At 40.0% G+C, this 546116-nt stretch overlaps 6 protein-coding genes, 1 long non-coding RNA gene, 1 other non-coding gene and 2 pseudogenes across 30 annotated transcripts; 7 read left to right on the top strand and 3 right to left on the bottom strand.

The window, feature by feature from the left end:
* Window positions 1-75016: 75016 nt before the first annotated feature.
* On the top strand, window positions 75017-211135 carry PHKA1 (phosphorylase kinase regulatory subunit alpha 1). Of its 5 annotated transcripts, none has more exons than XM_019932156.3 (32): window positions 75018-75497; window positions 76234-76392; window positions 82723-82770; window positions 84788-84956; window positions 93000-93082; window positions 96587-96667; window positions 107904-108002; window positions 108959-109105; window positions 110082-110135; window positions 111472-111594; window positions 115431-115526; window positions 116833-116940; window positions 118395-118473; window positions 125042-125176; window positions 165793-165902; window positions 166959-167103; window positions 175043-175121; window positions 177065-177231; window positions 179592-179768; window positions 181350-181441; window positions 181801-181940; window positions 190778-190934; window positions 191409-191488; window positions 192649-192727; window positions 192868-192997; window positions 196063-196164; window positions 197104-197219; window positions 197349-197387; window positions 204711-204881; window positions 207023-207076; window positions 209106-209306; window positions 210513-211135. In XM_019932156.3, the coding sequence occupies exons 1-32, from the start codon at window positions 75420-75422 to the stop codon at window positions 210684-210686; spliced, it is 3672 nt and encodes a 1223-aa protein (XP_019787715.1). In that variant the 5' UTR covers window positions 75018-75419; the 3' UTR covers window positions 210687-211135. The 5 variants fall into 5 exon arrangements, with proteins under 5 accessions (XP_033705342.1, XP_019787715.1, XP_019787714.1 ...); XM_019932155.3 differs by having other exon boundaries at window positions 197349-197396; XM_033849451.2 differs by lacking the exon at window positions 111472-111594 and having other exon boundaries at window positions 75017-75497; window positions 197349-197396.
* Window positions 173115-174324, top strand: LOC101329698 (large ribosomal subunit protein eL31-like). Its single transcript, XM_033849452.2, has one exon. The coding sequence runs from the start codon at window positions 173743-173745 to the stop codon at window positions 174115-174117; it is 375 nt and encodes a 124-aa protein (XP_033705343.1). The 5' UTR covers window positions 173115-173742; the 3' UTR covers window positions 174118-174324.
* A 6533-nt stretch (window positions 211136-217668) lies between the features above and the next one.
* HDAC8 (histone deacetylase 8) lies at window positions 217669-461533 on the top strand. Of its 9 annotated transcripts, none has more exons than XM_073799285.1 (12): window positions 217679-218640; window positions 219161-219213; window positions 221776-221906; window positions 224085-224226; window positions 297712-297824; window positions 301607-301684; window positions 302274-302382; window positions 323555-323727; window positions 326246-326340; window positions 390403-390470; window positions 437750-437855; window positions 461370-461533. In XM_073799285.1, the coding sequence occupies exons 1-12, from the start codon at window positions 218416-218418 to the stop codon at window positions 461376-461378; spliced, it is 1302 nt and encodes a 433-aa protein (XP_073655386.1). In that variant the 5' UTR covers window positions 217679-218415; the 3' UTR covers window positions 461379-461533. The 9 variants fall into 9 exon arrangements, 7 of the variants coding, with proteins under 7 accessions (XP_033704881.1, XP_019787713.1, XP_073655386.1 ...); XR_004524350.2 differs by lacking the exon at window positions 390403-390470 and adding an exon at window positions 442119-443069 and having other exon boundaries at window positions 218186-218640; XM_033848989.2 differs by lacking the exons at window positions 390403-390470; window positions 461370-461533 and adding an exon at window positions 460537-460710 and having other exon boundaries at window positions 218186-218640.
* LOC117310531 (U6 spliceosomal RNA) lies at window positions 220668-220771 on the bottom strand. The gene has a single exon (XR_004524673.1). It is a non-coding gene; the product is annotated as a U6 spliceosomal RNA (small nuclear RNA).
* LOC141277664 (ADP-ribosylation factor-like protein 4A) lies at window positions 351439-363382 on the top strand (annotated as a pseudogene).
* Window positions 375082-375671, top strand: LOC101331239 (eukaryotic translation initiation factor 1 pseudogene; annotated as a pseudogene).
* Window positions 461534-477400: 15867 nt separating the features above from the next.
* Window positions 477401-482824, bottom strand: LOC141277668 (uncharacterized). The gene is made up of 3 exons (XR_012329429.1): window positions 482452-482824; window positions 481846-482001; window positions 477401-481532 (listed from the first exon to the last, which is right to left on the bottom strand). It is a non-coding gene; the product is annotated as an uncharacterized lncRNA (long non-coding RNA).
* Window positions 482825-482833: 9 nt separating this feature from the next.
* CITED1 (Cbp/p300 interacting transactivator with Glu/Asp rich carboxy-terminal domain 1) lies at window positions 482834-488757 on the top strand. Of its 11 annotated transcripts, none has more exons than XM_073799699.1 (4): window positions 483349-483441; window positions 483965-483983; window positions 487437-487561; window positions 488155-488757. In XM_073799699.1, exons 3-4 carry the CDS (start codon window positions 487502-487504, stop codon window positions 488680-488682), a joined length of 588 nt encoding a protein of 195 aa, XP_073655800.1. In that variant the 5' UTR covers window positions 483349-483441; window positions 483965-483983; window positions 487437-487501; the 3' UTR covers window positions 488683-488757. The 11 variants fall into 11 exon arrangements, with proteins under 11 accessions (XP_004327036.2, XP_073655800.1, XP_073655802.1 ...); XM_073799696.1 differs by lacking the exons at window positions 483349-483441; window positions 483965-483983 and adding exons at window positions 483566-483615; window positions 485078-485195; XM_073799700.1 differs by lacking the exon at window positions 483349-483441 and adding an exon at window positions 483574-483609.
* Window positions 488758-504559: 15802 nt separating this feature from the next.
* LOC101318554 (reactive oxygen species modulator 1) lies at window positions 504560-504927 on the bottom strand. The gene has a single exon (XM_004326987.3). The coding sequence runs from the start codon at window positions 504895-504897 to the stop codon at window positions 504658-504660; it is 240 nt and encodes a 79-aa protein (XP_004327035.1). The 5' UTR covers window positions 504898-504927; the 3' UTR covers window positions 504560-504657.
* A 6642-nt stretch (window positions 504928-511569) lies between these two features.
* On the top strand, window positions 511570-517486 carry RPS4X (ribosomal protein S4 X-linked). The gene is made up of 7 exons (XM_004326986.4): window positions 511570-511639; window positions 512603-512680; window positions 513448-513628; window positions 514017-514114; window positions 515492-515663; window positions 516592-516749; window positions 517308-517486. Exons 1-7 carry the CDS (start codon window positions 511637-511639, stop codon window positions 517407-517409), a joined length of 792 nt encoding a protein of 263 aa, XP_004327034.2. The 5' UTR covers window positions 511570-511636; the 3' UTR covers window positions 517410-517486.
* The last annotated feature ends 28630 nt before the right edge of the window (window positions 517487-546116 follow it).

The raw sequence follows: 546116 nt of genomic DNA, 5'->3' as shown, positions 1-546116 counted from the left end.
ATCTTGTCTGTATATCTTTCGCTTTCACCATTTGTCCTATGGTTCTGTCCATCCGTTTTTTTTGTTGTTGTTGTGTTGTTGAATTCTTTTAAAAAATTTTTTTCTTAATAATTGTTGTTTATTTTTTATTTTAATTATTTTATTTTATCTTTATTTTTATTTTATCCTCTTTCTTTCTTTCTTTCTTTCTACTTTTTCTCCCTTTTATTCTCAGCTGTGTGGATGAAAGGCTCTTAGTGCTCCACCCAAGAGTCAGTGCAGTGCCTCTGAGGTGGGAGAGCCAACTTCAGGACACTGGACCACAAGAGACCTCCCAGCTCCATGGAATATCAAATGGCGATAATCTCTGAGAGATCTCCATCTCAACACCAAGACCCAGCTTCACTCAACGACCAGCAAGCTACAGTGCTGGACACCCTATGCAAAACAACCTAGCAAAAGAGGAACACAACCCCACCCATTAGATGAGAGGCTGCCTAAAAGCATAATAGGCCACAGACACCCCAAAACACACCACCAGTTGTGGACCTGCCCACCAGAAAGACAAGATCTAGCCTCATCCACCAGAACACAGGCACTTGTCCCCCTGCACCAGGAAGCCTACACAACCCACTGAACCAACATTAGTCACTGGGGAAAGACACCAAAAACAGCGGGAACTATGACCCTGCACCCTGCAAAAAGTAGAACCCCAAACACAGTAAGATAAGCAAAATGAGATGACAGAAAAACACACAGCAGATGGAGGAGCAAGGTAAAAACCACCAGACATAACCAATAAAGAGGAAATAGGCAGTCTACCTGAAAAGAATTCAGAATAATGAGAGTGAAGATGAAGCAAAATCTTGGAAATAGAATAGACAAAATGCAAGAAACATTTAACAAGGACCTAGAAGACCTAAAGAGGAAACAAGCAATGATGACAACACAATAAATGAACTTAAAAATACTCTATAAGGGATCAATAGCAGAATAATTTATGCAGAAGAACGGATAAGTGACCTGGAAGATAAAATAGTGGAAATAACTACTGCAGAGCAGAAAAAGAACGAAAAGAACTGAGGACAGTTTCAGAGAATTCTGGGGCAACATTAAACGCATCAACATTCGAATTACTGCGGTCCCAGAAGAAGAAGAGACTGAAAAAGGGACTGAGAAAATATTGAAGAGATTATAATTGAAAACTACCCTAATATGGGAAAGGAAATAATTAATCAAGTCCAGGAAGCACAGAGAGTCCCATACAGCATAAATCCAAGGAGAAACATGCCAAGACACATATTAATCAAACTATCAAAAATTAAATACAAAGAAAACACATTAAAAGCAGCAAGGGAAAAACAACAAATAACACACAGGGGAATCCCCATAAGTTAACAGCTGATCTTTCAGCAGAAACTCTGCAAGTCATAAGGAACTGGCAGGACATATTTAAAGTAATGAAGGAGAAAAACCGACAACCAAGATTATTCTACCCAGCAAGGATCTCATTCAGATTTGAATGAGAAATTAAAACCTTTAAAGACAAGTAAAACCTGAGAGAGTTCAGCACCACCAAACCAGCTTTACAACAAATGCTAAAGGAACTTATCTAGGCAAGAAACACAAGGTAAGTAAAGGACCTACAATAACAAACACAAAAAAATTAAGATAATGAGAATAGGAATATACATATCGATAATTACCTTAAATGTAAATGGATTGAATGCTCCCACCAAAAGACACAGAATGGCTGAATGGATACAAAAACAAGAACCATATATATGCTGTCTACAAGAGACCCACTTCAGACCTAGGGACAAATACAGACTGAAAGTGAGGGGATGGAAAAAGATATTCCATGCAAATGGAAAACAAAAGAAAGCTGGAGTAGCAATTCTCATTTCAGACAAAATAGACTTTAAAATAAAGGGGAAATTGACAGTAACACATTCATATTAGGGATTTAACACCCCGCTTTCACCAATGGACAGATCATCCAAAATGAAAATAAATAAGGAAACAAAAGCTGTAAATGATACATGAAACAAGATGGACTTAATTGATATTTATAGGACATTCCATACAAAAACAACAGAATACACATTTTTCTCAAGTGCTGATGGAACATTCTCCAGGATAGATCATATCTTGGGTCACAAATCGAGCCTTGGTAAATTTAAGAAAATTCAAATTGTATCAAGTATCTTTTCTGACCACAATGCTATGAGACTAGATATCAATTACAGGAAAAGATCTGTAAAAAAATATAAACACATGGAGGCAAAACAATACACTACTTAATAACAAAGTCATCACTGAAGAAATCAAAGAGGAAATTAAAAAATACTAGAAACAAATGACAATGGAGACACAAGTACCAAAATCTATGGAATGCAGCAAAAGCAGTTCTAGGAGGGAAGTTTATAGTAATACAGTCCCTACCTTAAGAAACAGAAAACATCTTGAATAAATAACCTAACCTTGCACCTAAAGCAATTAGAGAAAGAAGAACAAAAAAACCCCAAAGTTAGCAGAAGGAAAGAACTCATAAAGATCAGATCAGAAATAATTGAAAAAGAAATGAAGGAAACAATAGCAAAGATCAATAAAACTAAATGCTGGTTCTTTGAGAAGATAAACAAAATTAATAAACCATTAGCCAGACTCGTCAAGAAAAGAAGGGAGAAGACTCAAAACAATAGAATGAGAAATGAAAAAGGAGAAGTAAACAACTGACACTGCAGAAACACAAAAGATCATGAGAGATTACTACAAGCAACTCTATGCCAATAAAATGGACAACCTGGAAGAAATGGAAAAATTCTTAGAAAACCACAACCTGCCAAGACTGAATCAGGAAGAAATAGAAAATATGAACAGACCAATCACAAGCACTAAAATTGAAACTGTGATTAAAAATCTTCCAACAAACAAAAGCCCAGGAACAGATGGCTTCACAGGCGAATTCTATCAAACATTTAGAGAAGAGCTAACACCTATTCTTCTCAAACTTCCAAAATATAGCAGAGGGCGGAACACTCTGAAACTCATTCTACAAGGCCACCATTGCCTTGATACCAAACCAGAAAAAGATGTCAAAAAGAAAGAAAACTACAGGCCAATATCACTGATGAACATAGATGTAAAAATCCTCAACAAAATACTAGCAAACAGAATCCAAAAGCACATTAAAAGGATCATACACCATGATCAAGTGGGGTTTATTCCAGGAATGCAAGGATTCTTCAGTATACGCAAATCAATGTGATACACCATATTAACAAATTGAAGGAGAAAAACCATATGATCATCTCAATAAATGCAGAGAAAGCTTTCGACAAATTCAACACCCATTTATGATAAAAACCCTCCAGAAAGTAGGCATAGTGGGAACTTTCCTCAACATAAAAAAGGTCATATATGACAAACCCACAGCCAACATCATCCTCAACGGTGAAAAATTAATACCATTTCTACTAAGATCAGGAACAAGACAAGGTTGCCCACTCTCACCACTCTTATTCAACATAGCTTTGGAAGTTTTAGCCACAGCAAACAGAGAAGAAAGGGATATAAAAGGAAATGAAATCGGAAAAGAAGAAGCAAAGCTGTCACTGTTTGCAGATGACATGATACTATACATAGAGAACCCTAAAGATGCTACCAGAAATCTATTAGAGGTAATCAATGTATTTGGTAAAGTAACAGGATACAAAACTAATGCACAGAAATCTCTGGCATACCTATACAGTAATGATGACAAATTTGAAAGTGAAATTAAGAAAACACTCCCATTTACCACTGTAACAAAAAGAATAAAATATCTAGGTATAAACCTACCTAAGCAGACAAAAGACCTGTATGAAGAAAATGATAAGACACTGATGAAAGAAATTACAGATGATACAAATATTGAGAGATATACCATGATCTTGGATTGGAAGAATCAACATTGTGAAAATGACTCTACCACCCAAAGCAATCTACAGATTCAATGCAATCCCTATCAAACTACCACTGGCATTTTTCACAGAACTAGAACAAAAAATATCAGACTTTGTATGGAAACACAAAAGACCCCAAATAGCCAAGGCAAACTTGAGAAAGAAAAACGGAGCTGGAGGAATCAGGCTCCCTGACTTCAGGCTATAGTTACAAAGCTACAGTAATCAAGACAGTATGGTACTGGCACAAAAACAGAAATATACATCAATGGAACAGGATAGAAAGCACAGAGATAAACCCACACACATATGGTTACCTTATATTTGATAAAGGAGGCAGGAATGTACAGTGGAGAAAGGACAGCCTCTTCAATAAGTGGTGCTGGGAAAACTGGACAGGTACATGTAAATGTATGAGATTAGAGCACTCCCTAACACCATACACAAAAATAAGCTCAAAGTGGATTAAAGACCTAAATGTAAGGCCAGACACTCTAAAACTCTTAAAGGAAATCATAGGCAGAACACTCTATGACATAAATCACAGCAAGCTCCTTTTTGACCCACCCCCAAGAAAAATGGAAATAAAAACAAAAATAAACAAATGAGACCTAATGAAACTTCAAAGCTTTTGCACAGCAAAGGAAACCATAAACAACACCAAAAGACAACCCTCACAATGGGAGAAAATATTTGCAAATGAAGCAACTGACAAAGGATTAATCTCCAAAATTTACAAGCAGCTCATGCAGCTCAATAACAAAAAAACAAACAACACAATCCAAAAGTGGGCAGAAGACCTAAATAGGCATTTCTCCAAGGAAGATATACAGATTGCCAACAAACACATATCATTAGAGAAGTGCAAATCAAAACTACAATGAGACGTCATCTCACACCTGTCAGAATTGCCATCATCAAAAAATCTAGGAACAATAAAAGCTGTAGAGGGTTTGGAGAAAAGGGAACACTCTTGCACTGCTGGTGGAATGTGAATTGGTACAGCCACTATGGAGAGCAGTATGGAGGTTCTTTAAAAAACTACAAATAGAATTACCATATGACCCAGCAATCCCACTACTGGGCATATACCTTGAGAAAACCATAATTCAAAAAGAGTCATGTACCAAAATATTCATTGCGGCTCTATTTACAATAGCCAGGAGATGGAAACAATCTAAGTGTCCATCATCCAATGAATGGATAAAGACTATGTGGCACATATATACAATGGAATATTACTCAGCCATAAAAAGAAACAAAATTGAGTTATTTGTAGTGAGGTGGATGGACCTAGAGTCTGTCATACAGAGTGATGTAAGTCAGAATGAGAAAGACAAATACCGTATGCTAACACATATATATGGAATCTAAGAAAAAAAATGTCATGAAGAACCTAGGGGTAAGACAGGAATAAAGACACAGACCTACTGGAGAATGGACATCAGGATATGGAGAGGGAGAAGGGTAAGCTGTGACAAAGTGAGAGAGTGGCATGGACGTATATACACTACCAAAAGTAAAATAGATAGCTAGTGGGAAGCAGCCGCATAGCACAGGGAGATCAGCTCGGTGCTTTGTGACCACCCAGAGTGGTGGGATAGGGAGGGTGGGAGGGAGGGAGATGCAAGAGGGAAGAGATATGGGAACATATGTATATGTATAACTGATTCACTTTGTTATAAAGTAGAAACTAACACACCATTGTAAAGCAATTATACTCCAATAAAGGTGTTAAAAAAAATCTGTAAATGTCCTTTCACTGATCTTTGCCTGGAAGGTATTTACACAAATGGAGTTTCCCCCCAACGATTCAGCTGAAGTACTCACTGAGTTGGACCAAGGTTCTCAACTCAATAATATGTACATCTGAGACTCTTTATATTTCTTCCTATTCAAAGTGCCATCCTACCCATGGCTCATAGAAAGTTCATGCTGAATAAAGCTCTGATCATCTGTTGAATCCCTTCTTTGTTGAGTTTATTTTTTTCCCCTAGGAATAAGGTCTCTTGAGATTTATTTGATTATTGACCAGATTTGTGTAGCTCCCTGGGAAAATTGTTTTCTGGCCTTCTAACAGCTTCTTTTACGGTGTATCTTCTTGTGTAGTGTCTTAAGTGTCATTTGTCTATAAGGTGAAAAGTCAATAGAAATCTTTACGGGCACTAACCAAATACGTCTGTCCTTAAGCCAGTCTCAGAGGTGGAGGAGCACCGGAGGTCTCCTCAGACCTGTGCTTTTAGACATGTGTTGCCTCAAGTCACCATAGCAAAACACTATAAAGGCTTCTCCTCAGTCTTGTCTCTGTGTCCTTGAAAAATGCTTTGTTTAGGTTCACCTGCCCAGGATCAGGAGATTTTACATGGCCCCTGATTGGTGAAAATTGACCTTTCACCAAGTTTCTGAGACACCACGTTAAACAAGCATTATCCTTATGTATCTTTTTTCTCATGGGGTCATCTTAATCTAAAACTGCATTTCTTTTCAGCCAGGGACCTCTTTCCTTTATGTTTTCTCATTATAATGCTAATTGGTATACTTGTCTCTAACTAGCACAATTTCACTAGGGATAAATTTAAATTGCTGAAGACTTTTGTGGGACTTATGACATGAAGTAGATCTTTTCCTTTGAGAGGCATCATTAAAAAATAAGTGGAAAAAATCCTCATGAGGAGATAGATTTTCCTAGTTGTCTAAAAGAAAGAACTTTTTGTTTAATATACGAGGCAGTTCCTTCATTTCCATCACTTGGGGGATTAATAAGTGCTGGCTTTTTAAATTAAAGACTTTATTTTTCAAAGTATTTTTAAGTTCACATCAAAACTGAGAGAAAGGTACAAAGATTTCCCGTATGCCCTCTCTCCCCACACGTAAAGCTTCCTCAATTTGTAACATTCCCCACCAATGTGGTACATTGAGGAACCTACACTGACACATCATAATCACTCAAAATCCATAGTTTACATTAGGGTTCACTCTTGGTGTTGTACATTTTATGGACTTAGAATTTATCCATCATTATACTGTCATACAAAGTATTTTCACTGTTCCAAAATTCTCTGTAATCTATTTATCCCTACATCCCTCCTGGCACCCAATCCCTAGCAACCACTGAACTTTTTACTGTCTCCATAGTTTGCATTTTCCAGAATGTTATACACAATGAGCCTTGAACAACATGGGTTTTTTTGAACTGCATGGATCCACTTATACATGGATTTTTTTCAATAAATATATATTGCAGTACTACACAATCTGAAGTTGGTTGAATCTGTGGGTGCAAACCACAGATACAGAAGGTGAACTGTAAAGTTATATGCAGATTTTCAACAGCTCAGGGGTCGGCTGCCCTAACCACCTCTATGTTCAGGGGTCAACTATAGTTGGAACCAAACAGTATGTAGCCTTTTCAGATTGGCTTCTTTCACTTTGTAATATGCATTTAAGGTTACTCCATGTCTTTTTATGGCTTGATAGCTCATTTATTTTTATTTTTTAAAGGGCTTCAAATGCTTGGCATTTATTTATTTATTTATTTATTTATTTATTTATTTATTTATTTATTTATTTATTTTTGGCTGTGTTGGGTCTTCATTTCTGTGCCAGGGCTTTCTCTAGTTGTGGCAAGCGGGGGCCACTCTTCATCGCAGTGCATGGGCCTCTCACTATCGCGGCATCTCTTGCTGTGGAGCACAGGCTCCAGAGGCGCAGGCTCAGTAGTTGTGGCTCACGGGCCTAGTTGCTCTGCGGCATGTGGGATCTTCCCACACTAGGGCTTGAACCCATGTCCCCTGCATTAGCAGGCAGATTCTCAACCACTGTGCCACCAGGGAATCCCTAGCTCATTTATTTTTAGTGTTCAATAATATTCCATTATCTGGGTGTAGCTCAGTGTATTTATTCATTTACCTACTGAACGACGTCTTTGTTTCTTCCAAGTTTTGACAGTTATAAATAAAGCTACTATAAACATCTGTGTGCAAGTTTTTGTGTGGGGATAAGTTTTCAGCTCCTTTGGGTAAATACCAAGAAATGAGATTTCTGGATCATATGGTAAGAGTATGTTTAGTTTTGTAAGAAACTGACAAACAGCCTTCCAAAGTGGCTGTAACATTTTGCTTTCCCACCAGAGAGGAATGAGAGTTCCTGTTGTTCCACATCCTTGCCAGGATTTGATGATGTCAGTGTTTGGATTTTGGTCATTCTAAAAGGTGTGTAGTAGTATCTCATTGCTGCTGTTTTTGCTTTTTTTAATTGAAGAACAGTTGATTTACAATATTGTGTTGGTTTCATGTGTATAGTATAGTGATTCAGTTATTTTTTGCAGATTATATTCCATTTAGATTATTAAAAGATATTGAATATAATTCCCTATGCTATACAGTAAATCTTTTTGCTTATCTATTTTACATATAGTAAGTTGTATCTGTTAATCACATACTGCAATTTGTCCCTCACTCCCTCCCTCTCCTCTTTAGTAACAATAACTTTGTTTTCTGTGTCTTTGAGTCTATTTCTGTTTTGTATCCAGATTTATTTGTATAATTTTTTAGATTCCACATATAAGTGATATCATATAGTATTTGTCTGACTTATTTTACTAAGCATAATATTCTCTAGGTCCATCCTTGTTGCTGCAAATGGCAATATATCATTCTTTTTAATGGTTGAGTAATATCCCATTATATATATATATATATATATATATATATATACATATATATATATATATATATGTATATGCACCACATCTTGTTAAGCCAATCATCTGTTGATGGACACTTGGGTTGTTGCCTTGTCTTGGCTATTGTAAATAGCGCTGCTATGAACATTGGGGTGCATGTATCTTTTCCAATCAGAGTTTTCATTTTTTCCAGATACTATATACCCAGGAGTAGAATTGCTGGATCATATGGTAGCTCTAATTTTAGTTTTTAAAGAAACTGCTATACTGTTTTCCATAGTGGTTGCACCAATTTACATTCCCACCAACAGTGTGTGAGCATTCCTTTTTCCCCACACCCTCTCAAACATTTATGATTTGTAGACTTGTTTTTTTCACTTCACAGGTCACTTTTTTATTATATTTAATTTTTTTTATTTTATATTGGTGTATAGTTGATTAAGAATGTCATGTTAATTGCAGGTGTACAGCAAAGTTATACATATACTTATATCCATTCTTTTTCAAATTTTTTTCCCATTTAGGTTATTACAGAATATTGAGCAGAGTTCTCTCTGCTGTATAGTAGGTCCTTGTTGGTTATCTATTTTAAATTTAGCTGTGTGTAAATGTCAATCCGAAACTCACAATCTATCCCTCCCCCCAACCCTTCCCCCCGGTAACCATAAGTTCATTCTCTAAGTCTGTGAGTCCGTTTCTATTTTGTAAATCATTTGTATCATTTTTTTTAGTTTCCACATATAAGCGATATTATATGATATTTGTCTTTCTCTGTCTGACTTACTTCACTTAGTCTGATAATCTCCAGTTCCATCCATGTTGCTGCAATGGCATTATTTCATTCTTTTTAATGGCTGAGTAATATTCCATTGTATATATGTACCATATCTTCTTTATCCATTTCTCTGTCGATGGACATTTAGGTTGCTTCCATGTCTTGGCTATTGTAAGTAGCACTGCAATGAACATTGGGGTGCATGTATCCTTTTGAACCATGTTTTTCTTTGGATATATGCCCAGGAGTGGGATTGTTGGATCATATAGTAACTCTATTTTTAGTTTTTTAAGGAACCTCCGTAGTATTCTCCATGGTGGCTGTACCAATTTACATTCCCACCAACAGTGTAGGAGGGTTCCATTTTCTCCACTCCCTCTCTAGCATTTACTGTTTGTAGACTTTTTGAGAATGGCCATTCTGACTGGTGTGGGCTGATACCTCACTGTGGTTTTGATTTGCATTTCTCTAATAATTAGCAATGTTGAACATCTTTTCATGTGCCTCCTGGCCATCTGAATGTCTTTTATGGAAAAATGTCTATTTTGGTCTTCTGCCCACTTTTTATTGGGTTGTGTGTTTTTTTTTTTTGTTTTTGAATTGTATGCGCTGTTTGTAAATTTTGGATATTAACCCCTTATCAGTCATATCATTTGCAAATATTTTCTCCCATTCCATAGTTATCTTTTTGTTTTGCTTATGGTTTCCTTTGTGGTGCAAAAGCTTTTAAGTTTGATTAGGTCCCATTTGTTTATTTTTGCTTTTATTTCATTTGCCTTGGGAGATTGATCTAAGAAAATATTGCTAAGATTTATTTTGCAATAAATAAAGAATATTTTGCCTATGTCTTCTAGGAGTTTTATGGTGTCATGTCTTACATTTAGGTCTTTAAACCATTTTGAGCTTATTTTTGTATACAGTGTGAGGGAATGTTCTAATTTCACTGATTTACATGTAGCTGTCCAGCTTTCCCAACACCACTTTCTAAAGAGGCTGTCTTTTCTCCATTGTATATTCTTGCCTCCTTTGTTGTAGATTAATTGACTGTAGGTGCATGGGATTATTTCTTGGCTCTCTATTCTGTTCCATTGATCTATGTGTCTGTTTCTTTGCCAATATCACACCGTTTTTATTACTGTAGCTTGGTACTATAGTCTGAAGTCTTGAAGGGTTATATCTCCAGTTTTGTTCATTTTTCTCAGGATTGTTTTGGCAATTCTGAGTCTTTTGTGGTTCCATATAAATTTTAGGATTATTTGTTCTAGTTCTGTGAAAAATGGCATGGGTATTTTGATAGAGATTGCATTAAATATGGAGATTGCTTTGAGTAGTATTGACATTTTTAAAATATTAATTCTTCCAATCCAAGATCACAGGATATCTTTCCATTTATTTGAATCATCTTCAATTTCCTTTATCAATGTTTTATAGCTTTCAGCATATAATCTTTCACCTCTTTGGTCAAGTTTATTCCTAGGTATTTAAATTTTTTGATGCTATTTTAATCAGGATTTTTTTAAACTTTCTCTTTTTGATATTTTATTGTCAGTGTATAGAAATGCAACAGGTTTCTGTATATTAAGCTTGTATCCTGCTACCTTGCTGAACTCATTTATTAGTTCTAACCGTTTTTGTGTGGAGACTTTAGGGTTCTCTATATAGAGTATCATATCATCCACAAATAGTGACGGTTTTACCTCTTTTACCTTCCAATTTGTTATCTCATTGTGGTCATTTTTTTCTTTGCTTTATTGTTATAATTAACACACAACATTATAGTTTCACGTGTACAACATAATGATTCAATATTTTTATATAGTATGAAATAATCACAATAAGTTCACTTACCATCTGTCACTATAAAAAGTTCTTACAATAGTTTTGATGGAATATTCCCTATGAGTACTTTACCTCCCCATGAATTATTTATTTTATAACTGGAATTTTGTACCTCTTAATCCCCTTCACCCATTTCATTGTCCCCCCACTCCTCTCCCCTCTGGCAACCACCAGTTTGTTCTCTGCATCTGTGAGTCTGTTTCTGGTTTTTTTGTTTGTTCATTTGTTTTGCTTATTAGATTCCACATATAAGTGAAATCACACAGTATTTGTCTTTTCTGTCTGGCTTATATAACTTAGCATAATACCCTCTAGATCCATCAATGTTGTCACAAATGGCAATATTACATTTTTTTTTTTTTTTGGTACGTGGGCCTCTCACTGTTGTGGCCTCTCCCATTGTGGAGCACAGGCTCTGGACACGCAGGCTCAGCGGCCATGGCTCATGGGCCCAGCTGCTCCGTGGCATGTAGGATCTTCTCAGACTGGGGCACAAACCCGTGTCCCCTGCATCAGCAGGCAGACTCTCAACCACTGCGCCACCAGGGAAGCCCAATATTACATTTTTTATGCTGAGTAATATTCCATTGTATATACATACCACCGGTTCTTTAGTCACTCATTTACCAATGAACACTAAGGTTGTTTCCATATTCTAGATATTGTACATTGGTGTACATATATATTTTCAAATTAGTGTTTTTGATTTCTTGGGATAAACACCCAGAGGAGAAATTTTTGGTTCTTATAGCAGTTTTTTTGTCAATGTTTTAAGGAACCTCCATACTATTTTCCATGCTGGCTGTACCAGTTTACAATTCCACCAACTTTGAACAAGAGTTCCCTTTTCTCTGTATCCTCACTAACATTTGTTTTTTGGTGTTTTTTTTTTTTGATGATAGCCATTCTGACAGGTGTAAGGTGACATCTCACTGTGATTCTGATTTGCATTTCCCTGATCATTAGTGATATTAAGCATCTTTTCATGTGCCTGTTGGCCAACTGTATATCTTCCTTGGAAAAATGCCCATTCAGTTCCTCTGCCTATTTTTTAACCAATTTTTAAAAATTTAATTTGTATGAGTTCTTTATATATTTTGGATAGTAACCTTTTATCAGATGTGTCATTTGCAAATATTTTTTCTTAGTCAGTAGGGTGCCTTTTAATTTTATTGATGTTTTCCTTCACTATGCAAAAGCTTTTTAGTTTGATGTAGTTCCATTGTTTATTTTTCCCATAGATAGTTGCCCTATAAATAGTCAGAATTTTGGTGTGCCTGGGGGAGGAGGTGACCTCAGGGTCTTCCTACTCCATCATCTTGGCCACACCTCCTACAGGTCCTATGGTCTTTGTTTTAAAATCTATACTATCTGATATGAGTATTAATATCTCAGCTTAATTTTCTTTTTTATTTGCATAAAATATCTTTTCCCATCCCTTCACTTTCAGTCTGTGTGTGTCTCTAGGTCTGAGGTGAGTCTCTTGAAGGCAGCATACAGACAGGTCTTGCTTTTTTTATCCATTCAGCAACCCTAAGTCTTTTGATTGGAGCATTTAGTCTATTGACATTTAAAGTAATTATTGATAAGTATGCATTTATTTCCATTTTGTTAATTGTTTTATGGTTGTCTTTGTAGTTCTCTGTTCCTGTCTTCTTCCTTTGGTTTCTTCCCTTGTGGTTTGATGAATTTGAGGAATACTTTCTCTTTATTTTTGTGTCTCCATTGTATGTTTTGGCTTATGGTTACCATGAGGTTCATATACATTGACCCATATATATAACTATCTAGTTTAATGTGGTAATCACTTAAGTTTGAAGACATTCTAAAAGCACTACATTTTTACTCCCTTTCCCCCACATTTTATGTTTTTGATTTTACATATTTTTATTTTGTATATCCCTTAACTAATTATTGTAGTTATAAGTGATTGTACTACATTTTGTCTGTTAACCCTCATAGTAGCTTTTTTTTTTTTTAGCTGCAGGGGTCTTCGTTGCTGGGTGTGGACTTTCTCTAGCTGCGGTGAGTGGAGGCTACTCTTCATTGTAGTGTGCAGGCTTCTCATTGTGGTGGTTTCTCTTGTTGCAGAGCATGGGCTCTAGGAGTGCGGGCTTCATTAGTTGTGGCACATGGGCTCAGTACTTGTGGCTCATGGGCTCTAGAGTGCAGGCTCAGTATTTGTGCTGCATTGGCTTAGTTGCTCCATGGCATGTGAGATCTTCCCAGACCAGGGCTCAAATCCATGCCCCCTGCATTGGCAGGCAGATTCTTAACCACTGCACCACCAGGAAAGTCCCCTCATAGGAGCTTTTTAAGTGGCTGATCCAGTGCCTTTATATTTGTCTTTAACAGGGAGATTATTTTCTTTCATATATTTTCTTATTTCTAGCTGTGGCCTTTTCTTTTCTGCTTAAAGAAGACCCTTCAATTAGCTAACCTCTTGGATGCTCCTGTAGGTGCTCAGGATCGCTTTTCACCTGCCCTTTAGGGATCTGGGTGTCTCTGCTGCAGTATCTATTGTGCTGTGAACTGCATGGGTGGCAGGAGTGGAATGGAAGATGCCAGTGAGACCCCAGAAGCCAAGAAATAATTTTATTGATTTGGAGAGGAGTCAAGATGGCGGAATAGGAGGATGTGGAGTACTTCATTTCTCACAAGTACATCAAGTATACATCTATAAATGGAACAATTCTCACAGAGCACCTGCTGAACATTAGCAGAAGACTTTGGACACCTAAAAGGACAAGAAAAACTCCCCTCACAACTGGGAAGGATGAAAGAAAAAGAAAAGAGGAATCAAAAAAGGGACCAGCAACCCTGAGAGGAAGCTGCAGGTGAGGGGAGGTCCCTGCACTCAGAAAAATTCCCTCATGGTTGGGAAATAAGCTGGGGCATAAAGGCTCCTTTGGGAGAATCAAAGGAGAATGCAGCAGATGGTCTGTGGAAGGCAGGATAAAGGAAGAAGTGCACACATGTTCTGCGCCACAGCTCTGCGCATCCCAGACTGAGTTGCCTGCTATGGAAGGGGGCTGGGTGCTGTAAAGTGGGGTTTAGAGCACGGATCCAGGGAGAGGACAGCTGTTGGCTGTGAAAAGACAGCCTGAAATGACAGGAGTAAGGAGCTCTATGACCAGGAAAGTCTGTGGGAAAAGCTCGGGACACCATAGATGCAACGCATCATTGTTGAGTGGCGCGCAAGGGGCACGGCCACCATTACAACCCATTTCCCAACCCGTCAGCTTCTTCAGCTTCTGTGGGCACTGGGAGGGGCTCCCATCTGAGCAGGCTCACCCACCAATCAAGTGGAGGCCAGCTCTGCCTGCATAGACTCTGGGGTCCTGAGCCCTGCCCATTGCAAAGCCTCCTTGGGAATCAGCCCTGGGCTCCCCTGCCTGAGAAGAGAATCCACCAATGCTGGTGGGGGCAGAGTGCTAAAGCATGGGGTTAAGGGAGGGGATCCAGGAAGAGGACTACTGTTGGCTGCACGGATACAACAAAGGGTATGCGAGTGAAGGGCTACGCGACCTTGAATGCCCCTAGAAGAAACGTGGTCTGCCTAAGAAATGAGGTGTCATTTTTGAGTAGCATGCAAGGGGTGGAATCCCCACTGCCCCACACAACAGCCCCTGCCTCTGTGGGCACTTGGAGGGTCTCCCACAAGAGCAAGTGCACCACAGTCTGTTGCAACTGCCTGCTGGTCCCCACCACAGCAGGCAACTCGTGCACACCCCAATTGTGGCCACCACACCCTTCCCCAGTCTGAGGGAGTAAGTGTGCCCCAATCAGGTGCTGTTTTCATTCCCTTTCACATGGGCTGGAACAGATGCCTGAGGGTTGCACACATGTAGAGGTGGGGCCAAAACCAAACCTGAGCATCAAGGGTGGTGCAACTAAGGAAGAGGAACAGAAATATTTCCATGCAGCTGCAGAAGCTGCAGATTAAATCCCTGAGATCAGCTTGGTAAATACTGCATCTGTGGAATACCTGATTAGACAATGAGTGTTTCCACATCTGAGACTGGTCTAGCTTTTGCAGCAGTGGACTATGGGGGCAAGTACATGTGGGAGTTGAGCCAGGTCAGAGTCTGAGCTTGACCCACAGTGCCCACAGCAGGTCCAGAGACCTACTTAGAGGTATTGGAGGACCTCCTGGGGAGGCTGAGATTGGCTTTGGCTCACTGTGGGAGCAAGAACAGTGACAGAGGAGGCCCCAGGAAAATATTCTTATTACTATTATTCTTTTTGGTTTCTTTCATTTTCTTTAGTGTTGGATATGTTGTTTTAATTATTCTTTGTTTTTATTTCTTATTTTTTTAATATATATTTCTTTACTTTTCTGTTTTTACTTTACTTTTTTGATGTTTTGGTTTTTTCTCTTTTTTGTTCTTTGTTTTTATTTTATTTTTTGATTGTTTTATGTGTTTATGTTTTCTTCAGTTTTTTTTCTTTTTTTTCCTTCAGTTTTTTGTTTCCTTTCTGTTTTTGTTTGATTTTCCATTTTTTTTTGTTTTTGTTAGTTTAGTCCATACTGAGTGTTCTCATTTTTTAATTCCTTTTTTCGTTTGTTTGTTTGTTCTCTTGGGGTTTCTTTTCTTTTTTTTCTTTTTCTCTTTTCTGTCTGCTTCTTTATTTCTTACTGTTACCTTGGTTTTGTTGTTATCATTTTTCTTGGATTTGGTGTGTCTGTTTGTTTTCTTTCTTCCTTTTTTTCTGTGTGTGTGAGTGTTGTGTTGTTGTTGCTATTTGTATTTGCTTTTGCTATTTGTCTTGGGTTTTGTTTGTCTGTTTGTGTTCTCTTTTTTTCCTTTCCTTTCTTTATTCTCTGGCCACACTGCACACCTTGCAAGCTCTTGGATGCCCAGTCAGGGGTCAGACCTGGGCTTCCGGGGTGGGAGTGCAAAGTCCAGGACTCCAGACTGCCAGAGAATTCACGGGCCCAGGAAATATTAATTAGCATGCACTTTCCCAGAGGTATCCAACTCAACTGCAGGACCCAGCTCCACCCAACTGCCTGCAGGCTCCAGTGCTGGATGCCTCACACCAAACAACCAGTAAGACAGGAACACAAACCCACCCATTATCACACAGACTGCCTAAACCTATACTAAGCTCACAAACATCCCAAAACACATCACCTGATGCAGCCCTGCCTATCAAAGGGAAAAGACTCAGCTCTACCCACCAGAGCACAGGCAACAGTCCCTTCCACCAGGAAGCCTACAGAAGTCTCTGGACCACGAGGGAGCAGACAACAGAAGCAAGAGGAACTACGACCCTGCAGCCTGTGGAAAGGAGACCATAAACACAGTTTTAGACAAAATGAGACAACAGAGAAATATGTTGCAGACCAAGGAGCAAGGTAAAATCCAAAAAGACGAAATAAATGAAGAGGAAATAGGCAATCTACCTGAAAAAGAAATCACAGTAATGATAGTAAAGATGATCCAAGATCTTGGAAATAGAATGGAGGCATGGATCAAGAAGATAAAAGAAATTTTTAACAAGGGCCTAGAAGAACTAAAGTACAAATAATCAGTAATGAGCAACACAATAACTGAAATAAAAATTACACTAGAAGGAAAAATACCAGAATAACTGAGGCAGAAGAATGGATAAGTAAGCTGGAAGACACAATGGTGGTAATAACTGCCAAGGAGCAGAATGAAGAAAAAAGAATGAAAAGAAATGATTACAGTCTCAGAGACCTCTGAGACAGGACTAAATGCACTAACACTCAAATTATAGGAGTCCCAGAAGAAGAAGAGAAAGAGAAAGGGCCTCAGAAAATATTTGAAGAGATTATAGTAGAAAACTTCCCTAACATGGGAAAGGAAATAGTCAATCAAGTCCAGGAAGTGCAGAGAGTCCCATACAGGATAAACCCAAGGAGAAACACACCAAGATATATAGTAATCAAATTGACAAAAATTAAAGACAAAGAAAAAATATTAAAGGTAATGAGGGAAAAACAACAAATAACATACAAGGGAACTCCCACAAGGATATCTGCTGATTTCTCAGCAGAAGCTCTGCATGCCAGAAGGGAGTGGCAGGACATATTTAAAGTGATAAAAGGGGAAAAGCTACATCCAAGATTACTCTACCTGGCAAGGATCTCATTCAGATTCGAAGGAGAAATCAAAAGCTTTACAGACAAGCAAAAGCTAACAGAATTCATCACCACCAAACCAGCTTTACAATAAATGGTAAAGAAATTTCTCTACATGGGAAACACAAGAGAAGAAAAAGACATACAAAAACAAATGGTAATAGGAATATACATATCAATTATTACCTTAAATTTAAATGGATTAAATGCTCAAACCAAAAGACACAGAATGGCTGAATGGATACAAAAATAAGACCCATATATATGCTGTCTACAAGAGACTGACTTCAGATCTAGGGACACATACAGAATGGGAGTGAGGGAATGGAAAAATATATTTTATGCAAATGGAAATCAAAAGATAACTGGAGTAGCAATACACATATCAGACAATATAGACTTTAAAATAAAGACACAGGAGACAAGGAAGGACGTTACATAATGATCAAGGAATCAATCCAAGAAGATATAACAATTGTAAATATTTATGCACCCAACAGAGGAGCACCTGAATACATAAGGCAAAGGGTAACAACCATAAAAGGGGAAATTGACAGTATCACAATAATAGTGGGGGAATTTAACACTCCTCTTACACGAGTGGATAGATCACCCAGACATAAAATAAGGAAACACAAGACTTAAATGACACATTAGACCAGATACACTTAATTGATATTTATAGGACATTCCATCCGAAAGCAGCAGAATACACTTTCTTCACAAGTGCACACAGAACATTCTCTAGGATAGATCACATCTTGGGTCACAAATCAAGCCTCGATATATTTAAGAAAATTGAAATCATATCAAGAATCTTTCCAGACCACAATGCTATGATATTAGAAGTCAATTACAAGAAAAAAATGTAAAGAACAAAAACTTGGAGGCTAAACAATATGGTACTAAATAACCACGAGTTTACTGAAGAAATCAAAGAGGAAATTTTAAAAACCTAGAAACAAATGACAATGAAAACACGACCACCCAAAACCTATGGGATACAGCAAAAGCAGTTTTATGAGGGAAGTTTATAGCATTACAATCCTACGTCAAGAAACAATAAAAATCTCAAATAAACAAATTAACCTTACACCTAAACCAACAAAGGAAAAAAGAACAAAAAAACCCCCAAAGTTAGTAGAAAGAGAGAAATCCTAAAGTTCAGAGCAGAAATAAGTGAAAGATAAATGAAGAAAACAATATCAAAAGATTAGTAAAACTAAAAGCTGGTTCTTTGTGAAGATAAACAAAATCGATGAACCTTTAGCCAGACTCATCAAGAAGAAAAGGGAGGGGACTCAACTCAATAAAATTTGAAGGGAAAAAGGAGAAGTAACAACTGACACTGCAGAAATACAAAGGATCATGAGAGATTACTACAAGCAACTATATGTTAATAAAATGGACAACCTGGAAGAAATGGACAAATTCTTCGAAAAGTACAGCCTTCCAAGACTGAACTAAGAAGAAACAGAAAATAGAAACATACCAATCACAAGCACTGAAATGGAAACTGTGTTTTAAGATCTTCCAACAAACAAAAGTCCAGGACCAGATGACTTCACAGGAGAATTCTATCAAACATTTAGAGAAGAGCTACCACATAACCTTCAAAACCCTTCCAAAATATTGCAGAGGGAGGAACACTCCCAAATGCATTCTAGCAAGGCAACCATCACCCTGATACCAAAACCAGAGAAAGACATCACAAAAACAGAAAATTATAAACCAATATCACTGATGAACACTAACACAAAATTCCTCAACAAAATACTAGCAGACTGAATCCAACAACATATTAACATATACACCATGATCAAGTGGGATTTATCCCAGCGATGCAAAGATTCTTCAATGTATGCAAATCACCAATGTGATACACCATAGTGACCAATTAAAAACTAAAAACGATATAAGCATCTCCATAGATGCAGAAAAAGCTTTTGTCAAAATTCAACACCTATTTATCATAAAAACTCTCCAGAAAGTGGGGATAGAGGGAACCTACCAGAACATAATGAAAGCCATATATGACAAACCCACAGCAAACATTACTCTCAATGGTGAAAAACTGAAAGCATTTCCTCTAAGATCAGGAACAAGACAAGGGTGTCCACTCTTGCCACTATTATTCAAAATAGTTTAAAAGTCCTAGCCATGGCAATAAGAGAAGAAAAAGAAATAAAAGGAATACAAATTGGAAAACAAAAAGGAAAACTGGCACTGTTTGCAGATGACATGATACCATACATAGAAAATCCTAAAGATGCCACCAGAAAACTACTAGAGCTAATCCATGAATTTAGTAGAGTCACAGAATACAAAATTAATGCAGAGAAATCTCTTCCATTTTCATACACTGACAATGAAAAATCAGAGGGCTTACCTGGTGGGGCAGTGGTTGAGAGTCCGCCTGCTGTTGCAGGGGACATGGGTTTGTGCCCTGGTCTGAGAAGATCCCACATGCCACGGAGCGGCTGGACCCATGAGCCATGGCCACTGAGCCTGCATGTCCAGAGCCTGTGCTCCACAATGGGAGAGGCCACAACAGTGAGAGGCCCGCGTACTTCAAAAAAAAGAAAAAGAAAAATCAGAAAGAGAAACTAAGGAAACACTCCCATTCACCACTGCAACAAAAAGAATAAAATACCTAGGAATAAATCTACCTAAGGAGGCAAAAGATCTGTACACAGAAAACTATAAGACACTGATGAAAGAAATCAAAGATGACACAAACAGATGGAGAGATATACCATGTTCTTGGATTGGAAGAATCAACATTGTGGAAATGAGTATACTTCCCAAAGCAATCCACAGATTCAATGCAATCCCTATCAAATTACCAATGGCATTTTTTACAGACCTACAACAAAAATTTTTACAATTTGTATGGAAAGACAAAAGGCCCCAAATAGCCAAAGGAATCTTGAGAAAGAAAAGCAGAGCTGGAGGAATCAGGCACCCTGACTTCAGACTATACTACAAAGCTACAGTTCAAGACAGTATGGTACTGGCACAAAAACAGAAATATAGATCAATGGAACAGGATAGAAAGCCCAGAGATAAACCCATGCTCATATGGTCACCTTATTTTTGGTAAAGGAGGCCAGAATATACAATGGAGAAAAGACAGCCTCTTCAATAAGTGGTGCTTGGAAAACTGGACAGCTACATGTAAAAGAATGAAATTAGAACACACCCTAACACCATACACAGAAATAAACTCAGAAGACCTAAATATAAGACTAGTTACTCTAAAACTCTTAGAGGAAAATATAGGAAAAACACTCTTTGACATAATCAACAGTAATGTCTTTTTTGACCTACCTCTTAGAGTAATGAAAATTAAAACAAAAATAAACAAGTGGGACCTAATTAAACATAAAAGCTTTCCACAGCAAAGGAAACCATAAACAAGATGAAAAGACAACCCTCAGAATGGGAGAAAATATTTGCAAAGCAATGGATAAAGGATTAATCTCCAAAATATACCAACAGCTCCTGGAGCTCGATATCAAAAACACAAATAACCCAATTAAAAAATGGGCTGAAGACCTAAATACTCATTTCTCCAAAGAAGAGATACAGATGGCCAAGATGCATATGAAAAGATGTTCAGCATCTCAGCATCACTAATTATTAGAGAAATGCAAATCAAAACTTCAATGAGGTATCATGTCACACCGGTCAGAATGGTCGTCATCAAAACATTTACATACAGTAAAGGCTGGAGAGGGTGTGGATAAAAGAGAACCATCTGGCAATGTTGGTGGGAATGTAAATTGACAGAGCCACTTTGTGGAACAGTATGGAAGCTCCTTAAAAAACTAGAAATAGAACTACCCCATGACCCAGCAATCCCACTACTGGGCATATACCCTGAGAAAACTATAACTCAGAAGGTCATGTACCCCAATGTTCATTGCAGCACTATTTACAATAGCTAGGACATGGAAGCAACTTAAATGTCCAATGACAGTTGAATGGATAAAGAAGATGTGGTACATATATACAATGGAATATTACTCAGCCTTAAAAAGGAACAAAGTTGGGTCATTTGCAGAGATGTGGATGGACCTAGAGTGTGTCATACAGAGTGAAGTAAGCCAGAAAGAAAGAATCAAATATCATATATAAACACATATTTGTGGAACCTACAAAAATTGGTACAGATGAACATATTTGCAGGGCAGGAATAGAATGTAGACATAGAGAATGGACATGTGGACACATGGGGGGAAGGGCAAGTTGGGATGAAATGGGAGATGAGGTTTGACATAAATACACTGCCACGTGTAAAATAGATAGCTAGTGGGAACTGCTGAATAGCACAGGGAGCTCAGCTCGGTGTTCTGTGACAACCTAGATGGGTGGGATGGGTGGTGAGAGGGAGGTTTAGGACGGACGGGATATAGGTATACATCTAGCTGATTCACCTCACTGTACAGCAGAAACTAATACAACATTGTAAAGCAATTTTACTCCAATAAAACATCCTCTAAAAGATAATAAATTTTTTTAAATGGGCAGAAGACCTAAATAGACATTTCTCCAAAGAAGACATATAGATAGGCAAAAAACACATGAAAAGATGCTCAACATCACTAATTGTTAGAGAAATGCAAATCAAAACTACAATGAGGTATCACATCACACGGGTCAGAATGACCATCATGAAAATAATCTACAAAAAATAAATGCTGGAGAGGGTATGGAGAAAAGGGAACCCTCTTGCACTGTTGGTGGGAATGTAAATTGATACAACCACTATGGAAAACAGTATGCAGGTTCCTTAAAAAACTAAAACTGGAACTACCCTATGACCCAGCAATCCCACTACTGGGCATATACCCTGAGAAAACCATAATTCAAAGAGATACATGTACCACAATGTTCATTGCAGAACTATTTACAATAGCCAGGACATGGAAGCAACCTAAGTGTCCATCGACAGAGGAATGGATAAAGAAGATGTGGCACATACATACAATGGAATATTAGCCATAAAAAGAAACAAAATTCATTTATTTGTAGTGAGGTTGATGGGCCTAGAGTCTGTCACACAGAGTGAAGAAGGTCAGAAAGAGAAAAACAAATACTGTATGCTAACACATATGTATGGAATCTAGAAAAAAAATGGTTCTGAAGAACCTAGGAGCAGGACAGGAATAAAGACACAGACGTAGAGAATGGACTTGTGGACATGGGGAGGGGGAAGGGTAAGCTGGGATGAAGTGAGAGAGTGTCGTGGGCATATATACACTACCTAATGTAAAATAGATAGCTAGTGGGAAGCTGCTGCACAGCACAGGGAGATCAGCTCAATGCTTTGTGACCACCTAGAGCAGTGGGATATGGAGGGTGGGAGTGAGACGCAAGAGTGAGGAGATATGGGGATATATGTATATGTATAGCTGATTCACTTTGTTATAAAGCAGAAACTAACACCACTGTAAAGCAATTATACTCCAATAAAGATGTTAAAAAAATACTTCCAGGATTGTGTCATGTATAAATGTGGCATTTTGTTAATTAAAAGAACCGTTTATTTTAATTTGGAAAATTTAATCTAAAGATAGTTTTCATTTCACCTTTCCTGGTTCCTTTTATATTCTGTGCCTCTAGACCATAGAAAATGTGTGGTAGACAAGATAATTAGAAAATCAGCATTTTACAAATGAGATGCCAGATGAGCGAGATATGTTATTTTAGAATGCAACTTGTAACCTTCACCTTTATGTGTTATAAACCTATATAGCCTGAAAAAAAATCTACAAACAATAAATGCTGGAGGGGGTGTGGAAAAAAGGGAACCCTCATGCACTGTTGGTGGGAATGTAAATTGATACCGCCACTATATAGTATGGAAGTTCCTTAAAGAACTAAAAATAGAATTACCATATGACCCAGCAATCCCACTACTGGGCATATACTTAGAGAAAACCATAACTCAAAAAGAAACATGTACCACAATGTTCATTGCAGCACTATTTATAATAGCCAGGACATGGAAGCAACCTAAATGTCCATCAACAGAGGAATGGATAAAGAAAATGTGACACATATATACAGTGGAATATTACTCAGCCATAAAAAGGAATGAAACTGGGTCATTTGTAGAGATGTGGATGGACCTAGAGACTGTCATACAGAGTGAAGTAAGTCAGAAACAGAAAAACAAATATATTAATGCATATATGTGGAATGTAGAAAAATAGTATAGATGATCTTATTTGCAAAGCAGAAGTAGATACACAGATGTAGAGAATGAAAGTATGGATTCCAAAGGGGAAAGGTGGGGTGGGCGGAATTGAGAGATTGGTATTGACATATATACACTATTGATAGTATGTATAAAATAGATAACTAAGGGACTTCCCTGGTAGTCCAGTGGCTAAGACTCTGCACTTCCAATTCAGGGGACCTGGGTTTGATCCCTGATCAGGGAACTAGATTCCACATGCCACAACGAAAAAAGATCCTGCATGCCAAAACTAAAAAACAAAACAAAACAAAAACATAACTAATGAGAACCTACTGTATAGCACTGGGACCTCTACTCAATGTTCTGGGGTGACCTAAATGAGAAGGAAATCCAAAAAAGAGAGGCCATAATGTATATGTATAGCTGATTCATTTTGCTGTACAGTAGAAACTAGCACACGATGGTAAAGCAAGTATATTTCAATAAAAATTAATTTTTAAAAAGATATTAAAAAATAAAATAAAGAAGGCCCTTTAACATTTCCTGTAAGGCCAGTTTCATGGTGATGAACTCCCTTAGTTTTTGCTTGTCTGGGAAAATCTTTATCTATCCTTAAATTCTGAATGATAACCTTGCTGGATAGAGTATTCTAGGTTGTAAGTATTTTACTTATAGCACTTTAAGCGTATCCTGCCACTCCTTTCTAGCCTGTAAATTTTCTGCTGAAAAATCAGCTGATACTCTTATGGGATTTCCCTTGTATGTGGTTAGTTGTTTTTCTCTTGCGACCTCTAAGATTCCCTCTTTACCTTTAAATTTTGCCATTTTAATTATAATATGTTTTGGTGTGGATCTCTTTGGGATCATCTTGTTTGGGACTCTGTGCTTCCTGGACCTGGATGTCTGTTTCCTTCTCCAGGTTAGGGAACTTTTCAGCCATTATTTCTTCAGATAAGTTTCCTGTACCTTTCTCTCTCTCTCTCTCTTCTCCTTCTGGGACCACTATAATGTTAATGTTAATATGCTTGATGTTTGTCCCAGAGGTCCCATAAACTCTGCTCATTTTTAAAAATTCTTTCTTCTTTTTGCTGTTCTGATTGGATGATTTCCACTATTGTCTTCCAGATCACTTATGCATTCTTCTGTATCATCAAATCTGCTGTTGATTTCCTGCAGTGTATTTCTTTTTTATTTCACTAAATGGTTCTGTCTTATATTTTCTAAGTCTTTGTTGACATTCTCATTGTGTTCCTCCATTCTTCTGAGTTTGGTGAGCATCCTTATGAACGTTTCCTTGAACTCTTTATCAAGTAAATGACTTATCTCTGTTTCATTAGGGTTTTTCTGGGATTTTATTTAGTTCTTTTGTTTCTAACGTACTCCTCTGTCTACAAATTTTCTTTGACTTTCAGTTTTTGTTTTTATGAATTGGGCAAAGCAGGTACATCTTCCAGTCTTGAAGGAGTGTCTTTGTGTGGGAGCATCCCCTGTGTAGACTACTTGCACCTTGAGGCTTTGGCAGGCCAGACAGAGCTGAAGCAGTTGTGGGCCAAGGGAAGCCTCATGGCATGCCACACAAAAGCTACCTTGGCAGGGTGACTGGAGCTGGAGAGGGCACAAGCCTGGGGCAGTCCTGGGGTGCACCATACCTGAGGCCACCTTGAAGGATGGCTGGAGCTATAATGGGTGTGGTCCAGGGCGTGTTCTGGGGGAACTCAAACAGTGGCACTCACCATTGCCTCTGACTCTAGAGAGGGATCCAGCATTTCCCTACCCGTTTGGCAGAAGCTCTAGTGTTAGTACATGGATTTTCTTTCTGTATAGTCTAGATGCCCTTAAACTGCTGGGGGTTTTGCTGTGTCCCAGTGCAGGTGAATCTCTACTCAGGCACCTCAGCTATACCCCTCCCTACTGCATGTAACTACATCAGGGATGGAGTTCCTCTGGATATCATACCTCTGTCTTTCCTACCCATTTCTATGTGGTGCTTCTATGTGAAGTAGCTCTTTAATCAGCCTTCAGGTCTTCTTCAGAAGGAATTGCTCTATATGTAGATATAGATTTAATGTGTCTGTGGGAGGAGGAAAGCTCAGGGTCTTCTAAACCACGATCTTGGACCTGAATCCCATCATTGTTGTTTTAATTTCCCTGATGACGTATGGTATGGATCATCCTTTCATATGCTTATTTCCCATCTGTATATCTTTTTTGTGAGTTATCTGTTACTGCTGGCTTTTTATTCATGTGGCTTGATAGCGTGCCAGTGGCTCAAGTTGTGTAAACCAGCTATACTGTCACTCTCTTTAGTGTGTATGTTTATAAAAATTTGTTTCTCTACATCTAAATATTTTTTCTCTCCTTACAAGTACCCCTATAAAACGGATATAAAATTTTAAAACCTTGAGATGGTTTTACCTAAGAAGACAGCAGTAATAAAAGTGGAGTTTAATAGAAATGCTTCAGGATATTACTTACAATAGCAGAAATAAGTTGGCCATGATATGGAATCAACATTGGTTAGGTAATTTTAAGGATATTGCCTAAGATGTTTCCAATGTATATCCCATCTGCCAATGACACAATCCTGGCAATAGTATAAAGGTAGGACATGGACAGAAACCAAATCGTCAAGGCCCTTTCGAACACTTCCAAATGGATTTTACACAAATATCCCTAAGAAATGACCCATAAATATGTTCTAGCTATTGTTTGTAATTTTTAGAGTAGGTGTACTCTCTTAAATGGAGAGCTTTGGTTATAACGATTTTTAAAATTTGATTTTCTCTTCCAAAATTGAAGGTTTCCAATTTTACAGTAACAGGGAAACATATTTCACTGGTACTGTTATTAAACAACACTTTAAAGCCTTTTACTTAGAATCCCACTGTCCTTATCATCCACAGCTTCATGAAAAGTATTGAGAGCTAGTGGAATTCTCAAACTCTAATTATCAAAGCTCTCAGAAAACTTCAAGCTTCTAAGAGCCAAACTATGGACATTAGCCTTAACGACAATAAGACCAATCTCCTCTAGGATCTACAAGTTGTCTCCTCCTGAGTTAATAACAGGCTGCCTCATGCATTTGAAAATTGCTTCCAGCCCTAGATTCTTCCATAATGAAGGCTAATGTGTCTGAATATAAGAGATTGTTTGGTGTTTTCAGATGTATCACCAACAAGCACAAGCTTTATTTCCAGAATCCCACCCAAATAGCTTCTGTATGATCTGAAGCTCGGAGATTTAATGTTGCATAAATGACATAAGAGAAAAACCACCCTTGAGCCTCAATGAATTAAACCATATCAGGTACTCCTAATAACTGGCATAACAATAAAATAATGAGGTGTTCATCCTTGGAATCATATTTTTCAATAAGAAAGACATTGTCTTGGTCCATTTGGGTTACTATAATAAGATATCACAGACTGGGTGGCTTATAAATATCGTAAATTTATTTCTCAAAGTTCTGGTTGAGTGAGGGCCCTTTTCCTGGCGAGGGCCCTTTTCCTGGTTCATAATCAGCTCCTTCTCATTCTGACCTCAAAAGGTAGAAGGCACAAGAGATCTCTGTAGGGCCTTTCATAAAAACACTAGTCCCATTCATGAGGACTTCACCATTATGAACAAAGCTCCTCTCAAAGGCCCCCCTCCCTAATACCACCATTTTGAGAGTTTAAGATTTCAACACATGAATTTGGGGGGCCACAAACATTCAGAGGCTGGTAGACATACATCTTTTTGTCCTGACTACTAGGTGTCCATTCCACTGAGAGACATCAAACTGATAATTCTTAGGAATTCTCCAGAAGCAGGTGAATTCAGAAATACACTGATTCTGCATTCTGTTGGGCAAAACACACTCTCAAAGGGAACATACCTTGATGGAGCCCAAGCCTCAAGGCTTCTACTCCAACAACAGGAGACAAGACCCCACCCCTGACAGGACGGCAACAACCACCAAGCCAAGAAGAGGTTCCATTTCACATGCTGCACAGGCTTTAGCTCCTCCAACACCAAACACACCACCCCCGTCAAGGTGATAGCAGTCAGCACACCCTGAGTAAAGACATGGCTGGCATCCACATCAAAACCAGCCCCTGCCCCCAAAACATTTAACATACACAGTCTACATAGGGACACTCCCACATAAAAACACCACTTAAAGGCAACAATAGATAACTGTTTCTCCTAAATTCAGAGAGGTGGAGAAAGTTAAGGAAAATGAAAAGGCAGATGAACTACTCCCAATAGAGATAGTGAGAGAAAACCCCTGAAAAAATAAATAATGAAACAGAAACAATTAGTGTACCAGACAATGAGCTCAAAAAACTTGTAATAAAAATGCTAACTGAATTAAGATTTTTTTAATTCTTTTTTTTAACATCTCCATTGGAATATAATTGCTTTACAATGGTGTGTTAGTTTCTGCTTTATAACAAAGTGAATCAGTTATACATATACATATGTTCCCATATCTCTTCCCTCTTGTGTCTCCGTCCCCCCCACCCTCCCTATCCCACCACTCTAGGTGGTCACAAAGCACTGAGCTGATCTCCCTGTGCTATGCGGCTGCTTCCCACTAGCTATCTAATTTACGTTTGGTAGTGTATATATGTCCATGCCACTCTCTCACTTTGTCACAGCTTACCCTTTCCCCTCGCCATATCCTCAAGTCCATGCTCTAGTAGGTCTGTGTCTTTATTCCCGACTTACCCCTAGGCATTTCATGACCTTTTTTTTTTTCTTAGATTCCATATATGTGTGTAAGCACACTGTATTTGTTTTTCTCTTTCTCACTTACTTCACTCTGTATGACAGACACTAGATCCATCCACCTCACTACAAATAACTCAATTTCATTTCTTTTTATGGCTGAGTAATATTCCATTGCATATATGTGCCACATCTTCTTTATCCATTCATCTGTTGATGGACACTTAGGTTGCTGCCATGTCCTGGCTCTTATAAATAGAGCTGCAATGAACATTTCGGTACATGACTCTTTTTGAATTATGGTTTTCTCAGGGTATATGCCCAGTAGTGGAATTGCTGTGTTGTATGGTAGTTCTATTTGTAGTTTTTTAAGGAGACTCCATACTGTTCTCCATAGTGGCTGTATCAATTTAAATTCCCACCAACAGTGCAAGAGTGTTTCCTTTTCTCCACACCCTCTCCAGTTTTTATTGTTTCTAGATTTTTTAATGATGGCCATTCTGACCGGTGTGAGATGATATCTCACTGTAGTTTTGATTTGCATTTCTCTAATGATTAATGATGTTGAGCATTCTTTCATGTGTTTGTTGGCAATCTGTATATCTTCTTTGGAGAAATGCCTATTTATGTCTTCTGCCCATTTTTAGATTGGGTTGTTTGTTTTTTTGTTATTGAGCTGCATGAGCTGCTTGTAAATTTTGGAGATTAATTCTTTGTCAGTTGCTTCATTTGCAAATATTTTCTCCCATTCTGAGGGTTGCCTTTTCGTCTTGTTTATGGTTTCCTTTGCTGTGCAAAAGATTTTAAGTTTCATTAGGTCCCATTTGTTTATTTTTGATTTTATTTCAATTTCTCTAGGAGGTGGGTCAAAAATGATCTTGCTGTGATTTATGTCATGGAGTGTTCTGTCTATGTTTTCATCTAAGAGTTTAATAGTGTCTGGCCTTACATTTAGGTCTTTAATCCATTTTGAGTTAATTTTTGTATATGATGTTAGGGATTGTTCTAATTTCATTCTTTTACATGTAGCTGTCCAGTTTTCCCAGCACCACTTATTGAAGAGGCTGTCTTTTCTCCACTGTATATTCTTGCCTCCTTTATCAAAGATAAGGTGACCATATGTGCGTGGATTTGTCTCTGGGCTTTCTATCCTGTTCCATTGATCTATGTTTCTGTTTTTGTGCCAGTACCATACTGTCTTGATTACTGTAGCTTTGTAGTATAGTCTGAAGTCAGGGAGCCTGATTCCTCCAGCTCCTTTTTTCGTCATCAAGATTGCTTTGGGGGGCTTCCCTGGTGGAGCAGTGGTTGAGGGTCCGCCTGCCGATGCAGGGGACGCGGGTTCGTGCCCCGGTCCGGGAGGATCCCACATGCCGCGGAGCGGCTGCGCCCGTGAGCCGTGGCCGCTGGGCCTGCGCGTCTGGAGCCTGTGCTTCGCAACGGGAGAGGCCGCGGCGGTGAGAGGCCCGCGTACCACAAAAAAAAAAAAAAAAAAAAAAAAAAAAGATTGCTTTGGCTATTCGGGGTCTTTTGTGTTTCCATACAAATTGTGAAATTTTTTGCTCTAGTTCTGTGAAAAATGCCCGTGGTAGTTTGATAGGGATTGCATTGAATCTGTAGATTGCTTTGGGTGGTAGAGTCATTTTCACAATGTTGATTCTTCCAATCCAAGAACATGGTATATCTCTCCATCTGTTTGTGTCATCTTTAATTTCATCAGTGTCTTATAATTTTCGGCATACAGGTCTTTTGTCTCCTTAGGTAGGTTTATTCCTAGATATTTTATTCTTTTTGTTGCAATGGTAAATGGAAGTGTTTCCTTAATTTCCCTTTCAGGTTTTTTATCATTACTGTATAACCATGCCAGAGATTTCTGTGCATTAATTTTGTATCCTGCAACTTTACCAAATTCATTGATTAGCTCTACTAGTTTTCTGGTAGCATCTTTAGGATTCTCTCTATATAGTGTCATGTCATCTGCCAACAGTGACCGTTTTACTTCTTCTTTTCCAATTTGTATTCCTTTTATTTCTTTTTCTTCTCTGATTGCCATGGCTAGGACTTCCAAAACTATGTTGAATAATAGTGGTGAGAGTGGACATCCTTGTCTTGTTCCTGATCTTAGAGGTAATGCTTTCAGTTTTTCACCATTGAGAATGATGTTTGCTGTGGGTTTGTCATATATGGCCTTTATTATGTTGAGGTAGGTTCCCTCTATGCCCACTTTCTGGAGAGTTTTTCTCATAAATGGTGTTGAATTTTGTCAAAAGATTTTTCTGCATCTATTGAGATGGTCGTATGGTTTTTATTCTTCAACTTGTTAATATGGTGTATCACATTGATTGGTTTGCGTGTATTGAACAATCCTTGCATCCTTGGGATAAATCCCACTTGATCATGGTGTATGATCCTTTTAATGTGTTGTTGGTCCTGTTTGCTTGTATTTTGTTGAGGATTTTTGCATCTATATTCAGGGATATTGGTCTGGAATTTTCTTTTTTTGTAGTATCTTTGTCTGGTTTTGGTATTAGGGTGATGGTGGCCTCATAGAATGAGTATGGGTGTGTTCCTTCCTCTGCAATTTTTTGGAAGAGTTTGAGAAGGACGGATGTTAGCTCTTCTCTAAATGTTTCATAGAATTCACCTGTGAAGCCATCTGGTCCTGAACTTTTGTTTGTTGGAAGGTTTTTAATCACAGTTTCAATTTCATTACTTGTGACTTGTCCGTTCATATTTTCTATTTCTTCCTGGTTCAGTCTTAGAAGGTTATACCTTTCTAAGAATCTGTCCATATCTTCCAGGTTGTCCATTTTATTGGCATAAAGTTGCTTGTCTCTTAGGAAGCTTTGTGTTTCTGTCCTCTCTGTTGTAACTTCTCCTTTTTCGTTTCTAATTTTATTGATTTGAGTCCTCTCCGTCTTTTTCTTGATGACTCTGTCTAATGGTTTATCAATTTTGTTTATCTTCTCAAAGAACCAGCTTTTAGTTTTATTGATGTGTGCTATTGTTTTCTTTGTTTCTATTTCATTTATTTCTGTTCTGATCTTTATGATTTCTTTCCTTCTGCTAACTTTGGCATTTGTTTGTTCTTCTTTCTCTAGTTCCTTTAGGTGTAAGGTTAGATTGTTTGAGATTTTTCTTGTTGCTTGAGGTAGGCTTTTAGAGCTATAAACTTCCCTCTTAGAACTGCTTTTGCTGCATCCCATAGGTTTTGGATCGTCGTGTTTTCATTCTCATTTGTCACTAGGTATTTTTTGATTTCCTGTTTGATTTCTTCAGTCATTTCTTGGTTATTTAGCAATGTATTGTTTAGCCTCCATATGTTTGTGTTTTTACGTTTTTTCCCCTGTAATTCATTTCTAGCCTCATAGCATTGTGGTCAGAAAAGATGCTTGATATGATTTCAATTTTCTTAAATTTACTAAGGCTTGATTTGTAACCCAAAATGTGATCTATTTTGGAGAATGTTCCATGCACACTTGAGAAGAAAATGTAATCTGTTGTTTTAGGATGGAATGTCCTATAAGTATCAATTAAATCTATCTGGTCTATTGTGTCATTTACAGCTTCTGTTTCCTTATTTATTTTCATTTTGGATGATCCGTCCATTGGTGTAAGAGAGGTGTTAAAGTCCCCCACTATTATTGTGTTCCTGTCGATATCCTCTTTTATAGCTGTTAGCACTTGCCTTATGCATTGACCTGCTCCTATGTCAGGTGCATATATATTTATAATTTTTATATCTTCTTCTTGGATTGATCCCTTGATCATTATGTAGTATCCTTCCTTGTCTCTTGTAACATTCTTTATTTTAAAGTCTATTTTATCTGATATAAGTATTGCTACTCCAACTTTCGTTTGATTTCCATTTGCATGGAATATAATTTTCCATCCCTCACTTTCAGTCTGTATGTGTCCCTAGGTCTGAAGTGGGTCTCTTGTAGACAGCATATATATGGGAATTATTTTCATATCCATTCAGCAAGCCTGTGTCTTTTGGTTGGAGCATTTAATCCATTCATGTTTAAGGTAATTCTCAATATGTACGTTCCTATGACCATTTTGTTAATTGTCTTGGGTTTGTTTTTGTAGGTCATTTTCTTCTCCTATGTTTCCCACTTAGAAAAGTTCCTGTAGCATTTGTTGTAGAGCTGGTTTGCTGGTGGTGCTGAATTCTCTTAGCTTTTGCTTGCCTGTAAAGCTTTTGATTTCTCCTTCGAATCTGAATGAGATCCTTGCCAGCTAGAGTAATCTTGGTTGTAGGTTCTTCCCTTTCACCACTTTAAATATATCATGTCACTCCCTTCTGGCCTGTGGAGTTTCTGCTGAGAAATCAGCTGTTAACCCTATGGGAGTTCCCTTGTATGTTATTTGTAGTTTTTCCCTTGCTGCTTTCAATAATTTTTCTTTGTCTTTAATTTTTGCCAATTTGATTACTATGTGTCTCTGCGTGTTTATCCTTGGGTTTATCCTGTATGGGACTCTCTGCATTTCCTGGACTTGGGTGGCTATTTCCTTTCCCAAGTGAGGGAAGTTTTCGACTATAATCTCTTCAAATATTTTCTCTGGTCCTTTCTCTCTCTCTTCTCCTTCTGGGACCCCTATAATGTGAATGTTGTTGTGTTTAATGTTGTCCCAGAGGTCTCTTAGGCTGTCTTCATTTCTTTTCATTCTTTTTTCTTTATTCTGTTCTGCAGCAGTGAATTCCACCATTCTGTCTTCCTAGGTCACTTATTCTTTCTTCTGCCATTGATTCCTTCTAGTGCAGTTTTCATTTCAGTTATTGTATTGTTCATCTCTGTTTGTTCTTTAATTTTTCTAGGTCTTTGTTAAATGTTTCTTGCATCTTCTCGATCTTTGCCTCTATTCTTTTTCTGAGGTCCTGGATCATCTTCACTATCATTATTCTGCATGTTTTTTCTGGAAGGTTGCCTATCTCCACTTCATTTAGTTGTTTTTCTGGGGTGTTATCTTGTTCCTTCATCTGGTACATAGCCCTCTGCCTTTTCATCGTGTCTATCTTTCTGTGAATGTTGTTTTTGTTCCACAGGCCGCAGGATTGTAGTTCTTCTTGCTTCTGCTGTCTGCCCTCTGGTGGATGAGGCTATCTAAGAGGCTTATGCAAGTTTCCTGATGGGACCGACTGTTGGTGAGTAGAGCTGACTGTTGTCCTGGTGGGCAGAGCTCAGTAAAACTTTAATCAGCTTGACTGCTAATGGGTGGGGCTGTGTTCCCTACTTGTTGGTTGTTTGGCCTGAGGCAACCCAACACTGGAGCCTACCTGGGCTCTTTGGTGGGGTTAATGACATATTCTGGGAGGGCTCACACCAAGGAGTACTTCCCAGAACTTCTGCTGCCAGTGTCCTTGTCCCCACGGTGAGCCACAGCCCCACCCCCGGGGTCATTGCTCCTTTCCCTGGGTCCTGATGCACACACTACTTTGTGTGTGCCCTCCAAAAGTGGAGTCTCTTGTTCCCCCACTTCTGGCAAAGTCTTGTCATCAAATCCCAGTAGGCTTCAAAGTCTGATTCTCTACGAATTCCTCCTCCTGTTGCCGGACCCCCAGGTTGGGAAGCCTGACGTGGGGCTCAGAACCTTCACTCCAGTGGGTGGACTTCTGTGGTACAAGTGTTCTCCAGTCTGTGAGTCACCCACCCAGCTATTATGAGATTTTATTTTACTGTGATTGCGCCCCTCCTACCATCTCATTGTGGCTTCTCCTTTGTCTTTGAATGTGGGGTATCTTTTTTGGTGAGTTCCAGTGTCTTCCTGTCAATGATTGTGCAGCAGCTAGCTGTGATTCTGGTGTTCTTGCAAGAGGGAGTGAGAGCACGTCCTTCTACTCCACAATCTTGGTTCCAATCCCTCACTTTTTTATAAAGCAGAAACTAACACACCTTTCTAAAGCAATTATACTCCAGTAAAGATGTTACAAAAAGAAAAAGTAAGAGCACAATCTCTATCTTGTGTTCCCATTGTTCCTGACATGACTGATAAGCTGTTCTTGGTATGACTTAGCAAGGTACCATATACATAGAGCATTCCTATTTGGGGTTTCCCTAGGAATGAAAAACAGATAATTGACCAGAACCCTGCATTTTAAATGTTTGCAAGAGTCAATCTGTCATTCCCATTAGAGAACAGGGAGGATGTAACCTCACAGGGATTATAAAGATTTATTTACTTGGTTGGGGAGAGGGTATAGAATACTTATGAGAAAACAAATCGAATCAGGTGATTGACTTCTGAGAGGATGTGGTTGGCTGAATGTAAGAAGGGGAAGCAGAATGAAAGCACATTTTCTGGAATATATACTGCTGAGGAGAGGAGTTTCTTAGAGGTTATAGTCCACTGCAGCACTTGGAAACAGAGATGGAGAAGAAAGAACTTTTTCACTCAATAAGTCTCTTGGAAATAATAGAAAATTGCCACCAGTCTCCTTCTTCAAAGGCCTAAGGCCAGGCCTGTTGGCCCAGACAAAGCTGTTTATGTCCCTTGGAGGTCTTTGTCTCTTGCACAAGAGACTTCTGGGGATTAAAGGCCTTGGTAGCACCAGTACTGGTAGGGTGATGCATTGACACTAGGCTTTCATATTTATTAAGAACAACTGGGTACTGCTTCAAAAACGTGGGAAATCAAGAGGCTCCAAGAGACAAAGAGATATAGAGAACAAACTAGTAGTTACCAGTGGGGGAAGGAAGGGGGGAAGGGCAAGATAGGTGTAGGGGAATAAGAGGTACAAACTACGATGTATAAAATAAATAAGCTACAAGGATATATTGTACAACATGGGAAATATAGGTGATATTTTATAATAACTTTAAATGGATTATAATCTATTAAAATATTGAATCACTATATGGTACACCTGAAACTTGTATAATATCATACATCAACTATACCTCATTAGAAAATGAAGAAACATGCGAGAAATTGTGACTGGATTGAACATATTTTCAGAAGAAAATGAGGCTTAATATGAGAATTAAGAAGTTTGGTATAATTACAAATAAATAATTCAGAAAATCACGAGGAAATTCTTGACATCTGTTGGCATATCTCAGAATAATTCATTTGGAATACTGTGGTCTTATTGATCATCAACGACTTTTCTAGTATTCAAGCACTATCAGCAAAAATGATCTCTGCATCATTGCTCAGAATTTGGCCATGCAGATTTGCATTTTTGTGTTTATTGCTGATATTTGAAGTACCATAAGCTTTTTATCAAAGTATAGTTGATTTACAATGTTGTGTTAGTTTCTGGTAGACAGAAGAGTGATTCAGTTATATATACATATATATGTATTGTTTTTCAGATTCTTTTCCATTATAGGTTATTATAAGATTTTTAATATAGTTCCCTGTGCTATACAGTAAAACCTTGTTGTTTATCTATTTTATATACAACAATAGTATCTCTTAATCCTAAATTCCTAATTTATCCCTCTCCCCTCTTTCCCCACTGGTAACCATAGGTCTGTTTTCTATGTCTGTGAGCCTTTCTGTACTGTAAATATGTTCATTTGTATCATTTTTAAGATTCCATATATAATTGATATCGTATGATATTTGTCTTTCTCTGACTTACTTTACTTAGTATGATAATCTCTAGGTCCATCCATGGTGTTGCAAATGGCATTATTTCATTTATTTTTATGGCTGAGTAATATTCCATTGTATATGTATACCACATCTTCTTTATCCATTCATCTGTTTATGGAAACTTAGGTTACTTCCATGTCCTGGCTATTGTAAATAGTGCTGCAATGACCATTGGGGTGCATGTATCTTTTCAAATTATAGTATTCTCCAGAAATGTGCTCAGGAGTGGGATTGCTGTATCATATGGTAGCTCTATTTTTAGTTTTTCAAGGAACTTCCATACTGTTTTCCATAGTGGTTGCACCAATTTGCATTCCCACCAACAGTGTACAAGGGTTTCCTTTTCTCCATGCCCTCTCCAGCATTAATTATTTGTACACTTTTTGCTGGTGGCCATTCTGACTGGTGTGAGGTGATACCTCATTGTAGTTTTGATTTGCATTTCTCTAATAATTAGGGATGTTGAGCATATTTTCATGTGCCTCTTGGCCATCTGTATGTCTTCTTTGGAGACATGTCTATTTAGGTCTTCTGCCCATTTTTTGATTGGATTGTTTGTTTTTTTATATTGAGCTATATGAGCTGTTTGTATATTTTGGAAATTAAGCCCTTATCAGTTGCATCATTTGCAAATATTTTCTTCCATTCTGTAAGCTGTCTTTTCATTTTGTTATGGTTTCCTTTGTTGTGAAAAAGCTTTTAAGTTTGATTAGGTCCCATTTGTTTATTTTTGCTTTTATTTATTTATTTTTTTGCCTTGGGAGACTGACTTAAGAAAACATTGCTACTGTTTATGTCAGAGAATGTTTTGCCTATGTTCTCTTTTAGGAGTTTTATGGTGTAATGCCTTATATTTGTCTTTAAGCCATTTTGTGTTTATTTTTGTATATAGTGGGAAGGAGTGTTCTAACTTCATTGATTTACATGTGGCTGTCCAGCTTTGCCAACACCACTTGAAGAGACTGTCTTTCTCCATTGTATATTCTTGCTTCCTTTGTCATAGATCAATTGACCATAGGTGTATGGGTTTATTTCTGTGTTCTCTCTTCTGCTCCATGCATCCATATCCCTGTTTTTGTGCCAATACCATGCTGTTTCGATTACTGTAGCTTTGTAGTTTTGTCTGAATTCTGGGAGGGTTATGCCTCCAGCTTTTTTCTTTTTCAAATTACCATAATCTTTACATACATTCTAGTATCTTTGACTTCCAGAAAGTTTCCCCTTAACGTATTCAGCTAGAAAATTCTTATCAGGATGTTATTTAAGAACACAAAAGTTATCATAAACACTATCATGTGACAAAGCAGGAAGAAAAGCTTCAGAAAGTATTTCAGGGTTCTAGTTCAAGATGGCAACATAGGAGGATCCTAAACTCGCCTCCTCCTATGGATACACTGAATCTACAGCTACATACAGAACAATTGCCTCTGAAAAGAAACTCAAAAACTAGCTGGACAACTCCTACACATCAGGTGAATGAGAAAAAAATCCACATTAAAATGGGTATGAGAGGCTGAGACACAGTCTCACCATAAACCTTACTCCCATCAAGGTAACCCACAATCAAGAAGGAATTCACAATCCCAAACTTCTCCTTGAGGAGAGAAGGGTTTGAAATCCACATCTGGCATCCTAATGTTTAAGACCTGCACCTAAGAAACAAGGCCCCAAAACATCTCACTTTGAAAGACAACAGGGCTCACCTCCACAAGACACACAAGGCTATAGTGATCTGAGAAACAATTCTTAAAGGGTTCATGCAGACCCAACCATCGTAGTGTCCACAGCAGAGGCAGCAACTGAAAAGCACCCAAAACTTCTGTGAAAGTGGCCTATTTGCTTATCTTAAACCTTTGGTCTGGAGTGACATCAGCATCATGGCAGCATGACATGCTTTCTTCATCTCTCCCCTTCAATCTACAATTAGTAAAACATCCATAACTCAACAAAAGTTTCTCTACCCACACACCAGGAGACATACCTGTATGTCTGAAGGTGAGCGGACTGGAACACATAGAGGATGCAGAACCAGGGAGACGTTAGGGGCAGTGTCCGTTATTCCAGTCCCCCAGCTGCCTTGGCTGAGCCTGAAGCCACAGAGAACTCAGTAGTAGCAGAGGAGGTGGCACACATGACTCCAGCCTACCAGCTGCAGCAGCACCAGCAGCTAAAGGTAACTGAGCTGCAGCTGTGGCAGGACCCACGACCCCAATCCCTCCAGCCAAAACAGAGCCTATGACTCTTGCGCCCAGCCCCCCGACCCCTGCAGTGGCAGCACCCACGAATCCAACAAACCTGAATGCAGTGGAGGTGATTAAGACCCTGGCTTCTTCCCCACACCCTCCTCCCCACCACTTCAGTGGAAATAAATGTTGTTTCTAATAAAAAATAGAAAAGTCAGTGAAACTAATAGCTGGTTTTTTGGAAAGATAAACAAAATTGACAAACTGTAGCTGGACTCACTAAGAAAAAAGGAGAGAAGACTCAGATAAATAAAATCAGAAACAAATGAGGATAAATTATAGCAGATAAAACAGAAATAAAAGGATTATAAGAAAATCTATTTGCTGACAAATTGGACAAGCTAGAAGAAATGGATAAAGTCGTACAATCATATAATCTTCCAAGACTGAATCATGAAGAAATAGAAAACTTGAATAGACAAATCACTACTAAGGAGATTGAAACAGTAATCAATAACTTCCCAAAAAATGAAATTCCAGAATTAGACAACTTTACAGGTGAATTCTACAAAACATTCAGAGAAGATTTAAAACCTATCCTAAAACTCTTCCAAAAAATTGAAAAGGAGGGAATGTTGCCAAACTCATCTTATAAGACCAACATTACTGTGATACCAGAACCAGACAAGGACAACACAAAAAAGAAAATTACAGGCCAATATATCTGATGAACGTAAATGCAAAAATCCTCAACAAAATATTAGCAAACTGAATACAACAATACATTAAAAGGATCATACACCATGATCAAGTGGGATTTATTCCAAGGATGCGAGGGTGGATCAACATCTGCAAATCAATCAATGTGATACACCACACTAATAAAATGAAGAATAAAAATCATATAATCATCTCAATGGATGCAGAAAAAGCATTTGAAATGATTCAAAACCCACTTATGATTTAAAAAAACTATCAATAAAATAGATACAGAAGGAATGTACCTCAACATAACAAAGGCAATATATGACATACCCACAGCTAACATCATACTCAATGGTGAAAAGCTGAAAGCTATCCCTCTAAGATCAGAAACAAGACAAGGATGCCCACTCTCACCATTCTTATTCAACATGGTATTGGAAGTACTAGCCACTCCAATCAGGCAAGAAAAAATAAATAAAAGGCATCCAAATTGGAAAGGAAGAAGTCAAATTGTCACTATTTGCAGATGATATGATACTATGTATAGAAAACCCTAAAGATTCCAAAAATATTTCAGAAATAACAAATACAGTAATGTTGCAGGGTACAAACTCAATATACAAAAACCTGTTGTGGGGACTTTCTTGGTGGTCCAGTAGTTAAGACTTTGCCTTCCAATGCAGGGGGTGCAGGTTCAATCCCTGGTTGGGGAGCTAAGATCCCACATGCCTTATGGCCAAAAAACGAAAACATAAAACAGAAGCAATGTTGTAACAAATTCAATAAAGTCTTTAAAAATGGTCTACATCAAAAAAAATCTTTAAAAAAATCTGTTGTGTTTCTATACACTAATGAACTATCAGAAAGAGAGATTAAGAAAACAATCCCATTTATAATTGCAACAAAAAGAATAAAATACCTAGGAATAAATTTAACCAAGGAGGTGAAAGATCTCTATACTGAAAAATATAAGACATTGTTAAAAGAATTGAAGAAGACACAAATACATGGAAACATATTCCATGCTCATGGACTAGAAGAAATAGCAATGTGAAAATATCCACATTACTTAAAGCAATCTACAGATTCAATGCATTCCCAATCAAAATTCTGACATTTTTCACAGACCTAGAACAAAAAAATCCTAATATTTTTATGGAACCACAAATGACCCCAAATAGCCAAAATAATCATGAGAAAGGTCAAAGCTGGAGGCTTCATGCCTCTTGAGTTCAACTATATTACAAAGCTATAGTAGTCAAAACAGTATGGTACTGGCATAAAAACAGACACATAGATCAATGAAACAGGCTAAAGAGCCCAGAAAATAAACCCACATATATATTACAATTTACAGCAAAGGAGTCAAGAATATACAATGGGGAAAGGATAGTCTCTTCAATAAATGGTGTTGGGAAAACAGGACAGTCACATGCAAAAGAATGAAACTGGACCACTATTTTACACTTTACAAAAAATTTAACTCAAAATGGGTTAAACACTTGAATGCAAAAATTGAAACCATAAAACTCCTAGAAGAAAGGATAGGTGATAAGCTCTTTGACATCAGTCTTGGTGATGATTGTTTGGATTTGACACCAAACACAAAGGTAACAAAAGCAAAACTAGACAAGTGGAACTTCATCACACTACAAAATTTCTGCACAGCAAAGGAAACCATAAACAAAATGAAAAAGCAACCTACAGAATGGTAGAAAATATTTGCAACTCATCTGATAAGAGGTTAACATCCAAAACATATAAAGAATTTATACAACTCAATAGCAAAAAATAAAATCTGATTAAAACGTAGGCAGATGATCTGAATAGGCATTTCCCAAAGAAGACATACAGGCAGCCAACATGTACATGAAAAGGTGCTCAATATCCCAGTCATCAGGGAAATGCAACTCAAAACCACAATGAGATATCAGCTCACACCCGTTAGAATGGATATTATCCAAAAGACAAGAAATAGAGTGTTGACAAGGATGTGGAGAAAAGGGAATTCTTGTGCAACGTTGGTGGGAATTTAAATTGGTGCAGCCACTGTGGAAAACAGTATGGAGATTCCTCAAAAGAATAAAAGTAGAGCTGATAGATGATCTAGCAATTCCATTCCTGGATATTTATCTGAAGGAAATGAAAACACTAACTCCAAAAGATATATGCACCCCCATGTTCACTGCAAAATTATTTATAATAGACAAGATATGGAAATAACCTAAGTGTTCATTGGTAGGTAAATTTATAAAGAAAACATCATACACACACACACACACACACACACACACACACACACAATGGAATATTATTGAGCCATGAAAAGGAAGGAACTCTTGCAATTTGCAACAACATGGATGGACCTTGAGGGTATTATGCTAAGTTAAGTAAGTCAGACAGAGAAAGACCAATACCATATGATCTCACTTATTATGTGGAATCTTTTAAAAATACCTAAACTCATAGATACAAAGAACAGATGGTGGTTGCCAGAGGCAGGGGTCAGGGTGGTCAAAATAGGTAAAGGTAGCCAAAAATACAAACTTTCTGTTATAAAATAAATAAGACCTGGGAATATAATGTACAGAATGGTGACTATAGTTAATAATACTGTATTGCATATTTGAAAGTTGCTAAGAGAGTAAATCTTAAAAGTTCTCATCACAAGAAAAAAATTTGTAACCATGTGTAGTGATGGATGTTAACTAGACTTATTGTGGTTATCATTTTGCAATATATATGAATAGAATCACTATTGTTGTACACCTGAAACTAATATAGTTCTATATATCAATTATATCTCAATAAAAAAGATATTAAGAAAGTCCAATTCCATTTACAATAACATCTAAAAGAATAAGATATCTCAGAAGAAATTTAATCAAGGAGGTGAAAGACTTACACACTGAAAATTACAAAACACTGCTGAAAGAAATTAAAGACCTAAATAAATGGAAAGATATTCTGTGTTTATGAATTGAAAACTTAATATTGTTAAAGACGTTATTGCTATCCAAAGCGATCTACAGATTCAACACAATCCGTATCAAAATTCCATCAGCCTGTTTTGCAGAAATGAAAAAAACAATCTGCAAATTCATATAGAATTTCAAGGGGCCTCAAATAGAGAAAATAATCTTGAAAAAGAACAAAGTTGGAGGACCCACACTTCCCTACTTCAAAACATAGTAAGCTACAATAACCAAAACAGTATGATATCACTTGTATGTGGAATCTTAAAAAATGAAACCTATTAAAAACAGAGTAAAATGTTGGTTACCGGGGAATGGGGGTTAACAGTGATGGTGTTTAAGGGTACAAACTTATAAGGAATGGTAATGAATCATAGACATCTAATGCACAGTATAATGAATATAGACAATAATATTGTACTATAGTACATAACATGATAAATATAGCTACCTTGGCAATCATATTACAATATATAAATGTACCAAAGTAACATAGCTGTACACCTTAAATTTATACAATGTTACATGTCAAATTTATTCAATTAAAAAATTGAGATATGATTCACATAAAAAATAAACCAGTATGGTGCTGGCAAAGGATAGAAATGTGGACCAATGGACTAAAATTGAGGGTCCAGAAATAAACCCATACATTTATGACAAATTAATTTTTGACAAGTCCATTCAGTGGAGACAAGTTCTTTCAACAAATAGTACAGAGACAACTGATTTACGCATACAAAAGAATGAATTTGGGCCCCACTTCACACATATACAAAAATTAACCAGAAATTGATCAATTACCTAAATATAAGAGCCAATATCAGAAAACTCACTAAAGAAAACGTAAGGGTAAACTTAATAACTTTGGATTTGGCAATGGATTCTTAAATATAACACCAACAGTATGAGCAACAAAAGAAAAAATAAATAAATCAGACTCTATCAAAATTTTTAAACTTTTGTGCATAAAGAATGCTATCAAAAAAGTGAAAGAACAACTTACAGAATGGTAGAAAATATTTGCAAATCACATATCCAATAAAGTTTAATATCCAGAATAAAGAACTCCTACAACTCAACAACAAAAGAACAACCCAATCAATTGAAGTCACTTATGCAAACGACTTGAAGAGATGTTTCTCCAAAGAAGATATACAAATGGCCAATAAGCCCAACATCATTAGTCATTAGGGAAATGCAAATTAAAACCACAGTGAGATACCATTCATACCACTTCACATCTACAATTTTTTTTAAAAAGGAAAATAACAAGTGTTGACAAGGCTGCAGAGAAATTGGAACCCTCAAACCTTGCTGGTGGGAATGTAAAATGGTGCAGCCACTGTGGAAAACAATTTGGCAGTTTCTCAAAAATGTTAACATAGAATTACCATAAGACCTAGAAATTCCTCTCCTAGGTATATCCCAAAAAGAATTGAAAATAGAAACTTAAACAGGTACTTTTATGCCAGTGTTCATTGCAGCACTATTCACAATAGCTACAAGGTGGAAACAACCCAAGTGTCCATCAATAGATGAATGGATAAATAAAATGTGGTATATACGTGCAATGGAATATAATTCAACTGTAGAAAAAAATAACATTCTGATATATGCTACAATATGGATGAAACTTGAAAACATTATGCTAAGTGAAATAAACCAGACACAAAACACATAAAGTAGATTAGAGGTTACTGGGGCAGGGGGGAGAGGGAAAATGCAGAGTTAGACCTAATGAATACAGAGTTTCTATTTGGGGTGATGAAAAAGCTTTGGAAATAGTTAGCAGTAATTGTTGTACAACATTCTAACTATAATTAATGCCCCTGAGTTATACATTTAAAATGGCAAATTCTATGTTTTATATATATTTTAGCACAATAAAAAATTTTTTCAAAATAAAAAGAAAGAAATCTAGCATTACAGGAGACACAGCCTGTGCCCCACAACTCCTTTACCTCAATGTTTAAGAACATTCAAATTGAACACAGTAATGAGATACTGTAAGCCACAATTCATAAACAACGCTTGGCAGCAAACTTCTTTCAGTATCATCATAACAGCTGTATCTGAGGCAGCTGCTAACTTTCCTCTCTCTCTCTTCTGCTTCTTTGGTTACAGCTTTACCCTAACAACTTCTCTTTCCCACTCTGCCAGCATATTGGCTGTTTCTCACCAATAACTTCCTGTGAAAATCCTCTGCCTATATTTATGACCCTATCACCATGCTGTACATTATATTCCCAGGTCTCATTTATTTTATAGCAGAAAGTTTGTATTTTTGGCTACCTTTACCCATTTGGCCCACCCCGAACCCTGCCTCTGGAAACCACCATCTGTTCTTTGTATCTATGAGTTCAGGTATTTTTAAAAGATTCCACATAATAAGTGAGATCATATGGTATTGGTTTTTCTCTGTCTGACTTACTTTCCCCCTGTGAAAATCCTCTGCCTATGTTTATACCCCTGTCTTATGACCAATCTATGGTCTAGAACAGGACTATTAACACTATCCTACTTTAGGTCATACCTCCAGCTTGACAAGACTGTTTGAATAGTCAGTCTAGAATATGGTAATTGACTAGGGCAAAGACATTTAATATTAAGCCTACATTTTACCTTTATCCTGGCTCTATGTGTCATCATAGATAAAATATCACTCTGAGCTCAACATTCTCATCTATAAGATAGAAATAGCAGCATCTTCCTCCAAGAGTTTTTTTTTTTAGGATTAAATAAGATTAACATATGGAATGTATCTAGCACATAATGGAATCAGTAAATTTTAGTTAACTTCCACTTCTCCATAACATGTTATTAAGAGAAACTTCAATGCTGGGGTGGGGGTGGCCTGTAATTCTTACATTTTGAGAACCACATCAGGGGTATAACCTTACCTTCAGACACACTATTATTCATGCCTCTGCCAAGTAACAATCATGAGCTGAAGAGTGGATACGTTTGCCTTATTATGGCAAAACTTCTGTTATTCTGCACTAAAGGCACTTGACATTCAGACAAAACTCTCTTGTGAATAATTTTGCAAATTAACTACTTTTGAAGCAATTGTTACATCTTTTGAGTAAAGCTGAATTTTCATATATTTTACATATTAAGCTTGACACACTCTATAATAGAGTACTACAGTACTGAGAAAGTGGAATTACCCTTCTTTTTTTTTTTGCAGTACGCGGGCCTCTCACTGTCGTGGCCTCTCCCGCCACGGAGCAACAGGCTCCGGACGCGCAGGCTCAGCGGCCATGGCCCACAGGCACAGCCGCTCTGCAGCATGTGGGATCCTCCCGGACCGGGGCACGGACCCGCGTGCCCTGCATCGGCAGGCGGACCCCCAACCACTGCGCCACCAGGGAAGCCCAGAATTACCCTTCTTGCAGACAAAGAGTTATTCATTCATACATGTATCCATTCAACATATATTATGTGTCTGATATGTCATCTCCTGGGGATACAGAGATGAATAAACCATGGTTCCTATTCTCAAGGAGCTCACAGTCTAATGAGGGAGACAGACGAGTAATTAGACAATTACTAAATAGTGCACTAAGTGCTACGATTGAGGGGAATTTTAACAACAGGTACTCAATCCAGGCTGGTAGGAAGTGACACCTGAATTGTCTTGAAATTCATGTATGAGCTATAAAAGCATACACAATTGCTATTATTATTTCTCTGGATCTGTACATATGTATATAAGTTCATAAGAAATCTTCTGGAAGGATCACACCAAACTAAAATTTTTTATGCAACAATTATCTCCTGAATGCTTACCACATGCCAGGTGCTTTTCTAGGCACTTAGGATAAATCACTGAATGTGACAGAACAAGATCCCTGTCTGAAGTTGGGGCTTATATTTTGCAGGGGGAGATACACAATAAAAATTAAATTTAAATGAGTAAAATATATATTGTATGTTATAAGGCAATAAGTGCTATGAAAGGAAAATTAAAAAGTCTAGTAGAGATGAGGAGTGCTTGTGGAAAGGTAGTCAGGGTGCAGTATTAAATAGGGTGATCATGGTTGACTTCATTGAAAAGGTGCAAGTTGAGTAAAGACCTGATGTAGCTGAGGAAATTAGCCAAGTGAATACCTGGGGACATAGTGTTCCACGCAGAGGGAAGAATTATAGAAAGGCCCTAAAATGGAAGTGTGATTGACATGGCACATGGGAGAAACAGCAAGGTCACTACTGCCAGAGCCAAATGAATCAGAGACAGAACAGAATGAGGGAGGCTAGACAGCTAAGAGGAAAGGGAAGCCAGTTAGATGCTATCTTGTAAAATATTATAATAATTTTGGGTTTTACTCTGAATAACATTGCAGGAATTTGAGAAGAGAAATAATGTGCTATTTAATGTTTTAATATGATATAATTTAATGTTTTATCAATCTGGTTGCTGTGTGAAAAATAGGCTTGGGGAAAGGGGCAAGGGTGGGAGCAGAAAAATCAGTTAAGAGCTTTTTGCAATAATCCAAGTGAGAGATGATGTTGGTTCAAAGCAAGGTGATATCAGTTCAGGTGGTGGAAAATGGTGGGCTTCTGGATGTATTTTGTTGGTAGAACCAATTGGATTTCCTATGAATTTGGACATGGGTGGGAGAGAGAGAGATGTTAAGAATGAATCCAATATTTGGGCTTGAATAACTGGGATAATAGAAACTGTGGTTAGAGCAGATGTGGGGAGGATGATCAGGAGTTCAATTTTGAACATGCTAAATTTGAGATGTCTATTGACATTCAAGTAGAGAACATAAGTAGGCAGTTGGATATTTGGATCTGGAGTTCAAGAGACAGTTCTGGGCTGGAGTTATAAATTTGGGAGTCACTGGAATAAAGATGGTATCTAAAGCCTCAGACTGGATGAGAGCACCAAACAAATGATTGTTCTAGTTAGAGAAGAAAAGAGTGATTCAAGGAGTGAGCCCTGGGGACTTCACTGGTGGTCCAGTTGTAAAGAATCCACCTTACAATACAAGGGACACAGGTTTGATCTCTGGTCACAGAACTAAGATCCCACATGCTGCAAGGCAACTAAGCCTGCATGCCACAACTACTGAGTTCACGCACCTCAACTAGAGCCCACATGCTGCAAACTACAGAGCCCATGCACTCTGGAACCCATGCATCACAACTCCAGAGCCCACACATCCTGGAGCCTGTGTGCCACAACTACAGAGAGAAAACCCACACACCACAACAAAGAGCCCGCTCACCACAACAAAAGATCCAGCATGCCTCCACAAAGATCCTGCATGCCGCAGCTAAGACCCAACGCAGCCAAAAAAGAAAAATAATAAATAAATTAAATTAAATAATTTTTTTTAAATCCTTTAAAAAAATAAAAAAAGAGTGAGCCCTGGAACATTTCAATATTAATAGGATGGGGAGAAGACGAGGATGCAGCAAGAAAAATAAGAAAAATCAGGAGTGTTTGGTATTCTAAAAGTTAGGTGACAGATGAAATCACACCTCATTTGGAAGGTTTCCCTGACTCCCATGTGTGATTTCCTAAGGGCACCTAGCTGAGTAGCATCATTCATCCTATGTGGTCCTCTGTGTCCTCATCCATAAAATGGGGGAAAACTATTGCCCACCCCCTAGTGTTGTTGTGAGCCTTGAATGAGGCAATCTATGTGAACCTCACTAGTGCTTAATTAATATTACCTACTGTAGCCCTCTCTTCCCTTTAGACTGAATGGTCTTGAAGGACCCGAGGTCTTACTCATCTTAATATCTTATTTCTGCTTTTCCTTCTTCCTTCCCTACCTCTTGGCCATGATCCCCTAGTACAGTTTCTAGCACAGAGGGCACTCAATAAACTATTTTTGAATGAAAAACACCTACCCCCCCCAATTATTCCAACATCTTCCTAAACAAGTTTTATGTCTTCATCATTCTGATTTTTTTTAATACCCACATTGATGTGTTTCTACTTTGTACCTCTATATACTAGTCTGGTCAACACTTTGTGTCTCAAATGTGAGTAATTTATGGACTCTTTAAACATTACAATAGAGGATTAGCTCAAGAAGGTGAAGTGGGGGGAGGAGTCAAGATGGCGGAATAGGAGGATGTGGAATTTGTTGCTTCGCAGAAGTTCATCAAAAACACATCTACAGGGGCTCCCCTGGTGGCGCAGTGGTTGAGAGTCCACCTGCCAAGCAGGGGACACAGGTTCGTGCCCCGGTCCGGGAAGATCCCACATGCCATGGAGTGGCTGGGCCCATGAGGCATGGCTGCTGAGCCTGCGCGTCTGGAGCCCGTGCTCCGCAACGGGAGAGGCCACAACAGTGAGAGGCCCACGTACCGCAAAAAAACAACAACAAAACAAAAATACCACATCTACAAACAGAACAATTCCCACAGAGCTCCGGCTGAACAGTAGCAGTAGACTTCAGACACCTAAAAGAATGAAAGAAAGAAGAAAAAAGAAAGGAAAAATAAAAAAAGAGACCAGCAACCCTGATGGGAAGCTGAAGCTGAGCAGAGATCCCCACATTAAGAAAGACTCCCTCACTGAGGGGAAATCAGCTGGGACAGAAAAGGAACTTCAGGGGATCAAAGGAGAATGCAGCAGACGGTCTGTGGAAGGCAAGACAACATAAGAACCGCACACATGATGTATACCACAGCTCTGTGCATTCTAGCCTGAATCATGAGTCACTTGTTGCGAAGGGGAGCTGTGTGCTGGAAAGACGGGTTCTGAGTGCAGACCCAGGGAAAGGACAGCTCTTGGCTTTGAAAAGACAACCTGAAGGGATAGGAGTAAGGGGTGTCACAACTGGGAAAGTCTATGGAAAAAGCCTGAGACACCATAGCAAGGTGTCATTGTTGAGCAGGGTGCAAGGGGTGGAGCCACAATCATGACCCCCTTCCCTACCCACCAGCTTCTTTGGCCTCTGCAGGCATTAGGAGTGGCTCCCACCTGAGCGGGCACTCCCACCCCTTGGGCTGGGGTTGCCTCCGCCTGCGTAGGCTCCAGAGGCCTGAGCACCACCCACCCTAAAACCTACTTGGGAAAGAGCCCTGGGCATCCTGCCCGGGACGAGAGTCCACCAAATTTGGCAGTGTCAGAGGGCTAAAGAATGGGGTTGGATGAACAGACCCAGGGAGAGAAATGCAATTGGCTGCACAGAAACAATAGAAGGGATGGGAATGAGGGGGCACATGGCTGGGAATGCTCCTAGAGGAAGTGAGGTCTGCCTGGAATGCAAGGTGCCATTGTTGAGAGGTGCATGGGAGGGGGTGACAATGCTCCCATACACCAGCTCCTGCTGCTGCAGCTACTGGAAGTACCCAATTGTGCTCCAAGCAGCCGCTGCTTTCGCTCCCATTCACCTGGGCAAGGATCAGATGCCTGAGGGCAGCACACAGGCAGAGGTGTGGTTAAAAACAAAACTGAACCTGAGGGGCAGTGCAACTGAGGAAGAGAAACGCAAATATTTCTATGCAGCAGCACAAGCTGTGAATTAAATCCCCAAGATCGGCTGGGTAAATCCTGTGCTTATGGAATACCTGAATGGACAACAAGTGTTTCAGCATCTGAGACCAGTGTAGCCTTTGCAGCACTGGATGTTGTGGGCAAATACACATGGGAATCAGGCCAGATCAGAGTCTGAGCTGGCCCAACAGTGTCCAAAACAGATCCAGAGACCTACCTAGAGGTATTGGAAGGCCTCCTGGGGAGGTGGCCCCAAGAAAATATTCTTATTACTAATATTCTATGTTGGTTTCTTTAATTTTGTTCAGTTGTTGGTGTTGTTGCTTTTATCATTTTTATTTTTTATTATCTACTTTTATTTTTTATCTTTTATCTTATATAATTTTCTTAATATATATAACGTTTTTATTTTTATATTTTTCCTTTACTTTTTTGTTGCTCTGTGGCTTTTGTCTTGTTTTGTTCTTCACTTTATATATTTTTTCCCTTTTGCTTTTTTTTCAATTGTTTTTAAGTGTATATTCTATGTTTTATTTGCTTTGTTATTGTTGATGTTGTTTACTTGCCTGCATTTCTGTTTTATTTTTCATTCTTTGTTTTTGTTAGCATAATCCTTATCAACTGTTCTCATATTAAAATTCTCTTATTTGGTTGTCTGTTCCCTTGTTTTTTTTGTTTCCTTTCCTCTGTGTGTGTGTGTGAGAGTGTGTGTTGTGTTGCTGTTGCTGCTGTTGGTTTGCTACTGTTATTGCTATTTGCCCTGAGCTTTGTTTGTCTGGGTTTTGTTGTTGTGGTGGTTTATTTTTGTTTGGTTTTGGGGTTTTTTTTGTCTTGTTTTGTTTTGTTTGTCTTTATTTAATTTCTTTTCTCTATATTTTAACAGTTCACACTGTGTGGCTTGTGGGATCTTGGTTCCCCAATCAGGGGTCAGTCCTGGGCCTCTGGAGTGGGAATATAGAGTCCTGGATGCTGGAATACCAGAGAATGCCCGGGTATAGGGAATATTAATTGGCATGTGTGTTCCTGACGGTATCCATAAACACAGTAGGTTAGACAAAATGAAATAACAGAGAAATACGCTGCAGACAAAGGAGCAAGGTAAAATCCCACAAGACCAAATAAATGAAGAAGAAATAGGCAAGCTATCTGAAAAAGAATTCACAGTAATGATAATAAAGATGATCCAAGATCTAAGAAAAGAAATGGAGAAAATACAAGAAACATTTGACAAGGACCTAGAAGATCTAAAGAACAATCAGTGATGAACAACACAAAAATTGAAATGAAAAACACACAAGGAATCAAGAGCAGGACAACTGAGGCAGAAGATCAAATAAGTGAGCTGGAAGATAGAATGGTGGAGTTAACTGTTGAGGAACAGAATAAAGAAAAAAGAATAAAAAGAATTGAGGACAGACTCAGAGACTTCTGACTTCTGGGACAACATCAAACAAACCAACATTCAAATTATAGGTGTCCCAGAAGAAGAAGAGAAAGAGAAAGGGCCTGAGAAAATATTTGAAGAGATTATAGCCGAAAACTTCCCTATAAACATAAATGCAAAAATCCTCAACAAAATGTTACCAATCCGAATTCAACAACACATTAAAAGGATCATACACCATGATTAAGTGGGATTTATCCCAGAGATGCAAGAATTTTTCAGTATCTGCAAATCAATCAGTGTGATACACCACATAAGCAAATTGAAGAAAACCATGTGATCATCTCACTAGATGCAGAAAAAGCTTTTGACAGAATACAACAGCCGTTTATGATAAAAAAAAAAAACTCTCCAGAAAGTGGGCATAGAGGGAACCTTCCTCAATATGATAAAGGCCATATACAACAAATCTACAGCTAACATCATACTCAACAGTAAAAGCCTGAAAGCATTTCCTTTAAGATCAGGAACAAGACAAGGATGTCCAGTCTCACCACTTTTACTCAACATAGTTTTGGAAAGCCTAGCTACAGCTATCAGAGAAGAAAAATAAATAAATAAAAGGACTCCAAATTGGAAAAGAAGTAAAACTGTCAGTATTTACAGATGACATGATACTTTACCTAGAAAATCCTAAAGATGCTACCAGAAAACTACTAGAGCTCATCAATGAATATGGTAAAGTTGCAGGTTACAAAATTAATACAGAGAAATCTGTTTCATTTCTATATACTAACAACAAATGATCAGAAAGAGAAATTCAAGAAAGAATCTTATTTACCATCGCATCAAAAATGGTAAAATACCTAAGAATAAACCTACCTAAGGAGACAAAACACCTGTACTTGATAAACTATAAGATGCTAATGAAAGAAATTGAAACTGATATAAACAGATGGAAAGATGTACCATGTTCTTCTATTAGAAGAATTAATATTGTCAAAATGACTATACTACCCAAGGCAATCTACAGATTCATTGCAATCCATATCAAATCACCAATGGCATTTTTAACAGAACTAGAACAAAAAATCTTAAAATTTGTACGGAGACAAAAAAGACCCTGAATAGCCAAAGCAATCTTGAGAAAGAAAAACGGAGCTGGAGGAATCAGGCTCCCTAACTTCAGACTATACTACAAAGCTATAATCATCAAAACAGTATGGTACTGACAGAATATCAAAATTATACATCAATGGAACAGGATAGAAAGCCCAGAAATAAACCCATGCACCTATGGTCAATTAATCTACGACAAAGATGGCAAGACTATACAATGGAGGGATGACAGTCTCTTCAACAAATGGTGCTGGGAAAACTGGACTGCTACATGTAAAAAAATGAAACCAGAACAGTCTTTAACACCACAGACAAAAATAAGCTCAAAATGGATTAACGACCTAAATGTGAGACTGGAGAGTATAAAACTCTTAGAGGAAAACATAAGCAGAACACTCCCTGACATAAATCAGAGCAATCTTTTTCAATCTGTCACCCAAGTAATGGAAATAAAAAGAAAAATTAAAAAATAGGACCTAATTGAACTCAAAAGCTTTTGTACAGCAAAGGAAACCATAAACAAAATGAAAAGACAACCCACAGGATTGGAGAAAATAGTTGCAAGTGATCTGACGGACAGTGGATTAGTCTCCAAAATCTACAAACAGCTCATGTGGCTTAATATCATCAAAACAAACAACCCAATCCAAAAACGGGCAGAAGACTTAAATAGCCATTTTTCAAAAGACATACTGATGGGCAAGACACACATGAAAAGATATTCAATATAACTAATTATTAGAGAAATGCAAATCAGAGCTACAATGAGATATCACCTCACACCAGTCAGAAGGGCTATCATCAAGAAATCCACAAAAAATAGTTGCTGGAGAGGATGTGGAGAAAAGGGAACCCTGCTACACTGTTAGTGGGAATGTAAATTGGTAAAGCCACTATGGAGAAAAGTATGGAGGTTCCTTAAAAAATTAAGAGTGGATCTACCATATGATCCTGCAATCCCACTCCTGGGCATATATCTGGAGAAAAACGGTCCGAAAGGATACATGCACCACAATTTTCATTGCAGCACTGTTTACAATAGCCAAGACATGGAAACAAACTAAATGTCCAATGACAGAAGAATAGATAAAGAAAATGTGGTACATATATACAATGGAATATTGCTCAGCCATAAAAAAGAATGAAATAATGTCATTTGCAGCAGCATGGATGGACCTAGTGATTGTCATGAGTGAGGTAAGTTACACAGAGAAGCAGAAATATCCTATCGCTTATATGTGGAATTTTTTTAACGTCTGTATTGGAGTATAATTGCTTTACAATGGTGTGCTAGTTTCTGCTTTATAACAAAGTGAATCAGCTATAAATATACATATATCCCAATATCTCCTCCCTCTTGTGTCTCCCTCCCACCCTCCCTATTGCACCCCTCTAGGTGGTCACAAAGCACTGAGGTGATCTCCCTGTGCTATGAGGCTGCTTCCCACTAACTGCCTATTTTACATTTGGTAGTATATATAAGTCCATACCACTCTCTCACTTCGTCCCAGCTTACATTTCCCCCTCCCCGTGTCCACAAGTCCATTCTCTACATCAACGTCTATATTCCTGTGATGCCCCTACGCTCTTCAGAACCTTTTTTTTTTCTTTTTTAGTTTCCATAAGTATGTGTTAGCATATGGTATTTGTTTCCCTCTTTCTGACTTACTTCACTCTATATGACAGAATCTGGGTCCATCCACCTCACTACAAATAACTCAATTTCACTTCTTTTTATGGCTGAGTAATATTCCATTGTATATATGTGCCACATCTTCTTTATCCATTCATCTGTCGATGGACACTTAGGTTGCTTCCATGCCCTGGCTATTGTATATAGAGCTGAAATGAACATGGTGGTTCATGATCCTTTTTGAATTATGGTTTTCTCAGGGTATATGCCTAGTAGTGGGATTCCTGGGATGTACAGCAGCTCTATTATTAGTTTTCTAAGAAATGTCCATGCTGTTCTCCATAGTCACTGTATCAATTTATATTCCCACCAATGGTGAAAAAGGGTTCCCTTTTCTCCACACCCTCTCCAGCATTTACTGTTTGTAGATATTTTGATGATGGCCACTCTAACTGGTGTGAGGTAATACTTCATTGTAGTTTTGATTTGCATTTCTCTAATGGTTAGTGATGTTGAGCATCCTTTCATGTGTCTGTGGGCGATCTGTATATCTTCTTTAGAGACATGTCTATTTAGGTCTTCTGCCCATTTTTGGATTTGGTTGTTTGTTTTTTTCACATTGAGCTGCATGAGCTGCTTGTAAATTTTGGAGATTAATTCTTTGTCACTTACTTCATCTGCAACTATTTTCTCCCATTCTGAGGGTTGTCTTTTCATCTTGTTTCTGGTTTCCTTTGTTGTGCAAAAGGTTTGAAGTTTCATTAGGTCCCATCTTTTAATTTTTGTTCTTATTTCCATTTCTCTAGCAGCTGGGTCAGAACAGATCTTGCTGTGACTTATGTCATAGAGTGTTCTGCCTAGGTTTTCCTCTAAGAGTTTTATAGTGTCTGGCCTTATATTTAGGTCTTTAATCCATTTTGAGCTTTTTTGTGTGTATGGTGTTAGGGAGTGGTCTAATTTCATTCTTTTACATGTAGCTGTCCAGTTTTCCCAGCACCACTTATTGAAGAGGCTGTCTTTTCTCCATTGTATATTCTGGCATCCTTTATCAAATAAGGTGACCATATGTACGTGGGTATATCTCTGGGTTTTCTATCCTGTTCCATTTATCTATATTTCTGTTTCTGTGCCAGTACCATACTGTCTTGATTACTGTAGCTTTGTAGTATATTCTGAAATCAGAGAGCCTGATTCCTCCAGCTCCATTTTTCTTTCTCAAGATTGCTTTGGCTACTCAGGCTCTTTTGTGTTTCCATACAAATTGTGAAATTTTTTGTTCTAGTTCTGTGGAAAATGCCAGTGGTAGTTTGATAAGTCTTGCATTGAATCTTTAGATTGCTTTGGGTAGTATATTCATTTTCACAGTGTTGATTCTTCCAATCCAAGAACATGGTATATCTCTTCATCTGCTTGTATCATCTTTAATTTCTTTCACCAGTCTCTTATAGGTTTCTGCATACAGGTCTTCTGTCTCCTTAGGTAGGTTTGTTCCTAGATATTTTATTATTTTTGTTGCAATGGTAAATGGGAGTGTTTCCTTAATGTCTCTTTCAGATTTTTCATCATTAGTGTATAAGAATGCCAGAGATTTCTGTGCATTAATTTTGGATCCTGCTACTTTACCAAATTCATTGATTAGCTCTAGGAGTTTTCTGGCAGAATCTTTCGGATTCTCTATGTATAGTATCATATCATCTGCAAACAGTGACAGCTTTACTTCTTCTTTTACGATTTGGATTCCTTTTATTTCTCTTTCTTCTCTGATTGCTGTGGCTAAAAGTTCCAAAACTATGTTGAATAATAGTGTTGACAGTGGGTAACCTTGTCTTGTTCCTGATCTTGTGGAAATGTTTTCAGTTTTTCACCATTGAGAACGATGTTGGCTGTGGGTTTGTCATATATGGCCTTTATTATGTTGAGGTAAGTTCCCTCTATGCCTACTTTCTGAAGAGCTTTTATCATAAATGAGTATTGAATTTTGTTGAAAGGTTTATCTGCATCTATCGAGATGATCATATGGTTTTTATTCTTCAATTTGTTAATATGGTGTTTCACATTGATTTGCATATATTGAAGAATCCTTGCATTCCTGGGATAAACCCCACTTGATCATGGTGTATGATCCTTTTAATGTGCTGTTGGATTCTGTTTGCTAGTATTTTGGTAGGATTTTGCATCTATGTTCATCAGTGACATTGGCCTGTAGTTTTCTTTCTTTGTGACATCTTTTTCTGGTTTTGGTATCAGGGTGATGGTGGTCTCATAGAATAAGTTTGTGAGTGTTCCTCCCTCTGCTATATTTTAGGAAGAGTTTGAGAAGGATAGCTGTTAGCTCTTCTCTAAATGTTGCATAGAATTCTCCTGTGAAGCCATCTGGTCCTGGGCTTTTGTTTGTTGGAAGATTTTTAATCACAGTCTCAATTTCAGTGCTTGTGATTGGTCTGTTTATATTTCTGATTTCTTCCTGGTTCAGTCTCGGAAGGTTGTGCTTTTCTCAGAATTTGTCCATTTCTTCCAGATTTTCCATTTTATTGGCATAGAGTTGCTTGTAGTAATCTCTCATTCTCTTTTTTATTTCTGCAGTGTCAGTTGTTACCTCTCCTTTTACATTTCTAATTCTATTTATTTGAGTGTTCTCCCTTTTTTTCTTGATGAGTCTGGCTACTGGTTTATCAATTTTGTTTATCTTCTCAAAGAACCAGCTTTTAGTTTTATTGATCTTTGCTATCATTTCCTTCATTTCTTTTTCATTTATTTCTGATCTGATCTTTATGATTTCTTTCCTTCTGTTAACTTTGTGGGGTTTTTGCTCTTCTTTCTCTAATTGCTTTAGGTGTGAGGTTAGGTTGTTTATTTGATATGTTTCTTCTTTCCTGAGGTAGGACTGTATTGCTATAAACTTCCCTCTTAGAACTGCTTTTGCTGCATTCCATAGGTTTTGGGTCATCGTTTTTTCATTGTCCTTTGTTTCTAGGTATTTTTTGATTTCCTCTTTGATTTCTTCAGTGATCTCATGGTTGTTAAGTAGTGTATTGTTTAGACTTCACGTGTTTGTATTTTTTACAGATTTTTTCCTGTAATTGATATCTAGTGTCATAGCTTTGTGGTTGGAAAAAGATCCTTGATACGATTTAAATTTTCTTAAATTTACCGACGCTTGATTTGTGACCCAAGATATGACCTATCCTCGAGAATGTTCCATGAGCACTTGAGAAGGAAGTGTATTCTGTTGTTTTGGGATGGAATGTCCTATAAATATCAATTAAGTCCATCTTGTTTAATGTATCATTTAAAGCTTGTGTTTCCTTATTTATTTTCATTTTGGATGATCTGTCCATTGGTGAAAGTGGAGTGTTCGAGTCCCCTACTATTATTGTGTTACTGTCGATTTCCCCTTTTATGGTTGGTAGCATTTGCCTTATGTATTGTGTTGCTCCTATATTGGGTGCATAAAGATTTACAATTGTTATATCTTATTCTTGGTTTGATCCCTTGATCATTATGTAATGTCCTTCTTTTTCTCTTGTAATAGTCTTTATGTTAAAGTCTACTTGGTCTGATATGAGAATTGATACTCCAGCTTTCTTTTATTTAACATCTTTATTGGAGTATAATTTCTTTAAAATTGTGTGTTAGTTTCTGCTTTATGACAAAGTGAATCAGTTATACATATAAATGTGTCCCCATATTTCTTTCCTCTTGCACCTCCCTCCCTCTCTCCAGGTTTCTTTTGTTTTCCATTTGCATGGAATATCTTTTTCCATCCCCTCACTTTCCATCTGCGTCTGTCCCTAGGTCTGAAGTGGGTCTCTTTTAGACAGCATATATGTGTTTTTGCATCCATTCAGCCAGTCTATGTCTTTTGGTTGGAGCATTTAATCCATTTACATTTATGGTAATTATCGGTACGTACATTCCTATTACCATTTTCTTAATTGTTTTGGGTTTGTTATTGTAAGTCTTTCCTTTTCTTGTGTTTCCTGCTTAGACAAGTTCCTTTAGCATTTGTTGTAAAGCTGGTTTGGTGGTGCTGAATTCTCTTAGCTTTTGCTTGTCTATAAAAGTTTTTAATTTCTCTGTCAAATCTGAATGAGATCCTTGCTGGGTAGAGTAATCTTGGTTGTAGGTTTTTCCCTTTAATCACTTTAAATATGTCCTGCCACTCCCTTCTGGTTTGCAGAGTTTCTGCTGAAAGACCAGCTGTTAACCTTATGGGGATTCCCTTGTATGTTATTTGTTGTTTTTCCCTTGCTGCTTTTAATATTTTTCCTTTGAATTTAATTTTTGATAGTTTGATTAATATGTGTCTTGACATGTTTCTCCTTGGATTTATCCTGTATGGGACTCTCCGCACTCCTGGACTCAATTAACTACTTCCGTTGCCATATTAGGGAAAATTTCCACTATAATCTCTTCAAATATTTTCTCAGCCCCTTTCTTTTTCTCTTCTTCTGGGACCCCTATAATTCCAATATTGGTGCATTTAATGTCCCAGAGGTCTCTGAGACTGTCCTCAATACTTTTCATTCTTTTTTCTTTATTCTGCTGTGCAGTAGTTATTTTCACTATTTTATGTTCCAGGTCACTTATCTGTTCTTCAGCCTCAATTATTCTGCTATTGATTCCTTCTAGAGAATTTTAACTTTCATTTTTTTATGTTGTTCATCATTGTTTGTTTGCTCTTTAGTTCTTTTAGATCCTTGTTAAACGTTTCTTGTATTTTCTCCATTCTATTTCCAAGATTTTGGATCATCTTTACTATTGTTACTCTGAATTATCTTTCAGGTAGACTGCCTATTTCCTCTTTATTTTTTTGGTCTGGTGGGTTTTTACCTTGCTCCTTTATCTGCTGTGTGTTTCTCTGTCTTCTCATTTTGCTTAACTTTCCGTGTTTGGGGTCTCCTTTTTGAAGGCTGCAGGTTCGTAGTTCCCGTCGTTTTTGGTGTCTGCCCCCAGTGGCTAAGGTTGGTTCAGTGGGTTGTGTAGGCCTGGTGGAGGGTACTAGTGCCTGTGTTCTGGTGGATGAGGCTCTATCTTGTCTTTCTGGTTGGCAGGACCGTGTCCCATTGTGTGTTTTGGGGTATCCGTGACATTATTATGATTTTAGGCAGCCTCTCTGCTGATGGGTGGGGTTGTGTTCCTGTCTTGCTAACTGTTTGACATAGGGTGTCCAGCATTGTAGCTTGCTGGTTGTTGAGTGGAGCTGGGTCTTAGCGTTGAGATGGAGATCTCTGGGAGAGCTTTTGCCATTTGATATTACGTGGAGCTGGGAGGTCTCTAGTGGACCAATGTCCTGAACTCAGCTCTCCCACCTCAGAGGCACAGGCCTGACCCCCTGTTAGAGCACCAAGACCCTGTCAGCCAAACAGCTCAGAAAAAAAGTGAAAAAAATGAAAGAAAAAAATAAAATAAAGTTATTAAAATAAAAAATAATTAATAAAATTTTTTAAATTAAAAAGTAATTTAAAAAAAAGAAAGAAGAGAGCAACCAAACCAAAAAACAAATCCACCAATGATAACAAACGCTAAAAACTATACTAAAAGAAAAAAAAATGGACGGACAGAACCCTAGGACAAATGGTGAAAGCGAAGCTATTCAGACAAAATCACACAAAGAAGCATACACATCCATACTCAGAAAAAGAGAAAAGGGAAAAAAATTTATATATCATTGCTCCCAAAGTTCACCACCTCAATTTTGGGATGATTCACTGTCTATTCAGGTATTCCAGAGATGCAGGGTAGATGAAGTTGATTGTGGACATTTAATCCGCTGCTCCTGAGGCTGCTGTGAGAGATTTCCCTTTCTTTTCTTTGTTCACACAGTTCCTGGGGTTCAGCTTTGGATTTGGCCCCACCTCTGCATATAGGTCTCCTGAGGGAGTCTGTTCTTCGCTCAGACAGGACGGGGTTAAGGAAGCAGCTGATTAGGGGGCTCTGGCTCACTCAGGCTGGGGGGGAGGGAGGGGTACGGAATGCAGGATGAGCCTGCAGCTGCAGAGGCCCGTGTGACATTACAAGAGCCTGAAGTGCTCCGTGTGTCCTCCCAGGGATGTTGCCCCCGGATCACAGGACCCTGGCAGCGGTGGGCTGCACAGGCTCCTGGGAGGGGAGGTGTGAAAAGTGAACTGTGCTTGCACACAGGATTCTTGGTGGCTGCAGCAACAGCCTTAGCATTTCATGCCCGTCTCTCGTGTCCGCGCTGATAGCCGCGGCTCACGCCCATCTCTGGAGCTCATTTAGGTGGTGCTCTGAATCCCCTATCCTCGCGCACCCTGAAACAATGGTCTCTTGCCTCTTAGGCAGGTCCATACTTTTCCCCAGACTCCCTCCCAGCTAGCTGTGGTGCACTAGCCCCCTTCAGGCTGTGTTCACGCAGCCAACTGCAGTCCTCTCCCTGGGATCTCAACTCCAAAGAAGCCAGAGCCTCAGGTCCCAGCCCCCAACCATGCCGGCAGGTGAGCAGACAAGCCTCTCAGGCTGGTGAGTGCTAGTTGGCACCAATCCTCTGTGCAGGAACCTCTCTGCTTTGCTCTCTGCACCCCTGTTGCTGCACTCTCCTCCATGGCTCCAAAGCTTCCTCCCCCACCCCCATCTCTGCCAGTGAAGGGGCTCCCTAATGTGTGGAAGCTTTTCCTCCTTCACAGCTCCCTCCCAGAGGTGCAGGTCCCATCCCTATTCTTTTGTCTCTGTTTTTTCTTTTTTCTTTTGCCCTACCCACGTATGTGGGGAGTTTCTTGCCTTTTGGGAAGTCTGAGGTCTTCTGCCAGTGTTCAGTAGGTGTTCTGTAGGAGTTGTTCCACATGTAGATGTATTTCTGATGTATTTGTGGGGAGGAAGGTGATCTCCACTTCTTACTCCTCTGCCATCTTGAAGGTCTCCCCCTGTATGTGGAATCTTAAGAAATGATACAAATGAACTTATTTACAAAAAAGAAAGAGACTTACAGAGTTAGAGAATGAATTTATGGTTACCAGGGGGAAGGGTGTGGGGGGGGAGATAGTTAGGGAGTTTGGGATTGACATGTACACACTGCTATATTTAAAATGGATAACCAACAAGGACCTACTGTATAGCACATGGAACTCTGCTCAGTATTATGCAACAACCTAAATGGGAAAAGAATTTGTAAAAGAATAGACTCATGTATATGTATGACTGAATCAGTTTGCTCTACACCTGAAACTAACACAACGTTGTTAATCAACTGTAGTCCAATATAAAATGTTTAAAAAATTACAATAAATTCTAATATACTTCTAAAAAATAAACAAATAAAAGTTGGGTGAAGAAAATAAATCAAGGAGGGAGTGATCAAGTGCATCACATGCTACCGATAGGTCAAGTAAGATGAGGACTGAGAAATGACCACAAGATTTAGCACATTTTTTAAATGGATGAAAGGAAGTCTTCAGACAGAGGGAATAGTGCAACTGTGTGAGAATGCACAGTGATTTCAGGCAACTGCAAATAATTTAAGATAACTAAAGTTTAGGGATATAGCAGAAACGAGAGAGCAGCACTGCTGGGTGGATACACACAGGCTAGATCACAATGTCATGCTAAAAATTTTGGATTTATGCTAAAGGCTATGAGAATCCACAGGAAAACTTTAAGTTGGGGAGTAACAGAGCCAAGTATTTAAAAAATCAATTTGAGACCAGTATGAAAAATGGAGAACAAATCTGAAGGCAAGGAAACCGGTTAACAGGCTGTTACTATAGTCCAGGGAGAAACTAAAGGCAGTGACAGCGGGGATCAAAATGAGAGGATGGGTCAGATAGTTAGGAAGTTGTAGGACTTTGTGACAATTTTGAAATGCAGGAAGGAGATATTAGAGGGAGGAAGGAGTCAAGGATGACTTGGGTTCTGGTTTGGACAAGTGGGTAGGGGTAACCATTCACAGAGGGAACACTGGAGAAAGAGTAAGTTTGGCAGTAAAAAAAATCACGCACAAAGGAATGCAGAAGACCACGTGGTATCTTGGAATTATACAGTATGTCACATATACTTTCTCATTCAATCCTGTTAGTTAGGGAGATGAGAAACAGGCTTGTAGAGATTAAGTAATTTACCCAAGTTTACACAGCCAGGATGTGAGAGTGTAGACTAGAACTCAAGCTCACTGTTCTTCCACTTCTTCAAAGCTACTGTGCCAAAGATTTTGAGGCAAGGAGGAAGAGCACTTAAAAAAATGAGTGAAGATGAGCAAGCGGAGAAAGAAGGGGACTCTCAGCATTTGAGGGCAGTTTTCCCAAATATCTTTTTCTTTAAGTCTGCCTGGATGGAAGATAGAGACAATAAAAATGTTGATCAGCAACATATTTGGCTTATTAAATTGAATGGTATGTTATATAAAGTAGGGGAGATAACAACTTGGTAGTTTTTCCACACCTCTCAGTGTCTTCTTGGCTTATCTTAATCATCCTAAGTTTGTCCCCAATAACTATCGATGAACACAGGAATAGTGCTGAATGGTCCAGGCTCTAGTAGTTCTCACAGTCTAGTGAGGGAGATAGACACATAATTATAATAGAGGGTAACCATAAAATCTAGGAAGAGAATTTAAAAATAAACTATTTTGGAATAATTTCAGATTCACAGAAGGGTTGTTGCAAAGGTAACAGAGAACTATTGGATAACAGTAACCCAGTTTCAGTTTCTCCTAATGTTATCATTTTACACTACATTTATCAAAACTAAGAAACCAACATTTGTACATTACTATTAACTAAACCCTAGACTTTGGATTTCACCAGTTTTTCATTTATGTCATTTTTCTGTTCTAGGATCCAATCTGGTGTCCCCCATTGCATTTTCACTTGTCATGATTCCTTAGCTTCCTCTGATCTATGGTAGTTTCTCAGTCTTTCCTAGTTTTTCTGGAAACATAGATATTTTAAAACATTATATATAATATACAGCATATTACATATACATATATTTTACAGATTGAACCCTCTTGATTACCTTTGCTGGGACACGCTAAAGGCACAAGCTTATTCAGTGAAAATCAGAGATGTAAAACATCTGAGGCAATGCATCAGATACCTTGTGCAAAGATTGCTACATATGCGCTGTATTAATGCACTGTGTTCATGGCAATTTTGCACAGTGCATTGAACTATGCATTGCCAATGGGGAATAAACATTGAACATATCATGCATTGTAATGTAATTATTATATGTATTTACCCATGTCTCTGAATTTTATTGCAACCCTGTACAAAGTAGTAATTTGTAAATTTAACATCATCCAAATAAAAATATCAACAGAGTTAATTTTTTAATTGGGCAAGCTAATTATAAGTTCATATAGAAAAATAAATAAGCAAAAATAACCAGGAAATCCTGGAAAAGAAGAATAGTGACAGGTAGCCCTACCAGATATTAAAATATTTTAAAGTTTCAATAATTATAAACAAAGGGTATGGCCACATAAATAGACATACAGACCAATTTAAAAAAAACGAAAGTTCATAAGTAGAAACAAATAAATATTGAAATTTAGGATCTGATATAGACGACATTTTAAATTAATGGAGAAAAGATAGACTATTTGGTAAATAGTTGGGACAACCGGTAGCCATCTGAAATAATAAAATAGTTCCATACTTAAGGCTGTACACCAGGATAAACTACAAATGAAAAAATGATTTGAATGTACAAAGGAAAATAATAAAAGAGCACTAGAAGAAAAGTTGGGAGAATTACTCTATAACATTGGAGTTTTGGGGAAAGCCTTTCTAACTATGATTCAAGATCCAAATGCCATAGAAGATGCCATCACATTCCATAAAAGACCAACACCCCAACAGAATATGGGCAAAACTCATGAACAAATAACAGAAAAGAAAATATAAATAGCCCTCAAAGATTCTTGTCCTCTAGATGACATGATACTATACATAGAGAATCCTAAAGATGCTACCACAAAACTACTAGAGCTAATCAATGAATTTGGTAAAGTAGCAGGATACAAAATTAATGCACAGAAATCTCTGGCATTCCTATACACTAATGATGAAAAATCTGAAAGAGAAATTAAGGAAACACTCCCATTTATCACTGCAACAAAAAGAATAAAATATCTAGGAATAAACCTACCTAAGGAGACAAAAGACCTGTATGCAGAAAACTATAAGAGACTGATGAAAGAAATTAAAGATGATACAAATAGATGGAGAGATATACCATGTTCTTGGATTGGAAGAATCAACATTGTGAAAATGACTCTACTACCCAAAGCAATCTATAGATTCAATGCAATCCCTATCAAACTACCACTGGCATTTTTCACAGAACTAGAACAAAAAATTTCACAATTTGTATGGAAACACAAAAGACCCTGAATAGTCAAAGCAATCTTGAGAAAGAAAAACGGAGCTGGAGGAATCAGGCTCCCTGACTTCAGACAATACTACAAAGCTACGGTAATCAAGACATTATGGTACTGGCACAGAAACAGAAATATAGATAAATGGAACAGGATAGAAAACCCAGAGATACACCCACGTACATATGGTCACCTTATTTTTGATAAAGGAGGCCAGAATATACAATGGAGAAAAGACAGCTTCTTCAATAAGTGGTGTTGGGAAAACTGGACAGCTACATGTAAAAGAATGAAATTAGAACACTCCCTAACACCATACACAAAAATAAACTCAAAACGGATTAAAGACCTAAATATAAGGCCAGACACTATAAAACTCTTAGAGGAAAACCTAGGCAGAACACTCTATGACATAAGTCACAGCAAGATCTTTTTTGACCCAGCTCCTAGAGAAATGGAAATAAAAACAAAAATAAACAAATGGGACCTAATGAAACTTCAAAGCTTTTGCACAGCGAAGGAAACCATAAACAAGACTAAAAGACAACCCTCAGAATGGGAGAAAATATTTTCAAATGAAGCAACTGACAAAGGATTAATCTCCAAAATTTACAAGTAGCTCATGCAGCTCAATATCAAAAACACAAACAACCCAATCCAAAAATGGGCAGAAGGCCTAAATAGACATTTCTCCAGAGAAGATATACAGATTGCCAACAAACACATGAAAGGATGCTCAACATCACTAATCATTAGAAAAATGGAAATCAAAAGTACAATGAGGGCTTCCCTGGTGGCGCAGGGGTTGAGAGTCCGCCTGCCGATGCAGGGGACACAGGTTCGTGCCCCAGTCCGGGAAGATCCCACATGCCGCGGAGCGACTGGGCCCGTGAGCCATGGCCGCTGAGCCTGTGCGTCTGGAGCCTGTGCTCCGCAGTGGGAGAGGTCACAACAGTGAGAGGCCCATGAAACGCAAAAAAAAAAAAAAAAAAAAAAAAGTACAATGAGGTATCACCTCACACCAGTCAGAATGGCCAGCATCAAAATATCTACAAACAATAAATGCTGGAAAGGGTGTGGAGAAAAGGGAACCCTCTTGCACTGTTGGTGGGAATGTAAATTGATACAGTAACTATGGAGAACAGTGTGGAGGTTCCCTAAAAAACTAAAAATAGAACTACCATGCGACGCAGCAGTCCCACTACTGGGCGTATACCCTGAGAAAACCATAATTCAAAAAGAGTCATGTGTCACAATGTTCATTGCAGCTCTATTTACAATAGCCAGGACATGGAAGCAACCTAAGTGTCATCAACAGATGAATGGATAAAGAAGATGTGGCACATATATACAATGGAATATTACTCAGCCATAAATAAACAGAATTGAGTTACTTGTAGTGAGGTGGATGGACCTAGAGACTGTCATACAGCATGAAGTAAGTCAGAAAGAGAAAAATAAATACCGTATGCCAACACATACATATGGAATCTAAAAAAAAATGGTTCTGAAGAACTTAGGGGCAGGACAGTAATAAAGATGCAGACTTGAAGACACAGGAAGGGGGACGGGTAAGCTGGGACAAAGTGAGAGAGTGGCATGGATTTATATGTACTACCAAATGTAAAACAGATAGGTAGTGGGAAGCAGCTGCATAGCACAGGGAGATCAGCTCGGTGTTTTGTGACCACCTAGAGGGGTGGGATAGGAAGGTTGGGAGAGAGATGAAAGAGGGAGGAGATATGGGGATATATGTATATGTATAGCTGATTCACTTTGTTATAAAGCAGAAACTAACACACCATCGTAAAGCAATTATACTCCAATAAAGATGTTAAAGAAAAAAGAAGATTCTTGTTCTCTCTTACATAAGAAAAATGCCAAATATAACTACTAAGATTTGTAACCACCCCCAAAATTGATAACACACTTTTTTTTTTTTTTTTGCGGTATGCGGGCCTCTCACTGTTGTGGCCTCTCCCGTTGAGGAGCACAGGCTCCAGACACGCAGGCTCAGCGGCCATGGCTTATGGGCCCAGCCACTCTGTGGTATGTGGGATCTTCCCGGACCAGGGCATGAACCCGTATCCCCTGCATCGGCATTCGGACTCTCAACCACTGCGCCACCAGGGAAGCCCGATAACACACTTTATTAGCAAGGCTGTGGGAAATTATACACTCTCATACATTCCTGGTGGGAATGCAAATTGATACTACCCTGATAAAGGGCTCTTTGGCTATATCTATTGAAACAAAAAATACATTTTTCATTGAATGAGCAATCCAACTTCCGGGTGCTTACCAATATACCTGAACTTCTATAAAATAAAATATGTACAAGATTATTAATTTCAACTTTAGCATATAGCAAAAGATTGGAAACAATCCAAGTATCTATCAACAGGGTACTGATTAGATAAATTAAGGATCAATCACACAATAGGATATTATGACATATAAATGAATGAGGAAGATCTACTTGTATTGATATGGAAAGATATCCAAGTGAAGAAAAATAAAGGTGCCAATCAGAATGTGTAGTATTCTATACTATGTAAGAAGGAGATAAAATAGAGTATATATTCATAGTTACATAAAGAAACTCTGGAAAGTATGTATTTATTGAGATTAACTGATTGGAGCAATAGGGTGAATGGGAAAGATGGGAGAGGAGTAGGAGCAAGACTTTTCACAATATACCCTTTATTGCTTCAGTTTTGAATCATATGAGTGTATTACCTATTCAAGAAAAGGTAAACTACAAATAAAGATAAATATAAAACTCCAGGTTAGAATAACAAGATGAGAAAAGGGTTGTTCAATGAGTCAGTAAAGCATGCTACAAACTTTGTTGTGTTTCAAAAAATAACAGAAATACTGAATCATTTTAGGTATGTTAAAACATTTTATAGTTAAGTGTACATATTAAAAATTAAGGGCAGCCACTAAAGGAATATAAATGCAAACTATAGTTTCTAAGCCATCACAGGAAACAAAAGGGGATATAGACAAATTTATCAATTCAAGAGAAGGAAAAAATGTCAGAAAGCGTGGTAAAAAGAAAGTACAAAACAAAATGGTGAAAACAACTCTCCAAATGTGGCAATCATGATACACTTAAACAGGTGGAATTAATCAATTAAAAGGAAGATTTTCAGAATGAATAAGAGACATGCACAAGGTTATTTCTTGCAGCGTTATTTATAATAGGAAAAGGCTAGAAACAATCCAAATGTTCCATCAATAAAGGTCTGGTACATCCACAATATGAAGTACTCTATTGCTTTGAAAAGGAATTAAGAATATATATACTCTGATGGAGTGATCTACAGGACTTAATATTCATTAAAAAAAAAAGCAAGGTGGAGGGGCTTCCCTGGTGGCAGTGGTTGAGAATCTGCCTGCTAATGCAGGGGACAAGCCCTGGTCTGGGAGGATCCCACATGCCACGGAGCAACTAGGCCCGTGAGCCACAACTACTGAGCCTGCGCGTCTGGAGCCTGTGCTCCGCAACAAGAGAGGCCGCGATAGTGAGAGGCCCACGCACCATGATGAAGAGTGGCCCCTGCTTGCCACAACTACAGAAAGCCCTCGCACAGAAACGAAGACCCAACACAGCAAAAATTAATTAATTAATTAATTCCTACCCCCAACATCTTTAAAAAAAAAAAAGCAAGGTGGAAAAAAGTGTGAATATGACATAAGAAGGGAAGAGATAGAAATACCTATATACATATTTGTTTCTATAGGGAGTATGAAGGAATAGCATAAAGAGACAGGGATTAAAAACTAGACTTCTTTGAGTATACTTTGTTCCATAGATTTGACTTTGAAACCATGTAAATATATTACAAAATTGTGAAACTATTTTTTTAAAAAGCAATCTCTAAAAATCAAAAGCAAAATGAAACAAATGAATCTGTGTATCCAGATGGTGACATAATAACACAGAAAGTGACTTTAAAACACAGCAACATTAATGTATATCCCTAACAGGATACATCTTAAGGTAAGGACAAAAAATCTATAAAAGAATCTTAAACTCTTTGTAAGTAACCATATTTTTGGTGGTATGGTGTTGGTATTGTTATTCTGAAACTGTTGTCTCTATATTATGGAATAAAGCAAATTAGTGATTATGTTGTTATTTTGAGAATCAGGATATTTGTTGTGGGAGAAAGGAGATATAGATTGTTGAGGTGAAGTAAAAATCCTATACTGTAGCCCTGAATTTAAATTGGAAGGATCACGATGCCCAGGGCCCAGATTTTTATTTCAAAATACCATTTCACACTAAAAAGAACCAGGACTCCTGAGAGAAATGGCTGATTTCTAGTCTGAGGTAGGAAACATACAAGTAGAACCTTCAATATCTTGCTTTCTCAGAAAACAAGGAGGTTATCACAGACCACTAGGGTTGTGTCAAAAGGACACAGGGGCCAGAGTGTAGGGACCAAAGATGGGACAATCTAAGCTCAGTAAGGAGAATAACTGTAATGGACTGAAATATATCAAATGTTTAAATCCATATGTTTATGATAATACTAAAAAAAGGTCACATTTGAAAAATGATAGATAATTAACTCATTATTTTGCAAGTCAATAAATAAAGGCATTTAACCTGCCTTTCCTATGTGAACTGTACCACTAGGTACAAAATAGTAGAGGAGGGGAAGTTTCTTTTTATAAAAGAATTTCAGCTAATAAATGAATATGGAATGATAGAATATCACTATTTTGCAACTCTTAATGAATAAGTGGATCTTACCATTGAGAGACAACCAGACATTATGTGCCTCCTGATGGGAGAATTCCATATGAGCAGTCTAGCCAAGAAAACTGAACCTGAATCTGATTAAGCCTTTAAAGTGAAACACCAATCTGTAGGAAATACAGAAGACAGAGAATATGTTAATACCATGGGAATGGAATCAGGAAAGTCCAGCTGGGGAAACCCTACAAGACAAACAATCAGATTTCTTCAACAAATTGCAAGGAAAAAAGGAGAGATAAGAGGGAAAACCTATGGCTTAAAAGAGACTTAAAAACCTTATGAGACATATAAACCAAACGCAATGCATTGACCTTGTTTGTAGCTTGATTCTCTCTCTCTCTCCTTCACGCGCACACACACACACACACACACACACACACAAAACACACACTCATTTCTGAAACAGTTGAGCAATTTGAACAAAGAAAGCATATTTGATGATATTAAGGAGTTGTACTTTTAGGAATAATAATGGTAGTGTGGTTATATTTAATAAGGCCTTCTTATCTTTTATAAGTATTAATATATAATATTTATGGATGAAAGGATATGAAGTCTGAGATTTACTTCAGAATAATATGGGAGGAAGAGAAGATGGGAGTATAAATGACAGAAACGAGATTAGCTATTAGCTGATAATTGTTGAAAATAGGTGGTGGGGCTTATTGTATTATACATTTTCTTTTTTTATAATAAAATATTTTAAAAATTTGTCCATTTATTGGGTCACAGAGGTATACAAAAATAAAGATATAATCAATCAATAAAGCTAAGAACAGGCTCTGGGAAAAGAGTAATAAAGGAGACAAACTTCTGGGCAGATTCATCAAATAAAAGAGAGAAGACACAAATAAAGTATGTCAGGAGTACAAAGGTGGCCATGATTCAGATTCAGAAAAGTCAAAAGCAAAGTTTTGCACAACTTTCTACTAATAAAGTTTGACCCCCAAAAGATATTTGGCAGGATCTGGGGAGTGGTTGTCACAACCTAGGTGATGGTATGGGGCAGGGGATGTGGGGGGGAGTGCTACTGACATCTAAAATGCACAAGACAGCCCCCACAACCAAGAATCATCCAGCCCCAAATGTCAGTAGTGCCAAGATTAAGAAACTCTGACTTGGATTAAATTGGCAAGCTTCTAGGAAAGTATTATTATCAACAATGACCCAAAAAGAAATTGAAATCATTTTCATAAAGCCACCTGTTTCCAAAATCCACCAGGTCAGCAAGTTCTGCCCGATGAGTTCTACCAAGACTTCAAGGAACACATGCTTTTCTTTTCACATAGACAGTTTTAGGAAATAGAAAAAGATGGGAAACTACCAAACTCATTTCACAAGCAAGCATAACCTTGTTACTGAAACCAAACAAGGACAGCATAAAAATAAAAGATTATAGGCCAATATAATTTAAAAACAATGATGCAAAAATTCTAAAAATATATTAGTAAATTGAATCTAGTGCATATTAAAAGAATAGTTTATCATGACCAAGTGATATGAATGAAAATATGGATAAAAATATGGATCATCAAAAGGAAACCTATTGATGTAATTCACACATTAACCAAGTAGAGGAATAAACTATATGACTTTTTCAATACATGCAAGAAAAGCATCCAATAAAATTCAACATTTATTCATAATAATATTAATGATAAAGTTCTAGGAAACCAAGGAGAGAAAGAAATTATTTTAAAGTGATAAATGGTAACTTCCAGAAACCTACTGCAGACATATTTAATAGTGAAACATTAGAATCAGTCTGTTAAAGTCTGGAACAAGAAATGATAACCACTATACCCACTACAAGAGTTATAAAGATTCGAAAGGTAAAGACACAACTGTTACTATTTGCAAATGATATGACTGTCTATTTAGAAAATCCAAAACCATCACCTTTAAGCCAGTACATCTAGTGAGCTAACATAGAGACTGGATATAAGATAAACATACAAAATCATTTTCCTATACATGATAATAACCAATTAACGTATAACAGGGGAAAATGTTAATAGCAACAAAAACTAAAAAGTACCAAAAAATAAGCTTAACAAAAAGTACAACTCTTTCATGGAAAAAACTATAAAGTTTACTGAAAGAAATAAGAGAAGGTCTGAATAAATAAATAGACATTGTAGATAGGAAAGCTAAATATTCTCAATATATCTATTCTCCTCAAATGAATCCATAAATTCAGTGCAATCACAATAAAAATTGGGATTTTCCTTAGAACCTGACCAGATAATTCTAAAGTTCTTATGGAAGATTAAAGCTCAAGAATAGCCAAGGCAGTTCAACAATGGTGAAGGAATAGAAAAATAGATTAATGGAACAGACTAGTGATCCAGAAACAGACCCATGGGTACTTGACATAGCATTTCAAATCAATGGGAAAAGAATATTCATGAAGTGGTGTTAATGCAATTAGCACTAACATTTAGGAAAACATTGTTAAATTTCTATCTAAACCCATTAATAAAAATAAATTATAGAGGAATTAAGAGCATTATGGATAAAAAGCAAAACAATAAAATTAATACAAAAAATAATGTGTTGATGATCTTGAGGGCAGGAAGGCTTTATCAATTTCTTAGGGCTGCCATAACAAATTACCACAAACTGGGTGGTTTAAAACAACAGAAATTTATTCTCTCACAATCTGGAAGCCAGAAGTCCAATATCAAGGTGTCAGCAAGGTTAGTTCCTTCTGGAGGCTCTGAGGGAGAAGCTAGTCCATGCTTTTCTCCTGGCTTCTTGTGGCTGTGGGCAATCCTTGGCGTTCCTTGGTTTGTAAATGCATCACTTCCATCTCTGCCTCTGTCTTCACATGGCTTTCTCCTCCCTATGTGTCTCCTTTTCTTAGAAGGACACGTATCGCTGGATTTAGGGCTCAGTAGGAAAATCCAGCATGATCTCATCTCCAGATCCTTAATTACATCTGCACAGGCCCTGTTCCCAAATAAGGTCTCATTCACAAGTTCTGGGTAAACATATCTTTTGTTGGGCCAACATGCAACCTACTACATAGGCCTTCTAAAATAAGACAAAAAGGAAGACTCATAAATTTGACTTCATTAAAAACTATATGAATGAAAAGACACCATAAATAATGTTAATAGAAAACCACTTATGGGAAAACGTTCATTATCTCTTTTGGATTTCTTTTTTTTTTAAGTTAAATTACAGATTATGTAGTTTTTTTAAAAATCCTATAAATCAATAAGAAAAACAGTCCAATAGAGAAATGACTAAGTATATAAAGTTGTTACCCAGAAGAAATAAAATAAAATAAACAAATATTACATAAATTAAATAAGATAAACATAAAAAGATGCTCAATGACATTAGTATTCAGATAAATTAGGCTTAAGGTAAGATACCATTTTTGTACCCATCAGATTGCTCAAAATTAAGGTTTAATAATATCATGTATTGGTAAGGATGGGGAAAATGGAGACTTTCATATACTACTGGTTGGTGCAGATAATTTAAATGTGTTTTTGGATATATCAAAAATTTAAATGCGTATTTCCAAAACACCTGTTTGCATTCACAAGCAGACATACATGTATGTTCACTGAAGTATTTTCAAGAGTTCTAACCTGGAAACAAAGTGAATGTTCATCAACAGAGGAATGCCTACATAAACCACAGTATATGAAGTAGATCTCTATGTAATAACATGACTAGATCTTCATGACATAATTTTGGATGAATAAGGCACTCTGCACAACAGTAGGTACAGCATAATATTGTTTGCATTAAAAGAATACGCAGAAAACAACAATATTTTATATGTATTGCTGTGTGTGTGTGTGTGTGTGTGTGTGTGTGTGTGTGTGTAAATTCATAGGGAAAAATCTGGAAGGATACAAACCAATCCTGTAACAGTGGTTACCTTTGGGGAGGGAGATAAAGGAGACTGTGATTATGGGTGACAGACATGGGGAACTTTAACCTTACCTATAATATTTAAATTATTTTCATAAAGAATGTGTTTATATATTACTTATACAATTTTTAAAAAATTTAAAGAGAGTGAATGGGAAACAACAGAAAGGAGACAGTGTGTGAACTCTTTTTTCAAGAAATGTAATAATAAAAGATTTATTATTAATAGTGAGAGAATAGCTAAGCAAACTGGAACATCTCCTAGAAGGAAGATTAATGTAGACATTAACATAAAATGCAAAACCATGGAAAACATTTATAAAATGTGAAGTTTAAAAAATTTTGGATTTTTGAAAATTAGTATGATTAAAACTTCCAGGTAATATAAGGGAGCAACAATAAAATATTCCCAGGAACTTGGAAATAAAATGTTATTCAAGAGTTAAACTATAAAATTAATGTATGGTGAATCAAATGGAAAAATCACCTTCAAGAAATATAATGGCTTCCAGACAAGCAAGATTTGACTATAATTTGGGTGGATAGTTTTGACATATCTAAAGCAAGAATGTGTCAGTGAACCATGGAAGCGTAGAAAAAGGAGACAGTGAAGTCCACATAGAGCAGACTTGTTAGTTACTTAATCTTAGGGCGCCTTAGCTTCTCCATCTCTAAAGCGTGGTTAATCATAGTATTTACTTCATAGGGTTATCGTATAAAACAAAATAGCACTTGGTAAGGACGGAGGCTTACACATTATTAAAGGAAGGGAATGTGGTGGTCAGGCCACTATACTCCAATATAAAATAAACTGTTACTGTTCTATTTCTCATCAACAACCAGCATCCTGGTTTTCACACATCAGTCTCTCATGAGTTAATCAGTATGAGTCAGCCTCCTGAGACTGACCAGTTCAGGGACACTGAGGAGATCAAGTTTCTGAGATGGAAAGGTCCAGCCTGGACTGAGATTGAAAGCACCAAGGTAATGCCATCCAACAAGGCATCTTGGTAGCCAGCCAGTTAACCTTCCTTGGTGACACACTACCTTTGGCTTTTCTAATCTATTCATACTTCTGAATAACTTGCCAGGGAAGGTGGTCTATGCAGAAGGAATAAAAAGACTAGAAAAAATAAGCTAAAATATTAACAAGTGGTTGTTTGTGAGAAGGAATTATGGGTGATTTGCTCTACTTTTCTATACTTTCCAAGTTTTCTTTAGTGAGCATATATTACTTTAATATTTTAAAAACATCTTTAAAGGATGATGAGGTGAAGAAAAAGAGAAGGCAGTAGCTTCAAGGGGCCAAGGGTAGAGTTAGGATCAGAGTAGGAGCAGGCAAGCACTCTTTCTTCCAAAATGAAGTAGCTTTCCCTGGAAAGACTTTTTCTCCCCATGTGTACCTGGGCCTTTAAGTAGCTTGTTATTTGCCAGTCATGGCATTTGCATAACCAGTGAATGCGATGGAAACCATTTGCTTGAGAATTCTAAATGTATCTCTGTATCTAACTATATCGCTGGCTGGCCGTTGAACCCAAAAGTCCCAGATCTGAGTTCTTGAGCATTCCCTCCCTCTTTCTTCATCATCATTACCAAATATTTGCTAGTCACCTCCTAGGTGCCTGACTTTATGCTAATTTAGGCGGGGGTGAGTGTGGGTTGGAACGGAGGGAGCTTACGAGGAGAGACTATACTCCAATATAAAATAAAAATTAAATTGAAAAAAAGATAAACGAAAATGCAAAATCACTGTGGCCTAGGTGAGGTGGCTAGGGAAGGCTTAGAATCACAGATTTTCCGAGTTGGACCTGAAAGGTCAATCGGTCTAGTTCTCTTACCCCGCGATTCAGGGAGCAGGTGGTACTCAAACCTTGACTTGAAAGACGTGCAGGGTTTGGATCGACTGAGATCAAGATGTGGGGGTTGGGGCAGTAAACAAAGGGAGCAAAGGCCCTGGGGCCAGGACACCTAGCGGGGTGTGGTCCGATTACCCTGCGGCCAGTGATCAGCTTTACCTACAGGTTTCCTTTCTAGCTTCCCTTTCTGCCTTTATTTTCAGCTGAGTCTTTGTTGCCTCAGTCTTGTGACCTACGTACGCACGAGGGAGCCTTCCAAAGCCGTTATACAATCTCCTCCAGCTCCTCTCCGGCCAAGGCTGCCCTGAGCACCGCTCCCTCCCAGCCCAGTTCCCGCTTGGGGCACTCGCTTCCTCAAAGCACACCACTGCCCTCCTTCCCAAGCGCGCCGATTCGCCACTTTCTGAGGAATAAAGTATTTACCTTAGGGAGTTGTTTCTTGTTTGGTTTGGATCGGAGTAAGGAGTTGAATCTGAGCTTTGAGTCAAAAGGATAAAATACAATAAAGACCCGGAAATTCCAATTCTTTAGACCTTGAATGCAAACGATCGTTCTTTCCTTTTAGGTTTGAAGTTACCATAAGTTCCTAAAACTAGTCCGGCAGAAGAAACAGCCTCCCTAACATCCTGTGTCCACAGCAAGTGTGGACAACTGAAATAGTCATTTGAGGTGTTTCGAAAATAACCCCCTGATAGCACATTGCCTACGGTGACACATTCTCGTCCCCGGGGCGGGCTGGGTCGCCGGGGGCGGGGCGAGTCCCCAGGCGCCGAGCGCAGCTGCTGGGACACCGGGCGTCAGCCCCGCCTCCGGCTTGCGTCTCGTGGTAGGTGGAGGCGGCCCCGCGGCCTGTGACCTGCAGCTGCCGGCGGCCACGCTGGAGGCTGTGGGCCGCGGTTGTCTTCGGTCTCTGGGAGTGGAGCAGAGGATGCAGGAGGCACCCGCGGAGACCGGACGGACTTAAGAGAGACGGCGAGCGGCGCCGGAGGCACTCCAGCTGGGCTCTAGAGCGCGGGAGGCTCGGGCGCGCGCGGGGCTGTGGTGGCCGCGGAGGCCGCCTTGGCCGGGACAGCCGGCCCCAGGCCCGAGCGGTGGTAGGACTGTGCCCGGGCCTGGTACTCGGGCTTCCCACAGCGAGGGTGGGGCTGCGTTGGAGCCTCCTTTCTTGGAAAATCGTGGGCCCCTGTGGTACTGCGGCCGTCTCTCTGAGAGGATTGGAAACGGAGCGCGATGAGGAGCCGGAGTAACTCGGGGGTCCGGCTTGACGGCTATGCTAGGCTGGTGCATCAGACCATACTGTGCCATCAGGTAAGTGATGGGGTGTCGCTTGTGATCACCGAGGATGCGCAGTGTGATAACCTGGACGGAGACCCTGGGTGAACCTGTGTGTGTGTGTGAGGGGGGTGTATTGCAGGTTCTCCCACCCCCTAGCTGGGGAGGCCGTAAAGGACCCTGAAGAAAGGTGTTGGGCCAGGAACAGAACCAGAGTCAGGCACCATTAGCCACGAGTCCTGAGTCAGAGCTTCTGAGTCCCCCCTCCCAACCCTCCGCGTCCCCCAAACCACTGCTGGGTTCCAGGGGCTGGAGTTGTAAGATGTGTCGAAGCTTGTTTATCGACACCGCCCCCGGCCCGCTCCGCAGGCTTGGGAGTCGTTTCCTTCCCCTCCTCTGAAGGAAAAAGAGGTAGAACTTTTAGCCATCTTAAGACTAGACTGTTGTGAAGATCTGAAGTACCGTGTATATACTCTTCATTATAGTTTTTCTAATCTTTTAATGCTGATTTTTCGTTGGTAGTTCATTCTTTCTAAAACACCTCCTTTCTTTTAAGAATTCCCACATTTCAGACTTGTAAGGCTTCAGCCAGCTCTTTCCCTTTATTCAAGATAGCATTTGCTTGCACTTGGTCAGAAGAGGAGATTTTAAAACTCAGGAGTGGGGACATAGAAGAAAGACCAAAGTCCCTCAGTACCCATTTGATAGATTCTGTTTCCTCATATTAACACCCTATGGTTACCTGCCTGTCCCCCTTTTCTTGTCCTTACAGAATCCAGTGACTGGCTTGCTTCCAGCCAGCTATGATCAGAAAGATGCCTGGGTCCGGGATAATGTGTACAGCATCTTGGCTGTGTGGGGTTTGGGGCTGGCCTATCGGAAGAATGCAGACCGGGATGAGGATAAGGCAAAGGCCTATGAACTGGAGCAGGTACTCAATAAAAATACAAAGAGCTCTGGAACTGGGAGGAGGAGGAAGGAAATGTAGTCCACAGGAGCTAAGACAGATATGTTTTGCCTCTCACTCTTTCTTCACCTTGCTGAAATTGCATTCCATAAAGCTTTCCTGTATTGTACGGAGTTTTTTTTTTTTGCAGTGGAAACATGAAACTTGCTGATTCAGGGGGAGAGGACACAGTCTGTTCTGTTACAGTGGAAAATCCTATCCTCAGATCTTTGCTAAAATTTGTAATCCTTTTTCCAAGTAAATGTATTTTGTAGTCTCCAGCATATTTATTCTAATTGAGAAGAATTTTCGGCAGCAGGTATCTACCATTTTACTTCTTTTTTGAAAATGATAGGTGGTATTTATATGAGGGTAACTGATATAAATTAGCAGACTTTCCCAACTAGACACAAGTAAAAGACATTATTTGTTGATTTTTATACCTAGGCCACTGTTTCAGAGTCTGTTGTGTGTCCTCCCCCTGCCCCATACCCACCCTCACCCCTTGGGGCAAAATAAGGTCAGAGTCAACAGATGCCTTTAAGCCAACTTTTAAGGCCCTCCCCTCAGTAAAGAAGTATCCTCTATAGAACTGTTTAGACACAGGATGCTACGTCCTCTTGAATGACCAAGAAATTAATATTCTGGGCTACATGAGACTCTTAATGTTAAGGTACTCTGCCGTCAGTTATAAGGTGTATGTGAATTCTTTTACATTAGTGGAAAAGATTCTCTCCACACCAGCCATTTTCTCAAGTGGTCTCCCTCAGCTTAGGCAATCTGAGCTCCAGTCTTCATCTATAAATCAGAATATTGAGATTTGGTTATTTTTAAGGGCACCAACATATTGTGGGGTTATAGTCCTTGGCAGCAGGAAAGTTTCACTGTGTTGTCCTCTGCAACAGCAGGTGTTTCTTATTCCCTCAAGCCATAATTAAGAGGTACTTAGGTCCACCAGAAAAAAATTGTTGGAGTGTTTGCTCTAGCCCAGGAAGTACAGATCATAACCATTGTGACATACATAACCATTGTGAGAATTTGGAAAATATAGAGGAGTGTTAAAAAAAACATCTGTAATCTTACTCCCCTCCCTTATCCTATGTCCTACTCTAATGTTTTGCTATTTTGATCTCAGTATTTTGTTTGTCTTGTTTTGGTAGAAATTGATATTGGTGGAACAATACCCAAGATTTTATACCCAGTATGATTTGACAAATTTCTTTTTCAACACTGTTAGAAGAAATCTGTGTCTCCTTGTTGATCAGTCATTCTGCAGAGTTGACATTTTTCCTTATGTGGCCCAGGAAGAAAGAATGTAACAGAGGAAGAGGGGAAAAATGAACAGAAAATTGTTCATTCTAAAATTCTAATGTTTCATTAAATAATTTTTCACACAGAACAAAAATATTTTCCATACCACCTCAGTAATAACCTTGGGATGTCTCAAAAACATGATGGCAATAGGAAACATCTTCAAAAAAACACACATTTCTCTGGGAATTCTAAAATTTCTACCAACTTTCATTATAAATTAAAACAGATTATATTATTAAGTCTCATTAATTTTCTTCTCAAATTTGACTTAGTTAATTCAGACTAGGGATCAGAGAACCATCTCTGTAAAGGCCAGATTGTAAATACTTTTGGCATTGTGGGTCATGTGTGATCTCTACGCAACTACTCAGGTCTTCTGCTACTATGTAAAAGCAGCCAGAGATGATACATAAATGAATGAGTGTGGTTATGTTCCAGTAAGTTCTTTTTTTTTTTTAATCAGTAAGTTCTATTTACAAAAACACACCGTGAGCTAGATTTGTCCCCACTCTACACGAATGATTCTAAACTCTGGCTGTGCGTTGGAATGATTTGAGAAGCTTTTAACAATTACCCTTACTGGACCTCACCCTAGAACGATTTAGATAAATCTCTGTAAGTGGAGCCCCAGGAGCATCAATATTAAAAAAAAAAACTGCTCTAGTAATTCTAAAGTGCAGCCAGAGATAATCACTGATCTATGGCTAATAAGTGAGCATAGGTGAAATCAAATAGAATAAATTCATAGATTAAATTCCTGCCTACTGTGAGCCTTCCATTACTGTGTAGATTTTCCCAAACCATTGACTGTTAATCATTTCTACCCTTCCTTCCAACTCTCAACTAGATTTCTCTCTGAGAAATAATGTCAGAGAACTAAAGAGAATTCTGGATGAAGAGGGGACAAGGGTTTAAGTGACTGTTCTATCCTAGGTTGAGAATAAAAGTATGCACGTACATGTTTTTACAAATGCCCTTTCTCTTAGTCACACAGATAAAAACTCACACCCATAAAAATAAATAGACACACAAATAGAGATAGCTCTTTGGCTGCCCCCAGTTCCACTTCTTCCTCAGTTTTGTTCTCCTTGTGTAGTCTCTCATTTTTTCTCGTGTCTTTAACTACTACCTTTATGAGAATGACTTCCAAAGCTTCATCTTTAACTCTGACCTCACTTCAGTTTCAAACCCAGATTTTTATTTGTCTTCTGATCAGTTGCACCTGAATATCTTGTGGCTCCTCAAAATCAGCAGGTCTGAAACCCCACCTTCCCTACTAAAAACAAACAAAATAGACTACTAAACAACAGCAACTCACCAAATGTCCCTTTTTTTCTTACTGGTGTCCTCATTCTACTAGTCACCTGGGCAACATTACTTAGAACATTTCCCATAGTGTGTTCCATGGAATACTAGATTAACTAAGTTTGGAGCTATGTTAAACAGCAGGTTTCTTACTCTGTAATTTCTCAGAGCTTTTGATGTACTGATGTGCATTTTGAATCTAAGATGGGGGTGGATTTTACAGCCTTCCCAGAATTTCCTGGACTAGTGTTTTATAAAACAGTGTTTGAAAAGTGCTGCCCTTTTGGTGATTTTTGACTTGTCCCTTTTGCCTTTTGATACATGCAGACCAAAGTCTGTTCTTATAATTTTTCTCGAATCCATCCCCTCCTTTCTATTCCCTTCTGCCTCAACCCTAGTCTAAACCCTGATCACTTAGTGAAAGGGTTTAGACTTTAAGTTAAAACACTTAAATTATGTATTTTCATTCTCAGCAATCTTTTTGTAGTTCTCATTTCCCTACAAGTAAAATCCAAATGTTTTGGATTGGTAGACAAGGCTCTTTAGGGTTTGGTCCTAGGCTGCTTTTTCAATATCATATCATGCTGTTCCCCTGCATTCTACCCCCAGTTCCAACCAGGTTGGTGTCTTCATTACTTCTCTAACAGTACCTTGATAAAAATACCTGACCTTTGTGTAAAGACTTTTCATTGTACTGTATACTTTCCCATAATTACTAGTATTTTATTCCTGTAACACCCTATGAATTAGGTATTATTTTCCCCAATTTACAGGTGAAGGGATTGACAGAAGGAGATGAAGTTGGAATTTGGTGGTGTCATGAATACTACCTGGGTCTTATGACTTCAGATTCAGTCTTTTTGAATATTTCCTCCTCCATGGAAGCCATAGACATTCCCACCTCCAAATCATTTTATGAGCTGTTTCTTCCACCTGTGAAGCCTGCCATCAATCCCACTTTTTCTGTGGTTCCTGACCTCATAGACCTCTCAGTTTCACAGTGATCACTTCTTTCTCAGGACTGCTTTCTTGGAACTTCTAGATTACTTATGGTCTATGCCATTCAACATGTTCAGTTTTTCATTTAGCAAATTTTGTGCAATTGTTATGTGCCAAGCCCTACAATAGGTATAAAAAATAAAATGGGACAAAATGTTTATATTTAAACCTCAACTTTTAATTTTTTTAAATTTTAAGCTTACAGAAAAGTTTTAGGAATAGTAAAATGAACATATTTGCATGTACTCTTTATCTAGATTCACTAGTTGTTAACATTTTGTCATATTTGCATCCTCTCTATAAACATGTTCCCCCCCCAGGCACACAGGTTTTTTGGTAAGCCATTTGAGAGTTACTTGCAGGCATGGAATATATATTTTTAAAAACACAATCTGCTTATTTAGTCCATTGGCTTAAAGGTCTATTTCTGAATCTGGTCTCTGCCCCTTTTTCTTAAGGAGTTCATAGGGTGATAGGGGAGACAGATATATATAAACATAGTTACAGTGCATTAAGACAGATACTGTAGGTACCGTATTTAGGAGATAAGTACAAAGTTTTGTGGGAACACACAGGCAGGAAAGTCTAATTTCCCTTGAACAAGACAAGGAAGGGTTCATAGAGGAGTTGGGTTTTAAAGGATAACCAGGAATTGTTAGGTAGACTGTATTTGTAGTTTAGTGGGTTTTTTTTCATTCTTTCTTTCCTTTTTTTGTAGTTTAGTGTTTTTAAAAAACATATCTGTTCTGTCTCCCTTTTCTTTATGTTTTACAAAGCCTAGTAGAGTGCTTTGCATATGTTAGACGCTCATATGTATCTGATTGTAAATATATCTGGAGAGAGAGACAGGTATTAATACTTACATGGCTATTGTTGTGTATAAATAGTTATATATCCTTATATGGTCAGTTCACAAACACATAGATCCGTATCCTCAAAAAAAAAGATAGATTACAGGAGGGTATCACTTGGTGTGGTTAGAAGCCCTGGTGTATGTATAAACATGTATAATTAATGCCAACTAGTGCACCTGAATCAGGAAATGGGCAGTTTGGGGGAATACAAACTACAGATACTTCCCTTCATTCTTACCTCTCCGTGCTTCCTATTCATTTTATCCTGACTTGGAATTTGGAACTTGAGGACAGAAATGGCTGACAGTGGCCATTCCAAGAGGACAAAAGTGGATGGCAATCAGGACTCCTCCACTGCATCTATAATCTCCCAGGTTTGCTGTTTAAAGAAAATGTAGATGGTAGTAGTAGGGCTGGGTGGTGAAGAGAGTTGAAAGGATGGGATAGAAATCTGTGAGTATGTGGTGACATGTAGAAGAGAATTCAGAATTGAATAAAGTCACCCCATAGAGTAAGAAGGCTGTGTTTAATGCTGTCTGTAACAGTATATTAAAGGATGGTCTCTTTCATTAGGATCAGAGTAATGATAGAGATTTTCTTGTAGGGGTTGCAGTAAGTTTCATTACTTTATAACAAATGCTTCATGCTTTAAAAGGTGACAAGATCATGCACTGCCTGTTTGTTCTGTCGAGAGCACTCTCACTCCCTCTTTATTTCTTCCCTTGATCTGTAAGGGGAGGGGACCATCTGTAGACAGAAATTACTTAAAGAAAGGAAGTCTCCCAAGGAAACACTTTATTTTTCCCTCAGTAAAAGATTTCATAAAGCATTAGAACATAATTTAATAGGTACTTATCCTTGTCCTGCCTACTGCTTGTAGTCCCATTTGAATATTTTGAAGGAATAACAGAATGGTGCAGCTCCCAAGTAGATTAGTTTTCAGAGGTGTCCTGAAGCCACCTCTGAGGCAACATTCCCTGGAGTAACCTGGCTGTATTTCTTCTGGACTGTGAAACAGAAAGCTTAGAGAAATGGAGAAGCTGTTTGGTGCTATATTCTTCCAAAACATATTGCCTACCCATCCCAGTGTTGACGGGCTCTTCTAGTGTCATGTAGTATAACAAGTATACTGTTACTATACTATATTATAATTAAATATACTTATTATATTATTACTGTATGCATTATACTAACTAATATAGTACATTGTTATAACTGATAATCAAAATTTTGGAGTGTTATGATTAGAAAACTACTTAGAAATTGTCAAGTCCTAGCAAGGGAAATAGTGATGACTTGAGACTTAAGTTTGTGGCTTTTTTTTTCAGGGAAAGAGGGTTGAGTTGCACTAACAATTCCCCTTTACAGTTATTCTGAATTGAAGTTCATTTATTCTTTAGGGAAAATGTCCAGATAAATATTTCTGTGGACTCTTGAAGATAAGTCTTGGCTAGTTCAGAAAAAAATAAAAGTGATGATGCTGGCTTTTCTAGGACATAGGATATATTTTAAATATTCTCATAGCTTTATGATTTTTGAGCTGACTTGCCCATTTTTTTCCAGGTGGAATGTCCTCTAATAGGATAGTTGACTTAGTTTTACATAAGCCTGTTGGAGCTTGGATTTTTTTTTTTTAACTTGAAGGAGTCACCAGCTGCAGCTTTTAGTTCCACTTTTAGCTACAGTCTTCTCTTCTGTGTACCTATAAAGTAAATGCCATGTAAATAGGAACCCAGGATAAGGTTACTTGTTCTCAAAAGATCATGTACCAACTGCAGTTGCTGAGTAAGTGTTCCTGCATCTAGTGATGTTTATAACAGCTTGTTTCCATTTATTTCTGCAGAGTGTAGTGAAGCTGATGAGAGGACTGCTGCACTGCATGATCAGACAGGTATGGCATTGTTAACATCACCCTCTCCAATAAAACCACATTGTAATATATATATATGGCTTATATGTTTTTCAGTTTCACAAATAGTACATACTAATTTTAGAAAATCTGTAGAATTGAGGAGGGAAAGGTCAACCATGATCTCACCACCCAGTTACCACTGAAGTATTACCTTCCAGTCTTTTCCCCCCTCTACAAATGATTTTTTTATATACTTCATCATTACTGTACATGCAATTATGTATATTGAGTAAAGGATGATACAGGTCTATAAGTTCTCCTCTGAAGCCCTTGGGACCAGATAAATTTTATAATTCAGAATTTTTCAGATTTTAAAAGGTAGTGCAGTGCACATACCATATATTATGTTATGCCCTCAGCAAGTCCAGACATCACCCTATCATCAAAAACATTAATCTCTCTATAGGAAAACATGCATTTTTACAATAAGTGGAATAAATAAAAGCTACAAATAGCCCCAAGTCAGTCTGAATCAGGTATTGCCACCAAATGAATTTTGGTACAAAACTTAGGGAGAAAAACCTTTTGGAAGTGTTTTAGATTTTAGGGTTGGAGATAAGGGGCCAAGGACTTATATCTTCTAGCATTAATATGCATTTTCCTGATCTTGAGTGAAGTTGAGCATCCTTTCATGTGTGGGTTGAAAATTTGTATTTCCTCTTCTATTAATTGCCTGTTAGGTCCTTTGCCTCTTTTTCTCTTGGGCTGTCTCTTTCTTGCTTATTTGAGGAGTTACTGTCCATGATGGATATTAATCCTTTGTCACATGTACTACAAATATTTTTTAGCTGTCTCTGGTTTATCTTTTGGGTTTGTTTATGATATTTTTTCCACTCAAACGTGTTTTACTAAAAGAAAAAGTATTTTACTTTTATCCTAGGAGATCTTTACACATGTTGTGCACTTTGACTCAGAATTGATTTTTGAGCCCAAGATTACATTTTATTAGAAGGAGAAATTGAGGCCCAGATTAATAAAATGACCATCCTGAGGCACACAACAAGTCTAAAGTAAAAAGAAATCAACTCTAGACTTCTGAACTTAATCAGTGATCTCTAGTCCGGTAGAAACTATCTCACAGCCATCATTTTTTTTTCCTTCTTTGCTACTTTTTAATTTTTTTGTATTTTAGATATTTGCATTTTCCACCTTACCAAATAGGTTTAAAGTCACTAATTTCTTGAACCATATTTAAAGGTATGATAGTTACTATCATATAGCAGATGCACACATGATCAAATTGAAGTTTCAGGAAATAAGTCTTTCATTTGTCCCTTGCACAGTGTTTCATTTCTGACCTTGGTTTCAGCTTTCTTTCACATCTTTTCCTTGTCATTCCATGGGTCTCTCCCTAGCTCCTTTCATTACTCCTTCAAAATATATCCTCTTCCCTCAAAATTCCTACCTCTGTTTCAGGAACAAATGTATCTTTTTTTTTTTTTTTTTTGTGGTACGCGGGCCTCTCACTGTTGTGGCCTCTCCCGTTGTGGAGCACAGGCTCCGGACGCGCAGGTTAAGCGGCCATGGCTCACGGGCCCAGCCGCTCCACGGCATGTGGGATCTTCCCGGACCGGGGCACAAACCCGTGTCCCCTGCATCGGCAGGTGGACTCTCAACCACTGCGCCACCAGGGAAGCCCAAATGTATCTTTTTTAACAACTCAGTTATCTCTTACTAAGCTGTTGTCACCTCTCCACACCTCAGTTTTTATCTACAAAGTGGGAAAACAACCATCTGAAGAGTGAAAGAGAGGTAATGAATAGGAAATAGCTGGTTTTGATGGATATTATTTTCTAATTAAATTGCTTAAATTGAAAAACAGCAAGAGCAGACTTTCCTAATTGTATAAGTGTAGGGAAAAAGAGGTAAATGCATTTTAAATACTCACAATTGCCTGAAGACCAAATGGAATGATATGTATCAGATTACTACCAAAGTATGGCATATGGGTTGATTTTTCTGCATAGCCTTCTTTTACTGTTTTTGTTTTCTTCAGGTGGATAAAGTAGAATCCTTCAAGTATAGTCAGAGTACCAAGGATAGCCTCCATGCCAAGTACAACACCAAAACCTGTGCCACTGTAGTGGGTGATGATCAGTGGGGACACCTGCAGCTGGATGCTACCTCTCTGTACCTGCTCTTCCTAGCGCAAATGACTGCCTCAGGTCAGTACAAGGACAGAAGTACTGGGAACGACTGCAGTGTGGAGCACTTGTCCTGGCACACGTGGCTTCTCCAAAGGTGTTGGCCAGCAAACAACATAGCTGTTTACATTACTTAAAGATACACATTGGAGACATAATATTTTGCAAATTTTATACAGAGAAACAACTCGCTAAGGTAGTTAGTGTTCTTTTACGTTGAGAAACAAGTCTGGAGTACTAAGTAATATATATTTTTAATTGAGAACTGAGAAATCTGGGGTAGATTTTCTTTAGACAGGTATTTTTATCTTTTATTAATCCTCAGATGCTATAACATGGGAAAGAAGGACTATTGCTTATTCCCGTACTGTGCACTGACAAGCCTATAGTTAGTGTCAACATCACCTGCTTTGTACTGCTCTTTATGAGTATATTATAAACAAGGCATCTGTTTACAGTCATCTAAATTATATTAAGGGAATTAACTTAGGAATCAGAATTCAGTGTTTTTTATTATTGAATAACACACCCTTTTCAGATGGTTTTGTTAATTGCTTTAGATGTTTTACCTGAAAAGGAAATTATGAGAACCAGCGTAATTCCCTTTTATTTCTCCTAAATTGGGGAGGACTATGAATCTGATTACATTCAGTTTATAAATTAAACAGGACTTTGCCAGATCTTCCTGAATAGATACCTATACTTCTCACAATACCACATTTTTGACATTTCAATTTCTTTATCTTTCTATCTAATTACAGAGCTCCTTGGTACTAAAGGCATTCAGGGTCAGAATACTCTTCTCCTTTTCTTGCAGAAATAAATACTTGGTGATAAAGCCTCCCTTTTTTTCTTTCCTCTAGAACAACGCACATCTCAGAGGCTGAATAACCTTTTCTTAAAATTATAATGTCTATTCACATACTTCTTTCTTTTGGAGGGGAGATTCCTCCCTGAATAAATATATTTTTTAAGTTTTATTTGTTTAAATAGAATGGCAACTATAACTCCGTTTCTAATATTCTTCTAATACCAACTCTAGAGTGCTTTTCTACAAAGCAGTGTGTAAATATCCCTTGTGGTTTTTCATTTTGAGCCCAGAAGGGAAGCCGAAATATACTAAGGAGGCTTATAAGAGACATATTCATTCAACAAAAGTTTGTTGATTCCTGACTTAACATTTGATTTTCAACCCCATGAGCTGACTTTGATAGGTACTTGGAATAGGGTTGATATTTGATCAGGCCTTTGAGGAATAAGTTAGAATAAGTAGAAATTCACAAGTCAGAAAAGGGAAGGGAATAGCGTGACTATAGCACAGAAGTTTGAAAGATACTGGCCACCAAGGTAAGGCTAGGTGTCTTCTATGGTTAGAGTGCAAGATATTCAATAGGTCTGGAAAAATGGCAAAAGATGGAGCTGGAAAGTTGGGACTAACTGTTTAAGGGCTTGTGTACCATGCTAAGTAGTTTGGAGTTTAGTCTATAGTCAGTAGAGAGCCACTCAAGATAAATAATCAAGAAAGTTTCAAATGATTCACTCCAATAGCAGGAGGATAGATTGGATGGGGGAGTTAAAAGTTTAGTAAAATACTTTAGGCAAGAAATGATGCAGAACTTATGTAAGGCGGTTGCCTTGAGGATGAAAAGGATAGCTGTGAGAGATAATTGAGAGGTAGAATGTGAAAGATCTTCACGGAAAATGTAGCAATTCTCTGAACATTTTTGAATTCTTAAAAATTTCAACCTTGGTTAACAGAGGCTTAGACAGAAGCTGATTGCCACTTACAGGATAGTGGCAGAGAAGCTCCACAGACCCTCTCCCCAGCAAAATAGCCATAAATGGTGAAATTTAATTTTATAAAACCGACCATTTAAAGTCACTGGAAATTGTCCTAAGGGCACACAGCAAGTGGAAAAACATTTACTCAAGGAAATCTAAATCTTAACAGTAAGAGAGTATGGCATTTGGGCCACAACTATTCCCTCCCCTGCCCCAAGGTCACCATGACAGAAGCACTACTTGAAGTGGTTGTAGCCAGGAGTACAAGGCTCCCTCTCCCCTCAGCTCCCAGTCTAGGGCTATGATATCTCCCTGAGAGAGGTAGGTTGCCAGCATTTCTCACCATCCCCAGCTCTGTGTTGCAGAAGTTCTAGTCTAGCCAAGAACAATTAAGAGGTTTGGAACTCCCTTCCTACCCCCCAGTCCCACTCATGGAGTGGAAGCTTAATCCCAGGCAGAGCAGGCCAAGAATAATAGGCCTGGCCCACCTTTCTAGTAGCATGGATGATGGGGCTGGCCATAAGAACAGAAAGCTCCATAGCTTCTCCCAAGAGAACTGACTTTATCTGGAACAGAGTGTGGGAAAGTTCAAGCCTAAGGGCACTCAAAAACAATTGAAGATTTTGGTTCTAAGAAATTGAGAGGAGGCTGATAACTCAATAATAAGAGCAGCAAGCTAACCCATAGACTAGCTAGAAGTCTTAACAGAGAACCAAGGAAAGAGAGAGCTAAAAACAGCCCTCCTAGGGTTAGAACAAATTTCAAAGACTGGCATCAAAGACCACCTGAAGTGGGGCCTGAATTTAATTGAATGAGATTGTGGAGCAATTTATGCCTTGGGGCATTGTACAATATAATAGAACAATCAGCTGGCAATTAGTGGAGATTAACATCTGGGAAAGATACCAACAGAGGCAGATATTTAATGGATCACAAAAAGATACAGTCGCTAAAGCTAAAACCACTGTCTTCCTGGGGTGACAGTGTACATGTCCAAAGCAGCACCCTCTGAAGAACAACTTCAGAGGCTGCATACTCTGGGGAAAATAAATTTCACCAAAATAATCCAAGTCACTAAACAAATAAACAGGTAAACAAAAAACAAGTCCCGTAGGGGAGGGTATCAATATCTATAGATTACTACAACATATTATCTATAATATCCAGTTTTCAGCAAAAATTTATGAGACGTGCAAAGAAACATGAAAGCCTGAGCCAACACAAGAAAAAAAGCAGGTAACAGAAGCTGCCTTTGAGAGGAAGCATATGTTGAACTTAGGAAACAAAGACTTCAAAGCAGTTACTATAAAAGTGTCCAGAAAGCTAAAGGACACCATGCTTAAAGAAGTAAAGGAATATATGATGATTGTATTTCATCAAATAGAGAATATCACTAAAGAGATAAAAATGAAGCAAATGGAAAGTTGAAAATGAAAGATTCACTAGGGAGACTCATAGATTTGAGCTGGCAGAGGAGAAGATCAGCATACTTGAAGATAGATCAACAGAGATTATGCAGTCTGAAGAATAAGAAAAAATAATAAAGAAAAATGAATAAAACCCCAGAGAAATGTAGGACACCAACTTGTGTAATAAGAGTACCAGAGGAGAGTAAGGACCAGAAAATATTTTTAAAGAAATAATGGCTAAAAACATCCCAAATTTGATGAAAAATATTAATCTACATATCTAAGAAGCTCAAAGATCTCCAGGTAGGATAAACAGAGATTCATACCCAGAAACATCATAGAAAAAATGTTAAAAGCCAAAAACAAACATCTTGAAAGCACTATGAGCAAAATTACTTGTTATGTATAAGGGAATCCAAATAAGATTATCAACTGTCTTCTCATCAGAAAAAAAGTGGAGCCCAGAAGGCAGTGGAATGATATATTCAAAGGGCTGAGAAAAGGACCTGTCAACCAAGAATCTTATATCCAGCAAAACTCTCTCTCAAAAACAAATTGAGATGAAGACATTCCCAGATAAACAAACAGTGAGAGAATTTGTTGCTAATAGACCTACCTTACAAGAAATACTAAAAGAAGTTCTTTATACTAAAATCAGAGGACTGCAGACAGTAATTGGAATACACACACACAAAGAGATCACTGGTAAAAATAATTATAAAATATGATATAATTGCATATTTCTTCTTTCTTAACTGACCTAAAAATCAATTATATAAAACAATATACTTGTATTGTTGGACTTATAGCATATAAAAATGTAAATTGATAATATCAGAACTAAGGATGTGGGTGGGAGCAAAGCTATATTGAATTAAGGAAATGATACCAAATGGTAACTCATATCCACAGGAACAAATGAGAGAATCAGAAATGTTAAATTAGAAAGACATCCTGTGTTCATGGATCAGAAGACTTACTGTTAAGATAGCAACATTTCCCAAACTGATCTATAGATTCATTGCAATTTCTGTGAAAATCCCAGCTGTCTTCTTTGCAGAAATTGACAAGCTGTTCCTAAAATGTATATGAAAATCCAAAGGACCCAGAATGGCCCAAACAACTTAGAAAAAGATCAAAGTTGGAGGACTCACACTTTCTGATTTCAAAACTTAACTTGCAAATACTGTGATGCTGGCATAAGGATAAACATATAGAATAACAGAATAGAATTGAGAGTCAAGAAATAAACCATCACATTATGGTTAGTTGATTTTTGACAAGGGTGCCAAGATAATTCAATGGGGAAAGAATGGTCTTGTCAACAAATTATGCTGGGAAAACCAGATATCCCAGCATTTCCTTCTTACAAGGTTAAACAGAGTTACCATATGATCTAGCAGTTTCACTCTTAGGTATATACTCAAGAGAAATGAAAACATGTTCACTCAAAAGCTTGTGCACATACATGAATGTTCATAGCAGCATTGTTTATAATAGCCAAAAAAATGGAAGCAACCTAAATGTCCCTCAACTAACTACTCATTGGATAAATAAAATGTGATATATCTGTACAATGGAATATTTTTTAGCAATAAAAAGAAATGAAGTACTGATATGTGCTACAACATGGATGAACCTTGAAAACATGCTAAGTGAAAGAACCCAGACATAATATGTCACATATTGTATGATTGCATTTATATGAATATCTATTAAGGCAAATCTATAGAGACATAAAGAAGATTAGTAATTGCTCGGCAAGAGGTGGGGTAGGGGAACGATGGGACAAGTGTTGAAGGGAAATGGGGAGTGATGCTACAGATACAGGGTTTCTTTGGGGAGTGATGAAAATGTTCTAAAATTGACTGTGGTGATGGTTGCAGAACTCTGCATACCCTAAAAACCATTGAATTATGTACTTGAAATGGGTGAATTGCATGGTATGTGAGTTATATCTCAATATTGTTTTTAAAAATAAGGGAGAGAAAGGCTAAATTTTAGGTGAGTGCAAGTCAGTGTGTGGAGTAGAACACTGAGTCAGCCTCATTTCTCGAGCCCTACATATTTTAGTATGCTTTATACAGCACTGCCATCTTTAGCCTTACCCAAGCCTACTTCATTTAACCTGTGTGTCTCACCTCCGCATCCTCTGTTCTACAAGCAACACCTTGGCTCCATAGAAGGGACAGGAACCACAGGTCCTACATGTATGGCTTTGCTTCAAGAGACAGGTCCCTCTCCTGTGGTTGACAGGGTTGTTTAAGATCATTCAATAAGTAATTATTGAACATCTACTATTCAATATTGTTTAATACCACTCACATTAGTATGTGAGATACTTTTAGGGGCTATGTGAGATACTTTTGGGGACTTACAAATGTAAATAAAATTCCTTCAAATTCAGGTAAAGATTTATCTATGGTACAAGTAAAAAATAAGTTCATAAGAGTAAGAAAAATAAAATTCTGTGAAGCACCAAAGAGGGGAATCAATGAGAGCATCATAAGAGGAGATAGCATTTGAGCTTGGCCTTGAAAGAACAGTTAGGATTTCAAGATGTGGAGAAAGCCATGTAAACAGAATATCATGAGCAAAGGGACAAATGGTAGACATATGGCATTTATATGGTATAGTGACTAGTTAGCTGTGACACAAGCCTAAGAGATGGACAAAACCAGTTTCACACCTACTGCCTTCTCTCAGTCTCTGTTCAAGCACCTTGGCACACAAAGGTGACAAGATAAAGCTATGAAGCTGATATCCAATATTACTACCTCTCTTTTCTTTTTTCCTCTCTATCCAAGAAATTAAGGTAGGTCATTACTGCTACAAGAAAGACCCTTTGCTGCTGATGCTGCCCTGTGCTGTGGTTGCTGTTTTGACAGAGGCACGGATCAGGAGGAGTTTGCAATCTGATGATCTGAATCATATAGTCCTTTTTAATTTTAAAGTTAGAGTTCTGTGATTTAACATATTTGTCAATAGATCAAAGATTTAAATGCAAAAAAAGAAACGGAAAGTACTAGAAACATTCATGGGATAAAGCTTTTTAATAAAAGCTTCTGAAAAGAAAAATATACTGTAAACAAAATCAAAGTTCAAACAAACTAGGAAAAATACTTGTAACATATGATGGGCAAAATTCTAATTTCCTTAATATTTATTAATATATTAATAACAGAAGGACGAGCAATTCAATAGAAATTGGTGAAGGACATGAAAAAACAAACAGTTCATAGGAAAAGAAATAGAGTTGGCTTATAAACATAAGAAAAGACAACCTTACTCAAAATAAAAAAGCTACAAATTAAAGTGCAAGGAAATTCTATTTCTCATCCATTAGAATGGTAAAGATCAGAAACTTTTATTAAAGCCTGTGTTTACAAAATGTGTTGGAAAAAGGCAGGCAGCGCTAGTTGGTATGTAAACTGTGGAACTTCTTTGCAGAATAACTTGGTGATGATCATCAACATTTAATTGTACATGTGGTGAAGTATTTAGAGAGAAGTGTACCCATATTTGAAGCTTACTTTGAAATGTATCAAAAAATAAGGTGGACTGTTGCATGGATATATATGTGATTAAAAAGTACAGTAAAATGTTAGTGGTTGAGTCCAGATGGTGTGTAAAATATACAGGTGCCATGTAAAATTCTTTTATTTTTTTGTCTGAAAATATTCAAAATAAAATGTTGGGGAAAATGCATAAATCTGTGACTCAGCAGTTAAGAATTTACCTTGATATACTGGTGCATGTACACAAAGATGTAAATACACAGATATTCATTGCAGCATTGATTGTAGTGATAAAAGATTAGATACAACCTAAATGTCTTTCAATAGGGAACAGGTTACATGAATAGCCATTCAGTGGAATGCTATGTAGCCATTAAAAAAATGAGGCAGATATATTTAAACTTTTCTCCAAGTTATATATGAAAAAGGTAAGGTGCAGCATAGTATACTACTCTTTGTATAATTTTTGTATATGCATAATGTATCTCTGAAAGGATACGGAGGAAACTGGTAAGACTGGTTTCTCCCAGAGAGGAGATTTGGCAGGGTGGGAGTGATGTGATTCTTTGTGGGGGAAAAACTTTCACTGTGTAATTGTTGGTATTTCCCTTGATGGCAGGGGAGGGGAAAGAAGTTAGTTTTTAAACAAAAATGGATCATATTGTGCATATTTGGAAGCAGTATAGCATCTTGGTTGGGAACTCAGTCTCTGAAGTGAAACAGAAGTTGATAGTCAATTGAGTCCTGGTTCCACTATTTATTAGTTACATGACTTGAGGCAAATGTTTAACTTCTCTAAGCCTCAGGCAGAAAACAGAGGTACCCACCTCTTAGGGTTGTTTTGAAAATTGAATGTATGATTCATGCAAAACATTTTATTTATAAGCCCTATCTTTATACAGCTTATATTTAGAATAATTATCATTTTTACTCCCCAAAATATGGTTTTGAGTTCTTAAAATCATAATCTTTATCTACTTCTTAGTATTTAGACTCCCTCCAAGTCTTCTTTGAAATATTTGTCTTTCTTTTTCCAGATGCCTAGGTTTGTATATTTAAACACAGCACAAATTAGTTACCTGTAGAATTAGGAGTCGGATACTTTCCATTAAAGCCTACAAATAACAATTAAAATTCTTTCATGTTAAAATATGGTGGTATCTTACTTAGTTGAAGAGTAGCCTAGGACTGATTTGTGGTGTTATTTTTATGCTTTAGGAATCAAAGTGTCTCCCATTATTCCTAAGCGGGAGTGGGATTATTTGGTATAGGGGGGTCAGTTAGTCACTGTGGCTGCCTGTAAAGCCTGTAGTGATAATTGACTAGCTCTATATCTTTATTCTCTTTTTCCTCAGGACTTCATATCGTCCACAGCCTAGATGAAGTTAATTTCATACAGAACCTTGTGTTTTACATCGAAGCTGCATATAAAACTGCTGTAAGTACTCATTTTGGAATGAATTATAAACATGTGATGTTCTTAAAATACTGGACAACCTAATCCTTCTCTTAATGCTCCCCTCATAGTGAACCAATCTATAACGCTTCTGGCAGAAATTGCCTTCAGCCTCTTTACTAAGCTCTGTCGTCCTCTGTTTGCCTTTCCCCAAGGGATTTACAGAGGCAGGAGGGTCAAGGTGCAATGCTTTCATTCCTTTCAAACTCTGTAATACTTCATGGTATGTATTGGGCAATCTGGGGCTAAATTGTGGTCTTATTTTAATGTTTGTGGTTAATGGGAGCAAGATGGCTAAGGAGTATTATGGGTCAGTTAGCTACTTAGAAGTAAAATTTAGTCATGTATTTAATATCATCTGTAGACATTGATTCAGTGCTTACTATACAAAAATAGTTACTCTTTCTTATGACTACATATGAGGTAGGTTTTTATTGTCATAATATATTTAACATCTCTCTCAGGGTTTGCTGTTCTTCATTGCATGATGTTCATTGTATTGAAAATGGCTGTGTCATAAGTAGTCCAGTTTTTTTTTAGCTGTTTAGTTGTTTTAGTTTGGTTAGCTGTTTTTTAGTTGTTACAGATGTGAGGATAAATCTGCAACCTGTCAATCCATATTTACCAGAAGGATAATTCTAACATAGACATATCTGATGCAGACAGACATTATTTGTTGATGGATTGCTTTGTTTTCTGATGCCATAGGCCTGCTGTGATCCAGGGTAAAAGCCAGTGTTCTCTGACCTCTCTGTTGCAGCCAAGGGTTGCAGCAGTAGAATTAATGATATTTGTGCCTTCTCATACTCTAATCTTTGCTGCACAGACTAGTGTAGAGCTGGGTTTAGGGGCAGATGAGACTCACCATGGGATAAATATGGCTTACCTTTCTGAAGCTCCATCTTTTGACTCAAAGATTTGATATTAAAAGTAATTTAAGGTAAATACCAAAATAAATATAGGTGTGTGTGCATGTGTGTGCATGCACATGCATGTGTGCACATGGGTATTTCCAAGTTCTGTTCAATGAGAGGGCCTAGAAGCCTGACACCACAGTGGCAATGAGGACCAGCATCCAAGTCTTGAATGTAACTATCATTCTCTAACAAAAGAAACCAGGATTCCTTGTAGAATTGGTTGATTCCAGGGCTGGGGCAGGGAAAATACGAGATGAGACTGTATTTGGGTATCTTATAGTGACAAAAAGTGAGGAAGTGTTCAGAAAAATGGAGCATGTCAAAAGGGCACAGGAGCCAACCTAGAAGAACTCCCAGTGGCCAGAGCTGGAACAATTTGAGCAAAATAAATAATGATAACATTTTATTACAACCCAGAGAATAACCTAAATATCTATAAGTTCATACTGATGTAAATAAATAGCTGAGTAAATAAATGAGGGAGAAAAGATAACTCTTCCTTAGAGAAGAATTGCAGTTAATGAGTGTAGAGGTAATGAAGGAACTAGAAAATCACCATTGAAATCACCACTGTAATAACTGTCACAGGTACAATTCACTGATGGATGCTAAATTAGTGGGTGGATGTTTGAGGAGAAACAAGATATTTGCACAATCGTAAAGTATCTCTCTGAAGATAATTATTAATTACAGGCACACCTCATTTCACTGTGCTTCCTTCGCTCTATTGCACTTCACAGTTAATTGTGTTTTTTTACAAATTGAAGGTTTGTGATAACCCTATGTCAAGCAAGTCTATTGGTGCGATTTTTCCAACAGCATTTGCTCATTTCATGTCTCTGTGTCACATTCTGGTAATTCTTGCAGTGTGTCAAACCCTCTGCCAGCAAAGAGATTATGACTTGCTGAAGTCTCAGATAATGGTTAGCATTTTTTAGCAACAAGGTATTTTTAAATTAAGGTATGTGCATTGTTTTTTAGACATGATACTATTGCACACTTAATAGACTATAGTATAGTGTAAACATAACTTTTATATGCACTGGGAAAGCAAAAAAATCATGTGACTTGCTTTATTGCAGTATTCACTTTATTGCTGTGGTCTGGAACTGAACCCACAATATCTCTGAGGTATGCTTGTAAGTAGTATAGTAATACAATAGTATAATAGAAAAATAGTAACAGTAGAATGGAGAAACTCTGCAGACACCACCTTAACCAAGTCATTAAGGTTAACATCACCAGTAATGACATCAACATCGTATACCTCTGATACGATGTGCTAAGAAGGAGCATAATGTTTGTAGTATTCTAGTATTCTTGCCAAAAATGCATAACCTCAATCTAATCAAGAGAAGACATCAAGCAAACCCAAACTGAGGGAAATCTATAAAATATATGACCACTAATCTTCAGGAAGTGTCAAGGTCATGAAAGATAAGGCTTGAGAAACTAACTGATTGGAAGAGACTTAAGGAGGCATGACAAATGCAGCATGGTATTCTGGATTGGATCCTGGAATACATAGAAAGGTCGGACTGCCATGGCAGTCCAGTGGTTAAGACCTCACCTTCCAATGCAGGGGGTGTGGGTTCGATCCCTGGTCGGGGCGCTAAGATCCCACGTGCCTTGCGGCCAAAAAACCAAAACATAAAACAGAAGCAATATTGTAGCAAATTCAATAAAGACTTTAAAAATGGTCCACATCAAAAAAAATCTTTAAAAAAAAAGCTATTAGTGGGGGAAAAAACGGTGAAATCCTAGTAAAGTCCATAATTTGGTTACTAGTATTTTACTAATATAAATTTCTTCACTTGACAATTGTACTGTGGTTATGTCAGGTATTAACATTAGGGGAAGCTGAGTGAAAGGTGTATGGGAACTCACTGCTATTTTTGCAACTTCTCTGTAAATCTAAAGTTATTTGGAAATGAAAGGTTTTCAAAAAGTAATTTTAAATGTTATCTTTGTATTATCCAGGGGCCGTATAGAACTATGGTTAAGAATGTAGGCTTTGGAGCACTTAGACTCTAATCCTAGCTCTGTTATTCATTAGCTATGTGACCTTGGGTGAGTCACTTGACCTCTCTTTGTACCTCAGTTTCATCATCTATAAAATGTAAAGATTAAGGAAGAAACTGTAATAGTGTAAAGTGCATAGGTAAGTGCATGGTACATTGTCAGTGCCAATAGAGAGTAAAATTAGACTGGATGTTTATGATAAAATATTTGGATGATGTTTAGGCTCTGTCTCCTAGACCCCCTAGGTGTCTGCTTTGATGAAAAATTTTGAGAAGCACCTCTTTAGATGAACTAAGGTACAGTTCTTAGTCCTGATCAACTGTCAAGATATCTTCTAACTTCTTGGAGGCCCCAATAGAATTTAAAACTACTGGGAGAATAGCTACAGGGGGAACCCAACTCATTGGCCTCTCCTTAATAAGCATTGTGGGCAAGCGTATGTATGGCGAGTTAGGTTAATACTTGTGCCTTTTATTCAAGGTTTGTATATCTAGTAAGTGTTTAGTAGTGATGATTTGATAATGGTGTGTTGGTTATTTTATGCCAGGACTTCGGGATATGGGAACGTGGAGATAAGACCAACCAAGGAATCTCAGAATTGAATGCCAGTTCAGTTGGAATGGCAAAGGTAATTTTCCTTGCTTTGTTTTTACCAAGTGTGGGATAAGGAATTCTGGTACACCTTTGCCACAGATAAAGCCTTAACATGAATGTGGACCATCATCAAATTAATTGGTCTTTTAAACCATAGGCAGTATTCAGAGTCTCCAGTATAACTATGGACATATAGGTGAAGACTTCTTTCATAAGTTCCAGATTTTTATGTACAACTGCTTTTGTAGCATATCTCTATTTACATATCATATAAAGACCTTAGAAAACATATCTTAAACTAAACTCATCATCTCTATCACTACAAAAGCAAACAAAAGGAGGCTTTTTTTCCTTCCATACACTAGTTGACAAAGCTTGATATCAGGGAACCATCTCTCAATCCTCCACCCCCCTCACTCTCCTGCATCCCCTATATTGTTATCTTCATCATCATTATTGTGTTCCACTTGCCTTCATCTCTTCCTTCCCACTGCTACTGCCTTAATTTCAGCTTTCATCTATGGAAACAGCAAGAAGGCATAAAATAGGATAGTAGGAATAGGATCAAACATATTCATTATAATGATAAATACACATGGCTTGATTTGTTTCCCCTACCTAAAGGCAAAGGCACAGATTGATTTAAACAACGAAGAAAGGAAATCCAGTCTATACCTATACCACCTCTAAGAGCTCTAAGATGACAAATTGCTACAGAAAGATTAAAAACAGAAGGATGGACAAAGTGTGGCCAAAATAAGCAAAAAAGAGTACGGGTGACTACGTAAATTCAAATGAAGTAGAATTCAAAGCAAAAAGTATTACATGGAACAAAAGAGGACAAAGAGGGTCCAGATAGAAGGCACAGCCTACAATGAGAAAGTCTGGCCTGGAATGTAGTTTCAATTAATACAGAGCAAAATGTATTAGAAATACAAGGCAAAATGGAAACAGTTATAAAGGGACAATTTAACAAAAGCCACTGCTAGGCTATGACAGATAAAATAAACCAAAAATAAGTTCATAGAAAATTTAAACTATATAATTAATGTGGTTGAATTAATTAATATAGAACTTTGTCCCTACAAAATATATATTCCCTAGGTAACCATTTTCTTTTTTATGTATTTTAATTACCAAAGTGATACAGATATTGAGCTTATTTTTAAAAACTAAACCCTACTCTATTTACCTCTATGTAACCTGAATTTTTAAATTCAACAATCTCACATTTCACTGAACAACATAACCAAACATCCTCTTTCATACAGGTAATCTAATTCATTCTTTTCAATATTTAATAATTACTTTGTTGATGATAATGCTTTAGTGTGGATCCTTGTACATATATCCTGGTGAACTTGCACAAATAGTTTTGTAGGATAGATTCCTAAAAGTGAAAACATTGGGTTAAGGGATATACACTTTATTTATTTATTAATGTATTTATTTATTTTGGGCTGCATTAGGTCTTTGTTGCTGTGCGTGGCCTTTCTCTAGTTGCGGCAAGCGGGGGCTACTCTTCGTTGTGGTGCGTGGGCTTCTCCTTGTGGCGGCTTCTTTTGCTGCGGAGCACGGGATCCAGGCACGCAGGCTTCAGTAGTTGTGACGTGTGGGCTCAGTAGTTGTGGCACACGGGCTCTAGAGCGCAGGCTCAGTAGTTGTGGAGCACGGGCTCAGTTGCTCCGTGGCATGTGGGATCCTCCCGGACCAGGGATCGAACCCGAGCCCCCTGCATTGGCAGGCAGACTCCTATCCACTGCGCCACCAGCGAAGTCCCTGCTTTCTCTTTCTATTTACACATACACATTATTGTTTTTGAACCAGTTGAGAGTAAATTGCAGACATGATGCCTCATGTCTCCTAAATAGTTTAGAGTGAATTTCCTCAAAGACTGTCCCATAACCATGGTACAATCATCAAAATCAGGAAATGAACACTGGCATTATACTACAACTTAATCCAAAGACCCCATTCAAATTTCTTTAATTGTCCCAATAATATCATTTATAGCAAAACACAAAAACAAACAAGAAAACCCTTATGATCCAGGATCCAATCCAGGATAACATGTTATGTTTAGTTGTAATGTCTCTTTGGGCTTCTTTAACCTGATAATACTTTAGACTTTACTCACCTTTTATGACCTTGGCATTTTTAAAGATTGTTTTATAGAACGTCCTTCAATTTGATTTTGTGTGATATTTCCTCATGATTTGTTTCAAGCTATGCATTTTTGGAAAGAATACCACAGAGGTAAGATGTGTCCTCAGGACATAATCAGGAAGTACAAGATGTGGATTTGTCCCATTACTCTTCATGTTAAGTTTGATGGCTTCATTAAGGTGGTATCTGCCATATTTCTCTGCTGTAAATTTGCTTTTTTTCCGCCTCGTAGTTGATAAGTATTTTGTGCCTGGATGATATCTGTTTAACCCATTAGGTCTCAGTTTAGACATTTCTCCAGGGAAGCTTTCCAGAACTACCTGCTATCCCAAAGACTAAGTCAGTTCTGCCTCACAATTGAGGAACTACAAATAACTAATAAATACATGAAAGAATATTCAACCTTATTAGCAAATTAATGCAACAGAATCACCATTTTTCTATCAAATTAGGGAAAATTTCTAAAATAATACCTGGTTTGCATTAAAGAAGGTTGTATCATACACTGCTGGTGATAGTTATATTGGTACAACTTGCATGAAAGGGAATTTAGCATTATGTCCTAAAAATTGTTTATATCCTGTACTTCAGGGAATTAGTGCTTAGAAAATAACTCATTCTACTCTGTTTTTATGAGTTTGACTTTTTTAGGTTCCACATATAAGTTATATAATACAATATTTGTCTTCCTCTACCTGCTTATCGCACTTAGCATAATGCCCCCAAGGTACATCCATATTTTCGCAAATGGTAGGTTTTCCTTCTTTCTTTTTTTCTTTATTCTTTTTGAATTTTATTTATTTTTTTATACCGCAGGTGCTTATTAGTTATCCATTTTATACATATTAGTGAATATATGTCAATCCCAATCTCCCAATTCATCATACCACCACACCACCCCCCACCACTTTCCCCCCTTGGTGTCCATACTTTTCTTCTCTACATCTGTGTCTCTATTTCTGCCCCGCAGACTGGTTCATCTGTACCATTTTTCTAGATTCCACATATATGTGTTAATAAAAAAAATTGTTTTTCTCTTTCTGACATACATCACTCTGAATGACAGTCTCTAGATCCATCCACGTCTCTACAAATGACCCAATTTCATTCCTTTTTATGGCTGAGTAATATTCCATTGTATATATGTACCACAACTTCTTTATCCATTCATCTGTCGATGGGCATTTAGGTTGCTTCCATGACCTGACTATTGTAAATAGTGCCGCAGTGAACATTGGGGAGCATGTGTCTTTTTGAATTATGGTTTCTCTGGGTATATGCCCAGTAGTGGGATTGCTGGATCATATGGTAATTCTATTTTTAGTTTTTTAAGAAACCTCCATACTGTTCTCCATAGTGGCTGTGTCAATTTATATTCCCACCAGCAGTGCAAGAGGGTTCCCGTTTCACCACACCCTCTCCAGCATTTGTTGTTTGCAAATTTTCTGATGATGCCCATTCTAACTGGTGTGAGGTGATACCTCATTGTAGTGTTGATTTGCATTCCTCTAATAATTAGTGATGTTGAGCAGCTTTTCATGTGCTTCTTGGCCATCTGTATATCTTCTTTGGAGAAATGTCTATTTAGGTCTTCTGCCCATTTTTGGATTCAGTTGTTTGTTTGTGTAATATTGAGCTGCATGAGCTGTTTATATATTTGAAGATTAATCCTTTGTCCATTGTTTCATTTGCAAATATTTTCTCCCATTTTGAGGGTTGTCTTTTCGTCTTGTTTATGGTTTCCTTTGCTGCGCAAAAGCTTTGAAGTTTCATTAGGTCCCATTTGTTTATTTTTGTTTTTATTTCCATTACTCTAGGAGGTGGGTCAGAAAAGATCTTGCTGTGATTTAGGTCAAAGAGTGTTCTTCCTATGTGTTCCTCTAAGAGTTTTATAGTGTCTAGTCTTACATTTAGGTATCTAATCCATTTGAGTTTACTTTTGTGTATGGTGTTAGGGAGTGTTCTAATTTCATTCTTTTACATGTAGCTGTCCAGTTTTACCAGCACCACTTATTGAAGAGACTGTCTTTTCTCCATTGTATATTCTTGCCTCCTTTGCCATAGATTAGTTGACCATAGGTGGGTGGGTTTATCTCTGGGCTTTTTTTCTTGTTCCATTGATCTGTGTTTCTGTTTTTGGCCAGTGCCATATTGTCTTCGTTACTGTAGTTTTCTAGTATAGTCTGAAGTCAGGGAGTCTGATTCCTCCAGCTTCGTTTTTTTCCCTCAAGACTGCTTTGGCTATTCTGGGTCTTTTGGGTCTCCATACAAATTTTAAGATTTTTTGTTCTAGTTCTGTAAAAAATGCCATCGGTAATTTGAGAGGGATTGCATTGAATCTGTAGATTGCTTTGGTAATATAGTCATTTTCACAATATTGATTCCTCCAATCAAAAAACATGGTGTATCTCTCCATCTATTTGTATCATGTTTAATTTCTTTCATCAGTGTCTTATAGTTTTCTGCATAGAGATCTTTTGTCTCCCTAGGTTGGTTTCTTCCTAGGTATTTTATTCTTTTTGTTGCAGTGGTAAATGGGAGTGTTTCCTTAATTTCTCTTTCAGATTTTTCATCATTAGCATATAGGAATGCCAGAGATTTCTGTGCATTAATTTTGTATCCTGCAACTTTACCAAATTCATTGATTACATCTAGTAGTTTTCTGGTGGCATCTTTAGGTTTCTCTATGTATAGTACCATGTCATCTGCAAACAGTGACAGTTTTACTTCTTCTTTTCCAATTTGTATTCCTTTTATTTCTTTTTCTTCTCTGACTGCCGTAGCTAGGACTTCCACAACTATGTTGAATAAGAGTGGTGAGAGTGGTCATCCTTGTCTTGTTCCTGATCTTAGAGGAAATGCTTTCACTTTTTCACCATTGAGAATGATGTTTGCTGTGGGTTTGTCGTATATGTCCTTAATTAAGTTGAGGTAGGTTCCCTTTATGCCCACTTTCTGGAGAGTTTTTATCATAAACGGGTGTTGAATTTTGTCAAAAGCTTTTTCTGCATCAGTTTAGATGATCATATGATTTTTATTCTTCAACTTGTTAATATGGTGTTTTCATATATTGAAGAATCCTTGCATCCCTGGGATAAACCCCACTTGATCATGGTGTATGATCCTTTTATTGTGTTGTTGGATTCTGTTTGCTAGTATTTTGTTGAGGATTTTTGCATCTATATTCATCAGTGATATTGGTTTATAATTTTCTGTTTTTGTAGTATCTTTGTCTGGTTTTGGTATCAGGGTGATGGTGGCCTCATAGAATGAGTTTGGGAGTGTTCCTTCCTCTGCAATTTTTTGGAAGCGTTTCAGAAACATGGGTGTTAGCTCTTCTCTAAATGTTTGATAGAATTCACCTGTGAAGCCTTCTCATCCTGGACTTTTGTTTGTTGGAAGATTTTTAATCACAATTTCATTACTTGTGACTTGTCTGTTCATATTTTCTATTTCTTCCTTGTTCAGTCTTTGAAGGTTGTACCTTTCTATGAATTTGTCCATTTCTTCCAAGTTGTCCATTTTATTGGCATAGAGTTGCTTGTAATAGTCTCTTAGGATGCTTTGTATTTCTGCGGTGTCTGTTGTAACTTCTTTTTCATTTCTACTTTTATGGATTTGAGGCCTCTCCCTCTTTTTCTTGATGAGTCTGGCTAATGGTTTATCAGTTTTGTTTATCGTCTCAAAGAACCAGCTTTTAGTTTTATTGATCCTTGCTATTGTTTTCATTGTTTCTGTTTCATTTATTTCTGCTCTGATCTTAATGATTTCTTTCCTTCTCCTAACTTGGGGCTTTGTTTGTTCTTCTTTCTCTAGTTCCTTTAGGTGTAAGGTTAGATTTTTTATTTGAGTTGTTTCTTGTTTCTTGTGGTAGGCTTGTATAGCTATCAACTTCCCTCTTAGAACTGCTTTTGGTACACCCCATAGGTTTTGGATCGTCGTGTTTTCATTGTAATTTGTCTCTAGTTTTTTTTTTTTTTTCCTCTTTGAGTTTTTCAGTGATCTCTTGGTTATTTAGTAATGTATTGTTTAGCCTCCCTGTGTTTGTGTTTTTTACGTTTTTTCCCCTGTGGTTGATTTCTAATCTCATAGTGTTGTGTTCAGAAAAGATGCTTGATATGGTTTCAATTTTCTTAAATTTACTGAGGCTTGATTTGTGACCCAAGATGTGATCTATCCTGGAGAATGTTCCATGTGCACTTGAGAAGAAAGTGTAATCTGCAGTTTTTGGATGGAAAGTCCTATAAATATCAATTAAGTACCTCTGGTCTATTGTGTCATTTAAAGCTTGTGTTTCCTTATTAATTTTCTGTTTGGATAATCTGTCCATTGGTGTAAGTGAGGTGTTAAAGTCCCCCACTATTATTGTGTTAGTATTGATTTCCTCTTTTATAGCTGTTAGCAGTTGCCTTATGTATTGAAGTGCTCCTATGTTGGGTGCATATATATTCACAATTGTTATATCTTCTTCTTGGATTGATCCCTTGAACATTGTGTAGTGTCCTTCCTTGTCTCTTGTAACATTCATTATTTTAAAGTCTATTTTATCTGATATGAGTATTGCTACTCCATCTTCCTTTTGGTTTCTTTTTGTATGGAATATCTTTTTCCATCCCCTCACTTTCAATCTGTATGTGTCCGTAGGTCTGAAGTGGGTCTCTTGTAGACAACATATATATGGGTCTTGTCTTTGTATCCATTCAGCGAGCCTGTGTCTTTTGGTTGGAGCATTTAATCCATTCACATTTAAGGTAATTATCGATATGTATGTTCCTATTACCATTTTCTTAATTGTTATGGGTTTGTTTCTGTGGGTCTTTTCTTCTCTTGTGTTTCCCACTTGGAGAAGTTCCTTTAGAATTTGTTGTGTAGCTGGTTTGGTGGTGCTGAATTCTCTTAGCTTTTGCTTGTTTGTAAAGCTTTTGATTTCTCCTTCAAAACTGAATGTGATCCTTGCCAGGTAGAGTAATCTTGGTTGTAGGTTCTTCCCTTTCATCACTTTAAATATATCATGCCACTCCTTTCTGGCTTGTAATGTTTCTGCTGAGAAATCAGCTGTTAACCTTATGGGAGTTCCCTTGTATTTTTTTTGTAGTTTTTCCCTTGTTGTTTTCAGTAGTTTTTCTTTTTAATTTTTGTCACTTTGTTTACTGTGTGTCGCGGTGTGTTTCTCTTTGGGTTTATCCTGTATGGGACTCTCTGTGCTTCCTGGACTTGTGTGGCTATTTCCCTTCCCATGTTAGGGAAGTTTTCAACTATACTCTCTTCAAATATTTTCTTGGGTCCTTTCTCTCTCTCTTCTCCTTCTGGGACCCCTATCATGTGAATATTGTTGTGTTTAATGTTGTCCCCGAGGTCTCTTAGGCTGTCTTCGTTTCTTTTCATTCTTTTTTCTTTATTCTGTTCTGCAGCAGTGAATTCCACCATTCTGTCTTCCAGGTCACTTATCTGTTTTTCTGCCTCAGGTACTCTGCTGATTCCTTTTAGTGTATTTTTCATTTCAGTTACTGTATTGTTTGTCTCTGTTTGTTTGTTCTTTAATTCTTCAAGGTGTTTGTTCTTTATTTCTACCAGGTGTTTGTTAAACATTTCTTGCATCTTCTTGATCTTTGCCTCCATTCTTTTTCCAGGGTCTTGGATCATCTTCACTATCATTATTCTGAATTCATTTTCTGGAAGGTTGCCTATCTCCACTTCATTTAGTTGTTTTTCTGGGGTGTTATCTTGTTCCTTCATCTGGTACAAAATCCTCTGCCTTTTCATTTTGTCTGTCTTTCTGTGAACGTGGTTTTTGTTCCACAGGCTGCAGGATTATAGTTCTTCTTGCTTCTGCTGTCTGCCCTCTGGTGGATGAGGCTATCTAAGAGGCTTGTGCAGACTTCCTGTTTGGAGAGACTGGTGATTGGTAGAGCTGGGTGTTGCTCTGGAGGGCAGAACTCAGTAAAACTTTAATCAGCTTTTCTGCTGATGGGTGATGCTACGTTCCCTCCCTGTTTGTTGTTTGGCCTGAGGCGACCCAACACTGGAGCCTACCTGGCTTTTTGGTCTGGCTAATGGCAGACTCTGGGAGGGCTCATGCCAAGGAGTACTTCCCAGAACTTCTGCTGCCAGTGTCCTCCCCGGAGTGAGCCACAGCCCCCCCACCCCCGCTCCCGCCTCTGCAGGAGACCTTCCAACACTAGCAGGTATGTCTGGTTCAGTCTCCTATGGGGTCACTGCTCCTTCCCCTGGGTTCTAATACACACACTACTTTGTGTGTGCCCTCCAAGAGTGGAGTCTCTATTTCCTCCAGTTCTGTCAAAGTCCTGCAATCAAATCCCACTAGCCTTCAAAGTCTGATTCTCTAGGAATTCCTCCTCCTGTTGCCAGACCTCCAGGTTGGGAAGCCTGACATGTGGCTCAGAACCTTCACTCCAGTGGGTGGACTTCTGTGGTATAAGTGTTCTCCAGTTTGTGAGTCACCCACCCAGCAATTATGGGATTTGATTTTATTGTGATTGCGCCCCTCCTACCATCTCACTGTGGCTTCTCCTTTGTCTTTGGATGTGGGGTATCTTTTTTGGTGAGTTCCAGTGTCTTCCTGTCGATGATTGTTCAGCAGTTAGTTGTGATTCTGGTGCTCTCACAAGAGGGAGTGAGCGCACGTTCTTCTACTCTACCATCTTGAACCAGTCTCCTCCTTGTTTCTTATGGCTGAATGATATTCCATTATACACACATACAAACACACACACACGCACACATACATACACACACAGATGCAGGTATGCACACACATACCCCACATCTTCTTTATCCATTCATCTGTTGACAGACACTTAGATTGTTTCCGTACATTGTGAATGATGCTGCAGTAAACATAGGAGTGCATATATTTCTTTGATATCCTGTTTTTATTTCCTTTGGATATATACCCAGAAGTGAAATTGCTGGATCATATGGTTGTTCTAATTTAATTTTTTGAGTAACCTCCATACTTATTATTTTCCATAGTGGCTGAACCAACTTGCGTTCCCCCCAACAGTGTGCAAGGTTTGCTTTTATCCATGTCCTCACCCATACTTATCTTTTTTATGATAACCATTCTGACAGATGTGCGGTGATATTGCATTGTGGTTTTGACTTGCATTTCCCTGTTGATTAGTGATTTTGAGCATCTTTTCATGTACCTGTTGGTCATTTGTATGTTCTCTTTGTAAAAAATGTCTATTCATTTCCTTTGTCCATTTTTTAATTGAATTATTAATTGTGTATGTTCTTTATATATTTGGGATGTAAACTTCTCATTATATATGTGGTTTGCAAATATTTTCTCCCATTCTCTAGGTTGCTTTTTCATCTTTTTGATTATTTCTTTTGTTGTGTAGAAGCTTTCTATTTATTTATTTATTTATAAACATCTTTATTGGAGTATAATTGCTTTACAATGGTGTGTTAGTTTCTGCTCTATAACAAAGTGAATCAGTTATACATATACATATGTTGCCATATCCCTTCCCTCTTGCATCTCCCTCCCTCCCAGCCTCCCTATCCCACCCCTCTAGGTGGTCACAAAGCACTGAGATGATCTCCCTGTGTTATGCGGCTGCTTCCCACTAGCTGTCTGTTTTACATTTGGTAGTATATATAAGTCCATGCCACTCTCTCATTTTGTCCCAGCTTACCCTTCCCCCTCCCTGTGTCCTCAAGTCCCTTCTCTACGCAGAAACTTTTTAGTTTGATGTAGTCCCCCTTATTGATTTTTGCTTTTGTGCTTATACCTTTGGTGTCATCTAAAAAATCATTGTCAAGACCAATGTGAAGGAAGAGTTTTGTGATATCCAGTCTTAATGTTTAATCCATCTTGAGTTAATTTTTGTGTGTGGTGTAAGATAGGGGTCCAATTTTATTGTTCTGTATGTGATTATCCAGTTTTCCCAAAACTGTTTGTTGAAGAGACGATATCATTTTCCCATTGAGTGTTCCTGGCTCCTTTATCAAATATTAATTGACTGTAAATGCAGGGGTTTATTTCTGGGCTCTCTATTCTGTTTCATTGGTCTATGTGTCTACTTTTATGCCTGTATCATACTATTTTAATTACTATACCTTTGTAGTATAGTTTGAAATCAGGAAGTGTGATGCCTTCAGCTTTATTTTTCTTTCTCAATAGCTTTGTCTATTTAGGGTCTTTTGTGATTCCATACAAATTTTAGGATTTTTTTTATTTCTGTGAAAAATGCCATTGGAATTTTTATACGGATTGCGTTGTATCTATAGATGACTTTGGGTAGTGTAGACATTTTAACAATATTAATCTTCTGATCCATGAGCATGGGGCTATCTTTCCATTTGTTTTTGTCTTAAATTTCTGTCATCAAAGTATTGTAGTGTTCATTGTACAGATCTTTCACCTCTTTGGTTAAATTTATTCTTAAGTATTTTATTGCTTTTGATGCTGTTGTGAATGGGATAGTTTTCTTTATTTCTTTTTTAGCTGTTTTGTTGTTAGTGTACAGAAAACACAACTGATTTCTGTATGTCGATTTTATATCCTGTAACTTTACTGAATTTGTTGATTAGTTCCAACAGTTTTTTGGTTGAGTCTTTAGGGTTTTCTATATATGAGATCATATCATCTTCAAATAATGACAATTTTACTTCTTCATTTCTGATTTGGATGCCTTTTATTTCTTTGTCTTTCCCAATTGCTTTAGCTAGGACTTCCAGTACTACGTTGAATAAGAGTGGTGAGAGTGAGCACCCTTGTCTTGCTTTAACCTTGCAGGAAAACTTCCAATTTTTCACCACTGAGTAGAATGTTAGCTGTGGGTTTGTTGTATATGGCCTCTATTATGTTGAGGTATGTTCCTTCTATACCAAATTTGTTGAGGGTTTTTAATCATGAAAGTATGAATGCAGCCTCCATCTCAAGTGTCTCTGGGACAATATGGGAGACCAGAAAAACCCTCAGAGGCGGAATAAAGAATGTTATTGTATTTTCTGTTCTGCTGAACATATTTAAAATGATATCATGTTCATTGATATGATACCAGGGGTAGAGGGAGAAGAAATATACGCATTTGTAATGCTGAAGTTGTACTTTCCTTCTTTGTTCCTCAAAGGCAGCCCTGGAGGCATTAGATGAACTGGACCTGTTTGGTGTGAAAGGTGGTCCCCAGTCAGTTATCCATGTCCTAGCTGATGAAGTGCAACACTGCCAGGTAAGAGAATAATGGACAACGTTATAGAAAAATGTATTTTTACTCAGACTCAAATTTAGCATGAGCTTTAGAATAAGCAGAACTGAATGAGAGTACATAATCTGATTTATTACCATGTACCAAAAATGTCTTGTTAAGCATCCTATAGAGATAAGCCTGATACAGCATGAGCTATAACAGAGATCATAGTGCTGTTCTCTCACCCAAGGTTATAAAGTGATCCTATCACAGTATATGGAATTCTCCACTATTATTGTATCAAGGGTATATGGGCTCTGCTCCTGAGTATCTCCTTTTCTAAATATCCCAAGAGAACAAGAGGTGATCGATTTTGAGTGTTCTTCTTGATAGTGGCTCTGAAACTTTCTCTTGTCCCTGGTTGGCCCTCGGGTTAGATGTTTAGAGATTAGACTGTTTAAGTGGTAAATGCATATCTTCAGTTTTGTTTAGGATTACTCTCTGTATTGAAAGAGTAAGGTTCTTGTCATTGACAAGATGGCCTTTCTTGTCTTCTTCAAACCTTGATTAGATACCCATGGTGTTCTAGTGAATACAGTCTTACCCTCTAATTTTAAAAATGCAAAATTTTCCATGGAAAAGATAAATTTCAGGGATATAGGAGCTAAGCCTTCCACATCTTGCTTCCCAGCAGCTACATTTTATCTTTATGCTTAGATAGTTGCTAATGGAGCAACAGCATTATGAGTGGGATAATGATGTTAGAGTATTCTTTATCCATTAGCAGCTGCTTAAGAATCAGGATTAGGAGGCACTGAGAGCAGGATTAAGACAAGGGATGATTTATAGAAGTAGTCTTCTAAGCTTTCACTATTAAATCATTTTTAGATTTTCAACTGAATGATCCTCTTCAACATACATCTTTTGAAACTAAAGCTAATAACTTTATAATGCTGAGTTATTTACTAATGTGCCACATTTGACTTCCTTTCTTTTAGTCTATCCTTAATTCGATACTCCCCCGGGCTTCAACATCCAAAGAGGTTGATGCTAGTCTACTTTCAGTTATTTCCTTCCCAGCCTTTGCAGTAGAGGATAATCAGTTGGTGGAGCTCACAAAACAGGAAATCATCACTAAGCTTCAGGTATGTCCATATGTGCCTTTCTTTTCTTTCAGCTCTAATTTTAAGGCTAAATTAGTATCTTTGTGAGTCTTGAATATGACCTATGTTGGTGATTTAACCAAGTGATCAGGGTTAACATCACCAGTAATAAGATGTACTGACATCATGTACGCCCTGATATGGTGCACTGAGAAGCACAAAGCACCTCCGTGATGTCCTTCCCAGGAATGCGGTACCTCAATCTAATCATGAGAAAACATCAGACAAAACCAAATCGAGAGGCATTCTACAAAGTAACTGACAAACACTCTGCAAAAATGTCAAGATGATGAAAAACAGGGAAGGACTGAGGAACCATCACAGATTAGAAGAGACTAAGGAGACATGCCAGCTAAATGCAGTGGTATCCTAAATTGGATACTGGAACAGAAAAAAAGCATCAGTGGAAAAACTGATGAAATCCAAATAAGTTCTATACTTTGGTTAATAGTGTTGTACCAAGGTTAATTTTTTGGTTTTGGTAAATTTTCTGTGGTTATTTAAGATGTTAATATTAGGGGACAGTGGCTGAAGGATATACAGGGACTCTGTACTGTTTTGGGAACTCTTCTGTAAGTCTCAGATTATCTCAAAATTTTTAAACTGTGTTTTCTTTTTTAAAAAAACTGTGGTCTCTTATGAATTGTGTGAGCAGGACCGCATAGATTAGTAATTGGGCTGTCACAGACTTATCCTATTGTGGAAAGCCATGGAGAAGATAAAATAAAAACACTGCTTTAGGGAAGAGCCTGCAACTTAGCCCTCGCTTGAAATCACATTGCTGAAATCACTTTCTGCTGCTGGACTGATATCAGGGTTTTTTAAAATTATTTTTTAAGTATCATGTCTCTATTGATGATAGGTTGGCACATGTAGCTGTTGCAAAGGATACATTTCTGATTAATTATATTGCTGTACCAATGTTCATTCTTCTGGCTTGTTTCCTCTGCATTCCCAGGGTCGTTATGGTTGCTGTCGCTTTCTACGAGATGGATATAAAACTCCTAAAGAGGTAGGTTTGTTTTCCCCAAAATGAGTCCAAGGTAGGATGGTCACTACAGCAGCCTCATTCAGAGAAAATACCTCATTCAGAGAAAATACTTATCTCATTAATGGTACTTCAAATAATCACTAAATAGGATAACCATAACTGATGTTTGCTACCTTTGTTAGGATTAGTTGCCAGGTTTTGCTTGTGAGCCCTTCTGGATTAAATAAAATAGAGGAAGGTGTAGTCCTTCCACCTCTTGAAGTTGGTTAGTTTCAGGAAAGAGCTACTGATGGATGCTTAAGTCAGTGGATGAAAATTTCGGCAGAAACAGATTATTTACATAGTCTCAAAATATTCCCCCCCAAACATTTAATTATTACAAAGGGAAAAATCTTTCTGTCAGTAGATCCTTTTGGATCCCTTCCACCTTTTGCAGTTGGTTAGTTCTAAACAGTACTTGATCTTGAAAAGTTAACTTCCTTTCATTCCACTTGTCAAAAGTTCTCCTTGGAAATATCAATGGAGAAAATTTAGTATTATTAAAAGGGAATGAATGGTTGGTAACCACTTTCATTGAAAATGTAAATATAGTTTAAGGCTCAGGTTTGCTGGTTGAGAGCCATTATATATTTTTTTAAATTACCGAGCTCAAACTCTTCTGGTTTACTTCCTGTCTTCCATTTTATTCTTTAAGCCTTTTGACTTCTGCCCCTACCAATCTATTAAAATTGTGCTCTGAAATATCATCATAATCTCCTAAGTAAGCAATCCAGTAGCCTTTTCTCAGTCCTTATTCTCCTTGACTTCTCTGTAGTACATCACTATTACCTACCCCTACATTTTCTTGAAATTCTTTTCCTATTTTAACTTCCACAACTCTACACCATCTTAATTTTTCTCCTCTTTCTGTCCTCCCTCACCAAATTGAGGGTTTACCAAGATTCTGTTCTTGGGCTGCTTGTTCATTATATATAGGTACTACATCCATAATTTGTGATTCGTGTGTCACCTCTATAAGGATGATTCCCAAACCCTCATCTCTTGCTGTCCTTCTGAACATTTCTATTTGTATGTTCTGCTGCTACCTCAAACTTAACAAGTACAAAACCAAACTCAGGCTTATTACAAATTAGTCTCACTTCCTCATACACCTGCCTGTAGTATCATTATTATACCAGTTCTGCTAGTTAGAATCACATGACAAAAGTACTTGCTAAAGGAGGGGAGTGTGTATGTGCTCTGCCTTCTCTGAAACAAACTATCAGTGGTGAAAGGCTGTGTTGTAATACCTCTGAACTAAAGATATAGTCTGACCTTGGAGTGATAAGACAGACTTTGTTTATTGTGTTTTTACCAGGATCCCAATCGTCTGTACTATGAACCAGCTGAGCTGAAGTTATTTGAAAACATTGAGTGTGAATGGCCATTGTTCTGGACATACTTTATCCTTGATGGGGTATTTAGTGGGAATGCAGAACAGGTAATGCACTGGGGAAAGAGCTTTTTAGCAGATTGTTATTATGTCTTCCTCTTTCAGTTAATGACTGTGCTGACCCTGTGTCCAAATGGAAGTCTTCCCTAATAGGGAGGAGACAGAGTTATCTTCTAGAGACTAGTAGTTGAGGGCACATGTTAAAGAGTTAGAAGACCTGGATATTGCTATCACTCAGACTTGACTTTTAATAAATATAGAAAGCAGAATAGCAAGTCCTGTATACTTGCCTTAATCATCAGAGGTACTTGAATTTACCTCCTGACTTTGTATGTCTTTTTTTTTAATAAATCTTGGAAATGATATTCTGACTTTAGCAAAAACAAACAAAAAACAAAACAACCACCCACTTATACCCTGTCCTCACCCCCCAAAATACAGTCATCATTGCTTTTTGAGCTACATGAATAAAGTAGTTTAGAAACCATTGTTGGAAAACAGTGAGACTGGACAATTTAATCAAGTTAGTTTAATGTCAGGCATTCTGCAAATTGGCTGTGTTCTAAACTTGGACATAAATCCAACACATTTGGAAGTCGTTTATACTTGGCTACATAAATACAGTTTTGTGTAATTTGAATACTTTGGCCAGTAGTAATCTGTAACTGCCAATATGAGTTTAAATAATAGGGGTACACCAAAGTTTCAGGGGCACAAAGTGCTGTTTTACTCTAAGCTTTATATAGAGTATCCTTATTTGAGCAAGAAATAAGATAAGCAATAATAGAGATACCTGCCCTATTTTGAGCACCCTATTTTTTTAAACCAAACTTTTAAAAAATATTTATTATTTATTTATTTATTCATTTTGGCTGCTCTGGGTCTTAGTTACGGCACGCAGGATCTTCATTGCGGCATGTTTAGTTGGTGGCATGCGGGCTTCTTAGTTGCAGCATGCGGGCTTCGGCATGCAGATTCTTGGTTGCATTATGCATGTGGGATCTAGTTCCCCGACCAGAGATCGAACCTGGGGCCTCTGCATTGGGAGCACAGAGTCTTACCCACTGGACCACCAGGGAAGTCCCTTGACCACCCTATTTTGATTCTACCATTTTTCTCAGTCCTTCTCAAATTCCACAGAATTGTTTCTCAAAAACTGTGCTTGCTCAAAGAAAGATTTATTTATTAAATGTGCCAACTAAGTACAAAGCATATTCAGGTGTTTTGAACTCTCAGGGGAAAAAAGGAGCTGGATGGCCTGGATTCTTATTTATTCTTTTTTTTTCCTGGCTTTGCTGCTGACCACTGAGTAGTCCAAGTACTGTCATTGACTTCTTCAGTTTCTCTGTACAGGCATACCTCAGAGATATGCAGGTTCAGTTCCAGAGCAGCACAAATATTGCAAATATCTCAATAAAGCAAGTCATATGAAATTTTTTGGTTTCCCAGTGCATATAAAAGTTATGTTTACACTACATTCTGTTAAGTGTGCAATAGCAGTATGTCTAAAAAAACAATGTACATACCTTAGTTAAAAATATTTTATTGCTGAAAAATGCTAACCATCATCTGAGCCTTCCATGGGTCATAATCTTTTTGCTGATACATGCTTTGAAATACTTTGAGAATTCCCAGATATGTGACACAGAGACACAAAATGAGCAAATGCTGTTAGAACAATGATGCCAGTAGACTTGCTCAACACAGGGTTGCTGCAAACCTTCAATTTGTAAAACAAAAACAAACAAACAAAAAGCAGTATCTGTGAAGCACAATAAAGCAACGTGCAATAAAACAAGGTATGCCTGTACATATGATGAGAATAGTTTTTCTTTCTTCATTGAAGAAGTGGATAGCCCTAAAATTCTTTGAATTTCACAGATGAAGACATATGATAAGTGCATGGTACAGTCAATTTGGCTATAATGAGACACATAGGTGTTCCCTAAAAATCACCATGCTCTGCATATTTGAGAAGTAAAAACTATAGGGCTTATGGGAAAATGTGGTTGGGGAAAACACTTAAAAAGTTTGTCAGAAATACATACAAAATGATAGGAACCTAATAAAAACAGTACCACAGATAGGCATTAATGGCTTTAACACATTCATTCATTACTCTTTCAAAAATTATATTCTGAGAAAATTATTTCAAGGGTGGCATACATTTAGATACAACGCTGCTCATCACTGTTACATTCATACAAATTAAGTCTGGTCGTAATTTAAATGTTCAACAAGAATGAAATGTTAAATTAGAGATCATGTGTATAAAATATGCTGCTATTAAAATGTGTATTAAAATTTAATATCATTGTTAAAAATTCAGATTAACTGTTGTTTTATACTTCAAATATAATTTTATTTTAGTGTTTGGTTTTCTCATAATTGAAAAAAAACAGTACCACAGCCTTATACACGTTAAATGGTTAAGAAATATATAAATACCACAAAGATATGGCACTTGTACCTTGAAAAACACCTGAAGTTTTCTTGTGGATATGTGCAACCATGTTCCTACCACCTCACTTGCAGGGCTCCCGTGCACACCACCCTACATGCCAGAGGAAGAGAGGAAAAGAGAGATAGCATAAGAGAAAAGAAAAAAAAAATATCAAACAGAGAGGAAAAATTAAAAAAATAGGGCAAGGAGGGAATAGAAGGGGAAATTAAATAGAAGGGAAGGCACAGAGCCATGCAGCCAAGTCGGCCATGAGAAGGGAGCAGCTCGGGAGTGGTAGGAGAGTTATCTGAAATTGGATGGAAAGTTGTAACACCACATGTGGATGGGTTGTGGTTCATGGTTCTGAGGTGTGTGCATGTGTGTGTGTTGTGTATTCTTACACGACTCAGTTCAGCTGAGTGCCTTCTCAGGTTGAAATTGTGCATAAGCAGATGTGAAATTCATGTTATGCTCAAATTGTTCTGTAATATATCAAATGCATTGGAACAAATTTGTGTTTTCAAAACAACTATCATAGCAGAACTGACTATATAGTTTTTCCACCATAAATTATAGTGGGGTTTTTTTTTGCTTTTTATTTATTACTAATCTACAGCAAATTTTTAAGCAAAAAAATGGAAACTTGATCATAATAGAAACTTAATTTGACAGGGAAAATACAGTTTTAAAAGCAATTACATGTAAAGTCAAGAAGCTGTACTCAGTGTAGTACACAGTGGGTAGAAGCATGTATGTGGAGGCAGGCTGACTTGGGCTCAAATCTGGGCTCATCCTTGCACTCGCTGTATGATCTTTCAGAAGCTCATAACCTCCTTGAGCCTTAATTTCCCTGTAAAAAGGCTTTAATTACAGACACCTGGATGGTTATTAAAATTAAATTTATTCATCAGCAGAACAGGAATAAAGATGCAGATGTAGAGAATGGACTTGAGGACGTGGGGAGGGGGAAGGGTAAGCTGGGATGAAGTGAGAGAGTGGCATTGACATATATACACTACCAAATGTAAACTAGATAGCTAGTGGGAGGCAGCCACATAGCACAGGGAGATCAGCTCGGTGCTTTGTGACCACCTAGAGGGGTGTGATAGGGAGGGTGGGAGAGACACGCAAGAGGGAGAGAATATGAGGATACATGTATACATAGAGCTGATTCACTTTGTTATATAACAGAAACTAACACAACATTGTAAAGCAATTATACACCAATAAAGATGTTAAAAAAAATTAAATGCGTTAAAAGTATGCAAAACTCCTAGCATAGTATCTGGCCTCCATCAGCATTTAGTAAATACTACTTCCCTTTCTTTCCTTTCAGTAGGTGAATATACCCCTTTGCAATAGGACCTTCTTTGGCTACAACCCTCCCTAGATCCCCAAAGGGAACTCTATGAATTTTGTTCCCCTTTTCTTTTCTCTACAGGTTCAAGAATACAGAGAGGCTCTTGAAGCAGTCCTCATCAAAGGCAAAAATGGAGTCCCACTTCTGCCGGAGCTGTACAGTGTTCCTCCTGACAAGGTAAGCTGGACGGTGCCATAACATGGAGCTGGGAGAAGAGGAGCAGCACCTCAAAAGGACTGCCTTATTTGAGTCAAATAATTTTTAATCTTCTGATTTTAATGTTCTAAAGTCTTTCTTTAGGTATAGAACAATTAAAATATGATTTTATTCCTTTGAAAGTATATTTATAAAGCAGACTCAGTTATGGCACTGTTACTGGGCAAGACGAGGGCAAGATCATATCTTATAGAGGTAGTTTCACGGGTGTATATTTGTCCTCAAACTCATCAAGATGCATATGTTAAATATGTATGGCCTTTCTATATGTCAGCCAAACCTCAATTTAAAAAAATAAAATGAGTTGTTCAGAGATTGATTTTTAAAAAAATCAAACTTTAAGGTTGAGAATGATATGGAGATCAGTAAGCCGAACTAGAGTGATGTTCTGTGTGAACTCTCAGTATTTGATATTTTCTGCTTTGAGGCTAGTCATCTGGGATTAATTGAGTAGATCAGGCTTGGAAAATGAAGTATGTCTCCATTTTCTCAAAATGCCAGTTCAAATTACCATTATTCCTCTTCATTGCAAAAGAGCATTAGCCGGGGGAGAGATGCAATATTCCATGCTGGTGGGGATGAGTGGACTAAGCTCCTAGCAACATCAGCAGCATAACCTGAGAGCTTGTTAGAAATGCAGATTTCAGGCCTTTCCCTACATCTACTCAGTAAGAATATGCCATTGGACAAGATCCTTAGGTGGGGTGTATCCATGTACAGTTAGAGGAGCACTGCCCTAGACTGTAGTCATAGTGCTTGACTTTTCAGTGCATTGCATATATGACTGTTTTATAGAGTATGAATCACAATCCAGACTCGGGCTTTTTGTTGTCTAGTATTTTAAACCTCCTATTCTTTTTTTTAATTAATTAATTAATTTATTTATTTTTGGCTGCATTGGGTCTTCATTGCTGTGCACGGGCTTCCTCTAGTAGTTGTGGTGAGCGGGGGCCACTCTTTGTTGCGGTGCGTGGGCTTCTCATTGCGGTGGCTTCTCTTGTTGTGGAGCACAGGCTCTAGGAGCACGAGCTTCAGTAGTTGCGGCACACGGGCTCAGTAGTTGTGGCTCACTGGCTCTCGAGTGCAGGCTCAGTAGTTGTGGCGCATGGGCTTAGTTGCTCCGCGGCATGTGGGATCTTCCTGGACCAGGTGTCGAACCTGTGTCCCCCGCATTGGCAGGCGGATTCTTAACCACTGCACCATCAGGGAAGCCCTAAACCTTCTATTCTTTTCCTTTATCTCTTTATTTATTTATTTATTTATTTAGGTTGATGAAGAATATCAAAATCCTCACACTGTGGACCGAGTCCCCATGGGCAAACTGCCTCATATGTGGGGTCAGTCTCTATACATCTTAGGAAGCTTGATGGCAGAGGTAAGGGGAAACTTCAAGGCTCTTCCATTTTTCTGCTTTAGTCACCATAACAATCAGATTTGTGAGTAGCTCATTAAATCTGAAGGATATATCTTTTGCCTTTTGTATTCTGCCTTAATTACAGATTTTCCTCCAGATTCTTAGAGTGAGAGCATGGCCAGTCCTTGGCAAAAATCTTTCCCTCTGGCAACTATGTCCGTCATGCTTGCCCAGGGGTTCCTACCTTGGTACTGTACTTGAAGTTGCTCTGGGATCAGACCCTAGATAGTTCCTTTTCAAAACGCCCCCTAGTGCCTGTCTGGTAACTGCAAATGCAATTGTGCTTGGATAGTAATGACTTATAATGGATTTAAGTGCTAACTTTTCCAAGCAACATAATGTTTCATTCTTTAATTAAATAAACTGATAAGATAATTTTAGGTACCATGACAAGTGTTTGGGAGCATCATAGTTTTTTATTTGTTTGTTTGTTGATAAGGGGCCCTTTAAATGTTCCTTATATTAAACTCTGTTGAGACAGCTCTTAATGAAGCACTTTGGAATTTCTTAGTTTACGTCAGCTTATTTGTGACATTTTGAACCATAAGAAGGGTTCCCTTTCTCAAAGTTTTCCAGTTTTACTGAAAAATCTATTTCCCCATTATAAGTTATTATATAAGGTAAGCTATAACCCAGGCTCCTAGAGGATCTAGGGTGGGACTTAGCTTTCCTTTCTGAGCCATACTCTTCGACCTGTTTATGTATAACTGTTTACTTTCTGGAGCTGTTTTTATTTGTTTTGTTTTGTTTGTCCCAGTTTTATTGAGATGTAATTGACATATCACTGAGTTTCAAGCGTACAGCATAAAGTTTATCTTTAGTTGACATTATTATAAATGTAGCAGTAATGGGCAGAATGATTTGTTTAAAATAATCCTTACCTGGTGACTTTCTCATTCAATTAGAATAAATTAATGCTATGAAAAAATGAGGAGATGAATGGTATTCTTAAGGGCTGAGTGGGTGAGTTCATCGCATTTCATCAAAGGCAGAAACTCAGGTCAAGTCAAAAGATATCTGCTAAGCAGAAATCATAGCAAGCATATGCGTAAATATGAAAGCAACAGGACTAATGACTTAAATTATTGATTAGAAGCATTGTGATCTGATTGTCTAATCATGTGCATCCAGAGAAAGTGGAGGTATAACTAGAAAACTTTCTGTTTATCTTTTATACCCCATCTATTTCCAAAAAAATGATTTTTGGCAGCCACTAGAAATTAACTCCAGATAAAATTAATTTGGATGTGAATTCAGGAGTTCAAACATTTTCATACAGTAAAGGTATTTGTTTCCTTTCCATACATGCCTCTCACATGTTATGGTACGGGGTTTTGGCACTGGTATGTTGTTTCTCCTCAAACATTAGCTTTTTTGGAGATATAGTAATATGTCTTTTTATGGTTTTTCTTTAGGGATTTTTAGCTCCTGGAGAAATTGACCCCCTGAATCGCAGGTTTTCTACTGTACCAAAGCCAGATGTTGTGGTTCAAGGTATGTATTCTTATTCCCAGCAGCAGAAATTTAACATTAAAGGTCTGGTTTGGGCCAGTAAATGATGACTTTATTCTTTATGATGTATTTTGTTAGGCTTCAAAATGTATAGTATAAACTTGACTCTGTTTGGTTTCAAGATTTCTGTTAATCTTAATCATGAACAAATGCTTAACAAAGGATGTTATCTGATTCTCTTAATACTTCTTATTTCTGGAAACTCTTTTCTTTTCACCATGATGATATTATAGCCTTCTGATTATCTCTGCTTTTGTTCTGAGCATTCCTTCTGTGCTTTTTCTGCTAGTATTTCTTTCTTCTCATATCCTCCTAATGGTTGTGTACTTAGTCTTATACTCTTGTCTTTCTGTATTTATACCCTGCATGTGTTTGCTAGGGCTGCCTCCTCCATAATACATTTGCTTCCATGGCTCCAACTATTACCTCTTTAGAGAGTACTCCAAATCTTTATTTTTTGTTCCTAGCAATCAACTTAAATTTTGAGGTTATCTACTCTATGCAAAACACTGGGCTAAGCTGTATAAACGTTTTAAGAAGTCTAGTCCCAATATATATACACAACATTTTCATCACTTATACTTCAAATGCAAAACTGACCTTTTTTTGTCTCCATCCTATTCTTTTACCTCTCCCAAGAAAAGCAAATCTTGCCACCTTCCTTAACTCTCTCAATGACATCACTATTATGCTACTCTCCTAGGGTAGAAAACTCCAGGTGATTTTTGACTCCCCAGAAACGCTATCCAATGTGGTACTAGGTCCTCCTGAGAAGCTCCTCTGAAATGTCTCCACTTCAACCCCAACCTCCATTGGAGTTGATTCTATATAGAAAATAATCCTTAGTATTTTCTAAACCTTCTTATACTTGGCATCCTATGTGGTAGGATAGGATAAAGGTAGTCATAAAGGTAGTCTTTGCTTATCAATGTACAGGCGTATTTCATTTTATTGTGCTTCACTTTATTGTGCTTTGCAGATATTGTGTTTTTTACAAATTGAAGGTCTGTGGCAACCTTGTGTCAAGCAAGTCTGTTGGCACCATTTTTCCAAGAGCATTTGCTTACTTCGTGTCTCTGTCACATTTTATAATTCTAGCAATACTTCAAGCTTTTTCATTATTATTATATTTGTTATAGTAATCTGTGATCAGTGATCTTTGATGTTACTACTATGACTCATTGAAGGCTCAGATGATTGTTAGCATTTTTTACTAATAAAGTATTTTTTGTTTTGTTTTTTCTTTTTGTGGTACGCGGGCCTCTCACCGCTGTGGCCTCTCCCATTGCAGAGCGCAGGCTCAGCGGCCATGGCTCACGGGCCCAGCCGCTCCGCGGCATGTGGGATCCTCCTGGACCGGGGCACGAACCCGTGTCCCCTGCATCTGTAGGCGGACTCCCAACCACTGCGCCACCAGGGAAGCCCAATAATAAAGTATTTTTTTTTTTTTTTTTTTTTTTTTTTTTTTTTTTTTTGCTGTACCGGGCCTCTCACTGTTGTGGCCTCCCCCGTTGTGGAGCACAGGCTCCAGACGCGCAGGCTCAGCGGCCATGGCTCACGGGCCCAGCCACTCCGCGGCATGTGGGATCTTCCCGGACCGGGGCACGAACCCGTGTCCCCTGCATCGGCAGGTGGACTCTCAACCACTGCGCCACCAGGGAAGCCCATAAAGTATTTTTAATTGAGGCATTTACATTGTTTTTTTGGATACAATGCTGTTGCACACTTAACAGACTAAAATATAGTGTAAACATAACTCTTTTCATTTGGTTTTATTTATTTTTTAATTGAGGTATAGTTAATTTGCAGTGTTGTGTTAGTTTCAAGTGTACAGCAAAGTGATTCAGTTGTGTGTGTGTATGTGTGTGTGTGTATATATATATATATACATATATATATTCTTTTATATATATATATATTCTTTTTCAGATTCTTTTCCATTAGAGGTTACTACAAGATATTGAGTATAGTTCCTTGTGCTATACAGTAGATCCTTGCTGTTTACCTATTAATATTTTATATATAGTAGTGTGTATATGTTAATCCCAAACTCCTAATTTATCTACCCTTGCCACCTTGCTACCCCTTTTGGTAACCATAAGTTTGTTTTCTATAAGCATAACTTTTATATGCACTGGGAAACTAAAAATTTGTGACTCGCTTTATCGTTATACTCGCTTTACTGCAGTGGTCTGGAACCAAACCTGCAACATCTCTGAGGTATTCCTGTACATAGCGAACGTTATATAAAAGACCATTACTCTTCCCCTCCCATGAGAAAGCTTGTTCTCCTTTGAAACTTATGCCATCTGGCTATATTGGTCTCCTGGTTACTCTCATTCATTCATTAGAGACTTTGAGGCTTGGCTCATAGCCTTCCTCTTCTTCCCCAATTCCTACCATAGTACTAGATTTCAGCATCAGAGTAAGTGCCATCTAATATTTTAGCCTCAAAATTCTTGGATATCTAGAACCCTAGTGACCCTTCCCTCTGCCTCTACTCCACTCACTTTTAGGACGAAACTTTAGAACTGTTTCACCTCAGATATTCCATTCCCAAAAGTCCCAATCACCAGTCATAACTGCATATTATTTCAGTTTTCTTCCCCCCGACCCATTACACTTGTGTCTATTTTCTCCTAGTCTACACTCCCCTACCTTTCGGTTGGTCATCTAAATCTCTTAATTACCAGCACACCAAACTTCTGCTACACCCACCAGAAAAATCACAGCCCCAGATCAGTTTTACTCTCTATATTTTCTGATCCTGTACCTGGCCTGCTAAAATCTTCTAGAAAAAAAAAAAATCACACAAATGAGCAGAGTGGTAGCATTGTAAATCCACAGTCTCCAACTTAACTAGGCCTACAGTGCCTCCTGTCAGTCCTTGTTCTTACTGTTAGTCAGCATTTTCATTCTCCTCAACTATTCCACACGTTCTCTGTTTTCAACCCCACTGCTTGTTTTCAACCTCATTCTTGGCCTGCTACTTTATGCTGGGTAATCTTAATGTTTTGATCTTTGTCAATTTCCCAACCCCCCCACTACAGTCTTACTTATATCTTCACCCAGCCTTGCCTCCTTTTCTTGAGTCTCAGAAAAGCTGTCTTTTCTCCTCTTCAGCACCAACTCTTCCTTCTGATGCTTGATCCTATCCTCTTCCCTAGCCTTCATAGAAACCTACTCTTTCCTATCTTCAAACTCTTCTCTGTTGGTTCTGATTTTTAATACATTGACATGTTCATCTCCCTCTAGTTATCCTATCCTTCCTTTCTCATCCAAACTTCCACTTCTTTACATTTCATTCATTCTGCATTCATTTACAACTAGCTTATCATTCCTCTGAAAGTGATTTTGCTTAAGTTATTGCCAAACTCGGTAGATATTTTTCAATCCACTTCTTAGAGGCTCTTTCTGTTTCATTTGTTGTTTATGTTTCTGGAAACTCTTAACTCACATGTCTTCTGTGATACCATACTCCCTTGGCTCTCCTTCAACCTAAGTTTTGTACTTTTCTGTCTCATTCTGGGCTTCCTCTTCTTCCCCTTGCCCCTTAACTATTGGTATTTCTGGGAGTTTTGTCCATAGCCCACTGCTCTCATTATTCAGAATATTTGTTATTGTCTCTCAGCTTCCTCCCATTCCTCACCTTTTCCCTTTTCCTGCCTCCTAACTTCTCCCCTCTCAGAAGATGACCTCACCTCCTATACCATAGAGAACATATAAGCCATGAGACAAGAACCCCTCACTCCCGCCTCCAGGCTTTTTCATCATCTGCGCATATCTTATATGTTGAAATTTCTCAAGGTTATATTCTAGGTCCTTTTCTCTTCTTTTCTGTATATTCTCCTTGACCCATCTCTTTCTATGCTGATGACTCCTGAATATATCACATTCACTTTAAACTCAACATGTCCAAAATTAATCAGCTGCACTCTCCTAGTTCTACATCATCTGTGCCTGCTTTTCTCCCTATTTGCCTATGTCAGTAAATGGCACACTTTTCTCTCAGTTACACAAATAAACACATGAAGAATCATTCTCGGTATCTCTCCCTCTCATCTCCTACGTTCAGTTAACAAGTCCCAATTTCTTTACCTTCTAAATAATTCATAAATCCATCTAGTTTATCCAGTACCAATGTCATGATCCTAATCTAAGTAGTCAGCATCTCTTCCTTGCATTAATGCAATAACTTTTTTTTTAAATGCAATAACTTTTGAAGTGGTCTCCCTGTCTTCAGTGTAGGTCCACTACAGTATATCAGCTTATTCTTTAATCATCAACATGAATATGTTCTTTTTAAGACGGAGATCTGGATATGCTATTCCCCTGATTACAACTCTGCAGGGGCTTCCCATTGCCAACTTTCTTAACATGGCTTACAAGGCTCTTTATGATCTGCTCCCTGACCCCACCTTCAGCGTCATTTCTCACCACTGCTGCTTCACACTCCATGTTCCTACTATAAAGAACTTTTTTTTATTATTCCTAGATCTGCCTTGTTCTCTGTTGCCCTTGAGCCTTTGTCTATGCTATTTCTTTTGTCTGGAACAGCTTCTCCCTTAGTTTTACCTTCACTTTTACCAGAATAACTCCTATTCAGCTCTCTAGCAAGACTCAGTGTCAATGTCATTTTCTCCAAGGATCATGTCTATCTTTGTATCCCTAGCATATGGCAGTACCTAGCACATAGGTGGTACCAAATAAGCATTTTCTACATACTTGATAAAACATAAACAAAAAGCTGAGTTGTTGGGGTTGAAAGTAGCCCTGGGACCCCAGAGTGTTGTTCATTTGCCTCTCCTTTAGTCCCCTTTACTCCTGCTACCAACTGCATTGCCCTCTGCAGAACCCTGAGGCGCAGGAGAATGCAATTTGGAAATCATTACCCAAGGATAAAATACAAGTTCCTTAAAGTGACACACATGCTCTCCATGATGATCTAACCCCTATTTGCCTTTCCAGATTCATTTTGTTGGTGGTTGGTGGGGGGGTTGTTTGTTTTTTGTGTGTTTTTTTCCACTGTGCAAGGTGTTTCATGCTACAGCAATATGGAAATGTATGTAGTCCCCACCCCATCTCTTACACACACACACACACAAACACACAAACACATACTTTTCCATTTTCATGTTTTATGATCATTCTGGATCTTCTACCTAAAATGGCTTTCCCAATTCCTATTCCCTTCTTTCTCCTGGCTAACTTATTCATTCTTTCAAGTTCACCTTAGACATCAGGAAGCCTTTTCTGAAACTTCCCCCTGCCAACTCCAGACTAGATAGTGTCACTCTTGGGTGATCACACAATGTTCTGTGCATATATTTATTTACTTAACAGGTTATTTTATAATGAGTTTATGTGTGTGTCACTTTCATTACACTATGAGCTCCTTGAGGGAGAGACTAACATATTCATCTCTAAATCCCTAGTGCCTAGCATAGTACCTTACCATTTAAGTGCTTAGTAAATGTTTATTAATGAATGAATAGATGACCACATATGTTTCCCTGGACTTTTGTCAGCCCACTATTATTCTTCCTCTGTATATTTTTCCTGGAGAATCTTTGTTGTTTTCAGTTAGAAGTAATCAAGATGGTGTTATGTCCAGGGGACTCTGTAATCACCATACCCTGCATATCCTGCCCCAGACCACAGCAGCACAACACCATGAGGTCCCCAAGGTAGAAAAATACACAAAAGATAATGGCAAAGGAATGCAGAGTAGCACTTTTTTAACTAGGCTTTTGCCCCCCCAAACTCAACAAATACAATACTTGTAAGCTGGAATGAACCAAATGGCACCTTCATTTTCTTATAAACCCAATTCAACATATCTAGCAGTACTAGAGGAGCAGGAATAGGGTACATGTTTGCCCCTGGTGCTTAGCATTAAGCCAGCTGAGGCCCCATTCAGGTTATTGGCCTCCAGACAGATTATCAGTCCCACAGAGGGGGAATAAACAGAAGAGTCAGTGAGGTGGCCTGGACTTCTCCTTTGTGAGTATGATTACCACTTTTGAGACATGAGTGTGAGAGGAAGAAAAGGGAGCTGTCCAGGTTTGGCAGGCTCTGAGTCTAGAGAAGTCTTATCCCCATCCCCCAAAACAACTACACAGAGTTTCAAATATGGTACCTCAGTGCTTTATCCTGAAGTTACCTTGCCTTCTACTGTTCTCTAGCTTTGAGCAATTCGTACCATTAGGGTGTTCTTTATTATCCTCATAATGCTGTCCCTGGTCTTTTTTTTCCTATTTAAACATAGAATCACAGATATAAGTGAGTGTGGCATTCTCTAGAAGCACATAGGTATTTAGACAAAAAACAGAATTAAATATTCTAATCATGAAATCTTGTTTCCTTTTCCATTTAGATAATATCATTATGTACCAAGCATGATGATTGTTTCATCAAGTCTACAATAACTGTTAATTTCCTTACCTTCCTTTTGTTTTCCCTTCAAAAAAATATTGTGTGGCTCGAGAGATCTTTAGGTTCCTGTTGAAATAAAATTTTCTGTTGACCTCATCTTCTTTCTTTCCTATAGTTTCCATTCTAGCTGAGACAGAAGAAATCAAGGCCATTTTGAAGGACAAGGGAATTGATGTGGAGACCATTGCTGAGGTGCACCCCATCAGAGTACAACCAGCTTGTATTCTCAGCCACATTTATTCCAGCCTAGGTAAGGAGATTGGCCAGCCTGCTAGAATCAAAGCATTATTTGATACAGGCTGGTTTCCTTCCTTTTTATTTTTTTCTTGATCTTTATTGCTTTATTAAACTGCATCTGAAAAGGAATTTAGAGTCTCTGGAATCTAAGTTTCTAACCCTATATATCCTGAGCAGGCTTGATAATTTTCAGTGTGTTTTATGAACTCTTTGGTACAGAGGGCATGACTGTTATCAGGCAACTTTGTATCTTCATTCCAAGTGTGTGCTTAACCAACTTGTTCTTCTCCCCTTTCTTGGGACCTATATTTCCATTTTGAAAAAATGCTAACTTTATATACATTAATAGCCAAGGAACTTGTTTTTAGTTCTTTATACTTTGTCATGTAATGAATTAGTTGACAATATTTTAAAATTCCATTTCTTAATCTAATACTTATTTTTAATTAGTACTTATTTTTTATTCAACTTATATATTAAATTTGGTGATAGACACATTAAACAAATTACTACAAGTTAAAAATTTATGCAAGTTACTACAAATTTCACATTAAACAAATTACTACATTGTTAAAAAAAGGATGTGCAAAATTTCTAAACCACCCTTGTGGAAGGCTGAATAGTGGCCCCAAAAGATATTCAGGCCCTAATCCCTGGAACCTGTGAACATTACCATTTAAGGCAAAAGGGATTTTGTGGGTATGATTAGATTAAGGAGATTGAGATTGGTGGGGAGGATTATTTTGGATTATTCAGGTGGGCCCTAAGTATAATCACAAGTCTCCTTATAAGAGATACCCAGAGGGAGATCAGACTGTAGAAGTAAGAGATGTGATGACAGAAGCAAGTGATCAGAGTGATAAGGCTGTTAGGCTTATCCTCTAGAAGCTGGAAGAGCCAAGGAACAGATTCTCCCCTGGAGCCTCCAAAAGCAACCAGCCCTGCTTGACACCTTGATTTTTATTTTACGTCATAGTAGCCATAAGGTTCATTTTGAACTTCTCATCTCCAGAACTGTAAGAGTATAAGTGTATGTTGTTTTAAGCTACTGAGTTTATGTTACTTTGTCATAGCACCAATGGGAAATTAATACAATCTTAAATCAAGCCACAAAGTAAATTTATAAATGAAGAATGTACCTTACATAGTAGATTGCCACTTACAAACCCTAGTTGTGTGTGTACTTTTTTTCTTCACCAAGAGTGGTCTGTTAGTAATTAAAGCCAAACCAAATTTTGTCCGGCTCAAAACCAGCCTCCATCCCTTTTTACTAACACCTACTCCAAACACTCAATTTCTGTGGCAGTTATGTAGGTCTAAATTGAGAGGGAATCAACCAAGGAGGGAAGGACCAACAGTCAGAGCTGACTGTTCTTTATCTTTCCTAGCACCCACATTTTATGCCAGCACGACCTGAACTCCCAGAGCTATTAACATTACATTTGGCTTTAGGAATATATGGATTTCCCCCACTCTTCCATTCTAGCCATAATGTAGAAAATCCCTTTTCTTTTTTTTTTTTTTTTTTTTTTAACATCTTTATTGGGGTATAATTGCTTTACAATAGTGTGTTAGTTTCTGCTTTATAACAAAGTGAATCAGTCATACATAAACATATGTTCCCATATGTCTTCCCTGTTGCGTCTCCCTCCCTCCCACCCTCCCCATCCCACCCCTCCAGGCTGTCACAAAGCACCGAGCCAATATCCCTGTGCCATGCGGCTGCTTCCCACTAGCTATCTACCTTACTGCGTTTGTTACTGTGTATATGCCCATGACTCTCTCTCGCCCTGTCACAGCTCACCCTTCCCCCTCCCCATAACCTCAAGTCCGTTCTCTAAGAGGTCTGCGTCTTTATTCCTGCTTTACCCCTAGGTTCTTCATGACATTTTTTTCTTAAATTCCATATATATGTGTTAGCATACGGTATTTGTCTTTTTCTTTCTGACTTACTTCACTCTGTATGACAGACTCTAGGTCTATCCACCTCATTACAAATAGCTCAATTTCGTTTCTTTTTATGGCTGAGTAATATTCCATTGTATATATGTGCCACATCTTCTTTATCCATTCATCCGATGACGGGCACTTAGGTTGTTTCCATCTCCGGGCTATTGTAAATAGAGCTGCAATGAACATTTTGGTACATGACTCTTTTTGAATTTTGGTTTTCTCAGGGTATATGCCCAGTAGTGGGATTGCTGGGTCATATGGTAGTTCTATTTGTAGTTTTTTTAAGGAACCTCCATACTGTTCTCCATAGTGGCTGAACCAATTCACATTCCCACCAGCAGTGCAAGAGTGTTCCCTTTTCTCCACACCCTCTCCAGCATTTATTGTTTCTAGATTTTTTGATGATGGCCATTCTGACTGGTGTGAGATGATATCTCATTGTAGTTTTGATTTGCATTTCTCTAATGATTAATGATGTTGAGCATTCTTTCATGTGTTTGTTGGCAGTCTGTATATCTTCTTTGGAGAAATGTCTATTTAGGTCTTCTGCCCATTTTTGGATTGGGTTGTTTTGTTTTCTTGTTATTGAGCTGCATGAGCTGCTTGTAAATTTTGGAGATTAATCCTTTGTCGGTTGCTTCATTTGCAAATATTTTCTCCCATTCTGAGGGTTGTCTTTTGGTCTTGTTTATGGTTTCCTTTGCTGTGCAAAAGCTTTGAAGTTTCATTAGGTCCCATTTGTTTATTTTTGTTTTTATTTCCATTACTCTAGGAGGTGGGTCAGAAAGGATCTTGCTTTGATTTATGTCATAGAGTGTTCTGCCTATGTTTTCCTCTAAGAGTTTGATAGTTTCTGGCCTTACATTTAGGTCTTTAATCCATTTTGAGCTTATTTTTGTGTATGGTGTTAGGGAGTGATCTAATCTCATACTTTTACATGTACCTGTCCAGTTTTCCCAGCACCACTTATTGAAGAGGCTGTCCTTTCTCCATTGTACATTACTGCCACCTTTATCAAAGATAAGGTGTCCATATGTGCATGGGTTTATCTCTGGGCTTTCTATCCTGTTCCATTGATCTATCTTTCTGTTTTTGTGCCAGTACCATACCGTCTTGATGACTGTAGCTTTGTAGTATAGTCTGAAGTCAGGGAGCCTGATTCCTCCAGTTCCTTCTTTCGTTCTCAAGATTGCTTTGGCTATTCGGGGTCTTTTGTGTTTCCATACAAATTGTGAAATTTTTTGTTCTAGTTCTGTGAAAAATGCCAGTGGTAGTTTGATAGGGATTGCATTGAATCTATAGATTGCTTTGGGTAGTAGAGTCATTTTCACAATATTGATTCTTCCAATCCAAGAACATGGTATATCTCTCCATCTATTTATATCATCTTTAATTTCTTTCATCACTGTCTTATAATTTTCTGCATACAGGTCTTTTGTCTCCTTAGGTAGGTTTATTCCTAGATATTTTATTCTTTTTGTTGCAATGGTAAATGGGAGTGTTTTCTTGATTTCACTTTCAGATTTTTCATCATTAGTATATAGGAATGCCAGAGATTTCTGTGCATTAATTTTGTGTCCTGGCACTTTACCAAATTCATTGATTAGCTCTAGTAGTTTTCTGGTAGCATCTTTAGGGTTCTCTATGTATAGGATCATGTCATCTGCAAACAGTGACAGCTTTACTTCTTCTTTTCCAATTTGGATTCCTTTTATTTCCTTTTCTTCTCTGATTGCTGTGGCTAAAACTTCCAAAACTATGTTGAATAATAGTGGTGAGAGTGGGCAACCTTGTCTTGTTCCTGATCTTAGTGGAAATGCTTTCAGTTTTTCACCATTGAGGATGATGTTTGCTGTGGGCTTGTCATATATGGCCTTTATTATGTTGAGGAAAGTTCCCTCTATGCCTACTTTCTGCAGGGTTTTTATCATAAATGGGTGTTGAATTTTGTCAAAAGCTTTCTCTGCATCTATTGAGATGATCATATGGTTTTTCTCCTTCAATTTGTTAATATGGTTTATCACATTGATAGATTTGCGTATATTGAAGAATCCTTGCATTCCTGGAATAAACCCCACTTGGTCATGGTGTATGATCCTTTTAATGTGCTGTTGGATTCTGTTTGCTAGTATTTTGTTGAGGATTTTTGCATCTATGTTCATCAGTGATATTGGCCTGTAGTTTTCTTTCTTTGTGACATCCTTGTCTGGTTTTGGTATCAAGGTGATGGTGGCCTCGTAGAAGGAGTTAGGGAGTGGTCCTCCCTCTGCTATATTTTGGAAGAGTTTGAGAAGGATAGGTGTTAGCTCTTCTCTAAAGGTTTGATAGAATTCGCCTGTGAAGCCATCTGGTCCTGGGCTTTTCTTTGTTGGAAGATTTTTAATCACAGTTTCAATTTCAGTGCTTGTGATTGGTCTGTTCATATTTTCTATTTCTTCCTGATTTAGTCTTGGCAGGTTGTGCATTTCTAAGAATTTGTCCATTTCTTCCAGATTGTCCATTTTATTGGCATAGAGTTGCTTGTAGTAATCTCTCATGATCTCTTTTATCTCTGCAGTGTCAGTTGTTACCTCTCCTTTTTCATTTCTAATTCTATTGATTTGAGTCTTCTCCCTTTTTTTCTTGATGAGTCTGGCTAGTGGTTTATCTATTTTGTTTATCTTCTCAAAGAACCAGCTTTTAGTTTTATTGATCTTTGCTATTGTTTCCTTCATTTCTTTTTCATTTATTTCTGATCTGATTTTTATGATTTCTTTCCTTCTGCTAGCTTTGGGGTTTTTTTGTTCTTCTGTCTCTAATTGCTTGAGGTGCAAGGTTAGGTTGTTTATTCGAGATGTTTCCTGCTTCTTAAGGTGGGCTTGTATTGCTATAAACTTCCCCCTTAGAACTGCTTTTGCTGCATCCCACAGGTTTTGGGTCGTTGTGTCTCCATTGTCATTTGTTTCTAGGTATTTTTTGATTTCCTCTTTGATTTCTTCAGTGATCTCTTCATTATTAAGTAGTGTATTGTTTAGCCTCCATGTGTTTGTATTTTTTAAAGATCTTTTCCTGTAATTGATATCTAGTCTCATGGCGTTGTGGTCAGAAAAGATACTTGATACAATTTCAATTTTCTTAAATTTACCAAGGCTTGATTTGTGACCTAAGATATGATCTATCCTGGAGAATGTTCCATGAGCACTTGAGAAAAATGTGTATTCTGTTGTTTTTGGATGGAGTGTCCTATAAATATCAATTAAGTCCATCTTGTTTAATGTATCATTTAAAGCTTGTGTTTCCTTATTTATTTTCATTTTGGATGATCTGTCCATGGGTGAAAGTGGGGTGTTTAAGTCCCCTACTATGAATGTGTTACTGTCGATTTCCCCTTTTATGGCTGTTAGTATTTGCCTTATGTATTGAGGTGCTCCTATGTTGGGTGCATAAATATTTACAATTGTTATATCTTCTTCTTGGATCGATCCCTTGATCATTATGTAGTGTCCTTCTTTGTCTCTTTTAATAGTCCTTATTTTAAAGTCTATTTTGTCTGATACGAGAATTGCTACTCCAGCTTTCTTTTGGCTTCCATTTGCATGGAATATCTTTTTCCATCCCCTTACTTTCAGTCTGTATGTGTCTCTAGGTCTGAAGTGGGTCTCTTGTAGACAGCATATATAAGGGTCTTGTTTTTGTATCCATTCAGCTAATCTGTGTCTTTTGGTGGGAGCATTTAGTCCATTTACATTTAAGGTAATTATCGATATGTATGTTCCTATTCCCATTTTCTAAATTGTTTTGGGTTCTTTATTATAGGTCTTTTCCTTCTCTTGTGTTTCTTGCCTAGAGAAGATCCTTTAGCATTTGTTGTAAAGCTGGTTTGGTGGTGCTGAACTCTCTCAGCTTTTGCTTGTCTGTAAAGGTTTTAATTTCTCCATCAAATCTGAATGAGATCCTTGCTGGGTAGAGTAGTCTTGGCTGCATGTTTTTCTCCTTCATCACTTTCAGTATGTCCTGCCACTCCCTTCTGGCTTGTAGGGTTTCTGCTGAGAGATCAGCTGTTAACCTTATGGGGATTCCCTTATGTGTTATTTGTTGTTTTTCCCTTGCTGCTTTTAATATGCTTTCTTTGTATTTAATTTTTGACAGTTTGATTAATATGTGTCTTGGCGTATTTCTCCTTGTATTTATCTTGTATGGGACTCTCTGTGCTTCCTGGACTTGATTAACTATTTCCTTTCCCATATTAGGGAAGTTTTCAACTATAATCTCTTCAAATATTTTCTCAGTCCCTTTCTTTTTCTCTTCTTCTTCTGGAACCCCTATAATTCGAATGTTGGTGCGTTTAATGTTGTCCCAGAGGTCTCTGAGACTGTCCTCAGTTCTTTTCATTCTTTTTTCTTTATTCTGCTCTGCAGTAGTTATTTCCACTATTTTATCTTCCAGGTCACTTATCCGTTCTTCTGCCTCAGTTATTCTGCTATTGATCCCATCTAGAGTACTTTTAATTTCATTTATTGTGTTGTTCATCGTTGCTTGTTTCATCTTTAGTTCTTCTAGGTCCTTGTTAACTGATTCTTCCATTTTGTCCAATCTATTGTCCATTCTATCTCCAAGATTTCGGATCAACCTTACTATCATTATTCTGAATTCTCTTTCAGGTAGACTGCCTATTTCCTCTTCATTTGTTAGGTCTGGTGCATTTTTATCTTGCTCCTTTATCTGCTGTGTGTTTTTCTGTCTTCTCATTTTGCTTATCTTACTGTGTTTGGGGTCTCCTTTTTGCAGGCTGCAGGTTTGTAGTTCCTCCTGTTTTTGATGTCTGTCTCCAGTGGCTAAGGTTGGTTCAGTGGGTTGTGTAGGCTTCCTGGTGGAGGGGGCTAGTGCCTGTGTTGTGGTGGATGAGGCTGGATCTTGTCTCTCTAGTGGGCAGGTTCACGTCTGGTGGTGTGTTTGGGGGTGTCTGTGGCCTTATTATGATTTTAGGCAGCCTCTCTGCTAATGGGTGGGGTTGTGTTCCTGTTTTGCTTGTTGTTTGGCATAGGTTTTCCAGCACTGTGGCTTGCTGGTCGTTGAGTGAAGCTGGGTGCTGGTGTTAAGATGGAGGTCTCTGGGAGATTTTCGCCGTTTGATATTATGTGGAGCTGGGAGGTCTCTTGTTGATCAGTGTCCTGAAGTTGGCTGTCCTACCTCAGAGGCAGAGCCCTGCCTCCTGGCTGGAGCACCAAAAGCTTTTCATCCACAGGCTCAGGATAAAAGGGAGAAAAAGTAGAGGGAATTAGTAGAAGTATGAGGAAAGAAAGAAGGAAAGGAGGGTAGGAAGGAAGGAAGAAAGAAAGAAAGAATCAAAGAAGGAAAGAAGGCAAGAAGGAAAGAAAGGAGGGAGGGAGGGAGGAAGGAAGGAAGGAGGGAAAGAAGGAAAAAAGAAAGAAAGAAGATACAGTAAAAATAAAATAAAGTATAATAAAGTTATTGAATTAAAAACTTCTTATTTAGAAAAAAAAAAAAAGGGACGGAAAGAACCTTAGGACAAATGTTGGAAGCAAAGCTATACAGACAAAATCTTACACAGAAGCATACACATACACCCTCACTAAAAGAGGTAAATGGGGAAAAATCCTAAATCTTGCTGTCAGAGACCACCTCCTCAATTTGGGATGATTCGTTGTCTAAAGGAGGGAAGGAAGGACGGAAAGAAAGAAAGAAAGAACGAAGGTAAAGTATAATAAGGTTATTAAAATTAATTATTAAGAAAAAAAATTAAAAAAAAAAAACATGGACGGATAGAACCCTAGGACAAATGGTGGAAGCAAGACTATACAGACAAGATCTCACACAGAAGCATACACATACACATTCACAAAAAGAGGAAAGGGGAAAATATCATAGATCTTGCTCCTAAAGTCCACTTCCTTAATTTGGGATGATTGGTTGTCTATTCAGGTATTCCACAGATGCAGGGTACATCAAGTTGATTGTGGAGCTTTAATCCGCTGCTTCTGAGGCTGCTGGGAGAGATTTCCCTTTCTCTTCTTTGTTCTCACAGCTCCCAGGGCTAAGCTTTGGATTTGGCCCTGCCACTGCGTGTAGATCGCTGGAGGGCGTCTGTTTTTTGCTCAGACAGGATGGGGTTAAAAGAGCCGCTGATTGGGGGCTCTGGCGCACTCAGGCCGGCGGGGACGGAGGGGCACAGAGTGCGGGGCGGGCCTGCGGTGGCAAAGGCCGGCGTGACTTTGCACCAGCCTGAGGCGCGCTGTGCGCTCTCCCGGGGAAGTTGTCCCTGGATCCCGGGAACCCGGCAGTGGCGGGCTGCACAGGCTCCGCGGAGGAGGGGTGTGGAGAGTGACCTGTGCTCGCACACAGGCCCCTCGGTGGCAGCGGCAGCAGCCTTAACGTCTCCCGCCCGCCTCTGGGGTCCGCGCTTTTAGCCGCGGCTTGCGCCCGTCTCTGGATTCCGCGCTTTCAGCCGCGGCTCGCGCCCGTCTCTGGATTCCGCGCTTTTAGCCGCGGCTCGCGCCCGTCTCTGGATTCCGCGCTTTCAGCCGCGACTCGCGCCCGTCTCTGGGGTCCGCGCTTTCAGCCGCGGCTCGCGCCCGTCTCTGGGGTTCGCGCTTTTAGCCGCGGCTCGCGCCCGTCTCTGGAGTTCCTTTAAGCAGCGTTCTTAAACCCCTCTCCTCACGCCCCAGGAAACAAAGAGGGAAGGAAAAGTCTCCTGCCTCTTCTGCAGGTGCAGGCTTTTCCCCGGACTCCCTCCCGGCTAGCTGTGGTGCACTAACCCCTTCAGGCTATGTTCAAGCCGCCAACCCCAGTCCTCTCCCTGCGCTCTGGCCTCAGCTCGCAGCCCCGCCCGCCCCGGCGGGTGAGCAGACAAGCCTCTCGGGCTGGTGAGTGCCGGTCGGCACCGATCCTCTGTGCGGGAATCTCCCCGCTTTGCCCTCCGCACCCGTTGCTGTGCACTCCTCCGCAGCTTCGAAGCTCCCCCCTCCGCCTCCCGCAGTCTCCGCCCGCGAAGGGGCTTCCTAGAGTGTGGAAACTTTTCCTCCTTCACAGCTCCCTCCCACTGGTGCAGGTGCCGTCCCTATTCTTTTGTCTCTGTTTTTTCTTTTGCCCTACCCAGGTACTGGGGAGTTTCTTGCCTTTTGGGAGGTCTGAGGTCTTCTGCCAGCCTTCAGTAGGTGTTCTGTAGGAGTTGTTCCACGTGTAGATGTATTTCTGGTGTATCTGTGGGGAGGAAGGTGATCTCCGCGTCTTACTCTTCCGCCATCTTCCGCCTTCTCCTCGAAAATCCCTTTTCTTTTTAAATTAAGTGCAAAGTTGGAAGTTCCTAAAGAAATTTTACCAAAAAAATGGAAAACTAAAATATAAACACATAGAAATTATCAAGTTTATTGAATATAGGTCTCAGGTCCTAATAAATAAAACCTAGCCACAAATTAGCTTGAATAGTACAAATTACTGAACCCCTGGTTCCCTCCACTGACTCAGCCCTATTAGTGGTAAATGCCAAGTCAAGACTCTGAAACTTCTGAGATTAATTTGGATTGATGCTTTACTAGGTGGGATGGGGTACCTCAGTCCTATCTAGAACCTGCTTCCTGGGTTTTTTTTTAATCTCCTTGGCTATTCCCTCTAGCTTCAGACTATAATGTACTCCTAGTCTCCAGATACCAGTCCCCTAGCACTAAATCTCTTGAAATAAGGAAGGTATTTCTCTATCTAGCCCAAATCTTACTCCATGAATATTATTTGATCTTGTAATCACTATCTTCTTTGCCCTTCTGAGAAGTCTCTATGGTTTGGGATCTGTGGAAGTCCTGTTGATGCCTTTGATGTGATTCTCTCTGGCTCTCACTTAAAAGTTGATGCCTTTTACCCTTTTCTTCTTCACATCCATTGTTGTAAACTCAGCATAATCTTACGAGGATATAGGTAACTTCCAAGCTCTGGGACTTCATTCCTGGAATCTACCTGCATCACATCAGATCTCTCTAACAAACAGAAGCAAACTCCTTACTGACTACTTTTTCAAAGTCTGCACTTTGTTTTGGGCCTCTTACGAAGTTATTATTTCCTAGCCAGAGAAAATAGGGACTACTAGGTCTTCGGGACTTCAGTTTAATGAATGCACAAACATTTCAGGGACTCAAGTAGCAAGTTATATTTATTTTCCAAATGTGCTCCTTCATTCGCTTCATTCATTCATTCTTTCATAAGGCTCTATTGCTTACTTTTATGTACCAGGCTCTGGGTGTGATGCTGTGAGAGACATAGACATATAACCAAATAATTATAGTACAGTCTTATAAATGCTATAACAATGGCATTACGTACAAAGTACAGGAGAAAGAGAATAGATTTGCCTGGGAAGGTCAAGAAAGGCACGTTTTGATGATTTATAAAATGAGTGACTCTTCATAATTCTATTATTGCAATAATTTCACAATAACAAAAATGCTTTCTTTTAAATTTATTTATTTATTTTTGGCTGCGTTGGGTCTTCGTTGCTGTGTGCAGACTTTCTCTAGTTGTGGTGAGCAGGGGCTACTCTTCGTTGAGGTGCATGGGCTTCTCATTGTGGTGGCTTCTCTTGTTGCAGAGCACGGGCTCTAGGCACCTGGGCTTCAGTAGTTGTGGCACGCAGATTCAGTAGTTGTGGCTCGTGGACTCTAGAGCTCAGGTTCCGTAGTTGTGGTGCCCAGGCTTAGTTGCTTTGTGGCATGTGGGATCTTCCCAGACCAGGCTCGAGCCCATGTCCCCTGCATTGGCAGGCGGATTCTTAACTACTGCGCCACCAGGGAAGCCCCAAAGTTGCTTTAAGGATATGTTGAATGACAGCTGTAATTCCACCAAGGAAAACAGGCTATTTCTTCACCAGGTATGTTCATTTATATATGTTCCCAGAAGTGGGATTCTGTGCCTCACCTCAAACACTCAGTATTTCAGTTCTATGATTTTTTTTTAAATTTTTAAATATTATGTTGTTAATCAACTTTGGGAACATAAGAACTTTATAGGAGAGTGCTGTCAGAAACATGGTGGAGTGAAAAGCTACCTTTGTCTCTCCCCTTGAAGCTACAACCAGTAAAACATCTACAACACAACGAAGGTGCCTTTGCCCAACACAACAGGATGCCAGAGAATTCCACACATCTGTACATCTATAGGTGGGTGAACTGGAACACATAGAGGAGGCAGAACAGAGGGAACAGTGGAGTTGGTACCTGCAATCCCAGCCCTCTGACTGTGGCAGCTGAGCCCATAGCTTCAGAAAACCCAATAGCAGCAGGGGAAGCAGCACGCATGACTCTGCCTGCCACCACAGGCAACTTAGCAGCAGGAACAGTGGGGCCTGGGACCCCATCCCTCCAGTCACTGAGGAACCCATGACCCCAGACTCTTGCCCCACTATTTGCATTGGCAGAGCCCCCGAACCTGACAGCACCAGACACAGTGGAGGCATCTGTGCAACCCCAGCTTCCCCTCCCACACTGTTCCCCTCCCCCCACAGCAGAGCCTGTGTCTCAGGGGATCTCCCACAAAAGAGAAGAGCCCATCATCCCAGTAATGACAGCAGCTCTGGCAGAAGCAATACAGCAATAAGCCTAGAGGCACAAGAAGCAACAGCAAAAGCACAGAGCCACACCTGTTACACATATGGTGGAGGCTGGAAAGTGCCAACTCTCAAGTATAACCAGAGGTAGCTCAGGTGAGCGAAACCAAAAACTTGTGTGATAGCGCCACCTACTGGAAAGCAAAAGAAAGGATTGTAACTCCTAACCGGTCATTTAACTTCAAATGTGCCAGCAGAGGAACAATTCATCAAGCAATATGAAGAATCACAGTAACACTATATCACAAAAAGAAAATGACAATTCTCCAGAAGCCAAACTTAAAGTCATGGAATATTGAGATCTAACTGATAGAGCCATCATATAGAGCCATCAAAATAGCCATCATGAAGAAACTCAATGAGATACAAGAAAACTCAGAAAGGCAGTGTAATGAGTCAAGAATAAAATTAATGAACAGAAGGAATACTTTACCAAAAAGATTGAAACTCTAAAGAAGAACCAAACAGAAATTCTGGAAATGAGAAACACAATAAACAAGATGAAAATGCATTAGAAAGGATTGGAAATAAAGCAGACAATATGGAAGAGAGCATTAGTGAACTCAAAGATAGAAACCTAGAAATGATACAAGTAAAAGAGGAAAGAGAAGTAAGACATATATAAAAAGAGGAAATCCTATGAGAGCTACACATCTCTTTTAGGAAAGGCAGCATTGGGATAATAGGTATCCCAGAAGAAGAGAGGAAGAGCAATTATTTAAAGAAACAATAGCTGAGATCTTCCCAAACATGGGGAAGAAACTGGACAATCAAGTCTGTGAAGCAATGAGAACACCTAATTAAACTCATTGCAAAAAGACCTTTTCCAAGACACATTAAAATTGTCAAAAGTTAATGACAAAGAGGGGACTTCCCTAGTGGAGCAGTAGTGAAGACTCTGTGCTCTCAATGCAGTTCCCTGGTCAGGGAACTAGATCCCACATGCATGCAGCAACTAAGAGTCCACATGCTGCAACTAAGGAGGCATCGAGCAACAACTAAAGAGCCCTCCTGCTGCAACTAAGGAGCCCATATGCTGCAACTAAGGATCCCACGTGCTGTAAGTAAGGAGCCCACCTGCCACAACTAAGGAGCCCACCTGCTGCAACTAAGACCCAGCGCGACCAAATAAATACAATTTTTTTTTAAATAAAGTTAATGACAAAGAATTTTAAAGGCAGCCAGGGAAAAAAGGATGGTGCCCTACAAAGGAACCCCTATTAGGCTATCAGCAGATTGCTCAGCAGAAACCCTAACATCCAGGAGAGAGTGAAATGACATTTTCAAAATACTGAAAGAAAAACTGTCACCCCAGAATACTCTATCTAGCAAAATTATCATTCAGATATGAAGGAGAAATAAAGTCTCCCAGACAAAAGCTGAGGGAATTCATCAACACTAGACCTGCCTTACAAGAGATATTGAAAGGAGCTCTTCTACCAGAAACAAAATAGCAAAAATACATAAAACTTTAAGCAGGGTGATAAATAGAATCAGAAAACTGCAGCTCTTTATCAGAACAGATTTTTAAACACTATTATAAAGGTTAAAGGGGAACAAAGAAAGCAGAAAAATAATTATAGCTATCTTATTTTGGTAACAAACCCACAACCATAAAAAGGGATAATTTGAGACAACAAAAACACTAAAAGGGGAGGAGGAAAAGGATGGAATTCATATAGGTGAGTGAACATAAGATGCTATCAGCAGAAAAAGGACTATTTTATCTATGAGAAATTTTATACAAACCTCATGGTAACCACAAAAATAAACATAAAATAGAGACACACACACACAGAGAAGAAACTGAGAAAAATATCACAGAAAACCATCAAACCAAAATGGCAGACAGAAACAAAAGGAAAAAGAAACAGTGGAGATATAGAGCTACCAGAAAACAAAAGATAAAATGGCAGTATTAAGTCCTCATATATCAATAATCAACCTAAATATAAATAAATTGAATTCGCCAAATGACACACAGTGGCTGGATGGATTAAAAAACAAGACCCAACTATTTGCTGCCTCCAAGAGGCACATCTCAACTCTAAAGACAAACATAGGCCGAAGGGAAGGGATGTAAAATGATATTCCAAGCAAATAGCAGCCAAATGAAGGCAGGTGTAGCCATATTCATATCAGATGAAATAAAGCCAAAAAAGGTAACAAGAAATAAAAATGGACAGTATATAATGATAAAAGGGACAGTTCATCAAAAGACATAACAGTGATTAGTATATACGCACCTAACATGGAAGCACCAAATTGTATAAAACAATTATTAACAGGCCTAAAGGGAGAAATTGACAGCAACACAATAATAGTAGGGGACTTTAACACCCCACTTAACATCAGTGGTTAGATCATCCAGACAGAAAGTCAACAAGGAAACAACAGTCTTAAATGAAACTTTTGACCAGATGGATTTGATAGATTTGTATAGAACATTCCATCCAAATGCAGCAGAATACACATATGTTCTCAAGTGTATATGAAACTTTCTCAAGGATAGACCATATTTTGGGACACAAAACAAGTCTCAATAAATTTAAGAAGATTGAAATCACATCAAGCATCTTTTCTGATCACAATGGAATGAAACTACAAATCAACTACAAGAAGAAAACTGGAAAAATCACAGATATGTGCAGAATGAATAGCATCCTACTGAACAACTATTGGGGCAACGAAGAAATCAAAGGAGAAATGAAAAATTACTTGAAGACAAATGAAAATGAAAATACGACATATCAAAATCTATGGGATGCAACAAAAACTGGGAGGGAGGTTTATAGCAATACAGGCCTACCTCAAGAAACAAAACTGAGCAGCACCAGAAACCAGAGCCCAGGCTCCAGGACCAAATGTTGGCCTGGGCCAGGAGCTGGACCCCCACAGACTCATAGGACCCTCAAAGAGCTGCTGCTGCCAGGGGAGTCACTGGAACTCAGATGTCCCATCCTAGTGTTACCTTGCCAGCTCTGAGGTGGGGCCTGACAGTGGAAACCCCATCCCCTGCCCACAGGTAGAGAAGAATTTTTTTTTAGAAAGAAACAAAACTCTCAAATAAACAGTCTAACCTTACACCTAAAGGAACTAGAAAAAGAAAAACAAAACCCAAGTTAATTGAAGGGAGGAAATAATAAAGATCAGAGTTGAAATAAATGAAATAGAGGCTAAAAAGGCAATAGAAAAGATCAATGAAACTAAGAGCTGTCTTTAAAAAGATAAACAAAATCAACAAACCATTAGCTAGACTCACTAAGAAAAAAAGAGAGAAGGCCCTGATAAACAAATCAGAAGTGAAAGAGGATAAAGAACAATGGATACCACAGAAGTACAAAGAATTATAAAAGAATATTATAAACAGCCATACACCAACAAATTGGACAACCTAGAAGAAATGGACAGATTCTTAGATTTATACAACCTTCTAAGACCAAACCATGAAGAAATAGAAAACTTGAGTAGACCAAGTACTATTACAGAGGTTGAAACAGTAATCAAAAAAGCTCCCCCAAAACAAAAGTCCAGGTCCAGACAGCTTCACAGGTGAATTCTACCAAACATTCAAAGAAGATTTTATACCTATCCTTCTCAAACTATTGCCAAAAAATTGAAGGGAACACTTCCTAACTCATTTTACAAGGCCAACATCACTCTGATGTCAAAACCAGACAAAGACAACACAAAAAAAGAAAATTACAGACCAGTATTTCTGATAAACATAAATGCAAAAATCCCCAACAAAATATTAGCAAACCAAAGTCAACATCTAAAGCAAACCAAATTCAACATCTAAAGGGTCCTACACCATCCATGATCAAGTGGGATTTATTCCAGGGATGCAAGGATGGTTCACCATCTGTAGATCAATCAACGTGATACACCATATTAACGAAATGAAGGATTAAAAACCATATTATCATCTCAGTAGATGCAGAAAAAGCATTTGACAGAACTTAACCCTCATTCATGATAAAAACTCAATAAAGTGGGTATGCAGGGAACATACCTCAACAAAATAAAGGTCATATATGACAAACCCACAGCTACCATCATACTCAATGGTGAAAAATTGAAAGCTGTCTCTCTAAGATCAGGAACAAGACAAGGATGCCCACTCTTGCCACTCCTATTCAACATAGTATTAGAAGTCCTAGCCTGAGCAGTTAGGAGAGAAAAAGAAATAAAAGGCATCCAAATTGTAAAGGAAGAAGTAAAACTGTCACTATTTGCAGATGACATGATTTTATATAGAGAGAATCCTAAAGACTCCACCAAAAAACTATTAGAAATAATAAATGAATACAGCAAAATTTCAGGATACAAAATCAAAATATAAATATCTGTTACATTCCTATATGCTAACTATGAGCTAGCAGAAAGAGAAATTAAGAAACTAGGAATATGCTCAACATTGTTAATCATCAGAGAAGTGCAAATTAAAACCACAGTGAGATATCACCTCATGCCTGTCAGAATGGCTATCAAAAAGAACACAAATAACAAATGTTGGAGAAAAGGGAACCCTTGTACACTGTTGGTGGGAATGTAAATTGGTGCAGCCATGTGGAAAACAATATGGAAGTTTCTCAAAAAACTAAAAATAGAACTACCATATGACCCAGCAATTCCACTCCTGGCTATATATCTGAAAAAAATGAAAATACTAATTTGAAAACATGCATGCACCCCAATGTTCACATTCACAGCAGAAGTATTTACAGTAACCAAGATATGGAAGCAACCGAAATGTCCATCAACAGATGAATGGATAAAGAAGATGTATACACACAATGAAATACTACTCAGCCATATAAAAGAATGAAATTTTGCCATTTGCAACAACATGGGTGGACTTGGAGGGTGTTGTGCTAAGTGAAATAAGTCAGACAGAGAAAGACAAATACTGTATGATATCACTTATATGAGGAATCTAAAAATACAACAAACTAGTGAGTATAACTAAAAAGAAACAGATTCACAGATATAGAGAACAAACTAGTGGTCAGCAGTAGGGAGTGGGAAGGGGGAAGGGGGAAGGGGCACGACAGGGGTAGGGGATTCAGAAGTACAAACTACTATGTATAAAATAAATATACTACAAGGATATATTGTACAGCACAGCGAATATAGCCAATATTTTATAATAACTATAAATGGAGTATAATCTTTAAAAATTGTGAATCACTATGTTGTACACCTGAAACATAATATTGTACATCAACTATACCTCAATAAAAATTTTGAAACACGATTTCTGGTGTATTGATAATTATTAAAATAATCCACTAAAATCTAAATACTGTACTCTGCTAACTTGATATCTACAATCATCCCTTTAAAATATACATGAGCAAGATATTCAACAACAACAACAACAACAAAATGACAATATCTAGGAATTAACCAAGGAGGTAAAAGACCTATACAGTGAAAACTATAAGACATTGTTGAAAGAAATTGAAGAAGAAACAAATAAATGAAAAGATATTCCACGTTCATGGATTGCAGTAATAAACATTGTCAAAATGTCCTTATTAAGCAATCTACAGATTCAATGTAATCCTTATCAAAATCCCAAGGAAATTTTTCACAGAAATAGAAGAAAAAATTCTTAAATTTATATGGAACCACAAAAGGCCCCAAATAGCCAAAGTAATCCTGAGAAAAAAGAGCAAATCTGGAAGTATCACACTCCCTGATTTCAAACAGCAAAGCCACAGTAATCAGAACAGCATGGTATTGGCAGAAAAACAGATACATAGATCAATGGAACAGAACTGAGAGTCCAGAAATACACCCATGCATATATGGGTGTGTATATATATATATATATATATATATATATATATATATATATATGCATACACCCATGCATATATGGGCAAGTAATTTATAACAAAAGAGCAAAGAACATACAATGGAGAAAGGATTGTATCTTCAATAAATGGTGTTGGGAAAACTGGACAGTCACATGAAAAAATATGAAACTAGACCACTGTCTCACACCATACACAAAAATTAACTCAAAATGGATTAAAGACTTGAATATAATACCTGCAACTGTAAAACTCCTTGAAGAAAACATTGGCAGTACACTCTTTGACATCAGTCTTACCATTCTTTCTAGCTATGTCTCCTCAGGCAAGGGAAACAAAAATAAACAAATGGGATTAACATTAAACTGAAAAGCTTCTGCACAGCAAAGGAAACCATCAATAAAATGAAAAGACAACCTACCAAATGGGAGAAGATATTTGCAAATGGTATATCTGATGAGGGGTTAATATCCAAAATATATTAAAAAAAAAACTCATACAACTCAACAACCAACCTGATTAAAATGAGCAGAGGAACTGAATATACATTTTTCCAAGAAGACTTACAGATGGCCAATAGGCACATGAAAAGATGTTAAATATCACTAATTGTTAAGGAAGTGCAAGTCAAAAACCACAAAGAGATATCACCTCATACTTATAAGATTGAGTGTTATGAAAAAGACAGGAATAGAATACTACTTAGCCATAAAAAAGATGAAACCTTGCCATTTGTGAAAACATGGATGGACCTTGAGGGTGTTATGCTAAGTGAAATAAGTCAGACAGAAGGAGAAACACTGTATGATTTCACTCATATGTGGAATATAAAAAAAACTATTAAAAGCAAACATGTAGATACAGAGAACAGAGTAGTAGTTACCAGAGGAGAAGGAACTGGAGAGTAGGGGGTGTGAAATCAATGTTTCCTCAATAAAAAAAAGAACTTTATAAATATTAAACTCAAATCTTTCTGTAATGCTAATTCTTTTCTAATTTATTAGTGCACAGAGATACATTTTCATAGTTATATTCAGTGTGTACATATTAACTTGTGCTGTTTTTTTCACTTATTCTTTCATGTAAGTATTTCCACATGTTGAAAGAGCTATATATTCATCAAATTTAAATAATTGTTTCCTTATTATTGGATACTTGAATTGTTTTCCAAACTTTTTATCCTTCTATGAATACCTTTTTATAGGCATTCATACATATACTCCTGTTTCCTTGGAGTATATTCTTAGAAAAAGGATTCTGGATAAAAGAGTATGAACAGCTTTTTAGCTTTTGTTACATGCTGCTGGATTATTCTTTAGAAAGACCAACCAATTTTTAGTGACATCAAAAAATATAAAATATACCTTTTTATTAATATTTTTACTACCCCATCAATGTTGGGTTTTTATCATTTGCTTTTGTTAGATCAATCGTTTTAATACACATCAAGTTATTCTAGTTTCCTTTCTTTAATTCCCAGTGAGGGTATGTGTTTTTTCATTTTTGCTTCACTTTTTAAAAAATTGTGTCTCCTATTGCTTGTATATCTATCAGAATCTGTACATTTTTGTATATATTTATCAATTCTTTATATTTTATTTAAGCTTTTGTCAATGAGGCTTGCATTGACTTTCTTTCTTTTAGATAATTATTTTCTTGCCTTTGTGCAACTTTTAGATAATTATTTCTTTTAGATAATTTCTTTCTTTTAGATAATTATTTTCTTGCCTTTGTGCAACTTTTTCTACATCAGATACATCCATTTTATCAAGATGTATCTTTCATTTCTTCAGGAATTGTGAGTTTATCTCCTAGTTTCATTTGAATAGATATACTATTCTCATTCTCTCCAATTTTCACAAGTAGCAGGTTATCTGATTCCAAATTCCTATATACATGTTGACTGCAGGGAACTGGAAGATAGAGAAAAGTGCAAAAGAAAAGATAAAAATCTTTAAATTATAAATCTATAATTCTCCAGTCTCGGGAAATCACTGTTTCCATTTTGGAATATTTGCTTCCAATCATTTTTTGTAAAGTAAATACACAATTGTTTTTAGAAAAATGGTGTCAGAAAGAACAGTCTACAGTCTGTTTCTTGCAGCATAATATATGCTGAACCCTATTATATTTTCTTAAATAACCCCCTACAACAGTATTTTAATATCTATGTTAGCATAATATCATGAATTGGTTTTTGGTCATATTGATGATAAATTTTTTTTTCATAAAATAAATAGCCTTTTTTTTCTATTTACTTTGCACATTATCTACTTATATTCTTTTCCCTTTTTTCTACTGGAAAATTGTCAGTTTCTTATTGGTTTATACAAGATTTATTATCCATGAGGGATGCTAACACTTTGTCTTCCATATGTTATTGCAATACGTTGCTATTTTACTATTTGCCCTTTAATTTTACATTTATTTTGATATAGAGAAGTTTTACATTTTTATGAAGTAAAATTTTCTCCTTTTTGATTTCTTTTTTGCTGTTATGCTCAGAAAGATCCATCCCTAGATCAGCTACATTTTCACTGCATTTTCTCTTAGTTCTTTATGGTTACAATTTTACATGTAACTCTTAGTCTAGAATTTTAAGTTTAGTTTATCTTATGAGGTAAGAATTATAACTTGTTTGCCAAATACTTAGCCCATCTTTCCAGCACTGTTGATTGAATAGTTCATATAAACACTCTTTTGAAATGCCACCTTTATCATTTACTGTACATACATAGAATCACACAAGTATGTGAATACACACACAAGTATGTGTATGCTTCTGGTCTTACTTTTTGGTGATGTTGATCAGTTTCTCCTTTCCTAGTACCACAGTTTTTAAGTTATCATAGTTTCAGCCTCACCAATGATTAGAGAACTGTAAGGTAAAACAACAATGAAATATAAGGTTTTGCCTATCAATTTTATAAAAGCTAAGATTGATAATATCCAGTGCTGGTGATTATGTGGGGAAATGAACACTCTCAGCACTCCTGGTAGTAATGTAAATCAGAGGCAGTTTGGCATCACCTATAAAAAATTTTAATGCCCATACCTTTGTCCAACAACCTTACTTCTAGGAATCTATCTTATATAACACTCACATGAGTGCATAAGAATATATGTACAAAGATGTTCATTACAACATAATTTGTTGTATGGCAAAACAACATTTAGAAGCAACCTAATGTATATGAACAAGAATGGTTGAATTATGATATGTTGTGCCACAGTTTAAAAGAATAAGGTAGACTTTCAGCTTCCAGCTATGTTGAAATAGCTTTTATCAGACTAAGCTTCATAGTAAGAACAACTACCCTGGATGGATTTTAAAAATAAAAGTGAATGAAGGCGTCAGAAAGTAATTAAGACAGCCAAGACATGAGAAGCCAAAACCCTGGAGAGAAGAGGACCTCGGAGAAGTAAGCTCACCTCTCTCTGTGCACTCTCCTTTTGAGGCATTTGCTACTGCTTAAGCTGTGCTTGCATGGAGTGAGGGGCCAAGAAACCAAGTATAAAGTGGCACTGCTAGGAAGACAGAAATTCCATTTCAGGACCTTTTTATGTGGAAGGGGATATGATAAACACCTGAGGCTTTCAGTTGAATCCCTGAAGGATGGGCTACACCCTAAAAGTAAAGGCAAATCAGAAATAGACCATTTCTCGGAAAGTCTGAAACACAAAGCCTAAAACACAAATAAATGGAAATACATCCATGTTCATAGATTGGAAGAGTTAATATTGTTAAGACATCAGTACTATCCAAAATGATTGACAGATTCAATACAATCTCTATCAAAAACCCAATGACATTTTTAGCAAAAATAGAGAAGTTCATCCTAAAATTCATATAGAACCTCAAGGGACCCCAAAACAATCTGGAAAAAGAACAAAAATGGAAAACCTACATTCCCTGATTTCATAACTTACAAAACTACAGTAATCAAAAGAGTATAGTATTAGCATAAGGAAATCTGTAGAAAAATGGAATAAAATAGAAATCCCAGAAATAAACCCTTACAGATATGGTAAAATGATATTTGACAAAGATGCCCAGTCCATTCACTGGGTAAAAGAACAGTCTTCTCAAGACATGGTGCTGGGAAAACTGGATATCCAGGTGCAAAAGAATGAAGTTGGACCCTTGCTTTATACCATATACAAAAATTAACTCAAAATGGATCAAAGTCCTAAACCCAAGAGCTAAAATTATAAAACCCTTAGAAGAGAATAGAGGGGAAAGCTGCATAACATTGGATTTGGCAATGATTTCTTGGAAATAACACCAAAAGCACAGGCAACAAAAGAAAAATTAGATAAGTTAGACTTCATCAACATTTAAAACTTATGTGTCAGTGAGACCAGCTCGGTGCTTTGTGACCACCTAGAGGGGTGGGATAGAGAGGGTGGGAGGGAGATGCAAGAGGGAGGTGATATGGGGGTTATATGTATACGTATAGCCAATTCACTTTGTTATACGGCAGAAACTAACACAACATTGTAAAGCAATTGTGCTCCAATAAAGATGTTAAAAAAAAACTTATGTGCATCAAAGAACACCATCAAAAGTGTGAAAAGACAACCCATAGAATGAGAGAAAATATTTGCGGATCATATATCTGGCAAAGTGTTAATATCCAAAATGTATAAAGAACTCATACAACTCAACAACAAAAACCAAAGCAACCCCCCAAAATCATCTATAGATCCAATGCAATCCTATCAAAATTCCAATAGCATTTTTCACAGAAATAGAAATAACAATTCTAAAATTCATATGGAAACATGAAAGACTCCTTATAGCCAAAGCAATCCTGATAAAGAAGAACAAGACTGAAGGCTTTAAACTTCCTGATTTCAAACTATATTACAAAACTATAGTAATCAAAAGAGTATGGTACTGGCATAAAAATAGACACATATACAAATGGAACAGAATCAAGGCCAGAAATAAACCCACACCTATATGGTCAACTAATGTGTGACAAGGGAGCCAAGAATGCTAAATGGGACAAGGATGATCTCTGACAAATCATGCTGGGAAAACTGGATATCCACATGCAAAAGAATGAAATCAGACCCCTATCTTACACCATTCATAAAAATTAACTCAAAGTAGATTAAGCACACACACACACACACACACGTTTTTTTGGCTGCACTGGGTCTTCATTGCTGTGCGCAGGCTTTCTCTAGTTGTGGCGAGCAGGGGCTACTCTTCATTGTGGTGCATGGACTTCTCATTGTGGTGGCTTCTCTTGTTGCAGAGCGTGGGCTCTAGGTGCATGGGCTTCAGTAGTTGCAGCACTCAGGCTCAGTAGTTGTGGCACATGGGCCCTAGAGCACGTGGGCTTCAGTAGTTGTGGCACATGGGCTCACTAGTTGTGGTGTACAGGCTCTAGGGCACACAGGCTTCAGTAGTTACAGTGTGCAGGCTCAGTAGTTGTGGCGCACGGGCTTGGTTGCTCCACAGCATGTGGGACCTTCCCGGACCAGTGATCCAACCCATGTCCCCTGCATTGGCAGGCGGATTCTTAACCACTGTGCCACCAGGGAAATCCCAGATTAAGCACTTAAATGTAAGACGTAAAACTAAAATGCCTGGAAGAAAATATAAGGTAAAAGTTCCTTGACATCAGTCTTGGCAATGATTTTTTTAATATGACATGAAAAGCACAAGCAAAAAAGCAAAAATCAGTAAGTGGGACTACATCAAACTAAAAAGCTTTTGCCCAGCCAAAGAAAGAATCAAAAAAGTGTAAAGCCAACCTATGGGCTGGGAGAAAATATTTCCAAATCATATATCTGATAAGGGGTTAATATCCAAAAAATATAAAGAACTCATACAACTCAATAGCAAAAAAGGAAACAATTTAATTTAAAAAATGGACAGAGGAGGGCTTCCCTGGTGGTTCAGTGGTTGAGAGTCCGCCTGCCGATGCAGGGGACACGGGTTTGTGCCCCGCTCCGGGAAGATCCCACATACCGCGGAGCGGCTAGGCCCATGAGCCATGGCCACTGAGCCTGTGCGTCTGGAGCCTGTGCTCTGCAACGGGAGAGGCCACAACAGTGAGAGGCCTGCGTACCGCAAAAAAAAAAAAAAAAAAAAAAAAAAAAAAAAAAAAAAAAAAAAAAAAAATGGACAGAGGACTTGAATAGACACTTTTCCAAAGAAGACATCCAAATGACCAATAAGTACATGAAAAGGTACTCAACATCACTAACCATCAGGGAAATGCAAATCAAAACCACAGCATGATACCACCTCACACCTGTTAGAATGGCTGCTATCAAAAACAAAAACAAAACAGGAAGGCTGGGAAGGATGTAGAGAAAAGGGAACCCTTGTACACTGTTGGTGGGAATGTAAATTGATAGAGCTACTATGGAAAACAGTATGGAGGTTCTTCAAAAAATTAAAAATAGAACTACCATATGATCCAGAAATCCCACATCTGGGTATATATCTGAAGGAGATTAGATATCTTCACTCCCATGTTTATTGCAGTGTATTCACAATAGCCAAGACATGAAAGCAACCTAAGTGTACGTCAACAGATAAATGGGTAAAGAAAATGTGGTGTGTGTGTGTGTGTGTGTGTGTGTGTGTGTGTGTGTGTGTGTGTGTGTATAACAATAGAATATTATTCAGCCACGAGAAAAAGGAAATCCTGCCATATGTGCCAATATGCATGGATCTTGAGGGCATTTTGCTAAGTGAAATAAGTCAAACAGAGAAAGACAAATACTTATGGTCTCACTTATATATGGAAGCTAAAAACATCAAACTCATAAAAACAGTAGAATGGTGGTTGCCAGGAACTGAGGGGTAGAAGAAATGGGGAAGTGTTGGTCAAAGGTTACTAACTTTCAATTTTAGGATGAATACGTTTCTGGGATGTAATGTACAGCACAATGACTATAGTTAACAATAACACATTGTATACTCAAAAGTTGCTATGAGAGTAGAGCTTGTTATAGTCTCACCATAACAACAACAAAATGGCAGCTATTTGAGGTGAAGGATGCATTAACTAACCTTATTATGGTAAACATTTCACAGTATATCTGCACATCAAGTCATCACATTGTACACCTTAAACTTACACAACGTTATATGTCAATTATATCTCAGTAAAGCTGGAGGAAATTTTTTAAAATAAAAAATCACACAAATACAATTTAAAAAGGCAAAGGACTTGAATAGACATTTTTCCAAAGAACATATACAAATGGTCAATAAGCACATGAAAAGAGGCTCAACAACACTAATCATTTGGGAAATGCCAATCAAAATCTCAGTGATATATCACTTCTTACTCATATAATAGCATGGCTATTTTAAAATAAATAAATAAAACCAAAAATAACAAGTGTTGATGAGAATGTGGAGACATTGGAACCCTTATGCTCTCTTGGTTGGAATATGAAATGGTGCAGCCACTGTGGAAAACACTGTGGCAAGTTCATAAAAATTAAACATAGAATTGACCATCAATTGCACTTCTATATATACTTCTGTATATAATACCCAAAGGAAGGGAAAGCAGGAACTCAAAACAGATATTTGTCACTAATGTTCAAAGCAGCATTAGTCCCAGTAGCCAAGAGGTAGAAATAACCCAAGTGTTCATTGACAGATGAATGGATAAACAAACTTTTGTATATATATGATAATATATTTTATATATTATATATATATAGGAATATTATTCATCTTTTTATTTAAAGGATGGAAATTCTAACACATGCCACAACATAGATGTACCTTAAAGACATTATATTATACTAAGTGAAGCAAGCCAGATAAAAAAGGATAAATATGTATGATTCCACCTATATGAAGTACTTGGTGTAGTCAAACTTATAGAGACAGAATATAGAATGGTGATTGCTATTCCAGAATTAAAGGGTGGTTGCCAGAGGTGGAGGGTAATGGGGAGTTACTGTTCAGTGGGTAAAAAGTTTCTGTTTGGGATGATGAAAAAGTCCTGGAGATGGATGGTGGTGATGGTTGCAGAACAATGTGAATGTACTTAATGCCACTGAGCTGTATGTTTAAAATGTTAAACTTTATGTTATATATATTTTACTACAATATAAGTCAATTAAATTTTAATATATTTTTTGAAACACAGATAATTCACATTTTGGGAGTTATCAGATGGGACTCATAAACTATGTTAATATATTCCAAAAATAGGTTTAGAAGATGAATTTCACTAGAAAACTATCAATAGAATGTATAAAAAAGGATCAAATAGAATTTCAAAACTGAAAAATACAATAAATGAAATTAAGAATGCAATAGATGAGGTTAACACCATATGAGACACAGCAGAAGAGAAGATTAATGAACTGAAAAGTAAATCGGTAGAAAATACCCCGTTAAAGCACATAGAAAAAAGGATTGAAAATTAAAAGAGCATTAAGAGACAGAGGGAAAAGGTCTGGAGCTCAAGAACAAGAAAAAGAATGGAACTGAAACTATTTGAAGAGATAACAATGAAAATTTTTTTCAAAACTTACTAAAGATAATCAAGTTACACTTTCAAAAAGGCTAAACATCTGTGAGCAAGATAAATACAAACCTAAATTTAATAATCAAACCTCTGTAAACCAAGACAAAGAGAAAATCTTAAAAGAGACAGAGTTAAGAAAAGATAACATTGCTTTCAAAGGAACAGTGATCAAGCATACAGATGACTTTTCAACAAAACCAATGAACTCCACAGAACAACTGAAGGACACTTATAAATTACTAGGAGAAAATAACTGCCAGACTATAATTCTATATAATTCTATATCCAGGGAAAATATCCTTCAGAAATAAAGGTGATATTAAGGCATGTTCAGGTAAGTAAAAACTGAAAATATATTACTAGCAGACTCACACTAAAAGACACTAAAGGGAGTTCATTAGGCAGAAGAAAAATGATCACAGACAGAAGCATAGGAATGCAAGAAAAGAGAAATGGAAAGTGTAAATATAAAAGACTGTTGACTGTTTAAATCAACACTAATAACAATACCTTATGGATAAAATAACAAGTAGAAGTGAAATAAATGACAAAAATAGTAATAAATAAATAAAAGGCAGGATGTGAAGTCAAGATGTTATGAGATTCTTGCATTATTCAGGAAGTGTTAAAAACACTAATTTAACATAGCCTCTAATTAGTCAAGGATGCATGTTTTAATCTCGAAGGTAACTTTTGTCAAGTAGGAGTTCATGACAGAATTAAGCCCTACAGAAAATGGGGTTTTTCCGTTCTCCCGAGGGTGGTGCACACTAGTTCCATTTTAAATACAAGGAAGATAAGTTAATATATGCAATGAATATCTAGATAATTAAGACGTAATCTCTGGTGGAATCCAGTTGAGAAGAGCTTCTCTGGAGTAACCATTAAAAGAATAATAAAAGAATGTCTTAAAAGCTGATGGAGGGGAAGTGCTACAATAAAATTCTTGATTAATCCAAAACAAGGCAAGAAAAGAGAAAAAAAGGAATAAATGGGACAAATGGAAATCAAGTAGTAATATGTAAGTTTTAAATCCAAATATTCAGTAATTTTATTAAATATAAATGGGCTAAATGCTTCAATTAAAAGACAGATTGTCAAGTTGCATAATAAAGCAAAATCCAACAACATACTACATAAAGGAGACTCACCTGAAATATAAGGACACAGGTTGAAAATAAAAGGATGGAAAACAATATGCCATGCAAATAGTAAACAAACTGAAACTGATGTAACTATGCTAATATCAAAGTTACTAAAGGCAAAAATATTAATAGAAATAATGAATAACATTTTATGTTGGTAAGGTGTCAGTTTAACAGGCAGCTATTAAAAATCTGAACATGCACATCCCCTGGGCCTATTATTTCCACTACTAGGTATATACTCAACAGAAATGCATACATATATGCTCTAAAAGACATGGACAATGTGCAGAAAAGAGTTAACATGACAGGTCAGAGAATGCTTTCCTTAGAAAGGCCTGCTTGCAAAGTTGGCCCTTGGCTAGCATCTGAAGACTTGGATTTCAGGAAGGTTTCCACCATCCCCTAACTAATAAGGACAGTTTGCTCTGTCTAAATTGAGCAAACAACATGGCTTGTGCTGAATACCTGATTTCCTTCTGAGAGTCTAGAGTTTTGGTGCAGGCCAGGCAGAAGGTGCTCACGCGACCAGCACTTAATAAAAATATTGAGTACTGAGTCTCTACTGCTGGTAGGCAACACTTCACACGTGTTGTCACAGTTTGATGCTGGAAGAATTAAACACGTGCTGTGTGACCCTACTGGGACAGGATATTGGAAGCTTGTTCCTGGTTTCCTTTAGACTTTGCCCCATGCATGTTTTTTTTCCTTTACTGATTTTGCTTTACATCCTTTTGCTATAATAAATATTAGTGACAAGTATGACTATTTGCTGAGTCCCATGAGTCCTCCCGTGATTCACCTCATCACCAAACCTGGGATGGTCTTCAGGACTCCCAACACACTGGTGATAGTGTTGGGATTGTCTAGAGTGGCCTTAACTCACTTAAATATGGCAAAAGCATTGTTTGAGAAAAGGATGGTAGAGGATGACAAACCTGTGGTACCTGGGTGTCTATGGAGTTATCCATGGTATGAAAAAGCAACTGAGCTGCTCTCTGTTGTAAGAGGTAGAAGTTACCTATGGAATTTGAAAATGTTAGATCCAACTCCAAGAGAGTTGGCTCGAAGGATCCTCTGGCTACTTTTGGCCACAGTGGCTAAAGTGAGGGGGGAAAAGTACAGCCTGGGTGATGCCTTTGGTTTTTCTTTTCTCCTCCAGGCTGGAGGAGAAAGGGTCCAAACATTCCCAGAGGTGAACTTTGAATGGGCCAAAATGTTGAAAAGTTTGTGTGCCTTTTGTTCAAGTGGGAGGGGATAAAAAGGTTAAATCACTTTCCAGTGCTAGAGCAAAGTTTTATTTAAAAAAAATCAGAGGGAGAAAAACACTAACCACTGCTGCCATAGCCCTCTAGCCCCACTCCCACATTACAGCTGGGATCTCCCTGCAACTATAACATTAAGCTTGTAAATGCTGGATTTCCTGCTCAAGGTTTGAGTAAACTTTCGATTAGGGGAAAAGGAGGAACTTTTAAAAATGGCTTTGTATTTTGTGGCTCTTGCATCTGGATGTATGATAAACATTGATGTAAAATGTTATATTCTTGTAGTCTCATAAAGCTAGAGGGATCATCTTGATCAGGAAAAGTTGCAAAAAAGAAAAAAGAGCATCACTAGGATACAATTACCTTGCTTTTTGCTGCCAGTGGGCAGATTGGAATCCAAACTCTTTGAGTATTGGAAATAAAACTAGTCTCCATAACTAATGATTTTTGTTATCATTTTTTAACTATTGGAACTTCTGGAAAAAGGAAAAGACAACATGAAAAGAGAGGCAGTCTTCAGGTGAAAATACACTTTTTGAGTTTAAAAGCAGTTTTTAGTTGCTAATGAGCTTTCGTGAAACCAAACGTCTGACTCTTAAGAAGCTGATGATTTTTTCATCCTGATGTGTGTATTTTTGACTGGGTTAGTTTGGACTGTAAGGCACAATAAGAAGAGCTTAGCAAAGTCTTACTTGTCATTTGGACTTGGACCTAGACCACGGTTGACCAGCCCTGCACCATCTCAGCGTTGATGCTCCCTAAGAAAAGCCACTAGCTTTTCTGGCATCCTAAATTCACAGATTCTGATTGCCTGAACCTGACTCTCAGCTGAAACCTGATAAGGTCTGCTATAGACTGTTCGCACATCAGCACCAGATGTGCTGAACTGAAAGGAGGCACAGGCTAAATGAACTCTAAATGAACTACGTAAACTTTAAATGAACTCAGACTTGGATTATTGCAGATTTGGATCACCCCTCTTGTGATCCTAAACTGTGAAACCATCCCTGGTGCTGGCTGGACCATTTGGGTCAGTTGAGTTGCAGATGCCCACAGGAAAAGTCTTGTTCTCTGATGGGACCATCTGAAATTGATCCTCTCATTGGCTGTATATTTCTGATACAAAAGCTGATTGCATTACTAATGTGATTTCTGCAAAAGCTGCAAATTGGAGGAGGGCCTAGCATGAGGAATGTGACCCCCTCCCCCACTCCTGACAGATCAAACTCTTGATCCTTTCTGAGGCTGTGTCACTGCTGTTGATGATTGTGTTTGACTTTCTAGATTAGTTGCAGCTTAAAATAGACTGATAGCCTGACTCTACTTACTTGCCCTTCCTCCTGATACATAAACCTTAGTAAGGCAGTGTGCTTATTAAAGGTAGCTGTCCCCATAAAGAGAGTGATCTTTTCTAGGCTGCTCACTGGATAAATGATCAGGATGAAAGGAGTGGGAAGTATGAAAACCCATTTTTTAAATATTTGAAAATTCAGGATTTCATCTTGACCAATTCCTGGACATGATATGTCTTTCTGAATAAGTTGTATAAAAGTGTTTGCCTCTGAAAATGCTTTTAAACTTCTTACATACAACTCTTCTAGGCAAAAGGTCTGGATGAGAGGAGAGGATGATTGTACAACTATAACGGCTAAATGGGACGCACAGATTTTGTAACACTGGAGAAAAAAACAAAACACCTGGGGAGGCATGAGTGAAGGGTGAGGGCATTAATGATCTTTGATTTTTAGGACTGCTCCTGGAAGCTTTCCCCTCCTCCCTAATAAAAGCACGTGTTGTCTTCCCTGGTGCTGAGAGTGCTTTGAATTCAAACTGACTGCTGAGCCTAAGGTCAGATCTGACAGAGCTGACTCTGAGACAGCAGGTGGTGGCCTCAGCACCTCCACATGTCGTCTACGCTTGCAAGGCAGATGAACTGGTGCTATGAACAAACAAAATTGTTTGGATCCAGCTGCCTTCAGGAAACACTCCCTTTGAAACCAAGTTCTGAACTGAATTTTTTGGATTGGATTGGAAACCCTAGGGTGGGAGGCCTCACAGTGGGAGATTAGCCACATTAGGGGTTCTGTTAGCCTAAACTGCCTAATTAATGTATGTCCTGCTTGGGATGCCCTAACAATTGTAAACTTTTTTTTTTTTTTATCCAACGGTACTGCATATGCCCTCTGGAATTGTACTTGTCAGTGAGCCTTGACTATCATGACACTGCCTCAGCCCTGGAAGGCATTCAGGTCAGCTTCAGTTTACTGAACAGGCCTGTGCTGTGCCTGGATTGATGCCTCAAGCCAGGTTAAAAAGCAAAGGGTTAATTATGGAAACTTAAGGAGGAAGCCACCTGGTTTTTGAAGATACATGTTTATGATAATGGATTTCTTTTATCTGGCTCAATCTAAGGCCCCTGAGGACATAACTGAGGACAATACTGCAGGTTGGTCTCACTCTACTGTGTAGGGTCCTACTGACAAAGGCACTTCGGCCAAGAGCCAAGGGGGTGGTCTGTACAAAGAGTTCACATGGCAGGCCTGAGAATGTATCCTTAGAAAGGCCTGCTTGCAAGATTGGCCCTTGGCTGGCATCTGGGGACTTGAATTTTGAGAGGGTTTCACCATCCTCTGAATGATAAGGGTGGTTTACTGTGTCTAAACTGTGCAAACAGTATGGCTTATGCTGAACACCTGCTTTTCTTCTGAGAGTCTGGGGTTTTGGTGCATGCTAGGCAGAGGGTGCCTATGTGACCAGCCCCTAATAAAAACAAACATTGGGCACTGAGTCTCTAATGAGCTTCCTTGGTAGACATTTCATACATATTGTCACAATTTGATGCTGGAGGAATTAAGCATGTGCTATGCAACTCCACTGGGAAGAGGAGTCTTGGAAGCTTGTGCCTGGTTTCCTCTGGACTTTGCACCATGCACCATTTTTCTTTGCTGATTTTGCTTTGTATCCTTTTGCTGTAATAAACCTTAGCCATTAGTATAGCTCTATGTTGAGTCCTATGAATCCTAGCGAATCACCAAACCTGGAGGTGATTTTTGGGACCTCCCAAACAACAAGAATGTTAATAAGAGCTTTATTTATAATAACAAAAAATTGGAGGAAAAATTCAAATGTCTGTCAACAAGTGGATGGATAAATAATTATACATTCGTACAGTGGAATATTATACAGCAATGAAAATGAATGAACTAATTCTATGTACAATAATATGGATGAATCTCATAGATATAATGTTGAGTGAAAGAAACCAGATACAAAAAGTAGATACTGTATGATTCTATTAATATAAAGCTCAAAAATGGACAAATCATACTTACTTATGATGGTGGAAGTTTGAATGGTGGTTAACTTTGGGGCCTGTGGGAAGTTAATACCTGGGAAGGGGCACAATGGAGGCTTCTGCAGTGCTGATAATGTTCCATATTTTGATTTAGGTTATGTGTTTGCTATGTAAAAATTCATCAAATTTTACATTTAAGATTCATGTACTTTATATATATTATACTATAAGCAATTTTTAAAAAAAGAACCTAGCATCCATTGATGGATGAAAAGATAAACAAAATGTGGTATATACATACAATGGAGTATTATTCAGCCTAAAAAAAGAGTAAAATTCTGACACATACTATAAAATGTATGAACCTTGAGACTTTATGCTAAGTGGAATAAGCCAGTCACAAAAGGATAAATATTGTATGACTCTACATATATTAGGTACCTAGAGTAAGCAAATTCATTGGGACAGAAAGAATGGTGATTGCCAGGGATTGGGAGGAGGGGAGCATGCGGAGTTATTGTTTAATGGGTACAGTTTCAGTTTTGGAAGATGAAAATTTTCTGAAGATGGGTGGGAGTAATAGTAGTACAACATTACAAATGTGCTTAATGCCACTGAACAATTTAAACTGGTTAAAATGATAAATTTTATGTATATTTTACCATAATAAAAAAGAAACAAAATGGAGGGAACAATGGATACTGCTTATAATATCAGTCTCAGGTAAAGTGTGTGTTTTACAGAGTGGACACTGGAATATAGAAAAAGACACTGACAGCTCTCTGGTTCTGTCCCTAAGGCTGAAGCAACACTAAAAATGTGGCATATATGATAAGTATCATACATAGGATAAAGAAGGGGCAAAAATGAAATCCCCAAGAAAAGTGTGTCCCAGCACCCCCAAAACAGTAGTACTAATTCTGTCAGTACTGACATGAAAGGATATTTAATATAGATTTTGGGGAAAAAGAGTTTGGGAACAATGTGTATAGTGTTATCCTATGTTATAAAAGGAAAACATGTGTCTGAATAAATGAAATACTTCCTCATTGTAAGAGGCATTGTAATATGTAATAATTGCCTTTTGAAAGACAAAAAGAAATTCAACTACATTTAGCACAGGCATCAATTGACAGGTATATTCTAATTTCAGAATGCTAAACTGTAAAAAGAAGACATCTTTTACTCAGAGAAATAAGGTGGATGTGTGTGAATGTGCACACGTGTATGTATACACATACATACGTATATACACACATAGACGACAGTGAGACACATGATGTATATATTCTATTTAAATTTTCATCAGAACTGTACCTTACTTTTGTGGCTGTCTGATAGTTCAAGTCTCCCACCTCTTCACAGTTTTCAAAATAGCTGCCCTACAAAGCAAATTTTACTGTAACCTTCCACAAAATTTCCTGTCAGACATAAGAATGTTAACATATCTTGACTTATTTGGATAAAATGTGTTTTCCCATTGAATAAAATCTGTAAGTACTATGCTATTGAAGGAGATCAAGATGCACTCTTTTTTCACTTTTTCCAGTTTAGTATGCCATCTTTAAACTGAGGACTTTTTTTTTTAACATCTTTATTAGAGTATCATTGCTTTACAATGGTGTGTTAGTTTCTGCTGTAGAACAAAGTGAATCAGTTATACATATACATATGTTCCCATATCTCTTCCCTCTGGCATCTCCCTCCCTCCCACCCTCCCATTCCCACCCCTCTAGGTGCTTACAAAGCACCGAGCTGATCTCCCTGTGCTATGCGGCTGCTTCCCACTAGCTATCTATTTTACGTTTAGTAGTGTATATATGTGTGTGCCACTCTCTCACTTTGTCACAGCTTACCCTTCCCCCTCCCCATATCCTCAAGTCCATTCTCTAGTAGGTCTGTGTCTTTATTCCCGTCTTGCCCCTGGGTTCTTCAGGAACATTTTTTTTTCTTAGACTCCATATATATGTGTGAGCATACGGTATTTGTTTTTCTTTCTGACTTACTTCACTCTGTATGACAGACTCTATGTCCATCCAGCTCACTACAGATAACTCAGTTTCGTTTCTTTTTATGGCTGAGTAATATTCCATTGTATATATGTGCCACATATTCTTTATCCATTCATCTGTCGATGGACACTTTGGTTGCTTCCATATCCTGGCTATTGTAATAGAGCTTCAATGAACATTTTGGTACATGACTCTTTTTGAATTATGGTTTTCTCAGGGTATATGCCCAGTACTGGGATAGCTGGGTCATATGGTAGTTCTATTTTTAGTTTTTTAAGGAACCTCCATACTGTTCTCCATAGTGGCTATATCAATTTACATTCCCACCAACAGTGCAAGAGGCTTCCCTTTTCTCCACACCGTCTCCAGCATTTATTGTTTGTAGATTTTTTGATGATGGCCATTCTCACCGGTGTGAGATGATATCTCATTGTAGTTTTGATTTGCATTTCTTTAATGATTAATGATGTTCAGCATCCTTTCATATGTTTGTTGGCAATCTGTATATCTTCTTTGGAGAAATGTCTATTTAGGTCTTCTGCCCATTTTTGGATTGGGTTGTTTGTTTTTTTCTAATTGAGCTGCATGAGCTTCTTGTAAATTTTGGAGATTAATCCTTTATCAGTTGCTTCCTTTGCAAATATTTTCTCCCATTCTGAGGGTTGTCTATTGGTCTTGTTTATGGTTTCCTTTGCTGTGCAAAAGCTTTGAAGTTTCATTAGGTCCCATTTGTTTATTTTTGTTTTTATTTCCATTTCTCTAGGAGCTGGGTCAAAAAGGATCTTGCTGTGATTTATGTCATAGAGTGTTCTGCCTATGTTTTCTCTAAGAGTTTGATACTCTCTGGCCTTCCATTTAGGTCTTTAATCCATTTTGAGTTTATCTTTGTGTATGGTGTTAGGGAGTGTTCTAATTTCATTCTTTTACATGTAGCTGTCAAGGTTTCCCAGCACCACTTATTGGAGAGACTGTCCTTTCTCCATTGTGTATTCTGGCCTCCTTTATCAAAAAATAAGGTAATCATATATGCATGGGTTTATCTCTAGGCTTTCTATCCTGTTCCATTGATCTATATTTCTGTTTTTGTGCCACTACCATACTGTCTTGATTACTGTAGCTTTGTAGTATAGTCTGAAGTCAGGGAGCCTGATTCCTCCAGCTCCGTTTTTCGTTCTCAAGATTGCTTTGGCTATTCGGGGTCTTTTGTGTTTCCATACAAATTGTGAAATTTTTTGTTCTACTTCTATGAAAAATGCCAGTGGTAGTTTAATAGGGATTGCATTGAATCTGTAGGTTGCTTTGGATAGTATAGTCATTTTCACAATGTTGATTCTTCCAGTCCAAGAACATGGTATATCTCTCCATCTATTTGTATCATCTTTACTTTCTTTCATAGTGTTTTATAATTTTCTGCATACAGGTCTTTTGTCTCCTTAGGTACGTTTATTCCTAGGTATTTTATTCTCTTAGTTGCAGTGTTAAATGGGAGTGTTTCCTTAATTTCACTTTCAGATTTTTAATCATTAGTGTATAGGAATGCCAGAGATTTCTGTGCATTAATTTTGTATCCTGCTACTTTACCAAATACATTGATTAGCTCTAGTAGTTTTCTGGTAGCATCTTTAGGATTCTCTGTGTATAGTATCATGTCATCTGCAAACAGTGACAGCTTTACGTCTCCTTTTCCAATTTGGTTTCCTTTCATTTTTTTTCTTCTCTGATTGCCATGGCTAGGACTTCCAACACTCTGTTGCATAAGAGTGGTGACAGTGGGCATCCTTGTCTTGTTCCTGATCTTAGTGGAAATGCTTTTAGTTTCTCACCACTGAGGACGATCTTGGCTGTGGGTTTGTCACATATGGCCTTTATTATGTTGAGGGAAGTTCCCTCTATGCCTACTCTCTGGAGGGTTTTTATCGTAAATGGGTGTTAAATTTTGTCGAAAGCTTTTTCTGCATCTATTGAGATGATCATATGGTTTTTCTCCTTCAGTTTGTTAATATGATGTATCACATTGATTGATTTGCGAATATTGAAGAATCGTTGCATTCCTGGGATAAACCCACCTTGATCATGGTATATAATCCTTTTAATGTGCTGTTGGATTCTGTTTGCTAGTAATTTGTTGAGGATTTTTGCATCTATGTTCATCAGTAACATTGGCCTGTAGATTTCTTTCTTTGTGACATCTTTGTCTGGTTTTGGTATCAGTGTGATGGTGGCCTCGTAGAATGTGTTTGGGAGTGTTCCTCCCTCTGCTATATTTTGGAAGAGTTTGAGAAGGATAGGTATTAGCTCTTCTCTAAATGTTTGATAGAATTTGCCTGTGAAGCCATCTGGTCCTGGGCTTTTGTTTGTTGGAAGATTTTTAATCACAGTTTCAATTTCACTGCTTATGATTGGACTGTTCATATTTTCTATTTCTTCCTGGTTCAGTCTTGGAAGGTTGTGCATTTCTAAGAATTTGTCCATTTCTTCCAGGTTGTCCATTTTATTGGCATAGAGTTGCTTGTAGTAATCTCTCATTATCCTTTGTATTTCTGCAGTGTCAGTTGTTACTTCTCCTTTTGCATTTCTAATTCTATTGATTTGAGGCTTCTCCCGTTTTTTTCTTGATGAGTGTGACTAATGGTTTATCAATTTTGTTTTTCGTGTCAAAGAACTAGCTTGTAGTTTTATTAATCTTTGCTACCGTTTCCTTCATTTCCTTTTCATTTATTTCTGATCTGATCTTTATGATTTCTTTCCTTCTGCTAACTTTGGGGTTTTTTTTGTTCTTTCTCTAATTGCTTTAGGTGTAAGGTTAGGTTTTTTATTTGAGATGTTTCTTGTTTCTTAAGATAGGATTGTATTGCTATAAACTTCCCTCTTAGAACTGCTTTTGCTGCATCCCATAGGTTTTGGGTCGTCCTGTCTCCATTGTCATTTGTTTCTAGGTATTTTTTGATTTCCTCTTTGATTTCTTCAGTGATCACTTCGTTATTAAGTAGTGTGTTGTTTAGCCTCCGTGTGTTTGTATTCTTTACAGATTTTTTCCTGTAATTGATATCTAGTCTCATAGCGTTGTGTTCAGAAAAGATACTTGATACAATTTCTGTTTTCTTAAATTTACCAAGGCTTGATTTGTGACCCAAGATATGATCTATCCTGGAGAATGTTCCATGAGCACTTGAGAAGAATGTGTATTCTATTGTTTTTGGATGGAATGTCCTATAAATATCAATTAAGTGCATCTTGTTTAATGTATCATTTAAAGCTTGTGTTTCCTTATTTATTTTCATTTTGGATGATCTGTCCATTGGTGAAAGTGGGGTGTTAAAGTCCCATACTATGATTGTGTTACTGTCGATTTCCCCTTTTATGGCTGTTAGTATTTGCCTTATGTATTGAGGTGCTCCTGTGTTGGGTGCATAAATATTTACAATTGTTACGTCTTCTTCTTGGATCGATCCTTTGATCATTATGTAGTGTCCTTCTTTGTCGCTTGTAATAGTCTTTTTTTTTAAGTCTATTTTGTCTGATAAGAGAATTTCTACTCCAGCTTTCTTTTGATTTGCATTTGCATGGAATATCTTTTTCCATCCCCTTACTTTCACTCTGTATGTTTCCCTACGTCTGAAGTGAGTCTCTTGTACACAGCATATATACTGGTCTTGTTTTTGTATCCATTCAGCCAGTGTGTGTCTTTTGGTTGGAGCATTTAAACCATTTACATTTAAGGTTATTATCTATATGTAAGTTCCTGTTCCCATTTTCTTAATTGTTTTGGGTTTGTTATTGTAGGTCTTTTCCTTCTCTTGTGCTTCCTGCTTAGAGAAGTTCCTTTAGCATTTGTTGTAAAGCTGGTTTGGTGGTGCTGAATTCTCTTAGCTTTTGCCTCTCTGTAAAGCTTTTAATTTCTCCCTCAAATCTGAATGAGATCCTTGCTGGGTAGAGTAATCTTGGTTGTAGGTTTTTCTCCTTCATCACTTTCAATATGTCCTGCTAGTCCCTTCTGGCTTGCAGAGTTTCTCCTGAAAGATCAGCTGTTAACCTCATGGGGGTTCCCTTGTGTGTTATGTGTTGTTTTTCCCTTGCTGCTTTTAATATTTTTTCTTTGTATTTAATTTTTGATACTTTGATTAATATGTGTCTTGGCGTGTTTCTCTTTGGGTTTATCCTGTATGGGACTCTCTATGCTTCCTGGACTTGATTAACTGTTTCATTTGCCATATTAGGGAAATTTTGAACTATAATCTCTTCAAATATTTTCTCAGCCCCTTTCTTTTTCTGTTCTTCTTCTGGGACCCTATAATTCGAATGTTGGTGCATTTAATGTTGTTCAAGAGGTCTCTGAGACTGTCCTCAATTCTTTTCATTCTTTTTTCTTTATTTTGCTCTGCAGTTGTTATTTCCACTATTTTATCTTCCAGGTCACTTATCCGTTCTTCTGTGTCAGTTATTCTGCTGTTGATCCCTTCAAGAGAATTTTTAATTTCATTTATTGTGTTGTTCATCACTGTTTGTTTGCTCTTTAGTTCTTATAGGTCCTTGTTAAATGTTTCTTGTATTTATTCTATTTCCAAGATTTTGGATCATCTTTACTATCATTATTCTGAATTCTTTTTCAGGTAGACTGCCTGTTTCCTCCTCATTTGTTATGTCTGGTGGGTTTTTGCCTTGCTCCTTCATCTGCTGTGTGTTTTTCTGTCTTCTTAATTTGCTTAACTTACTGTGTTTGTGGTCTCCTTTTCGCAGGCTGCAGGTTCGTATTTCCCGTTGCTTTTGGTGTCTGTCCCCAGTGGCTAAGTTGGTTCAGTGGATTGTATAGGCTTCCTCGTGGAGGGGACTAGTGCCTGTGTTCTGGTGGATGAGGCTAGATCTTGTCTTTCTGGTGGGCAGGTCCACGTCTGGTGGTGTGTTTTGGGGTGTCTGTGGCCTTATTATGATTTTAGGCAGCCTCTCTGCTAATGGATGGGGTTGTGTTCCTGTCTTGCTAGTTGTTTGGCATAGGGTGTCCGGCACTGTAGCTTGCTGGTCGTTGAGTGAAGCTGGGTGTTGGCGTTGAGATGGAGATCTCTGGGAGATTTTCGCTGTTTGATATTTATGTGGGGCTCGGAGGTCTCTTGTGGACCAGTGTCCTGAACTTGGCTCTCCCACCTCAGAGGCACAGCCCTGTCGCCTGGCTGGAGCACAAAGAGCCTTTCATCCACACGGCTGAGAATAAAAGGGAGAAAAAATAGAAAGAAAGAAAGAAGATAAAATAAAGTTATTAAAATAAAAACTAATTATTAAGAAAAAATTTTTTAAATGTAATAAAAAACGGACAGACAGAACCCTAGGACAAATGGTAAAAGTAAAGCTGTAAAGACAAAAATACACACAGAAGCATACACATACACACTCACAAAAAGAGAAAAAGGGAAAAAGATATATATATATCTTTGCTTCCAAAGTCCACCTCCTCAATTTGGGATGATTCGTTGTCTATTCAGGTATTCCACAGATGCAGTGTACATCAAGTTGATTGTGGAGCTTTAATCCGCTGCTCCTGAGGCTGCTGGGAGAGATTTCCCTTTCTCTTCTTTGTTCGCACAGCTCCCAGTGTTCAGCTTTGGATTTGGAGCCGCCTCTCTGCATGTAGGTCGTCTGAGATCCTCTGTTCTTTGCTCAGACAGGTTGGGGTTTAAGGAGCAGCTGATTCGGGGCTCTGGCTCACTCAGGACGGGGTGAGGGAGGGGTACCGTTGCGGGGCTACCCGGCGGCGGCACAGGCCGGCATGACATTGCAATAGCCTGAGGCGCGCCGTGTGTTCTCCTGGGGAAGTTTCCCTGGATCACGGGACGCTGGCAGTGGCGGACTGCACAGGCTTCCGGGAGGGTAGGTGTGGATAGTGACCTGTGCTTGCACACAGGCTTCTTGGTGGCTGCAGCAACCTTAACGTCTCATGCCTGTCTCTGGGGTCCACGCTGATAGCCGCGGCTCGCGCCCGTCTCTGGAGCTCCTTTAAGCGGCGCTCTTAATCCCCTCTCCTCGCTAACCAGCAAACAGAGAGGCAAGAAAAAGTCTCTTGTCTCTTCGGCACCTCCACACTTTTTCCCGGACTCCCTCCCGGCTAGCTGTAGGGCACTAACCCCTTCAGGCTGTGTTTACGCATCCAACCCCAGTCCTCTCCCTGGGATCGGAGCCTCAGCTCCCAGCCCCCGCCCACCCCGGTGGGTGAGCAGACAAACTTCTCAGGCTGGTGAGTGCTGGTCAGCACCGATCCTCTGTGCGGGAATCTCTCCACTTTGCCCTCCACACCCCAGTTTCTGCGCTCTCGTCCGTGGCTCTGTAGCTCCTCCCCTCCACCACCCGCAGTCTCCGCCCGCGAAGGGGCTTCCTAGTGTGTGGAAACCTTTTCTCCTTCACAGCTCCCTTCCACTGGTGCGGGTCCCGTGCCTATTCTTTTCTCTGTTTTTTCTTTTGCGCTACTCGGGTACGTGGGGAGTTTCTTGCCTTTTGGGAGGTCTGAGGTCTTCTGCCACCGTTCAGTAGGTGTTCTGTAGGAGCTGTTCCACATGTAGATGTATTTCTGATGTATTTGTGGAGACGAAGGTGATCTCTGCGTCTTACTCTTCTGCCATCTTGAAGCTCCTCTAAACTGATGAGGTTTTTGTTCAGCTTTGTTGAGGCGTAGTTTACCCTGATAAGTTTGATAATCAGAATAGCTTTTGCACTTTTCATGGGCTTTAAGGAAATTCAGTGAATTTCCTTATGAATATAGATAATAACATTCTATCATTCATAGAACTCTTAATTTTTATATGCATCTAGATGATTTAGCTTCTTTATAAGAGCATACATTTCTTTAAGAACAGAGATAACTGCCTAGTCTTTCTCTTGGAAAGCCCCACAGTGCTTAGTATGGCCCTGTATATGACATGTACACTAATTTTGAGACACAGAGCTTAGTTTGTTCAATGAGGAAGTGTAAACTATTACAAAAATGTTTGCTGATAGGATTTGCAAAAATACCTTGACCATTTCTCAATTCTATATCAGGATGCAACAGCAGAATGAAACTCAGTGGAAGACCCTACAGACACATGGGAGTCCTTGGAACTTCAAAACTCTATGACATTCGGAAAACTATCTTTACCTTCACTCCACAGGTGGGTGGACTGAGCTTTAATGTGCATTGAGATGAATGGAAATAAAAGAGAAACACTATAGAAATAAAGCATTTAGTGGAGTTGAGACAAGTGTCAGAGTTTCATGTGACCTTGTATATATTAAGTTGCTCAATAAATAGGGTTGGCCAAAAAGTTCGTTTTGGTTTTTTCCATAAGATGTTATGGAAAAACGTGAACGAACTTTTCGGCCAGCCCAATCTTTGTTGGGTTGGACTGAATTGATCTTGAAGCACAGAGCTATGCCAAGTGACTGTGGCTACCAAGAGTAGTCCTGGGTGTTGCAGATTAAACAGTGATTAAGGATTTTATAAATGTTGGAGTACTTTTAAAAGTACTCTTTATTAAAGATTAAAAATACTGTATTCTTTATAAACAAAATATAGTCTTTTTTATTCAGCTACTGAATTAAGTGTTCTATTTGTTTTGGGGAAGTGCCCTTTTTACATGCCCAGAAATCTCTGATATCCTCTTCTAAACAAAAATGTCAGTACTGTTTTAGCCATGATTATACACTATTTATTAGCCTGATGTTTATTACCCATATTATAGTAGCAAGCCTTATTATATGTATGAATAGGAGGATAAACTATTTTCTGAAAAGAAAACTTAAGCTTTCTTTTGTCATCTTACATCTGAAATAGTGCAACTGAGGTATAGATGAAAGAATAATGGACCATAGATTCTATCTCTGATTTTGCCATTTGCTAGTCGTATAACTTTGCTAATCTACTCAGTGTCTCTTGGCCTTATTTTTTTATCTATTAAAAAGGAGAAAAGCCCTCACTGGGTTGTTAGCATTAAATAAAATCATGTACTTGAAAACACTTTGTAAACTATAACACACTAAAAATGTCCAGAACTACTGTTTGTACCAGTAAGCCACCAGATACTTTGGGAAGAATTAGGCATTAAATTTGGAGGTATTGTTGCCCCTGTGATATCTTATATACGCTTGTGTATATGTGAGCACTTTGAAATATTATTTGATAGTTGTGAGAGTAAATTATTCTGAACTGTTATTTTCCTTTTTCTCAGTTTATAGACCAGCAACAATTCTACCTGGCTCTGGACAACAAGATGATAGTGGAAATGCTTAGAACAGACCTCTCCTATCTCTGTAGCCGCTGGAGAATGACAGGCCAGCCCACCATCACCTTCCCCATCTCACACAGCATGCTTGGTAAGGATGTATGAGGCAAGGAACTAATGTATTTTTGAAATAAGTCATGTGGTTGGCCCTTCAAAATCATAGAGTCACTGAAAAGCTACTTTTTGTCATTTATTCTTTCATCAGTTTTTTTAAGCTCTTGTTTTGTGCCAGGCACTTTTCAAAGCACGGGTGAATATGGCAGATGAGGTTTCTACTCTCACGGAGCTTATGTTTTAGAATAAATATGTAACAAATAAACCAATACACAAGAATATTTCAGGTGGTTTGAGAGCTATAATTCAAGAGATGTAATAGAATAACTTGTTTGGGGCTACTTCAGATAATTGGTTTCTAGGCCAATTTACAGAAACTTTATTAATACAATTCATTTTAAAGACAGTAATACTATATTCTGCATCTGTCTTACTCCAGTGGAGCATCAAGATTTTATAGATAAGTTCCTAAACTTCTCTTTGCAAGGCTTGCCTAACTGAAGCAATAAAATCTAGCAGGGAAAAGTAAAAAGCCTTTCAATTTATCTTTCCTTTATTAGCTGGGCTTCCTGACATTGCTTACTTGAAACTGAGTGAAAAGCTTTGTTGTTCTCTCAGTTCCTGGAGGACTAGAGCCAATACTGAAGCACTGCTTCCTTTCTGTATCTCTGCTGTTGCTTCCAAAGGCCTGTTTGTACTACCAAAGTACATAGAATTCCTTTTCATTAGAGAAGAATCCTTTGTCATAAATCATTCAAAGTCCAGACAGACTGTTAGGGATTTTGGTCACATCTCTAAAGTGCTTCAAAAGCACAGGAGTCCAGTGTACTTGTGTACCCATGAATAGTTGAAAGGTTCATTTCTACCTCGACATGTCTTTTCTGTCTGAGAAATACACACATTTTATCCAGTTTGATATAAATAAAGCACTCAAAAAATGTAAAAAAAAAGAAAGCACAGGAGTTGAGGAAGTAGGGTAGTCTTTCTTCTTTTTGTCTTTCTTCTTTATTTAAAACAATTAACAAGTGCCCATTTAATAACTACTGTGTTCCCAGAACTGTCTTTAGAAAGTATAAAGTCTAATTGGAGAAACAAAGCTAATTCACAAAATTAATAGAAAACAATTCAAGACAGTATATAAAGAAGTACTAAACCATTAGATTAGTATTTTACAGTGACAGTGATCAAGTTGTCAAAGAAAATTTCTTGGCTAGGTGGGACTTATCCAGGCTTTTTGGGATGTGTAGTATTCATATGTGAGGAGAGAAGAAGGAAAGGTACTTTAGGTGAGGGAAAAAATACCATGGGTGAAGCCTGGAGGCAGGGATGCCCTTGACTTGTGAGTGGACAGTGAAGAGGCCACGCTGAATAGAGTGGGCCTTTCATGTTGGAATATAATTATCAACAAAATTGGATTAGTCAAATGGGGTCAGATTATGAAGACCTTAAAAATAAGCAGATAAATTTAAGACAAATTGTCTCAGAAGTCTGAAGCTATTAAAAGTCTTTGAGCAAGGAGTGATATGATGAAAGTGATATTTAGGGAATATTGACTTAGTGACAGTATACACTGTAGTTAGAAGAATCTGATATCAAGGAAACTAATCCAAGTATGAGGTGATGAGAAGATACACTGGATTGATGATAGTAAAAATTGAGTGGGAAAGAAGGATACAATAGTCATTTTAAACACCACCTGCAAGTCAGGTGTTGGCTGACTAGATATGAGATATGAATCAAGATAATGCCAACATTTAGAGAGACTAGGTAAATAATGCTGCCATTGATAAAAGCAGAGAAATTATAAAGGAAGATGCCAGTTGTAAAGGGGCATGTTGAGTTTATAGTGACAAAGAGGTTTCAAAATTGAAATGCCTAATAGTTGGGATGAGATATACAGCCATAGCTTGGGAAGAAGAATAAAATTAAGATCTAGATTTAAGTCACAAAGTTTTGATACTTGGAACATGGTCACACAACAAAAAACAGAAGTATCAATAGCAATAATAACTGCAATGTTTATTGAGCACTTTCTCTGTGCCATGCACTGAGCTAAGTCCTTTCAGTGCTTTATTTTGACATCTCCACAACAACCCTATTCAGGTAGGTACTGTTAATAGCCCCCATTTTATAGATGAAGAAGGTGATTCATTTTGTAGTCACAAAGCTAGTAAGCAACAGAATCAGGCCTCAAACCAGGTCTGTCAGTCTCCAAAACCTACATTACTAATAGCTGTGTATTTTTGTCAGGGAAAATTTTGTGCTGGTGAAATGAGAATGAACATATTAGTGATCACATTAAAATGTGAATTAGTTAAATTCTCATATTAAATATAGATTCCTAGGATAGGTAAAAGCAAAATCTAGCTAGATGCTACTTACAAAAGCTATCCCTAAAATAAAATTGTATGGAAAAACAGAAAATAAAGGAAAACATAAAGATATATCATGTAAACGCTAACAAAAAGAAAGCAATGATGGCAATATTAATATGAAAAATAGCAAATAGAATTCAAGGCACAAATCAGTAAATGGGATATAAAGGATATTTTATATTGATAAGAGTTATAGTACATGAAGACAGTGGAACATTTATAAATTTTTATATACTGAAGAATATCAATGAAATGCATAAAGCAGATATTTAGGAAAACTTAAGGACAATATGATAAATCCATTGTACAGTCATAGTGGGAAACGATAACATACCTCTATCATAATGTCACAGATCCATTATACAAAATCACTAAAGATATAGAGGATTAACAGACTTGATTTTTGTGTTTACGGGTGTATGTGAAAGTATACCCAGAAAGACAGAATACACAAAGAATGTTTATTTTTTAAAAATAGAAATAATATAGATGATATTGCCAGACATAGCACATAAAATTAATTAAAACAAAAATAATTTCTTAAAAACCTGACCATGAAGGAATTAAAATTTTTGCAAATAATTCTTTGATTAAAGAGGAAATCAAATTTGAAATTATATAGTGTTTTAAAATGAAAAATGATACCACTACTAATCAAAACTTAAGAGATTTGGCCAAAGTCATATTTAGAAATTTTCATATTCTTGAATATTTTCACTTTTGAAAAAAAAAAGAGTTCTGTTTCCAGACAAAAAGGAATAGACACTTCTCCCTATTCTTCCTGCTAAGTACAGCTAAAAACCCTGGACATTACTCTAATACAAACATAAGAAGACTCTGAAAGTTGGAAAAAAGAAGGGAGACTGGCTAGGGACTTTGAACCTAAGAAATGACACAGCAGTGAATTTCCTGGGTTTTCCTTCTGCCTCATATATCCTGGACTGGGTGCTGGAGAAGTTATCATCCCAGAAACACAAATGGGTACAGATTTGAAAAGGTCCAGGAAAGACCTTCTGCCTCTAGCCAAAGGAACAGGAAAGGGACAGCCTAGCCAGACAGAAAACTTCTAGACAATAAATGTGTTCTAATCTACCCAAATACCACAGAAAAAAACCACAGCCCCATTCCCATCCCTATCAGCGAGGCTGTGTGGGGAACCTAGACTACTGCCTTCACACAGTTGTGAAGAGGTGCCCCCTCCCTCCTTAGGGATAGTGTCTGAGAAGAACTAGTGGGGAGCTTAGACTTTCATCCTTACTGAACAGTAGAGGAACTCCTTCCACACCCACCTAGCAGTAACAAGGCAGTGCTCCCTTCCCTGCTGCACAATATCAGAGGAGACTTGCTGAATCAGAAGATTCAATAAGATCCACAGTCTTGTAAGATGATACCCCAAATTTCCAGAATACAATAGAAAATCATTCATACCAATGCCCAGGAAAATCTCAACTTCAATGAGAAAAGATGATCAACAGATACCAATACCAGGATGACAAAGATGTTGGAATTACAACAAAGATTTTAAGGCAGTCATCATAAAAATACTTTACCAAGCAATTACAACCACACTTCAAACTTGAAAGTAGGAAGTCTCGGCAAAGAAATTGAAGAGATGGAGAACCAAATGAAAGTTTTAGAATTGAAAACTATAATAACTGAAATGAAAACTTACTAGATAGGCTCAGTAGCAGAAGAAAATAGACTGAACTTGAAGGTAGAACTATAGAAGTGAACAAGAGTAAAAACAGACTGAAAAATATGAACAGAGCCTCAGAGACCTATGGGACTAATAATGAAACATCTAGCATTCATGTTATGAGTCCCAGAAGGAGAGGAAAAAGAATATAGGGCTGAAAAAAGTATTCCAACTAATTATGGCTGAAAAAAATGGCAAAAGGCATAAACCTACAGATTCAAAAAGCTGAGAGAGTCCCAAACAGGAAAAACCCAAAGAAATCCATGCCAAAACATAATGATCAAACTCCTGAAAATTAAAGAAAAAGAAAAAATCCTGAAAGCGGTAAGAGAAATGATACATTGTCTATGTGGGAAAACAACTAGAATGACAGCAGATCTCATCAAAAACCCTGGAGAACAGAGGGAAGTGGCATAACATTTTTCAAGTGTTTAAAGAAAAGAATTAGTAAACTAAGAATTCTGTATCCAGTTAAAATGTACTTGAAGAATAAAGGGAAAAAAGACATTCTCAGGTGAAGCAAAACTAAATGAATTTGTCTGAAGGAGATCTGCTCTAAAAGAATAGCTTAAAGGAAGTTCTTGAAATAAAAAGGAAATAATGCAAAATGGAATGTTGGAACATCAAGCAAGAAAAACAACAGTTGAAAGAGTAAGAATACAGGTAAATACAATAGACTTTCTCCACTTCAGTTTTCTAAATTATGTTTGACGTTTGAAGGGAAAATCATAACACTGTCTGATGTGGTTCTCAAAGTATGTAGAGGAGATCTTTAATGCAGTTATATATTGGGGGAGGTAAGGGACTGAAAAGGAAATAAGTTTTTTTTCAAGCATAAACATTGTAAAGCAATTATACTGCAATAAAGATGTAAAAAAAAGGAAATAAGGTTTTTACACATCACTTTAAACTTGTGAAATGTTGACACTAATAGACAATGATATATGTATAATGCATGTTTGTATATATTATGTAATACCTAGGGTAACCACTAAGAAGTCTATACAAGGAGATAAAGTAAAAAACACTATAGATAAATCAAAATGGAATTCTTGTGTTTCAGAAAGCAGGAAGAAAAAATAGAAGAACAGAGGAACAAACAAAAAACAATAAGTAAAATGGCAGACTCATTCCTAATATATCAACAATTACATTAACTGTAAATAGCCTAAATATACCAATTAAAAGACTGAGATTGGCAGAGTAGATTTTAAAATGACCCACATATATGCTGTCTCCATGAGATTCACTTCATATGTAACAATATAGGTAGACTAGAATAAAATAATGGAAAAAATATGCCATGTAAAATTAATTTTAAAAATCAGAAGTGGTCATGTTAATATCTGGTAAAATAGACTTCAGAATAAAGAGAAAAAATATAGATAATAAAAATAATGTTAAGAATGAGGAAGGGGATATAGCAACAGAAATGGAGGAGTCTTTACAAATTATAAAAGAATACCAAATACAATTTTATAAATCTAGATATAATTGACAAATGTCTAGAAAAGTAAATAATATAAGAATAAGCTTAAGAAATAGAGACACATATAGAGAACAAACTTATGGATACCAAGGGGGTGGGATGAATTGGGAGATTAAGATTGACATATATACAGTACTATGTATAAAATAGGTAACTAATGAGAACCTACTGTATAGCACAGGGAAACTACTCAGTGCTCTGTGGTGACCTAAATGGGAAGGAAATCTGACAAAGAGAGGGTATATGTATACATATAACTGATTCATTTTGCTGTACAGCAGAAACTAACACAACATTGCAAAGCAACTGTACTCCAATAAAAATTAATTTAAAAAAAGAATAAGCTTAATAAGAAATATGCATAAAACTATGTAAAAAATTATAAAGCTAATAAAAAACATAAAAGAAGATTTTAATTACTAGAGAGACATACCATGTTGCTAGATGGAAATAGTTAATATTGAGAAGATGTTCATTCTTATTAAATTAATCTATCAATTCAGTGAATTCCAAATCAAAATAAAGACAAATTTTTATGAACAAGCTGAATCTAAATTGCATATGGAAGAGAAAATGTACAAGAATAACCAGATTTTTTAAAAACTAGAAACAAGAGAAGATAGATCCATTGGAATTACAATAATGATAAAGACAGCAATCCAAATAGCAGCAAAAGAATATAAATAAATACATTTGGGAAAATCATTCATTTAGGCCTGCTACTTTACATTTTATGCAAAATTAAATTCTAAATAGATTAAACAGCTAAGCAACAAGAAAAACTATAAAAGTATTAGAAGAAAGTATGGAAGAATGTTTTTGTGATCTTGGGCTGAAGAAAGCTGTACTTTGCAAGATGCAGAAAGGAAAACTTGACAGATTTTAAAACATGAAAATCTAAATTAATCTTTGTTTCTAAATAAATATTTTATACAAAAATGAAGTGTGGTTGAGGCTGAAAGACAAATAATAAAGTAGATAAAATATTTGCCATACATATGATAGAGAAAAGGGTAATAGTCACAAAACATAAAGAGGCCTTGAAAGTCAATTGAAAAAAAAAAGATTAGTTTTTAAAAACATGGGAAAAGAGCTTTCCAACCCAAGCCTGGCAGAATGGCTCCTGCAAAGAAGGGTGGCGAGAAGAAGGGCCAGTCCGCCATCAACGAGGTGGTGACCAGAGAATACACTATCATCATTCACCAGCGCATCCATGGAGTGGGTTTCAAGAAGCATGCCCCTCGGGCACTCAAAGAAATCTGGAAATTTGCCGTGAAGGAGGTGGGAACTCCAGATGTACACATTGACACTGAGCTCAACAAAGCTGTCTGGGCCAAAGGAATAAGGAATATCCCATACCATGTCCATGTGCGGTTGTCCAGAAAACATAATGAAGATGAAGATTCACCAAACAAGCTCTATACATTGGTTTCCTATGTACTTGTCACCACTTTCAAAAATCTACAGACAGTTAATGTGGATGAGAACTAACAGTTGATTGTCAAAGTTTTCGAACCACCAAAAAAAAAAAATGGGAAAAGAACATGAACAGGCAGTTCATAAAAGAAATACAAATAGCCAGTCTATACATGAAAACATGCTCAATCTTACTAGTATTAAAATTAAAACAATGTATTTTTTAACGTATCAGATAAACAAAGATTAAAAAGATTATTAACACCATTGTTGTTAAAGATGTGGGGAAATAATCACTTTCTATACTGATGGTAGACATAGTGGCACAACTTTTTTAGTGTGCAGTTTGGCAGTCTATAAAGTTTTTAGTAAGTGTTCCCTTTGTTCTAACAGTTCTACTTGTAAGAATTTATCCTAAGGAAATAATAGAAAAATTGCATCACAGTGTTGTTTATAATACAACAGTCTAAATATCTGTTATGGAATCATTTTTAGCTTTTGCAAAGAATTAGTTAGAAAAAGTGGATCACAAAAGAGTATGTGTAGTATGATCCCCTTCACATAAAGTTGGATAATTGTTAGCCTTCTAAATATTTTTTATGCCTACACACATGTAAACCAAAGCTCATTGGATGAGATAATGTATAAAATGTTCAGCACAGTACTCAGCACATAACATTCAACATATGGTTGCTGTTGTTATTATTGTCAGCATTCAGTAATCATTCTGTGTTCTGCAATCAGGCAATGTGCTAAATACTTACAATAAATAAGATACTGTCTGTGAGGAACTCTCCTCTCTTGGTCATCATCCCTTACCATTTCCCATGCTGCACAGCGTCATTGGCTCTCAGATGAAGTGTTGAAATACAGGGTGGTCAACGAGGACTGTCTCATTTGTACCATCACCACCAGAAAGTTGGTTTAAAATAATTGAAAGATTCCCCTTATTTCAAAGTTAAAACCACAAAGATTGTTTTAAAATTCTCTTCATTTTAAGATGAAGATGGAACCAGCTTGAATTCAAGTATCCTGGCAGCACTCCGAAAAATGCAGGATGGCTATTTTGGTGGGGCAAGGTAAGTGACCTCTATGCACTCAGTAGTGAAATGTGAAATTTGGATGCTGGGTATAGTAATGGTAGACTTGTGATGCCTTTCTCTGTATCTTTAGCAACATATACCCATCCTATTCCAGGAGCTGGTGTTTGATAGATTGAATCAAGGAATTTAATGTTAAAGAGAAGGGTTGGAATTTTTCCCCACCCTGTTCTTTGCCTACACCCCATAAATTCAGTGGATCAGGAAACTTACCCTGGAAGGAAGGAAGAATGGAAGGGAGGGAGGGAAGGAGGGAGGAAAGTAGGTTACTGGACTAGTCAATTCTCACTGCTTTTCTTTTTTCCCTAAGTTTTTATTTTGAAAAATATCAAGTAGACACAAATATGCAAGAATCTTATTGAATACCATATACCCTCCCTCAGAACTCACCTGTTGTTAACATCTGTCCCACTTGTGTGTTCTCTCTCCCCCATTCCCTCCCTTCCTTCCTCTCCTCCCTCCCTTCCTCTCTTGTTCCCTACCCTTCTCCCTCTCTCACACATACATATGTGCGCACGCACACACACGCACACACACACACACACAGGCACACACACTTTTTTTGCTAAAGTGTGTGAGAGTTAGTCAGAGATATCATGACTCTTTAACCCTAAATACTTCAGTTTCTGTCTTCTAAGAAAGAGGGCATTCTCATACATGACTACAATATAATCAGCACACTCAGAAAAGTTAATATTGATACGATACTATTATCTAATACGGAGTCCATATTCAAAATTACCCAGTTGTCTCAATAATGTTTTCCCATAGCTTTTTTCCCACTCCAGCTCCAATGAAAGATCACTCGTTGGCTTTTAGTTATTATATCTCCTTGATGTCTTTTAATCTAGAGCAATTCCCCAGCCGTTTGTTAATATTTCATTACAATTTTCATTACAGTTTTAAAGAAAGAAGGTCAGTTATTTTGCAGAATGTCTCTCAGTTTGTTTAAAATGTTATCTTCTGAGTCACTTTCCCCTGTCTGAGTTTACTCATTGGTGACCTCACAATGGACGTGTCTATTGCTTGCCAGCCCTTCCATGGGGAGAGCACTTCTCTCCATATTCTTCATAATCCTCCATTCGTGTCTAGATTCCATTATGCTTTCCGCAACAATCTTTGACCAAATGGCTTTATCTTCCATTGATCAATCAGTTATTACTAATGGGGTTGTAAAATCGTGATTCTGTGTTTCTATCATTCTTTGTACATGTATTAGTTGGAATCCTTCTGTTAAAAAAAAAAGCTCTCCCTTACCCCCTTTAATTTTGTAGTTTTATTGCCAGCATAGAGTCATAAATTCTTATTTTATTTTTATGTCATGCTTCATTCCATTGTCTATTTCAGTGTACATATTATTCAAGATCTGGCCATTGGGAGCCCCCTCAAGCTGACTTCTTTAGAAAATCAGTACTATTGACTTTCCCTTTGGGTTTGGTTTTGCAATTGGCTTTATAAGTAGGGGAAGATATGGCTTACAATCTACTATAATTCTTAAAATTGTCAGATACCATTTTTTTCTTTTCAAAATGGTCTTTTTGAGTATTTTTTGAAATGATATGACAGATTTGTGGTGATTTATCTTCATTCTGTCCTAGCTTCTCTTGCAGCCAATGGAAGTTTTTGCCAGATATTTGGCATAGTTAGCAATATAGTATGTGGCAGTGAAAGCGAGCAAAACTGATCTGCTGGTGGATTGTGAACCCATAATTGTAGTCTTTATTAACATAGTACCCTAACCTATACTACACTATGTCTAGGAGTGCTGTAAATTTTCACTTTTACAAAATTTGTACTAATGTATAAACGTTAGTAATCCCCCAACAGAACATTCTAGATATCCTTTTTATCACTAAACTGTTGTTGTTTTGAAAATGATTTCCTCTGATTTTCTGTTTTCTGTTTACCCTGTTAATTGTCAGGATTCAAACAGGTAAACTGTCAGAGTTTTTGACAACATCTTGCTGCACACATTTGAGCTTTATGGAACCTGGACCTGAGGGTAAATTGTACAGTGAAGATTATGATGACTATGATAATGAGCTGGAATCTGGTGACTGGATGAATGGCTATGGTTCAACCAGTAATGGTAAGAAGGCTTCATAAATGCACTGGCCTTACTGGACAAGAATACAAAGTATTGTTGAGCATCCTCCTTAATATTTCTCCTGCCAGCAGTCTCACTCCTATTTAATACACCTAATACACCTTTTGTTTGGCTTTACTTTTCATTCTTCTACTTACCTTTGGTTTCTGGTCTAATATCCCTGTGGTGATTGTGGAGTATAGAGTTGGACTATCCCTTACTAAGGTTAGGGGAGATTTCTCTCCCAGGTACATAAAATGACTGGTACTTTAAAAATGGGAGGAAGCAATGGTGAGTGAGAGATATTTAATCAAGTATGTAGTAGGAACACTAGACATATACGTACTGCTTTTTGACATTAAAAAGCATAAAAAGTATAAAATTCCATCAGTTCTTTTATATAGAATATTATATAATCTATAATTTTATATTCTAATATATTCTATATATTCTAATTTTATATAGAATATTATAGGGGTACATCAGAATCTCTGGGGAGGTCTGCATAGTTTGAAAAACCCGATTTGGTACGCCTATTGCTTTCATATTACAACTAGACAAATAACGCAGAACAAAATCTAATTGGCTTCTATGAATACAAAGATGATATAGTGAGAAAGCATCGTGGGGGCCTGACAAACACCCTAAAGTGTTAAAATGCTGACCTAGGCAGGGCAAACATTACATTATTTGAATCCCACAGAGAGAAGGGCCAGTGGGAGTGAATTATTGTTCTAGTTATGTAAAACATGGTTTGCCTTTCACTGTCTGGTTTTCTGATTGTTAAGCCTATATCTTAAGGCAGTCAGTTTCTTTATCTTAAGAGTGGTGTGTTGGAGAGAAGAAAAATAAATAAATTAGCTTTCCTTAGTGAGCTAGCAAGCATAATCTCATATACAATAAACCAAAACACTAGCAGTCAGAAGGACTATTTTCTCATTTGGGCTCAGCATTTACTCACCTAAGTACCGTTGAATTCACTCTGTTTTTGTAAGTTCTAAAATAGTGTGAATTTCTTTGTTTGAAGAGTACATTAAATACAAGATTATTTCCTGTTATCAGTAATACCCAAAGTCATGATATCTATCTTGGCATAAGCTGAAATATTTTGAAAACCAAATAAGACTGGTCAGATATTGAGGTTGTTTGCTATTGCATAGGTAGTTGTGATTTACATCTGTAGCACTCATTCTCTTAGATTGCTTTCTTAAATATATCTCTTTAATGATATGTTTTACTAAGCTTGATATTATGCATTCTGGGTCACTTTCCCCTGTCTGGGTTTACTCATTGGTGGCCTCACAATGGACGTGTCTGTTGCTTGCCAGCTGTTCCATGGGGAGAGCGCGTCTCTCCATATTGTTCATAATCCTCTACTCAAGTGTCTAGATTGTATTCAAGGTTATAATATTTGTCATTAAGATGTCACTGAGTATGAGGTCCACTCCTGCAGCTCTGCTAGTTCCCATTAGTCACATCAGAGTACAGAAAGACATCTGGAGAGTTCCCCAGAGGTAATCAAAATCCAGATGATACATGACTGACGTAGCAAACTTCAGTATTGATCCAAACATTGGGCTTTTCCAACTATAAATGTTGCAAGTGTTCATGTAAAATCTGAAATGTTAAGCAGCCACAAGATATATGTATTTTTTTTGTTTCCATTATCCATAGTCAGAGAGAATGTTATAGAAGGTGTGGGGGGGAGGGAGAGACCAAGAGGATAAGGACTATATCTGTCTTCTTCAGCACTGAAACCTCAGCACCTAGTACACCACCTGGTCCATAGTGGGCAGTAAATATTTGGTGAATAAATGAAGGGGGTAACAAAAAAGACCAACGTGTGGTCAGTAGTCCTTTTGACACCAGTGCCACATGGAGCTTGTTTTTTCTTTAGCAATTGTAGCTGCCATTTGTGGAATCTGTCTGTTTTCAGCTAGGCTCAATGTTTAGTAGAAGATTTTTGCCCTTCCCCACAAGTCTCCTCATACCAGTGAGACTCAAAGGGCCCTATTCTACTCCTCCACCACAACTGCCACCACCACTACCATCACACACACATACATAGATTATGAAATGCTCCACCTGGCCTATAATAAGCTCATACTACTTTCAGGGAACCTAATATTGTCTCAACAAAGTTGAAGAACAGGTGGATCCTGGTAAATAGCCATAGTTTCTGAATAGTAAAGCTACGAGATTGTATAATGATCACCAGCTATTTTCCCCCATGAGCTAAAACAACCTGGTTTTGGTGCTGTGTTGTGGGCACAGGAGCCAGTCATTCTGTTTGGTGGGGTAGATTGTGAAGTAACTAAAATGTTTATTTTTTTCTCTCCCCCCTCCCCCCACTAACCTTGCAGCTCGCTGTGGTGATGAAGTTGCTCGTTATTTAGATCACCTTTTGGTGCACACGGCTCCCCATCCTAAAGTAGCCCTTACCTCACAGAAGGGGGGGATAAATCGGTTCCGAGCTGCTGTGCAGACAACCTGCGATTTAATGTCCTTGATGACCAAGGCCAAGGAGCTGCATGTACAGAGTGAGTAATGCCATGACTCACTGGAGTCAGGAACAGGATGACATGAAGCCCAGGATGGGGGTGGAGTGTTTATTACAGTGTAGTCAGGAACTTTGTTTTGTTCACTGCTTTATCCCAGCATCTCAGACAGCACCTAGAACATACTAGATGCTCAAATATTTGTAAAATTAATGAATTTTTACAATTAAAAATGGGTAATTAATGGGTATAGTTTTGCTATAGATAGTGCTGTGTAGTCTGGTTTAACCAGTTACATAGCAAGAAGAGACAGAACAAGAGACATGGAGCATATTCAGTTTTAACATCAAAGTATTAAAATGTGGAAAGGATTTTTTCCTCCTTTGGAAAAGTTACTAATTTGGAAGTAATTTTATTTAAAGAGAAAGCATTGCAGACTATTACAAGATAGCCTTGCAATGGAAAGGGAGATATTCTCCCTTAAGTAAGCTAAATCTGGTTCCTTAGGCCAGCTGTAACTTATACAGTCAGTTGTTCCAGCAGTGTAGAGCTGTATTTGTCAACTACAGTATCATTCTTCAACAGCTTTACCATTCTTCTCCCCAAGACTACTATCCTCCCTCAGTAGTATTCACAGTGGAGGATGTCTTCTACCACACATTGCCAGGAGTAGTCATGGTTCCTAAGAGTGTTCAGTACCTGTATGATAGTTGCATATGAAGGGACAGAAGGGCTCCTTGGCCATACCTAGAGGACCTAAATGTTAACATTTCACAGATGATGAGAATGATTGAGATGCATGATCACACTGTCTAAAATTTTATTGACCATTACTAAACAAAGATATTAAGCATGATCATTGGGGAATCATTTAACAGTTAGAAAAGGGAAAAGCTTAGCATACATAGCCTTTGCGTATGCTTCCTTGACAAAGGGCTTATGCAAAGACATCAGCTTTATTAAGTTATACTTCTTGATTGTGAATCAGGAAACTTGAGCTTAATTCCCAGCTCTGCTACTTACTTGCTTGAACAGTTATCTGAGCTCTGTATCTCTCTTTCTCTATCTGTAAAATGGCAAAAATGACAAGAGAGTCTCTCCTTAGAGGTTACGGTAAGTGTTTCAACAATGAACTGTAAGTAAAAATCTTAGGAATATCTCGAAGTTGGTCAGCCACTACATTTTTTGATTCCCTAGATAGGGTCATCCGTTTATCTGTTCTCAAGCAATTCCAACTGCTAGCAGCCAGATATTCTTCTGAGAGAGTCCAGAAAATATAAAATGTAACTGGGTTCTTTCTGTTATATGTGGTATTCTATTAAAGTATCAGTGATGGCACCATTGTGGTATTGATTACGTTTGTAGAATTTAATATCTTATATGTCCAGCTGATGCTATAATTCTAGATATTCCATTCAAAATATGTTGATTGATTGATTGAATATCCTTTGATTTATCTGACCTTCATATTTCTTTTCTTTGCTATTACCAAGAAAGGGTAAACTTCTCATTCTTGTTCTATAAAGAACCAACCCATATGTAACTTCATTGTTGAGGTCAACTGTGCATTTTTATTAATCTCTTAATTATCTAAGCTTTTCCATAAATATCAACCTCTTGCAGATGTACACATGTATCTTCCTACAAAGATATTTCAGGCTTCCCGGCCTTCACTCAACTTACTTGACTTACTTCATGCACCACAAGAGGACCAGGTAAATTTGCACAGGAGGTATTTCTATCAGCTTTTTGCAAAACTGCCATTCTTACAGAAAATAATAGAACTAGCCATTATGGTTTCTACTAGTAACTGGTGGTAGGCAAAATGCCACCATGGTGAAGATATATGTCCTTTTTAGTTCACTTTTTAAATGGGCAAGTTTTTCTAGTCAGGCTTAAGAAAACTAGATTGCTGTATCATGCATTCTGAAGGTGTCATTGTTTTTGCTTTACTTTTTGTCAGAATTTAGGAAACTCTTATGGAAAAGGTTTAGAAAGTGAAAAGATCAACACTCTAGGGCGTTATTTAAGGTGAGCACTTGTGGATTTTTTTTTGTCTTTTCTCAAACTAAAGGTTCCCTCTGTTCGTGTAGAAATACATCTTCCTAGAGACCCATCTGGGGAGGTGGACTTCAAAGCACTGGTTTTACAGTTGAAGGAGACCTCCAGCTTACAGGAGCAAGCTGATATCCTCTACATGCTATATACTATGAAGTAAGTGATGGATATTATCAATCTACTTTCATGATCATATAGAAAACGAAGTATAGCATAGTAAGTATAGCACTGCTCTGGAGTCTCACTGATGTGGATTTGAATAGTTTTGCAACCTACCCACTGTGTAACTTTAAAGTCTCAATTGTCCTCATTTATAAAATTTGGATTATACCCACCTCATAGAATTGTTTTAAAGATTAAAATAAGATAAAATATCTGCAGTCTCTAATACAATGCCTGGTACATAGTAAGTGACTAATAACATAAACATTATTATCATTATTATGGTTATTTTAAGCCTCCATTATTTGGTAAAATCTATAGATAAATAAATTTTAACTCAAAAGAAGTAAAAATATGGAGGCTTACAGGAAAAAAAAAGTAGCATTAGTGAGTGTTTGCTGTGTGTCAGGCACCCTCTGCTAGGTACATTTTATCTAGGTACCTCTAACTCTACGTACCTTGAACTCCTCTTTCCTGTCCCCCAAATTCCCCCACAAAATTACCTGTTCTTCCTCATTTATTCATGTTGTCAGCACCATGAAGAGGCAGCATGGACCCCCGCCCTCCCCTAATTGGTTTTGGATGTCATGACTGATGATGCCATACACATACCAGAAGGGTGTGGGTCCTTAAAAAGCAGGGAAAGAGGCTGGATTTGGAATTTTATTATGATTAGGAGGTGAGACTGGGATGAGGGTTCATTCTCAACAGCACCAAAAGAGGGAACACTCAGACTTTTTTATCAACTTGCCCAGGAGTTGGCTGGAAAGGAAAGGGGAATGGTAGGACTTGAAAGCAGTCAGCAGTCAAATATCAAAAATGGAGTCGCAAAAAAAGAAAAAAAAGTGGAGTCGCTCCTATGAAATTCTCCATCTCTATTGTTGGAATCAACACCTACCTAATCATCAAGCCTTCTCCCTATATCCAGTTAATCACCAAGTCTGTCCAGTTTTACCTCTAAATATTTATCTTCTGCATCTCTAATATTGCTGCCTTCATTCAGACCTATGTCTCTCCCTAGGACTATTGCTACAGTTTCCTAACAAGTCTTTCTACTTCAATCTAGTTTTCCTCAAACGCATCCTCAACAGAGGAGGGAGAGTAACTTTGATGATGTTGCCGAAATGCCCAGGCTTACACAAAAGTAGAGAGAATAGTGTGATGAACACTTCTGGACCCATCTCCCAGCCTGAACAACTAGAAACTCATGGTTAATCTTGTCACATCTATATTCTCATTCTCTCTTCCTCCTGGATTATTTTGAAGAGGATACACCAAACATTTTATCATTTTATTCTTAAATATTTCAGTATTATTTCTAAAAGACAAAAACCTCTTAAAACATAACCACAATGGGACTTCTGGTTCTGGACAAGATAGAGTAAATGCATTTCTCTCTGTTCCTCCTGCTAGGTACAGGAGGACATTATTTATAAAACAAACATAACAAGATGTTGAAAGGTGGAGAGAAGGCAGCAGGCTGGCTAAGGACCTCATGATTCGAGGACTGAGAGGGTGCTGACGTCCCCAGGTTTTCTTTGTTGCCTCACTGGGTGCTGGAGAAGCCAGCAGCCTGAAAAGGCCAGTCAGTGGGCACAGACAACAAAAGCCCTAAGGAAAACCCGTTCTTCCCAGACAAAGGGCTAGGAAAGAGGCACTCTAGCAACACAGACAACTTTTAAACAATAACCACTCTATTCCAGCCAAGCACCAGAGAAAAATCTGTGGTGCTACCCCTGTCAACAAAGGCTGAGTGGAAAGCCCAGACTTCTGCTCTCACCAAGGCAGGCACTGCTCCACCTTTCTCACTGCCAGGGGAGTGTCAAAGAAGGCTAGGTAGGGATTTGGGACTTTCATCCCCTCTAGGTGGTAATGAAGTCCCCTTGGCCTGACTCCAGAGTCTATGCCATTTCCATCAGATTATGGTGTTTAATGAGTAAGTAAAAAAGGAAGCTGAAAAGCCCGCCAGCACTAAAGTCAAAGTTTTACACATCCAATTTTATTAAAAATAGCCCAAACATATTTTAAGCCATTTAGGGCCTGCCTGCTTTGTATCCTCCTCAAAACTCAACCTGCATCTGCTAGCAAGAGATAAGCCCTGGGCCATGAGTGTCCCAAACCATTGCTGCCATTCAGAACTTTCTAACCTAGAGCCTCCCCACAGTGCTACTGAGGGACTACACCTAGACCTGTAATCCCCCTCCTCCCCTCTTCCCTGGGAGTTCCCTTGCCCTCCTCCTGTTATGGATGGTAGAACTTGTGCCTTATATAAGCCTCCTGACAGTCTGATGCTGGGAGGGACTTTGCCTCTCATACAACCCTGTCCAAGTGCCAACTGTTAAAGCTTGTTATGTGCTACTACCAAGAAAAAGACATGGGTTTTATTACCCCGATACCTCTATTCCTTTCCTTTTTCCTTTAGGATAAGCAGTCTGTTCAAAAAGTATCAGTTGAATACTTATGTACCAGTCACAATGCTAAATGCAGAGTAATGAAAAGACAGAGAAGGTGAGAAGAGATAAGGGTTAAGGACAGAATGACTAATGACTGTAGCTTGAATGAAAACTGAAGATTCAGCAGGGTCATTGGGATAGGCAAGCAAAGGCTTGAAACACTCATGCTTTCCTACCAATTCAGATAGTCCATGGTTGACTGCCAATTCTTCCACTCCTAACACGAGTTTTCTTCATCTAATCCTGTACATACTAACTTCACCATAACATCTGATCAAAACCTGTAATCTCACTAGAACTAGTTACTCTAGTATCAAACCACTTGAGTAGATTGTTTGATGTGCTGCATGGTTTTTAATACACTTGGAATTCTGCCCAATATCCCTTGTGGATTTGAGTAGAAACTGGGAGGTGGGGTTTCCTATGTCTGTTGACTAGTATTCCTTCTGTGAGTTGTCTGTTCATAACCATTGTTTGCTCTCCATTGGGTTATTTATATTTTCCTTATAGTAATAGTATATATTACTATTTTGTTTGTTATATTTGTTGCAGATATTTTGTCCAAGGAATTTGTGTTTTAACTTTGTTCATATGCTTTTCTCTATGCAAAACTTTAGTTTTTTAAAAAAAATATTTATTTATTTACTTATTTGGCTGCACCGGGTCTTAGTTGCGGCACGCAACATCTTCGTTGTGGCGTGGGGGATCATTAGTTGTGGTACGTGGGATCTTTAGTTGCAGCATGTGGTGTCTAGTTCCCTGACCAGGGATCGAACCCCGGCCCCCTGCCTTGGGAGCGTGGAGTCTTAACCGCTGGACCACCAGGGAAGTCCCAAAAGTTTTGTTTTATGTAGTCTTTTTTTTTTGGCTTCTGAGTTTCTTATCATGCATGGGGAGAACCTTCTCCCCTCCCAGAATTTAAAAATATTTTAAATACCTTTAAGAATTTTAAAAAATTTAAGTCCTTAATCTACTCAGAATTCATTTTTATGTCTTCTTACTCAACATGTCTAAAGTCAAATTCAGTCTTTACCAGAAACCTACTACTGCCTGACGCTTTTCATGGTATTATCATTCTTTCAGTCACCCAGACTTGAAATTGCGTCAACATCAAGTCCTTCTAATCCCCTGCCTCTCCCTACCACATCACCACCACTACTGTTGGGAATCAGTGACCAAACCTATATCCTCTATAATCTAACTTTCAATCTTTACCATTGCTCCTCCATCACAATGTGAATACTGCCACCAAAACAGCCTGCTACTTATCACATCCAAAACAAAGCCTGTACATGACCACTTTCAGACCTTGGTTCATGTTTTTTCCTCTGTCTGGACTACTCTCCTTTTACCACATCCCATCTCTCTTCGTTGGAATTCTAGCTATCCATCAAGACCTGGATCATCTGTCACCTCCATGAAACTTTCTCTGATACCTAGGAATAAAAAGGATCTTCCCTGATTATGAGATCTCATAACATTTATTTTCATATTATTTATTTTTATTTTGACTATTTCAAACTTAGAGAAAAGTTGTAAGGATAGTACAAAAAAAAGTTCTGAGAAAACCATAATTCAAAAAGTCATGTACCACAGTGTTCATTGCAGCTCTATTTACAATAGCCAGGACATGGAAGCAACCTAAGTGTCCATCAACAGATGAATGGGTAAAGAAGATGTGGCACATATATACAGTGGAATATTAGCCATAAAAAGAAACAAAATTGAGTTATTTGTAGTGAGGTGAATGGACCTAGATTCTGTCATACAGAGTGAAGTAAGTCAGAAAGAGAAAAACAAATACCGTATGCTAACACATATATATGGAGTCTAAAAAAAAAGAAAAACAAATGGTCATGAAGAGCCTAGGGGCAGGATGGGAATAAAGACACAGACCTACTGGAGGATGGACTTGAGGATATGGGGAGGGGGAAGGGTAAGCTGTGACAAAGTGAGAGAGTGGCATGGGCATATATACACTACCAAACTTAAATTAGATAGCTAGTGGGAAGCAGCCACATAGCATGGGGAGATCAGCTCGGTGCTTTGTGACCACCTCGAGGGGTGGGATAGGGAGGGTGGGAGGGAGGGAGACGCAAGAGGGAAGAGATATGGGAACATATGTCTATGTATAACTGATTCACTTTGTTATAAAGCAGAAACTAACCATTGTAAAGCAGTTATACTCCAATAAAGTTTAAAAAAGTAATAAAATTAAATTAAAAAAAGAAAAAAGTTCTGGATATCCTTCACCCAGATCCCTCAGATATTCACACTGAGCTTTAATATCTCTCTCCCCCCCCCCCCCGCCTCCCTCCCTTCCTGTCTTGTTCTTCATCATCTCATCATCACCATCACCACACACACATTTTTTTTCTGAACCATTTGACAGTATGTGGCAAACATGATCCCCTTCTACCCCCAGATACTTCAGTGTGTATTTCCTAAAGACTAGGAATTCTCTTATATAAGCACAGTATAATTGCCAAAATCAGAAAATTAATGTTAATATAATACTGTTATCTAATCTACAGACCTTAGTGAGATTTGTTGGTTGTCCCAATAATGTCTTTATAGCAAAAGAAAATCTAAATGATGCATTTCATTTAGTTCTTATGTGTCCCTCATCTCCCTTAATCTGGAACAGTTCCTAAGTCTTTATTTTTAATGTTATTGACATTTTTGAAGGATACAGACCAGTTGTTTTGCAGAATATCCCTAAATTTTGGTTTATCTGTTGTTGCCTCATAATTAAATTCAGGTTATGCATTTTGGGCAAGAATGCTACTGAAGTGATGCTGAGTTCTTCTCAGTGTATCCTATCAGGAGGCACATAGTATTGATGAGTCCCATTTCTGGTAACTTTGACCACTTGGTTAAGGTAGTATCTTCCACGTTCCTCCACTGTAAAGTTACTATGTTATACTTCAAAATTAAAACTATCTTGTAGAGATCTACTTTGAGACTGTGAAAATATCCTGTTACTCTTCAGACTTTCATTCACTGTTTCTTGAATCCATTGATTCGTATAGTATAGATTTAGTTTTATTATATTAAACATTTATATATAATTTAATATATTGAATAGATAACACATTATCATGGTTCAAACATTTTAAAGTACAAAAGGATACAGTGAAGGGGTAAAAAGTCTTTCTCCCACCTCTGTTCCCCAGATACCTGGTTCCCCTCCTCATAGGCAATCAATGCTATTGATTTTTTGTGTATCCATCCAGGGACATTTTATGCATATATAGGTAAATACAGATATATATGTGTTTACTTTTATACCTGTTTACCCAAATGGTAGATTGAACACCTTTTCTTAAGTTTAAAAGCCATTGGTACTTATTTTGCCAGATGTTCTTTTGTTGTTTTTTATTTTCTTATCTATTTGTTGGAATTCTTTTTTTTTAACCTCTTAATCTCCCTCACCTATTTCTCTGCTCCCCCCACTCCTCTCTCCTCTGGCAACCATGTTTGTTCTCTGTATCTGTGATACTATTTCTGCTTTGTTATGTTTGTTCATTTGTTTTATTTTTTAGACTCTATATATAAGTGAAGTCATACAATATTTATCTTTCTCTGTCTGACTTATTTCACTTAGCATAATATCCTCTAGGTCCACCATCCATGTTTTTGAAAATGGCAAGATTTAATTCTTTTTTATTGCAGAGTAATATTCCATTGTGTGTGTATGTATGTGTGTATATGTATATGTGTGTGTGTATGTGTGTGTGTGTATGTGTGTGTGTATATATATATATATATATATATATATATATATATATCTCACATCTTTATCCATTCATATTGGTGGGCATTTAGTTGCTTCCATATCTTGGCTATCATAAATAATGCTGCAATGAACAGAGCTGTGCATATATCTTTTCAAATTAGTGTTTTCATTTTCTTCAGATAGATACCCAGAAGTGGAATTGCTGGATCATATGGTAGTTCTATTTTTAAGGGTTTTGGTTTTGCCTTTTTTGAAAATTTTATTGAAGTATAGTTGATTTACAATGTCATGTTAGTTCAGGTGTACAGCAGTGATTCAGTTATTCATATATATATATATATATATATATATTCTTTTTCAGATTCTTTTCCCTTATAGGTTAGTACAAAATATTAAGTATAGTTCCCTGTGCTATATAGTAGGTCCTTGTTGGTATTTCTAAGTTTTTGAGGAATCTCCATACTGTTTTCCATATGACTGCACCAATTTACATTCCCACCAACAGTGCATGAGGGTTCCTTTTTCTTCACATCCTCACAAACACTTGGTATTTCTTATCTTTTTGATGATGGCCATTCTGACGGGTGTGAGGTTATATCTCATTGTGGTTTTGATTTGCATATCCTTGATGATTAGTGATATTGAGCATCTTTTCATGTGCCTATTAGCCATTTGTATGTCTTCTCTGGAAAAATGTCTATTCAGATTCTCTGCCTATTTTCAATCAGATTGTTTATTTTTTTTGATGTGAATTGTATGAGTTGTCTATTTTGGATATTAACCCTTCATTGGATATATCATTTGCAGTTGTCTTCTATTCAGTAGGCAGCCTTTTTGTTTTGTTGACAGTTTCCTTCTCTGTGCAAAAACTTTTAGTTTGAGGTAGTCTCATTTGCTTATTTTTGCTTTTGTTTCCCACACCTGAGGAGACATATCCAAAAACATATTGCTAAGACCAGTGTCAAAGAGTATACTGTCTATGTTTTCTTCTAGAATTGTTATAGTTTCAGGTCTTACATTTAAGTCTTTAATCCATTTTGACTGTATTTTTATATATGGTGTGGGAAAGTAGTCCAGTTTGATTCTTTTGCATGTAGCTGTTCGGTTTTCCCAGCACCGTTTATTGAAGAGGCTGTCTTTTCCCCATTGTATATTCGTCTCCTTTGTTGAACATTAATTAAACATATAATTGTGGGTTCATTTCTGAGCTCTCTATTCTGTTCCATTGGACTGTGTGTCTGCTTTTGTGCCGGTTCCATACTGCCTTGAAGACTGCAGCTTTATAGCATAGTCTGAAGACAGGGAGCATGATTCCTCCAGCTTTTTCTTCTTTCTCAAAATTGTTTTGGCTATTCAGTGCCTTTTGTGTTTCCATACAAATTTTAGAATGATTTGTTCTAGTTCTGTGAAAAATGCCATTGGTATTTTGATAGGGATTGCATTGAATCTGTAGATTGTCTTGGGTGGTATGGTCACCTTAGCAATGTTAATTCTTCCAATCCATGAGCACGGTATGTCTTTTCATTTGCTTATGTCACCTTCAATTTCTTTTATCAATGTCTTACAATTTTCTGAGTGCAGGTCTTTTACCTCCTTAGTTAGATTTATTCCTAGGTATTTTATTCTTTTTGATTTGATTTTAAATGAGATTGTTCTTAATTTCTCTTTCTGATAGTTTATTGTCAGTGTATAGAAATGCAGCAAATTTCTGTATATTAATTTTGTATCCTGCGACTTTTCTGAATTCATTGATGAGTTCTAGTAGTTTTTTGGTGGAATTCTTTATATATTAGGAAAATTGGCCTATGAATTGCAAATATTTTTCTCAGTTTGTAATTTGTCCTATGACTTTGCTTATAGTGGTTTTTGCAATAAGAGTTTTGTATATTTATATATACATATATATATATAAATGTATCAATCTTTCTTTTATGGCTTTTGGTGTATAGTTCACAGTTTAAAAGTCCTTGACTCTGAAATTATAAAATAGTTCTCCCATATCTCTTTTAGTACTTTAACACTTAAATTTGATACATTTGGAATTTTGGTGTACAGTGTGAGGCATGGATTCAATGTTTTATCCAGATGGCTACTTGATTGTCTTAACATCATTTAATAAATAATCTACCTTTTATCATCTATTAAACTCCCCAATTTCATAGCACTTCATATATCTTTTATGGTACTTCACAGTTGACTTGTGGTATAGGAACTTTTACGACAATAATGTATATGATGTGTGTGTGTGTGTGTGTGTGTGTGTGTGTATATATGTATCTTTTAAAAATAAGCACACATTCTTCTTACTTCTTCATTAGTTCCCTAAGTGTAGCATACTTTCTGAACTTTCAGTAGTTAAATTAAATCTTTAACTTTAATTTCAGCTACTTTGAAGCCCATTAAGAGGGTAAAAGAATGTATTTTGTCAAAACACAACTGAAACTAAGACTTATTCTTGTCTAGGTATTCGGCTTTCAGTACCAACTTAAAAATAGTTTTATGAGAATTCGTAGTAAATAACATTCATTTCCTAATGAGAGAAACCTATCAAAAACAGGCATATTCTCTATGACACAAACAAAGTATTGTTGCCTGTAGCTTTATTTATAATTAATGTAGACCTGCCTTTAACATTCCAGAGGACCTGACTGGGACACTGGATTGTATGATGAAGGGAGTGCAACAGTCAGAGAGCTGCTTACTGAGCTCTATAGCAAAGTTGGAGAAATTCGTCACTGGGGCCTGATCCGATACATCTCTGGAATCTTAAGGAAGAAGGTGGAAGCACTCGATGAGGTACTATAAATTCTTCTTGAATTTATACCAAATCTAAATGGAGGTGCTTTTTATAAATTGGTTTCTGCAGTTGTTTTTTAAGGCAGTCACCACAGCATCTAACCGTTTAAGATGTTGTTTTTCCCACATAACATTTCTGATTATCAGGTAGCTTTTTTTGTTTACGAATGTCAAATATATAATACTGAAGCATATAAACTGTAGACTTATAGAGGTGTTATAAACTATGAGGATTCTAGGTCTTAAGAATGAATTTATACTAGGCTAAAAGTTCCTACCTTTTAGGAGATAAAAATACTTCATTGTTCCTTCCTAGAAATCCCTCTTTTCTGATCTTCATCGCATTTCCTGAGGAAAAGATTGATGTGTCATTAAGTTAAGGGGGAGCAAAGGTTTCTAGGCTGAAAACAGAAAATTTCGTGGAAATGTGAGGTGTTATGGGAAGGATAATACTATTATACTATTTATTCCTAGGCCTGCACAGACCTTCTCTCCCACCAGAAACATTTGACAGTGGGACTCCCTCCAGAACCTCGAGAGAAGACCATCTCTGCGTTAGTATGGTTTTTGTTTGGGTTTGATGAAGCTTCTCTGAGACTTTAAGGAGCTGTGTGGACTGACTGCAATTCTCTTGTCCTAATCTATAAGTGGATGATAAGTGTGTGAGCTTCTATCAGGGACAGTGAATGTGAGAATGTTGGTAGTGATAGGACATGAGTAAATGAAAGAGAAGGCTCACAGGGAGTAGTACTCAAATGTATTTTGCTCTTTTGGGGTTTTTTTGTTTGTTTGTTTTTACTTATTGGCTTTACCAAACGTTTTATTCAAAAAACAAACAAACAGGGCAACTGGAATTAGCCCCCACAAAAAATCAGCTATACTCTAGACTTTGTTCCAGGCCTCTCTCCTTGGCTTATAGATGGCTGTTTTTTCCTTATGTCTCTTCACATTTCTTCTCTCTCTGTGTGTCTCTGTGTCCAAATTTCTCACTTATAAAAGACACCAGTCATATTAGATTAGGGCCCACCCAATTACCTCACTTTAGCTTACCTCTGTAAAGACACTCTGAGATACTAGGGATTAGGATTTCAACATAGGAACTTAGAGGGAACACAGTTCAATCCATAACACCTTATTCCTGGCAAACAGAACCTTTTATTTCAAATCAGATCAATTTTGTGGCTACTGTGGGCAATCCAAAAGAAGATGGCATGCCCCATGCCCCCAGAGTGCTTAGTATCAACAGGAGAGTCAGAAGTGTAGGAGGGTGTGTGTGTGTGTAAACTGATGAAACTATAAAAAATCAGTATAACTCTATAAGGTGTGATTGTAAAGTAATAAAATGTCTTCCAAAAGGCACAGCTTAAATTTAGTTTATTACTTTTTAGCCATAATAGTTACTTGTCAAATGTTAAGAATTAACCATGAAAGAGTGGTCTGGAAGGACGTCATGGGGTGAGTTTTAAATACAATTTGGAAGGAGAAGGGCAATCCAGGCTTAGAGACGGGAGAGCAGAGCTCTCCTGAGTTGATATGGGCCAGAGTGCTTTGGGGAGGCAGTGAACTTTGAAGACTGAAAGAACCAGAATGCTACCAGTAATGATGAGATGTTGAGACACTGACTTGGACTTGGGAGGAGCTTTTTTATTTTCTCAATAAATTTAGCTTTAAGTAGTTGCAGAATTTTGTCTTTCTTCACTGTCCTCTTCCTTAGACCTCTGCCCTATGAAGTACTCACTCAGCTGATAGATGAAGCCAGTGAAGGGGACATGAGCATTTCAATTCTTACACAGGTGAGCAGAATTATAAAGCCTAATCTGGTGATTGATATTTAAAAGTTTGTTTTCAGTTGATCTGGCAATTTCTGAAGACCACAAAATAAGCCTTGTGAGATCTAGGGCATAATTTTTGTCTATATTCATTCCATGCACAGGAAATAATGGTATATCTAGCCATGTATATGCGAACTCAGCCTGGCCTCTTTGCTGAAATGTTTCGACTTCGAATTGGTCTGATCATACAAGTTATGGCAACAGAACTGGCCCACTCCCTTCGATGCTCAGGTATTCAATTAAGTAACTGTTTGAGGCAGAATTCACTTTTAATAGAGTTCTATTGAGTTTTGAATCAGGAGGGAAAGGAATCTAAAAGATTTTTATCGGTAGCTCAGAAGCTGCATATAGCAGTCTTGTTCCCATGTTAGTCAGTCTCTATACAAGTCAAGGGACTGCTATGACAAATTTATATATTAGTTATCAACTTCAAAATTCCACCTCCTAGGGGCTCTGCACTCCCAATGACATTCCTACTAACTCCTAGAGTGATCCGAGGCATACATCAAACTAAGTGTGATAGACTGGGTTCAATTCTGATTCAGGCATGGCCACCTCTGGCTGTCAGATTGAGTCACCACATCAGTTTGATTATAGTGTCAGTATTCTGTCTAGTCAACATCAGGATCAAATAAAGGAAGGCAATATTTCTATTCATATTTATCTGACAAGACTCTTTTTGATATTAGCTATAGGTATATTTGGCAAGGTAGCAATTTTAGTTAGAAGAATAGATGGGGCCTTTGGAAACTGTAGCACAGAATTATGGGGAGACCCCGTGGCATGACTATTTTTTCCTTCGGTATTTGATTTCAACAAGAATGGCAAAGTAATAGAGATAGGGATTGAATACAAAGATAAAATCACAGTTGCAAAACTCAATTTTAGCCATTGTTTCAGTTAAATTTCCCCAAAAGGCTTTTAATTGAGCTGTTAGCAAGTAGCTAAATTTATTGGTTTGAATCTAACCTAAATTACATGAGATAATGTATATTTAAATAACCCTTTAAAGGAATAAAGCTAATGATTATTTTATACCTACCATATGCCAGACACTGTACTTTTTGCTTTTTATTTACATATATTATCTCATTTAATCCTTACAACAACCAACTGGAGAAGGTATTTTTATCTCACTTTTACTGTTGGTAAAAGGAATTGAAACTCAAACTATTGGATGTAAAATAGGCTCAAGAATGTATTGTATAAAGAAGATGTGGCACATATATACAATGGAATATTACTCAGCCATAAAAAGAAACGAAATTGAGCTATTTGTAATGAGGTGGATAGACCTAGAGTCTATCATACAGAGTGAAGTAAGTCAGGAAGAGAAAGACAAATACCGTATGCTAACACATATATATATGGAATTTAAGAAAAAAAATGTCATGAAGAACCTAGGGGTAAGACAGGAATAAAGACACAGACCTACTAGAGAACGGACTTGAGGATATGGGGAGGGGGAAGGGTGAGCTGTGACAAAGCGAGAGAGAGGCATGGACATATATACACTACCAAACGTAAGGTAGATAGCTAGTGGGAAGCAGCCGCATAGCACAGGGAGATCAGCTCGGTGCTTTGTGACCGCCTGGAGGGGTGGGATAGGGAGGGTGGGAGGGAGGGAGATGCCAGAGGGAAGAGATATGGGAACATATGTATATATATAATTGATTCACTTTGTTATAAAGCAGAAACTAACACACCATTGTAAAGCAATTATACCCCAATAAAGATGTTAAAAAAAAAAGAATGTATTGTACAACACAGGGAATATAGCCAATATTTTGTAATAACTGTAAATGGAAAGTAACCTTTAAAACTGTATAAAAATTTTAAATTCTTTAAATAAAGCTAATGAGCAATTTTTAAAAAATGAAACTCAGAAAGGTTAATAACTTGCACGAAGTTACATAACTGGTAAATAGTGAAATTTGAGTCCAAGTCTGCCTGATTCCAAATGATCGCCAGTTCAGCACATTGTTATAAGATTACATGTATATATATATTTTTTTCTCAAGCTTTGGTATCAAGTGATGTTTTATGAGAGTCTGATTATTCAATAATAAACCTCAAGAAGGGATAAATCCGCAAACATTCTTCACTTTTCCTTAATTGCCCATTACAGATTTTTTTTTTCCTGTGGATTCATCAAACCATGGCTATTTATTTCTTCTAGGATAAAGTCAAGATCCCTGGGTCTGATATTCAAGACCCTCAACAGTCTGGCCTCTACCTCCCACTTCAACAGTACTTCCCACTAATTTTATCAGTCCCCATCCTTGGAGATTGATGTCTCCTCTTATTTCCAAAGCATTTATTGTCTCTACCTCTCATTTGACACTTAGTATAGCCATGCCATGTTTTACTGTTGTTTATCTTGTTTACATGTCCAGTCTTTCCCAAATAGTTGGTCAGCCTCACAAGGTCAAGTACCATGTCATACCTGTTTGTATTAACATTGTTTAAAATCATGACCTACATGTAGTAAACTCATAATAGGTGTCTGATGTTGATGAACAAATTCAAGTTATATTCTCAATATTCTTCATAATTTCATAGATTCATATCTATTCTCTTTTTAAATCCCCATATTTCCAGATAGAGAGAAGTTTTGATTATTTTAGCCCATCTTCATAGATACAATCATTGCTTTCTCCGACTGGTTTCCAGTTCCATTGTACTCCTTTCATCCTTCCCACTTTCAAATAAAGATTCTACTGAGTATCCTAATGATGTGGAAGAGGGGTGAAGAAGAAATCAAGGGCCTAGTTAATCCATAAACTGGATAATCAGTCCTTAAATTATTAAGAATCTGTTGGAGGATGAATACCTAGGCAGTATGGTGCTGGAAATTTATTTTCTTTAACATCTTTATTGGAGTATAATTGCTTTACAATGTTGTGTTAGTTTCTGCTGTATAACAAAGTGAATCAGCTATATGTATACATATATCCGCACATCCCCTCCGTCTTGTGTCTCCCTCCCACCCTCCCTATCCCACCCCTCTAAGTGGTCACAAAGCACCGAGCTGATCTCCCTGTGCTATGCAGCTGCTTCCCATTAGCTATCTATTTTACATTCAGTACTGTATATATGTCAATGCTACTCTCTCACTTCATCCCAGCTTACCCTTCCCTCTCCCTGTGTCCTCAAGTCCATTCTCTACGTCTGCGTTTTTTTCTTCCAATCAAGTGACTCAGAAATCCTAAGCAAGAAAGGAAATAGAGAAAAAAATAGGGTGAGAGTGGCAGGTCAATTAGAAATCCCTCTGTTCTAACATTTCTGCTGAGTAGCTGAGGAAGCCACAGATGGCCTGATGAATCTCAGTCCTTCAGCCATGAAGAACCTCCTGCATCACATTCTCAGTGGCAAGGAGTTTGGCGTGGAACGAAGCGGTAAGGTTGAATCACTGCATTTCTATTTCAGAATGTTTGTTTTAAATGTCTCATTGATTTTAAAGTGTTTCTTTTATCAGCGGAACTTTTCTCCCAAATAAATAGGACCCCAGTATATGAAAGTTAAAACCAAAGCTGTCTTCTGGAACAAGATTTGGAAACCACTGTGTGTCTTTTTTTCCCTTAAATGATATGTCAGTTAAGTAGATTACTAGCATATTTTGTTTTGGACTGTTTTATACATTCCCTTACATTATCTTAAGACTCTACTTTAGGACAACTAGCAACCTGTATCATCTGAAACTTTCTTGTATTCCAGTTGCCAATAATTCAGTAGCACTTATAGTGGTGTGTGTGTGTGTGTGTGTGTGTGTGTGTGTGTGTGTGTGTGTGTGTGTGTGTGTGTGTGTGTGTGTGTAGCTGCTACAGTGCACCTGATACATCCTTTCATTTTTAAATTCAAATACGTTTAGGGGTCTATCACAAATTAACCTTACACCTGCACTTGGTGGTTTGGTAGTGGTATTTGATATCAAGTACCTAAAACATCAGAGCAAATTAAAAGAGTTATCTCTCATGCTTAACTTTTAGACTTAGAATAAATAAATATATAATGTCAGATGGATGGATACTAGACCTTAGATAGTTATAAAGCAGTGTTCCTCAAGCCTTACTGTTCATAAGAATCACCTGGGTATCTTGCTAAACTGCAGGCTTTAATTCTAGAGTTGGGCCTAAAATTCTAACAAGCTTCTAGGTGAAGCTAATGCTGCAGGCCTGTGGACCACACTTTGAATAGCAAGGTTTAGTTGGTTGTTTGGTTTTTATTATTATTAACATAAAAGGAGGACATACATCTAAGTCTTTTAAATGTGGTGGAGAAAAAAATTTGAACCTGGTTATCCTCCCTCTTTCTCTTTAATCTGTCATGCTATATAGTTCGTCTCACTGATTCAAATATCAGCCCTGCTATTTCTATCCGTGAGATTGGTGCTGTTGGAGCAACCAAACCAGAACGAACTGGGATTATGCAGTTAAAAAGTGAGATAAAGCAGGTAAGATACTACTTGGGAACTGAGCTGGGATACTTTCACATTTAAGAACATTCTTTTGGACTCAGACTTTGTTAAGATCATGTATTTTGTTTCATATTCTGAGTTTAATTTGAGCCATTTATTTTTCAGGTGGACTTTCGTAGACTGTCTATCTCAACTGAGAGTCAGGTGAAACAAGTAGGGATCCTTTAATATAGATTAACTTGCCTTTAGTTCTATAAAACGTGCATGAGCTTATGGCTTTTTTACAAATAAGATAAGCCACAGAGTAGCTTGTTTGATTCTCCTTTTTAGCAATCTTTCTGCAGATAGCTTTCATTTTTCTGGGCCAAACTATCTTGCTGATTTTAAGAGGAAAGTAACTTGTTTCTGATAGCAAGAAATTGAAACCTTGAATTCCTCTTGTTAGGATTAATACATAATTTTGGAATTAATTTTATGGAAGTAGACTTACATTTCTTGCTTTTAAGAACCAGACTAGGTAAGGGCTTTTTTAAACATCTATTTTCAGTTATTGTCCAGAAATTAGATTTTTATCATTGTCATGATAGAGGTATACGAAAGGTGTTGTGAACACATAGAGGAAAAACATATAAATCAATCTGAGAGTTGGTGGGAGTCACCAAACATCATACTGTAGGCTGTTACTAATTTTTTCCTTGAAGATGAGAATAGATGAGTTATTGTGTTATACAAAGAAATAATTAACACAAACTTCCATAGTGTTTTTCAGAACTCTGGGAAATGGTGTGATTTCAAAGTCTTTTAATGAAAAGCTTAAAACTACTCCTTCTACTTCCAAAATAGACTTATGCTAGCTTACGATATTAAAACACGTCCAGAAGAGGAAAGGCAAAATGGAAATTTTGCTTGTTTGTGTGCTTGTGTGTCTGTTTGTTTTAGGAGTCAGAAACCATTTAGGAAAATAAAGAGCCAATGCTTGATGTTTAACTTGAAGTAAACTTAATTTAGGTATACCTATCAGATACCCTTTTACGTTTATATTATGCAAGTACAAGACCAGAATGGAATAAGAAAGGGCCTTGTGATAGAAAAGTGTTCACTTTACAGGATTTTTTCCTAGACAATTTGTATAATATGACCATTTTCCTATCTGAAAGGTTAAAGAACTACATTTCATACTGAAGAGTTAAAGTGATGTTCCTGGTAAACAGTTCTTGTTTTGGTTGAGAGTGATTGGCTAAATACTTCATGGTTGTTTATAGTCACAGAGTATTACTTACATGTTCATTATATATTTAGAACTTGAAGTCCATGTTCCCAGCTAGATTAGTATGATATTAAGGACTTGACCTACCCACCCAGCTATATCATTTAATTTTTTTTACACATACACTACCTATAGGACTTTAAGAAAGCCAGAATCATTAGGACTGTAATTTAGAGGATTGAGAGCTCTAAATTTTCATTACTTTCTTTCTTCTAAATACCGATTTCCATCCTCACCTGCCTGTCTGGTATTTTGTATTGTTCTAAGCCCTTTTCTCTGCCACTCACCAATGCCCTCTTTTCTGATTATAGAAAAAATACTTGTAAAGGTAGTTTTATTTATTTTACCCTTTACCATGACTTTTAGAGTCAGGCTATTTCATCAGCTTTTCTAATGATAACATGCTGGCTAGTTACTTGAATAGTCTGTAATTTTACTCTACTAATAACTTTTAAAAACACATAATGTTTGCCTTGCCTCATCCCCTTTAAAAATTTATTTTCTCAAATATTTTTTATAGCCCAATGGTAGTCATCCCCTGGGTGTAGATTTGATGTCACTGTTTTTTTCTGGTAACTGCTGTTATCTTGTATTATATGACAATCAGATTGACTGAAAAAAAATGAATCAGGCTTCCCTGGTGGCGCAGTGGTTGAGAGTCCGCCTGCCGATGCAGGGGACAGGGGTTCGTGCCCCGGTCTGGGAAGATCCCACATGCCGCAGAGCGGCTGGGCCCGTGAGCCATAAGCCGTTGAGGCCACGCGTCCGGAGCCTGTGCTCCGCAACGGGAGAGGCCACAACAGTGAGAGGCCCGCGTGCTGCAAAAAAAAAAAAAAAGAATCAAAAAGTAAAATTTATACTTATAAATCAACTTCATGCAGGGTGATATCTTTCCATTTCTTTTCCAAAAAGGCAGGTGAGGGGGTTCAACTCCAACCTCTTTTCCATTTCAGAAAACAAAATTCAATTTAATAAGTATTTATTTGTTAAGTATCTGTTCAGTCATTTATTCTTTTGACTAATATAATTAATTAAATGCCTGCTATGTGCCAGGCACTGGAAAGCATCGGTATCCGCTGGGAACTTGTTAGAGATGTGAAATATTGTTCTCATCCTAGGCCTACTGAATCAGAAAGACTTAGGTGAGGCCCAGCAATCTGTGTTTTAATAAGCTTTCTAGGTGATTCTGATGCACTTTTAAGTTTGAAAATCACTGGGTTACCTATTCTTATTGTTTATTCATTTGTAAATATTAATTGAGTGCCAATTTTGTGCCAGGCACTGGAAATACAATAGTGAACAAAACAGATGTGGTCCTTGCCCTCATGACGCTTACAGTTTAGGAAGACTGATCTCTGATTTAGTTTCCTTGGTTTAAATCAATAATCCATAATGGCCTATGATTTCAGATTTCTTAGGCTGAAGAGATTAAGGCCAGATGACAACCAAACAAAAAATGGAAAACAATTTGGAAACAATATTGGTATTTCTGTTGACTTTAACCAAGTATATACCCTGTAATGAATTAGTGTAGTATGACTTGGCCAACTTTGTCATATCTACATTAATAAAGGAAGACAGAGGCATAGAGGAGGAGTTAATCTAAAAGCTCAGAACTATTGATATTTGGTTTTGGAAAACAGTCTGAATAGCCTTTGTGGTTTGACTCCGCTTTCAGCAGCCTAGGATCTTTTTTTTTTTTTTTTTTTTTTTTGCGGTACGCGGGCCTCTCACTGTTGTGGCCTCTCCCGTTACGGAGCAACAGGCTCGGGACGCGCAGGCTCAGCGGCCATGGCTCACGGGCACAGCCGCTCCGCGGCATGTGGGATCTTCCCGGACAGGGGCACAAACCCGTGTCCCCTGCATCGGCAGGCGGACTCTCAACCACTGCGCCACCAGGGGAGCCCAGCCTAGGATCTTGATGGTAGAGACGAAGACAATGAAGATAAATCAAATGGAGTTCATCTACTTGGTGCATCAGTGTGATAGTCACTGGCCAATAGAAGTGCCTTAGGGCACTTTTCTCTTTTACATAGCAGTGGTGATATAGGCATTTGATCCAAATTAAAATGTAAGAAGTTCTTTTCTCAGAAAATATTTCTATTACCTTCTTTTTATTTTATATTTATTTCTGAATCTAAACTGTCAAAGAAACACTTTCCCCAATGTATTTTATCCTTTACTTTTATAAGTTTTATGTTGTAGCATGTACCAATACTTCATTCCTTTATATTGCTGAACAATACCTTACTGTATTGATATACACCACATTTTATTTATCCATTTATCAGTTGATGAACATCTGAGTTGTTTCTGGGTTTTGACTGTTATGAATAACGCTGCTATGAACCTTCATGTACAAGTTTTTGTGTGGACATATGTTTTTATTTCTCTTGGATATACATCTAGGAGAAGTGCTGGGTCATTTGGTAACTATGGTTAGCATGAGGAACTGCCAAATTGTTTTCCAAAGGGGACTGTACCATTTTACATTCCCACTGGCAATGTCTGAGGGTTCCAATTTCTTCGTATCCACACCAATCCTTGCTATTGTCCATCTTTTTGATTCTAGCCATTTTAGTGGGTATGAAGTGGTATCTCATTGTGGTTTTGATTTGCAGTTCCCTAAGGCTTATGATATTAAACATCTTTTCATGTGCCAATTGACTGTTTGTTTATCTTCTTTTGGAGAAATGTCCATTCAGATCCTTTACCTATTTGTTAATTGGGTTATTTGTCTTTTTATTGTTGAGTTGTAAAGATTCTTTATATATTCTGGATACAGGTCCCTTATCAGATATGTGATTGGCACATAGTTTTTCCCATTCTGTGTGTTGCTTTTCACTTTTTTTTTTCTCTGAAGCATATCAACCACACAATTTACTTTCTTGATAGTGTCATTTGAAGAACAGAAGTTTTTAGTTCGGGTGAAGTCCAATTCATCTAATTTTTCTTTTAGTGTCCTATCTAAGAAGGCGTTGCCTAGCCCAAGGTCACAAAGATTTATTCCTATTTTTTAAGAGTTTTGTAGTTTTAGCTCTTACAATTAGGTCTATGATTATGTTTATGGGTCCCCAAGACCACCTCTCGGGTTCAGTGATTCACTAGGAGGACTCACAGGACTAAGCATACTCAAAGCTATGACTTATTACAGCAAATGAATACAAAACAAAGTCAGCAAAGGGAAAAGGTGCATTGGACAAAGTCCAGGGAAAACAGGCACCAGCTTCCGGAGTGCTCTCCCAGTAAAGTCACACAGGATGCAACTCCCCGTACAATGAGTTGTGACAACATGTATGAAATATTGCCAACCAGGGAATTTCATTTAAGACTCAGCACCCAGGGTTTTTACTGGGGGCTGGTCACATAAACAGCCTCTGTCTGGCATGTACCAAAACTCTAGACTCCCAGAGGGAAAGCAAATGTTCAACATAAACCATAGAGTTTCCACAAACAGTTTAGGCACAATAAGCCACTGTTAATCAATTCTGAGAATGGTGGAAACCCTCCCAAAATCCAGCTCTCCAAATGCCAACCAAGGGCCAATCTTATAATCAGGCCTTTCCAAGAATAGCATTTCTGGCCTTCTATATTAACTCTTTTTTGCACAGTAACCCATTTGGACTTAATTTTTGTGTATGGTGTGTAGTAGGGGGTCCAACTTCATTCTTTTGAATGTGACTATCCAGTTGTTCTAGCACTATCTCTTAGATAGAAGACTGTCTTTCCTCCATTTACTTTTCTTGACACCCTTGTTAAAAACTGACAAAAATGCAGTGGTTTATTTCTGAACTCCCAATTTTATTTCACTGATCTACATGCCTAGCCTACGCCTGTATGACGCAGCCTTTTTTTTTTCCAGAGAAGGAAGGATTTATTACTTGCAGCAAGTAAGGAGAACACTTGTTTTCCCAAAGCAGTGTCTTCTTGACACAGTCTTGATTATTGTAGCTTTATAATAAATTTTGAAGTTGGGAATTGTGAGTCCTCCAACTTTGATCTTTTTTAAGATTGTGTTAGCTATCATGGGTCCCTTGAATTTTCACATGAATGTTAGGATAAGCTTGTCAATTTCTGCAAAGAACCCAATGGGATTTTGATAAAGATTGTGTTCAATCTATAGATCAGTTTTGAGAGTATTACCATTTTAACAATATTAAGTCTTCTGATCCATGAAAATAGGATCTCTATTTATTTAGGTCTTTAATTTCTTTCAACAGGTTTTGTAGTTTTCACAGTATATGTTTTACACTTCTTTCATTAAATTTATTCCTAAGTATTTTATTCTTTTTAATGCTGTCTTAAACAAAATTGTTTTCTTAATTTCATTTTCAGATTGTTGATTGCTACTGTTTAGAAATACAATTAATTTTTGTATATTGATTTTATATCGTGCAGCCTCACTGAACTCATTTATTAGTTCTAATTGTTTTTTAGTGAATTCCTTATATACAAGATCATGTCATCTGCAAATGACTTTCCACTCTGAATGACTTTTGTTTTCCTTCTTAATAGCCCTGGATAGAGCCTCCAGTACAATACTGAATAGAAGTAGCAAGATTGAACATCTTTGTCTTGTTCTGATCTTAGGAGGGAAAACATTCAGTCATCAACCATTCATTATGATGTCAGCTGTGGGTTTTTTGTAGATGCCCTCTATTAGATTTAGGAAGAACCCCTTTGTTCCCAGTTTGTTGAGTGTTTTTTATCATTGAAGCGGTGTTAGAATTTATTAAATGCTTTTTCTGCATCTATTAGGATGATATGGGTTTTATCCTTTATTCTGTTGATAGGGTGTATTACATTGATTGATGTCCAGATGTTAAAACAACGTTGAACTCCTGGAATAAATTCTACTTCATTGTGTGTATTAAAAGGTGTATCATCTTTTTTATATGTTGCTGAATTTTTAGGTTTGCTAGTGTTTTGTTGAGGATCTTTGTACCTCTGTTCATAAGGGGTATTGATCTGTAGTTTTCTTGTGATGTCTTTGTCTGATTTTGGTGTAAGGCTAATACTGGCCTCATAGAATGAGTTGGGAAGTTCCTTCCTTTTCTCTTTTTTGGAAGTGTTTGTGAAGAAGTGATATTAATTCTTCTTCAGATGTTTGGTAGTATTAACCAGTGAAGCCACCTGTACCTGGACTTTTCTCTGTGAAAGTTTTGTAATTACTAGTTATATCTCTTTGTTATAAATCTATTCAGATTTTGTTTCTTCTGGAGTCCATTTGGATAGTTTGTGTCTTTCTAGGAACTTGTGGTTTTCACCTAAGTTATATATCAATAATTTGTTGACATGTGACTGCCAATGGTATGTCCTTATAATCCTTTCTATTTCTTTAAGGTTGGAAGTGATGTCCTCTTTTTCTATCCTGACTTTAATACATTTCCTTTTTTTATTTTTTGGGTATGTCTAGCTAAATATTTGTCAATTTTTTTGATGTTTATTTTCAAAGAAACAAATTTTTGGTTTCATTGATTTTTTTCTATTATTTTTGGTTCTCTATTTTTCTTTCTGTTACAGTCTTTGTTATTTTCTTCTCTTTGCTTTCAGTTTAATTTGCTCTTCTTTTCTTCTTTTTTTCATTGTCTTAAGGTAGAAGGTTTGGTTATTGATTTGAGATCTTTCTTCTTTTTTAATACAAGCATTTATAAAATAAACTTCTCTTTAAGCACTGTTTTAGCTGCATCCCATAAGTTTTGGTATGTTGTGTTTCCATTTTCATTCATCTCAGAGTGTTTTCTAATTTTCCTTGTGATTTCTTTCTTAACCCACTGGTTATTTAGGAATGTGTTGTCTAATTTCCACATATTTGTAAATTTCCCAAATTTCCTTTTGTTACTGATTTCTAATTTAATTTCATTGTAGTAAGATAATATACTTTGTGTCTTATTTCAATTCTTTTAAATTGAGACTTGTGTTATAGCCTACAGGAGCAACAAACCAAGCCATAGACCAGTTAGAAGTTTAACAGAAATAACCTGGCAAAGAGACAGTGAAGAACCTCCCATGTCATCAGTATTTTTATGGCTTTTCTTATGTATCACTAGATGCTTTCTGAAAGGCTCATACCTGTTTACATTGCTGCTATCTACTCATAAGTCTTCTAGCTTCTCTATAACCTTTTTGTCTTGGGTGTTACACTTAATTTGTGGTTTATAATTCTGCTGAGTGTGTTTATTATTCATTGTGCTATAATACTTTAATCATAGAAACAGATAACTCTTGATTTATGTTCTTTCCTCTACTTTTCTCCCAAGTCACCTGGAACCTCTATGAGTCCAAGTATTGGGTCCTTCCCTAGTGCATGTGGTCAACAGACATCTAAAGATAGTCGTCAAGGTCAATGGCAACGCCGAAGAAGGCTGGATGGAGCACTAAACAGAGTCCCAATTGGATTTTATCAAAAAGTATGGAAAGTTTTGCAGAAGGTGAGCATAATACACTGTAGATGTCTCTTTATTTCACACACCCCCCATGAAATTATCAGTCTCCTTGTCTGAGATATGACATGACTATGATATCACTGCAATTATATAAAAGTCATGTGCTCTTATGGATAAAACCTAGAAGAAAACATTAAAATGAAACAGTTGATTTGTTATTTTGACATTACTGATAATTTAGTCTCTCTCCATAACTGTTACTGTTGCAGTGTTTATAAATGAGATTTCAAAAATCATCACTTCTCTGCTTTTTGGCCATGGTTGGATATTGTGGGACATTGTGATACATTTACTGCTAATCAAATGAATGTGGTGATAAAGACTCACTTTCTTTGTAGCTATTGTAGAGTAGAAATGTTATTTGTAGCAATGTGCTGTTAATAACAAATGTTACTACAGTAAAACAACTGTGGCATCTGGGAAGCTTTATGAGACGCTCTTACCTATTTTTTTTCTTGGATGAAAACTACTAAATAAATGCAGTCATAGTGATGCTAATAGTCCAGAGACTCTACTGGTGTGACCAATTTTTGTTTTTCTGTCAAAGGCCTAGTTTGCCAAAGACTTTCAAGGGGACATCACACCATTATGATTGTGACAGATTTAGAAGGCCAAGAAGACTATTGTACTCATTCATAGATCTCATTCATAGTCTCATAGGTGCCACTTTTTGCTTCATTGCCCTTGGTAATGACCTGAAGAACACTTCAACCAGGACTTCAAAACCTTTAGTTATGTTTCTCCCCTTAGCACACTGATATTCCAGGGACAGAATCAGGTGATCCTTTGGAAAGGTGAAATTTGATTCCTCGAACTATCAACTCTGGCGATCTTCCTTTCAAAGAGTACCTATCAGTTATTTTCCTTCCATTTAACTGCTATAGCACAGTGGTAACAGATATGTGCTGTATCTCTCCAGCTCTGCCTGGCTTATGGCAATTCAGTTTCACAGACTACATGTAGTAGGTGCTCTTCTACCCAGATACCATGGAAAGTGTCTGTTCTTGTCATCAAAGAGTTTAATCCATAGTTATCTTCTTACATAGCAGCTGTAATGCAAGGCCAAAAGTGTTATGATAAAAGTGCAAAACCAGAAGGCTGTGAGAATACAAGGGAAGGAACATTCAAGTCTGACTGGGAAAATTGGGTATTTTGTGGCAGAATCAAAGCATGAATTTGAAATCCTAATGTAAAGGGGAAAAACAAATGCCGTCTGTTTTTATTTTCATTCCATTCCTTTCAGAGTATGAATGTAACATAATCACTCTGCACATATGTTTCAAGGCTGGTAATTCTCAAAGATTGTTATTTGGCATATGGAACATGGGATGGAAGTGTCTGGTAGGGTCGATAAACTTTTTGGATTGGAATATTTATCTGTGGTTTAATATATAATGTTTTGATTTATTTAAAATCTAAAATGGCAAATCATTAATTCCCACTGCTTTTTAATAATTGAATTGATGGTGGGGGGAAGATAAAATATCATTCGTTCATACAGTATTTCTTGAGCATCTGCCATGCACTAGGCAATGTCCTAGGTGCTCACAGGAATACAACAGAAAACAAAACAGACGACGATCTCTGTCCTTATGGAACTTACATTCTACTAAGGAGAGACAATAAATAAGTAAATTATACAGAATGTTGAAAGATGACATACTGTAGAGAAAGTAGAGCAGAGTGAGGGGATCAGGAGTGCTGATGGGGGATGCTTAACTAGAAAATGTAACTATGCATGTCTGGTAAATGCATATCTTGAGTTTTTTCTCTTCAGCCCAAAAAAATCTTTATGAAAGTCTATTTGTGATGGCTCTGGGACCTACCGTGGTATCCTCTCAGATAGTCTCTGAATCTTTAGGGCTAGACTATCTCAGCAGGTAGACCTTCCCGACCCTTCCACTCCCCTAAGTAGAGGATGAAGCTTGAGTTCCCTATAGTCCAACCCTGCTTCTTGCCACACAGTAAGCGTAACCCCTTGGCAAAGACCCGTGGGCTGCAGGGCCTTTCCCTGGCCTGTGATTACTCAGCATCTACCCAGGGGAACACACTTAGAAATACTAAGTGTCTCCTTACAGTCTCCCAGTTGTCAGCATATCCTGGGTGACGTTTTTGCTGTTTTGCAGTGTCATGGACTTTCTGTGGAAGGTTTTGTTCTTCCTTCTTCAACCACTAGAGAGGTAAGATTCTGTGTCTTTCACATTTATTTGATTGATAGCTTGTCTGGCTAAAGTATTTCAGTGATCTCTTTTCAAAATAACAAATCTATGCTTTTATAAATCAACTGAACAAGAAATGCATTGGAAGAAAGGAGAGAATGTTCTTAAAAAATAGAATGGGAATATTAGAGAATAATTATGTGTTACATTAATTATATAAAGGCAGTTTCTTTTAATGGTTGATTAAGTTAGGCTGATTTATGTGAGTGTTGCCAGAATTAGAAATGGCAGATGAGATAGAAATCTAAGAATGAATGAATGAATGACTTCTCATGTCCCCATCCTGCTCATCCCTACCTTTCTCTACTAACATGTTTGTAGACTATAAACCAGTGATCATAAACCAATGGTCCTTAGCTCTAACTATATATCACAGTAACCTGAGCTCCTATCTCCAATTCAGTGGATTAGACTCTCCAGGGATGGGGCATGAGCACCTGTACTTTATTTTTTTATTTTTATTTTTTTTAATTTTATTTATTTATTTATTTACTTATTTATTTATGGCTGTGTTGGGTCATCGTTTCTGTGCGTGGGCTTTCTCTAGTTGCGGCGAGCGGGGGCCACTCTTCATCGCGGTGCGCGGGCCTCTCACTGTCGCGGCCTCTCGTTGCGGAGCACAAGTTCCAGACGCGCAGGCTCAGTAGTTGTGGCTCACGGGCCTAGTTGCTCCGCGGCATGTGGGATCTTCCCAGATCAGGGCTCAAACCCGTGTCCCCCGCATTGGCAGGCAGACTCTCAACCACTGCGCCACCAGGGAAGCCCGAGCACCTGTACTTTAAAAAAAAAAAATCCTTAGAATAATCCTGATATATCACCATGGTTGGAAAACATTGCCATGAACCACAGACATAGATTAGGAGGTGCTTTTATATTTTGCTTTTTGCCCAGTCACACTGAAATTATAAAGAAATAGCTTTTATACAAAATCAACAAAGGAGCGAGAATTGGGAAGCTGAGAATAGTAAGACTGGATAGTAGAAAATTCTCAAAAACTCTGGAGTTCTTGTAGATCATGGCTGCAAGGGTGGGTACAGAAAGTTAATGCTGTGTTTCAGGGCTCCACTCCTTCCTAGAAGCCTCTTCCCTAGTAAAGAACACTGTGTCCTCTCTTGGTCTTCTCTCTGCCTTTAAGCAAGATTGAAATGTTAACAGAATTAATAATAATACATACCTGAATGTACCTTTAAGAGTCTCCAAAACACCTTTACACAGTCTTTAATTTGATCTTCAGCACAACTATGTGAGATAGCTAAGGAAGGGATTGTAGTTCCTAGTTCACAGATAAGCATACAAATTTAGAGAAGTGAATTGTCCAAGGTCATAGAACCAGTAACTGACAAAGACAGGACTTGAACCCAGGTCTTTAGACTTCAAATCTACATTGCCACCCTAAAGTATATACTTAATACAGTTTTACCAAAAATTAGCCCTCAATCCCCTTCACCCTAAAATAACTTCATATTTCTTCATGCCCTTTTTAATCTAACAGTATATAAATATTTTACATAATCCTCATCATCACGTATATACAATTTTAGTTTCTACTTAGATTTTTCCTTTATCCACAGTCATCTTATTTATTCTTTTAATGATTCTATAGAAACTCATGAAGTTGCTGTACCATGATATGCCATTATTTACACAACCATTCCCATGTTTAGATTACTTCTAGTTTTCCACTTGTGACTAATGCTGCTATAAAACACTCTTGCACATAGGGCTTTTCTCCTCTCTTGAATTATTTCCTTAGGATGAACTTCCAGAAGGAGGATTATGGATTAGAGGGCATTGATACTTTTATGACTCTTGTTATGCTTGCCAGATTGCCTTCAAAAACAAGATTGAACCTATGTACTCACTCAATTATATTAAAGGAGACTGAAGCAGTACTCTTGGCTACAGTATTTCTTCTGCCTTTCAGAATAGGTAATTGATGTCTCCTGCATGATGGGCTCTTAGGAAGTGATTTTCTTCTTCTCTATCACAGATGACTCCAGGTGAGATTAAATTCTCTGTTCACGTGGAGTCTGTCCTGAATCGTGTACCTCAGCCGGAGTACCGCCAGCTTCTGGTTGAAGCCATCCTTGTCCTCACCATGATGTCAGACATTGAAATTCATAGTATTGGAAGCATCATTGCTGTGGAAAAAATAGTGCATATTGCCAATGACTTGTTTCTTCAAGAACAGGTAGGCAAACCTGTTGTTTTCTCAAAGAGGAATGTCTGATACTAACCTGACTGCATTCAGAGCTCTTCAAGAAGCCAAGGTCACTTTCTTGTGTCCTCTTCCTCATAGCTCTTTTCTAGGCCCCCTTTGTAGTGGCTCTGAGCTCTATCTGTAAAAGAAGTAAGCTGTGGGATGACCTCTGTCTTTTACCATGAGTTTTGTGGTTGTGTTACATGGTAAAGTTGCCTGGAACTCAGGAGACTTTTATGCTTTTCGTCATATTTCAGACTACTTTTATCACACTACTTTTCGTAGCGATAAGGACTTAATAAGAAACTATTGGGTAGTATATCCTTTCTGGACTATTAAGGAAAAGAGAAGATTTGATTTTGGTTTTGTTTTGGTTTTGCTTTTCTCTCTTACCTGTAGGAAAATATTAAAGTGAAACTTTTAATTCTACATTTCCTTATTTTCTTAATAAATCTTATTCCAGGAAATAAAGCACATTTTAAAAATGCAAACTATTGAAAGCTTTCCAAATATTTCTTAGATTAAGAGTAGGACCACATAAAGTGAAGGACATGCACTGCTGTTAATAGAACAGTCTCCAAAACATGTAATCAGTATTTCATTCTATTAGGCCCTGGGGGGGAATGCAAAGGAAATTAAAAGTTTCTCTAGGACTTTTCAAGGATTTTCTAGGACAGTCCTAATTTTAAATATTCTGATTGCTCTTAGTTCGTTGTAGCAGAAAATGTGATCCCTTTTAGGCATAGACTCTAGATTGGAAAGCTTGAGGTCTATTTGAATTAAGTCGACTTAGAAAGAAATAATGATGAAATGCAAGATAAAATAATACATGCTGAAATCAGTGGTACTAGAAGGATTCAGACCAAAGTCCCTCTAGGGTGATTTGTAAGTATTAACATTTGACTCTTTAACAAACACAATTGTAATTACCTATTATATTTAACTTTCAAAAATTCAAAACAATTAATGCTTTAAAAATAATTTCATGTGATTTTAGGATCTAGTGAAAAATGCATATATAGAAACTCATAGTCACCATTTTGTGCATAACCCTGATCCCTTCCTGTCTAAACAGCCTAAGATCCAACTAGTTGGTGATGGGGAGGAGGCTCTGAGTTATTCTAATCAGGACTTTAATTAGTAGGATTAGTAATTTTTCCTTTCCCCTGTGTTCTCCCACCCTTAAAAACCAAACAGAAAACCCTCGGCGCAGATGATATCATGTTGGCCAAGGATCCTGCATCTGGCATCTGTACTCTTCTGTATGACAGTGCACCCAGTGGCAGGTTTGGCACCATGACCTACCTCTCCAAGGCAGCTGCCACCTACGTGCAGGAGTTCCTGCCTCACAGCATCTGTGCCATGCAGTGAGGCCTCTAGGCCCTGGCTGCTGGGAGCCTTTTGACAGCTGGCTCCTGCCTCATTGTGCATGGAACTGAAATGTGATGGCCTGATCACTCCCGACCGTGCCCCTTTCCAACCCATCCCTCCCAAGAAGAGCGAACTTTTCTGATAAACTAACTGGTGTAGAAGACGTGAACCCTTGCCTGGAGGCATCTGCTCACCCAGGCTTTTCAGTGCCTTAATTCTTTCATGGTTCATAAAAGTTTGCATGTGTTTTTATTCTCTAGATCTGTTACAACCTTAGTTTTCTAACTCCTGTTTGGGGAGCAGGTGTTAATAATAACTTATTCCTAAAGTTTGATTTTTCTTATGTTTGGTTCATTGTGTGAACGAGTAGTGGGTGCTTTGGAACATTATTTCAAGTGAGTAAACCCTAAATTGTTGGACTTTATGCTGCTATAAATTGGAAATGTCTATCCTAAGTGCCTTTTCTTGGGAAAAGAGTACCAGATCATGGTTTTCTTCTTTACTCACATGCTGCCTCACACTGAATGATGAACTCCTTTCTGTGCAGAACTTACTGTCTCTGCTTTTGCCTTCTCTATATCGGCACACATAATTCTTACTCTCCCTTTGGTGAAATATCAAAAAAATGCAAGTGCAGTGTGCATATTTAAGGATTTCAGTATTAACACTTAAAATCACATTTTATGAAGATTGCTGGTACTCAAAGATGTATTTGTAGTAGAAAATGTAGAATAACCCAGAGAAATGGAGCCAGGATCCCAATTCCAGAAAGGAGGGGGGCAGAAGAGAAGATGTCTGGGTAGAGTCTTACACCTAGGAAACAGAGAAGGAATTAGAGATGGGTTAGTGCCCTGAAGAGAGCCTTGTACACTAATCCATGGCTCTGAAGAGTGGGCCAGCATACAACACAGAGAATAATTGAAGCCTCTGTCTTTGGCGAACAGGCATATAGCAGTCCAGTCTATAGCTGCTTTACTGAGCACTCTTTCTTTGTGCTCACCTGGTCTCCGTCTCACTCACCTATTCACTCTCTATAGCATCCACCCCCTCCAACTCCCTGCCCTCCTATCTACTTTTAAACTCATTCATTTACATTTTTACTTCCTGATTCTCTGTGTTCATATCTATGTATATCTTGATATCTGCAGGCATGTATCTGTCTCTCGTAAACACCTGCATTTGTATGTGTGTCTAAGCACACGTGGGAATTTTTCTGAATGTTAAGTAGTTTTGACATGTCTGTATATCTGTCTTTATCTACATTTGACAAACTGAGTTAAGTATGTAAATATGAGTGTTGTGTGTGGGAGAGGGGTGTGACTATGGCCTCAGGCTGATATGCAAAAGATAGTGGAGGATTCCTTGAGTCCTCTTTCCTAGTCTCATGTTTAGGTAGCCAGTTGAAGAATGTTTCTCCTAACTTTCTGTCTTAGTTCCAGGCCACTATAACAAAATACCATAGACAGGGTAGCTTAAACAGCAAACATTTATTTCTCACAGTTCTGAAGGCTGAGAGATACAAGATCAAAGTACCAGCAGATTCAGTGTCTGGTGACGGCCCTCTTTCTGGTTTGTAGATAGCTGCCTTCTTGCTGTATCCTTACATGGCACAGAGAGAGTGAGCTCTCGGCTCTTCCTCTTTTTCTCAGGGCACTAATCCTACCATGGGGACTCTACCTGATTATCTCCCAAAGGCTCCCACCTCCAAATACTTTCACATTGGGGATTAAGGCTTCAAGATATGAATTTTGGAGGGATGCGAACATTCAGTCCATAGCATTTTCCTTCTCCTGTTAAGACTCTACTAATTTCCCTGTTTATACTCAGATAACCTCCTACTTCAATCCCCTATTTTCCTTCAGATTTTTTCAGGTTTTTCTCCAAGAATGGGGATGGGGGATTCTCTAAATAATTGTAACAGAACCAGTGACAATATTATGAGTACACATGAATAAATGAGCATAGTAGGGTGATAGAAAACAGATAGTGGAAACAAAGAAAGGATGGCCAAACTTTTCAGTACCTCTCTTATAGGAAATGGAAACACACAGTAAGTAGCTTTCTGATTACATGATTTTCTGGTCACATATAAAGAAAATTTACACCCTGTTCTGAAACTGTCTTTTCACTGGCTGCAAGTGTACCCCAGCCACAGAGAGTACATCTGGAGTGGCACAGTTGAAAGCCACCACTCCCTCCCACACAAATTTACCTGAACTGACCCTGATGGCTACATTTCTCTGGGTTTATGAAGTTATCTATCACTATGCTTCCCACACACAGCTACTTCACTTTTAAAGCAACTGTTTAGAAAACTTGATTCATATTTTGTTCATTTTAAGCATGTGGTACTAAAAAACACATTGGACACTTTTTAAGCACTTATGTTTTGAAAACAGAATAAAAAATTAGAATTTCCAATTAAATCATGTCTGGTGCCAATGTGCAAAACTTTATATGTGTTTCTGTGATTGGAGTTTATTTCATGGCTCTATTTTACATACTCTAATTACGCGGTACAGTCAAAGTTCATAATTGGGTCAAAGTAGAATAATATTAATACATAAATCATATATTATACATTATATAATATGGTATGTAATATATGTAAAGAAATGCAGTTTTATCATTCGAGTGCATGACTGCTCAAACTAGGCTCACTGAATTCCAACTAGCTTATTGACATCTGTCGGGAGCCTGTTCTGATGAATGAATAAGACTGATTTTTGGTCAGCATTAAAATTGTTTGCAGGTGGTGCTCCTGCACAACTGGAGGGTACCTAAAAACAGTTCGTTCTCCTAAGTGTTATAACTATTCGGCAGAATCTTGTTCAACTACTCATTAGCCTTTGTGTAACAAGAGAGGGTTTATCCAGCAAGGATGAACAGTCTCTGCAGTCCCATCCTGGTTAATTAGGTTATACTACATTCTGAGAATTTTATGCAGCTGATGGGTCCAAAGTTATTCTTACTCTGACCCTTTTCTACTTACCAAATACCTAGTACCTGTACTAATGCAATGGAGATAAATATAGTGTCTTCCACACTTAGTCTTCATTTCCTATTAAACTTGAGTGACCTTAGGTCTTGGTTTGCCCAGGACAGTCCCCGTTTATGCCTGTTGTCCTGGCATAATTATTAATAGCACTCTCTGTCACTCAAAAGTGTCCCAGTTTGGATGGTATGGTCACCCTCTATTTAGCAGAAGTCCGATTTCTTTTAAGGCTCGGCCTAAAAGCAAAGGACCTGTTCTCAAACCAGTAACAGTACTCTTGCAGTAACGGTATGTGGGTGAGGATAGCAATGGGGTGGAGACTTTCCCCCAAATTGAGGAATATTTGGCATAATAGCTCTTAAATGATAATCAATATTTGAGTGCTTACCAAATGCCAGACATTGTTATACAGGCACTTGGTATGACCATCTTATTCTGTTTTCACAGTCACCATGTGAGTTAATTACTGTTGTCATCCCCATCTTCCATATGAGGGAACTGAGGCGCTAAGCATTATAAGCAAATTGTTGAAAATCAGACAGCCAGGAAGTGGTAGAGCTTCGATCTGAGCTCAAGCAGTTTGACTCTATAGAGTTCACATTCTCAACAATGACACTCTCCAAGGAAAAGACATTAGGAAGTGGTGTGAAAACAAGGGTCAGTTGGTTCACTACAGTTGAGATATCAGTGGGCATATTGTAAAATGCACAAAGAAGGTGGCCAGAGGGGTGGTGACTTCTTAATGTGTTTGCTTTCCCTTCTGCCTGCTTCTGCCACCAAGTGAAGGCAGAGGAGATCATCAAAAGAAGTGGCATAGCCCATCCTGACCTTGCTGGTTCAAAAACTACGTTTAGCAAAAATGGCTAAGGAAAGTGAGGCCAAGAACTTGTCCAGGGTCACCACACTAGTAAACTTTGGAGCCAAGATTCAACCTATTTCCTCTGACTTCAAGTCCTCTGACTGCAAATCTGGTGCTTTGAGAAAGGTTTTCTTCCCAAGTTAAGGATAGTATGGGTATTAAGCTTGTGGAAAGTTGAGGTTGGGACCTGTGGCATGGTTTGTGCTCTATCTTAATCATGAATAAGGGTGCAGCCTCCCTGTGGGATTTGCTGTTGCAGATCCTTGTGCAACAATTTATCTTTTTCCATAGTTGAATCATCTTGCCACATTGTATGCCAAATGAGGATACTGTTTCCAGTTTAAAAGCAATGCTCCCCATGTTGAAGTGTTCAGCTACCTGTTGCTAGAACTGAAAGAACACATGGAAAAATCAATTTTCACATCAGAGTCCAGACTTTAGAGTCTCAGTTGGCCAGTCTGTATCCTGCCCTCCTTCTCCACTGTCTATCCATGAAAAGCCCTAGACAAGTCCTGTTTCCTCCTTATATTGCCAACTTGTCATGATCTCACCTTTTAGTCAACTCCTACAGCCCCATAGACTCCTTCCCCTCTGTAAACATGTGCATTTCTCTCTTATTCTAAAGAAATATTCCTGGGCTCTGACATCCCCCTAGGTTGATATACTATAATAATTCCTTCCTTTCACAATCAAATTTCTTCAAAAAGGAAGTTACACTTGACAGCATTGGCTTCACTCATTAACCCCTTGCAATCTGGCTTCCTCCCTTGCCTCGTGTGTTTTTCATAGAGCACCAGTGAACTCCTAATGGCAAAAGGGGTTTCTGACCCTTTTGCAATACATGACATTGTTACTACCTCTCCCTTCTTGTAACCCTCTCATCCCTTGATTTCTGTGAAACTGTACCAGTTCTCACCCAACTATTACTTTTTTGTCTCCTTTTTGGCATCTTTCTCTCCCAACTCCCACAAACGGCATTCTCCCAAATCACTCTCTTCTTCCTAGCTCAAAGATTCTCACCATGGCGTGGGGCAGGTTTTAAAAAGTGACATGATCTGATTTACATTTTTTAAGAAGCTCACTCTGCGGCTACAAAAAGAATGGATTGTAAGTCAACAAGAGTGGAAGTAGAAGCCAGCTAGGTATTGCAGGAAGTCCAAGTGAGAGATGACAGTGCCAGGACTGGGGTGGCGGCAGTGCAGAGGAGAGAAGTGGAGGTAGTTAAGACACGTCTTGGAGGTGAAACCAATGGAAATTGATGGATTAGATTTGGGAGTGAAAGAAAAGGAGGGAATACAAATAACTCCCAGGTTTCTGGCTTAGGCAACTGGATAGACTTTGGTATCTCTACTGAGCTATGAAAGATGGGGAAGGGGTGGCAAAGACTTGGATAGGAAAATCAGGAGTTTGGTTTGAAAATGTTAAGTTAGATATGATTAGACATTGCAGTGGAGACAGCCATGTTCCCTTGACTATCTCACCCACTGTTATGACTTTAGCTATCTCTTATCTATGTGGGGAAATAAACTGGGTTAAGCACCTGCCCTACCCTCTGAGTTCTTCCTTCTCATTTCCCTCTTCCTTATATTGATACTGCTGGCCTTCTCTTCACACAGACTTTAAGAATTTTCAATAACTTCTCCATCTGCTCTCACCAATACTCAAGTACTAGTAGTAAGGAAGTCCTGTTGAACCTACCCTGTGCATTGTTTCTCCCTCTCTGTTTCCATTGTCCCTACCCTAGTTTAAATCATCATTGCTTTGGAATTCCCTGGCGGTCCAGTGGTTAGGACTCCATGCTTCCACTGCAGGGGGCACGAGTTCTAACCCTGGTCGGGATCCCGCATGCCACGCGGCACAGCCAAAAGAACAAAAAAACAAAACAAAACCATAAATGATCATTATTTCTTATCTGATCCATTGCAGCACTCTCACTGCTTGTAGTCTTTCAATAGTTAATCTTCCCTACACACTACTGCTGTAGAAATCTTTTATTTTAAGATTTCTGTTTATATGTCTCCCCATTTCCCACAGGGTGAAGTCTATTCTCTTTAGTCTAGTATTCAAAACACTTCATGAGCCAGCCCCTTCAACTAAACTAGCCTAGAAATGTTCTCCTTTTTGTTTTTGCTTATGCTGTTGATTCTAGTCAGCATGCCCTCCCCTGGCTCCCTTCTTCACCAGGTAAAATCCCATCTATCCACTAGGACCCTCTCAGATGTCACTGAATAAGAACCCTAGTTGCCATTTACTAAGTACCAGTTATTAAGTACTTAATGCTTAGTTATTAAACAAGCATCCTACATTCATTATCTGACTCTGCTTCTTGTGTATCCGTCTCAACTACAAGAATGCAAATTCCCTGAGAGCAGAGATCAGACTGTAATTCATCTTGAGGATTGAATCCTCAGCTGTACTGTACACTTAGTTGATGTCAGATAAAGTTTGATGAATGATTGAATGATGGCAGAACTTTGAGCTAATTGCTATGGGAAGATACAAAAGGAGCATGAGAGCTTACATTCTAGCTAAAGAAACACATCGCAGGAGAAAAAAAAAATCCAGAATACTAAGTATTGAGGAGATACTAAATGGAGGGTTGAACAAGGTTAGATTTAACACAAAGTCATCCTGGAGGAATCAAGTTTATATAGTAAAGGGAATGTTCAAAAACTTCGGTGTCAGGCAGACCTGGTTTTGAATTCCTGCTTTTCTGTTTGTGTGTGTGACTTTGAACAGTTACTTTCTCTAAACTGCATCTGTAAAATGGGTGTATTACAACCTCCTTTATAGGACTGTTGCAAGGATGAAATGAGATAGTATATCCAAGTGCATATCACAATACTCCATAAATGTTTAAAGAGTAGGGGAAAAAAGCAAACTAGAATATTGGATTGTCTGAGAGGTTAATTCATGTTGATGTGAGAGTTGGGGCCTTGGGCATTGGCTAGTTTGTGTCAGATCATAGGGGCCCCCAGGAACCTGGAAATACTGATGGTAATTCTAAAACTGCTCCAGGATACTCTTTAATGTGAACCCTCACACTAAACCTAAAATATTTCCCTAACTCTTGTATAGCTGCAGAGAAAAAAAGGAGGGAAGGAAGAAGAGCTGCAGTTTCCAAACATCACTGAAAGTATCTGCTTACACACTTAACTCCAAGTGAATTTTCAAGGAGTGATTTGACATCATTGCTTGACTGGAATCTACGAAGCAATTTACAAAGTACCAGCCAGCGTCTTGGGAAAGTGGTACCAGCTTTGCCAGAGTGAATTATTGAGATTGTTAACTCTTATATGGACATGGATAGTTAATGATGAAAAGCAGTGAACTAAGTTGCAGCACAGAATTGACTGTGTAAACTTTTCAAACAGTTTGTACCATTAATTAATCCCCCACCAAAAAGAGCCCGTCTGATGTGTTGGGTGGTGCTGGGCTCTTAGTGGCCACACTGTGTCTGTCTTTAGATATTTATATGGGTGTGTTTGCAGATTGAGACAATTCATAAAGCGTTGACGGTGATCCATTTTTTTTTTTTAGCGCTAAAACTCAAATTCGCGGCTATTTTAGTAATTAGCCCTGACTCTTCCGCTACTCAAATCCCTCGAAACTACATCTCCCAGCATGCTCTGAAGCTGGTCTGACTTCATCTCAAATGGCCCCGTAGGGCAACAATGGTTAGTTTTGACTGTGCTTATTTGTGCTATAAAATATCGATCCTAATTGGCAGCTATTTGGGCTTTTATATCTGCCGACCTCCGTTTTTGAACTGTAGTCACTAAATGTAGGGGTTCTGGCCTGACAAGGCCCATGCATTTCTTCAATTGGATGGGGAGCAGGGACAGTGTCACCGGCGATCTCGAAACTAGGAGGGAATGTTGACCAGGGAGCACCGCTGCGGCCGATCAGAGGAGCAGGAACCGGAGCCCGGGCTGAGTCCGAAAAAAGCCGGATCCGGACGGTGGCTCCGGAACGGCTGTAAGTGGAAGATGGAGGAGCCGGAGGAACCGGCGGACGGTGGGCAGTCGCTGCCCCCGGTTTACATTTACAGCCCCGAGTATGTTAGCATGTGCGACTCCCTGGCCAAAGTCCCCAAACGGGTAAGAAAGGTTGGGATGAAAGACCGTGGGTTTTGGGGGTGTGGGTGGGGGGCCGGTGGACGGGAGGGCATTAGGAAGAGAAGAGGATACAGGGCTGGGGGAAATCTTCAGCAGAAATTTGGGCGGCTGTACCAGGTGATGGAGGAAGTGTTCCCTTAGAGAGTTTCCTGAGAGCGCAGCGGGGCGTCCAACGGACAGGTGGGGGTGGGGTGGAGGTGCGGGGGAGGGGGAAGGGATGGCATGGAGGGGATGGTGTCTCTACTGCCAGGGATCCCCGAAGTGGAGAAGAAGCTGCAGGAGAAAAGTGTTCCAACACCTCCGTAAGGCCCGATAGCTTGCTCCTTAGCGATTTAGATACTTTGTATTGTCTAAAGTGCTTTGTAACTGTTAAGTAAAAAGGGAGGGGAGTTAAAAGTTAGTTCCTTTGTTCAGGATGATGAAGTCGATGGAATTTCTCTGAATTAAACATTTGAGACTATTTTCTGCCTTTTTTTTCTTCCTTTTTTGCTGATGTTTTTAGGCCAGTATGGTACATTCCTTGATTGAAGCATATGCACTGCATAAGCAAATGAGGTAAGTTGTGCTTGAACAGAGCCCTGAACCCAGGTGTTCATAGCCTTAACTTCCTGCTTCACAGTGGGGCTAATTAGGGAGAGAATGGTCCTTTTTTAAAAGTTTTTTGTGATTCACAGTGTTGGTAATCTGCCTGTAACCTAGTAAAAGCTCTTGAAGAATTAAGAAAACTCGAAAAAAGTACATGAAGCAGTTAAGAAATAGGACTTTATTGCTGGGAGGGAAGTATCCTAGGGATAGGTGTTTTGTGGAGGTTTCGGGGTGAGTACTTTTGGGTACTAAAACCTATCTGATAGAAAAAAAGATGTTCAGCTGGGAGGTGTTCTGGTTTTGGGGTTGTTTGTTTTTTGTCTTTCCTAAGCCAGCTCTGAGAGTATGGGTTCAACTTAAGACTTTTAGATACACCATTACCACCACCAAACTTTAATGATGAGCCTGGAGACAGTCAAGACCAAAGGAAACTCCTGGAGCCAAGGCCATAACTCAGCACAGAGCTAAGTGCTTCTTTAAAAAAAAACAAAAAAATGAAGTTGCTGTTTGTTGTTATAAGAGTAAATATTAGAACCCTGACACTTGTAGGATTATTTGTGACATTTTCTGGCCAATTGGGTGAACATCTGTCTATGCTGGCTAGTGTGATATGCTTCATTTATCTCCCAGAAGGTAGTGTAAATTTTATCCTTATTATTAACAAAATCATTTATTGAGTATCTTCTTTATGAATGTTTTTCAACCGTTTTTTAACCCATAGGTTTGGTAAACAGAAAAACTACATGCTTTCCATTAAAGTTATTTAACAGTTCAAAAAATTACTTTGACAAACAAGAAATCAAAGCAAAGCAAAACTGTCTAATTTCCTTGCTGTTAAGTAGGGAGGCTCTCAGTAAGGATTTGTTAAGGAAGAGGAAGGGTATTAAAAGAGGGAGCAATTAGGGCCGGGAAACATGGTACAAGAAACTGTAAAATTTTTATTTTAATGGGCAGAGTTATCACTTCTGAGGGTGTAGACATGTTTTCTTGAAGAAGAAGCAAGACTCCTTGGATCTTAGCTATATATATTTACTTTTTGAGGCTGAGCTTGCTTGGTGATGGTAGTAGCCTGTATAACCATATTAATTCAGGAGAAACTCATGGGCATGTTCCCCTTCAGCAAACAAAAAAAACACTAATGCCTCCCTGTGGCCTGGGTCATGCGTTTTAAACTTGAATGTGCATATGAATTACCTTGTTAAAATACAGATTCTTTTTTTTTAATTGTATAGTTGATTTACAATGTTGTTTAGTTTTTGGTGTACAGCAAAGTGATATATATATATATTCTTTTTCATATTCTTTTCCATTATGGTTTATCACAGGATATGGAATATAGTTCCCTGTGCTATACAATAGGACCTTGTTCTCTTTCCATTTTCTATATAATAGTTTGCATCTGCTAAGCCCAAACTCCCAATCCAAAATATATGGAATGTTTCACAAATTTGAGTGTCATCCTTGCATAGGGGCCTTGCTAATCTCTGTATCATTCCAATTTTAGTATATCTGCTGCTGAAGTGAGCACTGAAGTACAAATTCTGATTCAGTAGGTCTGAGGGGAGGCTGAAATTCTGCCTTTCTAACAAGCTCCCAGGTGATGCTGCTGCTGGTCCATAGACCCCCCTTTGAGTGGTGAGGGCTAGAGAGCAGTAGTGGCAGTGGCAGAGTCAGGAAGAGGATATGGGGACTAGGCAGCTAGAAGTTAGAGGTGGTTAAGTCCTGTTGTTAGGTTAGCACCCTGTATTCTCTCCGTCACTCCTATTTTCACTTCTTGTGAACAGTGGGTTGAGAGCTTCTGAGCAAAGCCCAGTTCTAGCCTGTTTGCTCCTTCTCTCCTTCCTCTCAGAGGCAGATGTGAGGGACCAATTATAGAAACTTTCACATTTTTTGGTTGCCTATTTTTTAATCCTTTAATATTAATAATAATGACAGTTATCCACAAGGCATTTTCATGTATGTTATCATTTAATCTTCACCTAAGTCCCATAAGATATCCCCACTTTACAGATGAGGAAACTGAACTACAGAACAGTCAGCTTATCTGAGGTTATAGAGCTGGTAATTAGGACGGGAAGCCAGTTCTCTGACTCCAAATTCAAAATTCATGACAATACAGCTGCCTATTAAAGTAAAAATGTAGTTGAAAGGATTGTATTTGCCCAATTAGGAAAACTGATTCAAATGTAAATATCTCTTCCTACTGGTTTGTCATGAAAGTTGTAACTCACAGAGCAAAATTTGTCTAATACCTGATTATTTAACTTAAATATAATAACTCTTTTTTTTAACCTGCCTATAAACTCAAGGGAGATATCTATCCTCTCACCCCTTTTTAATGGAGTCAACATGTAGATGTGAGGAAATGAAGACTGTATTGCAGTGGAGGAACAGAACGTGTTTATTGCTTCAGCCTCCTGGAACCAGAAGCTGGAAGTTGTATTTTCACTCCAACTGCTGGCTCCTGCTTCCAGGTTCTGGCATACTCTGGATCTGACTCACTCACCTTTCTTTGTTCCCTGTTATTATTAGGATAGTTAAGCCCAAAGTGGCCTCCATGGAGGAGATGGCCACTTTCCACACCGATGCCTATCTGCAGCATCTCCAGAAGGTCAGCCAGGAAGGAGATGATGATCATCCAGACTCCATAGAATATGGACTAGGTAAAGTCATTACTAGGCAATGATGGGAGATAGATGACCTCCATCTATAGATCATAACTACTTAATCTTTTATAACTTGCATGATGGTCTTTAATACTTTTAAATTAACAACTAATGTGTTAACCACAATATTAATCTTCCTTTAACCACACTCCCATATGAATTGAGCAAAATTAATGCTGGATCAAATGGAGGAAAACCTTTCAGTTGCTTGGCGCCCTAATAGCAGTGCCCAGATTGGGTCTGGCTGTATGTACACTGATTTAACTGTCCTGTGACCTTATATTTTAACTTCAGTGTATATTTATATTCTTGCTAAGTTTGATGCCTTATCTCTCATTAAACAGCTGCATTTTTAAAAGCCATAAGTGGCCAATAGGATAGTCTAGAGAAACAACATGATTTAATAGAAGAACACTGGACTGGAGGTATGTGTATAGGGCGGGGGTGCGGGCTTAAGACACCAGGGGGTCCCAGACCTGGCTCTGTGTCATCACAGATATGACATATCACCTCTCAGTCCTCAGTTTCTCCATCTATAGGATGTGACTAGTTAATCTTCAAGGTTTAGTCTTTCTAGCTGTAATACTGAATAATTCCTTCCCCGACATTGAAGGTGTTTAGCTCTCATTTTGGAGCTGGTGTTAGCACAGTAGCTTTCTGGTAGGGTATGTTGTTGTCATACCTCAATCTACTCCTCCTAATAGGGTACTGGACCCAATTCCAATGTGTGGAGGGGGGAATTTCCCCCCACACCACCAAACAATGCTCAGGACACCAGCTTGGTGTCCTACAATTCAACTCAGTTCTGATACTCTCTACCCGGAGAGAGCATCAGATTCCACAGGTGAAGTGCTCAGTCCCACAAGACTTCTCTCCACATCAGACATCAGTTGCAAACCCAAGCTGTTACCTGTGCTCTGGCTGACAGGCTGCAAATTGGAGGTTCTAGCAACCTCACCAACTCAGAATGCCAAGCACAAGTCCAAGTTGTTACCTGTACTTCTGACCAACTCTCTATAAATCAGAAATTCCCATGACCCCCTCGAATTTAATTAATTTGCTAGAGCGGCTCACAGAACCCAGGAAACCCATATATTCACTAGATTACCAGTTAATCATTAAAGGATATAACTCAGGAACAGCCAGATGGAAGAGGTGCATAAAGGCAACGTATGGGGAAAGGGCATGGAGTTTCCATGCCCTCTCCAGGTGTGCCACTCTCCCCAAATCTCTACGTGTTCACGAACCCAGAAGCTCTCCAAACCCTCTCCTTTGGGGTTTTTATGGAGGCTTCATTACATAGGCATGAATGATTAAGTCATTGGCCAATTGGTGATTAAGCTTGTTGACCTAAACAAGTAGGCTGCCAGATATTTCTCCATCAAAGATGGGTTTGTTTGGGATCAGCAGAGAATTGCAATTTGGGGTCTGCAACCATGGCAAGCCATGGCAAGGGAAGGAGAACACTTTTACAGAGAGGGAAAGGAACTTGGGAGAGCTATGGTTTAAAAAAAAAAAAAGAGTCCATGGCTTTTTCATTGAGTCCTTGCCAGGAAAGAAAAGTCTTTCTTCTTGTTAAACTTGGTTATTGTTTCAGGGTGTGAGAGCGCCCCCTTCTGGTCTCCTGACTATTTAATTTAAGTTTCTGTTTATTCATTTTTTACAAACTCAATCACCAGTTCCTCTGGCCTCACATAGGAGGTCAGGGGGATGGAACTGATAGTTCCAACCCTCATAATTCTACTGGCAACCAACCCCCATCCTTAGATGTGGTCCACAAGTTACCTCATTAATACAACCAAGACACATCTATAACTCATCATTTAGGAATTCCAAGAATTTTAGGAACTCTGCCACAAACTGGGAAGAAATACAGTTGATCCTTAAACAGCGCATGGGTTAGGGGCACCCACCCTCCGTGCAGTCGAAAACCTGAGTATAACTTATAGTTAGCCCTCCACATCTGCAGTTGCGCATCCGCGGATTCAACCTACTGCTAATGGTGTAGTACTGTAGTATTTACTGCTGAAAAAAAATCCACCTGTAAGTAGGCCTGCGCTGTTCAAACCCATGTTGTTCAAGGGTTAACTGTATATTCTTTATTATAAGTCATAATATCACACCCCTCTTTATCCAGCTTATTTTTTAACAAGCTCTTCTGATGTTTGCCTGAAGGTTATGACTGCCCAGCCACTGAAGGAATATTTGACTATGCAGCAGCTGTAGGAGGGGCTACAATCACAGCTGCCCAGTGCCTGATTGATGGAATGTGCAAAGTAGCGATCAACTGGTCTGGAGGGTGGCATCATGCAAAGAAGTAAGAAAATGACCTTTCTGCTTTCTATCTCTTTCCTTGAGTCAGTTTCTTATTTATGTAAACTCTTATGTTTATTGTATTGGCAGTTATTGAGAGACGTGGGGGGTGTGTGTGTATGACACTTTACTACACCTTCTGAAGAGATACAAGTAAAATAAAAGATGACATAATATAGTGGAAAGTGTACTATTGAAAGTCAGGACACCTGGGCTTTATGCCTACTTTTTCTACAAACTTGGCTGACTGACTTGGACAGATTAACCTCTCTCGGTCTCAGTCTCTTCATCAGGAAAATGGGCAGAGCAAAGGATATTAATCTAGATATCTAGACAATCTCTAAATTCCTTTTAAGCTTTCTGGAAATTCCCCTGTCTTCAAGGAACTTATACTCTAGAAACATTATTAAAACTAGAATAATTGGGGAGCAACATCAATTTTGGTACCAATTGAATATATGTATGAGATGAAGAGATTTAGCAATAAGGAGCAGTTAATCATGGAAGTCTTGGAAGAGGTGAATTTTGGAGCTAGTTCTTGAAAGGAGTGGCAAACAGATTTTTGAATAGATGGAGAATTGATGAGAACAGATTTAAAACAAAAGGCTGAAGAATCAAAAAGGAGACTTAGGGCTTCCCTGGTGGCGCAGTGGTTAAGAGTCCACCTGCCAATGCAGGGGACACGGGTTCAAGCCCTGGTCTGGGAAGATCCCACATGCCACAGAGCAATTAAGCCCATGCACCACAACTACTGAGCCCATGTGCCACAACTACTGAAGCCTGCGTGCCTAGAGCCCGTGCTCCGCAACAAGAGAAACCACTGCAATGAGAAGCCCGCGCAACACAATGAAGAGTAGCCCCCACTCGCCACAACTAGAGAAAGCCTGCACACAGCAACAAAGACCCAATGCAGCCAAAAATAAATAAATAAAATAAATAAATTTTTTTTAAAAAGAGGCTTATGCTGCCATCTCTAAGCAGCAAAGTGGCAACTTAGAGGTGTTACCCTAAGGAGAAAGGGCTTGTGCAACAGCTATTGGGTGCTACTTGGAGTTACAGGAAAAGTCCTTTCTGAGTTTGATGTTAACATTTCAAACAGCTATACTCTGTGTCTGACAGGGACTGCTGAGCCTTATTCAGCATTTGGTATCTTGCTTAAGATGGCTGTAGTACATGTTGGAGGAGAAGGATTTTATTTATTGATTTATTTATTTTTATTGAAGTATAGTTAATTTGCAAAGTTGTGTTAGTTTCAGCTGTACAGCAAAGTGGTTCAGTTATACTTTTCAGATTCTTTTCCATTATAGGTTATTACAAGACGCTGAGTATAGTTCCCTGTGCTATATAGTAGGTCCTTGTTGTTTACCTATTCTATATATAGTAGTGTGTATCTGTTAACCCCAAACTCCTAATTTATCCCCCCCTCCAGAGGAGAGGGAATTTAAAAACTGAATTTATCAATGTGCTATTTGAGTGAAATAAAGCAGCAGTGGTAGGAACTGCCAATGCATCATTCACACACCAGTTGTTCATACTATCTGCCATGACCTTGATACTCTAGTGCTCTTGAGTCTAGAGAAAACAGCACTTTATTTTTCAGAATAAAATCTTGAGCACAACTTCAGCATATGCAGATTAAGGTAATAATATGGAATTCTTTTCATCAAATGGATAGATTTCATGACCAAGGAAATCCTTGAGTAAGTTTACTACTAGAATCTACAACTGAGGTGGTGGAGCATAGAGAAGCTGTGTTTAGTAATGAGTTTTACATGGTCTTAAAAACAAAGAGAAACAACCTGCCTTTTGTTAGTTTTTGCTCTATTAAAAAAATTCAAAATCAAGACAGTGATCTCTAGGAGGGAAAAATGACCCTGTCTGCTTCAAGCTATAGATAAAAGGGACAAAACCAAGCTTCTCTGAACCAAGGACTTCTCTGCCTTCTCATGCTTAGCAAGTTGAAAAGAAAAGTAGTGTGGTTTCATGGGAAATGCCCAGTCCTACAAGTCAGCTCTAGTTTCTGCATGTGGCACTGGAGCAGCTTATATATTTAAATTCACCACTTAAGGCCTCCTAGGGCCTGGGTCAGTTTGCAGTGGAATACCCAGGTACCTGCCACTTCTTATTACTGTTTTGCTGCCAAAGGAAGCACACTCTATCTCCAGCCAATTATGGCTGCCTCTGGGCTGTATGCAGGCGTGGGCATACCCACACGCCATTATCTTAACTGTTTCAGACAGCTTGCAGCTGATCCTACCTGGAAACAGACATGCCTGTGGTAAATATAAATTACCAAGAGTCTCTAGAGATTGCCCCAATTCAGGTCCAAATTCCAAGGCGTTCTTGGCGCCTCTAGAACCTCTGCAGATGGAATACAGGCATTTAGCCCACAAACTTACATCTAGCGGGCATTTATCTCTTACAACCACAATATCTGTTTAAACCCCCGTATCCCCAAATACATGTACAGGTTCATACATGCCATTTATTCATTCAACATGCATTGATTAAGCACCTACATAGTGTCAAGCATATTTTTATCATTACTAATAAGCAGAGATACAGAAATTGAAGCATGGCACATTTTTCCCCTACCAATTTTGAAAAAGAAATCTTTTATTTCAAAATATCCAGGTGCTGGCAGGATTACAGTGAAATTGGCACACTCTTTGAAAACGTTGGAAATGTTAAGAGTGGGGAAAATGTTTGTACCTGTTGACCCAGTACTATTATTCCCAGCAATATTCTAAGGAAATAAACCAATTCTGCCCTCAAGAAGTTTATCTCTTAGAGGTAAGACAGCAAATAATTGCATCTGAAAGCCAAAGAAGAGTGATTTTCAAAGAAAATTCTGCAAAAGAAGAGTAATGAGAGACTAATGCTATTAGATATTAAACATAAAAAACTGTGATAATGAAAACACTGGTACCACTGGTATAAGATTAGACAAATGATGTTATAGTATACTCCCCAAAGAGACTGTTGCATATAAGAATTTAATCAGTTATAAAGGATGTGTTACAAGTGATTGGAAAGGATTGTTCAGTAAATGATGTTGTGACAGCTTGTAGCATTTATACTCTCATCTCCTGTAATAAACTAAAATAAGTGGCAGCTGGATTGAAGAGTTAAATATAAAAAAGCAAATTAGGAAAAAAACCCTAGAATGAATGAATATTCATCAGGCTTCTAAAGGGGAATAGTTTTCTAAGCTTAGGAAAGAATAGAAGAAAAACAAAGGAAAAGATCAACATATTTGTATAAAATTTTAAAACCAAAATAACTTTTATGGCCATTTCAAAAATAAAATCTAAACACAGACTAGAAAGGCATATTTGACATAAATATGACAAAATGTGACAGGTTTGCATTTTCTCAGACATTCATTCAGTATGATGTATAAGAAGAAATATGGGCAAAGAACATGAATAGACAATTTACAAAGGAGTTTTAAGCACAACTGGAAAACATGGGACAATGTTCATCACTACTAATCAAAGAAATGCAGATAAGTAGGTAACTTATCTAGCCTATCTTTACCTATCTTTACCTCTTTACCTAGCCTATCTTTAATAGAACTGAAAAAAAATGGTACTGAGTTTGCTAGTAATAGTGTGGTTTGGGTCAACCCCTTAAGAAAACAGTTTGGTAGCCAGCATGTATTAATGCCCTTTTATCTAGTAATCTACTTCTGAGAATGTTTCCTAAGAAAATAATTCAAAATATGGAAAAGAAACCTGAAGATATTTACCAGTGTTATTTATTTTTTAAAATTAGACATAACATGAATATCTAGCAATAAGGAAAGGGTGAATCCATTCCATGGAATATTATGCTATTATTTTAAATGATGATTATGAAGACTATGGGGCATTTCAGAAAAATACTTCTGGGTTAATAAAACAGGTTTTAAAATTGTTTGCACACTGCAGTTACAACTTTGTAAAATACATGCATTTTTTTTAGTACATGCATTTTTTTAAAAAAAATTAGTGGGAATGATAGTAGTGGTTACGTTAGGGTGACAGAATTAAAATGATTTTTTAATGTGTTTTTCTAGTTTTCAAAATTTCAGTAATGAGATTTTTTCTAACTTTTGCAGCTAAAATTTTACCAAAATAAAAAGAGGCAAAAAAATAGTTACAGCAAATATTAACAAAGGGTTAAAATCATTAACTATTCTAACTGATTTTTTAAAACACTAATATTCAGATAAATTAGTAAAAGACATGAACAATTTACAAAAGAGGAAACAAATAGTAAACAAACATGAAAAAATATTTAGTATCGCTAATAATTAGAGGAAGAAAAATTGAAACATTATATATACATGTATATATTTTACTTCTACCAAATTTGAACCAAAGGAAGAAAGCTCTTAACTCATACATCTATTATTCTTGGTAATCTAAGGAAATAAGCCAATCCAAAATATGGAAAAGCTGTGTATATGAAGATGGTAATTTCTCTTTCACGTATAGTAGCCAAGAAGAAAGGAGGGAAGGAGACCTAAATATTCAACAACAGTGGGATGGTTACGTAGTATACTGCAACATATCCACTTGATGGGCTACTATATAACTATTAAAAATGGTGGTTAGGACAACTGCATAACAAGAAAAAATGCATATCGTATATTGTTGGCTTTGCTTTTAAAGGGCAGGTAGCTACAGCATCATATATTCACTCTGATTAGAGATATGTAAAAAAATATCTGCATATGAAAAGAATTTCTAGAAGGAAATACAACAAAATGATACCAGTGACTTTGTGACGATGATGATAGTATGATATATATATATATATAATATATATACATACACACACTATATATATATACTATATGTATATGTGGGTATACACACACAGATATATACATGTACCTTTTCTCTGTTTTATATATTTTCATATATTTTCTCTAATATGATTATATTACTTTTATTAATAAAACTTTTTATAATAAAATCTGCTTGGAACAAAGTGGGAAGCTGTTACAATAGAGGCATGATATGGTCGGTGTATGCTAGAGTTAGGCACAAGGTAGTGGGGTGTCCAGAAGGAGTGGAATGCACCACTTACTAGTTGTGTATGTGACCTTGGGGTTATTTCAGGAACAGCATGTGCAGAGGCACAGAGGTGTGAAAGCTGAGGGCACTTCCAGGTCTATAATTAAAGCTGAAACCAAGGGCTCCTATAGGCAAGTGGCTGGAGGTGAGGTGGGAGAGGTATGAAGGGTCCTGTTTGCCAAGCTGAACAGCTTGGACTTGATCCTTCAGGTCAGTGGTTCTTGACCTATTTTGGTCATGGACCCCTCCGAAAATCTGATGAAAGCTATATAACACTGTCCCTAGAAAAATGTACATACACAAATTTTTCCTTATAGTTTCAGAAAGTCTAAGGATCTCCTACAGCCCATGTGTGGATCCCTGGTTAAGAACCTTGGTTTAAAAGAGTAAAGAATCACTGAAGGAATCTTCAGCCAGGAAGAGGTAACATGATCAGATTTGCATTTTAGGAATATGATTCTGGCAATAGTTGGTAGATAAATTGGTGAGTGTTGGGGGCCAGAATGTTGACAGAGAAATCTGTTAGGACCTTTACTGTGATAATAATCTATCCTAAAGGAGGTGAAAGCTGTGGTGATGAGCATAGATGAGAGAATAAATTCAGGAGTCATTTAGTAGCTAGAATAGGTAGGAATGGTAACCAGTTTGATATAAATGATAAGGAAGGAGTGATCTAGATTTCTTATGTAGATGACTGAGTAATTGTGTTACCTTTAACCAAGAAGAGTAGGGGATGGGGACTGCTCTGCCTATGGAGCATCTAATTAGAGATGTCTATTACAGAGTCGGCAATGGGGTCCAGCCTATGACTTCTCAACTTTAATGTGCATACAAAATACCCAGGGATCTTATTAAATTGGAGATTCTGGTTCAGGTCTTGGGGGAACCTGAGAATCTGCATTCCTAACAAACTCCCAGGCAATACTAAAGGCTGCCAATTTGTGGCCCATACTTAGACTAGCAAGAGGCTGGAGCTCAGGAGAATCATCTTCACTGAAGATACAGATTTGGGAGCCAGCATGATAGGTGGTAATTAAAATTAAGGAAATAGACAAACTAACCTGGGAAGCATGTGTAAAATAATACAGGGGAAAAAACTCAAATAATGAGCCTTGTGGAATGCCAGTGTTTACAAGGCAGGCAAGAGAAGAAAGACCTACAAAGTTGAGTCTTGAGAAGGAGTGGTGAGAGAGATAGGAGGAGAATCAGAAAAGACTTATCAGAGAAACCAAAGGTGAACCTCAAGAAGACCGGTTTGGATAGCAGTGTCTTCTGCTGCTGCAGAGCGTGTATTCTCAATGGGAGTGATACTGCCCCCAAGGGAGCAAAAATTGATTCTTGCTGGGGCAGGTGGTAGGGAAGCGGGGGCGGCAAGAAACTTAGATGTTACATAGTTTATGGTTTTCCAAAGGGTCACAGTACATAACAGATGTACAGTACATCTGTGATATAAAATTTCGCGGAGAGGTCAATTAGAAAAAGGTGTCTAAAAAGGCTCCTTGGGTGAGGGAATGATAATGAAAAAATGGTTGAGAAACAGCTGTACAGAAGGAAAGTAAGATTTCTCAGTAAGGAGGTTGTGGTTAAGAAGACTTCAAAGGATGGAGAGGAGTGTGCTGGGGAGACAAGTAGGTGAAGGGCCTTGCAGAAGCAGCACTGTGAAATAGCTTGGCGGATTGGGGGAACTACACACATTGCTGGAGGGTTAAGGTTCAAAGTAGATAATGGCAGCAGATGAGGTAGAAAAGTAGGAAATGGCTCATGAAGGGCTTCATGTATGTCGGAGTCACTCAGTTGAAAAATGCAGATTTCTAGACCTCTCAGAGATCTTGATCAGGTAGGTTTGGACTGGGGCATCAGAACCTGCACTTTCAAAATCTAGGGGTGATTCTGATGCACACACTTTGAGAAACTCTTCAGTAGGAAATGGGGGGCACTGAAATATTATGTTAGGTAGTAACGTGGTTAGATTTGTGTTTTAGGAAACTGACTGTAGTTATAGAGGATGGATTGAAGGAGGTGTAGACTATAGGTCGAGGGACTGAATTGGGTATCGGCACTCTCGCTGACAAGTGATGAGGACCTGAACTAAGGCAGAGCAATGAGAGTCAAACCCAGGCAATCTAACTCTTCAACCTGTGTACTTAACCCCTGAATTATACCACCTCAGTACACGGGAGTAGGTGGTGGTATGCAGCAGAGGTAGTACCCAGGGAAATTGGATTCTGAGATTTGGAGATGGAGGTGGAAGCTGGAACTAGAAGCAGATGTGTTGCCTGTATATGAAATGGTAGTACAAACCAGGAAAATGGGTGTGATTACTTAGGGAAAAGGCAGAGAGTGAGGAGAAAAAGAAAATAGAGCCTAGAACCCCAGGAAATACCAACTTGTAATGGGCAAGTATAAGAAGAAGCCCCAGTGAGTTCAGCTGAAAAGCAGCAATCAGGACTGGCCAGGTAATCGAAATAGAAAGGGACCATAGAATACCAAGGGAGCAGAAGAGTTTAAAGAAGAAAAGAGCTCTCAACAATCCAGAGCAGTACTGAAGTGTCAGTCATATTTGGCAATTAATATAGTCATTAATGACCTTGGTAAGAGAACTTTCTGGAGAGTGATGGGAATACAAACTGTTGAGGGGTGAGCAGGAACTAAAGAAATGGACAAGAAAGGAACATTAATCTGTCCAAAAGTTCAAATGAGAAAGAAAGGAGAGGAGGGCAGTGGCCAAGGGAAACAGGGTTGAGGGCTGACTTGTTGGGTTTGTTTTAAGAGCTTTGAGAACATTTGTAGACTGAAAGGGAAATAACGGAAATATGAGAAGGATAAGAAATGGAGCAAAGTCTCGGAGGAGGCAGGAGAGGATGGGAGGAATGGCTTTGGGAGGAGGAGACCCACCTCTTCTGAAGCCAGAGCAAAAGGAGTCAAGGAGGGTATAGCAGAGAAGTATCTGGGTTGCCTACTAGTGAGTGCTGGCCCCATGGCCTCTACTTTCTCCATGAAATGACTCTTGTCCACTTCTATCACTTGCTCACAGGCCTCTTTGAATTCTTTGATTCTGCTTTTTGTAGTCAGTCTCTTAAGAAGCCATCTTGTCCCATCTAGATCCCCTTAAATGGGACTCACTCTTTCCATGTAAACATGTACTAGGAGGTATTAAAACCCAGCATGGGACAGTGACTCCTAACCTCCAGAATTTGCCGAGATCGCATCTTCTTTGTCCACTTTGACTGGCTGTTTCTCATCCTCACCTCTTCCTGTTTGACTCTGCATTACAGCTCCCAGTATTTTCCTTTATCTCATTCTGATAATCCATTTAAGACTTATTTCCATCTCTAGCTCAACCTGCCCTTCTTCTTGCCACAATTCTGTTATTTGCCATCTTATCCCATGACATTTCAGCCTTCCACCTGGTGACACGGGATCTGTGCCAGCTGGGCCCCCTCTGCCTGCTTCGCTGCTAGGAGAGGAGAGATTATTGCCCTAGAATGCCATTGGTTTCTGGGACTTCCACCTGGGGGCAGTGAATGATAGAGCCATATAACTCTGCCTTGTGTCTTGGCAAACTCAACAAGAAGAATATAGAATGAGACCTCCAGCTCTTAGTTACCGTCCAGCTAGCAGTTGGGATCAAAGCTACTAGAGCTCTGTTCTCAAGAGCTCCAGCTCTTTATGCACAGAGTGAATGACAGTGGATTGCATTCCAGTTCCAGTTCTCCAGAGTGCTGTATGTGCAGTATAACTCATTAACCAAGCAGCCAGAACCCCCCTCCTCTTCTGACATCATCCCACCTCCAGCCTTTCCAAACCAATAGATTACTGCATGAAAATGGAAACCTGGATTCAGGGTCAGCCACGTCGCCTCAGCACCAAGGCAGACTCCTCCTTCAGCCATGGAGCGCATGTCCTTATCACTTCCTCTTTACACCCATTCCATCCTGGCACCTGCAGAACAGACCCATCATGAGACAAAATAAACAAACCTTTCCCATAGTAGCCCAGATCAGATGAGATCTAGGGAAGATAGTCTAATACAGTGGTTCAGTGTTGCACAGGGAATTCCAGCTCCATCAGTTACCAGCTGCAAAACCTCTCTGTGCCTCAGTATCCTCAGTTGTAAATTAGGGATAATAATAGTACCCACCTTATAGGGTGATGGGGCTTAAATCTGATCATTGTATTAAAGAGCCTAGCAAAGAGCCTGGCACATAGTAAGTGTTTGATGAAAGTCACTTATATCCAGATTGGGTTACACCCAGGGGGTCTTAGGTAGCCTCTCAGGCAAGTCTCTGGTCCAGTGGGGTCCCACTGCCTGTCCAGCTAAAGTGAGCCCTGGTACTGTTTGTCACCCACTGCACTTCCACGTCCCCTTTGCCCGTAAGCTCCTGGCTGAAAGTAGACTATTCACGATCAGCTTAAAGACTCAGGCCCTTTGCTTTATCAAAGTTTCACTGCCAGCCTTCCCTATACCCCTACTCCTCCCAAACATCACATGAATTCACTGTTCGACCTCCACTACTAGGTCCAGCCCATACTCATAAGGCAAATGAGGATACTCCTTACCAAGAGACAGTGGGACCACCCCTAATTGGCAAGGGTGACTGTGCTGTAGTGCTGATATCCAGGACTTTTCTTCTTCCTAAGGAGCAGGTGCTCTCTGAATCTAAAATCAAGGCCTTCTATAAAATAAAAACTCTGGACAGCAGCTGGCAGCGGGATTCATCAGATTCTCCATCTCTTCCACATTAACCTTGAGACCCTTTCTGAAAATAAAAAGCAGGGAGTTCTTGTTGTCAAGATTATTCTGTCCTCAGTGTAATCACTATTCAAAATCCTTTCTGTTACCCCAGAACCTTCTAGCTCAATTCCATAAGGCTCTGGCCTTCACAGGGTTATGTATCCCCTAGGGGCACCTACAACCTCATCTGGATCAAGAAAGGTAATGAATGGAGGATTCCTGTGCAGTGTCCCCACTTGCTTCCAGCAAATGAGATTACACACCACCTCCTAGAATATTTACCTGGGCAATATTTTGATAAATTCACTTAATGAGATGTCACAGAATGTCTGAGCTGCGTGGTAGTTGAATGATTACAGTAGCACTATCCCCAGGCCAAGCCCCAAAGTGTGAAAGTGATATTTCTGGGCAGAGTTTACATAGTGCTGGATAAGATGTACATTTTTCTAAAATGATTGAAGACGTCAGCAACCCCTTGATACTGCCCACAATTCATCTACTACCTCTGCATCTTCACTTCCCCAGTATCCTTTCTCTTAAGGAGAAATGAATTTGGTCCCCAGACACAAAAATGACCTTCCCGTAGCTGAAGGCCTTCTACCCCAGCCCTGGTCTATACCACTGACTAATGCCTTCAACATCCAGGTACAGGGGTGTGGGTGAGGAGGGGGTGATGGGTGGGGAGTATTGTCCTGTCACAGGAGGACCTAGGTACTTTTGATCTCTGGACCTAAGCTGGCCCTAAACAAGGCCAATTACCCCAAGTGGGAATGAGAGCTCTTCAAGGCCACCTTCAAGATAGGGAGACACTTCCTTTGAGAGGGACAAGCAGTTTGTGATCATGAGCTCAAATTGTTATAGTGCAGAGGAGCCGGGGCAGCAAGTGTAGAACATAAAGATCCAGGTCCATCCTGGGGCAGCCCAGAGGTTTATGTTGTTCCAAGATGCCCCATTCTGTTAGGATCGGGGGTTGCCTGTGCCCAAGGGCACCCCTCCAGTGGGCCAACATAGCCTATTCAGACTTGCATATAATCTCATGGAGTGTGTTTCGTAATGTGGCCTGCAGCCCACCTGCATCTTAATTCTAAAATGAAGATTCCTAAATCAGACCCACTAGGGGTAAAGCCCAAGAATATTCTTTTTTTTTTTTTTAACCAGTGTCTCCCTAAGGTGATTCTGATGCACAACACAGTTTGAGAACTCCTGGACTAAGGGTTCTTCTAGTTGCCCCATATCTGACCTAACCTCTGGTATACCTCTGTGATCCTACAGTTGAGACAAAGACACACCAAGGTAACCTTCAGGTCCTTGGGATATCATTCCAATGAACTTCAGTGCAGATTTTTCCTCCTCCCACATCTGTAACGCCTTCTTAGTGGTGGATCCCTCTTTCCCAGCCATTGCTGCCCATGCATCTAAAAGGCCTTCCACTTTCACAAGTTCCATAGCCATCTGCTCTCCAACCACAGCCTCCAGTTCATATACTAGTTTTGGAGAATGCCATTCAAAGTCCTCCTCCCCCACATTTACCTCTCCACCATACCACTACCAGCAGACAACCTTCCAGGCCATATGGATTGACCAGGTCCTGGCGGAGCAGCAGTACTGCTACACCTCTGATACATAATACGATTGGTTCTCCACCTCCAGCCTCCTCAGAATTCATTTCTAATCCACTATACCCCTCCATCCAGACCTCTTCCCTTCATGGCATTAATTATTTCCAGCCCACTCTCACCCTGGCTATTTGCTAGAACCACTGACATCCCTGAGTCTGGTCAATATCTTGACTACCCAAGTATGGACCACCCAAGGGCACATTCTGTTAGCTTTCACCATACAACATGGCAGAGGGGGTAAGAGCAGGGACTCAAGTCACACTGCCTGGGTTTGAATCCCAGCACTGCCGCTTCCTATGTGATCTTGAACAACCTGCTTAAACTCTGTTCCTTGATTTCCTCACCTATAAAATGGAGATAATAATAGTACCTATCTCACAAAGCAGTTGTATTACACGAACTAATGTGTGTAAAGTACATAGACTAATACTTGGCCCATACTAAGCACCAGAAAGTGTTTGCCATATATGAATTACACTAACTGGATCATTCAGGTGTGATTTCCTTTTGGCACAGCCACATCTGCCATGGCAGAAATTGAAGGACTCTTACCTGGAAACCTTTGAAGTGAAATTCAGTCATCCGCCCACACACCTCCTACATCAGCAGCCCATAGAACTTCATGCCCTTCTCACTCCATGATCACTCATCCAGTCTTGCTACTCCCCGATGCACTTGTCTACCTTGTACCCTGCAATTATCTCCAGCAATCTAAGGCTGAGAGACCAGTTTCATCATGAAAGAGGTGTTAGCTTTCCAGTGGCATCATGCTTGGCCCACTGTCTGATTCACTGGAAGGTTGTTGATCAGGAAGTATTTGCGGGGGGGCACTCAAAGCAACCTTGATCTCATAATCTTATTATAGGTATGCTTTCCCAGCTCAACCTCAGCATTCTCTCTCTTTTTTTTAAATTTATTTACTTTTGGCTGTGTTGGGTCTTTGTTGCTGCATGCGGGCTATCTCTAGTTGCGGCAGGGTGGGGGGGGCTACTCTTCGTTGCGGTGCACAGACTTCTCTTTGCAGTGGCTTCTCTTGTTGCGGAGCATGGGCTCTAGGTGCGCGGGCTTCAGTAGTAGTGGCGCACGGGCTTAGTTGCTCTGTGGCATGTGGGATCTTCCTGGACCAGGGCTCAAACCCTTGTCCCCTGCATTGGCAGGCCGATTCTCAACCACTGCACCACCAGGGAAGCCCTAGCATTCTCTCTTAAATGTAATTCTGGCATTCGCTTTCAGGTCTAGGTACCAGGGAAGGGAGTAAATGACCCTCTTACTTATGCCCTGCCCCTTGCCTCCACCTCCTGACCCCAGATCCACTGGACCTGTCTACCCAGTCTCACTAGTAAAGGAAAAGATCAAATTGCTATGCTCAAAAACCAGGGGAGAGATCTTGAAAGTATGAACAAAGGTGGTGACAGTGGATGTGAAAAGGAAGAAGAGCACTTGAGAGTGATTTTAGAGGCATAACTGACAGAACTTGGTGATCAGTTAGCTCTTGGGGGTAAGGTGAAGGGAGACATCAAAAATACCCAGTTTTTTGCCAAAGTAGGAGGCAGTATTGTTAGTAAAATTGGAAGTGGCACACCGAAAGACATACAGAGATGTCAAGGGATTTGTGACATAGAGAAATCTGAGTGAGTAAATGGATAGCTAGGTAGGAGATGGTAGAGAGTAAATTGATTGGTGGGTGTGTGGTTGACATCCCAAACTTAATATATGTCCAAAAGCTAACTCCTAATCCCCCCTCATATGGCAGCCCTACTCTTCCAGTTGTTGAAACCAAACATGTTGGAATCATCCTTGACTCCTTTTCTTTCACACCCCACGTTCAGTCTGTAAAAAATCCCAACTCCATCTTTAAAATATATCCAGAATCTGACCACTTCTCACTGCCTCCAGCACTATAACCCTAGTTCATCTCTCTCGGATTATTGCAACCACCTCCCAACTAGTGTTCCTGCTTCTGGCCTTGCCCCTGTTAGGTCTATTCTCCACACAGCGGACATAGTGATCCTATTAAAACAGAAGTCAGATCCTATTACTCCTCTGTTCAAAACACTGCCTTGGCTCCCTGTTTCACTGAGTAAAAGCCAAAGTGCCTACCGCGGCCTACAAAGCCCTGTGCATTCCCCCTATTTCTCCTTCCCCCCCTGTAGAACTACTGTTCTTTTCCTCGCTATTATCTGGCCACTGGACTCCTCTTTTCCCTTGAACATACCAGGCATGTTCCCACCTCCAGGCCTTTGCCCTTCCTGTTCTCACTGCCTGAAATATCCTTCTCCCAATTAATGACCCTTTACCTCCTTCAAGTCTTTGCTCAAATATCACTTTCTCAGTAAGGCCTTCCCTGACCACGTTTTTAAATTTGCACTGCAGAAAAGCCTCCCATTGCCCTTTCCCTGTTCTATTGTTCTCCATACTATTGATTGTCTAAAAAATTATTTAATTTACTTATTCATTATTTATTTCATGCCTTACACCCCTTCCCACTAGAATATAAACTTCATAGGGGGTAGGGATTTTTATTTGATTTTGTTTATTACTGTAGCTTCACTGCCTAGAACTCTACCTAGCACATAGAAAACTTAAAAAATTTTCGTTGGGTGAATGATCGAGTATGAAAGTTGGAATGGATGGGCAGAGAGAGATGAGTGGGAAACATTGATTCCCAACCCTTTGGGGGAGTGTCTCTCCTGGTACTACCAGTTGACTTATGGAATGTCAATATGTTTGAAAAATAAAGAATAAAGTTATTTAAATTGGAAAGATGAGTTAGTGCCTTCTCAAGGTAGGACTTCAATAGATATTGGTTGAATGAATCAATGGTAGTATCGTAACAGGTATTATGAAATTAGAGAGAGGGAGAGGGAGAGAGAGGGAGCGGGGAGAGAGAGAGAAGGAGAGAGAGGAGATTCCACACAGCAGTCAGAGGTCTGAGTGTTCACGAAGTCCAATGAGTAGTCAGCACGTCAGATTTCCAGCATATTGAACATGACCTACCAAACTGTGGGTTATATAAGCTTTGCATTTTAACCAAGAGACCAATAGAGGGCGTGCGAGGTTAAATCAAGAATGTTCTCTGCTTGATGAGATTCTATTAACGTCATCCACATTTATATTTATTGATCTGATGTTCATCTAAACTGTTTCATCAGTTCAGAGTGTTCTCTTGAGCTAATTTCTTTCATGAGCCCAGTATCTGGCTCATAATACTTCTTTAATAAATATATATACTTTGAATGAAAGAATGAATATATAGAATCAAGAGATTTTCACCTTGAAATTTGTGTTTTACTAATTAACCATGGTCAGTATTTCCATTAAGAAACTATCCTTCAGCGTTCATAACCTGACTGACGAATAGAGCTCCCATGGTCCTTGGTGCTTACTGAATCCTTAGGCAAGAGGAGGGCAAGAGTCTGACTTGGAGTTTGGGTGCTTTGTCTGTGTAAGCGATAGTGTTAGACAACATCAACATCGTAGTGCCTGAGGTAGGAGTTGCTAAAGGCCCAGGCTGCCTCTGCTCCCATACCAGCTCCTCTCTCCATCAGGAGGGGCTGGCAGCTGATGGAGGATGCAAGTCACCAGGGATGGCTTGTCCCCCACCCCACCCCCCCAATTGTTAGTTTGACTTCTGCAAATGGGGATTTCACTGCTTTTGAAACCTGCTGCCTACAATGTGTTTTCAAGATGTAGGGTTGTTTGGGATGAAGAAAGTTAAATAGGCTTTGCTTATTATCTTAATTATCAACTGTTCCCACTGAAATTCTCTGAAGGGATTTTGGGTGCCTGGATTTGCAGCTTTCTGAGCTGGATTACTATGGGGGTATGGAGTCCTTGTCCTGTTCTTATCTGATGGCTGAAGTCTCTGAGTGCCCTTGATCCAGGCCCGTGAGCTAGGCCCTCAAGTATTAGATCTTTTTCACTAGTGTAATCATTTCAAATAGCCTGAGAAATAGAACCCACTTTTAATAAACTTTATTTTTTAAGAATAGTTTTTCATTTACAGAAAAATTGAGCAGATAGTACAGAGAGTCCCAATGTATCCCATACCCAGTTTCTCCTATTATTAACATCTTACATGAATATAATACATTTGTTAAAATTAATGAACCAATATTGATATAGTTCATAGTTTATTCAGACTTCACCTAATACTGTTTTTCTGTCCCAGGATCCCATCCACGTGTAATGATACTATGTTACATTTAGTTGTCATGTCTCCTTAAGCTCCTCTGGGCTGTGACATTTTCTCAGGCTTTCCTTGTTTTTGATGACCTGGACGGTTTTGAGAAGTGCTAGTCATAATATTCAGTAGTATGCCTTTTTCAGTCTATTTTAGGTATTTTAATGTGTTTTTCAGTCTATTTAATGGAATCATTTCAAATAGTCTGAGACATACAACCTTTCTTTATTGTTCTTCCCAGTACCTGTTTTTATAATAAATCTGAACAGTTCCTGAAGCTGGTCCTTGCTAGAGCAGGGCAAGTATCTACAGCATTGGTGAATTTTTCTACAACAGTGTACACTTTGAGTAAGCCTTGCAATTTATTGTCCATAGTCACCAAACCCGTGCTGGTATCATCTTTTCTCAGAAAACTTAAATGAAAATTGAAGGTGCAAATTCAAAATGTGTATCTATAGAATTAATTGGTCTGACTTTCTGTTTTTTTCTAATGTCTGAATTGTAGTGAGAGTCTTTGTTTCCTCAGTTTTGCTGTTTAAATATAAGAACCAAGAATTCTGTGGAAGAAGAGAAGAAGGAATGAGAGTTGGATAGAGCCACGTGTGATTCTACAGTTTTACCTTCATTTAATTTTCTACCCCAACCTGTCTTTAATACGAACTGTATTATCACTAAGATAAAACTCAACTTTCTTTTTCTTTTTTCAACGTATTTTCAAATATTTAATCCAACTACCCACACACATTCTTTTTTTCTTTTTGACATCTTTACTGTAGTATAATTGTTTTACAATGGTGTGTTAGTTTCTGCTGTATAACAAAGTGAATCAGCTATACATATACATATATCCCCATATCTCCTCCCTCTTGCATCTCCCTCCCACCCTCCCTATCCCCCGCTCTAGGTGGTCACAATGCACCGAGCTGATCTCCCTGTGCTATGCAGCTGCTTCCCACTAGTTATCTGTTTTACATTTGGTAGCGTATATATGTCCATGCCACTCTCTCACTTTGTCCCAGCTTACCCTTCCTCCTCCCCGTGTCCTCAAGTCCATTCTCTACGTCTGCGTCTTTATTCCTGTCCTGCCCCTAGGTTCTTCAGGACCAATTTTTTTTTAGATTTCATATATATGTGTTAGCATACGGTATTTATTTTACTCTTTCTGACTTACTTCACTCTGTATGACAGACTCTAGGTCCATCCACCTCACCTCAAATAACTCAATTTTCTTTCCTTTTATAGCTGAGTAATATTCCATTGTATATACGTGCTACATCTTCTTTATCCATTCATCCGATTATGGACACTTAGGTTGCTTCCATGTCCTGGCTGTTGTAAATAGAACTGCAATGAACATTTTGGTACATGACTCTTTTTGAATTATGGTTTTCTCAGGGTATATGCCCAGTAGTGGGATTGCTGGGTTGTATGGTAGTTCCATTTGTAATTTTTTAAGGAACCTCCATACTGTTCTCCATAGTGGCTGTACCAATTCACATTCCCACCAGCAGTGCAAGAGTGTTCCCTTTTCTCCACACCCTCTTTAGCATTTATTGTTTCTTGATTTTTTGATGATGGCCATTCTGACTGGTGTGAGATGATATCTCATTGTAGTTTTGATTTGCATTTCTCTAATGATTAATGATGTTGAGCATCCTTTCATGTGTTTGTTGGCAGTCTATATATCTTCTTTGGAGAAATGTCTATTTAGGTCTTCTGCCCATTTTTGGACTGGGTGGTTCATTTTTTTGATATTGAGCTGCATGAGCTGCTTGTAAATTTTGGAGATTAATCCTTTGTCAGTTGTTTCATTTGAAAATATTTTCTCCCATTCTGAGGGCTGTCTTTTGGTCTTCTTTATGGTTTTCTTTGCTGTGCAAAAGCTTTGAAGTTTCATTAGGTCCCATTTGTTTACTTTTGTTTTTATTTCCACTTCTCTAGGAGGTGGGTCAAAAAGGATCTTGCTGTGATTTATGTCATAGAGTGTTCTGCCTATGTTTTCCTCTGAGAGTTTTATAGTGTCTGGCCTTATATTTAGGTCTTTAATCCATTTTGATTTTATTTTTGTGTATGGTGTTAGGGAGTGTTCTAATTTCATTATTTTACATGTAGCTGTCCAGTTTTCCCAGCACCACTTATTGAAGAGGCTGTCTTTTCTCCATTGTATATTCTTGCCTCCTTTATCAAAAATAAGGTGACCATATGTGCGACCCACACACATTCGTATACAATCGATACCACTGAATTTAGTTGGAATGCTAGTAAGCGACATTCACTTCCTAGCTGGTCTTTACTAGAATTCAGTGGATTTTTCTTCTGAGAAACTTTTTTTTCCCCATGCCTTTTATATCTTGTCTTTGGAATTTAGTAAAAAATGGCTCTTTAAGCTCTTCTGGAGACTGGGGGCAAATCAGGGTAAGGTATAAGCAGAGAGGAGTTGAAATCACTAATCTTGCCTGATGTACTTTAATATAACAGTAATTATAGATCATACAAGGTGGATTGAGTCAAGGGGTAATTATGGACTTTATTCCAGACAACTAACAAAACTTCTTTAAGAGATTATTATAGTTTCCATTAGGAGGTATCTTGAAGGTTGTTAAGCTCTTATTAATGCCTTGACCAGGAATTCCTACCTGTGAATTTCCTATAGGAGAAATAGATACCTGTAAAGAAGGTGCCCCAATTAACTTTAGAGACTTGCCTTTCAAGGCTTATTTCGTATAAATAATATCAATGTCTAGTAAAAATTTCTCAGAAATGCATGCTAATTTTAGGAAATGTGGTGTAAATAGTTGGAATTCAAGCCTTTTACTTGAAATAAAGTTAATTATTGGGGGGAATAATACAAATTGTGAAACTTTGAAAATTGTTCAGGTAAATAGGGGTTTTTCCACCATATTAAATGGCAACTTTGGAATAGGCTTCATGTTGAATTCAAGTCCTGGAGACTGAGCTATTAATTTATGTGTTAGTACTCCAGTACATTTCTGTTTCTGATGAAGGTTGGTTTTCTCACAGGCAATATCAGTGGCTAGTTAGCTCAGGCATTTAGAACATAGTGCTAATAGGACCAAGACCATGATTTTCGTCCTTGTACAAACCAGTTAGTTTCCGCTGATTCCAGTGCTATTGGCCGCACCGTTTACCTTGGCTGACCATCTCTTCAAAAGCAAGGAAGGCCAAGCTGGGAGATGCAGACTGAGAAGTGTAAATCTTTACCACCTTTGAAAGAACAGCCCAAAGCTCTGTTTCTCTTGATGCAGGGTCAATTGCGTCATTTGCACGGGTTTGCCTCACTGTGTTGTTATGAGTACTCTAAAATGCAGAACTATGTCCATTGCCTTTTCTGTTTTATATTCTATTAGCTCAGGAAAGATTTTCATTCCATTGAGCACCAGACTGGGGGGTATATTTTTGGAAGCAAGTGTAGGTGTACCAGAGCCAAAAAAGGTTGGGAACAACTGTAGACAAACTGATCTCACTGTTCTTAGAGCTGCCAACTCCAGGCACAGAGCCCTTAAAGTGGACTATAAATGTAAAGTGGGTGGTTAAAAGAAAATCCGTCATGTGGGACTAATTTCTGGTTTCCCACAATCAGGTGCATGTATTTTGTGTGTGTTTTTTATGTGGAAAGAAGCAGGTGTGCATAAAGCTGATTTATTTAGCTCTGTCAAATTAAAATTGGGGTCTTAATGAGAGAAAAATTGTGAGTTAGATAATTAGGACAGTACTTTGGATTTTTTATGCATGCCTTTATTTAAACTTATCATGATAACATTTCTGTCAAGGAGGTGGGGTATGGTAGGAACTTTTTGATAAGTCAAAAAACTGAAGCAGAGAGACACAAGGTCCTACCTCAGTTTCTATCATTGGAACATGTAAATCTCTAAAAGGACTTGCTGGACGTAACTATGAAATCAAATTACAGAAGATTTCTGGTTTTTCAGTCTCCCTCTTTGACAGAGGAAACAATGGTATTATAAATAAATACAGAAACTCTTGATCTGTAAAAGTCATTGAGTCAATTCTCACAAGAGACAGTGACATGAACTGGCCGCAGGGGTAGTAAACAGGGTGTTAGAAAAGGGAGCCCACAGAAGACCTGACGAGGCTTGGACATTAGGCATGGAAATACCCTATTATATGTTAACCAGGGCTTCCCTGGTGGTACAGTGGTTAAGAATCCGCCTGCCAATGCAGGGGACATGGGTTTGAGCCCTGGTCTGGGAAGATCCCCGTGCCACAGAGCAACTAAGCCCGTGCACCACAACTACTGAGCCTGTGTTCTAGAGCCCACGAGCCAGAACTACTGAGCCCATGTGCCACAACTACTGAAGCCCGCACACCTAGAGCCCGTGCTCCACAACGAGAGAAGCCACCACAATGAGCAGCCTGCGCACCGCAATGAAGAGTAGCCCCCGCTCGCTGCAACTAGAGAAAGCCCGTTCACGGCAACAAAAACCCAATGCAGCCAAAAATAAAATAAATAAATAAATAAATTTATTTTTTTAAAAAAAAATATATATGTTAACCAGTCATAAGCTATAATGACACAAGCTAGGATTTGTTGGTTCACTTTTCCTTCCCTAGATCATTATACTCAGCAGAGAGGAAAAGAAAGCTGTGTTCTAATAGTGATTTCAGCACTGTCTTAAAGATCCAAGTATAGGTGTGCTCCAATTTAAGAAAACTCAGGGAATAAAAAACATGCATGTTGCCAAATGGATAGATACAGAGGTTGGATGGAGAATTCATTTTATAGAAGGAGCCTTCACTATGACAGAATTCATCCACTGAGTTCCTTAAATTAACTCCTCTGGTGAATTCAAGATTTGATTTGCAGAGTCAGTTATCACATAACTTTTTAGAAGTGTGTCTGCCACCGGTTTACTTTAGTAATACTATTTGTAAAATATGTATATTTTACAATACATAGTCTGTGTACCAACATAAAGAACAGATTTCAAGAATTTTATTTTCCTGATTTTTCGTAATACCATATGACCTGTGTAAGTTTACAGGTGGGTCAAGGCATAAAAGCAGGATTATGAGTACTGTCTAGAGAGAAGGAGAGACATGCTAATACCAAGAGAGGATTAGAATTAGATGGGCAAGAGATATAAAAAGGAAAAAAACACTTAAAATTTTTGGCCAGTTTTGATTTCTGCGATAGCCACCTTGCTTTCCATCTCTGGTGTACCTCTCACCTCTGACCAGTTAGTTTAATTTTTCTCTCCTGCTGATCTCCTATAAACATTTCAGCTCTTAAACATAGAAATCATCCATGACAGTACAGATAGCATCATTTAATGAAGCAACAATAGAAGCACCAATGGCACATTCCTGGAATGATTAAGAGGTTTGATTAGCAAGTACTGGAAATAAGGGGAAAAGTACCTTATTTGAAAGTAAGAATGCAACTTTGTTAAGCACAAAGTTGATTTGTGCTGGATCATAAAGGCTATAGGCTTGGGTGGGGGTGCCCTTAAATGCCAAAGTTACAGCTAGAAAGACTGCCCTTGTCCTGAATTACCAACAACCATGGAAATTTGCAGAAGTTCCAACAACTGCAGCACTGTAGAAAATGGACAAAATTGTAAAAACTTTTCAGAACTTCTAGCAAATTGCAGTTAAACACCCAAAATATATGAAATAAATAAATTTCTAAAGGGCATCTCCCCACATCCAAAAAAAGCATCAGCTGTTTTCTTTTTTTTTTTTTTTTTTTTTGCGGTACGTGGGCCTCTCACTGTTGTGGCCTCTCCCGTTGCGGAGCACAGCCTCCGGACGCGCAGGCTCAGCAGCCATGGCTCACGGGCCTAGCCGCTCCACGGCATGTGGGATCTTCCCAGACCAGGGCACGAACCCATGTCCCCTGCATCGGCAGGCGGGCTCTCAACCACTGCGCCACCAGGGAAGCCCTCAGCTGTTTCCTTCATCCTTCACGTAACAATCAGCATATTTCAAGTTCTGAAACTACCATCTCTAGCTCTACTAGGACAGGCCTCTTGAAAATGTACATTTCAAGAATCATAACTTCTTTCCATTTCTTTAGATATTCTTTAATTTCTCTCAATAATGTTTTTGTAGTTTTCAGTATACATTATTTTCCAAATACAAATATATTTTTCTTGCCCTTCTTTTGTTAAATTTATTCGTAGATGTTTATTCTTTTTGATGCTATAATATATAAGTAGAATTTTCTTAATTCCATCTTTGTATTGGTCATTGTTATGGTATAGAGATACAATTGATTTTTGTATTTCGATCTTGTATCCTGCAGTCTTGCTAAAACTCATTTATTACTTTTAACGGTTTTTAGTAGAATCCTTAGGATTTTCTGTATACCAGATGTCATACTAGCCTCATAAAATGAGTTGAGAACTGTTCCCTCTGCTTCTATTTTCTGGAAAACATTACAGGTAATTGGTATTATTTATTCCTTAAATATTTGGTAGAATTCACTGGTGAAACCATCTGGGCCTGGGCTTTTTTACAGAAATTTACACGATGACCCTAAAATTCATATGGAATTGCAAGGGACCCAGAATAGCCAAAACAATTCTAAAATAAGAAGAACAAAGTTGGAGGACTCACACTTCCCAATTTCAAAATTTTCTACAAAGCTACAATAATCAAAACAGTCTGTTACTGGCATAAGGAAAGGCATATAGGTAAAAGAATAGAATTGAGAGTTGAGAAATAAACGCATACATCCATGGTCAGTTTTGGACAAGGATACCAAGACCATATGATGGGGAAAGAATAGTCTCTTCAGCAAATGGTCCTGGGATAACTGGATAACCACATGAAAAAGAATGAATTTGGAGCTTTGCTTCACACCATATAGAAAAAATAACTCAAAATAGATCAAAGACCTAAATGTAAGACATAAAACTCTTTGAAGAAAACTTAGGAGTAAATCTTTGTGACCTTGGGTTAGGCAGTGGTTTCTTAGATACAACACCAAAAGCACGAGTGACAAAAGAAAAAATGAACTGGACTTCATTAAAATTAAAAACATTTGTGCTGCAAATGATATCTGCAAGTAAGTAGAACGACAGCCTATAGAATGTAACAAAATATTTGCAAATCACATATCTGATAAGAATCTTGTATCCAAAATATACATAAAACTCTTACAACTTAGCAATAAAAAGACCAATAACCCAAATGAAAAACATGCAAAGGATTTGAATAGACAATTCTTCAAAGAAGATGTACAAATGGCCAATAAAGACATTAAAAGATGTTCAACATCATTAGTCATTAGGGAAATGCAAGTCAAATCTGCAATGAGATACCACTTCATACCCACTAGAATGGCTGTCATCAAAAAGATGAACAATAGAAGGTATTCAAGAGGATATAAAGAAATTAGAGCCCTTATACACTGCTAGTAGGACTCTAAAACGGTACAGCCATTTTGGAAAACAGTTTGGCAGTTCCTCATAGTTAAACATAGAATTAAAATATGTGACCCAGAACTTCTACTCCTAAGTATATACCCAAGAGAATTGAAAATGTATGTCCACACAAGAATTTGTATGCTAATGTTCATTGCAGCATTATTCACTATAGCCAAAAGGTAGGGAAAGATCAAATGTCCATTAACTGATAAATGTAAAATGTGGTATATCCATACAATGGGATATTGTTTGACAATAAAAAGAAAGGAAGTACTGATAGAGGGTAAAATATGGATGAAACTTGAAAACATTATGCTAAGTATGGATGAAACTGAAAACATTATGCCAAGTTAATGAAGCTAGTCACAAAAGACCACATATTTTATACTCCATTTGTATGAAATATTCAGAGTAGGTACATCTATAGAGACAGAATGTAGATTAGTGGTTGCCAGGGCCCAGGAGCTTTCAAGAAAAATGAGGAGCAGTGACTGCTAATGAGTACAGGGTTTCTTTTTCGAGTGATAAAAATGTTCTAAAATTGATTGTGGTGAGGTGAACATACTAAAAGCCATTCAATGGGTAAATTGTATGGCATGTGATATATAGCTCACTAAAGCTGTTTTCGTTTTTTTAAAAAAGAGGAAGAAGCAGAGCTTCTGGGGTTTATAGTAGACTTGTTATATATTTTAGTGACCAGAAAAGAAATTTTTTTCTGAATAATCAACCTTCTATTTTTCTGTTCAGTGGAAAAAATGGATAAAGAAACAGAGGGATTAACTCAGAGATTCCTCAGACTCAGAATTCTGATCATTGTTTTACTCGTTTAAATAATATAGATTTTATATAGCAATCCACAGTTAAAACATCCTCTCTGCAGTACAGACGTTCTATTGTGGGTGCTTTTCACATGAAATAGAAATCAAAGACATTGGTTACCCTTCATATATAAAACACAAGTCCAGACACTTGCCAGGATGGCTTTAAAAGTCCGGCCTTAGCCTATCTTTCTAGCCTCATCACCTACCACTCCCTGCTCTAGCCAGTTCTTTTTTTTTCTCAACTCCTCTGTGCCTTCCTATGTGCTCCCTCTGTCTAGAATGTCCTACACACCTCTTCTCTTCCTGGAAAACTACTTCTCCTTCAAGACACAGCTTAATTGTCACCTTCCTGGAGTTCTTCCCGACTCCCATAGACAGAATTAATTGCTCTTGCCTCTGTTTTAATGGTATTTTGTTTTTGCCTCTAGCATATCGTGTTATAATGTGTTAGTTTAGCAGTCTTTGACATCTAAGCCTTCAATAACAGAAACCAAGTGTTACTTCTGTATCCACTGAATGTACCAAGTATATGCCTGGCCCATGGTAAGAAAATAATCAATGTTGGATGGATGGATAGATAGATAGATAGGCAGATCGATAGATAAACTGAGTCAGCTTGCTGGTTGTGGTCTAGAAAATGAAGCATAAAATAACAGTCTTCCCTACCCAGTTTCTTGATTATCAGCAATACGTAAGTATTACCTGAGTCACTCTGAAGTGTCTAGTATCATGGAAGAACTAAATATATGTAAAAATCATGATCCCTGCCCTTAAGGATCTTACGTAATTGAACAGATAAGATTCAGATGTGTGATGTAACTAGAAAACAACATAAAATAGCATATAATAGAGTGTTCAACAGTTTAGAGCAGATTATAATTGCCATCAGAGTTCAGTGAAAAAGAGACTATATTTTGTTCCCACTCTCAGGTAATAGGGCTTCAGGGCACAGCATTTCAGGCAACTGAGGGCCCTAGAAGTGCCCCCTAAGTAGATTTCCAAAATGGCAACCGGAAGCTAACAGCTACCAGCACCGTGGTGGGCAAGCAGTAAGCTGCACAAATAATCCCCAAGCTGGCCTAGTCAAGGGAAAAGCAAGTCATGGCTCCTTGGAGCATTTTTAAAGCTTTTAGGCTCTCTTCTACTCAGTAGGGAATCCCTGTATCTTTATCTCTTTTACAGAACTTTTTTAAAAATCCACTTATTCCCAAGTATTTATCAAGTGCTATATTGGTTTCCTATTGCTGCTCTAACATTATCACCCATTTAGTGGCTTAAAACAACAGGAATTTATTCCCTTACAGTTCTGACAGCCAGAAGTCCAAAATGAGTCTTACACAGCTAAAATCAGCGTGTCAGCAGGGCCACGCTCCCTCTGGAGGCTCTAAGGGAAAAATCTGTTTCCTTGCCTGGTGTCTAGAGCTATATTCCTCGCTCATGGTCCCTTCCTCCATCTTCAAAGCCAGCAGCTCAGCTTCTTCTTTCTGACTCTGCTTCCACTGTGTGGCCTTCTCTTTTGTGTCAACTCTCCCTCTGCCTCCCTTTTATAAGGACACTTATGATCACATTAAGGGCATACCCAGATAATCCTGGATAATCTCCCCATCTCAAATCCTTAACTTACTTACATCTGGGCATTAAAACGTGGACAGCTTTGAGGACCATCATTAATTCTTCCATGAGTAACTACTACATAGCCAGCACTGTGCTAGGCACTTTATACCTCTGCTACACTTATTGTATCATAGTTTCTCTCTCCTGCCACACTGTAAACTCCTGGAAGAGAGAGTCCTATTGCTTCCCCTCTCACAATGCTTAGCATGTGGCCTTGTTTGTAATATTATATAGACACCCAGTAAATGATGATTAATGAATGATATGAGCCACGCACTGTCACATAGTCGAATTTAAATTAATTTCATTCAAAAAATGTTTATTGAGTCAGAGAGGGGAGTGGTCTTTGATATCAGAATAGTCAGATACAATTCAGCAAACAGTTGTTGAGCTCCTACTATGAGCCCGATACCTTGCTGGTTTTTAAAGATAAGGATAGGAATAAGGCTATCCTGCCCCTGAGGAGAAATAGTGAGCAGCTAAATGTGCCTGGGCTGGCTAAGAAAGGTCTGGTTGGTGGAGAAGCCATGTCCCAGTCCACGGGCACCTTTGAGGGGTGCAGGTTAGTGGATGCCCCATCCAGAAGGAACCCCAGGGATCATCTAGCACCACCACCACCATCACCCCCAATCAACACCCCACCTTCACCTCCCTGTCTGCTGTTGAAATTCCCTCTCCAGCATCACTGCCTAGCATTCCCTAGCCTCATTGCACACCTCTCATCACAGGGAGTTCACTTCCCCCAGCAGCAGCCCATTTGACCCTCAAGCCATTCTAAAAGTTAAAATTCTTTCTGCCCTTGAGCTAAAATAATGCTTTTCCCAGCTCTTCTGCCTCCTGCAGCCACATAGAATAGTCTGCTTTCTTAGTCCAGCACAGCCTTTCAGATATTTGTAGAGACTCCCCTAAGTCTTATCTTCTTATTCATCCGTTTATTCAGTCAACAGATGCTCTCTGGGGACTTCCCTGGTGGTCCAGTGGTTAAGACTCCGCGCTCCCAATGCAGGGGGCCCAGGTTCGATCCCTGGTCAGGGAACTAGATCCCACACACATGCCACGAGTAAGAGTTCTCAAGCTGCAACTAAGGGATCCCTTGAGCCGCAACTAAAAGGAGCCCGCCTCCCGCAACTAAGACCCAGCACAACCAAATAAATAAATACTTTTAAAAACGCTCTCTGAACATCTCTTGTGTGCCTGCCACTGTGCTAGGCACTGGAGATACAGACACAAGTGTAACAAAAGTCTGTCCTCAAGGAGTGCCCAGTCTAGCCGGGAGGCAGCCATGTGAATAGTGTGACAGGGCAAGTGTTCTGGCAGAAGGAGATACAATGGGCTGTGGGGTTTGGGGCTGGAGACCAACCAGCTACACCCAGGGCTCTTAAGAGGTCAGGAAGGTGCTTTTTGAGCTTGGTCTCATCCATTCACTCAGTATTTATTGAATACCTACCGTACATCAGGTACTCTGCTAGGTGCTAGGGATACAATAATGACCTAGGAATTTACCAGGCAGAGTATGCCAGGAAAAAGGATCAACATTTGCAAAGCCAAGTAGGCCTTCACTTATTTAAACATTTGTTTTGGTTGTTGAATTTTTACTGTATTCCAGGCAAAGATGCTAGGCTCTGAAGATATAGAGATACAGACACTGTCCCTGACTTCAAGAAGCTTGTGGTGAACTGGGAGATACTGACAAGTAAACTAGCATTCTGACTTAATGTGGTTAATGGTTGTAATAGGCACAGGGTACTAGGGAAGCGTAAACTAAGACACTAAGCTCAGCGGGGCTGTGGGGAGGTACTGTGTTCAGAGCAGGCTTTGTTGAAGTATTGAGTCTGTTGTGATGCTTGAGCTGAGTGTTCAGGGGCAAAAAAGTGTAAGCCAGGCAGATACAAGGGAAAAGGATAAGGAAAAGGGAACTGAACATGCAGAGGTGGGAAGGCATGAGAGAATAAGATTTGTGAGGAGAGTTGGCAAGAGTTGAGTATGGCTGAGTCAGGAAGTTGGTATGGGCCAGTGGCAGGAGGTGAGGCTGGGAACTGATATGAGGCCAGATCCTTAAGGATCTTGTGTACTATACTGAAGTGTTTGGGCTTTATCCTGAAGGCAGTGGGGAGCCAGAAAAGATCATTAAGCAGGGAAGTGACAGAATCAGATTTTTCTTTGACAAAGATAACTCTGGCCACAGTGTGGAGGATTAAATCCAGGGGATGAGAGTAAAGGCAGGAAGATGGGTTAGAAGGCTGGTGCAGTCATCCAGGGGGGTGATAATGAGGGCAGTGGCAGAGGAAACAGGAAGGAGGAGCCAGAAGGAGGATTTCTGAAATAGAATCATCAGGGAGAGGAAGACAGAATAATCAAAACTGTCAGTAGGGTTGCCAGTTTTAAAAATGACAGTAGGATTACAGGAGGAAAAGTGGGTTTCAGGAGTGATGATGAATTCATTGTTGGTCGTGGCGTCTCTGCTCTGGGGTACCTGAGAGGCAGCACGATGTCTGGTAAGCAGAGTCTGGAGTGCAGCAGAGTGATCTGGCCCTGAATGAGAATGGCATGTGGAAGCAACAGTCCTTAATTCAACAAATATTTATTGAGTGCCCAAATGTCTTACACACGGGAGGAGGTTCTTGAGTTTCCTGGGGTTACAAAGAAGAGTAAGACAGTCTGTGCCCTCCAAGAGCCCTGCCTCGTCAGGAAAACAGATGTAGAAACAAACAACGATAAGGTAACAATAGAGGTCTGCACAGGATGTTGTTTCGGGAGCACTGACAAGAAGCACCTAACCTGAGGGAGAAGAGGGAAGGCCTCCTAGATTTAAGTGCTGTCTCAGCTGAATCTTGAAAAACAGGAGTTAACCATACAAAGAAAGAGGGAAGGGTCTGGGCAAAGGGGACAGCAAAATCAAAGTCAGGGAGGTGGGGAAAAAATGCAGTGTATACATTTCAGTATTGCTAGAGTACAAAATAGCAGAGATGAAACTAGAGTACATAAGGGCTGGGTCATGGAAGCCCTTACCTGCCATGTTCAGGTAGTTTGGACTATCAGCAATGGGGAACCAGTGTAGGTTCTAAGGAGAATGACATGGTCACAGCTGCATACAAGTGGTTCACTCTGATGATTGTGTTTCCTCCCCTAGAATACAAGCTCCATGAGGACAAAGATTTTTGTCTCAGTGCCTAGAATAGAGAGCATCTAGCAGACACTCAGTAGGTATTTGTTGAATGAGGGAATTAACATAGAGCATCAATGTGAGGGGCCAAGATTAAAGGCAGGGAGGTTGTGACAATAATCCAGAGTGTAAATGATGAAGGCCTGGCCTGAGGTTGGCAATGGGAGATGCAAAGAAGGTGCTGGAGTCAAGAACTATGTACTAAGCTTTGTAGGTAGATGGTGACACCTGCAATGATTTTATCCTCCTTTTATTTAACATACTGACGGTCTGCTGTGTCCTGGATACTTCTAGATGCCAGGGATGCAAAGATAATTAAGATATATGCCCTGCTCTTAGGAAGCTCTCAGTTTAGTGGGGTAGACAGACCAACCTGTGGAAAGATAGATATGGTACAATGTATGTATTATGTATTCATCCTATGATAGAGTTCTGGACTGGTGGGGGCACCATGTGGAAATGGCTAACCCATGTGGGGAAAGGCGTCATGGTTGTGACATTCGAGGTGGTTGTCAGACACGGAAAAGGGTCCTGCCAGGCAGAGCAGGGAGAGTATGGAATTTGGGGTGAAGAATCACGTGCGGGTATGTAGAAGTATGAAAGGGTTTGGTCAGGTTCCAGGACCAGTGAGAAGCTGGGTGTGGCTCTGCTACAGGGATGACAAATAAGTTTTACCTCATGTGCTAACTGCACATAATGCTGATTCTACCTCCTAAATGTTTCTTGACTCCAACCCCTTCTTTGTACCCCCCACTGCCAATCTCAGGCCAGGCCTTCATAAAGGGTTGTATTAAGAAAGATTCTGAGGCCCCATCGGGGCTTAATGGGAAAAAGTAATGTGATCAATTAGCAATGTCTGCCATGGGTGAAAAAAACAGGAATGGCAAGTATGCATGTCACATCCCTGGGCTAGAGGGTAGGAAGTTGGGAATGGCAGGAACTGGTATCTTAAGAGTCCAGTTTCGAGACTGCTGAAATTGAAGTACTTATGAGCTAGAGGTGTTCAGCTGATTGGTAGATAGAGAACTCAGAAGATAGGTCAGTGATGAAGATGTAGATTTTTGGAGTTATCTGTGAGCAGAGCAGAAGCAGATAAACTTTTCCTGTAATGGTCCAGATAGTAAGTATTTTAGACTTTGCAGGCCACAAGGTGTCTGTTGTACCTATTCAACTTTGCTGTTTTAGCTTCAGAGCTAGCATAGACAATATTTAAGTGAGTAGGTATGGCTGTGTTCTGATAAACCTTTATTAACAAAAACACATCAGGCTGGATTTGGCTTGTGGGCTGTAATGTAGACGATATACAGCATACAGTCACAGGATGTAATATAGTCTAGTTGGCACCAGACAAGACTTGGGTTTCAGCCCCAACTCTGTACATACTAATTTTGTGACTTTGGACAAGTCAGTTAAACTTTCCTGACTCTGTTTCCCCCTCTATAAAATAGAGCTTCATGCTAGTACCTGCCTTATGTGCTTCCTGTGAGGAATAACTTAACGGAGCTATTCCATAGCAGCACTAATTACAGTACCTGGCACATGGTAAATGCTCAATAAATGTTTGCAATTATTCATATCATTATTACTATCGGGATTGTTCATGTTGTTAGAGATTTCAATTACGATCATAAGAATGGATAAGATCACTGAGGAAAAGTGGGTGGGGCAGAGTGAAGAGAGAGCATCAACATTTAAGGGGCAAATAGAGAGGAAGAAGCCAGAGAAGAAACTGGCAGCATGGTAGAACGGGACTCAGAAAGAAGTAGTGTACAGGAATCTAAGGAAGGAAACTCTTTTAAGAAAGGGATGAGAGGCAAATGTCGTCCACATTAGAAAAGTGAGCAAAGGACATGAAAAGGCAGTTATCCAAAGACATATGAAGAGGCAATAAACATATAAAAAGTTGTTCATCTTCACTGGTAATCAAAGACATGAAAGCAAAATTGTGTGTTTTTGTTGTTCGTCTGTGAGATTGGCAAAGATTTAAAAGATTGAACAGTGTTACGAAGGCTATGGGGAAACAGACACTCCTGTGTACTTACTGCTGGGAATGTAAATTTTTTTGGACTTCCCAGAGGACACTTTAACAATATGTATCAAAATGAAAAATAAGCACATTCTATGAGACAGCAATCTTACTTCTGGGAATTTACCCCAAAGGAGATAGAAAATTGTACAAATGGATTTTTAAAACACATGTAACAACATTGTTCCCAGCATCATGATAGCAGAAACGATCTAAAATATTCAACAGTAGGAGAATTATTACGGCAGATACACACAGTGGAATAGTATTCAGCCATTAAAAGTTATGACATAGCTCTACACTTATTGACATGGAAAGATGTCCATGACACATTATGGAAGGTTATAAAGCAGCAATGTAACATTTTCTTCATTAAATAAAACTTTGCTTCCTAGCAAACGGTGGTTTTGGGTTTTTTCCCTGGTAGTGAGATTTCAGGTCATTGCACTTTTTGTTAAAGTTTAAATAGTTGAACATATTTTATTGAGCATGTGTCATTTATAGAAACAATAATAAGTAGTGTGCTGGTAAATCAGATCTCTGAAAAAAAGTGAAGCCCTAAATTTGTAGCATTTGCTAATTTCAGTGATATAAATAATCCCAAGGGCTTGCAAAATTCCTGAATATTGAATAGTCAGATCTCACTAGCTGACTATGACACAACACTGACAATAACTCTATTTCAAACAAAGGAAAGAATCAGGGTATGTTTACTAGTGTCAGATGCTGATCAAATAAGTTGAAGATTAAAAATTACTTGTCACTGGTGAATGTGGTAAAAGGGGTGTAAGTGGAACAGACAGTTGCAGAGTAAATGGGAAAGAAGGAAGTGGAGAAAGCAAGCAATTTTGTAGAAAACCAAAGGAAAGAAATAGTCACTTGAGGGAGATAATCAAGGAAAGTTTAATTGGGCAGGGTGGGGGGAGGTTTGGGAAGAAATACCAAACAGGAGAAGTAAGAACTTTTTCATTTCTTACTTTTGAATAACCTTTAGAGTTCACAGTGTGCACATGAATGTTCTTGAAACAACCCTTAGAGTTGGTGTTATCATTCCTGTGTTGTGTGTGGGGAACCTGAGGCTCAGAAAGGGGAAGTGCCTTGCCTCAAGTGTCACAGAGAGTGAGCCATATTTGTGTATACCTGTTGGAGTCCACCCACTGGTTAAGCCCTGAAAATACCAAGATGGAGAAAATGTGGCCACTAACACCTATACCCCAACCCTTCTTCAACCTGGGTCTTCCTCTCCCATGGTTTTAGGTTCTTTTTCTGCTCACCTTCGGTAGGCCATGGTAAGCCATGAACCTGGATATGGATTGTTTGTCCCTGCTTTGGAGGAGAGGAGAAGAAAGTCTAGCATGGGAGGGCAAGGGTTACTAGTGACAATGAAGTTGAGTCTGTTGAGGACTGAGAAGCGTCTGTGGGATTTGGCAATCAAATGATTACTGGTATAATTTTCAGTGCTGTAAAAAGAGAAGACTGAAGAGCAAATGAACGATGAGAAAATAAAGGCAGTGGAGAAGGAGACAGGTTGAGAGAGAGAGAAGGGGAATTATAGATGAGGCTTAGTAAAATATGGATAATTTTTAAAGCACTTCTTTGTAATGCTCAAATTATCCCAAATTTGGCCAATAGAGCCCCTTCAAGCCAGCTCCTATGTGTTTTTCACATGACCCCATCAGTTCTTTAGTGCATCTTTGCTTTCTGGTGAACAATGTTTCCCCAATTCACACTGGAACCAGCCAGTTCTCTCAGGAGCTCTGGTTCCTGAGAATAGGAAATGGTATTTCAGTACCACAGTCTAGGCATTAGGTATGCTCAGTGCTACTGATGTGCACTGCTTTTAGGCCTTTTCTGTAGACTGGGCTAGGAAATATATTTTTTAGAAATTGTGAAAGTATTAATGGAAATGGATTATAGTGGTAAAATAATAATGATAATGATAATAATAATCCATTAGTCCGACGGGGAGGGTGAAGGTTAAGCTGGGACGAAGTGAGAGAGTCTCATGGACATATATGCACTACCAAATGTAAAATAGGTAGCTAGTGGGAAGCAACTGCATCACACAGGGAGATCAGCTCCATGCTTTGTGACCACCTAGAGGTGTGGGATAGGGAGGGTGGGAGGGAGATGCAAGAGGGAGGGGATATGGGGTATATGTATACCTATAGCTGATTCAGTTTGTTATACAGCAGAAACTAACACACCATTGTAAAGCAATTATACTCCAATAAAGATGTTAAAAAAAAAAAGAAAAAAAAATAATTGATTTTGGCAAAGATCATCAAATTGCTGGTAAAACCATTGGGTAAAAAGTTCTTGGGGAACAGGATATTCACACAGTCTCAAATTATCACCCCACAGATTCCTTGATAATTACAAATGTACATTTACAATGGGAAAATCTGGCAGTCACTAGGTTAAACAAGTGATTAAACCCAGCATTGTCAATACCAGGACAACCTGACATTGTGCCTCCTGATGTAATGTAATAAGAAGTACAGAACACCACTTATGAAATATTCTTGCCAAAAATGTTTAACCTGAATCTAAATATGCAGAAACACTTAGACAAACCCAGAATGTGGGACATACAGTAAGTCAACTGGCCTGGACTCTCCAAAAAGCCATTATCATGAAAAACAAAAGAAGGTTAAGGAATTGTTCTAGAATAAAGAGAACAATGAGCTCTAACAATCAAAGGCAGCGTGTCAACCTTGAATGGATTATGACTGAGGGGTGGGGTGGATCACAAACAGCTATGAAAGAGGTTTTTGGAATAATTTGGTAAATTTAAGTATGTAATATACTTTAGATGATATTATTGAATTAATGTTGATTTTTCTTGGGTATGATAATGTGGAAGACTTTCTTAGGAGATGCATGCTGAAGTATTTAGGAGTGCAGTATCCTCATATTTGTGTCTTACTTTCAAATGGGTCAGCAATAAGTGGGGGGGAGAGAGAGAGAGAGAGAGAGAGAGAGAGAGAGAGCTGCACATATGTGCACGTGTGCATGCGTGCTTGCATGTTTGTGTTTGAAGAGAGAACAAATGTGGAAACTAGTAGCAATTTGTGAATCTAGGTGAAAGATACATGATTGCTTGTCCTATTCTTTCAGCTGTTCTATAGGTTTGAAAGTTTTTGAAATAAAGAGTTAGAGAAACACTTCTTTTTAAAACCTTTGAAAATGTATGGTTGAAATTGAACAAGTGGTGCTGAGACAGTTGGATCCACAGATGCAAAAAGATAACATTAGACCCTTGCCTCATACCATACACAAAAATTATCTCAAAATGGATGAGACCTAAATGTAAGAGCTAAAATTATAAAACTTTCGGAAGAAAACAGGAGAAAATCTTTGAGACTTTGGTAAGGCAACGATTTCTTAGATGCAACAACAAAAGCATGATCCATAAAACAAAAAATTGATAAACTGGACTTCATCAAAATTAAAAACTTATACTTCAAAAGACATCATTATGAAAATGAAAATACAAGTCATAAACTGGGAAAAATAATTTGCAAATTACATATCTGATAAAGGTCTCATATCCATAATATACAAAGAACTCTTACAATTCAATAATAATAAGACAGACAACCCAATTTAAAAATAGGCAAAAGATTTGAATAGACATTTCACCAAAAAGATATATGAACAGTTAATAAACACATGAGAAGATGCGCAGTATCACTAATCATTAGGGAAATGCAAATTAGAATCAAAATGAGATACTATTATACACCCACAAGAATGACTGTAACAAAAAGACAGATAGTAAATGTTAAGAAACTGGAACCCTCATACATTGCTGGTGGGAATGTAGAGTGGTGCAGACACTTTGGAAAACAGTTTAACACTTTCTTAAGAAGTTAAATATAAATTTATCATACATCCCAGCAGTTCCACTCCCAGTAGAAATAAAAACATATATCTACAAAAAGACTTACATGTGAATGTTCATAGCAGCTCTATTCTATTCTGTTCTGTTTGGTTATTAATAATGACCAAAAAGTGAGAACAACCCAAATGTCCATCTGCTAATGCATGGATAAACAAAATGTGGTATATCTATATAACAATACTATTCAGGGATTTAAAAAAGGAAGGAAAAACTGATACAAGCTACAATGTGAATGAACCTCAAAAACATGCTCAGCAATCATGCTCACAGGCATTTACCCAACTGAGTTGAAAGCTTAATGTCCATACAAAAACCTGCACACAAATGTTCATAGCAGCTGTATTCATAATTGCCAAAATCTAGAAGCAACTAAGAAGTCCATCAATAGGTAAATGGATAAGCAAACTCTTACATCCATGCAATGGAATATCATCAGCTATAACAAATGAGCTACTATGTATTGTATAATTGAAATTAGCTAAGAGTATAACAAATATTCTCACCAAAAAATAAAAAAGATAAATACGTGAGGTGACGGATGTGCTAATTAATTAGGTGGGAGCAGTCCTTTCACAATGTACATGTATATCAGATCACCAAGATGTACACTTTAAATATCTTACAATTCTATGTCAGTTATACCTCAGTAAAGCTGATATTTTAAATGACCTATCAAGCCATGAAAAGACATGTAGAAAATTTAAATGCATATTGCTAAGTGACATAAGCCAATCTGAAAAGACTACATACTATATGATTCCAACTATATGACATTCTGGAAAAGGCAAAACTATAGAGGCAGTAAAAAAAAAAAAAAGGTGATTGCCGTGGGCTTGGAGGAGAGGGGAGGAATAATTAGGTGGAACAGGGGATTTTTAGGGCAGTGAAACTATGATGTGATTCTGTAATGGTGAATACATGACATCATATGTTTGTCAAAACTCACATGACTGTACAACACTGAGTGAACCCTAATGTAAGCTATATATTTCAGTTAATAGTAATATATCAATATTGTAACAAATGTAGCATGCTAATGCAAGATGTTAACAGGGGAAACTGTATGCAGGGGAGAGGGTATATGGGAATTCTCTGTCCTATCTGTTCTATTTTTCTGTAAAACCAAAACTTCTTAAAAAAAAACCTATTAATTAAAAAAAACATTATGCTAAGTAAAAGAAGCCAGATAGAAAAGACCACATATGTATGCTTCTATTTATGTAAAATGTCCAGAAAGGCAAATCTATAGAGACAGAAAGTAGATTAGTGCTTGACTGGGTCTGGGGGTAGAAACAGGGATCAGCTATAAATAGCATGAGGAGTCTTATTGGAGGGATGAAAATGTTCTAAAAGTGGATTATGGTAATGGTTGCCCAACTCAGTAAATTTATTAAAAATCATTGCATTGCATACTTAATATGGGTGAATTTTATGGTATCTAAATTATACCTTGATAAAACTGTAAAGGTATGCATTTGATCTCACAACTTAAAACTGTTTGTTATACATTAGTTCCTTATAACTGTGAATCATATAAATAATGTATAGTGAGATTCCATGTTCATTGATCAGAAAACTTAATATTGTTTGGATGACAGTACTCCCAAGTGGATCTACAGATTCAACACAATCTCTGCCAAAATCCCAGCTGGCTTTTTGTAGAAATTGACAAGCTGATCCTAAAATTCTTGTGGAAATGCAAGAGACCTAAAATAGCCAAATCTTGAAAAGGAACAAAGTTGGAGGATTCACACTGTAATCAAGACAGTGTGATACTGGCATAGAATAGGCATATTGATCAATGGAATAGAATTGAGAGTTCAGAAATAAACCCTCACATTTATGGTCAATTGATTTTTGACAAAGATACTAAGACAATTCAATAGGGAAAGAGCAGTTTTTTCAGCAAATGGTGCTGGGACAACTGGATCCACATGCAAAAGAATGAATTTGGACCTCTGCTTCATACTATACATAAAAATTAACTCAAAATGGATTATAGACCTAAAAACTAAACTATAAAACTCTTACATCATTGCTCATTAGAGAGATGCAAACCAAAACCGCAATGAGATACCACTTCACACCCACTAGGATGGCTAAAGTCAAAAGGATAGATAATAACAAATGCAAGTGAGGACAGGTAGAAATGAGAACCCTCATAAATTGCTGGTGGGAATGTAAAATGGTGCAGCCAATTTGGAAAACAGTTTGGCAGGTCCTCAAAAGCAAACCATATAACTGCATATAACCATGCACACCATTATCCATTTGATGTTTCTTAGGAATAACAAGGCCAGTGTGGCTAGAGCAAAGAGAGTAGTGGGGACAGTGTCAGGAGAGGACAGAGAAGTTGACAGGGGCTCCATCATGCAAGACCTTGTGGACACCACGGTAGGACTTTGGATTTTATTGTGAACGTGATGGACTTCTGAGCAGGGATTCTTGGGACTTAGTGAGTTTGTAGTATCCATTGTAAGGAGTGAGAAAGAGACAATTAGAAGTCAACGATGACTGAGCAGCCTTGAAGGCCCACCTGTGACTGGGAACCATAAATGTGTAATGGTGTACATCTGCAGTTACACAGTTTATTCCAACAGCACTTGACCATCCTCGCTTTGGGAGCAGAATAAACATTCAAGTGGTCAGACTGATTTAAGGTTGGGATTTGAAGTTCAGATGCTAGAAGGAAACTGGCTAAGGTGGTTTACCAGGGTAAACTAATTCCTAAGTGCGTGCTCAGGTAGGTTCTTACAGAGAAAAATTGAATTTCCAGGAGCCCTTAGGGAAGGAAATACTGTATTTCTGCCTTTTGCCTTCTTTCACTGCTTTGCTGTAAACAATTAGAAGCAATTAATTTAGTGAAAAGAACATTAAGAGTCAGAAGACGTAAACATGAGCCTTAGCTCTCCCAGTGACTGTGACACCAAGGGTAAACTGTCAAAACTGCCAGCTATAAGAAGGCTAAAGAAGTCATCTTTCTTGGGTAAATCATTCCAAGAAATTCACTTTGTGCCATTAAATAAAACTCTTGAACCTTTCTTGGCAACAATTCTTCCGAATTTCATCATGTCTTGCCAAATTTCGCCCATTCGGCCTTGTGCTAATGCTCACATACAATATCTCTTCATAGAAGAAAAGAGAGCTCAAATCAGATGCTATACCTCCTCTGCTCAAAACCCTCCAATGGCTTCTCATCTCATTGAGAATAAAGTCCAAACTCTGTGTGATGGCCCCTGTGATTTGGTCCCATCAGAACTCATCTTGTACCACTCTCCCTCATTAACTGTGTTCCAGCCACACTGGCCTTTCTGCTTCTCAAATAGGCCAAGGGAGTTCTTTCCTGCCTCAGAGCTTTTGCAATGCTGTTCTTTCTGCCTGGAAGACTTCTCCATCTCAGTATGGGTGAGTTTCTTTTCACTTTTCAGGTCTCTGTTTAAACATCACCCATTCAGAGAAGCTTTCCTGACCAACCTATATGAAGTAGCCCCCACCCAGACCCCATTACTCTCTATCACATTACTGTGTTATTTTTGTAATATCGCTTGTCACAATATATTGTTTTCTTGTTTGTTTTTGTATTTTTCCATCTGCTTCCACACCCCCTACCCCCCAGACACCGCAAGATCCTTGAGAATAAGCTGTTATCTATATTATCTGTTCATCATAATTCTCAGAATATAGAACAGAGTGAGTGTTCAATACAAATGTGTGTGTTGAGGGAGGAAGGAAGGGAGAAGCCTCATTTGTGACTTGTGCCCAGTAAGTAATCCCTCATTAAGATTATTCCTCAAGATGTTTAGAGCAATGAAAATATTCTGTATGATACCATAATGATGAATGCTTAGTATTCTACATTTTTCCAAATCCACAGCGTGTACATCAAGAATGAACCTTAACGTAAACCGTGGACTTTGGGTAATTATGATGTGTCTATGTGGGTTCATCAGTTGTAACAAACACACCACTCTGATGGGAGATGTTGATAGAGGTAGGGCTATGCATGTGTGAGGGCAAGGGCCGTGGGGAAAATCTTTGTACTCTCCCCTCAATTTTGCTGTGAATCTTAAAGTACTACAAAACTGTCTTAATGAAAAAAATAAAATTAAAAAAGAGATACAGTTCTGGAAAACAATATTATTGCTCAAACCCTTAGTTATTTGTGTTGCCCTCTACTGGACTTTTTTTGTAAGTGGGATAAAATCCTGATTTCCTGACTGATCTTGAATATTAGAAAGAGGATTATCATTTAAATTTTTTTAATTTATTTTTATTGAAGTATAGTTGATTTACAATGGGTTAGTTTCAGGTGTACAGCAAAGTAATGCATTATACATATACCTATATATATGTAATTTTTTTCAGATTCTTTTTCCTTATAGGTTATTACAAATAAGGAAGACTATCACATTGTAGACTTTCAGAGTCAGAGAGAACTAGAAGTCACCTATTCTAACCTCTCTTTCCACGTAGAAACCTTTTCCACAGCATCTATCCCAGGAATTCCTTAAAGGTGCTTCAGTAGCAGCTACAGGAAGTAGAGGGACTGCTAAATGTATAGGGTTCTGGACCCCCAAATGTCCATCCCCTACTCACACTTTAACCAGAGCAGTGCTGATTTTGTTTGTTTTATATGTTGGGATTCCACATAAAATTTCATTTGTAAAAAACATTCTGCTGCTTAAGAAACATTTAAAAACTACTGATCCGACCTCTGCCCAAGCATGCACACCCACTAGGAACTCGCCATCTTGATATTCCTTCATGCTGTTTCCACATCTCTGTCTTCAATATTTAAAGATGCTGCTACTGACAGCAATCACCACTTATGCATGTGCTTGTCACTACAAAGACAAATGTGCCCCAAATGGTTCTTTCTCCATTTAAAGCCTGACCATTGGTTTGAGGGAGTAGCCATGAGTTGAAGAAGCCGTTTATTTCCCAGATTAAGTCTACCAGTGGCCTACAGCTATGCTGCAATACTCAGAACCACTTCAAAAATGACCTTCCAGCATATCTTCCACCCTCTTTATTTGTCTCACATTAGTGAATTACCTTCAATATTTCATTTCACCCTAGTGATATCCACCCACTTTGCCAGTTGATTCAAGTCATTTCAATTTTAAGTGTGTCTGTCAAACAACACTGCCACATCTAACTTTATTTTGGGACATATTTAATGCAAAGCTCCCTATTCTATCACACATTTAAAAAAAAAAGCTAATGACATGTCTCTACATCTAGGTCCAGCCTTATGAAAACCCATGCTTTGTTTATTTGTTTGTATGTTTTAAGAGGGATGTTGGGCGATGAGTTATGGGCCCTTAAAGTTTCCTGATTTGGGTACTGACCAGTCTTTTAGTGATCTGTTCACATGTTTTTCTAGTTTATCATGTTTGAATTTGTAAATGTATAATCCGAAGTTTATTTTTCTCTTTATTCAAGGTAAATAATATGAATCTTTTTCTCCATTTTTTAGATATTTCACCATTCCTATCAATTCTTTAAAATTAAAAAAAAAAGCTTTCTCCAGGGCCTATCATGTGCCAAGTACTGTGCTAGGTACTGACAGTATAAAGATGAATAAGGTACAGTCCTTGCTCGCAGAGTGTTTATAGCGTAATAGAGGAGGCAGGTACAGGAAGTAATCGTTGCAAGCCGGTTTGCTAAGCACTATGGTAGAAGTTTGAAGAAGCTACTAGAACACAAAAATAGGAATCAACTTTCTCTGCCTGGGAAAAGAAGGTGGAACTTTGGGACATCTTCACAGCTAGATCTTAAAGGATGGGTAGGAGGTTGCTAGGCAGAGGAGATGGAAGTCATTCTATGTCCAAGATGACATATATGCAAAGCCCCCAGGCACTTGCAGAATATAATATGTTTAAAATAGGGGGAAAGTCTGATGCAGTTAAGTGTTGGATACTTGAGGGGGATGATGAGATGAGGCCTGAGAAACAGGCAGGGACAAAATTATGAAGGGCCTTGCGTCCTATGGTAAAGAAAGGATCTTTTTTTCCTGTGGGCACAGGGCCTCATTGAGGGTTTTTTAAGCAGGGTACTGATATTGTCAGAATCATGTTTTAGGATGCTGTAATGAGCAGTGTAAAAGGTGCAATCGAGGAGGGAACTATGGGAGGAATACAGCACTGCTAGAGGCTCTGGAGCATGCAGCCAATTCCTTAAGTACCCTAGGATGTAAATCATTTTTGTTTCTCAACTGTGAAAGAGGACTAGCCATTTTTTCCAACTTCACATGGAGCTGATGAGAGTAAATGAGTTCATAAGTCCCCTGAGCCCCTTAGAAAAAAGCTTCCAGATTAGGGCTAGGTGGTTGGAAGTCGAGACAAGCATAGTCTACACCATATACTTTTAACACTTACTCATGCACATCTTACATATTTTTTAATATGTGTATTAGTCTTTTCTTACAACTCAATTCAACTCAGTCATAAGCTCTTCAAGGGCAGGGTCCATGATATCTTGCATCGTCTACAACCCCTCGTACAGAGACAGAGCACAGAATGAGTCCCCAGCACCTACCTGCAGTTTGATCCCATACAGTGTCCCGTCTTATGTGAACTACCTGAGACTGAGGCATCCGAGGAAGGCCACAGGACTAGTGGGAACCAGCAGTGATGTTATATTTCAGGGCTCTTTCTCTAGGGGTGACCACAAAGATTCCAAGCCTTGTTCAACCAGGCCTATGTGTGCCAGGAAGGCCGTTTACTTCCTGCCTTGGGCATGACAGCTCCTTATTAAATATAAGACATAAATCATGAAAGTTCACTTTTTATGAAATAGAAATAATTACCATTTCACTAGGAAGTCACAATCTACAAGTGAAAGATGTTGAGTAGAGTATATGTATATAATAATTGTGAATAATATTTCAGAATTTAACTAGTCCTTTGTTTGTAGAAAAGGTGTAAAAAGAATGTTCAGGGGCTTCCCTGGTGGCACAGTGGTTGAGAGTCCGCTTGCCGATGCAGGGGACACGGGTTCGTGCCCTGGTCCTGGAACATCTCACATGCCGCAGAGCGGCTAGGCTCGTGAGCCATGGCCGCTGAGCCTGCACGTCCGGAGCCTGTGCTCCGCAACGGGAGAGGCCACAGCAGTGAGAGGCCTGCGTACTGCAAAAAAAAAAAAAAAGAATGCTCAGAATTTTATATCCTTTCTTTCGGGTATTTATAATTAACGTAGACATAACATGACAACACTCTAGATGTTTTTAATCCAAGTTTTAAACAGTGTCGGTAATACATAGTCAAATTTTGTGCAGGGGCTTCATCCGATGGCCAAAAGGATATTTGAGGAACATCCATATTTTTTCTTGTATGTCAAAAATTACCCTAGATTTGCATCAGCAGAAGCCAGAGAGTCTGAAAGCATTCCCTGCAATTTTAAAGCAAGCACCCTCCTCTCTCTCCTGATTCGACAGAGGTTGTGATCAGTTCACTGAACACAATGGCATTTCCTCCTGTCCACACCTAATATAAACTCCAGCCAATTTAATGGGGTCTATTACGTAGGTTGGGGATGCAAGCACATAAATTCTTTGGCTCTTGAGATACTCGTCTTGTGTGCCAGGACCAGGTGCAGAAATACAAATACATATATATTAAGCGTGGGCCAGCTGCTTTGCCAGTGCTTTTGTGTTTTTTCTGTTTAACTAGAAAAGGTTGAACAGGCACGATTTCCATCAATTATACCTAATATGTTATTTTTCTTGTGGAGGAAGAGAGTACATTTAACTCCTCAACCCAGTATTGATGTCTAAACCATTGAGGTTTTTAAGTTCATTAAATGAGAGTTTAAAGTAAAAAATGATGTTTTTGATTAACCAGAATGCTCAGGGAGGGAATATTCTGGTTAATTAAATTTTCTGGTTCAGGAAAAAGTTACACCACACTTTTTTTGTTGTTTTATACATATTCTTTAACCTCTTTAAAAACTTTATCTGTATATTTATGCCTTAGTAAACGCAGTAGACTGGAGCTGGTTGAATCTTACTGCTATCACTTAGAGTTACCCGGTGTTTCTACACTCTAGATTCTAATTGGCTAAGATCATTGGAGGTAGCAGATATTGACGAAATCTGGGCTGAACCTGGGGTACACGCTGGGAAATTGCTTTTGGAAACTTGTTTGGCTTCTTCTCATTTACTTCCTTCCCTAAATGCAAACTGTATGAAAGAAAAATTCACTAGCCAAGTGAAGACTTTGATTTGCTAATCTATACTTTACTGAATAAAAACATATTTTAGAGCAGGAAAATTCCACCTGTGTCATCTGAGAAAAATGTGCTAAAGAAGCTTAGATCCAGAGAAATGAGACCTTGTATGTCCAAAGGAAACAACAAGTGAATTCAGTTCATCATGACCTGTCTATTCAGTTTATTCCCTAGCTGAGTTAATCTTACAGCAATTTTCAGGGACCCACTCACCACCTTGATTCTTCTGTAGTGCAAATGTTAGGTTCTGTTTATAAACTACCTAAGATTCTTGGTGGTTAATCGAACTGCTTTGCACTTTTTCCGTTAGTTTACCTTGGACTGTATAATTATCCAAAGGGAAATATGGTCTGTGGATTCTAAAAGTGGCCTTCTGGCACTTTTCAACATAATGAATTCATATTTGCTTTTCTTGATTCATTTTAAAACAAATATTACCTATTTCTACTCTCCCAAGCCTTCATTTGTCTTCAGTAGTGACTGCTTATCATGCCAAATGGTGTGTAGAGAGTGAGAACTGTGTAGAATTATGTTGCTGTCACATTTATTTCCTGGATAACATTTTCGGTTTTGTCACACAGTTAATGGATTTGTTTCTGTTAACAAGTAGGGCCTTCTTGACCTAATCCTTTTTCACACATATTCCTGTATAAATTCTAAATCCAAAGGTGCTAGCTTAGTAGCTAAATTGGGTTTATAGAGGAAAGAACCACCGCAAAGTCAATTTGTGCAAATTTGACCCTGGGTCATTTACTTGCCTTCTTTTTGGAGGGGGGTGTTTAAAAACTCATTTATCCCAAATCCAAATAACCTGAAAATTGAAATGATTAAAGTTTGCTGGGTTATTGTAGGAAACATCTGGAGAGAAAAGTTGCTCCTAGAAGGATCTCTCATGGTTCATTTTTTTTAACATATTTATTGTGGTATAATTGCTTTACAATGGTGTGTTAGTTTCTGCTTTATAACAAAGTGAATCAATTATACATATACATATGTTCCCATATCTCTTCCCTCTTGCGTCTCCCTCCCTCCCACCCTCCCTATCCCACTCCCCCAGGCGGTCACAAAGCACCGAGCTGATATCCCTGTGCTGTGCGGCTGCTTCCCACTAGCTACCTACCTTATGTTTGTTAGTGTATATATGTCCATGCCTCTCTCTCGCTTTGTCACAGATCACCTTCCCCCTCCCTGTATCCTCAAGTCTGTTCTCCAGTAGGTCTGTGTCTTTATTCCTGTCTTACCCCTAGGTTCTTCATGACATTTTTTTTTCTTTCTTAAATTCCATATATATGTGTTAGCATACAGTATTTGTCTTTCTCTTTCTGACTTACTTCACTCTGTATGACAGACTCTAGGTCTATCCACCTCATTACAAATAGCTCAATTTCGTTTCTTTTTATGGCTGAGTAATATTCCATTGTATATATGTGCCACATCTTCTTTATCCATTCATCTGTTGATGGGCACTTAGGTTGTTTCCATCTCCGGGCTATTGTGAATAGAGCTGCAATGAACATTTTGGTACATGACCCTTTTGAATTATGGTTTTCTCAGGGTATATGCCCAGTAGTGGGATTGCTGTGTCATATGGTAGTTCTATTTTTAGTTTTTTAAGGAACCTCCATACTGTTCTCCATAGTGGCTGAACCAATTCACATTCCCACCAGCAGTGCAAGAGTGTTCCCTTTTCTCCACACTCTTTCCAGCATTTATTGTTTCTAGATTTTTTGATGATGGCCATTCTGACTGGTGTGAGATGATATCTCATTGTAGTTTTGATTTGCATTTCTCTAATGATTAATGAAGTTGAGCATTCTTTCATGTGTTTGTTGGCAGTCTGTATATCTTCTTTGGAGAAATGTCTATTTAGGTCTTCTGCCCATTTTCGGATTGGGTTGTTTGTTTTTTTCTTATTGAGCTGCATGAGATGCTTGTAAATTTTGGAAATTAATCCTTTGTCAGTTGCTTCATTTGCAAATATCTTCTCCCATTCTGAGGGTTGTCTTTTGGTCTTGTTTATGGTTTCCTTTGCTGTGCAAAAGCTTTGACGTTTCATTAGGTCCCATTTGTTTATTTTTGTTTTTATTTCCATTTCTCTAGGAGGTGGGTCAAAAAGGATCTTGCTGTGATTTAGGTCCTAGAGTGTTCTGCCTATGTTTTCCTCTAAGAGTTGGATAGCTTCTGGCCTTACATTTAGGTCTTTGAACCATTTTGAGGTTACTTTTGTGTATGCTGTTAGGGAGTGATCTAATCTCATACTTTTACATGTACCTGTCCAGTTTTACCAGCACCACTTATTGAAGAGGCTGTCCTTTCTCCACTGTACATTCCTGCCTCCTTTATCAAAGATAAGGTGACCATACGTGCGTGGGTTTATCTCTGGGCTTTCTATCGTGTTCCATTGATCTATCTTTCTGTTTTTGTGCCAGTACCATACTGTCTTGATTACTGTAGCTTTGTACTATAGTCTGAAGTCAGGGAGCCTGATTCCTCCAGCTCCGTTTTTCGTTCTCAAGATTGCTTTGGCTGTTCGGGGTCTTTTGTATTTCCGTACAAATTGTGGAATTTTTTGTTCTAGTTCTGTGGAAAATGCCAGTGGTAGTTTGATAGGGATTGCATTGAATCTATAGATTGCTTTTGGTAGTAGAGTCATTTTCACAATGTTGATTCTTCCAATCCAAGAACATGGTATATCTCTCCATCTATTTGTATCATCTTTAATTTCTTTCATCAGTGTCTTATAATTTTCTGCATACAGGTCTTTTGTCTCCTTAGGTAGGTTTATTCCTAGATATTTTATTCTTTTTGTTGCAGTGGTAAATGGGAGTGTTTTCTTGATTTCACTTTCAGATTTTTCATCATTAGTGTGTAGGAATGCAAGAGATTTCTGTGCATTAATTTTGTATCCTGCTACTTTACCAAATTCATTGATTAGCTCTAGTAGAGTTCTGGTAGCATCCTTAGGATTCTCTATGTATAGTCTCAAGTCATCTGTAAACAGTGACAGCTTTACTTCTTCTTTTCCAATTTGGATTCCTTTTATTTCCTTTTCTTCTCTGATTGCTGTGGCTAAAACTTCCAAAACTATGTTGAATAACAGTGGTGAGAGTGGGCAACCTTGTCTTGTTCCTGATCTTAGTGGAAATGCTTTCAGGTTTTCACCATTGAGGATGATATTGGCTGTGGGCTTGTCATATATGGCCTTTATTACGTTGAGGAAAGTTCCCTCTATGCCTACTTTCTGCAGTTTTTATCATAAATGTGTGTTGAGTTTTGTCAAAAGCTTTCTCTGCTTCTAGTGAGATGATCATATGATTTTTCTCCTTCAATTTGATAATATGGTTTAACACATTGATAGATTTGCGTATTTTGAAGAATCCTTGCATTCCTGGAATAAACCCCACTTGATCATGGCGTATGATCCTTTTAATGTGCTGTTGGATTCTGTTTGCTACTATTTTGTTGAGGATTTTTGCATCTATGTTCATCAGTGATATTGGCGTGTAGTTTTCTTTCTTTGTGACATCCTTGTCTGGTTTTGGTATCAAGGTGGTGGTGGCCTCGTAGAAGGAATTTGGGAGTGTTCCTTGCTCTGTTATATGTTGGAAGAGTTTAAGAAGGATAGGTGTTAGCTCTTCTCTAAATGTTTGATAGAATTCGCCTGTGAAGCCATCTGGTCCTGGGCTTTTGTTTGTTGGAAGATTTTTAATCACAGTTTCAATTTCAGTGCTTGTGATTGGTCTGTTCATATTTTCTACTTCTTCCTGATTCAGTCTTGGCAGGTTGTGCATTTCTAAGAATTTGTCCATTTCTTCCAAGTTGTCCATTTTATTGGCATAGAGTTGCTTGTAGTAATCTCTCATGATCTTTTGTGTTTCTGCAGTGTCAGTTGTTACTTCTCCTTTTTCATTTCTAATTCTATTGATTTGAGTCTTCTCCCTTTTTTTTCTTGATGAATCTGGCTAATGGTTTATCTATTTTGTTTATCTTCTCAAAGAACCAGCTTTTAGTTTTATTGATCTTTGCTATTGTTTCCTTCATTTCTTTTTCATTTATTTCTGATCTGATTTTTATGATTTCTTTCCTTCTGCTAACTTTGGGGGTTTTTTGTTCTTCTTTCTCTAATTGCTTTAGGTGCAAGGTTAGGTTGTTTATTCGAGATGTTTCCTGCTTCTTAAGGTGGGCTTGTATTGCTATAAACTTCCCTCTTAGAACTGCTTTTGCTGCATTCCATAGGTTTTCGGTCGTTGTGTCTCCATTGTCATTTGTTTCTAGGTATTTTTTTATTTCCTCTTTGATTTCTTCAGTGATCACTTCATTATTAAGTAGTGTATTGTTTAGCCTCCATGTGTTTGTAATTTTTACAGATCTTTTCCTGTAATTGATATCTAGTCTCATGGCATTGTGGTTGGAAAAGGTACTTGATACAATTTCAATTTTCTGAAATTTACCAAGGCTTGATTTGTGACCCATTATATATGATCTATCCTGGAGAATGTTCCATGAGCACATGAGAAAAATGTGTATTTTGTTGTTTTTGGATGGAGTGTCCTATAAATATCAATTAAGTCCATCTTGTTGAATGTATCATTTAAAGCTTGTGTTTCCTTATTTATTTTCATTTTGGATGATCTGTCCATTGGTGAAAGTGGGGTGTTAAAGTCCCCTACTATGAATGTGTTACTGTCGATTTCCCCTTTTATGGCTGTTAGTTTTTGCCTTATGTATTGAGGTGCTCCTATGTTGGGTGCATAAATATTTACAATTGTTATATCTTCTTCTTGGATCGATCCCTTGATCATTATGTAGTGTCCTCCTTTGTCTCTTCTAATAGTCTTTATTTTAAAGTCTATTTTGTCTGATATGAGAATTGCTACTCCAGCTTTCTTTTGGTTTCCATTTGCATGGAATATCTTTTTCCATCCCCTTACTTTCAGTCTGTATGTGTGTCTAGGTCTGAAGTGGGTCTCTTGTAGACAGCATATGTATGGGTCTTGTTTTTGTTTCCATTCAGCCAATCTGTGTCTTTTGGTGGGAGCATTTAGTCCATTTACATTTAAGGTAATTATCGATATGTATGTTCCTATTCCCATTTTCTAAATTGTTTTGGGTTCGTTATTATAGGTCTTTTCCTTCTCTTGTGTTTCTTGCCTAGAGAAGTTCCTTTAGCATTTGTTGTAAAGCTGGTTTGGTGGTGCTGAACTCTCTCAGCTTTTGCTTGTCTGTAAAGGTTTTAATTTCTCCATCAAATCTGAATGAGATCCTTGCTGTGTAGAGTAATCTTGGTTGCAGGTTTTTCTCCTTCATCACTTTCAGTATGTCCTGCCACTCCCTTCTGGCTTGCAGAGTTTCTGCTGAGAGATCAGCTGTTAACCTTATGGGGATTCCCTTTTATGTTATTTGTTGTTTTTCCCTTGCTGCTTTTAATATGCTTTCTTTGTATTTAATTTTGGACAGTTTGATTAATATGTGTCTTGGTGTATTTCTCCTTGGATTTATCCTGTATGGGACTCTCTGTGCTTCCTGGAGTTGATTAACTATTTCCTTTCCCATATTAGGGAAGTTTTCAACTATAATCTCTTCAAATATTTTCTCAGTCCCTTTCTTTTTCTCTTCTTCTTCTGGAACCCGTATAATTCGATTGTTGGTGCGTTTAATGTTGTCCGAGAGGTCTCTAAGACTGTCCTCGGTTCTTTTCATTCTTTTTTCTTTATTCTGCTCTGCAGTGGTTATTTCCACTATCTTATCTTCCAGCTCACTTATCCGTTCTTCTGCCTCAGTTATTCTGCTGTTGATCCCATCTAGATTATTTTTCATTTCATTTATTGTGTTGTTCATCATTGTTTGTTTCATCTTTAGTTCTTCTAGGTCCTTGTTAAATGTTTCTTGCATTTTCTCCATTCTATTTCCAAGATTTTGGATCCTCTTTACTATCATTATTCTGAATTCTTTTTCAGGTAGTCTGCCTATTTCCTCTTCATTTGTTAGGTCTGGTGCGTTTTTATCATGCTCCTTCATCTGCGGTGTGTTTTTCTGTCTTCTCATTTTGCTTATCTTACTGTGTTTGGGGTCTCCTTTTTGCAGGCTGCTGGTTCGTCGTTCCCATTGTTTTTGGTGTCTGTCCCCAGTGGCTAAGGTTGGTTCAGTGGGTTGTGTAGGCTTCCTGGTGGAGGGGCCTAGTGCCTGTGTTCTGGTGGATGAGGCTGCATCTTGTCTCTCTAGTGGGCAGGTCCACGTTTGGTGGTGTGTTTTGGGGTGTCTGTGGACTTATTATGATTTTAGGCAGCCTCTCTGCTAATGGATGGGGTTGTGTTCCTGTTTTGCTATTTGTTTGGCATAGGTTGTCCAGCACTGTAGCTTACTGGTCGTTGAGTGAAGCTGGGTGCTGGTGTTGAGATGGAGATCTCTGGGAGATTTTCGCCGTTTGATATTATGTGGAGCTGGGAGGTCTCTTGTTGACCAGTGTGCTGAAGTTGGCTCTCCCACCTCAGAGGCACAGCTCTGACTCCTGGCTGCAGCACCAAGAGCCTTTCATCCACACGGCTCAGAATAAAAGGGAGAAAAAGTAGAGAGAAAGAATTAGTAGAAGTAGGAAGAAAGAAAGAAAGGAGGGAAGGAAGGAAGGAAGAAAGGAAAGGAGAAAAGAAGGAAAGAAAGGAGGGAGGGAGGAGGGAAGGAAGGAAAAAAGAAAGAAAGAAAGGAGATAAAGTAAAATAAAGTATAATAAAGTTATTAAATTAAAAAATAATTATTTAGGAAAAAAAAGGACGGTTAGAACCTTAGGACAAATGGTGGAAGCAAAACTATACAGACAAAATCTCACACAGAAGCATACACATACACCCTCACAAAAAGAGGTAAAGGGGAAAAATCATAAATCTTGCTCTCAAAGTCCACCTCCTCAATTTGGGATGATTCATTGTCTAAAGGAGGTAAAAAAGGAAGGAAGGAAAGATGAAAGAAAGAAGAAAAGAAGGAAAGGAAAGAAAGGAGGGAGGGAGGGAAGAAGGAAGGAAAGGAGGGAAGGAAGGAAAAAAAGAAAGAAAGAAGATACAGTAAAATAAAATAAAGTATAATAAAGTTATTAAATTAAAAAATAATTATTTAGAAAAAAAGGGACAGTTAGAACTGTAGGATAAATGGTGGAAGCAAAGCTGTACAGACAAAATCTCACACAGAAGCATACACAGACACACTCACAAAAAGTGGAAAAGGGGAAAAAATCATAAATCTTTCTCTCGAAGTCCACCTCCTCAATTTGGTATGATTCGTTGTCTATTCATGTATTCCACAGATGCAGGGTACATCAAGTTGATTGTGGAGCTTTAATCCGCTGCTTCTGAGGCTGCTGGGAGAGATTTCCCTTTCTCTTCTTTGTTCTCACAGCTCACAGGGGCTCAGCTTTGGATTAGGCCCCACCTCTGCGTATAGGTCGCTGGAGGGCGTCTGTTTTTTGCTCAGACAGGATGGGGTTAAAGGAGCCGCTGATTCTGGGGCTCTGGCTCACTCAGGCCGGGGAGAGGGAGGGGCGCGGAGTGCGGGGCGAGCCTGCGGCGGCAGAGGCCGGCGTGACATTGCACCAGCCTGAGGCCCGCCATGCGTTCTCCCAGGAAAGTTGTCCCTGGATCCCGGGAACCTGGCAGTGGCGGGCTGCACAGCCTCCCGGAAGTGGGTGTGGAGTGTGGATAGTGACCTGTGCGTGTACACAGGCCCCTTGGTGGCGGCAGCAGCAGCCTTAGCATCTCCCGCCCGTCTCTGGGGTCCGTGCTTTTAGCCGCGGCTCGTGCCCATCTCTGGGGTCCGCGCTTTTAGCCGCGGCTCGCGCCCGTCTCTGGGGTCCGCGTTTTTAACCGCGGCTCCCGCCTGTCTTTCCTTTAAGCAGCTCTCTTAAACCCCTCTCCTCGCGCACCAGGAAACAAAGAGGGAAGAAAAAGTCTCTTGCCTCTTCAGCAGCTCCAGACCTTTTCCCGGACTCCCTCCTGGCTAGCCGTGGTGCACCAACCCCTTCAGGCTATGTTCAAGCCGCCAACCCCAGTCCTCTCCCTGCGCTCCGACCTAAGCCCGAGCCTCAGCTCGCAGCCCCACCCACCCCGGCGGGTGAGCAGACAAGCCTCTCGGTCTGGTGAGTGCCGGTCGGCACCTATCCTCTCTATGCGGGAATCTCCCCACTTTGCCCTCCGCACCCCTCTTGCTGTGCTCTCCTCCGCGGCTCCGAAGCTCCCCCCTCTGCCTCCCGCAGTCTCCACCCGCGAAGGGGCTTCCTATTGTGTGGAAACCTTTCCTCCTTCACAGCTCCCTCCCACTGGTACAGGTCCCGTCCCTATTCTTTTGTCTGTTTTTTCTTTTTTTCTTTTGCCCTACCCAGGTACGTGGGGAGTTTCTTGCCTTTTGGGAGGTCTGAGGTCTTCTGCCAGTATTCAATAGGTGTTCTGTAGGAGTTGCTCCACGTGTAGATGTATTTCTGGTGTATATGTGGGGAGGAAGGTGATCTCCGTGTCTTACTCTTCCGCCATCTCTACTACTCATGGTTCATTTTTTAACCAAAAAGTTCTTAAATCCAAATCAGAAAATGGCAAAGGGGATAGAAGCCGCCAGAAAAAGTAGTGAAGTGGTAAATTGGGAAAGACAAGTAAAGAGGTAGGAGAAAACTGACAAAATAGACTCATTTCACCAATGTTACAAAATTGAAATGGTAAGGACATGGAAGCAACCTAAATGTCCATCGACAGATGAATGGATAAAGAAGATGTGGCACATATATACAATGGAATATTACTCAGCCATAAAAAGAAACGAAATTGAGTTATTTGTAATGTGGTGGATGGACCTAGAGTCTGTCATACTGAGTGAAGTGAGTCAGAAAGAGAGAGACAAATACCGTATGCTAACACATATATATGGAATTTAAGAAAAACAAATGTCATGAAGAACCTAGGGGTAAGACAGGAATAAAGATGGAGACGTAGAGAACGGACTTGAGGATACAGGGGGGGAAAGGGAAGCTGGGACGAAGTGAGAGAGTAGCATTGACATATATACACTACCAAATGTAAAATGGATGGCTAGTGGGAAGCTGTTGCATAGCACATGGAGATCAGCTTTATGCTTTGAGACGACCTAGAGGGGTGGGATAGGGAGGGTGGGAGGGAGACACAAGAGGGTGGGGATATGGGGATATATGTATACATACAGCTGATTCACTTTATTTTACAGCAGAAACTAACACAACATTGTAAAGCAATTATACCCCAATAAAGATATTTAAAAAATTGAAATGGTGAAAGGGGAATAGACATGAAGGAGAAGTAGAGGAAATTACGAGAAAGAGGATAAGCAATAGATGTTGATAGAATGATATCAAAACTGTTTAGCAAACTGATGAAGCTTGTGGGCTGAGGAGCCCGTGGCTGCCTAAATTCAAATTCAAGATCAGCCACTTCCTAACTGTATGACCTCGGACAAGTTACTTAATCTCCCTGTATTTTAGTTTCCTCATTTGTAAAATGGAAATAATAATAGTACCTACCTCACAGGGTTATTGAGAAAATTGATTGAGTTAACATATTGAAAGCACCTAGTATAGTTCCTGGCACAGGGTAAGCACTCAGTAAATGTTGGCTATTATTTTTATTATATGCCAACAAGAGAGAAAAGTCAAACCATACTACCAGCGGGTTCCAAAATAGCTATAATGAAGGAAAAGAATTAGAAGAGTTATGCTAACACTAAACGAGAAAATAGATATCTGAGCAAGTCTTAGGAAGGTTCAAATAAGGAAACACTGAAAATCTATATTGCTGACTTTTGATACCAGGACTGGGAGATGACTGTTGCAAAATCTTTGCCAGTAACAATTAAGCTGTTTTGAATAGTGCAGGTATCTGGCTCTGCCTGGGTGAGGTAGCCACCTGATGTTTTACATAAATATCTTGATGTCATGATCAAAGAATCCCTGATCTCTGGCCTCATGGACATGAAAACAGCAAATGCATATTAGCAAATGCAGTTGACTGGGCCCTGTGCTTTTTCTTAAAGATTGACTTTGTGGTTTACAGTTCACCAGGGCAATAAGAAGCTAGATGTTTCTGGTAAAGAGAAAAAAAATTGCCTCACCACAAAGCTGCAGACACATTTCTCAAAGTTTTCAGAAATGTGTTTGTTGAACCTGATCTATCCTCTGAATACATTTGTGTTGATGATATGAAAGACAAAATGTACTTGAGGAAATGATTTTATCCAGCTATTGGAAGAGGGAGAACATTGATTAATAAGTAAGGAAGGGGGCCTGGGGTTTTATAGAGGCAGGTAAATAAGAGAGTCATCTGCAAGTTTTATAGGAATCATTAGGAAGGATGGAGACAGGTCTTATCTCAGAATAATAGGCCAGGGTAGGATGGTCCCTTGCAGTTAGCCTTTTCCTGGAAAACAAAAGAGCAGGGGTGGGGGTTCTTAACCATCACTGCTTTCTGGGGAGAACAGGACTCAGATAAACTTCAACATTGTAATTTCCTCCTTTTGTTTAAGACAAACATCATCCATCACCAAATAATTCAGAGGCAATCATAAGCCACCTGAGTAGGGTAAACAAGCGTCTAAGAAATAGTCTCGTGAGGACTCTTGGTGTTATTCCTATAAAACCATCTGTCGAGAGGTGGTGGCAAAAGTCAGTTTTATGGTCTTGGAGATCAGGCATCTTAAAAGGGGGAAGAATAAACTGAAAAACAAGAAATAGTAATGAAAAAGATTATATTATAGTAAGGAGCCAAGAATTGGACCATGAAGGTAACCAGTCAAGTGAATTCTAAGACTTAAGTGGAGGAAAATCCATTTTGCAGCACCATTTATGGAACTAAGATATAAGTACTCTTGGTGACAATGTCCAAAGTCTAGTTTACCTCTCATATACGGATGTGTATGACCTGAACATTTCTCCAGACTTCCTTAGTGGTCCAGGGAGCAGCTTGTTCAAGAATTCCAGTCATGCATGGTCTGCTGCAGTGATGAGTTCTTCCAGGTTTATTTCAAGTCATGGGGCTTTAGTTTGCAGGGCTGCCTCATATCCCAGAGAAGAGAGAAAGCTGTAAGGAAACATAGGGTCCCAATAGGGATTTGGGCAGTCAGGTGTTAGTTCTTGGTGTCTCCAAGTTAGGCAGCAGGAAGAAAATTTGGAAAAGTTAGTTTTGAGGATATTAGCCAGATATTGAAGAAAACTGGAAAAATTGAAAAGTTGGTAAGCATCAACAATTTGGGCAGGGTTATAGGGTCCAGCCCAATTTCAAAATAGGTACCAAAACTGGTTTTTCCACACAGGGATGGAAGTCAATTATATCCCTACCACAGAAAACAAAGTTTGCATACTCATCAGCAGCCTACGGTTTATAAAGAGATGCAAAATTGTTCAAAGACAGTAACTAGATTCTGATACCCTGGTATGTTGTGCTATAGATAAAGCAGAGTTTTCCTATGAAACAAAAAATTTCTCTATACAGTCACCTTCTTTTGATCAAAGATAATCTCAAAGAAAGATTATTCTTTTTTTTTTTGCTGTACGCGGGCCTCTCACTATTGTGGCCTCTCCCGTTGTGGAGCACAGGCTCCGGAAGCGCAGGCTCAGCGGCCATGGCTCATGGGCCCAGCCGCTCCGCGGCATGTGGGATCCTCCCAGACTGGAGCACAAACCCGTGTCCCCTGACTCTCAACCACTGTGCCACCAGGGAAGCCCAGAAAGATTATTCTTAAACTCAAAATAAGACTGATCCCACAAGCAACAAAAGAAAAAAATAGAATAATTGGACTTGGTAAAACTTTAAAACTTTTGTACATCAAAGGACATCATCAAGAAAGTAAAAAGACAACCTACAGAATAAAGGAAAATATTTACAAATCATATATGTGATGAGAGTCTGGTATCCAGGATATAAAGAACTCATACAACTCAACAACAAAAAGACAAACAACCCAATGTAAAAATTGGCAAAGGACTTGAATAGACGTGTCTGCAAAGAAGATACCAAATGGCTAATAAGCACACAAAACAATGTTTGACATCATCAGTCATCAGGGAAATGTAAATCAAATCCACAATGAGACACCACTTCATGCCCACTAGGATGGCTACATTAAAAAACAACAACAACAACAGAAAACAACAAGTACTGGTGAGGATGTGGAAAATTAGAACCCTTATACATTGCTAGTTAGAATATAAAATGCAGCCCCTGTAGAAAACAGCTTGGTTATTCCTCAAAAGTTAAACATAGAATTACCATATGTCCTAGCAATTCCACTCCTAGGTTTGTATCCAAAAGGATTAAAAACAGGTACTCAGAAAAATACTTGTACACAAATGTTCATAGCAGCAATATTCACAGTAGTCAAATGGTGGAAACAACCCAAATTTCTATCAACAGATGAATGTATAAACAAAAGTGGTATATGCATACAATGGAATGTTACTCATAAAAAGGAGTGGAAGTACTGATGATTGCTATAACATGGATGAACCTCAAACACATGCTAAGTAAAAGAAGCAGACAACCTGAAAGAGAAATTAAGGAAACACTCCCATTTACCATTGCAACAAAAAGAATAAAATACCTAGGAATAAACCTACCTAAGGAGACAAAAGACCTGTATGCAGAAAACTATTAGACAATGATGAAATAAATTAAAGATGATACAAACAGATGGAGAGATATACCATGTTCTTGGATTGGAAGAATCAACATTGTGAAAATGACTATACTACCCAAAGCAATCTACAGACTCAATGCAATCCCTATCAAACTACCACTGGCATTTTCCACAGAACTAGAACAAAAAATTTCACAATTTGTATGGAAACACAAAAGACCCCAAATAGCCAAAGCAACCTTGAGAAAGAAAAACGGAGATGGAGGAATCAGGCTCCCAGACTTCAGACTATACTCCAAAGCTACAGTAATCAAGATAGTATGGTACTGGCCCAAAAACAGAAGTATAGATCAATGGAACAGGATAGAAAGCCCAGAGATAAACCCATGTACATATGGTCACCTTATTTTTGATAAAGGAGGCAAGAATATACAATGGAGAAAAGACAGCCTCTTCAGTAAGTGGTGCTGGGAAAACTGGACAGCTGCATGTAAAATAATGAAATTAGAACACTCCCTAACACTATACACAAAAATAAAATCAAAATGGATTAAAGACCTAAATGTAAGGCCAGACACTATAAAACTCTTAGAGGAAAACATAGGCAGAACACTCTATGATGTAAATCACAGCAAGATCCTTTTTGACCCACCTCCTAGAGAAGTGGAAATAAAAACAAAAGTAAACAAATGGGACCTAATGAAACTTCAAAGCTTTTGCACAGCAAAGGAAACCATAAACAAGACCAAAAGACAACCCTCAGAATGGGAGAAAATATTTGCAAATGAAGCAATGGACAAAGGATTAATCTCCAAAATTTACAAGCAGCTCATGCAGCTAAATATGATAAAAAACAAACAACCCAACCCAAAAATGGGCAGAAAACCTAAATAGACATTTCTCCAAAGAAGATATACAGATTGCCAACAGACACATGAAAGGATACTCAACATCACTAATCATTACAGAAATGCAAATCAAAACTACAATGAGGTATCACACCAGTCAGAATGGCCATAATCAAAAAATCTACAAACAGTAAATGCTGGAGAAGGTGTGGAGCAAAGGGAACCCTCTTGCACTGTTGGTGGGAATGTAAATTGATACAGCCACTATGGAGAACAGTATGGAGGTTCCTTAAAAAACTAAAAATAGAACTACCATACAACCCAGCAGTCCCACTACTGGGCATATACCTTGAGAAAACCATAATTCAGAAAGAGTCATGTGCCACAATGTTCATTGCAGCACTATTTACAATAGCCAGGACGTGGAAGCAACCTAAGTGTCCATCAACAGGTGAATGGATAAAGAAGATGTGGCACATATATACAATGGAATATTACTCAGCCATAAAAAGAAATGAAATTGAGTTATTTGTAGTGAGGTGGATGGACCTAGAGTCTGTCATACAGAGTGAAGTAAGTCAGAAAGAGAAAAACAAATACCATATGCTAACACATATATCTGGAATCTAAAAAAAAAAAAAAGGTTCTGAAGAACCTAGGGGCAGGACAGGAATAAAGACGCAGATGTAGAGAATGGACTTGAGGACACGGGGAAGGGGAAGGGGAAGCTGGGACGAAGTGAGAGATTGGCATGGACATATATTCACTACCAAATGTAAAATAGATAGCTAGTGGGAAGCAGCCGCGTAGCACAGGGAAATCAGCCCGGTGCTCTGTGACCACCTAGAGGGGTGGGATAGGGAGGGTGGGAGCGAGACACAAGAGGGAGGAGAGGGCTTCCCTGGTGGTGCAGTGGTTGAGAGTCCGCCTGCCGATGCAGGGGATGCGGGTTCGTGCCCCGGTCCGGGAAGATCCCACATGCCATGGAGCAGCTAGGCCTGTGAGCCATGGCTGCTGAGCCTGGGCATCCGGAGCCTGTGCTCCGCAATGGGAGAGGCCACAACAGTGAGAGGCCCGTGTACCACACACACACACACACACACACAAAAAAAAAGGAGGGAGGATATATGGGGATGTGTGTATATGTATAACTGATTCACTTTGTTATAAAGCAGAAACTAACACGCCATTGTAAAGCAATTATACTCCAATAAAGATGTTTAAAAAAAAAAAGCAGACAGAAGATCACATATTATTCTTTGGTGCCACTTATATGTAATATCCAGAATAGGTAAATCTGTAGAGACAGAATGCAGATTGGTGGTTGTCAGAGACTAGCGGGAGGGAAGAATAGGGGAACAACTGTTTGATTAGTGCAGGGTTTTCTTCTGAGGTGTGAAAATGTTTTGGGAGTAGATTGAGGTGGAGATTGTGCAATGTTAGAAATGTACTAAATGCCACTGAATTGTATGCTTTAAAATTGTTATTTTTGTATTATGTGACTTTTACCTCAATTAAAAAATATTTAAAAATAAAAATTAGGCCTTATTAGAGAGCCTGATCACTTATATAGGTGCAGCAAAAATGGTAATTTACCATATACACCTTAAGCTTGCTTTGTTGGAATTTTTCATAAGAAATCTCATTTTGAAAATTTAAAAGCCTATTAAGGCTAGGAAACCAAACTGAAATGAGTTTACCTGCATTACCTATAAATTTGGAAGAATTTCTCTCTTCTTACGTTACCACAAATATTCTAAGGTTCCAGAGCCTGCCAGGAAGTAACCTTCCTTACTCCCTTGTAAGGCTGGGAACACTATAAGCCAGGTACCAGGCTAGATTTCCCAAGAGAGTTTTGTATGTATTGGCTCAATAAAGTCAACCTTAGTTCATTAAAAGTGTCAGATTAAATCCGGTTCAACAAGCATCTTTCACAAATATGACATTCCAGGCAAGGCCCTGGTTACATAACCAATGCTTCCAGTCATGTCCTGATAACAAGTAGGACAGACAGATTCTCATTGAACCTATACAGGTAATTATATTGCTGTGAAAATAAAAATAAGGTAAGAGTTTCCAAATCCTGGAGGGCTCAGGCACAGGGACTGTGACAAATAAAACATATAATGGCCAGTGAGGGCATTAATGAATCTCTAGGCACTTCCTATACAGCATAGAATTCCTCACATATTTATATTAATAACATTTTGCCTATATCAATTTAACTTATGGAAGGCTAAGCATCTCTTCTGGTTTGGCAACTTCTCATGCATGTCATCAATAGTAATGTATCAAATAAACCTAATTATTTCTAGCACCTCTTATTTTCTAAGGTAGAAGAACAAATCCTTTGTGATTTCACGGAGGGCCTCTGGATTTGATTAACATAGGATAATGGATTACTGAAAAACAATACTTGGTTCTCAATGACAATAAAAGATTTTAGAAGTGAGCATAGGAGGTAATATGATTATAAAGAATCTCATCTCTTGTAAGTGAAAAGACTTTGCTTTCTTAAATAATCAAGGACGTAATAAAGACAACATAAACCATAGAAGGCTATTCTGATAAGACAGAATCTTTGTTATCGAGGAAGATTACTTAGACAAAAAAGCAAAACCTTTACAACCTGTTATTAAAAGAAGGAAGTCAATCCAAAAAATTTGTCATTTTAGCAGAGAGAAAATCAAAATCTAGTTTTGCATCGCTATAATACTTGATACTAAAGTTCTTTTTCGAAATCTTGTAAATAAGCCCCATCAAACCTTAGCTAACTTTGACCCCAACAAATAAAATCCTCTTTGGATTTCAGAGGCTCTCTGGTGTTTTGGTAAATCTAAATGAATATTGCCTTTAATTTTTCCAATATATAATATATATAACCATGTGATTCATGCTGCAAGTGAAATCAGGAAGCAGTACAGTGTTGAAGCAAGAGTAATGTTCACTTCATTTGTCTTCCTGATCCTTGTACTTTATTTTACACGTCAGTATCTACATTACATACTTGTATTTTCTGTGAAAGAAACAAATAAATCTTGGCAGTTTGATTTTCAAAAAAAAAAAAAACTTTCTATATCCATACACATCCCTTATAGTACAACTTCTCAAACTGGCAAAAAAGAACATGTTCATTAACAGACCCAAATACATATAACCTCTCTGTAGCATGTAAAAATAAGAAACAAAAGTATATAAACCCCAAAATCATGCTTAGTAATTAATGCATTCTCTTACCTAGAAATGATCGAGGTACCTAATGAATATCCATTAAGTAACTCAATTTAGTATCAGCCCACAGTCTTCAGTTACCTAAAGATCTTTTATTTTTATTTTATTTTACCTAAAGATCTTATAAATTATCTTCAGGCTGACGTACTACAAAACATAATTACTGTTGAAATAAAGTTTGTCAGGATAATGACTCAATTTGTTTAAACAAATTAACATTTGTCATAATCTCAGACATTTAGTAGAAGTAATATTAGCTCATTCAATCAGTAAACCTGTACAAATTTAGGAAGAATATACCCAAGTACAATAAAAATCTTCAAGTATATTATACTTAACACTGATAAAGAAAAAACAGCTGATTTTAGTAAACCAAAATTATTAAATTAGTCTTGTTTCCCAAAGATTTACATAAATTATACAAACTTAAATTCTTAAAACATTTGAGCTTGTTTTTATAAGAATCCTTTTTTAGCACATTAAAGGTCTTGAAAGTTCAATTTCCTTATTTTCTGGGAATTTTAGGAATATTCTGTTTATCTAAGCACTTATTTATTTCTATAAACCAATGAGAATAGAGCTCTTTTAATTTAAGAAAATATTAGGAGAATATTACACACTGACAAAGCCTTTCTGAATTACAGACGTCATCATCATTATTATTCAGTCAATTGTCATAGGGGAAACGTTCATCAATAAGGAACATCTCAGAAAAGAAAGGGGAGCCAGGAGTTTTATAGAGTAAGGTAAACAGGAGGGTCATCTGTGACTCTAATGGGCGTCATGGGGAAACACGAAAATGGTTCCCTTTTTTTTTTTAACATCTTTATTAGACTATAATTGCTTTACAATGTTGTGTTAGTTTCTGCTATATAACAAAGTGAATCAACTATACGTATGCATATGTCCCCATATCTCCTCCCTCTTGCATTTCCCTTCCACCCTCCCTATCCCACCCCTCTAGGTGGTCACAAAGCACTGAACTGTTCTCCCGTGCAAGCAGCTGTTTTCTACTAGCTATCTATTTTACATTTGGTAATGTATATAAGTCCATGCCACTCTCTCACTTCGTCCCAGCTTACCCTTCCCCCTCCCCGTGTCTTCAAGTCCATTATCTTCGTCTGTGTCTTTATTTCTGTCCTGCCCCTGGGTTCATCAGAACCTTTTCCTTTTCTTTTTTACATTCCATATATATGTGTTAGCATATGGTATTTGTTTTTCTCTTTCTGACAAACTACACTCTGTATGACAGACTCTAGGTCCATCCACCTCACTACAAATAACTCAATTTTGTTTCTTTATAATGGCTGAGTAATATTCCATTATGTATATGTGCCACATCTTCTTTATCCATTCATCTGTGAATGGACACTTAGGCTGCTTCAATAACCTGGCTATTGTAAATAGTGCTGCAATGAACACTGGTACATAACTCTTTCTGAATTATGGTTTTCTCAGGGTATATGCCCAGTAGTGGGATTGCTGGGTCGTATGGTAGTTCACTTTTTAGTTTTTTAAGGAACCTCCATACTGTTCTCCATAGTGGCTGTATCAATTTACATTCCCACCAACAGTGCAAGAGGGTTCCCTTTGCTCCACACCCTCTCCAGCATTTATAGTTTGTAGATTTTTTTTTTTTCGGTACGCGGGCCTCTCACTGTTGTGGCCTCTCCCGTTGCGGAGCACAGGCTCCGGATGCACAGGCTCAGCGGCCATGGCTCACCGGCCCAGCGGCTCCGCGGCATGTGGGATCTTCCCAGACCAGGGCATGAACCCGCGTCCCCTGCATCGGCAGGCTGACTCTTAACCACTGCGCCACCAGGGAAGCCCTATAGTTTGTAGATTTTTTAATGATGGCCATTCTGAACGGTGTGAGGTGATACCTCATTGTAGTTTTGATTTGCATTTCTCTAATAATTAGTGATGTTGAGCATCCTTTCATGTGTTTGTTGGCAATCTGTATATCTTCTTTGGAGAAATGTCTATTTGGGTTTTCTGCCCATTTTTGGATTGGGTTGTTTGTTGTTTTGATATTGAGGTGCATGATCTGCTTGTATATTTTGGAGATTAATCCTTTGTCAATTGCTTCGTTTGCAACTATCCTCTCCCATTCTGAGGGTTGTCCTTTCGTCTTGTTATGGTTTCCTTTGCTGCCTAAAAGCTTTTAAGTTTCATTAGGTCCCATTTGTTTATTTTTGTTTTTATTTCCATTTCCCTAGGAGGTGGGTCAAAAAGGATCTTGCTGTGATTTATGTCACAGAGTGTTGTGCCTATGTTTTCCTCTTAAGAGTTTTATAGTGTCCGGCCTTACATTTAGGTCTTTAATCCATTTTGATTTTATGTTTGTGTATGGTGTTAGGGAGTGTTCTAATTTCATTATTTTACATGTAGCTGTCAAGTTTTCCCAGCACCAGTTATTGAAGAGGCTGTCTTTTCTCCATTGTATATTCTTGCCTCCTTTATCAAAAATAAGGTGACCATATGTGCGTGGGTTTATCTCTGGGCTTTCTATCCTGTTCCATTGAACTATATTTCTGTTTCTGTGCCAGTACTGTACTGTTTTGCCTACGGTAGCTTTGTAGTATAGTGTGAAGTCCAGGAGCCTGATGCCTCCAGCTCTGTTTTTCGTTCTCAAGATTGCTTGGCTATTCGGGATCTTTTGTGTTTCCATACAAATTGTGAAATTTTTTGTTCTAGTTCTGTGAAAGATGCCATTGGTAGTTTGATAAGGATTGCATTGAATCTGTAGATTGCTTTGGGTAGTACAGTCATTTTCACAGTGTTGGTTGTTCCAATCAAAGAACATGGTATATCTCTACATCTGTTTCTATCATCTTTAACTTCTTTCATCAGTGTCTTACAGTTTTCTGCATACAGGTCCTTTCTCTCCTTAGGTAGTTTTATGCCTAGGTATTTTATTCTTTTTGTTGCAGTGGTAAATGGGAATGTTTCCTTAATTTCTCTTTCAGATTTTTCATCATTAGTGTGTAGGAATGCAAGAGATTACTGTGCATTAATTTTGTGTCCTGCTACTTTACCAAATTCATTGATTAGCTCTAGTAGTTTGCTGGTACCATCTTTAGGATTCTCTATGTACAGTATCATGTCATATGCAGATATTGACAGTTTTACTTCTTTTCCAATTTGGATTCCTTTTATTTCTTTTTCTTCTCTGATTGCTGTGGCTAAAATTTCCAAAACTATGTTGAATAATAGCAGAGAGAGTGTGCCACCTTGTCTTGTTCCTGATATTAGCGGAAATGGTTTCAGTTTTTTACCATTGAGAACGATGTTGGCTCTGGGTTTGTCATATATGGCCTTTATTATGTTGAGGTAGGTTCCCTCTATGCCTACTTTCTGCAGTTTTTATCATAAATGGGTGTTGAATTTTGTCAAAGGCTTTTCCTGCATCTACTGAGATTATCGTATGGTTTTTATCCTTCAGTCTGTTAATATGGTGTATCACACTGATTGATTTGCCTATGTTGAAGAATCCTTGCATTCCTGGAATCAACCCCACTTGATCATGGTGTATGATACTTTTAATGTGCTGTTGGATTCTGTTTGCTAGTATTTTGTTGAGGATTTTCGCATCTCTGTTCATCAGTGTTACTGGCCTGTGGTTCTCTTTTTTTGTGACATCTTTTTCTGGTTTTGGTGTCAGGGTGATGGTGGCCTCGTAGAATGAGATTGGGAGTGTTCTTCCCTCTGCCCTATTTTGGAAGAGTTTGAGAAGGATCGGTGTTAGCTCCTCTCTAAATGTTTGATAGAATTTACCTGTGAAGCCATCTGGTCCTGGACTTTTGTTTGTTAAAGATTTTTAATCACAGTTTCAATTTCAATGCTTGTGATTGGTCTGTTTATATTTTCTTTTTTCTTTTTTTTTTGTGGTACGCGGGCCTCTCACTGTTGTGGCCTCTCCCACTGCGGAGCACAGGCTCTGGACGCGCAGGCTCAGCAGCCATGACTCACGGGCCCAGCCGCTCCGCGGCATGTGGGATCTTCCCAGACCGGGGCACGAACCCGTGTCCCCTGCATTGGAAGGTGGACTCTCAACCACTGCACCACCAGGGAAGCCCTGTTTATATTTTCTATTTCTTCCTGGTTCAGTCTCGGAAAGTTGTGCTTTTTTTAAAAAAAAATTAATTAATTTTAACATCTTTATCAGAGAATAATTGCTTTACAATGGTGTGTTAGTTTCTGCTGTATAACAAAGTGAATCAGCTACACATATATCCCCATTTCTCCTGCCTCTTGTGTCTCCCTCCCACCCCTCTAGGTGGACACAAAGCACCGAGAAGTTCTCCCTTTCCCATACTCCTGCTTCCCACTAACTATCTATTTTACATTTTGTAGTGTATATATGTCCACGCCACTCTCTCACTCCGTCCCAGCTTACCCCTCGCCCTCCCCATGTCCTCAAGTCCATTCTCTACATCTGCGTCTTTTTCCTGTCCTACCCCTCGGTTCTTCAGAACCAGTTTTTTTTTTCTTACATTCCATATGTGTGTGTTAGTATACAGTATTTTTTTTCCTCTTTCTGCCTTACTTCACTCTGTATGACAGTCTCTAGTTCTATCCACCTCACTGCAGATAACTCAATTGCATTTCTTTTTATGGCTCAGTAATAGTCCATGGAAATATGTGCCACATCATCTTTATCCATTCATCTGTCGATGGACACTTAGGTTGCTTCAGTGTCCTGGCTATTGTAAATAGTGCTGCAATGAACATTGTGGTACATGGCTATTTTTGAATTATGGTTTTCTCAGGGTATATGCCCTGTAATGCGTATGCTTGGTCATATGGTAATTCTATTTTCAGTTTCTTAAGGAACCTCCAAATTGTTCTCCATAGTGGCTGTATCAATTTACATTCCCACCAACAGTGCAAGAGGGTTCCCTTTTCTCCACACCCTCTCCAGCATTTATTGTTTGTAGATTTTTTTTTTTACAGTTTTCTTTTAACATCTTTATTGGAGTATAATTGCTTTACAGTGGTATGTTAGTTTCTGCTTTATAACAAAATGAATCAGTTATATATATATACATATGTTCCCATATCTCTTCCCTCTTGCGTCTCCCTCCCTCCCACCCTCCCTATCCCACCCCTCCAGGTGGTCACAAAGCACCGAGCTGATCTCCCTGTGCTATGCAGCTGCTTCCCACTAGCTATCTACCTTACGTTTGGTAGTGTATATATGTCCATGCCTCTCTCTCACTTTGTCACAGCTTACCCTTCCCCCCCCCCATATCCTCAAGCCCATTCTCTAGTAGGTCTGTGCCTTTATTCCTGTTTTACCCCTAGGTTCTTCATGACATTTTTTTCTTAAATTCCATATATATATTAGGACACGATATTTGTCTCTCTCTTTCTGACTTACTTCACTCTGTATGACAGACTGTAGGTCTATCCATCTCATTACAAATAGCTCAATTTCATTTCTTTTTATGGCTGAGTAATATTCCATTGTATATATGTGCCACATCTTCTTTATCCATTCATCCGATGATGGACACTTAGGTTGTTTCCATCTCCAGGCTATTGTAAATAGAGCTGCAATGAACATTTTGGTACATGACTCTTTTTGAATATGGTTTTCTCAGGGTATATGCCCAGTAGTGGGATTGCTGGGTCATAGGGTAGTTCTATTTGTAGTTTTTTAAGGAACCTCCATACTGTTCTCCACAGTGGCTCTATCAATTTACATTCCCACCAACAGTGCAAGAGGGTTCCCTTTTCTCCACACCCTCTCCAGCATTTATTGTTTACAGATTTTTTGATGATGGCCATTCTGACCGGTGTGAGACGATATCTCATTGTAGTTTTGATTTGCATTTCTCAAATGATTAGTGATGTTGAGCATTCTTTCATGTGTTTGTTGGCAGTCTGTATATCTTCTTTGGAGAAATGTCTACTTAGGTCTTCTGCCCATTTTTGGATTGGGTTGTTTGTTTTTTTGTTATTAAGCTGCATGAACTGTAGATATTTTGATGATGGCCATTCTGACTGGTGTGAGGTGATACCTCATTGTAGTTTTGATTTGCAGTTCTCTCATGATTAGTGATCTTGAGCATTCTTTCATGTGTTTGTTGGCAGTCTGTATATATTCTTTGGAGAAATGTCTATTTGGGTCTTCTGACTATTTTTGGTTTGGGTTGTTTGCATTTTAGATATTGAGCTACATGAGCTGCTTGTATATTTTGGAGATTGATCCTTTGTCAGTTTCTTCATTTGCAAATATTTTCTCCCATTCTGAGGGTTGTCTTTTCGTCTTATTTATGGTTTCCTTTGCTGTGCAAAAGCTTTTAACTTTTATTAGGTCCCATTTGTTTATTTTTGCTTTTATTTCCATTTCTCTAGGAGGTGGGTCAAAAAGAATCTTGCTGTGATTTATGTCATAGAGTGTTCTGCCTATGCTTTCCTCTAAGAGTTTATACTTTCTGGCCTTACATTTAGGTCTTTAAACCATTTTGAGTTTGTTTTTGTGTATCATGTTAGGGCGTGTTCTGGTTTCATTCTTCTACATATAACTGTCCAATTTTCCCAGCACCACTTATTGAAGATGTGGTCTTTTCTCCATTGTATATTCTTTCCTCCTTTATCAAAGGTAAGGTTACATATGTGTGTCGGTTTATCTCTGGGCTTTCTATCCTGTTCCATTGATCTATATTTCTGTTTTTGTGCCAGTACCATACTGTCTTGATTACTGTAGCTTTGTAGTATAGTCTGAAGTCAGGGAACCTGATTCCTCCAGCTCCGGTTTTCTTTCTCAAGATTACTTTGGCTATTTGTGGTCTTTTCTGTTTCCATACAAATTGTGAAATTTTTTGTTCTGGTTCTGTGAAAAATGCCATTGGTAGTTTGATAGGGATAGCATTGAATCTGTAGATTGCTTTGGGTAGTAAAGTCATTTTCACAATGTTAATTCTTCCAATCCAAGAACATGGTATATCTCTACATCTGTTTCTATCGTCTTTAACTTCCTTCCTCAGTGTCTTATAGTTTTCATCATACAGGTCTTTTGTCTCCTTAGGTAGTTTTATGCCAGGTATGTTATTCTTTTTGTTGCAGTGGTAAAATGGGTGTGTTTCCTTAATTTCTCTTTCAGATTTTTCATCATTAGTGTGTAGGAATGCAAGAGATTCCTGTGCATTAATTTTGTATCCTGCTGCTTTATCAAATTCATTGATTAGCTCTAATAGTTTTTCCAGTAGTATCTTTAGGATTCTCTATGTACAGTATCATGTCATCTGCAAACAGTGACAGTTCTCCTTCTTCTTTTCCAATTTGGATTCCATTCATTTCTTTTCCTTCTCTGATTGCTGTGGCTAAAACTTCCAAAACTATGTTGAATAATACTGGTGAGAGTGGGCAACCTTGTCTTGTTCTCGATCTTAGAGGAAATGATTTCAGTTTTTCAGCATTGAGAATGATGTTGGCTTTGGGATTGTCATATATGGCCTTTATTATGTTGAGGTAGGTTCCCTCTATGCCTACTTTCTGGAGGGTTTTTATCATAAATTGGTGTTGAATTTTGTCTAAAGCTTTTTCTGCATCTCTTGAGATAATCATATGGTTTTTATCCTTCAGTATTTTAATATGGTGTATCACGTTGATTGATTTGCATATATTGAAGAATCCTTGCATTCCTGTGATAAACCCCACTTGATCATGGTGTATCATCCTTCTAATGTGCTGTTGGATTCTGTTTGCTAGTATTTTTTGAGAATTTTTGCATCTCTGTTAATCAGTGATATTGGCCTGTAGTTTTCTTTTTTTTGACATCCTTGTATGCTTTTGGTATCAAGGTGATGGTGGCCTCGTAGAATGTGTTTGGGAGTGTTCCTTCCTCTGCTATATTTTGGAAGAGTTTGAGAAGGGTAATTTATAGCTCTTCTCTAAATGCTTGATAGAATTCTCCTGTGAAGCCATCTGGTCCTGGGCTTTTGTTTGTTGGGAGAGTTTTAATCACAGTTTCAATTTCAGTGGTTGTGATTGGTCTGTTTATATTTTCTTCTTCCTGGTTCAGTCTCGGAAGGTTGTGCTTTTCTATAAATTTGTCCATTTCTTCCAGGTTGTCTATTTTATTGGCATAGTGTTGCTTGTAGTAATCTCTCATGATCCTTTGTATTTCTGCAGTGTCACGTTACTTCTTCTTTTTCATTTCTAATTCTATTGATTTGAGTCTTCTCCCTTTTTTTCTTGATGAGGCTGGCTAATGGTTTATCAATTTTGTTTATCTTCTCAATGAACCATCTTTTAGTTTTATTGATCTTTGCTATTTTTTCATTTATTTCTGATCTGATCTTTATGATTTCTTTCCTTCTGCTAACTTTGGGGGTTTTTTGTTCTTCTTTGTCTAATTGATTTAGGTTAAGGTTAGGTTGTTTATTTGAGATTTTTCTTGTTTCCGAGGTAAGAGTGTATTGCTATAAACTTCCCTCTTAGAACTGCTTTTGCTGCATCCCATAGGTTTTGGGTCATCGTGTTTGCATTGTCATTTGTTTCTAGGTGTTTTTTAGTATCCTCTTTGATTTCTTCAGTGGTCTCTTGGTTATTTAGTAAGGTATGGTTTAGCCTCCCTGTGTTTGTATTTTTTACGGTTTTTTTCCTGTAATTGATATCTAGTCTCATAGCGTTGTGGTTGGAATAGATACTTGATACGATTTCAGTTTTCTTAAATTTACCAAAGCTTGATTTGTGACCCAAGATATGATCTATCCTGGAGAATGTTTCATGAGCACTTGAGAGGAATGTGTATTCTGTTGTTTTTGGATGGAATGTCCTATAAATATCAGTTAAGTCCATCTTGTTTAATGTGTCATTTAAAGCTTGTGTTTCCTTATTTATTTTCATTTTGGATGATCTGTCCATTGGTGAAAGTGGGGTGTTAAAGTCCCCTCCTATGAATGTGTTACTGTCAATTTCCCCTTTGATGGCTGTTAGCGTTTGCCTTATGGACTGAGGTGCTCCTATGTTGGGTGCATAAATATTTACAATTGTTACATCTTCTTCTTGGGTCGATCCCTTGATCATTATGTAGTGCCCTTCATTGTCTCTTCTAATAGTCTTTATTTTAAAGTCTATTTCGTCTGATATGAGAATTGCTACTCCAGCTTTCTTTTGATTTCCATTTGCATGGAATATATTTTTCCATCCCCTCACTTTCAGTCTGTATGTGTCCCTAGGTCTGAAGTGGGTCTCTTGTAGACAGCATATATATGGGTCTTGTTTTTGTATCCCTTCAGCCAGTCTGTGTCTTTTGGTGGGCACATTCAATCCATTTACCTTTAAGGTAATTATCGATATGTATGTCCCTATTCCCGTTTTCTTAATTGTTTGGGATTTGTTATTGTAGGTCCTTTCCTTCTCTTGTGTTTCTTGCCTAGAGAAGTTCCTTTAGCATTTGTTTTAAAGCTGATTTGGTGGTGCTGAACTCTCTCAGCTTTTGCTTGTCTGTAAAGGTTTTAATTTCTCCATCAAATCTGAATGAGATCCTTGCTTGGTAAAGTAATCTTGGTTGTAGATTTTTCTCCTTCATCACTTTAAATATGTCCTGCCACCCCCTTCTGGCTTTCAAAGTTTCTGCTGAAAGATCAGCTGTTAACCTTATGGAGATTCCCTTGTGTGTTATTTGTTGTTTTTCCCTTGCTGCTTTTTGTATGTTTTCTTTGTATTTAATTTTTGATAGTTCGATTAATATGTGTCTTGGCATGTTTCTCCTCGGATTTATCCTGTATGGGACTCTCTGTGCTTCCTGGACTTGATTAACTATTTCCTTTCCCATATTAGGAAAGGTTTCAACTATAATCTCTTCAAATATTTTCTCAGTCCCTTTCTTTTTTTCTTCTTCTTTTGGGACCCCTGTAATTCGAGTGTTGGTGTGTTTAATGTTGTTCCAGAGTTCTCTGAGACTGTCTTCTTTTTGTTCTTTTTTCTTTATTCTGCTCTGCAGTAGTTATTTCCACTATTTTATCTTCCAGGTCGCTTATCCATTCTTCTACCTCAGTTTTTCTGCTATTGATTCCTGCTAGAGAAGTTTAAATTTTTTTTATTGTGTCGTTCATCATTGTTTGTTTGCTCTTTAGTTCTTCTAGGTCCTTGTTAAACGTTTCTTGTATTTTCTCCATTCTATTTCCAAGATTTTGGATCCTCTTTACTATCATTACTCTGAATTCTTTTTCCGGTAGACTGCCTATTTCCTCTTCATTTGTTTGGTCTGGTGTGTTTTTACCTTGCTCCTTCATCTGCTGCATATTTCTCTGTCTTCTCATTTTGCTTAACTTACTGTGTTTGTGGTCTCCTTTTCTCAGGCTGCAGGTTCGTAGTTCCCGTTGTTATTGGTGTCTGCCCCCAGTGGCTAAGTTTGGTTCAGTGGGTTGTGTAGGCTTCCTGGTGGAGGGGACTAGTGCCTGTGTTCTGGTGGATGAGGCTGGATCTTGTCTTTCTGGTGGGCAAGGACATGTCTGGTGGTGTGTTTTGGGGTGTCTGTGGACTTATTATGATTTTAGGCAGCCTCTCTGCTAATGGGTGGGGTTCTGTTCCTGTCTTGCTAGTTGTTTGGCGTGGGGCATCCAGCACTGGAGCTTGCTGGCCGTTGGGTGGCGCTGGGTCTTAGCATTGAGATGGAGCTATCACCAATTGATATTACATGAGGCCAGGAGGTCTCTGGTGGTCCAATGTCCTGAACTTGGCTCTCCTACCGCAGAGGCTCAGTCCTGACACCAAGCCCGAGTACCAGGATCCTATTAGCCACATGGCTCAGAAAAAAAGGGAGAAAAAAAAGAAAGAAAAAATAATAATGATAATTTTTTAAAATTATTTAAATAAAAATTATAATTATAATAAAAAAGAAGAGAGCAACCAAACCAATAAAGAAATCCACCAATAATAGCAAGCGCTAAAAACTAAACTAAGATAAGCATAAAAATCAGAAACAAATCAGTCACAGACAGCAATCCCCACATCTACAGTTTCTCCCAAAGTCCACCGCCTCAATTTTGGGATGTTTCATTGTCAGTTCAGGTATTCCACAGATGCACGGTAAATCAAGTTGATTGTGGGGATTTAATCCACTGCTCCTGAGGCTGCATGGAGAAATTTCCATTTCTCTTCTTTGTTCACACAGCTCCTGGGGTTCAGCTTTGGTTTTGGCCCCATCTCTGCATGTAGGCCGTCCTCAGGCATCTGTCCCCACCCAGACAGGATGGGGTTAACGCAGCGGCTGATTAGGGGGCTCTTGTTCATTCAGGCCTGGGGGAGGGAGGGGTACAGTAGTTATAATTGGAATGCCAGGCGAGCCTGTGGTGGCAGAGGCCAGCATGACGTTGCAGCTGCCTGAGGTGTGCCATGTGTTGTCCTGGGGAAGTTGTCCCTAGATCATGGGACCCTGGCATTGGCGGGCTGCACAGGCTCGTGGGGCAGCGGGGGTGTTGTGGGTAGTGACGTGTGCTTGCACACAGGATTCTTGGTGGCTGCAGCAGCAGCATTAACATTTCATGCTTGTCTCTGGGGTCCGAGCTTATAGCCGTGGCTCACGCCCATCTCTGGAGCTCATTTAAGCGGTGCTCTGCCTTCTGTGGGCAGACAGGAAAGGAATCCCCTCTCCTTGCACACCCTGAAACAATGGTCTCTTGCCTCTTAGGCAGGTGCAGACTTTTTCCCCGGACTCCCTCCTGGCTAGCTTTGGTGCACTAGCCCCCTTCAGGCTGTGTTCACGCAGCCAACTCCAGTCCTCTCCCTGGGATCTGAACTCCGAAGGCTGAGCCTCAGCTCCCAGCCCCCACCCGCCACAGCGGTGAGCAGACAAGCCTCTCAGGCTGGTGAGTGCTGGTCGGCACCCATTCTCTGTGTGGGAATCTCTCCACTTTGCCCTCTGCACCCCTGTTGCTGCTCTCTCCTCCGTGGCTCTGAAGCTCCCCCCCCCCCCCGCCGCCGCCCACCCCCGTCTCCTCCAGTGAAGGGTCTCCCTAATGTGTGGAAACTTTTCCTCCTTCACAGCTCCCTCCCAGAGGTGCAGGTCCCATCCCTATTCTTTTGTCTCTCTTTTTTCTTTTGCCCTACCCAAGTACATGGGGAGTTTCTTGCCTTTTGGGAAGTCTGAGGTCTTCTGCTAGCATTCAGTAAGTGTTCTGTCGGAGTTGTTTCACATGTAGATGTATTTTTGATGTCTTTGTGGGGAGGAAAGTGATCTCCACATCTTATTCCTCCGCCTCTTGAAGGTCCCCCCTGAAAATGGTTCTTTCTGGAATATGCCAGGACAATGTGGTCTTTTGCAGTTAACTGTTTCTCAGAACACAAAAGGGTGAGGGGTCTCCTACCAATGCTGATTTCTAGAAGCATGGGGCTCAAAGTTCAATACTGTCAATGACATGACTCTGCTTTGTCAGTTTTGTCTGTGGAATTTCTCTGTATTCTCTTTTGTATGCCATACTATTTCTGCTTGCCTTTTTTGTTTGTTTTTTGCTTTTGTTTTTCTGTGCTTATGACTTGGTTCCCTAACTTAATTGTAGGCTCTCTGAGGGAAGGAAGTATGTCTTATATTGATTTGTATTGCTCCTCTTCCCCAATGCCCCCCTCTTTTTGCCTAACAGTGTTCCATCCCAACTACCCAAAAGTTATTGACTTCAGTAGAAAGACATTATTTCTTTTTTGATGTGCTAAGATAGTAAGTAGATATATAAATTGTAAGCTTTTCATAATTGGAAATAAGCATCCAAGAACTTTTAAAGTTACATATTTAACTCTTGTTTACAGGGAATTCAGGGATGGACAAACCTTTTTCTCTAATTGGTTTCTTTCTGCTTGCATACATAATGCCAACCTATTCTTTTGCTTAGGTGATCGCTGAGTTCACCTTCATGAGCAAAGTCTGTGTCTACTGGTATTTTTACCAACTTCCTGCTGTCTGGTGTACCTGTCTCATTGACTCAGCTTGTGAACCAGGGCATTGTTCAGAATATGAAATATTATGGAAGAGATTTCATGAAGGAGTTTATGCATTGTGTAGGCAATAAAAAGACCTTACAATCTCATAGTAACAAAGATGCCATTTTAAATGATGCTCATGCCTAGAATTCTGTTTCAAATAAAATATCAGGGAGAACACAGGAAAAAATGGGCTGAATGTTCAAAGTGTCTGTGGAAGCAAAAGAAACTGAAGCATTTAAGATGAGGCCTTAAAAACAAATTATAACACGTTTGATGATAATGTTCTTTTACATCTACTCAACAAGGCTTAATGGAAGCGCAATAAAAGACTAGGTTAATGTTGACAAGAGTTTAAAGCGACACAGTATCAGTGATAGCAAAAACGGTAAAGGACATCAGTGAAGTCAGTGAAGACAACTTTAGTGAAGGAGACAAAATAACTTTAGAAGAGGCTGCTTCAATCACCATTGTAATAATTGCATATACGGAAAGGCAACCACACTGCACTGCCCAGGAGGTCATGCATTTGTACATTCTCCACTCAGCTTTTATGAGCAACGAGTGCCAAGACTTACTCACACACACAAAAAAAATTTCTAGGTTATGTCATAGGGTCAGTACGGAGAAATCAAGTCACCAACATCTTCTACATATGGCTGAGCAAGATAGTCTTTAAAGCCCCTTCTAGAGTCTAGCTTTCTTAAACTCCTATAAGTAGTCATCAGTGTTCATCATGATGACCCCAGGATACTACAATTTTTAAAAATGATTTCTGAATCATTAGAGAAAGGTTCTGTTTTGTTCGATATAGTTATGATATTTTGAATCTTTGAAAATCAGGGATCCCGAATAGGAAATATTACCAATCAACCTGAATATTTACTTTACCAAAACACTTCATTCCCTAATCATTCTGGGCCGTTTACCATATAATGTTCTTAGGTAGATTTTTGTTTTTCTTAAAAGAAGGGGAAATTGTAAGGGACTAGATCTCAAGGGTTAGATCCTTGGCTAAAGACTCCCTTGGATTGCTTGTGGCTGTTGGCTGTAGCAACTTGTTTTCTTGCAGAGATGAAGCATCTGGTTTTTGTTATCTCAATGATGCTGTCCTGGGAATATTACGATTACGACGGAAATTTGACCGTATTCTCTATGTGGATTTGGATCTGCACCACGGAGATGGTAAGCCCTTCACTTTCAAAGGTGCTTTGCTGCTAGGACTGCAGGTTTTTATCAGTAAAGCTGCTTCTAGGCAACTGGTAACAGGAGAAATGCCTCTTGCAATTGAAATTTTCCTAATCCAGAATCCTGAAGTAGGTAGAGATTCTTTTAACTGATGCAATGCCTCCTGTGCTGACCAAGCTGCTTTAAAATACCAGATTCTTGTAATTTCTCCTCCCCTCTCCTCCAGTAGCAAAGCTCTCCAGTAGAGAACTTTAAGAAGTGGAAATCAGGGTAAGATTTCCTAGTGTTTACTCCAGTGCTTAGTGACCTCCCTCAGTCCACTTCCATAGGTTCTAAATGAAACCTGCAGTCAGAGCTGAGAGTCCTGATGCTTCTCTTAAAATAGAAGAGGTGCATGGTGGACTAACATTCTGAATTTTTCACCAATAGGGATACCAACTCATGCAGAGATCAGAATCTGTGCTTCTTGCTTTGTATTGCTAAAATATTTAGTCCTGCACAAACTCAGGGCACCTTCTCTAACTTTTAATAGCAGCAGACTCTAACAATTTGCCTTAACCCCATTAATCCTCTCTTAGAAGACTTCACTAAAAGGATGTATTAAGCCCTCCTGTGTACTTTTCATCTAGAACGTAGAGCTGCAGTGACAGTTACCCTCATTCTGTTTCTTTACTATAGCCTGTGTATGACACATATTTCCATCGATCTAGGACACTTATCCAGTCAAATTAGTTAAGGATATTCCTTCCCTGCCCCCATATCAGTGATTCCTGCTTCCCTGTTTCCGGGGATCTTTTGAGACAAACTAACAAAACCAAGGCATAAGAGATGAAAAGAATAGTATGTGATGGAAGCTAGGGTCAGCTCTGCTGCCAAAACAGAAAAAGGAAGAAATTGTGGGAGAGACCTCCCAGGGAGTTCAGCTAGATGGACGCTTCCATGGAATGGTGACAGAAAATTAAAGGTAACAGAGAGAAGTGAGAAGGGTTAAAACAACCAACACACTACTTTGAGAACCATGTCCAATTAATATCTGAATACTTTGCCAATGCAGAATCCAGCCTTGCTCAAAACCCTTCAGAGGCTCTTATTGCCTATAACAAGGGTAACATTTGGCCGGTGGCTTGTTTTTGTATGACCAGAGAGCTAAGAATGTTTTTTTACATTTCACAAGGTTGTAGAGCAGAAAAAAATACAATAAAGACCATGTAGTTTTCAAAGCCTAAAATATTTACTATGTAGCCACTTGGTTTGCTAAACCTCGGCCTATAGCAATGGTTCTCAAACTTGAATGTTGATCAGGATGACCTGGTGGTGGGGAGAGCTTGTTTTAAAATGCAGATTCCTTGGCCACATCCACCAGATATTCAGATTTAGTAGGTCTGGTATGGAACCTGGAAATCTCCATATTAATATCACCCCAGTTGTTCCACAGGCTACACTTTGAAAACCAGTGTTCTTCAAGGTAAAGTCCACATTATTTGCCCTGTCTTTCAAGGCCTGCCTCAAAGAGGCCTCACCTCCTCTCTCCAGCCTTCTCTCTTACTACTTGCTGTCCAGGCTACTCTATTCAATGATGCCCAGACACGTCTCACTGTTCCCTCCTCCCTGACTTTGCGGTACTTTTTCCTAACTTAGTTTTGTATTCTTTTCCCCTTTTGCATCTTCAGGTTCTACCCAAGAGCTCAAGTTGGTAGCAGATCTGTCCCAACGACTCCAGCCCAAGTGGTCTCTCCCCCTGTTCACTGTATTGTCCTGTATTGTTTCTATCACTGATTTGATATTTAATTATATATTGTCTTATATTGTGAGCGAATTCTTTAATGTGTATATGGCTTCTCCTCCCATAGAAACTTTCAGTTCCTCCAGAGCAGAAATCAAGTTATTTACTTCTTTCTGTCCTATGCAGTGGCAGGAACAAACAGACCTATGCCTATAGTAGTGGTTCAGTAAAATATTTGTTGAATGAATGAGTGATTATGAAATTCAAACTCTTAGTATCAGAGTTCAAGAATAGAATCAAGTCTATTGAACCATGTAAGAATGAAAGAAGACTGTCACCTGAAACCATTCTTTCCATTTGCAATGTTATTTCTATACCATTTATAGTTTCCTGTTTTAGCCAACTTTTATGGTGTGTTTCATTTCGGTTTATTTCCCCTATTCAGCACCTCCCTTCCAGTGACCCCTGCCCCACCTCCAAACTCTTACACATTTGGTTTATTTTAAATCTCCCATGATTCCATAACTGGCATCCTGCGGTGGCCTCAGCAGCACCCCTACCCCATCTTCACCTTCTTTCAGCTACCTAACCACTCTTCGCTTTCACAGCGAGCCCCATACCCTCCTCTTTGTCTATGTCCTTACTTAAAGTATGATTTTCTAACAACACCTAATGGCATCTCCCATGAGAAGTGATACAAATGGCTACTAAACATATGAAAAGGTGCTCAACACCATAAGACTCAGAGAAATGCAAATTAGAACAAGACGGTTCTTTCTGCCTAAGATTAAAAAGAATAATGATACCCAGTGTCAGTCATGATGTCAGAAAACGGGAACTCTTACACACCATTGAGAGAAGTATAAATTTGTACCACCTTTCTGGATGGATAAATAATCAGGATTTTCATGAATTATCCTTGTCTATACTTCCGTTTCTAAGTTAAAATGCTATTTTAATTTATTTTCTTTTGTTTTATTTTGTTTACCTAATGCCTTGTGCCTGGAGCCTTTAACTGGTTTTAACTGCCTCCCCAGGGCAAAACATAAGGCTTGGGAAATTCAAACATACCTGTGATATACAAATAGAGTCAATATTTTTTTAAGGTCTCTGTTGGCCTCTAATGAAGACTGAAAGCATTAAGTAAACAGAGACAATTTCTTTATTCAAAGTATCAAAGAGGGTAATACATGAATTTGCTAAGAGTTCTTCCATTTTACAAACGGATTATCTGAATACAGTATGTGGTTCTGGGAGGAAAAGTGTAGAGGTGGGCAGCATGTTTATCTGAATAAGTAGTGGCTTGTTAGAGACATCTTCTATCTCCCAGGCCTCTCTTCATTTTCTGACTGTTAAAATGGAAAGGAGACTCCTTTCTAGAAGTTTTTCCTCCTGTCTTTCTCCAGGCTTTAAAAAGCTGTCATTCAAGCTGCTATTAAGGGCTACTTCCATGTTTTAGCCAGAAACATGTACTATAAGTTACTTAGTACACACGGAACTTTGGGTGAACTGCATTTATAACCAAATCTGTATTATAGAGAGGCATTTTATAATTAGGTTTTCACTATGTAATGCCTAATGTTCGTATTGGTCATGTTTTTCAAAGGGTTGCCACATTGTACTTCTTTGAAAAAAATCCCAAGAATTTAACTTAGAACCACTGAAACAAAACATAAAACTTCCAAGATGGTGCCAGTTTCCTTTATGCAGCTCTGTTGACAATGCCTCAATTATGAGCTCCAGCCCTTCCCCACCTTTTAGAACAGGTTGTCAAAGAGAGCCTGTGCATCCCCATTGCTTGGAAATGTCCAGCTTTAACTTGAGTGAATTTGAAAAGGAACCCCAAACTTCGCTTGAGGCCAGAGTTCTACCTCATCTTGTAATGACAGAGATCCAAGACCAGAGTTTTGTTACTTTTATTCCTCAGCTTGCTAGCTTTATTATTGCTACCTTCTCCTCTCTCTTCCTTCCCACAGCTGCTTTCTAGAGTTTCAGTTGTTGAAAACAGAGATTTGTATATATGAAGTGATTCTTCTGCCATTTCTTTCTCTGGTAGGTGTAGAAGATGCCTTCAGTTTCACCTCCAAAGTCATGACGGTGTCCCTGCACAAATTCTCCCCAGGATTTTTCCCAGGCAAGTGATCTGTGTGCTCAGTATTACATTTGAGGAATAAATACTGCAGTTCTATACATTTCTTATATCTTGTATTTCGATAGCTGCATGCTGTGAATGCCATATTGGTGCTACTCCATGCAAAACATTTAACATAGGTCATTTCAGGTGACAGCGATAAAAGGAATGTAATGCTGCTGCTTTTTCCAGATGATTTTCATGGACTGTCAATAGACAGCTCACTTACACTTACAGTACTATCAGGTAGCCTGTGTAACCCTCAACATCCTGATAAGTGCGATGATATATTAGTATTATGTCAATCTGAGACGTATGAAAAATCTAGTGAAGAAGTTAATCTCTATTTTTTTTGTTCATTTGATCCAGCAAGATGGAGACTAAGGTTTTCCCATTTTCTTACAGTTTTCCTACTTCCCCAATACTGTTTACAACAGTTTTTTTTTAAATTTCATTCCCTTAGAAACCATCATTTATTCAAGATTGTTCTGCTAATTGACCTTTTGATTTTCTGAATTGCTATCAGAGAAGCCTTCAAGTTTTCTAATTCTCATGTTCTTAAAACTGTTCTCCGTGTTCCTCTCTTTGACAGGAACAGGTGATGTGTCTGATGTCGGCCTAGGGAAGGGACGGTACTACAGTGTAAATGTGCCCATTCAGGATGGCATACAGGATGAGAAGTATTACCACATCTGCGAAAGGTATAGCTGCAGTGCTGAGCCAGTAACAAGTACATTACTTTTCTGTAGGATGCAATGGCCCCCAATCCCACAGAATTCTTGTTTTCAAAGAACCATTTGAAAAAAAATTAAAAAGCTACTATATACTCACATAGCTTTTGTACACTGCTCACTATGCTTATTTGATCAGGTAACCATCCCCTGTCTGGGAGAGCAGAGTGTTTGGACCAGAGCCACACTCTCAGTTTGATCTTACCTGCCACTCTGTATGATTAAGGCCTTCCCAAGAGCAGAGCTTCTCGGCTGTCCTGGGGAATCCCTTGCCTACTAGTTTCTTAGCTAAAACCTGCATATAATATGATTTCATTAGCCTGGGAGGGTCAGTTTCGGCTTTCTGTTATGGAGATCTGCTTCCATCCACTGGTGTGAATATTAGAGAGTTCTTTATTACGAGTTCTTGAGTTCTATCCGTTGTATTAAAATTGGAGTCAGAAATCTGTTCTTTTTGCGCTATGGTTAAGGATTACATTACAGCCACTTGTAGGCAGACAGTTTGGTGCCACTGTGTAGATCAGACCATTGGGGCTGAAAAGCCCTACGGAATGGGGAAGAGGGTGGCTAAACTCATATTTGTGAAAATTGAGATTGGTCAGGTACAAATTCACTGCTGACATTGGCAGTAGAGAAAGTGAGTCTGACTAGAAGTCAGCAAGTCAACATTACTTAAGGTTGAGGGGATTGAGGTGCTTTTGATCCCTCTCCCACTCGGCTCAGATTTCTCCCAACCTTCTGGTGGAAACAGGGACTTCCCCAAGGAGCCTGCACTGGCCGTCATCACTGGCAGTTGTATAAACAAAGTAGAAGTATTAAAAAATAAAAACTTTATGCTTCAAAGATGCCTCTTAGCTCAAGAGTTTTGGCAAGCTGGGTCTTCAGCAGCAGCCCTAGCCTCTTCATATTTTGATCATGTCCCCTGGCTACCTCTGCATTGTCAGACTGAAAAGGCCTCTTTTTCTTTTATTTTTTTGAGCCTGCCATTGATGGTTTTAATTGCCCTTCTTTGTTCCTCTTGGGCTCTGTTCTGTCCTTCTTGATATGTGCAGATCAGAGCTGCTTACGTAACTTTACCAAAAATGTCCTGTAGTTCTATGTAAAAGGAGAATTATTTTCTTTTTCTTTTAATCCCCTTATTGACAGTGCCCAACATTTTGTTGCCTTTTTTTTTTTTTTTTTTTGCCATATCAGGAAAATAGGTTGTTCTCTTCAGTGCTCTGTCCACGGGGTTTCCTAGAGCTTTTTCCTGGGCCTTAATTGAAAGGTCAGCACTCATCATCCTGCAAGTGTAGTTTGTAATCTCTGGCCTTCCCTAAATGGATTACCTTACATGTGCCCCTATTGAAGCTCATCTGCCAGTCATAAAACCTCCTGAGGTCTTCCTTTCTCCCCATCACCTTGGCATTTCACTGCCCAGAAAAGCTGAGTATCATCTGCAGACTTGAGGATTTCCCAGTGCCCACCCCCAAGCCAGTCTACTACTTACCCTTCTTCAATCAGAAAAATGTCTGTTTCTCCCCTAAATTTCCTTTCTCTCTCTAAACCAGTTCCTACTACATGATTTTTAAAAATTGTAATCCCATAGAATTTCATGTTTAAAAACAGCCTTGGTATCAAACTTAATTAAACATTTTAAAAGTGAGTTTAGCCCCTAGGAAAAGCTCCGTGGAGGATCACACATGATTTCCCTTTACAGAAACCATGTTGCCGCCTCCACCCCGGTGTTCAGATAGCCAGCGTTTATTAAAGATTCTTCTAGCTTGCCTACCAGAGTACCAGACACTCGTCAGTTTATAGTTCCCAGGGCCCGTTTTACCTGTGGAGCCGCACCGGCAAACCTCACAGCGATCACCTAGAATAACAGGCTCCAGGTTTTGATTAGAGGGACAATCATTTTTCCCTTTGACTTCTTTCAGAAGTCATGTGGTCAGGGTGTTGCATGAAGGCAGTTCTGATTCCAAGGGTGTCAAGAAGGCTTTCTGACCCAAACATCTCTCCCATCTGTTGGACTAATATCTGAAATTCCTTTAACAGGAAACATACTTTTATTCTACAATTAGAAATAGGCCTTAAAATGGAACCTCTCCTCCTTACCCTAACTCTGCCATGGATGTACGGTTCCACAGAGCTTTTCTTGACAGCAGATTTTGAAAGGGTTAGAGTGTGAGCACCCTGAGCATTCAGAGAAGCAGTAATGGGAAAGGGGCACAAACAAGAAAACAATCTTTGCCACCTAAATAGTTTTGCAGAGGGTCAGCCCTAGTAACTGTATCGCTTAGTCCCAGTCATTATGTTTTTGACTATTTCTAGTTTGTTGCTTAGAACCAGAATGTCTTGTTCATTTACCATTATGACATCTGGCTCATCTGCCTACCTCAAAAGACAGAGTAGACGGAAATAGCTCACTTGTGTAAAAAGGTCATTCAGTTCATCTGCAATCTCTTTTTCATCCTTTTTGTTCTATGAGCCCACTGGTTTCCTGGCTCACTTCTTACCTGTGATAAATAAAGGACCTCTTATTGCTGGTTCACTTACAAGATGCTCTAATTTTCGTTTGCCATTAATTTGCTCCTGAACTACATCTCCCTGTGGGATTCAGGAGCCCTTTTTCTTTCCCTTCCTTCCTTCTTTTCTTCCTTTTTTCCTTATGTCTTTTTCCTCTGCTGTAGCCTTTTTTCACTTTGCCAGCTAGGCAGGAACTTAATGGTTTCATCTTAAGGTTGAATATACTCTCTTTATTTTAAAAAAATTTCTTAGGGTTTCCTTTTTAATAGACTGGAAATGGAATCTTTACCTGAAGGTTTTCAGCACTAAAAGCTCCATTTTATGAAAAAGACAATTTCACAGTGAGAGCTCCCTAGGTCATTCCATGCTAATTTAGAAGGGCAAGGGTCACAATTCCCAAAAGCTTCCCATAATTTATATACAGGCAAAGTTTGATGGGAGAGGAAAGCTGTTTTGCCAAAAGGACCGTTTGCTAATTCCCAGGCTCTGTCATCTGAAAGAGAAAATACTGCTCTGCCTTTGTTTAACCTGTTTGCTCTCTAATTGTATTTGAATGCAATATGAGATAATCTTAATAATGTTTAAGCTACTACCCAGAAGGCTGTGTTGATGACTTTGGGAACATTTATAGTTAAGGAGTCTAGGAGAAAAGGACAAATAACCAGTACTTCTTGCTGTTGGTTCAAGAGGAGTACCTCTCTGAACCCTTAAATCTTGCAGGATGACCAAACTACTTGCCCACTGTGAGCTGTCATGACATATGCATAACTTGAAGAAGAATTTCAGAGTTGTGTCCAAACTTCTTAGTTTGTATCCTACCTATAATTTTACAGCCCTAACAGCCAGAAAGCATTCTTTACTAAATGTCCAGTTATTGGGATATATCTCATAGGAAAGCTATATATATGGTACTTATGGTATGTATGGATACAAAGCATACTAAAGTTGACATAATATTTGGGGGAAAAAACCTCACATTTCGTTAAGAATATTCAGCTATTCAACTTTGTAAAATAATTAAGTGCAGACACTGCATAAATATTTCACCAAAAGGAAAACACATTGTTAAACAGGCTTCTCAATGAATAGGACTTATGAAAGGCCCTATTAAGCAGGGCTTCTCAATCAATAGTAGTCTTTATATCCACATATGCAAAACTTTGCTAGTAAGAGCTATCAGTCCAACCAAAGAAATAATCTTATTCTAGTGAACTAGGGTTCACAGTAGTAGTTATTAAAATAAGAATCTTCCTGTATTTGGCCTGTTTACCTTGAGTCCTATGGCTTATATTCTGTAACTCAAAATTAAAAGAAACCTTTTTTTGCCATCAAAGACCATTGACCTAAAAAAAACTTCAGGGACTCCGGAAGTTAAAAGAACAACAACAACAAAAATAATATTTTTGCCTCCTTTCTTTTATGAGAGAAATATTATACTTTTCTATTTTAAATAATTTTTATAGCCCTTCAACTGTTTTTTTCAAATGATTCTACTGTGCTTGGGATAACCAGGATAGCCTACTCAGAAAGAACTTGTTCTCTAGGACAACAGCAAGCTCATTAAAGGAATAGCTCATTTAAACCCAAGCTTTTATTCCTGTGGGGAATTCCTTCTTCCATCTATACTGAGCTCTGCTGCTATTCAATGAGGAAGAGAAAAAAAACCATATAGTGTCTCTGTGGTTTATATTTATTGTGTGAGAATTTTCCTTAGAGCCTGACATGGCCCCTGAAATACAAGTCAGTAGTGTTTTAAGCACAGGATTCATTCCTTATGGGTCTGGGGCCAAAATTCACCTCTCTGAAGCCACTCTGACCTTCCTACAAAAGAATCAAGTGCCTCAAGTCACCTTATAGGATTTTTAAAACATTAATTAACAAGAATAAAGGGGGAGCAAAATACAACAACATAGGGGATTTGTTTATATTTTAGTATAATGCCACTATTTTATTCATTCATTCGACAAATATTTATTGAGTGTCTGCTTCATGCCCGCCCTGTACATAGGTACTGGTGGTGGTAAACAAAACAGATGAGGCTCCCACACCCTGGAGCTTAGCTCCTAGGGAGGACTTGCCTGTGCCAGGAATTGTACTAATCATTTATTTGATTTTTTCCATTTGATACTTATAGCAATATACAATCTATAATACCTGCAAAGGTAGGTATTCTTATTCCCATCTTATAAATGAGAAAACTGGAGCTTAGAAAGGTTGATTTGTTTAAGGTCACACAGCTAGCATTAACCATCGGCTACATTGTCCCCAAAGTATCACATGGAAGTATGAAATGTTTTCACAAGGAAAAAATACCACCCCCCAAAACTTCTTGGAAATTTTTATCTCCGGGGATTGCAGAAAAGTCCTAAAAAAAAAAAACCATTTAAGATTATGCAAATGAACCACAAGACCTGTAGTATACACAATCCATTGTGCTTATGTTTGTGAAAGTACAACTTAGATTTTTGCCAATTAAAAAAAAGCTCTTAATCCTAAGGATTTAATTTGTAATTTTATGCATCAAAAACAAGAATAAATATTGTGAGATTTTACTTATTAGGTTTTAAATTTCTGATTAAAGTTTGGAAACATGGAGATTCTGTAAATCTGCTTTTTCCTTTATTTTCAACGGAGAAAATCCTGACTTCCTTCTTTAGAAAGTGAATAGTGTCACATGTCATTATATAGAGGTCTCCTCACACAATTCTTTTCATGTGTTTTTTGGGGGACTAGTATTGCTGAAGACTTTTAACATTATGCATTTTTGCAACTGTAGGCATAATTTATATCATCTCTTGGTCCTAGCAGGCCATATCTACATATAGGGTAGAGATTCTCCATCCATGCTATAATTTGTTCATCCAATACCAATGGAATAAAATGAGAACCAAGGGACATCACTAAAGGATATTTAAGTGAAATGTTTTCTTTCCCTATTGAATTTTAATGTTATATTTAAAGAAGAGATGTTTTAATGATGATAGGTTTTTCTTTCATTATAATGATGTCATCTTGAATTTATCTTCCACTTGGGACTCCAGATTCCTTATCATTCAGTTTTAGAAGCAGGTAGATAGATCCTCAGTGAAAGAGAACCCAACGATTATAGCCTAATCATTTGAGCTTGGTGATGTGGCAAATCCTATAAGAACACATAATCATACATAAATATTTTAAGCAATACAAATTTTTTCAAAATTCTCTTTCATCTGATGAGAAGGGAAGAACTCTTTAGAAATTTGCATTTGAGAACAAAAAATTATATAGCCTTACTTCCATCTTCATCCCCATTTTCATTACACTCTGAGAGCTGGTGAAAATTCTTTACAAAATTACCTCTCTTTGGGGCTTCCCTGGTGGTGCAGTGGTTGGGAGTCCGCCTGCTGAGGCGGGGGACACGGGTTCGTGCCCCGGTCCAGGAACATCCCACATGCCGCAGAGCGGCTGGGCCCGTGGGCCATGGCCGCTGGGCCTGCGCGTCCGGAGCCTGTGCTCCGCAACGGGAGAGGCCACAACGGTGAGAGGCCCGCGTACCGCAAAAAAAAAAAAAAATTACCTCTCTTCAGTCGGGTCACACCTATACCACCTTGATCATTACTAGGTCACTATGGCCCAGTGATAAAGGTCATGGAAGCTGCTACTTCCTTGTATGAGCCTGGAACGTCGAACTCAGCCCTCCATAAGTAAGATATTTGTAGTCAATGCTTTTGTTCTGTTTGATAAACTTCTATTCTGCCTCTGTGTGGTATGGCAGATGCAAATTGCCTGTTGTTTCTGGCAAATGGATGACTCAGACACTAATTAAATTCACTGTTAACATTAGGCACAGGTGGAAATGAGACCAAAGCGGGCCATTCATTTAATGTTCCTAATTTGATGTGTCTTTTAAAATATAATATTAAATTCAAAAGACATTAAGTGCCTAAGAGTATAGGATAATTTGGAGGGGGGGAGGCTACTGTGCTTAATTAACTGTGTTGTCCTGAACCCTCCATCAGTGAGCCTGCCTTGTCCCCTGTACTTGGTTAGGGTGGCAGTGGAGAACTGGTTTTTTTTCCCTCACCTGATCCTTTGAGCTTTATATCCAGGTGGTTAGAAAGACAGTTTTGGTTTTTTTTTAACATCTTTATTGGGGTATAATTGCTTTACAATGGTGTGTTAGTTTCTGCTTTATAACAAAGTGAATCAGCTATACGTATATCCCCATATCTCTTCCCTCTTGCATCTCCCTCCCTCCCATCCTCCCTATCCTACCCCTCTAGGTGGTCACAAAGCACCGAGCTGATCTCCTTGTGCTATGTGGCTGAGAAGGACAGTTCTTATATCCTTCTTCCTCGCTCGACCAGTGGCTTTCATGACAAGTTCCTAAACTCCTGCACCAAGTAGCCCTGACACCATGACAGCCCCTACCCCTAAGCAGTCTTCCTAGGCGATTTATTTTTTTTTCATGTAAGTCCAGGAGGACCATCTCCTGGAATTCGGTGGGTTTGTTCTGTCACTATGATGTGTACCTTCTCTGCTCTCTTCTTAGTGCTGAATGATCCCTGCCCCCTGGAGAAAGTGACCTGATTCTTCTTCCACAGCAGTAATAGGTTCTGAGGCTAGAACATGCTCTGAAACTACCCAGAGGCAGGAAGACCTGACTCATAAATGGAAAACTTGAGAATTACACCCTCTAACGTAGGGCTGCCCTGAAAAGAATCCTAAATTTGAATATGTCTGTGCTTGGTGGGACATTCTAACATCAAAATTCATATTACTCCTCTTAGCTTCTCTCCACCATGTACCCCCTCCCCCTTCCTAATTCTCTCCCCTCTCGTATTCTTTCATCACTGCTCTGTCCCCTCGCTCTAGCCTAAAAAACCTGCCCTTTACGCTCCACTCTCACAGGTTACAGCTCTGAATGACTGCCTGACACTGTCATTCACCCGGCAGCAGCCAGCACTGATGAGCTGCCTGCTTTGTTGTATCCTGTTGACATAGGCTGTACAGAGATTTAGTTAAATCTGATGTCCCCCACCTGACAAAAAGGCCCAATGCTAAGTTTGGCCGGGCTTTGCTCTCCATGTGCTGTTACCCACTGAACCATCAGGAAAGAGCCATACCCATTGGTACTTAAAGCAGGACCAAAGAAAAGACACCTCAAAGAAAGCCATATCAAATAATCAGCTAACAAGTTAAAAAGCGAAAGGGTATGTGCATTTGCCTAGAGACCGTGCAAGTGCTGCTGAGGAGTGAGCTGGATGCAAAGGGGTTTGTATATGCTCGCCCTGGGCAGGAGAATCCTGCAGAGGAAGGTGAGGGATGCTGGGGTTGGGGCAGGGTGGTAGGGGGACCACCTTAAATATATTAGGGATGAAAGTAGAAAAACATCTATCCTATTTAATTATAGGCAAGCCTCACTAACTCAGCCTAATAAGAGGAAAGCCAGTCTGAATTATGGAATATTTTTAAATACATTTTTATTATTTTCAAGCACTGGACACGCTAGTAATTCAAACTAGACTAACAGCATCGTATAGTACCTCAGGGAAAGGGCTTTAAGAATCATTTGTAATTAGCATATCAATTATTTGTATACAAGTGGATGTGCAAAAAGTGCATAAAAAGTTTATTCTCTTAAGTAGGACAAACATTCCCCAGCACAGTCCTGTTTACACTATTAATTTGCTTAGCCAGCCCTTTTTGTGCCAAGATAGATGTATGTAAGACATGCTTATTTCCTCAGGGAAGAATGAATCGCTTCCCTATGTTTAGTCCAGTAACTAAGAAGCAGAGCGCCACTTGATTGGTTTGGGATTTCCAGGATATGGAGTTTTGAATTTGCATACAGACTAGAGAGATTTCATATGGAGAAGATCTGGCAGCCGTTGCCAGAGACCCAATTTCCCCATCTGGATTTCATTGGAGTGATCTGGATTTCATCAAGCAACAGGACACTGATCCTAAATGATCCACCAGACACTCTAACATAGGCATGTTTAAAATACATCCTGCCCCAGAAAAATAACTGCTAAAATATGATGAGTTGGAGTTAGTCTATGTGCAGTACTTAAAAGTAATAAAAATGCATTTATTTTTAAGTCCCACAAAAACCATGCAATATCAAGTTAATGATGAAAATCAATCCCCAAACTCTTTTCTTGCACACCTCATTGTGTGACGGCATGGCAGAGATTTCCAATCATCTGGGAAAGGATATTATATTTTGATGAGCTGCACCAGGTGCTAACTATATGGCAGGATTTCGACTTTGAATCTTAGGGAGGCCTCCTGGGTAAAGAAGGGTGAGGGAAGGGCTAGGGTCATGTTTATTGTTAGCAAATCATTATTGTCTACCTAAGTTCAAAAATCAGAGCAAGTGAATTGAAAAAGAAGAAGTATCAGGTATATAGGGAGTGTAGAAAATATGATTAGGAAATGAGAAACAGAGATATAGGCCTATATTTCTACCCGTATGTATTAAAACTGTGCTCTAGGTAAACTGTGAATTCTTCAAGGCTTAGAGAGTAAAAACTAAGTGCGGAGAGCGTAAGCACAAGCAGTAAATATACACACAAATGTTGTAACTACAGTTTGGAATGACTCCAACTCTCTCCTTTCCCCCAAGGGCATCACTATCCAGGGTCTGCAAAGGCCAAATAGCTGTTTGGCTTCCAATCTGATTTTTTGCTAAGAAATCAGAGAAGTCGGTTTCAATTTTAATAATATATTCTCCCAACCTCTATCTAACAGAAAGGCACTTGTGTTTCTGCCCCTTCTTAAAGTGAATTTTGTGTTTGGTGAAAGGTAATAGATTGGCAGCACTGGAAAAGGAATTACTGTATTCCCAGAACAGGTATAACCAGGCAGTGACACTCTGAAATTTCTCTCTGCCTTTGGGGAACATTAGAGTACCATTCAGGAAGTCACTGCTATGGTGTGCTGTGCTGAACTCAACAATATCCTAGTGGGCTGAAGGAATTAACATAGCACTCGAAGGGCCTGACTTAAGGCCATTCATTTATTCATTCAACATTAGGGAGTGCTTACCATGTGCTTGGTGCTGGGAGAAGACTTTTGCAAATGTTATATCATTTAATCCTCATAATAACCCTGTGAGGGAGAGAATATTCTTGTTTTACAGAGACGGTTCAGAGAAGTGATTTGTCCAAGTTGCTATTGCAAGCACTGGATCCAACTTTGTCTGACCCCCAAGTCCAGTGTTCTCCCTGAACTCCATGCTGTGGAGGCTGCAAAGGGGGTGGATGAGACATGCCCAAATAATGTGATGCATAGCAAAATGTAATCTGGGCTTGTGTGAGGGGTGCTGGTGGTTATAGAGCAGTAAAATGACCTACCCCAGGTCAAATAAAGAGTCATTAGTATAGCTAGACTTAGGATTCATATTCTTTAAGCCCTCTTCCATTTTGGGGTTTTTTGGTTTGGTTTTGGTTTGGTTGGTTTGTTTCGGTTTAGCTCTCCAAACCAGCCTGCCTCTCCACCTACCCCACCCCCTGCGCAGATAATATATATTCTGCTTCCTAGGGCCTTGGGCCTTTCAGAATGCGGAGAGCCAAAGAGCACTGGGGTTTAGTGAAAAGAGCACTAGATTTGAATTAGAATTAGTGTTCTAATTCTAGCTCCGACATTCACTCTAGGCCTACCGCCCTTTAATTCTAGATGACTCACTTTCCCCTGTGTGAATGAGAATGGTGTACTTCAAAGAGGTAAAGAGATAAGTAATAATAAACTAAAAATAGTGCACAGCCCTTTTTGTTGCCAAGGTGACATAATTGATGAGTGGAATTACTTACTACAAAGCATGTTAGAAAGGGATGCCAATTAGAATCTGTGTTTCTGTATAATGGACTCAGCAATGAGAGAAAAGATGCCCCTGTAAAATATTAAGAAACTACATCTTAAAAAATAAAACAGCAAAAGCAATCTGAGGATTGTTTGGGAAGGTTGGGGGTTTAGAGGTTTGAGGTTGGTTTGTTTGTTTTTCTTTTATAGCTTTGGGTGTTTTGTTTTGTTTTATCCTAAAGATGTTAATGGAATCAGTACACCTTGTCTGATGCTAAAAGCAGAAAGAGAGACTTATAGGAAATTAAATGTCTTCTGGATATGTCCAAGAGGCACCCATGGCCCCAAACAAAATGACACATCATCCTCACCTCAGGGAGCCCCCCCACCCCAGTTCCCTGCATCCCTGAACCATTTGTAATAGATATTCAGGAATCCCCGAGGCATTTACCATATGCTGCATCCCCCGCAGGTTGAGTTTTTGCAGAATGAGTCAGCAGTACCTGAGTTGAGATATGACTGAGGGAATTTAGAGAAGACAATACCTGTGAAAAGTTGACAAGCTCCCATTTGAGACTGATTAGCCATCTTTGAGTCCTTAACGCAATCCCCCCTCTGAATCCCATACAGTGCAATAGGTTTAAAATGTTTATCATAGAAAGGGTTTTGCTGTTGGCAATAAATTTTCTCACGTTGACTTTGGAAGCTCACAGTGTTAGTAGCAAATATTTCTCTCTTCTCTCCATTTCCTGCCCTTCTTGGTTTTTCAACTTTGAATTCCTCATTTCTTTAATCTCTGTTGAGGAAGTCTCTAGAGGGTGCTGAGGGTGCTTGTTGGAAAATACAAAGATGATAAGGCTGGTCAAAGCTGATTTGCAAGTGAGCAGTTAGGAGACAAACCTGCTAGGAGTATGCACCAATCAGTGGTCTAGCTATAGAGGGGCAAGTCTGGGTTACCAAATCTATCACCAACATTGATTAAGAATAATTGTCACACCATCTTTCTGGCATTCCATTTCCCTGAGAGGAATCTTTTAGAACTTTATGTATTTAAAAACAAACAAAACAAAACCAGGTTCCACCACTGGTATTAGAGGTAAAGTGGCACCAGTGAATGATCCCAAGGGTACACCATAGAAGCTGTGGTCTACCCTGATGGAATAAAAGAAAAGGGGATAATGCTACAATTTGGTTCTTGGGCTTTTCCTTTTATCTAAAAGCATCATTAACGTCATCACCCCTGGCTTTTATCAACCTCCGGCACCAATCACCTTCCCCAAATCAATGCCTGTAGAAACAGCTGCCACAGCCTCTCATCCTCATTTGCATAGCCTTGTCTGAAGAGCAGACTGCTCAATACTGAGGGATCCGGTTTCTCATCAAGAAAATTGCTATTTCAAATGAATATCTTATGTGTTTATAGGGAAGTTACTAATGTAGTATAATGAGATGCCTGTCCTCCCCCTCCTTTCTGGGTAAGCGATTTTATACTTTCCCAAAACCTAAAATTAATGATTGCAGTGTAGCAGATAGTACTGTTACAGTGGTTAGGGAAGCTTTCCCAAAAGCAATCTGGAATGATATTTCATTCATTTATTCATTTAATAACTATTTATTGAATGCCTCCTATGTATAAAGTATTAAGCCTACCCTCAAGGGAGCTGGTGGAAATTTTTAAATTATAGATACACAGAGAGATATATATTCACATTCATACACAGTCTAATAAAATGAAACATGGAAAGTTATAAGAACCATAAGAGATAAAATGCAGTGGGCACTCAAACGGAGAAGATACTTCAGAAAAGGGCTTAATTGAGGAGGTAACATTTGATCTGGCTTCTAAAGGGTAGCTAATTATTATATCTTTACAAAGTGTGTAAATGTGTATGTGTTTATGAAATCTGGGTCAAGTTTAAATGTGTGAGATTGCAGGGGAAGATGCTCTATGCAGAGGGTACAGCAAGATCAAAGTCAGAAAGGCTGAGCTCTGTACAGAGAATAGCAATGGTTTAGTTTGTCTGGACTGTCAAGTGCATGAGAAGAACAATTTGCAAAGATTGGAAAAGTGGGTGGGAATCACCTCACGCGGGACCTGGAATTCTTGGCAATGAAAATTTGTACCATGTTCTGCAAGCATTTGGGGAACTGCCGAAGGTTTTAGAATGAGGGTATAGTATAATTAGAGCTAAGGTTAACACTCGAAAAATAATAATGCAGTGCCTGCTACTGCTGTTATACAAAATAATGTGTGAAGTGGCTGGAACAAGCACCTGATGCACGGTAAATCATGGAAGCAGGTATATTGTGGTGATTTAGAACATGGACTGGTGCCAGGAGGCCTGGGTTCAAAAGCCAGCTTGCCACTTAATAGCTGTGTGATCTTGTACAGATTTCTTAACCTCTCTATGCTGCTGTTTCCCCATTATAGAATAGGATTAATGATAACACCTATTTTATAAATTGTTATGAGTCACATGAGCTAATACATATAAAGTGCATAGAACAGTGCTCAGTTTTTAATAAAGTACTCGATACATGTTAGCTGATATTATTATCATTTTTTATTCATGAAGGAGATGGAATTTGAGTGAGCCTTTAAAAAATAGATATGATGTAGACATGTAGAAAGGTGACTTTCAGGCACAAGGAAGTGCATGACAAAAAGGAAGTGCAAGGTGAGTGGGGTGAACCATGGACAGTTCAGTTTGCCTACAGAATAACGTAGGTTAAGGAGTTATTAGAAAATAAGATTCAAAAGGTAGGCTGGAATCATATAATGAAGGACTTTGAATCATAAGCTAAGAATTTTAAGCATCATCTAAAGACAATGGAGAGATATTGAACGTTTTTGAGTAAGGAAGTGACTTGATCAAAACCTTCCCTAAGGAAAATTAATCTGATGGCGGTGTGTGTGGGGGGGGGTGTTGGATTAGAGAGGTAAGAGACTTGAGGCAGAGAAATTAATTAGGAAGCTATTGGTGTAATCCACAAGGAGGTCATAAGTGCTAGATTAGAGTACTGCCATGAGAGCATGAGAGTGGGAAGGACAGAATAGGAGAGGGATTGGTGCAAGTCTGGTAACTGAAGAGGAGCAGGGAAAGGGAGGAATCACAAAGGGCCTCAGAGTTTTGAACACAGATTACTGAAAGGATGGGGTATTGTTAGAGACAAAGAATTGAAGAAGAGGTAAGATGATAGGTTCGGCATGGTCAAAATGGAGCTTTAAATCACAGATGACTGTAGAAATTGACAAGCTGATCCTAAAATTTATACAGAAATTCAATCCGGAATAACCAAAAAAAATCTTGAAAAGGAAGAACAAGGTTGGAGCACTTCCCAGCTTTAAAACTTACTACAAAGCTACTGTAATCAAGACAGTGTGGTGCTGGCAATGAGGCTAGACATATAGAGCAATGGAATAAAGTTCAGAGTCCAGAAATGTGTACAGTCAATTCATTTTACTCAAAGAGTGCCAAGACAATTCAATGGGGAAAGAATAGTCTTTTCAACAAATGGTGCTGGGACGACTGGATCTCATGCAAAAAAAAGTGGTTTTGGACCCATACCTCATACCATATACAAAAGTTAAGTCCATATAGCCTAAACGGTCTAAATGTAAGAGCTTAAACTATAAAACACTTAAAAGAAAACATAGATGTAAATGTTCATGACCTTGAATTAGATATTGCTCTCTTAGACATGACACCAAAAGCACAAGCAGCAGAATAAATATAGATAAATTGGACTGCATCAAAATTTAAAACTTTTGTGCTTCAAATGACACTATCAAGAAAGTGAAAGACAACCCATAGAATGGGAGAAAATTTTTGCAAGTCATGTATCTGATAAGGGACTTGTATTTATAATATATCAACACTTACAAATCAATATTAAAAAGAAAAATGGCTCATTTTAAAAATGGGCATAGACCTTGCTCTAAAGAAGATATACAAATGGCCAAAAAGCACATGAAAAGATACTCAACATCATTAATCATCAGTGAAATGCAAATCAAAACCACAATGAGATACCACTTTATACCCACTAGGATGGATATCATAATTTTAAAAAAAACAGAAAATAGTAAGGGTTGGTGAAGATGTGGAAGAATTGGAACTCTCATCTGTTACACATTGCTGGGGGGAATGTAAAATGGTGCAGCCCCTGTGGAAAACGGTCAGGCAGTTCCCTCAAAAGGTTAAACACAGGGCTTCCCTGGTGGCACAGTGGTTGAGAGTCCGCCTGCCAATGCAGGGGACACGGGTTCGTGCCCCGGTCCGGGAAGATCCCACATGCCATGAGCGGCTAGGCCCGTGAGCCATGGCCGCTGAGCCTGCGCGTCCGGAGCCTGTGCTCCGCAACGGGAGAGGCCACAACAGTGAGAGGCCTGCGTACCGCAAAAAAAAAAAAAAAAAAAAAGGTTAAACAGAGAGTTACCATATGACCCAGCAATTCTACTCCTAGGTATATTAGAAAAATGAAAACATGTCCACAGCAGCATTTCTCATATTAGCCAAAAATTATAGAAATAACCCAAATGTCTATCAACAGATGAATGGAGAATAAAGAAAATGTGGTATATACAAACAATGGAGTATTATTTGGCCATAAAAAGGAATGAGGTAGTAATACATGGATGAACCTTGAAAACATTATGCTAAATGAAATGAAAGAAGCCAGTCACAAAAGACCACATATTATATAATTCCATTTATATGAAAGGTCAAAATTAGACAAATCCATAGAGACAGAAAGTAGGTTAGTGGTTGCCAGGGGCTGGAGGTCGAAGAGTGGTGGGAATAGGTAGTAACTGCTATTGGGTACAGTGTTTCTTTGGGGGATGATGAAAATGTTCTAGGGAATTCCCTGGTTGTCCAGTGGTTAGGACTCCGTGCTCTCACTGCCGAGGACCCAGGTTCAATCCCTGGTTGGGGAACTAAGATCCCACAAACCATGTGATGCAGTAAAAAAAAAAATGTTCTAAAATTCATTGTGGTGACGGTTGCACAACTCTGTGAGTATACTAAAAGCTGTTGAGTTGTACACTTTAAATGGGGGATTGTATGGTATGTGAATATTGATAAAGTTGTTTTTTAAAAAAAGATTTTTTAATGGAGCCGTAGCCATTGATGATGACCAGATGCAGATTTTTGAGTAGTATCCACCATCAATTGCTTCTGAGAAATTGATAAAGATAACAGAAAAAGCTTTTGGATATCATGACACAGAGCTCTCTCTCCCTTCAAGAAAGCAGTTTCAGGAGAGCAGTGAGATCAAAAACTGGATTACAAGAAGTATGTAGAGGTGGCCAATAAGTAGACAAATTTGGCAGTGTTGAAAAGGGGATGAAGAGATGGACAACTTGTAACCTAAAGGAACTGAATCAGTAGGAAGACAGAGACTAAAGATGTAAGAAAGAGCTCATTGCTGATACATGGCCCTTAGAGCAACAGGAAAGAGAATGTAGTGCCCAGCTGGTGAAATTAGCCTCAAGGAAGAGAAGGAATATGAGGGAAGACATTTTCAGGTAAAGAAAAGAGGTAAAAGAAGGCATTTATTAGACATAGCTTCAACCAGCTCACTCAAGCATGAGGCAGAAAAAGTTTGATCTTGAAAGATACACCTCAAACTGTTTCTCATCGTTGACTGAGCTGATTGAAACTATGTGTAATGAATCAGGAGTTACCTCTAGAGAGGGAGTAGAGATGGAGAAAAGGAGTTTTCTTTCCCTTTTATTTGATAGACTTTTATGTTTGATTTTTTAGCATGAAGAATGTATTCATTATATTTGTATTTTTAAAAAATCAGACTAGATGCTGCAAGAAATGTAGTTGTTTACCAATTGGAGGTGAAGCAAAGGAACTGCCAAATTACACTGTGTACAAAATACCCTACCTTTTTCAAAGCTTCTAATTACCCTTTTCTCTACCCATCTGAAGCCCTCTTCATCAGAACTCCCTGAGGACTCATTTTCCCTTCCTGGTTATCATTAAAACAACTCTCCCAGAAACACCTGCCTTCCTTTATCCTTTCCTCCCTCCCAGTACCACATATTCATGACTGTCATATGTATATGCTTTTCTTGTGTGTCAGTGTGTATTGCCCTATCAATACTACCATAGGAATATCTCCCAAATCCATCTCTTCCTCCCGACCCTTGCTGCCACTGGCCTGGATGGTTGCAAAAACCCTCTTGATGGGCTTCCCTGGTGGTGCAGTGGTTGAGAGTCTGCCTGCCGATGCAGGGGACACGGGTTTGTGCCCCTGTCCGGGAAGATCCCACATGCCATGAGCGGCTAGGCCCGTGAGCCATGGCCGCTGAGCCTGCGCGTCTGGAGCCTGTGCTCCGCAAAGGGAGAGGCCACAACAGTGAGAGGCCCGTGTACCGCAAAAAAAAAAAAAAGAAAAAAAAAACCTCTTGATAACAATCACTGTATCCTACGCTGTAATCAGAGGATCTTTTCAAAATGTAAATTTAATCATGCCTTGTGCATGTGGTGCACACGCACGTGCACACACGCACGTGCACACACATTTGAGACATTTCATACCCTTTAATGAATTCTTTTCTATTGAAGTATAGTTGATTTACAATGTTGTGTTAGTTTCTGATGTACAGCAAAGTGATTTATATATTCTTTTTCATATTCTTTTCCATTGTGGTTTATTACAGTATATTGAATATAGTTCCCTGTGCTATACAGTAGGACCTGGCTATTTATCTGTTTTATATATAGTAGTTTGTATCTGCTAATCCCAAACTCCTAATTTATCCTTCCCCAACTCCCTTTCCCTTTTGGTAATTGTAAGTTTTCTATGTCTGTGAGTCTATTACTGTTTTGTAAATAAATTCATTTGTGTCATATTTTAGATTCCACATATAACTGATATTATATGATATTTGCCTTTCTCTGTCTGACTTACTTCACTTAGTATGATAATCTCTAGGTCCATCCATGTTCCTGCAAATGGCATGATTTCATTCTTTCTTATGGCTGAGTAGTATTCCAGTTATATATATATATACATATATATATATATATACACATACACACACACACACATACATATATACATACATACATACCATGTCTTCTTTACCATTCATCTGTCAGTGGACATTAAGGTTGTTTCCGTGTCTTGGCTGTGAACACTGGGAATGCATGTATCTTTTCAAATTAGAGTTTTCTCTGTATATATGCCCAGGAGTGGGATTGCTAGGTCGTATGGTAGCCCTATTTTTAGTTTTTTAAGGAACGTCCATAGTGTTCTCCACAGTGGCTGTACCAGTTTACATTCCCACCAACAGTGTAGGAGGGTTCCCTTTCTTCCACACCCTCTCCAGCATTTGTTATATGTAGACTTTTTAATGATGGCCATTCTGACCAGTGTGAGGCAGTTTTGATTTGCATTTCTCTAGTAATTAGTGATGTTGAGCATGTTTTCATGTGCCTCTTGGCCATCTGTATGTCTTCTTTGGAGAAATGTCTGTTTAGGTCTTCTGCCCATTTTTTGATTGAGTTGTTTGGCTTTTTTGATATTAAACTATATGAGCTGTTTGTATATTTTGGAAATTAAGCCCTTGTCAGTCCATCATTTGCAAATATTTTCTCCCATTCCATAGGCTGTCTTTTCGTTTTGTTTATGGTTTCCTTTGCTGTGTAAAAGCTTATTAAGTTTGATTCCGTCCCATTTGTTTATTTTTGCTTTTATTTCTATTGCCTTGGGAGACTGACCTAAGGAAAACATTGGTATGATTTAGAGACATTTCATAGCCTTTAAGTAAAAGTCCAAACTGCCTGGCCTATCTGGCCCTTTGTGCTCTAACCCACGTTTACTTCACCAGCCTCACTCCCACCACTCCCTGCTCCAAGCTTTCATGCTCTGGTGTGTGCAGTTCCTTCTGTAAACCTAGTCCCTTACCCATAACCCCCACAACCCTCCCTGCTTCCATTTTCCATACCTTCACCCCCATGTGCCTGTAAGCTTCTCCTAATTTTTTATTTTTATTTTTTTTGCGGTACGCGGGTCTCTCACTTTTGTGGCCTCTCCCGTTGCGGAGCAGAGGCTCTGAACACGCAGGCTCAGCGGCCATGGCTCACGGGCCTAGCGGCTCCGTGGCATGTGGGATCTTCCCGGACCGGGGCACGAACCCGTGTCCCCTGCATCGGCAGGTGGACTCTCAACCACTGCGCCACCAGGGAAGCCCTTTTTTTTTTTTTTTACTTTTTATTTCAAGATAATCATGCATTCACAGAAAGTTGTAATGAAATGTACGGGGAAGTCTCTTCTTCCTACAGCCTCCTCCAATGTTGCCATCTTGTACAATTATAGTATAACATCAAAATCAAGAAGTTGACATTGGTACAATCTATAGAGCTTATTCAGTCTTCACCAGTTAATACATGCAGTCTGTGTGTGTGTGTGTGTGTGTGTGTGTGTGTGTGTGTGTGTGTGTGCATAGCTTTGCATAACCACAACCACCAGCACAGTCAAGGTACAGAACTGTACCATCACCACAAGGCTCTCTCATGCTACCCTTTTATAGCCACATTCATCCCTAACCCCTGGCAACTGCTAATCTCTTCTCCATCTCTCTAATTGTTTCACCAATGGTATATAAGTGGAATCATGCAGTACAGATTTTGAGATTGGCCTTATTCACCCAGCATCATTCTCTTGAGATCCATCCAAGTTTTTTGCATGTATCAAGAGTTATTTCTTTTTATTGATTAGCAGTATTCCAATGGTATGGGTGTACTGCAATTTGTTTAACCATTCACTTGTTGAAGTACATCTGAGTTGTTTCCAGTTTGGGTTGTTAAAATAAAGCTACTATGAACATTCATGTACAAGTTCCTATATGAAAATAAGTCTTAACTTCTCTGGAATAAATGTCCAAGAGTGCAATTTTTAGATTGTATGCCAAGTCCATTTTTAGTTTTGACAGGAACTGCCAAATTATTTTCCAGAGTGTCTATACCATTCTATATTCCCACCCAAAAGGTCTGTGTGATCGAGTTTCCCCACATCCTCACCAGCAATTGATATTTTCACTGTTTTTCATTTTAGCCGCTTTGATAGGTGGCTCACTGTACTTCTCATCTTTTAAAACCTGACAAGAGTTACTCTACTTCCTCCTCTGTGCCATCACTGATATTTCATTTATCATTGTGTTTTAATTATTTATCGATATAGTCCGAGTCTTCCCCTCTGTTCTGAGCTACGTGAAGATAAGAGCTGTGCCATATTCGTCATTTTTTTTCCCTGCAGCATCTGATACAGTTACATACTGGACACACAGAGGGCACTCAGTAAATGTGTGCAAAGTAAGGGAAAGAATGAAAATGGAAAAAACGTTAGTCTTGCTTGCCTCCCCCTCCTCCTCGTTAAGCTGTAAACCTTTTTAAAACAGAAATCACACCTTCCTCTGTGTCTCCCAGCAGCAGTTAATAGGGTGCTCTGTACATGTAGCTGCTCAATAAATGTTGGCTAACTATTCAGGTGGCTTATCTTCCCTCTGCACCCAGGAGATAAGCACATGAAAGAGAGAATAGGCCTGAGTATTCCTGTATTAAAGATCATATGTCATAAGTTTTATAATATCTTATAATCTCCACAATCACTGAATATTTGTCTGTGTAGATGAGAAATCAAAACAAAACGGTCTTTTGAGTCAAAGAATGCCTCTGCAACTGAGCACTTTTCAATAGTTTCAATACCCTGGTTACATATGAATTTTGGAGGACAGCATTTCATATCCCTGCATTCCTTTTGCAGTTTCAGAAGGATCTGGAATTTTTCTATTTTTGCTGAACTGGTATAATTTGACATGTTGATTATGAAGGGGTCATTAACCCCAAACATTTTTTATCACTTTTTGACTCTGCATTTTCTCAACTCTGAAGTATGTTAATTTGCACTTGTTTATATGTCTCTGTAAGAGTTACTCAAGCCCTAGAGGACTGGTATATGTTTTGTCTGGGAGCTAGATTGTAAGCCCCTTGAGAGCAGGGACCTTATAACTCCTAGGAATGCATCCTGGACATTGTCAACATTCAATTAATGATAATACTAGAAACTTGCCTAAGGTCATCTGTCACAATAACAACTTCCTTTTCATCTCTAAGGCTTCTAACTGTCAGGAAAAGCTCTTAGGTTGATTTGATAACATTGAATGATTCTACCCAAAATTATGCTCATTATTACCCACTACAATTTGTTCTTTAGAGTGCTTTCAGATTTATAATTTTGGATCAGTTATTATGGTTCCCTTCCCTATAATACCCTGGTTACATCCAAGTTTGGGAAGGCTGCATTTCATAACCCAGAAGTCTTTTAGCCTAATACAAAGTAAGCTGATAACATCTATGCTTTCAAAGCGTTTAATTCTCTTCACCAACCCTCATTGATAACTAGGTGGTGAACTCCAAGTATGTTGACAATCTTAACTTATCAGATATAATCCTTAATTCAGTGTATTGTCCTATTTTCACAGATTATAAAATGGAGTAAATGTATACTAAACCAGTCCTATGGCTGTTGAAGTTAAATTGATATGAATATTTAAAGGAAGTCTGAGTTCTAAAACAGAAAAGCAAATTTGGTCCTTGGTGAGGATGGAGGTAGGGGGAAATTTTTTTGTAAGTCAGGTTTTCTGAGCTACAATTTACATGCAGTCTGATTTACCCCTTTTTAGATAGAAAGTTTGATGAGTCTGACAAGTTGGATTTTTTTCCCTTCACTATTTGCTGATTCAACTATACCTCCCACTACCCTCCACAACCACCCTTAGACCAAACTGCCCTATCTTTTCCTGACATTTTGTCTCCTTTTTCTTTTCCAGTGTACTAAAGGAGGTGTACATAGCCTTTAATCCCAAAGCAGTGGTCTTACAGCTGGGAGCTGATACAATAGCTGGGGATCCCATGTGCTCCTTTAACATGACTCCAGTGGGAATTGGCAAGTGTCTTAAGTACATCCTTCAGTGGCAATTGGCAACGCTCATTTTGGGAGGAGGTGAGTACAAAGGAAGGTCACCACGAGAATTTGTTGACCTTCCCCCATGTTTTGTCCATTGACACTGAGGAAAACTTGGCTTTCTAAGATTGGATAATACCAACCTGCCCATGGTCCAGAAGGCTGAGTCAATGAACCTGCCACCTTCACAGTTCAGCATAAGGAAGTACTCTGACACACTTCTCCTCCTCAGCCTGGCATGTGCATTGACTCCTTGGCACTCTGAAGTCTAAGTTTCCATTCCTGAAGCAAAGGTGCTTTGGTTAAAGGTGACATCAGATCTTATTAAGAATAGAGAATGTTAACCCCAGTGGACTTTGATCCATCTTCTCTCAGTATAGCCTTTGAGTCCCAGTTCTAATCATTATCTTTTGGAAACATACCACTAAAATTCTAACCCTACTCACATATAAGTAGTAAACGCATGAATTAATTGAATATCTAAGCTGAATTCAAGAACAACTTCTCCCCCACTAAAAAAGCATGGATTTGTTACAATAAAGCAAAATTGAGAGATCTAAAGTGTCTCTTAGGCATTTTTGCCTTCAGAGTGTACCTTGTGCACAAAACACTTTGCCTTCAGTGTTTTGTATTACTTAACCATCAGAAAGCTGGGTCTATTCAATAGAAGCATTTACACATTTGTGAAAGGAACCTTTCACAAACCTCAACTACCTTTGAAGCTGCCTTGCTTAGAATCTTCTGTCTATCTGGCACAATCTTTATTCCATTAGATGAATGGACTGGTGTGTTAAAATAACATGATCAAGCAGATTGAGCTTAAAATTTATGTATTATGGAAGCGCTAATAGTTTGTTGTTTGTCAAACTGTTGTAAAAACCAAATTAGAGGAGATTGTGGGAAGGCCTTATGAAAATGAGTGAGCATTCAACACAAATACACAAGCCTGGTCCTTGGGCAGCCTCAAACCCTAGAGGGATCGAAATTAAAGGTGCTTACAAGAGACAACCTCTTATGAAAAGCTGGAGAGAAATGTATTAACTTCAACTCAAGGAAAAGATAAAATTGATAGGTGCCGCGGACATATTACTTTCCTTGACGGCACTAAAGACAGTGATTATGACACAGGTAGGGCCAGGGGGAAGAAGAAAAGCCCTTTCCTCAATATACATCTGTGTGAATCCGACTTTTGTTTAAGGCTACAGCCTTTACTTAGCACTTTCAAAGCCTCTTTGCTTTCTCAGCCCCAAGTCTTGGCTTTTGAATATATAACTCTTCTTATGTAATATGTGTATTCCTGAAAATACCTGTGCATAAATGGAATTTTTGCAAATCAAATCATACTGCATGTATGCCAGAGAGAGCTTGCTACTTAAAACCTATGGGGGTTCTTTTTGAAATCAAATAATCATACCCAATAATTTGATCAGATAAATTCAGATTTTCCATGTCAGGAGTGTTTAAAGTAATACCTGTACTATTTCACTTCAATTCTCAACCCCCAGTAACACATAGACAATTGGCAGAGATGGCCACGTGCCCAAACTTCAGTGGATCCCATTGAGGCCAAAAAGACACATTGTAGAAGCCCCAGCATCCCTGACCTTTCAAGGAATAGAAAGGCTTAAGAAAAGGGCACCATATGTCTCAATCTATACATGTTATTCCAGTGTAATTATTAATAGTGTCCCTTTTTTACTCTTAAAAGTGTACCATTGTGGATGATAAATGATATGGTCACCCTACCTAAAATAGACCAGATTCTATTTCCCTCAGGCTGCACTGAGGTTAGGAAATCTTTCCATTTTATCCTTACACTCTTGGAATTTAGTTAAAAGCCAAATGTTCTAGTGCTTGCATGGCAGAACACATCTATTCAGCACAAAAATATGCTGATTATTAGCCAGTATAATATGGCTGCTGGGTGACTGTGACAGGACCTGACGAGGTGAGTCAGAGCGTCAATCAGCAGTCCTTTTCTCATCTCATTCTCTTTGATCTCTGCCACTAGGCCTGTATTTTGTGGAGAAAAGGAATGCTGAAATGAAAAGAAAGAAGTCTGTTTCTGTCAGCATTTTCCTTTTCTCTTTCCTGGAGGTTTTCAGGGCTATATCTGCCAATAGCTTTAATATACAAGTCACATCCAGCAGTCATTTTATAGAATTGTTACAAAATTCATCACAGAAACCTTCACTTTGAGTAGGTCACCTCAAAAGATCTGGGTTCCAGGGATCTCAGTCTTACCAATGACTCTTGGTGGAATTGAGGACTTTGGAGTCCTCGGGTGCATATTTGTTCGGAGATGAGGGCCTTTTTAATCTTTGTAGGCCTTAGACTTCCCAGTTCCACATTGTGCATGGTCTGACTGCTTCACTAAAGACTGCCTACTAAGTGGTTCAAAAATATCATAAAGGGATGTTTAGGTGAAATTCTGCAAGTTAGAATTATCTTTCTAGCCCTTTTGTTAAAACATTTTTCTCTCCTTCCTTACCCCCCTTCCCTCTCCTGCTGTTCTGTGACTATTCTTTCCTAACTTCACAATTCTTGATGGAGACAGGAGGCTATAACCTTGCCAACACGGCTCGATGCTGGACATACTTGACCGGGGTCATCCTAGGGAAAACACTATCCTCTGAGATCCCAGATCATGAGGTAAGTAAGGCTCTGACAAGTCCTCTCTTCTTTAAGGGGAAGAGCTGAGTCATTCCACCTAATCAAAATCACGTCCTCACCACTCAATACCGTTTTGTTGAGAGACACTCCAATAACAATAACACACTGTCTTGGCAGAATAGTGGACTCTTGTTCCAAAATATCCAAGACCTTCTGCCTTTTTTTTACAAGAGATCTCAAAGGCCAACCAACTTTAATTTCTCAATTAATTACAGAGACTGTGGGAAGGGGTCACCTGTTCACACAAAGAACTCTTTGGGATATGTGCATATTTTCATCCCCTAGACTCAAAAAAGAAGGGGCAATTTTTTTTAAATGTAGAAGCTGGGTTCTCCTCTATCTTTAAAAAGTCCTATTGGTGGTATGTCAAACCTCTGTTCTTTGATGGTAGTCCTGGTCTCTCAATTTTCTTTGACTGATGTAAAATTTAAAAAACACACAATCACCACCAAGACAGGTCTGGTATTTTTCCAGCGATTAGTGGTGCACAAAAGTTGGGGCAGGACCATCCAAAATGTGAAACATGTCATTTGAACCTTTGCCATTTTCTTTAGTCATATGAGATGGGCTTTATGTTTTCCAAGGCATGGATGTCTGTTCTAGTTTTCTCAAAACAGGTGTCATAGAAAGCTCTCTGAGAGCTGTGAGTGTGCTGATGATCCCCTTTATCTGAAGGTGTACCCCTTCTCTTCCCACCCACCCTGACACCTGGTGGGAAGCGTGTTATCATAGATCAGGATGTGTAGCTGCAGGCTTTAGACTGTGACTTATAATAATGAATCAGTGGCTGCAACCCCACCTTCTCAAGCCATCTCCCAAGGAGTCGAGATGGTACTTGGGTTATAACATTTTGATTCCTGCTCGATGCAGAAGCTGTACACTTGGGAGCATTATGCTTTTACAAGTTACTATTATTTTTTAAAAACTAGAAACAAACTAATCTTCCAATTTTCTTCTAACCACAGGTGAGGTATAATATGTATCTCAGAAAAACCACTCTATGTGTCTAGAATACAAATAGAAGGCACTCTATAATTTCAGACAATTTGCTGGTGTCAAGTTTAATAGAAGTCTCTTTTCTTGACTTGACTTACCTTTATTCAGTATTTGGAAGCTTTATGAAATATAAAGGTAAGCGAACAAATTACATTTGTGAACAAATATAATCGCTGTTATTGCCGTGGGAATATCTCAGATTGCATTGCAATTTAAAGCGCTGAGACTTTAAAAACTGATCAAGTTATGTCAAAAAGTAGTTTTAAGATGTAGAAGCCTGAATTGAGAATGAGTGTTCTGTTCCTAGGAAACAATGCAAATCTATAGATTCATCTATCTTAAAAGGTTGATAAAATTTTAATAAAGGTGAATACTGCCTCTGGTACCTGGAGATGCCTGGCTGGTTGTGGACTTGGCCTTCTAGATAGACATGTCCTGTCTTTATACTGATATAGCCTGCTAGATTAAATGAGATATAATGTACGTCAGGTGCCTAACACACAGTTCTTGGCACACAACAGGCATTTTTGAAATGCAGGTTTTCTCCTTCCCCTTTGTATGCACCTAACAACTTCTGATACCCAGACATTTATGACTTTGTCATTCATAAATTTGTCCAAACCCTTTCGAATCCCTTCTGTCATATCCTTCTGGTATAAGAGATGTGAGTCATCCAAGAGGGAACAAAGAAGAAAATTGAAATGACAGTCTTCCAGGTACAATAAGATAACATTTTAATGAAAATTGCCAAAAATAGCCCACACAGTGTAAAGGCATATGTAAGTTTTGTGCCACAATACACAGTTGCACACAAATATCCTTGCAGTCCTCTGTAATCAGATCAACAAATGGTGGCTCAAAAAATATTTACTGAGCGCCCGTTGTGTGCCAAGCACTATACTAGGTGTCTTGGAAGATACAAAGACACTAAGACATCATCCCCTACCTCAAACAGCCTGGGATAAAGGGGGGTATGAGTGCTGAGGAGATATGTAGATACATAAATAAATATATTACACAGCAGAATAAGAGCCACAAGACTATAGGAACAATGGCTATGGATATGTGCCTCAAATATAAAGGGGATATAAAGGAGTGCACAAAATACCCTGCCCTCTATGAGCTGAAAATGTAATTGAGAAATCTAATCGGTGAAAAGGTCAGGACAGTGCTGCAGGCAGCCACAGTCTGCTGGCTAACCCCCTCACTGTCTTCCCTCTCAGTCTCGGCTTTTGTTCTTCTGTCTCCTAGGATAATAATCCTCCTCCTCCAGATGCCCTTTCCCCATCTCTCTATGATCTTCCTCAGTCCAGCTTAAAGCCCTATGCCTTTAAAAATCCCTTACCTAAATATACCAAGGCCCTTTGAGCTCTTCCTTCACGTTCATTTGTTCTTTTCATTCCTTTACCAAATATTCATTGGGCCCATACTGCTTGCCAGGCCTTATTCAGACCTGATACAGGGATACAAAGATTAACAAGATAAGCCCAGTGCTCTAAAAAATCTCATCATCTAATAGAGGGGACAGAACAATGTGCTCAACCCAGGACAGATGAGGAGCGTAGAGGAAATGTTTCACCAAGACTTTAAATTGAATATTGGAGGTTGACTGGGAGTTTGCCAGGTGAAGCAGATGGAAAGGCATTCTGGGCAGAAGGAATAGAAATTGGAAAGGACCTGGTGCCTTGTGTGACCAGGGAGAAGTTTGATATAGTGGAACACAGTGTTTATGAGAGAGAGAGAAGGATTAAGGCTTGAATGGAAATTGGAGCCAGATTATGAAGAGCCTTGAATGATGCACTAAAGAGCTTGCACTTTCTTCTGTGAAAACAGATGAGTTTTGGTCTTTAGAAAGCTCACTTGATAGAGCATGGAAGATACATTGCAAAAGGGAGAGAGCTGAGAAGGTCAAACCTGTTAAGAGGTTCAAGGACACTCCTATCACGCTCAAGTCTGTACCATTCCTTTGGTCATCTGTGGTTTCGGTTGTCTGCATTCCCCTTTAGTGCTCATCAGAGTGTTAACACCCACCAAGTTGATGTTCATTCATTGAATGAACAATTGAATCAATGAGTGTTTGAATAATAAGTGTCTCAACATTCGTACTGGAAAACTTATATTTTTAAGATGGAAGAATTGGAAGCATAATCTAGCCTTTTTCTGGAAACTATTTAACCCCAGTAGCAACTACCCATTCTTTGCAAGAAGTACCAGCTATCCCAGTAGGAAATAGATGTATCCATGGGAAAACACTAGATCACCAATGGAAGGAAGAGAGTTGGGAAGGCAAGTATTGGAAGTGATTAGTAGTGAAATTTCAGGCATAACCCTCATGAGATACAAAACCAATCATGCCCTAAAGCCATTGATCAAGGAGTTAGTTCCAGCCCAGGAATCGGGGAGCCAGGTTGGCCAGCCAGGCATGGAATAAGGAGGCAATCCCACTGGAAGAAGAGTTGGGCCCAGCGGGGAAGGTGAGAGGAATGGACCCTGCCCATATGACTGGCCCAAGTATCTCTACCATAGGGAAAGCCCAAAGGTGACATGGGGTCCCATAAAAAGACCAGTATGTGGCTAATTTAGCAAATCACCCACTACATGTAATAAGGCTTATGGACTATTATATAAGAATGTTGTGTAATCCAGTAATACTATTTGGATCCTATGATCTAGGATAGAGTAAGACAGTTATATTATAGACAATTATATTCATTTATACGTATATGTATACAGATATATCAGGTATGTGTATATACCTGAATCATAAAGTAGATCTTTAAACAAAATTTAGTGAACAAAAAATATTTATTTAAATAGACTCCTTTTGATGGACTGGTTAGACAAGTTATGCCTCATTCATATGAGGGAATATATATAGCCATTGAAAAGAATTAAGCTGATTTATATACAAGTGTATGTTACTAATGTAAAACAGTCTTGCACTGCAGTCTGTAGGTTTCAGTGAATTCATAGATTGATTTGGGGCAAAATAATATCTTAATATTTACTCTTTCAGTACATGAATTTGCTATCTCTTTCCATTTACTTAAGTCTTTAATTTCAAATTTTAATTTATACTTTTCAGTGAACAGGTCTTGCACAAATTTTGTTAAATTTATCCCTAAATATTTCATGACTTTGATGTTGTTATAAATGGTATTTTTAATTTCAATTTCTAATTGTTTGTTGCTAGAATATAGAAATACAAGTACAATTGATTTTTTTATATTTATCTTGAATAATGTAACATTGCTAAACATTAGCTCTAGTAACTTTTTTGTAGATTCTTTAGCATGTTCCATGTATACCAACATGTCATCTGTGAATAAAGAGACTTTTACTTATTCCTTTACAATCTTCATGCCTTTTATTTCTTTTTCTTGCTTTATTACACTGGTTGGGACCTCCAATGCAATGTTGAATAGAAGTGGTGAGAATGAACATCTTTGTCTTGTTCCTGATCAGTGGGGGAAAGCACTTAATCTTTCACTATGAAGTATGAAGTTAGTGGCAGGGATTTTTTTTAATATCCTTTATTAGGTTGAGGAAGTTCCTTTCTATTCCTAATTTACTGAGAATTTTCCTCACAAATGAGTGTTGAATTTTGTCAGACGCTTTTTCTTCATCTATTGAAATGGTCATATGGTGTCCTCTTATTCTGTTAATACAGTAAATTGCATTCACTGTTGCTTTTTTTAATGTTAAACTAACCTAGCAGTCCTGAGATAAACCCTACTTTGTTATGGTATATTACCCTTTTTATATATTGCTGGATTCAGTTTGTTGAAATTTTGTCAAGGATATTTGTGTCTATGTTAATGAGCGACATTGACCTTTTTTTTCTTTTCTTTTCTTTTCTTGTAATATCTTTGTCTGGTTTTGATATCAGGGCTATGCTGATCTTATAAAATGACTTGAGCAGTATCCCCAAGTCTGCTGTTTTCTGAAAGAGTTTATGTAAAATTGATACTGTGTCTTACTTAAATGTTTGATAGAATTTGTTAGTGAAAATATTTGAGCCTGGAGTTTTGTTTGTGGGAAGGTTTTTAATTATGAATTCTATTTCTTTAATAGTTACATGGCAAGTCAGACTTTCTATTTCTTCTTGCTTCCATGTTGATAATTTGTCTTCAAGGAATTTGCTTATTCACTCATAATTTTCCCTTATTGTTCTTTTAAAGTCTATAGGTCTATAGGACTATAGTGATGTCCCCTCTTTAATTCCTAGTATTGCTAATTTCTTCCCTTTTTTCTTGGTCATTTTAGCTTATGGTTTAACAGATTTAGTGAACTGTATTTTTTTCAGAGAACCAGCTTTTAGTTTCATTGACTTTATTTTTCTCTTTTCTATTTCATTATTTCTGCTCATATCTTTGTTGTCCTTCCTTCTACTTATTTTGCATTGATTTTTAGTTCTTTTTCTAGTTTCTTATGGTAGAAACTTAGTTCATTGATTTCAAGCCTTTCTTCTTTTTTAATATAAGTATTTTATGCTGCAAATTTGCATCTAAACACTGCTTTAGCTGCATCCCACAAATTTTGATATTCTCTTCATTTCCATTTGGTTCAAAATAGTTTCTAATTTTCTTCTTTGACTGATGTGTTATTTATAAGTGTGGGTTTTTAAAAATTTATTTCCAAATATTTGAGGACTTTCCAGATATTTTTCTATTAATATTAACTTTCATTTTGTTGTGCTCAGAGAACATACTTTGCATGATTTCAGTCCTTTTATATTTATTGCAATTTGTTTTATGGTCCAGCATATGATCTATCTTGGTGAATGTGTCATGCAATTTGTAAAGAATGTGTATTTTGCTGCTGCTGGATAGTATTTTCTATCATTATCAATTAGGTCAGGTTGGTTGAGAGTGTTATGTCATCTATATCCCTACTGATATTTTGTCTGCTTGTTCTGCCAGTTACTGAGAGAGTTGAAATCTCAACCATGATTTTGGATTTGGCTATTTTTCCTTTTAGTTGTGTCTGTTTTGGCTTTATGTATTTTTGAGGCTTTGTTATTAGATGTATACACACTTAGGGTTGTTATATCTTCTTGATGAATTGACCCCTTTATTATTAAGAAATATCCATCTTTATTTCTGATAATATTCCTTGATCTAAAGTCTACATTGTCTGATTTTATTATTGTTGTACATGCTTTATTATGATTATTATTTGTATGGTATATCTTTTTCTGTCCTTTTACTTTTAAGCTATTTACGTCTTCATATTTACAATGGATTTCTTGTAGACAGCATAAAGTTGGGTCGTGATTTTCTTGTCCAGCCTGACAATCTCTGCCTTTTAGTTGGCATGCCCAGACCACTTATCTTTAAATTAATTATTTATACCTTCAGGTTTAAGTCCATCTTCCTATTTGTTTTCTATTTGTCCCCTCTGTTGTTTATTTCTTATTTTCTATTTTCCTGCCTTCTTTTGAATTAAATGAATTTTTTAAGGACTCCATTTATTTTCTGTATTTGCTTATTAGCTATAACTCTGTTTTAAATTTTTGTGGTTGCTCTGGGGTTTACAGTATGCATTTTCAACTTATCATAGTCTACCTTCAAATAGTATTACACTACTTCATGTGTAATATAGCACCCTTGTGACAGTATTCTTCCATTTTTCCCTTTTACTTCCATGTGCTATTGTAGTCATATATTTTACTTTTGCGTATGTTATAAACCCCATGATACATTGTTATTATCTTTTAAACTGTCAATTATATATTTTAAATTTTTAAAATATTTATTAATTCATTTAAAATAAGACTAATATTGCCTGTGCATGTTAGCACAAATAACATGTTGTAATTTTTTTAAAAAACTGTATTTTCCAAGACAAAAAGAAATCTCATGAGAAGAATGGTAATGCTATACACTTTTGCACAACTCTATAACATCTGGCTTAATAGATGACAGCTGACTTCTCATACCTGCTTCTACATTCAATGTGTTTTGATATTATTTTTGTTAATGTATATGGAGAAGATCCAACTTCACATAGATCTGTAGATGGAAAAGGGAAGTGTATTTTAATAACTTTTACAGGTCATTATGGATATTCTTCTTTGATACTACACAAAAACTCCATGGTAGTTTCTTAAAGGTTAATGCTGTGTGGAACCTGAAAACGTATCAGTGAACTTTGTATGTACTGTTACATCAAAATTCATTGATCATCTTGTACTCTGAAGGGATATTTGACCCATCTTATTCATATTGATTATTTGGAAAATATCGGTTCACTAAGTTATACAGATATTACAAATGTTGAAACACTTTATGCAGTATCAGAAATCACATTAAACTGATATGAATGCTGATTTCATTGGAAGAAAGCTTAAGTTTGGGGAAACTGTCAAGCTTATAGTGGCAGAGTGAAGTTTTTCAAAATTCTGATTTTCATTCAAAAACGTGTGAGGGACTTCCCTGGCAGTCCAGTGGTTAAGACTCCACACTTCACTGCAGGGTGCACAGGTTCAATCCCTGGTCGGGGAACTAAGATTCCACATGCTGTGTGGCATGGCCAAAAAAACCAAAGTGTATATTATCATTGGCAAAAAATAGTGTCAGTTATTGATATTTAACCTAAATTGGTAGGCTCACTTCATTTTTGAGAACATATCTGCCAAACATCCGAGTATTTAATCATGGTTTCTCCATTAGTTATTCTTCCTCACAAAAATGATATTCCATGAAAAGTAGCTGTTTAGGTCACAACTTAATCACAGATATGCTTTTCCTCAAGACAACTTCCTATTTTATCACACAGAATATTAAATCCAGGATCAAGATTTGATAATTTTTAGTGCTTCGCCAAAGCCATTCTTCAGTGAAACGGGGTTTTTTCTTTTTACTGTGTGTACACGGCAACAAAGAATACAATAAATGCTGGTATACTTTGGTACTACTCCCTTAATTTATATACCATGGTTCCAGCAGTTTTACCCACCATTGCTTTTGCACATTCATATGAATATAGTTGCTCTGGCATAAACCATATTTTATATTCATATATATATATATCATATATACCATAACCAAAAATATATACCATAAACATATATATGCATAAATATATAATATAAAATATATAAGTTGCTCCAGGATAAATGATGAGATTGAAACAAGTTATTCAGCACTTTCAATATTTTAGTACCACTTGTGATTGTTGCTAACCGTTCACATAAAAAAGGTCTTCTTCAAAGATTAGTGCTGATACCATATGACTACAAGCAGAACAGTAAGTCTAGCCACATTTATAGACTTGTCTGTTTTTAAGGTGAAAGTACAGTTCCACAAATGAGATAATAATTAAGTCTTTCCCTGAAAACTAATGAAAGAAATCATAGAAGATCTAAATAAATTGAGAGATACTATATAAATGGAGTGGAGAGTCAATATTGTAAACATGTCACCTATGGGAGAAAATGTCATATAAGAAGAAAACCCAAAGAAGAAAATACTAAATCAAAAGATGGATTTAGCACAGTTGAAGGATATAAGATCAATACATAAAAATCAACGATATTTCTATATACTAGCAATGAACAAATGGAGATGGAAATTAATGTTAAGAGAATGAAAGGACAGGCCACAGACTGGGGTAAAATACTTACAAATAATAATCCAATAAAAAGGAGATATATCCAGAATACATAAATAACTCTCAAATGCAATATTAAGAAAATAAGCAACACAATAAAAAGTAAAAGAAAAAAATAACTAAATCTCCATGTTTAGAGCTAAATGTTTAAATAAATAAGTTACTGTGCCATTGAAAACAGGCAGTGCTATGAGTTATTTTACTAACCTTTCATCCAGTGGGCATTGAGCAATGTCAACTGTCTAAGGCTTCACTGATCTCTAAGCTATTATGTGAATTTCTCCAGCCCATGCAGTGCAATAACTTATGCATAAGATGCTTCAGTGGCTTTTGCATTTCTAGTTTGAAAAGCTCTAACAAACAATTTTTGGTTTTTAATAAGCTCATCATGTCTACACTTAAAATATTCAATTTCTTTCCCTTCCACTATGAATGAATGGTCTGAAAATGATGCCACAACTTAAATAATGAATTATTTTGAAACTATATGAAAGTGTTCTGTGGCTAAGACACTGCAAGGTAAATTAATGACATATATAAAGATAATTGTAATCATGTTTTCATTCATTACTTACAATTTCACCACATGTTTATGAAGTAAATATCTTCCTTCCATGAGTCAGAGCCCTCACCAATACTGCAGTTTCATCTTTTTCAGCATCTTCAAACATAGCTATTGCAGCTTAGGTTTGAGAAAGCAAGTCTTCTAATCTCCTTTATTAAGCCAACAATCTATATTCTTGTTGTGTTCTATCTAGGTGGAAGTAAAATTCTAGGATTTCAAAATAATGGTTTTCTAAATAAAAATAGTTACAGAGATTATAGCAGGTATGACTAAGGGTACATTTTCCATGTCCTTCTTATGGTTAGGGAGTCCAGGTACTGGTCATGGTGCCAGTACTTCAGAGGGGAGAACTGAGAAGCTTAAATGAAGGGATGGAAGAAAAGACCCAGAGCCCAATGAGGCAAGCGATCTCATAGTAGGGGCACCTGCTGTATGGACCCCAGCAGGAGATGCAGGGAGACTAGATAACTACTCATACCAGCCAAGGGATGCAATGCTCAGGCTAGAATGCATCTATTAGCAGCTCTGGACCACATCTCCTATATCCACAGCTAGGCTGTGCCACCTTTTGACTGGACTGTGTTGCTCCACTTACTCTGCTACCAGGCTGACAGCCTTCCTCACTGCTCCATGGTCTTCAGTGGCACTCCTTTGCAGTCAGCAAATATACAGCCACCACTGGACCTGCCTCTCTCAACACTGCCCTAAATTATCATTTAAAGAAATTTAAAGATGAGTTAAAAAAGATCTTTTATATTTACACTTTGCAGCATTTTTCAATCCTTTGTGTAGGTCCAGGTTTCCATCTGGTAAAAGTTACATTCTTTTAAAGAACTTAACTAAAACAACTTAAGTTTTCTCATGGTATAGGTCTGCTAGCAACAATATCTCTTGGCTTTTGTTTGAAAAGTCTTTACTTTGTCTTAATTTTTGAAGGATATTTTCACTAGATATAGAGTTCTAAGTTGATCATTTTTTTCCTTCAGAACTTTGAAGATATCACTCCGTTGTCTTCTTGCTTGCACATCTCCTCATGAGAAGTCTGTAATCATTCTTAGCTTTATTCCTTTGTATAATATATACCTTTTTCCCCCCTTCTGGCTGCTTTTAACTTTTCTCCTTGTGACTAGACTTCAGCAGCTTGATTAGTTTGTCCCGGTATGGTTTTCTTTGTGTTTATCCTGTTTTGGTATTCATTGAGCTTCTAGGATCTGAGGGTTTATAGTTTTCATCAAATTTAGAAGTATTTCAGCCATTATTTATATTATGTCCTTTCTTTTTCTCTTCTACTTCTGGGACTCCAATTAAACCTGATAGATCAGTTCTATTGTCCCATAGGTCACTGCAACCCCCTTTTTAAAATTTTTTTAATTTTTAAATTTTTCTTTTATTTATTTATTTATTTTTGGCTGTGTTGGGTCTTCATTGCTGCGTGCAGGCTTTCTCTAGTTGTGGCGAGCAGGGGCTACTCTTCGTCACAGTGCACGGGCTTATTGTGGTGGCTTCTCTTGTTGCAGAGCACAGGCTCTAGGCTCACGGGCTTCGGTAGTTGTGGCACATGGGCTCAGTAGTTGTGGCTTGTGGACTCTAGAGCGCAGACTCAGTAGTTGTAGCACATGGTCTTAGTTGCTCCATGGCATGTGGGATCTTCCCAGACCAGGGATCGAACCTGTGTCCCCTGCATTGGCAGACGGATTCCCAACCACTGCACCACCAGGGAAGTCCGTGCAACCCCCTTTTTTTTCAGTCTTTTTTTTCTCTTTACTATTCATTTTGAGGAGTTTCTATTGCTTTGCCTTCAAGTTTATTGATTTTTTGTTCTGCAGTATGTAACTGCTGTTAATCCCATCCAGTGAAATTTTCCTTTCGAATATTTGACTTTTCATCTCTATAATTTCTATTTTTAAAAATACTTTCCAAGAAATTAAATCTTTTTAAAAAGCTAACCAAGAATAACATCTTTCCATTTCTCTTATTGTGTTCCTATTTTCTTTACATCCTTGAACATATGGAGCACATTTATAATAGCTGTTTTAAGGTGCTTGTCTAGAATTCCATTATCTCTGTCATTCCTGAGTCTGTTTCTGTTGACTGATTTTCTCTGGGTTGTAGATCACATTTTCCTGCTGTTTAGTTTAGTTTAGTAATGTTTAGTAATTTTTTTTAATTCAATATCCAACATCATGAATTTTGCATTGTTGAGTGCTGGATTTTTTTGTATTGATTTAGAGAGGATTGTACTTTTTTCTGATATTGTGGATATCAGATAAGTGGATAAGTTATTGTGGATCAATTTGATCCTTTCAAGGTTTGTTTTTAAGCATATTTAGAGTAAATCTTGAGTAGCCTTTAACTCTAGGGCTAATTTAGCCCATTTTAAAGGCACTGCTCTGACGTTTCTACTTATGCCCCATGTATTCAGTGAGGTCTCTCCACTTTGGTCCTGTGTGAACTCTAGGAAGTGTTCATCTTACAACTTCTCAGTAATTGTTTCCCTGGAAGTTTTTCTAGACTGTCTTTGTGGAGTTTTACTCTGTACATGTTCAGATTGGTATTCATCAAGAGACTCAAGGGGACCTCTATGCATACTTCTATTACTCTTTTTTTGGCTTAGCTCCATTCTCACAATTTCTAATTGCCCTGGCCTTTCAGAACTCCAGTTTCTGTCTTCTCTACTTGTAGATTGCTAGGGTTGCAATCGTGTTCTACAGTCCAGGGATTACCTCCAGGCAGAAAGCTGGGGTGGTGGTAGGGCTCACCTCATTTGTATCCCTTTTCTCTCAGATCACTGTCTTGTGTTGCCTCTTGTCCAGTGTCTGAAAATAAATGTTTCATATATTTTGTCAATTTTCCAGTTGTTTTCGAAGAGAAAATAATTCCACATCTTCTTTCCCCTCACAGCCAGAAGTGGAAACCCTTTAATTATCTGCTCTTAATTTTTTTTCTGCCTTCATTTTTGAATATTTTTTCTGGATATAAAATTCTACATTGACAGTTTTTATTTTCTTCTGGCCTCCATTATTTCTGATGGAATGTCAGTCTTATCATTGTTTCCCTGTGTATAATATGTCTTATTTCTTTGGCTGCCTTTATAAATTTATCTTCGGTTTTCAGAACTTTGACCATGTGCCTTAGTGTACTTTTGTTTGTATTTACCCTGTTTGGGATTCCCTGAGTTCCTGGATCTGTGGGTTGCAGTTTTGGATATAATTTGGAAAATTATCAGCTGGTACTTCACTTTTTTCCCCCTGTTCTCTTTCTTCTGTCTTTCTGGGACACCAGTTACACGTGTGTTGGATTGATTGATAGTGTCCTACAAGTCACTGAAACTCTCATTTTTCTTCCAGTATTTTTTCTCTATGCTTCAGTTTGCTTGATTTCCATTGATCTATCTTCAGGTTACTAATTCTTTCTTCTTTAGTATTCAATCTGCTATTAATCCCATCCAATGAATTTTTTATCCCATCTCACCCAATGATTTTTTTAAACTTCTTCACTTTGAAATGTTTTAGATCCAGAGAGTTGCATAGTACAGCAAGGTGCCATGTACCCTTCACTCAGTTTCTCCCAATGGTAATATATAACTGTGGTCCAATATCAAAACCAGGAAATTGACATTGGTACAATACACAGACCTTATTCAGATTTGACAAGCTTTACATGCACTCACTTGTGTGTGTGTGTATGTGTGTGTGTGTGTGAGAGAGAGAGAGTGTGTGTGTGTGTGTGTGTATTTACTCCTTTGCAGTTCTATCACATATATAGATTCATGTAACCACTACCACAGTCAGGATACAAAACTGTTCCATCACTACAAAGACTCATGCCTTGTGCTACTCTTTTATAACTGCTGCTGCCTTCTTCTCTTCCCCCACCCCATTCCTAATCCCTGTAAGCCACTAATCTGTTCTTCATGTCAACAGTTTTTTTCATTTAGAGAACGTGATATAAATGGAATTATGTAGTATATGACCTCTTGAGATTGGCTTTTTCACTCTGTAATCCCTTGAGATCTGTCCAAATTATTTCATAAATAAATAATTCATTCCCTTTTATTGCTAAATAATATTCCATGGTATAGATATACCATAGTTGTTTAACCATTTATTCACTGAAGAACATTTGAGTTGTTTCCAATTTATGGCTATTAAAATTAAGCATTCATGTATAGTTTTTGTTTGAATGTAATTTTCCATATCTCTGGGATCAATGCCCAGGAATACAATTGCTGGATCATATGGTGTGTATAGGTTTGCTTATTTAAGAAACTGACATTTGTGCTTTCTTTTTATTACTGTTTACACAGTATATCTTTTTCCATCACTTTTATTTCAACTTCTCTATATCATTATATTTAAAGTGACTCTCTTGTAGACAGGCTATTATTGGGTCATGTTTTTAATCCATTTGGCCAATCTCAGTCTTTTAATTGGTGTGTTTAGACCATTTGCCTTTAATGTAGTTATTGATAAGTTAGGGCTTAAGTCTGCCAGTTTATTGTTTGTTTTCTGTTTGTTCCCTATTTTCCTCCTGCCTATTACTTGAACATTTTTTAGGAATGTCACTTTTATTTATCTATAGTGTTTTTCAGTGTTTCATATAGATTTTTTAGTGATTGCTTTAGGTATTAAATTATATATATGTAACTTACCACAGTCTATTGGTATCAACATTTTGCTACTTTGAGTGAGCTATAGAAGCCTTACCTGCCTTTATTTCCCTTTACCTTCCTCTCTAATATATCTTAAATTTTTCCTCTACATGCACTGAGAACCACATTAGACAATGTTATAGTTTTTGTTTCAACCATCAAACTTAATTTTTAAAACTCAAGAGGAGAAGGAAACTGCTCTATTTACCCATATTTTTACTCTTTCTGTTGTCCTCCCTTCCTTCTTGATGCTCTAAGATTTCTTCTTTTATCATTTCCTTTCTGTTTGGAGAACTTCCTTTGCCCATTCTCTTAGGGTATGTCAGATGAAGATAAATTCTTTTTGTTTTCCTTCATCTGAGAATGTCCTGATTTGTCTTTCACTCCTGAAGGATATTTTCACCAAGTATAGAATTCTGAGTTGGCAGTTATTTTCTTTCAGCACTTAAAAAATGTGCCTTTTTCTTCTGGCTTCCATGGTTTCTGATGAGAAATCCACTGTCATTCAAATCATTGTTTCCATAATGGTGGAAATGTAAAATGATGCATCATTTCTCTCTATCTGCTTTCAAGGTTTTGGTTTTGCTCTTTTGTCTTTATTTTTCGAATATTTGATTATAATGTTATTTGTAGTGGATTTCTTTGTGTTTGTCCTGTTTAGGTTCATTCAGATTCTTGAATCTGTAGGATTATATCTTTCACCCAACTTGGGGATGTTTCAGCCATTATTTCTTTGAATATTTTTAAAATTCCATCTTATTTATCTTCACCTCCTGGGGCTCTGATGACACAAATGTTTGATCTTTTGTCTTGTCCAACAGGACCCTAAGTCTCTCTTCATTATTTTTTGGTCTATTCTCTCTCTCTGTTTTTCAGATTGGGTAATTTCTATTGCTCTACTTTCAAATTCACTAATTCTTTTCTCTGTCATCCCCATTTTCCTATTAAGCCCATCAGTAAGTTTTTTTGTTTTGGTTATTGTATTTTTCAGTTCTAAAATGTCCATTCTTTATGTCTTCTGTTTCCTTGTTGATACTTTCTATTTTTTCACTTTGTTTCTGGCATGCTTCTGAATGCTTCTAATTGCTTCTGAAACATTGTTATGACAGCTACCTTAAAATCCTTATCAGGTAATTCTGACATGTGTCATCTTGGTGTTAACATTTGTTGATTGTCTTTTCTCATTCAAGTTGAGATTTTCCTGATTCTTGGTATGATGAGTGAGTTTTTATTTGAACTTGGAGATTTTGGATCTTATATTATGAGACTCTGGGAACTCTGAACTCTGTACTCTAATAAGCCTGCAGCTTTCTTCTTGAGCTCTACCATATACCACTAATGGTAAAATATATATAACTAATGAGCCTTACCCAGCATAGTTCCCTTCTTTCAAGGGTTGAATTTCCTCTAGTTTCTACCTGGTTTTGGATGTTCTATACTACCTTCAACTTATCATGATTGTTACTGTGATAGAAGCTACTCTATCATTACCAGAATACAGAAGTCAGGACTTACTTTTCATTGTATACCTTTTGGTACCTTTTGACGTTTTGAAATATTGGTAATATTTGAAATATTTTTGGTAATATTGGTAATATTTGAAATACCTTTTGACGTTTGAAATATTGGTAAAACTACTCACAAACAGGGACATGTTTCTTCTTATCCTCAATGCTGAGAATTTGGTACCCAGTAAGTGCTTAAACATTAAAAAAACTGAACATAGTGCTGCTGTATTGGATGCTATGTGGATTTAGCCTAACAGCCCTTGCTGACACGGAGCTCATAGAACAAAATATTTAAAACATATTTAAATGAAATATTATCATTTTATATGAACAAATGTGAGTATGAATAAATACAAATACTACAAATTTTATATTTGAGTTTTATATTTAGATGAGGTTATAGTACCAGGCATTCAGCAAACTGTCATTCTATTGCAGAAAAGCTTCATAGAAGTAGAATCTAGGAACTTTTGAATGAGAAAAGAATTTAACATTTATTAAGTACCAATTATATCCCATGTAAGTATATCCATATGCCAGGTCCTTTACATAAATTATCTCATTTATGTCTCTTAGCAACCCTGGGAGGTAAGCATTATCCCCCTATGAGAAAAATAAGACTCACCAACTAACTTGGCTAGTAATGAAACAGCAGAGCCAAGACTGAAACTCAAATTTTTTGAATTTGAGGCTTATCCTCCTCTACTTTAAAGAATAAGACCCAGGGTTTTAGTATAAACAATACATGGGAGAAAAATAAGCATTTATTAAACATCTACTTCTGACCACACAACATGCCACATTATTTCATTTAGTTCTCAAAGCATTATTTTATTCGATCCTTACAGTAATGAGAAAGGAAGAAAGAAAACTAAGATTTGTTGAGCACTTGTTGTGTGCCTAACACTTCAGTAGGGCTTATGTAAGTTCCCTCACATGGTCTCCTAACAGCCCAGTGAAACCTGTATTGCCCCCAAGCTAGGAAGAAAGTAGGCTGAGCTTCCTTCACACTTGCCTGCCTCCCGAGGCAGCTCTAAAAGACATCCCTCCAGGATGCATGTTCCCAAACATTTTGCAGAACCTATATTCCACAAAATAATGAGTTTTTAAAGTACAGTCCAGGTAACACAAAGGTCTTTCCATACGAGTTGCTTTTTAATCTTTTGGTGGTCATGGACCCCTTTGAGAATCTGACGGCCCCTCCTCCCATATAAATGCTTACAATTACACAATTTTGGATACAATTTCAGAACATTCAAAAATTTCCTAAAGCCTGTCAATGGACTCTTTGTTTAAAACAAACAAACAGAAACCCACTCTAAAGAACAGAAATAAATCTTAGGAAACAAGAGAGCTTATTAATGCTTCAATTATTGAGTTTTACAAATCCTCTAGAACACTAACCACCTATATTTGACCATTCTATTATGTTTCACAAAGTAGATATTAGTCCTGTTTCTCTTTTGATTTTTGAGCCTTGGCACTATTAACCTTTCTGGTGGTATAATTCTTTGTTGGGGGGTGTTGGGGTGCTGATCTATGTGTTATAGGATGCTGAGCAGCACCCCTGCCCTCTACTCACTAGATGCCAGGAGCACACTCCCTGCATTTCCCAGTTTTGACAACCAAGAATGTACTCAGACATTAACAAATGTCCCCTGAGGCAAAATCACCCCCTGTTGAGAACTGCTGGTTTGTACTAATTACAGTCGTCACTCCTGAGTCACTCACAAGGATAAAGGGCCTAACATCCAGACTTTTAAAAAGTATTTCCTTTTCTTGCTTGATTAAGATCTCCTACAATACTTCTCAACTGGGTTAAGCAAGATGATTCATCTCCCAATTAAATTGCTACCTGAAGTTGTAAAGCTTTTCTTACAGAAGGGACCAAAAGGAACTTCACATAGCCACCCTGCTTTACTGATTGAATGATTGACTTATCAAGTCAGTCAGTCATTCAAGGAATACTTATTGAATGCTAACAAAGTGCCAGACACTGTGCCAGGTGCTGGGGCTACAATGGTGACCAGTGTAGATATGGTCACTGCATCACGGAGTGTGCAACCTGGTGAGGAAGACAGACTACAGGGCAAGTAAAAAATAAGTGAAGATATTTATAAACTGTGGTAAGAGCCATGATGGAAGCACACAAAATACAGAGGTAGCGACTAACAGAGGGACTTAGATAGGCTCACTAGGAAAGACACTCTAAAGATGTGATATTTTAGGCTAGAACTCAAAGGGTGAGAAGTGCCAGCCAGGTTCAAAAAAAATCAATTAGAGGGCAAATGTTCCAGGCAGAGTAGGCAACCATGTGGAAAGACCCTGAAGCAAGAAAGAGCTTGGTGTGTTCTGGGTATTGGAAGAAGGCTACTATGACTAGCGCTAGTGAGTAAGGGGCAAGGGGCCAGACCCTGCAGGGCTCTGTAGCCCATGGTGAAGAGTTGGATCGCATTCTTAATAGAGTGAGAAGCCACTGAAGGCTTTTAACTAGGAGAGGTACCATGATTTGATGTACATTTTAAAACAACTCTGGCTGCGGTATGGAATGGAGGGTGGGTGGTGTGAATGGAAGTATAGAGACCAGTTAGGAGGCCAGGTGCCAGTTGAGAGATGGTGGTGGTAGCAGTGGAAATGAGAATAATGACATATTTTGGAGATAGAACTGACATAATATGTCAGGGTGAGGGTGAGGGAAATGGAGGAATCAAAGTTTCTGACTCAAACATTTCAGTGGTGGAATGTATTGAAATGGGAAAGACCAGCTTGGCAAAAGATAGAGACATTCTTTTCCTAGTCAAGTGAGCCACAAATGCGGATACCTAACTTTTCCATGAAAAGGGAGGCAGTTCAGTTCAACAGGCACCTACTATATGGGCACAATGCTAAGTGCTGAAGGTACAAAGAAGTAAAAGACATATCCCTTTGCTCAAAGAGCTTACAGTCCAGCAGGGGAGACAGACATACATAGGCAACTTCAGTTCGTTGTGTTAAACGCCGTTAGAGGCATGTACAGAGTCTATAAGGTCATAGAAGAAAGCAAATTACTCAGACTGTGTCAGAGGCATGGGAGTCAAGGAAGATATCCTGAAGATGATGTCTGGCTAAGGACTGAGCCGAGGATTAGCCAGGCAGATAAGTGTGTGAAAGTATAGAAGGTTAAGGAAACAGCAGTAGAAAGGCACACAGCCGTGAAACAGCATGATGCCTTTAGGGAATTATAAACAGTGCAGTATTACCAGAACATAAGTTTGAAGGCAAGGAATGAGAGGAGATGAGACTAGATAATAACATTGACAGTAGCAAACAGTTATTGCGCACTTATTATATGCCAGGCAGTGTTCTAAGTGCCTTACATGGATATGTCATGTAATTCTCACAATCATAATACCAATATGGAAACTGAGACAGAAGGAGATTGGGTACCTTGCCCAACGTGGCACACCATCAGAGCTGAGATTCAAAGCAGGCAGTTTAACTCCAGAGCCCATGCTTTTAACCACAGAAAGCTGTGTCATGCTGAAGAACTGAGAATGTACCAACAGGTACTGCCAACAGGCAGTACTGAGTCATGGAAGGGCAGTGACATGGTCAGATCTGTGTTTTGCTGAGATGATTCAGGATAGATTTAAGAGAGACCAGGCTGGAGACTGTTGCAATATGTCAGGCAAGTGATGAAGAGAGTTTAAAGTAGGGATGAAGACAATGGAAAGATTTAAAAAATGTTTAAGAGACAGAATTAGCACAACTTGGTGATTAATTGGATTCTGAAGGTAAAGGAGGAGAAATCTAGGATGTCACCGTGGTTTTGATGACTGGATGACATTACTGCATGATGAATACAGGAGGAGGAGCACTACAAGTGAGCCAGTTTTTACGTTGAGTACCAGGTGCCAGTAGAACACCCAAGTGGATCTGACCAAGATGCAGTTGGATTTAAGAGTCTGAAGTTCAGGGGATATATTCAACTGGATATAGATCTGAGTATCAAGAGTGTGTGATTCAAACCATGAGAATAAAGAGATTACCTGTGAAGAGTGTGTAAGAAGGAGACCATAGAGCCAAGGAGGGGGTCTTGAAGAATTTCAGTGTTTAAAAGACCAGTAAAAATGAGCTTACAGGGCTTCCCTGGTGGCATAGTGGTTGAGAGTCCGCCTGCCGATTCAGGGGACATGGGTTCATGCCCCGGTCCGGGAAGATCCCACATGCCGCGGAGCGGCTGGGCCCGTGAGCCATGGCCGCTGAGCCTGCACATCCGGAGCCTGTGTTCCGCAACGGGAGAGGCCACAACAGTGAGAGGCCCGTGTACCGCAAACAAAATAAATAAATAAATAAAAAATGAGCTTACAAAGGAGACTGAAAAAGTATGTTAAGGATAAGCAGTATAGCACAGTGATTAAAATCATGGACTCTGGATCCAGTCTGTATGATTTTTTATTCTCTAGGCTCTGCCACATGCCAGCTGTGTGACTTTTGGCAAGTTACTTCACCTCTAAGCCTCAGTTGTTTGAGAATTAAATGTACCTGTAATTAATGTAAAGCCCTTAGAATAGTGCCTGATAAACACACAGTAATTATTAGCTAATACTTACTAGGAAGAAAAGCAGAGTAGGATTATGGAAAACAGAAGTTGAAAGTTTAAGATGAAGAGAATTCTCAGATGTGTCAGGTATAGCTGAGAGGTCCAATAAGCTATAGACCTACAAGTATGAAGTAGAATTTGGCAAAATGGAGGCTACTGGTTACCTCGATGAGAAAAATGTCAATTATATGTGGAATCTAAAAAAAATGATACAAATGAACTTATACAAAACAAACAGACTCACAGACAGAGAAAATAAACTATGGTTACCAAAGGGGAAAGGGTGGGGGATAAATTAGAGGAGTTTGGGATTAACGTATACAAACAGGTATATAAAATAGATAAACAACAAGGACTTACTATATAACACAGGGAACTATATTCAATATCTTGTAATAACCTATAATGGAAAAGAATCTGAATATATATATATATGTATGTATGTATGTATAACTGAATCACTTTGCCATACAGCTGAAACTGACACAGCATTGTAAATCAACTATACTTCAATTAAAAAAAAATGTCAGGGGACTTCCCTCGTGGCCCAATGATTAAGACTCCACACTTCCACTGCAGGGGGCCAGGGTTCGATCCCTGGTCGGGAAACTAAGATCCCACATGCCGCATGGGGCAACCAAAAAAAAAGAAGAGAGTCAGTGAGTGGAAGGGATAGAGGCCAGACAACTGTAGGTTGAGTGGTGAATAGAAAGTAAAGGAAATGAAATGACAGCAATGGGTAGGGCTAACTCTTTCAAGAAGCTTGCCATTTAAGACAAAAATCTCAAGTGAAGAAAGAAATATGTATAAGGATGCTCACCTTAGCTTTTTTGTATGATAGCAAAACCACAGAACTGTCCTAAATGTTCAAGAAGGAAGAGATAGGATGTCCATAGTGGGGTTAGGGAAAGTGGTAAATATTGGAACAGTAATTGAGAAGAATAGGAGAAGAAGCTCACCAGAGATGAGTGAAAGGATCATGAAGAAGCCCACAAAGTGTATGTGCAGTTGGAAACCAGATTGGTGATACCAGTCTGTCCCTTGGTGCAGTTTTCTGCAATAGTGGCAGAACAGAGAAGGCACATTGCGGGGGCTGACCTGGAGTGATGATTATTCCAGGCAGATGGGGCAAAGGGACAGAGGTTGAAGGTGATGGTGAAAGAGGGCTCAAGAGTATAGTCATGTGGTCTAGGCTGGATGTGGAGTCAAAAGGGGGCAGGCAAACCAGGAGAAAATAGGGATCAGGGCACTGGGGTGTCTTTGTGAGGTCAGAAAGCAGAGAGTGGGGTGAAGACACAAGAGAATTGGTAGGACCAGAACTTGGACTCAGTGTAAGATATTGGAGGCAACATGATAGAAAGGGCATAGATTTTAAAATCAGACATACTGGAATTTGAATTACAGCTCTAATATTGAATAGCTATATGACTTTAGGCAAGCTCCTTGAACTCTATAAACTTCAATTTTCTTATGTGCAAAGAAGGTATAATGACCCCTGTCTCACAGAAAAACTGGCACATGGTCATGGTCCGATAGCTGTTAGCACCCCCCCCCCCCCGCCATGTCTCCCACTCAACACTTACTGGGCACCGATTATGAAACATTCTTTTCTGGGGACACCAAGATAAAGGTCACTTCACTTCCTTTTAGGGACTTATGGATTAGGAAAAGTGACACAAATACAAGGAGGTAAATAACAATACAGTGTAAACAGATAAATTAAAGTTCTAGTTGCCAAGTACAATAATAGCAGGATGAACACAGTGCTGTGGGAATGCATTGCAGGTGTGACTAATAGTGCCTAATGGAATGAGGGAAGGCTTCCCTGCAAAGCTGTTCAGCCCAATTTTTAGTTCTAATGTAGCTTGAAAGAAAGTAGCAGGAAATGGGGAGATGACTCTTTAAGGGCGAACAGCTGAGAAGCTTTTGCTTTTATTTTCCCAGACAGTGTTCCAAGGGTCAACAGTTTCAAAAGAAGGTGTTTGTTTAAGGAAAATGACCTGTGGGGGTCTGTTACTGAGGAGAAGTATGGAATGAAGTGAGAGGCATTTAAAACGATTGAGAGGAAAGGCAGTAATTAAGAGTTTAAGGTTACAGGGGAGGTAAAATCTGGAGCCCAGGTTAGGAGTTTACTCCTAAACAGGATACAAAATAATCCTTTCTCTAACATTGAGGGGAAAGACGGGGGACTTCCCTGGCCGTCCAGTGGTTAGGACTCCACGCTTCCACTGCAGGTGGCCCGGGTTCAGTCCCTGGTCAGGGAACTTAGATCCCACAAGCTGCATGGCGTGGCCAAAACAAATTGAGGGGAAAGAAAAAAAAGATACAAATAGACAAAGATAATTTACATCTAAAAAGAGGAAAGAAGTCCATTTCTGGAAATTGCATTCTAGCTGTATGCAATTTTTCTTGGTTTTTATAAACCAAGAATATTTCCTTAATATATTCACAACAAATTTGAGGAGCTAATCACTACAACGGATAGAGCTGCCAACTGTTGGTGAAATGGAAGCAACAGAAATAAAGAGCCTCCAAGCCCTCCCCTCTGCACCTGGGCAAAGGGGGTGCTGGCAGCTGCGGCAGCAGGAGAGGACAGTGACAGGGAGCGGCCACCTTCTCTCACTTGCTTTCACCTTCAGTTCTTAACTGCTTACTATATGAGTCCCTATTGCCCACTCTAATCTTTATTTGCTCCAATCCACACATGAGCATACCACATGAAGCAATTTTCCAACCTGAATTTTGCCCACTTCTGAATAGAATTGGCAGCCCATGTGGCAGCTGTGCTGACTTAATGGACCCAAAAACACTTGGCTGCATCACGCTCTCTCCTGACCTTTGCAACCACCAACTCTCCCTTTCTGGGATAATATCCCACAGTTACTTCCCTGGCATGCACCTGCAGGAAGTAGACTTTCTGAAATGAGACTTGCTGGCAGTGACATGGAGCTAGCATCTCTGCCTAGCCCCATGAGGAGCATGGTAGGGGGTAGACTTAGGCACTGGGAATTTACCAACTGCTTTATGCCTAATACCTCTTCAAATTACACCATTTAATAAAATCAGATGAATTAATTAAAACTCTGCATTGTAGAGACCTTCAATTAATTGCTGCTTTCTTGCTTCTGCTCTAAGCACATGCCACGGTAACAAAATGTCTGTACAAATTGGAAACGGTCTCCTTGTCCTTTTACTATTAACATGAAAAATGTCTACATTTCCTGCTAGATCACGCATTGGCCTTGTAAACTTTAGGACTTTTTTTATAACCAGGAAAAAATTCCAGGGGAGGATGAGTATCCCCATAAGGAGATAGAGTTTCTTCCAAGATAATGAAGAAAACAATTTCTCCTCAGAGGAATACTACAGAGGGATGAGAGCCCAGGAAGATGAAGAGACTCTGCTTCTTTAAAGAGAATGAGCAGACCTCACTGAAAAGAAGCATAAAAGAAAGAAAACTAACCTTAATTGAGCACCTACTGTATGCCAAGTACTGTGATAGATGCTTTCACAGGCCTTATTTCATTTAACCTTCACAACAACCTTGTGAGGTGTTTATCTACATTATAGAAGAGAAAACTGTGTCTTAAAGAGTTAGCTGGTTGGTCCCAAGGTCACACAACTAGTGAGTGAGTAGTAGAGGAGAGTAAGGGAAAATCCGCAAAGATACTTGGACAAGAGAATAGACCCCTCTTACCCCATTTTGAAACGAGTGGATTGGTTTCTTTTAAGACTCAGTCATTGCTTCTTATAAAGCCACCAATCCAAGAAGATCAGGGCCCCACACTTATGACCTCATTTAGCCTTAATAACCTTCTAAATGCCCTGTCTCCAAATACAGACACATTGGGTGTTAGGGCTTCAGCACATGAAGTTGGGGGAGTCGGGGGGACACAATTCAGTACATAGCAGATGAGATGCATAAAATATGTGACTGTACACAAAGCTGTACTTGCTGTTTGTAATACTGCTAGGAGGTTTGGGTTCTTCAAAAACAGGAATTTGGGGAATTCCCTGGCAGTCCAGTGGTTAGAACTCTACGCTTTCACTGCCAGGGGCCCGGTTCAATCCCTGGTCAGGGAACTAAGATCCCATAAGATGTGTGGCACAGCCAAAAACAAAAAAAATGCTTCTAAAAAAAAAAGAAAGAAAAACAGGAATTTTGATAAATTCTATTTTGTACAATTTCCATGAAAAAAGTATTATGATTTATTTATAGTTGTACATGCTGAATTGACTATAGTTTTGAAAGGAGGAAACTTTCATTTTGACTAAGTATCATTAAAAATACAAATCCTGGGGCTTCCCTGGTGGCGCAGTGGTTGAGAGTCCGCCTGCCGATGCAGGGGACACGGGTTCGTGCCCCGGTCTGGGAAGATCCCACATGCTGCAGAGCAGCTGGGCCCGTGAGCCATGGCCACTGAGCCTGCGCGTCCGGAGCCTGTGCTCCGCAACGGGAGAGGCCACAACAGTGAGAGGCCCACGTACCACAAAAAACAAAACAAAACAAAACAAAAAAATCCTTCACTTAAAATTTAAATGTGATGATTAGAAGAATTTTCCACAGACTAACTTTGGGCTTTGTACATTTCAAGCTTTGTTTCTCCTCTGCTCCCCAACATGTCTAAGACAGGGCACTATAGGATACATTCATATGGCTATAATACCTCTGGCTCTCTCTGTTTTGTGTAAAGATGCTGGGTGAGCCAAGACATCAGGTTATGGGAGCATTCCTGAAGCCATTCCTACACCATTAGCAATAAATTAACTATACACATAAGTCATTGCAAACCACATAAATATATCCCATTAAACCCAAACTAAATCTATCCACAACTCAATTTCCTCTTAGCCACTCCAGTGCCACCCAACACAAGGGGGATGTCTGATGGAGGAAAAGTCAGACTGGAGAAAAGTCTTAACTGAATATGGTTAAATATCTTACTTTGCAAATTAGATTATATATATATTTTTTATTTTATATAATGTACATATTATTTTACAAGGGTATATATATATATATATATATATATATATATATATATATACCCTTGTAAAATAATGTTAGGGCTCCTCCCAGGACCTTGGAAAGTGTCTGTCCAAGTGAGGGACTTTGAAGATTTATGATTAGCTTCATTGTAAATTAGCATCCAAAGAAAGATATATTCAAGTTGCTCTAAGTGATCAGCAAAAGTTTCATAAGGGAGGTAATATATGAGCTGAATCTTTAAAGATACTCAAGGGGAGGACATTTCAAGAAAAGTGATTGCAGGTACAAAGCCAGAGAAAGGTAAAAGAGCACATGGTCTTGGGGAACTATAAATAGTTTACTATGTATGTAGGGTATCTGAGGAAATAGTGGGAGATGAAGCAGCAGAGGCAGACCTGCAATTGAAAGACATCAGGCTTTTAGAAAGTCATGGAAACTCTCGCTTATATTCTTCCCTAAGCTACCTTAAGTTCTCTTACCTTCATTGGGAGAAAGAAGTTAGTTTTATCCGTTCCTGTTATGGGTGTGATACAACAACTAGACAGGAAATCAGGAAAGATAAAGAAGAACTCAACACAACCATCAACCAAGAGGATCTAACTGACAGTTATAGGACACTTCACCCAATAACAGCAGAATATACATTCTTCTCAAGCACCCATGGAACATATACCAAGATATACCATATAAAAATGATGGAGTAGGCAATGCCGAGCTACCATCACTCCACAGAAGCATAGAAAAACAAACAGAAACTGTCAGAAACAACTTGTCAAAACTCTGGAAACAGTCAAAGGTTTACAGCAATCAAGAAAATGCCAAATCAAAGAAAAGTCAACTTTACAATGGTAAGAAACCACAGTGAGTTATCACTTCATACCTGTTAAGATGGATATTATTTTTTAAATGGAAAATAGCAAGTGTTGGTAAGGACATGGAAAAATTGGAACCCTTGTGCCTTATTGGTGGGAATGTAAAATTGTGCAGCTACTGTGGAAAACAGCTTGACAGTTCCCCCAAAAGTTAAACACAGAATTACCATATGACCCAGCAATTCTTCCTCTAGGTATATTCCCCAAAGAATTGAAAGCAGACACTTGTATATCACTGTAATTACAGCATTATTTTAAAAAGCCAAAAGGTGGGAACAACCCAAATATACATCAAAAGATGAATGGAAAAACAAATATGGTATTTACATACAATGGAATATTACTCAGCCTTTAAAAGGAATGGAATTCTAATACATACTACAATATGGATGAACCTTAAAAACAGTATGCTAAGTGAAATAAGCCAGACACAAAATGGCAAACAATGTATGATTCCACTTACATGAGGTACTTCGAATAAGCAAATTCATAGAGACAGAAAGTAGATTTAGAGTTTACCAGGGGTTAGGGAGAGGGAAGAATAGGGAGTTATTGTTTAATGGGTTTGTAGCTTATGTTTAAGATGATTAAAAAGTTCTGCAAAAAAAAAAGTTCTGCAAATGCATAGTGATGATGGTTGCAGTTTTGTGAATGTACTTAATGCCACTGAACTGAACGCTTAGAAATGACTAAAGTGGTTTAAAAATTTTTTTTCAACAAGGTGTTGGAAGATATAGTTGAAGAAATCTCTAAGAAAACAATTAATAGGTAGAGAGATGAGAAACGGAAAAGAGAAAAATAAGAAAATTAAACAATTAATCCATGAGGTCCAACATCCAATAAAAATAATTCTTGAGAAGAAAATTAAGGAGAGGAAATTATCAAATAAATAATAAAAGAAAATCTCCCCCAAACCTAAGGACATTAATTTCCAGACTGACAGGGCCCACTGGTTGCCCAGCACCATAAAGGAAAAACACACCTCAAGTCATATCATAAAACTTTAGAGCAAAGGGGAAAAGAAATTATTCTAAAAGCTATAAAGCTTCTAGGGAGGAAAATTTGGGGTCACACAAAAAGGTTCTAAAATCAGAATGCCTTTGGACTTCTTATCAACAATACTGAAAGCTTGAAGACATTGGGCCTTGAATTCCATATGCAGCCAAACTACCAATCAATTGCAAGGATAGAATACAGACATTTTCAGGCATGCAAGTTCAGGAATCTTGGAGTAGGTACCCAACAAAACGAGGGCAGTAAATCCAGAAAGCAGAAAACATATGATCCAGGAAACAGAGGATCCAATGCAGGAGAGAACAGCAGGGATTTCTCAGGATGGCAGTGAGGAGAAGGTCCCATATACCAGCTGTACAGAGGCCTAGAAATCAAACAGTCCAAATTGGAGAGCTTCAGGGAAAGGTTCTGAGGAGAAGGTGGAATTCACAGATTGCCTGGTGTGGTTGACAATACTGAGAATACTACAGTTTTGTCAAAGAGTGTGGCATGAGTTAGTGATAAATACATAGGAATTGATATGCATTAATGATAAGTACATAGAAAGCTAGACAACATATATAAGGTGAGGTAATTATTAATTCCAGGAAAAAAATTTCCAAGGAAGGAAAAGTAGCCATACTGTATAGCAGCTGGCTCAGCTGTGAACAGTATTTGTTGTCACCATAACTTTAAACACTGAATGTTAATTTGGCCAACAATTCTGGGATAATTAAATGTGGAGTATGAGACAAGGTGAAATGTGTGTGTAGATGGATGTGGGAGATAGTAGTAGGACTCAATTATAATCTTCCATAGAAGGAAGTCAGTAGAGCATATCAAATATTGAAAAACAACTACCAATCTTCTCATTTTATTTGAATATATACAGAGAAGTACTAGAAGTGACTAAAAGAATGAAATGTGGCTGTTTGTTGGAAATAGAAATTGGAAACGTGAAGGGATAAGTTAGAGAACTGCTGTGTGTCATCGTAAGACTTAGGTAATGTTTAACTTTGTAAACTATGTGCATGTTATTAAACTATTACTTTGATCAAAATACAAATGAAATAAATAAAAGTTAAGGGTCATATCAAGGTGTACCATGTAATCCTAGTTCAAATGCAATGCCCCCTGGAATAAACTGTTAAAGGAAAACAACAGCTCATGGTACAAGTAAAAAGGTACCTAGCTTTTTAATGGTAGGAGAGCTTTATGGCATTTTTACTTGCCCTTGTCCTACTCCCATCCCAACTGGGCAGCACTCTCGAAAATATGTTCCTAGTGTAGAACCCTGGACCATGGTTCAAGAGGGAAGAGAGTAGACCTTATTTGAAAATTACTGTGTAGATTTATTCTAACCTGTCAGGGGCTACCTGGATGACAGATGCAGGGTACTCATCTCTGTTACACCTAACTTGAAACTCAACTAGGTCATAAAAGTGGTGAGCATTGCTTGAAAACATCGTAATGTAGATGAACAACCCACAGATTCCTGAGGCAAAAGATTGCAGTTTAGACATAAAATAGACAATCTAAGGCCTGGGAGGAAAAGCCAGAGAGAGTATTTCTTTGGAAAATGAAGGCAGTCAAAAGCACCTGTGTATATGGGGAAATGCCCAGGGCATATAGCATGCTCAGAAAAGACCTGAGAAGACCTTAAAGACTGGAAGAGGTGTTTTTTGTCATTTTAAAAAACTCCTGACATTCAAGGAAATCTGTCAAAATGCTAGCAATTCACTAGAAGCTTCAGGCACAAGATCAGTGAATTTGAAGATAGGAAAATTAAAATTACCTAGTCCAAGGGACAGAAAGAAAAAAAGAATGAAGAAAGGAGAACAGAGCCTAAGGGACCCATGGGACACCATTATGGGAGTCCCAGAAGAAAAAGAGAGAGAGAAAGTCAGAAAGAATGTTTAAAGAAGTAAAGGCCGAAAGCTTCCCAAATTTGATGGAAGACATTATCTACACATCCAAGAAGCTCAATGAATTCCAACGAGGATAGATGCAATCCACACCAACACTCATTACAATCAAACTCTTGAAAGACAAACAAACAGAATCTTGAAAGCAGCAAAAGAGAAGCAACTAGTCACATACAAGGGATCCTCAATAAGATTAAAAGCTGATTTCTCATCAGAGACCATGTAGACCAGAAGGTGGTTGGATGACATATTTAAAGCACTGAAAAAAAAAAACCTGTCAACTAAGAATTCTATATTCGGCAAAATTCTTCTTCAAAATTGAGGGAGAAATTAAGACATTCCCAGATAAACAAAAGTTGAGGGAGTTTGTTAACACTAGACCTACCTGAGAAAAAATGGGGCAAAAAGAAGTCCTTCAAGTTGAAATGAAAGGACACTAGACAATAACGTGAAGCTATATGAAGAAATAAAGTTCTCTGGTAAAGAGAACTACAAGGGCAAACATAAAAGCTAGTATTGCACTTTTGGTTTGTAACTCCACTCTTTCTTTTCTACATGACATAAAAAACAAATGCATAAGAATAATTATAAATCTGTTATTGGGCACACAATATCTAAAGATGTAATTTGTGACAACAACAACATAAGGAAGGGATGGAACTGAATAATAGCAGAGTTTTTATATGCTATTGAAGTTAAGTTGGTATCAATTCAAACTATATTATAATAAATTTAGGATGTTAAATGTAATTCCTATGGTAACTACAAAATAAATGTTCTTTTAATGTACAAATGGAAATGAGAAGAGAATCAAAAAGGTTCACTACAAATAATCAACTAAATACAAAAGAAGACATTAATGTAATAAATGAGGGACAAAGATAGTATAAGAAATGGCAGAAAGCCTTCCTTATTAGCAAACACATTAAATGTAAATTAATTAAAGTGTCCAATTAAAGGCAGAGATTGGGCAGAGTAAATTAAAAAAAGAAACCATGGTGCAACTGTATGCTGTCTATGAGAAATTTACTTTAGATCCAAAGAAATAAGTAGGTTGAAAGTGAAAGAAAGGATGGAAAAAAATATTCCATGCAAATGGTAACCAAAAAGAGCTGAGGTTGGCTTATACTAATATCAGACAAAATCGACTTTATGTCAAGAAGTGTTACAAGAGACAAAGACATTATATATTGATAAAAGGATCAATTCATCAGGAATATATAACAATTATAAACCTATTTATACTATACAACAGAGCCCCAAAGTGTAGAAAGCAAACATTTACAGAATTGAGAAGAAAAATAGACAGTTCTACTGTAATAGTTGGAGACTTCAAATACCACTTTCGATAATAGTTAGAACATCTAGACATAAGGGCAATAAGGAAATAGAGAACTTGAATAGCATTATAAACCAATTAGACCAGAAGGATACGTAGAGAGAACATTCCCCCCAACAACAGCAGAATGCACATTCTTTTCAAGTGGACATAGAACATTCCCCAGGATTGACCATATGTTAGGCCACAAAACAAGTTTCGATACATTTAAGAAGATTGAAATCATTCAAACTGTCTTTTCTAACCACAGTGGAATAAAGCTAAAAGAAACAACAACAGAGGGGAAAGTGAGAAGTTCAAAAATATGTGGAAATTAAGCAACACACTCTTAAAACAACTAATGGATCAAAGAAGAAAACACAGTGGAAATGAGAAAATACTTTGCAATGAAAGAAAATGAAAATGCAACATATAAAACTCATGAGATGCAGCAAGAGCCATAATCAGAGGGAAATTTATACCTGTAAATGCCTACATTAAAAAGAAGATCTCAAATCAATAAACTACTTTTACATCTTGAGGAACTAGAAAAAGAAGAGATAACTAAATCCAAAGCTAGCAGAAGAAAGGAAACAACAAAGATTAGAATAGAAATAAATTAAATAGAGAATAGAAAAACAGTACAGAGAATGAACAAACCCAAAAGTTGGTTCTTTGAAAAGAGGAACAGTGACTTACCTGGTGGTGCAGTGGTTGAGAATCCGCCTGCCAATGCAGGGAACATGGGTTCAAACCCTGGCATGGGAAGATCCCACATGCTGCAGAGCAGCAAAGCCAATGCACCACAACTACTGAGCCTGTGCTCTATAGCCCATGGGCCATAACTACTGAGCCCATGTGCCACAACTACTGAAGCCCGTGCACATAGAGCCTGTGCTCTGCAGCAAGAGAAGCCACCGCAATGAGAAGCCCACACACTGCAACAAAGAGTAGCCCCCATTCACTACAACTAGAGGAAGCCCACGCACAGCAATGCAGCCAAAACTAAATAAATGAATAATCTTTTTTTTAAAAAAAAGAGCAACAAAATTGACAAACCTTTAGCTAGACTGATAAAGAAAAAAGAGAGAGAGAGAGAAGACACAAATAACTAAATTCAGAAATCAACGGAAGGACATTGGGACTTCCCTGGTGGTCCAGTGGTTAAGAATCTGCCTTACAATGCAGGGGACGCAGGTTCAATCCCTGGTCAGGGAACTAAGATCCCACAGGCCGTGGGGCAACTAGGCCCAAGCACCACAACTACTGAGCCCATGTACCACAACTAGAGAGCCCACATGCCACAACTACAGAGCCCACATGCTCTGGAGCCCACACGCCACAACTAGAGAGCACGCATGTCACAACTACTAGACCCACACACTCTGGAGCCCATGTGCCACAACTAGAGAGAAGCCCGTGAACCACAACAAAGAGCCCACACACCTCAACGAAAGAGCCCACATGCAGCAACTAAGACCCAGTGCAGCCATAAATAAATAAATAAATAAATAAATAAATAAATAAATGAAGGACATTATTGCCAAACTTACAGAGATATGTTTTAAGATTATAAGAGAATGCAACTAACAATTGTATGCTAACAAATTAGATTGCCTAGATGATATGGACAAATTCTAGAAATAAAAAAGTTACCAGAACTGACTCAAGAAGAAATATAGCATCTCAATAGATCTGTAACAAGTAAAATATTTAAATTGAATTAGTAATGAAGAACCTCCCAACAAAGAAAAGTCACAACCAGATGGCTTCACTGGTGAGTTTTACAAAACATTTAAAGAATTAATACCAATTTGCCTCAAACTCTTCCAGATAACTGAATAAGATTGAACACTTCCCAACTCATGCTAGGAGGCCACCATTGCCCTGATACCAAAGCCAGATAAAGACCTAACAAGAAAAGAAAATTACAGCCCCAAATATCTTATGATTATAGATGCAAAAGTCCTTTAACAAAATACTAGGAAATTGAATTCAACTGCATATTAAAATGACCAAGGGGAATTTAACCCAGGTGTGCAAGGATGGTTCAACGTAAGAAAATCAATCAATATAATACATCACATTAATATAACAAAGGGGAAAAGCTACATGATCATCTCAATTGATGCAGAAAAGGCATTTGACAAAATCCAACACCCACTTATGATAAAAGCATTCAGAATGCCAGGAATAAACAGAAACTCCTCAACATGATAAAGGGCATTTACGAAAAACCTACAGCTAACATAGTCAATGGTGAAAGATGAACACTTTCCCACTAAGATCAGGAATTAAGACAAGACACCCACTTTTACCACTGCTATTATACTAGAATTTCTAGCCAGAGCAATTAGACAAGAAAACAGGAAATAAAAGGCATTAAGATTGGAATGCAAGTAATAAAACTCTCCCTATTCACAGATGACATGATCATACATATAGAAGATTCCAAAGAATCCACATGAAAGCTACTAGAGCTAATGAACAAACTCAGCAATTTTGCTGGTTACAATACACACACAAAATCAAATGTGTTTTTATACACCAGCAATAAACAATCCAAAACTTTTTAAGAAAGCAATTCCATATAGCATCCCAAAGAATAAAGTACCCAAGAATAAATTTAACCAAGGAGGTGAATGACTGGTACATTGAAAATTACAAAATATTTGCTGAAGGAAATTAAGGAAGACCTAAATAAATGGAACAGCATCCTGTATTCACGGATTATAAGACTTAATATTGTTAATATGTCAGTACTGCCCAAAGCAGCCTATAGATTCACTGTAATACCTGTCAAAATCTCAACAGCCTTTTTTTTTGCAGAAATGAAAAGGCCAATCCTCAACTTCATATGGAATCTCAAGAGGCCCCAAATAACCAAAACAATCTTGAAAAAGAACAAAGTTATAGGACTCACTTCCCAATTTCAAAACTTACTACAATGCTACAGTAATCAAAACAGTGTGGTATTGGCAGAAGGACAGGCATATAGACCAATGATATAGAATTGTAAGTCCAGAAATAAACCCATACATCTATGGCCAATTGATTTTCAACAAAGATGCCAAATTCATTTAATGGGGAAAGAATTATCTCTTCAACAAATGGTGCTTGGACAACTGGATATCCACATGCAAGACAATGAAGTTGGACTCCCTACCACACACCATATGCAAAAATTAACTCAAAATAGATCACCAGTCTAAATATAAGACCTAAAACCATAAAATTCTTGAAGAAAACATAAAACATAAATCTTCATGACCTTGGAATTGGCAGTGGATTCTTAGACATGACAACAAGAGAAAAAATAGATGAATTTGACTTATAAAAATTTAAAACTATTGTGGATCAAAATACATTATCAAGAAAGTGAAAAGAAAATCTATAGAATGGGAGAAAATATTTGCAAATCATCTAATAAGGATTTAATATTCATAATATATAAAAAACTCCTAAGCTCAACAAGAAGACAAATAACCCATTTGAAAAATTGGCAGGCTGGGTGCAGAGCGGTGAGGTGAAGGGATCGTGCTGCAGGGACAGCAGGCCTTCCCCGGCAGCTGCCGCAGGTCAGATCATTCACTCCTGTGGGCTGGCGCAGCCACAGGGAACACCCTCTGGCCAGCGGACAAAGGGTTAAACACACCAGTGGTGACCGCGGGCTGGATGTGAGAACCTCGGCACGGTGTCCGCACTGCAGGTGCACCCGGGTGGGCGGAGCGAGCCGGCTGGCGGTGACGTGACCGACCGGCCGAGGCTCCCCTTCCCCTGCAGGGGTCGCTCGGCTCTTCCACAGGCGCCCTCTTTTCTAACTTGAAGGCAAAAGGTGGTGCCTGTGGACCGAGGGAGAGCCTGGCTCTGCCATGCTGGGAGCGGCAGTTACTTTCACCAGTTAGGGCGCAGGGGCGCGTGTGGCATGGACGCGCTGACACAGGTGACCAATGGGATTGGGGCTCAGGGGTGGGCCACGTGGAGTGGGTGTGGTCATAGTCTGGAGCCACGGTTTCTAGTGAGGCAACCACCAGAGTTGCGTGGAGAGCTAAGCTGAGTGGCGGTGGGGTGCTTCTCTGCCCCCAAGTAGAAAAGCCTACCAATGCTTTCTCATTTGGATCCAGGCTCCAATTCGGGAGTCTGGTAGCTGGATCCCCTAGGAAGAAGAGTTCTCAAGCAGTAAGAAGAAAGCCTTTCAGTTTGGAACACTTCTTTGCAGATGGAAATGGGGAATGGATTGTCAGACCAGACTTTGATCCTGTCCAGCCTGCCTTCATTTCAGTCCTTCCACTTTGTCATTATGGGTTTGGACTCTGCTGGAAAGACAACTGTGTTATACAGGCTGCAGTTCAATGAAATTGTAATACCGTACCTACCAAAGGATTTAACATGGAAAAAATTAAGGTAACCTTGGGAAATTCTAAAAGTAACTTTTCACTTCTGGGATGTAGGTGGTCAGGAGAAATTAAGGCCACTGTGGAAGTCATATACCAGATGCGCAGATGGCATTGTGTTTGTTGTGGACTCTGTTGATGTTGAAAGGATGGAAGAAGCCAAAACTGAACTTCATAAAATAACTAGGATATCAGAAAATCAAGGAGTTCCTGTGCTTATAGTTGCTAAAAAACAAGACCTGAGGAACTCATTTTCTCTCTCAGAAATTGAGAAATCGTTAGCAATGAGTGAACTGAGCTCATCAACTCCCTGGCATTTTCAGCCCACCTGTGCAATCATAGGTGATGGACTGAAGGAAGGACTTGAGAAACTACATGATATGATAATTAAAAGAAGAAAAATTTTGCAGCAGCAGAAAAAGAAAAGATGAATGGTGATAACCTTTTAGGTCTGTGTGGAGTAGGTTTTCTGTGGTCTGATTTTGACAAATGGAAGAGTGTCGACAGCCTGGTTTGCCTGCCTGCCCTCCTGGATGCTGTTAAAGCTTTGTTTGGTTGAACAATCAGATGTCCAACTCTGTTGCCTTGTGGAAGATGAGTAAATACAGTGCTTCTTAAAATGGCCTCTTCTCCCTACCCCACAAATCTTTTGGTACTACCATTTTGGGAAGCCAAGCAAAGATATAAAATTGACCAGAAAACAGCTGTGGAAATTTGACCTGAAGTTAGTGAAATAAAACTTTGAAGAGTGTCAGCCTAAAAAAAAAAAAAAAAAAAAATTGGCAATGCCCAGAAATCTCTTGCATTCCTATACACTAATGATGAAAAATTTGAAAGAGAAATTAAGGAAACACTCACATATACCATTGCAACAAAGAGAATAAAATACCTAGGAATAAACTACCTAAGGAGACAAAAGACCTGTACGCAGAAAACTAAGACACTGATGAAAGAAATTAAAGATGATACAAACAGATCAAGAGATATACCATGTTCTTGGCTTGGAAGAATCAACACTGTGAAAATGACTATACTACCCAAAGCAATCTACAGATTCAATGCAATCCCTATCAAACTACCAATGGCATTTTTCATAGAACTAGAACAAAAGTTTCACAATTTGTATGGAAACACAAAAGACCCCGAATAAAAAAAGCAATCTTGAGAAACAGAAATGGAGCTGGAAGAATCAGGCTCCTGACTTCAGACTATACTACAAAGCTACAGTAATCAAGACAGTATAGTACTGGCACAAAAACAGAAATATAGATCAATGGAACAGGATAGAAAGCCCAGAGATAAACCCACGCACATATGGTCACCTTATTTTTGATAAAGGAGGCCAGAATATACAATGGAGAAAAGACAGCCTCTTCAATAAGTGGTGCTGGGAAAACTGGACAGCTACATGTAAAATAATGAAATTAGAACACTCCCTAACACCATACACAAAAGTAAACTGAAAATGGGTTAAAGACCTAAAGGTAAGGCCAGAAAGTATTAAACTCTTAGAGGAAAACATAGGAAGAACACTCTATGACATAAATCACAGCAAGATCCTTTTTGACCCACCTCCTAGAGCAATGGAAATAAAAACAAAAATAAACAAATGGGACCTAATGAAACTTAACACCTTTTGCACAGCAAAGGAAACCATAAACAAGACGAAAAGACAACCCTCAGAATGGGAGAAAATATTTGCAAATGAAGCAACTGACAAAGGATTAATCTCCAAAATTTACAAGCAGCTCATGCAGCTCAATATCAAAAAAACAAACAACCCAATCCAAAAATGGGCAAAAGACCTAAATAGACATTTCTCCAAAGAAGATATACAGATAGCCAACAAGCACATGAAAGAATGCTCAACATCATTAATCATTAGAGAAATGCAAGTCAAAACTACAGTGACGTATCACCTCACACCAATCATAATGGCCATCATCAAAAAATCTGTAAACAATAAATGCTGGAGAGGGTGTGGAGAAAAGGGAACCCTCTTTCACTGTTGGTGGGAATGTAAATTGATACAGCCACTATGGAGAACAGTAGGGAGGTTCCTTAAAAAACTAAAAATAGAACTACCATACGACCCAGCAATCCCACTACTGGGCATATACCCTGAGAAAACCATAATTCAAAAAGAGGCATGTACCACAATGTTCACTGCAGCTCTTTTTACAACAGCCAGGCCATGGAAACAACCTAAGTGTCAGTTGACAGATGAATGGATAAAGAAGATGTGGCACATATATACAATGGAATATTACTCAGCCATAAAAGGAAACGAAATTGAGTTATTTGTAGTGACGTGGATGGACCTAGTGTCTGTCATACAGAGTGAAGTAAGTCAGAAAGAGAAAAACAAATACCATATGCTAGCACATATATATGGAATCTGAAAAAAAAATGGTTCTGAAGAACCTAGGGGCAGGACAGGAATGAAGACACAGATGTAGAGAATGGACTTGAGGACATGGGGAGGGGGAAGGGTAAGCTGGGGCGAAGTGAGAGAGTGGCATGGACTTATATATACTACCAAATGTAAAATAGATAACTAGTGGGAAGCAGCCACATAGCACAGGGAGATCAGCTCAGTGCTTTGTGACCACCTAGAAGGGTGGGATAGGGAGGGTGGGAGGGAAGGAGACGCAAGAGGGAGGAGATATGGGGATATATGTATATGTATAGCTGATTCTCTTTGTTATAAAGCAGAAACTAACACACCATTGTAAAGCAATTATACTCCAATAAAGATGTTTAAAAAAAATTGGCAAAGGAATTAAATAGACATTTCTCCAGAGAAGATTTACAAATGGCCAATGAGCTCATGAAAAGATGCTCAACATCATTAGTTATTAGGGAACTGCAAATCAAAACCTCAATGAGAAACCACTTTACTGGGATAACTATAATTTTTAAAATGAAAATAGCAGGTGTTACTGGGGATGTGGAGAAATTCGAACTCTTGTAAATTGCCACTGGGAATGTAAAATGGCACAGCCACTGTGGATAACAGTTTGGTGGTTCCTCAAAAAGTTCAGTATAGAATTACCATATGACCCAGCAGTTACACTCCAAGTTATATACCCAAAAGAACTGAAAACAGGGACTTAAACAGATACTTGTATTCGGTGTTTACTGTAGCATTATTCACAATAGGCCAAAGGGGAAATAGCTCAAATGTCCATCAGTAGGTGAATGGATAAACAAAACGTGGTATATCCATACAATGAAATACTATTTGGCCATAGAAAGAAATGATGTTCTGATATAAGCTATGACATGGATGAACCTTGAAAGCGTTATGCCAAGTGAAATAATCCAGGCACAAAAGGACAAATATTTTATAGTTCCACTTACACAAAATATCTACAATAGGCAAATTCATATAGACAGAAAGTAGGTTAGAAGTTACCAGGGATTGGGGGAAGGGAGAATGGTGAGTTATTGCTTAATGGGTACAGAATTTCTATTTGGGGTGATAGAAAAGTTTTGGAACAGATAGTGGTGATGATTGCACAATACTGTGAATGTACTTAATACACTGAATATTATACTTAAAATGGTTGCAATGGCATATTTTATGTTTTATATACTTTATCACAATGATATTAAAATTTTAAAAATAAAGATAGACCACATCGTGGACCACAAAGAAATCTCAGCAAATTTAAAAGAAGGAAATCAAACAGGGTATATTTTCTGACCAAAGTAGAATCAAACAAATTAATAAAGGATAATAGGATAATCTCCAAACATTTAGATACTTAAAGAACACACTCCTGAATAATCCATTTGTCAAAAAGCAAATTTCATGGAGAATCACAAATTACATTTAAATGATTTAAAATGAAAATACAACATATCAAAATTTGTGGGACACAGCTAAATCAGTGCTGAGAGGGGAATTTACAGTACCAAATCCTAAAAAAAAAAAAGGATAATCTCAAATCAATAATTTAAGTTGCCACCTTAACATACTAGGTAGAGCAAATTAAATGAAACTGAAAACAATAATAATATAGAAAATGAAACAGAAAGGTGGTTCTCTGAAAATGTCAGTAAAATTGACAGATCTCTAGCAGGACTGACAAATTTAAAAACGGAGAAGACATAAATTGCCAAAATCAAGAGTGAAGTGGGGTATCACCACAAACCCTACAGACATCAAAAGGGTAATAACAGAATACATCTAACAACTCTACACACATAAACTTGACAAGTTACATAAAATGAACTGCTTCCTCAAAAACCACATACTACTGCAACTCGCCAAATATGAAATTATTTGAATAACCTATAACTATTAAGGAAATTGAATTTGTATTTGAAAACTCCCAAAAAGAACGCTCCAGGCCTAGATGGTTTCACTGGAGGATTCTACCAAATGTTTAAAGAAGAATTCAAACCAAATCTAAATCTTTCCAGAAAATAGAAGAGGAAGAAACACTTCACAACTCATTTCATTAAACCAGTGTTATCCTGATAACAAAACCAGACAAAGACAGTACAAAAAAAGGAAAACTACAGACCAATATCTCTGCTCTGTGCATTCCATAGCTGAAAGACATAACAAGCAGCATCTGAGGAGCATACAAAACAAAAAGGAAAAAATAGAACTGTCCCTATTTGCAAATGACATTATTGTCTACAATACAATCCCAAGGAATCTACAAAAACCTCCTAGAACTAATAAATGTTTTCAACAAGGTCTCAGGATACAAGATTGACATACAAAAATCAATTGTATTTCTATGTACTATCCATGAGCACATGGAAACCAAAATTTAAAATACAATGCAATTTATAATCAGCTTTTAAAAAATGAAATACTTAGGTGTAAATCTAACAAAGAATATACCAGGGCTTCCCTGGTGGCACAGTGTTTGAGAGTCCGCCTGCCGATGCAGGGGACACGGGTTCATGCCCCAGTCCGGGAAGATCCCACATGCCGTGGAGCGGCTGGGCCCGTGAGCCATGGCCACTGAGCCTGCACGTCCGGAGCCTGTGCTCCGCAATGGGAGAGGCCACAACACTGAGAGGCTCACGTATTGCTATATATATATATATATATATATATATATATATATACACACACATACCAGACTTGTATGTTAAAACTACAAAACCCTGATGAAAGATATCAAAGATCTACATTCATGCAAAGACATACCGTGTTCATGGATTAGAAGACTCCACGTAGTAAAGATGTCAATTCTTTCCAGATTTATGTACAAGTTTAAAATAATTCCTATCAAAATTCCAGTATGTTTTTTGAAAATATAGACAAGATTATTATTAAATTTATATGGAAAAACAAAGGAACTAGAATAGCTAAAACAATTTTATAAAAGAAGGATGAAGTGGGAGGAATCACTTTACCAATTTTGAGATTTAATATATAGGTACAGTAATCAAGACTGTGTGGTATTGGCAAAGGAATAAACACATCAAAGAGCAGAATAGAGATCCCAGAAACAGACCCACACAAATACAGCCAACTGATTTTTGACTAAGGTCCAAAAGCAATTCAATGGAGGAAAGACAGCCTTTTCAATAAATAGTGCTGGTGCAGTTGAACTTCCATCAGCAAATTGGTAAATTTAGTTTAAGAAAAAGTAGAAATCTATTTTACTGTTTTTGCAGCTTCTCTTTAGATTTGAAAATTTTCAAAATAAAAAAATTGGGGAAGAGACATATAAAATATATTGCAATTATATTTATTTACAGTGGAAGATATACCTGTTGGGTAACCACAATAGTCTTATCTACTCCAAGGGCATTTCTTTCCCAGGATCAAGGGACCTAGGAAACTGAATTAGTAAGTCAGAAGGTTACTTGATGAGCATGGAATCAGAGTAAAGGAAGTGACTGTTTCATAATTGAGTCTACATCCTTAGGGACCACAATATGTGTGTCTGTCATATACATGGTCTACCCAGCTCCCTCTGCTCTCCAGCCACTGCACAAATGTACACACTTCCCTCTCCCATCCCTTCCTGTCCCTCTGCATAGTGAGGAGTGGGGGGTGCTGGACAAACAGTCACATATCTTCACTCTCTAATCCCTCTTTTTCAAATAACTCGTACACCACCTCTCTGTAGCACCTTATTCTTCAGAGAGTTTACAGTAAAACTGATTAGATTGCAGCTTTCTTCGAGTACATTCCAGTCTTGCAGATATGCCCTGATCACCTTGATTACACTTGGATATTTCCCAGGTCTCCATCAGCAACACATCTACAACCATGTCTTTGTGTTATTTCACTCTCAGAATCATTCTGAGCCTATCTCCAAATTCCCGGGTCACCTTACTGCAGCCTAGACTCTGACTACACTTATTTCTTTAGTTTGATTTATTTTGTCAAGGTCCCATCATAGACAGATTTTTTTTTCAAGGTGTTGACAATATTACTGCTTCTTTTGGTGTCTTTGCCACTGCTCTACAAATGTATTTTTGCAAACAGTATGAGCTAAAGAAGGTATAATAGATGAAATGATAAAATTAGATTTTATATATATATATATATGAAAGTGCTTTGAAAGTTAAAAGCACTGAACAAGTATAAGAGATGATTATTGCTGTAATTTAATAGGTAAAGCCACTGGCTGCTTCAGGCCAGCCCTCATAGGAGAGGAGCACTTGAGGATACTCCAGCCAGTCTGCTCTGTAGTTTTTCCACCTCACATTTCTCTCCCATTTTCAGTCACATGATGATTAAGTCTCTGGGGAATGAATCATGCTGCCAAAGCCACAGAGACTGATTTATAAAGCAGACCTCAAGGTGTTCATTTATAATGAGCAGTATATTAGGCAAGACAAGACTTTGATCAACAGCATAAAGGCCCTCCTGGCTGGTGGGTCGTCCCAGTCAAGAAACAAGTTATACACCATAAAGCTGCTCAGCAAACACCTAATTAGAACAAAAGGAATTGGATAGTCTCCAGAGTTTTGTTCTTCTTTTAATCAAGCCTAGGTACCTGAGAAATTGCCCTTCTCCATACTAGGAATAGTTCTGTCTACAGAAGCAAAGACGCCATTGTCCAAAAATAGACAGTCCTCTCCATGGTCGTTCCTGGAGATGCACTGACAGATTTTCTCTTGTTCACCCATCTCACTTTGCCAGTCATCTAAGTACCTGTCTTTACAGCATTACCTCGAGACAATCATGTTACAATTTTTGACATTACAGTTTACCTTAACATTAGTAACATTTTAGGGTGGTCATTTCTTGACACCTTAATATCTCCGTTTCGCAATATACAACAGGTTACCATGGCAGGCAGGCCCCATTGTTTACCACTTCAAAATGTGCTCATCCAACAGTGCCACAAAGAAACTTATGCTTCACTTCTTAAACTTTTTCATCTTTTTCCCCATCTGCCAAATAGCCAAAGTGCACTCTAGTGCCTTTAGGATATTACCAAAAGCCAGTCTGTTGCTTTGGTGCAAAAGTGTGGGTGCTACCTGAAGGCAAAAAGGAATACCTGCAGGTCTGTACCCAGCACCAACTGGGAACCAGAAATCTAGTCTGCTAAAGTTCAAAGGGAATGGAGAAACCTGAAGCTTAGAAAAGATAAATGATTCAATAAAATAGTATATATGAAAGTGCCTAGCGCAGGCCCTCAATAATAGTTAGGAAAAAGAAATGAGCAAATTGTCCAAGGTCTCCCAAATAGTGAGTGGTAGGGCCAAAACTCACGTAGTTGTTTCCCCACTAACACAGTGCCTCAAAAGTCATCTTGAAAAATATTTTGCTTTCCATCCTACTTTTCAGAAGTATTTTGTGGGGAAGAGCAGAGAGAAGCATCTGCTCGTATTTCATTGTAGACTGGAACTTGTTGACTTCAGCGTCAGAGTAACTTTCTCTGAAGCCTTCCCTGAGCCCCTTCTTGTTAGCCCCAGCGCCCTTTGATTAAATTCTGCCTTTTATTATCACTTGCACTTCCTTCTCTCCTATTTCTGGCCTCCTGAATATAAACTCTTGAAGTGTCCACTCATCTTTATACGTCTCACAGTGAGGCCCAGCGTAGAGTCTGGCATATAGTAAGTACTCAACAAATTTCTGGTAATTTGAATTGAGTTCCATTAGCTGCAGCTTCTGTGATTCTCCATGATTTTTTGCCTGAGCCCTCTGTCTCCTGTCTCAATTCCTTTTAACAGTTTTTACTACGAGCTGGGTGAAACTAGTTATGCTATCCTCAAGATTCCACGGAACTCTTTTCAAAATCTTTTCCTCCATTTTTCTTCACAGCTCCATTTTTGGTGAACTCTGCTTCCATCACCCCTTTCATTCATTCATTCACTCATTCACTCACTCACAAATGCACAGTGAAGTAGACAGAGGGGCCCTACCTTTTAGAACTTGTAGTCTCCTGGGAGATCAGCAGTAAACAAGTAATAAAATAATTGCAGATTGTGATAAGTGCTAAGGAAATAAACAGATGATACCGAGATCAGGACTGACCTCTCTGAGGGGATCAAATCTAGGTCTGAAGTACCAAAGCCATGAAGAACCCAGCCAGACAAAGCTGCATTTCAGGGAACAGCATGTGAAAAGGTAGGAAAGAGCTGGATATGCTCAAGAAAAAGCAGAAAGGTTGTGCGACTGGGGTGTATTGAGTGAGGTGAGGGGGGTGGGATGAGGTCAGAGAGGCAGGCAGGAGCCACACTATGTAGGAGACTAGTAGGCTGAGGTAAGGAGTGTAATCTGACTCTAATTGTAGTGGGGGTCAAAGAGTTTTTAAACAGAGGAGTAACGTAAGCGAATTGACATTTTTAGAAGATGGTGCTGACTACTGTGTGGAGACCACATAGTGTGGGGACAAGAGAGGGTGCAGAGACCACTGTCCAGGCTAATACACTGGTCCAGCTGAGGACTGCTGGGGCCTGGACTAGGGTGGTGGCAGTGAAGATGGTGTGATTCAAGAAATATTTTTGAAGTAGAATTGAAGGATTCTGGATTTGCCGATAATTTGAATGGGGAACCTCTTTGTTTTACTCTTTAGGAAGGTAAAGCACAGGAAGACTAAGTTAATAGGGAATAATTTTTGTGCTGTAACTGAACCCTGATTTCCTAACTGCTGGTCTCGTGTTCTTTCTGTGTACTACTGTGCTTTTCATAATCTTCAGCAATTCTCACTACCTTTGTGTCTTCTCCCAAATGCAATCATTCACCAAATCCAGCCCCCTCCTTTTCTGTGCCCCCTGAATCTCCTGCCTGCACTTGCCATGCCCATTCTGCTCTGGGTTATTGTGACTGCCTTCTGGCTGGCCTTGCTGCCTCCTTCCAGCCTTGCAGTGCAGGTCATTTTTCATGGCTTCGCTTCAACCGTGTCTCTAATAACTCTCCAGCAACTCCCTACTCATTCAAATGAAAATCCAGACTTTGGGCAGTGGCTTCATAGCACTTCCCCAGCTAGGTCCACCCAACCCTTCCTGTTTGCTCTCGTCTCCCATTATAACCCAGCCCACATCTTCAATTTTAGTCTTTTTGTGGCTACCCCTCCCAGCTCTGAGCTATTAGGCCAGCTGCTTTGTGTATGAAATTCCCCTCTTTTGCTCTCTCTTCTTGACTAGCAAGTCATAGATTTTTCCTGAATCATTTCAGTCATTCATTCTTTATTTCATCAAATAATAATTGAGTACCTCCTTTGGGCCCGACACTACTAGCTACTAGGCATGAAAAAATCAGTAGAGATGGTACCTGCCCTCAAGCAGCTTGGAGTCTGTTGGGGGAGGCAGATCTGTAATCAAATAATCACGATGTGTTGTATTAAGTGGCCCAGGGGCTATAGATACAGAATGCTGGAGCTACACACAAGAAGTAGCAACAAACCCTACTGAGGGAAACAAGAAAGGCTTCACAGAGGAGGTGGCATTTGAATTGAGTAGAAAGGTATATAAGTATTTTTGAAGGTGAAGAGAAAGAGTAAGGGCATTTCTGGAAGAAAGAATCCATTGTTATTTGATAATCATAATAGCTAGCAGGTACTGCTTTTTCAGGTATATATATACTTGTGATAGGGCGGCATATGCTGGGATTATAGTGACAGGTTCAGTACAGCTGGAGTATGGGACACATAGAAAAGCATATTGGAAAATGAGAATAGAAGGAGAGATTGGGACAAGATTCTACAAGCAGTAGGAGCCAGGAGAGATTTTTTTTTAATTTATTTTTTGGCTGTGTTGGGTCTTCATTGTTGTGTGCAGGCTTTCTCTAGTTGCAGCAAGTGGGGGCTACTCTTCGTTGTGATGCATGGGCTTCTCATTGTGGTGGCTCCTCTTGTTTCAGAGCACAGGCTCTAGGCATGCGGGCTTCAGTAGTTGTGGCTCACGGGCTGTAGAGCACAGGCTCAGTAGTTGTGGCGCATGGGCTTAGTTGCTCTGCAGCATGTGGGATATTCCTGGACCAGGGCTCGAACCCATGTCCCCTGCATTGGCAGGCAGATTCTTAACCACTATACCACCAGGGAAGTCCCCAGGAGAGATCTTTAAAAGAGGGAGTGGCAGGCTTCCCTGGTGGCGCAGTGGTTGAGAGCCCGCCTGCCGATGCAGGGGACACGGGTTCGTGCCCCGGTCCGGGAAGATCCCACATGCCGCGGAGCAACTAGGCCCGTGAGCCATGGCCGCTGAGCCTGCGCGTCCGGAGCCTGTGCTCCACAATGGGAGAGGCCACAACAGTGAGAGGCCCGCGTACCACAAAAAAAAAAAAAAAAAGAGGGAGTGGCATGATCAGTTTTGGAACTGTGGCAGCTACAGTTGGTACACAGGTTATAGAACCATGGAGGTGATTACAGAGGTCACGTGAGAGATGAAGGCTTCAACCAAGGTGAAGGCAGAGGGAACAGAGAAGAGGACATATCTACACTAAGACTGACAGGGTTGGGAGTCTGATTGGACATAGTGGAGTGGGAAAAAGCAGAATCAGGAGATGACTCCAAGATTTCTAACAGGATACCATTAAGTGGGATAGAGAACAGAAGAGGAGAAAGGGTTTAAGACAGAAGATCACGAGTTTATTTGGAGCAATCTGAGTTTGAGTCACCAATCAGCATACAAGTAGAAAAGTCCAGGAAGCAAATGGGTACAAAAGTGTGGTGCTCAGAAGAAAGCTTGCCACTCACAGCATCTAAAAATTCATCCATTCTCTAAGCGCTATATCTCTTCCTGTGTATTCTGAGTGTTATGCTAATTGTACACTTGTCTACCCTAAAAGTCAGGGGTCCTCCTCAGTATGAAGCTTATGTCCTTGCAGTAGCCTACAAGACCCAGCATGGTCTGCCCTCTATCACCTCTCTGACCTCATTTCCTACTGCTCTGTCCTCCACCACACTGTCCTGCTTGCTGTTCTTAGAAGGTATCAGGCACAAGGCACACTCCCACTTCAATATATATTTTGCACTGGATGTTTCCTCTGCTTAGAATGCTTTACTGTGGATGTTCACATGACTAACTCCTTCAAGTCTTTGCTCAGTTGCAACTTTTTCAATGAGACTTACCCTGACCACCATATTTAATACTATAGTTGCCCATCCCCACTCCCTGACCACTCACACTTTTTCTTCACCAATAGCACTAATCATCTGCTAACATACAGTGTAATTTACTTATGTATTATGTTTATTGTTTATCAACTCTGTCTCTCCTCTAGAATGTAAGCTTCTTGAGGGCAGAGATTTTTTTCTTTTATTCACTAATATATGTCAAGCACCTAAAACAGTGCTTGGAGCATGATAAACACTCAGTATATATTTATATTTGTTGAATAAATGAATGGGAATATAGGTTCCTGCATCAGTCTCCCTTCTAAAATTTTTGTTTGCATGGGCCTTGTACCCTCAGGGCCAAATAGAAATATAGGAAGAGGAAATGAGTAGATATAAGAATAACTTAATGCCATTTGGCAGCCACACATTTCTGGTGTATTAAAATAAAGCCTTTCTTAACTGGCTCCTTTCATAGTTTGTATGACTTATTGCTACTGTAGCAAATTACCACGAACTTAGTAACTTAAAACAGCACAAATTTATTCTCATACAGTTCTGGAGGTTAAAAGTCTAAAATGGGGCTTCCCTGGTGGCGCAGTGGTTGAGAGTCCGCCAGCCGATGCGGGGGACACGGGTTCGTGCCCCCATCCGGGAAGATCCCACATGCCGCGGAGCGGCTAGGCCCGTGAGCCATGGCCGCTGAGCCTGCGCGTCCAGAGCCTGTGCTCCGCAACGGGAGAGGCCACAGCAGTGAGAGGCCCACGTACCGCAAAAAAAAAAAAAAAAAAAAAAGTCTAAAATGGGTCACAGGACTATATTCCTTCTGGAGGTTCTAGGGAAGAATCTGTTTCGTTGCCTTTTCCAGCTTCTAGAGGTCTCCTGCATGCCTTGGTTCATGGTTCCTTCCTCCATCTTCAAAGTACATCACTCCAACCTCTGCTTCTGTCACCACATCACCTCTCTGACTCTGTATTTCCTGCTTTCCTGTTTCCCTTATGAAGATCCTTGTAATTACATTGAGTTCACCCATATAATCCAGGATAATCTCCCCATCTCAAGATTGTTAATCATGTCTGCAAAGTCCCTTTGGCCATGTAAGTTAGCATATTCACAGATTCTGGGTATTACGACTTGCACATCTTCAGGGAGCAAGCATACAGACTAAGACATAGATTGACAAGGGTTTGTTCAAAGGTGTAACCTAGTTCTGAAGACACCACACACCCTGGAGACATGTGTAGATTCAAATGTTCTAGGGCAGCACTATCCAATAAAACTTTCACAATGATGGAAATGTTCTATATCTGCACTGACCAATACGGTAGCCACATGTGGTTATTGAGCACTTGAAATGTGGCTAGTGGGACAGAGGAACTACATTTTTCATTTTATTTTATTTTATTTTCACTAATTTACATTTAATAGCCACATGTGGCTAAGTGGTTAGTATTGGACAACAGAGGCCTGCAGCTGGGGGAAGGGACAGACAGTAAGGAAAATTTTTTTGTCTAAGTTTTAACTTTGAGTAGAATTTTTTTTTTAAATACCTCCCTGAGATTTTATGACACCTGGTTTGGAGATTGAATATATATTATGTGAATGGCACAAAAAATCACAGGCCACGATTTTTAATTTAAAGTGGACCTAGGTTTGTGATGCCTCAAACACCAGGGAAAATCAAATTGAAAGCTTTCATGGGAGAACACTGTTACTCTCGGGCCACATGGAAATCCCACAGAGAGTTCTAGCAAAGTCCTTCACAATCAAAAGTCACAATTTACACAAGAAAACCAACTTCCAGGAGGAAGCAGTCAACAGGGAAAAAAAAAAGGTAAAACATAACTAGACCCACAAAGATTTTAGATATTTACATTATCATATACAGGATATTAAATAGATATGTTAAATACATTTAAGGAAATAAAAAAGTACAGAGCAAGAGACTATCAAAAATGACCTGCTACCGCATAGCACAGGGAGATCAGCTCGGTGCTTTGTGACCACCTAGAGGGGTGGGATAGGGAGGGTGGGAGGGAGGGAGATGCAACAGGGAAGAGATATGGGGATATATGTATATGTATAACTGATTCACTTTGTTATAAAGCAGAAACTAACACACCATTGTAAAGCAATTATACTCCAATAAAGATGTTAAAAAAAATGACCTGCTAGGTTTGAAAAAGAACTAAATAGAATACCTAGAAATGAAAAATATAATAATTGTTATTAAAAACCTTGATGAAGTTTTATGCATCAGTTGATGAGAAATTAGGAAACTGGAAAATACATCTGAAAAAATCACACAAAATTCAAAAAAGAGGTACAAAGAGATGGAAAATATGAGTGCTTAAGAGATATGGAGGATAAAGCAAAAAGGCCCAATATTAATCTCTTTAGAATTCTGCAAAGAAATAATAGAAAAGGGGGAGAACCATTCAGATAAACCATAGCTGGAAAGTTTCCAGAATTTTGAAAAAACAAAAATCTGCAGGTTCGGGAAAACTAAGAAATTCCAGGCAAGATAAATAAAAAGAAATTAATATCTACATGCATCACAGTCAACTGCAGAACACCAGAGACAAAGATAAGATCTTAAAACAAGCTACAAGGAAAAGACTGATCACATACAAAAGAACAAGTAGACCAATAGGTGACTTCTCAACAGCAACATTGGAAGCCATATTAGAATATAATGTTGAAAGTGCTTCGAGAAAATAATTTTCATCTTAAAATTATATATACTGTGGCCCACTCACTGAGCCGCCACTGAGGACTCAGCAGCTTCCCCCTCGAGCCCCCTCGCTTCCTGACGCTCTGTCCCCCCCACCCGCCTTTTCCAGCCGCCACTTTCTGCAGGCCATTTCCACCGAGGAAAAGGAATCGTATCGTATGTCCGCTATCCAGAACCTCCACTCTTTCGACCCCTTTGCTGATGCAAGCAAGGGTGATGATCTGCTTCCTGCTTGCACTGAGGATTATATCCATATAAGAATTCAACAGAGAAACAGCAGGAAGACCCTTACTACTGTCCAAGGGATCACTGATGATTACGATAAAAAGAAATTAGTGAAGGCGTTTAAGAAGAAATTTGCCTGCAATGGTACTGTACTTGAGCATCCAGAATATGGAGAAGTAATTCAGCTACAGGGTGACCAGCGCTAGAACATATGCCAGTTCCTCGTAGAGACTGGACTGGCTAAGGACAATCAGCTGAAGGTTCATAGGTTTTAAATGCTTCTGGCTCACTGAAGCTTATGTGAGGATTTCCTTGCAATGAGCAAAATTTTCCTTCTGTCCCTTGTCACAAGTTTAAAAACCTCACAGCTTGTATAATGTAACCATTTGGGGTCTGCTTTTAACTTGGACTAGTGTAACTCCTTCATGCAATAAACTGAAAAGAGCCAAAAAAATTATATATACTGTGAAACTGTCTTCAGAGAATAAAGGCAACATAAAGGCATTCTAATATAAAAAAAATTTAAAGCATTTACCACCAACATTTGTCACTGAATAAGGAAAATTATCCAAAAAAGAAGTTCCGAGATATACAAAAGAACTTTAAGTAGAAAACAAAAGTTAAACATGTGGGTAATATTAGTAATTTATAATTTGTGGGATTAAAAGAAGACAAAAAACACAGAATTTAAAGGCTTCACAATAGCAACTCATGTTGTTGAGGATTAGAGTCAAAACATTTTAGGGGTCCCTTCAAGAAGAGGGTACATATGTTAATTAACTCTAGGTTTTATTGAATTAAGTAAGCATGTTAGAATTTCAAAGATAGCCACTAAAAGAAGAGAAAAAGAATGAATATCTTCCAAAGTAATAGAAGTGGAAAAGTGGAACAAGAAAAAATCAATTGATTCAAAAGAGGAAAAAACTCAGCAAAAATGGAACTCATGGAATAAAATAAGACAATATAAATAAATCCAAATATAAGTCTTTTTCTTAAAATACAGTTTTGGAAATTTAAAAACACTTTTAAATAACTCTTTAGGTCAAAGAAGAAATCTTAATGGAAATTAGAAAATGTTTAGAAATGAGCTTGTATGTTGCACCTAAAGTGGTGGTTACAGGTCTGTTTATAGCCTTAGGAGAGTATATTAAAAAGGAAGAGGGAGTTCTGTGGTGGCCAGGCTTTCACTGCCATGGCCGATGTTCGATCCCTGGTCAGGGAACTGAGATCCCACAAGCTGTTCAGTGCGGCCAAAAAAAAAGGAAGAAAGGCTGAAAGTTAATGAGCTAAGCATTCAACTTAAGAAGTTAGATAATAAACAATAGAATAAATCCAAAGAAAGCAGAAGGAAGGAAATAATAGACACAAAAGCAAAAATTATTAAAATATAAAACAAAGTAGAGAAGATCACCAAAGCCAAGAATAGCAAGAGTCTATGGCATTTGAGCCATGACTCAATCCCTTATCACAACTCCCCCCACCGCACCTCTGCTTTGCAGAATCTCTACCCCAAACTCACTACTCTGGGCAGATGCAGCCAAGAGGATGGAGGTTCCTTCCCCCTGCAGTACCCAGTCTGGGGTTATGATCTCACCAAGGGAAGGTCAGGCTGCTGGAATTTTTCATCTCTCCCAGCTCCATGTTGCAGAAGCTCAAGTCCAAGCAGGCATGGTCAAGAAAACCAGATCTCTTTTCCTCCACCCAGCTCCCACTCTAACCTGGGCAAAACTTTTTGGCCAACCCAATATAAACCCTGAACTGTGACAGTAGCCTCCAAACCACAAAGATATCCAACAATAAAGGTTAAAAATCTAACTGACTTGGGAGGCTTAAGCACAACCTTGACAATAAATGGCTTGTGCCAACCCAGGAGTAACCCCTAGGTAGTCAAGCAAAGAAATTTAAAACAAGGGGAAAAAATCAGAGCAGGGACATCAAGCTTTATACTATAGAGAGGATAAACTTTATAATTTTCATTCAAGTTATCAAACAAATAACCAAGAAATTAAAAGCCACCAGCCTGGGGTGGGGTGGGGAATCAGTATCCCATAGTTCCTACCATATATTGTCTACAATGTTCAGATTTCAACAAAAAAATTATGAGAAAAGTAATTTTTTCCTGCCCCTCCTCCAAAAAACAGGAAAATATGACCCATACACAGAAGGAAAAGAAAAGAAAAGAAAAGCAATAAAAATACTCTCTTTAAAGAGGCTCAAGTGGAGGATGTAGCAGACAGAGATTTCAAAACAATTGTTATAAGTATGCTCAAAGAACTAAAGGTTGCTTAAAAGAAGTAAAGGAATGTGTGATGGCAATGTCTCAATAAATATAAATTATCAATAAAGAAATCGAAATTAGGGCTTCCCTGGTGGCACAGTGGTTAAGAATCTGCCTGCCAATGCAGGGGACATGGGTTCAAGCCCTGGTCCAGGAAGATCCCATATACCACAGAGCAACTAAGCCCATGCGCCACAACTACTGACCCTGCGCTGTAGAACCCATGAGCCACAGCTACTGAAGCCTGTGCACCTAGAGCCTGTGCTCTGCAACAAGAAAAGCCACCACAATGAGAAGCCCATGCACCACAACAAAGAGTGGCCCCTGCTCACTGCAGCTAGAGAAAGCCCACACACAGTAACAAAGACCCAATGCAGCCAAAAATAAAATAAATAAATTTATTTTTTTAAAAAAGGAAAGAAATGGAAATTATAAAAAAGAACCAAATGTATATTCTGGAGTTGAAAAGTATAGTAACAAATGAAAAATTTGCTAGAGGGGGCTCTACAGTAGATTTGAGTTGGCAGAAGAAAGAATCAGTCCACTTGAGGATATAACAATAGATATTATGCAATCTGAAGAACAGAGAGGAAAACTGAAGATGAACAGAGCCTCAGCGAAATGTGGGATATAAATAAGTGCATCAATATATGCATAATTGGAGTACTAAAAAGAGAGGAGAGCATTAAAAGGACAGAAAAAGATATTCAAAAAGATTGCTGAAAACTGTTCAAATTTCTTATTTTCTCCTTTTTTTTTTTTCCTTATTTTGGCCACACTGCCTGCACGGCTCACAGGATCTTAGTTCCCTGACCAAGGATAAAACCTGGGCCCCAGCAGTGAAACTACAGAGTCCTAAACACTGGACCACCAGGGAATTCCAAAATTTCTCAAATTTGATAAAAAAAAAAACTTTACACACCCAAGAAACTCAATTAATTCTAAGTAAACCCAAAGAGATCATACCCAGTATCATCATAGTAAAATGTTGAAAAACAAAAAGAAAATCTTGAAAGCAGGAAGAGAAAAAAAACACATCACATACAGAGGAACCCCCATAAGATTAACAGCTGACTTCCCATCAGAAGCAATGGAGTCAAGAAGGATGATATAGTCAGACTACTGACAGTTAAAAAAAAAAACACCAAGAATCATATATCTGGCAAAAATGAAGGTGAATTAAAGACATTCGCAGATGGAAAAAAAAAACCAGAGAATTCATTGCTAGGATACCTTTCTTTTTTTTTGACTTAGTGTATTATTTATTTATTATTTTGGAGTATAATTGCTTTACAATGGTGCGTTAGTTTCTGCTTTATAACAAAGTGAATCAGTTATACATATACATATGTTCCCATATGTCTTCCTTCTTGCATCTCCCTCCCTCCCACCCTCCCTATCCCACCCCTCTAGGTGGTCATAAAGCACCGAGCTGATCTCCCTGTGCCATGCGGCTGCTTCCCACTAGCTATCTACCTTACGCTTGGTAGTGTATATATGTCCATGCCACTCTCACTTTGTCACAGCTTACCCTTCCCCCTCCCCATATCCTCAAGTCCATTCTCTAGTGAGGTGGATGGACCTAGAGCCTGTCATACAGAGTGAAGTAAGTCAGAAAGAGAAGAACAAATACTGTATGCTAACACATATGTATGGAATCTAAGGGAAAAAAAAGGTCATGAAGAACCTAGGGGTAAGATGGGAATAGGGTACCTTTTATTACGTATATTTTTATTATTTTGGCTGTGTTGGGTCTTTGTTTCTGTGCGAGGGCTTTCTCTAGTTGTTGCAAGCGGGAGCCACTCTTCATCGCTGTGCATGGGCCTCTCACTATCGCGGCCTCTCTTGTTGAGGAGCACAGGCTCCAGATGTGCAGGCTCAGTAGTTGTGGCTCACGGTCCCAGTTGCTCCATGGCATGTAGGATCTTCCCAGACCAGGGTTCGAACCCATGTCCCCTGCATTGGCAGGCAGATTCTCAACCACTGCGCCACCAGGGAAGCCCAGATACCTTTCTTAAAAGAAATACTAAGTGAGGTTCTTCAGGCTGGAAGCACGTGATGTCAGACAATAATTTGAATACACATGAAAAACAAGGAATGCTTATGAAGGTAATTATGTGGGTAATTAGAAAAGGCAGTGTAATTGCATATTTCTTCCCCTTTCCCCTCTTGACTGATTTAAAAATCAATTACATAAAGCAATATGAATATGATTGTATTATTGGGACTATAATATATAGAAACATAACATATTTGACAATAACAGCACAACAGAAGGGAATGGGAAGAAAGCTGTACTGAAATAAGGAAATGACAATAATGGTAATTCCAATCCACAGAAAGAAATGGAAAGAACCAGAAGAGTAAGAATGTTAGTGAACACTATAAATATATATTTATTCTCTTCTCTCAGTCTTTATTTATTTATTTATTTATTCATTTATTTATTTATTGTATTTTGGCTGCACTGTGAAGCATGAGGGATGGTTCCCTGACCAGGGATCAAATCTGGGCCTCTGCAGTGTAAGGGCCAAATCCTAACCACTAGGCCATCAGGGAACTCCTCTCAGCCTTTTTAAAAGACATAAAATTATATAAAGTAATAATTACAGCCATATATTGTTGGATTTATTACATATATAAATATATATGTATGTATGACAATGATATCAAAAAGGGGGAGGCAATGAAGCTATATAAAATGTCTGTATTTCACTAGAACTAAGTCAGTATAAATCTGAAGTAGATTCTAATAAGGTGTATATTATAAGCCCTAGAAAAACCACAATGAAAATAACTCAAAAATAAATAATTTTAAAATTCATTAAAGGAATTAAAATGTTACATGAGAAAATATCCACCTAATACTAAGTAAGATAACAAATATAGACATGTGACATATAGAAGACAAAAACCAAAATGGTGATGTAAATCCAAGCATATAAATAATAACAATAAATGTGACTGAATTAAACAATCCAATCAAAAGAAAGATATTATCAGACTGGATTTTAAAAAAAGACAAGGTCCAACAATATGCTGTCTACAGGAGGCACACTTTTCATCCAAAGGCACAAATAGGTTGAAAGTAAAAGGATCAAAAATGATATTCCATACAAACAACAACCCTAAAAAGCTGGAGTGGTTAAACTAATATCAAAATATAGACTTTATAGGGAATTCCCTGACTGTCTAGTGGTTAGGACTCCATGCTTCCACTGCAGGGGGCATGGGTTCAATCCCTGGTCAAGGAACTAAGATCCCACATGCCACACGATGTGGCCAAAAAAAAAAAAAAAAAAGGAAAAAAAATAGAGACTTTATAACAAAAAAAAATTACTAGAGATGAATAGGGACATTTCATAATGATAGAAGGGTCAATCCATCAGGAAGATACAATTGTAAACGTATATGTACCTAACAACAGAGTCCCAAAATACATGAAACAATAATTGACAGACTGGACAGAGTGGAAGAGAGAAATAGACAAACAATAATAGTTTGGGAATTCAATGCCCACTTTCCATAATGGATAGAACAACTAGGCAGAAGATCAAGGGAATAGAAGACTTGACCTAAACTAGACCTGACATAGATCTATGAAACACTACACTGGAAAACAACAGGACAAACATTCTTCTCAAATGCACATGGAACAGTCTCCAGAATAGACCATAGGCTAGGCCATAGAGCGTAGAAGGAGTGAAATCATACAAAGTATGTTTTCTGACCACAATGAGATGAAAGTAGAAATCAATAACAGGGAAATTTGGGAAATTCACAAATATGTGGAAATTAAAAAGCACATTCCTAAAATGACCAGTGGGTCATAGAAAAAACCACAAGGGAGGGACTTCCCTGGTGGCGCAGTGGTTGAGAATCCATGTGCCAATTCAGGGGACACAGGTTCAATCCCTGGTCCAGGAAGATCCCACATGCTGCAGAGCAACTAAGCCCGTGTACCACAACTACTGAGCCTGTACTCTAGAGCCCATGAGCCACAACTACTGAGCCTGCGCACCACAACTACTGAAGCCCATGTGCCTAGAGCCTGTGCTCTGCAGCAAGAGAAGCCACCGCAATGAGAAGCCCGCGTGCTACATCGAAGAGTAACCCCCGCTCCCGCAACTAGAGGAAGCCCATGCACAGCAATGAAGACCCAACGTAGCCAAAAGGAAAATTTTATATTTAAAAAAAAACCACAAAGGAAAACAGAAAATAATTTGTGATGAAGGAAAATGAAGAAACAACATACCAAAATGTATGAGATGTAGCTAAAGCAGTGCTCAGAGGGAAATTTGTGGCTATAAACACCTATGTTAAAAAGAAAGATCTCAACTCAATACCCAACCTTTCATCTTATGAAATCTGAGAAAGAAGAGCTAACTAAATCCAGAGCAAGGATAAGGAAGGAAATAACAAAGATTAGAGAGGGAATACATGAAAAAGAAAAAATAGAAAATCAATGAAACCAAAACTTGTTTTTTGAAAATGTCAACAAAATTGACAAGCTTTTAGCTAAAATGACTAAGAAAAAAGAAGCAAGACTCAAATAACTTAAATCAGAAATGAAAGTGGAAGCATTACGACCAATTTTACAGAAATAAAAAGGATTATACTACAACTCAATAGCAAAAAAATAAAATCCAATTTAAAAATGGGCAGAGTATCTGAACAGACATTTTTTCAAAGAAGACATACAGATGGCCAACAGATACATGAAAAGTTGCCCAACATCACTAATCATCAGGGAAATGCAAATCAAAACAACAATGAGATAACACCTCACACCTGTTAGAATGGCTATTACCAAAACGACAAATGTTGGAGAGGATGTAGAGAAAGGGGAACACTTGTACACTGTTGGTTGGATTGTAAATTGGTGCAGCCATTATGGAAAGCCATTATGGAGATTCCTCAAGAAATTAAAAATAGAGCTACCATATGATCCAACAATTCCACTTCTGGGTATTTACCCAAAAAAATGAAAACACTAATTCAGAAAGATATATACACCCCCATGTTCACTGCAGCATTATTTACAATAGCCAAGATATAGAAAAAACCCAAATGTTCATCAGTGGATGAAGATGTGGTATATACAGTCATCCCTCAGTCTCCTTAGGAGATTGGTTCCAGGACACCCCACAGGTACAAAAATCCACGAATGCTCAAATCCCTTATATAAAAAGGCATAATATTTGCATATAACCTATGCACATCCTCCTGTATACTTTAAATCATTTTTAGATTACTTGTAATACCTAATACAGTGTCAATGCTATGTAAATAGTTGCTAGCATGCAGCAAATTCAAGTTTTGCTTTTTGGAACTTTATGGAATAAAAATATTTCTAATATTTTTGATCCATGGTTGGTTGAATCTGTGGATGTGGAACCCAGTGATACAGAGGGCTGACTGTGTATACAATGGAGTACTATTCCACCATAAAGAGCAGGAAATCTTGCCATTTGTGACACCCTGGACGGGCCTGGAGGGCATTGTGCTAAGTGAAATAAGTCATAGAAAGACAAATATCACATGATCTCATATGTGGAATCTAAAAAACAAAAACAAACAAAAAATAACCAAGCATAGATACAGAGAACAAATTGCTGCTTGCCAGAGGAGGGGGCTGGGGGATTGGCATAGATGAAATGGGTGAGGAGAGTGAAAAAGTACAAATTTCCAGTTATAAAATAAGTCATGAGGCTGTAAAGTATAGCATGATGACTATAATTAATAACACTGTATTGCATATTTGAAAGTTGCTAAGAACGTAGGTCTTAAAAGTCCTCACTGCAGGAAAAAAAATGTTGTAACTATGTTAAAAAAAAAGGGTTATAAGAGGAATACTATGAATAATTTTATGCCAGCAAATTATATAATGTAGATGAAATAGGAAAATTCCTATAAAGGTACAAACTGCCAAAACTTAAGATTCAAGAAGAAATAGAAAATCTGCATAGACCTGTATCAATTAAACAGATTGGATTACTAATCAAAAACTTCCCACCAAAGAGAGGTCCAGGACCAGATGGCTTCACTGGTAAATTCTACCAAATGTTTAAAGAAGAATCAAAAGCAATCCTTCCAAACTCTTCCAAAAAATAGAAAATAAGGGAACATTTCCTAACAATTTTATGAGGTCATAATTACTTCAGATTTCAAAACTTTTTACAAAGCGAAACTAATCAAAACAGTGTGGTATTGACATAAGGGTAGAGATATAGATCAATGGAATAGAATTGAGAGTCCAGAAATAAACCTTCATATTTATGGTCAATTGATTTTTGGCAAGCGTGCCAAGAAAATTCAGTGGGGGAAAGAATAGTCTTTTCAGAAATGGTTGTCTACATGCAAAAGAATGAAGTTGGGCCTCTACCTAACAACATGTATAAAACTTAAAACACATCAAAGATGTAAATGTAGTGCTGAAACTATAAAACTCATAGAAAACGTTGGTGTAAATCTTCATGACCTTGTATTAGGCAATGGTTCCTTAGGTACAACACCAAGAACGTAAGCAACAAAAGAAAAAAAATAGATAAATTGGACTTCATCAAAATTAAATACATACACTGGAATTCATTGAAATTCCTTTCTGTTACTAGCAATATCTTCAAGTAAGTGGAAAGACAGCTCATAGAAGTAGAGAAAATATTTGCAAATCATATATCTGATATGGGACTTGTATCTAGAATATATAAAGAACTCTTACAACTCAATAATAAAAGACAAATAACAATTTAAAAATAGGCAGAGGATCTGAATAAACATTTCTCCAAAGAAGATATACAAATAACCAACAAGGACGTGAAAAGATGTCCAACAATATTAGTCGTCATGGAAATGTAAATCAAAAACACAATGAGATAACAATTTCCCACTCATTAGGATGGCTAGAATCAAAATGACAGATAACAATAAGTGGTGACAAGATGTGGAGAAATGGAACCCTCACACACTACCTACTAGTGGGAATGTAAAATGGTACAGCTGTTTTGGAAGACAGGCTGGTAGTTCTTCAAAAGCTAAAGCATAGAGTTACATTATGACTCAGCAATTCCACTCCTGTACACCCAATGAAAACATATGTCCACACAAAAACTTGGACACAAATGTTCATAGCATTGTTCATATTGGCCCAAAAAGTAGAGACAACCCAGATGTCCATCAACTGATCAATATATAAGTATAATGTTGTATAGTCATACAATGGAATATTGTTTGTCAATAAAGAGGAATGAAGTACCTGAAGACCACAAATTCTATGATTCCATTCATATGAAATGTCCAGAATAGGCAAATGTATAGAGACAAAAAGTAGATTAGTGGTTGCCTAGGGCAACATGAGGTGAGGGGATGGAGAATGACTGCTAATGAGTACTGTTTTCTTTTAGGGGAACAAAAATATTATAAAAGTAGATTGTAGTGATGGTCACACCACTCATGAATACACTAAAATATATTGAATTATATACTATGAATAGTTAAATTGTATGGTATGTAGATTACATCTCAATAAAGCTGTTTCTTAAAGAGATAATGGTGGTTTGAACTAGTGTGGTATCAGTGTAGATTGTGCGGAGTGATAAGAATCTGTATATATTTTGAAGGTAGAGGAGGATCTTCTGACATATTGTGAGTGCTGTGAGAGAAAGCAAGGGCTCAAAGATTTTGCTCTGAGCAACTGGAATGATGGAGTGAGCAACTGAGAGAGAGACTGTGGGAAGCTCAGTTTCGGGTAATAAGAGTTCAGTTTGGACATGTTGAGTTGGAGATGTCAAGCAGGAGGAAGGAATATATATATTCCTTCCTTACACACACACACACACACACACACACACACACACACACACACGCATGATAGCTCCAGAGAGTGAGTTGAACTAGCATTGCAAAATAGGGTGTTAGCATATGGATAGAATTTAAAACCATGAGAATGGATGTGATCACCAAGGGAGTGTGGATAGCTAGTGAAGAGAAGAGGTCTAAGGACTGGCCCCTGGAACAGTCCAACATTAAAATGTTGGGGAAATGAGGAAGAACCAGCAAAGAAGACTGAGAGGGAATAACCAGTGAGGTAAGAGGAAAATCAAAAGTGTGTGCTGTCCTGGAAGGCAAGTGAAGAAGTGTTTTGAGGAGGAGGGAGTGACCAACTATGTCATATGCTGCTGAGAAATCAAATGAGATGAGGACTGAGATGTGACCATTGGACTTAGTAGCTGTGTAGTCATGGGTGACCTTGCCAGGAACAATTTTGATGTAACTAAGTGAAAAAGTCTGATTGGAATACATTTAAGAGAGAATATAAGGAGATAAGTCATTTCTATAAACCAACAACAAGAATCAAAACTGCAATTTTTAAAAAGATACAGTAGCAATAAAAATATAAGGTATCTATGTAGAAAATCTAACAAAGGATGTGTCAGAGATCCTCTATGGAGAAAATTATAAAACTTTATTGAAATAGAGAGCCATGTTCTGTACAGGTAGGGCTAATCAATATTGTAAAGATATCCTTTTCCCTGAGTCAATCATAGTATAATTCCAATCAAAATCCCAATAGGGTTTTTCATGGAATGTGACAAGTTGGTTCTACAGTTTATATGGGAGTGCAAAGAAAAGCCAAGGCATTCTTGAAGAACAAGGTAGAAAAACTTACTCTCTCAGATATTAAGATTTATCATACAGCTATAGTACTTAAGAGTGTAAGTAAAGAGGTTTGACAAATAGGCCAATGGAACAGAATAAAAAACTCAAAAATAGACTTATTCCTGTTTGAAAATTTGTTGTATGACAGGTAGCATTGCAGATCAGTGGGGGAAATGATTAATTCTATAATAACTAGTGTTGGGAAAATTGGTTAGCCATAAAGAAGTAATAAAATTAGATTCCCATCTCACATCAAACACAAAAATCAATTCTGGGTATACTAAATACTTTAAATTTTTAGAAGAAAATATAATTCAGAGGTTCTCAACTGGTAGTACCTCCACCCAGGGAACATTTGAAAATGTATGGGAGTGTTTGGGATTGTTATAATGACAGGAATAGTGCTAAAGGCATTTGGTACCCAGGGTCCAGGGATGCTAAAGTGTCCTGCAATGTAAGAGCCAGCCCCACATAAAGAATAAGTGCCCTGCCCCAAATGCCAGTAAACTCTTGGTCACAAAGAAACATGATAGGAGAAATTTTCTGTGATATTGGGATAGGGGAGAATTTCTTTAAAGAAATACAAAAAGCACCAACCATAAAGGGAGAAAGTAATAAATTCAGTGACATTAAAATGAAGTGCCTCTTTTCACCAAAAAACCCCAGAAAGTGAAAAGGCACAAAGTGGAACACCATATTTAGAGCTCATATAACTGACAATGTATTAGTATTTGAGATATACAAATTTCATATACCAATACATAAGAAAGAAAATCTGGAAGAAAAATGAGCAAAAGATATAAACAAGCCTTTCACAGAGGAGGATATCTGAATGCCAAGAGACATGAAAAAGTGCTCAACCTCATTAGTAATCAGGGAAATGCAAAATAAAACCACAAGGAATTAACACAACATTGTAAGTCAACTATACTTCAATAAAAAAAAAAACAAGGAATGACCAAAAAAGAACATCATGAAATTCCATTTTGATCCACCAGATTGCAAAAAATGATGTAAGTTAAATAATCCTAAGTGTTAGTAAGGATGTGGAGCCGTTAGTGAGGATGTGGAACACTTACACTTCTGGTGGGAGTGTGTATTGAAAGACCTATACATTTGGGTTTGGCATTATCTAACAAATTTGAACATGTGTGTACTTTACAACTGACTGATTCCACTCCTAGAAACAGACCTTAGAGAAACTTGGGCAAGTGTACTGTAAAGAAAGTTTATAGCAATGTTTAGAATAGGAAAAAAAAAAAAACTAGAAACAACAGATGTTCATCAACAGTAGTGTGTCTCTCTTGTAGTAGACTTAACGGTGAAATACTAGGCAGCAATGAAAAGGAATAAAACACCACTGCAGATAACCATGGGAGAGGTTCTCAGGCACGATTCTGAGTAAAAACAAATTACAAAAAAATTTAGCATGATACCAATATTTACAGTTTGAAAGCAAGCAAAACTAAAGAGTTTGTTGCTTAGGGATAGCCGTATATGTAGGAAGACGATGAAGAAATGCAAGGGAGTGACTTAAGTTCATGATCGTGGGTACCTCTGGGAGAAAGGCAGGGTGATGGGCTGCAGAGGAGCCTGCAGGGAGCCGCAGTGGCGCTGGTAATGTTCTGTTAAGGCAGATGGTGGGCTCACAGGTGTTGATTCTATTATTATGCTTCATGATTTATATATTAAGTATATTTCAGGTAGGAATTACATACAAATATGATTTACATATATTAAGCATTTTGTGTATATATCAATTGCATCATTTCTTTAAATGAAGGCTGGAGAAGGAGGGGATTCTCCCGCTCCTTCTGAAACTTTCAGGCTACAAGCGGCAGAAGAGAAAAAAACTCTTTTAAGCAGTTGCCTCTGTTCACAGCAGCAGTGTTGCCTTTGGGGGCACAGTGCTCCCCGGTCTCCTCGTCCTGCGGGCCTTGGAACCAAAGGTAGGCTGCAAATGGCAGGATGGCCCTTTCCCAGCTGGGTCAGGAGTACAGGAATAAGCACTCCCTCTCTCATAATTAAGGCTGTGCTCAGTCACCGGGCCTGCCAACATTGTCATGGGATAGCAATTGAAACAGCCAGGAGGAAAACACACAGACTTTGCCAAGGCAGATACATTTGAGGGTCTCTGAAGGTGGGGGTGGGAGAGCAGACAGGAAACATGGAGCCAGTAGAGAGAGGTCAGACTGCTTTCAATGGCTCGTGTGACCCTGGGCAATTCACTTCCCTTCTCCAGGCTCCAATTCCTCCCCAGTCTTCTTCGGGGTTTAACTGGAACATACTTTATAAAGTTGCTTCCAGCCCGAACACCCAAGGATTCCAATTCTAAGGCCACTTGAGGGGAAAACGTTTGCACATTTACACTCCTAGTCTCCAGATTGGTGAATAATTAAGCTCCTCTCTATTGATCAGAGCTGCTGACAGTAGTGCTGAGTTGGCTGTCTGATAGTGTGGAAAAACAAACCCACGTGCAGCTACAAATGGCCATTCTGGAGTAAGAAACTCCCATTTACACAATTAGCCTTGAGAATATAAATAGAAGTAGAAGCAAAACTGTCCCCAAGCCTGTGCAAGCCTGTCCTCCCTCCTCCAGACTGCCTTTGACAACAGAGGTTTCTGTCTCTTCGTTCACAGCCTTCCTTTGGCGTTCTTCCCCACATGCATGTTTTGAGGGGGGAAAAAACTCCCGTCTTTCTTTGTCAAGTTTTCCCCACTTAACCTCCCTTACCTCTACATTTTTCCTCGTTTTAAACCAACCACCATCTCTACCAGAAGAGACTTGTATGAGTAAAATGAGCTTTGTCATTTGGAGGTTGGACTAAGGGTTAAATTAAAGAGACAGCTGTCTATACAACTGGCTAGAATGAGGGGAGGGCTCGGCCGCATTTGTGCCAGCTGCTTCTTACTTTTATTCCTTCCTGCTGTTTGTCTCCCTTCCACCCCTCTGGCCAGGGCTGCTGAGCAGCAAGCCTCCCCGAGCTACTGGGAAGTTTCAAGTAGTGAGCTGGGGCTAAGGGGACCTAACGTCCTCCTGTCATAACTTCCCCTAGACAAAAGATGTTTAGGTCTCAAATTTGGAACTGAAAAGGAAATTGAAAATGTACAAGCCACTTTTCCATCCCTTGTAGATAATCACCTTCCCCTCCTTCAAAATCTTCTAGGCTTGTTTAAAGCCATCTTTTGCTCTTAGCGCTTTTTTCTTTCCCTTGAACTGTAGTTTTTTTGTTTTGTTTTTCTTAGCAGCACTTTTGAGGAACTGCTTTTCTAAAGGAAAGAGAGACTATGTGTTACTCTGGGTGAGTCACTGTTCTTTAGTCAATGCTGGTGAGAATCTCAAAGATTAACGAAGATTGCCAAGGGTGGCTGCAGTCCAGCACCCAAACGCTCACATAATTTGCCCCTCTTTCCATTTTAGGGTGAAAATAATCATGGACAAGAGGGGGAGGGGATTTATGTGAATAAATAAGATACTGTTTTACAGCCAAGGCAACATTTCAGATTCTCAGCTGGCAGAAGAATTCTTGAGGCTGATCTGTAGTAAAAGCATGAGCAAACTGCTAAATGGAATGCAAAGAGAACCCTGGGCTTAATCTCCGTTCCAGTCAGTCTACAGAGGAGTCTCAGAGCAGTACTATTCCTGGAAGGCAAAGTGCTTACCCACGCACTGCCCCACCCCCAGCGTGAGAAATCTAGGGCCTCCAGGACTGTGCCAGCACCCTGGTTCTTATTTCTGCAGTCCAGTTGCTTTGGTGAAATAGGAGTGTACACTGCCTCTCCATGAAAGGACCACTCTGAAAGCGATTTATAAACTGTAAAGTACCAGGGGACGTCAGGTGGCCCTGTCACTCACCCATTCTCTTGTATACTGCACTCCTTCAGTTGTCTTTTCTCATTATTGGACAAAAACCACAGAATTTTGTGGTGAGAGGTCAGGCCCTGCATATAATCAATCATGCACAAGTCCCAAGGCATAGAAGCATAAATAGGCCTTAATTCTGGATTTCCTAGTCTACACATGGAGAGCATTTGCCAGCCAGCAACCTCACAAAGACGTCATAGAATGGTCAAGGAATGACCCTAAGAAAGCTTTTGGTGGGGAGATAGCTTTAAAGCTTCTTGAAGGAAAAACTCTCAATTTCAAGATGCTATTATTATTCCTGCATTGAAGTAAAAGCCCTGGTGTTCGTATAGCCTTTTATTCCAATGTCAAATATCTGATGACTCCTCACAACTTTGCTTTGAGGTGGAGAGAAGGCAGTCGTGCCGTGGTCGCTGTCTCCAGTGGGAGGCTCTGCCTACAGTGACCAGATGGTAAGATCAAAGAGCCAAGGCCCATCCACTTCATGGACTGGTGACTCCTTGGACTGTATTAAAGGACTTCCATCTCTGGCTAGAACCTCACCCAGACTCTATATTTAGTAAACAAAGGAACTTGAAATTTGTAATAAAATTAAATTAAAAAACAAGAACTTTATCATTCCATTCACCCATCTGCCCATTGTTTATTTTGAGTGTGTACTTAACAGCACTTTCCAGAACAGAGTAATCCCTATGTAGAGACAAAGATGGCTCTAATACCAGGGCAGTGGTGTGTGGGGGGGGGAGGAAGGTTGCATTCCTTCCCTCCCCATCCTCCTTTTCCCAGAGCCCATCCAGCTGACAGGTGCCAGAAGGGAAGAAATGTTAGCAAATGTTAGTTTCCAGCCCCAAAGAAGCTGTCACAAAAAGGAGACAGAACAAGGCAGCCTATAAAATCCTTCAACTGAGGGATGTAGCGAGACCTATCTAATTACACAAGATTAGAAACGGTTTAACTTGTTGAGAATGTGCTACATGTGAAATGAAATAAAATGACACCTCTGGCACCCTGTAATGATACTGTGTTGGGAGGAAAGCACAAAGGGTTTGTTCACGCTATATCAGTAACACCAGTTTTTCTCATCCAACATTTTCGACACATCTGGTTTTCATATGGTGGTCTAAGTGAAGTAAGTTAACTTTTCACCCACTGTTCTGGCCCTCCTTTTCTTTCTTCACTGTACACTTCCATTTGTGTTGGCATTGTCCGTCTCTCACCCATCCCTCCCCAAGCTAACAGACGTGGAAGAGGATTATGCTGAGAAACTTGGCTTATCTCTGGGCTTTTGATTATTTTACTGTTCAAACAGTGCTAACACAGATTTGAAAGCAAGACTGGTCTTTGTTCCAGCTAAATACAACAGAGTTTAGCTTTGGCCTTCTACTTAATATGTTCAACTACCAATGCTGAATAAGAACTCCCTAAGTAATCAATGAGTCACAAAACCTCCTGATTTTCAAAATTAGGGAAAGATGATCTCAATTTTTTTTTTTTTTTTGGCCATGCCATGTGGCATACAGTATCTTAGTTCCCTGACCAGGGGTGGAAACCGTGCCCCCTGCAGTGGAAGCACAGAGTCCTAACCAGTGGACCGCCAGGGAAGTCCCCTCAGTTACTCTTAACTAGAATGCTCAGAAAATGTGGAGTTGGCCTAACTGGTTTCTAGGTAACACAGGAGTGATTGACCATTTTGTGCCTGTATTGACCAAAAAATATATATATATAGTATTGATATTTGGTGATTATATACTAAAGGTCTACAAGATAGGTGTATTTCCAATGAAAGTAGCATTTGCAAACTATAAAGTGAGTTTCCTTCTACACAACCGTCATCAGAAACAGAAAAAGGGTTTTATTCCCCAACAACCAGAGAAAAATTAGTAGGATTTTGCAAATGGCTATGATTAAAAGCCAAAGTTTAGACATTTTTAGTGCTTTGATACAAAAAAGGTTAATAATGTTGACTCGGTTTTTGTGGTTTTTTACCTTCTTTAGATTTGTGCCTCACAGGACTTTGTAAACAGCAAAATTTGTAACTCTAAGCTGACAGGGGTTGTCTACTGTGATTATAAGGTACAATTTAAGCTGTGTGAGATCTCGACTCTTTAAGGACCTTTTCCTGTGTTCTGAATTTTCTCTGGACTGCAGATTGTAATTAGAAGGAGAGGGGCATGAATGATCTACAGGTCTTCTAAGAGGTGCAAAATCTTTCAGGTGGCTTCTGATGAATTTTTCCTCTGTCTGAAAGCAATCCAGCAGGGAACTTCTGTAGCAAATGCCTTAACCCCAAGAAGTAACTAATAATGGACCATTTCATGCCCTCTGGCAAGCCAGTGGGGGTGATGGTTTGGGGCACATGTACCATTCAGTGACTGGAACATCACAAGGATGTCTGTCTGTGAAGGGCTTGTGCCTGCTATGTGGCGCCATAAAGGGGCTAGCAAGAATTGCTGTCTATAGCCTTGACCTAAGAGAAGCACCATTTGTACCACATTCAATGTCAGCAAACCTTCCTTCATTAAGCACATACTATGTGCAAAGCCTTGTTAGGTTTCTGTAACACTCTCTGTAATGTGTTACTAGATTTATTTTCCAAAGTGGTCAGGGAATTTCATCAATCATTTACTGACTACTATATGCAGGCGTTGTGCTGGGGATACCAAGATGAATCAGAGGTGTTCCCTGACTTATGGAGCTCAGAGTACAGTGTGAGAAAGAAAAAATTACAATGGAGTATGAGAGTAGAAGTTCTATGCAAAGAGCTTTGTGAGTGTAGAGAAAGGAATGATTCTCTCAGGAGGACATCAGAAGGGCTCACCAAGGAGATGATATTTCAGTTGATATCCTGAAGGATGGGTAGGATTTCACCAGGCAGACAGGAGAGGGGGAAAGAGAATTCCAAGCAGAGGGAACAGCATGTGCAAAAGCTTGTTAAAGCACATTAGACAGTTCTTTTTATCATCACTTGAGAGGGCAAATGTAAGTTGTACTGATGTTGAGCTTGGATTTTTTTTCTCATGATTACATTGCCATTTTTAAATACAGGACATGATATTTTAAGGTAATGACAAGAAAAGACCTGATAGATTTGAAAGTTCTCCTTATTAAGCTGTGATGCTTATGTAGTATCTTGCACATAGCAGGCCCTCAATAAATGCTTACTGAATGATAAATCCCATATCTCTTTCCATTTATAAATTGCTACTCTATCAAGAATCAGCTTACAGAGCAAAACTTCTGCCTGTGACTTAGGAATGGATGTTCATAGTTCTGCTCTCTGTCACCTCAGCCTCCTCTACCCTTGAGAAGTATGTCTCTGCAACTGAACCTTAATTGTGTTGGTGAGTGGTAGGGAAAACTGCCCTTGCTTTGAAACCTCAGTAACACAGATTTCTACTTGGAGGGCCTCTATCTAATTGAAATCCCTCCAAAATGCCTTTTGAATGGGGCAGTGCTCGTGTTGATGACATAGGGGATTGCTATACTAGAAACAGTAGTGATAATAGCTAATATGGACAGGTACACCTCACATTTTAAATTTTATAATAGAACCTAAAATGATTGATCAAACAATTTATATGGCAGTAATAAAGATGTGACTTGTCTGCACTGAACAGCCTTGACAGCGTAACGTGGTACTGTCTATTCTTTTTTGCTTAAGAAAGAGAAGATAAATTTTTATTATTTTTATAAATTATGCAATACGGGCTTCCCTGGTGGCGCAGTGGTTGAGAGTCTGCCTGCTGATGCTGGGGACACGGGTTTGTGCCCTGGTGCAGGAAGATCCCACATGCTGCGGAGCGGCTGGGCCCGTGAGCCATGGCCACTGAGCCTGCGCATCCAGAGCCTGTGCTCCGCAACGGGAGAGGCCACAACAGTGAGAGGCCCGCATACCGCAAAAAATAAATAAATAAATTTAAAAAAGCAATAATCTTTAGGATAGCAATAAATTTTTGCCTTGAAAATTACCAGGGAATAGATGACAGAGAATGTAGTTAGATATAAACCATTTGCAAATTATATGCAAGTACACTTGTAACCCTTTTATTGGGTGTCTGGATCCAGTCTTTGGGAAAATTCCCACCAGGGAATCTTGTTTCATTGTGAATCTAAAATGTATGAGAAAAATACTTCAGTTCCAAACCTTAGCAGCCATGTGACTGGCTCTTTCAGGCCTAATCTCTATAGCTACACCTTTCTAGAAGCCACAATACCAGGCCACAGAATGTACTCTCTCTCAGCCCCTCCATTGCACTAGGTAAATACTTTCCACAAATAGTCATTGAGTGCTTCCTAGAGCCAGGCACAGTGCTGGGTTCTAATAATACAGAAGTAAATAAGACAACCGCATCCCTGCCCCCATGGCGCCCTAAGGCTAGTGAAATGGCTCGTATCCTCTTTTGGGTCATAGTCCTTTTGAAAATCTGATTCCAACTGGCCCTACTACATTACTTAAATATTAAGGTGGCAGCTTCCTGTTTTCCCAAAGAAAAGCAAAAACTTTTGTCCCTGTTGAATGGAGTCATGAAATCCAGTGTAGGAGGTTATTCTTTCTAGACGTTAACCTTTATCCTCTTTTGGAGCCTGTAGTATGGTAGAAAGAATGTGGGATTTTGAGCCAGTTTGGGATTCTGATCCTCTAACTAGCAGTGGGACCTGGGTAATTTACCCAGTGTCTCAGAAGCTCAGTTTTCTCATACGCACTATGCAATGTGATTGTGAAGACTGAAGGAGTCCGTGTGTATGAAGCACCTCACACAAGGTTGGTGCTCCAATCCATGTTAGTAAGTGAGAAAACTAGATTTTGAACCCAAGTTTTTCTGACTCAGAAACCTAGTCTCTCCACTTCCTTACAAAGGGTCTGAAAATACTGGCTTATATTTAAGTCTCACCAAAACTCCATAAGGGAAGGAAGAAATACCACAGCTGAAGAAGCAAATGGATAGAAAGGAAGAAATATGCTAATTTGTTTAGAGACACTTAGGACATCTGTGACAAAGCTGACACTAATTCCAGAGTCTCAGTGTCCTTTTCTAGCTATGAACACTCAGCATCTCTCCTTGTGCAGTTGTATCCTTCTATAGGGATTTTTTGACTACCACCATGTGCCCAACGTGGTTGTAGGTGCTTCTGGTGATTTAAAAGACATGATCTATGACTTATAGGAAGTTATAGCCTAGTGGGGAGGCAGAAGCTATACCCAACAAACAATTAGAGAAAAATTGCTTAAGATGGCATATAAATAAGGACCAGTACTATAGCCAATATTAAGTGTATCAGTCAGCTTGGATTGCCATAACAAAATACCATAGACTGGGTAGCTTAAATAACAGAAATTATTTTCTCACAGTCTAGAGGCTAGAAGTCCAAGATCAAGATGCCAGCATGGTAGGTTTCTGATGAGTGCTCTCTTCCTGGTTCATAGATGGCTGCCTTCTCTCTGTGTCCTCACATGGGAGGGAGAGAGAGTAAGCTCGCTGGTGTCTCTTCTTATAAGGGGACTAATCCCATCATGAGGGCTCCACCTTCATGACTTCATATAAACATAATTATCTGCCAAAGACTCCATCTCCAAGTACAGTCACACAAGGGGATTAGGACTTCAACATATGAATTTGGGAGGGACCCAGTTCAGTCTATAGCACTAAGTGTTATAACCATGAGGGCATGACTTCTCTTTGTTTAATTAAAATTTTTACTAACACTACTAACATTTCAAAATGTTAATGCATAGTGTAGTCATTAAGGCTTTTTTTTAAACAAGGTGTATCCTAGTCACTGTAGTGTCACTGCTATGGTTTGTACCCATATCAACTCCTGCCTGTACTATTGCAATAGTCTCATTCACTCATTCATTCATTCAACAAGTAGCATGCTTACTCTGTGCTACACACTCGGGAATCCAGTGCTTAAGAAGCTTGGTGTGAATCCTGCCTTTAGGTGCTTATATTTCAGCCACGGGGACAACATTTAAAACTCACTTACGAAATTAATTATTTAAATCCAACTGAGATGAGTGCTACCAAGTAGAAGTAGAGGAAGTTGAGAGCATATGACATGAAAAGGTTCTCTAATCTTGGGAAGCATCAGATTCACTGCAATGAGATTAAAGCTGAGCTCTGAAGACCAAGTAGAGGCAACAAGGCAAGATCTTGGAAGAAGAGCTTTCCTGGCAGAGGAAACACCATGTGTGAAGGCCCTAGGAGAGAATAGAGCAGTGCTTCTTTGAAGAACTGAATGAGAGGCAGTAAGGCCAGAGCTGGGAAGTCCAGGGAGAGTAGGTGAAGTTGGAGAGATAATCATGGAACTGGTTATTATAGGACCTTGTAGGCCATGGCAAAGACTTAAGACTTAAGAGCACCAAGTAATGGGCAGCTGTTGAAGTGTCTTAAGCAAGGGAAAACCAAGATGTGCACATGTATGTATTAGTCTTCTCTGGCTGCTATAACAAAATCCCACAGACTGGGTAACTTAAACAATAGAAATTTATTTTCTCACAGTTCTGGAGGCTAGTTGTCCCAGATCAAAGTCCAGCAGGGTCAGTTCCTGGAAAGAACTTTCTTCCTGGCTTGCAGACAGCCACTTTCTTGCTGTGTCCACACATTGCCTTTCCTCAGTACATGCACAAAGAGGGGAAAGGAACAGGGAGAGGGAGAAGGAAAGAGAGGAAAAGAGAGGGGGAATGCGGGAGGGAGAGAGAGAATGGGATCAAGCTCTGATGTCTCTTCTTATAAGGGCACTAATCCTATGGGATCAGGGCCTTACCCCTATAAACTTAATTATTTCCTTATTCTACATATTGTCACATTGAAGGTTAAGGGTTCAAAACATGTTGAATTTAGCCTGTAGCAGTGTGTTATGTGTGTGTGTTTCATATCAGTTTTATTTTGAATTTTTGAATTTTATTTTCTTTATTTTTTTTATACAGCAGGTTCTTATTAGTTATCTATTTTATACATATTAGTGTATATATGTCAACCCTAATCTCCCAATTCATCCCACCACCACCACCACCCCCCTGCCACATTCCCCCCTTGGTGACCACACGTTTGTTCTCTACATCTGTATCTCTATTTCTGCCCTGCAAACTGGTTCATCTGTACTATTTTTCTAGGTTCCATAAATATGCATTAACATATGATATTTGTTTTTCTCTTTCTGACTTACTTCACTCTGTATGACAGTCTCTAGATCCATCCACGTCTCTACAAATGACCCAATTTCATTCCTTTTTATGTCTGAGTAATATTCCATTGTATATATGTACCACATCTACTTTATCCATTCATCTGTCGATGAGCATTTAGGTTGCTTCCATGACCTGGCTATTATAAATAGTGCCGCAATGAACATTGGGGTGCATGTGTCTTTTTGAATTATGGTTTTCTCTGGGTATATGCCCAGTAATGGGATTGCTGGGTCATATGGTAATTTTATTTTTAGTTTTTTAAGGAACCTCCATACTGTTCTCTATAGTGGCTGTATCAATTTACATTCCCAACAACAGTGCAGGAGGGTTCCCTTTTCTCCACACCCTCTCCAGCATTTGTTGTTTGTAGATTTTCTGATGATGCCCATTCCAACTGGTGTGAGGTGATACCTCATTGTAGTTTTGATTTGCATTTCTCTAAGAATTAGTGATGTTGAGCAGCTTTTCATGTGCTTCTTAGCCATCTGTATATCTTCTGTGGAAAAATGTCTATTTAGGTCTTCTGCCCATTTTTTTATTGGGTTGTTTGTTTTTTTAATATTGAGCTGCATGACCTGTTTATATATTTTGGAGATTAATCCTTTGTCCGTTGATTCATTTGCAAATATTTTCTGCCATTCTGAGGGTTGTCCTTTCATCTTGTTTGTAGTTTCCTTTGCTTTGCAAAAGCTTTCAAGTTTCATTAGGCCCCATTTGTTTATTTTTGCTTTTATTTCCATTACTCTAGGAGGTGAATCAAAAAAGATCTTGCTGTGATTTACATCAGAGTGTTCTTCCTATGTTTTCCTCTAAGAGTTTTATAGTGTCCAGTCTTACATTTAACTCTCTAATCCATTTTGAGTTTATTTTTGTGTATGGTGTTAGGGAGTGTTCTAATTTCATTCTTTTACATGTAGCTGTCCAGTTTTCCCAGCACCACTTCTTGAAGAGGCTGTCTTTTCTCCATTGTGTATCCTTGCCTCCTTTGTTGTAGATTAGTTGACCGTAGGTGTGGGTTTATCTCTGGGATTTCCATCCTGTTCCATTGATCTATATTTCTGTTTTTGTGCCAGTACGATATTGTCTCGATTACTGTAGCTTTGTAGTATATTCTGAAGTCAGGGAGTCTGATTCCTCCAGCTCCATTTGTTTCCCTCAAGACTGCTTTGGCTATTCGGGGTCTTTTGTGTCTCCATACAAATTTTAAGATTTTTTTTGTTTTAGTTCTGTAAAAAATGCCACTGGTAATTTGATAGGGATTGCATTGAATCTGTAGATTGCTTTGGGTGGTATAGTCATTTTCACAATATCCATTCTTCCAGTCCAGGAACATGGTATATCTCTCCATCTGTTGGTATCATCTTTAATTTCTTTCATCAGTGTCCTATAGTTTTCTGCATACAGTTCTTTTTTCTCCCTAGGTAGGTTTATTCCTAGGTATTTTATTCTTTATGTTGCAATGGTAAATGGGAGTGTTTCCTTAATTTCTGTTTCAGATTTTTCATCATTAGTGTATAGGAATGCAAGAGATTTCTGTGCATTAATTTTGTATCCTGCAACTTCACCAAATTCATTGATTACCTCTAGTAGTTTCCTGGTGGCATCTTTAGGATTCTCTATATATAGTATCATGTCATCTGCAAACAGTGACCGTTTTACTTCTTCTTTTCCAATTTGTATTCCTTTTATTTCTTTTTCTTCTCTGATTGCCATGGCTAGGACTTCCAAAACTATGTTGAATAATAGTGGTGAGAGTGGACATCCTTGTCTTGTTCCTGATCTTAGAGGTAATGCTTTCAGTTTTTCACCATTGAGAATGATGTTTGCTGTGGGTTTGTCATATATGGCCTTTATTATGTTGAGGTAGGTTCCCTCTATGCCCACTTTCTGGAGAGTTTTTCTCATAAATGGGTGTTGAATTTTGTCAAAAGCTTTTTCTGCATCTATTGAGATGATCATATGGTTTTTATTCTTCAGTTTTTTAATATGGTATATCACATTGATTGATTTGTATATATTGAAGAATCCTTACTCCCTGGAAAAAATCCCACTTGATCATGGTGTATGATCCTTTCAATGTGCTGTTGGATTCTGTTTGCTAGTATTTTGTTGAGGATTTTTGCTTCTATATTCATCAGGGATATTGGTCTGTAATTTTCTTTTTTTGTAGTATCTTTGTCTGGCTTTGGTATCAGGGTAATTGTGGCCTCATAGAATGAGTTTGGGAGTGTTCCTTCCTCTGAAATTTTTTGGAAGAGTTTGAGAAGGATGGGTGTTAGCTCTTCTCTGAATGTTTGATAGAATTCACCTGTGAAGCCATCTGGTCCTGAACTTCTGTTTGTTGGAAGATTTTTAATCACAGTTCCAATTTCACTACTTGTGATTGGTCTGTTCGTATTTTCTATTTCTTCCTGGTTCAGTCTTGGAAGGTTATACCTTTCTAAGAATTTGTCCATTTCTTCCAGGTTGTCTATTTTATTGGCATAGAGTTGCTTGTAGTAGTCTCTTGTGATGCTTTGTATTTCTGCGGTGTCCATTGTAACTTCTCCTTTTTCATTTCTAATTTTATTAGTTTGAGTCCTCTCCCTCTTTTTCTTGATGAGTCTGGCTAAAGGTTTATCAATTTTGTTTATCTTCTCAAAGAACCAGCTTTTAGTTTTAGCTTTTAGTTTTATTGATCTTTGCTATTGTTTTTTTATTTCTACTTCATGATTTCTTTCCTTATACTAACTTTGGGTTTTGTTTGTTCTCTTTCTCTAGTTCCTTTAGGTGTAAAGTTAGATTGTTTATTTGAGATTTTTCTTGTTTCTTGAGGTAAGCTTGTATTGCTATAAACGTCCCTCTTAGAACTGTTTTTGCTGCATCCCATAGGTTTTGGATCGTCGTGTTTTTGTTGTAATTTGTCTCTAGGTTTTTTTTTTTATTTCCTCTTTGGTTTCTTCAGTGATTTCTTGGTTATTTAGTAAGGTATTGTTTAGCCTCCATGTGTTTCTTTTTTTTACGTTTTTTTCCCTGTAATTGATTTCTAATCTCATAGCATTGTGGTCGGAAAAGATGATTGATATGATTTCAGTTTTCTTAAATTTACTGAGGCTTGATTTGTGACCCAAGATGTGATCTATCTTGGAGAATGTTCCATGTGCACTTGAGAAGAAAGTGTAATCTGCTGTTTTTGGATGGAATGTCCTATAAGTATCAATTAAATCTATCTGGTCTATTGTGTCATTTAAAGCTTATGTTTCCTTATTAATTTTCATTTTGGATGATCTGTCCATTGGTGTAATTGAGCTGTTAAAGTTCCCCACTACTATTGTGTTACTGTCGATTTCCTCTTTTAGAGCTGTTAGCAGTTGCCTTATGTATTGAAGTGCTCCTATGTTGGGTGCATATATATTTATAATTGTTATATCTTCTTCTTGGATTGATCTCTTGATCATTATGTAGTGTCCTTCCTTGTCTCTTGTAACATTCTTTATTTTAAAGTCTATTTTATCTGGTATGAGTAGTGCTACTCCAGCTTTCTTTTGATTTCCATTTGCATGGAATATCTTTTCCCATCCCTTCACTTTCAGTCTGTATGTGTCCCTAGGTCTGAAGCGGGCCTGTTGTAGACAGCATATATATGGGTCTTGTTTTCGTATCCATTCAGTGAGCCTGTATCTTTTGGTTGGAGCATTAAATCCATTCACGTTTAAGGTAATTATCAATATGTATGTTCCTATTACCATTTTGTTAATTGTTATGGGTTTGTTTTTGTAGGTCCTTTTCTTCTCTGTGTTTCCCACTTAGAGAAGTTCCTAGCATTTCTTGTAGAGCTTGTTTGGTCATAGTGAATTCTCTTAGCCTTTGTGTGTCTGTAAAGCTTTTGATTTCTCCATCGAATCTGAATGAGATCCTTGCCCTGTAGAGTAATCTTGGTTGTAGGTTCTTCCCTTTCATTACTTTAAATATATCATGCCACTCCCTTCTGGCTTGTAGAGTTAGTTTCTGCTGAGAAATCAGCTGTTAACCTTATGGGAGTTCCGTTGTATGTTATTTGTCATTTTTCCCATGGTACTTTCAATAATTTTTCTTTGTGTTTAATTTTTGTCAATTTGATTACTATGTGTCTCGGCGTGTTTCTCCTTGGGTCTAGCCTGTCTGGGACTCTGTGCTTCCTGGACTTGGGTGGCTATTTCCCTTCCCATGTTAGGGAAGTTTTCGGCTATAATCTCTTCAAATATTTTCTCGGGTGCTTTCTCTCTCTCTTCTCCTCCTGGGACCCCTATCATGTGAATGTTATTGCGTTTAATGTTGTCCCAGAGGTCTTCAGGTCTTCAGGTCTCCCAGGCTGTCTTCATTTTTTTTCATTCTTTTTTCTTTATTCTGTTCCGCAGCAGTGAATTCCACCATTCTGTCTTCCAGGTCACTTCTCCATTCTTCTGCCTCAGTTATTCTGCTATTGATTCCTTCTAATGTAGTTTTCATTTCAGTTACTATATTGGTCATTTCTGTTTGTTCTTTAATTCTTCTAGATGTTTCTCCTTTAATTCTTCTGGGGCTTTGTGAAACATTTCTTGCATCTTCTCAATCTTTGCCTCCATTCTTTTTTCGAGGTCCTGGATCATCTTCACTATCACTATTCTGAATTCTTTTTCTGGAAGGTTGCTTATCTCCACTTCATTTAGTTGTTTCTCTGGGGTTTTATCTTGTTCCTTCGTCTGGTACAAAGTCCTCTGCCTTTTCATTTTGTCTATGTTTCTGTGAATGTGGTTTTCCTTCCACAGGTTGCAGAAGTGTAGTTCTTCTTGCTTCTGCTGTCTGCCCTCTGGTGGATGAGGCTGTCTAAGAGGCTTGTGCAAGCTTCCTAATGGGAGGGACTGTTGGTGGGTAGAGCTGACTGTTGCTCTGGTGGGCAGAGCTCAGTAAAACTTTAATCCGTTTGTCTGCTGATGCATGGGGCTGGGTTCCCTCCCTGTTGGTTGTTTGGCCTGAGGTGACCCAACACTGGAGCCTACCTGGCTCTTTGGTGGGGCTAATGGCAGATTCTGGGAGGGCTCGCACTAAGGAGTACTTCCCAGAACTTCTGCTGCCAGTGTCCTTGTCCCCATGGTGAGCCACAGCCACCTCCTGCCTCTGCAGGAGACCCTCCAACACTAGCAGGTAGGTCTGGTTCAGTTTCCTATGGTGTCACTGCTCCTTCCCCTGGGTCTCGATGCTCACTCTACTTTGTGTGTGCCCTCCAAGAGTCGAGTCTCTGTTTCCCCCAGTCCTTTCAAAGTCCTACAATCAAATCCCACTAGCCTTCAAAGTCTGATTCTCTAGGAATTCCTCCTCCCGTTGCCAGATCCCCAGGTTGGGAAGCCTGACGTGGGGCTCAGAACCTTCACTCCAGTGGGTGGACTTCTGTGGTATAAGTATTCTCCAGTTTGTGAGTCACCCACCCAGCAGTTATGGGATTTGATTTTATTGTGATTGCGCCCCTCCTACCATCTCGTTGTGGCTTCTCCTTTGTCTTTGGATGGGGGGTATCTTTTTTGGTGAGTTCCATTGTCTTCCTGTCGATGACTGTTCAACAGTTAGTTGTGATTCTGGTGCTCTCGCAAGAGGGAGTGAGTGCACGTCCTTCTACTCCACCATCTTGAACCAATCTCCCATATCAGTTATTTTTGAGCAATGCATCTTTAATCATGTTATCCCCCTGTTTCAAATACACACACACACACACACGCACACACACACACACACACACACACATCCTCACCCTCCCAGAGCTTACAGATCCAAAATTCCCCTTAGTAGAGTACACAGGATCCTTCTAGATTGTACCCTAATCTGTTTTTCCCACTGCCCTGAACATGGTTCCAGCCATGCCTTTGACCGAGATATTCCTATACCAGGAACGTCCCTCCTCCCACGTGACTGCCTGATAAAATCCTATTCTTCCTTCAAGCTCCAACTCCCATGTCATTTGTTTGTGAAGTCCTCCCAGGCCACCCCTCCCCTCCATAGTCAATCACTTCTTTCTCTGGGATCCTATAGCACCTGACACATACTAACGGTCCCTGACTTACGATGGTTCAATTTACAATTTTTTAACTTTATTATGGTGTGAAGGTGATACACAATCAGTAGAAACCATACTTCAAATTTTGAATTTTGATCTTTTCCCAGGCTAGCAACATGCGGTGCAATAGTCTCTTGTGATGCTGGTCAGTGGCAGCAAGCCACAGCTCCCAGTCAGCCATGCGATCACAAGAGTAAACAACTGACACACTTATAACCATTCTGTACACCCATTCTGTTTTTCAGTACAGTATTCAATAAATTACATGAGATATTTAACACTTTATTATAAAATATACTTTGCGTTAGATGGTTTTGCCGAACTGTAGGTTAATGTAAGTGTTCTGAGCATGGTTAAGGTAGGCAAGGCTAAGCTATGTTCAATAGGTGTATTAAATGCATTTTTGACCTAACGTATTTTCAACTTACAATGGATTTATCAGGATGTAACCCCATCGTAAGTTGAGGAAGATCTGTAGTTATCTGAGACCTTATCATATTGCATTGTAATTCATTTACTCAGCTGTTTCCTCCAACTAAACTAAATGCAAGGGCAAAAACTGTATCTTTTTCAAAAAGACATCAAAACCTGTGATGCTTCTCTCCATCCGCAATTCCTACCACAGTGCCTGGAAACAAGTAGGTACTCATATATAATGATGATAATAATAATAGCAAACACTCATAGGGTGATTACTACGTGCCTGGCACTGTTCTAAGTGCTTTAGATGCATTCGCACATCTGTAGTGTCAACAATTCTATTATAGCCCCATTTCACAGGTGGCTTGCCCAAGTTGGCAGAATGAATAAGTGGCAGATCCAGGATTCAGACCCAGGCAGGCTGGCTCTGGAGTCTAAGCTCTTCCCCACTGCACTGTACAGCCTCCCAGTGTTTGGGTTGTTCACTGCTGTTCTTCAGACTCTCTTTCCAGCAGGGCAGTCTTCTCCTCCCACTCCACCGTTTCCCTACCTATTATTTAGTTGGAGCCTGGGAGCTGCTTCCCCTTACACCAGGAAGTAAGGGGACTTCTCTACTAAAACCAGAGGCTACAGCAGGAAGAGAGCTAGAGAAACACCTGCCCACCCCCTCCATCCTTCCCCTTTTTCCTACTACCCCACTGCTCAAGCACCAGATGGCTGTTTTCTTCTGCCATAGGAAGAAGCCAAAGGGTTTTCCTCTTTCCTCCCAGTCTCATTTTTCTACCCTACTTAGCTGCCATCTCCTCCCTGCCCAACATTTTGTAGTCTAGAAACTAGGCTTAGCTAACTCCTGTGAACTCTAGTTCACACACAGGCTCAAATTGAGTGTGTGCCCTGTAATGCCCCCAACTGGCCTATCTCATTTTGCTCTGCCCGATATTTTGGTTATTTTAGTTTTGGTTTTGAGGCCGAGTGGAATTTTTGGTTTTGATTCCCTCGTGAGGAAGAGATCCCTGCCGTTCTACTATGAGCTAGTGCTAGAGTGGAGCCCTCACCGCCACCTCCCAGACTGAGATAGCACATACAAACAGAAGGTGGCAGGCAAGGTAACAATGGCACAGTTGTGTTTATTCTCCCACTTTGCATTCCTTCAGCATTTAGGAACTTGATTTTGTGCTTTTTTTTTTAGATTTTGAGAATTCTTAGAAGGGAAAAGGTGATAATAGGGTAAAAGCATGGTTCCTGGAGCCAGATATACCCATCACTTACTGTGTGACCTGAGGAAGTTATTTAATCTCTCTGTGCCTCAATTTCCTCATTTGTAAAATGGAGCTAATATAGTACCTACTTCATAGGGTGTTTGTAAGGATATAATGAACCAACCCATGTGAAACACTTAGAACTATACCTGGTACATAGTAAGGGCTCAGTAAACATCAGCTAATATTATTTTTAAATACAGTATGGTAGCAGAGAAGAATATAACAAATGCACATATTCCCACCATTCAGAAATGAAATTGGTTAAGATTTTATCTTAGCTGTATGTCTTTTCTTAAAAATATTTACAGATAAGTTGAATATTCTGTGACCCTCATCCCAGTCCTATTGTACTTCCAACTCCCCAAAGGCATCTATCATCATGAATTTGATGTGTATCTTCCCAGTCCATTTTCACAGTAATCAGAAATAAGATATGGTATCAGGGGAAGGGAGGGGTTGGTAAGTGGTACGTTTGGGTTTTTTTACACAAAAGGTACCATAACGTGCATATCATTTTGCAACCTGCTTTTTTCATTCAATGTTTTTTTGAGATCTATTCACATAGATCTAGTTTAGTCCACTTAACTGCTCTATTGTATCTCGTCGTATGGCTCTTCTGTTTTATTTATCCATTCACATCTGAATGGACATTTTGGATCAGTCCTGATTTTTTGCCACTGAATTCAGCCAATTGCAGTGACCATTCTTATACTTGTCTCCTTGGGCACATGGGCAAGTTTCTGTAGAGCACAGAACTGCAAATGGAATTGCTGGGTCATAGGATCTATCTATCTTCAATTTTTCTAGACACTGCAGACTGGCAGAGGCAATAGGATACAGTGAGTAAGAGTATGACCTGGGGTCCAATGGATCTAGGCTCGGATCCCAGCTGTATTACTTCCTAAGCTGTGTGACTCTGGATAGTTCTTTGTGCCTCAGTTTCCCTATTTGTAAAATGAGAGTAGTACATACCTCATAAGGTTGTTGTGTGCATTAAATTTAAGGTGCTTTAGTGACTAAAACATGGCAAGCTATTATTCTTTTTTACTATTTTTTATCACATATTTTCCCCTCAAATATAAGAATAGACCTTTTATAAAGTACAGATATGGGGCTTCCTTGGTGGTGCAGTGGTTAAGAATCTGCCTGCCAATGCAGGAGACATGGGTTTGAGCCCTGGCCCGGGAAGATCCCACATACTGAGGAGTAACTAAGCCCATGTGCCACAACTACTGAGCCTGCGCTCTAGAGCTCACGTGCCACAACTACTGAACCCACGTGTCACAACTACTGAAGCCTGGGTGCCTAGAGCCCGTGCTCCACAACAAGAGAAGCCACTGCAGTGAGAAGCCCGTGCTCCACAACGAAGAGTAGCCCCCACTGACCGCAACCAGAGAAAGCCCACACACAGCAACGAAGACTGCACCACAACTACTGAGCCTGTGCTCTAGAGCTCGCGTGCCACAACTACTGAGCCCGTGTGCCACAACTACTGAAGCACACACATCTAGAGCCCGTGCTCCACAATAAGAGAAGCCACTGCAATGAGAAGCCCGTGCACCACAATGGAGAGTAGTCCCCTCATGCCGCAACCAGAGAAAGCCCGCACACAGCAACGAAGACCCAACGCAGCCAAAAATAAAAATAAAAATAAATAAAATTTTAAAAAAATAATTAAAAATAAAAATAAAGTACAGATAGGTGAATAGAAAAAAATACTAGAGGACATTCATTAAAATAACTGGCATTAGAAATGAGTGATTTTTTCCTGTGTGCTTTTTTATGTCTTCCAAGTTTTCTACAAATGAAAAGTAGTACCTTTGAGATTAGAAAACAAAATCACAGTAAATGCAATTTTTAATGAAAAAGAATATAAAGGAATTGAATTTTTTTTTAAAAAAAGAAGAAGGGACTTACGTGGTGGTCCAGTGGTTAAGACTCCGTGCTCCCAATGTAGGGGGCCCGGGTTTGATCCCTGGTCAGAGAACTAGATCCCGCATACTGGCAACTAAAAAGATCCCACATCCCGCAACTAACGAAGCTGCATGCTGCAATGAAGATTCCCACGTGCCACAGCTAAGACCTGGCGCAGCCAAAGAAATAAATAAATGTTTTTTTAATTAAAAAATTTTTTTAAAAAGAAGAATTTCTCTTCTGGTGAGCAGGGCACTGCAAGAATAGTGAAAGAATTCTCAAGGAGTAGTTTTGTAACGATTTAGAAACAATCTAAATGCTTATCAATAGAGGCTTGGTCATTGTGAAATGAACTCCAAGATAATGATTAAATAAAAAGGACACATTCAGGCTAATGTATAAAGTATGTTACCATACTGTGTCAAAATTATATTTTTATGCTGACATATTCAGTCTATCTCTTGAAAGAGTTACAAAAATGCTGGTAAGGTAACTGGGTGTCTAGGGCATGACAAAGACTTATTCTTTTACTAACTACTGTTTCCTACCTTTGGAATTTTATACTGTATGCATCTATTACTTACTCAGATTTTTTTAAATAAAAAATTTTAAGTAGCTTATGCTAGAATTTAATGGGCTTTTCACAATTGTCAATATCTCCTCAACTGCCTTTAATCTAGCTTCCAAAGTTAGGGGAAGAGGTTAGATCAGGGCCCTGACTTGCCCTGGCATCTGGCTTGAGAGCATGTACTCATAACAGCTATGCTGCCGCCCCACCCCCAATGCAAAAATGATTCCATTATCCAGGCACCAAAGGATGGAAAGTGGTTCTTGGAGAGCATAACAGCCTGAGTAGAGGAGTGGGTGCCTGTGTGTGTCTCTCTATGTGCAACTACAAACAGCTATGTGAAAAATGTAAGGTGGAGAATGGTAGAAGATGTAGCTAGAGGCCAGGCTATGAAGCCAGTGTTTTATGAGTCATGCTAAGGAGCTTAGACCCTCCTATCATAGATGTGGTATCACTAAAGGGTTTTCAGTAAGGGAGTAGTAAAAAGATCCAATTTTTGAGAGTTTACATGGGCTGCTGTACAAAGGATGACTTTGAGAGATAGGAAGAACAGCTGAGAAGCTAAAAGATGATGAAGGCCTGAATTAAAAGTGTGAGCTAATGGTGCTTTGTGACCACCTAGAGGGGTGGGAGGGAGATGCAAGAGGGAGGAGATATGGGGATATATATGTATGTATAGCTGATTCACTTTGTTATAAAGCAGAAACTAACACACCATTGTAAAGCAATTATGCTCCAATAAAGATGTTAAAAAAAAGAAGTGTGAGCTAGGATTTGAACCCTGGCCTGCCTGGCTCCAAAGATCAACTGTTATTTCTCCATGTGACACACTGCCTGAAGAAATGAACAATTGAGTTCCTTTGTACCAGCTTTCCCCACACTAACACCAGAAGTATTGGCAGCAGATATACGTCTTCATTTACCTTGAAACAATAAGGAAAAGGCCACCTCTTAAGAAATTCTGTAGATTCAGAAATTTAAAAGCAATTCCTTTTAAAGGAGGAAACCTTGAAATACATGCTGTCACCTTTCTGGTTTGGCTATTTTCATTAAGTACTCTTGCTAACAACATCTTGGGGAAACAGGAAGTTTGCATCCTTCCTCGTTCTTTAAATATTTTGCTTTACTATTAGTATAAATTGCCCAGTATAACTTATACTTCAGATATTGAAACTTCTAAAGAAGAGTATCATCTGTAAATTCCCAGTTTCCAAAACAATTGGAATATGAATAACACTAACATTGCAATTAACATATTTTAATCTTTGATGATTCAAAAGGCAATTCATGAATCCAGGGTGTGTCATGGTCAATGTTAAGAACATCATTATTGGGAATTCCCTGGCAGTCCAGCAGTTAGGACTCCGAGCTCTCACTGATGAGAGCCCAGGTTTGATCCCTGGTCGGGGAACTAAAATCCCACAAGCCGCATGGCATGGCCAAAAAATAAATAAATAAAAAGAACATTTTTATCATGAGCTCCTAATAGAAAGGGCAGGGTTTACTCATGCTCTATCTATCCTCAGTGCCTAGTACATAGCAGACTTTCAGTGGATGAATGGATGGATAGGTGGGTGGATGGATGGATGGTAGAGAACTGTGGCAGTAGAGTAGATAGACTCTTCTGATACTTTAGCTTTCCTAGTGCCATCTTGCATGTCTTGCTTTTGCTTATTTCTCCTATAAGTAGAATACAGAATAGCAAGGCTAAGAAGATTGGTCTATAGGAGCTTGGGGGCAGAAGATGGAAGAAATCATTTAATGAGCCTTAATTTTGTTAAAAAACAGCTTTATCGAGGTATAATTCTCATACCACAAAATTCACCCAATTAAAGTGTGAAACTCAGTGGTATTTAGTATATTCACAAAGTTGTGCAATCATTGCCACTATCTAATTCCAGAACATTTTTGTCCCCCCTAAAAGAAATCCCATACCCACTAGCAGTCAATCTGCATTGCTCTCCTCACAACCCTAGCAACAATTAATCTACTTTCTGTCTCTATAGATTTGCCTATTCTGGACATTTCCTATGAATGGAATTCTACAATATGTGTTCTTTTTTCACTGGCTTCTTTCACTTAGCATAGTTTTCAAGGGTCATCACATTGCAGCGTGTATCAGTACTTCCTTTCTTTTTTTTTTTCTTACCATATAGGAGCTTTCTGAACCAGTAATTTGTGGTTTAGGTTATCACAGCATTTCCTGCATTTTGGACAACTAAAGGAATTCATCTGAAACTGAAGAGAAGCCAGCATGAATACAAGCCAGAATGAATGAGATTACGGCCGTCCTCATCTTTGGCAGTGGCACAATTACGTTGAGCCAAAGATCTGTCTTAACGGGATGGCAGGCCAAAGTTATGTGTTGTGACCTCCCGTTGGCACTGGTCTAGTCTGGGAAGGTCTCATGGGTGCTGGTATAACGGGATGAGGCAAGTGCCTCATAGCTTGTGTTTCTGGCTTGGGCAGAGCTTGGGTGCAATTCCTCACCTTCAGACATCTGAGAAAAGTATGTCGGGGATCTCCTGGTTCCATTTGTTCTGTTTGCCAGTGGGCAGAGTACACTGCACTGTGCAGACAGGTTAGACAGTTTATTGTAGGCTGATGAAAGCAGATTAAAAAACCATCAGCTTGGTGGGAAACTAGCTCAGAATCCAATCCAAATGTCACATGAAATATTTACACAGCCAGGAGATAAACCAAGGGAAACAGTGTGCCCTTTGTGTGTGCCTCTGAGTGTGCAGGCACACACAGAGCTGCTGACCATTTGTCAGCTTCCAAGATTTATTCTGCTGCTTCTGGCAAGGGACAGCCTAATGATTTAATAGTTTGTCAACACCTACACAGAGAAACAAGGACTGGCACTTCCTCTTTTCTTATTTTCTTTGCTTTAAATGGGAATTCCTATTCTAAGTCACTGGAACCTGGAAATCAGACTGTCAGGTTTCTCTTGAGTTGAGTGCACAGTTCCTGAATCTGAACATGATGAATGTTATAACTTTCCTGTTATACAAACACAGGGTTGCTACCCTTTCAGAAGAACCCATTGAGTTCATGTCCTAAAGCCTGAGTGTTTGCTTCAGACCGTTGCCGTGAGCCAATTTCAAATGGAGTGAAACTGTTTTGTTTCTGTCCCATGAACCTCTTGAGTTGAATGCCTGCTTGAGCAATCCAGTGCCTAGTTGCCACATTTACGTTTGAGACGGAGAAGTTATTTAGAGGATTTAGTGTGGAAGACTGGATTTCTTGTATTATTCTCCAGGCATCCTTTGGCAGTTGTAAGTTCCCTGAAAGCAGGAACAATATCCTCTTCAGCTCAGCAAATCCCACAGTGCCAAGTATAGCGTCTGACACACAGTCACCTTACGTGACTGATTTTCAGACAATTCAACCATGATCTATTGAATAGAATGACAACTGGACCAGAGAGTTACATTTTCTATTAGAATCATACCTTGGGGACACTGGGTTTTTAATCCCAAAGAAAGGTAGTATAGTGAATTAGAACTTTACTTCTCAAACTTCAGTATGCATGTGAATTACCTAGGTCTTGTTAAATGCAAATTCTGATTCAGTAAGTCCAGGGTGGAGCCTGAGATTGTGCCTTTCTTGCAAGCTCCCAGGTGATACAATGCTGCCTATCCAGGGATCACACTTTTGAGTAGCAAGGATCTAGAGCTATGTTGTCCAATATGGTAACCACTAGCACGTGGAACATGGCTAGTACAAATTGAGATGTGCTGTAAGTGTAAAATGCACATCAGGTTTCAAAGACTTAGTAAGAAAAAATGTAAAATATCTCACTAATAATTTTATATTGACTATATATTGAAGTAATATTTTGAATATATTGAGTTAAATAACATATGTTCCTAAAATTAGTTTCACCTGTTTCTTTTTACTTTTTAATGTGGCTACTCAAAAATTTTTAAATTATATATATTATATATGTGGCTCACATTATATTTCTACTAACCAGCATTAGTCTAGAGCAGAGGTCAGAAAACTTTCAGTAAAGGGCCAGATGGTAAATATTTTAGGCCTTTTAAGCCCTATGTTCTCTCTGTCCCACTATTCAACTCTACTGTTGTAAGCACAAAAGCAGCCTTAGAGAATACATAAATGAATGAGCATGGTTGAGTTCCAATAAAACTTTATTTACTAAAACAGGTAGAGGTAGTAGCCTTGGAAACTGACTGCCCACAATCATGGTGAAAACCATCAGCCTAGCAGCCACCAGAGGGGGCTGAACAGTGTTGGAGCTCCTTCAAAGCCTCATTCCCAGAGAATTATTATTTGACCTGTCTGGTGGTTCCCTGGAAGACCCCACTTGCAAGACTGTCTTTATTAGACCTGACTCAAGGGCTCATTCAGTGTGCAAAACTTTTCCTCTGGGGCATTTGTCAAAAACAATTAGAGGCAAATGATTGACTTCACAGCTGCCTGAGGCAGTGGATAACAGTTGGGGCAAACAGTAGGCTAACCAAAACACTCAAAAGGAAAAGCTAGGGAATGAGATGTCTATAGGGTCTTTGAAAAGCTTCAACATATTCCTGGGAATCTAGAGGGACACATGCATGCCCAGGGCTATGTGCATGCCCAGAGCTATGTGCGTGCTCAGAAGAGACCTGAGAAAGGCCTAAGCTCTCACCTCTGGCTGACCTTCAAGCTGTGCACAAGTGAAATGTAAAGAGTTATCAACTGCCTGGCTGAACGTTGATGATGTGCCCCCACCATGCACACAGAACCTCTTGGCAAAGACTGGGAAACTTACAAGTTCCAGGCATTTAAGGACACCCCTGTCCAACCATTAGCTGATCACTAAGCTAACCAAGTAGAGGGAACTCCCTGGTGGTCCAGTGGCTAAGACTCTGCACTTCCACTGGAAGGGGCACAGGTTGGATCCCTGGTCAGGGAACTAAGATCCTGCATGCCGCACAGTGTGGCAAAAAAAAAGTTAACCACATAGAGACTACAGTAGCCACACTTGACAAGAATACAGACTTTACAAAATTATTTCAGAAAAGTCACTAAACAAACACTACCAGCATTAACAATAAACCCTGGGGAGGGAGAGAATCTGATTTCCAGAGTTAACTCATTATATATATTTTTTTAATTTTATTTTATATTGGAGTAGAGTTGAGTAACAGTGTTGTGTTAGTTTCAGATGTACAGCAAAGTGATTCAGTTATACATATACATGTATCTATTCTTTTTCAAATTCTTTTCCTACCATTATGTAATTTTAAATGTCCACTTTTCGACAAAAATTATAAGACATGCAAAGAAATGAGAAAGTATGGTCAATATACGGGAAAACATTAATCAATATAAACTGTCCCTGAGGACATCTAGGCATTGGACTTACTCAACAAGGACTTAAAATCAGCTATTTTAAATATGCACAAGGAATTAAAGAAAATTATGAGAACAGTTTCTCACCAAATAAAGAATATCAATAAAGAGGCAAAAGTTATAAAATAAAATAAAATAGCAAACACAAATTCTGGAGTCTAAAAGTAAAATAATTGAAATGAAAAATTCACTAGAGGAGCTCAACCGCAAATTTGAGTAGGCAGAAGAAAGAAGTAAACTTGAAAATAGGTCAATTGATATCATCCAGTCTAAGGAGCAGAAAGGAAAAATAATGAAGAAAAATGAACAGAACTTCAGAGACCTGTGTGACAATATCACACAGGTGTACCACCTGTGTGTACCAACATACATATAATGGGAGTCCCAGAAGGAGAGAAGAGAGAGAAAGGAACAAAAAGAGTATTTGAAGAAATAATGGCCCAAAACTTACCAAATTTGATAAAGACATTGATCTACACATCCAAGAAGCTCAACAAACTCAAAGGAGGATAAAACAAAAAGATCCACACTGCAACACATCATAAACTGCCAAAAGACAAAGACAAAGAGAGAACTTGAAGGCAGCAAGAGAAAACTCATCACATACAAGGAATCCTCAATAATATTAACTGACTTTTGATCAGAAACCAGAAACCAGATATTCAAAGTGCTGAAAGAAAACAAAGTCAACCAAGAATTCTAAAACTGGCAAAACTATTCATCAGAAATGAAGGGGAGGGACTTCCCTGGTGGCTCAGTGGTTAAGAATCTGCCTGCCAATGCAGGGGACACGGGTTCAATCCCTGGTCTGGGAAGATCCCACATGCCCTGGAGCAACTAAGCCTGTGCGTCACAACTACTGAGCCTGTGCTCTAGAGCCCGCGAGCCACAACTACCGAGCCCACATGCCACAACTACTGAAGCCTGCATGCCTAGAGCCCATGCCTCACAACAAGAGAAGCCACCACAGTGAGAAGCATGCACACTGCAACAAAGAGTAGCCCCTGCTCACTGCAGCTAGAGAAAGCCTGCATGCAGCAGTGAAGACACAATGCAGCCAAAAATAAATAAATGAAATAAATAAATTTATTTTTAAAAAATGAAGGGGAAATTGAGACACAGATAAACACTGACAGAATTTAATGCTATAAGAAATACTAAAGGGAATCCTTAAGGCTGAAATGAAAGGACACTGGACAATAATTTGAATCTATATAAAGAAATTAAGACCACTAGTAAGAGTCACTACATAGGTACATATAAAAGTACAAGCCTATTTTTCTTTGTAACTTGTTTTCTCCTACATGATTTAAAACACACCTGCATAAAGTAATAATTATAAATCTTCTTTGGTAAATGTGCCATATATAAAGATGTAATTTGTATGACAATAAAAGCATAAAGGAGGGGTGCAGGAATGGAGCTATATATCAGTAATAGCAAAGTATTTGCATAATGTTGAAGTTAAGTTGGTATTAATCCAAACTAGATTGTTAAAAGTTAAGATGTTAATTGTAATCTCCAGGTCAACCACTAAGACAAAAACTACACGCATATATACACACATATATATTTATATGTAATACATTTAAATATATTTAAAGTAACAAGGGAATTTAAATGGTACACTAGAAGTTATCTATTTAGTTTTTAAAAGATGGTAATGGAGGAATAGAAGAACAAAAAAGTATAAGATGTAGAAAGCAAATAGCAATGTGGCATATGTAAACCATACTTCATCAGTAATTACATTAAATGTTAATCAATTAAACACTCCCATTAAGTCAGAAATTTGCAAAATAAATTAACAAAACATACTCCAACTATATGTTGTCCATAAAGAGAAATACTTTAAATTCAAGATTGCAAAAGATATATCATGCACACAGTAACCAAAAGAGAGCTGGGTGGCCATACTAATATTAAACAAAATAGACTATAAAACAAAAACTATTACTAGAGACAATGAAGGACATTTATGATGATAAAAGTGTCAGGCATCAGGAAAATATAACAATTATAAATATATATGCACCTAACAACAGAGGCCCAAAGTACGTGAAATAAAAACTACAGAATTGAAGGGAGAAATAAACAATTCAACAGTAATAGTTGGAGACATCAATAGCCCACTTTCAATAATGGGTGAAACAACTAGACAGAAGATCAGCAAGGAAATCAAAGACTTGAACAACACTATAAACCAGCTAGACCTGACAGACGTCTGTAGAACATGCCTCCCAACAACAGCAGAATGCACATTAAGTGCACATAGAACATTTTCCAGAATAGAATGTATGTTATACTATAAAACAAGTCTCAATAAATTTAAAAGGATTGAAATCATACAAAGTACTTTGGAATGAAATTAGATGGAAAGGAATGAAATTAGAGAGCAATAAATGAAGGAAAATTGGGAAGTTCACAAATATGTGTAAATTAAATAACCCACTCCTAAATGACCAAAGGGTTAAAGAAGATATCACAAAGAATGTTAGAAAAGACTTTGAGATGGATGAAAGCCAAATCAAAACATGCCAAAACTTATTACATGTAGTGAAAGCAGTGCTTAGAGGGAAATTTTTAGCTTGCAAATGCCTATATTTAAAAAGAAGAAAGATCACAAATCAATAACCTAATGTTCCACCTTAAGAAACTAGAAAAGAAGAGCAAACTAAGCCCAAAACAATCAGAAGGAAAGAAACAATAAAAATTAGAGGAAAATAAGTGAAAAAGAGAATAGGAAAGCAATAGAGAAAAATCAATGAAACCAAAAGCTGATTTTTTTTTATAGATTTGATAGGAAAGATCATGGATCAGAACGGCCTCAGACTTCTTTTTTTTAATGTATTTATTTATTGCTGCTTTGGGTCTTCGTTGCAGTGCACAGGCTTCTCATTGCGGTGGCTTCTCGTGTTGCTGAGCACGGGCTCAAGGCGCGTGGGCTTCAGTAGCTGTGGCACACGGGCTCAGTAGTTGTGGCTCACGGGCTTAGTTGCTCCGTGGCACGTGGGATCTTCCCGGGCCAGGGATCGAGCCTGTATCCCCTGGATTGGCAGGCGGATTCTTAACCACTGCACCACCAGGAAAGCTCCAAAAGCTGATTCTTTGAAAAGATCGACAAAATTGACAAACCTTTAGGTAGACTGACAAAGGGGGAAAAAAAAGGAGAAAAGATTCAAATTACTAAAAGCAGAAATGAGAGTGGGAACATTTCTACCAACCTTACAGAAATAAAAAGGAGCATAGGGCTTCCCTGGTGGCGCAGTGGTTGGGAGTCCACCTGCCAATGCAGGGGACATGGGTTCGATCCCTGGTCCAGGAGGATCCCACATGCCGCGGAGCAACTAGGCTCGTGGGCCACAACTACTGGAGCCCGTGTGGCTGGAGCCCGTGCTCCACAATGGGAGAGGCCATCGCAGTGGGAGCCCTGCGTACCACAATGAAGAGTGGCCCCTGCTCTCTGACACTAGAGAAAGACCGCAAGCAGTGGTGGGGACCCAGTGCAGCCAAAAATAAGTAAATATTTTTTTAAAAAAGGAGCATAAGAGAATACTATGAACAACTGTATGTCAACAAATTGCATAACCTAGATGTAATGGACATATTCCTAGAAAGACACACACTACAAAAACTAACTCAAGAAAAAATAGAAAATCTGACTAGACCTATGACAAGTAAAAGAGATTTAATTAATATTTTTTTAATCCCACAAAGGAAACCCCAGGTACATATGGGGTTTTACTGGTTAATTCTACCAAACATTTAAAGACTTAACACTAATCCTTTCATTTTAAAAAATGGAAGAGGAGGTAACACTTCCCAATGCATTCTATGAGTCAGTATTACCCTGATACCAAAACTAGACAAAAACATCACAAGAAAACTACAGACCAGCATCTCTTATGAATATGGGCACAAAAGTCCTCAACAAAATACTAGCAAACCAAATCCAGCAACACGTAAAAAGGACCATACACCATGACCAAATAGGATTTATCTCATGAATGCAAAGTTGTTGTAACATCTGAAAATCAATTAATGAAATAAACCATATCAATAAAATAAAAACAAAAACATGATCATCTCAATAGACACAGTAAAATTATTTGACAGAATTCTATACCCTTTCATAGTAAATAACACTCAACAAATTAGGAAAAGAAGGGAACTTCAACTTGATAAAGGGGGGGATCTATGAAAACTCTACATCTAATATCATACTTAATGGTAAAAGACTGAAAGCTTTTCTCCTAAGATCAGGAGCAAGACAAGGATGTGCACTCTTGCCAATTCTATTCAACATTGTGCTGGAAGCTCTAGCCAGGGCAATTGGAGAAAAAGAAATAAAAGGCATGCAGATAAGAAAATAAAGTAAAGCTGCCACTATTTTCAGATGACATGATTTTGTATATAGAACTCCTAAGGTATCCATACAAAAATATTATTAGACTTAAAAAATGAGTTCACATGGCCAAAATCCAGAACATCAAATGCTGGCAAGGAGTGGAACAACAGGAATTCTCATTCATTGCTGGTGGGAATGCAAAATGGTACAGCCACTTTGGAAGACAGTTTGGTGGTTTCTTACAAAATTAAACATTCTCTTACCACAGGATCCAGCAATTGCACTCCTTGGTATTTACCCAAAGGAGTCAAAAACTTACGTCAACATTAAAACCTGCACACGGATGTTGAGAGCAGGTTTACTCATTATTGCCAAAACTTGGAAGCAACCAAGATGTCCTTAAGTAGGTGAATGGATAAACAAACTGTGGTACATCCAGACAATGGAATATTATTCAGCACTAAAACAAAATGAGCTATCAAACCATGAAAAACTTGGAGGAACCTTAAACACATATTACTAAGTGAAAGAAGGAGTCTGAAAAGGCTACATACCATATGATTCTAACTATATGACATTCTGGAAAAGGAAAATTTATGAAGACAATAAAAAGATCAGGGGTCGAGGATGGATAGAGAGATGAATAGGTAGAGCATAGAGGATATTTAGGTCATTGAAAATACTCTGTGTGATACTATAATGATATGTCATTATACATTTGTCCAAACCTATGGAATGTCCATAGGGTAAACTATGGACATTGGGTGATAGTAATGTGTCAGTGTAGGTTCATCAATTGTAACAAATGTACCACTCTAGTGGTGAATGACATTAATGAGGGAAGCTATGCATGTGTGAAAACAGGGGGTATATGGGAAATCTCTGTATCTCCTCAATTTTGCCGTGAGCCTAAAACTGCTCTAAAAAAATAAGTCTTTTCAAAAAATGAGTTCAGCAAGTTTGCTGGATACAAGATCGATATACAAAAATCAACTGTATTTTAATACATTAGCAATGAGCAATCCAAAAATGTAATTAAGAAAAAAATCCTATTGCAATAGCATCAAAAAGAGTGAAATGCTTATAAATAAATTTAAAAGAAGGAGTGCAAGAGTTGTACACTGAAAACTACTGGAAATTGTTGCAAGAAAGTAAAGACCTATACGTATGGAAATACATCTCATGTTTATGGATTGGAAGATTTACTATTCTTAAAATGGCAATGTTCCCAACATTGATTTACCAATTCAACATAATTCCTATCAAAATCCCAGCTAGTTTTTCCTTTTTTTAAGAAACTGACAAACTGATCCTAATATTCATATGGAAGTGCAAGGGACCCAGAATATCCAAAACAATCTTGAAAAAGAACCAAGTTGGAGAACTCACACTTCCTGATTTTAAATTTTACTATAGAGCTACAATAGTCAAGACAGTGGTACTGGCATACAGAGACCTATATAGATCAATGGAATAGAAATGAAAGTCCAGAAATACACCTATATATCTGTGGCCAATTGATTTTTGACATGAATGTCAATACTACTGAATGGGAAAAGAATGATCTTTTCAACAAATGCTACTAGGACAACTGGATATCCACATGTGAAAGATCATGAAGTTGGGCCCTTTTCTCACACCATATACCAAAATTAACTCAAAATGGATCAAAGACCTAAATGTAAGAGCTAAAACTATAATACCCTTAGAAGAATACTTGTACGCATAATTTCATAGCAACATTATTCATAATAGCCAAAAAAGTAGAAACAACCCAAATGTTCATCAGCTGATGACCGGATAAACAAAATCTGGTATATATATACAATGGAATATTATTCAGCCATAAAATGGAATAAAGTACTGATACATGCTACAACATGGATGAACCTTGAAAACATGCTAAGTGAAAAAAGCCAGATACTAAAGACTACATAGTATATGATTCTACTTATGTTAACTATCCAGAATAGGCAAATCCATAGAGACAGAAAGGAAATTAGTGGTTGCTAGGGTGCTGAAGGGTGGGGAAATTAATACTTAATGGGTATTCAGTTTTCTCTGGACTGATGAAAGTGTTCTGGAATAGACAGTGGTGATGGTTGCACAGCCTTGTAAATGCATACTACTTGTGAATATCTGAATTGTGTACTCTAAAAGGGTGAATTATATCCGCAAGGGAAAAAAAATAGACAGAGGGACAAATTTGATCCATGGGCCATAGTTTGTCAAGTCCTGGTCTAGAGCAGCGATTTTTAGAGTCACACAGACTAGATATAGAATCCTAATTTTCAATTTATGAGCTCTGTGACCTAGAACAAGTTACTTAACAGCTTTAACCCTCACTTATCTTTATATAATGGTGATATGTACAGTAACTCTGAGGCACAGATAGTATAGATAACCTGCCCAAAATCACACAGCTAGGAAGTGATAGAGACAAAATTAAAACCCAGGTGATCTGGTCCAGAGTCCATGCAATAAATGTTGAGTGTGAACATGATTATAATCATCATCGAGGGCTTCCCTGGTGGTGCAGTGGTTGGGAATCCACCTGCCAATGCAGGGGACATGGGTTTGAGCCCTGGTCCGGGAGGATCCTACATGCCACGGAGCTACTAAGCCTGCGAGCCACAACTACTGAGCCCACGAGCCACAACTACTGAAGCCCGCGTGCTCCTAGAGCTGGTGCTCCGCAACAGGAGAAGCCACCATAATGAGAAGCCCGTGCACTGCAACAAAGAGTAGCCCCTGCTCGTTGCAACTAGAGAAAGCCTGTGCACAGCAACGAAGACCCAACACAGCCAAAAATAAAATGAATAAATAAAAATAAATAAATTTTAATATATATATATATATATAGTTATAAAAAAATCATCATTGAGTTTAATACATATCCAAGTATACTGATCCCATTTCTCCCTTTGGTATCTGAGCACATATTAGCACCTCTGCTTCCCTAGCATTTGATTTAGGGTGAGGATGCTTCCCAAGCCTCCAATGTTCTGCTAGGGAGCATGTTCATTCTTTCATCCGTCCATTCATTCGTGTGTTCATTAAACATGCATAGTATCTGGCCTACTGTGTTCTAGGCCCTGTGCCATATAAATATAAAAAGAGGTCATGGACATATATCCACTACCAAACGTAAAATAGATAGTTAGTGGGAAGCAGCCACATAGCACAGGGAGATCAGCTCGGTGGTTTGTGACCACCTAGAGTGGTGGGATAGGGTGGGTGGGAGGGAAATGCAAGAGGGAGGAGATATGGGGATATATGTATATGTGTAGCTTATTCACTTTGTTATACAGCAGAAACTAACACACCACTGTAAAGCAATTATACTCCAATAAAGATGTTTTAAAAAAAAAGACAGATTCTCTGTCCTCAAGGAGCACAAAGTCTAGACGGGAAGAGAATCATAATCCAGGTGGTAAGGGCTGTAGTAGAGATTCGTTAAAGGGTGCTGTGGAAGTGGAGAAGACCAAGGGCAGAGTGTGGAGGTGGGAGGAAGGAAGGACCTGTGAGAGCTTCCTGGGGAAGTGGTACCTAGAGAGGAATGTGGGGTAATCAGGAGTAGGAGGGGACAATTAAGTCAAGAATGAGGTTAAAGTGTATACACAGGCCGAGAGGCCCAGGAGCCCTTGGCAAAACCCCCAGGCACAGGGTCCAACATGACCAAAAGCCAGGCTGCAGGGGGGACCTGGAAAAGCTCATAAGGGCCTAAGTGCCATGCAAGTTTGGTCTTGAGCAACTACTCAGCATTCCCTCTCCACCTTACGCGACATTATTTTCTTTGCCACACGTATCACCATCTGATGTACATCCTTGCTGTTTATTTACTGTGTCTCTTCCCACTGGGATGTGAGCTCCCTGAGGACTGAGACTTGGTTTTGTTCACGTTTGTTCTCTGCTCCATCTCCTTTGCCTACCACAGGCGCATGTGTATTGCCTGGCTACCGTAGGCACGCAATAAATATTCTCAAGGGAATGAGTGAAATAAAATGAAGAAACTCATGTCCTGAGGGCTCTAGGTAAGATAGAGAGCATTACGATACAGACTCAACATCTAGGAGCTTACAGACTAGAGGGGGCCTAACAGGTGGTGGACATGAGCCCCTATTACACTCTGTCTCCTCTCTTCCTACACTTCCTGCCTTCTCTCCCAGAACTTTCAGACTACCCCCTGACCATTCAAATTTCCTCTTCCCTCACACACATTTCTCCACCCCAGCCAGGACTTTGCACTCCCTGACGGTGGCCCATGCCCCAAACTGCCCACCCTCCTGGCTCTGCCCATCCCAAATCCCAGTCCTGAGATCTGTCTGCATCTACTAGGTGTTGTTAGCATGATCAAACTAATTTTCACTAATGTACGCATCACTGTCAGAGCAGTCTAGGGTATATGAATTTTTTAACTTTTTGTTATGGAAACTTTCAAATATATACACAGCAGAGACAAGAGTATGATGAACCCGCATGTACCCGTCACCCAGCTTCAACAATTACCGACATTCTGCCCTTCTTATTTCTTCTGTTCCTCATTTTTTTCTTGAAGTAGTTGAAAGCAAATCCCAGGGACCATACCATTCCACAGTTGCTGGACTATAAATATTTCAGTAAGTTTCTCCAACAGATAAGGACCTTTTCTTAAATAACCACAATACCATGATCAAAGCTGGCAAATTAATAATTCCTTAATACCATCTAATACCAGTCACTGTTAAGTTTTACCCAGTTGTCTCAAAAATATCTTTCTGCATGGACTTGTTCAAACCAGGATCCAAACATGGTTTACACATTAGGCATATACTATTTAGGCTTAAGGCCACTTGGTAGAATTTCAAGCCTCATGGGAAATCACCTCAAAGCACCTCTGAACATTCCAGATTCTCTAACCCTAGGAACTTCAGTGTGGCCTCTCCCTAGCTGGAGAAAGGAGCTAGCCATCCAACCCTTCATCAGATCTTTTTTCGGTTTCCCAGTAAGGGATGGAGGGATTGTTGCCTCAGGGTGGGATGGGGAGGGGAGAACCAGAGAAATGCCTCGCAACTGGATTTCTGCTCTGCCTCCTATCCAGACCCCCCAGTCTCCACCCCCATCCTGGCAGACCTCAGAAATATTTGGTTCAGCCGTGTAAAAGTAATCGTAATTGCAGTCATTCCTGAGAGCTGCTTACCATTATGCCTAATTACAGTACAGCACAATAATCATTATGTTTATCATTAAAGATGTGTCAGATTGACTTTGCCATGAGTTTGATTTGATTTCAATACAAAACTGCTTCAGTATACACAGCCTTCAGAGCTTATTGCTTCTGGTCCCTATCAGGGAGCAGGGGACCAGTTGTTGGCAAGCCAGCCGCTGAGCATCCCTTCCCGTCCTGTCCTGTCCCTCCCATCCCATCCCATCCCATCCTGTCCCGTCCAGTCCCGTCCACTTCCGTGTGCTCTGACTGCTGCAGCTTAGGCCGGAGGTGCCAGCCCGCCTGCCCTTCCTCTCTTCCTCTCCACGGGCTGCACATCTGGGCTCAAGGCAGAATGATTCACTTACAAACAGAAATACCGAAAACAACAGAACTCTGCAGGCTCTGCCAGCATCAACTGCTGATTCCCCCGTCCACAGGGATCTCAGTCAAGCTTCTTATTGACTCAATCCGTGCAACATCTTCATTATTCTGCCCACTGGGGGGAATGGAGAATGTGAGATGAGCCGATGTGTCCAAAGTCATCGAGTTCATCATTAGCAGAACCAGAAGGAGAACCGGAGGCTGTGGCTGCTGAGCCGGAGCTTCTGTGGGAGCCGAGGCTGGGTCAGGCTCTGTCCATTAGGCCTTCCTCTCTGGTAATAGATGCATTTTCAGTTTTCAGATGTACAAGATGATGCTGTCTGTGCTGCTGGGCAACTTCTTGAGAAGCAGGCACCTGAGAGTTGAGTGGGGGGGAGGGCAGCACTTTTCCAGCTCACGTTTACAAGTTGTGGGAACCAAGCTAATAGCCAGGACCATACCTTGCCTCATAGGTACATTGTCAGGCTGCCTCCGCTGGCAGGTTTCTTGCTGCTTGCCAGCACCGAGGCAGTCACTAATCAGGTAAACCAGTGTGGAAGAAGCATGTCTACCATATCAAATCATTGCCAAATGAGCCTTCCTTTTGGGTCCTCTGCAGACCTGATAAATGTGGCCGGCTCACGTATGCTCAGATGCTCATTCATTCAGCTGGCCTTGAGTGAGGCCCATCTTTGTTCCTGCTCTGTGCTAGGTAAAGCTACCATCTGGTCTTTGCTTCTGAGAGCTACACTCCTGGCCGAATGGGGAAGAAGGGTGTGTAAACAAATGTGTCAGAGTGGGCCTTAGGGCTGTAAAAGACCTTGTGACGGCACAGGGAGCAAGGATCTCGCTTTTGGGGAGTCGGCAAAGACTTCAAAGAGGTTACATTGGAGCTGGGTCTTGAAAGATGAGTAAGAAGGGAGGGCCGGGCATTCTCTGCACAAGGAATGGTGAGTGGAAAGGCAGGGAAGTGTGACAGAGCATGAAGAAACCCAGGATCCTTTTGCAGATGTAAGCTATATAACTTTCCATTATGGTATCTCAAGGGCTTAATAATTTAAAGTTAGACTTCCGGGTAAACTATCACTCCAGCTTACTGATTTTCCATGGCCTTTGCTTCCCCACCCCACCACCACCCCCGCCTCTGCTTCTGTGCCAGCCTTTTGGCCTTTCTGCAGTCCTCTGCACTTAGCTCAAAAGCTGTGGTGAAACATGCCATTTCAATTTGTTCATTCTAAATTTTGCACCAATCACATTGGCCCACTGAATGGCTTAGCTATATGTTCTAGATTTCTCGGAGCAGCAAAAGGAGGCTGTTTTTCCCTAGAGTCAATCCCAAGGAAGCAGAGCCTGCCTGCCATGGGGAGGGATGGCACAAAATCTCTGGAGACACCTGGACTCCATGTGCTAGGCCTCTGCTGCCCCATGTCTATTCTCAACCAAATGGCCTGTTTGCTTAGCTGCTGACTGCTGTCTTCATTAAAGGGACATTAAAACACTTGGTTTGAGTGTAGCAAGGTAATGAATAGTTCTTGTGTGGACTCTTAAGTAAACTATTAGGGGACTTGCCCCAGTACACCTTTACTAATCTGCTGATGAGCATTAGCCACTTCTAGAGCATTGAAAGGGCCCACGAGTTAGAGTTTTTGTAATGAAAGTGACCCCCCTGCCACCATTTCTGTAGCCTCTAGAGCTTTTCACATTTCTTCCATTGATCCTCATAAACAACCCTTTAAAGTTGGGAGGGTGGAGATCTGTGTCCCTATTTTACCAACTGGGAGATTGAACCTTGTGGGGTTAAATGATCCCAAGTTGTTCCAACGTTATTGGAACCGTCATGATCACGGTGCTGGGAGCTTTCCTACTACCACGAGCTACCTGCTGCTGAGCCATCCTCCCCCCATGGCTGGGGGGAGGCGGGGGGGATGGAATGTGGGCAGAGGCAGCGCTCCCACATTTACAGGACAGCTAGCTGCCATCATGCATGCAGTCTACACACTCCCTGCACCGTTCGCTGCACACTCGCCTTAAGAAGGACCTCCAAATGTTTCCCGTGTTAGTCCCACGCTAGTACAGTAAAGAGCGATAAAGAGCAACCTCAGGAAGCAAATACCCCTCCAAGATGTAAGTCATTTACTCCCTTTTTACCAGCAGGATCAGGTTCAACCTGCATAAATCTATTTTGGCGTATTTTAATTGCTTGTAAACTGTTTCCTGGATATGCCACCGACCATGAATAATTAGAATGATTTCAATCACTGGGTTTTTGAAAGTGAACGGGAGGGCAGACAAGAAGGGGCTGCTCAGAAGGGAGAGTCATTAGTTAAAGCCTGAGTGGGAGCATTGTCTCCTCCATCTCTTGTTTTTTTCATGATGTGACTAAAGCCGCCTGTTTTTTAGCTACTCTGGCTGCCCTTCATATTTTTATGCATCTCTCATGTTAAGTAATGCTAGCTGCTGACAATGACCAGACCCAAGTGGCCAGTGTCAGAGTCATTCATTCACTCTTCCAAGATGGATGGAGCACCTGCTATATGCCAGGCCCGGACAAAATCTCAAGGATAAGAAAAAGAATAATGCCCAGTTCCCAACCTTGAGGAGACCATGGCCTGGTGGGGGAGATGGGCACATAGAGAAACAATTACACTATGGTGTGATAAGTACTAGAATAGAGAGGTTGACAGCAAGCTGTGGGAAAGCAGAGGAGGAACTTTCTCCATCGGGGGCGGTTGGGGCCAGTGCAGCCGAGAAGCAACATTTAGCAGGGGTGCAAGGGAAGCAGAAGACTTGACCAGATAAGGAGGAGTAGGAGAGACACTCCAGTGCAGTGTGGCTACAGTGTGGAGGCCAGAGCCTGGCCCGTGGTGTGAGATAAGACTGGAGGAGTCAGTTGCGCCAGACTGTGAAGGCCTTTGTATGTCCTGCCTGAGAGTTTGGACTGGGTCCTACAGTCCGTGGGGAGCCAACCACGGTTTTTAAGCAGGGGGAATGACATGATCAGATCTGAATTTCGGACGGAAAACTCAGGGAGGGAGGGGAGACAGGGAAATCGGTTAGAGGCTGACTCAGAGAGCACAGCTTTGCTTTATCTTCCCTCTGGACTCCAGGAGCTCTTGCCTGCATGTCTATTATGGCACTTACCGCAGAGCGTTAGAGCTGCTTGTTTGCACAGCTGCCTCGCCATCCACTCCTTGGGGGCAGGGGCTGAGTCTCAGTCATCTCTTCGCACCCAGAGCCTGGTACACAGGAGTCCTTGGGAGACATTGGTATCAAGCGAATGAGGGAACAAATGAATCAATAGGATATAAGCAAGTTCAACTCTGATTTGCTCCCAATTAACCACTGTGATGGATATATCAGACAGAAATCCTACTCTGATAGAATATCAAGTCCATCCATGACTTTTCCTCTGCCTCTGCCAAGCCCATCAACCTATCATTGTCCATCACAAAGGAACGATGTGCTATTCAGAGAAGACAAGAAAGTTGCTTACAGAGCTGTGCTGGTGCTACTTATGACCCTGTACTCTGTTCTTTCTCATAAATTAATTTTTGATGACTTGTTTAGAACGTATCTTCATTGTCTTCATTCTGCTCCTTCTGCCTTTCTTACCTTCTCTCCCTTCCTATTTAAATCTCGTTCGTCCTTCGAGACCAGTTCAGTTGCTTCCCATCACGCATCACCCAGCCCCACACTCAGAATTCCCACTTGAGTTCCCATAGCTCCAGAGAAATGACTCACCTGTAGTGTTCATCTCATCATAGTTCTTCCTGCACCTCTCTGCCTTCTCTACTAGACTGCAGGCTCCTCAAGGCCAGGGATTGTCTGCTTCATCATTGTCTCCCTAGCATCTCCCCACCCTGCATCCTGCCTCAGAAGATAACCAGTGAGTGTTTTCAAATAATACCCCAAGCATATTGCATGCTGTCTGGCTGTCCCCTTAGAGATAGTGCCAGTCTTGGGAGTACCCTATGCCTCTCCCTATCTTCTTGCACCCAGTGAGATATGTTTTTCTTCATCTGACAACTGGCAAGAAGAAAAATCATTGTTCGTCAAACAATGGGAATATCTCCCAGAGATAGAAATCCCCTAATCTCTATCCCCTAATCCCATATCATTTGGGGTATTTTGAAAGCACAAAATCCAGTGCCTCTAAACAAAACATAAGCACACTGATCCATTCAGGGTCATAAATTCAAATCTTTGCTGAGTAGCTTATTGTATGATGGGTCTCACCTATGGTGCTGAGTGAACAAAAAGAGAAGATGAACATTCTCTTTGAAGGAGTTATACTGAATTAGCTCAACTTAGAACACAGTAAGCATCAGGTACCAAGAATTCAAGTTTTCCAGGTAGAAATGTCCGGCAGACAATTATTAATTCAAGTCAGAGGCCAGGGATAAACACTGAACCCAAAAATTTAGGATCTCTGCATGGAAGTGATTTAAACCACAGCAGAGAGTGTAAACTCTTGCAGAGAGAGAGAAAAGAGCTGAGAGGACAACCTGAGGGCACCTACGTTTAAGAGATAGGTAAAGGAAAATGATCCAGGGAAGGAGACTGACAAGGAACAGAGAGAGGAGTGGTGATGAGAGAGAAGACAGTGCCAAAGATGAGGCAGTAGTTGATGACAGGTGCTGCAGAGAGATCAAATAGGGTGAGCGATCACTGAAAAGAAGACATTAGGTTGGGTAATTAGGGGGTCGCTCTTGGTCTCCTAAGGCAGGAATAGCAAATATAGGGCACATATGACTACATCCCTCCAGCCCCCACCCTGCCTACCATGTATTCCCATGAATTACTTGACAAACTGATTTGGGCACATTTTCCTGCTGAACCTAGACACAGCCTCAGAATCCTTCTCAACATAGTACCCCCAAGCAGCTACTACCAATCAATCAGAGTTGCCAACAAGCTAAAATCTCTTTGCCATTCTTCTAGAAAACAGTTCAGTGGAGGTGTGGGGAAGAATTCAGACAGCAGCATGTTGAAGTGTCTGAGAAATGAAGAGGTCAAGGCGCTGAAGAAAAAAGAGATCTTAAGAAGTTTAGCAGTGAAGGAACAGAGAGGGCAGTTGCTTGAAGTAGTGTAAGGATCGGGCCAAGGCAGCACTTACAATCCTCTAGTAGAATCCATTTCTTTTTTTTTTTTTTAAGGCCGCACCCCGCGGCATGCAGGATCTTAGCTCCCCGACCAGGGATCAAACCTGCGCCCCCTGCAGTGGAAGCGCAGAATCTTAACCGCTGGACCACAGGGAAGTCCCAGAATCCATTTTCTTAAGGTCATCTTAGTACTTGTCCAGCAGCAAGCCAGGTAAAGCAATATCCCTGTACTCTTCCTTCTTCTATCCCCACCCTTGGCTAAAGGAAAAATTGATGTAAAAAAGCTTTGTGTGTAGGCTTGTTTCCAAAATATTCATTTGATCAACAGAGACATATGGTATAACCAGAGTTGGCCCTGCACATATTTATGAAGGAGGAATTCTCTCTAATAGTGGAAATTTGAGGATCAGCCGTAATGTGGGGAAGGTATTAGTCTTGGCCAGGGCCCTTCCCCCAAACCCCTTGAAACCACACCCTGAAGGAAAGCCTTGGCCTGCAGGGAGTCCCCCTAGTGAAGTGGCAGCCACCCTGCCCTTGTCTCCTCTGCCACCTCCTCTGTGCCTCCCCTTCCTTGCCAATTTACCCCATACACACGTTTTTATCTCCTCTCCTTTCTGTCACCTCTGTCCCCCTGCCTCTTTCCTGCCACTTCCAAGTTCTCATTCCCTCCTCCTCTCTTCCATTTTTCTCTCTCTCTCTCTCTCTTTTTTTTTTGCAATTTGCTTATTTTTTTTGGCTGTGCGGCATGTGGGATCTTAGTTCCCTGACCAGGGATCGAACCTACATCCCCTGCATTGGAAGCGTGGAGTCCACTGACCACCAGAGAAGTCCTCTTCCATTTTTCTTAGTCTCATTCATTTGGATCCTTCTCTTCTTGTTCTCTCTACCCTCTTTCTGGCTTCAGAGTTTTGGAATACAGGGTAAGCTCTTCACAAGTTCACCCTCATTCACTCTGAATGGACATTAGTAAAGAAATTCAGTTTTGCTACTATCCATTATATGTAGAACTCCTGTTTCTTTGTACAGTTGATAAAGCACAATAAATAATAATAATAATATCTATCATTTAATAATAACATTTACTGAGCACTTACTATGCTCCAGGCACTGTTCTATGTGCTTTACATGAATTAACTTACTGTCACAACTCTACAAGTACCTTCTCTTATTATCCCCATTTTACAAAGAAAACCAGGGCACAGAACAGTTAAGTAACTTGCCTAAGGTCACACAGCTAGTAAATGGTGGAGCAAGGATTTAGGGCTCATCCCCTATGACTCCAGAAATCTCATTCTTTAACCACTATGCTTTTTGCTTCCTGTTGTGATGGAAAGCCCACTGGACTGAAAGTCCTAAGCCATGGGTTCAAGTTCACATCTGTTACTTTAGCACTGTGATTTTCTACAAGCCACCTCACTTGTCCAGTGACCCACACGTGTGAGGACAGTTTACTGTACTCTAGCCAGTACCACACAGTTAAGCTTAGATTTATTCCTCTGCCCTTCCTGTAATTATCTTTCTCATTTAGATCTTCATCTCCTCAAGAGCAGTCACCAGAACTTATTCTTTGTTTGTACTCAGCTTCCCCTCAAGAACCTAGAATAATGTTCAGCACCTAATAGAACATGTGCGTGTACACACACACACACACACACACACACACACTACTGTGGGTTAACTAACATAGGAACCTTACTGAATACACAGTACACTAAAGGGCTATATATGTGTGTGTGTTCATGAAGCCTCTAAGTACTTTAGCTAATGAGATAAGACTAGTTAATACTGGGCATATTCTTCATTTAAATATAATCGGTGCTCAAATGAGCTAAGAGTTCCCAGGTTTACCTGATTATTTTGCTTAATAAAATTTTTTATACCAATAGTTAAAATACCATTAAAACTTCTGGATAATGAAACTATTTCCATGCCTTATTTATTCATTCACTTATTCATTCAAACAGTTCTTGGCACTGGTGTATGCCTCACCATGAAGCACTTCTTAAGTAGGGACCCTGTTCAAGTTGTGAGATGAGCTCCACAGGTGGGATACAGATACAGTCTAGACGGGGCTCTGGGTTTCCATCCTCGTGTCCACTCCACATGTAACATCTTGTCTCCAGTAGCCCACATCTCCCCGACCTCTCAGTCATGCTCTGGACAATCCTAATTCCCCGTTCCCCTGCCTACAAGCAATCGCCTTTGATGTGCTGCTTCCTGCCAGTTCAGTCCAACGACTAACGGCGTTATTATTTTTGTTTGTTTGTGTTGTAAAGCCATGGCAATAAAATTTACTCCCAATAATACCACTGCAATTTTGTGTCCTTAAAATGTACCATAAGTGATATATGTAATAACTGAATTTCCTGTAAATAGAAATGTTTTTCTGGGGAAAAGAGGGCTTTTTTGTTTCCATCATGGTTGGGCCCAGGTTCTTTGATGGAGTAATTGGTGACATAAGAAAGGTTGAGAAGCATCTTACAAGACCATGTTATGGTTCAAAGTGCTGATGCTCTGTCACTCTTGTTGTGATGAGTTCTGTTCCCAGGGTGAGTCAAGACAAGAAATGCTCTTCCTGGCCAGGGCCCACATCACAATCACCAGCACGACCTCCCTAGCTGATGACAGAGCAAAGCCTCAGGGGTCTGTAAGAGGGATTGGCATCAACCTTGGGCTTACCCTGATAGGATCAAGTCTAACTTCTAGGAAGGGGTAAACCTTGAGTTAGCAATAAAAATTTTGAGAGCTTTTTGGAGTATTATAAAAAGGGGTCTGGCTTTTTATACTGACTAGGAGGGAGGGATGTTAGTTTAGCCGCAGGAGTCTATTGCCAGTGTGGCAAGTGTATTCCTTTAGGCATCTTTCTCATGCTGAATGTCATCCCTAAGGCTCTAAGAGATTTTACTTTACCATTCTGTTTCTTCTTCTCTGGTTGCTCTTTTTCTGCCTAGTTACTGGCTCTTTTTATCTCCCTACTACATTAGTCCTCAGCCATGACCTCACTTCCACACACCATCATCACATCTCCAGCTGCCTGCTAGACGGAGTGACCCACATATCCTACTGTCATCTCAAACCCACGAAACCCAAGCCCATCCCCTTCCCTGAGCCAGACTAGCTCTTCCTACTACTTTATCCCAGCTCTATCACTGGCACTGATTCTCCTACTTACCCCGACTCAAAACCTAGGAGTCAACTTTGACCTCCCCTGCTCTCTTTCCTCCACAGCCAACCACTTACCAAAGTCCTCGGAAGTCTACCTTCACAATGTCTCTTTCCCATCCTCTCCATCCCCACAGCAATCACTCTTGTTCAAGCCCTTGCTATCTCCCCCTTGAACTATGGCAGTGGCCTCCACACTGGTCATCCAGCCTTTGTATACTGTTCCCAGGTGTCCTAAGGCACAGCTCCAGTCCTGATATGCCTGTCACATCAAGTCCTGTCTCCTCAACCTGGGGTTCAAGGCTTCCCTTGCTCTCCTTCTAGAACTTTAGCCAACTTCCCAGACTTGTCCTGCCTCCACTAACTACCCTCCAACCCCACCCCATCCCTGCCTATTTGCAATCGCCCATCCTTCAAGACCCTGATTCTCCCTACTGGATGTGCATGTCTTCAGAATTTCATTCCTTCAACAAACATGAATTGAGTACCTATTATTTTCCAAGCCCTATGCTAGGAGCTGTAGGTAATAGAAATATGAATACAACAGTATTCTTCCCTTGTGGCACTCTGGCTAAGGAGCTAGAAAGACAGATATAAACAACTCAAAATCCCTATCAGGCTGCCTCTGACTCCCATCCTGTGGGCTCTTCCCCTCAGCCTATAAATATACTTTTAAGACCCTCCCATCTTAAAATACCACCCTACTCCAGTCCCACCCCTGTACCAAACTCTTAAAAAAAGGAGAGTGTATGTGTGTATTCTTACCGTCATTCTTTTTTTTTTAATTTTTATTTATTTATATATTTTTGGCCACACCACATGGCATGTGAGATCCTAGTTCCCTCACCAGGGATCGAACCCACACCCCCTGCATTGGAAGGGCGGAGTCTTAACCACTGGACCACCAGGGAAGTCCCCATCATTCTTACCTCTACTTCTTCCCATCACCTCTTCAGCCCCCTCCAGTCAGGCCTTGTCCACACCCTCCACTGACTTTGCTGCAGCAAAGATCTTCCCATGGACAAATCGGAAGACCACCCTCCTTTTACTTTAGCTGTCTGCAACATCTCAAATCATCACCAGAACTGTTTCATCTCCCTCTGTCCACCTCTGAAGTGTTGGCTGTTCCCCACGATTCTTTCCTCACCTCTCTTCTCTTCTCTTACTCTATAGGAAGCCTCCCATGCTGGCCAAGGCAATTCCTTGGCAATTCTCATCCAATTCCTTTATGTCATTGATAACTCCCAAATCTATAACACATATTCTGTATCTTAGGCCCAACCTCTCACCTGAATTACAGACCACTGTATCATCACGATTCTGACCCTAAACATGCTCCCCGTTGAACCCCCCTCACACATATACACCCCACCACAAACCCTTGTCCTCTGCTTGTATTCCTCACCCTGTCACTGTACCTCCTACACCGTGGGAAATCCTTGACTCTCTCTTCTGCCTTACTTCCCACATCCAACTCACTGTTTAGTCCTATTGATGCTATCTTTTAAGTTTTTCACTCTCGGTTCCTCCCACAACTGTTCTGGCTCAGGCCCTGTTACCACTCAACATGGCTCTAGCACCAACCTTGTCACTGGTCTCCCTATTTGCATTCCTCCCCTCAGATTCCATTCCATTCTCTACACTGTAGCCATTGAGTCCTCTCAAGTGCCCAGCTGACCTGTTCATCCCCTCATTTCCAAGCTCCCCCAAGTTTCCATTCACTTATGCCACAAATAGTTACTTGCCACCTCCTAGGGACAAGCACTGTTTTGGGAACTGGCACTGACATTGGGGAGCAAAAGAATGTTCGGCCCTCGTGGACCTTCTAGTCTGGGATCAGGCCAAATGCCTTGGTGTGGGGAACACGCAGCACCTACCGTGAAACTCATGCTGCCTCCCCAGCCTCGTGTCCTGATCCTCCTTATGCCCTACCCTCGAGCAACATCAAATTGTGCTAAATATGCTGTTCCATTCCACAGTCCCTGCTCTTGCCCAGGCTCTCTTGGGAATGCCTCCCACCCACCAGGCCCCCTTTGCAGACCCCGCCCTACACAGTCAGTTCCTCTGGGGTAGTTTAGAGGCTCCTATGGGTAGTGCTGATCTCCAGAATGACCTGGGTTCAAATCTCACACCACACGTGCTAGCTGTGTGACCTCTGTCAAGTTATCTGACTATTCTGTGCTTCAGATTCTCATCTTAAAATGGTAGTAATTCTAGAACCTCCACATGAGTTGGTTGTGAGAATTGTCAGTCCCTAAAAAGTGTGCAGACACTTTAAGTGCCTGACACATAAGAAGCCTTAATCAATATTAACTGTTAACTGTTATTGACATAGAAAACAAACTTATGGTCACCAAAGGGGGAAGAGGGGGATAAATTAGGAGTTTGGAATTAACATATACACACTACTGTATATAAAATAGATAACCAACAAGGACCTACTGTATAGCTCAGGGAACTATACTCAATATCTTGTAATAATCTATAAGGGAAAAGAATCTGAAAAAGAATATATATATACATATATACGTATAACTGAATCAGTTTGCTGTACATCAGAAACTAACACGACATTGTAAATCAACTATACTTCAATTTTTAAAAAGAGAAAAAACATTAACTGTTATTACTTGTGACTTTAGTATTATTGTTATACCTCTCATCATACTGTTCTCATCATACTGACCCCTCCTACTAAGCATATCTTACAATCTTTGCACCCCAGTGACTAACCTAATCAGGTTAGGTACTTAATAAAGTATCTATTAAGTACCTACTGACACCTAGTCAGTAGGTACTTAATAAATGTTGAAAGGAAGGATAAAAGGATTGGCTGTGCCGGGTTTGTGGTTTGGTTTCCTGTGACCACATAGGATTAGGAAGGCATAACAACAACCTTAAGGCTTCTTCTGAATATCTTCTTGACCAAATATCTAAGCGTATGCTGTTTGCATTGCATGAGCAAGAGCTGGAGGGGAGTGAGCAAGAAAGGCACATTGAGCTGGCCTGAACCGAGCAAGACTGAGCTATTTTCCTTTCTTTATTCATTGACTCTTGGGTCGAGAAGGGACCTGCTCCCCTCAAGTGCTATTCCCTTCCACTCCCATCCTTCAGCCCCACCTCATCCTTTCCATTTGCCCCATTCCTGCTACCATGTTCCCCTCAAACACGCATAAATGGAAACCCAGAAAGCAAAAGGAGCACTGAGGAAAAAGGGGAAGGGGTGGAGAAGGGTTAGCACCTCCCTTCTTCCTTTGCTGAGATCAAAGCCAGCCGTTTGCACTTGCCAGCCCCCTGGGCTCTTTCATACCCTGCTCCACCTGTCTGGGAATGGCATCGCCGCTTGCCTGTTTCCTTTCCTCTTCAACACTGGAGGGCAATTTCAGGGTGGGGCTTTGAGCTATTTCTACTGCCGGCCAAATCCCTCCACCCCAACATCTTTGTCTTATTGATCAGATTTCCTTTCCACCTTGCCAGTAAGTAACAAGTGGCTGAGCACAGGGCAGGAAACTATGAGAGAAGTCAGTTTCTCCACCGGCTCTAGGCGGAGCTCATGGTTTAAACAAGCGGGAAGCCACTGGGACTGCTGGGCTTTGTCTGGCAGGAGGAACAGGCTCTTCTTTCTGCATCGTGGGGGGCCCCCAGTGCTTGGCCCAACATCCCCCAGGGTCTGGGTGAGGCACTGGTTAGGCAATAGCTTCTTGCCTCAGAAGAAGGGAATTCACATGTACTGACATCCTACCCTGCGCTGGGCCCTGTGGTCGGCCCTTTAATGTATATTATCTCTGTGATTCCTAACAACCCAGCCAGGTCAGGATTTATCATTCCTCTGGTAGCAAGGACTGAAAGAGATTACGAAGCTCGCCTGAGGCACACAGCTCTATTGGGTATGAAAATCCAGCTCTGCCTAACTCCGAGGCTGGGGCTCTTGCCGCCTCATCATGCTTCCTCATGCTTCCTCAAGAGCCGAAAAACTGTTCATGCCATAAATTGGCTCTTTGCATTATTCCACAGAATTAACTGAACGGCCAGCTAAATCTTTTGTGAATTAATGTAATTCAACATAATTTTAAAGTAAAGGTTGAAGGAAATTCAACTCTACAGGCTCCACAAAGAGAATGCGACAGAAGTTTCTGCCTTTGCAGAGTTCATGGTCCCGTAGAAAGGAGTTAACGAGTGCAAAACTAAAAGCATAATATAACACAGAAACAGAAATACCACGAGAGAGCCAGAGAGGGGAAGAGGGCACCGCACCACCTTTGCCTTAGATACAGCCTCTGCCTTCCCGGTGCCTGTCACTTCCCTCAGCCCCAAGCAGAGCCTCCCAAGGCTAGGACCAGTCAGCTGCCATGTGGAACTGGATCACAAAACAAGGACTTTCTTAAATCATCTGGGTCCCCTAGCCTAAGAATAGTGCGAATAAGCAGGACCTGGGAATAATATTTGATTAGCAAAGGTGGGAAGATGTTTAGGAGCCCACGCTTACCTGCAGCCAGCCTGCTTCAGCAAAGAATGGGTTATTTATGGGTTAGTTAAAGCCAGGTGCTCATGCAGCCAGGACAGGAGCCTTGATCCCAGTCAAGCTGAGCTCTCACGTGGCAGTCAGTTCTGGCCCCAGCTGACCGTCTTGCAACCATGTGCTCTTGGCCCAAGAGGGGGCTAAAGCCAGAGAACGCGGCTGAGCGTGCGGCAGGCCCTCACAATGAGGACACGTTGTTCCAGACGCTCAGCCCGAAACAGATAGCTCACAACATGCCTTGCTGACAGAGGATCAGCAGTGTTATCTTCGTAGATGGAGACAGAACATTCCCTCCTCCTAGACCTCAGCGAGGCCCCCTGACTCTGATTTTTATAGCACTTTGATGCCACGGGTTTGGGTCCCCCAGAGTGGCTTCTTCCTTGCAGCTGCCTTTCTTCTATTGCTCTCTCTAAACCTGTCTTTCCATACCCGTGAAATGAGTGTACTACTTGACACCTTCTGGAGGAGGAGAGGCCGTCCAAGGAGAGAGGGCCACACCTGTTTGAAGCCTTCTCTTCCAGAGTCAAGCCCACGAGGTTCTCGGGCTTGGACTGAGGGGCCCTCCTTGGCTAAAAATACAAACCTCTCAGGTTTCTTTGATCAGAATGGGAGAGTTAGTTTCTGGATGTGTCCCCCAGGTAACCCCTCTTGTCCATTCCATATATGGATGTGGTAAAGATGATCTCTAATCTACAGAATTCGGGGCTTCAGGCATCAGAGAGTAATAACCCCAGCAGGAAGGAACTAGACCCCTCTTGCCTTTTTAGTTCAGTCCAAAAAAAAAAAAAGCATTATAAGCATTGGCACAGTCTTGGTCATTTTTCTTTTAATTAGATGTGTGGAGTCTTCTGTCATGGATGTGCAAAAGCCATCTCCCCATCAAATTACTCCCATAGATTCCACAAAGATGCTGTTAGAATCCCTAGAGATTGTTCCACAACCTCTCCCATGGTACCAGATGTACATCCAGACTCTTAATAAGGATAATTTGGTGGCAATGGCAATCACCCTGGATTATTTTCTTAGAGGCTCTTTGAATGACATCAAATTCATGACACACAGCAAGATCCCTTTTGCTCATGCCCTCTGTACCATTTTTTTCCATGGAATTTGAATTTCCCTGGCTTACTTACCACCTAACAATATCACTATTGAAAGCACATAATGTTAAGGACCATATGCTCTCTCTCCAGAGAGTGTGCACAAATACTATTTCTGTTAAAAACTAAACAGAAATAGTAGCTTTGCATATTTCCCATTCAAAGGCTTATCCCAATTGAATGATTCCCTTTGTCATGGGGTGTTTTTCCCCAAGCGGGCCCTAATAGAGGAGCTGAATCAGATATTGTGACTTACCAAAGGTCACAAGGAATCATCTAGTGAACTAGAAATAGAATCCAAAGACCTTTATTTTGATTCCCTGAATTTAAAAACAAATAAACTCTACTACGGAGAAAGAAAAACTAGAGAAACCAGGCTCATTTGACATTCCCGGGTCAGGGAATTCAAGACAACCAAAACTAACAGGCAGCTGCCTTGGTCTGTGAGGACTAAGGAGGTGACTAAGGCACAGGTGCTGCCTGCCTTCAAGGAGTTGATAATCCAGTGCAGGGAGATCAGGTCGCTGTTGAAAAATCTCTACACACTGCAGAACGTGCTTGGGAACACCCAGAGGACCCCAGAGGAGGGTTTGTCCATCTTCACAGCCCCCGCAGCAGCAGGCACAGTGACCTGTACGTGACATGCCGGCAAGCACTGTCGATTTGTTGAACAAGGGCCATAAGAGATGTACCAACAGAACACTCTGGGGGTTGGTGGAGAATGAGGGACAGCTTTGTGAAGGAGGCGACATTTGAGCTGTGCCTAGAAGGATGGGGAGGTTTTTCACAGGCAGCAGGGGTTGGGGGAGGGCCTTTGCAGACCCCAGGAAAGAGCAATGGCAAAGATCCTCGGGGGGAGGCAGGGGGTGGGGGAACGAAGCCCAGTCTCATTTGGGAGAGCCCGGAGCAGACAAGTGTGGCTAGAGAGCAGGGAGATAGAGAGGCTGGAGAGAAAAGTTGAGACATGAGCAGAGAGGACCTTGAACACCAAGCCAAAGAATTTCACAGTGGACTGTCATGGGAGGTTTGAAAATGGGGAACGGTTTCCTGCTGCATCCTCCTGCCCTGCCCACCTGGGCCTCCCTTACCTTGTCAGTAGCGGTGGATTTCTCTTGATTGTTCTGTTTGTATGTGGTTTGGTTTGGAGGTTTTCTGTGGTTTAGTTTGTTTTTTGGCCTTTCACTTTTCCTTACAGTTTTTCACAGCATATGGTCCTGATTATGTGCTGGAAATCACGCCAAGCTGCCGGCCAGACCGCAATGAGCCCCACCGAGTCCAGCAAATCCTCAACTACATCAAAGGTGAGCACCACCCCTCGAGTCCTGCCCTCCTCATTCCACCCAGCTTGTGGTGACCCATCAGTGGGGGCTTCCCCCAATACCATTTGTCATTTGGTGGCTAATCTTTGCACCGACTTGGAAGGGAAACCTCTTCTTGGCCTGAGAGCTTGTTGGAATTCCGCACTGGTCACTCTGGTTGGGATTGTCATTTGGCCAGCTAATGTCACCTTCAGGGGAACAAAAGGTTCAACTTTAGGCACCTCCAGTGGAAAGCCAGTTCTAAAGTGTGCCCTGGAACTCTCCCTTTGAAAAGGGCAACAGTAAAATCCTCTCTAAGATGAGGGAAAATCAAGTCAATTCAGACTTGGGGTTGGGGGTAGGGGTGAAGGGTGCTCACAGACATTCTGTTCCAATGCGTTTCCTTGGTTCACTAGAGCCTCGAGTGACTGTGAGCCCACAGTGAGTAGTCAGTGATTCTGAAGCCCTGGGAGTGGGTTCCCCAGTCTCACTTAGAGCACTGGAGATGTGGCTGCTGCCCTACTCTTCCCTTCCCTGAGGCTGGCCTCCAATTATTCTGGCCTCTGGACAGAGGGAAAATGGCAGTCATCGGGTTATCACCCTCTTGATCACACTGTCCACTAGCTGTTTGGGGACACTATTGGTAGACCCCCCCTCCCAACCCCAGCTGCTGCTTCTCAACTCAACTCACTTCATCTACCATTTTTTAAAAGTCATTTTGGCACCCACATTCCTGTTTAATTGAATGTGTGTACGTGTGCATATTTTTTTGGATCCTAATTATTTGCAAAGTTAAGAGGCCAAAGGTATCACATTGCCTATCCTGGAGAGTGAAATTCCCATGTTTATTCATCTAACAACCAAGACAGCACCAGTTCTCCTAACTTTGACTCCCTCGTTGGAATAGAATCTAGCATGAAAGGGAGGCCTATTCTGTGTCAGAGTTAGTCTGAGGGAACACGTTGTATCCTGGGCATCTTTGCCGATGGTGATATTAAGGCCCCGTCCTCTAGTGCAGCCAAGTCTGTGACAACAGCTGAGTCCATACGCAGGGACTCCACGTCCCAGGCTCCTTTGACCAGAGAAAAGTTTCTAAGCTCAAGAGTCATAGACTCATAAGGTTGTGCTCATAGCAATGCTTTTTGCCCCTCTCAGGTGTCCCACATCCCTCAGCCTTTCCCTGACCCTGTAGTTTCAAGCCACCTCCCTCTGGCCTCTCAATGGCTACCAGCCTCAGAAGTCCTCACTTCCTAACCAAATCCTCCTCCCTCCTCCAACCTTTTTAAGGCCTTTAAAATCCTTCTTTTCCTGGCCCTTCTTCAGCCCTTCTCACTGCACTGCAGCCCCGATTAACACTCGTGCTCCCACCCTAGTTTCCTACTGCCCTTCTCAGATCCTGGACCAACTTCTCTTACCCCTTTTCCTTCTACCTTGCCATTTTCCCCTCATCCAGTCTCTAAATCCTGGTAGAGCACAGACAAAGCAATAGAAACAGAGAAACTAAACAAGGCTCTGCAGCTACTTGCTCAAACCTAGGTATGTGCAGATATCTGTATGCCCTCATGCTTTCCTGCGCACATACCCAAGCACTTATCTCCAGAGACTGGTGGCATCTTGCTATTGAGGAAATGGAAATGACAAGCGAGAGAAGACGTAAGGAAGGTAATTCAAAGGGAAGAGAACTAGGAAAGGTTAAGAAACCCAAAAGAAGAATAAATTTTGAAAAGACTTGAAATAAAGGATTAGTTTGAGGGTTGGTTAAAAAATAGTAATAATAATAATAGAAAGTCTTAGAGGATATGTAAGTTACATGGAAGTCAAGATTTTTTAAAAGATCCTAATAGGTTAAAGCAATATTCTGGCTGCAACGCCATGAAATTAAACTGGGAGGAAATATATGGACTAGGAATTGGGTCCTCAAAAGCAACTGGACACACACAAGATGGGAAACATGGCTTTGCAGCATTTTGTCTGCAAGAGAGTTAGGGAGTTTCGTCAGTGTGAGTCACCAGGGCAAGGTGGCCTCCAGAGATGCTAATGCAGTATCGACCTCACTTTAAAAGAACTGGAGACAAATAGAAGCATATGCTCCAGGAGGTCAGTTAGGATGGGGAGAGGACTGGAGCCCAGGCTCCAAGAGATCTTGTTGGAGGAGCTGGGCTTTTGGAGAAAAGAAGACCCAAGGGGATGTGGTTCTATATCTCTGAGAGGCTGTCACAGAGCAGAGGGCATAGACAGAGTCTATGTGGTCACAGGGCACAGATCTAGGATCCATGTGTAGATATTATTAAAAGGCAGATTTTCATTCAAGAGGAAGAAGAATTTTCTAACGATTAGAGCTGTCCAAAGTGGAACAGACTGCCCAGAAAGGAATGAGGTCTCTATTGCTGGAGACATACAAACAGAGACAAGACAGTCACTTGACTGTCATATCGTAGACAGCCTCCTGCATTTGGAGGAGGGTGATTATACTAGGTTATTGTCAATGTTCCTTCCAATCCTAAGATTCTAGGATGCTGTACATTAAAATGAGAAAATAGAAAAACAATAAAAAGAAGATGATGAGAGTGCAGGGGTTGGTAGATGAGTCACAGTTGGGGGGGCACGGGGGAGGTAATGCTGTGTATAGGAAAGAATTGATGAGGAGAAGAAAAGAAACTAGATGGCTGAGAGTGGGTGGGGAGCCAGGACAGCAAGTAGAAGGGCTATAGAATACTAGGAATCTTCAGATTTTTCCATTTAACCATCCCTTTCATATTGATAAAGTCTTGTGTTCTAGCCATGCAAATGAGCAGAGCACATAAGTCCAGAAGCGAAAAGAAATTCAGTTGAACCTAGAAGAAATGAGGCTAGAAAGAAGTCCAAATGTTGCTAAAAATGGCCAGGCTAACCTGCTATACTGAGACCGTGCCCCTCCAGCCTGGTGACGCATGCTGCCATCAGATAGTGTGTTGCCATGACAATGGTCAGTGTGGAAAGGCTGCTGAATTTTCTGCATTCTGAAAGATTTTCCTGAACCTGCCTACAAGACTATCATTTGTTCTTGCATATAAAACCTCTGTGAGGCTGGCCATTTCTCTCAGTGCCTCCCTCCCCCCACTCATTCCCACCCCCCATTAAACACAAAGGTAGTGGGGCAGAGGCAAGGATTATTTGGGGGAGGTGGATGGCAATGAGGGAGTGGATGGATTAAGCTCCACTCTATGGGAAGGAGGTTCACCAGCATATCTGGTTGAATTTGTTTAACCTTTGAGCTTGGGCTTTCTCTCTTTCTCACATCCCTTAGAAGCACAAAAGGTGGGATTTTTAACCTATTGGAGATGAAACCTGAGGAGGTTCATCGTATAGAGATGCATTCCATATGCCACAGGATGACTGGAGGCACAGGCAGATTTGGACCTCACCTTATTCCATCTTTACTGCCCATTAGACTTTCTAAGAGAGAAAAATGACAAAAATAAAACTATGGAGAGTCCATTCAAGCTGTTAGCTTTATACAGAGAAAAGCTATGTGTTGCTCCCACAAATCGTTCTTCTCGTGCCAATGAATCTTGAAGATATGTGTCACTGTTCACAAGGAAGTGTGGGTTACAGAGTGGATCGCTCAGCCTAGCTCATGACCACTACTGTAAAATCACCCTCACACCATCTTCATGTGCTCAGACTTGTTTGTCTTTCCTCTCTGGTTGACGTACTCCAGAGGAGTTGGCTCACAGTGAACCTTCCAGAGTTGGAACAGTGCTGATGTGATCAATCCCCAGAGGCAGCTAGCTCCCTGAGCCTGCCTAGCTCTGCATGGGGAAACAGGGGTAGAGGTTTTCTAATCCCTGGTACTGATGACATTTGAATCAAGTAAAAGTCCCTAGGGGGCCAAAAGCTTCATGTTGCAGCCCAGGCCCGACCTGGTGGGGGAGGGGGAGGGGAAGGTGAGTTGTATATATGTGAGTATGTGTTGCAGTTGTAACTGGAGGTTTCTACGCTTGGCTCTGTGTTCCCAGATTCTACCCCAAGTTTGCCTAAGTTAGAAAAGTAAACAAATGGGACCAGGAGGAAAGAAGCAGGAGGAGAGGAGGAGGTGGGGGGAGGACACAAGAGGAAAGAGCAGGCCTTGTGCCCATCTGCCCTTTCTGACCCTTAATGAAGGAGGCTTAGTATGGCAGCCTCTGTGGTGCTGGGTTGGGGAGATGGGCCAGCAAACTGATATGGGTGTGGGGAGAGACACCACAGGAGAAATAACAAGAGTAATAGCTACTATTTATCTTACAGATGAGGAATTCAGAGAGTCTCAGAGAGGATAAATGACTTGGCCAAGGTCACCTTTATTCAGTCATTCAGCAAGGAATTACTAAGCACCTACTCTATGCCACACACTGTGCTAATAGGTGTTGGAGCAGACATTTGAACCCGGGTCTGTCTGAATTGAGACTTTGGAGTCAGGCTGTTTGGCCTTTCCAGTGCCCCTCCTCTCTTTGCAGTGTTGCCCTATCAAGGCTACTCATCATCTGCTTTTCCCAATCACCCCTGGTAAACCCCTCCCACCTTGTACTACACACCCAGCTCCTTCCTTGTGGCTGATCCAAAGCACCTGAAATCTGATGTCTCTCTGGAAATGGGAGGAAATCAGCCATGGACAACATTTGAAATTCTGGTCCCTGACCTAGGTCTTTTAGCCATGCCCCTCTCACCCCACCATACTGTAATTGAAACTTCCACTCCATTTTGAGATGAGTAGAGAAGTAAAAGAGAAGGACAGAAGGTGGAAGAAGCCAGACCACGTGACTCCTGCTGCCTGAAGTGTGCTGTGGTCACCAGGCCCAGTGTATTTACAGTTCCACAGCCCCAAGCTGAGACCCTTTGCACATCTACCGGTAATATTCTTTGGAGAACCACTGTGCTGAATGTAAGCAGCACCTCCTCTAGCAGCCTGAAGTCTGGGATTGACATTCTTCTAGGGACTAGCAATTGGGGCATCAGGTCTGGGCATGTCCAAGGCCTGCTGGAGCCCCCAGCTTGAAGCAGTGCTCCTGCCCTGTGGGACTCTACACCATGGAAACTCGGCTTACTTCCACACCTTCTCTTGCTTCCTGAGAAGCCATGAGGGTAAATTGAAAGTCAGGGTTGGTCCCAAGACAGACTGACCATTTGCTTTAGGGCTTCTTGGAAGGACTTTGGAGCAGGATTGTGGAGGCTACTCTGAGCCAATTTGCATGACTTCAGGTGAGGATCTCTGTGATGTCCATCCCTTATCTCCCTTTGCCATCCCCTATCCTTTCTTCAGCCCTCTTCAGCCCCCTGTGGTCTCTTCCAGGAGCCTCGCTTGCTTCACTAAAGTGTGTAAGAATTGGAAAGGTTGGTTATTGTTGTTGTTACTGTCATTGTTAAGCAAAAAAGTTGTAAATATATCATGCTGAAAATTTTAGAAATTCTAAAATTAAAATGAAGGCTGCTCCCCAAAGTTCTAGTAACTTTGACGGCGGCTTTTAACAAAGGATGAAAACCCTTGGCAGGTTACTTTTGAAGACTTGAAATACCTACCTAAATCCAGGATGTGGGAACTCCCATTATTGAAAGCCTACTGTGGGTCACCATGCTGGATTCTTTACATTTCATCCTCACTATTACCTCATGAGGTAGGAAACTGGTGCCCGCAGAGCTAATGTAACATGCCCACAGTCACGTAACAAGTAAGTGGTGACATCAGGATTTGAATCTAGGCCTGGTGCCCCTCCTCTTCTTGGCACTATTGCTCAGTCAAGTCTACTCATCATCCCTGTCCACTCTTTCCAGTCGCCCCTAGTAAACCCTTCCCACCTTGCAATGTCTCCCAAAGTGAGGTTCTGAATGAGGTCAATTTTAAGAAGTATCATTGTGTCTCCACTTTAAAGCCCAGCTAAATCAATCAATGAATATTTTTTGGAACTTCCCGTGTGCTTGGTGTCATGGGAGATATAAGAGAAGTTTAAGACATGTACCCTGCTTCTAAAAAACAGCTGAGAAGTCTAGGTGAGGAGACAAAACTAACCCCCTTAGACAGATCAGGACATAATAAGGGCTGGTGCAAGGTAGAAGAAGAAGAGAAGTGAGAAGAGAAGGAGAGTGCTTTCAGAAGGCTGGGATGTTTTGAATAGATAGAATAGGGAAGTGCTCATATGCAACGGAAACTTGGATAGGTGGGAGCCCGGGGCAGTTGGCAGGTTTCCTTGAATTTCAGGCTGAATTGTCCATATCAGATACAATAAATTGGGAGCCATTCTAGGTTCTGGAATTAGGACATGCCATGATGCAGTGATGTTTGGATGGATCATGGTGGTATTCCAAGGGTGAGCCTGCAAAGACCTGGACCAGAACAGTGGTGGTAGGCTACTCCCTATCCTATTCCTCCCGAATGGCTGAGAGCTGTTAAGAAGAGAGTATCAACAGCACTTAGAGGTATGTCATTTATAGGGGATCAAGGAGAAAAGAAGGAGTAAAGATGACTCTGAGGTTTCCAACCTGGATACCAACTGGGATGGGGAGCCATTGAGGCTGGGGGATAGTTTTACAGAAACATATACTTGATGTGTTCTCTTTCAATACATTGAGTTTGAGGTATGATACAATATCAGTATAACTACATGGAAGAATTTGTTGCAGCCAATTAAAAATAAAGTTTTAAAGATAATTTGATGACAAGAGAATAATGCTCATGGTAACAATCTTAAGTGAAAAAAGATATGAAATGATTTAATACCATATAGTCTCAATTTTGTAAATATACATAATGTGTGTGTGAGTGAGTGTGTGGATATGCATAGAAAAACACTAGAAGGAAATATACCAAAAGTGCTAACAGTAGTTATCTTTGATGGTAAGATTGAAATTATGGGTAATATTTTACTTGTTCTGTATTCTTTTTCTGTATTTTTCAAAATTTCTAGCATGAACGTGTATTGCTTTTATAGTCAGAAAAAAAGAAATACATGTTGGAGCTTTTTAAGACAATAATCTTTTATCAGACCTTATGTCCCAGTTTTTGGTTTACAAAATCTGGTCACTGTACCTGCACATAGCTGGAAAAATAAGGGACTGGAGATGGACTATTTTACATGTTTGAGGTACTGATTCCTTTCTTAGGTACCTCTAGTAATTCTAGGGTGCTTCCATTTGTCTTGAAAAGCATGTCATGATTTAAAGCCTCTTCAATCTAGTAGAAGGGCTGAAAATCCAGATAGCTCCCTAGGACCACCTCCCTTTCCAAAACTGTCATTCACTCCAAGGCAACTGTCTCAGTCTTTTTTCTGGGTTTTCTCTTCTGCGCCATTGATCTATGTACCTATTCCTGTCTTGATTACTGTAGTAGCTATATAATAAATCAGGTAGAGTGATTCCCCTTTCTTTTTCAAACTTGTTTTAGCTATACTAGTTTCTTTGCCTTTCCATATAACCTTTAGAATAACCTTGTCTATATCTTTAAAAAAAAAAACTTGATGTGATTTTGTTAGGAATTGTGTTTACCTATATATCAATTTAGAGAGAATTCCAATCCATGAACATGGTATGTCTCTCCATTTATTTAGATCTTCTTTGATTTCCTTCATTAGCATTTTGTCATTTCCAGCATACACATCCTTAACAGGTTTTATACCTAAGTTTTTCTTTTATTGTTTATTATGTTTTTCATTTTGGTTTCCATGTGTTCATTGCTAGTATATAGAAATACAATTTTTGTATATTGTTCTTGTATCTTGTGACCTTCCTGAACTCATTTAGTATTTCTGGCTGTTTTCTTGTAGACTCCTTAAGATTCTCTACATAGATCACCATCTGCAAATAGAGACAGTTTTATTTCTTCCTGTCTGATCTATATGCTTTTTGTTTCCTTTTCTTGCCTTATTACACTGGATTAGACTTCCAGTGTTATGTTGAATAAGAGCAGTGAGGACAGACATCCTTGCCTTGTTCCAGAACTTAGAGGGAAAACATTGTCTTTTACCATTAAGCATGATGTTAGCTATAGGTTTTGTAGATTTTCCTTAAAAGTTGAGGCAGTACCCCGCTATGTTCCTAGTTTTCTGAGAATTTATGTCATAAATGGATGCTGAATTTTATTTAATGCTGTTTTTGCATCAGTTGATGCTAATACCAGTATATATGTAATTTTTCTTTTTAGCCTTTTAATATGGTAGGTTACATTGATTGATTTTCAAATACTGAACCAGCTTTGTATACCTGGGATAAACCCCACTTGTTCATGGTGTAAAAAAAAAAAAAAAAAATATATATATATATATATACACACATATATATATATATATATATATATACACATACATATATATACATATATTTGCTAATTCTAGGAACTGTTTGCTAATTCTAAGAATTCACTGCTAAGGATTCTATTTGCTAATATTTTGTTGAGGACTTTACATCTATATTCATAAGGGATATTAGTCTGTAGTTTTCCTTTTTGTGACACCATCATTTGCTTTCAGTATCAGGGCAATACTAGCCCTATAAAAATGAGTTCAGAAGTGTTACCTCCTCTTCTGTTTTCTGCAAGAGAGAGTATAGAATTGATGTTAATTCTCATCTTTAGTAGAATTCTCCAATGAGACCATCTGGACCTGAAGGTTTTTTTTCAGGAGGTTTTTTTTTTATTTCTACTTTGATACCACTGTGGTCAGAAAACATGTTCTGTATAATTTCAAATATTTTCAATTTGTTGAGGCTTGTTTTATGACTCAGTGTATGGTCTATCTTGGCATGTGTTCTGTGAGTGCTTGAAAAGAATGTAATATATTCTGCTGTTGTTTGGTGGATTATTTGATCAATGTCACTTAGATCCTGTTGGTTGGTAGTATTGTTGAGTTATTCTATATCCTTGCTAATTTTCTGTCTAGTTGTTCTATTATCAATTTCTAAGAGAGTGATGTTGAATTCTCTAATTCTAATTGTGGATCTATCTGTTTTTCCTTATAGCTGTATCAGGTTTTGCTTCAGGTACTCTAATGCTCTGTTGTTTGGTGCATGCACATTTAGGATTGCTGTATCTTCCTGGTAGATTGACCCTTTTACCATTAGGTAATGTCCTTCTTTGTCCATGGTAATTTTTTTGTTGTTCTGAGGTCTACTTTATCTAATATCAATATAGCCACTCCTCCTTTTTTTACTAATGTTTCATGGCATATATTATTCTATCCTTTTACTCTCAACCTACTTATATTTGAAGTGAGTTTCTTGTAGACAGCATGTAATTGGATCATTTTTTTAGCCACTCTGCCAATCTTTGTCTTTTAATTGGTGTATTTAGATCATTTATATTCAATGCAATTTTGATATTAGGGATTAAATCTGCCATTTTATTTTGTGTTTTCTCTTTGTTCCCTCTATTCTTTGTTTCTCTGTTTTCTTTACCTTTACTGTTGGCAACTTATACCTTTGTTCAAATTCCATTTTGATTTATCTGCAGTAATTTTGACTGTATATGTTTGTATAGGCTTTTGAGTGGTTGCTCTGGGTATATATTATACATACGTAGCATATCACAGTCTACTGGTATTGCCATTTTACCAGTTTGAGTGAAGTGTAGAAACCTTACCTACTTTTAAGTCCCTTTCCCCTCCCCCATTTGTAATCTAATTGTGTTATTATATAATCTAGTGATATTTCCTCTATATATATTCAGAACTACATCAGAGAATGTCCTAATTTTTCCTTCAATCGTCAAACATAATTTAGAAAACTCAAGAGGAGAAGAAAAATCTATGATATTTACCCATATTTTTACCCTTCGCATAGTTCCTTCTTTCTTCCTTCAAGATTTCTTTTTTTTCTTAATTTTATGTATGTATTTATTTATTTTTGGCTGCATTGGGTCTTTGTTGCTGCACGCGGGCTTTCTCTAGTTGTGGCAAGTGGGGGCTACTCTTCGTTGCGGTGTGTGGGCTTCTCATTGCGGTGGCTTCTCTTGTTGCAGAGCATGGGCTCTAGGCTCGTGGGCTTCAGTAGTTGTGGCTCACAGGCTCAGTAGTTGTGGCTCGCAGGCTCTAGAGCACAGGCTCAGTAGTTGTGGTGCATGCGTTTAGTTGCTCCGCAGCATGTGAGATCTTCTCGGAGCAGGGATCGAACCCGTGTCCCCTGCATTGGCAGGCAGCTTCTTAACCACTGCACCACCTGGGAAGTCCCAGTATTTCTTCTTTCATCATTTCCTTTCCATGTCAAAAACTTCCTTTAGCTAGTCATTTAGGGTGGGTCTAGTAGCAACAAATTCTCTTAGTTTGCCTTCCTCTGAGAATATTTTCATTTCCCCTTCATTCCTGAAGGACATTTTCACTGGATGTAGAATTCTGGGTTGACATTTATTTTCTTTCAGCACCTGAAAAATGCTGAACCACCTCCTTCTGGTCTCCATGGTTTTTGATGAGAAAACCACTGTCATTTGAATTATGTTTCCCTTATAGGTAAGCCTTTGTTTTTGTTTTTCAGCTTTCCAGATTTTCTCTTTTACTTTAGTTTTCAGGGATTTGATTATGATAGATCTTGGTTTGGATCTTTGACTTTAGGCAGTTTGGAATTCAGTCAGCTTCTTTAATCTGCAGGGTTCTATCTTTTGCCAAATTTGGGAAATCTTTAGCCATTATTTCTTCAAATACTCTTGCAGTCCCACCTTCTTTCTCCTCTTCCTCTGGGACCTTGGTGACATGACTGTTAGATCTTTTATCATAGTCCCATGTGATCCCTGAGGTTCTGCTCATTTTTTTTTACTATTTTTTGTCTTTTGTTCAAATTAGGTAATTTCTATTGTTCTATATATTCCAGTTTACTGATTCTTCCTCTGCCCTCTCTGTTCTGCTGTTGAGCCCATCTGTTGAGTTTTTTTTATTTCACTTATTGAATTTTTCAGTTCTAAAATCTCCATTTAGTTTTTCTTTACTTCTATTTCCTTGCTGAGACATTTTTTTTCATTTGTTTCAAACATGTTTATAATTGCCTGTTGAAGTATTTTTATGATGCCTGCTTTAAACTACTTGTCGGATATTTCCAACATTGCTGTCATTCTATGTTGGCCTCTCTTGTTTGCCTTTTTGTCATTCAAGTTAAGAGTTTTCGGTTGTTGGTATGAGTGATTTTCTATTATATCCTGAACACTTTAGATATTTTTATGAAATCCTGCACCTTATTTAAATCTTGTTTCAGCAGGCTTCCTCTGACACCATGCTGGCAGGGAAGGGAAGCACCACCCCATTACCTCCAGGTGGGGGTAAAAGTCTAGGTTCCCCACTCAGCTGTCATTGACAGTCTGGGGGGAGGAGGGGCACTTCATTACTACTGGGCAGGGGTGGAAATTCAGGCTCCTCACTCGACCTCAAGGTACCACCCTGGCCAGGGATGGCAGTGGCACCTTGTTACTGCTCCCCATGTGGCCTCCACTGACACAGTGGTGGGTGGGCCTCCTTGCCATTGAGCAGGGATGAAAGCCATGGTTTTTCACTCTTCCTTTTCTGACACCACCCTCATGGGGTGGAAGGGAAGCCTGGTTACCACTAGGCTGATTTTTAATTTTTATGTTTCATTCATTCAGCAAACATGTAATTGGTATTAATATGTGCTAGGCACTGTTCTACATGATAGAGATGTAAAGAGGACAGGTGAAGGCCTTGCCCATCACGGAGCTTACATTCTAATGGGGGAGATAGACAGTGAGCAAATAAATAAATATTTAGTGGTTGGTTACTGATAAATTTGGAAAGAGTGCTATTTTAGATAGGATAGCCAGTAAAGGCCTCCCTGAGGAGGTGACATTTGGGGATAGAGTTTAATGCAGTAAGGGGAGGAGTTTTGCAAAAATTGGGATGAAGAATATTCTAGATGAAGGGGAGAGCAGGATCAAAGCTTCTTAAGCAGGAATGAATTTGGTGTATTTCATGTATGTATGTTTTAATGTGTATTAAAAAGAAATATTGGGGCTTCCCTGGTGGCGCAGTGGTTGAGAGTCCGCCTGCCGATGCAGGGGATGCGGGTTCGTGCCCTGGTCCAGGAAGATCCCACATGCCACGGAGCGGCTGGGCCCGTGAGCCATGTCCGCTGAGCCTGCGCGTCCGGAGCCTGTGCTCCGCAACGGGAGAGGCCACAACAGTGAGAGGCCCGCGTACCGCAAAAAAGAAAAAAGAAAAAGAAATATCAATATAACTGCCACATCAAACACTTTGATTTCACACACACCTTGCTTGGGATGAATTTAAGGTTTTTTTTTTAACAGTGTAAGAGAGGTTTCCACATAAGTGATATGTGAACATGGTGAAATTCTTAACAGTACTGAAGTTTAGGAAACAAACCTATCCCTGAAGTGGATAAAATTATTAGCCCCATTTAACATAGGAAAGAACTTAGGGAGGTTGATTAGCTTGTACAGGGTCACACAGCAAGTAAGGGAGGGAGCTGGGATTCCACATGGGAAACTGAAGATCATACCCAAAGTTCAGAAGAAGAAATACAGAATTTTCTTTCTGCCAGGTAGAGCTGATGGTTGTTGTATGCAACAAACCAAAAACTTTTGAAGAATATTTGGAGGCCTCTAATGTGTTTAATTAAGCTTTTTTTTCCTGTTTGTCCAAAGTTCATGCCTAAAGCAATTATATCACTTTAGTCCTCTCCAGCCTTTAGCTCTAAAATAATCAAGGGGCAAAAGGGGTGTTGGAACTTATTAGGGAAAATAAGGTAAACCACTCAGGGTTCTGGAATGACTAACTGTTGACAATTGTCTCCATCTACCCAGAGGCACTTTAACCAACTGAGATTCAGGTGCTGTCTTTAGCACTGCCGCCAAATCCAGCAGTGCTGAGGGGCAGTGTATGCCAGAGTAAGCAGGCCCAACCTCCCTGGCCTTGCTGCCAAGGGACAGCCTTTGCAAGATTCTCACCACAGAATTCCAGAGGAAACTCTGCAGACATCCCAACCCATGGACTGCTCTGCTGTACCTGGACAGGGACATCCCCAAGCTACAGTCAGGTCACCAAAGAGATCTCTGTTTGAGAAAGGAAAGCATCTTTATAGGCTCCTGGTTTACCCACATCCTTCTCCCTCTTTGAAGCTCCAAGCATATTTTGGAGGGAGATTTCATAAAGATTTCTAAATTGAGTTAGAATTTCAAGTCTATTGTGACATGCAAATTAGTCCTGCTTGCCCGTTGGCAGCAATGCAGCTGAAGTGCCTAGAGACGGGCCATAAAATGAAAACATCAAAGTGATTAAATGTGCCCAAAGAGCATAATTGAGTGCATGAATAAGAGAAAATAAAACAAATTGATTTTCTCCAGTGCCAGAAAAACAGAATAATTGAGAACAAAATAATAGACTTTGAAGTAATCAAAGTGAGGAATGCACCATAGTGACATAGAAACAGCCAGTTGTGGGAGAGATTTATTATGTTTCTGTTATCATTTTTACAACTTTAATTTCATTAGCTAATAAATACAAATCAATTGGAAAATCAGTCAACCAGAGAGGAGGTGGTCCCCAGCCAAGATTTTTATTCACATCTCTAAAACAGGCTGAGGCGGTGATCCTTTATTTTCATAGGTGCACATATCCCCCATGAGCTGGAAAACAAGTTCTGGGAGGCCTCTCCGCTTTGGAGGTGATGATGTTCTGCTCTGCCGTCACTTTCCACATATAGGTTTACCGACTCAACTTTCCAAAGGATCACTTTTATACCCCGCCAAGGTTTCCAACAGACAGAATTGCATGAGTACAGCATCTTGATTTACCAAGATGACATTTTCATGGCACTAACCGGCACCTATGGTCTTGCACTGGGTCATTCTGAATTCACGTAGTGGTGGTGGTAGTGGCAGCTACAGCAGCCACAGCACCTGCCACTCTCACAATACTGCTAAGCATCTGTGGGTCATTGCTTCTATCATCATGTTCCACCCCCACTCCGGGCGCACCACCACCACCATCACCACACACACACACACACACACACACACACACACACAGAAGTGACACGGAAATTTAACCAAGAAGGCCAAGCAAGAGTATGCCATCCCTTTGGTGTCCAGCCTGGCAGCCACAATGCTAGGGAGGAGCAGGGGAAGGAAGCCAGGCTGGGAGACTTCTTATGCTGGCAGTAGCGATAGAGCATTGGGGACACCAAGCTATGCTGAGACCAGGTGCTTGAATATCACAGAGCCAACGTGAAACCACTGCAGAACTATTTTTATGGCTCCTCCAAGGAAGGAATCCCTCCACCCCACTCCTCGGCTGTTCACGGGTGGGCTCAGTGGCGCTTCACTGCAGGATCCACAATGATGGCTGATACAGTGGTGTTTTTTCCTTTCACGGGACCTTGAGCTACCGTGGCAGCTGTTGGCACTTCCAGATGTTCATGACACACCCTACCTTCGGGGCTCCACAGTTAGAGGCTATGCCTTTGGCTCCAGTAAAGGTCTTCGGGACCATAGGGACTGTAAGCCAGGGTGTGCAGAACAAGTTGGCAGTGCTGGGACTGGCACTACTTGCTAGCTACATCAGGATGGCATGGTTCATAGATTGTGCCTGCCAGGCAAATTTGTCCTGGAGAATTTCTCTTCCAGGAAGCACCTAGAAGCTGAAAGGAATCTCTATGACCTTCTGTGGCATCCAAGGCCCAATCAGGATGTACTTTGAGGGGAACAGGGAATGTTAGCACTTCGCTCTTTCGTGTAAGAGAGCGAGAGTTTGTCTCCAGTGCAGGCCTAAAATCCCAGCTTCCATTTCCCACTGGTGTTTGGGTGGAGGAAAATGGAGCAAATGGCTTTCACAACTCTAAATCATTATACAGATGTAAGGCTGTATTATTCTTCCTACTGCTGCTATTCCCATTACCCTGGATTTCCCGGCCCAGAATTTTTGTCTGAAAAAGAAATGTGGAGAAAGCTCATGGACCAAAGAACCTGGAGCTGTGACTCCAAAGCGGCTAGGAGGCATCGCCCAGACCGGCAGATAGACTGCTCGAGGCTGAGCTCCACGAGCTGGCTGGCTGGCAGGCATGCAGCACACTCCTGTGATGTCACCTCTCCAGTTACTTGTGCCTATCCCTCCACATGGAGCCAGCAGATTTAGGCACAGGAGGGGAGAAAAAATGAATCATAGGCTATTTTAGAAATCGCTTCGATTCCGTTTGAGACTGCAGTAGTCCCTTGCAAGTTAAGACCAGAGCACCCGAAACATCAGGGTAACATCCTTTAAGTGCTGATATCCTATAAATGCCAGAAGCCTGGGGGATTAATTCACAGCCTCAGGTTCTAATTCAGGCCAGAGGCAGGAAAGTGGTAATTAGTGGTTATACTTAATTGTCATTGAAAGGCTTTCTGATAACAGGGGGGATCTATATTCCAAGAAAGACAATATAGTTGACAATTTAGAGCTAAAAACTAAAGTCAGCGATCCGTTTCAGCACATGCCCAAGGCTTCATAGAAATCCTTTGTTCTGCCATTGTTCCCAGGTAAAGAGTGAGACCCCGAAGCCCGGTGTGATGGGGCAGCAGCTGGGGAACTTGCTCTAGCCTTAGATCACGCTAGATGGGCCTCCTCCCCATCTTAAAATTGTTCAGAGGCTCCCCATGGCCTCTAGGGTAAGACCATGGTCTTCTAGGCTCTTGATAATCTGGCCTCTGACCATCTCTGCAGCTTCATAGCACACCTCCCACCCCTGTCCCTGACCCTCATCCTGTGCTCTGGCCACAAAAACTTTGCAGGTGCCTTTATACATCCTGCTCTGTTCCTGCTGCCTGGAACATTCTCTCTCCCTTTGCCCTTCAAGATGCCACCTTCTCCGTGAAGCCTTCCATGCCCTCTCTTTGTATGCCCTCAGCACTCTGTACAGACTGGTATTATATGGGCTTGTTGCTATGGACTATGATGTGTTTGTCTCCATATATGCCTTCCTTGCTAGACTGAGCGCTCCTTGAGGGCAAGAATTGTGTCTTGTTCTCCTCTGTGGCCCCAGCACCCAGCATAGGGCCTAGCCCACTGTAGACATGGGGAGGGGGTGCCACATCCAAGATTTGCAGATACTAAAGGCTCATGGCAGCAAAGCAGCCCAAGCACCAGCTGTCCAAAAGTGATCCCTTTTATAATTTTTCCCAAAATGTGCCTCATGTACCTCTGCGTGAGAGACAATTTGAGGTGACACAAAGACATTTTTCATTTAATAGTCATATTTATTTTAATGTATGTTTTAAAATCTAAGCACAACCTTATTGTTGTTATCATTATTGTTATCATTACTTAGGATAAATGAGGCCAAAATAAGTATTAAAATGTTTAAAGTAAGTTGATATAAAGAAAAAGAGTTACTATGAATACAGATGTTAAATCAATATGACAACATTCCTGAAAGGGGTACTCCTATAATGAAAGTTGGAACACTTTTCAGCAGTCCTAAATTCACATCTCTGTTCCTCTATGGTGCCACTCAGCCTCCAAGGGTTCTGGGGTCGCCCCCAACATTCCTCCAAACTGCTGTGATGCTGACAATCTTCAGAACTTATTTGCCACTTAGCCTGGTGGCATTGAGGCTCTTTTTGTAAGCATATGTCAGCTTACCTCAACCATGTTTCTAAGGGCTTTAAGAGCAATGGCCAAGCTTTAAGCCTCTGTGGCCTAAATGGGATAGTGCTTTATCAGCTGCCCTGTAGCTCTAGAGATGTTCATTCCTTCAGTGAATATTGATTGATCAATTCCTGAGCGCTGTTGAGGGGGCTAACAGTAGTGATAAGCAAGACAGACACGTCCCTGCCCGCATGGAGATTGTGAGGGGAGACAGACAAGTTAGCAAATAAGCACGCAGGATATGTTCAGTGTGCTAAGGATATTGAAGAAAATAGAGCAGGATGATGTGACAGAAAATGAGTGACTGGGGGTGGCCACTTAGACTGGGTAGTCATCAGGCCCCTCAGAGGTGACTTTTGGATTGAGACCTGAGTGATGAGAAGAGTCAGGAATGACAATATCCAGGAACAGAGCATGCCAGGTGGAAGGAATAACACGTGACAAGAAGGGGGAGCCCGAAGAGGGAAAAATGATTCGTGTGTTCCAGCAACATAAAGAAGCCCCGTGTGGCCAGGACAGAGTGAGCAAAGAAGGTGGTGGCAGACAGGAGACCAGAGACGGGGTCAGGCCCTGCAGAGCTTGGTGGCTAAGTAGTTTGGACTTTATTCCAGGTGTGATTGGAAGCCATAGAGGGTTTTGAGCAAAGGAGTAACGTGGTTTGACCTAAGTTTTAACGAAATACTCAGGCTGCTACATAGAGAAAAAGGTGTAGGCGACAAGGATGAAAGCAAGGAGACCAATGTTGAGGCTATTAGAGTTGTCCATGCAAGGGGTGACAGTGGCTTGGAGTAAAGTTATAGCAGTGAAGGTTGAAGGGAAGTGGGTGGATTTGGAAAATATTGTGGAGGTAGAATTGACAGGACTTGCTAATGGATCGATAGGGAGGTTGTAAATGAAAGAGCAAATAAGAATGACCCCAGTCAATGTCATGAAGAAAATAAAAAGCAAAAGGGAACTGTTCTATATCTGTACTGTCCAATATGGTCACCACTGGCAACGTGTGGCCATTTACATTTAAGTTATTAAAATTAAATTTAAAATTCAGTTTCTCACTTGCACTAACCACATTTCAAGTGCTCAGTAGCCACAGGTAACTAGTGGCTACCATATTGGGCAGCATAGATATAGAACATTTCCATCATCCCAGAAAGTTCTATTGGACAATGCCACTGTACATTAAAAAGACAAAAGATTACAAGAATAAAAAGACAAGCCTCAGATTGGGAGAAATTCTTGCAAAACACATATCCAGTAAAGGACTGTTAGCCAAAATATACAAAGAACTCTTAAAACTCAACAATAAGAAAACAACCCAATCAAAAAAATGGGCCAGTGATCTTAACACACACCTCACCAAAGAAGCTGTACAGGTTGCAATTAAGTGTATGAAAATATGCTCACTATCATTCACTAAGGAATTGCAAATTAAAACAATGAGTTCCACTACATACCTATGAAGAGCTAAAATCAAAACACTGACACCACCAAATGTTGACAAGGATGTTGGAGCAACAGGAACTCTCATTCACTGCTGTTGGGAATGCAAAATGGTACGGCCACTTTGGAAGACAGTTTGGCAGTTTCTTCCAAAACTAAACATAGTTTTAACATACAGTCCAGCAATTATGCTCCTTGCTATTTATTCAAATAAGATGAAAACTCATGTCCACACAAAAACCTGCACATGAATGTTTATAGCAGCTTTATTCATAATTGCCAAAACTTGGAAGCAACCAAGATGTCCTACAGCAGGTGAATGGATAAACAAACTATGGTACATCCAGACAATGGAATATTTTTCACTGCTAAAAAGAAATGAGCTATTAAGTAACAAGATGTAGAAGAACGTTAAATGTGTATTGCTAAGTGAAGGAAGCCAGTCTGAAAAGGCTACATGCTGTATGATTTTAACCATATGACATTCTGGAAAAGGCAAAACTATAGAGACAGTAAAAAGATCAGTGGCTGCCAAGACTTTGGGGAAAGGGAGGGAGGGATGAATAGGTGAAGAACAGGATTTTTAGGGCAGTGAAACTATTCCATATGATACTGTAATGGTGGATATGTAACATTATACACTTTTCAAAACTCATAGACCTGTATAACACCAAGAGTGAACCCTAATGTAAACTATGGACTGTACTTAATAATAATGTATAAACATTCATTCAACTGTAACAAATGTACATTCTAATGAAAGATGTTAATAATAGGGGAAATTGCCTCTGAGGGGAGGAGGGGGACAGGGGGGTATGAGAGCTCTCTGTACTTTCTGCTCAGTTTTTCTGTAAACCTAAAACTGCTCCAAAAATAAAGTCTATTAATTAGCAAAAATAAAGCCTATTAATTAGCAACAGGGACTTCCCTGGTGGTCCAGTGGGTAAGACTGCGGGCTCCCAATGCAGGGGGCCCAGGTTGGATCCCTGGTCGGGGAACTAGATCCCACAGGCATGCCACAACTAAAGAGTTCGCATGCTGCAACTAAGAGTTCGCATTATGCAACTAAGAGTCCACATTCTGCAACTAAAAGATCCCGCATGCCACAACTAAAAGATCCCGCATGCTGCAACTAAGACCCGGTGCAGCCAAAATAAATAAATAAATTTAAGAAAAAAATAGCAACAACAACAAAAGACTAGAGTGCTCACCAGCAGCTAGTACTGGCAAAGAATAGACACTCCATAAGTGTTGATTGAATAAGTGGATGAATAAATGAGTCAGTCAATGAATCAATAGAACCCAAGCCTCCTGGGTCCCAATTCAGTGCTCCTTCTTTTTTTTTTTTTTTAACATCTTTACTGGGGTATAATTGCTTTACAATGGTGTGTTAGTTTCTGCTTTATAACAAAGTGAATCAGTTATACATATACATATATCCCCATATCTCTTCCCTCTTGCGTCTTCCTTCCTCCCACCCTCCCTATCCCATCCCTCCAGGCGGTCACAAAGCACCGATCTGATCTCCCTGTGCTATGTAGCTGCTTCCCACTAGCCATCTACCTTACGTTTGGTAGTGTATATATGTCCATGCCTCTCTCTCGCTTTGTCACAGCTCACCCTTCCTCCTCCCCATATCCTCAAGTCTGTTCTCTAGTAGGTGTGTGTCTTTATTCCTGTCTTACCCCTAGGTCCTTCATGACATTTTTTTTCTTAAATTCCATATATATGTGTTAGCAAACGGTATTTGTCTTTCTCTTTCTGACTTACTTCACTCTGTATGACAGACTCTAGGTCCACCCACCTCACTACAAATAACTCAATTTCGTTTCTTTTTATGGCTGAGTAATATTCCATTGTATATATGTGCCACATCTTCTTTATCCATTCATCTGTTGATGGACACTTAGGTTGCTTCCATGTCCTGGCTATTGTAAATAGTGCTGCAATGAACATTGTTGTACATGTCTCTTTTTGAATTACGGTTTTCTCAGGGTATATGCCCAGAAGTGGGATTGCTGGGTCGTATGGTAGTTCTATTTTTTCGTTTTTTAAGGAACCTCCATACTGTTCTCCATAGTGGCTGTACCAATTTACATTCCCACCAACAGTGCAAGAGGGTTCCCTTTTCTCCACACCCTCTCCAGCATTTATTGTTTGTAGATTTTTTGATGATGGCCATTCTGACCGGTGTGAGGTGATACCTCATTGTAGACAACTACTTTAAATTTTTAAAGAATATCATGTGGCACGTCAATATGTGGAGCTAAACAAAACAATTTTGGAAGCAAGATGTGGTCACGGGCTCCCAGTTTGTGATCTCTGGGACAGCTCTGCTTTACACCCACGGCACCTCATTTCATTCTCAAGTATCTTGGTTTCAACAATAAATTATATCGTCACCCTATCTCTGATGTACAAGATATACAGGCCCACATGGAGATGGGAAAGTATGGATGGGGCACATGTAAGCTAAGGTGTTAAACTTCATTCATAGGTGGTCGGGAGCTGCTAAAGTTATTTCGGAGCACAGGAGGCACGTGGTCACAGCTAGAATTGTGCAGGGGACAGCTCCAGAGGTGCGAGCACCAGTTAAGAGGCTGTTGCAGTGACCTGAGTGATGAGAACTGGTAATAAGGTGGAGACAGGGGAACAGAAAGGAGAGGACATATTTGGGAGACATCTTGAGGTTAGGCTTGGCAACTCATAAGATGTGAAGGGAGCTTGAACTAAGAGATGAAGAATCAAAGATTATCCAGAGATTGTGAGCTGAAAGGTTGAAAACACCCAAACCATGATCCAAAAAATTAACTTTTGCTTTGCAAGAGTTAGAAGAATGAAAAGACAGGGAATTCCCTGGTGGTCCAGTGGTTAGGACTCTGTGCTTTCACTGCCGAGGGCCCAGGTTCAGTCCCTGGTCAGGGAACTAAGATCCTGCAAACCACATGGTTTGCAGCCAAAAAAAAAAAAAAAAAAAAGGATGAAAAGACAAGTTATATACTGAGATAGAATATTTGCAAATCATATGTGCAACAGCAGATTTTTATCTAGAATATATAAAGAACTCTCCAAACTCAACTGTAAAAAAAATTCAATTAACAAACAACATGAAGAGGATATACAGACAGCAAATAAGTGCATGAAAGGACATTCAACATTATTGACCATTAAGAAAATGCAAATTGAGACCACAATAAGAGATCCTTACACACCTATCAGAATGGCTAAAATAAAACCTAGTGACACCACTAAATGCTGACAAGAATGCTGAGAAACTAGATCTTTCATACATTGCTGGTGGGAATGCAAAATGGTATGGCCACTCTGGAAAACAGTTTGTCAGTTCGTTATAAAATTAAACATGCAACTACCATAGGACCCAGCAATTGCACTCTTGGACATTTATCCCAGAGAAATGAAAACTGTGTTTACACAAAAACTTGTACGTGAATGTTCATAGCAGCTTTTTGTGTAATAGCCAAAAACTGGAAACAGCCCAGATGTCCTTCAGTGGGTGAGTGGTTAAACAAACTGTGCCATGTCCATACCATGGAACAATACTCAGCAACAAAAAAGAAGGAACTTAATGCACCCAATAACCTGGATAGATCTTTAAGGGCAGTGTGCTGAGTGAGAGAAAAAAAAATCTCAAAATGGATTATATACTGTATGATTCCATTTAGATAACATTCTTGAAATGACAAAATTATAGACCTCGGGACCAGATTAATGGTTGTCAGGCTTACAAATAGGGGGTGGAGGGGAGTTAACAAGGTAGCGTTGAGATCTTTGTGGTGATGGAATATTTCTGTATCTTCTTGTGGTGGGGGTTACACGAACCTATACATGTGATAAAATTTCATAGAATATACTCTTACACACAAACACTCATACACACACACACACACACACGAGTGCATATAAAACTGGTGAAACCTAAATATGGTCTGTGAATTATACCGGTGTCAATTTCCTGGTTTTTATATTAAATAATAATTATGTAAGATGTTTCCACTTGGAGAAACTTGGTGAAGGGTACCAAAAAAGGAATGAACTACTGATACACTGAAAAATTTGCATGAACCTAAAAATTTGCATGAAACTCAAAGGCATTATGCTGCTTGAAAGAAGCCAGTCTTAAAAGGTCACATACTACTTGATTCCATTTATATGACATTCTGGAAAAGACAACACTTATAGTGATGGAGAATAGGTCAGTGGTTGCCAGGTGGTAAGAGGGGGAGGGGAGGATGTGACTGCAGGGGATTTTGGTGGGTAATGGGACCAGTCTGTTTCATGAATCTTTACGTGTGTTAAAAATCACAGAACTGCACATACCAGAAACAGTCAATTTCACTGTATGTCAATTTAAAATTAAAAATTAAATCAGATAGGGCTTCCCTGGTGGTGCAGTGGTTGAGAGTCCGCCTGCCGATGCAGGGGACACGGGTTCGTGCCCCGGTCCAGGAAGATCCCACATGCCGTGAAACGGCTGGGCCCGTGAGCCATGGCCGCTGAGTCTGCGCGTCTGGAGCCTGTGCTCTGCAACGGGAGAGGCCGCAGCCGTGAGAGGCCCGCGTACCGCGCAAAAAAAAAAAAAAAAAAAAAATTAAACCAGATAGGCATGTGGGTGCTGATTTGTTTTTCTTTCCTTCCTTTGTTCCATTCAGCCATTTATTCAGCCATTTATTGAGCACCTACTATGTGTGAGACACTGTGCTAGACTTTGGAGATCAACCAAGAGTAAGGCAGCCCATGTCCCTGCCCTCATAGAACATCCTTCCTGTTTTAGAGGAGAAGTGGTCAGTAGGGTTTGGAGCCCAGTATTTCTGCTTGGGGAAGTGGGACAAGGAGAAGACTGTGGAGGGACCAAGGGAGCAAACTTTTCCTTCCTAGAGCCCAGTCCTGTAGGATTTCAAGTGATTGCTTTTCCAAGATTCTTAGACCTGAGGGCTGGGGGAAATCCCCAATTCGTATTTCACAGGTACTCATGAGAGAAAATGCTAGGAGGGTTGTGCCTTGCTAAGCGGGGGTGGGGGGTGGGGGGTGGGGGTGGGGGGGAAGAAAGGTTGGGGGCAGGGGAAGATCTGATACAGTTAGTGAGATGCGAACTCTGAAAAGTGTTGCTGGAATGTGTGTGTGTGTGTGTGTGTGTGTGTGTGTGTGTGTGTGTGTGTGGCTTAAAACAATCAGGGCTGGGTTCAGCTGAGTGGTTCTTCTGCTGGTTTTGGCTGGGTTCACCCAGCACTGCAGTCAGCCAGCTGTCAAAGGCCTCACTCACATGTCTGGTGGGTGGCTGGTGGTTGCTGGCATAACTGGGCCAGATATCTCTCACCATCCAGCAGTCTAGCCTGAGCTTGTTCATATGTTGGGGGTCTCAGGGTTCCCAAGGGCAGCAAAAGAACTAGCTCCAAAATGAAAGTGCCTTTTCTTAGCAGCTTTATTGAGGTATAATTCACATATGTTACCTGAATTTGATTTTTGTTTTCTCTCCTGTTTGTAGGGAATCTGAAGCATGTGGTCTAGTTGACAAAAAGAGATCAGGTTTCCAGAGCTGAGGAGCAGTGCCTGTAATGAAGACAGCGTGTTTATGGGAGCAGTGTGTGGAATTTGTGACTGCAGGGGAAATTTGGAGGAATTTTACTTCCTGAAAATTTCCAAGGGGCACCAAGTGGCAGCTGGCCTCCTGGGGTGAGGCAGGCAGGCACCCCAGAGGCCTCAACTAGACCTAGGGGAAGACAAAGATTTCCAACACTTAAAGTGTTTATTTTTTAAAAACACACAGATGCCGTTTTTAATCTTTGAAAATTATTTTTAAGCAAGTTGGGGAGGGGGTATTTTTATTTTCTTAAAGGAGACAGATCAGAAGCTGGAGGAAATCATGGAGATTTGATTGCCAGTTTGTGGGGCGGGGGGAGCTGACAGGCAGGGTTTGGGCCTCAGGACCATCCAGGTGGAGCCTCGGGGGGTGGGGGAGGGGGGCTGGTCAGCAGACTGGGAGGCGGGGAGAAACCCACCCGTGTTGTTTTCAGGATTGCGGATCTATTTTGTTTTTTAATAAAATCTTTGAAAACCTACCTCTCTGTGCCATTGTCCTCATTGTAAAGTACCACTGACAGCACACACAGTTCTGAACATTTCCTCTCACTGAAGTATCAAGAATAACCCTGCTGCTTCCCTGTTCTGCTCTGACCGAGCCTGGGAGGCTGACTCTGAGAACTGGATCCTGCTGAGGAACTAGTGTGTCTCCACTAAGTCCTGGGGACCGTAAGCCAAGCTCTGACCTGTGCTGGGGCCTGCCCAGGGCTCACGGGAATACAGGTGCTGCAACCATGGAAAGGGTCTTGCTGGCACCCCACGGAGGAGCTGTCCCTGCCTGCGGAGCCACTCAGGGATAGGAAGAGCAGGTGGCATGTCAGAGACAAGAGGGACATCTTGATGAATCGAAGCTACTTCCCGTCAAGTGTAGACAATCAGCACACTTGATGAAAATGGGATACAGTTGTGATGCATTGGTGTTACTATAACCTCAAAGGCGAAGGAAAGATGGCAAAATGCAGATGGGGGTGTCACGAGAGAAATGAGGAAGCAGAAGGGACAGCCAAACGTCACGATTTTGGAATTCGATTCGCCAAGTATTTATGCAGCTCCTACAGCTACTGGGACTTGGATGGGAGACAAGGACACGGCCCCATCCTGGCCATCTAGGAACTCCCAGACAAGGCAAAGTAGGAGGGAAAGAACCAGATCCCAACATGCTTCGTGCTCTGTAGCCAACATGAATCCCGAGCTGTGGGAGCACTGGGGAGATAGCAATTCGCCCGGCGGGGGCGGCATCCCAGAGCGTTTCAAAGGGGATGATATTTGAGCTGGGCCTCGTAGGGTGAGTTGTATTTCTCCAGGCTACTGAGGGGGGAAGGGCATTCGGCAGAAGAGAGTGGAAAAAGCCTTGAACGTGTCCTAGGCTGGGAATAGCCAAGCTTTTATTAAACAGCATCGGGGCGCCTAGTCGGCTAGGAATACCAGTCACTTCAAATGCCCACTATCCTAATTATACACTCTCGGCTTAAGGACAGTTTTACTTATGCCAAAATGAAGGGGGGTTTAAAAAAATAGAAGAGGGAGGAGGCGCTGAATGGGGCAGGTGGGGTGTGGGGAGGCCAAGGAAGGCAAATGAGAACTCTGAATTCCCAGCCTGCAAGGGACCACCCGCCAAGATTTGTGGTCTCAAAGGCTTGCTGGGTCCGGTATCCCAATCCTTTCTAAGGGACCCACCCCCCCAAAATCATCACCCAAATTCCTGTGAAGGGCTCAGCCCTAAGAGGCAACCACCTGGTAAAGTGGTGAATACTACTGCTCCATTTTCCTTTCAAGGGGAATGGGCCTGAACCAGAAGGAGCCCTTTCTCACCAGCACTGGCCCTCATGGCTGAGCCCCAGAGTGAGCTGTTGAACCGAGGCCAGGCCTGTTCCTGAGAGACGGCATCACCTCAGTGGCCTTCAGGATTCCTTTTCATTTGATTCTTGTTGAAAACATTAGGCGAAAGAAAAAAATCCCATAGATGGAAGTAGGAATCATTTTCCATTTTTTACAATTAAAATTGAAATACCAAACAAAGGTGGTATTCCCAAAACAAGCAAGAGAGATCAAGAGTTGCTCCGGTCGGTCTAAACTCATCAAATTGTACACAGTAAATATGTGCAGCTTTTGATCTATCAGTTACACCCTCAGTAAAGCTGTAAAAAAAAAGAAAAGAAAAGAAATACACCAAGATATTAACTGAGGTGGGCTTCTGTGGAGGAAGAAGGTATAAAGATGGTTTAATTTTGGTTCTTTCTACTTTTCAATATTTTCCCAATTTTCTCTAGTAAGCAGGGTCTAGTTTTGTAATTGGAAAAATAAATACATAAACTTTTTATTAAAATAATTGATCTGCAGATAAAGTTACAGATCAAAGTAAATTCAAGACACCCACTGAGGAAGAGTTTGTGCTCAGGCCCTGGGACTGTTCTAACCACCCAGGAGGTTCTGAGCTGGCAAGGAAGACTGATCCGGCTAGAGGGTTCCTGATTTACAATTCACTCAGCTGGAGAGGGTCTTTTTAGATAAGGTGGCTTGAGGGCGGGGCAACTTTGTACCCAGTGTGAGCCTGCCTTCCCTTCAGGAAACAGACGCCTTTGTGCCCGCAAGGACCAGCCATCATAACCATGATAATAATGCAAAGCAAGCATTGGAATATGCCCCATTTTAAAAATCGCTTTTATTTGGAGTATGTCACTATCCACCCTGCTGGGTGGGTATTATCTTCTCTACTTTATAGATTAGCAAACTGAGGCCACAAACTGTGAAGTAACTTGCCCAGTTGTCAGTGGCAGAGCCAGGAAGCCAACCCACCTGGAACTACAAGTTCCCTTTTCCCCCTGCCCACACTGCATGCCGCTGAAATATTTTTAAACTGTGACTTTGGAGTAAACAACTTTCTTTTTGCTTCCAAAGTCCAAGCTGGACCAAGCCTCATGCTGCTCTCCGGCCCTCCCCACACAACGACAACAGTATGTAGTTGTGTGCTTCTCAGCAAGTTACTCGACCTTTCTGGGTCTGTTACCTTATCCCTGTAAAGTGGGGCACATACATAAAAAGAAACGAAATTGAGTTATTTGTAGTGAGGTGGATGGACCTCGAGTCTATCATACAGAGTGAAGTAAGTCAGAAAGAGGAAAACAAATACCGTATGCTAACACATATATATGGAATCTAAGAAAGAAAAAAAAAATGGTTCTGACGAACCTAGGAGCAGGACAGGAATAAAGATGCAGACGTAGAGAATGGACTTGAGGACACGGGGAGGGGGAAGGGTAAGCTGGGACGAAGTGAGAGAGTGGCATGGATTTATATACAGTACCGAATGTAAAATAGATAGCCAGTGGGAAGCAGCCGCATAGCACAGGGAGATCAGTTCGGTGCTTTGTGACCACCTAGAGGAGTGGGATAGGGAGGGTGGGAGGGAGACGCAAGAGGGGGGATTTGGGGATATATGTATAGAGATAGCTGATTCACTTTGTTATACAGCAGAAACTAACACACCATTGTAAATCAATTATACTCCAATAAAGATGTTTAAAGAAACAAAAACAAACAAACAAAACCAAAAAATATATATATATTGTACATGCCTATATTTGCATAAAACACCTTTGGAAAGATACACAAGAAACTGGGACACCTCAGTTCCCTCCAAGCAGGGGAACCGGGTGGCAGGTGGCAAGGGAGTAAGGAAGACTTGCACTGTGTTCCTTTTTGTACCTTTTGAGTTTTGAACCATGTGAATGTATTGCCTGATCAAAAAAAGTAAATAAATATATTTTTTGAAAGCCAATGGAAAAATCCCAAGCCAGTTTCCCTTTGGGGAGGTGGATCTGCCTCTGTTGCCTTCAGTGTGAGTGGTCTCAGAAAGAGGGGTATATTTCCACTTCTATATTTAAAAGACTCTTTCTAAGGCAGAAAGACTTCTTTATAAGAAAATCAACTATTGTCGTTCAACAAAAAAGGAAGAAGGAGGAAGAAGAGGAAGACAAGGAGGAGGAAGAGAAAGAAGAAAAGCAAACAGCCATCAGGCCGAGCAGGTTTTGACATCTCTAAGCCCCTGCACAGAAAGCTCCAGCAACTCCTCCTCACCTGCCTTTGCTAAGGACGAGTCTCCAAACCTTCTCAGTGCTGGGCCCCAAGCTGACCAGCAGCACATATGCACTTTGGCCTCAGACTGTCTGGGTCTGACTCCCCTCCCTGTCACTCACTAGCTTTGTGACATTGGCCAAGTAAGTTACTTTCTCTGAGCCTTAGCCTCCTCATTGATCAAATGGAGATAATCCCTGTACTTACTTCATGGGGTGGTTTTGAGGGATCAAAGAGATCATGAAAGAAAGCACATAGTAGTGTACATATTAGCTGTCAGTATTAGACACTGTTCCTGCCCTAAATGAGAGCCCAGTCTAGGCAAGGAAGCTTCCTGACATTCTCTGGCTTCAGGAATTAGGGGAATAATATACAAATTCATGTGGCTGTGCATTGGTATGTTGTTCTGGGGCAAGGAACCATAGCTATTATCAGATTCTCAACACTCAAAGGGGTTTTCATGATTCCCTGAAAGGATGAGAGCTACAAATGTAGAGGTAAAGACAGACATATATAGAGCCTTCGAAGATGGGGGCCTTCTAAGACCCTCACCTTTTAGAGTCTCTGCACAGGCTAGTACTTCCACCTGGAATGCTCAGATCTTCCCCAGACTGGCTCCTTCTAGCCGCGCCATCTAAAGTAGCCACCTTGCTCTCTTTATTCCAAAACACCATTTATTTTTATACCATTTATCATTATCTTATTTTTATTCCTACACACACACACACACACACACACACACACACAACCCCTAGGAGGGTGGGAATTTGGGCAGTTTAATTGTTGTACCCCAGTGCCTGGCATGGTACCTGGCACCTGTAATTCTCCATACATACCTATGGAATGGTGAAACTACACACTCAGACAAAGCAACGCCTCACGCTCTGGGTATTATGGGACACAGAGGCGGGACAGGCAATCTAGACTGGGGGCAGACATTCCTGGCAAAGGCACATGAAATTTAGGGAAGTGACAAGCAGTTTGGTGCTGCTGGAACACAGAATATTAGAAAGTATTCAAGCAAACCAACTATAAAAAGATATTTTTCAGACAATAGGACAAATTTGGACAGGGACTAGGTGATGTTAAGAAATTATTGATAATTTTGTTAAGTATGATAACAGCATGGTAGTTATATATTTATCTAAGCCCTCAGTTGTTAAAGATGCAAAGTGAAGTATTTACAGGTGAAATAATATATCTGGGGTTTATTTTAAAATACTCCAGAGGGGGAAAGTGTATGGGGGTGGAGATAACTGAAACGAAATTTGAAAAATGTCGATCATTGTTGAAGCTCGTTGGATGGACACATGGAGGTTGAATGTACTATTCTCTCTACTTTTGTGTGCTTTTAAATTTCCATAAGAAAAAGTTGTGATATATATTAGTGAATGACAGGAAGAACAATAGCAGGGGCCAGATCACAAAGGGCTTCCTGTGCCAGGTAGAGGAGGCTAGACTTAATCCTGCAGGTAAGGAGCCATCAAAGACTTTTTTTTTTTTTTCTTTTTGCGGTACGCGGGCCTCTCACTGTTGTGGCCTCTCCCGTTGCGAAGCACAGGCTCCGGACGCTCAGGCTCAGCGGCCATGGCTCACGGGCCCAGCCGCTCCGCGGCATGTGGGATCTTCCCGGACAGGGGCACGAACCCGTGTCCCCCGCATCGACAGGCGGACTCTCAACCACCGCGCCACCAGGGAAGCCCCATCAAAAACTTTTTAGCCAAAGAGTGGCTTGATCAGATTTGCATTTTAAAAACATCGTTGTAGCCGCTGGGACAACAGAAATGAGCCTGCTGAGGCCCAGCTCCAAAGTGGCTGACAAGCCTCTGTTTACTCCTGATGGATTGAGTCCTAGCGCCTTCCTCTCTCAACCTGACCACAGTGCCTTTCTTACTTGGTGAGGGGGGGGATGGGGGGAGGTAATGGAAAGACTTTACTTTATTTTTGGCAGTAGACGCTTGAAGTACAAACATTCAAACAATAAGATAATGGTTCCCTCATAACCCCATACTCAGCAATCACCACTGTTAGCAGTTTGGAGTTTATATCTCCAGACTTTTTTCATTTAGTCCATAAATTTTTATTGAGCACCTACTATGTACCATGCAGCATGCCAGGCACTGGGGTTATATCTGTGGACAAAACAGACAACAATCCCTGACCCCAGGGAGCTGGCATTATGCATATATGACCATTTGACTTTTTTTTTTACATGAATGAAATCATCCTTTCTGTTAACCTGACTTTTCTCACTTTGTTATATGCCATGGACAGCTTTCCATATCAATCCACAAAGAACTACCATATTATCTTTTATGACATATTTCAGACATACCAAAAAATCTGGATACCATAAAGTGGTCACATATGGATGCTCCAAAATTTGTTTAACTTGTCCCCTAATGCTGAACATTCAGAATGCTCTCATTTTTCCTTACAAATAAAAACACTGCACAACAAAAAAACTACTAGAGCTAATAAACAAATTCAGCAAAGTTGCAGGGTACAAGGTAAACGAGCAAAAATCAGTGTGTTTCTATATCCGGGAACAACCTGAAAAGGAAATTAAGAAAATTCTATTTACAATAGCATCCAAAAGAATAAAATAGTTAGAAATAAACCTAGCCAAAGAGGTGAAAGACCTGTATATCGAAAACTACAAAATGTTACTGAAAGAAAATGACACAAGTAAATGAAAGACATATGTGTTCATATTGGAAGACTTAATTTTGCTACAGTGTCACTACTACCCAGAGTTATCCACAGATTCAATGTAATCACAATGAACTTTTTGCAGAAATAGAAAAATCCATCCTGAAATTTATATGGAATCTCAAGCAACCACAAATAGCCAAAACAATCTTGAAAAAGAAGAACAAAGTCGGGGCGTCCCTGGTGGCACAGTGGTTAAGAATCGGCCTGCCAATGCAGGGGACACGGGTTCAAGCCCTGGTCCGGGAAGATCCCACATGCCGCGGAGCAACTAAGCCTGTGCACCACAACTACTGAGTCTGCGTACCACAACTAGTGAAGCCCCTGCACCTAGAGCCCGTGCTCCACAACAAGAGAAGCCACCTCAATGAGAAGCCGGTGCACCACAACGAAGAGTAGCCCCCGCTTACCACAACTAGAGAAAGCCCACGCACAGCAACAAACACCCAACACAGCCAAAGATAAAAATAAATTAATTAATTAATTTTAAAAAAGAACAGGACTCACTGTTTCTGATTTCAAAGCTTACTACAAAGCTACAGTAATCAAAACAGTACATTAATGGCACGAGTATAGACATACAGACCACTGGAACAGAATTGAAAGTAGAGAAATAAACCCACACATTTATGGCCAACTGATTTTGGACAAAGGTGCCAAATCTATTCAATGGGGAAAGAATAGTCTCTTCAACAAAGGGTACTGCAAAAAATTAAAAAAATTAAAAAATAAACCACAAAGTTGGACCTCTACCTCACACCATAAATAAAGATCAACTCCAACTGGATCATAGGGGACTTCCCTGGTCGTGCAGTGGTTGGGAATCCGCCTGCCAATTCAGGGGACATGGGTTCGATCCCTGGTCCGGGAGGATCCCACATGCCACGGAGCAACTAAGCCCATGCACCACAACTACTTAGCCTGCACTCTAGAGCCCACGAGCCACAACTGCTGAAGCCTGCATGCCTGGAGCCCGTTGCTCTGCAACAAGAGAGGCCACCGCAGTGAGAAGTTCGCGCACCACAATGAAGAGTAGCCCCCGCTCGCAGCAACTAGAGAAAGCCCATGAGCAGCTACAAAGACCCAACACAGCCATAAAAAAATTAATTTATTTTCTTTTTAAAAGTAGATCATAGACCTAAATGTAAGAGCTAAAACCATGAAACTCTTAGAAGAAAACATAGGGGTAAGTCTTCATGACCTTGGGTTTGGCAATGGATTCTTAGATATGACACCAAATGCAGAAGCAGCAAGAGGAAAAATAGATAAATTGGACTTTTTCAAAATTAAATACTTTTGCTGCTGCAAAGGACGTTATCAAGAAAGTGAGAAGACAACCCACAGAATGGGTTAAGATATTTTCAAATCATATATCTGATAAAGATCTAGTATCCAGAATGTATAAAAAACTCAGCAGCAAAAAGACACACAGCCCAGTTTAAAAATGGGCAAATAACTTGTTTAACCATTTCTCCAAAGACACAAAAATGGACAATGAGCAGATGAAAAGATGTTCAACATCATTAGTCATTAGGGAAATGCAAATCGAAACCACAATGAGTTGCCAGTTTATTCCTATTTGGATGGCTATAATAAAAATAAAACAGAAAATAAAAAGAATCTATGAAGATATGGAGAAATTGGAACCCTCATATATTGCTATGGGAATGAAAAATGGTGCAGCCACTGTGGAAAACTGTTTGGCAGTCCCTCAACCAGTTAAACATAAAATTACCATATGACCCACCAATTCTAGTCCTAGGTATATGCCCCAAAAGAATTGAAAATGGATGTTCAAATACTTGTACATGAATATTCATAGAAGCAGTCTTCATAATAGCCAAAAGGTGGAAATGACTAAAGCGTCCATCAATGGATGAATGAATGAAAAAATTGTGGCATATGCATACAGTGGAATATATTCAGCTGTAAAAAAGGAATGAAGTACAGATACATGTTACAGTACTCGAAAACATCATGCTAAGTAAAAGAAGCCAGACACCAAAAGTTGCATAGTGTATGATTCCATTTATATGAAACATCCAGGATAAGCAAAAGCATAAAGACAGAAAGCAGATTGGTTGTTGTCTGGGCCCAGGGGGAAATGGGGAGTAACTGTTTAATGGGCATGGATTTTATTTTGAGGTAATAAAAGTGTTTTGAAACTAGGCAGCGGTGATGATTGCACAACATTGTGAATATACCAAATGCCATTGAGTTATTGACTTAAAAATGGCTAATTTTATGTGATGTGAATTTTGCCTCAAAGAAAAATTATTGCAATGAAGATCGTCTCACTTACACCCTTGCACATTTGTTGTATTATTTCCTTATGATACCTTTGTTGAAATGGAACTGCTGGATCAAAGGGCGTGGACATTGGGCTTCCCTGGTGGCGCAGTGGTTGAGAATCTGCCTGCTAATGCAGGGGACACGGGTTTGAGCCCTGGTCTGGGAAGATCCCACATGCCGCGGAGCAACTAGGCCCGTGAGCCGCAACTACTGAGCCTGCGCATCTGGAGCCTGTGCTCCGCAACAAGAGAGGCCGCAATAGTGAGAGGCCCGCGCACTGCGATGAAGAGTGGCCCCCACTTGCCACAACTAGAGAAAGCCCTCGCACAGAAACGAAGACCCAACACAGCAAAAATTAATTAATTAATTAACAAACTCCTACCCCCAATATCTAAAAAAAAACAGCGTGGACATTAAAAACAAACAAAACAGATGATGGATTTTCATCCCCGGAAGTGTTCATTGTTTGAATTTTGGTTGCTGTGACTTTATTAGTGAGATTGGACAAGTTTTTATATGCTTAGCAGTAAGTTATTAACTATCTGTCTCTTCCATTACACTCAAGACCTTTCCCACCTGTTCATGTCAGCACTCCTGACTGGCACATGGTAGGACTTTAGTCGTAGTGGTGAGGAGCTGAAGGGAAAGCAGTGACTGTCAGCTCTTCCTGGTTCCCCCAGGTGCCAAGGCTAGCTCTCAACGTCCAGTGCAGTTCTAACACACATTCCCCCAGAAGTCACCTAAACGCTGTTGGGATTCACACTGTGAGTGGCATGGAGGGCATGGGTTTGTATTAGTTGGAAATGGAGATAAAGACAAAATAAGGGTGAGAATGAGGGTTAAACTGCGAGGTGGGAATAATGTTTACATGTGTCTGTGAATGGAGACAAACAGAAGAGAAACCACCAAAATCACAGCTATATACTGGGGGCAGGGGGTGTCATTTGTCAAGGCCTTCTCCAGTCTTCCCTGGCTGGCTTCTCTGCCAGGCTTGTGGCCGCTGCCAGACTGGACTTCCTCCTCTGAAGGCACCTGTCAGCTCCATGGCATGGTCCTGGGGTTACCAGCCTAGAAGGCGGGAGAGAGGGGCAAATGCCATCCTTCCAACCCTACCCACTCTGTCCCTGAGTTACTGGGCTCTCCTCTACCAGCCTTCATCTGATTTTCACTCATATTCTTTTCTCCTTTGAGGAATATTCTGCAGAATCTGTTTCATATTCCACTCCTGAGCCCATGTGGCTAATCTCTGCCCCATCTCACTTCTGACTCTCCTGCCACTTCTCTCTCCCACACCCAGAAGTTGGACTCTCCAGCTCAGCCATTCCTTCATTCAGCAGATATTTATTGATAGCCTGCTATGTGCCAGGCAGTATACTAGTCATCAGAGATACAGAAGTGAACAAAACACAAAAATCCCTACCCTTGTGGAATGTGCATGGTAGCTGGACAGACAGAACAAATATAATATGGCAAGTGGTGATGAGTCCTATGCAGAAAAATAAAGCAAGGTAAGAGTTGAGAGTGACAGGATTGCTGTTTTAGATAGGGTGCCCAGGGAAGGCCCATGTGAAGAGGTGACATTGAGCCAAGACCTGAATGCAGTGAGGTGACAAGCCATGTGGCTCCCCTGTAAAGTGTTCCAGGCAGAGGGAACGGCAAATGCAAAGTGCCTGAGACAGGAACCACCTTGTCACATGTGGAAAACATCAAGGCCAGTGCTCCGGAAGCAAAGGGGATTGGGGGGAGGAAAGAGTGCGGAGAAGTAGGAGGGCCCAGGTCCAACAGGCGCTGTAAGGACCTCGACCTTTGCCCCTGGGGGAGATGGAGCACTGTTTGAGGCTCCTGAGTAGAGAAGGACGGGATCCCTCTGGCTGCTGCGTGGAGAACAGACTGGAGGGCATGGGGGAGCAAAGAGACCAGTCAGGAAGCTGCAGCAGTGATCTAGGTAAGAGACGACAGTGGCTATATATGTATAACTGAATCACTTTGGTGTACACTTGAAATTAACACAGCACTGTAAATTAACTATACTTCAATTTTTTTTAATTAAAAATGAGAGACAGAGAGAGAGAGATGACAGTGGCTTGGACCAGAGTGGTGGCTGTGGAAGTGGTGAGAAGTGGTTTGGCTCCTGGATGTACTTTAAAGAGACAGCTGACAATCTGCTTATCAGTTGAACATAGGGTGAGAGAGAAAGACAAGGTTTGGGGCCTGAGAAACTGAGTGAACAGAGGTGCCATTTACTGAGCTTGGGAAGCTGGTGTGGGTGGGGGTGGGATGGGGGACGGGGGATCAAGTGCCTTACTGGCCTGAGTTCAGGAGAAAGGACTGGGATCTCTCCTGGAAGCTTAGGGCTCAGCTCAATTGCTTGCTGGTGGGGGTGGAGGGTGGATGGACAGAATGGAGGCAATGCACATGGTTTACTGAGTAACAAACTGTACCAGGCTCCACGTATAATCTGCCCGCGCCACCTTCAGTGAGCACATCAAGGCTGAATTTCTTAACGTGGCATCCTTACTGACCCCATCCTGTGCTGCTCTCCTAGTTCCCATTAATGCCTTTGCACATGCTGTCCCTAGCACCTGGTGAATGCTGGCCCTCTGCTCAGATGTCATCTCTTCTTATCTCCCGCTTAATTTGATCTGTCTGCTTTTCTATCTCCCCCACTGTATTGGGAAGTCCTTGAGGGCCAAATTGGCACCGTGGTCCCCTCTGAGGCCTTGGTGACCAAAACGGGGACGAGCAGGGGCTCAGCTCATGTCTGTGGCCTGAAGGAACAACTATGTAGGAATAGCAGCAGCCCTGAGCCCACCCCGATGGGTCGGGAGGCTTGACTTCCCACACAGGCATATGTGACAATGAGGAAAACAGGGCCAAGGAGGTGAAGTCAAGCTTGGAACTGGACTTGGATTGGAAGTCTGACTCCATCCCCCAAGCAGCAGGGAACAGGGGTCAGAGAAGAGTAATTACTCACATGTGTACAGCACTTGAGAGTTTATAGCCACAGACATTATCTCATTCAACCCTGGCACAGCCTCATGAGGTAGGTATTCTTACTTTTCCCACTTTACATGGAAGGAAACTGAGGCTCAACGAGCTAAAGTCACTTGCCCAAGGTCACACAGCTAGGAAGTGGCAGCCTCAGTTCTTGAACAAAGGTCAATCTGATGGCAGAGCCCCGGGCTCTGGACCTCAGACTAAGTCAGGCCTCGAGCTGGCTGGGAAGGTGACCAGTCGGGTCTGCACAGCCGTTTCCCCCTCCCTATCTGTCCCTCCTGTGTACCAAGCTGGTGGCAGTATGAATTGGCATTTACCCATCCCCTCAGACCAGGCGAGGCCAGGGCCAGACAGCCTGGGATTCAGATGCAGCAGGGATCATCCAGAGTCGAGACTCCAAAGGTATCACTTGGTAGAAGTTTGAAGAAAATGCAAAGAGGCTATGGGAACCTTCCTTCCTCTTCCCAAGGAAGGCTTCAGGGGTGAGCCCCATCAGGCTGGCTGAGAGTCTGTCCCAGCCCAAAGCCCCTTCTTTCTGGTTGGGCGCGGGGCCCAGAGAGTTCTTGGCTGGCAGCAGCTGGGCCCTTGCACCTGTGGGTCTGGCTCCCCTGCTTCACAAACACACGCCCCCACCAAGCTCGGTGCTGCTTCCAGATGGCCGGTCACTTATGCCTTCACCCCACTTTGGGCCTTTCTCTTTCTCATTTGATTTCTTTTCCTTGCCTTGTTTTCTTCCCAGGCATTCACCCTCTTGCTCTTTTGCTCTCTCCTTCTCTCTCCGCTGAATACATTTCTTTCTGCTCAGTCTGTCTGTCTCTTTTCCTCTGACTCTAACCAGGTAGCAATGCAGTGCTAGCTTCCTCCTCTGTAACAGTGTGAGGTTCAGATGAGGTCATCTTTCCAGGCCCCACTGGCTCTGACATTCAGTTTTGAGGAAAGGCAAGAACCTTGGGGTGGGGGGTAGCTAGAGAGCAAGAAAGGGAGACAGAAGCAGGCAGAACTGGATTCAAATCCCAACATCCTCATTTGCTAGCTGTGTGACCTCAGCAAGGTTGCCTCATCTCTCTGAGCCTCCTTCTGTAAAATGGGATTGATAATAATAGCGATGACTCAGTGGGGGAGAAGGGGCTGTGAATCGACCCTGCTCACGGGTGGGAAAGTCCTTTAGGAACTATAAGGGGCAGGTCCCAGCAGACATTACGTTACTTAGCAGACAGTGAGGCCCACTGGTCCCTAGCAGAGGCTCTGGGGCCTGGTTTGAATCTTCAGGCCAAAACTAACAGGGTGTAGGACACAGGCAAGCTGCCTAACATCTCTGTGCCTCAATTTTCCTATCAGAAAAATAGAGATGAGGTAACAATAGTAGTCGCCCAGCACCTCAGGTTGTTGCGGGGATTCGAGGAGAGAATAAATATGGAACACTAAGAACAGTGAGGGTCTGTCACCTAGTAAGTGCCCAGGAAACGTTACCATTGATGTTTTTCATCAGAGCTGGGAGGGATAAAACTCTCCTGAGGTGGCATTCTTTTTTTTTTTTTTTTTTTTTTTTTTTGCGGTATGCGGGCCTCTCACTGTTGTGGCCTCTCCCGTTGTGGAGCACAGGCTCCGGACGCGCAGGCTCAGCGGCCATGGCCCACGGGCCCAACCGCTCCGCGGCACGTGGGATCTTCCCGGACCGGGGCACGAACCCGCGTCCCCTGCATCGGCAGGCGGACTCTCAACCGCTGCGCCACCAGGGAAGCCCCTGTGGTGGCATTCTTAGGGGTGCTAGGCCACTGCAGGAACATCAGCCATGTGCTCATCCAGGCTCATCCCTTTGCAGGGCTTCCGAATATGTTTGTTCAGATCATACCCCACACAGGGACCCCTGAAATTCAGCCTGTGTTCCTCCTGCAAAGCCGCGTGCCCCGGGGTGAGGGTTGTGTAAATCCCAGAGGGAGCAGCACCTGTTACTAATTGGTCCTCCCAGAGGAGGTGCCTTTTTGTGATTGGCACAAGGAGCCTGGATGTGCTGGCGGAGGGCATTGTCTCAGTGTGGAGCCAGCAGAGGGACCTTGGGTCACTGGGCCTGTGGTCCTCTCCTCGTGGCTGGCAGCAGAGTCTGCACCCTGACCCCCTGAGCTACCTTAGATCCTCCATCTGTCTCCAGCTCTGATTGCTGATCTCCAAAAGGATAAGCGTCTGTGGCTGTGGGGATCCAGGGAAACCTTTCCAGTCCCCCAGGTTGTACATGTGAGATGCACCCTAACCACATTCACACAGCCATGTTTGTCTGAGCCAAACCCAGAGGCAATCAGGGAAGTCACCCAAGCTGGGAGACTTCTCCATGCCAGCAGGGCTCTGACTAGAGGAATAGTGGGGTCCATGATGGATCATGAGTGGAAGTCTGAGGTCTCAGATGCAATTGAATGTTGGGAGGCTGGGAAGGCAGGACCCCAGAGCCCAAGAGAGACAAGGGCAGGGTAGTACTCCCAGCACAGACATGAGATTGGGGGCCAAGGGGCTGCCACATCACTTCAGGGCTCAAGTGAGGGGAGCAGTTTCAGCCTGATGCTGCAGGAATCAAGGCCAGACTAAAATGGCCTCACCTTCTGAAGGATGAAGTCAGCTGTGCTGACCTAAAAGTGGCGGGTGGCAGAAAAGAGAGAGTACACAAGACCCCAAAGACTTGTGTTCTAGAAGCTGAAGTGAATCGAGGGAAGGCCTGGTATGTTGAGGCCCAGCCAAAATGTATTTAGCAAAGTAAGATGAGGCCCCTGTCACTCCGTGGCATGGGGAAATTTATGGACTGAGATCCCTTCACAGCGCCCTTTAGGGATTTGAAGCCTGTAGCACGACTGTGCTGGGCTCTAGGGTCTGCGGTGAGCAGAGGAAAGGAGCACTGCAGTGAAGCACCAGTGTCCTGCGCCTGAGGAGAAAGCCCCTCTCTGTGCTTGCGGAGAGACGCAGGGGAACGTTCCCCCCAGTTTGGCCGAAAGTCATCCTGCCAATTGCTCTTTCTGACACAACCTCACACTTTCTTTCCAGTCCTATATTCCTGGCTGTGTGCAAGCTATTTCCACTTGGATGTTCTGCCAACAGCTTAAACTAAACATGCTTAAAGCACAGTTTCTCTTCCCCCACAAAAACCTCACACCTTCCCAAGGCCTCCAGCTTCACTGCTGTCACCCAAACAGCCCAGGGCCTGGCTGGCCCAGCTGTGTCTCTTTCTCCCCGACATCAGCACCTTTCTCCCTCCCTGCCTTTGAACCTTGTGCTTTTCCCTAGATAATATTTTTCAGAGTCGTCTTTGCCATCCTCGGGCTGCAGCCCTCTCCCAACCCGCACCTCATCCCTGGAGACTCCTGCCGCATACCCTAACTGGGCTCCCCCCTCAAGGGTCTCTCCCTCAAGCTGGGCCACGAATACCTTCTGCCCCACACACATTGACCACCAACTGCAGTGGGAGAGGCCGAGCATCCGTTCTAGAAGCAAGAAGAGCATAGACACCGATAACAGAGGAGCAGGGAGCCTAGAGGGAGAGTTTGGCCTTAGGGGTGAGTCCCACTCTGTTGTGCATCTCAGCTCCGCTGCTTACTAGTTTTGCAATCTTGGGCCTGTTATTTCACCTCTCTGGGCTCAGTGCCTTTCTCTCTAAAATGGGGTGATAGTGCTGACTTCCTAGGCCTCTTGTGAAGTTAAATGCCAGGAGGGAGCACAGAGAAGGGGCATATACTGGAATGACATCCCCAAAGCCTGAAGTGGGCGGAGCCATGAAGGATGTGAGAGGCTGGGTGGCCGAAGCTGTTTGCATATATTTGAGGTTTTCCCATTATGTACAAATAACAGGAAATCAAGTAGGGAATCAATTCGACTGGCCCCAGTTGTTGGCCCTTTCCAAACTTCCCCACCCCGCTGTGTAAACAGGAAACCACGGCTACAATCTCTGAAGCTGACTGGAGTGCCCAAGGATGCCCTGTTATCTCCCTGCTCTCTTCTGTTTTCTGTTTCTCAAGGCCATTTCCCCAGGACTAATCTTGTTCCCTGTTCCCCTCTTCTTCTTCATCCTCTCTTCTTTTCAATTCTCCTCCTTTTTTTTTCTTTTAACACAGGAGCAGAAGCGAGTGCGGGTCCAAGCCCGCTGGCCTGGGGCAGAGGAATGCGACCGCTCCCTCGGCGCGGGGCAGCCAGGCCCAGGCGCTCACTCAGGCTGGCAGCGGCAGGCGAGGCGCTGGGGAGGCTCCGGCACCTTGCTCCGAGGGGCTGGAAAGCGCTACAGACGTTAGCTCATCACTCCCTGGCAGAGGCTAACCGGTCTGCTATTCTCACTAGCATCTTCCAGATGGGGAAATGGAGGCACAACCGCACTCGGTGTGGTTGCAGACTTGCAGGATCCCAAGGGGGCTTCTGGGCAGGGTCTCCAGATGAAATAAGGGGAGAGAGGCCACCCTGACTTCCCAAATGGACTTGTAGTCCTTGAGATCCTACAGGAGAAGGAAGAATACAGGAAAGAACTGTGATCCAGACTGCAGTATCTGGAGGGGGCACGAAGGAAGGATGGGAGGCGGTGGCTAGGACTGACCATCTCCTGAGCCCCTCACACATGATGGGGTCCCCAAACAGCTGCAGCTTCACTCACCAGCCCATTAGGAATGACTCACCACTCCTACTGCATTTACGATGTTTGCCCCACCCATTACCTCTGGAGTAAGAGACAGCAGGGATAAAGTCTGCATGACCAGACACCAAAGGGTCTTTCTATGATGCCGGTGGGTTATGATGTTTTCCTCCTGGTGCTTTTCTGTTATTTCCAATTTCTGTGCAGGGAACAATTATGACATTTATCGCCAGACGAAATGTTAATATTTTTAAATTGTTATAAAGAAGCAGCAACTGGGATGTGGTGGGGAGCCCTGGGCTTGGAGTGAGGAGCCCCAAGTCAAGCCTACTGTCTCACTTCCCAACTGTGTGACGGGTTGGGCAAGTGACTTCACCTCTTGAAAACCTCTGGTTTTCTACAAAATGGAGATAATCAACCCCACAGGGTTGGCATAAGATTATAAGATGATGGATGTGAAAATGCTTTTTAAAAAGTATTTATGGAACTTTTCAAACATAATCACAAGTAAACATTATAATGAAGGCCCATGTACCCCTCTTCAACAATTATCATCGCATTTTTTTCTATATCCCCATCCACTTTTCTCCCATCCCCACTGGAATATTTTAAAGCAAATCCCAGACATGCCCTTTTTTCCCATAAATACTTCAGTATTGAATTCTTTTTTACATTTTTCATAACTAAAAGATAATACATGATAGCTGTAAAAAATTTGGAAAATGAAGAAATCCTGTATAAAAGAGAAAACAGTACAGCTGAAACTAACACAACATTGTAAATCAACTATACTCCAATAAAATTTTTTTTAAAAAGAGAGAAAACAAAAATCACCCGTAACCCTACCACCCAGAGACAACCACATTTTGGAGTCGTCTATTATTTATTCTATGCACACCCACATATATATACATTTTTAACAAAAGTGGGATCCTACTGTATATGCCATTCGTAAGTATTCATTTTATTTTAACTATAAAAGTAATAAAATCATATTAAAGAAGAATCATAATCCTTTACCACTTAATATAAAAACTGTTAATATTTTAATACATTTCCTTCCCATTTTTTTTCAATTTACAGCCATACTGTTAACACCAGTGGGATTGTACTGATTACGCACTTTTCAAATTATGCACCTGTTTTAATTGTAAGAAAATAATATAATCTTATAGCAGAAAAATAAAGGAAAAGAAAAATATCATCCATAATCCCACCATTCAATTATAATCACTGTTAACATTTTGGTGTTCTGTTTGTTTTTTTCTAGGTTTTTTTTTTCCTTAAGAAACTTTTTTGGGGGGGTGGGCCACACCCCGCAGCATGTGGGATCTTAGTTCCCCAACCAGGGATCAAACCTGTGCCCCCTGCATGGGAAGTGCGGAGTCTTAACCACTGGACCACCAGGGAAGTCCCTATTTTGGTGTATATTCTTTCAATATTTTTTCTACGCACAAATAATTTTAACAATAGTAGAAGCATACTGTTTACGCAGTCCATTAACTATAAACTTATAGTAAATTATAAGAATAATATAATCATATTGCATAACAGAGAAAAGAGAAAAAAAATGCCTCACAATCCTACCACCCGCCTGACACTGTTGTTTTCCTGACCATTGCTTCATTACCCATATTCATACATGGTTGGAAACAGTGAGTACTTAATTTTCTGCTCTTTGTGCCCTTTGCAACTTGGCATCATATTTATGCAACTTTGTACCCTGTGTCTTTTTTTTAGTTAATATTTTGTTGTGAACATTTTCCCATGAATAAAAGAGTTTTTGAAATCAGGATTTAAAAACAATGTTTTTTAGTATCAAGGTACCAAGGGCCGCTCCTTCACCATGGACATTTAAATTGCTTTCCATTTTTCACTATTACAAACAATTCTGCTCCAAACATTCTTAAACAAAGACCTGTGCTTTTATGGGAGATCCCTGGTGGCCTAGTGGTTAGGACTCCAGCCTTTCACTGCTGTTGTCCGGGGTTTGATCCCTGGTCGGGGTTTGAACTGAGATCCTGCAAGCCACGTGGCAATGTGTGCTTTTTAACTTTTCTACACACTTATTGTATATGTTTCTAGAGACCACTCTGTATGCATACGGGCTGTCCTGTAAAAAGTCATGGTCTTTTTTTGCTCCGTAATTTGCTCCCATCATAAGGCTCAGACAGCCCTTGGTTCTGGAAGGTGGGATTTTGAGAACAAACCTGCATTTTCCTCTTTCTCCCCTTCCTGAGTTTATAGACCTGCTTCATCCCCTCACAGCCTGGTTTTTTAATTAATCAGTCAGCAAGTATTATTGAACCTGAAGTGTGTAAGCTGAGGCAGGACTAGGAGGCAAAAGGAAAAGAATCAGAAGGCACAGCATTTGTGGACCACTTACTACACAGCAGGCATCAACCCAAGCTTTTCCTTTGATCCTTGCAACAAGCCCACGGAGTTGCTCCCATTATAATCCCCATTTAACAGATGGGAAAACTGAGGCCTGAAGAATGAAGCCATTTGGCTTAAGATCACAGAGCTAGTAAATGGCAGAGTAGGTATTTAAACCCAGGAGAACTGACCCCTGAACCTGTACTCTTGACCACAGTTTAGATGCCCCCTTACCCTCCCAGGCAGCAAGGTGCAGGGGTGAGGGTGAGGACTCTACACTCAGCCTAACCTGGATTCAAACACCGGACCTCCTGGCTGTGTGAACTTGAACAATCTCTGGGACTCCTTTTCACCTTTGGTAAACCCTACCTCACAGGGCGTGGGAATTAAGTGAGATGATGGTTGGGAACATGCCAGGTCCAATGCTGGAGCACAGAAGGTTCTTGCTGGGTGATCATCCCTGTCCTCTCCTTGGTTTGCGAGCTCGCAGTCTAGTTGCCAAGTTAGAGATAAGAGTTCAGCGGAGAGCTCTGAGCTCTGCTGGAACTGACTGGGAAGTCAGTGATCCAGGGCATATTTGCAGAGAAATGCAAATGTCTCCTTTGCTCTCTCCCTGCCTCTGAGACTAACCTCCCCTTCCATCTGCCCCCCAAAGGAAAAGGGTGGCTTTTGTGCTCCAAAGCTGAGTGCCCGTAGCCCCTCTCTTTCCTGCTCCCAAGGAGGTGGACAGTGGAGATGACAGGAAGTTACCAGTGGGGAGACCCTTTCTGGCATGTGGGCAAAGGGAAATGTGGCGGAGGGCGCTCCTTTTTCTGCCCTTCAATGGTCCGGATGGGGGAGGGGGCTGGCTGTTGAGCAACTGCTCCGGAGACACTCCAGAAGCCGAGATGAACATATGCCTCTTTCTAACAATTGGCCTGGGAGCCATCCAATAGATGGAGGGCGGATCCGCCACCTCCCGGATCCGGAGCCTTCCGCAGAGACGCTGTCGCGGTTTCCAGACCCTCTCCCGAGCGGGGGCTGAGGGGGAGGGTAGGTCGGAGGTCCAAATTAGCAAAACACAATTCGAAAGCCCGGGGTCGCTCACGTCAGGCAAACACCAAGATGGCTTGAGGGTGTATTTCACAAGCAAACTTTGTAGGGTTTTAGGGTCCCGATAGATCCCGCCTTTTATCAGAAGGAAACTGGGCACGACCTACAATCTTTGTGCAAAGTGAGAAAGTGCAAGGATGGTGTGTGGGATGTGATTGTTACTGGGGTTTGTGTTGAGGCAGGGTGAGGGGAAGGAAGGGAGACAGGCAAGATAGCTTTGGGGGCTGGGGAATGGGTTTACCTGGCGTCCAGAGCACTGGCCCCAGCTTACTCCAGGCGTCAAGGAAGGGCCTTGATCTGTCCCTCTGTTTGCTCCTCATCTTTACGTCAGTAAGCCGGTCAGTCCATCGACAAACAGAACTTTGTTCAAAGAGCAAATGCAGGGCACTTTGGGGTACTAAAGAAAAAGAATAAGAAAGAAAGAAAAGAAGAGAAAAAGTGGGAAAGAAAGAAGAAAAGGAAAAGACCTTTAGGTCTTCAAATCCAATTAAGAAGACAGAACACATACACAGTGAAAATGACTTCATGACATTCCCTCCCCCCTTTTTTCTTAACATCAGGACTTTTAAAAAAGAGCATGTTTTATAAACACTGTAAACTGAGTAGTTATTGCTGAAAGGGGCCAAGAAAAGAGAGTTTGGTAGAAGGGTAGTCCTGGTGGCCTTCCTGTAAGAGGCGAGATGGGAGCTTGTTGGCCAGGAGGAGCATGACTGAAATGAAGCAGAAGACCCGGACCTCTTTTCCGAGGAGATTTGTAAGATAACATCCTAACCCGAGAAAGATGTGCTCCTAATGCAAAATGTTATTCTTATTACCTGGAATGATTATATAATGATAATAAAATAACCTGGCATACTGGGAACGCAGGAGTCGTCCCCGCGAGCCCCGGGGCAAGCTCTTCATACCCTGCTGCCTGCTCTTGGCCTTTCGGCTGTGCCTCGTGAGCTGCACCTGGCCCCACGATCCGTGACTTATCTCCACGTCGCAACCCGCCAGCCTCCTTCAGCCCTGGATAACCACAAGAGAGAATCCCTTGAACCCAATCCCAGCTCAGGTCTTCGAAGGAAGCCACCGCTGCGGGACGGATAGGCCCTCCAAGAAGCTCTGCCTGGAATCTGGCGACTTTAAGGGGAAAGGGACCCCCAGCCTCGGCCCTTCAACCAGGGAGATGGTGCAGCCCAAAGGGAGCAGACAGACTCCGAGAAAGCCCTGCAGAAAACCCAAATCGTGCCCCTTGGACCCCGTCCCTTGTTCGTCCTCCTCCCCCAGGTCATTTCCTGAGCCCATAGCTCTCCCCCCAACTCCCTGAAGCCCGCTCTGACCACCCTCTAGATTTAGGTCAGAAAACAGACACTAACAGCTCTCCCTCGCCTCAGCGAAATTACTAAGTGGAATTTATTGGGCAAGTCCATGCAGGGCGGTGGGGAGAGACTGTGCCCGGGGCCCGGGCCCCCGCCCGCTTTAGAAGCGCAGGCGTCGGCCGGGGGCTCGGGGCTCGGGGCGACCACGGCCTGGGCCCGCCAGCCGCACCCCGGGAGCCGTGGCCGGTCCCCGGCGCCGCCGGACCCGCGGAGCCGCTCGGACTCCGTTCCCCAGCCGGCCCTTCGCTTTCACACGATCCGCGGTGACTGCACCAGCTCGAGCGCCTTTAAAGGGCCACACACGCCAGCCGCCGCTATAAAATGTTCCCAGCGGCACAGCTGCAGAAGGGGCACCGCTGAGCTGCCGAGAAGAGGCTCGCTCCGCCCGGCTGCCCGCCCACAGCCCGCCGGAGAAGGGTCGTTCCTGGCGAGGAGGAAGAGGGCTGAGGAAGGCGCAGCACCCGCTCTGGCCCTCGGTGAGTATCCAGTTCAGATTTTGCCACCAACTCGCCCACGAGCCAGGACATGTGCTAATAATGCCCTAAGCCGGTTATAAAGACGTGGAAATTGGGAGGGGGGAGAGAAAAAGGGGGAAAAGGGTCTGTCCTTCCTGGGATTCCTAGCCGAGGCCAGCCTGCTCCCGTGTGCGTGTGCGTCAGGGCTCTCCGGGCGGCAATGGGGGCTTGAGACCCGGTTCCCCCGCGCCGGGAAGGGAGCGCGGTGGCTGCTACCGCCACCGCCACCGCCACCGCCCCGGAGTCAGGCGCCGAAGCTGCGGGCGGGCGGGCGGGCACGGGCGCGGGCCGGGGCTGCTTGGCGCGGCACGGTGAGGTGCGGCGGCGGCGCGGCGCGGTGGTGCGGGCTTTTCCCAGGCGCCCCGGGGTCGGGTGGCACTGAGCGCGACCGGCTCGCGGCGGCGGTGGCGGCGTGCGTGCCAGGGGCTGGGGGCTCCGCCGCTGCGCCCGCGGCTCACCAGGCTCCGCGCTTCCCTCTCTCCAGGGCAGGCGGCTTCGCGGAGGTAAGCCGGGCCGCCCGGTAGGGCGGTGGGCTGGGCGGCTGGGCCGGGGACTCCAGCGGAGCGGGCGCAGGGAGCGGGCGGGGGCCGGGCGGGCCGGGGGTCTTTGGGGGACTTGTTTTCTGTTTGAAAGCTGCTCTGCTGGGGGGGCGGAGGGGCCGCCGCCCGCCCGCCCGCCAGCCAGCGAACCGGCTCGCTCGCCAGCGCGCCCGCCTGCCGGCCGGCCGGGCCAAGCGCCCGCTTCTCCTGGGGAGACAGCAGCACCTTTTCTCCCCGCGCCCGCGCTTTCTCCAGCTTGGCTTCCACCGACTTTGCTAATCGCCCGGACCGCATGTGGACGCTCCGGCTCTGGGGCTGCACAAAGCTCAGGTTTCCTTCGGGGTCTGAAGGCGAGAGGGGCTTTTCGGACCGAGTTCAGCGGAATTGAGGGATGGAAGTTAGAGAATTTGGGCAACTTGCCTCTACTGCCTGGTCGACCTCTGCTCTCCCCCACACTCACGCCCCCCTCCCCCACGCGCACACACGCACACACCCCTCTGCCTATAAACGCCGGCGGCGGGGCCGGGCCGCGCACGGAGTCCCTGCCTCGCCAAGCGCCGGACTTGGAGGCAGACAGACCTGGCTGCGAATCCCGGCTCCGCCACTTTCTAGCGCTGTGACCTTGGGCAAGTTACCGAACCTCTCCGAGCCTCTCACTCTTCTCGTAGCGGAGTGATAGCACTGACCACAGGCGACTTGGCTAGGGGGTAGGCTCAGCCCGCGGCCGCGTCGGGTGCTCTGCGGGCGCTCAGTAAGTGTTGGTGAGGCGCGGGAGTGGCCGCAGCCGGCGCCGGAGTGCGCCCCCGCGAGCGGTAGCACCGCGGGGCCCCAAACTCGCCGGGGAGGCCGAGACCCCGGGCCCCTCCCCGCCTGTCTATCCTGTCTCCACGATCGGTTCCTGATACGGCACTCGCGGGATCGGACGCTCGGGGCCCTGGCGGCCTGGGTGCTCGCGGTCCACCGTGCAGGGATGCTCCCGGCCGCCCCCAGCTCCAGCGGCTCCACCTGGGATGTGGCGAGGAGGGCGGCCGAGCTGTCTGCAAACAACGGGCCTTTAGTTTTCAGGTGGCGAAACTGACTGGTCTGGTTAGAGCGCATCCAAGCCAAGCCGCAGTACTGTTTGGATTTTTAAATTTCTCCTGAGTGAGAAAATAGCAATCGAGATGGAGCCATCCGGTTGGTGCCATTTTAACTTTTGGTCCCCCAACAGGTCAAAGACGCGACCCCCCTACCTGCCTCTCCCTTCTCTCTTCTTCCTCTCCCTTTCCCACCCTCATCTAGGCGATAGGGGGCTGCCGGCCCACGGGACGGTCTGTGAAGGAGGGCGGGCTGCGGGACCGGGAACTGGTGGCCCGGGCCCGCGAGGCACCCGCAGGAGACGAGGCACTTGTTGCTCTGGGTTGCCCAGCCGTCTCTCGCAGCTGTTTCGCAGTGGTCGGCTCGAGGCTTGGAGAGAGAGCTGGGACGTTTCTGTGCTGCCACGTTTTGCCTTCGAATGGGCTGGGTGGCAGAGGGGAGACGAAATCGGGGAAGCAGGGGCAAGGATTCCGATCGAGATGCGGTTGCCTCTTCAGACGGATACAACAACACTTACTGAGCGCCTATGGAGCACAGACCCAGGCCGGGGGTCGGGGCTGGTGGAGGGGGAAGCGGCGATGGGAGGCAACAGATCTGAATGCAAACAGGGTCCTGCCTAGGGGAGCTCACAGCCTGAAGGGGGAGACGTGGTAAAATGGTCTTCCCCAGGAACTGATATCAGAACAGAGATACTTTTCTCTTGCACTCCCTCTCTCTTTTTTCCTTTTTCTTTTTTTCCTCCTCTTTCTGTTTCTTTTTGTTGTTGCTGCTGTTTGTTTGTTTTTTTCTTATGCACATTCGGGTACTTGGTAGCATAAAGAAAGAAGAAAGGCTGGATAGGAACAGGAAAGGATGGACAGCCACCCCCCTCCCGACATTTTTCTTAGGACATGAAAATTGCTTGATACTGAAGGTGCTGGGCTCTTGAAGACGACACGGATTAGATTCCTTGTCTTGTAATCACTGGCTTGAAATATTCTCTGGTTGCCTCAGAGAAGAAACAGGGCTCCAATCAAGCAGTGGTGGCAGACCCAGCAACCGATTGTTTTCTTGTGTTTTCTGCCCCCCTTCCTTTTTCTATTTTTCTTGCCTCCCTCCCCTACAAGTAAGCGGTGCAGAGATGATAAAGAGGGGTAGTAAGTGCCCACTTTCTAGAAGGGTCTGAGCAGATTCTTAATGACCACTGGGGGAGGGAGGTGTCACAGAGAATTCTAGCCTTGTTGGAAAGATTAGAGACTTTTGAAGATGCTGAAGATTCTTTGGGCCAGGAGGTATTTATAAATATGACATTCTACATCTCTAATTCATCATGAAGGCTAGAATATATGGGGCTTTAAAAAAAAGCTTCTGGGAAAATAACTTTAGAGTCTTCAGAGATTGTTTATTATTATTATTTTCTGGTTTGGGGAGATTCTTTTCCCTTCATCCCCTTATCTTATCCCTTTGGCATTTGACCTAGGGGATCATTTCTTCAGGAGCCATTTGAATCATTCTAGGTATGATGATTTGGCCAGCGGTCAGATGAGGCATGTGGGCACAGGAGTGCTGGCTCCTGCTCCCTTAGCCACTGCCACCTGATGGGAAAGCTGTTGAACCTCTGTACCTCAGTTTCCCTCCGGGAAGAATTATGCCCACCTGTCACTACAGATGAGTGTGTCTGGGCTCAGAGCAGGTGTCCTGGGAAAACCAAGTGCTGCTGCCAGGTCTGTCTTGGAGGGGGCTTGTGGTGTGGAGGAAATTGAGACATCCCTAGCTGCTCTCTGGCTACTTCAGAGCCCCCAGACTACCCTGATCATCCCAGCTTCTCTCACACGAAACCATGGCTGAGGCAGGACTTTGGAGCCCCATGACATTTGCTTTGGGGACCTATTCCTTCTCTGGGTAGCAGCCCCCAGCTTTCTAGGTCTTTCTCGCCCTGACGCCTTCCTACTTTCTCCCAGTTCTGGTGGAGACCTAAATGCCTCCAATCTGAATGCCTGTGGCCCTTTGAGACAGTGTGCTACTTACTCAAGGACATTGCTGTCCTCAGAATCAGGAAGAGTGCACCCTACTTGGGGCTCTGACATCACTGGCATGAGGAAACGGTCATATGTGTCCCCTCTTGGTGATGTGGGTAGCTGGCTGTCTGGGCAGCACCTGGCCAAATCTAGCACCTTTCCTGCCTCAGGCAAAAGTTCCAACTGGATCTCCTCCCTCTGCTCAGGTGGTCTCTGGTCTTGGGTCTAACCCGTCACCATCCTTGCCTTGTAGCTGTGTGGAGTGGCCCAGCTTTGGGCTTTGCTAGTACCTGCTTGGTCAATAAAGCCTTTGCCCTTATTACCTCTTCTCCCTCACATACAGCACAACAGCTCCAGCTGGCAGCATCACATCCCACCAATTTATCCAACTTCTGCCAAGGCTCTGAAATGCCAACTATGTCGAGGCCTGCACTTGATGTCAAGGGTGGCACCTCACCTATGAAGGAGGTAACTTTTGCCATTTTACAGTCGGAGACACTGGAGCCGGAAAGACAACCAGGCCAGGGCCGCGGCCATGTGGTAGGCCCTCCTGGCTGGGGTATCTGGTGTCCTTTAGCAGACTGGAGACAGCAGGGCTTTCTTGGGAGAGAATGAAAATAGCTTCTACTTAAACATGGTCACTTTGAACCCACTAGGGGTATTGAAAGATGGCAGAGAATGGAGCAGAGAAGCAGAATTCGAAAAAAACTGCTCCATTGTCTCAATGGATTAAAGTGAGGCTGAGAAGAGGGACAATGAGATCCCATTTGTAGAATGGCGAGCTGAAGGCAGAGTCGGGGGACGGAGACGAAAGCAGTGAACTCATTTAGGATGACGGGTGCCCAGCATGAGGACTTAGGCCTGAGCACAGTGCTCGGAGCCAAGGTGGCAGGAGGATACTTGAGCCTAACTCAAGCTAGGAAAGGAGCCTACCTTTCCAGGGGGCCTTCTTGCTACTTCCCCACCACTAGCCCCTGATGAAGCACTTTTTGGGCCTGATGAATGGTGAGGAACAAAGCCTGGAGCAGGGGTACCATACTCTGCCTTTCTCTGTCTTCTAGGATGCCAACCCAGAGATGAGCTCTCTGGCCTACTCTAACCTGGCGGTGAAAGATCGCAAAGCAGTGGCCATCCTGCACTACCCCGGGGTAACCTCGAATGGAACCAAGGCCAATGGGGCTTCTGCTAGTTCCTCGGGATCTCCATCTCCAATAAGCTCTCCTACTGCCGCCCCTCCCACTAAACCCCCACCCTTCAACCTGAACCCCGCCCCTCACCTGCTGGCCAGTATGCAGCTGCAGAAACTTAATAGCCAGTATCATGGGATGGCCGCCGCCACTCCGGGCCAACCTGGAGAGGCAGGGCCCCTGCCAAACTGGGGCTTCGGGGCTCAGGCGGGAGGGGCGGGGTCACTCTCTCCTTCTGCTGGTGCCCAGAGCTCTGCCATCATCGATTCAGACCCGGTGGATGAGGAGGTGCTGATGTCACTGGTGGTGGAACTGGGACTGGACCGAGCCAATGAGCTTCCGGAGCTGTGGCTGGGACAGAATGAGTTTGACTTCACTGCAGACTTTCCATCTGGCTGCTGATGCCAACTGTTCCTAAAGATGGAGGAATAAAGCCACCAATTCTGTTGTAAATAAAAATAAAAGTTACTTACAAGAGATGGTCCAACTGGAGGTGCTCTTCATTGAGGTCTAATGGGGTGTGGCATGGTCTGACATTCTTTTAGCAATTCTGAGACCCATGGTGTGGTTGCCTGAGACCCATGGTGGGGTTGCTGGTGGATAGCTGGGAGGGAGCTGGGCTGGATGGGAGGAATGGGGAAGACCGAGGTGGGGTCGGGGGGTGGGGAGGGGAGGCTCCTCACTGAATTCCTGCTGCCACTGCCATCACCACTGCCATTATATCTCCAGGAGTCCAAGTACCTAGCCTCACTGCCCTAAGACCCCAGGAACACTGTCCTATTCGAGGTTGATGACAGGGGCTGGTTGGGAGCATTCTTGGAAGAAAGGCTGATCCAGACCCTTCTATAGCATCCTGGCCACTTGTGCATCCAAGTCTAAAGGGTTGCCCTAGCCACGTGGCACACGCTTCACCAACTCTAAAAGGCACCCCCACCCCATCTCTAGAACCAATCCAGATGATGCAGTAAGGCCACTCCTTGCCTTTTTGCCCTTGGGCAATAAGTATGACCCAAGAAGGATCCTATGACCTGGGAGCTCAGATTTCTCTGGAAAATTGCAAAAGCTACAGACCGTTAAACTGAGATTTTAGATGCCTTCAAGTCCTTCAGACAGTTGCTCAAGCCCCACCTCCATGCCTGGGACATGTGTCCCCTAACTCTGGCCCACACTGTATGGGGACAGCCCATTTCTCTGAGCTGGCCTCCATTTTAGAGACATAGATCGGAGCTGGGCTCGACAAGGTCAACATTTGGGGATATATCTGTTGCCCTTAGATTAACTGCTGAGGAGGCAGTAGCTTTAGAAGCATGCCAAGTGACAGGACGGCAGCATTGAACTGGATCCCAGCCTTGAGGTGGAAGGGGGCAGGTGGGGGCATGGGGCTGGTGTGGAATCCAGCCCTGTCCTCATTGACACAACCGAAGAGGCTAGAGGCTCCTCTACCCACATTTCAGACTCCCAGAGACATTCTTCCTTGGACACTGTGAAAACTAATCAGCTTTTCAGGACTAGCATGGGGCCTGTCCCCTAGAAAATGCTTTCGAAGGAGCCCACCGAAAGAGGCAAGGCATTGGATTGAGCATTCCCTGAGCATCTGCTCTGGGCCAGGCACTCTGCTAAGTATCAGGAGCATAAATTAAGGTTTGTACCATTGAGGGAGTCCCCCATCTAGAAGGAGGAAGGCATCAACAAATTACAATAAAACAGTATTTCCTATAACACAGGCGGAAGGTCCTATTCGATCCCAGAAAAGGAAACAGCTCCATCTGCCTGGGAAGTCTGGGGAAAGCTTCCTGGTATTGAACTGGTTCATTTGTTTGTTTTGATATCTCACAAGTAATAAATACATGATCCAATCTCTTTGTGAAAAGTAGAAACTCTACAGATAAAGCGAAAATACCCTTTGACCAGCTCTCTCCCTCAATCCTGATCGCCTCTTGCCCTCCACTGAGGTAGCAACTGTTTATCTGTTTGTGGTGCATCCTCGCTGGCCTTGCTCTGTGCCTTTACACAAAGACTTATCTACCCACAAAAACAATTGGGTTTAAAAACAAGACCAGAGTCAGCCAAAGAAAGAATGAGTGAGGGGTAAAGCTGTTATGTAAGTGCATGTTCATGAAAGGGTCTGTACTAGCTACACAACTGGAGCTTAGCAAGCAGGGTCATAGGGCTGGGACGGGGTGTGAGAGGAGGGGACTAGAAAGAAGTTTGCAAGAGGCTGGGCTCAAAGGGCCTTCTAGGCCAAGCTGGGAGTGCGCCTTTATCCTTGGTACCACCAGCCCTGTGGCTTGTGGAGCCTCTCTGGAAATTTGCAGGAAAGCAAAGAATTAACCAACTTTGATTTTTAGAATGATCCTGCTGAAGGTGTACGGTTAGATTTGTCTAAGGCTGTGAACAGGAAGACATGGGGTCCTAAGGGATCTGGGGAGGCAGGGTGAGCGTGTAGGGTGGTAATCGTTTATTGCTGGAGAAGGGGCATGATGGGGGGGGGCGGACATCACAGAGTACAGTTGGGGGAAGGCAAGGAAGCCTCTGCCCCTGCCCCACCATTTCATGTTCAGGCCTCTCACAACAAGACCAGGCACGTTCATTAGGTCTCCAGGAAATTCCTGAGCCAACTCCAAGCCTCACCCTGGGCCAGGTCCTAGGGGCTAGGAAGCAAGGTTCCCAGATACACACAGGTAAGGAACGTTGCCTACCCACAAGGAGCTTGTAGCCTGGGAGCAGGTGAGGATGTGTAAGCAAGAGTGCCTCCTAGAGGCCAGGAGCTGTGCTGCTCCCTGGGGACAAATGTGGGGGACCCTGTTCCGGCTCTCAAGGAACTCACAGTCCAGTGGCAGAGACAGCCATGGTCTCGAAGGATACATTGTATTTCCATAAGGCAGCAATTGTGTTAGGGGACTGAGGGGAGGGCATGACCTTCAGGCACAGGGAACAACTAGAGCACAAACTAAAAGATAAATCAGGACATGGTGTAAACCAGAACCAACCGTTAGGAAGCCCATGGCTTTTTCAAGGAAGGGCAGAAAGTGCAGCAGCTTGACTTCCTTGAAGGGCAGAAGGCTGAGAGAAGGTAAGTTAGGATCAGATTTTGCAGTTGCTTCTACTTTATTCCACAAGCAAGGGGAGTATCATTCCACAAACACGGACTGAGCACCTACTATATACCAGGCATGCACAAAGCATCTGGGCATAGGCGACGAGCACATTGCCCTTGCTCTCATGAAGCTTGAAGTTTAGCAAGGAGATCAACAACAGTCAAATAATCATGCAGATCATTAAAACCATAAATCCTGAGAAGTGACAGGAACAAAAGGTATAGGTGCTACGAAAGAGTGCAATGGGGAATTTAATTTCTTTTTAAAAAAATTTTATTGAAATATAGTTGATTTACAATGTGTTAATTTCAGTTGTACAGCAAAGTGATTCAGTTACATATGTAACTTTTTCAGATTCTTTTCCGCTATAGGTTATTACAAGATACTGAGTATAGTTCCCTGTGCTATACAGTAGGTCCTTGTTGGTTACCCATTTTATACATAGTACTGTGTATATGTTAATCCCAAACTCCTAATTTATCCCTCCCACCCCTTTCCCCTTTGTTAACCCTAAGTTTGTTTTGTATGTCTGTGGGTCTGTTTCTGTTTTGTATATACATTCATTTGTATCATATTTTTTTAGATTCTACATATAAGCGATATCATACGATATTTGTCTTTCCTTGTCTGACTTACTTCACTTAGTATAATAATCTCTAGATCCATCCATGTTGCTGCAAATGGGGGACTTAATTTCAATTGCAGTATCCAAGAGGGCTTCTGAAGATTTTGAATAAAGGAGTGTTGTGGTCAGAGCTTGCATGAGGAAAATGAATCAGGCTACAGTGTGCATGAAAGATTGGAATTATGGTGATGCTAGAAAGCTGTTACAATGGTCCAGGCAAAAAATAACAAAGACAGGAAATTAGTCTATGATGAAAAAGTAGCATTTCAATGGGAAGTTGTTGTTCAATGATTAGAGAGCTTCACTTTTGATTTTTTTTTGGGGGGGGGGGCTGTGTTGGGTCTTTGTTGCTGCGCAAGGGCTTTCTCTAGTTGTGGCGAGCAGGGGCTACTCTTCATTGCAGCACATGGCCTTTTCATTGCAGTGGCTTCTCTCGTTGCGGAGCACAGGATCTAGGCGTATGGGCCCAGTAGTTGTGGCGCACGGGCTCAGTTGCTCCGTGCCATGTGGGACCTTCCGGGGCCAGGGCTCAAACCTGTGTCCCCTGCATTGGCAGGTGGATTCTTAACCACTGCACCATCAGGGAAGTCCCTAGAGGTTCACCTTTGTAAGATAAAAAAGTTCTAGAACTCTGTTGCACAACAATGTGATAACACTACTGAACTACACACTTAAAAGTGGTTAAGATGGGAATTCCCTGGCGGTCCAGTGGTTAAGACTTGGCATTTTCATTGCTGTGGGCCCAGGTTTGATCCCCAGTCGGGGAACTAAGATCCTGCAAGCTGCGCAGTGCAGCCAAAAAAAAAACCAAAAGGTTAAGATGGTCAATCCTTTATGTGTTTTTTTACCACAATTTTTAAGTTAGCATTTCAAAGTAGAGAGGAAATGAGGAACTGTTCAATAAATGCTTTGGGATGACTGGATGCACTAGCTCATACTGGACACCAAAATTATTTCCAGATGGACCAAAGATTTAAAAATAAAAAATGAGGGACTTCCCTGGTGGTCCAGTGGCTAAGACTCCACGCTCCCAATGCAGGGGGCCCGGGCTCGATCCCTGGTCAGGGAACTAGATCTCACATGCCACAGCTAAGGGTTTACATGCCAGCCACTAAAGATAATGCATGTCACAACTAAAGATTCCAGTTGCCGCAACTAAAAGATCCTTCATGCCGCAACTAAAATAATGATCTTGCATGCCACAAGGAAGACCCCACACACGGCAATGAAGATCCCGCGTGCTGCAACTAAGACCCGGCATGGCCAAATAAATAAATATATATTTTTTAAAAAATGAAACCATAAAAGTACTAGAAGAAAATATGAGGGGATTTAAAAAGAAAATCTTGATATGAGGAGACCTTTCCAAGAATGACACAAAACCCTACATCGAAAAAAAAAGTTTATGGCAAAAAAAAGAAACAAAAAAAAGTTAAAATCAAAAGGTAAGTGACAGGCTTGAGAAAATATATGCAACTCATAATGAATATGAAAACAACTCTTACAAAGCAAGACGTCAAAGACCTTCAACCCAATATAAAAATGAGCAAATAATAGCAAATAATAGCAAAGTGAAATACAGAAAAAGAAATTTAAATGACTTTAAAACTTATCAAAAGATGCTCAAATTCACTCATACTAAAAGAAATGTATTTTAAAACTACACTAGGGGACTTCTGGTTCCAGAGCAAGATGACGTAGACTCACTTTTCTCTGTTCCTCTTCTTCAAATAGAACTGTACATGCTAGAAATTATTCAACAGACAATGACGAAAAGGCTCTGAAAGCAGGAAAGCAGGCTAGAAACTTCAGGACTTGAGGAATGACAACATGGTGAGTTTCCTCAGTTGTTTTTTTAATCTTCCACATACTGGGTGCCAAAGAGGCCTGCAATGGCAAACCACCAACAGCAACCCCCCCCCACAAACACACACACACACGCACACACACACACACACACACACACACACACACACGAACTGGGAAAGGAGAAGCCCAACAGAGACCTAGTTGGGGGACCTAAGCTCTGCTCCACAACCAGAGCTCCAGGTGGTGGTCTGATCTGCTTGCAGCAGCAAAGCTTTGGACTGTCTCAGTCCCCACTCCAGAACTGGGAAACCAGCAGGAAGCCTGATTTGCGTGCAGTGGTAGCAGTAGCCCTGTATCTTCCTACCCTCCACTGAATCAGTGGCATAAGGAGACGCAGGTACAGTGGCTTCAGCAACTTCCTCTTCCCTCAGAAGATCACCCAGCAAAAACAAGCAGCTCAGGGAAGTGCCTTCTGCCACTGCAGATAGCACCAGCAAGGATGGAGCAGGAGCCCCACAGACAACAGAAGAATGAAGCAGACAAAAATAGCATTGCAAGGGCTTGGAAAACTAAACTGTCACTTGAACTACAACCCACAGAAGTAGACTAAAACATACATACTAAACCTAAACAGGTAACTGCCTACTAAAATAGAAGATTGAAATGGGATCAAGAGTCTCCTAACATAACCAAAATGTTCAGGATACAATAGAAAGTCACTCATCATAGCAAAAGACAGGAAAACCACAATTCGAATGAGAAAAGACAATCAACTGACACCAATACCAAGATGAATCAGATGTTGGCATTACCTGACAAGGATTTTAAGGCAGCCATCATAAAACTCACTGGATAGACTCAATAATGGAGTGGAAATGACAGATGGTAGAATCAGTGACCTTGAAGACAGATCAATAGAACTTAGTCAATCTGAACCCACTAAAACAGCAGTAAGCTATGATAAGTTATGTGTGTTTATGATACTACCTAGAGCAAGTACTAAGAAAACTAAACAAAGCACTATACAGATTCAGAATCATTATAAGTAAATCCAAATAGAACTCTAAACTATGTTCAAGTAACTCACAGGAATGCAAGCAAAAATAAACAAAAGATATTGTAAGTCAACTACACTTCAATTTAATAAATAAATTACTTGAATAAACAAAAGAATGAGACACGGAAAACAAAATGTCTGACTTAAGCCCTGACATACCAATAATCACTTAAATGTAAGTAGACTAAATATACCAATTAAGAGAAAGAGAAAAGTAGAGTGGAAAACCACACCATCCCACAACCCAACTATATGCTGTCTAGAAGAAACATAGCAACATATGTAGGTTGAAAGTAAAAGGATGGGGCTTCCCTGGTGGCGCAGTGGTTGAGAGTCCGCCTGCCGATGCAGGGGACGCGGGTTCGTGCCCCGGTCTGGGAAGATCCCACTATGCCGTCGAGCGGCTGGGCCCGTGAGCCATGGCCGCTGAGCCTGCACGTCCGGAGCCTGTGCTCCACAACAGGAGAGGCCACAACAGTAAGAGGCCCGCGTACTGCAAAAAAAAAAAAAAAAAGTAAAAGGATGAAAAACAAGATATATCACGCAAACATTAATTTTTTTTGGCTGCACGGCTTGTGGGATCTTAGCTCCCCACCCAGGGATTGAACCCGGACACTCGGCAGTGAGAACATGAAGTCCTAACCACTGGACTGCCAGGGAATTCCCAACATTAATTTTGTAAAAAGCAGAAGTGGCTATATTAATATCATATAAAGTAGACTTCAGGGCAAAGAAAATTACTAAGGACAAAGAGAGACACTACGTTATGTTAAATGGGTCAATCCACCAAGAAGACATAGGAATCCTAAATGTGTATGCACTGGCAACAAAGCTTCAAAATACATGAAGCAAAAACTGGGAGCTCTGCAATGCAAGAGACAGATCTGCAACTAGAGTATGTTCTCCAGCTACAGTGGACTCAATCTAGAAATCAATAACAAAGATAACAGAAAATCTCCAAACACATGGAAACTAAACAACGTACTTCTAAATAATCTATGGGTCAAAAAGGAAGTCTCAAAGGAAAATTTTAAAAGACGTATTGAGCTGAATGAAAATGAGAATATGACATATCAAGATTTGTGGAGGGACTTCCCTGGTGGTGTAGCGTTTAAGAATCCACCTGCCAATGCCGGGGACACGGGTTCAAGCCCTGGTCTGGGAAGATCCCACATGCCGCAGAGCAACTGAGGCCGTGCACCGCAACTACTGAGCCTGCATGCCACAACTACTGAAGCCCGTGTGCCTAGAGCCCATGCTCCACAACAAGAGAAGCCACCACAATGAGAAGCCCATGCACCGCAACGAAGAGTAGCCCCCACTCGCCGCAACTAGAGAAAGCCTGCGTGCAGCAACGAAGACCCAACACAGCCAAAAAATAAATAAATAAATTTATATAAAAAATAAAAATTTGTGGAGTGTAGCTAAAGCCAAGAGGGAAATTTATAACACTAAATGCTTGCATTAGAAAAAGAGGGAAGGTTTCAAACCAATAGTCTATTCTTACCTCAAGAACCAAGAAAAAGTAGAGCAAAATAAACCCAAACCAAGCAAAAGAAGGAAATAATAAAGTTAAGAGAAGAAATCAATGAAATTGAAAATGGAAAAACAATGGAGAAAATCAATGAAACAAAAAGCTAGTTCTTCAGAAAAAAAATCAATAAAATTGACAAACCTCTAGCAAGACTGACACAAATAAAAAGAGAGAAAACATAAATTACCAATATCAGGAATGAAACAGGGGCTATCACTGCTGATTCTGAAGCTATTAAAGGGATAATAAGGGAATACTACAAACAACTTCATGCTCATGAATTCAATGTAGAAGAAAAGGACTAATTCCTCAAAACCCAAAGCTACCAAAACTTGACCAAGATGAAATAGATAATCTTAATAGTCCTATAACCACTAAAGAGATTGCATTTGATTAATTAAAGAGCTCCTGGAAAAGAAATCTCTAGACCCAGATTTTTTTCACTGAACAACTTTATGAAATATTCAAAGAAGAATTAACACCAATTTTACACAATGTCTTCCAGAAAATAAGAGGAGGAAATACCTCCCAAGTACTACCATGATCCCAAAACCAGACAAGGACAACACACACAAGAAGAAAACTGCAGACCAATATCTCTCCTGAACTTAGTTGCAAAATTTCTAAACAAAAATTTAACAAATCCAATCCAATAATATATAAAAAATATAATACACCATGACCAAGTGAGACTTATTCCAGGTAAGCAAGGTTGGTTCATCATTCAAAATTCAATCAATGTAATTTACCATATCAGCAGACTAAAGAAGAAAAAACATATGACCATATCAGTTAATGCAGAAAAAGCATTTGACAAAATCCAACACCAAATCATGATTTAAAAAGAGAAAATTACCTCTCAGTACACTAGGAATAGAGTAGAATTTTCTCAACCTCATAAAGAGCATCTCATAAAAAAGCATAAAAACCCTACAGCTAGCATTATACTTAACGGAGAAAAACTAAATGATTTCTCTCTAAGATCAGGAACAAGACAAGGATATACATTCATCGTTCTTATTCAACATAACACTGGAAGTAAGGCAAGTGCAGTTAAGCAAGAAAAAGAAATAAAAAGCATACAGATAGAAAGAAGGAAAGAAAGAAAAGAGAAAGGAAGAAAGAAAGAAAGAAAGAAAAAATTTCCCTATTTGCTAATGGTATGATTGGCTATGTAGAGAATCCCAAGCAATCTACAAAAACACTCCTAGAACTAATAAGTGAGTTCAGCAAGCTCAAAAGATACAAGATCAACACAAAAAAGGCAACTGCATTTTTATATATTAGTGATGAACACATGGAAGCCGAAATTTAGAGCGTGACAGTACCATTTACAATTACTATCTACTATGTATGAAACCTGGTCAGGATCTGTATGCTGAAAATTAAAATATATTGGTGAAAGAAATCAAAGAAGATCTAAATAGGTTTACAAATTTCATGCAATTTCTATCAAAATCTCAGCAAGTTTTTTTTTTGTAGTATTTTTTCATACTTATTCCAAAATTTATAGAGAAAGGCAAAGGAACTAGAGCGGCTAAAACAATTTTGTTAAAGAAGAATAAAGTGGGGAATTTTCCGGCAGTCCAGTGGTTGGGACTCCGCCCTTTCACTGCCGAGGGCCCGGGTTTGATCCCTGGTTGGGGAGCTAGGATCCCACAAGCCGCGCGGTGCGGCCAAAAGAATAATAACAATAATAATAATTAAAGAAGAAGAAAGTGGGAAGAATCACTTTAATCGATGTTAAGACTTACTATATAGCTACAGTAATTAAGACAGTGTGATACTGGTGGAAAGAGAGACACATAGAAAGATCAATAGAACAGAATAGAGAACCCAGAAATAGACTCACACAAATATAACCAAATGATTTTTGACAAAGGTGCAAAAGCAGTTGAAAGGAGGAGGGATAGCCTTTTCAAAGAATGCTGCTGGAGAAATTGGATATCATATAAAAAAATTAACTCAAGTTGGTAACTGATTAGATTGTAAAACATACTGCACAATTTTAGGAAAAAAAACATAGAAAATAATCCTCAAAACTTAAGGTTAGGTGAAGAATTCTTACTTGACACCAAAAGCACAATCCATAAAAGGAAAAATTGATAATTTCAATCTTGCCCAAAGTAAAAACTTTTGCTCTGTGAAATCTATGTGAAGAGGATGAAAAGACAAGCTATAGACTGGGAGAATATACCTCTAAACCACTTTTGACAAATGACTAGCACCTAGACTACATAAAGCACCCTCAAAATTAGCATATGTAAAGAATCCCCCAAATTTGACAATAAAAAAACAAACAATCCAATTAGAAACTGGGCAAAAGACTTGCACAGATATTTCACTGAAGAGGATATACAGATGGCAAATAAGCACACGAAAGGATGTTCAGTATCAGCCATTAAGGAAATGTAAATTAAAACTACAGAAATATAGATCAATGGAACAGGATAGAAAGCCCAGAGATAAACCCACGCACATATGGTCACCTTATCTTTGATAAAGGAGGCAGGAATGTACAGTGGAGAAAGGACGGCCCCTTCAATAAGTGTTGCTGGGAAAACTGGACAGGTACATGTAAAAGTATGAGATTAGATCACTCCCTAACACCATACACAAAAGTAAACTCAAAATGGATTAAAGACCTAAATGTAAAGCCGGACACTATAAAACTCTTAGAGGAAAACACAGGCAGAACACTCTATGTCATAAATCACAGCAAGATCCTTTCTGACCCACCTCCTAGAATAAGGGAAATAAAAACAAAAATAAACAAGTGGAACCTAATGAAACATAAAAGCTTTTGCACAGCAAAGGAAACCATAAACAAAACGAAAAGACGACCCTCAGAATGGGAGAAGATATTTGCAAACGAATCAATGGACAAAGGATTAATCTCCAAAATATACAAGCAGCTCATGTAGCTCAATATGAAAAAACCAAACAACCCAATCCAAAAATGGGCAGAAGACCTAAACAGACATTTCTCCAAAGAAGATATACAGATTGCCAACAAACACAACAAAACAAAAACTAACAAAACAAACAAGGATGCTCAACATCACAAATCATTAGAGAAATGCAAATCAAAACTACAATGAGGTATCAACTTACACCGGTCAGAATGGCCATCATCAAAAAATCTACAAACAATAAATGCTGGAGAGGGTGTGGACAAAATGGAACCCTCTTGCACTGTTGGTGGGAATGTAAATTGATACAGCCACTATGGAGAACAGTATGGAGTTTCCTTAAAAAACTAAAAATAGAACTACCATATGACCCAGCAATCCCACTACTGGGCATATACCCTGAAAAAACTGTAATTCAAAAAAAGACATGTACCACAATATTCATTGCAGCACTATTTACAATAGCCAGGACATGGAACCTAAGTGTCCATCGACAGATGAATGGATAAAGAAGATGTGGCACGTATATACAATGGAATATTACTCAGCCATAAAAAGAGATGAAATTGAGTTATTTGTAGTGAGGTGGATGGACCTAGAGTCTGTCATACAGAGTGAAGTAAGTCAGAAAGAGAAAAATAAATACCGTATGCTAACACACATATGTGGAATCTAAAAAAGAAAAATAATGGTTCTCACGAACCTAGGAGCAGGACAGGAATAAAGACGCAGGCGTAGAGAATGGACTTGAGGGTACGGGGAGGGGGAAGGGTAAACTGGGACGAAGTGAAAGAGTGGCATAAACTTACATATACACTACCAAATGTAAAATAGATAGCCAGTGGGAAGCAGCCGCATAGCACAGGGAGATCAGCTTGGTGCTTTGTGACCACCTAGAGGGGTGGGATAGGGAGGATGGGAGGGAGACACAAGAGGGAGGGGATATGGGGATATATGTATACGTATAACTGACTCACTTTGTTATACAGCAGAAACTAACACACCATTATAAAGCAATTATACTCCAATTAAGATGTTTTAAAAAAAACTACAATGAGATATTACTACTCACCTGTCAGAATGGTTAAAATAAAAATTAGTGGGCTTCCCTGGTGGCGCAGTGGTTAAGAGTCCACCTGCCAATGCAGGGGACACGGGTTCGAGCCCTGGTCCGGGAAGACCCCACATGCCACGGAGCAGCTAAGCCCGTGCGCCACAAGTACTGAAGGCCATGCACCTAGAGCTGGTGCTCTGCAACAAGAGAAGCCACGGCAGTGAGAAGCCCGTGCACCGCAATGAAGAGTAGCCCCCACTCACCACAACTAGAGAAAGCCCGCACACAGCAACGAAGACCCAACACAGCCAAAAGTAAAATAAATAAATTTATTTTAAAAATAAAATAAAAAATAAAAATTAGTGACAACCCCAGATGCTGAAAAGGATGCAGAGAAACTGGATCACTCACACATTGTTGGTGGGAATGTTAACTGGTACAGCCACTGTGACATAGAATATGGCAGGTTTGGGGTTTTTTTAAACTAATTAATTTATTTTTGGCTGCGTTGGGTCTTCGTTGCTATGCATGGGCTTCCTCTAGTTGCAGTGAGCAGGGGCTACTCTTCGTTGCAGTGCACGGGCTTCTCATTGTGGTGGCTTTTCTTGTTGAGGAGCACAGGCTCTAGGCACCCAGGCTTCAGTAGTTGTGGCACATGGGCTCAGTAGTTGTGGCTTGCAGACTCTAGAGCACAGGCTCAGTAGTTGTGGTGCACGGGCTTAGTTACCGGACCAGGGCTCGAACTTGTGTCCCCTGCATTGGCCGGTGGATTCTTAACCACTGCGCCAACAGTGAAGTCCCAAATATGGCAGTTTTAATCAAAGTAAACATGCCCTTACCATACAACCCAGCACTTGCAGTCTTGGACATTTGTCTCAGAGATATGAAAATTTATGTCCACACAAAAACCTGTACACAAATGTTTGTAACAGCTTTATTCCTAAAAGCCCCAAACTGGAAACCACTCAGATATGCTTCCCTGGGTTAAACAAACAGTGGTACATCCATACCATGGAATACTATTCAGCAATAAAAGGGAATGAACAATTTGGATGAACATCAAGGAAATTATGCTGAATGAAATACAGCCAATATCTAAAGGATACATGCTGCATGATTCCATGTATATAACATCCATGAAATAACATAATTATAGAAATGGAAACGGAAAACAGATTCCGGGAGGCTAAACAAGAGCACAGACAAACACTGGAATTAGACTGGCTTCTAAATCCAGCTCCACCGTGAGCTAGTGGAAGTTTGGGTGAGTTACTTAATCTCTTTGAGTCTTGATTTCCACGTTCATAAAATGGTTTGGGTTTTGTTGTTGTTGTTGTTAGGCCCAAACACTTAATAAGTATTTATTTCCTAAAAAAATTAGTAGCTGTTTTGTTAAATACACACAAAAAAATCATATATAAACTATTTTTTTGGGCCGTGCAGCACTGCATGCAGGATCTTGGTTCCCTGACCAAGGATGAACCCAGGCCCCCTGCAATGGAAACGTAGAGGGTTAACCACTGGACTGCCAGGGAAGTCCCCATAAAATTGTTTTCATTCATTTATTCAGTCAGTCAACAAATACTTAGTTCCAGGTGTTGAGGAAAGCAATGAACAAGACAGACAAAAATCTTTGCCCTCATAGAGGTGACACTAGTGGGGAGAGAAAGGCAATAAACAAACATACTAATTAATACATATCAGCAGAGAGGATACTATCAGGAAAACTAAAGCAAAGTGAGGTGAAGAGAAAGCATATGGAGTGCTTAGCAGAATGCTAGAACATATTAAATATTCAATAAATATTAGTTGTTACACACTGTTATTAATAATCAGTAAAAATGCTATTTTTAAAGTTTTACATGTTAGTAAGGGTGAAGGGAAATGAATACTCTCATACACTGCTGATGGGCGTGCAATTCATACAGTCTCTTTGGAGGCCAATTTGGCAGGTCTTTAAAAATACCCATGCCCTATGACCCAGCAAACTGAACTCTGGAACCAAACTATCTGAGTTCAAATCCTGGCCCTGCTATTGACCAGCTGTGTGACCTTTGGTAAATTGTTTAACCTCTCTGTGCCTTGGTTTCCTAATCTGTAAAACGAGGATAAAAACATGGGCTTGTTGTGAGGATTAACTGAATTCACATATGTAAAGCATTTAGAAGAGAACTTAGCATACAGTAAGTGTTATATATGTATTTGTTGCATAAATTCCCCTTCTCGATATCTACCTAGGGAAACACACATGTGCGCCAAAAGCAGGTTCAGGGATGCTCATCTACAGCATTGTTTGTAGCAGTAGAAAAAAATGAAAACTACCTAAATATTCATCAATAAGGCGATGGTGAAACAAAGGAAGGTATAGTGGTACTATGGAATCCTATGAAACAGCTAAAAAAAATGAAGTAAATCACTATGTTCTAACATGGAAAGATCTGTGACAAGTGTTTTTATGTACCAAAAAGCTAAATTCAGAATGATACACATGGGATGATCCTATCTAAACATACAATACTGCATATATATATACACATATACATATACAGAAATTTATCTCCATACATAGAAAGAGACCTGGAAGGATACACTTCAAATTGATGTCATTAGAGCTGTTACCTGGTGGGGAGTGTTGGGGGGAGCCTGATTGGATATAAAAGTGGTCAAAAATGATTTTATATTTTACAAGGAGAATATATTCATCTGTGACTTATGTGATTAAAAGGAACTGTTTTACATAAGGTGGATAGCTGGTGGGAAGCAGCCTCATAGCACAGGGAGATCAACTCGGTGCTTTGTGACCACCTGGAGGGGTGGGATAGAGAGGATGGGAGGGAGAGAGACGCAAGAGGGAAGAGATATGGAGGCATATGTATATGCATAACTGATTCACTTTGTTATAGGGCAGAAACTAACACACCATTGTAAAGCAGTTATACTCCAATAAAGATGTTAAAAAAAAAAGAAAGAACTGTTTTAAAGTTTAATGAAGAAGTAACCAAAAGTAACCAAAGGGAATTATCTTTTCAACAAATAGTTCTGGAACAATTGGATATCCATAAGAATAAAATGAACCTCTATCCATATCTTGTTTCATATTAAAAAGTTAACACAGGGCTTCCCTGGTGGCGCAGTGGTTGAGAGTCCGCCTGCCGATGCAGGGGATGCGGGTTCGTGCCCCAGTCCGGGAGGATCCCACATTGCCGCGCAGCGGCTGGGCCCGTGAGCCATGGCCGTTGAGCCTGCGCGTCCGGAGCCTGTGCTCCGCAACGGGAGAGGCCACAACAGTGAGAGGTCCGCGTACCGCAAAAAAAATAAAAATAAAAATAAAAAATAAATAAAAACATTTGTGGATCAAAGAACTCCAGGCAGTGAAAAACAACCCACAGAATGGGAGAAAATATTTGCAAATCATATATCTGATAAGGAATTAGTATCCAGAATATTTAAAGAACTCCTACAACTCAACAATTTTAAAAAACAGACAACCCAATTCAGAAATAGGCAATGGACTTGAATTAGATATTTCTCCAAGAAGATATACAAATGGCTAATAAGCACATGAAAAGATGCTCAACATCACTAATCATTACGGAAATGCAAATCAAAATCACAATGAGGTATAATTTCTCATCCATTAGGGTGGCTATTATTTTTTTAATGGAAAATAACAAGTGTTGGTGAAGACGTGGAGAAATCTGGAACTCTTGTGCATTGCTGATGGGAGTGTAAATGCCATTATGGAAAACAATTTGGCAGTTCCTCAAAAACTTAAACATAGAATTACCATATGATCCAGCAATTCTGCTTCTAGGTATAGACCCAAAAGAAATGAGAGAAGCAACTCAGATACTTGTACACCAATGTTTATTGCAGCAGTATTCATAATATCCAAAAGGTGGAAACAATCCGTGTCCATCAACAGAGAATGGACAAACTGCAGTGTATACAAGCAATGGAATATTATTCAGACTTAAAAAGCAGTGAATGTGGGATAGGGAGGGTGGGAGGGAGGGAGATGCAAGAGGGAAGAGATATGGGAACATGTGTATATGTATAACTGATTCACTTTGTTATAAAGCAGAAACTAACGCACCATTGTGAAGCAATTATACTCCAATAAAGATGTAAAAAAAAAAAAAAGCAGTGAAATTCTGAAACATGCTACAATACGGATGAACCTTGAAAACTTTTTTTTTTTTTCCAGAATACTCAGACTTGTTTTATTATAGTACATGGGCTGGGAATGATGGGAGGGGGTGGATGTTGTGGGCAACCACTGCCCTGATTAGCACCAGATGCCCATCCCAATGGCCATGAATGTGCCAAAGGTGCCGCCACTCTGCATCATGGTTTTCCCGATGCCGCCCATCAGCTCCCGACCCCGCATTCTGATCCTGAGACAGGAAAAGGTGCCGAAGAGCGCCCCGGCTGCCATGCCCACGGCACAACCCATCACAAAGCCCATCTTCACGCGGTCGAAGCAGCTTGGCTGTGACTGTCCATAGGGGCCCACGGCCACCGGCATCTTGTTCGTGGCCTCAGTCGCTCAGCTCTACGTCTCGAACCTTGAAAACTTTATGCTAAGTGAAATAAGCCAGATACAAAAGGACAAATATTTTATGATTCCACTTATATAAGATACTTAGAATAGGCAGATTCACATAGAAAAAGTAGAATAGAGGTTACAAGGAGTTTAGGAGAAGGGGGGAAAGGGGAACTACTGCTTAAGGGGTACAGAGTTTCTGTTTGGAAAGATGAAAAGGTTCTGAAAATGAATAATGGTGATGATTTCACAACATGGTGAATGTATTTTTTTAAAAAACCTATTCAAGTATAGTTGATTTACAATGTTGTGTTAGTTTCTGGTGTACAGTAAAGTGATTCAGTTATATATATATATATATTCCTTTTCATATTCTTTTCCATTATAGGTTATTACAAGATTTTGAATATATTTCCCTGTGCTATACAATAGGACCTTGTTGTTTATCTATTTTATATATAGTAGTTTGTATCTGCTAATCCCAAACTCCTAATTTATCCCTCCTCCCACTTTTCCCCTTTGGTAACCATAAGTTTCTTTTTAATGTCTCTGAGTCTGTTTCTGTTTCAGAAATAAGTTCATTTGTATCATATTTTAGATTCCACATATAAGTGATATGATATGATAGTTGACTTTCTCTGTCTGACTTACTGCACTTAGTATGATAATCTCTATCTAGGTCCATCCATGTTGCTGCAAATGCTATTATTTCATACTTTTTTTTATAGGTGAGTAATATTACATTGTCTATATGTACCACATCTTCTTTATCCATTCATCTGTTGATGGACATTTAGGTTGCTTCCATGTCTTGGCTATTGTAAATAGTGCTGCTGTGAACATTGGGGTGCATGTATCTTTTCGATGTGAATGTATTTAATACCACTTAAATGTACATTTTATTTTTGTTTGTTTGTTTTTATGTTTTCACCGCGCGCTGAGCAGCATGCGGGATCTTAGTTCCCTGACCAGAGATCAAACCCATGCCCCCTGCAGTAGAAGCATGGAGTCTTAACAACTAGACCACCAGGAAAGTCCCCTAAAAGTACATTTTAAAATGGTCAAGGTGGTAAATCTTATGTATAGTTTACCCCAATAAAAAAAATAAATTAAAGACTGATCTTAACATATGTTGGTGAGGATATGGAGTAACTGAAACACTGTTAATGGGAATGTAAAATAATAAACCTCTTTGGAAAACAGTTTGGCAATTTTTTCAAAAAGTTAAACATACATCTACCATATGACCTAGCCATTCCACCTGTAGGTATTCACCAAGAGAAATAAAAACATTTGTTCATAAAAAGACTTGTATAGAAATGTTCATAGCAGCTTTATCTGTAATTGCCCCAAACTGGGAACAACCCAAATGTCTATCCAAAGGTGAATGGATAAATTAATTGTGGTATACACACATATATCCGTGTGTATATGTATATATACATAAATGTACTATATGACATATACAATGAGGTACTATTCAGCAATAAAAAGAATAAACTATTGATGCATGCAACAACATGGATGAATTTCAAAATAATTATGCTGAGTGAAAGATGCTAGACAGGGCTTCCCTGGTGGCACAGTGGTTGAGAGTCCGCCTGCCGATGCAGGGGACACGGATTCGTGCCCCGGTCTGGGAGGATCCCACATGCCGCGGAGCGGCTGGGCCCGTGAGCCATGGCCGCTGAACCTGCGCATCCAGAGCCTGTGCTCCGTAGCAGGAGAGGCCACAACAGTGAGAGGCCCGCGTACGGCAAAAAAATAAAAATAATAAATAATAATAAATAAAAAAGATGCTAGACAAAAAAAATAGAGTACAGACTAGAAGATTTCCATTTATGCAAAATTCTAGAAAATGCAAATTAATCAATAGTGACAGAAAGCAGATCAGCAGTTGCCTGGGAGTGCAGGGGGAGGAGCTGGAGTGAGGGGTTACAATGAGACGTGAGGAAACTTGGGGCTGATGGAATTTCACTATCTTAGTTGTGATGATGGTTGCATTGGGTGTATACGCACATCAAAATTTGTCAAACTGTATACTTTAAATATGTACCATTTATTGTATGTCAATTATTCCTCAATAAAGCTGTTGAAAAAAAATAAGTTTCAGAAGGAAGTAGCCAGAAGTGGTCAGGAGGGAATTGGAGCACTAATTCATTGACTGAGTCACTATGTTCTATGCATTTGATACATCATCTCTGATTCTTACAACAAACTGAGAAGTAAGTATGGTTATCCCTATTTTCCAGATAAGGCATCTGTGGTTCAGAGAGATTAAGCCATTTGCTCAAGGGCACACAGAGATAGATTTAAACTGTGCTCTTTCCATTCTGCCTCACTGTCTCCCAGCAATGTGAGAAAGTGAGGAGAAGTCTGTGCTGGTTCATCGATTGCTGACAGTAAGTTGATCAGGGGATCTGAGGCATGAAACGTTACTCTTTAAGATGGAGAGTGAAGGGCTTGGACCGCTCCACTCTTGGTGTGACTTATGAACGTGAACCACTCATACACATAACATCCCTCTGGCAATCTGGGACAGGATGCTGGGGATGTACATCTCAGTTCCCTACTCACCATGCACTACATGATTTCATTTATGAAATGCTAAAGCAGTTCTTACAAAACAACAGAGAAAACAAAGATCATTCAATAGATTACAGTGAGAAAATTGATTCAGCATTTGGGGAAAAACTAGATTTTTTTCAGTTTATCTTTTATTCTATTTATCTTTATCAACCCCAAGTTGATAAAGAATTAAATACATGTTATTAAATAGAATTGAGTATTTAGCAGATCTTTGAACTGAGGGTAACCTTCTAAGCTTTGAAATGACGAGAAGAAATTACAAGAGAAAAGATCAACAGATCTGGCTATATAAAATTTTGAAACTTTGTACATAGAAAAATATAAGCAAAAGGAAAGTAACTAATTGGTAAAAATATCTGCCTCAAATATGACAAAAGATGAATTTCTGTGCTCTATAAAGCACTCATGCAAATTGATCAGAAAAACACATCCCTCAGGGACTTCCCTGGTGGTCCAGTGGTTAAGACTCCAAGCTTCCAATGCAGGGGGCCTGGGTTCCATCCCACATGCCACATCTAAAGATCCCACATGCCGCAACTAAAGATCCCACATGCCACAACTAAGACACAGTGCAGCCAAATAAATACATAAATATTTTTTAAAAAACACGTCCCCCAAAGATTAATGGGCAGAGATACTTCACACAAGGGGTAATGGAACGAGTAAAGAAGTGTATGGCAAAATGTTTAACCTCACTAGTGATTTTTTGAAGTGCAAATTAAAATAATTACATTAGTAAAAGTTAAAAGTAAGTGATTACCAGGCTGACACGAGTATAGTAAAACTGCAAGGATGCTCTGAGGAAGGTTTTTGGCAATACACATACACCACTATCAAAGTGTTCAGACTCTTAACACAGTGCTGCCTTTCCAACAGCTACTGCCAACCACTCCCATGGACTAAGCACAGATGTACCAGTTCTCCCAAACGGGAGTCTCCAGCCCAGACCATATACCTGAGCTCAGACTTGTGTCTATAAAACATCCCCAGCTGGTGCCCCCTCCCCCTCAGTAGTTCCCAGTGAATGTACCACTGAGTCACCAAGCCAGAAACCTGGGAATCATCCTAATTACCTCCTTGTCCCTCACCCCTGCACAAACGTCATTTCCCAGTCAGATCCTGCCAATACTCCATCTGCAATGTCTTTTGAATTTCCCCCCGCCTCCTCCTCCTCCCCACAATCACAGACCTGGGTCCCACCCTTCTGTTTCTTGCTTGTGTTGTTGAAACAGCCCTGGCCCATCTCCTCCAAGCCACTCACACTTCCTTCAAACCATTCTACAAGGAGAAGTCAGAGTTATCTTTCTAAAACACAAAGCTGATCCCGTCCTCTTTAAAATCTTTCAGCGGCTCCCCATTGTCTACCTACAGGTTAAAGTCCAAATTCTTAAGCTTTAACAGCCCTTCGTGTTCCAAACTGCCTCGCCACCATCTTTCCTCTGAAGATCTTCTCCTGGCTTTCCGTCCCCTCCTCCCAGCCTGCCTCTCCCATTGTAATGTGAATTCCTTGAGAGCAGGAACTAGATCTTAATTATCTCTATTTCCCTGGCTCATAATACAGAGCTTGACACAGAGTAGGCACTCAATAAATGTTGGGTGAAGGAATGGTTTTATTCTAAGGTAATCATTCCACTGAAGGAAAAAGCCATATAAAGGAAACTGTTCTCTGTAGCAACATTCATAATAAAGAAAAGGTACAAAAAACTAAATGTTCAACAATAAAGAACTTTTATTAATTATGGGATATCCATTTAATGGAATATGATGCAGCTGTTAAAATACTCATTATGAAGATTATGTAGCAACTCAGAAAGTTTTTATAATATAATAAAAGCAGAATACAAAATAGTCTGTACGCTAGGCCTAAAATTATGTAAAAGTATGCATGCACACAAACTGATCAGAATGAGAACAGGAACAGGAACAAATGAATACAGATGATGTGTTTAGGGTGTTTGGGGATGTACTGTTTTGTGATTTTCTTAGCTCTTTCCCAATTCCCTTTATTGTTGTTAGAATGTCATTTGTCCATAAATACAAATTGACAGAGAAAAAAATATACTGAAAATGCTTTGATTCCGTCAAGTCCTTTGACAAGCTGTGGTACAAAAACAAACCAACCACTGACCTGGGAGGCAAGAGACCAGCCTCCCTACCCCATCCCCCACTCCCAGCTAACTGCGTGATCTTAAGTAAGATCTTCAGCTCTAACCAGACATTTTTCCTATCCTCTCAAGCTGGAAGTCCCATGGTCTTTCCTCACTCCCAAGTGAACCCCCATCATATCTGTTGGCTGCACCACCATCTTCCCAATGCCCTCAGACTGAATACCTCAAAATGCACCTTCTAATTGTCTCATCATCTTCTCTCTCTCTAATCCCCACCTCCAATCAATTGCCCCTTCTTGCTAATAATCATCTATAGCATGCTTTACTATGGATCTAGTTTTAGACAAAGAGGAGTCCCTGCCCTCCTAGTGAATACTGTCTGATTGAAAAGAGCCAACCATTTTTTTCTCTCTTGCTCCTCTGCAGACTGCTGGGGGATGAAGTGGAGGGCAGAGACAGAGACATGTAAAATGGAACCTCCTCGGTTAGGAGCTTGACCCATGGTGGGAGGAGGTCAGGCAGAGGCTGGATGCTCTCAGGGATAGTACAGTGAGACTTGGCACAATGAGTGGGATGTTGACTCAGTTTGTTCATTCAACAAGTATTTACCAAGTGCTGGACATAGCGCTAAGCTCTCTGTTAGGTGGCAAAGGTGAATTAGGCAGGCTCTTTCATGGAGATACTCACAGTCTAGTGGAGGACAGACGAGGAGTTTGAACTGAGGGCTCTGGGACAGAAGAATGTGGGATTCACCCTGCCTGAGGGGACCGGGGCTCACAGAGCCAGAGGGACCTGAGCTGTATGCATCTCCAAGGCTGACAAGTGGGATTAGGTGCCCAGGAAGGGGGTTGGGCTATTCATGGCAGTTCCAAGCTGAGGGATCATCGGGTCCACAGGCAGGAGGCTTGAAAGAGGCGGCTTTGTCAGAGCAGTAATACCTTGGAGTGGCTTAAGCTTTGAGGTTTGGGATAGGGTAAGGGAGCAATGGGTGTCTGGGTGCAGGAGACAGGAGGTGACGGGCAGAGGGACCTGAGGGGCTAGGCAGGAGGCCCAAGGGCAGTTTCAAAGTAGGGAAATCACAGGATCGGATCTAAGTTTTAGTTAGATAACTGGATGGTCTCTAATGTTCCCTCTCGTCCCTGAGACTTTATGGTAAGTGCTAAATGCGTTGTACAGAAATCGAGGGGCAGAGTTCAAGCAGAGATCCTACCCTCCCACCCCTTACACTCCACCCCCTCGGTAATCTGCAGAGAAGGGAGAGAAAAAAATATTGATTCTTCCCAATTTACAGTATGGGCAGGTTGACTGGCTTGAAGGAACTTGGAAGAAGAAGCAGACAAGATATATGTTTAAGAAATAGTATTAGATATTCATTTCAATGTATTCTTTTTTAAATTTTATTTATTTATTTGAAGCATAGTAGATTTACAAAATTGTGTTAGTTTCTGGAGTACAGCAAAGTGATTCAGATATATATATACATACACATATATGTATATGTGTATATATATATATATATATATATATATATATATTCCTTTTCAGATTCTTTTCCGTTACAGTTTGTTACAAGATATTGAACTTAGTTCCCTGTGCTATACAGTAGGACCTTATTCATGTCAATGTATTCTGTTGATTATATGATCATGTATATGTGGACCTTAAGTAGCCTCACTTTGCCCTCTCCTTAAAGACAGGGAGCTTGTCTAGCTCATCTTTGTTTGTCCAGCACCTCACACAGAATCAGGCGCCCCAGAGGCGCTCGGGAAACACTGGACGGGGGAGGGCGGAAAGGGAGGGAGGAACTCGCCCTTGGGAGACACCCCTTTTTCGGCAGCTGTTCCCAAGCCCCGGACCTCTGACCTCCCACCAGCAGGTGGCAAGATAGCGTCCCCGCGCGCCGCGAAAAGGCGGAGCTAGGCGGAGCTGGGCGGAGCGTCCGAAGCCCCGGCGCGCGCAGCCGTGCAACCTCTTTTCTCGGCGCTCCGGAAGTAGGTGGGCCTCTTTCCGTGCCTAGCGCAGCCATGGTAAGGCAGCTTCTTTGCGAGCTCTTGGGAGTCATCAGCCTCCATCCACCAAGGGCTGGGGCTACCAGGGGCTGCGGGGCTCCCACAGGGGGTGGTCAGGCGGAGGCGAAGGGAGGGCGATTGGTGGGGTGGGCCCAGGGGTGCTCGAGGGCTAGGGCGAACACCGGCTGTTGGCGATGGGTGGTTGGGGGATGATCGGTTCGGCTGGCGAGAAGGCCTCGGTCTCCCGGCCGGCCACACCCGATCACGCATCATGCGGCCCTGGGAGGAGCGTCTTATTTACCAGGCTGGAGCCCCGGGTGGGCCCAGAGGACAGACGTCGGGCCCGGGGAGGGTGGAGAGTTTTTCCGTCGTGTTTTTGGCACGGCCTGACTTCACGTAGTGTGGCCAGTAAGCCTCTGTATACGGCATTAAAAAGGTTTCCTTCTGCATTTTAAGGTGAAAAGTGATCTCACCTTTAGAGTTTGAGTAAGCCACTGTTTGCACGTGGTTGTGCTGAGGTCAGATTAAGTCTCGCATCTAACACTTTAAAACCTGACATATTTCGAGAAATTGTCTGTTTGATAAGTAGAAGCACAGATTCTGTTGCTGGCTGGCTGTGTGCCAGGAGGTCCAACCCCTGGCTATTTCACCAGCATAATGTCCTAGTAAAAACAGCCTCTAGAAGCATATGCACTTTTAAGTGGTAACATAAATAATTGGAAAAATTGTTTTTAAAGACAGTTAACGTTCTCTGTACAATGAGAATGCTGGTTGCAGTTTGTGAAACCTACAGTATTTTGCTGTATGCTATGTATACATTTGCTTCTCCGCCTTTAATCACGGCCCTGTGCTTTTTACATTGTCCACATTTTGCTGAAGAGGAAACAGATGCTGGTCTTTAGAGAATAGTTGTAGTTGTGTAAACTGTTCTTGAAAAGATCTGAAACTGTTTAACAGTATTAAAATCGAAAACTCCTTCAGGCTCGTGGTCCCAAGAAGCACCTGAAGCGCGTAGCAGCTCCAAAGCATTGGATGCTGGATAAACTGACTGGTGTGTTTGTAAGTATCATTATATTGTAAGCATGTTTTTTGTGTTGTAAATATCTTAAGGGATGTGTCTTTTACAGTTTTATCCAGATATGATTGATGTATTTAAGGGACACACTCTATACTGCTCCTTTATGTGTCAGGCATCCCTGATTACTGTATCCTGAGTTACTCTCTTCTTAAGGGCCCTGTGTTATCTAGCTGTGCCCCACCTCTTACCTAATAATTCTGTGCCTCATTTCTTCCACATACCACATGTATGCAGGACCTCAAATGTTCTTAACGGGCCTGGTCCTCTGAAAGGAAAATGCTGTAAAACTTTAAAGATCTGGAATAGTTTTGCACACTTTGAATACCTCTTGTTTACCCCAGTTGGGGGGGGGGGCGGGTGATAGTCTGGTGAATCTCAGGACTTGAGGGGTAGTTTGAGTGAATCCCACCAATAGTTTAAGATAACTTTTTTTTTTTTTCTGCACTGTGTCTTCGTGGCTGTGCGTGGGCTTTTTCTAGTTGCAGCGAGCGGGGACTACTCTTGGTTGCAGTGCGTGGGCCTCTCATTGTGGTGGCCTCTCTTGTTGCAGAGCGCGGGCCCAATAGTTGTGGCTCGTGGGCTCCAGAGCACAGGCCCAGCAGCTGTGGTGCACGGGCCCAGTTGCTTCACGGCACATGGGATCCTCCCAGACCAGGGCTCGAACCCATGTCCCGCTCATTGGCAGGCGGACTCTCAACCACTGCGCCACCAGGGAAGCCCTAAGATAACTTTTAAAATCATTTTACAGGCTCCTCGTCCATCTACCGGTCCTCACAAGCTGAGGGAATGTCTCCCCCTAATTATTTTCCTAAGGAACAGACTTAAATATGCCCTAACAGGAGATGAAGTAAAGAAGATCTGCATGCAGCGTTTCATTAAGATTGATGGCAAGGTCCGCACCGATATAACCTACCCTGCTGGTTTTATGGGTAAGTGGTTAATGGTGGGCACTTGGTGCTCCTTGATTTTTTTTTCCTTGATTTTTTTTTTTATCTCCCTCTCTAAAGTGGTGGGCTTTTTCAGTCTCAGAAATAAAGCATGACTTTCCCTCTCAAGAGTTTTACTTCCATATTGTAGGGCTGCAAATCATAAATCATTTCTCAAAACCAAATTTCAATTCACTTCAGATTTTACGGGTCATAAAAACAGGGTTTTGAAAATTAAAGATCAGCTAGCCATCATTGATCTTAGGAATCCTTGTTAATATTCGAAATGGGAAGCACACGGGGTTTTTTTCCCCTTATAGTGTGGTTATTGTTCAGCATGGGGTTACTGGGGTTCACTATAGTAACCTTAGTTATTACCATTTGATATCAGATGTCATCAGCATTGACAAGACTGGAGAGAATTTTCGTCTGATCTATGACACCAAGGGTCGCTTTGCTGTTCATCGTATTACACCTGAGGAGGCCAAGGTGAGTGTGGCAAGCAGGCTGGGCCTTCGTTTAGTAAAAGTACTTGATTCTAAGTTATTAAGTACATGGACCGATCCATTGTGGTGAGGTAGGTAGATTAGAATTACTCATAATCTTATACCTAGAAACAGCCAGTCAAGTTAACATCCTCAACAGAGTGCTTTTTTTTTTTTTTTTTTTTTTTTTTTGCGGTACGCGGGCCTCGCACTCTCCCGTTGCGGAGCACAGGCTCCAGACGCGCGCAGGCTCAGCGGCCATGGCTCACGGGCCCAGCTGCTCTGCGGCATGTGGGATCTTCCCGGACCGGGACATGAACCCGTGTCCCCTGCATAGGCAGGCGGACTCTCAACCACTACGCCACCAGGGAAGCCCCAACAGAGTGCTTTTTATGGCAGAAACGAATTCTAGCTGAGCAGTGACTTCTGCTTGCCTTTTTTTGAGGCAAGGAGAGTGATTCCTAGGAACGTTTGAGTATCTGAAGTATGGGTCCTTTAAGGATAAAGGGCCAGAAAACCAATATCTAGTTCAATCCTACTGGCCCTTTGTCTAGCTTTACTCTGGGGAGGGGAAAGGTATTAGTGGAGGGGACCAGTAACCCTCGGGGCACTAGTTTGAGGTAACTCAAAAAAGGTTACAGACATTGATTATTTAATCCAGTTTGTTGTGATGGTTTTATGCAAAAGTTCATGGCTTCTTGAATTATTGGCTGTAAGTGAAGGTTAATTCAATTGGATGAATCAGCTAATTTCCTTAGCTACCTTGTTACCAGCAGGCTGGAGGGCACGTCCATTGGCATCAAGGTGATTTGATTTACTTAAAGGATGTCTTGGAGTGAAATGCTTTGTGAAATTGTTGATTAGATGAACTGGTAATACAATTGCAGTTTGTGAGACAAAACTCAATTGTGATGTAGAGGGAGCCATTAAGAGGCACTTGTTAGCTGTCTGGGTGAGTTGGAGGGAAGAATTCAGATGCCCCTTGAGACTTAAACGGCCTGGGGAAGGGGAGGTGATTTGCATTGGAGCAGGGAGGAAATGGTGGTGATCATCCCTCCACCTGGGAGTTTGAGGTTGTGAGGCCTTAAGTGCTTTGAACTTTTAACCTTGGGGGTGATGCAGTACTACAGAGGAAATACATAATAAGAAGGCTAACCTAGAAGGGGGGCAGTGTGCAAGATGAATTTATGGGGGAGTGGGAAGAAAAGTCAGGGACCCCATTATTCAGCTGCAGCTCAGGAAACAGCCTGTTCTGTGTGGGGGCTGGTACCTTCAGCTGCTGGTTGCACCTTTAAGCTGGTGATTTGTGGCTTTGAAAGAACTGTACTCTGGAGCATAGTGCATGTGAGCTAGACTAATGTGGGTAACCCATGTGTTTCAGTATAAGTTATGCAAAGTGAGAAAGATCTTTGTGGGGACAAAAGGAATCCCTCATCTGGTGACCCATGATGCTCGCACCATCCGCTACCCTGATCCCCTCATCAAGGTGAATGACACCATTCAGATTGATTTGGAGACTGGCAAGATTACTGATTTCATCAAATTTGACACTGGTAAGCAGGCTGTGCTACTTAAGCATTCTCTTTAAAGGCCAGACATAAGAGCTGTTCTTTACTTTTATTTTTAAGTTAATTTAATCAAGCCCTATGACTTGCGCAGGGCCTGGGTACAGGGTTTTGTTTGGCGTTTGGGGGGCTCGAGGTGATTCTGATGTGCGCCTAGTTAGCAACAAAAGCTAGATGTCTTTTGTTGATGTAGTAACGGATTGGGAAGGAGGCAACTCTTAGTTTTAAGAAATGTTCAGAGAATCTGTAAACCCTTATGGTGTCTCATTTCAGCATGGCTTTGTGGTGGCAATGGGGGTTAGAGAGAGGAATATGTTCTGAATTGTGGGGAGGGAAGTCAGCTAAGAATGTTTTCAGTGGGGAGTTGTGAGAAGCTGTGAACAGGTAACTGCTCCAATGCCCAGGTGTATGGTATTTTTACCTCAGGGATCCAAGTGCTTAGAATATTCTGTGTGGCAGGGATGAGGTCTTGTATAACACGTTCTCAGGCCTGCTCCAGATCTCAAAAGCCTCCCCATCCATGGAAGTGGCTTGAGGGCTGGGCAGGGAAGTCTAACAAAAAAGCAGAACAAACTTAATTGAGATAACAACCCTTTGTAATGCTGTCATCACCCCCCATATCTGTTCACAACAGTAGCAGAGAATTGTGTCTTGGAGGAACAGCAGTAGTCCAGGCAAGACATGGTAAGGACCTAGTGAGGTGGGTGCAGTGGAGTTTATTACATTTATTAGCTGTACAGGAAAGATAGGGGAAATCTTAAAAGAGGGCCCCTGAGAGTTCTAGCTTGGGTAACAGATCCATGGAAGTGAATTCAACTGGGAAAAAAAGATTAACTTTGTTGCAGACCTGTCTCTCATTCACTACACAAGGCACGGTTCCTTGCTCTGAGCAGATTGTCTGTTCCTTCCTGCCTAGGTAACCTGTGCATGGTGACTGGAGGTGCTAACCTGGGAAGAATTGGTGTGATCACTAACCGGGAGAGACATCCTGGTTCTTTTGATGTAGTTCATGTGAAAGATGCCAACGGCAATAGCTTTGCCACCCGGCTCTCCAACATTTTCGTTATTGGCAAAGTAAGTCTGGGTCTCTCTGTCTTCTGCCTAGTCCAGAGAAACCTGTACAATGCAGGTACTGGCTGGGATTGCAGTGCCTGGCTCCTGCTGGCTCTGCTGAACCTAGTGTAAAGCCTCCTCTGGGATAGGGCTCACAACAGGGCTGAGGCAGATCTGTGCGTTTTCAGTGTCAGAGAATCAGCGGCGGACCAGTTCACACCTGGGTTGGTGGAAAGTGCCAGTAATGGGATGAATATGCCTTATAGTTAGGTTCTTTCATTTGTGCCTGTGTTGGGGGGGGGTGCTTTTTGGAACTAATGCTTGGCCTTGGGCACTATTTCAGTACTTCTGAGACTAATTATGAAGGGTATTGTAGTTTGCATCTACAGATACGGGCAACAAGTTTAAAGTGGGTATTTCTGATAAACCAGCATCAAAGTGTCTTAAGACTGCCTGACTGTTGCTGAGTGTTTTCACAGACAGGCTTCTCTGTTCCTCTAGATGAGAAGACAAATGTAGCATGTGCCAACCTGTTGATGGTGTGTAGCAGGTTTTGATTCTCCTTGTTTTCTCCTCCAGGGCAACAAACCATGGATCTCTCTTCCTCGTGGAAAGGGTATCCGCCTTACCATTGCTGAGGAGAGAGACAAGAGACTGGCAGCCAAACAGAGCAGTGGATAAAATGATCTCTAAGTGATGTGATTGGGAAAGTCTGTACTTAGAAATAATGCTACGTAATTAAAAGCCTTTTTAGTGTTTGTTGTGGTTTGGGTTTGGGTTTGTTCGTTTGCTTTGATTTACATTTTCCTTTCTACTTTATAACATGAAAAGTAGATTGAATTTTCAGGCAGGCTTGGGCATTCTGGGATGTGAATCTGTGTCTCCTATAGGCCGGACCTGGGTGGTGGTGGGAGGGAGAACACATCAAACTTGGCAAAGAAGGAGCAGCAAGTAACTGAAGAATGGAGAGAGCCAGGGAAGCCCATAAGGCCAAGCTCCCTTACTTGGCTGGGACCTCATTTACCCTGTTCTCTTAGCCTTTTTTAAAGAAATGATTGCCCTCTTTGGTCTTCATTACACTACGCATACACAAGCCTGGCTCATCTGTTTTTCCCACGTCTGTGTCCAGCTTTGGATACAGATCAGTATAGAGTTATGGGCTCCTGATGTTGCAAAGCAGTGCACTTGCTTGGACTTAGTCCTCTATCATTCTCCAGCTGCCACAGCATTCAGTCCTCAGTTCCATTCCTTAGGACTGCAAAACCATGTTTGCTTGCCAGTCTCAAGAAGAGGTGCCCCTGATGCAAAGGGCCAGCTGTTTAGATCTGTTCCTCATTTTAAGCCCTGGGTCTCTTACAACAGTGTCAGTTACCCTGCAGTGTGATAACAACCAGCTCTCCTTCCTGTTACCCTACAATGTGCGTCTTCCAGCTGAGAACCAAAACCGCCTTGGCCTCCTATAGCAGGGCTTTTCAATCTTCATACTATTGGGCCAGATAACTTGTGGGTGGCTGCCCTGTGTATTGTGGGATGTTGAACAGCATCTCTGGCCTCTACCCACCAGATGTTAACAGCATGCCCTTCTGTTCTTCCCTGTTGTGATAACCAGAAACTGACTTGAGCCATAGCCAGATCCCCCATGGGAGCAAAATTGCCCTGTGTTAAGAACCACTGCCCTCTAGATCTCATCATCACCTTCATTTAACATCTTATTGCAGACCACTTAATCTCCCTTGCCCCTCATGGCAGGATTTGGAGTGAAAAACCGTTGTTTTGGACGTCTTCCTCCATCTGAGGCATGATGAACCTGTGAAATCATTGCATATTTAACTGGGCATGTCTAATGGTCATCTCTGGTGCCCAGGCCTGTGGTCCAGTGGATGAGGAAGCCTGTTGAGCTGTGGCTTGGGACAGCATCTCCACTCCTGGCTGCGTCCTGGGCTTGGAGTCAAGCAGTAGAATACTAGTCTTGCCAAAGAACTGAGCAACATACAAACTAGTCAGCAAAAGTAGGATGCATGCCCAGGTGTCTCCCAAGCCCAGGTTTGACACCACAGGGCATCTCTGCCTTCCATATTGCAGACTAAAGCACAATTGGCTGGGGCCACAGGACTGCTGCTTAAGCAGGAGAAAGGGAATTTCTGCAGAACTGGGTCCAGCCAAATCCAGTGGGAGAGGGGTGTGGAAGTGCCAGACACGTTATTTCAGCCTAATTCTCTTGCCAGGAGTGGAGCTTATCCAGAAAGGTAATTACGATGAGGGGCCAGATCAGAAGTAATCTTTATGGTGCCCCTTGAGAAACAGGCAGGGAAGACTGGAAGGCTAGAGGGCAGGGGTCACTGAATGCTGGTGGATTCTTTTGCACTTTCTAGGTTTGTCCTGAGTCTCAGCAGATGATGTAAATGATTTGAATTTTAGCTAAGGAACCAAAGCAAATATGGGGGATGAAAGGCCTCCAAGTTGGTTCTTTCCACAAGTGCAGTGGTTTCCTAGATGCTGACTGGCCAGCCATCTTTTCCAAATGCGGAATTGGTGTATTTGGCTGCATTCTCTTCACATCACCAGAATTTTTTAAACATTTTAAGTTTATTTTGGTTATTTCTTAAGCTAGCATTCGGATTTTTTTTTTTTTAAGGAACTAGTCCCAATGTGGGTGAAGATTTCCATCCTCATACCAAGTTGTATCGGTGGACTTAGCGAAAGCAGCCTGTATCATTAGAATGAGCTACAGTTTCCAAATATATGGCTTGAGTCTTTGTAGGCTTAAGAAGGCTTCCAGTTTGATTCATAAAATCTTAGAGCTAGAGGGAATCTTAGAGATCATCTCAGCAGAAAGGCAGAAAAATGGTCCCAAGATAAAACTGACTGAAGCAAGCAGAACTTTATTGGGTTTGGTTTACTTCCCTTGTTCCTTTAGCAGGCTGGGCCTCATGCTCCACTCAGGGCAGCACAGCACAGATTTGAATGAGAACGAGAATACAAACAGCTAGGACTTGTGTAGAACCTTATAGTTCTACAAGAGCCCTCTTGATTCTTTGAGATCCAAATCCTGTGTTGTTTCTAAACCAGATGTTAAAAAAGGGCCATAACCACCCCTCTGCCCCCTGACTCATGCCAATCAGCTCTATACAAAGTCTTTGCCATCTCTTTTCACAGCAAATTCTGTCTTACCAGCTACTCAAGTCAAACACTTTGGACTTGTCCTTGATTCTACTTTTCTTATGTTCCACACATAATTTTATTAGAAAATTCTGTTGGTTCTACCTTCAAAATATATCCAGAGTCCACATTGGGTGATATTTAGGAATTACTGGTCATTTTTTACATGATAATCATAAAGAGTCCTTATCTTTCTGTGACACATAATGAAGGGTTTGCAGAAGAAATGACAAGCAATCTGGAATTTGCTTTAAAATAATCTAGTGGGTGAGGAATATCAAACAGGATTGACCATGTACTGATAATGTTGAAGCTGGGTGATGAGTACATGGGGTTCATTACACCAGTCACAACACTTCTGTATATGTTTCTTTTTTTCTTTTTCTTTTTTTTTTTTTTTTGACTGCATTGGATCTTCATTGCTGTGCACGGGGTTTCTCTGGTTGCGGCAAGCAGGGGCTACTCTTCATTGCGGAGCACGGGCTTCTCATTGTGGTGGCTTCTCTTGTTGCGGAGCACGGGCTTCAGTAGTTGCAGCACGTGGGCTCAGTAGTTGTGGGGCATGGGTTTAGTTGCTCTGCAGCATGTGGGATCTTCCCGGACCAGGGACTTATCTTTGGCTGTGTTGGGTCTTTGGTGCTGCGTGCGGGCTTTCTCTAGTTGCAGTGAGTGGGGGCTACTCTTTGTTGTGGTGCACGGGCTTCTCATTGCGGTGGCTTCTCTTGTAGCAGAGCACGGGCTCTAGGCGTGCAGACTTCAGTAGTTGTGGCTCACAGGCTCAGTAGTTGTGGCACACGCGTTTAGTTGCTCCACAGCATGTGGGATCTTCCCGGACCAGGGCTCAAACCCGCGTCCCCTGCATTGGCAGGCAGATTCTTAACCACTGCGCCACCAGGGCAGTCCCCTCTGTATCCCCTCTGTATATGTTTGACATTTTTCACAATAAACTTACAAAGGGACAAAAAAATGGTAAGGTGTCTGCCCTCCCCCGGCCCCCAAACAATATCAGACCACTTCTCATCACCTACATTGCTACTACCCTGGTCTGAGCCACCAACAACTCTGGCCTACATTATAGATTATAGCATTAACCCCTGACTGGCTTCCTGGCTTCCATCCTTACCTCCCTACAGTCTCAACCCAGCAGCCAGAGGAACCCTGTTTAAAGTGTGTAAGTTAGGTCACTCCTCTGCTCAGAGGCCCCAGTGGCTCCCATCTCACTGAGATTAAAATCCACCGTCATCACAAGGCCCCATGAGGCCCCCTACAATCTGGCCTCTGACTTCTTCTCCTACTACTCTCCCCCTGGATCAATCTGTGCCAGCCACTCTGGCCTCCTGCTGTTTATTTTTTGTTTGTTTCATTTTTGTTTTGTTTTGTTTAGTGTTTTGTTTCTCCTGCTGTTTCTTGAACAAGAGAGGTACTCTCCTGTCTTAGCACCTTGCATGGACTCTATACCGCTAGTTTATATTATGAACTTTCAAATATATAGGAAAAGCCAAAAGAGTAGTACAGTGATCGCCTGTATAGACACTAGCTAGATTCAATAATAGTTAACGTTTTGTCACATTTGCTTTATTTCTCTGTGTAGACATGTACACACACATACACACACACCTATTTTTCGAACCCTTCGAAAGTCAGTTGAAGACATCATGACCTTGAGTTCCTGGTGCCAAGAAATGTCAAGTGCTGGCTCTCAGGGGCTCCACTCAAGGAGTTAATTTCCACGTTACCTTGGGTAACTGGACACCCAAGAGAGATGCTGTCTTTTCAGGGAGGACTTACCCATCCTAAATCAGGGAAATCTGCTCATCTGCCCCAGGTTGTTGGGCCTGGAAAATTCCCCAAACCCAAAGATCAATCCTAAAGGCCAAAGAGAGAATGAAAAATGAAAAGGTTTGATTTGCTCAGGCAGGAGTTTGTGGGCCAATTTTTTTTCTCTACCATTTTGATTTCTGAGGATGTGGTACTGTTTGGACAATAAATAACAATAATAAAGAATATTCCCAAGAGACAACAAATAGCCCTTATTAATAATAATAACAACAACAGAAAGAAGAAACTTCTCAAGAGCCAACAGCTTTTCAGCTTATTCCAGGGACTTTCGTAGGGATATGCTCATGTGTTTTTCTTAGCTTTTCTAGCAATGGTGAACATGTATAATTAGTGGTGTGCTGGTAAATCTTAAACATCTAGCTCTCTGGAAAAAATGTGTGTGTGTGTGTGTGCTTATCTACATAGGTTTATTGTACATTTTACTGATATAAAGGATGTATAGGGCTTCCCTGGTGGCGCAGTGGTTAAGAATCCGCCTGCCAATGCAGGGGACATGGGTTCGAGCCCTGGTCCGGGAAGATCCCACATGCCGCAGAGCAACTAAGCCCGTGCGCCACAACTACCGAGCCTGTGCTCTAGAGCCTGTGAGCCACAACTACTAAGCCTGCACGCCACAACTACTGAAGCCTGCATGCCTAGAGCCCATGCTCAGCAACAAGAGAAGCCACCGCAATAAGAAGCCCGCGCACCGCAATGAAGAGTAGCCCCTGCTCACCACAACTAGAGAAATGCTGCGCGCAGCAATGAAGACCCAACGCAGCCAAAAATAAATAAATAATAAATAAATAAAAGGATGTATAACACAATTTGCAAGTAAGAAAGTAGGCAAGACTCTTTACTGTGAATTCCATATAGCCAGTTGATTCTCACAGAATGTTTTCATTGATTTTTGCCAAACTCTTGTATCCATATCAACCTATCATCATGGTTGCAATTGACAAAGAAATGTAGTTCTGACAAGTGTTGATATTTTTGTTTGCATTAACAAATAAGACAAAAGTGAAACAACCAAGACATATGTTAGAACTTCACTCATTTGTCAATGACATGAACAACTTATTTGCTGAATCAAATAATACTTTTCAAATACTGAGAGAATGTTTCCGTATTTTTTTGTACAATTTACAGTGTAATGGCTACAAGACACAGCACGTTTCTAAGTTTTATCAGCATTTTAACATTTTTCTCCATTAGTTCCTTAACTCTAGACAATCAACAAAACAGTAATCAAGTCCTGATTTGTAGTGTTTACCAATTTCCATAGCCGATTTCAAGCTACCACCATGAACAGGCAGCTGGGAAGAAGTTAGCAGTAGCACACCATTATATAGCATTCCCACCATGAGGATACAGCAGGCGCAAATAACCTCAAGATTATAGATAATAGTAAAATGTAGTAAAATAATTAGGAAGTGATGAGTTTTTAGTATTTATTTATTACCTCTATTGAATATAAGTTACTTGTCAGTTTATATATTAACATTTAGAATTTTTTCTAATTGATATTTTTTTATTGGAGTATAATTGATTTAAAATGTTGTGTTTGGGCCTCCCTGGTGGCGCAGTGGTTGAGAGTCCGCCTGCTGATGCAGGGGACGCGGGTTCGTGCCCTGGTCCGGGAAGATCCCACATGCCGCGGAGCGGCTGGGCCGGTGAGCCATGGCCACTGAGCCTGCGCGTCCAGAGCCTGTGCTCCGCAACGGGAGAGGCCCCAACGGTGAGAGGCTCGTGTACCACACACACAAAAAATAATAAATAATAAATAAATAAATAAATAAATAAATAAATAAATAAATAAATAAAATGTTGTGTTTGGGCTTCCCTGGTGGCGCAGCGGTTGAGAGTCCGCCTGCCGGTGCAGGGGACACGGGTTCGTGCCCCGGTCCGGGAAATTCCCACATGCCGCGGAGTGGCTGGGCCCATGAGCCATGGCCGCTGAGCCTGAGCATCCGGAGCCTGTGCTCCGCAACAGGAGAGGCCACAACAGTGAGAGGCCCAGGTACCGCAAAAAAAATTAAAAAATAAATAAATAAAATAAAATGTTGTGTTAGTTTCTGCTGTACAACGAAGTGAATCAGCTATATGTATACATATATCCCCTCCCTCTTGGACCTCCCTACACCGCCCCCATCCCACCCATCTAGGTCACCACAGAGCACCGAGCTGAGATCCCTGTGCTATTCAGCAGGTTCCCACTAGCTACCTATGTTACACATGGTAGTGTATACTTCTGTCAAACCTGATCTCCCAATTCATCCCACCCTCCCCTTCACCCCCTGTGTCCACATGTCTGTTTTCTATGTCTGCATCTCTATTCCTGCCCTGCAAATATGTTCATCTGTACCATTTTTCTAGATTCCACATATATGTGTTAATATGCGATATTCCTCTCTTTCTGACTTCATTCTGTATGACAGACTCTAAGTCCATCCATCCACATCTCTACAAATGACCCAATTTCCTTCCTTTTTATGGCTGAGTAATATTCCATTATATATATGTACCACATCTTCTTTATCCATTCATCAGTTGATGGACATTTAGGTTGCTTCCATGTCCTGGCTATTGTAAATAGTGCTGCAATGAACATTGGGGTACATGTGACTTTTTTTTTTAAATTTATTTTTGGCTGCATTGGGTCTTTGTTGCTGCGCATGGGCTTTCTCTAGTTGTGGCGAGCAGGGGCTACTCTTCGTTGTGGTGTGCAGGCTTCTCATTGCGTGGCTTCTCTTGTTGCGGAGCACAGGCTCTAGGTGTGCGGGCTTCAGTAGTTGTGGCTTGCGGGCTCTAGAGCGCAGGCTCAGTAGTTGTGGCACATGGGCTTAGTTGCTCCGTGGCATGTGGGATCTTCCCAGACCGGGGCTCAAACCCATGTCCCCTGCATTGGCAGGCGGATTCTTAACCACTGTGCCACCAGGGAAGTCCACATGTGACGTTTTGAATTATGGTTTTCTCAGGGTATATGCCCAATAGTGGGATTGCTGGGTCATATGGTAATTCTATTTTTAGTTTATTAAGGAACCTCCATACTGTTCTCCATAGTGGCTGTATCAATTTACATTTCCACCAGCAGTGCGAGAGGGTTCCCTTTTCTCCACACCCTCTCCAGCATTTATTGTTTGTAGATTTTTTAAATTGTGTCACTTCCTCTTCAAAGCTTTTTGTTCAAACACACTGCCTGTAGAATCAGGTCCAAATGCCTGGGCTACCCTTGCAAGCCCTCCCCAATGTGGTCCTGAGCTATTTTCTCAATAGGGGAAAACACGCTAGCTCCCGATTCCCAGGTTTCTATTCCCCGCAACTTCTTTGTTGGAGTCAGACCCACATAGTCACCTGCCACCCGGAGTCTCCTCTTGGACATCTCCTCAGCATGTCCCAAGTAGAATGCATCCTTTTCCTCTCCCTCCTGCCCCCACAGTGCTTCTATTCCTATAGTCAATGATTTTCTTTTTGGCCCTCAAATTTACCCCGTTCTTGTCTCTCTTCATATTATTTGGACACTTTTTTCTTCCAGGAACATTTTTTTTTCATTCCATTCTCCTGCACTCCCCTCCCCTATCTGTTTTTTTCTGGCGGACTCTCACCCATCCTTCCAGTCTCAGCTGAGATGTTGCTTCCTCTGGGAAACCTCTGGGAAGAGTAGGGGCCCACGGCCCACCATTTCCCTGTTCTTCTCATCATGGAATTTACCACACTGTATTATAATTGTCTATTTAATTGTCTGTCTTTTCCAGGAGACTGTGAGATCCTAAAGGCTAATCTTGCTCACTGCTGTATCCCCAGTATCTAGCCCAGTAACTGGCACATTGTGGGTGCTGAATGAATGAATGAATGAGAGGTATATCCTGCAGTTCCCCTACAAATCCTTCCCTCCATCTGTCTTGTATCCTTACTGCACACCTTGTACTTTTTCATTTTCAAAAAACAAAAGCCACTGTTTTTGCTTGTGCTTAAGGGGACAAGGTCAGAAAATGTCACCTTCTCAAATTGGAACTAATACAATCAACAATAAATAGATGAGATCAGCCATCTGCAAAATAATCCACTTTAAGGGTTGGTTTGTAAATGTGGTACCAATGAGACAAGGGTGCTTCTCAGGTCTCTATGGTGACCAGCATGTTGCCACAGGCTGGGAATCTGCCAAATATAAAGAAAGCAATAATGTCAATCAATTGTAACCTGATTGCTGGAGATAATGCTGTATAAGCAGGAGGGCCCTTGTCTACATGAGGTCTTGAAAAGAGTTGAGCCAAAGAGTGACCCATTTTCTGTGTTTGATTGTCATCAAGTGCTACATGCAGTCCTTTGCAGTTTACAAAGCACCTCTGTGTGTTACCTCAGTGAATCTCCATGATGACCCTGCCAAGTGGGCCTTATTCATCATTTTACAGATGACAAAAATAAAGTTCAGGGAGGTGAGTCAGCTTGCCCTAAATCACTCCCTACCACTAACGTCCACACCTTTACTAAGCCCTCAGGGAGTGAGAGGTTTATGAACCCAAGGACAGAAATACCTCTAGGGCAGAGACAGAAAGTTCTTGCCTGACCAGGTGGTCAACCCACCCACTTGGGTTCAGTCTGATTCTGTGCTCAGTTAACAGCTGTTGGCTTTGAAGAGGTTTGGCTCAGGGCCTTGGGAGGTGGGTAGGAGTGGTGTGGGGGAGGATTGCTGCCAGGCCAGTCTTTTGTTCACTCAGCAAACATTTACTGGACAACTACTATGAACACAACAGTGCTAAGAGATTGGAATATAGTGGTGAATGAGACCACAGAACTCCTCCCCAAACTGACGGCCTAATTCCAGGAGCCTGACAAGTAAATGTTTATAAATATGGTGTGATGGACGCTTTGAGAAGGGAAACACAGGGTGCTCTGGGGACCCATAGAAAAGCCATCTACAGTGGTCTGGGGGAGGGTCTAGGAAGGCTTCCCAGGGGAATCGATGCCTGAGCTGACAACGGAAGGGACTTAGCAACAGAAAAAGGGGCTCGAGGAACCAGAGGATGGGAAGAAAAGAACTTTCCAGGGTTAGATAAGCAACAGGGACCTACTGTATACCACAGGGAACTAAACTCGATATTACGTAATAACGTATAATGGAAAAGATTCTGAAAAAGAATATATATATATATATATTTATATATATAACTGAATCGCTGTGCTGTACACCTGAAACTTATACAATATTGTAAATCAACTATACTTCAATATAATTTTTTTTAAAAGAATAACTTTCCAGGGAGAGAGTGAAAAAGCTGGGAGGCAGGGTGTGGTGAGAGTTTGTGGCAATGAAAAGAAGGGAAAAGATGTGGTGGGGGAGGATTGTGAGAGGTGAGCCTGGAGAGAGAATCATAAAATCCAAAATCATATAATAATAACCTCATAATAATAATGTATAATACAATATAAGAAGATCCACGATGTTATTAATTGTAATTATTAATCATTAGTTGATTCAATCAATAATAGTTTATATGACTGATACTGCTAAGTTTATAATCATAAGATCTCACTTGCAGTGAATGATTAAAGCACATCTTCTCAGGGCACGGAGCTCAGTGCATTCCACACACTACCTTCTGTCAGTCTCACAACAAGCCTACCAGGTAGGTGCTGCTATTGTCCTACTTTACAAATGAGAAAACTGCAGGTCAGAGAGTTTAAGAAGTGTACTGAAAGTCACATTCGCTATTAGGTGGCTGGTCTGACATCAGGATCGAGGTTTAATGTCGACTCCAGAAGGCATAAATTATGAATTTGGGATTAACGTATACACACTACTATATATAAAATAGATAAACAACAAGGATCTACTGTATAGCACAGAGAACTATACCCGATATTTTATAATATAACCTATAAGGGAAAAGAATCTGAGAAAGAATATATAATTATATGTGTGTATATATATATATGCATATATATATATACAAATATATATATCACTGTACTGTCTACCTGAAACTAACACAATATTGTAAATCAACTGTACGTCAATTAAAAACATGTATATAGGGGCTTCCCTGGTGGCGCAGTGGTTAAGAATCCGCCTGCCGATGCAGGGGACATGGGTTCGAGCCCTGGGCCGGGAGGATCCCACATGCCGCGGAGCAACTAAGCCCGTGTGCCACAACTACTGAGCCTGCGCTCTAGAGCCTGCGTGCCACAACTACTGCAGCCTGTGCGCCTAGAGCACGTGCTCCGCAACAAGAGAAGCCACCGCCATGAGAAGCCCGCACACCACAATGAAGAGTAGCCCCCACTCTCTGCAACCAGAGAAAGCCAGTGCGCAGTAATGAAGACCCAATGCAGCCAAAAATAAATAAATAAATTTATAAAAAAGAAAACATGTATGTAGACTCCAGAGCCTATCCTGGAAAATGGCTTGCCTAATAGCACAGTGCCTCATCACACATGTATAGGAATTTGGACTTAATCTTTTAATTAATTAATTAATTTATTTATTATTTTAGGCTGCATCAGGTCTTCGTTGCTATGCGCGGGCTTTCTCTAGTTGCAACGAGTCGGGGCTCGCTGAGGTGCAGTGGCTTCTCATTGTGGTGGCTTCTTTTGTTGCAGAGTATGGGTTCTAGGTGCGTGGGTTTCAGTAATTGTGACACGTGGGCTTAGAAGTTGTGGCTTGCAGGCTCTGTACTTGTGGCACACGGGCTTAGTTGCTCCGTGGCATGTGGGATCTTCCCGGACCAGGGCTCAAATCCGTGTCCCCTGCATTGGCAGGCGATTCTTAACCACTGTGCCACCAGGGAAGTCCTGGACTTAATCTTAAGAGAAAGTCATAGAAGAGTTTTGGGCAGAGAAGAGACACCCAGATTTTGTTTTCAAAAGCTCACCCTGGCTTCGGGGTGGAAGATGGACTGGAAGGGAGGTAATAGAGGCAGAGAGGGCAGGGGAAGGCTTTGCTTTCTACTTCCTCTCTCAAATGGTGGTGGCTTGGACTGGGGAAGTGGTGGTGGTGATGGAGAAAAGGCAGTGGATTCATGAGATATGTAGGAGGTAACATTGACAGGCCCTGGTGCCTGATGGGATGTGGGGAGTGAGGGCAAGAAAACTTTGAGGATGCCTCCTGGGGCTCTGGCTTAAGCAAATGGATAAATGGAGGAGCCATTCCTCAAGAAGAGGAGCACGAGAGGAGGAAGAGGTTTCAGGGAAGAAGACACCCATGCAGTTCACACTGCAGGGAGAGCACCAAGTGGTCCAAGAGGCAGCTGGAGAGATGGTTCTACAGCCCAGAGAAGAGGTGTGGATCAGGCATCAGGAAAAAGAAGGCATCAGCCATGGAGGGATGAGGTCTTCCAGGTGCACACAGTGAGCAAGGCAAGGGCAGATGTACCCCACCCATTTGTAGGAGAACCAAGGGTAAAGGGCCTGCAGGGAACAGCGAAGAGTTGGCTTGCTCCTCTGGGAGGAGACAGCGGGCAGACCTGAGGTAGATTAGAGGCTTCAACTTCTTGAACTGAAAGGACCTTTGGAAGGTATTTAGTTCAAACCTCTCTCTCAATTATAGATGCCTCCACAAAGAGGGACATTGGGCAGCCCCATTGCCAATTTGAGCACTCATGTATTTTGTAGCAAGGATGAGGGCTGGGGGGGGGCTGGGTCTTCAGCCATGGGGAGGGCTACTGAGAGCCAATCCCACTCCCTCAACCCATCCCAGTCCCCCTTGGGATACAAGGCTCTCACCTGTGTGACAAGGGTTTGATCCAACTGTTTGAAGAGATAGTATAGCATAGTGGTTTAGCATACGGCCTTTTTTTAAAAAAATTGCTCAGTCTCTCTCTTTTTTGTTTTTTAAATTAATTAATTTATTTATTTTTGGCTGCGTTGGGTCTTCGTTGCTGCGTGCAGTCTTTTTCTAGTTGTGGCGAGCGGGGGCTACTCTTTGTTGTGGTGTGCGGGCTTCTCGTTGCGGTGACTTCTCTTATTGCGGAGCACGGGCTCTAGGTATGCAGGCTTCAGTAGTTGTGGCACGTGGGCTCAGTAGTTGTGGCTTGCAGGCTCTAGAGCACAGGCTCAGTAGTTGTGGCGCACGGGCTTAGTTGCTCCACGGCATGTGGGATCTTCCTGGACCAGAGCTTGAACCCGTGTCACCTGCACTGGCAGGCGGATTCTTAACCACTGTGCCACCAGGGAAGTCCCAGTCTCTTTTTTAAAAAATTTATTTTTATTATTTTTTAACTCTTTAATTCAAGTATAGTTGATTTACAGCATTGTGTTAGTTTCTGGTGTACAGCAAAGTGATTCAGTTATACATATATACATATTTTTTCATATTCTTTTCCATTATGGTTTATTACAGGATACTGAATATAATTCCCTGTGCTATACAGTAGGACCTTGTTGTTAAGCATATGGCCTTTATAGCAAGACTGCCTGTGTTCAAAACCTCCACCAACATTCACTAGTTGTGTGACGTTGGGCAAGTCAGTTTACCTTCTAACGCGATTCTCAGCTTTCCCATCTGTAAAAGGGGATAATAATTGTACCAACCTCATAGCGTTTGTTGTGAGGATAAAATGAACTAGAACAGGGACTTCCCTGGTGGCACAGTGGTTAAGAATCTGCCTGCCAATGCAGGGGACATGGGTTCAAGCCCTGGCCCAGGAAGATCCCACATGCCGTGGAACAACTAAGCCCATGAGCCACAACTACTGAGCCTGTGCACCACAACTACTGAAGCCCATGTGCCTAGAGCCTGTGCTCCACAACAAGAGAAGCCACCGCAATGAGAAGCCTGCTCACCACAACGAAGAGTAGCGCCCACTCACCACAGCTAGAGAAAGCCCATGCACAGTAACGAAGACCCAACACAGCCATAAATAAATAAATAAATTTATTTATTTTTTAAAAACTGAACTAGAACATTCCCTGGCAGGTAGTAAACTCTATTGAATGTTAGCTGATCCTGGCCAACAAGGATGTATCTGACCCATTACAGTTTCCAAATCCAAATTCTCCAGGGCCCAATTGCTCAATAAAAATGCTTAGGGCAGGACTTCCCTGGTGGTGCAGTGGTTAAGAATCTGCCTGCCAGTGCAAGGGACATGGGTTCGAACCCTGGTCCAGGAAGATCCCACATGCCGCAGAGCAACTAAACCCGTGTGCCACAACTACTGAGCCTGCGCTCTAGAGCCTGCAAGCCACAACTACTGAAGCCCATGTGCCTAGATCCCGTGCTCTGCAACAAGAGAAGCCACCGCAATGAGAAGCCCGCGCACCGCAATGAAGAGGGTAGCCCCCCGCTCCTCGCAACTAGAGAAAGCCCGCACACAGCAACGAAGACCCAACGCAGCCAAAAATAAATTAATTTTTTAAAATGTTTAAAAAAATGCTTAGGGCATTCGTATAGCAGGAACAACAACAAAAGTGTTTGAGGAAACAATATGATAGCTGATATTTCAAGAGACTCTATCAAAGGAGTCATCACAGGAAAAATCCGAACTTGGTTGGACTTTCCCTTTTTACATTCTGTAATAAGTTCTACTCTGAATCACCTACTGATAGCAGTAGTATTGAGTGTAGATTTGGTGGGGGGGTGGTTTACAGGTAGAATCTACATCTTTTCAGTAGTTAGAGCCTCTGGATCATAGTCTCATATAATCCCATTTGAGCCTCTCCTCAAGCCTGCGAGGGAGGTGTCATTTATATCTTTCCTTGTAGAGCTAGAAAATAAGGTTCAGAGAGGTCAAGAACCTTGGCCCAAGTTCACACAATGAATAGGGATGGGGCTGGATGGAAACCCAGGCAGTCTGTTGCCTGAGCCTCCCATGAAGTGGAGGGTTGGTGTTTGTGGTTCTGGAGGGGGGTTCCTTGGCATGGGCCTATTGGTCCCATGTAAGGGGAATTCATGTTTTCATGCAAGGAGTAAGGGAGTAAGGAGGCCCTGGTGGTAGGCCCAAGGCCAGGGTGATTCAGGCAGAAGGCAAAGATGGCTCTTTAGGAAAGCCCCCTCCTTGGGGGCCATATGTTCACAATCAGTATGTGTACCACTGGGGTGGGAGGGGCGGGCTGTCCTGGTCAGTGGCCAAGCCAGATGTTTGTCATGTGACTCCCCACAGCGCAGAGCTCGCTACCCCTCACCATGTGGGAATTTGTGTGCCATAGCTCCAACCAGCTTCATCCCTTAATTCAGAAGGTTTCAAAGATCCTCTGGGCCAAGGCTGGCCCAAGGCAGAGCCAGGGAGGAAGAAGGTTGGCCTCCCATCCTCTCACAACTCCCTGTTGGGGCCCATTTCCTCGCACATGACTTTCTCTTCCTCACACTTTCTTTTTTTTTTTTTAACATCTTTATTGGGGTATAATTGCTTTACAATGGTGTGTTAGTTTCTGCTTTATAACAAAGTGAATCAGTTATACATATACATATGTTCCCATATCTCTTCCCTCTTGCATCTCCCTCCCTCCCACCCCTCCAGGTGGTCACAAAGCACTGAGCTGATCTCCCTGTGCTATGCGGCTGCTTCCCACTAGCTATCTACCTTACGTTTGGTAGTGTATATATGTCCATGCCTCTCTCTCGCTTTGTCACAGCTCACCCTTCCCCCTCCCCATATCCTCAAGTCCGTTCTCCAGTAGGTCTGTGTCTTTATTCCTGTCTTACCCCTAGGTTCTTCATGACATTTTTTTCCTTAAATTCCATATATATGTGTTAGCATACGGTATTTGTCTTTCTCTTTCTGACTTACTTCACTCTGTATGACAGACTCTAGGTCTATCCACCTCATTACAAATAGCTCAATTTCATTTCTTTGTATGGCTGAGTAATATTCCATTGTATATATGTGCCACATCTTCTTTATCCCTTCATCCAATGATGGGCACTTAGGTTGTTTCCATCTCTGGGCTATTGTAAATAGAGCTGCAATGAACATTCCTCACACTCTTTCTATGCCCACATGCTCCCTGTCCTCCTGCAGCTTTCCCCACCATAGGACGTCTACTAAGGCCTGCCTGGCCATTGGCTCCATTTCACCCTGCCTGTTGTGAAGGATGAATCCCTTTGCCCCTCTTTTTCTCCTAACAAAGCCCCACTCATCCTTACAGTCCCATCCAATGTTGGTTGGCCCTCCTATGAAGCTTCTTCAGCTTCCCCAGAAAGGGAAGGGCAGAGGGGCAAGTGCTCAGGGAGCACATACTCTGTGCCAGCTGTAGCTCTGGGGGTTTTACATACCTCACCTCATTCAATCTTCACAGCAGCCCCATGAGGTTCTACAGGTAAAGGAACCCGGGTTTGGTGATGGAAAGCAACCTGCCCAAGGTCCCACAGCCGAGAAGGGCAGGGATCTAGCGCAATTTAACTCCCAAGTCCCTATGAACTTGAACTCTCTCCGGATTATACCGCACTGCCTGTCCCAGGACATGTTCCTCCTTGATCACCTTCAACTCCTTTCTTTTTATCCTACCACATGTCCAATCCATCAGCAAATCCCATTGGCTCTACCTTCAAAGTATATCCAGAATCTACCACTTCACCATCTCCACAGGCACCACCCTGGTCTAAGCTCCCATCATCTTTCACCTGGATTACTACAGTGGTACCCTAAGTGCTCTTTTGCCCCCCCCCACAGTGCTCCTAACTGCTTCACCCTTGCCCCTCACCACCCTCCACCTCAAAACACACACGGTCTATTTATCACACAGAAGCTAGAGGGAGCCCATTAAAACACAAGTCAAATCATGTGTCTTCAACTCAAAATCCTGCCCTGGCTCTTGTTTCACTTACAGCGTCCGTCCTTATGTTGGCCTACATGGCCTGTGTGCTCTGTTTCTGCCTCTCTCCTAACCCTCTCTCCCTTGCACACTCTGCTCTGCCTATTCTGAACTCACTCCTGCTCCTCCGGATACACCAAACATGCTCTTGTTTCAGGGCCTTTGTATATACTGTTTCTTCTGCCTGGAACATTCTTGGAAATCTGCACAGCTTGCTGCCTCACTTCTTTCAAGTCTTCATTCAAATGATACCTTCTCAGTGAGACTTTCGCCATCACCCTGTTTAAAATTTTCCACCCCGGCCCTACCAATGCTTCCTGGCTTCCTGTTCCTACTTGCCTGTTTCATTTTTCTCCCTTGTTTGCACTTATCGCCAACTGTGATGGCTCATTTTATGTGTCAACTTGACTGGACCATGGGGTGCCCAGATATTTGGCTAAACATTATCTCTGGGTGTGTCTGTGAGGGTGTTTCTGTATGAGATTAACATTTGAAACCGGTAGACCTGAGAAAAGCAGATTGCCCTCTCCAATGTGAATGGGCCTCACCCAATCCATTGAAAGCCTGAATATGATAAAAGGTTGAGGAAGAAAGAAATCCTTTCTCTCTGCGTGAGGGATATCAGTTCCCTCCTGCCTTTGGACTTGGACTGGAACTTATACTATCAGTTCTCCTGGCTCAGGCCTTTGGACTTGGACTGGAACTATCTATACCATTGGCTATCCTGGGGCTCCAGCTTGCCCACTGCACGTCTTGGACTTCTCAAGCCTCCAAAATTGCGTGAGCCAATTCCTTATAGTAAATCTCTTTATGTATATATACACATCCTATTGGTTCTGTTTCTCTGGAGAACCCAGACAAATACACCAACCAACAGTATACTTTCATTATTTGAGAAAAAAATTGTTGGTCTCCCTCCACGCCAACGTAAACTTCATGAAGGCAGGGATTTATGTCCGTTTTGTTCACTGCTGTATCCTCAGCACAATGCCTGCGTACTTAATAAATATATGTTGAATGAATAATGGCCCTTATAATTGTACCTTGTTTGTGTGTCTTGTGTATGTGCCTGGGGGGGTGTGTGTGTGTGTCTCCCAGGAGTCTGTGACGTACTCCACCACAGAATGGCCTTTGCAGCCCTAATGCCAGGCAAAGTGTCCACCACCAAAAGTGCCCAGTACATATTGAATGAAATGCCTTAATATGATCCATCCAGAATGTTGAGCTTCCAGAACTAAACAGGTGCGGACAAAGAATATTGCCTGCCATTCCAGTAAACATCAAATGTTGCCGCCATCAAGCAGTCAGCCACTGCAGCCTCCCCCCACATGCATCCCTTCAAGGTGCACCCTGAGGGGAATTCAAATGGAGAAAAACAGAAAACATTCCTTTGCTTTGGATACTGACTGGCCTTAGTTAAGATGTCATATCTAAGGAAGAATTTCCATGACCCCAGACTCTTGCATCTACTCATACGTAGAAAAAGCACTAAAATAATTGAGATAGCTGATCCTCATGACTAGCAGTAACTTTTCCCAAGATGTATGCTTGACATTATGTATTTCCCAGGTAAAAAAAAAAGAAAATCCTGTGTATCCTGGCTCCTCCCCTACCTCTTTAGGAGTGGCTCCTGAGAGCTGTGTGAGAGACTGACTCCCGGGCTACAGTCCTCAGTAAGGTCCCCCTCCCTCCCACCCCACGCCCCCAAACTTAACTGGAAACTGTTAGGTTGCGTGTTTTTCTTCAATGGGCACAGGACTGAGCCCTCCTCAGTACCCTCCTCAGTACCGAGTGCAGGAAGACTCCCTCTCTGTTTCCCCCACCCCGCCCCAAACCCCAACCTCGGCTCGGCCACCTCCGCCCGGCCTCCCTCCCTCCCTCCCTTGCCTCTTCCCTCCCTTCCCCCAGCCAAGCCCTCCGCGCCCGCCCGGGTACAGGCGATTATCTGGGGGTGGTAATTATTGCGAGTAAATTGGAAGTTGTTTTGCCCAGGGCTGTGTCTCACGCAGGTCGATTTGTATGCTTCTTGGGCACTTGTGACAATCCAGAAATGCCATAGCAACGGCCCCGGCGCCACCGGGCTCCGGGCGGCCGGCAGGGCCCGGGGTACAGCCACACTCCCAAGCTGGCCTCCCGGAGCCTCGGTTTCCCCGTTGCTACCACCGGATGTTATACTAACCCGCACGCGGGCTGTCGTGGGGCAGAAACAAGATAATGGCTGGAACAGTTTGTACAACTGTAAATCGAGGGCCGGTTATGAGAACAATGATTATTCTTCTCTGTGGGATTGTCTCCTTTCCCATTTATTTCTCCCCGCCTTTCTGCGGCTCCCCCTGCCGCCTCGCCCCCGCCCGGAGCCAGCGCCTGCCAGATTCCCCCGCCGCCGCAGGAGCGAGAGCCCTGCTGGCCCGCCTTTGTTCAGTGCAAAAATCACGGCCCCTGAACACCTTTTGGCGATGAGGCCCACAGAGACACTGCCAGCTCATCCCGCGGGGGCCAAGCCACTGATTAAATTGTATTCACTCTGCCTTTCGGTCATTCAGATGGGCTGGGACGAGGCCAGCTGGAATTAGTGACAAATTTGAAGCAGAGAATATTGACAAAGAAAGGACGTTTTACTGCCTGCAATGACACGCGATAATTCAAAAGAGGCTCCCTGAGTGTTTCCAAGGAGAGATTTAGTTAGGGAATAGATAAGACTTTTGCTAATTATTTGGATAGACGCAGACCTTAAAGTCCTTAAAATCAGTTTTGTTCCTTCCAGGGAGATGGAAAACAACCCTTCCTTCTCCAATCGCCTCCTCTGTATCTAAATCTGAGATCCTGACAAAGAGAAGGCTTTGAAAACAAGAAAGCACTGTTGAACTATTCATTCATTCCAAACATTTTTAAAGCACCTACTATGTGCCAGAACTATTTTGGGTATTGGACATCCAGATATGGAGCTAATGTTCTAGAGGAGGAACAGACAGTATGGAAGTAAGCAGAAAGGAGATAAGTTTAAATAGTAGTAAGGGCTCTAAAGGATATCAACAGGAAGGTCTTGAGGGAGAGGTGGCTGAGATTGAAATGATAAGGAGCCAGCCATACTAAGATTTTAGGGGAAGGTGTTCCTGGCAGAGGGAATAGCAAATGTAAAGACCCTCTGTGGAAATGGGCTTGGTAGTTCCCAGAAAGCCAATGTGGTTGAGGTGAAATGAACAAACAAGATGAGATTCGGACAGGCCAGGTCACTAGGGATTTGCAGGCCACAGTAAGAAGTTTGGATGGTATTTTCAGTGCATTGTGAACTCACTGAAAGGTCTTAAGCGAAGGCGTGATGTGATCTGGTTTATATTTTTAAAAAAGATTATTGGCTGCTGTTTGAAGAACGGATTAGATTTTCCTAATAAGAAAAATGGACTGGGAGACAGGAATAGGAGTACAGGGGCTGGTTAGGAAGCCATTGGTAAATGCCAGGTGGCTTAGGCTTGGGTGCTTGCAGTTGGGTGGGGAGAGGTGGAGAGCTTCAGGACGTATTCTGAAGACAGAGCCCACTGGGCTTGGTGATGGATTAGGTGAGGGACAGAGAAGAGACAACGCTTCTAGTTTCTGGGTTTGGGACTTGAGCAAGTGAGTGGATGGTGGTGTCATACATAGAGATGGGGAAGACTGGAGCAGATGAGGTTTGAGGGTTGGGAATCAATACTTCTCTTTTGGATGTTTTCAGTGTGACATTTCAGGGACGCCTTGGTATAGGACTCTGGGGCTCAAGTGAGAGGTTTGGATCTAAGAAAGACATGTGGGAGTCCTTAATATTTAGCTAAGAGTTCTGGGAATTCTTGGTGACTTGTTCAAAGCTAACAATAGGCTAGAACAGAAATGGGAGATGGGGGTGGGGATAAATGCCTCCCTCCCTGCCTCCAAAACAATACCCTTGCCCTCCACTTGAATGCCCTTGACGTGTCTCAGTGAAGACTTACTCTCAGGGGAGATGCAAAATAAAACTATCAGGTATGCCTTTTTAATAGTCAGGAAGGTGAAGATCAGAAGGTTGGAAAACACTGTTAGCAAAGATGTGGGGAAACAGCACCCTCATATGTTGTTCATGCGAATGTAAGTTTGCCCATCCCTTATGGAGGGCAATTTAGCAGGTTCTATCAAAATGAGAAAGACACATACACTCTGACCCAACAATTCCACTTTTAGGAAATTATCCTACAGATATACTCACACATATTCACAGAAATGCATGTACCAGGATATTTATTGCAGCAATGTTGGTGATAGCAAAAGATTGGAAAAAATATCCATCAACGAGACTGGTCAAATAAGTTAAAATGCACTCTTACAATGGCATGTACGCAGCCATTAAAACAAAGGAAGCTCTTGAGGTTTTTATTTACTATTTTTTAATTGCGATGAAATTCACATAACATTAACTTCACTCATTTTGAAGTGTAAAATTCAGTGTCTTTATGGTTTTTTTTTTAACATCTTTATCGGAGTATAATTGCTTTACAATGTTCTGTTAGTTTCTGCTGTATAACAAAGTGAATCAGCTATAAGTATACATATATCCCCATGTCCCCTCCCTCTTGTGTCTCCCTCCCACCCTCCCTATCCCACCCCTCTAGGTGGTCACAAAGCACCAAGCTGATCTCCCTGTGCGATGCAGCTGCTTTCCACTAGCTAGCTATTTTACATTTGGTAGTGTATATATGTCCATGCCACTCTCTCACTTTGTCCCAGCTTCCCCTTCCCCCTCCCTGTGTCCTCAAGTCCATTCTCTATGTCTGTGTCTTTATTCCTGTCCTGCCCCTTGGTTCATCAGAACCTTTTTTTTTTTTTTAGATTCCATATATATGTGTTAGCATACGGTATTTGTTTTTCTCTTTCTGACTTACTTCACTCTGTATGACAGACTATAGGTCCATCCACCTCACTACGAAGAACTCCATTTCTTTTTATGACTGAGTAATATTCCATTGTATATATGTGCCACATCTTCTTTATCTATTCATCTGTCGATGGACACTTAGGTTGCTTCCATACCCTGGCTATTGTAAATAGTGCTGCAGTGAACATTGTGATACATGCCTCTTTTTGAATTATGGTTTTCTCAGGGTGTCTTTATGTTTTTATGTGAAACACTGTCCAAGATATATTGGTAAGTGCCTACCTCACTTACCTTCAGTTCCCACCTCTGCTGGTGATAGTGGGAGGGACTTTTTCCAATGGGTATCTTTGAAAAGCCTCCATGACCCAGGATGCTGAGAGGGTTTGTTGCTAGGGAAAGGTGGCAGTAATATATTAATCAGTGGTTCTCAGACTGCTGCACATTAGTGTCACCTGGGGAGATTTTTAAAATGCCCTTGCCTAGGCCCCACCTCTAGAGATTTTTTTTTTTTCTTGGTACGCGGGCCTCTCACTGTTGTGGCCTCTCCCGTTGTGGAGCACAGGCTCTGGACATGCAGGCTCAGCGGCCATAGCTCACGGGCCCAGCCGCTCTGCGGCATGTGGGATCTTCCCAGACTGGGGCACGAACCCGTTTCCCCTGCATCAGCAGGCGGACTCTCAACCACTGTGCCACCAGGGAAGCCCAAGATTTTTGATTTAATTAGTCAGGGGTGGGGGCCTGGGCATGATTTTTTTAAATTGAGGTGTAATTAACACATGGTAAACTGCATAGGTCTTTTTTTAAAATTTATTTTAATTTATTTATTTTTAGCTGTGTTGGGTCTTCTTTCCTACGTGCGGGCTTTCTCTAGTTGCGGCGAGCGGGGTCTACTCTTCGTTGCGGTGCGCCAGCTTCTCATTGGGGTGGCTTCTCTTGATGTGGAGCACGGGCTGTAGGCGCAAGGGTTTCAGTAGTTGCAGCATGCAGCCTCAGTAGTTGTGGCACACGGGCTCTAGGGCACGTGGGCTTCAGTAGTTGTGACGTGTGGGCTCAGTAGTTGTGGCTTGCAGGTTCTAGAGTGCAGGCTCAGTAGTTGTGGCGCATGGGCTTAGTTGCTCTGTGGCATGTGGGATCTTCCCGGATCAGAGATCGAACCCATGTCCCCTGCATTGGCAGGCGGATTCTTAACCATTGCACCACCAGGGAAGTCCCCAATCATTTTATTGTTGATTTGTAGGAACTCTGTATATATTCTGGATACTAGTCCTTTGTCAGATACATGTATTGCAAATAATATCACTGTTTAAAAGATCCCCAGTGATTCTAACATGAATCTAGGGTTGAGAACTCCTGGTACACTAAAGATCAGCCCCAGAGGCTCCCTACTTTTATGGGTCTACAAATCTGCCCCCTGGCAACTATGCCTGAGGACTGGTTCTTCAATCTATGTGAACGTCCAGGTCTGTGAAGATTTTAGGAGTGAGGGGTGCCTTGTCAGTCTTCTTCCTGTGGATCTGTCTGGCTTCTTGGACAGGTCTATTCATCTGAATTGTTTTCTTATCCTCTGATATGAGACCTTGGGTAAGTGTTTTCTTGTCTCCACCCTAAAATTTTCCGCATGTGAAACTTGACCTTATTGCTTGACCCCTTCTTATCACCTTGAGATGGTGTGTGTCAAAGGGACAAAGATAAGTTTTCTCCTGAATGGAGCAAGCTATATCCCAGGCACAGAAGGAGTGTGAATTTATGTATCTCCTCTCAGCCATCATCCTCAGTCTGCCTACCTGCTCACTGATAGGGAGACTTACTTTCTAGTAGCCTTGGCAACCATTCACCAAGGGGCTGAGAGTTGATAGCCTGGTCCTGGTCTCTTTGAATCTGCTGTGTACTTGCTTCATGACCTTACATAATGCAATTAACCTCCCTGAGTTTTTATATCTGTGGCTGGTCAAGGAGAACTGTCATTTCTTGCTTGTTGTAGGGGAAATGGCTGGCATAAAGTAGGTGCTCACAAAGCCATTAGTTCCCTCAGAAGGGGAGCTGGGAAAGCTTGGCTCTAGGAGCAGTGCAGCTGGACTGTGAGAGGAGCCCTCTGCTTGGGGATTTGCCATGCCCTCAACATGCCCTGGTGTCATGTATCTGCCCCTTCCCTCTACACCTTCAGAGGCCTAGACTGGCCAATGTCCCTCCTGCTGTGTTGTCCTCAGCCCTGCCCTTCTTGGCTAATTTGAACAAAGCATCCCACGAGGGCCCCTAGGCTCTTTAAGCTCAGAGCAGATGGCTGGGAAGCCAGTTCTTTGGGACATACAGTTCCTGACTCAGATCTGGGCAGGGGGCCAAGGCCTTCGAAGGGCTGGAGAAAAACGTAACCCTCATCGCCCACACGAGAGCTTGTAGTTTTTACTGTCTGTCTCTTTTAGTGCCAAAGAGGCAAGAAAAAGGATCACAGAGGTTACGATTAGGTCCCCCCCCCAACCCCGCCTGACACCTCCAGGAATCTCTTCTTGCGCTTCCAGGGTGGAGCCTTGATTCCATCTTTTGGGAGAGGCGCCCATCCATGTAGGGAGGCTTTCTCTGCTGCTTCAGGGCGGGGTGAGGAAGCTGAAAAGGAACTCACAGGGAGCTCCCAGAAATGCCCTTGACCTGGGGAACAAGTGGGTACAGGACATCCAGAGAATCTACCAACCTGGCTAGAGCCCATCCATCTCACAGCCAAGCATGCATGACTTTGTCCCTGCCCAAGATTTGGGAAAGGAATAGAAAAGGAAAATCTTGTTCCTGGGTGTAACTCAGATTCCTTTACGCTATTTCCAGGCCCCTCTTGAAGCAGGTTCAAGAGGGAAACAGGGCAATGCTGGCAAGAGGAGTGGTTGGGATGGGCATGCTTGGACCTCCCCTCTTCCCTGGTTCCTGGTCCCTATTATTGTTTTGGATATATCAATCCCACCCACAGCCTCATTTGAGCTCACTAACATGGTACCCATTGCTCTCCTTTAGGATTGGTGAATTGACAATTCATCCATCCATCCCTCTAACAAATATTTACTTATCAGCTACTACGTGTAGGTACTTGCTAAGCTCTGTGAAGCTGTAACTGTGCAAAAGACAGATCTGTCCTTCACACAGCTCATGTGAACATGGGGAGCCAGAGAGGTAATCAGGCAGCCACATTCCAAGGACTAAATCTAAAGATAAAGGCAAGGTGTGTCACATTGCATCACAGAGGACCACTGTTGAGAAGGTCTCTGGAAGGAGAGAGACCTGAGAGCCAAGGAGTGGATTAGGGGATAGTGAGACAAAAAGGAAAGTCCAGACAGAGGAAACAGCACGTGAGAGGGCCTAGAGGCAAGATTTGAGTAAGTGGAGGTGGTTCAGTTTGAGACGATCACGGTGTGTGTGTGTGTGTGTGTGTGTGTGTAGGGGCTGTGAAGAAGTGAGACATAAGGCGGGAGAAGCAGTCAGGCGCCAGATCAGGGAGGCTTTGTAAGCCATGGTGAGAAGGCAGGATTTGATTTTGAGGGCAAAGAGGTGGCTTTGAAGGGTTTAGACTGGCCCATGACATGATCAGATTGGTGTTTTTGCAAGATCACTCTGGTTTCTGGGTGCAGAGACAATGAGCAACAGGCACAAATATAAAAGCTGGAAGAAAGTCAGGAGGCTATTGCAGTGAGCCAGGTTAGAGATAATGGTGGCATAGACCAGAATGGTGGCAGTGGAGATTGGCAGTGGCAGTTGGATTTGAGATATATTTTGGAGGTAGAGGCAACAGGACTTATTGGTAGATTGGAAAGAGGCCTCCCCGTTTCTGACTTGAACAATTGGGGGATTGGTAGTGCTGTTCATGGAGACAGGGAATATTGAGGGAACAGGTGTAGGGGAAGGTAGGAAATGAAGTCAGTGTCCTTTTGAGTTCGAGCTTCCAGGAAGACATGTCCTGTAGCCATCTGGCCATATAGGTCTGAAACTCAGGAGAGAGGATGAGGTTACAGACAGAATTGTGATGTGTTGGGAGTGGATGAGGTAGCCCAAAGAGAGTGGAGGATGCAGCACTGTCCTTCCTGTCAAAGGATTCCCTCCCCTTTGGTGCCTGCTTCAGCCCAAACCCTAGGTGACAGTTTAGAAAGCACTCATCAGACTTTGCAATATAGTGCAAAGACCCTGTGGATAATCCTAACTCCTGGCTCCCTCTTTCCTCTCAGTTCCTGTCATTTCCACAGCATCTCAGGCTGACTTGACTAGTTTCCAATAAGAATTTATCCAGCCCCGGGGCTTCCTTGGTGGCACAGTGGTTAAGAATCCACCTGCCAATGCAGGAGGCATGGGTTCAAGCCCTGGTCTGGGAAGATCCCACATGCCGCGGAGCAACTAAGCCTGTGTGCCACAACTACTGAGCCCGTGTGCCACAACTACTGAAGCCTGCGCGCCTAGAGCCTGTGCTCCACAGCAAGAGAAGCCACTGCAGTGAGAAGCCCGCGCACCGCAATGAAGAGTAGACCCCGCTTGCCACAGCTAGAGAATGCCCGCGTGCAGCAACGAAGACCCAGTGCAGCCAAAAATGCAATATATAAAGTTAATTTAAAAAAAGAAAATAATTTATCCAGCCCTGGGGCCAGGCCAGCTGCCGTTCTTAGGAAATTTGGTTTCCGTCTCCCCCTGCTGGCGGAGCTGGAGATGACTCACCTCCTCCAAGCACCTTCCCTCCTGCTTCCCCTGAAACAGACGCCTCTCACCCACAAAAGAGGGAATTAAGACCTCAGTCTCAGTCCCCTTCTCCACCCGCCAACCAAACCTCCACCCACTTTAGAACCCTAGCTAGAAATAGGGGAGGAAAGCCTAATTAGGTATCTGGGAATCACAAATTAAATTCTTTCTGTTTCCAAATCACTTTCCTATTTTTTATGCCCCCAACCCACTCTTGATCTCCTTGCCCATGAAGACTTCATTTGGTTATTTTTACCTATCTCTAAAAATACCCTCTCCCATTCTCAGTCCCCAAGAGCAGCATTTTGCTGACACCAAGTTGGCTTCCCTCCTCCTCATATGCAGGGAAGCCGAGGTCTGTGCTGGAAAGAGCACTTGGCTGGGAGTCAAGGAACTTAGCTTTGAATCCCATTTCTGCCACTGATTCAGGGTGTAACCTCAGACAAGCCACTCCCTTCTTTCCCAGTGGCAGTTCCCTCACCTGTGACATTGCACTGACTCCAGAAAACTGTTCCAACTTTAGCGTTCTAGACTTTGTTCCAATCACCCTATCCTTTTCAATTCTTCCCATGCATCAAGCTTTCTCCTGTCACAGGGTTTTTAGTAATGCTCTTCCCTCTTCCTGAAATGCTCTTGCCTTCCCTTTTTATTATTATTTTTGTTTAATTAACTCCTCTTTATCCTTCAGCTCTCAGCTCAAATACTACTTTCTCAGAGAACCCTTTCCCAGCCCTTCCAGACTGGGTCAGGTACCTCATCAGATGCTCTCAGAACTCCCTGGAGTTTTCCTGCCTACAAACCTCATCATGGTTTGTAATTTTCCATATACTTGCGTGATCATTGTTTCAAGTGTACCCACCCCCCAGCCCCCAATCAAAATTTAAACTCCTTGATAGCAAGAATCTGTCTGTTTTGCTCACCACTGTTCCCCAGCACCCATATCCTTGCCTGGCCATCTTGTAAAGGCGTAACACATATTTATTAAATAAATGAATAATAGAAGAATGAATCCTTCTTTTCACCTATCAGCTGCTTTCTATATCTAACTAGCATTGTATTTAAGAGCAGAGTCAAAAGACAGGCTGCTTGTGTTTGGAACTCAGCTTTACTACTCACAAGCTGTGTAAACTTGTGTAACTTATTCAGTCTTTCTTGTGCCTCAGTTTCCTTATCTATAAAGGGATTTTAATAATGGTATACACTACCTAACAAGGTTGTTGTGAGGATTAAAAGAGTTAATATATGTAAAGCGCATACAACAAGGCCTGGCACTCAAGTGCTCTATTAGTAATAGCTATTGTTCTTTTTTATTTTTTTAAATTTATTTATTTAATTAATTTATTTTTTGGCTGCGTTGGGTCTTAGTTGCTGTGTGCAGGCTTTCTCTAGTTGCGGCGAGTGGGGGCTAATCTTCGTTGCAGTGCGTGGGCTTCTCATTGCGGTGGCTTCATGTTGCAGAGCACAGGCTTCAGTAGTTGTGGCACGTGGGTCCAGTAGTTGTGGTGCACGGGCTTAGTTGCTCTGCAGCATGTGGGATCTTCCCAGACAAGGGCTCAAATCCGTGTCCCCTGCATTGGCAGGCAGATTCTTAACCACTGTGCCACCAAGGAAGTCCCAGTAGTAGCTATTGTTCGCATTCTGCCTCATCCATCTCTCCATTTACCTATTCTGAACTCTCCCACAAGGCCTCATTATCTTATTTCCGGTCTGTGAGTGTGGGTGACTCAGTGTAATCTGCAGATTAGAAAGCAAAGGTTTTTTTTAAATTTTTATTATGGAAATTTTCAAACACGCAGAGAAGTAGAGAGAAGAGGATAATGAACCTCTGTAACAAGCTTCAACAATTATCAACATTTTGCCAATCCATGTTTATCTGTCTCTCATTTTTCTCTCTACTGGAGTATTTTAATGTAAATCCCAGGTGTCATATCATTTTATCTGAGAATACTCCATTATGTATTTCTAGCAGATAAGGGCTTTAAAACATGCAACAATACCACCATCACACTTTAAAAATTAACAATAATTAGGGAAGGTTTAAAAAACTCCATTGCCTTGAGAGAAGCAGTGAGAATTCAAGCCCTTGCTTTGGGGGTAGATGTGAAATGAGGAATAGCCAAGAGAGTTAATAGAAGTAAAGTGCTTTGAACAGGGCCTGACACATAAATGGAATATAGTAGTAACTCATTTTTTTTTTAATTAATGCTTATGGAGTACTTATTTGTTTGAAAAGGAATACAAAAGAAAGAAGAGAAATAAGCATATATTTTTCATTCCCTGGTCTCTAAAGCAATTCAGTACACTTAATTTATTTAATCACTTCCCTGATGAATCATAGGAGGATGGCGGTCTGAACACACTATACTGATTTGTAACTGCAGTAACTGGGGATATTGGCTACACAAGCATATCTCTGAAAAAGATAGCTCCAGGAGATTTGAGATGGGACCCTTGGCACTGGATTTGTTTTTTTTTTTTTGAATTTTATTTAATTTATTTTCTTATACAGCAGGTTCTTATTAGTTATCTATTTTATACATATTACTGTATATATATGTCAATCCCAATCTCCCAATTCATCCCACCACCAGCCCCCCTGCCACTTTCCCCACTTGGTGTCCATATGTTTGTTCTCTACATCTGTGTCTCTATTTCTGCCCAGCAAACTGGTTCATCTGTACCATATTTCTAGGTTCCACATGTATGCGTTAATATATGATATTTGTTTTTCTCTTTCTGACTTACTTAACTCTGTATGACAGTCTCTAGATCCATCCACGTACTACAAATGATCCAATTTCGTTCCTTTTTATGGCCGAGTAATATTCCATTGTATATATGTACCACATCTTTTTTTTTAAAGAATTAATTTTATTTATTTATTTATTATTTTTGATTGCGTTGGGTCTTGGTCGCTGCAGATGGGCTTTCTGTAGTTGTGGCGAGCAGGGGCTACTCTTCGTTGCAGTGTGAGGGCTTCTCATTGCAGTGGCTTCTCTTGTTGCGGAGCACAGGCTTTAGGCACACGGGCTTCAGTAGTTGTGGCACACAGGCTCAGCAGTTGTGGCTCACGGGCTCTAGAG

Source organism: Tursiops truncatus, chromosome X, assembly GCF_011762595.2.
Source record: "Tursiops truncatus isolate mTurTru1 chromosome X, mTurTru1.mat.Y, whole genome shotgun sequence".
Classification (NCBI taxonomy): Eukaryota; Metazoa; Chordata; class Mammalia; order Artiodactyla; family Delphinidae; genus Tursiops; species Tursiops truncatus.
The sequence above is the reverse complement of the archived record's forward strand: the minus strand, read 5'-3'. Positions and strand labels throughout refer to the sequence as shown.

What these genes read in the sequence shown, in the direction of transcription:
- PHKA1 (XM_019932155.3), top strand. Translation starts at nt 75,420, where the DNA reads ATGAGGAGCCGGAGTAACTCGGGGGTCCGGCTTGACGGCTATGCTAGG. An exon ending in TTAGTGGGAATGCAGAACAG is followed by an intron (nt 111,595 to 115,430) that starts GTAATGCACTGG and finishes TTTTCTCTACAG; the next exon opens with GTTCAAGAATACAGAGAGGC. An exon ending in ACAGTGTTCCTCCTGACAAG is followed by an intron (nt 115,527 to 116,832) that starts GTAAGCTGGACG and finishes TTATTTATTTAG; the next exon opens with GTTGATGAAGAATATCAAAA.
- LOC101329698 (XM_033849452.2), top strand. Translation starts at nt 173,743, where the DNA reads ATGGCTCCTGCAAAGAAGGGTGGCGAGAAGAAGGGCCAGTCCGCCATC.
- HDAC8 (XM_073799285.1), top strand. Translation starts at nt 218,416, where the DNA reads ATGTTGACCAGGGAGCACCGCTGCGGCCGATCAGAGGAGCAGGAACCG. An exon ending in AACGCTCATTTTGGGAGGAG is followed by an intron (nt 323,728 to 326,245) that starts GTGAGTACAAAG and finishes TGATGGAGACAG; the next exon opens with GAGGCTATAACCTTGCCAAC. An exon ending in CTGAGATCCCAGATCATGAG is followed by an intron (nt 326,341 to 390,402) that starts GTAAGTAAGGCT and finishes CTTTGCTTTGAG; the next exon opens with GTGGAGAGAAGGCAGTCGTG.
- CITED1 (XM_004326988.3), top strand. Translation starts at nt 483,015, where the DNA reads ATGCAGGGCGGTGGGGAGAGACTGTGCCCGGGGCCCGGGCCCCCGCCC. An exon ending in AGCACCCGCTCTGGCCCTCG is followed by an intron (nt 483,442 to 487,436) that starts GTGAGTATCCAG and finishes CCTCACATACAG; the next exon opens with CACAACAGCTCCAGCTGGCA. An exon ending in GCACCTCACCTATGAAGGAG is followed by an intron (nt 487,562 to 488,154) that starts GTAACTTTTGCC and finishes TCTGTCTTCTAG; the next exon opens with GATGCCAACCCAGAGATGAG.
- LOC101318554 (XM_004326987.3), bottom strand. Translation starts at nt 504,897, where the DNA reads ATGCCGGTGGCCGTGGGCCCCTATGGACAGTCACAGCCAAGCTGCTTC.
- RPS4X (XM_004326986.4), top strand. An exon ending in CTACCCTGCTGGTTTTATGG is followed by an intron (nt 513,629 to 514,016) that starts GTAAGTGGTTAA and finishes ATTTGATATCAG; the next exon opens with ATGTCATCAGCATTGACAAG. An exon ending in TTTCATCAAATTTGACACTG is followed by an intron (nt 515,664 to 516,591) that starts GTAAGCAGGCTG and finishes CTTCCTGCCTAG; the next exon opens with GTAACCTGTGCATGGTGACT.